The 510,282-nt window shown below is 38.5% G+C and overlaps 5 protein-coding genes, 5 long non-coding RNA genes and 2 other non-coding genes across 24 annotated transcripts; 6 read left to right on the plus strand and 6 right to left on the minus strand.

Annotated features, from left to right (window-relative positions):
* Positions 1 to 30,861: 30,861 nt before the first annotated feature.
* On the plus strand, positions 30,862 to 63,477 carry SPATA7 (spermatogenesis associated 7). The gene is made up of 12 exons (XM_072963551.1): positions 30,862 to 31,034; positions 34,954 to 35,028; positions 36,950 to 37,045; positions 40,466 to 40,513; positions 45,989 to 46,122; positions 52,728 to 53,203; positions 54,327 to 54,393; positions 56,067 to 56,181; positions 58,378 to 58,432; positions 59,723 to 59,800; positions 62,555 to 62,612; positions 62,869 to 63,477. The coding sequence occupies exons 1-12, from the start codon at positions 31,016 to 31,018 to the stop codon at positions 63,427 to 63,429; spliced, it is 1,782 nt and encodes a 593-aa protein (XP_072819652.1). The 5' UTR covers positions 30,862 to 31,015; the 3' UTR covers positions 63,430 to 63,477.
* LOC116281102 (small nucleolar RNA SNORA43) lies at positions 56,362 to 56,495 on the plus strand. The gene has a single exon (XR_004190558.1). It is a non-coding gene; the product is annotated as a small nucleolar RNA SNORA43 (small nucleolar RNA).
* A 10,868-nt stretch (positions 63,478 to 74,345) lies between the features above and the next one.
* On the minus strand, positions 74,346 to 137,642 carry PTPN21 (protein tyrosine phosphatase non-receptor type 21). 2 transcript variants are annotated; one of them, XM_006208176.4, is made up of 19 exons: positions 137,285 to 137,642; positions 133,022 to 133,399; positions 111,933 to 112,102; positions 108,150 to 108,247; positions 106,827 to 106,894; positions 105,957 to 106,027; positions 103,916 to 104,003; positions 103,430 to 103,518; positions 100,856 to 100,943; positions 100,114 to 100,193; positions 91,745 to 91,805; positions 91,026 to 91,110; positions 85,489 to 86,930; positions 81,350 to 81,487; positions 80,227 to 80,448; positions 78,082 to 78,210; positions 77,668 to 77,902; positions 77,092 to 77,252; positions 74,346 to 76,860 (listed from the first exon to the last, which is right to left on the minus strand). In XM_006208176.4, exons 2-19 carry the CDS (start codon positions 133,199 to 133,201, stop codon positions 76,732 to 76,734), a joined length of 3,534 nt encoding a protein of 1,177 aa, XP_006208238.1. In that variant the 5' UTR covers positions 133,202 to 133,399; positions 137,285 to 137,642; the 3' UTR covers positions 74,346 to 76,731. The 2 variants fall into 2 exon arrangements, with proteins under 2 accessions (XP_006208238.1, XP_072819653.1); XM_072963552.1 differs by lacking the exon at positions 137,285 to 137,642 and adding an exon at positions 134,125 to 134,214.
* On the plus strand, positions 134,358 to 135,387 carry LOC140696991 (uncharacterized). Its single transcript, XR_012073789.1, has 2 exons — positions 134,358 to 134,437; positions 134,676 to 135,387. It is a non-coding gene; the product is annotated as an uncharacterized lncRNA (long non-coding RNA).
* Positions 137,643 to 144,605: 6,963 nt separating the features above from the next.
* Positions 144,606 to 181,485, plus strand: ZC3H14 (zinc finger CCCH-type containing 14). 5 transcript variants are annotated; one of them, XM_072963556.1, is made up of 17 exons: positions 144,606 to 144,805; positions 145,241 to 145,283; positions 150,220 to 150,334; positions 152,478 to 152,518; positions 152,995 to 153,190; positions 153,536 to 153,965; positions 154,666 to 154,826; positions 155,217 to 155,317; positions 157,011 to 157,166; positions 169,364 to 169,438; positions 174,022 to 174,181; positions 174,926 to 175,158; positions 178,406 to 178,526; positions 179,395 to 179,531; positions 179,830 to 179,921; positions 180,725 to 180,831; positions 181,357 to 181,485. In XM_072963556.1, the coding sequence occupies exons 1-17, from the start codon at positions 144,770 to 144,772 to the stop codon at positions 181,361 to 181,363; spliced, it is 2,211 nt and encodes a 736-aa protein (XP_072819657.1). In that variant the 5' UTR covers positions 144,606 to 144,769; the 3' UTR covers positions 181,364 to 181,485. The 5 variants fall into 5 exon arrangements, with proteins under 5 accessions (XP_072819657.1, XP_072819658.1, XP_072819659.1 ...); XM_072963557.1 differs by having other exon boundaries at positions 179,833 to 179,921; XM_072963558.1 differs by lacking the exons at positions 174,022 to 174,181; positions 174,926 to 175,158.
* Positions 181,486 to 185,163: 3,678 nt separating this feature from the next.
* On the minus strand, positions 185,164 to 315,819 carry EML5 (EMAP like 5). 3 transcript variants are annotated; one of them, XM_072963554.1, is made up of 43 exons: positions 315,130 to 315,750; positions 293,061 to 293,220; positions 286,229 to 286,327; positions 284,416 to 284,484; positions 282,925 to 283,110; positions 280,784 to 280,919; positions 279,214 to 279,415; positions 267,931 to 268,068; positions 261,368 to 261,624; positions 260,053 to 260,265; positions 253,731 to 253,898; positions 252,952 to 253,058; positions 252,231 to 252,349; positions 250,833 to 251,019; positions 246,572 to 246,677; positions 245,087 to 245,180; positions 243,999 to 244,099; positions 239,123 to 239,325; positions 238,380 to 238,491; positions 237,216 to 237,343; positions 231,883 to 232,024; positions 221,412 to 221,564; positions 220,576 to 220,707; positions 219,436 to 219,524; positions 218,377 to 218,553; positions 216,007 to 216,208; positions 215,176 to 215,302; positions 209,453 to 209,531; positions 208,190 to 208,319; positions 205,903 to 206,031; positions 204,900 to 204,920; positions 196,306 to 196,479; positions 195,375 to 195,583; positions 193,484 to 193,641; positions 192,016 to 192,130; positions 189,691 to 189,879; positions 189,354 to 189,526; positions 188,015 to 188,177; positions 187,567 to 187,670; positions 186,633 to 186,786; positions 185,683 to 185,783; positions 185,524 to 185,610; positions 185,164 to 185,399 (listed from the first exon to the last, which is right to left on the minus strand). In XM_072963554.1, the coding sequence occupies exons 1-42, from the start codon at positions 315,324 to 315,326 to the stop codon at positions 185,589 to 185,591; spliced, it is 5,925 nt and encodes a 1,974-aa protein (XP_072819655.1). In that variant the 5' UTR covers positions 315,327 to 315,750; the 3' UTR covers positions 185,164 to 185,399; positions 185,524 to 185,588. The 3 variants fall into 3 exon arrangements, with proteins under 3 accessions (XP_072819655.1, XP_072819656.1, XP_072819654.1); XM_072963555.1 differs by lacking the exon at positions 185,524 to 185,610 and having other exon boundaries at positions 205,903 to 206,001; positions 315,130 to 315,819; XM_072963553.1 differs by lacking the exons at positions 185,164 to 185,399; positions 185,524 to 185,610 and having other exon boundaries at positions 185,628 to 185,783; positions 205,903 to 206,001; positions 315,130 to 315,819.
* On the plus strand, positions 188,145 to 207,268 carry LOC140696992 (uncharacterized). Its single transcript, XR_012073790.1, has 3 exons — positions 188,145 to 188,282; positions 197,144 to 197,241; positions 206,918 to 207,268. It is a non-coding gene; the product is annotated as an uncharacterized lncRNA (long non-coding RNA).
* Positions 315,820 to 323,654: 7,835 nt separating the features above from the next.
* On the minus strand, positions 323,655 to 344,506 carry LOC140696993 (uncharacterized). The gene is made up of 3 exons (XR_012073791.1): positions 344,213 to 344,506; positions 342,026 to 342,093; positions 323,655 to 323,950 (listed from the first exon to the last, which is right to left on the minus strand). It is a non-coding gene; the product is annotated as an uncharacterized lncRNA (long non-coding RNA).
* Positions 328,166 to 328,272, minus strand: LOC140697222 (U6 spliceosomal RNA). The gene has a single exon (XR_012074082.1). It is a non-coding gene; the product is annotated as a U6 spliceosomal RNA (small nuclear RNA).
* A 254-nt stretch (positions 344,507 to 344,760) lies between the features above and the next one.
* Positions 344,761 to 390,913, plus strand: TTC8 (tetratricopeptide repeat domain 8). Of its 4 annotated transcripts, XM_072963563.1 has the most exons (15): positions 344,814 to 345,007; positions 353,592 to 353,621; positions 358,184 to 358,304; positions 359,444 to 359,507; positions 359,624 to 359,783; positions 359,998 to 360,087; positions 362,197 to 362,241; positions 368,394 to 368,479; positions 373,622 to 373,709; positions 375,697 to 375,807; positions 383,488 to 383,627; positions 385,120 to 385,294; positions 385,605 to 385,727; positions 388,331 to 388,414; positions 390,292 to 390,913. In XM_072963563.1, exons 1-15 carry the CDS (start codon positions 344,894 to 344,896, stop codon positions 390,406 to 390,408), a joined length of 1,548 nt encoding a protein of 515 aa, XP_072819664.1. In that variant the 5' UTR covers positions 344,814 to 344,893; the 3' UTR covers positions 390,409 to 390,913. The 4 variants fall into 4 exon arrangements, with proteins under 4 accessions (XP_006208246.1, XP_072819662.1, XP_072819664.1 ...); XM_006208184.4 differs by lacking the exon at positions 353,592 to 353,621 and having other exon boundaries at positions 344,761 to 345,007; XM_072963562.1 differs by lacking the exon at positions 353,592 to 353,621 and having other exon boundaries at positions 344,881 to 345,007; positions 358,188 to 358,304.
* A 1,678-nt stretch (positions 390,914 to 392,591) lies between these two features.
* Positions 392,592 to 408,877, minus strand: LOC140696994 (uncharacterized). The gene is made up of 3 exons (XR_012073792.1): positions 408,670 to 408,877; positions 399,688 to 399,904; positions 392,592 to 392,657 (listed from the first exon to the last, which is right to left on the minus strand). It is a non-coding gene; the product is annotated as an uncharacterized lncRNA (long non-coding RNA).
* Positions 408,878 to 473,506: 64,629 nt separating this feature from the next.
* Positions 473,507 to 502,256, minus strand: LOC140697174 (uncharacterized). Of its 3 annotated transcripts, XR_012074019.1 has the most exons (6): positions 502,172 to 502,256; positions 491,309 to 491,436; positions 488,031 to 488,096; positions 486,536 to 486,696; positions 485,729 to 485,874; positions 473,507 to 473,643 (listed from the first exon to the last, which is right to left on the minus strand). It is a non-coding gene; the product is annotated as an uncharacterized lncRNA (long non-coding RNA). The 3 variants fall into 3 exon arrangements; XR_012074020.1 differs by lacking the exon at positions 502,172 to 502,256 and having other exon boundaries at positions 485,733 to 485,874; positions 491,309 to 491,509; XR_012074018.1 differs by lacking the exon at positions 502,172 to 502,256 and having other exon boundaries at positions 491,309 to 491,509.
* Positions 502,257 to 510,282: the final 8,026 nt, after the last annotated feature.

Consider the following 510,282-nt stretch of genomic DNA (forward strand, 5'->3'; position numbering starts at 1 on the left):
ATGTTATTACCTGCATCAGAGTCGGAGAGACGTCTCCACAAAGAAAAATACCCTCTCTCCTGAATCCTCTGAGGATGGGAAGGCAAGACTGGTGTTTACCAACTGCCCCTTCACTTTCTCGTATTTCTCTCCATTCATCTTCCTGACATCATGTGGAAGAAGCTTTAGCCTCGTGTTGCAGATGAGAAGATCAAGGCTCAGAGAGGTAAAGGAACACACCCAAGGTCACAACACGGAGATTCACACCCAAGTCTGGTCCCTGGACCTATGAGTCTGACCCTGAAGCTGTCATATGGGTCCTTTTGGGTAATGAAGATCTGAGTACTGTATTTTCTAAGACTCTAGCCCCACCTCCCTTGCAAAATGAATTGGACTAAACTGGTTCACTTGGGTCTATATCAGGGAATTAGTTCACTGCCCAAGGCAAATTCCCATGGCACAAAATGCAGCCTTAGGGTACATCATTCAGCCAATCAACAAACATTTATTGAGCATCCCTTGTGTACAAGACAGTTTGCAGGGTTTTTGTCAGAAGTTATTTTGGCCCCTGGAGAACCTCCCCCAGAAAAGCATCAATTTTGGGGGGAGCTGGGCGGTTTGGGATGGACCTATAGGAATGAGGGAGTAGGATCAGGGGTCTGGAGTTCCTGATGCGAGTTAAAGACTTGCACTAATCATTGGCCCTTGGGATCATCTCTCTGCTAAATCACTCCCCCTCCCCCCTCCCTAACCTTTGGGGCTTCTCTCACTTCCAATTTCGTTTTTCCTTCTAAGAATGTGGACAAAGACAAGTTTGTGGAGGGGGAATCCACCAAAATTAATTAATCAGTTAATTAGTTAATCCCAGCACCCCCTCCCCTAACATGCCTAAAATCAAGCTCTACTCCTAAACTGCGTATTTGGATAGACTGCGGGGCGGCGAGAGGGGGGGTTCGGAAAGGAAGCCGGCAGGGAGGGGAGCCCCCTCCCAAGAAAAACAACTTAGCACATTAACCCTTTGTGCTACTGCAGTCCCCTTCCATCAGCCTTAAATTCTGTTCCTTCGTTATTACAGACTAGATTCCACTCACCCCAGGAAGGAGGGAAGAAGTGGTGTGTGGAGAGAAGAAACATCCAGTAATGATGCCGCGCCAAGTGGTTCCCTCTCCTGTGTCGCCGCAACTTCCATGGCTATTGCTGCGGGCCGGTTAAGTGTAGAGGAAAGAGACCGTCTCGGGTTCCTGCGGCAGGAAAACAAAGCATCGTGGCGCTCAGTCTCTGCACCCGCCGAGCCCGCCAGCAGCCCCGGGCTGGCGGCCGCGGCGTCCTGGGCGCATGCAGCGGTAAAGGGCGCCGTTCCTTGCCGGGGATGCGTTGCTGCGGGCGGCCCGAGTCTCTGCAGTTCAGACCCTGCAATAGTTGCGGCACCACTTTACTGAATGCCGTGTGGCCCCGCGCGAAAGGGCTGGGGAAGCCCGAAAACCCCAGTCATCTCCCTCGAGGAAGTTTCCCGCTAGTTGGTGGCTCCTTTACCCTCCTGCCAACGCCGCAGCCCGGGATGGGTGTGAGGGCAGAGGGGTGCTGCCTGCCGCGTGGGGAGCCAGCCTCTCCGAGTGGCTGGCAAAGAACAGCTTCTCCAGAGAAGAGTTGAACACGGATTCCGGGGTGAGGCAGGAGAAAGTCCGGGACAGCGAATCGCAGGGAGTGATGGAGCAGCCTGGGGAATCCTGCTTAGTGCTGGTTCGGCAAACAGAAGGGGGAGGACAGAGCTGATTCGAACCTACTTTGAATCATGAATATCAGAATGAGTCCATTAATCTGCCTTGGATTTTCTTCCTTTTGGTTTCATCATTCCTCCCTGAGGTCCTGAAGAAATCACAGTCTTCCGTGATCTTCCTTACTCCCAAGATACCTCCAAGTCCGCTTCTCAAAAGAACTGCAGAGAAACTTCCAGGTCATTTTGTGAGGGTATCTCTACACACACACACACACACACACACACACACACACACACACACACACACACACACAATGTATACCTACTCAGTGGTAAAACTGAGTTTTATGCATCAGTGTTGACTTAAACTTCTCCAACCAGAAATATTTTCTTTCCCCAGCGAAGTTTCCACTTCGTTCGCAGCATTTAATCATTCCTACATTTGTCTTCATGTCCCAACCAGCATCTGCAAAACACACCCTTAAATATATGTTGCTCTAATCTTAGGCTCTGCTTTTGGCTTGGAAAAGCTGGAGACACATCAGCAACTAAAGGGCAAGTGGGTGTCACATGTCATACTGCTCAATCACAAACGCTCTGTGGGTAAATCCTACGGATTTATTTAGGTGACTGCAGCCCCTGATTGGGGATAAATGAAGACAACACACTAAGAACTCCAAAGAAGTTGTAATTAAAGCACCAGGCTGATGAACATGTTTCATAACCAGGAACTGCATCTACTTCCCTTGTAAGTTTCTCTGCTTTTAAACATTTTTATTGAGCTATAATTGACATGCAACATTATATTAGTCAAGTGTACAACATAATGATTCTATATTGATATATATTGTAAAATGATTAGTACAATAAGTCTAGTTAACATCCATCACCACATATAGTTACAGGTTTTTTTCTTGTGATGAGAACTTTTAAGATCGCCTCTCTTAGCAGCTTTTAAACATACAGTACAGTACCATTGACTGTAGTCACCACGCTTTATATTACATCCCCAAGACTATTTTAAATTTTAAGAAAACATTATTTGAGGTCCCATAAGGCATTGTGCCAAACATTTTACCAAAGATGTACAGAGCTGTAATCTTGCTTATTATAAAACAAGTTTGAAGGTGATTCCCTCTCTCTGAGTTACCACCAAAACATAATCCCAGATGACTTTTTAAAGAGATGGAGCTGGACATTTTTTGGTTTTTCCTTCAACTTTTTCATTTTGAAAATTTTCAAACACGCAGAAAAGTTATAGTTGTTTGATAAAAACCAGAATCCAGTCAAAGATGTCTTGGGTTGTTATTTTTATTTAGTGTATTTTATTCTAGAAAAATCCTTCCATCTTTTTTTTATGACATTGATTTTTTTTTTTCAGTCCAAATTCATTTGCTTTCTGGTAATGTTTAATGGTATGATGTAGCTAAAGATAAGTAGAGTCAAAGGGGAAAACAAATGATTTCCTGACCACAGGAGGTCATTAAAATAACTCAACCCTTTCTAGTTGAATTCAGTATCTCTGCCAATGTTCATGGAATAGAAGGCAGTTGTATCCCCACTTACTCGAGTTTCTCCCCTAGACTTAGCCCTAGCCTTAGTTGAAGAAGTTATATTTGCATTTTATGTCCCAATAGACTGTGTTTCAGGGATGAATGAGCGTTTTCACGCATCCACACCAAGTTGACAGGCACATATGGTATTTTACTAAATTTAAAAACAAGACCTCAGCAAGGTTACCCACCATAATGAATGATTTTCATGTCATTCTAGGAAGGTTTTAATGTGAATCAAAATTTGAAGGCATGTGGAAGGCATGCATGCTCTCAAATAACTTATTTATTTATGGGCAATTCTTATTCCCAGAGCCTTTAAGTTTGGCAAAGAGTTGAAAATCCTTCAGAAGGACCTACTGTCTCTGAACATTGACAGATGCTTCTCCCTAGCAGCCAATGAAAGGCTTGGGATAGTCTGACCAGTAGGATGAGTTTTGCTCAGTAGGAGGTGAGACATAGTTTCAGCATCCAATGGGAATGTTTGAAATATATTTACTTCATTTTTGCTGCTTCTTTGAGCAAATATTTGTTTGGTTGGAAATGATTGAAACAAATGTAGTGTTAGAAATTTCCTCTCCTGCCACTAAGGCATCTAAACGTTTGCTGACTCATAGAGACAGATTTGAAAGAGGTCATTTCAAGACACTTTTGGTTAACTTTTCCACCTCTGAATATGATTCCAGTTTACATGACCATCCAAGATTTCTAATACAGCTAGTGAAGGCGAGTCCAAATTCTATACTGATAGGCCTCCTCCAAATTTAAGAAAACTTTGGTGAGGTCAAATCGTTTCTACTTCCAGCGTAAATCTCTTCCTTCCTCAAGTTTTCTAATACTTCAGATGGAGAGCAAAAAGACTCTTACAATAACCTTTATCTATTAGAGATTAAACTGCAACAACCTCTTCTTCAAGTCAAATAATTCTTTTTACCCCTTTACAAGAAGTACAAGCATTTAGCCAATTCATACTTTTCTTTCACTGTGAGTTTCAGAAAAGAAAATCAAAATCCCTCTATGCCTTACTGAGTTTCTCCATCTATAAAATAAGGATAAATAATGAGAACAAAGTATCTGGCCAACTCTCACCCATCCTCTTCAGTAGGAAGTACGACCAAGCAAGTGAATTGAGCCAAGCTTCATTCAGTTTCTTCACCTGTAAAATGGGACACTGAATATCTGGGTAGTTTCACCCACAGGGTCACTTAAGGGAAAAATAGACATGAAAGTGCTTTGTAAGAGGTGCAGGGATTTACAGATCTAGGGGATCATTGCTATGATCTACTTGCTCCATAATTTCTTACTCTGTGCTAGGCACATAGCAAGCACTTTTTAAGATTACACTATTTATTTCTCACAACAGTCATAGAAGATGGGTACTATTAACATCATGATTTCATTTAAAACAATACCTGACATATATTAAGCACTTAAACATTTGTTGAGGAGGAAACCAGAGCTTGGAGAGGCTAGTGGCTTATCCAAGTAAACATGGCTAGCTAGAGATGGAAGTAGAAATCAAACCAAGACCCCACTCATCTCTAAGTCAAAGCACCACTCCTCATGCAAAGCTGGTTACAAAAAATTATTTGCATCTCTGGAGTAGAGTCAGTTCTACCTGAAATTGCAGCTGAGACGGTCTTTATCTTTTTCCATCTCCTCGGGTCCTTTTCCATCTCTTTCTTTTTCCATCTCTCTCTGTCATTTTCCATCTCCCTCTGTCTTTTTCCATCTCCCTCTGTCTTTCTCCATCTCCTCATCTTCTGGGCCCCTTACATTCTTCCCTCCCCATCAAAGTGTGCTCTCTTTTCTCTCTAAATGAACTAATGAATGTTTTCCCATCCCCAGAAGTATTTGCATTTTAACTGCAAGTGAACCTTTAAGCCAGAGTAGTGAATATGGCCATCAGACATCATCAAACAAATAAATGAAGTGTTGGGGAAGCAGCGAGCAGGGAGGGAGGACGGAAAGCCTTTGTTATGTCCCTGAAACCACACCAAATCACACCAAATATGTGGCCACCTTGAAATGTGTAGTCAGATAAGCAGCCTATCTTACCCAGTTCTCCACGACCTTATGATGTTACCAGGCATACTTGACTGTTTCAGTGGTCAAGTAATAATGCTGATTATAGAAAACAGAACTCTTTCCAGTTTATGCAATACTCCTATATTTAAATTCTGATAATATGTTGTTTAAAATAGCCCTCTAATGTTACTGACACACTTTGAAAATATTGACCCACTCGGACCTGTGAAATAATTAATGATCTGCACCACTCTTTCCGTCAAGAATCCAAGTTAAGCTGACAACTAATTTTTTATTGTATATCTTATGGAAAATAATTCTTTTTCATTTATTTCCAAATATGGGGCATTATTTTTCAAGTAGAGGTTCCAAAGAGCTGTATCCTCTGGTTCCAAAAAGTTGTAAGTGACCATAACCTTTTGTTTTTAGAAAAACAACGTTTTTAGAAAACCATCATCAACTATTGCTCCACTATTCATCACACGATAGGAAAATCTTGGCTCATCAGAGCTTACCAAGTTAAATCTGCCTCCAGTAACATCCTGGAAGAGTCGAATATTACATTTTTTATTATATAAACAAGGTCATTGCAAGTCTAGATGGGCACGCTATCCTATATGCTAATTAGCCTATATAAACTGGGCACGTCTATCCGTATGATAATTATCCTATATAAACTAAGTCCCTACCAGGCAGCTAGAGAGAGGCACTCCCTCCAGTGGAAACAGCACCGTGGCACTGGCTTGATTTGCAGACAGTGCTTTTGTTCAAAGCAGAAGACACTCCTTGGGGGTATAGGGTGGGGACTGGGGAGAACAGACTGATACCAGGAAGCACAGTAGTACGTCCAGAACTTGGAATTGGACACATTGGATATAGAGTTTTTTCTGGCAAGTAGAATTTTACAAGCTGACATCAGAGAGCTCAACTATTAAATTTTACATTCAAAAGGGGATAAGCTGGGGTCAGCGCACTCATCTATTCTGCTCTTTCCCCATAGAAAGCTACAGAACTTCACAGTGTATATGGTATTCACAGTGAGCCCAGTCCCTCAGACAGAGATGCAGTTGCTTGAGGAATGTTGAGCTTATTCCAGTGAGAAAGCAAAATCATGGAATGTAATCATTAGTGGAAGGGACTTTAGAGATCACATAGTGAGAGCTTTCCAGCTTTCCAGGTGACACGAAGCAGATTTATAGTCCAACGGCTTCTTCTGGGGATCATGTTTTAGTAGGTCTAAGACCTGGGGATTTATTTCTTTACTAAGAGTCCCCTTGTGACTCTTTCATGCAAAATCTGGGAATCTCTGATGTCCTGGAACCCTTTTTACACATATGATGGTGAAGTCCTAAGAGGTAAGGTGACTCTCCTGAGGCCAAACAGCTGGTCCATGACAGAGTCAGGACAGGAACAGAAATACCCTGAGGTGCCTCAGGTCTTCATAAATGGACTAACGTATTTCAAAAACACTTCAACCATGGTGGGAGTTGGTGGTTGTGGAAAAAAAACAAAGTAACATAATCAGAAATTTTATTTATTCAAAACTCCTCATTTCAGAAGCACTCAAGTTAATCAAGCACTTATGACACCCTTGTCCTTTATTTGCTGAACACATTTCACCAACTGTTTCTTTGATTGGCTCCAAATTCTTTCATATGATTTATGGGACTCCCCTCATTTGGGCAACTTTGGACATATCATCATTTCTGTCTTTATGCCTATAGTAGCCAATACTCTCCTCCTTAAAGCTTTTATTAAACCAGGCATATCTCCCTCCCCATTCCATTCACTTTATCATCCTTTTCTTTTATTGCCCAGTTTCTCTGGTTTTCTTTGTCTAACCCTAGGGCATGCTTTATTTAAATGCTAAGTATTTTACATGAGACAGCTGTCACAGAGGAGAAAGGCCACCATGATAGAGATGAGAACCACTAACTCCTAGTTCAAGCTCTTTCACTATTAAGCTGTGTGCCCTTGAGCAAGTTACTTAGCCTTTCTGAGCTTCTGTTCAATGAAAGGGTTAAATTCTGAGCTTCTGAGTCCTTTCTTTCTAATTGTCTGCTTCATCTCTTTAAGAAAGGAAGGACTCAGCTTTTCTCAATTTATTTTTTTCTCTGCACTGAGCCTATTTCATAAAGCTACCTAAAGTGCTCAGTCACTCAATAAACGCTGCTACTTCCTTCCTTGGTCTAGTTTGACTTTCCTTCTCCATGCATGAGCCATGTATCTGACCATAGCTGACCATTGTTTTTGGTAAAGACTAGATTTTTTTAATAGTACAAACTATGGGTCTTTCCAGTTTCACCATTCCTTCCCATGAAATGACACATTCTGTTCCTTGGCCTGCCACATTTTCCGTTAAAACAAAACATTATTTCCACATGTCCCTTGTATCTTAACATGTTTTTTTAAAAGTCACCTGGAGTTCAAAATAATACACAAGATTGTAGAACAAAAATATGTGAGCTTTCAGGACCTTGGACAGTTTAAAAGTACTCTTGCTGTAATGCTTGGCATCACCACATCAGCAAATTTGTGGTATACTGGAAAATTTACAGGATCCTATCAGACATGGTACCTTGAAATAATCTGATCATATTTTTTCCAGAGATGCAACATAAAGGAGCCTGTCCAAAAGTAATGTAGAGAGTGGGTGCCTGTATCACATCATCTTTCCTTGTGCTTTTCCCTGACCTTCTTTCTAAAATTGATATAACAGGAAAAAGTATTATCGAATATTCTGATGCATAAAGTTACTTGAACTCCAAGCTGAAACCTAAAGATGATCAAAGCCTCAGACAGTGTCCAAATTGTTAGGCCTCATTCTGAAACTTAAATTCTAAATCTGTAATTTCCTCTTTATTTCCTCATACGTATTTTCAGAAAATACAAGCAGCAAGCTTTTAAAACTGATCATGGATCATCTTTTATGACTCACATCTCACAAGAAGAAAATAAAGTCTTCCCTGATTAGGGCTACACGAGAGTGAACAGCTTCAAGGCACTGATAGAACTCTACACCTGTGAGTTGCTGTATGCAGTGGTAATCGTAAGTTTGTATTCTGTGTCTGTGAGTCTGTTTCTGTTTTGTAGATAAATTCATTTATATCTGTTTTTTAAGATTCCGCATATAAGTGATATCATATGTTTTTTCTTTCTCTTTCTGGCTTACTTCACTTAGAATGACAATCTCTGGGTCCATCCATGTTGCTGCAAATGGCATTATTTTATTCTTTTTTATAGCTGAGTAATATTCCATTGTGTATATATACCACTTCTTTATCTAGTCATCTGTTGATGGACATTTAGGTTATTTCCATGTCTTGGCTACTGTAAACAGTGCTGCTATGAACATTGGGGTGCATGTATCTTTTCAAATTAGAGTTCTGGATATATACCCGGGAGTGGGATTGCTGGATCATACGGTAAGTATTTTTAGATTTTTTTTTAAGAATCTCCATAATGTTTAGAAAACTCTGATTCTTTAAAAATAATATTAATATAAAGTCTCTCTTCTCTCCCCCATCTGTGCCTCAGCAATCTTCAATCTTTTAGCAGTTATGTTTCTCTAATGGCCAGTCTGCATCTCTCTCTCTCTCGTTTCTCTAAGTTTTCTCTTCTGCCCAGTTTCTTCCCTTGCTGGTTCAGAATTTCAGGAAGAAGATACAAAGGAGTCATCAGTGCCCCAGTATCAGTGAGGAAGTCCTGTAATAAAGCACTGGTTCCCTAGTCTTGACACTTGTTTAAAAGTGTAGATTCTAGGCACCATCCTATGCTTAGTGATGCAGATCTCCAGGGGTGGAGTCCCAAAATGTGTATTTGTAACAAACCCCCCAAGGAATTCTGATAGAACAGGCCTAAGGACAGGTGTCTGGGAAGCATTCTCATGAAGCACAGTGATTTTTCAGGACCATAGAAAGGGGCATACTTTTCTCTTTTCCCATCTCCCCCCACCAAATGAACCCCAACCAAACATTATCACTATAAGATTTTAACTCCACACACAAGCCCTATAAGAAATTTAAAATCCTGGTACCTGAATTTTAAAATGATTATCTAAAACAGTACTTCCATAGAGAAGGCTTTGCTTAAAACCATATTATTAACTTACTTTGTATATCACATGTAAAGTTGAAAACCCTCTTTGAGCCAGATATTTGCGTCAGCTAAGGTTCTTTAGGTTTCAAATGTAAGACGAACCAATTTATCTTAACCAGACAAGGAATTTACCAGATCATATTACTGAAAAGCCTAGGTGTTACTGGCTTCAGTTTTGGCTTGATCCAAAAGGTTCAAAATGTCATTCCAATTCCATTTCTCTGTCTATCGCTCAGCTTCACTTCTTCTGCGCTGGCTCTGTTTTCAACAGAATCTCCTTTCAAGATTGCAAGGTGGTCACAGAGGTTCCACCTCACATCTTCCTAGAGTCCAGTCTCATGTGGAAGAGGATTCTTTCCCTCTAAAGTTCCAGCACCGGTCTTGTTACCTGTCACTGTTTCTGATAGGTCACATGGCCATCCCTGAACCAATGACTGTCCCAAGGAATGTGGTGCTTATTGGCTAGGTCAGAGTCAGTGGCACCTGACCTCTGCTGAAGCTGATGGTGGAGTCAACACATGTAGACCAACTGTGATCAGAGTGGTTCTCTGAAAAAATACAGGGTACTGTTACCAAAAGGAGGATACTGGACAGCCAAAAATGACAAATGTCCTCCTCAATATATGATGATCTCAATCAAGGCTGTTTTGACGAGTGTAAGAAACACTAGTAAGTTGTAAAACTAAACACCGAAGCAGGACTTTTTAATCTTTTTATGAACTTCACCATTAATATTTCCCCAAATAAGAGAACTTACGATCAATTTTAACAAGCTCGAAGCAAGATTATTATCCCCTCAAGTTTTGGGGTGGATTTTTTTTTTGTTCTTCTTATCTTCATATTCAATTTTAAGCAAGGAGTCAAACACTGTGAAAAAAATGAAAAAGCAAAACAAAACAAAACAAAATAGATCACAAGTGTAAGATGTCATTAGATAATAATGATGGATTCTATGGCAGCTGATTGTATACAGATCTTTCAATTCTGTAATAAGGTTACTTTTTCTACCTAACTGTAGAAGCTTTCCAAACCTGAATATACAGTCATTTAAGATTGACAGTAAACAGAATACCTGAAAACATTAAAAAAAAATACCAAGCATAAATCTGAATCACATCGTACATAAGAAAATCAAGAAATTATCCAATATATATTAAGAACTCCTACAAATCAATAAGAAAAAGACATCCAACAGAATATTGGACAAAAATCCTGAACAGACATTTCACAAAAGAAGCTATCTAAATGACCAATACACATGTGAAGGAGTGCTCAACTTTTTAGTCATCAAGGAAATGCAAATTCTCATCCACTACTGCTGAGAGTATAAATTGGTGCAAACATCTGGAAAACTGTTTGGAAGTACCTATCAATGTGGACACGTGCTTATCCTATGACATAGCAATTTCACCCTTAAACATATACTCAAAATACATGATCAAGAATGTTCATTAGAAATGAATATATGTATGTATATGCATGACTGGGATAGTGTGCTGTATACCAGAAATTGACACATTATAACCGACTGTACTTCAATTTTAAAAAAAACCTATATAAGCAGCTCATACAACTCAATAAGAAAAAAACAAACAACCCCATCCAAAAATGGGCAAAAGACCTAAATAAGCAATTTTCCAAGGAAGAAATACAAATGATCAATAGGCACATGAAAAAAAATGCTCAATATCACTAATTATCAGAGAAATGTAAATCAAAACTACAACAAGGTATCACCTCACACCAGTCAGAATGGCCATCATTCAAAAGTGCACAAATGACAAATGCTGGAGAGGCTGTGGGGAAAAGGGAACCCTCCTACACTGCTGGTGGGAATGCTGTTTGGTACAGCCACTGTGGAAAACAGTATGGAGATTCCTCAAAAGACTAGAAATAGACTTACCATATGACCCAGGAATCCTGCTCCTGGGCATATATCCAGAAGGAACCCTACTTCAAAACGACACCTGCAGCCCAATGTTCATAGCAGCACTATTTACAGTAGCCAAGGCATGGAAACAGCCTAAATGTCCATCAACAGATGACTAGATGAAGAAGAAGTGGTATATTTATACAATGGAGTACTATTTAGCCACAAAAACCGACAACATAACACCCTTTGCAGCAATACGGATGTTCCTGGAGAATGTCATTCTAAGTGAAGCCAGAAAGAGAAAGAAAAATACCGTATGAGATCACTTATATGTGGAATCTAAAAAAAAACAAACAAAGCATAAATACAAAACAGAAATAGACTCACAGACATAGAATATAAACTTGTGGTTGCCAAGGGGGCAGAGGGTGGGAAGAGATAGACTGAGATTTCAAAATTGTAGAATAGATCAACAAGATTATACTGTATAGCACAGGGAACTATATACAAGATCTTATGGTAGCTCACAGTGAAAAAAAAAATGTGACAATGAATATATATATGTCATGTATAACTGAAAAAGTGTGTTCTACACTGGAATTTGACACATTATAAAATGACTATAGCTCAATAAAAAAAAATGTTAAAATAAATAAATAAAAATTTTAAAGGGAATTAATTTTCAAAAAAAAGACCCAACTTAGATTGATAAAACCTGGGTTTTAGGGTACTTGTTGTCATATACTTGTATCCCATTGAGAAAAATCATTTAATTTCTGTTATCCACAGTTTTCTTCACAATAAAGTTGTAATGAATCTTAAAAAAAAATAACTAGTGTTCATTAGAAGCACAATTTTTAGCAATTAAAAACCAAAAACTACCAAAATGCCCAGCAACAATGGAATGGATCAATAAACTGTCATATTGTTGCACAATTTAATACTCTGAAGCAGAATGAACAAATAACATGGGTAAGTCTTACAGTGAAGTTAAATGAAAGAAACCAGCCACAAAAAAAGTACATATTGTATCATTCCATTTGTATACAAGTTAAGACCATACTAAACTACTGTCTGCAATTAGAAGACAAGATACCAGGGACCAGAAGACAGTGACGGGAAGATTTAGGGGGTTTTGGTAATATTCTGTCTCTTGATGTGGGTGCTAGTTACACAAGTGTGCTAAGTTTGTGAAAATTCAGCTAGCTGACATTTATGTGCATTTCTCTGAATACATATTATACTTTAACAGTTAAAAATTTTTTAAAGAGGGAAAATCATTTAAGTCTCCAGCCTGTCATTTCTAGCCTATCATTTCCTTCCATTATCAAATCCTTTTATAAGTTGCCTCCCAGTGTTAAAATACTTGCTCTGTTTTAACAAGTGGTGGGTGGTTGATGTGATTTCCCTATGAATAGTTTGTGGAGTGGTTTTGGAAGTAGATATAAATGTTACTTTTAAGCATCTGGGGGTGTGCGCAGTATTTTTTCCTTGTAGAGATCACATTATTAAGTCATAGTACTTTTACTCAGCTTTGTTTTTTCTGTGCAGCACAGCACCCACAAGCATTCATGATTTCCAGCAGCAGATTATACCACAATTGATTCCTATGCAGATCACAGCTATTAGAGACACCAAGGTGAGAATCAGATAAAGTCTTCATTATTGATCCTGAAACCTTTTTTGAAATAATGAATTCTGAGATTTGCTGTCCTTCTTCATACAATTGCTATTTCCCAGTAGCAGTCTGTATCTAGTAGATATAGAGGAACAAATGGTCAGGTTTTAATAAAAATCATTTTGGAGCCCAAACTCCAGCTTCCTCTACAGGAGCCCACAAGTCTTTGCTCCAACCAGAGTACTCAGTGTTGCAACTTCCTCTGTAAATAAAAGCAGAAGAGTTATCCGTACATACAGACAGAGGCTGGATTAACATTGAGAATAGACAAATTATCCCTACAAGCAGCATTCTATTATTCAGAATAATGGAGTTCTGGGACTATGCAAAGCCAGGAAAAATCCAAAAGAATATAGAAACTTTTAAATTATGAAACGATGCGTTAACATGTAGACATTTATCCAACAAAACAAACAGACAAAACAGCAAGGGGCATGCATCAACAGTTAATCAGTTTCTTGTAAGTTATAACGAATGAGCAACGGGGAGGGGACTCACATCAGTGTTCCTTAAGGTCAGATATCGGGAAAATCAAGGTAAAAGTGTTTCTAACCCATAATGTTAAAAATAATAATTCCAATCTTTTGGAAATTGCCATGCTTTGTTTTCATTGGTGTAATATGGAGAATCCAGTCTTCTAAAAACTTCTAAGAGCACTATTATTTTTAAACAGTGATTTATGTATCTTTTTTTATTTTTTGAGGAGGAGGAGGAGGAAGTAATTAGGTTTTTTATTTCTTTATTTTTAGAGGAGACACGGGATTGAACCCAGGACCTCTTGTATGCTAAGCATGCTCTCTATCACTTGAGCTACACCCCAAATGGTATTGTCTTTTGAGGTTTCTCAGAACCATAGATTAACTTTTAAAATTGAATATAACATTAAAGTTTATCTTTTATGTATCTTTGATATGAGGATCAATGGTTCTCAAATTGTGCTCTAAGGAGCCCTGAGGGCTCCTACTTAACATGTCAACAGTGGCCAAGGATCTATCGGAGAAGGACCAGTAGAGAAACACTCAAGACACTCCCAACCCTGGGCCAGCATTAACAAGTGGAGCTCCACTTTTCTGGTTTTCACAATGGGCTACCGTACGGATTTTATTTAAAGAAAGCATTTTAAAATAAGAAATAATAAAGATTTCCAATTAGACAACTCATCTGGTCCAAGTATCAACAAAACTGAAGAGTTTACACTTCAAGGAAATTGGGGCTCAAGCTGACAAAGTGATTTTCCCCAAATATCAGAGCCAACTAGGGGCAGGACTGGAACTGGAACTTTCGTTTTCTGATTCTGGTTTGGATGTGCTTTCCAAACTACCAGGTGTCCATCAAAGAGCCTCTGCAGTTTCCAAAGAGAGGGGTTGGAAATCTTGAGTTGAAAATAGTATATGCTCATTTTTCCAGTCTTTATACATTCCTTTATTTTCAGTATTAAAGCTCTTGCTATAGAGACCATCTACATTTTTTTGAAATAATGCATATCATGCTACATGAAATAATACGGATAACAGAACCAAGAATAAACTATTAAGAGTTCACTGTGTGCTCCAAAGTGCTGTTTGCAAATGGAAAAAGAAATTAGCTGCTAAAAATGTTTAATTGGTTACAATCTAGAATCCTTCCAGAGTAAAGCTGCCATGGGAACTGACTAGCTGATTTTAAAGCTTAAAACAGGCCTTTTAAGTATATATCAGGGGTTTTTTTTAATATCAAAGTGTTAGTTCAAAAGTGCTACATAATTAGACACCAGCTTTCTCTCTGTCATGTCATTTTCTAAAGAGATTCTACCCAATTCATTTGTTTTTCCCTAGTTTGGTAGCCAAAGGGTTAATTAAAGATAGGGCCCTCTTTTTTTAGCTGTTACTATAGTCAGGCTCTCATTCAATCTAAAAATAGCCATGCCTTTACACCATTTTTAACCCTACAAAGCTGAGACTTATGTCTATCCAAATTAAGGATGGGCTTAAATAGCCCATCCTCAGTCAAAACCATGGCAACCAGTACACAGTACACATCCTGCATCTTGCCCGGTAGTCCTTAAAATTCTTTAATCACAAGACAGGAAATCTGTTTTGTTTGGTTGTTATTTAAGGACAGATTTACACTATACAGATTTACACTTACACTATGGTCAACCATCTGCTTTTATTTAGGGAAAAATGGATTTATGACAGTATGAGCTTTAGAATTAGGAAGAGACAGTCTTATTTATTTATTTGTTCACTGCCTTATCTCAAAAAAAGGATCTATGGTAAGACTCAGAACTTCCAAAACAGGAGATGGAGAAAATGAGAAGAATGATTGGAGTGTGGACTTCCTACAGTCATAACCATGTAAACAACTGGTTGACAGTCAGGCTAAATAATAAAAATAAAACTGGACTCCCCTCGGTAACAGTACCAAGTAGCACTGTTAAGTTGTGAAACACAAAGGAATATTTATTTTTCTGACTTTTGTTTCAAACTGAAAATAGCTTTATGATTTTTTCTGATAATAAAATCAATACGAGCTCAAGTAGACAATCCATGCATTTTAGAAAGGTATGAAGAAAACGGTAAAAATCAGCCCAAATCATCCAGAGGTAATTGTTTAAAATTGTGGTGACCCCCTCCAGCATCCCTCTGTGCATAAAAACATGCATACCTTAATAATTGCATATAAATGAAGTGGTATTCTACATGTTTTGTGACCTGCTCTCCTACTCTATTCACTGTGAAGATCTTTCCATTCTAATTAATATAGATTTGTTATATATTCTTCCACACAGATGTACCAAAATTAATTTAACTAATCCCCTAGTTAAGAATATTAGAAGTGTGCCCAGCATTTTTCTATTACGAATAACACTACAATCAAGACTTTTTACATACATATCTTTGTGCAATTGGTCAATTATCTCCACAGGATAAATTTCCAGATGTGAATTTGCTAAGTCAAAGGGTATGTATACATATGTATATTTAAATTTGGTCCATATCATCAGGACTGCACCTTGGAAAAGTTGAGCCAATGTATACATAAACAAGGCATGAGTGTAAAGTTTCTCTATACCCTCACCAATATTAAATATCTCATTCTTTTCTTTTCCTACCTAATAGTCAAGATGTCATTATGTTTTAATGGTAGCAGCTCTTCTCCCATCAATTCATAACTCTAAGAAAAGGAGAACTATAATTAAATTCAATGAGATAATTGAACTAGATGATTTTAAAAGGCTCTTCCAGTTTTAACATTCTGCAGTTCTACAAAATGTCCTCAATTCATTTCTCCACCATGCATCCATTATAAGCAAGATCCCAGGGGGAGAGAAGCTAACCTTGGGCATCTAATACGTGTATGAAAACAACTTTTTGAGATCATCGTTTTAATGCTCATTTTATGGAGGAAAAATATGGGGGTTCCATAAGGGGTTAAATAAGAGCAGAATCAGAGAAAGTTATCCGACTAGAAAGATGAGGCGTTTTTTCTGATATCATGCTGAATCTCATTGGGTTTCCTGTTTTTCAGGAATATACAGTCTACTCTGAGGCAGGGGTGGGAGTTGCAGGAGAGACCATACTCACATAAATACAATCTAAATCACACTTTCTAATTCCTAAGTCAAGCCCTTGTCCTCCTCCACCCACCCTTATCACCACTTTGTGTCATCCCCTTAGCATTCAAAGTGGAGCTTTATGTAGAGTAGATGTTCAATAAATATTGTCCATGCTCTTCCCTTTCCGCCTGACTACTTGTCTATGAGGATTCAAATTTTCTCATTGTGGATGGGGTGGTCCTGCTCACTGTACCATATGATAGTGGCCTGGCAGCCAGAAAGCTCTTAGTCTCAGATTGTTTGTAGCATCTAACTGGTAGCCCCACTTCCCTACCCAGCCTGACCAGGCTTGGAGCTATGAGCCCAGAGAAACAGATTGAGATCCAGAGACAGAACAGCATTCAGCTCCAGGACACAAGTGAGGCACGTTGTCCTCTCTCAAAGTTCTGCCTTTACCTTTCTATATAATCTGATTCAATTAGTATATCTTATACTTCTAACATTTCCTCCCTAGCCCTGTGACATTTTTAGAGTGTCTTTAGGCTTCATCAAGATTAATATAATTATCATTATTGCTATCAATCGCTAGCCATGGGTAACTCACATTTTCTATTGTTCAGTGTTTAAATGGCTCATCTCAACTACCACTATTCTAGCTTCTTAGTTACTTGTTCTGAGAGCTGATATACAGTATAAGCAATGGCTCAGGACCAAAAAGTTACTGAATTCTGATTGGTTACCTTTACCTGTGGTCAACAGGTCCAGATGTCAGTGGCTGGTGTGCATTCACAATGGTCTAGGAGCCAGAATCTTCACTACCATTCTTGCAAAGAAATCACATAATGCATGTTTCGTATTTCACATAGTACAAAACAGCTTTTTGGTTTGTTTTGTGTAAATATGTGACAAGCTGCAATTCAATGGTTTTTGCAGACTAAATATCCTCCAAAAACAGCAGGAAAAAGACATGCACATTTCCAATGTAAAGTTCGCCTAACCCTCACCTAGTGTATAAAGCTGGGCGATATTTCCAAGCAATGACTAAGTATTCCATGTGCTTTGGTTAAGCTGAGGAAATGCTGATTTTGGTCAATGCCTATATTTTTCTCCAGGCTCTTGGATGTGACAAGCCTTCAGTGGTGGCCTACCTCACTGTGAGATTAGCCTCTTGATAGCAGAGCGAGCTGCCGCGGGTAAGGACACTCGGGCTGCACTGACGCCTACTCCCAGGAATAAAAATGTGCCCATTACATTTGCTGCAATAGACTCATCATGCTCTCCTTTCTAATTTGCCATCTTTTCCCCCCAAACAAATGTGTTATTATTCAACAATAAAGGGTCTAGCAAAATGCCGCAGAGCTCCTACTACAGAGCTACATAAAAGCAGGACATGATGAATGTTAAGTGCATTCTGGCTTGATTTGGTTTAAAGAGATCACTCCCAAGAAACACTTGGGATCAGCACTTGCAGTATTAGAGATGTGTCCTGACAGCTGGGGTTCGTTGGAACAAGGGTGGCTTTGTCCTCTTTTATGTCCGTTTACGCCCAGGCAATTGTTGTCATCTCTGCTCATGGGGAGGGCAAAGCAGAAGATGACCCAGCAGAGCAACAGCTAGGAGGTGAGAGATTCTCTGACTAATGCTGAGGAGGAGGGATGGGCTGTCACGCGTTCTGTTTTTAGTCATTGCTGTTATGATAATTTCTGGAAGTTCAACCTGTCCCTACAAATGACTTCCTGTTTAGACATCAATATGCATGTGTAGAACCAAACCCATAATCTCTCCTTCCTGTGCACATACTTAGACTCTGCTGCCCAGCCTCCCTTGAGAATAGAGCTAATGGAACATGAGCAGAAGTGATGTGGGCCACTTATGGACCTGGCCCATAAAAATTTCTAGGGGTAATCCTCCTCTCTCTTCTCTCATCTGCCAGTTGGAGAGCCATGCCCAAGTAGCCATGAAGTCATGTTGAAAGAAAGACAGAGCCTCTGTAAGCCAGATCCTTGAATGATTGTTTGAAGATCAGCTGACTAACACCAATACCCCTATCAACTGGCACTTACAAAAAAGAAAATATCAGGCCCCTGAAACGTGGGTGGGAAGGGAAGGGAGGCTTTTGTCACAGAAGTTATCCTGTTTGACTAATGCAGCATGCAAGAGCCCAGGGAGAAGTAGTGCTCACTCTGAATGTGCTTGCTTTGACCTCTTTTCTGGTCACCTTTTCTTTGACTTCCCCCTCTGCTTGCTCTCTAATAACTGACCCTGAGCTGGGGAATGTTGGGGAGAAACATGCTGGGTTGTTACACGCTAGCATGTTAATACGACTTTGGAAAGATGCTATGAAGAACATGTGTTCCTGAAGAGAGAAATGTTATCCTAACCAACAAATGTGTGTCGGACACATTCCCTACAGGAGTCATTCTGCTAGGTGCTGGGAATACGAAGGCATCTAACCTCATCTCTACCTTGGAATTAAAACAGAAACAAAAAAAGATACAGTCTTATCTCTTAACAAGCTTACAAACTATTTGGGAAAATGTGACTTCAAAGATAGTTGGCTAATGAAAGAAGACAGGCTTTAGAGTTGGACAGAACTGCTATTCCAGATATGCAACTTACTAGGTTTATGGAAAATGAATCAATCTGTGCCTCAGTATACTCATCTTTAAACTAGGATAATACCTGATAAACATGGTTAAGTTTTTAAAAACTTTTTACTTTGAAATAATTTTGAACTTAAAAGTTGCCAAGAGTTCCCATCTAACCTCCATCCAACTTCCCTTAATGTCAACATTCATATAATTGCCAAAACTAGGAAATTAACACTGGGACAGCACAAATAGCTAAACAACAGACTTTATTAGGATTTCTCCAATTTTTCCATGAAGGTAGTTATCGTAGTGTAAAGAATTTAGAGCAGCATATTCCCCACTGCTTTCAACCCTAAGCACGTGAGAATCGAATCACCAGAGGAGATGTGAAAAAAAAAAAACCAATGCCCAAGCCCAACCCAAACTGAATTAAATCAGAATAACTCTGGGGGAGGTCCAGGCATCATTATTCTTCCAAAGCTCCCCAGGAGATTGTTAATAAGCAGCCAGGTTTGGCCACCAGCTCTTAAAGATCATGGGTTACCTATTGGTGCTCATGTGTGATGTGCAGCTTGGGGATGTGTTTGATTATGTCTGCTCTTGAAAAGGGAAAATACCTGGTCTGTGGTTACACCTGGCAGCCATATCATTGACCAAGCACCTATTGTCCTCATATATTTATGACAACTGCCCACTTCCTGGAGGCTTTTGTGATCTCTGGTTTAGACTGTAACCACTAACTACTAGTGGACAATGAATTATAAGAAATGTGTAAAAACATATTTAACATAGGCATGTAAAAGAAAGCAATTTCGTCTAGGTTCAACATAAGATGCCTCTCTCCAATCAGCTAAGAAGACACCAGGCAGAATGATTTACTTCCTCACTCTGAAACTCCTCAATTTTTATAAAATGGTAGTGTCAACAATCTGGGTTTTGAACATGATTTAAGACCATGAATAATTTTCTAAGAACAAAATATCAGTGAAATCACTGACACTAAATCTGCCATCTTCCATAAGCCTCTTGATAGCATGAGTCCTAAAATAAATCCAAAATTTGAGAGATTTGGTCTTTGTCAGAACACTAGGAAAAGGCTACCTTTAAAAAAAATACCCACTTTTTCATAGAATAGGGACTGGGAGCAACATTCATTGCATTTTAACTCTTTTATTTTAAAGATCAAGAAATTGAAGCTCGGAGAGGTGTCTTGTTCAAGTTCACACAACTAGTTAAGACCATGCAGCACAAGGATTCCGATCTCATAAGTCTTCACTCTGTAATGTTTCCACGCTATCATAAGCCAAATCTTTAGAGTTGTTAAAACAATTATTCTGGTTAATGCCAAGAACAGAGAATATAGTGGGGAAAACCAATCTTTTATATAAAATTTTGTTATGGGTTTGGTTTCTTTCAAGTCAGTTCTCAAATTTTTCCTATTAGAATAATGGAAATATCCACATATAACAGTAAAAATATTGTTATAATTTCAGTCTAATCCATATAGGCATTTTGAATTGATTGACGATTCCAAGTGGTCAATAAACTTACTTTCTAGGAGATTCCATTTCCATAGTGTAGTTTGAAGTCTACAAAAATTCTAATTATGTTTGGCTAGGATTATGTATAATAGTGAGCAATACAAAACCCAAAAGTTTAGTTGTTCTTTTATGAGAGTCTGCCCCCAGGACTGGAGTCTACTGGATCTATTCCATGATTGGTATGAAACTCCATGGTGTCAGGGACTCATGCTCCTTCTAGCTTGTTACCATGCTGAACATTACCTTAGCTCCCAGGGCCATTTCATAGTCTGAGATGGCTGCTCTAGGTCCTGCCATCACAGCTACATTCTAGCCAGTAAAAAAGAAAAAGAAAGGCACATGCTCTGCTTTAAGAACACATCTCTAATGTTGCATACACCTCTTTTATTTTACACATTAACCAGAATTTTGTCATGTGTAAATCCTCCTCACAAAGGAGGATGACAAATGTAGTTTGATTCCATAAGGCCCAACTAAAAATTGGGAGTGCTGTTATTAGATAAGAGAAAATAGATACTGGATCGTCTTCTCTTATACTATCTGTGTGGTCTCTCTCTGCCTCCATCCTATAAGGACATTTGTGATTGTATTTAGGGACTGCTTTGATAATCCAAAATAATCTCTTCATCTCAAGATCTTTAATTTAACCCTCTCTGCAAAGACCCTTTTTCCTTACCAAATAACATTTATAGAATCCAGGGATTAGGACCTGATATCTTTGAGTGATCAGCATTCAGCATACTATACCCACCAACAGGAAAATATGAGGCTGATTGGAGAAAAAAGAAGTCGCCTTTAGATGAAGAGCATTTCTCTGATGGAGAAGTTATTTCCTGCCTCTCTTCTTTGTCATCAGGAAAAGGAAAGCTGTCTCCCCCCTGCCCCGCACTCCTGGAAACTGAGGGAGGCAAATGCCAAGAGAATCATTGATTGGTGGATTCATGGGTGCCTATGGAAAAGGATATTCTGATTCCACTCTCTGGATAAATGTCTCTGCTAGCCAGTGGATCTGCTCACCTGCTGCCGGGATCCAGGCAGAGGGGGATGAATTAAGGAGACAAGGCAGGATGGAGGATAGTCAGACAGAGAGGGGCATGCACCCCTCCCATAGTTCTAGTTCCCTCAAAATACAGAAGAGGATCCCACACATACCTGCAAATCCATAAGTCTGAGGTCTACAGTCTGGCTGGGATTGCTAAAGCAGGGGCCAAACAGGCAGGTGCCTTGAAGCAGGGGGCAGTGATAATTGGAGTCAGATATTGCAACATATTACCAACATCTGAGGAAGTTGCTTGGGACTGAGATGCCATCAGAAGGACATGTTGGAGCAGCTACTCCTCGTGTTGAGCTCTTAGACAAAGAGCTAAAAGAACAGGGTCAACCACGCAGGGAGAGATAAAGACAGACTTCAAGTCAAATAAGAAGTTAGGTCTGTCTTCTTTTTCCCTCTCCCCTCAGCATCAAAGGAGCCAGTGCAAGGACGGAGGGAGAGGGGAGTGTATAGAAGCTGAAACGCCACCTCCAGTACCAACCCCTGGAGCCCACTAGTCTCGCCAGTGCTGGGGGAGAGAAAGAGAAGAGCCTTAGATCCAACAAAAGGTTACAACTTTTTTAAAAACAGAACTGAGTCTTAAAAGCTGAAGGTGCTTCTAATTATGAAAAAAGACAAAAAGCTAAAGAATCAGGCTGAAGTGTCTTTAAGAGCCCCTACAACCCAGTGGAGAAAGGACTTCATTTAAGCACAGGTAGAAAGAATGGGAAAAATAATTCTTCTGTGTTTCTACCCCCAAATGAACTGAAACTCCCCAGTAATCCAATTGTGTCCTTTAATCTAAATCACATCAGAGAATCAGCCTATGCAACTCTGAATGAATCCTTGTTTATCTAGTTTTTCTTTTTTCCCTGTGGAAGGGGGGATATACTATAATAAGCAAATGATTCCCAAACTTCTTTTAAATGCCACTTACATGACTTTTGCCATATTGTTACACCATTGTACTATTATTTACTTTACAGTTTTCCTTTGAGTTTACTCACTTCTTAAATTAAACATTTTTAAAGAAAACTACAGCTCAATGGTAATTGGAGGAATTAGTAAGTGCCATAAATAAGCAGAACAAAGACAAAAACAGATACCCTCAAATGCTACGGCCTGAGCTTGAGCTTCAATCTTTGTTAGAAAGGGAGATTAGCAAAGGTGACAGGTGCTAAAACCACACTAGTCTCAACTGACACCTTTTCCCTGATGGTTTTGGGAATGAAATAACTTTCTCATGGGCCAACTCAAACTTATTTAATGCTGTGACTGAGCAATAACACATGAAATGCCAAAACCTCAAGTGAGAGAAAGATATTCTGGAATATAAAGATACAGTCAGTACACACCTGCCTCCAGCATCTTACTAAGCAGCTTTCACAACTACTTGAGAATTTACACTTGAAGGTGACGTGTTAAAAGATAAGTCCTGCTAAACAAGCAATTCTCCAAGGAAGAAATACAAATGATCAATAGGCACATGAAAAAATGCTCAATATCACTAATTATCAGAGAAATGCAAATCAAAACTACAACAAGGTATCACCTCACACCAGTCAGAATGGCCATCATTCAAAAGTCCACAAATGACAAATGCTGGAGAGGCTGTGGAGAAAAGGGAACCCTCCTACACTGCTGGTGGGAATGCTGTTTGGTACAGCCACTGTGGAAAACAGTATGGAGATTCCTCAAAAGACTAGAAATAGACTTACCATATGACCCAGGAATCCTGCTCCTGGGCATATATCCAGAAGGAACCCTACTTCAAAACGACACCTGCAGCCCAATGTTCATAGCAGCACTATTTACAGTAGCCAAGGCATGGAAACAGCCTAAATGTCCATCAACAGATGACTGGATGAAGAAGAAGTGGTATATTTATACAATGGAATACTACTCAGCCACAAAAACCGACAACATAACGCCATTTGCAGCAACATGGATGCTCCTGGAGAATGTCATTCTAAGTGAAGTAAGCCAGAAAGAGAAAGAAAAATACCATATGAGATCGCTTATATGTGGAATCTAAAAAAAAACCAAACAAAGCATAAATACAAAACAGAAATAGACTCACAGACATAGAACATAAACTTGTGGTTAACAAGGGGGCAGAGGGTGAAAAGAGATAGACTGAGATTTCAAAATTGTAGAATAGATCAACAAGATTATACTGTATAGCACAGGAAAATATATACAAGATCTTATTGTAGCTCACAGAGAAAAAAAATGTGACAATGAATATATGTATGTTCATGTATAACTGAAAAATTGTGCTCTACACTGGAATTTGACACAATATTGTAAAATGATTATAAATCAATAAAAAATTTTAAAAAATAAAATAAAATAAAAGTCCTGGTATTTTAGAGCATGAAATGCTACAAATATGTATTAAATGCTCCATTAGGACTCACGCATTTCAAGTGAAAGCAAAGAATTTATTGGCTCATATAACTGGGAGATCCAGTTCAAATACTTCAACCAGAGTTGTATTTGGGCGCTCAAATAATGTCTTCACAGTTTCCCCACCCCCCACCCCCTCCTCTCCTTCTCTGTTGGACATACATTTTCCAAAGGAAACAACATGGCTGTCAGCAACCCAGAACTCCACCTCCCAGCTTCCCAGACCCAGCAGAAAGAATCAGTACCAAGAGCTGTAGCAGCTAAGTCCCAGCCCAGCCACGGACAGGATACTGACCAGGGCTCTGCACCCACCTTTGAATCAATCCCTGAGCTAGCTGGCTGGACATATTCCGGCCAGGCCAGGGTCACGTCCCCCCTTCCTGTGATAACGAGGGGCAGGAGAGAAGATCAAGACCATATTACCCAAAGGATAATGGATGTATCTCCCACAGGAAGAAAAGGGAAAGGATGCTGTGCAGACAAAAATAATAGGTGTCCTTAACAAATGCCTTCTTTGTGCCGTGCATATTTAATCTGAAAAGAACATAATAAGTCAATAATAATAACATTTAAAAATACAAAGAGTGAATGTGTGTTGAATGGCTACTGGCAGTATCCAGCTCCTGCCACTTTCTGGCCCTCACTGCAACAGTCAGCACCTGCACCCTAATGCCTAGAGCTTTCTCTGAACACTGAACCCCACTTTACCTGGCCATGGGGAATTAACCAGCTACCCCCAGTAGCCCTTAGACAAAGACTGACAGTAGGTGGTCGATAAATACCCCAGCTCCCCCATTTTGGGGAGGATAACTCTGAGGTGTTCTGTACTGTTTCCCAGAGTTCCCTGGAGGGATTGAGCTCCAGTTGTCCACTTGCTTGATAGCATCTTTTTATGGCTTCCTTCCCTTCTCAGTCATGTACCCACTCCCCTACCCGCACCACTGGTCTTTACTGGATGACCTCCTAAATAAACCACTTGTACTTGAATACCTGCCTCAGGGTCTGCTTCTGGGGAAACCTAGATTACGGCAGCCAGGCACTGTGGAAAGCTATTCTATTACCTCTCACAACAATCACATGAAGCAGACACTATTATTGTTATTTTTCAGATGAAAACATGCAGTCCTTGACCAAGGTCACAGAGATAAGGAAGAACAGAGCCAGGATTCAAAGGTAAGTAGATTCTGAAACACAGAGAATGACTTTACAACATTTCTGTAGACGTCCAGCTTTCAGGGATTCTATTCAAAGCAGGTAAAACCCAGAGGATCGTTGAAGGGGTTGTGAAAGAACTAGAGAAGTTCAGGCTGTGTCCTGCAGGCTCTGAGGAAGAAATGTGAGCTCAACAGTTTGGGCCTTGCGTATATCAGGTGCTCATTAATATTAGTTGAAATAACATGTGGCAGTTTTTAGTTTACAAGGAGTCATGAATGTTGTTCTTTTCCGCCATCCTTGAAAAAGAGATGCCCTTTCTAAGTGGTAATTCTCCAGTGAAAAATGTCCCCAAACTCAATGTGGAAGATTACTTGGATTATGGTAAAGTAATCATCTCTAGGGTAGGAAAAACACTGGACTCAACTGGGGTCACTTTCATTTTGGAAGAAGAATATATGTTGGTCTTTAAGAAAAATTTATAACTTTAAAATATACACATTTGTTTTTATCTCAGACAGCCTAAATACAGGTTTGCCTAAGACAAAGGACTTAAGCAAATTCTCATTTACCTTTTCCATTGTATGTGTATGTGTTCATGATTGCACATTCAAATAATTTTTTCATTATTTCAGGTAGTATATGCATAAGAGAGCAAACATACATAATGAAATGTCACCGAGATAATTGTCTCACTGCCTGTTTCCTGACTTAGTGGAATGAGCACTAAATCAAGAATCAGAAAGCTAAACTGTATGGACTAATTACGTGCTCCAGGCGCCAGTAGTCTTTTCTGCAAGGTGAGGGCTTTGGTTTAGTGATCACCGGCATCTTCTAGCCCCCAAATTCTCTGATGTACAAGGGAAAATATTTGCTTACTGCCAGCCTTGTTTAAAAAGTAAATTAAGAAGACTCAGAGCATAATTTATTCTACCTTTTTTGTCTGTTTATCTTACATAAGCATCTACTCCACATGTTATAAACGACACAGGGGAAGTCCTTCTGTGCCCAGCCCAGGACCAGAGCTTCTAGACTGTGCCTTCACTGTGGGAAAGGTCTCCTGTATTCAACTCTTGACTCGCAGTATTCTTTTTTAGTCCAAAGTTGCCTATGGGTATAAACTTCAGTGGACACTTAATGTTACATAATGAGAAGCTGTTTTCATTACACATTTTCATACTGTTGGACAATTTGGATTTTGTTTAAAAACATGAAAAACAGTGAACACTGAACAATTGTTTGCAGGCAAGAAAATGGAAAGGCTCCAAGAAGGGAAGAGAAAACATTTCAGCCAAGTCAGGTCAGAAACTGAGCATGTCTGAGGGGTCAGCAACCCGTCCCCACCTCCATTGTCTAAGCTTATTTGCTCAAATATTATAAATAATTAATGCAGTCTAAAAGTAATATTTCCTAGTGTCCTTCATTTTTGTCCTTCGTTTTGTCTGGAGTGGAGATTGAGTCCCTTAGAAAAACTAGGTGGGGCATTAGCAAAAGACGGTTTTCATTGGTGGCTTACAATCTCAGTTGTTGTTTTTTTCATTGATTTTATGTGGTCATTTGTGATTCATAGATGCACATATAGGCGAAGCGCTTTATTGCAACTTCCCAGAAATGCACAATTGTTAAAACTCCAGATTCTATTTTTTTAAGTGAAAAGAATATTACCAGAATAAACTAACAGCTTGGTTATGTTTTTTGCTTTGCTGTCTTTTGAATGGTGAAGCCATTTGTAAACAGAGGATGCATTAGGTGGAGATTATCAAACCTTTAGGCCAAGCATCATGCCTGATGCATTGTGGCAACTGACTGGCAGGGGAAGAAAAGACAAAATGCTCTTCTTAAACTATAGGGAAAGGTTACCTAGTAACCACAGAATGATTAAGTTCTGTTCACAGAGACTTGTTCTTTTAATTGGACGAAAAGATTTAAGGAACACAGCTAGGGGGAAACTGGAGAGAAAGAGGCCTAGGACAGTTACTGCAATTCAGGCAGCTACCTCCAGGAGCATAATTTTGTGCTCTTTTAAACTGTGGGAAAAATGAAAATGAAGTGTGGAATGGAGCATATTAAAAAGTGTAGTGAACTCTGTGTGGTGTTACAACCCTGAGGATGATATTTGCATTCAGATATCAAGAGTTCTGTTTCTTACAAGAATTCAAAATGGTCATTTGGGATCAGTTTATCCTATTATCATGCTCTATGTCTGTCTGTATTCTTTTTCCATCTGCTAGGCAGGCACTTGTTGCTTTATAGAGAATTATGGTCATTACTGTTCTCTCCAGTCTTAATAATAAAATTAGGAAAAGTCAGGGGAGGGTATAGCTCAGTGGTAGAGTATGTGCTTAGCATGCACCAAGTCCTGGATTCACTCCCCGGTACCTCAACTAAAAATAACAAATAAATAAACCTAAGTACCTCTCCTCCCAAAAATAAATTAATAAAACAAGAATACATTTTAAAAAAATCAAATTATAGGCTGACAATGATGAAGGTTTTTATTCATGAAGGGCCTCTAGCTAATACAATAATTTCTTCCTGTGTTCAAGTAAGAACTCAGTGTATACATCACCAACTATAATTGGAGAAGCTCTACCTTGGATTCACTTTTCAAAATGCTTTTCACTCCTTACACTCCTCGAGTAAGATTTATAAGTTAATATTACCTCAGCGGGGCAGTCCTGTTCACAGAGATGCAGCTTAAAACTTTCCTAAAGCCCCCTCTAGTGACAAACAGCAAATTAATACATTATTTCATAACATGCTCATACCACCAAGCTCTAAAGTTCCATTTTCTCATTTACTTATCAGATGCACAAATAGCTACAGTATTTTGACTAGAGAAGGACTAAGAAATAGTCAATAGCTCAAATTTCCAAGCATTCTTCAATCATCAAAACCTAAGGGATTTGGGAGAGGGTATAGTTCAGTGGTAGAGTACATGCTTAGCATGCACGAGGTCCTGGGTTCAATCTTCAGTACTTTTATTAAAAATAAACAAACAAACAAACAAACAAATCTATCAATCAATCTATCTAATTACTCCCCCAAAAAATTAAAATTAAAAAAATAAAATACAACATTAAAAACGAAAACCTAAGGAATTTTGTTTTGAGACTGGGGACAACACATAGGGCAAATGAATCATTTAATTCAGTTTCTCTCATTCTTCTGTGCCAGATATACCTTAAAAATATTTCCTAATTGTCTTTCAGAGGCTTTAAAGATGAAAATATGTTCATAATCAGCCATCGAATTGGAAAAGATTATCTTGGCCTTTACCTCCTGGTGCTTTTACTGCATTTACTAGATAATTTTCTTTGATGGTGTGAGCATGTCCAAGCAGACAAATATAAATTCCAGGAATCATCTGAATTATGAAACTAAGGGTAATCTATAAAGATATAGGTTAAATGTATATGTAATAATATAATGTTTTAAAACAATATACGATCAAGTACAATAAATAAACTACATATTGTATTATCAAGCTATATGATATGTATGATCAAGCTATATTATATGATATGTATAATATATAGTTTATTTGTATCTCCATTTCCAAAGGGCTTCGAGCTCATCTAATAAAAAATAGGTTCAATTAAACCATTAAATAAGAGTAGAAGAATAAAAGCCACCTGCCTAATAAAGGGAATTAAAGAGATAAATAGAAAAATAGACTATGAATAGTTACTGCAACTCAGCACAAATCTTAGTTTTGAGCTGACAAGCTAAGACAAAAAGAGAAGCCCAAGAAGAAAAGTAAACATACCAATTAATTAAAGGAGAAATTTTTTTCCTTCTAAAATCCAGATATACAGGTTTCTAGTTACCAATAACAAAAATATACCACTGGAATAATTTCTTAACAATGAGAAATTTATGTTTAAAAATTCAACAAAAGGTCTTCAGGAATGTCTACTCCCCAAGGTCACTGCAGTTGGTGGGTGTTCCTGGTGCTAATACTACAATCAGCCCATACTAGCTGCATCCACCTGCCCGTGATCATGGTTTATCTCCTGGGAAGAGCAATGAGAAACCATTTTTCTCTTGTTTATACACGTGGAGTGAAGGTCAAAGACAAATTAAATTGCACTATGATAATATTTATTGCTAAAACCGGAGGAAAAAATAACCCTATTGGGCACTTCCTGAAAGAATTGGAACAAAATATTCAGGAGAGAAATAATGAAATGAGGATGGCCTCTGTTGAAGCTGGATACCAAGCAGTGTTGTCCTCTCCCAATCATGGTGCCCCTTTCCTATTTCAAAGTAAAATTCCCCAAATCTACCTTCATAAGAGGAGCTGGTATCACCTTTGTGTGAATCAAGTCACTGCCTTTCCCAGGGGTGTCTGCCCTTTATGCTTTAGTTCTAATTCAGTTTAACAAATGCTTACTGGAGCTCTATTATATGCAAGGTATTTTCCAGGTGCTAGTAGTGTAATAAAAGGTTTCATGTTCTTAGGGATTTCAAGCATTAGTGAGTAGGTAGGCAAGAGAGTTTTTGTTCTCTGGGTAACATCTGATTCTGCCCCTGTATCCTTCTTAATGACCTTTGTTGGGGGGAGGGGGTCACAGAGTCATCACATACAGTTCCACATTCCTTAAATTTTTAATCTAACTTTCTCCTTTCCCTAGAGTCTTAGAGAATCAGAAGTTCAAGTGTTACAATAGCCAGATTTCTGACTTATTCCCCTTTCCTTTTCATAGGGGTCCTGGCTTATTCTCTTATACCTGAATTCCCTGATACCCCAGTTCTTCTGAGAACTAAGTCTTAGAAGAGAGAAAACTACTATTTGCTGAATATCTTGTTTTGCCAGGCACTGTACATGCTAAGCCCTGCAACTACAAAGTTAGTAGCATCTTTTACATCTTAGAAAAGAGGGACCCGAGTCTCAAAGAGTTTTAGAAACTAATTCAAGAAGTTTAGATAACAATTGTCGCAGAAAACTCATGATTAAGTTCCACATGTCTGATTCCAAAGCCAGTACTTCTTCCATTACAGCTAGGGGGTGGGGGTTGATTTTGCCTCTCAGGGGACATTTAGCAACATCTTGAGACATTTTTGTCACAACCAGAGGTGGAATGGGTGAGTTGTTACTGGCATCTAGTAGGCAGAGGCCAGGGATGATGCTAAACATCCTACAATGCACACGACAGCCTCCCCACAACAAAGAATTACGAATCCAGCCCAAAATGTTAATGGAGCGTCTGACCTATTCTGATCTCATCTCCAAGAATTCACAGGCAACTGATTATTGGTACTAAGAATTAAGATATAAATATGTACACGTTCTCCATCCCCAGAATGTTCACTAATCCAAATGTTCGCAGACTGCTTTGAAATTTAATTATTTGAAATTGGTTAAATACTACGCTGACCTCAACCAACATTTACGTTTGACTTTTTTCCGGGAGCCGGGTGACATGGATGCCAGATGAGACCGCCACCTCTCCCCGCTCTTCCTTCAGCGACAAATCCTGCCAGTTGACGGTGACTAGACTCCTGACAAGACTCTGGGAGACTGGTCCCAGATGCACAAGAGCCTTCCCCGCCGCCTTCCTCCACACTCCCATCTTCAACTGCCCTCCTCCCATCTCCGGGTACCCGCGGGGGCGGGGCCGCGGAAGCACACGTCCCTGCGTCATGACGTCATAATCCAGGCGCCGTGGAACCCGCCCTTAGCAACCGGCCCTGCGACAGCCTCCAGCCGCTGCCGCCCCCCACCGGCTCCTCTTCGCCAAACCTCTGCTGCGGGGGTGGCCCGGCCCGGGAAGGACCGAAGGGGACCTAGCGTGCCCTCACGGCGGCTGCAAGAAGATCTAAGCATGGATGGCAGCCGGAGAGGTAAAGGGCAGCTGTCGCGAGCGACCGCCATCGCGCGCTCGTCTGGCGTCCGGGTCCGGGCAGCGCGAGTCCAGGCCGCGCGCTGGGCACTCTCGGTCCCCTGCTTAGTCGCCGGTGTTGGCACGAGTGTTGCCCCGAGCTGCCAGGTCTCTCGCACAGGAGGAAGCCCTGCTTGCGGATTTCACAGAGTTCTGCTTCCTGCTCAGAATTTGTTGCCCTGACTCCAGGAGGCCCTGTCCCCTGAATTTGGGGTCAGTGACAGAGGAACCAGATTTTTCTTTGGAGTCAGACTTCCCTGGGTCTCAAATCAAGCCGCGCCAAACTCCTCAAGTGTGACCCTCAGTTTCCTCATCTCTTGAACGTGGTGGTTAAAACATCCATGTCCTGGCGTTCTTGAGGATTAAATGCAGATAATACATACAAAGTCCCTGGCACATTATAAGTACTCGGTAAATACAAAATCCTCCATAGTGTAACTCCGTCCTCTCCTCCAAAACTAGTGAGTAACCCAGGGATTCTCTTAACTTTAATGTCAATAGGAATCCCCTAGGAATCGGGTTAAAATGCAGGCTGTGATTCAGTAGGTGTGATGGGGGGGCTAAGATTTTGTATTTCTAATAAGCTTCCAAACGATGAAGCGTTGCTGGCTACAGTTTTAGTAGCAAAGGATTAATCCATAATAACTATGTATACCTGCCCTTGACTGAATACTCTGGGTTAAAGTGGACATCACCTTAGAACATTTAGAGCCGTAGAACTGTAAATCTCTCAGAGTCAGCCCAATCCAAATAATTTGCACCTTTATACTTTCTGAGCAAGGCAGACATGGCAATCTCCAGACCTCTTCTCCCAGTTCAGTGGGTTTTTTTTTTTAATCTATTTTAACCTGTACCTTTAAGCCAAGCTGCTAGATGTTTCCTTGCGATAAGTCTTGCTTTGAATACGAGTGTGCCTTTACTGTTTAATCATTGGTCAAAATAAATGCTATTCTCAGTGTAGGAGATAACTATTTATTGATCAGCAAACTGTATATTCTGACACTTTACCAACCTAAGTTTGAGAAAAAGCAAACCAACATGCTTTTTTTTTTTTGGTTTTAAGAAATTTTACCACATAAACTAACATTAGTACTCTTGCTGTGTACCAGAAACTAGTCCCAGGCTATCTTGTGATTTAATCCACAAAACATCTTGTAGATAGGTACTATTCTTATTTCACAGTGGATAAACTAAAAGATCATGAGTAACTGGCCGAGGTCGCAGTAATTGGCACAGCAGGCTTTCAATCTAGGTGGTGAATGTGAAACCCTAGCACCGTTGTTTTTACTTACTATCCCATGGTGGAAATGGGAGCATGGGAGGGTATGTGTAAAATTTAGAGCATGATAGACTTACTAAGACTTAGTCTCAGCATCTGTCAAATTATTTTTAAAAATTAAGTTCACATCAGAATGTCAAAAGATTTATATTTTCATAACTTACCCAATTTAATTAGCTTCACTTTTTGGACATTATGTAATATATAGTATCAAACATTGTTTTGACTTTGAGTTTTTAAGAAAAATGTAATATTCAGCAAATATCTGGGGTAGTCACTTCTCCTATACCATGATTATTAATAGGAAACCATAAGTAATTATAGCTAAAATAGTTAAGCTAAAATACTTAATTTTAATTGAAAACATTGTAATTTCTAAATTTCTTAGATTTCATTAAGAGGTTACCTTGGATGATTTCAAGAGCACAAAATCTGAAGACATCTAAAGTTAAATTCATCCTCTCTTTTGTCATTTACTCTCTCTGACTTTGTGTTCTCTAACGTCTCTAGATACACCTGCTTTCCCTTTTTCTGTGAACTGTAGGGAAACACATACATTAGAAAGGAATTTGAAGGGAATAAACTATATACGTTGCAGCCTGTTTCATATGATATAATAGCTTCGAGCATGGTTTAAGTACTAAGCAATTTATATTGATCAAGATAGTGTAATGGCTAAGACTCAGGAGCCAGACTACCTGAGCTCAGATCTGAAATCTGTCATACAGTAGTTGTGTGATCCTGGGCAAATTACATGCTTTACCTCTTTGTGCTTCACATATAAAGTGGGGATAATGATAGTACCTATCTCATACGATTGTTGTAAGGATTAAGTGAATTTATAGCTACAAAGTGCTTAGAATAGTACCTGGCACAGTTAGCAATAATCAGTAAGTTAGCGTTTGACTACGAGTGAAGAAACCTAACTCAAACTTGCTTAAGCTAAAATGGGAATTTTTGAACTCATGTAGAGAACAGTCTAGGGAAGTAGAGCTTCAAACGTGGTTAGATCCCGGGATGTTACCAGGGATCTCTTTCTGTCTTGCTTCTGCTTTCCTCTGTATAGGCTTTATTCTCAGACAGGTTCCCATTGTGTGGTACAAGACGGCCACCTAGGTAGTGGCAGGCTTATTGATGTTCTAGGAATTTCCTAATAGTTCCAGTAAATGTCCCAGGATTGTGTCTTATTTGCCGGACTTGAGTCACATAGTTATTCCGATTTAGTTGACCAGTTTGGGGCAATAATGCCCACCTCTGAGCAATGCGACCCGCTTAACCCAACTGGGCTAAGGGAGGGGAGGAGTGGTTTCCCAAGCAAGATGAAGTCCTCTTTCCACTGGATTCTGGGCAGGCAAAAAGTCAACACCTTTTTTCCTCTGGAGAAATAAAGTTTGCTTGAGAGTTTGTTGGTTAGTTTGCTTTTTTTTATGTTTACTCTCTCTTTCCTGGTGGGAACTATGCAAATTTCATGACTGTCTTCATTACCAACTCAAATGGAATCACCTTGAGTTCTCTTGTCCTAAATAAGTTGATTTTTTCCTCCTTGCTCTCTGGCTTGTGATGTAGAAGGAGCTTCTTATGTATTCTGATCTCAAAATTGTTTTGTTTTAGTCTATTCTAGTAGGCTTTGTTCTCTGATCCTGTATTTTAGTTCTGTCTATTTTCAAATACCCATGTTTCTTCCAGACTTTGTCTGTGTCCTCGCCACACCTTTATAGCTTGTAAAAGCCCACCTGATAGCAGACTGGCCATTTTACCCACTTGAAATGTGTCTTGGGATACACTATTTATATTTTGCATGTTAAATTCTATTAAACTCTGTAACTCAGCCTTCCTATCTTGGAGGTTACCCCTAAAAACACAATCACTTTTTGGGGTGAGAAGTATATATCTAGTATTTTGTGATGAAATATGTATTTAGTTTTCTGGTAGCCCATCTAATCCAAAAGATAAGACATTGACTTTAGGGGAGATAGTGAGTTTTCCATTACTAGAAGTGCTTTTAAATTTAAGATGTGTAGATAGGATCCAAGCAAGAGGGTAAGTGGGTGGAACTAGATGACTCTTAAGACATCTTTTAATCATTAAGTTCTGATTCTGACATTTTTATATACTTGTACATAATAACATGATATAATTTATAATTTATTAAATTTCTTTGTGAGAGGATTATTTTCTTTAAATCATTTTTAGGAACTGACTAGTCAATGGTTCACTGAAATACATTTGTATTAACTCAAAATATTAGTTGTTTTCTATCTCAAAATCATTTAAAAATCCAGTAGGTAAGTTTACAGAGTAAAGTCAGTATATATCAAATAACAATTGATGTATTTATCATTTTATTCAGTGAAACTTAAATCTTAAGGCAAAACTATTTTGAAAATAACTTATTTTCTTAAAAAAGAACACCCTTTATCTTTGGCAGCAGAATTTTTATCTGATATATCATTGCTGGTTAGTAATATAATTGAATACAATTTTAAACAATTCTGGTAGTGAAAGGTAGCTTGTAATAAATTCTATTATTTTTCATATATTCAATTTTGTCTTTGTGAAAGTTGAGTTTCATTTATCCTAATTCATGTTTTTTTGTTAAAAGTCAGAGCAACCTCTGTCCTTCCCAGATATGGTCCACCATGCCTATTTAAAGGACACTTGAGCACCAAAAGTAATGGTAAGTAAGGTACTTAAAATGATAAAAGATTGTTAAAAGATTGACTGTGTTTCCTTTATTTGTAAATTATATAATGTAATGGAAAATTACTTAATTTAATCAATATTTGAACTTCATATTATTAATTATAATTAAGTAATATAGAAATTCTTGAGATTAGAGAATTTAGGAGCCCATCATGCCCTGGATTGGACCTGGCCACCTCCTGCTCTCTGCTGCAGCTCCAGCCCAGCCCTACTCTTTGCTGGCAGACTTCCCTGGCTGAAGGCATGCCTTTCTTGTTAAAACGGTGATTAGCAGCTTGTTAAAGGCATAGCAGTGAAAAGGAAAAGATATGTAGAGAAAAAGAGCACTTGAAAAACACATTTGGGTGTCGGGAGTAAATGCTTAATCCAATGGGACTCTTTATCTAATTGGATTTCTAGATCCTATGAAAGGTGAATCTGTATTTTTCTAGATGTTTTCAAATTTTAAAGCCTTCAGGGTGAATTTTAATGTACTTTTAAAGTATTTTTATAATTATAACTTAAAAATTTTAAGCTTAGGTTTTTAGGCAAAATGATTGAAGGTCTTATTTTCCTTATTTACATGAAAAATCTTTGCTACTAATCCTCTGAATGTGAAAGAAGAATCATACTTTCAGTTACCTCACTTATATTTCTTTGTAATAAAGTATATATACACATAGAGCCAGAATCATGAACTTTGAAAAATAATTTTTAACTAAAAATTTGGAACTAGTTTTAAAAGATACATAGAAGAGCAGAATGAAGAACAATATGTAGTTTGCTAGTATTTCTTTTTTAAGAATATACATGCAGGGCTGGTATAGGTATGGTGGTTAAGTATGAGGCTGCCTTGGTTCACATCTAAAGTGCATCCTTTTATCACCTGTGTGACCCTGAAGACCTTATATCTCTGTGCCTCAGTTTCCACATCTGTTTAATAGTGGTAATGATGACTAAATGAGTTTTTACATGTAAAGAACTTAGAACAATGCATACATGGTACCTATTCGATAAATGTTTTTAGTGTACTTACGATAGTCATATTAAGCGTATCATTATTGTATATGCTGTTGTTACGCATAGAATTTCCGTGGAAGAATACATTAAAAAAGTAGCAGGGTGCAATTCTGGGAGAAGAACAAGGGATCAGGGCAGGAAATTCACTTATTTTTCAATCTCTATTGCCATTTTAACTGTTATTTTAAACTCATGCATGTATTACTTATCAAAAACCTTTTAATATTTTAAAAAGTTATGCCTAGGATTTACATTTACATTTTATATGTTTATACTTGTATATGCACGCTTAATTACTTCTCAGATTTCTTTTAAACAGTTTAGGTGAGGTCAAGAAGTTTAATGTCATTAAATTTCTTTGTGATTGTACTTGTCTTAAGATAGTCCTAATACTTCAAAAAGAATGCAGTAAACTGATTTGTTGGTCTTGTTTTCAGGTGTAAAATTAGAAGTTTGCATCTCAGAATAGAATCTCTGCCTGGAGTTTTGGTGTTTGGGATTTGTTTGATTCCCCAAATTCCATGTTTTCAAGTATTAACAATGGTAACATTATTTTATCATCAGATGAATAGCTAAACATTTTTAGTTATGAGGTTAAAAGCTATTAATAAGAAATAGTTTTGTAAATATAATGGTAGATTATATTTCAGAATCTCTTTCCAAAACTCTCAGGCTTCTAAAATTTATTCCTAGAAAGGTTTGAACCCAAAGTAGTCAGTAGCTAACGAGATTAGGGCTGGGACATATTCAGCATCAAAAATATGATGTCAGTATCTCCATGGTTAAATTTCAGAACATTATAAAAATTAGCTTAAATGATCAGTAACTTGCTTATCTCATGGTGATTTTTATGTTAATTTTAAATATATAATGATTAAATGTGTTTTAATTTTTAGCTTTTTGCACTGACTCTTCCTCTCTCAGACTAAGCACTCTCCACCTGGTCAAGAATCACATGGCTGTTCACTATAATAAAATCCTTTCAGCCAAAGGTAAAAATGTGCAAATGTGAACTTTTTGTACCCAACTTAAACCCTCCTCAACTTCACTTCTAATTAGTGTTTATCTGTAGCAAAAATGAATACATCATATATAAGTGGATTTGTGTTTGGTGTAGTAAGGTATCAACTACTGACTTTATATGACTGAATATAAAGTTAAAATGCCACTTTTATTAACTAGCTTTGAAATCTGTATAATGCCTATGTTACTTCATTTTACCTGTGTTATTCCTAATATACTTTTGTGGTTAGATACTGATCTTAATATAGCAAAAGTTTATAATCTGCTCTTTTGTTTTCATATCTGAAGAAGTTGCGCAAAGAACATGGTAGCTACAATTTTTTTCTTTTTGTCAGCTTTATGGAGATGTAACTCACATACAATAAAATGCACTAATTTCAAGTGTACAGTTGAGTATTTTGAAAAATATGTACATTTTTATGATCACCACTACAATCACACTATAAAAGAGATGTCAGCTAACTACAGCTTGCAGACCAAATCCTACTGCCACTTATTTTTATACAGCTTGTGAACTAAGAATGGTATTTATATTTTTAAATGGTTAGAAAAACTCAAAAGAACAATATTTTGTAACATGAACATCACATAAAATTCGAATTTCATTGTCGGTAAATAAACACAACCACATTCTTGTTTTTACATATTGTCTATGGTGGCTTTTGCACTAAAAGGCAGAGTTGACTCATTGTGACAAAGGCCATATCACCCTGCAAAGCCTGAAGAATTTACTCTCTGTTCCTTTACAGGAAAAGTTCACTGACTCCTGACATAGAACATTTTCATCATCCCAAAAAGTTCTCCCTAGTCCTTTGCAATCACTTCTCCCAAGTAACTGGCAACCACTGAGCTCCTTTCCATCACTATAGTTTTGCCTTTTCTAGAATATCATATAAGTAGAATTATACCATATGTATTATTTTGGGTCTGGCTCCTTTCAATTAGTTAACACTTTTGAAACTAATCCATGTTCAGTATTTCTTTATTGCTGAGTAGTATTCTATTTAATGAATATACCATAGTTTCGTTTATCAGTTCAACAGCTGGTGGACATTTGGATTGTACTGACTCACTTTGACTATTAGGAATAAAGCTGCTATAAACATTCACGTAGAATCTTTGAACATATGTTTCCATTTCACTTGGATAAATTCATTTACTAGGAGTGGAATTGTGGGGTAATATGATAAGTGTATGTCTAACTTTATAAAAAACTGCCAAACTGTTTTCCAGAGTGACTGTCATTTTCCATTTCCATCACTTCCACACCCTCACCAATACTTGCTATTGGCAGTCCTTTTTTAGCCATTCTAGTGGATAGGTAATAGTATCTCATGGGGCTTTAGTTTGTATTTCCCTAAGGCTTGATGATGTTGAGCAACTTTTTTTCCCTTTTTTTTTAACTGAGATATATAGTTGACATATAATACTATGTTAGTTTCAGGTGTACTACATAGTAATTTATCATTTGCATGCATTATGAAATGACCATCTATCACCATAAAATGTTATTACAGTATTATCAATTATACTCCTTATGCGATATATTGCTTATCTGGGACTTATTTATTTTATAACTGGAGGTTTGTACCTCTTACTCCCCTCACCTACTTTGCCCCATACCCCTAGCCCTCTCTTTTCCTGGTAACCACTCATTTGTTCTCTGTATCAGTCTGTTTTCATTTTGTTTGTTTTTTCAGATTCCACATATAAGTGAGATCATACAGTATTTGTCTTTTTTTGTTTGACTTATTTCACTTCGCATAATACCCTCTAGAACCACTCATGCTGTAGCAAGTGGCAATATTTCATTTTTTATGGTTGAGTAATATTATATATGTGTGTGTGTGTGTGTGTGTGTGTGTGTGTGTATACCCCACATCATCTTTATTCATTCGTCTTATCTATAGACACTTAGGTTGTTTCCATATCTTGGCTATTGTAAATAATGCTGCAGTGAATTTGGGGGTACATATAGTTTTTTGAATTAATGTTTTTATTTCCTTCAGGTAAATTCCAGAAGTAAGTTTCCAAAGAACCTCCATACTGTTTTCCATAGTGGTTGCACCAATTTACACCATCTGTGCACAGGTTTCCCTTTTCAGTGAGCAAATTTTCCCAAGCTCATTCTCCATCTATATATCTTCTTTGGTGAAATATCTCTTTAAATTTTTGCCCATTTTTAAAAATGGATTGTTTATCTTCTTAGCGTTAAGTTGTGAGAGTTCTTTTTATATAAATATGTGTCCTGTGTCGGATACATATTTTCAGATATTTTCTCCTAATGTACAACTTGTCTTTTCGTTTTCTTTTTTTAAATTTTTATTATGAAATAATTTTAGATTTATAGAAAAGTTGCAAAAATAGTACAGAATGTCACAGAAACCCTTCACCCAGCTTTCCCTGATGTTAAAATCTTACATAACTGTAGTACAATTATTAAAATTAGAAATTAATATTGATACAATACTATTAACTACAGGCCTTATTTGAATTTCACCAGTTTTTGTCTTTAAAAATTTTTTATTTTCTCATTTGAAGAGTAAAAGTTTTTAAATTTTAGTTGATGTTTTATAAAGTTTATATTTTAAATGATTAAAAATTGAAACAAAAATAATATTTGGTTACATGTGAAATCAAGTTCTTGTAATAGTTTATGCTTTTCATATCCTGTGTAAGAAACCTTTGTCTAATTTTAGGTCACTAAGATTTTCTTATGTGTTTTCTTCTAGAAGTGTAAGTTTTAGCTCCTACATTTAAGTTTGTGATCTATTTTGAGGTAGTTTTTATATATGGTGTGATACAAGGATCAGTTTTTGGCGACGGATATCTAAATATTCCCAGTACCATTCGTTGAAGAGATTGTCCTTTCCTTAGGGAACTGCCTTGGCACTTTTGAAAAACAGCTGGCCATTTGTAAGTGTCTGTTTCTGGACTTACTCTTCGGTTTTGTTGATCTGTATGTCTATTACAATACCACACTCCCTAATCACTATAGCATTATAGTAAGTCTTAAAATCAGATAATGTGGGTGCTCCATTTTGCCCTTTCATTTTCTCGAGCTTCTTTTGGGACTCCAATACAAGGTAGGTTAGGTCAGTGATGCTCTATGCATTTATTTTCCAGTCTTTCTTTACTCTGTTTCATCTTGGATAGTTTATATTGCTATATTTTCAAATTCACCAATATTTCCTTCTGTAGTATCCACTGAGCTGTTAATCCCGACCAGTGTATTTCTTATCAAGGATATTTTTCACCTCTAGAAGTAGCATAAAAAGTCAAAACAAGAAACAGCAAGTTCTGGAGCTTTTTGTGACTTTTACATTTGATATTTGTTGTCATTTATAAATATTAAAAATATTATTGAACAACTGATTTTTCTCTTTCAGCTGCAGTTGACTGCTCAGTTCCACTAAGCATGAGTACCAGCATCAAGTGTAAGTAATTTCTGATATATTGCCTTTTTTTAAAAAAATATGGTCAACTGTATATAAACAAATTTACCATCTCAAATTTACCATTTTTAAGTCTACAGTTCAGTGATGTTAAGTACATTCATATTGTAGTATAACCATCACCACTATCCATTTCCAGAATTCTTTTCATTTTGCAAAACTGGATCTGTATCCATTAAACAGTAACTTCCCCATTCACACCCTTCAACCATCATTATGTTTTCTGTCTCTTTGTTTTTGACTTCCCTAGGTACCTCATGTAAATGGAATTATCCAGTGTTTTCCTTTTGTGATTGACTTATTTTACTTAGAATAAAGTTCATCCATGTTATAACATGTGTCAGACATCTAATGAACATCTCCTTGCTTTTTAAGGTTAAATAATACTCCATTGTATGTATATACCATATTTTGTTTATACATTCATAAGTCAATGGATAGTTGGGTTTGTTCCACCTTTTGGCAATGGTGAATAATTCTTCTGTAGACATGGATGTACAAGTATCTCTTTGAGACTCCGCTTTCTGTTTTTCTGAGTAGGTACCCAGAAGTAGAATTGTTGCCTCGAATGATAATTCTGCTTTTAATTTTACATTTCCAATTTGAGGGTTCTGTTTTTTCCACATCACACCCCAACTCTTGTTATTTTCTATTTTTTTGGATAGTAGCCATCCTAATGAGTATTGGCATTGCCTTTTGAGGAAGCATTTTCTAACTTTTAAAAATTATCCATTAAAGATACTTGTGTTGTATTTCTAAGTTCAGGAACTTCCTTACTTGAGCCCAGGCTTTGCCACTAAATTGCTGTGTAACTTTGGATAAATTATTTAACTTCTCTGGGTTTTATTTTTCCTACATATAAAAATTTGAGTAGTACAAAAGTGGCTTGCCAAGGTTTAAGTTCTAGAATTCTGTGATTCTCACTGCCTTTGGCTTGTTAAGATTACTGAATTATTCATTAAAAATACCATAACTGGAACTTGTCTCCAGGTAAATATTATTTACTATTTGTATTCTAATTGCCTGATAAATATTACATGTTCAGTGTTGAGTATATATTTTTAAAGATCAGTTTCACCATAGTATACAAGTTAAATGAGCAAGTCGTTTTATGTCTTGCCCTCCTCTTCTGTAAAATGAAAGATAATTAGATAATCCCTAAGGTCCCTTCTAGATTTTTAATTTCAATGCTTTATGTTTCTTCTGTCATATTAGTAACTTTTTTAGAGCACAAAAAACTGTTTCAGTAGGCTTTAGAAATCAATCATTTGAATGAAGGTGGTTTTACCCAATTGACATTAGATTGGATAATCCTCTTTAAACTAGAATCTAAGTGGAAAAGTTTTGCTAAATTTCCATGAACAATTTCTGGAACAGAAGATATATAAAATAAGGTTATCTCTCTTTTTTTAGGTTGTGTAGTTAAAAAGCTTGAATGTCTGTATTAATCCTCTTTCTGAACCAAACTGTTGGATTTAAATTCCAAATTTACCAATTAAAAGTAATCAAGCATTTTGCATACATTTTGTTTAGTTCAGTAGAGTTTATTTAGTGATTAATTCAGCAAATATTTATTGGGCACCTATTATGATAGGTTAGATATGATTCTAAGGGCTGGGGTTAAAAAGGTGAACAGAACAAAGTACCTGCTTTTATAGCGCTTATAGTCTAGTTAAAGGAAACAATAAGCAGATACAAAAAAATAAGTAAATACAGACCAAATCAGACGGTGATAAGTACAATGAAAAAGAATGAAGCAGGATAAGGGAGATTGGGACTTTGGAGGAGAAGGCTTCACTGATAAGGTGAGTAGAGACCTGAAACTTTTCAGGAAGAAACAAGTGGGTAAGTGGAAGAATAATCAAGACTGAGGAAACAGTAGGTACAAAAGCCTTTACATGGCATTGTGATCAGTGTATTCGAGGGAACAGCAAGAAGAGCTGAATGGCTGGTGTGAAATAAGCCAGCTGAAGAGTGACAGGAGATGAGCTCTTTGAGATGGGGCAAAGGGATGAAGACCACGTAGGGCTGTGGCCATTTGCAAGCACTTTGGCTTTCATTCTAAATGAAATCAGAAGCCATGGGAGGGTCTTGAGTAGAAGACAGGAATAGAGCTAGTTTAACTTTAAAAGCATCTCTCCAGCTGGTGAGTTGAGAGCAGTCTTTAAGGGGCAATGGTATAAGCAGAATGACTAGTTAGGAGATGAGAAATAATGGTGACTTGTTATGAAAAGGAATTTATATGTAGATAACTTAATCACTATGCTGTATACCAGAAATAAACATTGTAAACCAACTATACTTCACTTAAAAAAAAATATAATAATAAAGAATGGTGACTTGGACCAAAGTGCTTGCAGTAAAGGGAGTGTGAAGTGGCTGGATTCTGGAAACATTTCAAATGTGTGTCAACAGTATTTACTGATGGATTGGATGTAGATAGAATAAAAAGAGGAGTGGGTCAAAGATGACTCTCAACACTTAGAATCTGTCAACTAAAATGACAGAGTTATAATTTACTGAAGTTAGGAATATGTTTAGAGGAGGGAGTGAATAAAGTGAATCAAGAGTTCGGTCTCGATCATTATAATAGAAATCCAAGTGGAGATTCTGAGGAGGCAGTTGGAATACAAAGTCTGGAGTTCAACAAAGTTCCAGGATGGAGGTAAAAATACGGAAAATGACAGCATATAGGTTGTATTTAAATAATTGCTCCTATTTTTTGTTTTTAGAATTTAGACTTAGCTAGTGCTTATTTATCCCATGATATTTTCTGTTTTCAGTAAGTTGAGACAGAAGTTTTTCTTTTTTAAGCATGTGAATGAAGAAAATTGTGATGGCTAGAAGGATTGCAAAGACTGTATAATCACCAAACAAATTAATTAATAATCATTATTACTTTGTCTGTTACAGAGCTGATGCTCATTATAATCAGTATGAACCAAGAAACATGTTTTATAGACATTTAAAAAAAAAGAAATCTCTGGTTTTGAGTCATCTCTGTTTTTATTAAATATACTTTTTCATAGCAGACAACTCATCAGATAATTTCAATCTTTATCTAAACTAGGATATCTAAACTAGAATATCTCTCTTTGTTGAATTGTTTAAATAATGCCATATTCTAATGCATTATAAAGGCTTTACTTTTTATAGTAGTTTTTTTGGCAAATAATTTTCATACCATAAAATTCACTGATTTTTATTGTTTACACAGTTGTGCAATCATCACTACAAGTCAATTTTCATCACCTTAAGATTCCCCACAAAATAGTAGCTTTGCAGCTGCTCCCTCATCCCACTCCCAGCCTTGGAAGCTACTAATCTGCTTTCTTTCTTTATATATTTGCCTTTTCTGGACATTTCATATAAATGGAATCATTTATGTGTTTTATTACATTATACTTTTCACTTACAATGTTTTGAAATTCATCTGTTGTAACCTATGTAAGTCCTTCATTTCTTTTTAGTTATTAAATAGTATTTCATTGATGGGTAATACCACATTTTGTCTGTCCCTCCGTTGATTGATATTTGCACTGTTCCTGTTTTTTTTTTAACTATTATGAATAGTGCTGCTATGAACATTCATGTACAAGTCTTTTGTGTGGATATATGTTTTCATTGCTCTTGGATATATACCTGAGAGTGGAGTTGCTAGGGCATATAGTAAAATTAGAAAGAAAACGGCCCAACTGTTTTCTAAAGTGGCTGTCCCATTTTACATCCTCACTTCCAACATGTTAGGACTTTAGTTGCACCATATCCTGCTAACACTTATTGTTGACTCCCTTTTTGATTATAGCCATTCTAGTGGGTACGAAGTGGTATCTCATTGTGATTTTAAAATTTGCATTTCCCTCATGATTAATGATGAGAGCATTTTTTCATATGCTTATCGGCCATTTGTGTATGTTTAGTAAATGTCTATTCAAATCTTTTGCCCATTTTCTAATTGGATTATTTGTCTCATTATTGAGTTAAATGTTATTTATATATTTTGGATACAAGTCTGTTACTAGATGTATGAATTTGCAAGTATTTTCCCCCATCTGTAGCTTCCTTATTTATTTTCTTAAAATTTTCCCATTTTATTTTCTTCCTCTTTTATTTATTTTATTTCTTATGTTATTTATTTTCTTAAGTGTGTCTTTTGAAAAAGCATAAAAGTTTTTCATTTTAATTGTCTAATTTACATATATACATATGGGTACTTTTTAGCTTATGCTTTTGATATTGTATGTAAGAAATTTGTAGGTTTACTCCTATGTTTCTTCTAAGAGTTTTATAGTGTAAGCTCTTACATTTAGGCCTGTGATCCTTTTAGAGTTGATTTTTGGTATGATACAAGGAAGCTTTACGTAAATGAATAGGTTGGACAGATTTGGTAATATGGAATTTAATTTTATATTTAATGATAGTATCTGAGGATTCTGACTTTATCATGTTTTTTTACTTGCTTATTTTACCTGTAAGTAAGATGATAGATCTAACTGAAAAAGTTCTAGTTTACTTTGCAAACATCATCTGCCATAATTTAGTTAATACATTCATTAAGTAAGTATTTGAGGATAGAATAAGCTTTTAAGTAATATTTCAGTATGTTTTAACTGATAGATATATTTACTTTAATATGCTTATAATTTTCTTAATCATTTTAGTTGAAATTTTAAATATACATATAGTTTTACAAGCTTGTAGAAATTTTTATAAACTCTAATTCAAATCAGGATGATTTGAAACTTGAAATTATCTTGTCCATTAAGTTGAGTTAGATTCCAGTAAAAAAAAGTATATGTTAAATTTTAAATTTTATATAAAAATACAAGTCCTTTTATGTATTGTTAACCTTTTTAACTCTGAAATTTGACTAGCTTTCATTTTGCCATTTTCAGTCTTTGATAACGCTCAGTAACTGACTTAAAAGCATACTAAAATGTGAAACCACTTTTCGTTTGCATTTTCAAATGAATAGCAGTTAAGAAAAATGGTAATTAATTATCCTGATTGAAAATAATGTTTTAATATTTGGTGTGATTTTTTGAGTCATATAAAACTTAAATTTTTATAGTTTATGATGATATTGACAATAATATTTCATTTGGGGGCGAGTGTATGAACTAATTCAAGCTCTGCATTTGGTGATTACAGTCACAGACTACGCGGTCAGGCATTTCTAACCTTCACATCTCTGTATCTGCTAGGAGTTGCTCCCTTGGGCCCTTAGGCTAACCAGTTTGTCACATCTTTAAATAGTTAATCCATTTGAAGTTTCTGTAAATTAAATATTTGTTATCTTAGCTGCTCTTTATACAGAAAAGAATATGGATTTTTATTTACATGTCAGTAGTGTAAACATCTTTAGCAAGAAACAATGTGCCCTTTATTAGTTTTCTAGGACCAAAAAATTAATTTTTCTATTTTATTCTGTATTTCAAAAGATTTTTCCCCCCTCAGATGCAGACCAGCAACGAAGAGAGAAACTCAAAAAGGAATTAGCACGACGTGAAAGAGAGTTGAAATTAACTAAAACTACAGTGCAAGCCAATTCTAAAAGTAATTCCAAATCATTATTTAACACTCTACAAAAGGTAAGATAGTATTTTTACCTTTTGAAAGTGATTATTTCTAAGTACTTCATTGGTGGTATATCCTGACTTTTAGATAACATTTACAATAGGTCAGAGTTGGTAAACTTACCTGTAAACAGCCAAGTAGTAAATATTTTAGGCTTTTTAGGTCATACAGTCTCTGTCACAGCTATTGAGCCACTGAAAAGCAGCCATAGACAGTATATAAATGAGTATGTGTAGTTTTGTTCCAGTAAAACTATGTTAACAAAAAGGACAGTGGGAACACATGAAAAAATGCTCAGTACCGCTAACTATCAGAGAAATGCAAATCAAAACTACGATGAGATAACACCTCACACCAGTCAGAATGGCCATCATTATACAGTCCACAAACAATAAATGCTAGAGAGGGAACCCTCCTATACTGTTGATGGGAATGTAGCTTGGTGCACCCACCATGGAAAACAGTATGGAGATTCCTAAAAAACTAAAAATAAGACTTACCATATGATCCAGCAATCCCACTCCTGGGCATATATCTGGAGGAAACTAATTCAAAAACATACATGCATCCCAGTGTTCATAGCATCACTATTTACAACTGCCAAGACATGGAAGCAACCTAAATATCCATCAACAGATGACTGGATAAAGAAGTTGTGGTATATATATATGTGTGTGTACACATACACACACACACACACACATACACACACACAAAATGAAATACTACTCAGCCATAAAAAAGAATTAAAATAATGCTATTTGCAACAACATGGTTGGACCTGGAGATTGTCATACTAGGTGAAGTAAGCCAGAAAGAGAAAAATACCATCTGCTATCACTTATATGTGTAATCTAAAAAGATGACACAAATGAACTTATTTACAAAACAGAAACAGACTCACAGACATAGAAAACAAACTTATGGTTACCAGAGGAAAGAGGGGTAGGGTGGAGGGACAAATTGAGAGTTTGGGATTTGCAGATACCCACTACTATATATAAAATAGATAAACAATAGGGTCTTACTGGATAGCACAGGGAACTATACTCAGTATCTTATAATAGCCTATAATGAAAAGGAATATATACATATGTATGTATAACTGAATCACTTACTGTGCTGTACACCAGAAATTAACACAACATTGTAAACTGACTATGCTTCAGTTGAAAAAGATGACAACAGTGGGCCAAACTGGACCTGTAGTCTCTAGTTTGATGACCCCTGCCATAGGTTTTTTTTGATACGCTTTATCATCTGAGTAAGGAAGTTCTCTTCTGTTCCTAGTTTGCTAAGAGGATTTTTTTCCTTTCTTATGAGCACATGTTAATTTTATCAAATTAGTTAGGTCCTAAAGTTTTAGGTGGATCAGATTATTCCCTCTGATAATCTTTGCCCTTTAAGTTGAACATTTAGTGTGTTTTTATTTCTACCTTCTTATCTTGTACTTTCTGTTTAACCCACAGTAGTAGGCAGAATTCTAAGCCCCACAATGACCCGCACCCTTAAATAATCCCCTCGAGTGCAGACAGGACCTGCACCTTGCTTCTAACCAACAGAATGTGGCAAAGGTGATGAGGTATCACTTTTGCAGTTATGTTAACAGGCAAAGTGAAGGGAATTTCCCCCTGTATGTGGAGAGAGAGAGGGAAAATAGGCCTGGGAAGAATTTCTGCAGTGGCTGCTTCCCCTAGCCACACCAAGGAATCAGGGAAGGGAGAGATTTTCTCAGGAATCTTCCTGCGTTTCCCTGAGAGCTCTTGGTGGGGTCCCCAGAGAAAAAGCCTGCAAGAGGGTACAAACTCCCCAAGTCTCGAAAGCTTCATACTCTGGTGCTACTCTGCACTCAGTCTTAGCAATTAGCTAAAAACTTCTAGCGTAATCTTCATACCAGTTTATATGGCATTCTGTGACATCTGTCCCAAGTAAGCAAATGCTCAGGTCCTGTTTCTCCCTGCAGGTGCCTGTCTCACTCCAAATTTCAGGTTAGTTGTTTGCTTCATGACCTTAGTTCTATCATTAGTTCAAGAAAAATCATTAATTTGCAGTTTGCCCTGGTTTTTTCTTGTTGTAATGGAGAGAACTATGCTCTTTCCATCTCTCTCCATCTCTTGGCTGAAACTGGGAGTCTGTATGTGTGTGTGATGGTCTGTTTTTTAAACTTTTTAATTCTGAAAATTACAGCATGTATAAAAGTAGAGTAGTATAATAAACTCATATGTTCTTGTCCTCCAGGTGCAACAATGATCCATTAATGGGCAGACTTACTTCACATATATCCTCACTCACTACCCAGTCCCAAATTATTTTGATGCAAATATCAGATATCATATAATTTTATCTATAAATATTTCTGTATGTATCTAAAAGACCATAATACCATTTTATTATGCCTTAAAAATTAATAATTCCTTAATATCATCAAATATCCACTGTTTAGATTTCCCCATTATCTTTTTTTTAGTTTGTTAGAATTGGGATATAAATAATTTCAACTAATTGATAAATTTCTTTTAATCTAAATTTCTCCTTCTCCCACCTTTTTATCCCCTACAATTTGTGTATTAGAAAAAAAACGAGTGCTTTTTCTTGGCTTAAGGTTTTTGTGGACCACTTGTGTAATGCAAATTTAGTCTGCAAGCTTGTGTGGAGGCAGCATATGATTTCAGATTCTCAAAGCCCAGTGTTCCCTCAGTGCCAGTATTCAAGATGGGCAGGTTTCTTTGCAGGTCACCTAATTGGGGCATAGCCATTGAGGGGATCTCAGATTCATGAGCATGGACTTCTAGACTGTCCAGATGACTCCCTGAGCTTTGTTTTCTGTCCCCTGGCACCTGTGTTGTGGAAAAACTATTGCTTGATAGTAAAAGCCAGTTTCACTGCTCTACTTACTAGGTACCAAGTGCCATATGTTTGACTCCAGCTCTTTCCATTATACATGAAGGTGTGACATATCAGTAGGCAGAAGGAGAAAAAGTAGAACCCCCAGGACTTAGCCACTGTTTGGATGATGTGAAGAGCAAAAGACAGGAATTCAAGAGGGTCCCAGGTTTCTGGCTTGGGCAACTGGGAGGATGGTGATCATTCACTGAAATTATGATAACAGGACAAAGAGCAGTTTTTTTCTTTGGGGGCAGGTAATGTAATGCATGAGTTTACTTGTTTGGACATACTTGATTTGAGGCGCCTCTGGAGTGTCTACTATATTCAGTAAAGAGTTGGATATAAGCATCTATATCAGGAAAGAGGTCTAGGCTGAAAATAGATTTGAGAGTCATCAGGAAAGCTGTCAGTATATTGTTTAGAGTCCCCAAGGTTGTTATGCAGATAAAAGGACCAAGAATAGAGCTGCTTCCTTTAGAATAAATCTGCTATACACTGTACCACACACTTCACCATCTGGGAATCTATTCTTCAGTATTTGACTCACGTGTGTATTTTCATTTTTAGGGATTGTACTTTTTCACTGAAAATTTAAAATAGTTTTCTGTTATATAGCACTAATAATTGTATTTTAAGATAAGAATGGAATTTGTTGAAAATCAAGTCTGTAAATGTAAGATATTTTCCATTCATTTTTCCTTTTGTCACTGAAACCCTGTGACTTTTTGCCTCTAAGTATAGTTCATTTATGCTTTTATGTAAGTATGTTTTTTACTCTATTTAGAATTCACAGTAACTTACAGTTTGCTTACACTTTTTATAAACCTTAATGATAAATATTTAGACACTTTCAAATTAAAATTATTTGGGACCTAAAATTTTGATCTTTGGATGGGTTTAATAAATAACAGATATCTGTTGTAGTCATAATCTGTGTTTACTGAAAAATTTTCCTCAATTAATGAGAAAATGCTAACTTTAGCCTGTGGACATACTAGCTCTATATGTATGAGATCAGGTAATCAGAAACCTTTTCTCCTAATATGGGCTACTTTTGTCTCTCACATTGAGACTCACATGCTGTCACCCCAGGATCTTTCAAGTCTACACCCTATACCCCTCATTATTCACTCACATCACTAGGATAGCACATACTGTGTGCTATTAAGATTAATTGAATATGTGAATGTAATCCATGTTTCTAAATAAATCTATTTTAAAAACAATGAAAATCAGAAGCTGTCAGTTTCTTTTATAAAGTATACTTTGAAGCTTTTTGCAAAATAAATGTTAATCAAATTTTTAAATAAATTCTATACTTGAATTGATTCCTCAACTGTTTTTAAGACCTGACAGTTGGAAAACCTTTGTATACCTTTTCTTCTGATATCATTCCTGAAAAACATTAAAACTCAGTTGTTCTGCATTGAATATTGCATATTGGATAGATACTCTTGACATGAAAACATGCATATGTTAACTGCATGATGATTATCACTTTACATAAATTCTTAAATCACAGAAACTGTTTACAATAAATTGTATTAAACTATAAGGGTGATATAAGAAAGTGAAAGTGGTCAGATTACCACCAGAATTTTTATTCCATTGACATAAAATTAACCCTTTTCTGATTTTAGAACTTTGCAGTGATCTTCTATTTTAACTTTGGTGAATTTACCAATGTAATACAGATTTTCTGTGAAAATTATATCCATCCAAGCTTTCTGATATTCATAGCTAAAGGAAGCAATTATATAATCTCAAAAAAGCAGATTGGTACAGTTGATTTTACACTGTGTTTTGTTGGTTTCCAAGGAAAGAAAAAGTAGGATACAAGGTTGGGATTACAAAACATGAAGATACAGAAAAGTTTCATGCCTTCAATTAATTCAAAAACAATTTTCCCACTCATTTCAGGCAAACGAGCTCTTTTTTTTGCCTTTAAAGACCTTCTTTGGTGTTTAATTTTGCTTATTAAAAATTCACCATTACTGATAAGAATTTTCTCATAGGTAGTCTAATGCCTTATGCATTTTTGCCTATTCTGATCTCAGTTTGTACTGTTGTTCCCCTAAGTGTAAATAATTCCTATGATTACTGTTTAATAGCTCTAAAGGATTTTTCAGATCATACTTAGAAATTGCTTCCCGGGGAGCCAGACTCCTCTTGTATGTAAGCTGCAGCGTGATTCTAGTTTGGGAGCACTTTTTACACCTAATGTGGTAAAGTTATTAACCAGACAGTACCCCAGTGACTCACAATTTAATGCCAAAATACTTTGTTGTTTTGAGGTTTGCCTTATATTTGGGAAAGGGTTAGAAAGCACTTAAAAAGGAAATAGGTGACTTAACCTATTTTAGACAGTAGTTAACAATATCCAGTTAATCTGCAATTTCCTTATTGCAGTACTTAGATACTTAAGTACTGAGATAAATCAGTACTTAAGTTAGGTGACTTGTTCACTACCAGGAAAGGAGTTAAAATCAGTTTTAGATTCCTGGTGGTGTAAAAAAAATCTAAAAATGTATAATTTTCAAATGTGTCTGTAAAATAGATAATATGATGCAATAGGAAGAGCATAGGCTCACCTGGATTCAAATCTATGAGTACCTGCACCTCAGTTTCTTCATCTATAAAACAGAGATAATATTTGTACCACCACCCAGAAGTTGACGTGATGATTAAATGAGTTGTACCTGTAAATTAATTAGAACAGTACCTTGCACACAGTATGTGCTCCATACATATCAGTAACAGTGATAGAAGTTCTTATTATTCCTCTTTTATTCCACTCATTGGCAATAACAGTACCTTTTCCACAGAAAGTTCCTTTCTTACTCAACTTGTTTATTTTCCTCTTGTTTTCCTCCCCGTGAGCTTGTAGGGCAGATATAACTGGCTAAATCTTAGCCTTTTTCACGTCAGTTTTTTAAACTTCTATGTAACTTCTCCTCTACTGTTTAATACAGTGCCTTAGAGTTCTGTAAAGGATACGCAGGTGTCCACTAAGTCTGGAATCATGGACAAGACTTGGGCATCTAGTCTGTAAGAGAATAAAATATTGTGTATGCTCTTAAACCTTATGAAATAAAGCTCTTAAACCCTGTAGAAATAAAGTTAAATCAAAAAGAAACACAGCAGGCCAAAACACCTTCCCTTTCAGAGCTTTCCCCACTCATGATAAGTTGAGAAGGAAACATAAATGAACTTTTTGCGGAATAAATCTTTCTTAATTATATTTAAAGTATCATTTACTTATATCAGGGCTCCATACATTGTGAAGAGAGGTTCCTTTTCATTTCTTCAGGCCTTTAAGTCACAGAGGAAGCGCTGGCGCTGAAGATTGCCGCAACGACAAGACAGGAGGGGGCGGATGCTGCCACCAGCAGTGGTGGAGGAGATCAGTGCTCACAATTGATTTGGAAACTCAGAACCGAGCTCTGCCTCATTACACAAGTTCAAGACCATGAATATGGATATATGTTGTTAATCATTTTTTTAGTTTCAGAAAGAAAAATGATTACTATTGCTTATATTTAAAATTATATTTTTATATATTAATAATTCAAAACCTTGAATATAACTTCATATACAATGCTCACATCTTCAGGAACCTATGTGTTAGCTTTGTAGAGCCCTGAAGCAGCCATTTTTTAATATATAATCTGGAGATCCCCAAATAAATGAATTTGTAAATGTAATTGATGACTGTCAAATCAAATTTTCTTAGCCTTCAGGAGAACCACAAGATGAAGATGGTATGTTAATTGAAGAAGTGAGTGGATTTCAATCCTTTACAAGATCACCGGTAACTTCTTCAGAGAGACTGCACCTAAGTCTACCCAAATCTGATAAAGTCCTCACAAATGGTGCTGAGAAGAACTCCAGTTCCTCCCTGTCCAGCATGGATTACACTGCCTCTGGGCCCAGGAAATCATGCTCTGGAACCTCCTATGGCAAAGGGCCCAGAGGCGCATTCCCAAATTCCCACCGGTTTCAGTTAGTTATTTCAAAAGCACCTAGTGGGGACCTTTTGGATAAACATTCTGAACTCTTTTCTAACAGACATTTGCCATTCACCCCACGCACTTTAAAAACAGAAGCAAAATCTTTCCTGTCACAGTATCGATATTATACACCTGCCAAAAGGAAAAAGGATTTTTCAGATCAGCGGTTAGAAGCTGAAACCCAGACTGAATTAAGCAGGTAATGCACAAAAGTCAAGAGTAAATCCTTCAGGATGTGGTAGAAACTAAATAATATTCCTTATTTTATATCATGTACCTTATGTGCCAGACTTCAGGTCTGGTGGTGCCCTTTTGATCGGAATGAGATTAATGTGACTTTCCCTTCTGCACACAGCACTAGAACTATCAGAAATTGTTGGAAAAATAGCTATTAACTTGTCAAGTACCTTATAAACATGAATGGTACGTCTTTAAACTTTTTGTTTCAAACATGCTACTAGAACTTGTGTATGTTTTTAAATATTATACTTTCAGAGAATCTTTAAAATATGTCATCAGACAGCATTTCTGTATGTCTATTGATTTATGTTAGAAATGGCAAAACAGTGGACTGTAGAAAGGGAGGAAAAGCAATTATTTGTCTGACTACTTCTGTGCTCCCTTCCCAGCAAATATTCAGCAGCGTCTCCCCAGGTATAATATAGACAATTGGGGTGATTTCTGGAAATTGAGTATAATTTGCCTCACTTTTCTGTATACACTAGTACCTGGCACATAATGAATTTTCATTAAAGGTTGCCAAATGATTGAAGAAAGAAACAAATCTCATAAAGTACTGAGGGTTAGCAAATTTGTGATTGTTTTTCCTTGTGTCATAGAAACAAATATTTATCTGGTACTAGGTTTTAATTATTTTAAAAAGTAAAAAAACAATTTATGTCCAGCGTTCTTTTCTCTGGTTACAGTAAGATTAGTCTATATATATATACATTTAATCAAAGAATTAAGGAATTGAATCTAATGGTAGAACTTTTCAAGTGAGGAAGAAATAAGGAAAGCAAGTATAACATATAATTTTCTGATTAGATTTATGACAGCTTTTGAAGAAAATAGTTACCATTTCCCTAGTCCCATTTTATCCAACTGAAATCTAGCTGCTACTCAAAAAAAAAAAAGGAAAAAGAAGCATATATAATCCAAGTTGTATCTATTTCCTGATTATATAATTAAAAATCACATTTTATAAGAATAGATGAATTCCATCTCTCATGTTTGAGTTTATTTTTTCTAGACAGTTAAGTTCATTATCACAGTGTTTATATTTTGAAGGTTTAACAATAATTTCTTTTAAAATATTACAGCATTAAATGTGATTTTGAGACAGTTGAGATTAAGAACTTCACAGATTCAGAAGTGAACATAAAGCAGGTAATAAACATGAGATCTCTTTGTGTTCCACGTTAGAATTATAGCTGCTTTAACTTAATATGGTATATATAGCTGTTTGGACTGAAGAATAAAATTTTGTGTGTGATCTGGCTGGTGCACAGAAGCATTGCCTGTCGACGAGTGGTGATAGCTCTCTGTGGGTGGCCTGATTGACCCTGCCCAATCTGAAAAACTACTTGTTGTTAGCATCTCTTCTAGACGGTTGGTTGGCTGGATGGATGGATGGGTGGATGAATAAAATACCTTACATGTTCTTTTCAGAGATGCATACTGGGATCACTAAAGGAGCCAGAGAAGTTGTATAGAAGTTATTTTCACTTCTATGCCTGTAATTCTTTTTAAAGAATTGCCAGTGATTATATTATTAGAAATTATACATTTTATAAGAATAGGTGGATATCATTCTCTTATGCTTGCTTTTACTTTTTTCTAAGACCATAAAGCTCCTTTTTAGTGTTTGTATTTTGAATGTTTAGCAATCATTTCTTTTAAAATATTACAGACTTTGTGATAAACTGATTATTTTTATTTGGGGGGTATTACTCATACATACCTGCATCCTAGTTTAAATTTATTGTTTGTGAAAATGATTGTCTATTAAAATGTCAAGCAGATTCAGAGATAGAAGAATAAAATATAACACACTCAACTTCCCTCTCCCCTTCTGGAAATGGATAAAGGATCGTAGGTTGCCATCTCAGCCATTAATAGCTATTAACATAAGATTCTGCCCTTTAAGGGCCAAGGACAAATCAGTTTCTCTGAGAGCTGACTTTCCCCATCTGTAAACACTGTACTTAATATGCAGGGTCATTGGAAGGAATGAACGTTGTAGGTAAAGTACATGGTCTCACCCGGGCTTCATAAATGATACCTATGACTAGCTTGAGATTTAGGAAGGGAGTTAGCTCTTAACTAAATAAACTGAAGCAGAAGTCCACTTTCATTGTGCCCCAAATGTTTATCCATAACCTTGTAAGAAAACAGTGTGCCCCCTTATTCTGTTCCGTAATCAGTATCACCAGCAGTCTACTGAGGAAGCTAGTAGATCATTAGCTGCAGTAGATAGACCAGCATTTTAATAGCATTTTTAAAATTAAAACACTACACATAAATTAGCATTGTAAAGATTAAATCTGATGGTGCAAGTAAATGCTTGGCATAGTTATGTGGCCCCTTGTAAGGGTTCTATAAAAGTAAGCTGCCATTATTTTTTGTTTGTTAATATTATTGTTCAGACTGCCGGAGCTACCATTGCTTCTACATATTTGATAGGTTGGCATTTGAACGGGTGGACTATTTGAATTTCTGAATAATAGGGTATTTTCTCTCTAGTTTACTTAAATCTTAACAAATTTGCTTCATTTTCTCTTTACATGTTTATTTGTGGTATTTCTTCAATGTCATTTAATATGTTCCTCAATAAAATATTAGAAATTGTTTTATTTTAAATTAAGAAAAAAGTATTGATTGTATGGAAATATATTCTAAAACATCCTTTGTTCTAATATACCAGTCACTTTAATCTACTGAGTATCTCTACTCTCTTTCCTTGACTATTTTTAGAAATTTTTGCTCTTTTGCTTTATTTCTGCTTTCATTATGTATTTTTGAAGCAACATAAAGATTTATTCTTCTCATTGCATCCCCAGGCATCTAGTTGTATGACATATGATACCAAAGGAAAAATAACCCCTTTACCTTTACAAGGGCATGAATTACCCTGGGACGAGATTAAAGATGGTGCTCTTCAGTGTTCCTCATCAAGGTATTTCAGCCGTTCATATAGAACTATCCTGTGTGACAGACATTCAGACTTTGCAGCACACGTACTGTTTTAATAGCGTGCTCTCATCTACTTAGGTGTTTGGTAGTGGCCTTGTTAGTTTTACTAAGGACGTTTTACAAAGTACGTAGTCAAAAGTTTAAATGAATTGCTGCCCCACAGATGGCGGACCTGCCGGCACCACGGATGCAGCGGCCCTGCTGCGCCCGTGACGTCGGGGCACAGAGGAAGCTGCTATTTCTACGCTCAGTGCTCAGAACAGTGGGCACTAAGAATGGTTTGTAGCCGGACAGTACGATTTTCTTCTTCCATAGAGGAAGGCTCGTTGTGAGGATTAAATGAGATGTATGAGCACTTGGCAGGCTTCGGGCACAGTGGGATTGACTCAGAGAGGGTCTCCTTCAGTCATTCAGTAGGTCTGTCTGGGGGAGACTTTGTAGAAGAAAGCGTTGGGCAGGTGTGACCTGCTTCCCTCCCTGAGAGCCTCTGAGCCGGTATCAGTGGCCTGTGTCCTGTCCAGACCCATTACTCCCTGTTCGGGGTCTGGAGCCACCTGGTCCATGAGCACTTGTGCTGTGAAGACCCTTGACAAGGAGCAGGAGACAGTTTGATCATTCTGGAAGGAGCGCCAAAGGGTCACCCCTGGCATTTGCCCTGTGGGTGAGGCAGAGGTCAGGCCTCTGTGTGGAGCCCGTCGATGGACCAACCATAACCCTATAAATGATCATCCAGACTGGGGCCCTGGGGGGCAGAGGGGGCTGTGGCCCCCTGTCAGGTGGAGGGCTCAGTTTGCTGTTGAGGGTCGAACAAAAGCTGTAGGTGACTGGCTCTCAACCAGCGTGTCCCTCCCAGGGCATGTGGCAGTGGGCAGGAGGGAAGGGGGTCCCCGTGCTGGCAGGGCTGAGGTTGACAAACCTGCTGTAGAAAAACGTGGTTTGGGGGGATTCACTGATGAGATTCCATGTCTCAGAAAAAAAAAAGAAAAAAAAGTTTAAATGAATTCATTTTGTCAATTCATTAATAATGGGAAAAGGGACACTGGCTTTGTATTACTTATCATCACTACTGGTATATGAGAAAGGATGTCTCCCAAGACGGATCATCCAGCAGTGATGCAAACCAGTTTACATGGCATATGTCGTACCGAATAACCTTACCATTAGAGATTCCATCATTTGTGATTTGAACATCCATCACATGCTAGTGCTTTATCTATCCATGCTTTGTAGAGGAGGCACTGTTTTTTTGTTTTAATGATTCATCATGTTTAGTAATTATGGAGCACTGCACCTAAATAAAAGTGATAGGTTAGCAGGTAGTATAGAACCTAAAAAATGCCTTTGATAGCTTCAGCTGTCAAATGCATTTCCAGTGTCAGCACTTGCATGTGAGATGAAGGAGGTGGAAGGAAAAAAGGACTAAAGAGGGCAAGAATGAGGAATCTTACAGCAGGCCAGAAGGCAAGCATGCACATTCCCTCAGGAACCACATCTTCCCTCGGGCCTGGCCTTAGGGAGATCTCACCTGCCTGGCAAAACTTTGGGGGGAAGGAGGGTGTTGGGGGAGGGGTTCATTGCTAACTTCTCTGTCTTGAAATTCACGATGCTTTAGTGCTCATAACTTCAGAGGCTCTCCTGAGCTGGTGGAGCCAGTGTGAAGTGAACGTAAAGAACGATGGGAAGAAGGGGTGCTTATCTTCCCTGGTAGTTTCTACCTCAAAGACGCAAAGTGTTGTAACTGAATATGCCTGAATAGAAAGCTTGGCATTAACGAGTGATGGCATAACTGTGTAATGACAGAATTTATCGTAATGACTACCTTAAAATTTTTTCCATAGGGAAGTATGTTTCCAACATCATTTATGTTTTTATCTTAGTCAAATTGATAATTGTTTCTACAAGGTAAGTTTCATAGTACAGTTTTAAAAAAGGATTGTGAATTTGTAATTAGAAGACTAGTTTAAAAATCTGTCTTTGCTACTTCCTGACACGTGACCTTGGCAAGTTACTTAGCCCTTCTGCCCCTTGGTGAATTGTTTAGTAAGTGGGAAAAATAATACCTACCTAGTGTGTCTGACAGGGCTGTTCGGAAGATCAGATCAGATCATCAAGATAATCTTAAACGCTGACTGTAGGCCGACCATTGTTTTGTTAAAATATTCTAATTCTCCCTTTCCTGGGCAGTATGTCAATATTCCCTGCAGCCTCCTTCAGAGAGAAAAATCTATTCTGAGTAAGTTCTTTTTGACCTCTTCATTTTGCTTAGTGGAAATCAACAATTAAGAATCACACAAATTATTATTAAATAAGTTAGGATTGAACACTAATCTCTCTTTACAACCAGCTTTGGGGTTCAATCATGTAATACATACTAAATTTGAGAAAATGACCAGAATTTTCTGAAATAATTATTAATAACTTCATTTTTATGTCCAGTGGAACTTTGTCCCTAAGTTAATAATAACCTGCTTTTTTATAATTAGTACTCATCATTTTGATTTTTATAAATAAAAATAATAAAAACTAATAAAGATGAGTTTTAGAGAAATGCAGGGTTTTTGGTAGTTCAGGATACCCTTCCTGGAGCTTTCTAACCTCACCAGTGTTCTGCAGATACTATACTTCTAGGTTTTAATGTTGTTTTAGTTAAGCTGTATTTGGGGGGGAGGGAATAATCTATTATTATAGTTTCATTTATTCTCAAATTTGCTGCCTGTGAATCAGCTTGAAAGCATAATTTTATGCAACCTTTTAATATTCTATTTGATTTGCTAATTAACTCTTTATTTATTCAGTAATTTACTTGCTATTTATATTTTCTATCAATTTACTGATTTTAGCTAATTAAAATCAAACTTACATAGTATCCTAATTTTCTTATAATGGCTACTAAAATACAGTTATCTCATAAAATAGTACAACAGAGAAATATGTCCAAGTAATTAAAAATTGTCACACAGATTTTTTATTTATGCCCACAGATTTTTCTATTAGAATATTTTTCCTCATCTCCAAACATTTTGAAAAAAAAAATTTTTTTTCTGCTCAATAAATTTCCCAATCTTAAAATAAAATGCTCTCCTTAGGATCAGTAGAGGATTTCACAAATGAAGCTCCTGCTTCTCTGAATGACTTTCCTCTTTACCTTCCTGCAAGAACCATGCAGAGAGGTTCACATCTCTGTTGCAGGACATTGTTAGGAGCCAGAGTACATTTAAAATGCTTGTTGGGAACACGTGCCCCCAGGGGATCACACTTATTTGACCTCTTGCCCCAGGTGCTTTCTGTTTTGTTTAACCCCTGCTTATCCTTTACTACTTGATGCATGTTGTAGATATCTATGAAATTTTATTCTAATAGGGAATATGTTCTCATCTTTAATAACTATCCTTGCATAATTCAAGACTAGAGACATGTTTGTTTTATAATATCCCACTATTTCTAATTATGTACTCCTGTTCCCTATAGTTTTTAGAGTAAGTAAGCAATAATTTTTATGCTGTATATTGCTTTTCCTTCACAGTGAAGAAGAACTATTGTATCTAAGTTTCATTGAAGATGTAACAGAAGAAATTTTGAAACTTGGTTTATTTTCAAACAGGTTAGATTTTTTTAAATTATATTATAGTGGTTGAACAATACATTGAATACTCTTCATTTGATGTTAATTTTCTTGTTTTGTTTTGTGTGGTTTTTGTTTTTACATTTTTTTATTGAGTCATAGTCATTTTAAAATGTTGTGCCAACATTTGAGGTTAATTTTTTAAAGTTATTTCCACATGTTAGGAAATGAAAATTATATTGATTTCATAGGGGACCATTTTCTTATAACTGATAGTAAATTGTAAAGAATATGTAATTCATAGTCTCAGGAGAGTTCACAGTTTGAGGGAGTTATAGAAAAGAATAGAGTTTCTGTTCATTTCCCTTAGATACAGAGAACAGATTGGTGGTTGCCAGAGACAAGGGCTAGGAGGTGGGGGAAATGGTTGAAGGGAGTCAAAAGGTACAAACTTCCAGTTATAATATAAAGAAGTCATGGGGATATAATGTACAGCATGGTGACTACAGTTAACGCCGTATTACATATTTGAAAGTTGCTGAGAGAACAGATCTTAAAAGTTCTCGTTACAAGAAAAAATTTTCTTGTAACTATATATGGTGACAAATGTTAACTGGATTTACTATGGTGAACATTCTGCAGTATATAAATTCAAATCATTATGTTGTACACCTGAAACTAATATAATGTGGTTATATTACCTCAGTTTCAAAAACCTATCACAAAAAAAAGAAACGGTATTTGAAAGAAAAAAGTTAAATTGTCTTTATTCACAGATGACATTGTCATCCATGTAAAAATCCCATACAGTCTACAAAGAAACAAGCCAAAAATATTAATATATTTCTTAGTTTATAAGACTAGGAAACTGAATTTTTGCTTCTCATTTGCAAAGATCCATCATCTGGTTTTTGTGTTTGAAACTCATGAGAATCCAAAGTAAGCTTTTTTGTTACAACTGTTAGTAGTAACAGGAGGACAAATTAAAGGTTAGGCTGGCACACTGAGTGAAAGGGGAAGTTTGGAAAACCAGGTTAGTATTGTATAACTTAAGGAAACTGTGTGGTCCTGAGCCAGCCTGAACATTTATTTGGCTAAAGTTCATTTAGATAACACTTTATGATAAGGATCATAGGACCCCATTATGTGTATCTTGCGTGCTTTCCCTGTCATCAAATGTCAAGTGCAGACATTTCTAATGAATTATTTCTGTTTCTATATGAAGCTTTTAAATTAAGGAAAACATTTGCATTATTAGTATAAAAAGCTACACCAAAAAGCCTAAATTTTTGATGGTAATTCTGTTTACCGCTTTCATTTTAAAAAATTGGCTAAAAATGCATAATGGGTTGTAGTTTCAGATTTGCAAGATGAAAAAGTTCTTCTGCACTGTTTCACAACAGTGTAAATATACGTAACACTACTGAACTATCAATTTTAAAGTTAAAATGGTAAATTTTATGTTATGTGGTTTTTTTACCACAAAAATAACAAAAATATTAAGATTCCAACTGTAAATCAAAAAATAAAGGTTAGAAGCTGAAACAAAAACAAAAAGGTTCACATGAAAAACATGTATTTTTGTTTTAAAAAACTCACTTTTTTTTTTAGATTACAAGGCTGTTTATTGTGGCATTTTTTATAGTACACCAAAAAATGGAATCAAGCTACAGATTGAATAGTAAAGATTTGGTTGAATAAATTGTAGAACATTTATAATACTAAGTTCTGTTCAGAGATTTAAAATGATGTTGTAAAAGTGAATTTATTGATACATGGAGATGTTCAAAATATATAATTGATTAGAAAAAACAATACAGGTATCAAAACAGTATGTACTGTTTAATCCCAATTTTGGTAAAGAAATAAACATGCATAAAAAAATGCCTAGAAGTGAATAGTCTAAAACATCAATGATAGTTGTAAAATATAGAATATAGATTTCTTGGGCTTTTTCAAAATTGCAAAATAGTTCAAAACAAAACAAAAAATCTAAGGTTGGCTCATAACTTCATTGATAATAATAAATGGTAACAAGTGAGTTGTTTTTCAAGAAACCAATTGGTGACACTCCTGTGATAGCTAGACAGGCGTGGTAGAGCTGAAAGAATGTGTCTGGAGGCAGGCTGCTCTGAGTTAAATTCCTTAATAGCTTGTGACCTTGGGGGAGGGGAAGCCATCATCTTAGGGATGTCGTTTCTCATCTTAGAATGGATTTTGTAACACTTTCTCTTTCAGTATTGGTCACGATTAGAGGTATAATGATTACCATGTGTCCAACACAAATGTCTAGCACTTAGTTGTACTTAGTAAGTGATAACTTTTAGGTTATGTGAACTTACCATCAGTGGAATTTTTTTAAGTATAATTTAGGAAGCATTGTAAAGTAATTCTTTGTAAGAGAATTGTTTGGTTTTAGGGGTGGTTTGTCTGTGAAGAGAAAGGGAGGGGGAAAGGCTTTTGGTGTTCGTGTACAAATGAGAAAAAAAGTTTCACGGTGTGTGCAGGGGGTTGGGGGAACTTTCTGTAAAATATTTTAGTCACAGAAGTGTTAAGTAGCACGCGATCTTTCAGAAACACTGGCGTCTGTTACATAACTTAACATAGTGGAAGTCATACTAGCTTCCAAATCAGAGAACTTGACAGAACGGGGACAGTGCTCATCTTTAGAAAGGAAAAAGGTAATCTAAAACATATTTTCCAACCTTTAGTAGTTTACTTATTGCATGGCTATTTTATATTCAGTTGATTTCCTGATTTTGAGACATTAACATTTTTATTTATCATTTGTAGGTTTCTAGAACGACTGTTTGAGAGACATATAAAACAAAATAAACATCATTTGGAGGAGGTTTGTCTTTCTTTAGAACTTCATTAGAAAAAATCTAATACAGAGAGAATTTTAAAGTTTTACCATACTCTCAGAGAATACATTAAAAACAAGCACTTTTTTTCCCTTGCAATTTTCATGTGTGCTGGCGGGGTGGGGGTGCAGGCACAGGGTGTGGAAGAAGTATTAATTCTGCTGAGATCTGGAGCACTGCGGACAAAAGTAATTCAATTTCACTAGCTTAATTAATATAATCACTCACGTCTCTTTATTCTAGGCAAAAATGCGCCACTTGCTACACATCCTCAAGGTGGACTTGGGCTGCGTGTCCAAGGAAAACTCACTAAAGCTAGATGATGTTGATATGTTGCTTGATTTTGAAAAAACTGAGAATTCAGAACAAAATGAATATAAAAATGAACAAGATTTAGCCATTAAACAGGAACATCAAGAATACCAAAAAGCTTTGAATATGTTATTGTCTGTACCAAAGGAAGAGAACGAGATAGTCTCCTCACCGGGTGAATTTTTCCTGCCCGTCTATAAATCAAAGTACTCAGAAGGGGTTATAATTCAACAGGTGAATGATGAAACAAATCTTGGAACTTCAATTTGGGATGAAAAAAATGCAAATATGTCAGACAGTTTACTAGACCAAGAAACCTCTGTGAATGTCATTGAAGGTGACAGTGACACTGAAAAGGTTGAGACATCAAATGAATTGTGTTGTCTTAGCACAGCACTCTGCCCATCGGTTCAGCTGTGCAGTATTGAAGATGATAATCAGGACGTGGAAGCACCAACTCTTAAAATCATGGAAATGAGCATTGAGGACTGATCTTTGGATGTTTGATCGTCATTAATAAATATTCCAGATGGCCAATAATTCAATATTCCTTTTACTCTTTTTTTCTTTTATATATTAAGATTTCTATGTTCATTTTCTATCTTGTATAATAAATTTCTATAAATTTAGCAGCTTAAAACAACACACATATATTACTTATCCCATGGTTTCTTTGAATCAGGAGTCTAAGCACGGCTTAGCTGGATCCTCCGTTCTTGGTCTCAGACGCCTACAAGCCGAATGTCAGTTGGTGCTATGGTCTCATCTGGAAGCTTGACTCGGGGTAGATTCTGCTTCCAAACTCTTTTCAGATTGTTGACAGAATTTCTTTCCTTGTAGCTATAGATTTGAGGGCTTTAGTTTCTTTCTGGCTGTGGCTATTGGCTGCCCTCAACAACTAGGGTCTGCCCACCGTTCCCTGCCACTTGGCCCCCTCCACGGGCAGCTCACAGGAGAACGAGCGAGACTCTGCTAGCAAGATGGAGTCTCATGAGACAACACAGTAACGTAATGTGATCACAGGAATGACTTCTATCGCCTTTGCCACATTCTCTTGGTTAAAAGCAAGTCAGGTCCCGCCCACACTTAAGAGGTAGAATACAAGGGTGTGAATGCCAAAGGTGAGAATCACTGGGGCCTCCTTGGAATAAGATGGCCGCAATTTCTAAAGTTACTTTTCAGGGGAACGTACTTTACCCAGACATCAGTGATTTTGTAGGCAGTGGGAAAGGGTCTATGATCTAGAGTGGATCTTGAAACAGTAAGCCTTCTCTACAGTATCTTTAACTTCTGTTTTCTCACTTTCCTGCAATACCTAAAACCTCAAGGCCTTTCTAGTTATCAGCTAGGATGGCCTGTCAGATATCTGAAAAATCATCCCTTCTTGTGAGGGCAAACATTCTACCAGACCCAGTTTGACACCCTCCCCTTGCCCTTGTAGTCCACGAATGGGGTCCTTCATATTCAATCATGTCTCAGAATACTCATCTGGACTTAGTCTTTTTAACCACTCACAATACTGTAACAATATTTGAGTGCCTGTTACATGCAGAGTTTCACGCCTAGCCGCCATGGAGGGTAAAAAGAGGAAATGGAAATGATGATAACCCAAATGTTCATCTAGAAACTTAGTGATTGTTTCCAAGTATCCCACTTCTTAACTCAGGCTTTTATCATCCTTTGCCCACACAGGTGTTTCCCAAAAGGTGGTGCATACCCCTGGAGGTATAAGACCTGATTTCTGGTGGTAGTTGGATGACAGGTCCATCTCACTCATGGGAAACTGACCATCACCAGTGTGTTCAGGATTCAGGCTCAAGGACAACCTGCAAATTATAACATGGTAGGGCTGGGTACCCAGCCCAGTTCTCCCCCAGTGTCTTACGCCGCAAGTCACCATGCTGTAGCCCTTTCTCAGCTCCACCTACCCTCAGTTCTCACCTCTGGGATTTTTACCTTACCCCCTAAGCAACCCTGCTTTTCCCCATCTTGCAGTCTTCTTCAACCACCTAAAACATCCTAACATTATTCTTGGCTCCCACCCTGGGTCTGCCCCTCGGTCATCCTTCACCCCTCTACTTGCTTCTTGAACTCCAGCCTTCTTTCAGGCCCAGCCTGAACTTGCACAAACCCTTCCCCGCTATTATCCATATAAGTACCTTAGACTCACTGCTCTGGTTCAGATTTTCCTCCCTTTGCTGGAGCTGCCACCTTGCTTAAGGCCTTCTCAGTAACTCTCTTCCTGGTGCTTCTGCACCCTTTGGGTCCAGCTCCACACTCCTGCCTGCCCTGACCTGTCTGGTCTTCTCTATCCTCCCACTCTAGGTTCAGCTTTTTGTCTCTCGGGCTATGACCCATCCTAACTTTCGTAGCCCTTAGGGTGTTTTGTTGTTATCCTCAGGTTTCCCTTTAAAATTTAAGTTTGAAAAGATGAGTTGGTTTAAAGAAATACTAAAAGTGGTTCTTGGACATGGCAAAAGTTGTGTAAAAGTAGGAAGTGAACGGTAAATTTGGGAAATACTGGCTTAGACTTGAAGCAGCACGTTAAAGTGTATCTTTCCCTCCACTTTCTCCCAGAGCCCATTCTCAGCTCTGACTCGCAGAGTTGTGCTGAGTCAGCCTTTGGAGCCAAATTGCTCAGGTGTGATCCTTATGAGCTGCAACTTTAAGCTGGTTACTGAGCTTCCTTGTCCTTTCTCACATGTTGAACAGGAGTAATTACAGAGCCTTTGTCCCAAGGCGGTAAGAAATTTAACAGGCTGTGTGGGACTCATCACAGGCTATTATTTTAACATTTTTTTATTGATTTATAATCATTTTACAATGTTGTGTCAAATTCCAGTGTTCAGCACAACTTTTCAGTCATTCATGGACATATACACACTCATTGTCACATTTTTTTCTCTGTGATCACAGGCTATTATTTTAAAACAGACCATGTCACCTCCTTCCCCCCCAAAAAATAAAACCCTTGAGAGTTTCCTCTTGCTAACAAGGTAAAGTACAGACCCCTCTGCATTTTTTATATTATAAAGTCGTGTCTCCTTCCCAGGTCATCTCTTGCCATGCTCTGCCCCTGCAGCCTAAGTGTCTATCACATTTAATTGCTTGTTCCCTGAACCTCGAGGTCCGCCCTCTCTCTGCGCCTTTGTGCTTGCTGCTCAGAACATCATTGCCCCTCTGCCGCCCCCTGGAGCCTTCCCTGACAGCCCAGATTGAATGTAACACTTGGGTGACTGCCCCTGTATCTGTCCCTCCTGCTTTGGATGAGATCTTTCCACATCTGCTAGAAGATTTATAACATTGTGTACGTACCCAGTTTGTCTGCTGTCTAAACTGTGGGCTTCTCAAAATAAAGGACCTGTTCTCTTTGGATCCCCAGGTCATCGTCTGCTTGAGCATGAATGCATCTGTTCGTGGAGGGAGACAGTTTGACCTCGAGGGGAGGTTTAGCTCCAGACAAGGGAAAACAGGACAGATATTTCCTCCTCTCTTTAACTCAAAGTGCAAATTCCCCATATAGAACAGGCAATGCAGGAAACTGCTAAATTACATGATTTCCTTATATGCTCACATTTCAAATCGTACAAAATATAAATTAGTATGTATTTGAGAAGCCTTAAAAAGTCACATTTTTCCCCCCATGAAGCCAATTAGAAAAGATCAGAGTAGCTTCTATAGGGCAAGATAATTTGCCAAGTGGATTAACTAGCTGTGAGGTCCCTAATGAATTATTTTATCCTGGGCCTTCATTTCAAAGAGTGGATTAGATGATCCAAAGATTTCTTTTAGTTTCAATATGCCAAAGTTAATCTTAGCTTAATTCTTAGGGTCTTAGAAATTATATACGAAATCATTTACACCTAGAAGTGGAAACCCCTCCTCACCCTTCATGTGCTATTATAGTCCCAGAAAGCACTCAGTGATAGAAGATGTCACCTAGCCAGTTTACTTTTTCCAGACTTTTTAAAAGCAATAGATGGAGCCAGTAATGACATATCCCAAAGAACAAATCCGTATGTTTAATTCCAAGGTCAGGAAGAAGATGATTTTGAATTGGGGTAAGGAAAGCTTTGCACTAAAGCCAAACTTACTGCCTTGAGAATTGTCTTGCACCAGCATTCAAGTTTTGAGGCGAAAACACCTAGCAGTCCTGGATGCAAGGGTTCTGTACTCACCTAGTTCTTCTAAGATCTTAAAACAGATGAGTTGAGATAGGCCAAGAGGGCAGAATAGAATGATCCTGAGTTCACCTCCCGGGCGCATGAAAATTACAGCTATTTACAGAATGACCATCCATGAAAAAGACCGGAACCTACCAGAAAAGATCTTCCATAACTAAGATATAAAGAAGAAACCACAATGAGACAGGTAGAAGGGGCAGAGATGCAATACAGTCGAGTCCCACACCCCAGGGTCGGCGGCCCACAGCTGGGAGAATAATTACAATTGCAGACATTCTTCCCAAGGGGCAAGGGGTCTGAGCCCCACATCAGGCTCCCCAGCCCAGGGATCCCCAGTCCAGCACGAGGACCCCTGGAAGCAATCCCAATTACAATTGCATCAAAAAGAACAAAATATCTAGAATAAACCTACTTAAGGAGGTAAAGGGCTTGTACTCGGAAAGTTGTAAGACACTGATGAAAGAAATTTAAGATGTAAAGATATACTGTGTTTATCAATTGGAAGAACTAATATTGTTAAAATGACCATATTACCGAAGATAATCTATAGTTTCAATGCAATCTGTATCAAAATACCAATGGCATTTTTCACAGAACTAAAACAAATTGTTAAGTTTATATGATAACTAAAAAGACACCAAATAGCTGAAACTATCTTGAAAAAGAACAGAGCTGGAGGTATCATGCTCCCTGACATCAGACTATACTACAAAGCTACAGTAATCAAAACAGTATGGTATTGGTACACAAAAGACACATAAATCAATTGAACAGCTATTGTAGAGCCCAGAAGTAAATCCATACACTTACGGTCACTTAATCTATGACAAAGGAGGCAAGCCAATATAATAGAGAAAAGACAGTCTCTTCAATAAGTGGTTCTGGGAAAACTGGATAGCTACCTGTAAAAGAATGAAATTAGAACATTCTTTAACACCATATACAAAAATAAACTCAAAATGGATTAAAGACCTAAATTAGGACTGGAGACTCCCAGAAGAAAACACAGTGAAACACTTTCACATAAATCATAGCGATATTTTTTTTTGGACCTGCCTCCTAACGCAAAGGAGACAAAAGCAAAAATGAACAAATAAGACTGAATTAAAAACTTTTGCACAGCAGAGGAAATGATCAACAAAAGGAAAAGGCAACCTACTGAATTTGCCAATGACATGTCCAGTATGGGGTTAATATCCAAAATATATAACCAGTTCATAAAACTCAATATCAAAAAGCAAAAAAACCCAATCATAAAATGGACAGAAGACCTGAACAGACATTTCTCCAGAGAAGACAGTGCATGAAAAGATACATGCACTCCAACATTCATAGCAGGATTATTTACAATTGCCAAGAGATGGAAGCAACCTAAGTGTCCATCAACAGACAAATGTGTAAAGAAGATGTGGGGGGATATATATACAATGGCATACTACTCAGCCATAAAAAAGAGTGGACTCTTGCCATCTGCAGCAACATGAATGGACTTGGAGGATTTTATGCTTAGTGAAATAAGTCAGAGAAAGACAACTATTGCAAATTATGATATCACTTACATGTGGAATCTAAAAAATACAACAAACTAGTAAATATAACAAAAAAAGAAACAGACTCACAGACACTGAGAACAAACTACTGGTTACCAGTGGAGAGAAGGAAGGAAGGAGAGGCAAGAAGGGGCAGGGGAGTAAGAGGTACGAACTACTATGTATAATCTACAAGGATATATTGTGCACACAGGGAATATAGCCAATATTTTGCAATAACTACATATTGAGTACAACCTTTAAAAACTGTGAATCACTGTGTTGTACACCTGAAACTTATACAATATTGTAAATCACCTATACTTCAATTTAAAAAATTAAAATTAAAAAAATTTTAAAAACAAGTGAGTTGACTGTTTTTCCTGTGAGAAAGACTTCTATTGCTGCTGTGATGAGTTTAACAAACTTAGTGGCTTGAAAAAAAATCCATATTTACCAACTTACAGTTCTAGAAGCCAGAAGTCATAAAATGAAGATGTTGCCAAGGCTGAATTCTTCTTGGAGGCTCTAGGGGAGAATCAGTTTCTTCTTCTGGCTTTTGGAGGCTGCCTGCATTCCTTCACTTGTGGGCCCCTCTTCCATCTTCAAGTCCAGCTGTGGAGCATCTTCAAATCTCTCTCTCACAGCTGCTTCCATCATCACATCTCTGCTCACTCTGGCCCTCCTGCCCCCCTCTTAGAAAGACTTAAGTGGTTACTTTGGGTGCACCTGGATAATCCAGAACAATCTTCCCCAATCAAGAACCTTAATTTAATCACTTCTGTAGAGTCCCTTTTGCCAGGTAAGATACTATTCACAACCTCAGAGGATTAGGAAGTGGACACCTTTGGGGGCCCATCAGCCTACTACAATTATAAATACCATTAACCTAATAAAAGTTGCCCAAGTAAAGCTCAGTGCCTATTAACTTTAGCTTGGTTATGTCATGAATCCCAAGTTGTGGTCTATATTGAACATCTGTGGCTTTTTAGTTACTAAAGCAGCAGTGTTCCCACTCCAATGGACATCAGAATCATCCAGAGAACTTGTTAAGGCAGATTCCTGGGCCCCACACCCATAGCTTCTGGTTTGGAATTTGCAGACCTGGGATGTGCTTCAAGAATTTGCATTTTAACAAGTTTCCAGTGTTGCTGTTGCTGGAACAGAAACAACCCCACTAAAACGTGAAGTGGACATTCAACTAGTAACAAATTCTACTATAGGGATGACGGTGTGAGGAGCTCTGCCAACCTGCTGGGACGTACATAAATATTTAATCTTCAAATAGATTAATTGTTCCACAAATTAATGAAGCTGGGTATTTTGGCAAGAAGCATTCTAACTCGTAAATGATTGATTACAATGGAGACGTGTGATGACGGATTGGCAACTACTGAAGGAAATATCTATTGTCTGTACATTATTTAAAATAACCCAGTGGGAAAATAGGACTAATTATATGCCTCTTTGCAATAAGATCCAGAATGAAAAAAAGAGGCAAAACAGCTTTAACTGCACTATTCACACACAAATCATATCTTGCTTCAATATTTATTTTTATGGCAAAAATAGACTGGTTCATATATATTACATTTATTCAAACTCTTTGCCCATTAAATGCACACACTTTTACCAACCAACGACAGTTTAGAAGATTTAAACTCTGCTGATTATATGTTTTTACATTATTGATCATCAGACAGTTGCATGTAAAATTGCTTTTTAAACTAGAAAATACTAGACAACTACGTATACTACCTGATTGCCAACAGGTCGAATTCCCAGTGCATTGCTTGAATGATAGGGAAACTTTCTAAGAAAATGTATTTCATAAAAATTTTCTCCACATGTTTAAGTTTGTTAGGCCTACTAAATCATATTAACCTCTGTTGTAATTTTTATTTAAACAGATTTATCTAGATACTCATTTTTACAGTAAACTTTGCTAAATTTACTATGGATAGGGCTTGGACTGCTTCAATTTTTAACAAAGAAAATGTACAACAAATTCTTTTTGTTGCAGTGTAATTCTTCATCTGAACTAAACAATATCCTTGTAATTCAGAATATCTCCCTCTGTGAAGGACAATAGAGTGAAAACATTGAGGTGTTTTCACATGAAAATATTAAACATTTGCATGATGAAAATCTAAGTGTTTTATATATTAATGTAAAAAAATTACTTGAAAATAATAGTAAAAAGCAAAAATATATTCCACTGGCCCAATGCTAGTCTTTTGAGTAACTGCATCCAAGTTTTTTAAAGATATTTAAAAATATTTTTATTCTTTCCCCTCATTTCCAATGTGTTGCTTAGAAATTGAATACACTGGTAATTGTGTAATAGCGCAATTCTACAACAAGGAATTAAGATGCTTACTTTTAATATGGAATTGAAAACATCTAATGTGGAGAGAATCTAAACTGATACTAACAGAAAATTTTCAAAAACTTTAAGAATCATCCCTGTACAATAACTACTTCACTTCTCCATTGTGCCACAGAACCAGACTATGCGGATAAAACCCATCAGGGCATTACTAATCCAAAAGTTGTCACAAATTATGGTATTTCTCCCTTCTGTGTTTTTCTTTCATCTTTTTGTTTTATGGGCTTAAAGTTCTGCATTATTTAATCTTGTTTTTATTAAGTCTGTTCTAGAAATAAGTTTGTCACTTCTGGAGAATTTTTACTTTTTTTCAGGCTATTTGTTGGACTGAACCAGTATGGTATTATTCCAGTAAAACTACAAAACCACTAGATCCTTTCAGGACACTTAACTCTAAGATTAAATGACAGTTCAATAAATATTACTATAAAATAAGGAACAAAAAATTTCTCTCATTCAATGGTCCATTAATTTCACATAATTTCTAATAAACTTCTGGGGATAAAAAGGTTTGGACAGTCTTTTAGCATTCATGACAGCAATCTGACCTGCGATATTTGCACTTATGAGAAATGAGTGACTGAGCTTATATTTCCCATTTATTTATTCAGTTTTCTTCAGCAGATAAACCAGCAGATAGAGGTGGAAAGCCAGTTAGCGTGAAATCTGTACTAGTCTCATCAATTTACTCAAATACATGAGGGCTGACAGATTCCTGTTCTCGCTCATCCACATAATCCAACCTTCTGAATTTCTTTGGTAGCACAGACCTGCTCCTAAGAGTGAATACCATAGATCTTTTCTTCACCAAGCTTTTCGAGTGTGAATTTAAAGTATACATGCACACTTAAAATGTCGATAGTGACAACCAAAAGAAAATACTTGTTTTGGATACATAGTTTAAAAACCACCTACGAGTTTACTTTAAAACTGCAGATTCAGTACATGGAAGTGTGCACTGCTATAGCCAGTGAGGGTACCTTACATTATAGATTCAAAGCCAAAGCATCATAGAGATTTTAAGTGGTCCTTTTATACAACATATCACAGAGTCATTATTTAATGGAAGTTAAAGAATAATGATCAAAAGATCTACCTAATAAGTAATTTTCAAAAATTTGGAGCAGTATGTCACCCATCCTGTTAGTTCTACAAGTAGTTTAAACAATTATTCCCTTCTTGTCATTCATCTGTACTTATTTGTAATATTAAAGCATAATTAAGTATACAGGTACTATCTTCCTTAAGCCATCAACATACTGAACAAAGTTTAGATTTACTCCAGTTTTAAACTAAGTATTTTAATGTAAACATTTTTGGAAATATTAGCGCAGCCTGGCCCTAACTCACACCCATATGACCTAGAGATACTCTTTACACGGGAGCATGTGCCTGGGAACCGCTGCTTCCTCAGCTGGGTGCTGCAGACCCGATCCATCCTTCTTGGCCCAGGCCCATCATCTGCTTCCCATTGCAGGCCAGTGACCATCCAGAGAGGCAGGAGAGGTAGGAGAGGTGGGGAAATGTACTGCCAATCCGTCCCCCTTCACCCGGCCCCGCCTCACAGGCATTTTCATAGGCAGCATCAACGCTCATGTCACCATACAACCCATTCTGTTCCTTACCCTTCATACGCCACTCAAGTTTCTGAGACAAATGAGGGGACACTCACTTCTGTGTAATTCTCTCTTGAATCCCTGATCGATCTGACCTCCATTGCTTGCTGAGGCCCATTCCCCACTGCCAGGCAGACCCAGACAGAATTTCTTCTCTGCTCTTACCGGCAGGGAGCAGCAGGGAGGAAAGTTGCCGTTGTATTTTCCTAGGAGTACAGATGATGGAGGTTTGACTACCACTGCCTAGCGCTCGGAGCCCCTGTGGTTTAAATGAGCTCCGGGAGCACAAGCCGAGAAAGTTAACACCAACATATGGTAATATTGCCCCTTGTAGGAGGGTAGGATATAGCTCAAGTGATAGAGTGCATGCCTAGCATGCACAAGGTCCTGGGTTCAATCCCTAGTACCTCCTCTAGAGAGAAAGAAAGAAACCTAATTATCTCCCTCCTCAAAAAAAAAAAAAACAACAAAATCCAAAACAAAACAGATATTCCCCCTTGTGAACAACATTCTCAGTCATCTAACATACACTTGGAAATTTTAGAGCATAGTTTTTATTTGGCAACTGCCTATACTATAGAGAAAACTATGCCACTTTAACAATCCAAGGACCTCTTCAGATATCTTCTAAAATCTTCTACCCATCCACCCCCAACATATGCAAACCTTAAATTTCTGGACTTTCCGATTTTCCCTCATTTTCTAAAGTAATTATAGATACTTAGGGTAAACGGAGCCCTTGTCTAGCAGAAAAATGTGAAAAACTCATGTTCTTTCAAGAAATGTTTTTCCAGGCAAATTTCTAATGTGTCTATTCCTGTTTTTGAAATGTCTATCCCTCAGTTTAAAAGGAGAGCCCCCCCTCCAATTTAGATTATTTTAATAAATTTTAAACTGGGAAGAGATGGTTTAGCTTGTTCCACATGAACTCTTGATGGAAAACAAATCCCCTAAGCTTATGTCCAAAAAAGTTCCTTTAAAAAGTCTGGTTTTTAAAATGATTTACAGTAAACAGTAATTCTTTGTATTGTAATATATTCTAAGTTTTGTAAGACATATAATGTGGACATTTATATTTTCTTAATATGGTCAACATTAACTTACCTACCCATTTGAAATGACTGTTCTCTTCTGATGATGAAAGCTTCACAGAAAGGTTGTGCAGGCCATGCTGCCATCACTTGGGCCTACACCGCACACCCTCCTCTGGGTTTCTGCCTAAACCGTGCTCTTTCTGGAAATTCCTAAGGAAGTACAGCCGGTTTTAACCCTGCCAAAACGTTTTGAAGGCTACATTCTAGGGCTTTCTGTATGTTTCACAGTAGATGTTCCAGAAGAAAATAAGTAATAATGACTGCAATTAACATTCCAAATGATATTCTAAAATGAATACTTTCTGTTCTCAAAACAACTAGAATATTTTATCAAAAGATCCCACTCATCAGGAAAGCTGATGCCAGAGATGCCAAAATTGGTCAGTGGAAAACACTGGTTTATAACCTACTTTCTGTGAAAATGTACATTTTGGTAATTTTAATAAGAAATTAAGAGTATCAAGGAACTAAAGGACACGAAAATGCTGAAGCATAGTGGAACTTCAGCAGACAGACATGTCCTCAGTTCAGACACGGTGAGCCCGTGAGACCTCAGCGTTCTACAGTTCGCTCTTAAAAATCACAAGACTTCAAAGTCCAGTAATGTAGATTCATTTTTATTCAGAAATACTTTCAAATTCACTAACTGTTAATTAAAAGTTTAAAAATTCGAAAGGGACACCAAAAATTACATGGGTTTTAGAAGCTATGTCAAACATGCGAGTTTTAAGAGTGACGTTTATACAGTGTAACTTAGACCTCATAAGTAATTCTCTTATAATCAAATTATTACAACAGAAACACAAACATACCATATATTACTCTTTAGATTTTTGTTTTACAATATGTTCTTGTCAATGGGACACTTCAAAATGTTTCAATCTGACAGAAAAGCATTTTTAAAAAACATACCATGGAAGAAAAAAGCCTCAGAAACACTCCTGTCCTTTATATGGTGTGGAGGTGGGAAATATTAGAATAAAAAACTTATTCCCTTCTTCTGGGATGCTCTTTCTGAATATTTACACTTGGGTCTATTGTCCTTTATAAACAATTTTAGATTTAAAATGAATGCTTTGTTCCCAAGTGAGAAGCATGCCCACTTTCAATATCCATTTTCATTAACATCTTCTGAATTTTCCTCTTAAATGGCTGTGTCTGGATCAGAGTTAGCCGACATACACTGTTTAAAAGAAATCCTGTTCTCACAGCCAACAACACACACTTAACGGTGACAAGAATGAGTTAAACCACTTTAAGAGTTAACTTGGGAACCAGAATTGTCCCTAGGATACTGTGAACTGGGGAAATGGCCCTGAACTTGACATTTTGGAAGCTCTGCATTTTGGAGAAGCAGCCTCAAGAAGGAAGAGGAAAGAGAAAGCTCCTCAGCGAAACGGACCTGTCGGTCCGTCCTCGCCCCTGCAGTGACCACGGGGACAAGGCCACCCCAGCCTGGGCTCCAAGCGACACCCCCCTTTAATTCATCCTGGTCCTGCCCATGGGGATGGGCCTAAATGGGAGCAGCAAGGGGCTAAAACAGACCTGGGGGGAAGTCAGGGGATTAAGGAGCGAAAATTCCAGTACCTCTTGAATACCACAGCTACCTCTGGTGACCCCGCAAGTCTGGGCTGCGGTTCTAGGAGACGAGGTGAGCTATTACTAACTCTTCCCTTCTTTCAACCAAAAGAAAACAAAGCCTGGTCAAGGCTTCTTTTAATGATAATATAAACCTGATTTGTTAAAAAAAAAAAAAAAAGAAGAAGAAGAAGAAGAAGAGAGGTGTAGATGGAAGAACTTCAAGGACACAGAGTGAGTCGTTGCCAGTGACGGGTCCTGAACTTCCCGGGAATACCTACCTCTGAGGGGGTCAGCCCCCAGACTCTTCCCAAGCCCCTGCTCTCCATCCCAGAGTCTCAGTCTGAGTATAGATAATACTGCATTTTTGTAAAGACGAAGGCAACTTGCATTTACCATCTTGCATTTGCACGGCACTTACTCCCGCCCGAGTCATCCTACATACACTTACTCATCTCTTCCAAGACACCTTCAACATGTCTGCTGTTACTGTTTCATCTATAAAGCAATATAACATTAAAAACTCAGGTTTGTTGTTTTCAAAAAAAAGTGCTTAAAACCATCTTATGCAATTATTTTTCACTTCATTTTCAACCAATAAAATCAAACTCATTTGGGTTTACGAATAATACTGAAAAACAATAGTGAATCTGATTATTCTCATACATTTTAAATAATGTGCCTTCATTCCCAGCTTTAACTTACATTAACTGTCTCATTTCAGTACCTTAATAAGTTGAACTCTTATTTGGAAAATATAGAAGGTACAAATATATAGAATTTTTAGGATAAAAAAATTTTCTGAATATAAAAATGTTTTCTATGTTTCAAAATAACACTTTTAGATTATTCTTATAGTTTTGGGTTTGGTAACTAAACTGTTACGTACCCAAGACTTTTTTCAAAACAATGAAATATAATAACATGGTTTTAAATACAAAGTTATATAGGAACCACTCATATCTGTGGATCATCACCACAGAAAGCTCAGTTTCTGGACAAGAAAACCCCAAATATTTTAGTCATAAAATAAAATTTCATTATCAAAAATTAGTTTATGATAGAAACCTATATGACTTAATGATTGCCAGAATTGCCCAGCGTAGCTTCTGTGAAATAAGAGAATTATCTAGAAAATACAATCGCCAAAAGTGTGCAAGTACTGCAGACTGGACCAGACTGGAGCAGGCAATGCCCTCGAAACCAAGTCCTTCTTCTCCGGCTTCTTCCCCAGGTAAACCCCCTCCTCAGCCTCGCGCTCTGCAGACTTCCTTCTGCACCGTCACTTACGTCCCGAGTAGCGCTCTGCGTGGGTTGAGTGTCGAGGAGAAAGCATGAGTTAGGCAAGCACTTTAGCTGTAAACGCTTCACATGATCAGGTCCCCCGGAGGAAGCTGTGGGAGCTTATATGAGCCTTGAGCTTTTCAGGAACTGAATGAGAACTCGGTAGACGAACGTGTACTGGCAGAGGGTCTGCACCATCATCATTCTCTGCTGCCTCAGCGTGTCCAGCACCCGTGGGATGTCCAGCACCTAAATCGAGAGAAGCAGCGATAAGAGCAGGGGGCTCCCTGGAGAGAGAGGGGTGGGGAGCGGGTGTCCGAGCAGAAATCTGGCTGCAGACAGTCTCTTTTCTACCTCGGCATCTTCTATAATGAGTCCCGAGGACATTTGTTCAGAAAGAGCTGTTAGGCCACTAGGTCCCTCTCTTTCCCAGCCGGCGCCCCGCCCACCTCTCCCCTCACCCACAGAGGGAACAAGCACCTCGTTGTGCTCCAGACAGGCAATCATGATCTCCGACAAGATGACCACGCCGGTCCGCCCCACGCCAGCACTGCAGTGGACCAGCAACGGAGGGTTGGGGCTTTTGGGCTCACTCGTACTATTTGTGTGGCGTCGAACAGACTGGATCTCCTCCAGGTACGCTGTGAGACATCAGCGAAATTGGAAAATACAGAGGGATTAAGGCCTATCAAATTAACAGTTTTCAGATTACCTCCACTGACTGAGGAGACTCCAGGTACAGAGCACCGGGTGCCGATTAACCAGCCCCAGATGTTAACTGACAGTGTGACCGCGGGCAAGTCTCTGACTGCCCGGGCTTCCCTTTCCTCGTCTACAAAACAAAACAGAGGAGAAAGCCCCTAAGAGTCAGTTATGGCACCCTGCTCACTACCAAGTCATACTTTAAAATCTCTTCTGTGAAGCATCCCTTAAACACTTAAAATTTTTATTTTAAAACAAGCCCAAAGCTTATGTGGGACAAAAGAAAGGAAATGTTTCAGGAACCTAAGTCTTCCTCTCTGTGGCAGAGGCTGTGCTGGGAATGAAGATACTTACATAAAAATCCCTTGAGGTCCTCTGGACAGCCATGCTCGGGCCAGTCTGTGTACTGGAGGTGCCAAACTGTCCTCTCCTGCCCCGTGAGAAGGTGCTTCATCTTCAGGCCCGTGGTGGCGTAGCAGCCGGAGTCTGTGCGGAACCGGGTGGTGATCTTAAACCTGCCGTAGGTGACGGTGTTGTGCCTGGAGCCAAGGCGTGGCCAGTAGCGAAAGCTCTTCTCCCTCCCACCCTCCTGTGAAAGACAAGTCCGGTCAAAACACAAGATCCAGCAAAGGATGCCCTTTCACGGACAGCATGCCTGAAATTCAGAGCCCTACTCTGCCTTTTTCTCTAAAGGTCAGGATTCCACATGATCAACATTAACTGTTCTTCCGAGGCCAAGAAAATCAATTAAGAGAAATGAGTGCCTACCTCTTCTGCTGTCACCATTGCTATAATCGCAATTCCCTGTTCCCACACCATCTGCCAAAAATCCTGACAGGTGTTTTGTAGTGGCCCCTGAGTGGCAATATAATCCCATTCAATTCCACTGACAGAGACCTGAAATTAGAAAAGGTGTTAAAAAAATTATTATGTGTATAATACACATGTGTACATTTGTTCATGGTAATACTAAAAAAGAGAACTGAACTATTCAGCAGAAGAAAGAAAGGCTTTTTATCTTATTTTTTTTCCATTACGGACACCTTTATATATGTGTGCACTATGAATTCACATCGTATCTATGCGACCTGGGGCCATCTCCTTACCCTCTCCGAACCTCAGTTCTCACCTCTACAGTAAAAATACCACCTACCCTCAAGCTGTCTGGGTTGAGCGAGTCAATACGTGCGGTGCCTTGCACGTGGCAGGTCCTCAGTAAGTGGTTGTTACTGCTGTTAGGGTTCTTCTTCTTGCAAAAATGGCATCAACATCACTGCACCCCAAATTTCAAACACAATTTTCCCTCATGAAATACTAAACACACTAGAAAAAGCATCAGCAACTTAGCCAAAACCTAAGTTAAATGTCGGATTTCTAGGGAAGAAAAGAAAAATCTTCCTGCCTGAGGTAGTCTCACCACTGAACTGACGGTCAGGGTCACCCTCCATAACGATGCTAAGTTTCCACTTGAAATTTAACCTCCTTGAGAACAGTCCAGTGTAATAATTACAGGATGGGTCACCAGGGAATCTGGGTTAAATCTCGGCTCCCCTGCTAGTGAGTGACGACAGTAACCGCCCTGTGAGTGTAAACCCTGCCACCCACGCCCCCATGGAGGGCTGCAGCTTGAGTCCCCCCCATCCTCCACTGGGCTCGCTGTGGGTGGTGCCAGTTCCCACCACAAACAGGAACCAGGGAGGAAGGGTCTGAAGGGGAGCCTAAGGGGGACATGTCGGAATTTCTTTATTTATTCAGCGATAAGTACACCAAGGTCCCACACCGGTAAGTGGTCAGTCCAGGAATTCTGAAGTCAGACTCTTTCCACTGCTCTCCAGGCTGCCTCTGAAGATGTGAAATAACACGACAGAACTGCATTATTCAACTCTTATCCACCCAGTCATGAGAGACGGGATAAGCTATCCCAAAGAAGTGCTCGGTTTTAAACAAATGACGTCCAGGTGCATAGACTCCTAAGGACCGTGAAGGGCTCGGCACTCACAGGCAGACAGCTGGCCCTCCAGTCTCAAGTGTGGAATGCTCTCAGTCAAACACCACTGGCAAACGAAGTAAAATGTGGGAAAGAAGAAAAATAACACCTGACCACAGACACTGACTCATTCACTATAAGGAAATTTCTTCTTCCCAAAATAATGACCTGAATCTCCAGCTGGCATGAACAGAGAGTATGATGATGGAGAAGACAGAGCATCTGGCTTTTCTCACCTTCCTGCTGTGAACCATCACTTCTCCCATTTTAATGGATATAACGTTACCACAGTTAAATTATACTGTTTCCAGGGGGAAAGCGGCAGTGCTTCTTTGAAGAATAAATGATTTTTGAAAATGATTAAGAGTGTAAAGGGGGAGGGTACAGCTCAGTGGCAGAGTGTGTGCTTACTTAGTACCTCCACTGAAAAAATAAAATAAAAAATAAATTAAAAAAAAGATTAAGAGACTATGCAAAGATGGCACCACCGTAAGGAAAAGCTTTGGTGAACACCATCAGAAAACCCAGACACTTCTGTCACGTAAAAACACATGTAGGTATGTGAAAAGGAAAAAGCAGCAATTCAGCTGCTCTTGAGAGCACTTAAGAGCTAGAAAGAGGTCTTCAGATTTAGAGGAACAAAGTTCTGAAGTCAGGCAAGTAAGTGGTCCTGGAGTCCTGGTAACAATGCCGGGGTGGGGGAGGGGAGTTCACCACGTGGAGGAACAAACGTGACACCGGCTCTGTTGGCAAACACTTTCTATCCAGCCCTGGCGTGTGTATTTCCCAGCTTATAATACATAGTTTATCAAGATGGTTCAAAACCAGGGTGCTTTTAGAATACAGACATGAATACAATTCTTACCATTCTTGTAATCTAAATGGAAACTTCCCAGCCTGGGTACCACTCTAAACACTCCCCTCACCTTAATATGCGATGCATTGATGTAGCCGGTATTGTTTTCTTTGGTTGGGACCAGCTCCACTCTGGCATCGTCATAGGGAAGGACATCTTGGAACCGATTTCTCTCCGCATTTTCAGGGAGTCGTGCTGTTGAGCACTCCCCATCAACTAGCCGTTTTTTAAGAATTCTTTCATATTCTGTGAATACCATCCCCTGTTCTAACCGCTGTTCCAGTATTTTACACTGAAAAACAGAATGTGGGGAATAATGTGAATATTGTCCCATGCCACAGCTGCATTTTGATTGTACATCTGAAATCTTATTTTCTGCTTCAAGTCTAACATTATCTAATATTGAAAATTCTAGATGAAATCACAGTTGAATTTAAAAAGCCAAAACAATAAAAGAACAAATGAAATAGCCTTATTGGTGAGAAATACAATGCAAAGTTCTGTTATAATTAGCCTAAAACAATTCATTGAATTCATTTCCTCTAAATCTACAGTCAATTCTGTGACCCCTTAAGAACAAAAAATTCTCCTGGAGAACAGTAAGTCCTAGAGTAGTATAACCAATTTCAACCTCTATGAATAAATGCTTCAATTTTATAGTATGATGTATAAAAAACTGAAAACAGTAGTCAATATTGGTACTATCTCCAGGGTCCAAGTGTAAGTTAATTTTTGCTTAGCATAATTCATGCCCATCTGATTTTGGTATAACAGAGTCTCATAGCAAATACATCTCGGTCACAAGGAAAGTTTTGAAAAATTCAGTAACTGTTCACTGTTGAGATAAGTTTTCTACATAATGCAAGGAGTCGATGTCTGCCTTCTCTCCTGTGTGTGTGTGCATGCTCATCTGTGTTTGCAGATTTCCTCCAACTTTCAGGACATCAAAAATCAAGCCTGCCATAGACAGCCAGAAGAAGGTCAAGAACAACATTCAGAAACAAACAGACCAAAGTCATCATTTAGTCTGAAATTATCTATGAAGATGTTAGCTAGAAATTCACCCCCACTCTGAAGTCCAGATTACAAAAGTGCTGACACTCATCTGTGATTATCAAATGTGTCAGAAATTCAGTAAAAGCCCCAGAAGGTAGCTGTGCATCACTGCGCCCAGGCCTGGCTCTGGCACGTACCCTCTCGTCGTTCGTGGCTCTGGCAGGCATGTCCTTCCCTTCATCAGGCAGAGGTAGCCGGGACAAGGAGAGTCCATTTAGGGCAGCCAGCTTGAGAGGACCCACTTTTTTTGCATCTACTCGGCTCTTTTTCATTCCCTATAAAAATATTTATAGAGATAGATTAAATATACATAAACACAATCCCTCTGAAAAGAAATTTCAATCGACTGACGACAGGAAACAAAGAGAGGGAGGCCTCTCCTAAACCAGTCACCACAGGAGAGATACTCCTTCACACACACACACATACACACGCACAGTTGTTTAATATTAGGAGGAAGACATTCCTTTTAAGGCCAAAGCCCTGATAAATCTTCCAGATACAAGGTTGTGAAATGCAACTGGTTTCAGGGCTCCGCTGTAATGAAGGGTGAGGCTCCCAGCAGACAGCATTCTTTCACAGAACTCCCAAACATCAAACCACGACACACACAAAACCATGAGCTGCAGTCCACAGAAAGGGTTTAAAAGTGGTCACCTGATAGTAATAAGCTTTTATAATTTTTTAAAAGTACAAATTATTTAAATCATTCTGAAAAAATTGTTTTCTGTGGTGGCTCTATTCCCTTGCAGACTTGTGTGACCTGGGTTAGATCGCCGCACCTCTCAGAACCACACATTTTCAAATGAGGAAAACAGCAGGGCTGAAATCTCCATCACTACACCAGGAGGAGAGGGGATAAGACGGCATCGTCAGAACCCTGCCTCGGAAAACTGGTGTTTCCTAAGTTGTTACTAAAGCCAATGATTTTCCCCCCTAAGGCAAACAAGCCCAAGAATGCCAAGTCTCCCTCCACAGTCTACACCTCCTTGGAAGCTATAATAATTATAATGACCTATTATAATTATAAGCATTTATAATAATTATAAATGGTTTTCTCAGTTCTGTCTCATAAATGAAATCAACTTTACTCCAGCTTTTTCAGCCTGGGAGGGAGAGAGAGAGGCACAGAGACTAAAAGATTCATGATTCTCATGTGTGCACAAAACTGGTGAATGTTTAACACTGGGCTTTGCGGCAGGGAGGCGAGGAGTTGTGTGAAGTTTGCCAGATTCTGCCGTGCAAACAGTCTCACCACGGCTAACTTTCATCTGCCCATTTATTATCAACCAGCTCACGAGACACTGAAAATTGAACAGTCAGCTCCTGCCAGCCAGTAGAGGTGGCCCCAGCACTTCCTGGCCTAAAAATGACTCACGATGCCCCAGCAAAGAAATGCTGGATGAAGCTGACTGGTTGTTAAGGTCAGTTCTAAAGGTACTTAAAGAAAGGGGCATAGTGTCAAAACTCACTTCAAATACCCCTTATTTAGCCCTTAGCGTGCAAAGACATGGTCTTAAATGTACAACTCGTACAATGATTTCTTCAGTGAGAACCACCACACAAGACTAAGGGTGAAACAAAAACTCTTTATGTAGACAGACAAGCACTCAAACCAGTCCACCTTTTTCAGATAGCAATCAAGTCCCTGGAGGTGGAGATGGGTGGAGAATTCTTAAATGTTCCTGCTTATCTGTAATTTATTTCACTGTTTTAGTATGAAACCTCTAAAACCATAATTCACATTAGTATAATCGCTGGCTGTAACAATTAAAACAATGGCCTCCAAGTTACTCTGAAGGGGGCCAGAAGGTTTAGCATGGGGTTGGGCTCTTCATCTCTTGGGAAGTCAGTCAGCTAAATGTATGATGCAATCTCACAGTAATAAGTTAAACTTGACTAAGCACTTTCTACGTGCCAGGATCTCACTTGATTCCCCCAGCAACTCTCTGCGGTCATCTCATTTACAAATGAGAAGACCAGTCAGAGAGTAAGTAGTTGGCCCAAAGTCACACAGCTGCCTCTTTATACACAGTAATCGGGGTTAAAACAATAAAAACTTTGCATTAAAATCAGTTATGCAGTATCATAGAATTCAGAAAGCACCTTTTACGCCTGACCTTATGTGGGACCTAACACAGTGCCACAGTAGGCAGAGGAGGGGTGACCATCCCGTGGTACAGATGGAGAAGCTGAGGTTCTGGTGCGTGAAGGACCCAGCCCACTGGCAGAGAACGAATGGATGGCAGTGCTGAGACTCAGACCCAGGTTTCCCCAGGCCAGAGCCGCCACTCACAGTCTTCAAGTAAGGAGATCCCTTATGCCAAAAGAGGGGCAGCAGCATGGTCCAATCACATAACCTAATACTGTAGGTCTTAAAGGTCAATGAAGGAGACATTTTGTATTTTTAGAGAACCAGACTGATCAAAGTCCTCAGATCTAGCAGAACTTGCTAGGCCCATTCAAAACTACAGGGACAACAGGCTTGAACACTAAACTCTACTCAAAGCAAGTATCATCTGGGGAAGAGACCCAGGTCACATAAAAACGATGGACAGTTCTTGCTGTAATTAGGGAAGAGTGTTAACAATGAGAGGGTCCCGCCAGCTAGCTCAGGACAGAGTTACTTTGGAAGACACACCTACATCTTGTCCCCAGCCTGAATCATTGATTGTGAGCCCATCCCCTCCGCTGCAGCGGACCTGAGACATTGGCCTTCACTCTTCAGGCAGATGAGTAAGAGTGTATTCCCAAGAAAAATTAAAAATAAACTTACAATTCAAATCCATTAGAAGAAAATACATTTAAATCCATGGCACTGCTGTATGTAGTTTTACTCTACCTGTACTGATCTATTTCAGAAGCACTATGATACTGTGTGACTTTTTCTCCTGCTTATGAAGATGTTTACAGCATCCTAGAGGAGCTACACTGGGCCAGAACCACACTTTCCATGGGCCCTCAAGTCTGGATATGCCGACCAGCAGAGATGGGGGAGGAGTCCTAGCTGCCGGGTCCCTGGGAGCAGCGCGGGACAGAATGGATAGGCTACTTAACCGCTTTCGCTTGGCCGGAGCCCAGAACACAGGGAATGGAGGCCTGGACAAGGAGGAGCCGGACTCCAGAGGGGTGCAGCAAGAGGACTCAGAGTGGGCACGGTGACATGGCAAGGCCCAAACGCCGGGGCAAAGCTGAGGGACCCAAAGTTCAAGGGCTTCCGTGGAAAGACACAACAGCAAAGCTCAGACAAGCAATTATTACTTAATAAAATATACCTTAATGTGGAACAGTGTAGAAGACAGGAGAACAGGTTGCAGAGATAAATATGGGTTTAAAATTCCAGTTCAGTCACTCACTAGCTGTGTGACCTTGGAAAAGTTACTTACTATCTCAGAGTCTATTTCCTCATCTGTAGGAACAATAAGCCTGTTGTAAACTGTACGTGGTAAAGCAGACAGCGTGCTCAGTAAACGCCCTGGGAATGGCAGCTAGAGATGATGCTAAGCTCTACATTTTGCTTCAAGTAGGTAGGAAGTGCTTAAATCATGGTTATTTATCATGCTGAATGTTAAGGAGCTGCATTTTCTACAAGGGGCCTTCCCCAGGTTCTCAGTTCACTTAATCTCTCTTTTAAACAGACCTGCAGCTCTCGGGTTTTGTGTCTTGGTGACGTGCTCCCTTCCCAGCTCCAGAATCACTCTCCAGCCTTCAGCGATCACAGCCGAGCATCCAGGCTGCACCCGCAGGGACTGCAACTAAGGAACACACTAGGGACACTTCCAGCATGTGTCCCTCAGACCTCACAGGAGCAACTGAGCAAGAGCAGCCCTGGGCCCTACACCCCCACAGCAGGGTACTTCCACGAGTGGCTTACAAAGCAATCTCGGCTGAAATCATGAAATCTTAACTTCCTTTTCCCTAATGTTGCATTATTAAAACATCCCATGTGCCCTTTCTGGTCCTTTCCACATAGCCTCTTAGGTTTACCTTCTGCTTCATCTAAGTTATTCATTTCTAGCAAAACCACCAGAATCTGAATCAGTCCCCATTATTTCCAGAGATAATCAAACTCAAAAGTGTTCCAAAATAAGACAAAAATAGGGTAAAATGTGTATGGAGGGGGGTGGAAAAAGTTAAAAGAAAAAAAAGCTGAAAAACATCAGAAGTGATGAGTCAAAGAAAAGACGGCTAGAGCGCAGAAGGCGGTGAGGAAAGCCAGGTGTAAAGGGCACTATTCTCGGTCGGGTGAGGGCCCCTGGCACCCTGGACGGCTCACCCCTAACGGCGGAAGTCCTTCCACGATGTTCTTCTTTCCCGAGAGGAGATCTGACACCGGCCTTTTCTTCAGAGAGTCCCTCCTGGCGCGGTACCTCCCGGACGTGGTGAGGTCGGACTCGGACATGGACGGTGTCAGCAGCCCGTCCCTCCTGGGCCGCTGGGCCTCAGCCAGCATGTGAATCGGGCTGCCGTCCCTCCCCCTCTTCTCCGCCTCCGTGACGTGGGACTTGGGCTCGAGGATGTGCAGAGGGCCGGCCCCCGGGGAGACGGAGGCGCAGGGGCAGCCGAGCTGTGCTTCCTGGGAGTAGCTGCCCCGGGACTCCCGCGCGTGGGGAGAGAGCTGCGCCCCGGCTCCGGGTTCCTCTTCAAAGTCCTCCTCCTCCTCGCTGCTGTGTATCAGCATGGTGGCGTCTGAAAGAGACTTTCTGTGACCGTATCTCAGGCTTTCCTGCTCGTCCGCCTCGTCTCGCTTCATTCTCTCCAGGACGACGTTTGGCTGGGAGCCCGCCAACACAGCCCGCGGCGCCACATCCGCCGCCGAAGCCGACATGGTCCTCTCCTTCAGCCTCATACCTTCAAAGCTGTGCGTCAGCCCCGCGATCTCGATGCTGTTCCTCTTCTGCAGCTGGGCGTGCCGCGCCGCCGTGAGGGGCTCGCTGACCTCCTGCAGGGAATGGGCCACCGGCAGGCTGTCCTCCTGGAACGTCTGCACCGAGTGGTGGACGCGCCTGGTGATGAGATCCGGGTTGCTGCTGCTGATGTACAGGTGGCGGGACAGGTCGGGGGTGCTGTTGGCGGGCCTCGGGTAGGGGTAGGGGGGCGGCGGGCGGTACACCTGCGTTCTCATGATGTTCGGCGCTGGGTAGTCCTGGGCCTGGAGCTGCACGTTGGTCAGCTCGGGCACGCTGACGGCGCCCACCACCGGCCGCCTCTCTGCGGGGTAGGGGTAGGGGCACTGGCTGTGGAAACTGTAGTTGAGATTGAACGGGTAGTGGGCCGACTGGGGAGACATAAAGTGGGCGTGCTCCCGAATTTCAGGCTGGCTGTAGACCAGGGCATCCGGCCTGCTGTAGGCGTACGAGCTGCCGATGTTGAGGTTCCGCAGCGAGCGGCTGTGCCTCTCGGCAGGCGCCGCGCCCCGGTGCAGCTGCTTCATCACCGTCTCGTAGTCCGGGGTCGGGCGGTAGGACGGCGGGATCAGGGCGCTGTGCCGGTGCGACGGCACGTAGTCCGGCCTCATGACGTCGCTCCCGGTGATACTTGGGTTCGAGGACATGGGCGACGGCTGCAAGTAGGGCTGAGGGTTATTTAAGGAGCTGGTGCTGTGTGCGCTGTAGACGCTGCCATTCCGGATGCGACCACTAAGGTCAACCTGGGCGCGATCCAGACTTGTCTGAGAGTGGCAGTAGTATCCGTTCTGGTTGGTCACAAAGAGGTTGTCTGGGGGGGAAACATTTAAAATGCATTTTAAAATGAGATTTGTTAGATGTATTAAATTGGACCAATTACTCTATAGACAAATATTGAGACAGGCCCCAGGCGCTGATGACATTCTCAACATAGCTGATGAAACTCCAAGCTGCAATGACTCGGCTTTACCTACACCACTCTGAACAACCCTGGGCACATCCTTTCTGGGAACCCTGGCCTTCTTGTCTATAGAAGGGGATGGCTTTGCCTACGCTAAGGGCGGTGTTCAAGATTTGATACCCAGTAAAGATGAGTCAAATTTAAGTCCAATATTAAGAGTACAATTGTACCACAAAATATTGTCTTTTTCTGAAAGTCAAAAACATGTGCTTCACTAGAGACACAAAGCAGACTTTCTGGAACAACAGGGAGCTACAGGCAGAGACACGTGTTTAAGGAATTGGGTCTCTGACTTGGCCTTCCCTCCCTCCTGGGGATGCAGCTGGGCTGATGCTGAGCTAGTTCAAGCACCAACTGTCTGTATACATTTTCCTTAAATGAAACTCTAGGTTGGTCGTATAGGTTCTTCCAAATGAAGATAAAAGAGCGATAGTTCAGCCGGATTTGAGCCTATGCAGGCCCAGTAGGGTCACCAGTAGCTCTAGACCTCACTAGGGGCCAGTAGCCAAGAAGACCATGCTAAGACAGCCACGCCTGCTCCTGCTCCGGCCCCCACACCTCAGTAAGACGGGGGGTCCACAGCTAGCAGAATCGGGAGCCTAATCTAACCCGCAGTGGTTGTGTGTGTGCCCCTGCTCCGGGCTGGAGGGAGGCACGTTTCTTCTGTCCAATCTGCAGTTCACCTGAAAAATTAATGAGGGTGATTTCTAACGCTTCAATGGAAAGCAGCCGTCAAGATCATCAGAGAATTGCTGTTGAAAAGCATTCTTTTTGTGATTCAAAAGCCCCATGATGGTTTAAGTGACAACTGATTATCGAAGTTAATATACCACAGTCTCATGTGTGGACTTCACTCTCGTGGCACACACCGCCACAAAGAGGGAGGCCTCCAGTGCATCACTGTGTTCCTCCTGTGGGGACACGATGCTTCCTCGTCCCCATCCATTTCTTGTGTCCGGAACACTCTGCAATCTCCGAGTCTATGGAGCCCCCTCTCCTCACTGCTGTCACAGCTCAGCCTTACTCAAGCCCGTCTTGACTAGCATTATACCCGCCTACCTGGCCTCCCTGCCTCCAGGCTTCTCTGTGCGTCCCGCAGACCATCCATCTGTGAGCCTGCTTGTGTAAAAGACCATGCTGAGAACTAACGGAGGGTGGGGAGGATGACTGGAATCCGGACAAATAAAAAGGGAAAGGTATGTACCCTAATACCATAATCCAAAGAAGCTGTTCCCACTGAAGGAGGTAAGTGTTACAGGAGTCCGGAGGAGGGAAGGATCACTTCCAGTTTGGGCTCAGCCGAGAGGGACAGGGAGGAGAAGACCAAGAACCACCTCGCAGAAGACAGGGCACCAGGGGGCTGCGCCAGGAGGGGTGGGTGGGAGGGGCTCCATCAGCCAGCCGCCGGGCTCTCGGCCTCTGAGTGCACACTGGATAAGCCTCCTCAGCTCCGGAAGGCAGGCGCAGCCATGGGACCGGTAACAATCAAGGGAAAATGAGCAGAGGTACAGAACCAATTTCTCTACTCCCTTCTCCCTGCCACCCTGACCAACATTTCACATGGAAAGGGTTCCAAGCCCAAGCCCCTGAGGCAGGCTGACGTGGAGCAGAGCCCTCCTGCCAGTACACAAAGGCAAGCTTCCCTGGGTAAGCCACTGAGAGTTTAGAATTGTTTGTTCATGCAGCACAGTCTCGCCCATCCTGACTGGGCGGAAGCGTGTGGGCAGGAGGGTGACTGGGTAAGCACACCGGGGGTGACAGAGCTGTGCAGGCAAAGCCGGGAGACTCCACATACAGGGTACACTCGGTCTGGCTAGGGGTCCAGGTAGCTAGAGAGGAGTGCAGAACATCAGGGAATGAGACTGGAAAAGTAGCATAGTGTACATCGCAGAGAATGCTGACCACCAGACAAAGGAACACTCAATCAAGGAGGTGGGATGAGATGAGACTGGCCACTGAATGGGGCACCAGGGAGAGTGGGGACTGAGGACACCAGCACCTGTGATGCAATAACTAATGAGAGGTTTAAAAAAAAAAAAAGAAGGAACTAGAGAAGATCTGGAGCAGAGGGACAAGGAGAAGGGGATACAGGAGAGAGTTACATGAAATTAATTAGAGGCAATAGGATTTGTAGCTGTCTGGGTGCTGAGGGCAAAAAGAGAAGAAAGTCACACGTAGTTTGGAATCCAAGTAATCAGCAACAGTGTTTTCATTGTAAAGAAGCAAGGAATGTGGGAAAAGGCACTGGCTTCTGGAATAGAGTGATGAACGCAAGTGCAGTATGCTGGTTTTCAGCAACCTGTAGTAGCTGATAATATTTACTGAGTGCTTGCCACCCGGTCAGGTACCCGGCTGGCGGCTCACATGCAGCAGCTTCCTTAACTGCCCCGACAACCATCAGGGAGACGAAATGTGGGGCTGGAGCACAGGAGTGACGATGGGGTGAGCAATACAGAAGTGACAGTCATCCTCTGAAATCTGAGGCGTGGATGAGACGGCTGTGGAAGCCTGCAGAGGAAGGGGGGGCCACGGGCAGACCTTCAGAGATGGTGCAGGGGGAGGGAGAACCCCGTGCACTGAAGAGAGAGGTTTTTCAAAAGGGCAGAATGCTGGAATCCGATGGTAAGGAGGATGTGCAGGGCACCGGGGATCTGTGGGAGGGCAGCTGGACCAGGGTAGCAAAGGTGGGAGGAGTAAACAGCTAACCAACAAACAGAAGCAGCACAAAGGTGTGACTCTCAGAAGTGCGGTGAAAAATGAAAGGAAAAAATAACTCAAACTGCAGTCTGGAGAGAGAGGAGAGGAAAAAATATGAGGATGCTTGCAGATCGGGGAAAGGGATAAACAGCAAGGAAACAGTAACAACACAGAGAGAAGAGCCTTTTCCCAGAAGTGGGAGGGGCTGGGGCTGAAAAATCAGACAGGGGAGCATGTAAGGAAGATGGTGAAGAAGGTAAAAAAACATCCTGACATGGACATTCTTGGAATCCACACCCAAATCCATCCCCTCCTGCCCACCTCACTACACTGCATGGCATGTCCCATCTTACACAGGAGGCCTGGCACCAACAGTGCATCATCACCCACCCTCTGGTCCCTTCAGGCACCATGTCCTCCCAGTTCCCTGGGGGAGTGAGTCCAAACACCCTCTTCCTTGTTCTGTGCCGTGGCTTTCACTATCCCCCCACAAAACCAGGAGCAGCGGTCCCAATCAGGGACCTGCTTCTCTCTCTACCTGTTCAAATGCACCCATCTTTTGAGATCCAAAAAGTCTTTCTCAATCTCTCAAATATGAGGAGAGTCTTTCTTCCATTCAACAGCACAGGAATTGCTTGCTCTGTCTCATTACAACCATCGTGTTCTCTTTGTATTTAAGTTATTTGTGCACTTGTCTCATCCCCCACCACTAGATTCTAAGCTTCTTAAGATGTGGAATTACTTCTCTGCATAAATCTCCTCAGCCTTTATACCAGAGCTTTGTAGACAGAGAGTAAAGGTCTGTACTTTGGAGGCTCTGTCTTAAATACAGCTCCCTATACTCATTATGTGAAAAATAAACAAAAATAAGTAAAAATAAAATGTTTAAATTTTACAGGTGGGAGAAAAACAAAATGAGCCTGGGACATCCTGTGCTGGAAAGCAAGGAAGCGCTCAAGACTCCGGGGGCATGTTAACAAGACAAAGGAGCCAGCTTGAAGGAGCGCCCATGGGCCAAATCTGGGACCATCTAAGCATCAAAATCTGATGCTGCATGTTTTCTATCCATGTCCAAAAAACTGACTTTAATAGCAGCTTCTTCTATGAATCTAGGACGGCTATAATCATGGCCATGGTTTCGGATGTAACTTCGGCCAAAAATTAACCTGGCTTTAAGATCTCCAAGTCTTTGTAATTTATTCAAATTATAATACTTTTGTAAGGCATTTCAGAAATAGTGTACTTTACCTTGGGAAGAAGTGTATGGTTCTGTATAATGTCCATTATAATGCAGCTGGGGTGGGGGAGGCATCACATAGGGCTGGGGTTTAGGCTTTAAAGAAATGGAAAGTTGGAAATAGGGTTAAAATGCATTGCCTATGTAATACATCTAAAGTAATTCTCTGCTGGTTTCTTTCTCTCCATTAAAACCCTTCTAAAGGAGCCAAACATATTACATACGAAAAAATAAATATGAACACCCCATAGCTCTTACCATATCTGTCTTTTCATTGTTTCCCAGAATGGCAATGCCAGGCCCTGTGCACTGATATCAGACATCAGACAGCACAAGAAAACAAGCTGTATCCAAAATGTTAAGAGCAAGAAGGAACAGACACAAATCCCCTGAATTCTTTTATAAACAACTGAATATAAGAAGCTTATACGTAGTATATTTAATCATCTAGTATTTTAAATATCTACTAACTTCTGACTACTCTTGGTTAATAGTCAATATTTTTAATATTAGGTTGGACCCAACATTTAAATATGTACAATATAATAAATATTATATATATTACATAAATATTAGGCTTAACCTATGGAAAATTCACCGTGTCATTGGTCAAATATCAGCACACCTTTGTGGCTCAAACTAAAAATTAACACTGACAAAAGCATACGTTTTTAAGGAAGATGATGTCACTAAAAGAAAAAAAGCAATTGTATGTTTCCTTCTTTCTTACCAGAGACATCCTTGAAGAAGACCTCCTCCTAATTGGGTTCACTATGACGGTCTGAGTTTGCCTACAAAATAAGACATGTCTTTGAGAAGAGCATATATGTATATGCTCATATACACATAATTTCCTCATGCGATCAAAATAAGTTAGTAAGAAGGTAAAATGATAAATCTTGTCAAGCAAAAAAAGACAAACTCATCCAACTGTAAATTAGAGAAAAGAAAGGAGATCCCCTGTCCTTACTCGGGCCCTGGCCCCTTCCTGCTGCCCAGGTTCCTCTGACCGCACGCCAGGGTTTGAGCTCCTCAGGGAGCATCCGTCACCGAGACCACCAGAGGGTGGGCAGGAGTAACTTCCCTGGGTCCCCCCAGGTGGAACCTCTCTGGAGGGATCATAAGCAGAGGCCAGGCTAGAGGACCCACAAACACATCCCAAGGGCCTGGCTCAGCACTGACCGCCTCCATTAACAGTACTGAGGAGTGACCATCAGCTGCCAGCCTGAGCACCAGAAGCAACGGGAAGTGCCTTTAATTAAGAGCCTGCTAACCAGAGACTACAAACACTAATGAAGAGATAAGTTTGTAACTTCAGAAACAACAATCTCTATTTCCTCAAAGGAACCAAGACAGGGAAAGTAAAACAGTAGAAAAATTGGTTCAGCAGGCCTGTGGTAAATCCATTTACCTTTCTTTACAAAAAACTTCTCTGTCATTTTAAGTGTACTTTTTAAAAAGCAATGAGAATCTTAAGGAGTGTGGGCTGACATTTACCAGATAATCTGAGATTTTAAGCTATTCACAACAAGTTCCATCTTTGAATAAAAGTAGGTCAGAAACAAGAAACAAAAAAGTCCTTTTGTAATTCTATCTTTTTAAAACAGAGGCAGGCATTTTTTTTGTTCTTGTGTGTGGTTAGTTTTATTGCAAATAAGATATAGGAACCTAAACCCATAGGATTTTTGGCTTTGTTGGTGACATGATTTTGTCAAAACACTTTTTGTTTGTTGTTTGTTTGTACTGAGGGAGAGGTAATTAGGTTTATTTCTTTCTTTATTTGTAATGGCAGTACTGGGGATTGAACCCAGGACTTTGTGCATGCTAAGCATATGCTCTACGACTGAACTATATACCCTCCCCCAACCTGTCAAAGCATTCTTAAAAAAACCTTTTACCATCTGTTCCTGGCTCATGAGCTTATGTGACACGTGATTACTGATTACAAAAATATTTTATGATCCTTGGTTACAGTGTTGTAGGGACTAATTACTAGAAAATTCATAATCACAAAGTGAACACTTGCTCTATTTAATCAGTAAATTTGCCATAATATCAAATCTCATGTCTCATAAATTAACACTATTCTTTGCACTCTAACAACTAATTTTTTATATTCAAACTCTAAATGTTAGCTCATTTTTACAGATTTTTGAGATTAAAGAAAATCACTGCTTATTAGGAACTTATCAGGCAGCTACAATTGCTTTTATGAGTTGACTTTTTTAAATTAAATGCTTTCTTTAACAATTTCTTTTTATTATCATTGGAATGTATTAAAATTGTTGATGAAGAAAAGATGTCTCTTTTCCAAAGGATGCTCATTCTGCCAGTAATTTTGTTACTCAACAATAATAAAATGGACGTTAATTCCATTAGATTGCAAAATACCTCTATCAATTGGTAAAGCATTATATTGGTAAAGGAGGAGGAGAACTCCTTAGAGAAGCAAATCAGGAGGGTGTGCCTGAGCCTTTTTTTTTCAAACACTCCTTAACTACATATTAATACATTCCTATAATCAGTGTCCAGAATTTGAAGACACTGCATTCTGTAGCCTTGAAATTTACTTTCCCTTTGCTTAGACTCCATTGTCAGTGCTAGGTGTAGGCAAACTGGGTCCTTTGAAGTTTGTATTTAGTACAGAGACTCATGAAATTGACTGAAATTTTAAAGTACTATAAATTCAAAATTCAGAGAAAGGGAGAAAGGTTGCTGATAGAATCCTCCAACAACATGCCCAGAGTTGCCCATCCGGGAGCAAAAATAAACTTAAGTGTATTAAACACAGACTCTAAGGATGCAGAGCTTAGGAGCGTAGGTGGCAACTCCCACATGAGGGATCTATTTTGGCACCTTGCTGGTAGCACCCAGGATGGAGGTGACACTACCCCCGCAAAGGCAGCTTCTGCTAAACACAAACTAAAATGTCTCCCTCCTGCCAAACTGTCTGAAGTAGGCAGTCGCACCATCAGTTCTAATATTCTAACCTCCTCTTTCTTCTTGCCAACATTCTCGTAAATGCGGTTACTGTGAGATCAGCTATCCTAAACTTAGTACCCAAGACAGAATGGTGGAACTGTTGGTTGTGTTTTGGGGCAGTCACTATGCTGATTGGTGCTGCTAAAAATGAGACAGCTGAAGAACTTAGGAAGAAAAAAAAATTACTGGAATGTGTGTACTGGAGAAGCAAAATAAGAGAAGGCTACACGTGGTTACCTAATGGAATCCAAACTCCAGCCCCATGAGGGAGGCTGGTTATTACCCTGATTTTCCAGATGAGGAAACATACTTAGATGAAGTAAATTGCTCCTGCTCACATGGCAAATAAGCAGCAGAACTGGCATTTGAACCAGGCAGTCTGTCAGAGTCCTGAGCACGTGCTCCTCACAGCTGATTATTCGTCTGACCCCCCTCCCCAACATCAAAAGCTCTGCAAGCTCCACAAAGGCAAGAGGACACACCTGGTACCACTGGTGCCTGGCACACAAGGAGCACGTCAACTGTTTGTTCAACAATTAATGGAACAGTGACTGAGGCCTGAAGCTGATGCTCCCTGCTGAGCATCTAGCAGCCAAGTTCGTATTTCTAACAGCTGTCTGAACTTCGCTTTAGGAGCTTCCTTTCTTACATATTTATAGTTAGTGCAGAGGAGATTTTGTTGAACAGAAAGTTTGCTGGGTGGTGGGAATACCTAGAAAATGTTGGTCTCAATGACTTTCCTTTAATAGCACAGGGGTTGCTCCCTTCTTCCAGGCCTCCTAGTCTCTTCAGACACTGCAGTCGGCCTAGAATAAGTGGAGTAACCCTATCCCCTTCCAGGCAGGGCCCACTCCAATCTATCCCCCCCCCCCCCCGACCACAGAAGTCTGCAGAACAGAGGTGGCCACTGGCCGCTGTGTTCACCGACAGCCCCAAACTGCGGGGAACGCGCGCCAACCCTCTGACTGTGCTCAGCAAGTGGCCGCTGGTGGCTGAGTCTAACGTCCCTTTCCAGAGAAAGTCTACTGAAACTTCTACCACGTGCTTTTTAGGTTGGGGAATACCATCCTCCCCTTCCCCTCCCCTTCCCCTCTCCTTCCCCACAAAGAGGAGACAGAAAAGCCTCCTATACCAACACCCTTCTCAAGACTCTCCCAGGCTTTTCTCATTTAATTCAAGAGGCTGACTGTAGTTCTGGGGCTCGGCCTTGGGGGAGGGGGAGGGGAGTCATTTGACCTAAGAAACTGACATCTCTTAACTTCTATCCCAACCCTAAAGAAATGTTTAGGGCCCAGTATCATTTCTAACATTTTTCAGGCTTGGGTGACACAAAAAGATGATTCTGTCACCTAAAGTACTTTGAAAGTGGAGAGAGGGGGCAAGACTGAAGATGGGTAATGCCAGCCTATAAATTCTAACAGTCATCTAGGCCAAGGTTAGAGGAATCATGAAAGGCCATCCCAAACAGCATTAGACTAGGTGTCAGGACTCAGGAGTGGGGAGGGGGACACTCAGGAGTAAAGTCCTCCTTTCTGCACAAGCAGAATCCATCTCCTGAGCCACCGGTTGCTGCAGCCCGAACTCGACGCCCAGGATTCGCCGTCCAGTCCCAGACCTGCTGTGGGCTCCTTACGTGCCCATCACACTTGAGTTTACCCATCTGGACCACGAGAACAAGTCTGCCAATAATTCAGAGTCATTATCATCGTAAATGTGACTAAACACAGCCTAGGTTGAGAGCCTTAAAAGAAATGACCATAAAAATTAAAGTTATTTTCAGTTTTATTATCCTTCAAAATATTAAAAGCTAAGAATTCATTTCCTTTATCTGAGGAACAAGTGGTATATTCACTTCCCATAGAATGAAATGAAGTGGGCACCTTCCATCATAAATATTACACGGGAATAATCCATAGAAATGGACTTCCATACTCACTAGATGTAGAGTTTTTTTTTTTTTTTTGGATGTAGAGTTTTTTTTAAACATAATTATTTCACTTTAAAAACATTCATATTTTCCTTATACAGATATAATATACGCAACTTAATATAAATGTGGTTTTATTTATGTTTGACAATACATAGTAATATGACAAAAATGAGATTTCTAAGACGGAATCATTTACCACACACACACAAAAAAGCCCCAATGACTTATTTATTTTCCCTCTAAACTTTAAAACTATCATCAGGTGGCGATTTGCCAAAAAACCTTTTTTAAAAAAGTACTGACCACCACCAAGTAATGGATGTCTACTGGAAAGGGATATTTTATAGTTTATTCAAAATGACTGATTCTCCATCATTTTCCAGAAACAGAATGAGCTGAGGCAATGATGGCTTAATATTATGAACACTCTTAAACTTATGAAAGGCTTTGAATTTATGAAGAGGCCGTGGTCCAATAGACTGCATATCTACTGCTCTATGCAGAACATACTTCTGCACAAAAAATAATGCCCCTCATGGCTGGGCAGCCAGGCCAGCCCAGAGGAGCCCCAAATGCAACTACCTTGGACTAGTGGCACTGAGTTTAGCCATGAGGGGAAACACTTTCATGTACAAATGCACCCCGAACTCCAAGCAAGGCAGCAAGCAGAGGCTTCCCACATCCACAAAGAAAGCAAGGTTGGTGCTCCCTGACAGCTAATGTTTTCCAAAACCCCATCAGCAGACCTGCAGTGGGACTCATATAGAAACACAGGGGTGGTGGGGACAGAGGGAGGAGAGGCGGACAGGGGCTTCAGTGCTAATCGTTAGACTGTTCTCCTAAACAGAGTCTTTCCCTCCACACGTCCCAGAGGAAGGCCTGCCTCTTTGCTCGTTGCTCTTGACTAGAGCTTTTTTCAGACCCTGGGTCCCTATAAAGCGGAAAGCACCTCCATGGCATTTCCTCTTATTTCCCGGCCTAAGGAACAAAATGTCCTTTCCCCTCTAATTCATAATCAGTAATAAAAGTAAATCGACCTGGAGCAAAAGGGCTCTTCTGCGCTCTGACTCTTGCTACTGTCTCGCCAAGGCCTCCGTCACTCACTAAGCCCTCTCACTCGGGGTGCCTTGCCAGACCCTGCCACCAAGGTGCACGAGGAGGCCCTGTTCTCATGCAGCTCCATCAGACAAGACAGACACATCCGGTCCCCGTCAAAGCAGCAGACCGGCACTACTCTGATGGTCCAGCGTGGTGACTATGGCCCAGGCTCTCATCCCCCAGCTCCCAAAGACTCGCTGTACGGCAGGGGCACAACCCTTCATGTCTCTAAATCTCCATACCTTCATCTGTGAATGGGCAATAATAATTGTACCAAGCAGGGAGAAAATTAGAGGACATAAATGCTCTCAGCATAATGCTTGACAGAGAAAGTATTTACTGAATTAGAATTACAGGTACAAAACGGTAGGGAAAAAACTAGAACTTTGAATGTGGTGCTGAGGACTAAGCAAACTAAAAGCACGGTGGACCCCAGGGCAGCAGCGCTGACGCTGGATTTTGAAGAATGATGAAGAGTCCGCTAGACAAGAAGAGGAAGGGCATTCCAGCAAAGGCCTGGGGCTATGAGAGCCATCAGCATGGTAGGACTGACGGGTTACAGGAGCCAGGATCAAGGGTCAGCTGGGCAGATGGGCCCAGAGGAGATCACAGGAGTCTGCCCTTCATCCCACAGCTCCGGAAGGCCGGAGGAGAGGAGCCGGCCCAGACTGGCCCTGAGCTGTAACCGAGAGCAGTGCTATGTCTTTTGCTCCTGTATTCAGAAGACTGGCCAGAGCTGATGAGATGGGGCGGGTAGGCCTGATGGGAAGCAGCCAGAACAGACCAGAAGAGAGAGAACAGCTTAAAGAAAGGGTGTGGGAATGGAGTGAAACCAGGCTTCAGTTTAGATGCCATTTTGCTGGGAAGCCTTTCCTAACTTGGTGGATCTGGGTTAGGTGCCCTTCTCCGAAGGGCTCCCACAGCACCACAGACATCCCAAATCAGAGCTCTTCACACTTGCTCCTGTAGGTTCCTTCAACAAACTCATCAAGGCCAACTGTGGCAGCCCTTGCTCGGCGGTGGGAATACAGGGTAAACGCCACAGGGAGAGCGTCTGTGCTCTGCAGTGCAGTGGCGCTCACCTGCTGGGAGGGGATAAAGACAACAAGCAAGTAAACAAGTAACACAAACTCAAGTGCTTAGTGCTATGAAGAAGAAAACCACAGGGTAAAGGCATAAAGGGAAACAGAGCAGATGGGGAGGGGGATACACAGGGTGGTCAGGAACAGCCCCTCTGACCAAGGGCACCTGTGAGGAGACCATGACGCAATGAGGGAGCCAGCACGGGAAGACGTGGGAGGAGAGGGATGCAGGCAGAGGGAGGAATGTGTTCGCAGCCCAGAAAGGATACTAGTGTGGCTGGAACAGCGGGAGCAAGGAGGAGGGTAAAGGGAGCAAGGCTGGAGCCAGGCAAGGACCAGATCGCACACAGCCTGGCACTCTGAAGCATGATGGAGTGTCAACGCAGGTCTTAAGAAGAGTGACAGGGTCTGACTGACGCTGCACTAAGACCGTCCTGGCTGACTGTGGAATGTAAGCTACAGGCAGGGCAGGCGCAGATGTGGAGAGTCGGAGGGCTACGGCAGTATATTCCGGGTGACAATTATGGCAGCCGGCACTAAGTTATTAGCTGAAAAAGTAGTGAAAATGATCAAGTTTCAGATATATTTTGAGGCAGTGCTGGCAGAGCGTGCTGATATACTGGACATGGGATGAAAGGGAAACAGGAATTAAGCAGGACCTCCGGGTTTGTAGCCAGGACAACTGGGTGACTATGATACGCTGCCACCTGTCGAAAGAGTAGGAAGCGGCAGATTCTGGGGCACGAAGAGGAGGAGCAAATCAAGAGTCTGGTTTTACCCTTAGAACGTACAGCACCGAGAGTCAACCCTAATATCAACTGTGGACTTAGGGTCATGATCGTATATGAATATTGCCTATCAGCTGTAACAGATGTGCCCCACTTGCAAGATGTAACAATGGGGGATTAGGAGGAGGGGGAGATGTTGGGGTATATGGGGACTCTTGGTACTTTCTGCTCAATTTTCCTATAAACCCAAAACTGCTAAAAAAATTTTTCTTTTTAAGTTTGGTTTTAGGCATATAAAATTTGAGAAGCCTGTGAGGTACTCAAGTGGAGATGCCAAGTAGATGGCAGGGTGTGAGAGTCAAGAGCTCAGGGAGACGACGGGGCTAGATAATGAAGTCGGATGCACTTTCAGTATAAAGATGGTACCATGAAGCCTGAGTCAAGCTGAATCCCCTAGAGAACAAGTGTAGATGAGACGAGGTCCGAGGACTACACCAGCAAAGGTGACTGAGAAGCAGCAGCCTAGAAAGAGGACAAACAGGAGAGGAGGAGTCCTGGCAGCCAAGGGGCGCAGGGTGCAGGGAGGAAGGCCTTCGTGATGGCCAGAGGTTAGGTGCTTCCCAGCAGTCAAGTACAAGAACTCCTGAAATGACCACCAGTTGAAGGTCACTGTCACTCTGACAAGCGATGGTGGTGGTGTGGCAGCTTAGGGGAAACAGGGTGGAAGGAAGGAGAGAGAGCAAGATTATACAACTACTGAAGATATCTGTTATGAAAGAGAAAAGAGACATGATCCCGCGGCTAGAGGGTATGTGGAATGAAGGGAAAGAATTTTAAGAGGTAAAATATTACAGCTTGTTCATATCCCGATGGGGATAATCCAGCAGGAAGAAGGAGATCCACATGGGCTGAAGAAAATGTACATTAGGAAGAAGGAGTATAAATTCTTGCAACGTCTTGAAAAGCTGAATAATCTTTTATTACTCAAAATGCTGCTTTGAAAAATTCCCCTTTAGCTTTCAAGAATTAGAATAATTCTAGAAACTAGTTGAAAGAAATCTTAGAGGCATATCTGTGTAGTTACTAGAAGTTGGTCCAAAGGTGAAATTTTTAAAATTGAGAAAATTTTAACATGCAAAAGCAAAGATGTTACAAAAATGTTATGAAAATGGTATCTTTTTTTAAAAAATCTGCCTTCTAGATGATATACTGTAAGTCAAGGCAAAAAAAGGTCTAAATTCATCATTTTCTACAATTTCCACAAGTCGGACATACTTACAGGCTACACTGATTTAGTCTGTAAAATTTGTGTCGTGCGACACAGAGTCTCCACACATATTTTGCTGTTTCCATGTCTTCCTAGTAAATAAAATATGCATAAAGTAAATGAAAGCACATCTACAACTTGATACAGAGCTTTTCTGAGAACATGACAGATTCGGGTGACATTATATCCAAGCACCTTTAACAGACTGTGATTCTCATTTTCTAATACTGCACCCATTGTTCAAATGTTATAATTAGGATTTAAATCATAAAGATAAAAAAAACCTGCTCAAAGTGTGATTCTTGTATCAGTTTCAAAATGACTTAGAAATTTTAAAATTATGAAAATGTCGACTTTTATTATTGACAAAGAGCTACCCAAAGATATTTTAAACATTTGACTTCGAGACTCATAGCCTTTGTCAAGAGAACAGAAGTAACTATGAAATAGTGTTTCTATAGAGCTATTCCCTTTTCAGTGGAAATTAAGATTATTAGTGCTTACTTTCTCACCTATTTACAGTCCCTTAAATTTAATTCAAGATCATCAGATAGTATTCATCCAAAAACTCATTCATTCATTCAACATTATTTACTAAGCAACTACTTTTTGCCAAGTTCTATTATGTGAAATGGTATATTATAAAATTTTATGCTTTATAAAACTATAATTTTAATGCTACCACCCAAACATGCACACAGAAATGTTAACTTCTAGGAAAAATATTCTATACCAGTTCCTAATGTTTACTCACAGTTTGAAACTGGATGGTCTCCTCTTTATTTGCCAGCTCTAGTGCAAAGAAGGACTTATTATGGGACATGTTAGCAATATCATGCCACCTAAAGAACGACAGACAGAAAACGGCAATGTGAGTTCTCATGGTTTTACTGAGACAGAATATGTGACCCTTCCTTCTTGAGCTTAACGTATAAGCTAATGTTTTTTAATCATTTTAGAAAGAAAACAGTTGTTCTAATCAGCTAGCATGCATTTTCTAATTGAAGTGACCACAGCTAGTTGCAAAAAGTAAATGCACGTATACTAAATGAAGGCAGCGTATTTAAAAATGTAAAATCTATTTATCCTCATTTGCTGGACTACTTTGATCAAAGATCCCCTCTCAGCTGGTTGCCAATGCCTCCTTCATTCATTCAACAAACATTTTCAAGGGCACCAACTATGACGTACCAGAAATTGTGTTAGGGCCTAAGATACTAAGATGAGTAAGGAACAGTGCTTCCCCCAAAGGGGCATAGTTGGAGGGTGGGGCTGAGAGAGAGAATGTAGAAGCAAACAAATACTGTTAAATTCTGCAGGTATACAGGGCATAATAAGGCATAAAAGTAGAGGAGAGGTGCTCTGAAAGCTAGTGAAGCAGGGTGAAGATAAAGTTCAAATGCTAGGAACCCAAAGAGTGAACTATTCTGGGTGTGTTCACCAGGATTCAAACTCCGATTGCGAACTTTCTAACTGTATTTTACCATGTTCAGATTTTATATATTAGTATTTTATTATGTAACTATAATTTTATAAAAGGGAAAAATAGGTCTGGAAGAAAAAAATTTACCCCCTTTTATGCTTCTCTATTATGTTAAGCTTTATTTAAATTTATTTAAATAAATAAAATTTATTTGTAGGAATTTGGTGTTCAATTGTTAAACCTAAAGATTATTAGCATCATATTAAAGAAGGCAATTTCAGAAATCCCTATCCAGCGAGATGAAGGAAGCCGGCAGGATGTCCCCAGTTTTCCCGTGGCCTTCTGAGCAATGCCAGGGCCCTGCCCCTCTGGTGCAGGCCAGAGCCATTTTCTGACCGCCCCCCAACTCAGTATGCTGGGAAGACGATGAACAGCTTGGGGACATGAGGGCAACTGCCAAAAGGAAGCCACCTGACCCACTGCAGGACAGTCTAAGCGTGGGGATCTGCTCCTCAAGTCAGGTACACGCTTCCGTGGTCATCATCACCATGGAGAATTCAGGGCCCAGAAGGTAGTAAAGCAAAGGAAGTGAAGGTAGAGATGTCAGCTTAGAGAAAAACAATCTGAAAAGGTAAAACTAGTTCTAAGGAAGAAATAGCAAAAATGGTTTAGAAAGTTTTAATAGTGGGGGGAAATTAAATTCCTCTTAATAAAAGAAGCTATTTAAGACAGTGATTAAGAGTCCAGCTTGAAGTGGAGAATCTGAGTTCTTGGTTATGCCAGTTCAGAACTGGGTGACGCTGGACAAGTCACAGCTTTTCTAAGCCTCAATTATCCCGTATGGAAAATGTGGTAATCCCCTCTGCTCGGAGTTGCTGTGAAGATTATCAGAGAAAACACACAGAAGGTATTCAGCATAGTACCTGGCTCATAATAATCAACCAAGAAATGGTAAACCCAAAGGGACCAAAACACAAAAATGCTATGTTTTACCACTTAATGAAAAGAATATAAACTAAGTTTTTCATCAAGAGACAATAGAGTCAAAGTAGAGTAAAATTGGCAATATTTCTATGAAATGATACTTTGGATTTTCTAGACTATGGATTTTAAGGAATGAAAAGGCAGGGATTGGACAACATGGTCTAACTTACTATCTATAAGATATAAATTGGGACACAGAATACTGAAAAGGAAATTAAATCACCTGCAATCTCACTGTTCAGAGTCGGTCACTGTTAGCACATTACTATATACTCTTTGTGTCCTTCTTACTAGATACATTCTAAGATTTCCGTAAACGAATAGCATCACATTTGTATAATCAAGAAAAAAAATGAACGTTATAAAAAGTAACTGAAGGGAGGAGGATATAGCTCAAGTGGTAGAGTGCATGTCTAGCACACACAAGCTCCTGGGTTCAATCCCCAGGACCTTTTCTAAAAATAAATAAATAAACTTAATTACCTCCCCCCACCAAAAAAAAAAAAAAACCAAAAAAGTAATTGAAATTTGATTACATATTGGTATTTTAGGAATTTTTGTACAAACTAGAATCAGAAAAAGACCTAGATTTGCCCCAAGAAATAGCCCTAGAAACCAGAGATCAAATGAAAAATTCACATCAAAACAAAGAATGGCCTCAGTATGGTAAGTAAAGGTCACATATTTTTAAGCATTTCACAGGCACCCATCACTATAAGCACTATATTCTGCAACTTGGTTTTGAAGAATCTTATAAAAACCACCACGGCAGTGGGGTGGCATTTTATTCTAGGAAGGGCATGTTTCTATTTCCCAATCAGACCCGGGGGTGACTTACCTGTGAGCGCTATAACTAGCATAGGTACTAAAAATACCACCAACAGGAACCACAAAGCCAACAGAAAGATGTCAGAAAAATACCTAAATATCACAGGAGGCCTTCCATTCTTATGTTTCACAAAGATGCCTTCGAGACACGCTCCGATGGATATGTCGCTGCCTTGGCTATCCTGAAAGGAGAAAGCGCAACAGGAAACACTCAGGCGGCAGAAGCAAAGACCTACAACAGCTACATCTACTTCCCTGTGTTTCCCAGACACAGAATGTCCAGAAGACCTGCGTGAAGGGAAAAAGTCTGCAAGGTGTAAACGTGCCCTCTTGTATATATGTATGAAAACAGAGTTGGGCTCCTTAAGGAACACTATTTCAAGAGCATTTCCAAGAACGAACTTCGAAACAGAAATGTGTTTTACTACAAAATTTGGTCACAAGGACCTCAGCTTTTAGGTTTGCAGACTTTTGCACGTCTTCAGCCTTTGCACAGCAGGGCGCCCCTGCGCTTGCCCACTATTCTCTTAGAATTATTCAGGTTACTTTTGGAGAGCCCAGTCCTTGTGCCAAGCTTACCTTCGCAGGGTAGCTCTCCTCGCCGTAGCCATCCATTCTCTCCACCTCCTGCATGTACAGCATTTCAGCATCAGGAGCAGTGAGCCCTCTGCAACCCAGAAGAGGTTAGTCAGATTATTCACAAAAACTAAAAAATTAAAAAAAAAAAACAACTATGCATCAATTTGGTGTAAAACATCATAAACATTTCAAGTTTCTAAGCATTGTAGTTAGTTACATCAATCTATCAATATTTACTGAAAATCAACTACATGCAAAATAACTGTTCTGAATGCCGAGGGTTAGTTATGTAAGATCCTATCCCTTGTACTCCAGGCAGGCAAGGGGAAATGTAGGAAATAAAACAACTGCCTAAAAAACCTTCAGTGAAAGCTAGAATCCTTTCTAAACCACCGAAGTACCAGGCAATACTAAGCATTGTGAGCTAAATGCCAAATGGTAAGTACTGGAAGTAAGGGTTAGAAGATGGAAATCCTTCTCAGCTCCAGTGACAGAATGACACGGATGGGTGGGTACGAAGGCGGTGTGGGTAAGGCCGGCACTCAGCTGCATGGACACCTGCCTCTCCAGCCTCATCGTCTGCTGCTCCCCTACACCACAAGGAACCCCACACTGTGACCAACCCTAACGGCACTTCTTTGAATAGCCCATATGCCCTGATGCCTCCAGGCTTTGCACATGCCAGTCCCGCTCCCTGGTATACCCCTCACCGACTTGTGCACCTGGTCAATCCCTAATATCCCTCAGGTCTCGGGCTTCTCTGTCACCTCCTGTGGTTGCCTGGAGCCTAAGTCAGATGCTCCAGCTCTGAGCAGATCCATCACATTCTGTGCACACCTCTCCCCCGCACTCATTATGAGCTGTAATTACTATTACAGCGGGCTGTCCTGCCTCTCCTATAAGGCTCCAGAACAGGGAATATATTCTTTGATGGCAGGTCACTGTTCTGTTTACCTTTGTGCCATAGCATCTGGCACTCTGCCTCATACAGAGTAACAGCACTAAACTATCTTTTAATGAGATGTACAAATGAATGAATGAAAATAACAAAACACAGAGTGATGTGTGCCTGAGGGATTAACTATGCTGCAAGAAGAGGTTCATATGGACAGCAGAAGGTAAAGCTGGAATGGCAGGATTTAACCAACTTGTGGGAAGCCTTTAATCCCCGGAGTAATGAACTCAGGCTAGCAGAAAGCAAGAAAAGACTCGTGAACATTTGAGGAGAAGAAGGGAAATAAGGTGAAAGGGATTATTTTAGAAAGATTAATCTTTTGTGAGTGACTGTATGGATTCGAGTGGAGACAGACTAAAGACAAAACGTTATTTTTAATGGGAGGAGATGAAAGACGGTTACAATTAGACAGACCTCGGTTCAAATCCCACCTCTACCACCTGTAACTTTGGGCAAGTTATTTAGTCTCTGTGAGCGTGATTTTCCCAATCTGTAAGGAGATAATAACATTTACCTTAAAGAGTGGTTATAAGAATGTAATGATATATAAAGTCGTCTTAACTGCGTGGTATTCAGTTCAGACTAAGACCTAGCCTTCTCTAAGAGAGGGTTCTTCTTAAGGTCAATACATAGATTCCCAAAGAAAGTCACTGTCTACCCAGAGGCAGGGGTAGAAAGCACCACAGTTCCCAGCACAGCTTACCCAGAGGGCTGGAGGGGGGCCGGGGGTGCTGTACCTGCCACATCATGAAGGAAAACAAGTCTCCCTAATCTTACATCAACCTACACAGGGCGAGGTCACCACCGAAACTCTTCATACACGGCAGGAAGAACTGGCACACAGACTGGCTGCTTTCAACTTTCCCAGTTTCATCAATGATCAAACATGAACAATAAATGAGTTAACGTGGGTAAGTGCTCAGAGGAGCATGGAGCACACAGAGAGTGCTCTGCAAATGTTGGCTCCTCGTAACTAGCAGTGGTTGCAGCAGCAGCAGCAGCAGCAGCAAAGGCTGAATGGTGTCAGCGCACGGTTCAAACTCAAACAGGCGTTAGTTCTACACTTCTTCCGTTTCTCGGCCTGACCTGTATTTCTGATGCAGCAAGGCCACTTTTTGGGTAGCTTCTTCCAGTACCTTTTCATCTTGTAACCACCCCTGAAGAAAACACACTGCGGTGAGTATGTAAACAAGCCACCCAAATTTCCTAGAAGAATTCATGCTGTTACTGACTCTTGTCAACCAGCAGGCAAAACTAGGACTCTATTAATATGTGAAAGCTTTGCTTAAGTATATAATTATAATCTAAGGAATTAAGCTTCTGCTCAGGAGCCAAAACACTTGCCCTCTTCTCAGTTCATCTCCGAGAAAGTTTCAGATGGTTTATTTCAGGTTGGTAACACATCCATCAGCCAGTGCCAAGCCCAGCACATAATAACATCTTGTGCGTTCCCTGGCTGGCTGCGTGGACACTCAGGAGAAGCCTACCACCTCCTGTAGCTGTTCCAATGCACCGTTTTCCCGTCAGTTCCATCAGTAGGGACTTTAAAAACTAGAAGGTAGTGTCTTTCTTTCATCTACTCCTTAAATTGCTGACGAGAAACCAAATTCATTTCAGCACAACTTTATGAGGTTTTGAGCCTTCAGTTAAAAGCAAACCTTCTGTGTGGTTCCTCAGAAGCTGGAAATGAGTCCCTCTCTTTAAACTCACATCCAAACACAAAATGACTTTCTCTGGCTGCGGCCCAGTGACCACAGATCCTTCAGTTTCTGTGGGTTTACAAGGACCAGAACACCACAACAGGGAAAGCCTCTGAGTTGTTGTTTATAAGAAGGAATTGATTTTTTAACGCTATTCCTGCCTAGTAAGTCTACCATACGGACTTCATTTCAGGGGTTATTAAGGGTATAGAAATAAACTGTTTATTAAAAGGCCCAATGTCAAAAGAATTCTTACCACAGGAAACAAGGCAAATTTCTGAAGGAAGTCCTGGGATTCATACTGATCAAAGTCACCAAAGTCAGCTATATAAAATGACAAATATTCACATGTCAATTATGTTTAATTGGAAGCAAACATGCACAACTAAATTCAATGTGCAGTAGGCAGATGGTGTGCTTATGATTCGGAAGTTTTCAGAAGTCAAATTTGCCTTACAGCTTATAAAGTATGTATTTCTAAAATATCTTTTTAAAAACATTAATTGTGTAAATGTAGGTGTCTTGACTTAGAAAAAATGCCTTTAATAAAGTGAAAAAACAAGTTAAAATCATATATAAATGACTTCATTTTTTATCACTAAAAAATAAACAAAACCTACCCTATAATCACATGTCCTTACTTATGCCCAGAAAAATGTCAGGAAGAAACCAAACAGTTCATAGTAGTGGTTGCCTCTAGGGGACAGAATTAGATCATCTAAACATGTTATAGGATGTATTTGTTTAGAAACTTTGAGGGTTGTTAAAAAAATTGACAGTTCAGCAAAAAACTTATGGAAAAATTAACTCTTAAAGCCAAAGACGACACTTAAGAAGATTCAAAGTACCTTGAAAAGGAATGTGGCTCCATATATATCAGGAATCTGTTTGTCTAGAAATGATACATGTCTCCATGCCTGCTAGTATCTGAAGGGATTTTATTCATAATTCTTCTGATTAAATTTCAATTCCCAAGACTAAATGTCAGTTATCATTTGAAATAATGCCCATTGTAAGTCTTCCCAAAGTATATTACAGGCACGTAAATATTTGTCACGTGAAAAATGACAATTAAACAACTCAAAAATACTTGTGAAATGCAAAACTATTTATTATGATTGATGCTCTATAATCTAGGACAACTATTTAAGAAACCAAACAAATGACGCATGCTTACAGTATAAGCAAACACGACCTCCTTGTTTGGCTGATCTTTCTTCCGAAAATACTAGCTAGCCGCAGACCCAGTCCTTGAACTAGAGGAACACGCAGCACGTTGAATGCTGTGTGCGTGTGTGCGTGTGTGTGTATTTCCTCTCTACTTTTGGTCTGTTTGCTTGGTTGACATTTGATAACATGCTTAACCTTCCTGAAGGCTGAGGTAATCCACTGAGGTAACCCAAGCTCATTTTTCCCCACAAGGAAGCCCCTTAGATAACAGAGTAACATATCACTAATGTAGAAAACTACTCTATAGTACTTTCTATAAAGTCAGTTACTTTAAGAATCCCTTGCTATTTCTGTTTGACACACATTTTAACCTGATAGATCTATTACATTATCAACTGCCGTTACTTACCTTGAACAGCTAAGCCTGCTAGCTGAATTGCTTGTTCTAATGTACAAGGAATGTTTCCTTCCAAGATATCTTTCTTCAGCTGCAGATAATACTGATACCTATTTTTAAAAAAAAGGTCAATTTTTAAAAGTCAGTATCAATATTATCCCAATTAAGACACAATGCATGTTATCATAATTTCGTAGAGGAGCATAAACTAGCCAAAATCTTAAGCTCAGATGGTTTCGAAGAATGACAGAAATGTCCCTGACTGTATCTATACCTGCAAACACACACACACACACACACACACACGCACACACACAATACAATCAATTTATTGAGTCACTTATCCTTAACTGTATTTATTTCAAAGCTACAAACTACTATAATCTAGAAGACAGCTGGTCATCTGTCTGATACCCTGTAGTAAAACAGTCTCTGAGTTTTGTTCTTCTTAGATAAGAGAAACACAGAATCAATGGCCAATCTTTACTTTAAAAACTCTAATTAGTAACTTGGTGATGTAAGACTTTCCCAGCCCTGGAAAGTAAAGCCAGAAGGAACCGGTTCCTGATAATTCAGACCAGGCTTATATTAAAATACTCTTTGATGAAACACCAAACAGAATGGCTACTAAGATGCTTTCTTAATTCTCCTGTAATGGGGCTTTACTTCTGTTAACGCTTTCAACATATAGGGCACGAGTAACCAGCACAAGCTTTAGTCAGGCAGACCTAGGTTAAATTCCAGATCTCCAACTTAGCATTTTGCCCGAACCTGGGCAAGTCATAATCTGTGGGTTTAAATTTCACTAGGAAAATAGGGTACCATTACCCCTTCACAAGGCTGAACATATCAAGGCATATATGTAACAGTCTTAGCATGATTCCGCTAACACATAGCTGGCATTTAATAAACAGCTGTTGTCATTACTATCAGCAGTCATCTACTTTCAGCCAACCATCAATATTTCATCTGTCAATTCTCCATTTTGATAAAGGTCTACAGTGAAGATGTATTCTGCCTTCCTGTTATTTATTCACCTAGGTAATTACTAGGGCCTACTTTGCATCAAGCATTGTTCTAGATGCTGGGGATACAGTGTTCAATGAAGATCCACCAACCCTCTGCCAATACAGTCTACAGAACCATCTTGAATCCAGAATCTCGTCCAGGTTTGATGTCTATGTTTATTGTCTATGAAGCACAACTCAGTTACAGTTCACAACTGAATTCCCGAGAGCCTGCCCCTTTAATTATCCCATGCGCGTCCTTACATCACCCTATTTTAGCTGCCTCTGAGGTTTCCATTCTTTGTTTTGTCAGAACCTGACCAAAACACCATCCATTTTAATAAGAATCATTTAGATCCAACTTATCCCCTTCTACCTGCTCGTAGCAGAATCTGTAGATTTCCCTCAATCGGCAAACAGAATGCTGGTAACTCTGAGATCTTGCCAAAGAGGAGACCTCGAAACTTTCTTCGGGTGGCTCCTTTCAAACATCTACTTAAAGGCTGTATTTATAGAAGTCTATCTATTGAGTATGCTGTCCACATATTCCACTCTCAGTATTCTTGGTTCTCTCCTTAAATCAAATCACTGGAAAGCAGCACATCTGGACCACATTAACTTAGCCTCTCACAGAATTTTTTTTCTTTTTTTGCCATACATTGTATTTTTGCTGTTATGAGAGTTGATTCCTCCACATATTCTCATTGCTGGTTCAATGTCTTTTACATAAAATCCCCCCAGAAAATTCCCTTTTAAGTGATAATACTAGGAAAATCTGTCATGTTTGCAAACTGGGATGCTCTTTTTTATCAGATAATGAAGTTTGGGACTCATAATATTCCTTCTGTTGCCATGACTGCCGTGAAATGCAGAGCTAAAATCCAGGCAGAGCCAGTCACCGACAACCCTCGTGCTACCCTCCTGGCCACTTTCTCCACCGTTTAACAGCCACCTTTTACTGATGAGGAGCTGGAGCTCAGAGATTACACAGTACACTCAAATCCACAGGGGAAGGCCCCACTGGGGTTTGAATCCAGGTCCAAATGACCCCAAAGCTCATGTTCTTAACTGCCACAAATGTCCAGTTAGAGATTTTTCTAGTATTTTCATCTTTATTTTTTAGAATTTTTATACTATAGTCCATAGAATACAATGGTTGAGAGCAAGGACTCAGGAGCTAGCCTGAGTTTAAATCCCAGGCCACTGCACACTACCAACGTGACCTTGGGCAAGGGAGATATTAGCCTTTCCGTGTCTTGGTTTCCTCACCTACAAAACAGAGACAGTAACAGTACCTACCTCATAGGATTTGTTGTGAGAATTAAATGAATTAACAAGTAGAAAGAGCTTGGGATAGTGCCAAACATACAGTAAAGAACAGAAGTGGTTGCTTTTATTATCTTTCCTTATATTATCCCACTGTCCCTAAAGTCCTTTAATGGAAGCAACCAGGATGTGTGCGTGTGTGTGTCTGTGTGTGTGTGTGTGTGTGTGTGTGTGTATTACAGACCATATTATATCTTCAATAAATGTTTCAGTACATGAGTCAAAGTGGTCCGCTGCTGTTTTCTCCTTTTGGCTCTGCTTCTCTCTTCCATATTTGTATCTCAGATCTGCTCTATAGTCAAGGCATGCTTATCCCTACAACGTGATTCTGGATTTTTGGTTTTTTGCATCTTTTCCCAGTAATCATCTGCGAACTCGGTACTTAAAAAGAATATTTCACAAACACAGGGCAGTACCAAATTCTCCCATCCTCTGGGCAGTGTGTTAAATATCGTATGAAAGGCAAAGTTAAAGAAAATATGGGTTAAAAAAATGGGTTTAAAAATCTAAGAAAAGATATGTACACAAATAACTATAATGAAAGGCTATGACAACTGCCATCTTGACATAAGTACAAGCAAATTCTAGGACAGAGCTCATTCCAGCCTGGTGAGGGGAGGAGGGGAGGATGTCACAGAAGCTTTATCGAGGAGGTGCCTTTTGAACTAAGATTCAGATGAACAGGATTCCAGTACATAAATATAAAAGACAGGGGTAAGGCACAAAGGTGAAAAGGCATGCAGCATGTTCAGGACCCTGCAAGCAGTGAACTCAGCGTGGCTTGAAAGTAATGTTAAAAACAGGGTTAAAAAGATAAGGCAGTTGTGGATTTTGGAGAATGTGAAAGGCAGGCTCAAGAATGCAAATTTTATTCCTTGGTTTTTTTTTTCTTTATCTTCAAGGGGAAAAAAAAAAAGACCATTTAGTTCCTCTATGCCATTCCCTCATACATTCTTCCCCTTCTGCCTTTGTCCCGTCTAAGTGCACTAATTGGCCAAAACCCCCTGACCTCCAACACCCCTCCATCTGCCCACTGACCTCCCCCACCTGTGCATACACGGTTACTGGGGTCAGAACTGGAAGGGCCCTTCTTCCACACATTTCCTTGATGAGTAAACACAGATTTTGTGTCTAATTGTTTTTTTAAATCTCTCTCATTTCACTGTTACAAAGATCAGAAACAAATCAACAAAAACATGACAGATGACATCACAATAAGAAGAGTTCACAGCCAGGGTGAAAACATCATTCTGTCCTTTAATCATTCCCTTGTGCCTAATGAACCCACAACTCGTGCAACATGCAGTAAAGCACATACCACATACCAGAACCTCCACGTAATACTGTGGCTAAAAATGTGGGGCGAGAGGGCAAAGTTTGGTCTTATCTCCTGACTTCAACCTTAGTTTCACTTTTTAATCCCACTAGATTTCCTAAAAACAAACAGCACATTATTTCTTACCTGGTAATCTCCTGCTGCAGCTGGGAAACAGAAGGCACATAAAACACCACTCCAAGGTAGACAGTAGGTTCCAATGCATATTTATCCAGCTGCTTCTTTAGAGGTTTTTCCAAATCTACCCACCGGCGCTGATTTTGCTTGTTGTAGTACCAGAGGCTGAAGTAAGTGATCTGGAAAGAGGGAAGGTCACTGAAGGAGGCAGAAACGCCCAAAAGAATTGCTCTAAACCATGACCTGGGATCAAGTGACCACAATCTCCTACTGCGTCTCTTCTCAGAAAGGGACCACAGCAAAACCTGAAGGGGGAGAAAAGGCCAGAGCTTCCCGTATCTAGATACTCATTCAGGAAATAGAAGCAAAAAGTCAATTATCCTTACAGACAATTTCTTGAAACCTGCACAGAAAAACACCTAGACGTCAGAATGCAGCAGGTGCTATACAATCTTACACAAGTTCAACAAAAAACATACTGAAAAAGTTTAGTTTTTAAATTATCAAAATACTAAATATATAATAATTAATATTTTTTAATAAGCATAACTGGGGTTCTACCTAGTTGAATTCTGACTAGATTAGTGTTCATCCAACTTATCACTACACTCAATTTTGGCTTCTATAAATAAATAATTTCACGTAAATATTACAAATTCTAGTAATAAAGATGCAATTGCAACTCTTTTTTGTCCCTCAAAGTTCATTAGATACAAATTTTAAGCAACTATAATGCTGTAGGTAAATACACATACAGACAGATACAGTTACACACACACACACACACACACACACAGAAAAGCTATACCTAAAGCAGTAAAATAACTTAAGTGTCTTACCCAGAGGTTTACGAAAAATACCCAGATATTAGCATTCAGATCTAGGGGAAGGGTGTACAGCTCAAGAGGTCCTGGGTTCAATCCCTAGTACCTCCACTAAAAATAAATAAATAAGTAAATCTAATTACCACCCGACCAACCCCCCCAAAAAACATCTCAGATCTCAGCTGATGTGTAACGAAACTGTTCAGGTAAACCAGTCCTAACCCTGGGCTTGGTCATCACCTTAAAGGGTACTAATGCACTTGAGGGTTGAAATGACAGCCTTGGGTCCCTGCTGATATTCACCTCAAAATCAATTTACAGACCAAGGCAACTGGAAAAATCACTGCTTTGTTCTAGACTCAGGAGCAACAGTGTCGAATAGAACTTACTACGATGATGGGACTGTTCTGGATCTGCACTCTCCAATGTAACAGCCACGAGCCACATGTGCCTACCAAGCACCTGACATGTGGCCACTGCAGCTTAAGAACTAAATTTTTATGTTACTTAACTTTAATTGACTTAAATAGCTGCAAACATCTAGTGGCATTGTACTGGATAATACAGCTTTAGAGTAACAACAAATAAAATGAGAAGTAATAATACTCAAGCTACTTCTTTAACCTGTAATCCTCAAAAAAAAGTTTTCAACTTACAGAGAAAAAGAGTAATTATATGAACATGTCCTCTATATTAATTTCATCTTATAATTTTCTACAAGGAAAGAAAGACCTGTCAATAGAAAATGTTGCTTAAAGTCTGAAGTCCTGTTTAATTTCTAACACTTGCTAGCTGTGAAGTGGAAAGAATCAGTCCAATTGAGTTTTCTCAGGTGTAGAATAAGGTAATACCTCCCTCATAATTCCATCATGAGACCTAAATGCAAAACGTATGAATGCATTTTGTCACTAGAAAACCACTATTTTTTTTGTTTAGTTTTACCTACTCTGCTAAACACCAACAAAAACCAATTAAAAGATCCCGCAAAAAAATAAAAAAAAAACCCTCTTCTAATTACATCTATTTAGATTGATTACAACATAACACATTTCTGTTCATTTTATTTGTGTTTTGTGTTCTTAGAACTGGACTGCATGTATCATGTTAGGTCTATAACACATACCACTGCTATGCACTTAATTCTACAAATATTTATTTTTTGCCAAAAACACAAAAGACAAGTGGTACAGTGCATGCCTAGCATGCACGAGGTCCTGGGTTCAATCCCCAGTACCTCCTCCAAAAATAAATAAATAAGCCTAATTACCACACACCCCAAAAAAATTTAAAAAAAAACCACAAATGACTAGGCTTTCTTTAGGATCTAAAATTTTGGTCATAATGGTATTTCACTTTTAACCAAAACTGAAAGGTCTTAAAAATACTGTTTGTATACATTATTTTTCCTTTAAATCTAGTTGGACTTGAATGCTCCAAACACAGAATTTTAAATAGAATTATAAAACTACAGGTTTATTATATAATTTGTGGTTGCCCCTTTTGTGAGCTGATCATGACATAATTATAAGAAAATACCTGAATACCTACTAACATTCTAAATAAAGCACATTCTGAAAGAAATAAACTCTTAAAATGTGTTAAGTGTATTTTAGCAATGCATTTATTACTCATGTTACATATGGATAGAAAGTGAAAAGAAATAGGTTTGTGAAATTCCATAGTTTTTCACAAATTATATACCTATAAAGAAGTAGAACTTTAATTGTGCAAATAGCTGAATATAGATTTAGCAAATTACTTGCTGATTAGCTATTTTAGATATAGGAGAGTCTAAGATTTTAGACTTTTGAACATTAACCCATTTTATGTTGCAGTAAAGTATCTGCTTTGGTACTTGTCACTGTGTTCAAGTTCTATCTTAAGCAGTAGTTAAGGTTAGCCAAACTAAAGTTCATGTCTTGTAAAATACTCCCAAGGAGGTATTATATTTCTAAAATTGCTGCTATAAATGTTTATAAATGTATGAGTAACTAAAATCTCATAACACTACAATCCTTGGATTCAATGCTTTCTTAGAATTTCTACACATACAAAATAAAATAACACCTGATTCCACAAGATTTTTTAACTGTAATATGGTTTGTTTCTAAGACAGATAGGTAGAGTTTGAGCAACAAAATACTGTGATTAAATTTTCATCAGGCATAGAATTGTTTGTGTAAGTCCATTTGGGGGGATTTGTTCAGGATGATAATCTTGAGAAGCTGGGTAATAAACTTTTCAAAATAATTTAAAACCCATCCATAAAGCAAACAAAGGGCGGGAAAAAAATCAGAGACAAGTAGAGAACAGTTCTTTCCTCATTCTATAGGCCAGCATTATCCTGATATCAAAACCAGATCAAAGATACCACCAGAAAAGACAACTATAGAGCAATATCCCTCATAACCATAGATGTGTAGATCCGCAACAAAATACTAGCAAACTGAATTCAACAGCACACTAAAAGGATTATACACCATGACCAAGTGGGATTCAACCCAGGAGTGCAAAAGTGGTTCACACAAAAACCAATCAATGTGATACATTACCAATATGAAGGGAAAAACACAATCAACAAAATTGACACAGAAAAAGCATTTGACAAAACCTAATGCCATTTCATGATAAAAATACTTAGAAACCTAGGAATACAAGAGAACGTCTCAATTTCAAGAGCATTTATGAAAAACCCACAGGGAACATGACACTAAATGGTAAAAGAGTGAAAGACTTTCCCCTAAGATTAGGAACAAGACAAGTATGCTCATGCTAGTCAACGCTGTACTAGAAATTCTAGCCAAAGCTCCAAGGCTAACTATAAAAGGTCAAAGAGAGGGCAATGGCCAACTTCCTGGGAATCCCAGCCCCTTTCCCAAGGTAGTTAAAATGGTCCTCCCACTTGTTAGCATATGAAGCTACCAAGCCCATAAAAACTGGCAACATGAGCCTCGTGGCCACTTCTCTTGCTCCCTCCTTTTTGGAGACGGCCTGCACTCTAGTCTATGGAGTGTGTACCTAATTCTACTTTAACCCGAGCACCCAACCCCCACACCTTGTGGCCTTTCTCAAAAAAAGTCCCTATCAAAAAAACAAAAACTAACAATGACAAAAAACTCCTCAAGCCAATAAACTCGGCAAAGATGAAGGATTCAAGATCAACTTGCAAAACTCAGTACGGATTCTGTACACCAGCAATGGAAAATTCAAAAGAGAAATTAAGAAAACAATTAACTTATAATAGCATCCAAAAGAATAAAACATTTAAAAATAAACTTAAACCAAAGAGGTGAAAAGATGTGTATAGTAAACAATACAAAACATGGCTGAAAGAAATTAAATGGAAGAGTTCTCAAATGGAACACTTAGTATTGTTAAGATGGCAACACTATCCAAAGTGACCTACAGATTCAAATGCAATACCTACCAAAATTTCAACAGCCTTTTTCACAGAAATGCAAAAGCCAATCCTCAAATTCATGTGAATTGCAAGGGACTCCAAATAGGCAAAACAATATAAAAAAAGAAAAAAGTTGGGAGATCCACACTTTCTAATTTTAAAACTTACTGCTAAGCTACAATAATCAAAACAGTGAGGTACTGGTATAAGGAGAGACATTTAGACCAATGATACTGAATTGAGTCCAGAAATAAACCCATGCTTTTATAGTCAATTGATTTTCAACAAGAGTACAAAGACTATTCAGTGGAGAAAAATAGTCTCTTCAACAAATGGTTCTGGATCAACTGAAGACCCACAATTAAAAGAATAAAAATTAGACCCTGACCTCACACCATATACAAAAATTAACTCAAACTGGATCAATGTCCTAAATATAAGAACTAAATCATAAAACTCTTTGGAAGAAAACATAGGAATAAACCTTCACAACTTCATGAATTTGGAAATAAGATTCTTGAAGTGCCAAAAGCATGAACGACAAAAGAAAAAACAGATAAATTTGACTTCATCAAAATTAAAAACTGCATGCATCAAAGGACCAAATCAAGAAAGCAAAAAGACAACCTACAGAATGGGAGAAAATATTTGCAAATCATATATTTGATAAGTCTGGTATCTAGAATATGTAAAGAACTCACACAACAACAACAACAACAACAACAACAAAAGAACAAATAACCCAATTTTAAAAACAGGCAAAGGAGTTGAATAGATATTTCTCCAAAAAATATATATAAATGGCCAAGAAACATGAAAAAATGCTCAACCACCCCATCTTTAGTGAAATGCAACTCAGAACCACAATGAGATACCACTCCACACCCATTAGGATGGATATAACTTAAAACAGAAAATAAGTGTTGCTGAGGAAGTAGAGAAGTTAGAACCCTTGTACACTGCTGGTAGGAATATAAAATGGTTCAGCTGCTATGGAAAACAGTTTGGCAGCTCCTCAAAAAGTAAAACATATAATTACCATATGACACAGCAATTCATTCCACTCCTATATATTCCCCTCAAAGAACTAAAAATAGGTACTCAAATAAATATGTGTACACACATGTTTATAGCAGGGCTATGTGCAATAGCTAAAAGATGGAAATAACCCAAGTGTCCATAAATAGATGAAAAGATAATCAACTTATGAAATATACATACAATGAAACATTATTCAATAATTAAAAATAAAGTAGGGGGTGAGTACAGCTCAGCAGTAGAGCACGTGCTTAGCATTCATGAGATCCTGGGTTCAATCCCCAGTACCTCCATTAGCAAAAAATTTTAAATTTTTTGAAAGTTAAATAAGTAAATTAATTAAATAGCTGCTCTATTAAAAAAAAAGTAGATGCATGCTACAACATGGATAGACCTCAAAAATATTATCCTAAGTGAAAGAAGACAGACATAAAAAGTCACATACTGCATTATTCCATTTAAAGGAAAGATCTAGAATAGAAAAATCCATAGAGACAGGAGGTAGACTGGTGGTTGTTGAGGGGTGAGAGTATGGAGGAATGGGGAGTAACTGCTTAATGGGTAGAGGATTTCCTTCTAGGGCAATAAAAAAAGATTGGGAACTAGATAGAGGTAAGTAATATGAATGTACTAAATGACATCACATTATTTACTTTAAAATGGTTAACTTTCTGTCATGTGAATTTCATGTTTGTGAATTTCATCTCAAAAAAGGTAAGATCAGAACTACTCATAATTAAAATCAAGTAAAGAATTTTAAAACTTTCTAAAAAATACATCAAATTCAGTTTATTTGAAAAAGTCTAAAGGAAAAAAAAATGAACCAGAAATAGATGAACCTAGTTATGGGTTAATTATATTTCCTAATACCTATACTTAGGTCAAGATTTTGTACAGTATGACAAGTACCTGGCAAATTCAACTATCTGAACATAAGTGGAAAACACTTAATAGGCAAAAATGTTTTTGAGCAGTTAAAAAAATCTGTCAAAATCTAAGTTGCAAAATATATCCCCTTGACAAAGAAGAAATTTCTCCTTCTCTTTTACCCAACTTTTTTTTTCTTATTATACACACAGTTGTAATGAGTTTAGTGATTTGGCTATCTAATTAAAAGCAGATTAAAAGAGGACAAACTAAAAGGAAAAGACTTGTTAAACTGCATGTTGGCAGGAGCAAGAAGTGATGGGTAATACTCTTTCACCAAGAAAGAACACATACAAACAAAAATCCTTTCAAAAGAAATTATAAAGAAATACAAAGGCACAGTAGTCCACAGTTATTTTTCAAAGAAACAAATAAGTAAACATTACTTAGTCATGTATTTAATAACAACCACTGTTGCTAATGATTAGTCAGTGTCCTTTTGTTTAAGATGGGTAGAGAGGTTTATAAAGTTTTCTACACACTGTCCTTAAAAATAGTTTGGATAAAAAAGTACTCCTTGGTTATTAGGCAAAGTTAATATTGAAAGTTGTTTCATTTCCAAAATATGATTAGAAAACCAACTTATTTTATATACAGCTTTACAGAACTTGAGCCAACTGAGGTTTCATTACTTCACTTGTAAGTTCAACCATATTCTCCAAAGCTATGAAAGATATTTCAATTTTGGCTGTTTGGGGAACTGCTGTTACTTCTATTTCCTGTAGGGGGCTATGCCTGTAATTCCAATAGCTGCCAAGTGCACAGACTGGTGGTCCAAAGACTTGGCTTCTGAATCCTGGTTCCACCATTCACCAGCTCTTAAGCAAATCACTTCCTCACTGAGTCTCAGTTCATCCATAGGGAAAATAACACATACCTTACCTTCCTCAAAAAGTTATGGTGAAGTAATTTGTTAAATTATAACTGTGCTAATAGAAGCACTCATAATATTTGCTATGAGTATATAAGTTTAGCAGATAGGATCTCTTCAGGTGTGTCCGAGAAAACAGAACAAAACTTGAGTCAAGCATGCTTCCTCCTTGAAAATATACCTGTCCAGTAAATCAACGACACTTCAATTAAAAATTTTTTAAAAATTTACCTGTCCAAATAATCATCAAACTAACATCTTCTTTTATTTAAAAGTTACCAGGACCTTTCATTATTTTTTTAAAACACAAAAACTTTGACACAGACAGGCCCCCTGTGTACCTGAAATTTCAACTATTACCAGTCAATACTTGGTCTACAATAGTTTCTCAAACCATGTGTTTTTCTCTTTCTTGAGTCCAAATTTTTGGGGCTATGTATGTCCTGTATTGTTTATGGGCTTGGTTGAATTGTAATAAAAATTTCCCCATAAACCACCCTTTTGGTCCATGCCTCCCATCACTCCTTATCTAACTTCCCAATCCCCTTCCCAATAAGAAATTTGACCTCCACTTAGCTTCTCTTTCTCCACAGCTCCATCTACTCCCACCGGTGACCAAAGCAAGTTGACTTGGCCTGTGGGAACCTCATTCCAATAGAAGCCTCTAAATATCTGAAGCTTCTAGCTTCCTCTAGATCAAGCCTCAGTTATCACTGAATAATTTTTGTGAAACTTCTTCATTGTTGTATGTTTACATTCACCCTTTCCTATTTTGTTCTGAACAAACACATCAGCAGTTTTCATAAAGTTATTCAATGATTTCTTCATAGTGATTTAAGTGTTCAAGCTACTCCCCTAAAATTATACAGATAACTGTTCCTGCTATGCAAACTACAGTAAAAACAAGCTACACGGTTACAAAATCTGCCTTCTTCCCATACACAACACTTTCTTTAAACGAACTAACATTTACTCTGACAACAAGGTGATTTTGATAATTCAGCTTTCTGTCCAGAGGAAAAGATAGTTTACAAATATTAGAGCTTGGGTAAAATGTGCAGTGTCCAGATCACAGTCCTTTAAAGAGACGCCGGCTATTAAAAGCAGGTCCAAATCCTGTCAGAATGTAAACCCTTATCTAATTCAAGTCATTTCTTGTCTAATTATTTTAAGAGTCTTTTTAGTTGCACTATTTTTAAAGCAGAGTAGAGGGACATACAAATTAGCCTGAGGATTTTTTCAAGCCACAGATGCACTGAGTTTGATAAAAGTTAATCCCATATAAAACTATACTTTTACCCTGATGCTTTTCTTAGACAAGGCAGAAGTCAGAAGACTTTTCATCAGGAGAGAGATGAGAGGAGATGGCACTAGATAGTCTATCCCAGGCGAGATCATCTAACAAGGGTAGTTAACAAGTATTAACCTGATTCAAGTCTCCAGCCTACCTCTACACCATGCATGCTATAAATAATGAAGCTCTCTACTTCTTCCTTCTGACAGTGTGGTGGTCACAAGGCATCTAAGCAGACAGTATGTTTTTCTTTTCCATTTAATTTCAATCCATTTTCTTCTATCGCTGGTCAAATAATACACTATTTTACAGTCAAGGTTATAATATATAATATCACTGTACTCTACACATACGAAGAATCAAGAAAATAACAAAAGTACTTCTTAGTCTTGAAATTATACTGAAACTTATTAAACTGAAGCCCAAGTAACTGAAGTCCTCAGATGACCAGATTTTGTTGTTGTTGTTGTAGCGCTTAACTTTCAGGTAAAGAGTAAAATGATACGCCAATTTCTTGAAAGAAGGTCCAGGGCATGAATTGGGATTGCTATCTACATACAGGTCTGCTCGTATCTTTCCTGTTTACCGTCCTGGACAATAAGATGCTATGAAGAAACAATGATCCTGAAACACAGTAAGATTGTTCTTCAAAAAATATACTGTAGTTTCTATAGAAAAATGGACTAACGTCTTAGAAAGAGTCACGTATTCATTCACTGAATGTTGACTGAAAGCCTGCTATGTGTCAAACCCCGTTCTGGGTGGTGGGGACACAGCACTGAACAAAAGGACATAATTCCTGCCCTCACGTAACTTACATTCCAGTAGGAAGAGAAAGACAAGCAAAATTACATGGTAAGTCAGATACTGATAAGTACTATGAAGAAAGATATTCAATTATAAGATTAAAACAACATCAACCACGTTTTTAAAAATGTAAGCTAGAATTAAATGGGAAATTTTAGTAGGTACAGCATTTTACCACACAAAAATGATAGAAATAACTGGAATGTGAGTGCACACACTTCCAACATCGAAGGCTGACAGTCTCTACTTTGCACTGCCACATAGAAGGCTCCCTTGTTTAGGGCCACACGACCAAGGGTAAGCCACAGCCCCCCGTTCTCCAATCATTTTGGTGAACTAGTTTATCATCGTACAGGACCGTTTCTTATATCCTAAGAAATGAATTAGATCGGTTTCTCTTTATTCAGATCTCCCAAATTTGGGCCTTTGTGCGCTTGCTTATTAGTTTAATTCACAAATGCCTATGTTTTAGGGCAACGGAGAGATAGCAGCGGTTCTTGGGGAGGAGGGTATAGCTCAGCGGTGGAGTACGTTCTTAGCGTGCATGAGGTCCTGGGTCCAATCCATCAAAATAAAAAAGTAAGTAAATAAATCTAATTACCTTCCTCCAAACCCAAATATATATATATGTAAATAATAATACATATGTAAATAAAATATTTTTTTTAAATAGTAGCTGTTCTCTTTTTATTGAGAAGACAGATAACCTCAGTCTAATTTGGCCTATATTCCAGTTTTTATATTTCAATTAAGTCACAGGAGAAAAACTTTTTTCATATTTTCTTGAACTCAAGTCTTAGTTATTCCTTCCGTCTCATCTTACCATAGATAGTGGTATGAGCAATATTTTTAGAAGCTGTAAACGTACACACAGAAGGGCTGAAATGTGTATATTTGGGAATAGCTGCTCGTTCTACTGACATTCACTTGTCAGCTTAAAATGATAGCTGTTTCATGTTATATAGAAATAATTATGATGTCAGAGGAGGAGGGCCATAGAAAGATAAAGGGAATTAGGAGGAGAATGTTAGAACTGTAAGGGAATGTGGGCCTTAATATACTTCGAGAAAGGATCTAAAGTTAATACCTATTGCTTAAAGATTACCCAACATATCTTCCATTGCCTTAAAAAAAAAATACAGCAGCTCCACTGTTCTTAAGTTAGTATTACCATAAAAGATTTGAGGATTATAAAATCAAGGAAATCACTTCTATGGTTAAAATCCTAAACAGATACAAACAAAGAAAACTCAGACTTCTGTTACCAAAAGCTATACTTGTTTTCTTCATTAATCAGTTTGCAAATCATGGTTTCATCATACAAGAAATAACTTTTCCCCCCACATAGTTATAAGGTGACTTTCTACTTAAAGCAACTACTTCTTTTATATACACAAATACTCCAAGAAAAGGGTAAAACTGTTTCCCTTTTTAGTAAAAAAGCTATTTTTTCCTTTTTTATTAATAATATAAAGTTCCATTTAATAAAGGCCATACTTAAGGTTCTAATAGATTTCTTTTCAAACTGTGCTCCTCACTAAGGATCAAGGCCCCGGAGGTAGGGGTGGGTGGGAGGAGGGGCGTACACAACTCAGAAACACACACTCAATATTTCTTAATTATTTAAGTACTATAATGCAAGTTACATTTTATTTCAGGAAGTGCTGCTTAAAAATACATAAGATATTTTTACTATACTTATAAGTAGCAGAGGATGAACCAGCCATTAGTATGTATGTACTATGAAGGATAATAGGAATTATCCTCAATTACCCTACATCCAACTACTCTATATATATATTCAAGGAATACAATGACAAAAGCCTCAATGAAAAAAACAGACATAAAGGTTAAATGATAGAATCATGACCTGCAGAAGAGGAATTCAAACTTATTAACAATTTACAGCTGCTCTATCCTCATGCCTCAAATTCACAGATTGTCAAACAGAAACACTTCTGTGGTGTGAACTGCTGTAACAGGTGGAAACACACCTGTGTGCCCAGCAGCTAAGTCACAGTGATCGAGCTCCACTGACAAAGGCAGCAAGCACTTCAGTGCGTTCACTGGCCTGACACTTTTTCTTGTCTGGATGCAGATTCTGACTCTAGAAGCCCCCAAGTTCATCCAACAGCAGTGCAACCAGATCTCGCTTCGGAAAACGGAAAAGGTCTCAGGAGAGAACTCTCCTGGGTATATCTCATCAGCCTAATCCTTCCAGCTCTGCCAGAGAACAAGGTCATGAATGGCTTCTCATCAAACAGCTTGGCCCTCGGCACTTCAGACATTCCCAGCCGGGTCCCAAGGCCTTATCATGATTCATGTTCCTGCTCAGGCTCATCCTTCCCTGCCTTGACGTGACTTCAGAAACATATTTTAAGCAAAATAAATCGTAGTAATTAAAACAAAAGATAACAAATCTCAAGAATACTTAAAACAACCTCCATCAGATTTGAGAGGCTGTACTGTGCTAAACTGTCCTTAAGGGCACGAGCTTCGTGGCAGGTCGCCTGTCACTGGCCCAAGGTCACACACTGGAAGGAAGGATGCTGATCAAGGAGCCAGAAGAACCAGTCCCATTGTGATTCCTGCCACAGACCCGCGAGTGAGTTACTTCACACCTCTGCGTCTAGGTTCACCCAACTATAAAATGCCTCACTCACAGGATGGCTGGGGGTCAAAACAAACAAAAACATTTAAACACTTAGAAGAGTGTCTCACACACAATAAGCTCCCAAGTAATACTAGCTCTTATCTTCAGAGTTTAAGTTCCCTTAAACAGTATAAAATTTCATATAAAATTCTACACTTAAATGCTTCCTTCACTAACAGGGTTTTCTCTTTGGCAACTTTCCTTTTCTTTCCTTTTAAAATAAACTATCAGAAAATACCAGCACTTGGATTGCTTCTCTTTAAGAAAATGGCAATGGTTCAAAGGAAAAGCAGTGTGTTGTTGAGGGAAAAGTGCTAAACCTGGAGCTGGAAGGCCTGAATTCTAGGCAGGGGCTGTCACTTACTAGCTGTCCCAGCCAGGTACTGGGGGTCCTGGAGTGTACAGTGAAGTTCGCACTCTAGGGATGGGTGACAGGTATTGTACAAGAACGTGTAATTTTAGATCCATTCTTCATTATTAAACATGCTTCATTTTTCTTTCTGTTATCATACTGTAATACAGAATTTAGAACTATTCTCTTCCTTAAGTCACCATTCAAACATAAATCTGACTTCAAAATATATGCCATTAATAAAAATGCAAACAAGTCAAATATACACTTGTTTAAATATTATCTGCAAAGACAAAATATGGGTGAATGAGAATTAAGGCTATTTTCTAGATACTTCACTCCAAACTCTGGTATCTCAGTGGTACAGCTCTCGAACTTAACTGGCTGGCTTAATGATATAACACTTTGAGTCATCCTTCTCCAACCCACTTTTCTCAGTAAATTATCCCAACTAGTGAACAAATTTACATGGTAAAAAGAAAATTGGAAAAAGCTGAAGAAAAATAACTCTACACTAAAAAACAGAGTTGTCAGTTAACAGATGTCCTGTGTCAGGACCTCCCTGGTCTGGACACTGTCCATCTTTGGTCCACTCCATCTGAGATGGTGGGAGGAGGGAGGAAGTCAATTACACTCATGGTTAAATTAAATATATGTAAAGCGTCTGCTACAGTGCTAGGCATACTGTCAGTACCCAATAAAAAGCTACTGTTGCTACCATGTGCAAACATACCACATGTGAAAGAAACACAATCCAGAGAAGTTAAGTTTGTTTCCTTGGGCCACACAAGTAGTGCGCAGGGATTTGAACCCACGTTCATCTGGTACCAAACTCCACCTTGTTGCCTACAAAACTTCACTTTGAGCTAACTACAGTTGAATTTGATGGTCCAAGATTCAATCAACTAAAAATTTACTTAACACTGAAATTTACATCAAGTCCAAGTCTTGGCCATCCAAATAATTGTAACATGACTGAGCAAAGACAAATTGCTTTCATATTCACAGAGAAATGAGCTGCTGTTATCCAGCATGAAATTACTTGTATATTTTCTTAGCCTGCTCAGTTAAAGCTTGTTCAAAATAACATAATTACTCTTGAACTATTTATAAATCTAAACACTGTACACCTTTCAGCTATCTCATTTGGCCAATCCATATAAAGTTGCACAAACCCTTGACAGAAAAGTTATTTCTACAACATCCTGCTACTACTTCTCATATACAACTTGTGACATCCATGTTTCTTCTAGTGAAATTGGTATCTTAAAAATTTTAATTGCCATCGTAAAATTTTAAACTGCCTCTGGATATCCTGTCAGTTTATCGAAAGATAAATCTAAGTGACATTTACTCTTATGAACAAACCATTTGGAGAACCAAATAGGAAAATATTTGCTAGACCAGCATATTGTTAAGATAGTGATATGAGCAAACGCTTTGTTAATGGGAAAGAAAAAGCCATGGTCAGGTAGGGTGTGTACCTGACAAGAAGAATGAAGTACAGGGCTCAACAACTGGGGCATTTGGTTAATGCATCAAGGAAGAATGAGTCATCCATTCATTCACTGGATAACCTAGGCGGGCACCAAGGTACTGTCTGGTTAAGATGGACATGGATCTTCCATCAGAGGGGCAATGAAGACACTACCATGCACAACCTCCTCCCTTTTAAGATTAAGGAGATCTTTCCTTAACAGTAAGTTGTCTGATGAGGAAATGAATACCCCAAATGGCCTTTCTTGAGATCTGAAGATAAAGACCATTAAAAACGGGCATTGGAAGGGGAAGTAGGGGAGGAGTGATAACTTTAGAGGCAAATTTTCTTAAAAATATGAAGGTCTTAAATTTTTCACAAATATTCCATCCTACCACCACCTTTACTCTGGAGAAAGAAAGATTAGAGAAGGAAGACCCTGTTAAGCTGAGAGAAGGAAAAAGATTGACTCATCCAACAGGCTTCTAGGTCCACAGCCAGAGCTCATACATGGATTGAAAGAGGGTGGTGTATCCAAGACCCACCTGAAATTGTATGCAAAATTCTGCATTTTGATTAGATTCCCAAAGGGGTCCATGACACAACTTTAAAAGCCAAAGGTCAAGCAGAAGTCTGATGGATACAAACTCAAGTTTGTATCATCCATAAATCTGACTTTAAAATATACGCCAGTAATAAAAATGCACGTGAGTCAAATATACACTTGATACAAACTCGAGTTCCGGCTCTTTGGCTTATTAGCTGTGTGATCGCCTAGATTAGCACAGCAAATCACACAGTTTTTCAGAACTTCGGTTTCTTCCACTATAAAATGGAAAAGATAGTACCCAACTCATTGTGAGGATTAAATGAGTTAAGGCAAGTTAAGCTTCCAGCACAGCAATGTTCATCCACTCACGAGGAGGACAGCAGAAAACTGTCAGAGCTTCTAGTGAGGAATGAAATCTGAAACCATATACATCAAACACAATGACAGAACTTAGAGGCCTAAAGCATGGTCGGTTCCCCACGTTTCCCATTCTATAACAACTCACACATCTCCCCATACGAGCAAATTCATGCTTAATTCCTTATGGTCATGAGACTACACTATTGTGGAAGATTGTTGGTGAGAGATTCAAGAACATCTCTAATGTCTCTTAGGTGAAAAATTCAGTACTGGGAGAAAAAACATCTCTAACTATTAGCCCTTAAACTTATTAGAAATTAAGTGAAGGTTGAATACCCTATTCCTTTAAGTAAACAAGTGTCCACATTCTGTAATAATCTGTGTGATGATATATTTGAAAATGCATAACATCTTCATGTTTGTATGTATGTATAATCCCTCTACTTATTTATGACTAGTTCTTAATTATCTAGACCAACTAAGAAAAGTAACAGAAAATCTAAAAATCAAGAAAAATCCTTGCTCATTTATAATCAGGTTTGGACACTGGAATGCTTTCTTTATCTGGCTAGAGAACCAATCTAAGATTTATATTCGCTTCAGATGGTCCAATAGATCTAACTAAAGTATTTACTGATCCTTGTCTATACGTCAATCTTACCTGTTTTATAACATACATACTTGAAATGAATAACTACTCAGCCCAAAGGTTAAAAAGTTTATAGGTATTATACTCTTACCTTACACATATTTCAGCTATTTTTAAAGTTCAAATGAAAACAGCTAGTACAGAAGGAAATGCGCATGAAATTCTTGAGGTCTACTCAGATAACAGTCAAGATAAGGTCAGTGGATATTTGGAATACCTAAGACACTAATCTAAAATAAAACACTCTGATGGCCAAGAACACTTTCTAAAGTTGTTCTTCAGAGTAATGGTTTGTATTAAATGCTTGATTCCTCTCTATTCCAACAAATCCCTTAGACAAAAAATTTCCCCATCAGCCAGAAAAACACTATGAGAAGAATCTGTTCAAAATTCAGCAAAGTAGTTGACACTCCCTTGATACAGCGATCTTACCTCAGAGAGTGGCCTGGCTGAAACACATTTTCTAAGAATTTCAGCAGAAGGACCAAAATGAAAAAGAAAGAAAAGTCAAAAGAAAGAAGGTTCTTTTCTACCCCTGTCCAAAGTTTTGTAAATGTTCAACTCTCTCCAGGAAATAAAATCATACAGTAAATAAAGGCTGACTTAACTGAACTGTGGTCTGTGCTTATCAATCTCAATTCAAAACAAGAACCTTAATTTTTAAACTAAGTAGATATTTATTCAGTAACCATGTACTGTAGAGCACAAGGCACCATTCCAGACACTGGTGACACAACAGTCCTACTCTGATGAAGCTCATGTTCCAAAGGACAAAACTTGACCTGTGTGATGTACTTCAAACATAATTTAAAAAACATTTTCTGAAGATCTGTGAAAAATCACAACAGAATAACCAAATATCAAAGCCCACAATTATAATTTTAAAATGAGAAGCCACAGTAAGAACTTCTAAGTTTTGCTAGGCTTTTCACCTTTTTCAACAAATGCTTTGGTGGTAACCTGAAGGGTGGCTTAGTATTGACCTCAACTTCAAAACTGCTATTTGAAAATGTTCCGTATGTACACCACGTATGTCGACGACAGTGAGGATCCTCCTTCCCTTCTGCACACACAGAGCAATCAGAAATAGCTGAAAGAAGGCTGCCCCCTAAAACTTAAGCTATAAAACTAACACATAATGTATCATAGCCAAAACAGGAAAAAGCTATCTTCCAAAGGCTCCCAAGATTTTATAACTTCCTGTTTCCTAACTGGAAATTTAAAAATTTATAATAAAAACTCCAAACAGATGTAAATTTAAGCTGAACAAGGACATTAAGATAAAGGAAGAAGCCCTATATAAGAAGTGATAGTTTGCGATGCATCTAATTAAAACCCATGAGAGCATGATAAAAGTGTAATTATCAAATGTAATGTAAGATTTAAAAAAGATTCTTGAAAAAGACACACTCTGAGAAAAAACATAAATCTTTAATCCAAAATTTCATAAAACTTTTTTTTTCTAATCCTAGGGTTAGGTTGAGGGCAAGAGGGAAGAAACAGAGACATAATACCTAACAGAAGTAAAAAGTTCCTGAAGTTCTGAGGACAATGAGGCAGTGACATTGTACAAATTAATTTCAGCTGGCGTGAAAAGAGGTTCAAATATGCCTGCTTGGGGAGGGTATAGCTCAGTGGTAGAGGGCGCGTCTAGCTCGCACTAGGTCCTGGATTCAATCCCTAGTACCACCATTAATAAATAAATAAGCAAACCTAATTACCTTCCCCCCAAATATGACTGCTAAATTACAATGGTATACTAAAAAAAGTTTAATAATATAAGAAGTGCAATTACCAGCAGCAACTACTTATTTGTACTATAAAAACATTTTATAAAACAAGCATGTGTTCTGTTAGTAAAAGGAAGAAACAAAGCTATTTACAAAAGAAAAGAGTGAATGTGAAGCAGTCAGCACAACATGGAAATGGGAGTCACAAACAATAACAGTGCTGAAGATGACACTCAGTTTCCTAAATCCCAGGTCCTCTGCTAAGCATTTTCACTTAAGATTGAATCCTCACAACCACTGTCAAACAGATATCATTATAATCCCCGATTTACAGATGAAAAACCACTGGACTTTGGAAATTAAAGTCATTTGCCCAAGGTCACACAACTAGTAAGTGACAGGGCTGGGACCCAAACCCAGGTGTTTCTAACCCAGAGGGCGAATGTCTTACCCACTTCTCAAAAGGCAATGCCTACCGTAGCACAGCCTAAAAAGGGCACCTAGACTCGAAGGAACTTGTCTGGTCCTGGAGATGGCACTACTCCCCCGTGAAAATATGTAAGGTCTTCTCGACAACCTCCCTTCTGATTCCATGCTCAACAAGCAACTTCTGGTTTGCTCTGGGTCCCACACAGCCTGCCTACAAGGAGATCATGGTCTGGCCCCAGGGCACACATACTTGGGGCCCATGGTGGTTCCTTATCTCATCATAAACTACTAAACTCGCATCCTGGTTTGACATATTCTCCAAGAGCTGGGATAATGCAGGTCTTACTCTCTGAAACATCTCTAGAATTTTAAGCCTGACCATCTCATTGTAGATTGTGATATCCTTTCAGGGACACACTGCCCCATGGGAGTGGTCGTGCCCAGCTGACACACTCTGGTCTCACCATCTCCATCGAGTCTCTGCAACATGCTTTCAAAATTAGAGAGGAAGTTTTTCTAATTCTCCTTAATCCTATAAAGATTTCTATAGCCTCTCTTGGAAAAAGGGTTATGAAACTCAATGAATGAGAGATAAGGAATTTCAACAACTGAGAGGCTGTTGCTGTAAAGAACAGCAATATTTACCTACAGCAATAATTTTTTTTTCCATTTTCAAAAGTCACTTTCCATAGTTCAAATGTAGTGGATTTAGAAAAAAGTTAACAATCTAAGTTAACTATACTGGCTATAAACATGTTAACCTTTTTGTTTTTAGTTCCGTAATGCATTATAAAATGTCTCACACAGTCAAAAAACTATGAACACTAACAAACAAACATCATTTACCCACACATTCAGCTTAAAAAATAAAATACTATACATATAGTTGAAGATGCTGGATATAGCATTATAACAGTATTACTGTATAACCCTTAAAATTGTCCTTATACAAGTGAAATGGTATTCACCTAAGCAAGGAAATTGAAGATTTCCCTGCCAACTTAAATTTGGGCAGTAGCAATCCTTATCAGCCAAATCTACATGCCTTGATAATTCTAAGTTTTCTTGATGAGAGAATAGTGCAAAATAACATACCAATATCTCTTGATATGAATCTCATAGGTGATGTATGGACACAAACTAAGAACAGGTGTTGCCCTGACTCAGAGGATTTCTGAACAATCATTGGGTAAGATTAAGCCTGGGCCTAAGCCATCTGTTTACACACTACAGAGCAGGGCTTCTGGAGCTTCGAAAAGTTTGCTATACAAACTAACTTTCTAACCCTAACCGTAGTTAAATGTTGGAAACGGTGGGACAGCTGGGCAAGACGGGGGCACGACATTTTCTAGGGTTAATACCTGTTCTCACTTAAAGCACTCTACCTTTCTGTTAAAAATCAGTCTCACTGTATACCCACAGCGATATGAAGGTGCTTGTTCCTGAGTCTGATAACCTACCTCAAACAAGGGATGGCAACTTTTCTGGGCTTCCTGACCAACAGAGAAGCAAAGTAATGCTTCAGTTCAACCTGTATTTATTAAGCACATTCCATGCCTACTACTTTGGGTACAAAAATAAATTAACCACAGATCCTCAAGAAGTTGACTCTAGTGGTTGTAGGCAGACTTGGTGGATAAGGAAGAAATCACAAAAAAAAGAAACCAAAATAGGAAAAATGGGTGAAGAAAGCAAAAAAGATGAAATAAACGCAGGTAGGCAGGACCAGTCACTAAAGTCGGCTCTCCTGGTTTAATTTCTCCTTCTTGGGCTGTTCCATTTCAGTTTCCTTCAAAGGCTCTCCCTCCTCTATTCAACCCAGAGGGGTCTGCTACATCCTCCTCTTCTCTCCTGGACAGCCTCATACCCTCTCCCAGGTTAACTGACCTAGACTGATGATGCCCAAATCTCCTCCCCCGAGCCTGGATCTCTTCCCTGAGCTCCCACCTGCACATGCTTTGCCTGCCAAACAGCTCCAGTTGGCACCTCAAATTCAATGCTTCCAGAATTGAACTCACCACACCCGCCCTTACTCCCCTCAAACCTGTTCTTCCTTTTGTGTTTCCTCCCTCAGTTACAGTCCCCATCATTTCCTGGAAACCTGAGTATCAACCTGGACCCCGGCTAGTCCTTCCTGGACACTTGAGAAATAGGTCCTGAATATCTCCAGACTCCACCCACCTCTCTCCATCCCAATCCAAATCCAAGTGACTACCATCTGCACCACAACTACTCCTTTCTAAGCCTTCTCCAGGGGGTTCACTCCTCATAAAAACAATCACACCACACCCCTGCTTAAAAACCCTTCACAAACTTCTCTACTTTCAGGACAAGCCTAAACCCGTTAACAAAAACCTCTCACTGTGTGGCCCCTGCTCCAGACACTTCCCTCTCCCAACTTCAGGCTCCAGGTAGATTATCTGACTCATGTCTTCAGCCATGTCTTCTGGTGGAACAGTATCTTCCCACCCTCGACAGAACCACCTGCCCCATCCTTCAGGTCCCAGCTAGACATCACTTGCCCCGGGAAGCCTTCCCTTTGCTGCCTCTCTACTGTACTACTGTGTGCTACTGTATAGCACACTCTGTTTCCTCTATCATCACCTGCATCATGCCTGTTTTCTTACTCGTACCAAAACTCGGGTGAGCTCCTAACAGGCACTTAACAGGTCTTTAATACTGATTGATCAAATGACTGGACAATCACCAGAGGCACAGTTTACTGCCAGCTTTTTATGAACTACAACATTAGCTGGATTTCCGGTCAAGACTACAACATAAACATTTAAGTGAAATAACCAGTTTCTCCATCTTTCTCTTACCTGAGAACCAGGCAGCCAAAGACTGGAAAGGTCCTAGGTTTAACTGGAGCCTCTTCACAGGCCTTCCTTACATAGTGTTTTAAACGTAAGATACTGTATGGATACTTGAGGACTCCATAACTTCCTACTGACTGGATTTGGGGTTTTCCAGGGCAAACCTCCCTATGACTACTGTAACAGACTAGTTATTAGAACTATGGCTTCGTATGCATATTAAATCACACAATCACTCTGAGCCATAGGCATCATTGTTATCCCCATGGTTCAGCTGAGGGAACTGGAACTCTGACAGGTCTCCTAACTCATGTAAGGTTAAACAACTACTTGATTAAGAAATCAGAACTCAAGTTCAATACGTCCCTAGAATTTTGGCTTGGCCTGTACCAAACATTCAATGAGTGAAGTCAGTAAACTGTCCTCAATCAGGATGGCCCATTTGAGATTTTACTATAAAACCAGAACTTGGATAGTTCATTCTTTTTTTTTTTTTCAAGTGGGTTAAAACAACCATTATATTTTGCTCACAATTCTGTAGATCAGGAATTTGGGGAGAACTTGGCTAAATGCCATCTGGGTGACTGGGGCCTGGAAGGATCCAATTCCAAGATGGCTTCTTCACTCAGATGCCAAAATGCATTCCTATTCCATTTTGGATTACATTCTGGGAGAACATACAAACATTTTCAAAACTCAGGCACTGTTAATCCTCTTATGGAGCACACCCAAAGAAAGACTTCTTGCTCTGTATCAAATCCTTCCTCATGGGGGGTGGGGAAGGTTGGTCCAGGGGCAACTGATAGCATGGCCAGGAGGGGCATACTTTGAGAACACACACAGCCAGCGTGCAATTATAGTAGCTGGGAAGTAAGGAGCAAAGCCAGGCCAGAGATGCCTGCAGCCCTTTGGGGGGCTTACCTCCCGCAGCTCCAGTCTTTGGGCCACAGCCTCAAGGCTCTCCTGGCCAGTGCTCTCCACAGACAGCGTGAACTCCACAAACTCGTTGTTGAGCAGCTGGATCCGGGCAACCAGGCAGCTCTTGCTGGATACCGTGTAGCGCCGGGTGCGTTTTAGTTTCAATCCAAATGGTAGTGGCATCTTCTTCTCCCTTCAAGAGTGGAGGGGTAAAAAGGGAAAAGCACCGCCACCAATCCAGTGGTGGTGATGGCGAGAGAAAGCGATCCTGTCCCGACGGGAGTAATGTACCGTCTCCGGCTGCTCACCCAGCAGCTGCTGCCGCCATCAAAAAGCAACCAAGTCTCCAAAGACCAGGTGATGGGAGCACCCACGCCAGTGCTGGGGGAAAAGGAACACCGGTTACTCCGGCTTTGTTTTTAAAAATAAAAACCAATAAAGCTGTATCTAAGGAATTAGCTTTCCCTCGCCTCTGGAAAAATAAGGCATTAGCAGGATCTGGGAGGCAGTGAGGAAGTTTATCATCAGAGCTGCGTTATGCCCTGGGTCAGACTCCACCCCTCACTCAATCCCACAAATAGTGGTGACAATGTGTGGCTACCTTCAGGATTAAATGAGATAATGGTTGGCATTACTATAAACCCAAATTTAGTAGCTAGCATTAGTGGTCCTCTTTCCATTTTAAATAAAGTTTTGTTTTTTTCATAGTTAACTTTTTGGCTCCCCGCTACTCCGAATGTCGGAGCTCTTTAGTCCTTAAGTGAGATAATTGCAAAAAACAAAAAACAAAAAAACTCCCAAAGAGCTAAATTCAAGTCTCAGTCCCAATTAGGCAAATTAACCCTGAACCCGAATGGAATAATCTCCTATAACATGTAGCAGCTGTGAGGTTCAAACAAGGTGAACATTTAACAAGCATTTATTAAATAAACCTTTTCTGATTTATAAATATTTACGTCACCAGATTGATTTATTTATAAACGAATTATAAAAGAGCCAACAAATGCTTGTTATCGGATTACCACCGCGAGCGTGTTTAAGTTCTGAAAAGCGTGGCCCTGGGCCCTCTTCGGGTGGGGACGCCTAAAGAGGCGGTGAGCCTTCACCTAAGCGGGGCCGTGGCCCGAAACAGGAGGTGGGCGAGGCCTTAAACGCCATCCTGAGTTAACTACGGGCGGACGGAGCTCAGCAAGCCCATGAAGCCGCGAGGACTGCGGAGAGCTAGGGCTTGGACTCGTCCCGCGTCCTCCCCCCGGAAGAGCAGGCGGCGTTGCCGGGACAACGAGCAGCCTCGGAGGCCCCGGAACCCTCCGCCTGCGGCCCCGTTTCCGGACGGACGCGCTAGGCTAGGACGGGCCCCCGCCGACGCCGGAGGGAACATTTAAAGAACCCAGCACCAGCGCCACAGGCGAAGGCGAGGTTTGGGCGGGGTCCATTTGATTCCCGATTTGGAGCCTCAGGACCCCCGAAATACCAACTTAACAACTTTTAAAAACACACCTGTTGGTGGTAATGCCTGGGCTGAAGCATACTGGGCATTAACGGCAGCAGGGAAGTTTACTTTTGGCTGGGTTTTTTCCCCCTACATGAGTCTACAAAATCGCGGATATTTGCAAAATCCCGGAACGGTACCCACCCTCCGTTATCTTCTGAACAGAGGCTGACCCCCAGGATGAATCGTACAGCGAGGCTCGGCCGTGGCTGGCTACCCTGAACTTGGGCAGGGACCCGCGCAGAGGGGCAGAGTCAGCCCCCAACCCTCTCATCTGGCAGATACAGAACCGAGGCCTCGAGAGAAGCGGCTTTCTCAGCTCCACACTAGGACAGGCTGAGCTGGGAAGGGATTCCTCACTCCCCGTACCTTGCTCTTTTCCGCTTTTCTGACTGCGTCTCAGCCCCAGAGGTGATGGGCACTCAGGGCTGGGGGGTGGGAGAGCTAGAGATACAGTTTAGTTATTACACTAGGCTTTGCCAAGCGTAACATTTTATAATTACATTCCAAATAAGTGTAATACGTCTCTTAGTAGTGGGCCTTTAGAGACACCTAAGACGAATCATAAGCCGTCGCTGCTCTTAAGGAGATTACACGCATGCTATAATTACATACATGGCTGTATCTCTAATTAGGACCCAACCACGGTTTTCTGTTGTTTTCGTTGAGTTTGGATTTTGTTTTGCTTTTTGGGCTCTGGTTATCCCCGGATGCCTGGAAAAATAAAAGCTAAAAACAAGAAATAAAAGAAGGCCAGAGGGAAAAAGAAAACTAGAACTACCTAAAGCACCGTGTTAATTAACAGCATTTGCTGAGTGCTGTCGGAAGGTAAAAACACCATACTAAAGGGGAATAGAAAATAAATATTATAAAAAGACATGGGCTCTACTTGCAGTTTTCAATGCTCTTTGCTATGTCAGGGTATAAACCAAACAGTTGAGGCAAAATGGAAAAAAAATCGAGAGATGAGTGCCTTAAAAAATAAGCTTTCAATTAGAAAATTGCCTGCTGAGCCATGAGTTTGTATAACTTTAAAAAGATTATATATACATATCATATACACTAAGTACCCTTTAAAGAGATGAGGGGGTGAATTTCAATATTATATACAAATTATGGTAACTTGTAATAGGACAGATTAAATCATAAATGAAGAGACAAGATATTGTGTATATAAAGAGAAAAAATGAGTATTTGTCTTGGGGTATTCAAATATGGTATTCTCTTTACTACAAATAACAGAACTATGCCTTCAAGGCAGTAGATACTACACTATATAACTTAATCATTAACTTATGCTCTGATGAAGCAAACAGAATAAAACTTTTCCATTGTCCCTGAGATTTGAAATGTTTTACAGCATCAGGGATTAAAAAAAATGTTTTCTCTTTATTTTGGCAGCTGTTATAATGTAATTGAAACAGCTGGGGGGGTGTATCAGATGCATTTTGCCTTAGATCCATAAGAATAGCTTGCTTTTTGGTTATTTATTTAAAACCTGTATTAAAATAATGTTCTGCCTAATAACTTACAAAATTATCAATGATTTATGCCTCTTAATTTTCAGTTATGTACAGCTTTTGCTACCAAATGTTATAAAATTATGAATGTCTGAATGGGTAAGCAGAAATTTGAGATGGTTTTGGGTGGTCTGTTTCAGGTGTAAAATAGTATTAAATAATTTGAAAAGTAGCTGGGTCTGGAATTATAACTTATCTAACTACTAAACAGATAATTCATAATTAGCTATTGAAGGAAAATACTAGGAGATATTTTGCTTTTCTACAAAAATAACTTTGTTTTGAAATAAAATACAGGTACATACTAAATTCTGTTCAGGTTTTCAAAAGGCAGTCTGAGATTTGTGAATTCATTTTAATGTTTTCACATCCTTTCTCAGAAGTTTCTTATACACTTTAATTCTGAATCCTATGGTTTCCCCCTTGTTGCATAAAGTCCTCACCACATGTAATTTTGCCAATGATGCTTTGAAATAAAACAATCACTAAAACAGTATATGACACTTTTAGAATAATACATAGATCTATAGGATTAAAGGAAACGCATGTTTCTCCTGAACATTTATGCGTAGAACTCGAATATAAAATGTCCTAGAAACAAAACAGACAACTATTTTCGGAGTAAAATTTCTATCATGTCCTAAACTTAAAAAATCTGTCAGCAACCATCAGGCATACAGCAGTTGTCACTTGGAGCACACGGAGTGTTTTAAACGTGTTTGCGAGCACACGCTATTATTATAAGGCCTTCTCAGCAAAAAAGAAAATAAGACGAGCATGCCAAGAGCTGCCAATCTCATCAGGATTTGCAGAAATCACAAGTCGGAATTTGCAGACCCAAGAATTCTTTTTTCCAGAGTAAACACTCTATACTCCAAAAACAAGTCATCACCACCAAACAGTCCTTCCCTACTCGCCTTCTCGCCAAAGTTATCTGGCAAGTCTTGCACTTTATATGCCGAGAGGCACAAACATGCCTAAGACTTTTAAAACCCTGATCCAGAATTAAGCCGCTACAATCAGCCGAGGAGTTCAGACGAGAAGTTCAAGACCCGCTTTAGAAATTATTACTCAAGTAGATCGATGAGAACCTGGAAAAGGAAGACTTTTCTCTTTGTTACGCTCCTGCCTTGGGTCTGGTAGCCGGGACCCATCCTCGGGGACTCCGGGGTCCCGACGCGCGGACACACCCCAGCGCTCGGCCTCGCGCCCGCCTTCCGCCCTCCGCCCGCTGCCTGGCCCCCGCGCCCTCACCTGCTCCCGCTCCCGCATCCTCGGGGCCGCGCAGCCCCGCTCAGCGGCCCGCCTCCCGGGGCCCCGCCGCGCGGCCGCCGCAGCCGCGCCCGCACGCCAGCCCGCGCCGCGGCGCGCTCATGGGGCTCGCACGCCTCACTTCCTGTCTCCCCAAACTCGGCCCGCAGACCATTCCCCTGCGCAGAGTCCCGCGGCGGCCGCGGCGAGGGGAGAGGCCCGGAGGGGGACCGGCCGGCCAGCAGCGCCGCACAAAGTAGCCGGGCGGGGGCCGGAGCGGCAGGAAGACAGACGGACGGGCGGGCACGGGACGCGCGGCCGGAGCAGCGGAGCGGCCGGGCCCGGGCGTCCCTCCCCCTGGGCCGGGCGGGCGGGCGGGCGGATCCGGGGAGGCGGCGGCGGCGGCGGCGGCCCGTGACCTCAGAGAGTTGGAATGCGGGCGGGGGAGGCGCGGACAGCTGCGCCCGGCCGCCGGGGAGGGGGCGCGCCGCGGCTTTTTTTAATCATATGACCACTTATTTTAAGAGTTTCCAAATAAAGCGAGGCTTTTAATAAAAATGAGGGGAGGGGGATATTATATCGGTGCCAGGGAAAGGGTTTTATTCCCGTGTTGTTACTAGACGGTCTGTAAAGTACTATTACTGCTGGAGTTCATTTACTACATTTGTGAAAACAAATATGCTATTTCTTCCTCCCGTGCTTTCATCTGAGGATATAACCCATAAAAAGAAAAAAAGAAAGAAAAAACAAAAAACATTGATTGGTATAGGGTGGCTAAGTCCCTTCCCCTAAGAAAGGTTGATAACTTGTAGGTCTTCAAAAGAGCCGTATGTACATGCAATACAAAGTAGAGGTCTTAAGGATGGGGAATTGCAGGGCCGAGTTTTATGGGTTCAAATCTCAGAGCCAACACTTACCAGTTGGGTGACCTTGTGCGAATAACCTTTCTGTGCCTGCTCCTCTCCTATAAAATGGTAATACTAGTAATCACTTTCCAGTAACTTGTGTAATATATGTGAAGTGTTTCGTTTCATTCTAGGCTCTATCAGCAATTTCATTATTGCATGGTATTGTTACACTGCATTATTATTATTACTGCACTGCAACTTAAGCCAAGGAATAAAACTGTGTGGCCCTAAATCCATTACAGTAGAGTGTTTCATCTTTACTTGGCATGTAAAGTGATTGGACCAGAGAAACTTTATTTATGCAAATTTTAATTTAAATGATTTTTTCAGTGCTTTCCTTTCTGGAAAGCTTTTTTATGTTACTTTTCATTTACATCTCCTTTTCTTCAACAGACACCTGTTGAGTACTTACTCATGGTCCCTGCACACAGAGGGCTTCTGGTCTAGTGGGGGATGAACCTACACACCACACATTCACAGGACAAGCAAGGCTAGAGTGTAAGCACCACCCTAGAGGTATGAGCCCTGTGCAAGAACAAACCCCAGGCAGGATTTGGGCTGGGTATTGGAGCTCAAGGCAAATAAGGTTTCATGTGTTTCTAATTGGAAAAAATTAATTAATTCTGCTTATAATTGATATTTCAACTGGACACTATGGGGGGGTTCAATTTGTGTGTGAGGAAAGAAAAGAGAAAATAAGCTACTCTTCTGGTCACTCAAACTAGAAAAATTGAAATTATCTAAGTCTTCTCCCTTTCCTTCTCCAGCCAATCATCAAGACATGATAGTTCCTCCTTTGAAACGTCTCACGCTTTCTTTCTTTCCTCTTTGTTCCTCAACACTCCACCACCACCGCCATTCCAATGGAAACCTTCATCCCCCATCATTTTACCTCTGGATTATTGCAACAAGCGTGGCCTCCTTGTCTCTGGTTTCTGTTCTCTCTTCTTTCCATGATAATAATACCAGGCTTATGTCTCCCTGGGGTTCATGGCTCCCCATGAACCCCCAAGGCTAAGCTTTTGTGCCTGACCTTTAGGGCCTTTCTAAACTGGGCTCAGCCTCTCTGACCATCCTGTGTCTCTCTTCCCTCCTAATGCCTCCATCAAGCTGTCTCTCCTGGCCCAGAGAACCTCCTGCCCTGCTTCCATTTCTCTTCAAGCCTCAAGTCAAGGCTCTGCTTCCAAGACAACTTGCGAGCCACCCCATTCCACAGTGATCCCCAGACTTGGCAAGAACTTTAAAGACTATTTCATGAAGGCTTCTTTTATATCTCCTAGAATTCCTAGGACACTACTGAGCAGAGAGTAGGCACTAAATAAAAACTTGTTAATTGAATCGGGAAGAAAATAAAAGAATTTTAAAAATAGAAAATGATCGTAAAACCCAAGCAATGTTAGACAAATGAGTTGAACTTCCTCCCTCACAGTCCACAAGTGCCATTTGCTGACTAAGTACTTAAGCTCTATTTTCCCACAACCATGTTAATTTGACAGTAACAGCCCCATGACAAGCCACTTGAACAATGCCTTCAAAGTGTTCGACATCAAATTATTGGCTTATGTTTGTATGGAAGCAAGTGAAGCAATTTATATGGTTTAACCCTAAAAGGTAGAACATGGTATAAGTGAAAAGTCTCCTTCCTATCCTATCTGCTCTCCTTCTGGGGTAACTGGTGTGACCACAATCCTATGTATCCATCTGGAGATATTATGTGGATAAATAATCAATTACATATCTATATCTTTATTTTCTTTTGTTACTCAGAAGTGGCATATAATACATTTTTCTTCATATAGAGGTAATGCTTATGAAAATAAAGTTTAAAATATTTTTAATTTCTTCACAAACAGATGCTCAATAAAAGGTTTGGTGGTACATTGACATATTTTCTTAGGAGTTAAGAAATTAATCTGCTTTGATAGCTTGGTGAGTACACACTATCCCTCACTATGTAAATTATCATCCTCTGCAAGAATCTAAATTGAATGGAATACAACTCACCCATAAAAAAGAAGGATATTTTGCCCTTTGCAGCCCTTCATTCACTTTTTTTTTCACTTCAAAACCAGAATTTTATAATGGGCAGAGACATTTCCATTACATGAAAAACAACAAAATACCTAGAAATAAACCCAACCAAGGAGGTTACCTATACTCCGAAAACTGAAATGACACAAAGAAATGGGAAGATTTCTTGTGCTCTTGGATTGGAAGAATCTACACTATCAAAATGGCCACACTACCCAAAGCAATCCACAGATCCAACCCAACCCCTGTCAAAATACTCATGACATTCCTCACAGAACTGGAACAAAAGACCCCAAACAGCCAAAGCAATCTTTTGTAGGACTCTTTTTTCTCTCTCTCTCTTTCTTCTTTTTGTTCTCTTTTCTTATGGTTTGACAACTAGAGAAGGTCCTTTAACGTTTGTTGTAAAGCTGGTTTGGTGGTGCTGAAATCTTTTCGCTTTTGTTTATCTGTGAAGCTGTTGATTTCTCCATCAAGTCCAAATGACAGCCTTGCTGGACAGAGTATTCTTGGTTGTAAGTTTCCCCTTTGCATCACTTTAAATGGAGAATATATCGTGTCACCCCCTTCTGGCCTGTAGAGTTTGTGCTGAAACATCAGCTGGTAACCTTATGGGAGTTCCCTTGTATGTTATTTGTTGCTTTTCTCTTGCTAATTTTAATATTTTCTCCTTATCCTTAATTGTCAATTTGATGATAATGTGCTTGGTGTGTTCCTCTTTGGGTTGATTCTGTGTGGTACTCTCTGTGCTTCTAGGACTTGGGTGACTATTTCCTTTCCCAAGTTGGGGAAGTTTTCAGTTATTACCTTTCCAAACATTTTCTCAGGTCTTTCCTCTCTCTATTCTCTTTCTGGGACCCCTATAATGCAAATATTAGAGCGCTCGAGTCTCTGCATTTTCAACACTCACAATCCGAAAGCCAAGAACATCATTTCTATCTCTACCCACCATTTCAGAACTAAGGATGCAAACCCATGTTTTGCCATTACTGGGTACAAAATCCTTAGTCAGTATTTAGATAAGACTGATAGAACATTTTTGGAAAAATAGAGAATGTTTTCATTAAAATGTATTTGGACTAGTGAAACTTTTATTAAAGTGTATTCAAGAAAGAGTTAACTTTCAAGGCAATCCATTGAAAATTATGCAGGAAGAGACTTGCAGGCTGCTTAAGAACTCATTCAGATCGCCGGAGTGTGTAGTGTGTCCAGATCACAGAGTGGGTAACCCTACCAAACCCATGGTGTTCCATGGTCCAACACTGTTGCAGGTGCTCCCCTGTAAGATGCAGCTTCGTAATCTATTATCTCCATTATCTATTCAACTACTGATGTGCACTTAGGATGCTTCCATATCTTGGCAATTACAATGTTGCTGTTCATAGCAGAGTGTTGCTGTTCATAGCAGAGTGTATGTATCTTTTTGAGTTAATTCTTATTTTGTGGTTGGCTTTATTCCTTTGATAACTATGTATGTTTAAAAAGCTAAAGCTCTAAACGTTCTTAGAAACAATGAACAGTACATATATGTAAATTAAAAAAATATGTACAGTTAAAAAAAAAATCTATCAAGCCATGAAAGACATAGAAGAAACTTAAAAGACATATTACTAAATGAAAGAAGCCAGTCTGAAAAGGCTACAAACTGTATGATTCCAACCAAATGACATTCTGGAAAAGGCACAGTTACAGAAACAATAAAAAGATTGTGGTTTCCAGGGGTTTGGGGAGAGGGAGGGAGGAATGAATAGATAGAGCACAAGGGATTTCTAGGGCAATGAAGTTATTCTGTATGATACTATAGTGGTGGCTACATGTCATTATGCATTTGTCAAAACCCATAGAATGTACAACATCAAGAGTGAACCCTAAAGTAAACTATGGACTTCGGTTGATAATAATGTGCCCATGTTGGTTCATCAATTGTACCAAATAGGCCACACTGATGAGGAATGTTGAGGGTAGGGGAGTATATATGTGTGGGTGGAGGGCTATGTGGGAACTCTGTATTTTCTGCTCAGTTCTGCTGTAAACCTGAAACTGCTCTAAAAAAATAAAGTCTATCAAAAAAAAAAAAAAGAAAGAAAATGTGGAGACTGGGTCTTGCTCATCCTTGTGCTCTGGATCCTAGCACAGCATCTGTCTCAGGGTAGACATTTAATTTTTAACCAGCAAACAGTACTGCAATGGGCACAGTTTGAAATACTTCTCAACTATTAACTTACTTCATCCTCATAATAACTCTATGAAGGAGAAACTGGTATTATACTTATGTCACAGATGAGGAAACTAAGGCACAGAGGAGATAAGCAACTTGCCTAAGGAGTCAGAGGGAGTAGCAGAGCTGGGATTCCAACCCAGACAGTCTGGCTCCTGTGTCCTTGTTCTCAGTCACTCTGCTCTGCTGCCTCTTATCAACGTTGAATGAGTGCACGATCACTGGATTTATCTGTGAGGAATGCTTTTGTAATTTAGATCATGAATTTATTTTATCCTACAAATATTTAGTAAGTGCTTACTATGTGTCTGGCACCCCAAAAGAAATTCTGGAGAAATACAGACCTACAGGGAGTTTATAATTTTGTTAGAGAGGACAAACAGACACACATACACACTCACACACACAAATAAAATAAACATCACAGAAAGGATATTATGTTATACTAGTAGCTCCCACAAACATGCTGTGGGAACTCAGAAGGGAAAAAGGAATATATGAGATGAAGGGCCATGTGGCAGACAGACCGTAGGTGGCCGGCCCTAAGATTCCTGCCCCTGCTGTTCACACCTTTTGTAATCCCCTCCCCTTGTGTGTAGGCAGCACGTGACTTGCTTGCAGCTAATGGATGTGGCAAAGGTTAGGGATTTTGCCGATGTAACTAAGACCCTAAATCAGTTAATTTTGGGGTCAGACCTAGGTGGCCCTGACTTAATCAAATGAAAGTCCTTAAAAAAGAAGGACTGGACCTTCCCTGAGCTGACACTCTTCTCCAGGGCTTGATTTATTGAGCAGCCTTATTGGAGAAGTCCCTGGCAAGGAACTGTGGGCAAAATCTATGACCTGAGAGTGGTCTCCAGACAACAGCCAGGAAAAAAGGTAGGGATCTCACTCAGCAAGCAGCAGGGAGATTAATTCTGCTTAAAATCTAAATGAGCTTGAGAAGGGGAGGGTATAGCTCAGTGGTAGAGTGTGTGCTTAGCATGCAGGAGGTCCTGGGCTCAATTCCCAGTACCTCCACGAAAAAATAATAAATAAATAAACCTAATTACCTCCCTCCAAAACAAAGCAAACAAACAAACAAACAAAAAACAACCTGAATGAGCTTGAAAGTGGCTTCTTCCTCAGACAAGCCTCCAGATGAGAACACAGCCTGCCTGACAGCTCAACTGCAGCCTTATGAGACCCTGAGCAGAGGACCTAGCTAATCTGTGCGCTCAGATTCCTGATCCACAGAAACCACAACTTGATGTATGTGTGTGTTTTAAGTTGCTAAGTGTGTGGTCATTTGTTATGCAGTAATTAATAACCAATGAAGAGTACTTCAGGAATTAGCAGATATGGGGAGAGGGGAGATCTTTCTCTATACTTACTCTGATTCTAAGGATTTATGATCAGGGACAGGGAGAATTAAGGTGCCATTGACAGAAACGAGGACGTCAGGAGCAGAAACCAATTTGAGTAGGGGAAGGGGAAGACGATAAAGACTTAAGTTTTGATGTACTGAATTTGGAGAAAATACAAATGCCTGTAGTTATCTGGAATTTGGGAATGGGGTTTAGGTGAGAATTCAGGGCTGATGGAAAATTCAGTTACTTCCATGGAGTTAAGAGTTGAAGTCCTGAGAATGAGAGAGTTCTCCAAAGGAGAGAGAGAGGAGAAGGAGGATGAGGATTAGATTCTGGTTAAAGGTCACGGATGGGCCTGGGAGAAGGGAGGTAGAACTAGTCACAGGAGAACGAGGGTAGTTGAAGAGTCAAGGAAATGACTAAGATGGATTGGTTGTGCTGCACCGGATAGTCCATTTTCCCTCCAAGTGCAATTATAATGCAACCGCTAAGAGGCAGCCTCTACTTTACAGATAGGAAAACTGAATACTTTGGGTATCAAGACCAATATCCCACAAGTGAAGGTTCGATCAGAATTCAGATCTCACATCAAAGCCAGGGATCTTTTAGCTGCACATTTAATTCATATTTATTTTCCATAGGAGAGTGGGGGCGAGGAAAGCGAAGAATGAACGGCTCCCCAGGTGCCTGTAGATGCGAAGAAAAGCCGAGGTCGTCCGCACGCCGCTGCTCTCCTCGCCGCCAGCAGAGGTCGCTAGAGCGCAGGCTCCGCGAGCCCAAGTGCACGCAGGCGCAGGCGCAGGCGCAAGCGCGCTGGACTTGGCTCGCCCCGGCACGCCGGGCCGGTGGGGGCGGGTCACGCAGAGCGCGCGGCCGGGAGCGGCGGTGGCGGTGGCGGCGAGGCTGCGGGCTGGGAGCCGGCGTCCGGCTACCAGTAAGCGGAACGCTGCGCAGTGCTGAGCCGGCCGCCCGCCCCGGAGCCATGGAGATCGGCACCGAGATCAGCCGCAAGATCCGGGTGAGGCCGGCGTCGGGCGGGGGCGGGAAGCCGGGCCTCGGCGGGCGGGCGGGCGCGCGGTTGTCAGGAGTAACGGGGGTGGTGGGCCCGGCCTGGACACCGCGGCCTGCTGGTCGCCGGGCGCTCCTGAAGGGCCGCGGGGCCGGCGAGCGGGGCCTCCTACGCCAGGCCGCCTCGGGCCTGGGCGCAGCCGCGGCTGAGGAAGGAGCGGCCGGGAAACGGAGGGAGGCGTGGGGGTCCGGGCGAGAGCCGCGCGGGGAGCTGGAGGGGGCGCCGCGGGGGAGGGGCCCGGGGAGGGGGCCGCGGAGCCTCCCCGCCCCCACCCGAGCGCCGAGGGGCCGGAGGTGCGCGCACTCGCGAAGTTGCCTCTGCGCTGCAGTCGGTCTGTTTTCCAAGGGCCTCCTTTCTTACGCACGTTTGTCTTTTTTCCCTCAGAGTGCCATTAAGGGGAAATTGCAAGAATTAGGAGCTTATGTGGGTAAGTTTTTTGTTGTTAGCCTAATGGACTTTAGAGTTTGCACGAACGGAATGTTAGTGAATGCATTTTTTCCCATCGTACCTTTGACTTGGGAGAGACGCCCTTCTGCATTCAAATCTGATACTCCCAGGTTACTTCTTTTCCTTCCGTCTTCAGTGAAAGCTTTGTATTTTTTTCCCCCCGAAACCCCATTCTAATAGGGTGTTTTGAAATTGTTTAGTTTTCTTTTTTGAGGCTCTATCATATTTTCCTTAATATTTGTCTGATTTTTTCTGTTTTTTCCTGTTCTCTTTCCTTCTTGATCTTCACTTTTTAGAATTAGTGTTTTGCATATGAATGTTTGATGCATTGTGGCATTTGCCTCTGTCATGGTTCAGTGAGTTTTATTTTCAGATCTGTCTCTCTCTCTTTTTTTTTTTTCTGCTCTTTCTTATCTCCGGGCAGTAATGTGTCCTTTTTCTTCTTATTCTCTTATGATTTATAATTTGAATGTTTCTTCTGGGCCAGGCACTGTTCTTCACTGTTGTGTATACATTGGTTATGGTAATCCCGAGTAGTCCACTGGAAGAAGGTAAGTGGTAGTGTGCCCCAGTTGTACAGGAAAGGAAACCGAGGCTTTGAATACGTGACTTGAGCAAGGTTTTACGGATTGAGACCTGGGTCTGTTTGGCTCCAAAGCTGGTGCCTGTTATAAAAATAATAGCTACCACTTAATGATAGTGATTCTCCAGGTGTGGGAGACCCCAAGGGTCTCTGAAGTCGAAACCATTTTCATATTAATACTGACAGATATTTGCCATCTTCACTGTGCTGACGTTTGGATTGTGCCAAAGTAATGGTGGGTAAAAACCTGAATCAATACCTCACACCAAAGTTTACAAGAAATTATCATGTTCACCACCCTTCCACTTGCAGTTAAAAAAAAAAAAAGGCCTGTTTCACTTACAAATGTAATTCATAAATTGAAATATTTTTTAACCCTTGGCCCTGATTACAGTTTTTTAATATGTGGTGTGAGGAAATAGGAACTACTCGTAAAGTACTTCTGCCATACTGAATGTGATGGGTTGTCTTAAGGAAGAGGATTCATGTGATTGAGTTAAAAACTGAACTAACCATCTTTTTCATGGAACTTTTTTTAAGTTGAGGTTTGGTTGATTTATGGTATTGCGTTAGTTTTAGGTGTGCACAAAATGATTGAGTTACATATACGTGTACTTTTTTCAGATTATATTCTGTTGGAGGTTATAAGATACTGAATATAATTCCCTGTGCTGTACAGTAAATCCTTATTGCCTATTTTATTTATAGTAGTTTGTATCTCTTAATCCCATATTTCTAATTTATCCTCCCCCATCTAGCCTTTGGAACCTCATTTTTAACTTCTAAGATGGGCCGACAAGCTAGTTACATACATTTGGGTATTTGAAAGACATTTCCTGGAAGTAACAAAGGAACTGAGACTTTTTTTGCCAGTGACAGAGGTTGAACTTTCAAATGAAAATTAGAATTTTGGAAAATTTTTATCTTCCCTCGTAAACTTGACAGCGTTACAATACTTCAGGATTTCTGATGAAGTCAGTGGTGATATCAACAAATGATTCTTCTGTATTGCATAACAAAATGTGTCCACCTGTCAGTGGTTTGTATAGCTCAGTGAACCAGTGTTTTTCAAATGACCAACGCATGATTTTGTAAAATTGTACAAGGATAAAATATCCATTAAAAGTTTCTGCAGGATGGATCAATGGATTTTTCATGTAGCAGAGTACAAAAAGGTCATTGATACATTTTTAGTTTCTGTATTGTTGCTAATCTTTAAGAAACTCCCACTTGTTGAGTTTTTGATACAGAAGAATAGCCACATTGTCTAAAAATGCTATTAAAATACTCCTTTTCCAGTTACGTACGTGAGGTCAGATTTTCTTCATGTTCTTCATTGAGAACAATAGCACGACAGATTAAATGCAGAAGTAGAAACTGGAATTCAGCTGTTTTCTTTTAAACCAAATATTAAAGAGATTTATAAAAATACAACATTTTTGCACCTATTTTGTTTATTTTGGAAAACAAGATTTTTTCCATAAAAATAATCTTAATGTTAACATAGATTTATTGTTAACATGATAGGTATATCATTTTAAACGAGTCTAAAAATGCTTAGTTTTAATTTCTAGTATGGCAAGTATGAATAGGTTTGGGATCATCGGTAATTTTCAGTAGTGTAAAGGGGGCCTGAGATGAAATTATTTGAGAATTGCTAATTTATCACATACTGGGTACATTTTATAAATTATTTGTCAGAATTGTAAGATTTAAATGGATAAGAAAATTGAGGCTCAGAAGTTAAAGATGAAGCTGAACCAGGATTGATTTATTCTTTAATTCATTTAACACTTCATGGATGCCTGTTTTGTGCCAAGAACTTGTTTTGGGTCAAAGAAATGCAGAGAAAACCTACCATGAGAACTTTCTTAATTCTAGCACATGAAAGCATGAACACATAGTAATTGAATTTAAGTTAAATCTTATTGATGATTCCTATCAATTATCAAAAATCTCAAACCAAGAATTTTGAGCCTATTAAAAACCTGGTTGTAAGTAGTCCAGTGTGAAATGTAATTGTACTAAAGGTACCATGTATTTTATAATTTTCAAAATATTTTTGTATAGCCTGTTTGTTCCTGAATATGATGCTAGAGTGGGGATGGCAAGTACTTTACCCCTTTTACAAGTGAAGAAGTGAAGTTTGGGGAGGGCTAGCTAAGTAGATCAGGTCAGCAGCAGGTTTAAGATGCAGAAACTCAGGTCTTCTGGGTCCTTGGTGTTTCTGTTAACGGTAACTTCATAATACAAAGTTGATGAGCTAACAAAAGGATAGGAGTCACTTCTCTAGAACTCATCTGTCCCAGCTGTTAACGTCTTAGCACAGCTGCTCAGCTTGTTTGTCTCTGCTTTATGACTGGAAATTTCTCAAGGGCAGAGACTTCATATTGGTTGTGTCCAAGTGGCCCAGCTGAAAACCTATTTTTTTTTTATAAATTTAGATTAAGCTGTTAAATAGGGGTCACCACTAGACTCTATTTGAAATTAAAGTATATATTGTTTACAATTAGCTACCAAATTATTTGTGTATGTGTATATACATCATTGTCCTTCTGAAAAGAGTGACTTTCTAATCCCTTTCCTTGTGCTGGAAAGAGTCCTGGAAACCTTTAAGGTTATGGAAATAATCCTTTAGTAAATATTTGAATATCTATTTTCAGGACATTGGGTGAGATTCAAAGGTGAACAACTTTTTGTTGAGTTGATAAGGTTTCATTCGTGTGTTTAAATGGAGTACTTTAGTGAAATGATAGATATAATTCAGAACGGTCTTTCATTCACGTTCTATAAGTATGAGTTTGCAGAAACCTTCAACATCTTTACTATTTTTTCAGTACATAGATTTCAGATGAACTTGAGAACTGTAAGAGTTCTGTAGGAGTGTATCATGAACACATTAATTTTTTATTAGATTATTTCTCATTTTGTATCTACTGAGAGAACAATGTATGAATTTCTAACAGCTTTGTTGAAATATAATTGGTATACATTAAACTCCACCTGAAGTGTACAGTTTGCTGTGTCTTGATATGTATACACCATAATCAAGATAAGGAACTATCCCTTACTCCACAAAGTTTCCCTTTGGGTTTTCCTGGGGTTCCTTTGTATCCCTCCCTTCCTTTCCCTGTCACCATCCTGTACCAGAACAACCACTGATCTCGTAAAATTTTAGAAAATACAAACTAATACATAGTGTCAGAAAGCGCAGCCTGTTCTCATGATTGACAGACATTATGAGGGAGAAAAACTATCAAAACTGCCGAAGGGCTCCAACTTTGTTTCCCTTTCTTGGATTACCAGTGGCAGCCCATAGCAGGTACACTTTACATAAAGAAGCTACCAGGCTTATTTACTTAAATTGCCAGAAAGCAGTGGGAGCCTTTTGATACTTGACAAAGAAAATAAATGGCTGGCTACTTGTCCTTGCTTCTATCTCCTCACATTGGATTGCATGCTTCCATCAGATACTCTGATTTCTCTTATTTCCATTTATAGATTGGGCTTTTACAATGTAATTGTTTTTCTTGAACTGGATTTTTGATACTTCTTGAAACAAATGTCTGATAGTACTTCTGAAATGAACTTTTTTGCCTTCATAGAAATGTTATCAGTATTTACAGTATAAAAGGATCTAAAGGAATTTTTTGGTAGAAATTAGAGTTCATGGTAAATGACTTTCCTTTTTTATATTTTTCTTGTGGAGAGTTTTGTTTTTGTTGTTTTTGGTTGTTGACCTCACCCTCATTATTCACTGTGTTATGAGGATATAAGAATGAAACAGTGATTTGATTAGAAATTATTTAATCTTAAGATCAAGTTTTTAAAATGATACAGACTTTTTGGGTGGTGTTAATTTGATGTTGCTGCAGGTTTGTTACCCTGAGTAATTGAAATCTGCCTTTACTATGAATAAAGGTGTTCCTTGGGAAATGAGTATCACTTTGAAAACACACACACAAAACTAAACAAAATTCAGTTATTATTTTTGGGAAACGTCTGTTATGCTTTCTGGAAGAAGCTTCACTGAAATTATTGACCAATATTAAAAAGGTTAAAGGAAGTGAATACATTCTCAGATGTGGTACTGTAATTTAGAGAATTTAGTTGTGTAAATATTCATTAGTTGTTCCTAATTCCCATCCTTCTAATAATTGAAATACCTATGAAATAAAGAGAAAGAAAATTATACTTTTTGTCCAGCCAAGTTCTAGTAGAGCTGAGATATTCTTACAGCTACGTCTATACTTTCAAGCACGTCAGCTTTTAAGTAGAAGAAAATGTTAAGGAAAGCTTAAAAAGTTTTTTATATACTTTTCCTTTTAAATAGATGAAGAACTTCCTGATTACATTATGGTGATGGTGGCCAACAAGAAAAGTCAGGACCAAATGACAGAGGACCTGTCCCTGTTTCTAGGGAACAACACAATTCGATTCACCGTATGGTATGTTTCTGAATATTTACCCCTCAGACCAAAGTTTGGCACAAATCAAGAGTAGGTGTTCTGTCGGAAAAGAGGTTCCTGGCAGGAGAGTCAGATTCAGTGTTGTGAGCATTGAGAGCACAGCCTCTGGAGCCAGACTGCCAAGGTTGAATCCTGGATCTGCCTCTTTCCTTGGTTTCTCTAAAATGGGAATAGTGAATCACCTTTATAGAGTGGTCGTGAGAATTAAATGAGCGTAATATGCTTATAGCTGTGCCTGGCCCATAGCACGTCCTTAGTATGTGTTGATTGTAGTTAATATGTTTCTTTTTTAAACTTCAGCATCTTTTTCCTTTCTCTCCACCAAAACCAATTACAGATTTTTTTTGGACTGGATTGACTTCCTGAATTGCTTTCTCCAGTGAGTTAACTTAGGGAGCAAGTTTTTTTGACAAAATTTCAAATCATTTTTTTTAACGTTTGGACTTTCCAAAGTTTGGAATTTTAAAATAGACAACTTTGTGTTCAAACATAAATTAATACAATTTGCAATGACCTTTTTCAAACCTCACACGCCTTTAGTTGAAAATACTAAAAGCGTAAGATTCAGTTTGAGAAGGCAGGCTGGGTTCTGGTACCAGGTATGAGGCAGAGTGAGGGCTGGAAGAGGGTAATGATGTGGCTGAGAACAGAGCAGGAAGTACTCATAAGGGTCCTCACTGGGAACCACCAATTACAGCACAAGTTGATGATGGAGCAACTATATCCTTTACAACTCTTGTGAAGCTTTCTTGAAATTCCACACAGCTCTGGGCTTATATTACACAGCTTTGAGGAACATTGAGTGCAGTGGTTGTTTCTTAAATGTTTTGGCACGTATGCTCCTGCAGCGTGGGTGACCTAACCCACCTGTTACACTTTGTCCCTGGAATTTACCAAGAAAGATCGTGATGCTTTTGACTGGGGAAATTACCATTATCATGAGTACTCCCTTTTTCTTTTCTTTTGTTTTAAATAAAGCCTTCAGTCCAGGTACTTGTTTTGTTTCATGCACATTTTTTATGTCTGGACTTCTGGGTCAACTTTGAGTCCCACTAATATAATATGGGAGATTGAGCTAGTAGTAGGTCCTTCCTCAGATAAGTTGATAGAGTGCTTTAGACAAATTTTTTTATATAAACAGATTACTAAATGGTTTTGCATTTAAAATCAGATTAATTCAACTCTCATCTTGCCATGAATTCAGTTCTTTGACATGTACTGATGCGAGTGACGGTGTCTGGCACTTCCCTTTCCTAAGTGTTCGTTGACGTCTGTCCGCCACAGACTGTTCTGATTCTTTGGAGGCCTGCAATAGTTGTGTCCTGGGGACAGGGCCATGCGACTGGGTCCTGGTGAAGCATTGTTATGAGATATTTCTTGTGTCTTCAGGAGGCATCGCCTTCTGGAAGGATTATAAGGCAAATCTGCCTGGCATATAACTACTGAAATAGGTTATATTGTAAGCAAAGTTGCGACCTATATTTGTTTACAGAATTAGTTTTGAAAATAATAGTGAAGTGATATAGTATATTTTGAGATTATTTTGAAGTTTTCTCACCTCTCACAGTTAAGTTGTTACAGAAACTATATAAATAGATTAAAAGTAAATTTAAACTGTGCATAAAGCAATTGTAATAATGTTATATTATAAATCTGTGGTATTTTGTTCTTTTATCATAAACTGTGTTGAATCTTTAGTCCTTAAGAAACAAAACGATATTTTTTGTGGATCAAGGCTGTATGGTCAGATGATAGCCTTACCCTTATTTTTTGCAGAGGCTAGATGTTGAAAATAATGATGAAAAATGTGATTTTTGATTGGCTTCTACAGTTTTCATGTAAAGCCTTTTTTTAAAATGTGGAATCTAAATTTAATACCATTTATCCATTAACTATCATTTAGTACTGTATATCAATATTTATCTGAAGATTGAGTCTATAATGCCATCAAATTTAGAGGAACGACTGAAATTAAATCTTTTTTTTTTTTTTTTTTTTGGTGAAGTTTAGGAAAGTTTAATAGTTACACTGCTATAGGCAATAGCAGGCCACACAGGCAAGAGGTGCCTGCCTGAGCTGAAATTAAATCTTGATTATCTTTAACATTTTTTTTTTTTTTTAGGCTTCATGGTGTATTAGATAAACTTCGTTCTGTAACAACTGGTAAGTTTCATGAAATCATGTCTGGATTTTTCTTTTTTATTTTGCTCTAGCATATGATTGTGTTTCTAAAGCCATTTATACTGCTTTGAGGAAAAAACCCATAAATTTGAAAACAGTAGTTCATTTGAACTTTTTAAGGAAACAACTAATTTTTGTGAAATTAAGAGCAACGAATTTAATATAATTCGAAGATAATTTAACCAAAGGAAGGGAAAGCATGCAGTTTATCCTAAGAAAATAATTACAGATGTGTGTAATAATATAGCTTCAAGGATGTTTCAGTATTTTACAACTGAAAATTACTTAAAAAGTCCAGTAATAGTAAGTTGGATAAAATATTAGATGACTGTGTGTGAAATAATTATTCAGGCATTAAAAACGTGGAAGAACACTTACTGCTTTTAAGCTGGTGAGGAGGCAGTGGAGGTTTAGAGTAATAAAAAAAGATTAAGAAGATCATGTATTTTTCTTTCTAGATCCCTCCAGTCTAAAGTCTTCTGATACCAACATCTTTGAGAGTAACGTGCCTTCAAGCAAGAGTGGTTTCAGTCGGGGAGATGAGAGAAGGCACGAAGCTGCGGTGCCACCTCTTGCAGTTTCCAGCACTAGACCTGAAAAAAGAGATTCTAGAGTTTCTACAAGTTCACAGGAGCAGAAGGCCGCTAATGTCAGGTAAGAGTCCTGTGTGGACTCCTGTGGGTAGATGGGTATGTATATGTGGCATTTATACTAGTTAATGTATCTTTAAATTGCTGTTTTCAGAATCTTTTGGAAACAGTGAGCTGGTCTTGAGCAATTTTTTGAATTAAAACAATGAATGGATAAGACCAAAGTATGATTATCTTTTATCTAAAATGTAGTCAAAGCTTAAAGAATACAGTTTCAGAGAAGTTTTTAATAGAATTCTAAAAGGATTATCCACACTTTTTTATTAAGATTTTTGTAAATATTCTTGGAAGAGTTTAAGGTATTGCTCTAAATTGATAACACATCCTTTTTGTTTTCATTTTTTAATAGACAAACTTACGATGATGGAGCTGCAACCCGACTAATGTCAACAGTGAAACCTTTGAGGGAGCCAGCACCATCTGAAGATGTGATTGATATTAAGCCAGAACCAGATGATCTCATTGATGAAGACCTCAATTTTGTGCAGGAGAATACCTTATCTCAGAAAAAACCTACAGTGACACTTACATATGGCTCTTCTCGCCCTTCTATTGAAATTTATCGACCACCTGCAAGTCGAAATGCAGAAAGTAGTGCTCATTTAAACAGGCTGCAATTTCAACAACAGCAGAACAGTATTCATGCTGCCAAGCAACTTGATATGCAGAATACCCGGGTATATGAAACAGGACGTTTGTGTGAGCCAGAAGTGCTTAACAACTTGGAGGAGACTTACAGTCCCTTCTTCAGAAACAACTCAGAAAAGATGAGTATTGAGGTTTGTATATACTTTTAAATTCTGGTTTGCTAAGCTGAAAATTGGCAGTTCTTAATACTGAATTGTATATGGAATAAGTAAACACTTTGCAAATTTATTTTAAACTGATTTCTCTGCTATTCAACATAAATACCAGTCAGTTTTTCCTCTCCACAACTGGCTTTTACAGATAGTTTACATCTTGTTTACTTTCCTTGAAAGTTAACATTTGAGATATCTTTAACCTTACCTTAAAATTTTGGGAAGGTTTTAAATCAGTTTTAGATCTTTCATGGCAGTTGCTAGTGAACAATTGAGTAACTATTTTATTGGTTTCCTTAGCAGTGCAATATGCTGCTGTTTATAAATGAGTGTAAAGCACTAGTTTTTGTTTTAGATAAGGGTTGGCTATTAGGGATATTAGTTGTATTTTGATAAGAAACTAGGGAAATAGCCCATAAATTCTTAATATGCCTGGCTTTTTCTTTAAAAGAAAGAATGTCATATAGCTCACAGTGAAAAAGAATGTGACAATGAATATATGTATGTTCACGTGTAACTTAAAAATTGTGCTCTACACTGGAAATTGACACAACATTGTAAACTGACTATAATTCAATAAAAAAAAGTTAAAAAATAAGTAAATAAAAGAAAGAATATTCTGTGAAAGAACTTTGTTATTTTTTTTAAACTAAGTAAGTGTAAATTTATATTATTTCAGGAAGAAAACTTCCGGAAGAGAAAGTTGCCTGTGGTAAGTTCAGTTGTTAAAGTAAAAAAATTCAATCATGATGGAGAAGAGGAGGAGGAAGATGATGATTGTGGGTCCCGTACAGGAAGCATCTCCAGCAGTGTGTCTGTGCCAGCAAAACCTGAACGGAGGTACCTGAATATGTTTGTAAATTGATCTTTCATTGCCTGGTGGAGTCTTCTGGGTTTCTTGAAGAAGATATCATGAAAATATAAACTTAATCACATATAAGACTTTTCCATCAGTTTTTCAGAAACACAACATTAATAAAAGAGAAACTGCCTAAAATTGGAGAAGATTGCAAATAATACTAAAAATTGTAATGTGAGTGGGAGGAAGGTTGATCCAAATTCATTTTTTAAAAAAAAGTTATGAGGTTCCAATCCAGTTGGCATTTCCTAAAAACTACAGCTAGTCTGTTCCAAACCTAGAGAAGGATACAACGAAGGTATAAATGGATGGCTAGCTTGTAAAGAACTCAAATCTAAAATTTATCAAAATACTTTTCTTAATTTTTTTAGACCTTCACTTCCACCTTCTAAACAAGCTAACAAGAATCTAATTTTGAAGGCTATATCTGAAGCTCAAGAATCTGTCACAAAAACAACTAACTATTCTACAGGTAATTTAAATGTATTATGTTGACATTGAGAGATTTCTACAACTCTTAAGTAAGTTAGAGATGATTGCTCCACAAAGTGTTGTAAAAATAAAGATGCCTGCCAAACGTCAGGACCAAGGTGAGGCTCAGAGAAGAATGATTAAAGAGAGATTTGAGGGAACTATATTCAATATCTTGCTGTAACCTATAATGAAAAAGACTGTGAAAATGAATATATATATGACTGAAATATTATACTGTACACCAGAAATTGACACAACATTGTAAACTGACTATATATATACTTCAATTAAATAAATGGGAACAAAATACTAAGGAGCCTAATTCTCTCCATATTATTTTTAAAGGCTTGAAAATTACTGAATTTCTTTTTTTTTGTTTGAATATTACTGAATTTCAAATTATCTTTGTAAATAAGTCCTTTTGTTTGTTAAAAAAAAAAAGATTTGACCAGTTTGAGAAACTTTCCCAACTGTCAGTAGAACTTAGTTCTTTGAGGAATTGTAATGCCTTTTACTCTTTGTAGTGTGTGAAATATGGAAATTTTAAAGGGAGTTTTGATAAATATGAGACTTTCATATTTATAGTATTAGAGTCAACATTAGATATGAATTTATATTGTATAAAAGGAAGTAAAATTAGAAGATATTAAAAGGCTGAAATTAGCAAAATTTGTCTAGTATAGAAATAGATTGGTTTCTTTCCTTCTGGTAGAACTCATTAATGGAATATGATAAAGAATTGACTCATTTGTGATGTTCCTGTCCCAATCCTAGTGGAAGTACTGTTATTTTATGAAAGAATATAAAGGTATTAACACGTTTTTAAAGCAAGGAGAAGTGTCAGCTGTAATCTGGTCTTCCATAAAGCTCATTCTGAAATGCAAACCAAATCATGGGTGCCAGATTGCCATTAAATTCTGTCCTCTGTGCCCTATGCGCTGTAGCAAGTGTTCAGAACTTTCTATTAATAAGCTATGCTGATTACCCACTCTAAATTTTTAAATTTTATTTTTATTATGGATTTGGTGACTGTTCTTATAGCATTGTTCTGCTTTTCTGTTCTCTCTTGCATCTCTTATGTGACCCCTTCCTTAAGTGAAGTAAACTGCTCGCTACTTTTGAGCCTGATAGTCATCTGTCCCCTTTCTTCTCATCCCTAATTTAACCTTGAACGTAAACAGATTTTGGCATATAGAGTAAGGGTTATCAGGCAGAGGCTAACAACTTGACATAATAATTTCATCTATTTACATTCCCTTGTTTGGTCCGTCAGCAATATTGAATGTTTAGAGTAATGAGAAATTTAGACATTTACTGTGATCTTGAAATTTCCTGCTTTTATAATTTTGAGAAATAATGTTCAGATTCTTTCTTTACCTAGGTTGTCTGAATTACAATTTGAAATTGTTATAGAATCATGAAGCAGAACCCAAACTGCATTCGGTTAAAAATGAATACACGTGTGCTGCAGTGTTTTTATGCCATGTAGTTTAAAGTCCATAGATGTTTACATATGTATGGGTAACTATGTCAGGCAATAGTGTAAGGAAAAATGAGGTATTTGTGAACTGTTTCTAACTCCTTGTATGTTCTAAACCAAGGGGGCATTTATATTTAATATGACACTCGCTGTTGAGTTTTGATATATTACTGCATTTGGATTTTCATCTTTTTTGCTTTTTATATAAAAGTCTCACAGAAACAGACACTTCCAGTTGCTCCCAGAACTCGAACTTCTCAAGAAGAATTGCTTGCAGAAATGGTCCAGGGGCAAAGCAGGACCCCCAGAATAAATTCACCGATTAAAGAAGAGGAAACAAAAGGAGATAACACAGAAAAAAGTCAAGGTAATAATTTAAATGATACTTCATCCTTACACTGTTTTCATTCGGCATTAAATATTTTCCAGTGAGTGTTTATGAAATGTTAGTTATACTATGAGAAAAGTGCTCAGTAGACCCCAAAATAGAAAAAGGGACCATAAGGGAAATCTATACCTACACTTTTCAGAATTAAAAAAATATTATTATTAGGGAAATTTTTAATGTTCTCAAAAATGGAAAGAATAGTGCAATGAATTCCCATGGACCCAGTCTCTCAGCTTTAATAATTACCAGTATTTTGCCAGTCTTTGGAAAGCTACTCAAAGATGCATAGATACCTACATTCATCCTTTCGCTATTCCTTCGTTCTCTTGAACTTGGTCTTATCTTTAAATCTACCCTCTCTGAGTATCCTGTCTTTGACCTGCCAGATCTTCCTTATTGTCCCAGTGGTGCTGCTCTGTCGCCTTGTACCTGACATACTTCCAGCTGATCTTTCTGCTTCCTTTCTCTCAGAGACCCCACCCCCCACCCCCAACTCCTGCACAGACTCTCCTGGCTAAAGTGTGACTCTGACCATGTGACTCTTTGTGAGATGAGAACCTTTATAGTGTCTCCCCTGCTACGCATTGCCCAGGACTAATGCCATCAGCCTGGCCTTTAGGCAGCTCCATTATCTGGCCCCAGCCCTTCTCTACTGCCCTCCGGCCTGTTTTTATTCACATCAGGAAAGCTTCTAGTTTGTTTTTTTCCTCTTCTATTGAGATCTGGTTTAAAAAAAAAAACCTACCAAAACTGTATTTAATACTTTCCTAATGCCGGAGTGTATTTTTTCATTCCTCAGCTGTATCCTTTAAGTTATTCCAGGGTCATCTCAGATTTACTTATTTCACGAAGCCTTATGATTCCATCCTACATTTGTCTCTTCATTCTCTCTCTCTTTTTTTTTTTTTTAAAAAAGCCTTTGACTGTAGTGTGCAATTTGCTATGTCAGTGTTATGTGCAATTTCAATAAATGATGGACCTGAGAACAGGAAAACCCTCAAAACAGCCAGTAGATACTAATGGAAAGTTAAGTGGACCAGTTTCTGAAAAGCAATTGGAAACTGGGATTTGAGCTTCAGCAAGGGTAAGAATTTGCAATAGATTAAACCCCATCAAACTGGCTTGAATCTATGATTTCATGATGATATTTTTAAAAAGTAAACCCTTAATTGGTCCTTTTGGAGGATAATAGATACTAATTCATTGTTTTGAAAACCAGAGAAATAGTTATTGAGCATTTATGCTTTCTTCTGGGATGGTGCCACTGGGGAACGAAGTAGGACAGGAGTTAGTCCCTGTTGTTGTAAATGGAGTTTTACTGGAACCACGCCATGCCTGTTCATTTATATATTGTGTGTGCCTGCTTTTGTACTACAACCGCAGAATTGAGTAGTTGCAACAGACCATAAAACCCACACAACTTGAAATAGAAAATGTTTGCCACCCTTTGTGGTACAGTAGATGAAAGAAGCATCTCTTAAAATTCTAGGTAATACGTAATAACAAAATGATAGAGTAGATCCCCCCAACTTAACAGTAAATTAATGAATCTAGGAAATAATCATTAATGGCTCCTAAAACTTTTTTTTTTTTAAGTAAAAATCAGCCATTTGTTCCTCCTCTATGAAAGAATAAAACACTGTCTAAGTCTTGCCAAAGGACTTTAATGGGATTGATCAAGCCTCTGATCCGGCAGTCAGCTTGCAGAGGCCAGAGGAGCGTGTTGGTTGCTGCGCAGTGACTATGCAACATGCGGAGCATGGTGTCTGGGGCACTATGTAGGTCAGCCTGAGAATTCTAGATTAAAAGAATAAAAGGGGTGAGGTTAAGCTATAGTGTCTAGTACATACACTTGTGTGATAAGACCACAGACTAGATTTACTATAAAAAGCATGCAGTGGTTACTTTTGGAAAGGACCGACTAGGATGGAGCACATGGAGGGAGTCTTGTCAGGTGCTGACATAGTGCTAGTTTCTTGACCTGGTTGGTAATTGTAAGGATGTTTTGCCTTATAAACACTCATTAAGCTGTTGCTTTTGTGTGGTTTTCTGTATCATTGTTTTGTTTTAAAGTAAAAGGTTAAAAAAAATTGAGAAGGTACCAGGTGCTCGTACTGATGAGGACTACTAGTACTCTTACTGGTTTCATTTGTTCGCAAGTGCGAAGTGACCCCACAGTCATTGATCAGTGTGCTTGCTCACTGTTTTATAGCTTTGTGACAAATTTTTAAAAATCTAAATATGCACATGAATTGGCATGAGTTGTTGCTAGTGTTTTCTCATCTTCTTGGTCTCTGCATTTTTACTAGGCTAGCCACCTCACAGTATTTTGCTTTTTCTCTTTTTGTCTTGGAATAATCTGTCACCAGTAGACACCAGTCTTTTCCAGTTTTTTCAAAGACTTACCACAACAATAATTCTTGCTTTATTGATTATCTTTTTAATGTGTTTTCTATTTCATGGATTTCTGGTCTTATTTTTAATAGGTCTATTTATATTTTTTCTTACTTATTTTAGCCTTTTTTTAACATTTGTAAACATTTAAGCTATACATTTCTCTTGACATGCCGTTTTTGCTGCATGTCACAAGGTTAGATGTGTAATTTTTTCATTATCATTCTAATTATCTTTAATTCCCATTATGATTTCGTCTTTGACCCATAAGTTATTTGAAAATGCTTTTAATTTATAGTATAGGAAGCTTTGTTTTTTTGTCTTTAAATCTTTTTAAGTTATATGCTATGTGAGGAGGGTATAGCTCAGTGGTATCAAGGTCCTAGGTTCAATCCCCAGTACTTCCATTAAAATAAATAAATAAACCTATTACTGCCCCACCCCCCCATGTTTAAATTGTATACTGTGGACTTAGTTGCATTGTGGTCAGATAATGTGATCTATATAATACATATTTGAAAATGGTTGAGGCTTAAGATGATCATTTTGTACCTCTTCCATGTGTGTTTTGGAAGAAAGTGGACTCTAATTGTTGAATTGAGAATTTTGCATTTAGTAGATAAAGTTCTGCAGTTAATGTTGTTCATATCTTGACCTTGCTGAGTTTTTGGTCTGCTTGACTTAGTAATTGAGAGAGTTTTGAAATTGCCTATCAGGATGACAAATTTGTCTTAATTTCTCTGTACTTCTGTTAGATTTTGTTTCATTTATTAACCTAGGTGCATATATATTTAAATTGAATCAGGAAGGTACATTTTTCTGATGAGTTGAACCTTTCATTTCTATCATTCTCTCTACTAAATGATGCATTTATATTAAACTCAGTTTTGTCTGATATTACTATAGCTAGTTAGTATTTGCCTTATATTTTCAGTCTTCTCTGTCCTTATGCTCTAGGCATGTATATCTCAACTATCATAAAGCTAGATTATTGTTTTTAAATTCAATCTGAGCTTGCCTTTTATTGGAGAGTTTAAGCGATTCACATTTATGAGAATTATTGATGGAGTAGTTTCTGTCACCTTTGATTTGTACTTGCTTGCTTTCATTTTTTGCCTTTTTAAAGATTTTTTTTTATTACTGTTATAATTGTTGGTTGCCCAACTTTTTTTTTTTAATTACTTCAAACTCTTTCTGTTTTGGTTTTTTTTTTTTTTTCCTACTGGTTACCACTGAAATTTTACCACACAAATTTAATTGAATATTCCAAAAGTTAAGACTCTGACCTCATTCACATACTGTAAATGGACTTTAGAATACCTTAGCTCCAGTCTTTATTGTCTCCGACTTTACATTGTTTCCAGAGTTTCATTTTGGTCTTTTTTTAATGCATAACTTGGGCACCATTATTATTATTATTGTTATTTTTTGGCACCATTATTATTTTTGTTGTTGTTATTTAGTTTTTTTGTGTGTGAGAGCTGGTTGAATCGACTATTATTATTTTATCCAGGCAGTATTTGCTCAGATTTACCTCCATGTTTATTTTTTTGTTCTCAGATTTCTTGGATATTGTTTGGGAATGATCATTTTCCAGTATTTTGAAGTATTTTTGGAAACTTCTTTAGAACAGGTCTGTTGGTGGTAAATTTCCCAAGAGGCTATTTACCCACAGGCACGTTTTTTCTTTTGTTCAATTGCAGTAGTTTTGCTGCAAACCCAAATCTAGGTTAACAACAGTTGTTTCCTCTCCACACCCTGTTTGTATTATTCCATTGTCTTCTGTCTTCTAGTGTTGAGTGGACTTCCGTTTTTCTAATTGTCTACTGTTCCTTTGTAGGTGATCTGTCCTTTTTCTGGCTGCTTTCAAGATCTTCTCTTTGTCTTTGGTGTTCTGGAGTTCTGCTACAATGTGTCTAGGCATGGATTTCCTTTTATTTTTTTCTATTTGGTATATGTTGAATAAAATTTTATATTTAAAGTAAAATATTTTACAGTATGGAATATATGCTCCCAGTAGAAAATTTGGAAAAACAACAGATCATTCTTTGCTTCATTATTTTCCATACTGGTTCTTGCGGAGGCCACCACTTTTAAATGGTTCTGTTTATGATTTTCTTTTATTGTCTCTATGTCTGTAATAATATGCTTACACCATTGTTTTTTAATTCACCAACTATAGATGGTATCTTTTGACTTCTTGCTGTGATAAATCAGGATCTAACACACTTTTCCTTGCCTCTAAACCCATGTAATAAAATCACTATTTTTTACTTCATCTATTGATTACTTTTGTAATTTTAAGTAATGCACCTAAATACCTATTTCTTATTTGATTAGCTATATCTCAGTATATTTTGACTCCCGAAATATAAGGATATTTATGTCCTTTCATTCTTAGATATCTTTTCTCATCTACCCACCTTCTAAATTGTGTCATGTTTACTTTTATATTGCTGAAGAAGATTGAATTTACATTTTGTTCTCTTTATCTAGTTATGATTACCGTGCTTTGTAGATTGTAAAATTTGAGAACCAATATGCAGCATTTACATCATGAAGACTCTATAAACATTTCTCAGGGCCGAGTTTACAGCTTGTACGGTTCTTCATTTAGGAGTTCCCTAGAGTTTTTTTTTTCCCCTTGTGTACAGCGTTTTGTTTTTCTTAGAATCTTCTTTTTCCCCCCTGTTCTTCTTGCATTGCCTACCTGTATTATAGTGTGAAGGACTGTCATTTTATACTGATAAATCTTTGGGTTTCCCTTTTTTCTTAGGTGCCTTCTTGCTAGAGCCTCTGTCCTCTTCTGCTCATCTGACTGATTGCTCTAGATCTGCTTCAAGGCTGTCATTCCAGAATTTACTCCTCCCTGATTTTGCTCTGCATTTCCTGGATCCCACTTTATCTTTTCAGTATAGTCTTCCATTTTTGTCATCACGTCATAAAGAAACTTAAGAATAAATCTGGGAGATAAATTTTCTGAGTGCTTAGAAATGTAAAGTATTTGATTGATACTTTGACTTGGTACAGAATTCTAATCCTCAAAAGGTTGAGGGTGTGACTTTGGTATCTTGAGGCTTCTGATGTTCATGCTAAGAAGTTAATTCTTATTCCATTATAAATACGAGGGTTTTTTCCTCTGGAAATATTTAGGATTTTTCTCTAGGTTCTTCATGTCTCTGTAGAACATTGTTTTCAGTTTTCATTGTTCTCTTTTGAAAATTCTGTTAGTTGGATGATAAACTTCCTGCTTTGATTTTCAATCTTTTATTTTATCTCTCCTCATTTTTGACCCTTACTGGTTGGTTTCCTTCAGAGTCAGTTTTTGTTTGCTTTTTTGGCCTTTCACTTGCAGGCTCTTTTCAATAAGTCTGTGGACTCCTGGCGCCTAGTGTAGGAAGTGGCAGTACAAAGACTTACCTAGAGTCGTGGCGTGGGCTGTGAGCTTTCAGTGGGTTTTGCTTTAAATACAGCAGACAAGGAGCTGTAATTGGCCTTGAAATTGCAGATGCATTTCCCTGGGGGGAGCTTATACTCCCACTAGCTGCCTAGTCTCCCTGGATAATTTACTGAGTTTCTATAGAAAAGAATCTTTTTAGAAAAAGTTAAAAATTAAATCTTGTAAATGTCTGTGGCTATACCACTTGCAAAATCTTGTTTTCTGTTTCACATCTTTGTAGTCTTTGCTTATTGCTCCAGCTGCTCACAGTTGGTTGCCCCCTTGTTCTCTTCATCCAGATTAAATCTCTCAATATCTTCACACTATTAGCTCCCAGATTTGTATCTCTATCCTGGACCTTGTGCCAGAATTCCTAATTCCTGTCCAACTGCTTATTCTACATTTCTTCTGGATATGTAATAAATCCTTTTAAACTTGTCTAAAATCTACCTGCTAACAGTCCTGCCCTCCGATCTGCTCTCCCTGCAGTCGCACTTCATTTTAGTTAATGGCAGCTCCACCTTTCCAGTTGCTCAGGCCAGAAACCTAGTGACACTGTTCTTTCTTTCAAACTTACTGCCTTCTTTTTCTTTCCTCTCTCTCTCCTTTCCTCCTTCCTTCTCTCTCTCAGCCTCTCTCCCTCCTTCCTCCTCTAGCAAATCCTGTCAGCCTCAACCTTTGGAGGCTATTAAAATTCACCACCTCTTTTCACTTTTGCCACTTTTATCCTAGTCTAAGCCGTCATCTGTGACTTTAGTTGATTATTACAATTGTGTCCTTACTGATCTACTTTCAAACTTCCCCTTCTGCAGTCTTTTCCACGTAGCAGCAGAATGATCCTTTTAAACCATAAATGAGATCACAGCGCTCCCCTATTCAGAACCCTCTGAAGGCTCCCTGTTATAATCCAGGTTAAAAAAAAAGCCCTCCCTGATTTCTTCATCTACCACCACTCCCTGCTTCCAGTTTGTTCTCCTTGCTTGTCCCGACATACTTGGTGTTTCTCCTTCGGAGCTCAAGGAAGAGCGTGTCTGAGCTGCTTTTGCCCTTTCCCTGGAATGTTTTCTTCCAGCTTTCCGCATAGCTTGCTCATCTCTGTGAGGCCTTTCCCAGCCCTCACCCCACTTCCCTAACCCACTTTACTGAAGCTTTATTTTTCTCCATAGATCTTATTACTATCTAATAATATTTCATATTTTCATAGTTTAGATATTTTTATCTGGACTCAGGGCTTTAAATATTTTCAACGTAAAATGCAGTTTTGTTTTGTTTTGAGATTTATCTCCTTACCCTCATCAGCAGAATATAAGCTCTGACCAGGGTTTCGTGTGTGTGTGTTGTTAATTGCTGTGATTGAGTACCCAAAACAGTGCCTGGCATACAGTAGGAGCTTAGTGAATATTTGTTGTCTTAATGAACGTGTCACTCCCACCTTGCATCTCACTTGCAGTTTTCCCAGTGTCTTTTTTGTCTTTTCTGCTTGGCTTCAGCCAGTATTTGTGCATATATTTTCTGTTTTGTAGAGGTGGTTGAAATCTGCAATGATCCCTTCCTTAACCCCCACTCGCTAAGTCAGGAATCTCTGTATTTCTAACCATGGAGTTATTTTGTATACCAAAATCAATTTGGAGTGTGTGCACTCAGTGTATAGTTTTTGTTTACATACACACAGAATGTGTAACAACAGAACTATAGGGAGTGTGATATTTCCTTCCACCTTAGTGGAGGAAGTGGATTATCATCTTAGAAACCCAGTTTGTAATCCACTACTATGTATTGTTAAGGATTTGTACCCTTTTTAAGTTCTCTACTGCATTATCATGAACGCTCCAGAAGGAGATGCTATGAATACATAAACTTAATGTATCATTTTGGACTGGAAGCATTTTGAAAGACTTAGTAAAGAGAAGTTTTTATATTCAGAGAAAACAAGGAAAATCCCCCCTTTATTCCGCCCATTGTCTTCCTCAAAGGTAAGCACTGCGCTTGCAGATTGGTGTCTGTCTGTCATCCTTGACATTTAAAAAAATATGCATGTGCATGTCCATTCTTTCTGTACAAACTAGAATTGTATATGTATTATATGCACAGAAATATGTATATGTAAAAAAGGACTTATTCCACATGGATTTCTCTGTGACATGTTTTGTCCATGTAATGTGTCATAGAGAGATACTTAACATGGTGATTATGAATTTGGGCTCAGGGAGCCAGGCTGCTTGGGTGTTAAACAAGGCTTTGCCACTTACTAGCTGACCTTAACCTTTCTGTGCTCTGGTTTCCTAAGAATATGTTCACTTTCTCTGCTGGTGGATATTTATGTTGGAATCTGTGGAAGGGTATTTGCTTATTTTGCATTCTAAAGTTGGGCAGGGCATAATGGGTGAATGACAGGGAGTCTCAGATGGGCTCTTTTTAGGCATCTTGTTTCTTGTGACTGGCTCATCCTGTCAGACCAATTTCCCTGCTTTTCTCATTGAAGTTGTGTTTGCTGCCCTCTAGTGAACCAGTTGGTTTGCAGGTGGTTAACGTCTGAGAATGTGTTGCTCTTCCTGTCTGCTGTATCTGTCTTCTGTCAGGTCAGCTAGTACTCTTAAAAACTTCCATGTGAATCCAAAGCCTTGTAAATTATGAAAATTATTTTCTGTCTAAAGATTTTGAACAGTAGGTTAATTTTATAGATACAGTGAAGAAGTGAATAAAGATTCTTATATAAAGTTCAGCACTTTTTCCTTATTCTGTTACTGTGAATGACACCTATTTAACTGGGAAGCCAAGGGCTACAATTCTTTGAAGAATTCTTTTGGAGAGGCTGTGGGGAGTCGTGTCTGCCACCTTGCATCCTTACATTTTGCGCACCTTCTTTGTTGCTCAGTGAGTAAACCAAGGTAAAAAGAACGTTTCTCAAATTAAAGCTCTGGAGGGACATTCTGTGTTCTTGAATTGGAAGACTTTAATATTGTTAAGATGGTGATAACTCCCCAAATAGGACTTTGAATTCAACTCAGTCTCTCTTAATATTTCTGCTGGCCTTTTTGCAAGTTGGCAAGCTGATTGTTAAATTCACATAGAAATTAAAAAGGCTTGGAATAGCTGAAACTGTTGAAAAATAGTAAAGTTGAAGGACTTACATTTTGCAATTTCAAAACTTAACTGCAGAGCTAATCAAGACTGGCACTGGCATATAGACCAATGGAGTCAAATTGAGAATCCAGAAGTTAACCAATATGCTTATGATCAGTTGATTTTCAACAAAGATTCAAAGACAATTCATTGGGGAAAGAATAGTCTTTTCAACAAATGTTGCGGGACAGCTGGACATCCATATGCAGAAGTACGGAGTTGGACCCTTACCTTACACCACAAATAAAAATTAGCTCAAAATGGATTAAAGACCTAAATGTAAGAACTAGAATTACAAAACTCTTAAGAGAAAAAATAGGTGTAACTCTAAATGAGCTTGGATTAGGCAGTGGTTTCTTACATACAGCACCAAAAGCCCAAATAGCCAAAGAAAAAGATAAATTGGACTTTGTCAAAGTTAAAAACTTTTATGTTTCAAAGGATACTATCTCGAGAATGTAAAGACGGCCCACAGAATGGGAGCAGATCACCTATCTAATAATGATCTAGTATCAAACCAAGGCCAGGTCCTCCTTTTCCTGGTCTTTAAATTCTCACTATATCTTACATCAGTACAGTTGAATTCCGTTATTACTACATAAATTTTTAAAGAGGTTTGTCTGTGATCATGGGTCTAGTTACCCTCCCTGCCTTCTCCCTACAAAGAAAATTGACAAATACTGTCCTGTTAGTGTTTTCAAAGGGAAATGAAACTCAAGATACTAGATAAAACAATTTTAAAATAATCTGAAGCTTGAAAATTATGGGTAACTGAAAGGGGCAAAAGTACATTAAGTTCACATTATATTGAAGTATAAAAAGTACTTCGTGTTAAGTTGTTTAATTTATGCTTCACATCTTCTGTGCTCCTTCCCATATGAAGTAAATAATAGAAGATTCTTTGTGTGTCATGTCTGCTTCCAGCCAATCAGAAGCCAGATTCTGAGTGTAATAATGGGGTTTATTGTTCGGAGAGGAGCTATATAAGGAGGACTTGACAGGATACAGGCAGCTGCGTGTTAGGGTTTCTTAGTTGTAGCAAAGAAAATGTTGGTCTGGTTTGTTTAGCATTTTCAGATTTACTTTTGAGTTCTGACTCCAGAAATGTACAATCCTATCTTTTCAGTTACAGGTTTTAAAATGTTATTTACTCTTAATACTTCTTAAACTAACAGCCTTGATGACTGCTTTTGCTTTTGATGAAACAATTTAATGGGCTGTGAAAGAACAATTACCAAATATTAAGAGGGAGAGAGAATTTTATGAAAATGTCTTCAAGGTTTCCATCACCATCTTTACCGACTTTCTTTTCACCTGGGCCAGTTGACTTAGGTTCTGTAACAAGTTCCTCTTGTTCACTGAACGAGCTAGACAATATTTCCCGTCTTTTACGGAAAATATCAACTGATATCAATGAAATAAAAGGAATGAAAGCAGCAATTTTAACAATGGAAGCAAATGTTTTTGATCTGAATGTTAGAGTGCTACAGAATGAAGCAAAAATTTCATCTTTGGAGGTTAAAATGAATGAATATTCAGCATTAGCATCTGAATGCAACAGACAGTTTGAAGGTCTTCAAGAGGAAGGTTTTGAATCACAGTCAAGGACTACTGATGTAAAAATAATTGGCTTCCTTAGAAACATTGAGAAAGGTAAAATCTGAGTATGTGGTATCATGTAACTCGACTGAGTTTTCATATGGAGGCAGCAAATCACAAAGAACTTGACTTTTTCATGAACACTTAATGACAAAGTCAGACTCTTCTATATGATTTAACTTAGAAGCCTAAAACTTAGAATTCCATACTTTTTAGTATAACTCTGTAAAATGATGTTTTGGAAAGAGATGAGTATAGAGAGATGAAACAGAATTCTAAGTGTGAGAGAATGGTCCTCTTCCGTGTACCTGTCTTGTGAAAATACTTTAAAATGTATGATTCTTTCATTGTTCACTGTTTATATGTTAGAGACCTGTTAGTATCTCAGTCGGAAGAGCGTACTTCCTGTAACCTGATGACATGTCAGTTTCCCAAGCTGTCCTGCAGGAATACGGCTGGACCAGATGACACCTGTGTTTCTGGTCAGCTCTTCTGGATTGATTGTGTTTTTACCGTGATAATTTTGGAAGGAATTAAGTTTCTAAGTTCTTGTTTTTGTTTTTTTGGCATGCCATGAAAGAGTAATGTAATATAACTTCTATTCTAAAAGAAAATAGCTGATAAAAATTTGAACTGATCATAGCTTTTAAAATTAAAAAGACTTTTTAAATGAAACATGGTAGTTGGTAAGCAGTTGCCGACTCACATGTTTGCACTGAGTGAGCAGACTTTCCTTATGAAACTGCCGGTAATAGATACACTAAAAACTGGCATTACTGATATTTCAGTATTTGAAACCCGATCAGTTACATCCCTCTGTACACTGCACTGTAACACATCTGTTTTAAATCAGCAAGTGAGCACTTAATACCTGGTGAGCACTGGGCTAGGGAGGCTCAGAGAAGTGTGACATCCTGCCATCAGACTGAAAGTAGACAAATCAGTGATATGTCACTGTTTTGTTTTGCGGTTTAACTCTGAGGGAAGTATGCACCTGTTTAAGAAATTACACACACTCCAGCTGAGCATCGCTTCTTACAGGAGATCCCAGTGATTGTTTCCGTGCTTTGCTGGGGTAGGACCTGGACAGTAGAGCTTGAGCATCTACTTACTTCTTCGTTTACTCTCCTTGTATCCATTCCAGGCCCATGGTTTGCCTTTTGAGAACTGTGTCCAGCAACTCGGGTGTTACTTTGCAGTTCTGCGGGTAGAAGACTGACTTGTCATAGTGAGAGCCCAGGCGATAGAGGGAGATACTTCTTATGTTGACCGTGCTGTTGGCCGTCGCTTGTCTCCCAGGGCACGTGCTGAGGGTCCATGCAGTACCTCCCATCAGCTTTTGTACTTTTAACCTTTATCACCAGGCTTTACCTCCAAGAAAACGAGCTTCCAAACTGGGAAAACCACTGCCACTTTTGGTTTAACCTGAGTATACAGGTTTTTGTCTTACAGACCTTTGGTCTATAATTATTATTAAATTGTATTGTTGAAGCTTTTAACTATTTTTAAGACTTTCAATTAGGAACCTAGAAAGATTATTTTAGGCTTAATTTCTAAGAAGCACACATGCTGACATTATTTGTTTTTTAAGCTTAGTGAAGTTTTTAAATTTATATTCCAGGAACTCAACAGAAGCAGTTGTTATCTCGACTGCAGATTGACCCAGTGATGGCAGAAACTCTGCAGATCAGTCAAGGTTGGTAATAATCTTAAATTTTCATTGTAATGTAGCATTTTTCAGTTGCTATTTCCATTCCTTACACCTCATTTAATGTATCATGTATCTCTTAGATCCTGCCCTAAGATCCTATATTTAGATCTGAAAATATTTTAGGGCCAGGAGACAAGATGTGCATTTTCTTCATGCTGTATGGTGTTTGTGTTTTTCACCTCATTCAGAAACTTTCTTCCTTTGATGCCATTTCACCCAGGTCCCTGGAAACTGTTGGCTGCTCATTCCCCTGCTCCAGGGACCACGTGAGTCCCTCCCCTGCTCTCCATCTGAATTTTGCATTGCCCTGAGCTGCTTTAGTGTCCTCCAGCCTGTTCAACCTTATCCTCACTTTCACTTCTCTTCAGGATCTCATGGCTATCCCTAGAGTTGCCCTTAGAGCCACTGTAACTTACTGTTTACCTGTCTCCCCCACCCTCAGCACCCACAGACACACATACCGCAGGCTACCTCAGGGCAGGGGCAAATGCCTTGTTTCCCTGTGTTCTCAGTGCCTGGTGCCTGCCAGCTGCATGTTCAGTGCCTCGTAACTGTCTGCTAATGGAGGGAGCCATTGGATCCCAGCAGGCTTAAAATTCAGGTCTTACTTTCTCTGCATCCTTCTGTCTCCCCTAAACCTGCCCAGTGTCAGAAACTCTGGTTCCTTGACCCCTCCATACTGGCTCCTAACTGAATTTTCTTCACCCACGTTCAGGATTCCACAGTCAGCAGCTGTGTTCCCTGACCCTCCCCGGCCCTCTGTCTCAGAAGGGTTTACTTTCTCTCTTAGGGCTACCTTCTACCCAGATACCAGACCCTGCCTGCCCTGCTGATGGACGTTCTGGTGTTGCTACGCTCCTTCGCTTCAGTCTCTGCCTCTCTTCTGGCTTCTCCCTTCTGTCTGTTAAAGTGCTTGAGATAGTCTCCACCCTTGATTTGCCCTCTCGTCTGCCAGCATTTCATCCTGCTTTCTACATAAGAGTGTCTTCTTTCAGGGTGTTTGACTGCTAAGGTCTCTGTGTGTTGTATTTGCACATTCTTTTTGTTTCCTTTAGTCATCTTTATCCATGGTGCACATACAGTTTGAAGCGTCAAGTATTTCTCTGAGGTTTATGAATGAGTATATCCTTTGCTTACCTCCTGTCATGTTTTTTATTTCTCTGAGCCCTTTTATTACCTTTATTTATTTCCTAACATACTGATTTTGTTTCATATATACAGTACTTCCTTTTATTTCTCTGAAGATACTAAAAGTAGTTTTGGACATTTCCCCTGTCCCTCCTTGGTCTTGTTTTCTCCAAGCTGTTTGGAAAAACTGTCTTTCATGACAGAGGTTTCCCTCTGACGTCTGGGCAGCCTTGGCTGACTTACGTGTAAGAGTGGGGCACTTAAAAAGCTGATTGGCCTCCTGGGTTTACTAGTTGGGGAGGGGGAGGGGCTTTTGACTTCTTACTTGCGTGTGGATCCTGCAGCGGCGAGTGATTTGTGTTGCCTGTCTAGTCTGGGGGCACCATGATGTCAGTGTCTTTGGGTTTTTCCTCTTAGGCTGGTTAGCTTCTCCAAAGAAAGATCTTTCAAGAAATGGATTGGTCGCCAGGGTTCTGGAAGCTAAGTGGGGACAAGGGGCTGAGCAGAGAACCTCAGCGTTAATTACTGTGTAATGTTTACTTAACACCCTCCTCCCACCCGTGTTCAGAATGGTACTTCTTTCAACATGGCTGGCATCTGTTAGTCCAGAAACCCTCTGTTTTTACCTTTTCAAGAGTCTGAAGCTCCATTTCTCTCAAGGGAGAAAATGGTCAAAGGTTATCAGGAAATGTAACTGCTTTTTAAAGTTTTCATATTGTACAGTTGGCTTATTTTATTACAACACGTTTCCATCAGAGACCGCGATGCTTCGTCTGTAAGCCTCTCCAGCAATGACCAGCAGGAAAGCACATCTCCGCTTGTTCCAAACACGCCTCAGTACAGAGGTGGGGGAAGGGTGTGCGTCAGAAAAGAGGGAAACAGATGGAGGTTAGGAGGAACCAACTGCTTCTGAAATGGATGCTTGACCCCACTTTTGTGTCCTTTCTCCCCAGCCTCTTCCCAGGGGTCCCCGATCCACGCAACATTGCTTCATTGTTGGCTTAAGACTCAGCTTTTGGAGATCTACTAAGTTAGTTTTCCACTTTCAAAATGTGGTTATCTTTTTTACAATGATTTTCTTTGGGAGATTTTTAAAAAATTAATCCTTTATTGACATTTTATTGGAGTTTCAGGAGGAAACAGTACGTGGGTTCAGCCTGTGGTCTTTACCCAGAAGATGTCACTAACTCTCCCGTCTGTCTGCTTCTCCTTGACCTAGGCTGCTAACAAGAGTCTTGCAGAGGTGACCAGGCTCGTGTGGAGCGTGAAGCTCTGTTTTCCACGCACACATCTCTAAATTCTGTGGCGTGTGACACTTGCATTCCAGCGTTTTCTTCCATCTCTGGTCCTTTGGCTTCCAGGACTTCATTCTCTATTTTTCTACTAATTCCTTTTCATTCTCCTTCAACTCCCCTCTTCCTCTGCTACGCCTTAAACTGTTTACTTTACCCTGTGACCTGCCCTCAGCATGGACTTTCCTCTCTTCTGTATTCTCCTAAGATGCACAGTAGTAGAAGTGCTTTGCCTTGAAAAGTACAGGGCGGTGAGGAGGGGCAGCAGCCCTCGGACTAAACTCAGGACCCTGCCTTTGCCAGCTGTGAGAACTCAGTAAATCAATTAAGAACGCTGAACTGCATCTCGGTTGTCTGTGACCTGGAGGAAAGTCTGCTTCCTGGGCTCCCCGTGAGGATTCAGTGAGAAGACGGCAGCACTGAATATGTACAGATTATTAAATGTTCTCATTTCACCTTCCGTTTTGACTCTGCTTCTCTTATTTCTCTCTCCCTCCTAATGATCAAATCTGAATTTTCAACTTCTTCCTAAACATCCGAGAGCCTCACAAAGACCTCAAAACAAATAAATCTAAAATTGGAATTTATCTTTGTCCCCTTTTAAACCTGTTCTTTCTGTTGTTCTGAATCAGGTTTCTCCTCTTCCTCTGTCTTTACCATTTGTCCTGCCCTTGCAGGGGAAGGCAGGTCTGCCTCCTGTCTGGTCTGTAGTCAGAAATGAACCTGATCTTTCTGCCAGTGCTGATGTGAGTGTGGAATGTGTCTCCCTCCTGCGTGTGTGAGAAGAGGACAGGGGGTGAGAATTTTGTATCTCAGAGTCTCACCATCTCTCCTGGGCAGCAGCCTCAACTGAGATCTGGGACTCCAGTCCATTCTTACCACCATCTGTTTTTCTAAAAACCAGTTTGCTCTTTCGTGTCACTTCCCTACTTAGAAACCTCTCTTGATTACTTTTTACTTCTAGACCAGAATCCAAACTCATTGACACATACAAGATCCTTTAGGCTTCCTCCTCCTCGTCACTTACCACCTCAGCCCACCACACACCCTTCCAGCGGCACCACGTGTCTCTCTGTCTTCAGTTCCTTGTGCCTTAGGAAGCCCCTCCTGTCTCCATTGCCTCTGCCTGAAAAATGCTCTGTTTATTCTCCAGCTCTCCCTCCTAGTTTATTCCTGCTCATTCCTTTAATACCTGTTACAGATGCTCATCCTCTGTAAGCTTTTCCTTGATTCCCAGCTGGAGTAGGTTGCTTTGTATTCATGCCTTTTTTGGATCACCTTTTGGGGCACGTTCTTTTGAAATTGTGTATACATCTGTTTCTCTATTTTTTTTCTTTGTGTTCTTAGCACAGTGCTCTCAAGTGTTCAGTTTGTTCAGTGAATGAACATGAATAAATATCCTGTGAATTTTGGTCTCTGTTATTTGCCTGTTAATTTTAAGAGAAGTACTCTCATTCACTTTAGCCAGCGGATTGCCTGTAGATAGGTTAGCCATCTCCATCGTGGGCTCCAGCTCTCAGTGTATTCTGTGAAGTAGTTGAGCTTAAGAACCATATTGTAGATGGTGTGACCTGTGGCTGCTTGCATTAAAGATCAGTGTTTTCCTTGCTGTGTTTTTACCAGAGCCCATTCCTCTTAAAATCCCTTTAAAAGTAGTCATTCTGCAGCTAGGCAGAACGTTCGCCAGTGGAGTTCTTTTCATCAGGATGTGTTTCCTCTGTAAATGGTACCATGCAGAATGAACAGAACAGATTTCAGACAGATTTTTTAAAGCAGTCTTTATATCATAATTCTAGGGCACATTAGGACTCTTCGTTCTTTGTTTTTAGAAAATATTGTTGGACTTAAAGTGAGTTTATATTGTTAATAATATCCGATTAGATGCCTCATGGAAGATTCTTTTATACTGTAGGCAGGAAGCATTCACTAGAATCCCTTGGTAATGTGTTGTATGAGGAGAGGAATACTTGACTTCTTTGAAAAGATGTTTGGCAACAAATTGTAGCCTTATTCCTGAGTAGAACCATTGTAATTTTTCTTTGAAAATAATTACAAATATGTAAGATTGACATTCTTCTCACGTGTGTTGTGTTGGGAATGCAAGCTATATTCAAAAGTAAACATTTGTGGCCAATTTTTTTGGCTCAGATTACTATGACATGGAATCCATGGTCCATGCAGACACAAGATCATTTATTCTGAAGAAGCCAAAGCTGTCTGAGGAGATAGTAGTGGCACCAAACCAAGAGTCGGGGATGAAGACCGCAGATACCCTTCGGGTACTGACAGGACACCTTATGCAGACACGGTAGATGGTTTCTTTTTCTTGCGTAGCTAACTCGTGTTGACTAGATCGTGGAGGTTAACCGTTAGTCCCCAGCCCCCCCCCCATCCTAGCCCCCAGTTTAGAGTGCTTTACTGATACAATGGTTAGACCCTGAATCATAAGGCAAATCCAGTTTTCAAAAATTCCAGTTCATCTTTCTTGTTCAGATATGCATTATCCTACAGATAAGTCAGTATATGATTTAATTCTGTTAATAAGATTCTTTATGCACATCCAAGAAATTTTAAAAGCCAGGTGATCAAAGTCAGAAAATCTCACCAGAGCTAGCAGATTGGATTGGGGTGATTATTGCCTTGGATAATGGACTAAATGTTCTGTAAAGGAACAAACATACGGGTAATGAAGTTAGTATCAATATAGAACTGCTGGCTGTTGTGTTCTGAGCATAGGTAGATGCCGACTTTTCAGTTTATTTCCATGTGACCCTCTAAGGGTCAGTTGGACGCCAGGGGTCAGGGTTGAGGGGAGACTGCCCCTAGAGCAGCCTGGAGGGTCGCTGGTGTTGGGCTGCAGTGCTCGGCTGTAGCCCTTGCGTGTGTGCAGGAATCCTCCAGTGCTGTACCTGGAAGTCCTACCAAGTCGTCTTGGTTAATGAACAAACTGCAAAGCGAGTAAGGGAGCAATAGTTCTGTTGAAGGGCATGCTAGGAGGCTCAGCTTTTTGTGCGTTTCCCTAATTCTATGGTATTTTCTATCTGTCTGGCAGAGATCTTGTACAACCAGATAAACCTGCAAGTCCCAAGTTTATAGTGACGCTGGATGGTGTCCCCAGCCCCCCAGGATACATGTCAGATCAAGAGGAGGACATGAGCTTTGAAGGAATGAGACCCGCACACCACAGCGCAGCCTCACACGAGGGACTCGCGGGGCTCCTCCACCCGCAGCAGTGGCGCTTGCTGAGCAGGCAGCTTGAGGACCCAGATGGTAGCTTTTCAAACGGTGTGTGGGGAGCTCAGACTTGCCTTCTCAGGGTGCTGTCACTGTGGAGGGCGTCTCTGACATCCTTGGATGAATGTTGGTTGGAGGCCTTGCTTTTATTTGTTTGTAACTTAGTAGTGGCCTTTTTCTGTTTTCAGACAAAATGACCAGTTAAGTCTGAGACTGTCCCTCCGTGTATGTTTCGTAGGCAGGCTGTTACTCCAGGGCTAAGATGGAGTTCAGCCGTGGGAGCCAGAAAACACCTCTGCAGGGCGCTTGTTGCAGGACGGGCTGTCGTTCTCCAGGCCTTGTTGACCGTTTCCCCCTTTGGGAACTATACTTGCTGCTCTCCCCTCATAGCAGCAGCCGTCTCTCTTGTAATTTACATGACAGGAAATCCACTTGGATTTTGATGCTGTTTCTACTTTAGTGAAACTCTCTTGAAAGGAGTTTCTCACCTAATCTGTCAAAATACATCTTGAAAGCTTAGAGAAGAAGTTATGTTTAAATTAATTAATATTGAGACATAGTAGTTAGTGGAAATCAGATGAATTCAGTTCAGATAGCAGCATATTTTTAGGCAGATGAACATTTCTTATCACTGGTTATTTTCATTCATGATACAGAATGATAATCGTGCTCCTCATAGCTTGTAAAAATTTTAAGAAACATTTGTTGGCAGGGGAGACAATTACTGAATCTTAAAATGAGCAGTATCAAAAAAAAAAAGCAGTAATGGGTTTTGAAATTTTTCCAAAGTAATCCTCCTCTTGGCAGAGATGAAAAGGTATTGAGTACTTTTTCAGGAACTAGAAATATAATAGCCTTTAGAGAGGGATCGAGAGTGATGGAGACACTGCTGTTGTCTTGAACAAGTGCCTTTTCTGCTGAGTCTGTGGTGCAGTGTCATGGTTTTGCCTGGTGGGGGGAGTTGAACATCTGACCCTATCGAAGAAAAATTTTAAATGATAACTGAGGTGGTCAGAACGGCAGTGATCAGGCAGTGCAGGTTCCTTGCCTGGTGTTTTTGTCTAAAACAAGAGAAGGTTCTAGTGTTTTCGTTTCTTTGTTTTTCAATTTAGCGGTTTAATTTTTGATACGGTATCATTCATTTAAATGTAGATGTCCAAGTTAGGCATCATTGGTATGTGTGTCACAGCCGTGGGTGGCACTCTAAGTAACGTGTTAGTAAGCGTTTTTGCCTGGGTGACACCGGTGCTCTGGCTGTTACGGAGACGGCTGACGAGCGGTGAACCCTTACTGCTGTTTTGTGTTCCACTGCTGCTCAGAGGTGAAGCTTCGTAGTAGTTAGGACGGAAGTGAGGCTGGAGAGAGTCCACAAAGAGGCTCTGGCCTCTCCTGCTCTCCCCCTCCAAACAGGGAGTTTGAAACTTTGTAATTGCTTTTGATGGCTTTTTGTCCAGTGTCTGAAGGATGTTACCAACAGCAGCATCCATTTTAAGCCCCTCCCAGTATGGCAGCACACATTTTATAGCTTGCAAAAAAAAGTGAACTTGCCTCTCTAAAGGAAGAATTTTAATAGCATATGAAGTAAATGTTGGGGAAGACCAGAGTTGTGACCTTCGAATGTGTGACTTAATCTTTCCATCAGAGCAGGTTTCCTTGAACAGTGTTAACTCCTTTCATCTTGCTCATGAGATGAGGTTTTCCTCCCTTTTCTAGCCACCTCGCTCTTGGGTGTTCTGTTAGCTTCTTCACTTGGTCTGGGTTCTTAAGTATATACCAGAGTCTAAAGTAAGTCCTTTTCTTGTTTGTTTTTTTTTAAAGTAAGTTCTTTAGAAGGAGAGGGTAAGACACGTTTCTCTGCAGGAATGACACAAAAAACATTTAAAACTGGGGGGAACTGCTCCTTCCAGCCCTGTCACATTTTGAGGTTTATATATATGTCTGTATCCTGGAGCTGAGTAATGACCCACACTGTTTTTAAAGTAGCATGGAGCTTTGTGCCAGGCGTGGTCCCAATAGCGCTTTGATGATGCTCCTGTCTGGGCCTTAGGGCTGGATTTGTGTGCCTTGTTCTTCATCGTGAACACTGAGGTGGGGTCACTGAAATGATAAGAACTCCTAATACTGGCTGTTGCAGTGTTTGGTTTTGATTGGTTGCTTTCTTGTTTCCATTGAACCATGAGACCCTAAGGAAGACGTTATTTTCTCTTTGTGTAGATGAGGAAGCAGAAGTTCAGGGATGTTAGCTAACACTCACCCGAAGTGTCCAGCTCAGCCAGTAAGTGAGAGAGCCGACTTGAACTGCCTGACCTCAGGCGAGAGGACTGCAGGGATGTGGTTGAAGTGATACTTGCTTTCATAAACATGAGTATGAACTGTAATGTGTAACGCCTGTGGTGGGTGTCTTGGGCCAGAAGTTGGCAGCCTTCATTATAGCCTTCAGGTGTAATTTTGTTTCATTTAAAATAAAATGTGTTTTAAATTTCAATTAACTGGCCGGTGTTTAAAATTTAGATGTCATATAAAAAGGTTTTTGGCTTTCTGAATTGGGAGACAGCCTTGCAGCACGAGTCACTCTCCTATGTCATAGTTGTTGACATTGGCCTTGTGAGTGGAGTGGCCTGAGCACGCTGCGTGGGACGCAGGCTTGCTCTCCAGTTTGCTCCTCCTCACCTTTGTATCTTCCACGAGGCTTTCTGCCGTTTGATCACCTCACCCTCAGTCTGCCTCACTCTGTTAGCTGATCTGCTGGGCCTCTGTAGGTAATGACATTTGTGACTTTAGGCAAAAATCTTTTCCTTCTTTTGTAGACATTGATGTAACTTGTCTCCCAGACTCTCAAAACGGCTTGTACCTCAGTGAGTGGGAGCACTTTTGTGTCTGGACACTTATCATCTTGCCTGAATATGAGAATTAGTTCACATTTTTAATCACCCGATGTTCTCAGTTCACGGTTCATCTTACTGGCTTCCTACTTCACATTCTTTCCTCTCTTTTGTATTTAATTCAGGTGAAATAGTTTTGGGAATTGGAATTTCTTTGGTGAGAACTTTGGCTGTAGTTCAGCGTCACTGTCCACATGACCCTTCACAGTGAGGATGGCAGTCCACTTCCTCGTCGTCTCTTACGGGATTCTAATGTCTGTGTTAGTCATGTTATTTGAACTCGTTTATTTTGTGTAACTGTAGACATAGAAGAACGTAAGATTTTAAGACTGGGTTTTGCAGGAAATTTATTAAAGGTGCCACGTCCTGAATTGATCATAATTAATGAGATGCGTTTAATTCCTTTCCCTTCATAGCTGAGATGAGTGAACTGAGTGTGGCGCAGAAACCAGAAAAACTTCTGGAGCGCTGCAAGTACTGGCCGGCCTGTAAGAACGGGGACGAGTGTGCCTACCATCACCCCATTTCACCGTGCAAGTGAGTAGCAGCGGACAGGTTCTGGTTTTCAGGTTAACTGCTAGATACAGCTCACTTGGTTTTTTCTTTTCTGTGGACAAGTTTTAATAGCGAGATGCATCAGGGGCACTCACTGTGGCCCTTGCAAGACCGCACACTCTCGTGTGTGTGTGAGAGATTTGGTGCGGGAGGTGGGAGGAGGCTGCTTTGTGCCTCAGTCCTATGAGGTACTGAAATTTTGGGGTCTCCTTAAGGATTCTGTGCATTTAAGGAGATGAGTATATAATATCCCCCCCAGTTTGTATGTATTGTGTTCACACACAGATTTTAAGGCATTGGGGGAAAAATTAGTTATAATGAGAAAACATTTTAGACTTGAGTACAATTTTTCCTTGCCAGCTGGCTGGTCCATTGGAATGAGTTTTGAGGAATGGCTTTTAGATACTGTTTTCATCCTATAGGTGGAATCTGTGCATGTTTTAACTTCTTTAAGGAAATTCTGATGTGAGAATTATGTGGATGTGCAGACAGGGAGACCATGGGATGAGTCTGTCTTTTTTTTGTAGTATGGTGCCTTGCCAACATGTATTGTGCTCACTATATTGAGTTTACTCCATAAAATATTACAAACATAGACCTTATTATAGAGTAAGTGGTGTTCCTTATCACCAAAATCCCTTCTAACTTTTGGGTTGAAAATCTGTTACTACCCCAGGCTTTGGAATAGACAGGTATGTCCTATTTTGATATCTGGCCTCATTTAAAAATGGAATTTCCTTTTTTTCCTATTCTGTTTCTCAAAATAAGTACTGATGAAATAGGACACTCTACAAAAACAGTGGGTACTGCACTGAGAAGATTGAATGTGAATAATGTTTTTGTTTTGTAGAGCCTTCCCCAATTGTAAGTTTGCTGAAAAATGTTTGTTTGTTCATCCAAATTGTAAATATGATGCAAAATGTACTAAACCAGATTGTCCCTTCACTCACATGAGTAGAAGAATTCCAGTACTGTCTCCAAAACCAGGTTAGTGACTTTTTGTACTACTATGACTGGGTAAAAAATGGAAAATGATGTTTTTTGACTATAAACTGAAATAAAAGAAAAACAAGGAATAGTTGTAGAAATCACTGTGCCCGAATCAGTCAGTCCAGCCCATCTTGAAAGAGGTGTGCCCATCCTGTAGTATTATAAAGTGTTTTATCTTGACTGACTATGCAAATCTCCTCATTGTATTTTAAAGTGGTTACCATTAAAACATCAGCAGATTGCATTAAAAATCATATTCCTAAATAAATTTGATCTTTATCCTTATTTTTGTCAGCAGTTACACCACCAGCACCACCTTCTAGTAGTCAGCTCTGCCGTTACTTCCCTGCTTGTAAGAAAATGGAATGTCCCTTCTATCATCCAAAAGTAAGAACTTTGATTTTCAAAAAATGAATTTAGTGATAACTTCTCAATTCTGAGACTTGTAAAGATCACTAGCAAACTAAATGTCTTCCTCCCCTGCCCCACCCCCCAGCTTAACTTTTTTTTTGGTTAGAGTTAACTTTATGGTCTTTAAGACCTTTAAATTCCTCCTTAATTGTCCCTGAGCCCGGGTCTGGGCCCCTCAGGCCAAGTAGTTTGAAACGAAGTACGAGCAGCAGTCTAACCTCTTCCAGTTGCTGCGCTCCTTTGCTAGTCAGTTTCCCTTCTTTGGCCCAAAGCATGGGCCCCTCCCCCCCTTCATGCCGGAACTGAGATAATGAAATTGAGCAGTACTTAATGATACCATTCATACTTTGCTGATGGGTTTAATTAACTGTGTACTAAAGATGGATGGATTTCCAGCCATTTAGATGCTCAGCATGAATCTGTCTGAAGTAACAGCCTGTAGACCACACGAGAGGCCTTCCCTCCCCTGCTGCGGCGGGGCACAGATGAGGGTGCGCAGTGCTGATGCGTGGGACAGTGGACAGGCTGCGCGGGCTGGTTTTTAGAAGTTTGTATTATATGCTGAAGTTCCTTTTGAAATGTAACCTGCTGTTGCTCTTTGATGAGGATTTTGTGTCTTGGTGGGGGCTCCTTTTTTAAGGCTTCAGTGGTATTAAAGTGAATGTTACAGGCCATCTGTTACCCCATTAACGTTATGGTGGGCTGGTTATTGTCATCTCATGTTGCTGTGTTTATTTGTATTAGCTTTGCTGATGTTACTGAAACTATTCTGTCTTTAGCACTGTAGATTTAATACTCAGTGTACAAGACCTGACTGCACATTTTATCATCCCACCATTACTGTACCACCACGACATGCCTTGAAATGGATTCGACCTCAAACCAGGTAAAGGCTAAAATTAGTTTTTCTAATGTCATTTCAAGTCTTTTTCTGATACGTAGCTTCTTAAATTTCTAAGCATGCAAATTTGAGGGAAACTTACTGCTTTAATATTTCTCTGCTCTTCAGTTTACTACATAATTTACTACATAAGCCAAGTTTTGTTTCATCCAGAGATTGCTTATTTACCTAAACCATCTCCAGATCAGGTTTTTCTTTTTAACTTCTGAACATACTTGTGAATGTAAACTAAGGCCTTCAAGAGTTACACCACTTAACAAATCTCACATCAGTTTTCTTAGACGTTGGTAATTGTAATACACTGAAAGGAAGTTTCAAAGTATTTTTAGTGTGGCCTATAAATTTAAATACATTATCTTTTTTGCATCTTATATAATTACTTTTTTCACAAGTCATATTTACACTGTAATCTGTAAAACATTTTGTCTTTATTGTCTAAAAATACTCAGCTTCTTAACTGAAGTTAATTAAAGCAGTTAATTGAAAAAATTTTTGGTTTTATTTATTCAGTGAATGACACCCAGTCCTACCTGGCAGAAGATTATGGAGTTTGAAAGTTTCCATCTACTGATGAGAAAGACATTCTACAGAATTTGTCAAATCTTTGAAACTTGGAATATATTGCTTTCATAATATGAAGTTTATTGCCTATCTGAAGTGTCTAATTTTTCAAGTTTGTAAGTTTATTAAGTGATTTTAACATTGGGTGTTTTTTGTTTTGTTTTGATTATGAAAATACAGTTTAAGGAAAAGCTGAATTCTATTAAAACATTTGAGGCATGTTTGTACACTGCTGTTTTCAAGTATCAGCTTTTATAGCGTGATGTCATTGTCAGTACTGATAATCCAGCTTGAGCCCCAGTGTTGCTGTCTGTACAGAGAGATGTATGTGGGGAGCATCTGACGCCAGAAGTTGGATTGTCACGTTCACGTTTCCACTCTGAAAACAGGAACGGCCTGAAGTGCTGAGGTGGCTTAAAATAGTTACTCAATCCTACTTTTTAATTTTAAGCAAATTTAGTTTGAAAAGCATGATAGCACAGCTTTTTGGGTTGAGTGCCACTTTGGTGAATGGTTCCCACATATCTAGTCCCTTGCCTTCTGGGAAAGTGTGAGTGAGCTGGGGCAGGTAGGGTGAAAACAGTTGGAATGGCAAGGGCGAAAAATATGAACAATTCCTTAAAACGCTTTCATTTACTGTTAACATATGCTTTTTAAATATTTTGGGGATCTACATTATCACAAAATAATACAAAATTTTTTACAAGTATATGCATAAGGTATCAGAACAAACTTTAAACTCATAAGATTATAGCTTTACATATATTCTCACATTCTGAAAAATAACATTCTTAGAAATAACCACAGAAAATAGTTATTACTAAAGATAATTTTTAAATGTAAAAATTAGATTTAAATAGTATATTTTAAATGACAGACTATAATTACAGAGATCAGATGGGTTAACTGCAAAATATAACTAAACTTTTGGACTACTGAATGAAAATACATAATATTGTGTATAGTTTTAAAGTTATTAAGGCAAGAAGTGTCAGATGCTTTAGAATTAACGGATCACTGATTTTAGAGACTTGATATATAGTGTTTTTTAAAGTAAAGCTAAAAGTTGGTTAGGAAAGAGCTAATGCAAAAGGGATAGTAAAGATCAAAACATTCTGAGGACCAAATTAACTATATTGAAAAAAAGTACATTGATTTGCTTCGTCATATACCCAAGGGATAATAAAACGACATGTGTAAAAGTCCACATTTAAGAGCCTGAAACCAGCAGTTGGGTTCTTTTGTGGCCACTGCTTTTCTGTTGGGAGAAGAAAGAATTAGCCAGTTATTAAGCCATTTTTTTAAGTTGCACTTTGTTGTGCTCATAATACTTAGAACATTAGAAAAAGAAAGACAAAGCACACAAGAGCATACATAAAGCTACCATGTAGTTAGGCTTGGGTGAAATGATAATTCCACTTCATTCTAAAAAAGTTTTACTCCTTTGAGTTTAAGGCATTTGTTCATTCCAGTGTTACCTAGAGATGCTTTGCATCTTGCAGAAGAAATTCGTTTTAAATTGTATTTCCAGAAGTTTATAAACACTTTTAGTATCACTATTTCTAAGTGGAGTGTAGTTGCATTCTCATAATTCCACCATAAAGAACATAAATGGGAAGCAAGGGTTTAAGTGGTTTAGTTCAGCCATTTTGCAAGGAAGTAACATGCTAAAATCAAATTTTTTATTATTATTATTATTATTTTTTGCTATTTAACAGACATAGCCGGAGACACATTTAAGAGTTTTATCTTTCATTTCTATGGTTGACTCAAAAATACTTGTTGGGTAACTTGGTCCAAAATGAACCACTATCAAAATAGATCACAAAAAAGGAAGGGAACAAATGTGGCTAGCAGTTCACAGTGAGTGGCACCAGGGTGCACAGTGTGCTTTGGCACGCATTTACATACAGAAACAGGACTAATGGTGCCAGGAGAAATCTCAGGTTACAAATTTGGGAGCTTAGTCAAATACTGCACACAAAAATAATTCTCTGGGTTAAAAAAATAAACATTGGGCAGCATCTACATGGCCTGTCATGGCTCTTCCCCCTCCCTTAGTTGATGGCTGGTAACAAGCAAGGTGGTTGTGGGATGACTACTTAGAATCAATGCGACCTTTAGTTGTGAAACTGACAACAGTGATTAAGGCTGGCTTATCAGGTGGCCACTTGGAAGAACAGAAATGCAACAGAAACAGTTTTTTCCTGTATTGTTTACTTGTTAAGGTTATAGTTAAGAGTGTTTATCTGCACTGTAATGGAACCGGAGTTTCTCTTCAGCCAAAGGCAGGTGAATCTGACTCAGAAGGAAAACTTGAAACTGCAGCAGCCTCAAAAATGGAGGGGGAGTGGTTCAGGGGAATTTTTTGCTTTAATTTATTGATGGCTTCTTTATAATATCCATGAATAGAAATTTAATACTAGTGTATTCTAAAGTTGGGCTTAATTTAGGAGAATAATTATGTGAAAAATGAAAAAAAAAAACTTATGTTTTAAGTTTCTTAATAAACACCCCAATCAGCCCTTCAGACGCAGCTATTGAGAGCTCTAAACTGACCAGGCTCAATCACTAGGCTTCTGTGATACAATTCAGCCATTTCTCTTTAATATTTACAAGGTGTTGCACATAGAAAACAGATTTCCAGAAACCTGCAGGGGTCTATTATGCTACAAGATAATTAACACGTTAAAATAAAAATTCATAGGACCAATAGAGCATCTTAAACTTCTTGGTACTTAGAAAAATAGATTTTTTAAATAGCAGTCTACATGATTTCCAGTCTTCCGGAAACTATAGATAAGCTAAACAGCAAATTCCTGAATGGCAGGTACTGATCTTTGGCAGCATTTAAAGTGAACAGGAATAAAGAGCTAAAATTTCAGCCCCAATCCACCAAAAAGGAATTTTTACAAGTGGACCACCTATCTACATTTATTCGTTTGAAGGTCAGCCTATGAAGTGGCATATCTCTAATTAAATAAATTTTTCCAATAGAAAAAAGAAAAGGCTATAAAAGTTTTGAGTTACTAAATTGTATAACTCTGTAAATGTGAACTTCACGCTTTAGTTTACATGTTAAACGTTTCTGTTAGACTGTCTTTTGAGTTCTCAGTTACATACTATTGCTGTCAAAAACCTTAATGGTGCACCGCTGGAGACCATCGTTCATCATGCTACCTTGTCACTAGTGAGGCTACAATGTTTTAATGTTTCAGTTACAGAGATAACTTCTGAACACAAAAAGATTGACAGCTCAAAAATGAAAATGTAGCAGTCATATACTACTAACTTTGGATTTGTTCCTGAATTTAAAACTGCCAGGAGAAAAACGTCCTTTATAAACAGTACTTTATTAATGCTTCAGAAGCATTATGTTCTCCAGTAATGCTTGTGTGTGTTTCCTTAGGGAAAATGTTTACCTTTTAAAAACTGTGATCCTTTACGGTGGTGATGTCTTTCCTTATGTAAACACAAGGATAAAATATTTTATTAAAGCATGAACGTTTGAAAATAAGATATAAATTGTAAAAGGAAAAAGTTCTGCTAAGAAGAGGATGAAAATTATCCAAGTTGGGTTTTTAAGGTCTTAGTTCATTTTTTGAGGCGCGCTGTCTCCTGAACCTTCCAGCAGATCTGCCAGATCTGCATACTCCCCAGAATGGGAGTTGACTGTCATCATCAAGTATCTATTCAGTCCTTCCTTGAAGTGTAATTACCTGGCAGTGTATGGATTATGGACAGTTACCCAGTGCATATGACAAATATTTTGAATTTATCAATCTTGTACTATTTTGACAAGTTTGGGCATTTATCCCTGTTACAATCTTAAGTTAGCACCACTTGACCATGCAGGGTTTGGTTCTGTTTTTTGTTTTGTTTTTGTTTTTTCCTTCTTTTGTAGTTCTGGTTTCTCAAGGCTGTTAGTTTAGAGTCTTCCCAGCATCCGTATCTTTCAATGAGGCATATGTACACATTTCCAGACAAATAAACTGCAATCAGAGAAAAAACTGCAGTGAGTTCATTATATTTCTAGGTTTTCAGAGCAGTTTATAATGTTTTTCAGTTAAGCTTTCAAATCATACATGTATAAACATTTTCCTCTTGAAGTCTTACTCTGTATTTACATAGTGTGCGACTCCAAGGAGCCGTCTGGCTACGCTGCCTCATGAGATGTTAAACTAGCCGAGTCCATAACGGAAGCTGTTGGAGAGAGGATATTAAGTCTCAACAAGTGAAAGTCTGCTTTTTCTTGGGCTGGGAAAGTTTACCCACCTGCAGTCATCACCTCCAGCACTAATAACATGTCGATCACCACTGGTAAATCGAATATTTGTCACATGGGGTGAATGACCCAGGAACCTCTTGTGCTTTGCCTGAAAAACAATGAAAAACAAAGCTCAGGCTGTGTGATGAATACAAAAGTCAAACCTTAATGTCAGGAAGCACAATCTCCATCACAAGGGCTGTGGAGAGAGTAAAGCACTTGGGACCACAGCCAATGATTAATGCTTTTTCAGATTTAATAATGGCTCTGCACTGAAAAACATCAGAAATTTGGTGGTAGATGGATTAAAGGTTTCACAGAAGGCGAATCACAGCTTTATCAGGATAGTTTGGAAGATGCTGTTACCTGGGGGCAACGGGAGATAATTTCTAACGGCTTTTATTTCAGAGTAATGGATTTAGGAAGTTTGGGGAAAAAAATTTTTTTCTATCTCTTGCCCTGCACTTCAATGAAATAAAAATACAAATATTTTATATTAGGTGGAATTTTGCACTCTTGTGTAAAATTAATGTCTTCCAGTACTGTATTTTTAAATATTAGGTGATTATAGTGCAGTTTAGTTTTTTTAAACTAAAGATACTTATAAACACATAAAAATTAAGGCTCTCTTTAAAAATCTTAGTATACCACAGTGTACTTCAGATTTCGGAAATGTTGGCTATCTTGATTGTGGTGGTGGTTTCATGGGTATATACATCTGCCAGAATTCATCAGGTTGTACATCTGAAATATGTGCAGTTCACAGGAACCACACCACAATAAAGGTGTTAAGAAAAATCAGATATCTAAGGTAGCCTCTGGAAAAAGTTTTAGAACCACAAATGTGAAAGTATGTTCAATTCAGGAGCAGTAACTTCATGCGGGAAAAAGTACTCATGAGGAGGAGTCTAAATCGGGAGTAAAACCTCATAAAATACTAAATTCAACGTAAACTTACAAATTTTTCAGGACATGGGAAGTCAAATAACTTAACCATGCCAAAGTCATCTCCTGTTACAAGGCTGATTCCCGAATGAGAGACGCAGGCACAGTTGACATCGGCTTTCTCAGCATGTCTGGACCAGATTCCCATAACTTCATCTCCCAGGATACTAGAGAGAAGTAAAAAAAAAGCCACCATAGTGAACACGGACAGGCTTCGCATACTGAGCGTTTCCTGATGATCTCTATGTATCTAACCAGGCCATTTAGAATACAGGAAGTAAATTAGGATAAGGGGTTACCTGGAGGCCTGAATTTCACCTGGATGTCCCTCCTCTGCCCCACCACTTTTTTAAATGAAGTTTTATAATTTTAAGAGTTTATAGATTAAGTAATCCTTTAAAAATTCAATTAATAGTTTATGATAGCTGATAGAACTATTTTAAAAACAAAGTGTTTGTCTTACAGGAATTTGATGGCATTTTTCATTTTCACTGATGGTTATACATGGTTATCTGTTCTCCAGCCAGGATATTTAAACACATTTATAAGGTTTCATTTCTAACAGTCGCCATCAATAGCATTCTTACAGAGAAATAGTAAGTAAGAGTTTCCTAACAGTACCCAATACATGTTTTTATTGTTTTTTTTTAATTAAGCCTATTACGTTAAGGAAATATCAGGGCATTTTTAAAGTCACAACTTTGATTTTCTTTAATTAAAAGAACTGATAAAGCATAGCAGTATTCGATCAAAAGGGGTCCCAGCATCAGTAATCATTCTCTTCTTAGGAAGATATCAAGATGGTAACAAAAGCTTAAAACTCTTAATTAAAAAGCTAAAATTCCTATTCCCCTGCGGAATGGCTCTAACTGTTCAGAAACAGGATTTTCCAATTTTCCTAACTGACCTTCCGTCAGTTCTTCCTTCTGAATAAATGAAATATTTACCTAGTCCATGTAGCCCAAGTAATTCTATCAATGGCAGCCTGATCCATGAGATGTTTTCCTGAAGGCACTTCATAGACATGCCGTTTATAGCAACCAGTAGAGACCTTTCATAACAAAATGGAATAAGAATTCCATTATGTGAGAGGCAAAATCCAGAAGTAGTTACAGCATACTAGCAAAGTGCTATTTGATTTACATTTCTAACATTAAGAATGTAAAAGATGACTACAAAAATGTTAGCGAAAAATGAAAGGACTGACAGTAAAGAATTTATGCAGAGACAGTGAATAGTAGTGAATAAAGGCAAGAGTTCAGAAGCTCTGGAACTGAGTTTTAAATGCTTCACTAACAAAATGTAAAAGCAGGACTATTATTTTTTTATTTTCAATTTTTCTTTACTTATTTTTTTATTGACTGGACTATTCTTGTAGAGTACAGGGTACTGTACCTGGAGATGTCTGCTGTCTGCGGAGAAGTCCATTTGAATGACAAAGCTCGGAATGTCTTTGCAGTAGCTGATTCTGTTAAGGGTGGGGCCCAGTGTTAGGTCATAAAAATCCACTGAGTTCTCACTAGAACCCACTGCCAGAAACCGGGAATCTGGACTAAATCTGAACATGGAACAAAAGATGTGAAAGATGCATTAGACCACATGAAACAGTACAAACATTTAAGACCAGGGACTTCCTTTTTAGCCCCCCAAAACAGTATTCGAGGTAAGTACGTGACACAGCCTCAGACAAATTCACCTGATGGGCACAAGTGATTCTGTGCACTGACACTGCACACTTTTCCTGTGTTACATCAAACAGAAAGCTTTATATTTTACTTCAATGTTAAGTGGTTCCTGAATTTTCATCTCCTAATTTCTTAAAAAAAATCTGTTTTTAGGAAGCCACGAAAAATTATATACATAACTAAGTTACATAACTAAGACAGTCAAGATCCTTTCATCTGGAAAGATGTCTCAATAGCAAACAACACAGACTAGCTTAACTCATGTCAGGTTATTAGATGAAGTGACACTACTTGAAGCTTGGAAGAAGTTATTTTTTTTAAATAAAATACTATTTGCCATATAAATAAATACAAATAAAATACTACTTGCCCAGTGATCACAGGAAGCAGTATGGAACAGTTTGGTTTTTTGAAAACGTTCCATGAATATTGCTGACGTACCCTCAGGACACCGGAGGGTTAGGGAAGCCACGGTTAATGTTTTGTATACTGAAGTTCTGAGGACGATTTCCTTTGTAAAAAAGGGGCTCTACTAGGGAAAAAAGTGCAAGGGTTTGACAGACCTGGATTCAGCAACCATCTTGACCACTTAACTTCTAAGTGCTCAGTAAAAGGTAGCCACTGTTAAAATTAGCTTAAGCACTAAAAAATAAAGGCTCAAAAGTTTAATTCAGATTCTAGGGCAGAAGATGTTCAATGAATTGAATGAACTATATATTCAGTTGAGATTAAGTAGGAGAGGTTTGGGGTTATAACTAACTTTCCAGGCTTCTGAAGGGCAGATGGAAGAGAATTCCTGGCAGGATGAACGTGTCCAGTGTCCTCAGTTTTCAGCAGCTCCCGAGTACTAGCTGTTACTACAGGGCACTGTGGTCGGTGCCCGGTGGACTCAGTTTAGCAAGGAGAAATAAGTACGCGTACAAGCAGCCACATTTCATCATCCAACCTGTGATGTGGCAAAAAGCTCCAGGGACTAAGGACCTTTTTTCCAAATGCAAGCTGGGTCATTTCAGAGCATCCTAGACATACTATTCCATTTGTTGACTAACCTGATATCATGGATTGAACATCGTCTATCTCTCTTCTTTCCCCATATTTTTAGAGAGCTCACCAGTAAAATAATAAATTCTCCATTTTTCATTCCAATAGCCACCATGTCCCCTTCAGGACTATAACACACAGTACGAGCAGCATGTCCCAAATTCACTTTGTTCAACATCTTCTGCATAAGAACCAAAAGAGTCGTGGAGAACTACGTTAATTGAGTACTTAAGTAAACCAATTTCTCCCCCAAATTCTCAGCACAGTTCTGAGATAATTCTTTAAATGCTAGCAATTTAAGACTTTGCTTAGAAATTTTAACATCTCTTAAAAAATTGTACCTACTTTATCAGCAATATCCCAGAGTCTCACTGTCCCATCTTCTGCAGCAGAAAGGAAAAAGTCCCTGGACGGATGTGTCGCCAGTCCCCATACAGGTCCATCCACATGACCATTAACTAAAATATTACACGCTGCATTTTTCTCTCCGACTTCAATTATTTCAGCATTCCTTGTCCCTACTAATATCTTGCCCTGAAACACAAGTGGGACCAATATATTTAATGGACTATAGCAGCTGCTCTTCTTAATAAAGAATGACCCTACTGACCTATGTGATACTGTGACTTATAAGAAATATGCAGATCTTTCTTGACTTACAAAAGGGTTGCATCCGATAAGCCCACTGTTAAGTTGAAAATGTAAGTCAAAAGTGCATTTATACCAAACGTGATAGCTTACCCTGGCCTACCTTAAACATGCTCAGGGCACTTACCTGAGCCTACAGTTGGGCAAAATCATCTAAGAAGCCTATTTTATCATAAAGTGTTGAATATTTCATGTCATTTATTGGATACCATACTGAAAAGTGAAAAACAGGATGGGTGCCTGGGTACAGACAGAGTGGCTCTAAGTGAACTGATTGTTGACCTTGGTGATGGCTGGCTAGCTGGGAGCTGAAGCTCGCTGTACTGCCCAGCATCTCAAAGGATCGAACCACCTATCGCTAGCCAGGGAAAGATCAAAATTCAAAGTATGGTTTCTACTGAATGTGTATCACTTTTGCAACATCTTAAAATTGAAAAATTGTAAGTTGGGGATGGTCTGTATATTTGGTCTTGTCCCCAGTTACTGGCATGAGCTTCCTAAAACCCTTGGAATTTCCTAAGTGATAAACAAAAGAGGGGTGTCTTTTGGACTCCACCCAAGGATGGGGGCTGGTTGCCAGAAGACCCAACCATATGATTAGGGTGTTGTAGCTGGCAGTTTCTTCCCCCTCACCTCTCACCTCTAGGGATGGAAGAGGGGCTAGAAGTTCAACCAATTACCAACAGTCAATAATTCAAACAGTCATGACTACATAATGAGGTCTCCGTAACAACCCACAGGCCAGGGTCTGGAGAGCTTTAGGTTGGTAAATACATGGAGATGCAGGCAGAGTGGCCTGGGGAGGGCATGGAAGCCCCACACCCCTTTCCACACACTGCCCTGTGCAGCTCTCTATCTGGCTGTTCCTGAGTTATATCCTTTTACAATAAACTTGTGATCTAGTAAGTAACATGTTTCTCTGAGTTCTATGAGCTACTCTAGCAAATTAACTGAACCCGAGGAGGGGTCATGGAACCCTCTGATTTACAGCCAGTGGGTCAGAAGGACAGGTAACCAACTAGTGTCTGAAGTCTAAGAAGCAGTTGCTGGAACCTCTAAACTATTAGCCAGTCAGAAGTACAGGTAACAGCCTGGGCTTACAGCTGGCACCCAGAGTTGGGGGGGGCAGTCCTGTAGGACTGAACATTTAACCTGTGGGACCGGTGCTTTCTGCAGCACATGGTGTCAGAACTCAGTTGGTTTTTTGGACATGCTGCTGGTGTTGGAGAACTGCTTGGTGGTGGGCTGGGAAGCGCCTGTGTCCCCCTCTCCCAACATACACACATTGGATTTAGGTCCAAAACCAAAATAACCTGCTTTCAGAGGACTCTGCTCTAAGCGAGCCAGTTACTAGCTCGTGCACAGTTTCTATGACTAGAGGGCCAACTGCAGGAGTACTGGCTCGGGCCGCATGTGAGAGTCCACACTAAGGATAATACACCTGGCTTCTCTATTCAGCAGAGCTTTCTCTACCTTTGACTAAGATATTTTAGCCTGAAGATCCCCAAAGAGATGTAAGTGCATTGGGATATAGGAAAAAGTACTGGATGTTAGTTAAAAGTAACTATAAATAAAAGCAAGCTTATCTAATATTTAATACACAGGCTGATGCTAATACGTGTATGTAATTTATAAGTACACTTATTGTAAGTGCATGCAAGCTCAGTCTTTTTATAGCAATGTGTATTTTTTAAACGGAGACAGCTGCTTTAATCAAAATGAGTCAACTGGCAAAGAAATTCAACTGTCTGCCACAGCTGAACTAGCAGATGCAAGAAAACGTGCAAGTCTAAATGCAGTGCTTAGGAGAACAGTGTCCTGTGCTCCACACTGCACTGGTGCAGACTGCATGTGTGCCAACAGTGGGGCTGCAAAGAAAGCAGCAGAGAGGAGGCAGAGTAAAAACCAGCAAGCAAGTGCGTCTGTAAGTTACTATTCATCAAATTGCAAAGGGTGTAAGAACCACAGGAATAACTTTTTTCTACTTTCTGCTGCACTGTGATGGCTCAAGGAGCATCTTACTTTGCCTCTGCACACAGAACGAACACAATCTGTGACTTGTCCTGTCTCGAGCCTGAAGGCACGGCATCGCCTCAGCTCCTGATCCCACAGTTTGACTGCTCCTCCTTCTTTTGACCTAAGAAAATAACAACCCAAACCAAAGTAAAAAATTTTGGCCATTACAAATAATTTTTATTATAAACAAATACTAAATTATAAGCAGAATACCAGAAAAGGACCCAATCTTAATATTCCTCTGAACTTTCTACGGCAATTTTAAGATACACAATTTTAAACATTCAGTATAAGCAAATTTTATGAAAACTGATTTTTCTGACATGGGCACTAATTTTATGTAGCCCCTCCCATACATGTATCCTCTCGCATAATATTTCTTGATTGAGGAAATGTACAAAATGATTCTTAATGGTAAGAGGATAATGAAAGTGCAAGAGTGGATAACAGGATGACAGACACTATGCTACAGAACGTGTTTTCAGGGCCAAGAGAGCAGCACATTTCTTTCCAACCATTATTTATTAAATAGCCTACTGGAACAGCATAGTTACTGGTGAGTAGGGGGTGTGTGAGACTAGGTGACGCGTGGGAAGCACGAGTGTCAGTCACGTGCAAGAGACGAAATGGAGCCCATTTGTGGTTTTTCTCTTGGAAGAACTGAAAAAGATATTCCTTTATTTTCTGCTAGATGAACTGCTTGTCTTAGAGAAAAGCCATGCTCTTGCAGCATAACACAGTCTTCCTTTATGTGAAAGGCAAGAGCTACCACCTTCATGTGGGTTCCTTCAATCCTGTATAGGAACGTACTTAACTTCTTAGTAATGTACACATTCCATTTTAACATGGGTATGAACATGTTGGTAGAAAATCATAAGTATCTGATTTCCACTGGGAGATCTGAAAATCACTCAGAAAAGCCCTCTCCTCAGACTTACATTTTGAGCTCTTGTCTTAATTTTATCTAACAAGTTTGCTTCGAGCAAAGGCAAACAAAGCAAAGTTTGTTTCTAGCATCCTCTCATCCTTTTCTAACGCAGCGGTATGAATTTTAACGCTTAGTATCCAGGCTGAACGAAAAAAAAGAAAGCAGGCAGTCAAGGTGCATCCTGAGGCCAATGGCACAGACTTCCCTATGGGTCACTGCAGACTGCTCAGCAAATACTTATTCAGGCAGAGAGACACTGAGAAAATCAATTCCTAACCTGCAGGATAGCTACCTATCCATACCTCAGAAAAATGATCACTCTGGTTGTTGGAATTTAGGTTTATCTACAATGTGAAAAAAATTAGAAGCTACTTAAGACCAGAAATAAGAATCAACAAGAAGTCACATAAAAGGTAATAAAGGAGAAGCATACGAGGAGGAAGTTCAGAGAGGATAATATGTATAGCATAGAAATCACCAACCGCAAACTACAGGCAACACAGCACGTGAAGATTCAGGAAGGCTGTGTAAAGAAAGGAGACTCACGGCCTTTCCTTGCCACCAGTGACAATAAGTCCATCTCGAAGGGTGGTGTACATGGCAAACACAGGCCCGTTGTGAGCTCTGGCCACGATTCTACACAATATGTGATCTTTCCACACACAGACATCTCCACTGATGGTACCTGTAAACGTCAAGTTATTCTGAAAAGGAGTGGGGAAGGGGGAGATAAACTCATCAAAAGTTCAAATAGAGTTCAAGCAGCAACTCTCTATGTAAGTGTGAGCTATCTCACCTTCTTGATACAAAGAGCATGGATGGTGGGGCAAACAGTAGACTCAAGAGTCAGAAAACCTGACCTTGAGGCTTAGCTTTGTCAGGGCCTTTTCCTTTTCCAGGTCTGTTGCTTATTAGCTAGAATCACCTTGGTCAAGACTTTCAACCTCTCTGAGTATCAAGTTTTTCATATATAAAATGAGGGAGTTCAGTCTCTAAGATCCCTTCCAATTCTAAAATACTGTAATCCTAGTCTACATTGTCCCTTTGGATTGCCTTCCTCTAGCTGCCCAAGAATTATAGGTAACTGAGAGTGAAAAAAGAATAGGAAGAGAAAGCAAAAATAACATTATATTTGATAAAGTATTTTGTCATGGAAAGTAAAACTATTATCTGTAGCAAAATCTTAGTTTTTCAAGTTATATATGAAAATTAACATTAGCCATGATTTATTAAAGTTGAAATAGCAAAAGTTAATGCATTTCTGCAGTGAATCCAAAATTAGATAAATTTGTTAAGGTACCAAAAGTTTAAGAATGGTTTAGATCATTTTCAGAACTGCAATCCTGATACAGTTCACTTATGCAAAAACTGGAGAAATCAAATCCTGCATCATGTGCTATTTTCATCTCATTTTAGCTTCACTTTTAGCTTCATATAAGATCCTTCACCAAAAACAATATGGAAAGAACCAATAGGAAAATAAGATTCTGGATTACATCAAAAACAAACAGATTTTCTTTAATCTTTCTGAAAATACCAGATAGTTTTTATGTTTAACTTCCCTATAACAATTTAAAATACTACTTCAAATTCCTCAGCATTTACGCTTATTCTCTGTCTCTCATATTTGGAAAACAACGATTATACGTGTCATGCAATAGCATCTTAAGTTCATGCCTTGTCTGCCACTGGAATGTAAAAACAAATACTTTACATCCCCAGTTCTTTTCATAGCCCCGAGCACATGAATTTTCTTCCTTCAAGTATTACATTCCCACACAAACACACTTTACTAAAAAAATTGATTTAGTTCTTTGATGCACCAAAGGCTCTAAAAAGCCCGGCCAGGGCAAGGTATTACAGGAAAGGGATGTGGACGGAAAAGCCCCAAGCCCAGGAGCAGCAGGGGTGGGGCTGGGGCACTGGCTCTTGAACGCTTTCTAGTGAGACCAGGAACTGGGCTCTTCCTCTTCCCCTGAGTGGGAGACACTGGCCCAGAGTCCTTCCAACTGCATGATAAGCAGTGAGTTAAGATGACAGGAAGCAAAGGAAATCCTAAACCAAGTACCACCTTAAACACTGGAAAACCATATTTCATGATTTAGCTTTCTTTTATTCTGACAAATCATTAGGACCTAGGAAATTTCAGGTGACACTTAAAAAATTAATGAAGGCTTTTGAGAATGACAGTGGCCTAATAAGTGCTCAAATGTTTCATTATAACTCTCCTCCCTCATTAACTTTCTTTCCCACTCCCTGACTTCTCAAAGTATCAAAATTTGAAAGGTGCAATACCAGGACCTACGCAGTGATTAGTGGGTTACAGTGCCGTATAAACAACGTTAGTGTGGCTTATCTATCTTAACGCAAGAAAATTCAGAATAGTCCAATCTGTGTAATCAAAGCTACACTATCACACGCATTTTCAGAGACATACTGCACCAAATGCAACAGCAAGCATGGTCTGCATCCGGGCATCTTCCAGCGTGCTCAGCAGCCCTTTTTTGCTAAGAAGAGCTCTTCCTGCCAGTGTCCAGAACTTCACATGTTTCACTCCCACAGAGACAAACTGGGAATCTGAATCTGGTCGGAATTCTGCCACAAAAATACGTTGGCTGTGACCAGCTCTGCTGGCAATTTTGGCACCTGATTAAAAAAAGATACAACAAAATGTCTAGGTCACTATAAGAATTCAGCTAATTTTTACAAGATCAAACAGTTACTCAAGGTATGTAGTTCAAAAAACAAATGCTTATAAAAAGAGAGGACATGTCCCTTGCACTGCTTCCTAGAAATCACACGATATACAATTCCTAGTAGAGGGTCCTTTTTACATATTTTTGTAAGTGATGTGTGTGTATTTACGGAGAGCTTCATTATCACTTAAAGGGTATTTTACATTTTAGAAACTATATCTTATTAATTTTCTTTGTAGCTCTATTAATTTCACTTTTTATAATAGCTATGTAACTGAAAAGTTTTGTCTGGAGTGGGTTAAAGTAATAGTACCCTACTGATCTTCCATGATCACTTACAATATACTTCTTTTCCATTCTGGATTAAGATTCTCCATAACCAACCAAATACTAATCAGCAAAGACACTTACATGCATAGTTTCTTAGTGAAAGGAAAGAGCTGTCAATCATTTACAATATTAATAACTTTCATTAATTTATGTTTCATGTTTGCAACTTCACTGGGTTTTCAAAGTGGACTATACCTACAATAACACCATCTGTGTAAGTGTATTGTACAGGGCTGTAGTGAATCATGGTTTCAATCACCAAGTTAAGGCAAATATCAAAGAGAGAATTCATATCACCCGAATATTCTTATTTTTAAAAATCACAAAGGAAAAAAACCATACCTTCCTGCCATCTCCAAATGGTAATAGTATGTTCTGGGTCTAGTCCCACAGACAGCAAGAGTTTACCAGTAGCACTGAAACTGACTGAACACACTCCCTTTGAATGGTAGCATCTCAGTATAGACAAGGTCTGCTTGTTCATTGCATCCCAGATGTGGATAGAAGGAGCTGTAGCTAAAACAAGATAAAATCCACAAGTTGTAATATACCTATTACAAATGTTTCCATTTCTAAGGCTGATGCATATGCATCTCTGACGCATGGAAAAACATTTACCAAAGAAAGACTGTGTACTTCATAAAAAGTAGCTCAGAACTCAGACTAAAAAGACAGAAAGAAAAGGGAAGAGAAAGGAAAGGGAGAAAGTTAGACTACTTCTCCAGGATATAGTCCAAATTGCAATTTTGAGAAAACGGCATTTACAGACAATCAGACAAGCAAATTAGGCGATCACAACTTTAAACAACTTTTCCAAAAAATGTATGTTTTAGACACACATTAAATCTTTATATAATTATGTGGAGAAATATGCAATCATCACACACCAATAAAATGCCAGGGTATATTATAAATACTTATGTTATATGAAGGAGAGATGAAAAGTGAACCCAAATTGAGAAAGGCCAAAAGGTAGGAAACCACCTGAATAGATCTCAAAAGAAATTTTCACCTGGACAGACATACATGGGGTAAAAAGCTAAGTTCATATTACTTTATAAAACAATTAAAAAAAAAAACCCCAAACTGCTAGTCTTTTAAACAAAATTTGTTGTTTGTTCATCTTGTGTAGCCCCTTTCTACTACTTAAAAAGTTTTCCCCATTCTCTGCATTTTCTAGGTCTAAAAACCATAGCTTTGTACTGTTGTTTTTTCAAGACGTGCATCTGACAAAAATGAAAAGATAAGTCAATTCAGCAGCTAATTCAGTTGCAGAACGTAAGTACTTTAAGTAAAATAATCAAAATACTAAAGAGTATTTACTAAAAATTATTAATCTGCTATAAATACTGCAAAAATAGAGAAATATTAAGTAAAGACAAACTGCCTTAAAATCATTTGATGCAGAAAGAAATTTTGGTCTCTAAATATTCCAGTAAATTTAGGCTACATTGTACACCATCTACAATTGATAGTACAATGATAAATTAAATCTGATAGTTCTTCAAAGTAGTTACAATATATTAACCCAGGGAATTAAATTGAGTATCATTAAATAAAAACTGTTCAAAGATTTATGCAACTCTGAAAAAAAAAATCAAAACTACATGGAAATAGATATAAAAGTTTACCATATAATAAACAGAGTATTTATGTCTGAAAAATTGACCACAATAATTTAAGTACTGTACTAAAATTAAAATATTCCTCATTCAATAAAAGTCAAAGGATATGAGGGACTAGTAAAATTAATTCAGTAAAGAACGTTAGGTGGTTTAAGTTTAAAATGTAAATATACACTGGTACATCATTCTATAATTTTTTTGCCAGAGATAAATATTATATAGGTCTTCTGTAATACAGAAACATTTTTATAAATGTACAAAAAGCACCTCTGGGCAACCCATGAACTATATTCGTCTAAATGTGACATAGATAATGGATTTTCAAGAAACATCACTCAGTTATTTCTGCCTCCAAATTTAGTATGCCACAAATTACAAAGAATTACATTTATCTAAAATTTAAATAGCAACTAATTTTAAGTTAATTGAGTTACTGAGTTTTTCAAACTTCTATAAAAAATGAGACGGTAAGAAGCTCATACTAGGAATTTATGTCTTAAAACACACAGGTATGACTGTTATGAGACTGTTACACATTTAGACTGTTCTAAATTTACATAAGTAACAACATTTAAGATTTAAATTACTGGAAATTCTCAAGGCCAAATTTACTAAAGAAAGATTAAATTATGTTCATTATATATGTTTTATTTCTCCTGTAATTTGAAAATGGTCATTCGTGATGCTAGAGTAATGCAGATGCTACTCTTACGTCTCCCCTTCCTGTGGGCCAGCAGACAGCGTGCCTCTCGTGGGCCAGGCATGCTACCAGGGACATCTCGTACTTTCTAATCCCTACTTCTGGGCAGCTATGTTTTCCTATGAACTCAGGCTCAGAGAAGTTAAGTGTCTTGTCACAGGTCACACACAACTCAGAGCTGGCAGAGCCAGTGGAGGTGTGCTGTTGTCAATACCTAGGTTCCATTCTTGCTCTTTCCACACCAAGCTGTCTCTGGAAAATCAATTCCACCAACTTTTTATAACCATTCTTGACTTTTAGTCTCCAGTATAGAGATGCCATAAGGGTCTCTTAAGATTACTAAGTGGATCTCCTAAGAACAGAAGTTTTAAAGGACATTCTTTCTCATTCTCTAGTTTGCCTTTGATGCAGCATAGTTAAAACTGTATTTAAAAACAAAATTTTAATACGGACTGTATTCTGCCCTTTAGTTTCTGCAGTGGACAACTCTTTGCGGTACACACAGCATCCATTCCCTCTTTCCTTTCTAACAAAGCTCTGATTTTATTCAGGAATCCACTCCTTCCTCATGTAGTGCAAATGACTCAGGGGAAAGACACTGTACACTCAGCTGATTAGTCTCACCCCATTGTGATAATACTTCCTCACACCCCCAACCCTCACCCTCACACTCCCCCACCCCTAAAATCAGTGATTTAGTTCAGAAACCCAGATTCAAGCCAATCAGCACATGGTATCCTCCAATGTCTTCTTAGTACAGGGTCTGGCTCATGTCTTAAAATGACTCAATCAGGCTAAAAAGGAGGCACGTTTAGGTCACGGTTTTGAAAGAGGTTTTTATCCTCTTTCCCACTTGATGAAAAAGAAGGAAGTATATAACTCCAACTGCAACTGGCAGTCCTTTTATAACACAAGTACAGCCAGCCTTATGGGTGAAGCCAATGCTGTGGATGGCAGAGCGGAAGAGATGGGAAGCACCTGACTCAGCAAACTCAGGAGACCACCCTCCTCTTCACTCTGTGTGATAATACATTTCCTTATTTTCTGTTCTTAGAGGGCACACAGAAGACCACTAAAGTCATTTAATGCACAACTGCCTATTGGGACAAATAGTAACCAAGAGCAGGGGATCAAAATGTCTTAAGGATCAAAAACGTCAAATTCTTACCTCCTGACACAGTATCTTAGGTGGGCTGAAAAAACCTTTGTCAGAGACAAAAGATGTTCCCTTAGTGTCTACTCAAAACACACCTATTGTATTGAAAAGGTGATCATACCCTATCTTTTCTAATACATGTATTTACTCTCTCACAATCTAAAGTGACAATTTCAAAAATTTTTCCCCCACCTACTTCACCACCTCCTCACTCTCAACTGATGAAATAAAAGCCATCAAGAGAGGAGCTTCCTTATTTTCCTGCCTCCAAACCTACCAGTTTTCTTGCGTTTGAACCCACACTCCCTTCATTTCTTATGACTGTAAATAATTTCTCCCTGCCCAGCTATTTCTTCCCAAGTATTCCACTATTTCATTCAGCCAGTTGCTCAAGCAAAAAATTAAGTTAGTCTTGATTCCTCACTTTCCATCAAGCCACCACATCCAATTCATCAGAAGGAACTGCTGGATTTATTACCAAAACATATTCCATTATTTGTCTAGTTCTCTCCCTTTTCATTTCCACTACCCTAGTTTAAAATGTCTTTTGCTTGGACCACTATGATAGCCTCCTAACTTTCCTAGAGGTTCTTTCCCCTCTATATTTTCAATAGCACAGAGAGTGATTTCCTCAAAGTATAAATTAGATCACATCACTCCCTTGCTTAAAACTCTCCAATGATGGGGGGAAGGTAGAGCTCAGTGGTAAAGCACATGGTTAGCATGCACGAGGTCCTGGGTTCAATTCCCAGTCCCTCCATTAAACATAAATAAATAAATAAACTTAATTACCTCCCCTCACTAAAAACAAAACAAAAAAAACTCTCCAGTGATGGACTGTGCACTTAGCATGAATCCAAACTCCTCTCCATGATGTGCAAAGCCCTATGTGACTGATCTTACCCCTCTCTACATTCACCTCAGAGGCCTTACTCCAGTCACACTGACTTTCCTGTTTCTTGACTGATCCTTAGTGTCTTCACAGGAAAGAGTTAATATAAACAGACCTGAGGTTATTAGCATTAGAAGCGCCTACTTGCTAGTGTGTAAGAACTTAACTTTTGAAATTTTCCCTATTTTGATAAGGCTGTTTTCTCTACCCGGGGCACTGAATAGCTGCTTTCTTCTGGGAGTATGCTATTTCAGTAGTTAGGGCTTTGTGCCTATGTACCCAGCCCCCAATAAAGCCCTGGACACTGAGTCTTAAGTGGGCTTCCCTGGGCAGAAGCACCGCACGTGTGCTGACGCACCTGGCTGCTGGTACAAGCAGCAGGTTCTGTGTGACCCCTGGAGGAGTGTGCTGGGAGAGACACAGAAAGCCTGTGCCTGGGTCCTCTAGACTCTACTTTATGTGTATTCCCCCTGCTGATCACTTTTATAAGCCACAGTCCTAACTATCTCTGGGGCCTGTGATTCCTCCTAGTGAATCACTGAATGTGTGGGAGGTCTTGGGCTCCCAAACCAGACCTCATCCTGGAGCCCCCAGATCACCCCTCAGCTATCATTGTTTTATATCATTCCTGGCCTAGCTAAATGTTATCAGCTCTGAAAACACAAGCACTTTGCTTATTGCCATCACTCTGTTTGTTGTTTTTATCACATTTGTCATCATCTTAGATCACATTATTTTAAAAAGTTTACTTATTTATTGCCTGTCTCCCTCTAGAGCAGGAGTCAGCAAACTTTTACTGTAAAGGGTCAGGTAAGAGACGAAAATTGAAGATATTATGCAGGTACTAGTGTAATAAAAGAAAATAAATTTCAACAAAATTTTTGATGAAATTCACTGAGTGAAAATTTTTATAATATAGATCTACTAATGATAGTGAAATTTTTTTTTAGGGACAATAATTCAGTTAAGTGGGGTTCAAAGTCAGAGTTCTTTATTATCAAAATCAATTGCAAATGTTCACCTGTTAATGATAATCTGTAATAGTTTGAGGCATTTCAACTCTGAAAATGTCTCACATAGTAGGTACTGTTAAACACAAATATCAATCCAAAAGTATATGATTTTAACTGAGCATACTAATCACTTGGAAGGCATTTAGAAAATTCTATTAGAGTTTTGTCTTGCTATCTGCTTTCTAGCATGCATTACACTGCAAAAAGTAACTTTAACTTGAATGTTAGGTGGAAGTTCCTCAATTGTACAGTTAAACAGATTTTGAAATATGGAAATTTTCTTTACACTTGCATCAAGATCTAAAAAATGCTGCTGGAACTCTAATTTGAGCCCAGAAAATACATTTGCTGCAAATTTGTGTGGGAATGGGAATCTCGCTTAACTTTTGACACCATGAGAAATAGATAATGCTGTTTGATGTTACTTGTAATTCAAACATTAGTTGCCATCAAATGACTTTCCTGCAGTATAAGTTTCATATATAAGCAATGTAATTATAATTTCAGGTTGTAATTGTAATGTCCCTGTAATTTCAGGTTGAATAATTAAGCAACATTATGAAGTCTGCAGCAAAAACTAACTTCCAAAGCCATTCAGTTTTCCATAATAGAGATTTAAGGCAGTTCTTCTCATTCTGAAAAATTTCAGTCCTGGCTCTGAGCTCCAAAAAAATGTTACCACTACTAAACCACTGAATCACTGTGGGGATAGGGCAAGTCAGGACATTCACCTTCTATTTCTAACATAAAGTAAAGGGACTGATGATGGTTAAGTCTATGAGAACAAACAAAATGAACTGTTGATTCTCAATAACAAAATACTGCTGTTCAATTACACATGATAGATTGAAAGTTTTTCCACAAACCACCTGCTGATGAATAACACAATGAATAACCATAGGCTTCCAATGTCTTAAATTTTTACAAGCTTTGTAAATTTAACCAAACCTTTTCTGCTCTAGCTCCACACATGTTTTACTACCATCAATTGTAATACATCTTAGCAGATTCTACTTCAGGTTGTACTGAATTAATGCTTTCCTAACTTATTTGAAAATACTATCTTTTGTAACTGTTCCATGGAGACCATTCATAGAAGCAAATTCTTCAGTCACTTAAAAATCAGCACTGATTCCTCAAATAAACAACTGGCAACATTTGTTGCCCATCAAGAGCCAAGGGAAACTATTCAAAATCATCTGCCCTTTTTTTTGTCTTTGTTTTTAATGACGGTTGATATTGTTCCCAATGTCCTTAATTCTTTTTGTGATGGTTTTTGCCAAAAAGTTAATAGTCTTATACAAATTTATTTTCTCTGGACACATGCTTGCTGCAATCAAACATGATTCAATTAGCTCACAGTCATAAATAGCTTTTCTTGACTGGCTAATAAATGAGTAATTCATAACCTTAAGTTGTAGCCTCACTTTATTTTTACTTTTGGGAAGAAATTCTGTTATAATAATATATTCTTTTTAAAATTTTCCATTTTTTCTGATATTTGCTTTCCTGTGAACTGGGAATATTGTGATAAAGTTTACTGTGAAAATACTGACATATATTGTATTCTTGCAGCCCAGCTACAGTGTCATTGCATAATAAACACAATGTTTTACCATCTAATTTGATAACAATGTAATTCACACTTCACTGGGCCTTTGGAGTTTGACATTCAAAGTCTACTTTCCTTCTCCTTGCCTTGTTTTGACATGATAGATATACACTGGTTAAAAAACAAAAAACTGGCAGCAATGTGGATGGACCCAGAGAATATTATACTTACTGAAATAAGTCAGACAAAAAGAAAGACAAATACTGTATGATATCACCTATATGTAGAATCTAAAAAACAATACAAATGAATGTATATGCAATTTAGAAACAGGCTCAGAGATATAGAAAACAAACTAGTGGTTACCTAGGGGGAGAGGGGCAAGGGGCAAATTAGGGGTATGGGATTAAGAGATAATAACTACTATGTATGAAATAGATAAGTGACAAGGATATACTGTACAGCACAGGGAATTATAGCCATTATTTTGTAATAACTTTTAGTGGAGTATTATCTGTTAAAAAAAAGAATCACAATGCTGTATATATGAAACTATGTAATGCTATACAACAACTACACTTCAGAAAAATGTAGAAAAGCAATATACATAGCACTCAAAACCTGTCAAGCTATAAAACAGAATCACTGCAATTTGTAGTGTGCCAAGCAGCAGCGCAAAGCAATGAGAATGTATAAACAATCGCTATTGAAACTACTCAGCTCTGACATTGTAGCACAAAAGCTACTCAGTTAATACGTAACTGACTGTGGTTGCATCCAATAAAACTTTATCTATGGATACTGAAATCTGAAGTTCATATACTTTTCACGTTTGGTGAAATTTTACTCATCTTTTGATATTTTCCAACTATTTAAACTAGTAAAAACTATACTTCGTCATGAGCTGTACAAAAACAGGTGTTGGGCCAGATTTGGCCCAAGGGTTGTAGTTTGCTAACCTCTGCTGCTGAGTGTAATCCAAGAGAGCAAGAACCTTGCCTGTTGTGCTGGATAAATTTGTAGCTGAACAGTCAAATCACAGAATCATACCTTACCCTAGAGGATGGGAGGGAAATGGATAAAAGTCACTGAGAAATGTTTTCTTATCAAACAGCTAATTCTTTTTTAAAAAACTGAAGTATACTTGGCTTACAATGGTGTGTTAATTTCTGGTATACAGCACAATGATTCAGTTATACATATATATATTCCTTTTCATATTCTTTTTCATTATAGGCTATTACAAGGCGTTGAATATAGTTCCCTGTGCTGTACAGTAGGACCTTGCTGTCTATTTTATATATAGTAGTTAGTATCTGCGAATCCTGAGCTCCCAATTTATCCCTCCACACCCACTTTCCCCCCTGATAACCATAAGTTTGTCTTCTATGTTTGTAAGTCTGTCAAACTGATAATTTGTCCTATACTACGTAAGCTGAAAATGAGTTGAAAAAGCCTAGTTGTTATAATATCTAAAAACAACAGACGTGTATTGTTTATCAAACAGTTTTTTAAATTCACAAAGCCATGGTCAAAATCAATACTAAGAAGTTATTTTCAAATCTTTGAATGCTCTGTTGATCTAATATGTGTAATAATTAAGATGGTTACATGAAATAATAAAATTTTAAAACATTTTATTTTTATGCAATCAAAAATTGATTCATATTTAAGATCAAGTTTTAATCCCACCTTTACTCTTACCAGCTATATGATACTGGCAAGTTAATATCTACTATAAAGAAGTCTTGTGATGACTACATAGATAATACAAGCAAAGTGCTTCCAACAGTGCTTGGCACACTAAAAAGGTCAAAATATATTAGTTTTTCAAAAAAACTTATTATTGCAGGCTGGACTCGGTACCTTGACATTAAACTAATGTATTCTTAATGAAAAAAAAATAAAAATAGGTTGAAGTATATTATTACTCTATAAAAATTTGAGCTATCGTGACTTAAAAATATGACTAAAACAGAAAATGATTAATCTCCTTACCTGACATGTCTGCTGAATCACCTACAATGAAAAAGTAGCAGAAAAAGTTACCCATGAATAACATAAATACTGTAAGAAAAATTTGTAAAAACTACATTATCATAAAATAATTTTAAATAATTTAAGTAACTGTCATATACAAAATTAATTTTATTATGTAAAGCTGAGTATACTGTAAGTGAAGCCACTAACATATGTTGTACACCTGAAACTAATATAATATTAGATGTTAATTACATCTCAATTTAAAAAAGGAAAGAAGTGGAGAAGAGAGTGAAATTTCATGAAAGATTAACTTGTGACCATGACATTTCTTCAAAAGAGAAAACTACAGCACTAATATGTTAAACAAAGTTGCTCAACAAAGAGAGAAAAAGTAGTCGTCATAGTGATCACTGACTGCAGAGATGTCCTAAAGAGACCTGCCATCCTCTCACCATCTTGCTTGTGGAGTTAGGGCCTTTGTTTAAGTTTTCTATAGAGTTAAAAGAAGACAGCGAGATAGGGGATTTCAAAAACAGTTGGCAAATTCGGTGAATGCCAAAGAGAAGGGCAGAAAGGCTTGACTACTGTGGACAGACTTCCATTCTCTCCTCTTCCTAGTTTAACCCCTGCTGAGGCAGGTGCTCTGCCTCTGTCAGTCTAGTTACTTCTCAGCTCCTCTTATTTATCCTTTCCTCCTCACATTCTTCTTTTCTGCTTGACACACTATTAAATTAAAAGTTTCTGGTGACTAGAAATGTCTGCTAAAAGACTAAAGTCAACTATGTCAACCATTATAAAACAACTTACTCTTAATTCGGAACCGTCTGAACCAACTCAGATAACCAAAGTGAGAGAAAGGTGCCTGGAGGCTAATAATTTGGTAAAACTGGGTGTGTGTTTTATGTACAAATGCATTTCGAACAACATCCGAATATATTTTAGTTTTTTCCCTAGCATACTGAATTAATTTGAGCAAGACAATTACTTAAAACTTTCTTTTTAAAATACAGAAACATACCTACTTGGCCAGTTGCCACTATGTTGATAAATTTGGGGTGCTGATTTACAGTGAGGCACAGAATATCATCATTATGTTCCTGATAAAAACTCTGAGTCCCTATAAAAAGAGAATTTGAGATCTGAGTCCCTATAAAAAGAGAATTTGAGAATTAAATTCAAAAACTTAAGGTAAAATAGTCAAATGTACTTATTCAGAGTAATAAATTGCTCTGTTTAACTTACTTGCTTATTTAACACCCATTTTTTGAGCACTTAATAAAACATTTCATCCTAAGTATGGAAAAATGACTGAGAAATCTTTAAAGTAACAGAACCCTGAAAGGCATAAACCATGTAATACAAGGTTGAAGACATAAAATGCCACAAGGGAATTAAAGATCAAAATGCTATGAGAGTTCGTAGCAGAAATAATTCTCATGAGCAGATGGCACTCCTGGACCAACATGACGGATTCTGTAAACATGAAGGTGGGCAGGGAGGGCATTCCAGGGAGAGGAATACTTTAAAAAAGGTACAAAAGCAGGAAAGTATCAGGTCTGCATATAAATGGCTCATTTGGCTGAAGTGCAAGTTAACAAAGAAGAAGAGTGAGAAATACGGCTGGGAAGGCTAATCGGAACCAGAACTACAGAGGATTTTGGAAATCAGCCTGTTAACTAAATTTCATATTTATTCTGTAGTCAGTAGGGAGGTACCAAATAATTCTGATTAAAGAAGTAATGTGATTCATCTAGTAGCAGTGACAGTGAGGAGGTCTTAGCAGACTATGACCACTCAGGAGGTAATAAAGGTAGACTTGTCCAAGTCAAGCAAAGAGGTGGGCAGTGAGGTCAGGACTGTAGATTGGGTCCAGATTATATAGAGGACAGTCAACAATAGGTCCTCCAAAAAGCAAAACCAAACAAAAAAATTTAATAATGACATTTAACATATCTAACATATAGATACGTTAAAGTAACATACTTTACTTTAAATAAAACTTCTTGAAGTGAAATGTGCTTCATGTTTTCCAGGTCTGAGAGTTCAGCTAAAGGAACTAACAAGCGATTATATGTGCTGTTGGCTAAGTGAGTATATCTGCCAATAGAGCAAGACTTCTCAGTCTGTAAACACAGCAGTGTATCCCCAAAACGGTGAGAGGCCAAAAAATCAGAACCGAAGCAGGTGCCTAGTCTTTCCTCTGCCCCTCTCAACACACCCCGTCATCAGAAAGGCAGCTAATTAAAAATCAGAAAATTACAAGCATAAACATGAAAGTGTATTTACACATTATCCTATGTAGCTTCTCTTTTCTTACTCTTCTCTATTCCTTTGAAGGATATGTGAAGCCTCAATTAAAGAGGATTTTCTCTCTAAGAGGCATTTTTTTTTAAATGACCTAAACTATTAAATGGAAAACTGCCACTGATTTGTGTAATCTTGGTGAACTATTTCTTTAGGAAATGAAAACAGAAATATCATATTAATGATTAATACTGACCAGGATTGTGTGTGGAGGGGTGGGGATTACAACTCACATAATTCACTCCACCTGTTCAGAATGAGGCTACCAGAGGAAAAAGTCAGAAATATTTGGACTAGGTAATCCCTGTTTTTACATACAACTTCCAGAATTCGTGGAGTTTACCACTATATGTATAAAAACAGAATTCAAAATTAATACTGAGTATTACTAGTAGGATTATCACATCATTGGTCATCAAATGATGCTAAGAGAATTTTATTTGCCTTTCAATAATATAACTGGTTAAATAAATATCAAGAAATGTTTTCTCATATTCTTGAATCTACCAAGGTATCATCAGTCAAGCCACAGGCAAGCAGCTTTCTTAGCTAACTTCCTTGGCCTTCCAAGGCCTCAGTAAGAACACCGCTATCCCCCACCCCCAACCCCCAGCAATCACTCACCCAACATGCTGCTTTCAATCACTAACTATCAAAGACAACCATCCAAACCATCCACTTTTCATGTTCAGGTTATGGAGAAACAGAATAAAGTTACAGACGGTTTCCCTATAAAACATGGTTTCAACATACAGTAATCCTTCACTTCTAACAGACACGTATGAGCACTTTGCATTACAAAATCCTTTTCTGCTGTTACACTCTTTTAAGACTTTAAATTTTTTACTTGAAATATTACTAAAAAGTTCTACAATATGAAATATTTATTCTGGATTCATGCATTTAATTATCTATACTTTTAACAATGAATTTTAAGATATTAAATAAAGATTTCAATAAATTTAAAAAAAAATGAGGAATGGAGAATCAGGGTTTCCTACCTGTAGCAACATTGTGCAGAATTCCAACAGATGCAGTGTGATAAATTATATCATCACCATCATTTAAATAGTGAACATTATTTCTACAGTCTTTGCCTCGATAGCCAAAAACAAGCTCCAACACAAGGTCCTATAACATTGACAAAACCATTATACAGTTCTTCATGTGTAAATGTTCCACTATTTTGCTGTATACAGTACTGGTGTTCTTCAGTCGAAATGGAGGATGCATTTTTGATGTTTTACAAACTTCAGATACAAAATTAAAGTAGACGTACCTCTCTATATAATGTGTTTTGGGCAGCTGAAACACATGTTTCATAGTTTTCTATATAAAGTTATAAAAATGAAAAGGGAATTACAAGGTCATCTGATTCCAAGAATTTCAGTTCTTTAGATTTCATGTGTTAAACATTGAGATACCTCTTGTGTTCAAAAGGAGAATATATTGATTTGTGTTAATTGTTGGTAAAAATACCTGATCTGCATATATAACTCAGGATAAACTATGTCCAAGTGATGTACTTTTAAGGATCCAAACAGTACATCAGTATTGGTGCACAAAACTAAGCATGCTATCTCTGATAACTCATGCTGAAGTTCTAGCAGGCAATTCTGTTACTCAAAGTGTCCATTTTCACTGATTCTGTGAGGCTGAGTAGGAGAAGAAATACAACAATCACTCTTCCACAGCTTTATGCCTTGTTTTTGACCTCATGTAGCACAGTCTGCTTGTTGCTGCTGATACTGGGATTATGAAATGCCTCAGAGAACTTCCCTTTTTTGTTCAATTATTGTGGAAGATTTCTTTGCTTAGAAGCAGAGCCTTCATTGAACCCGACAGTGAATACACTGCATGGGGTAAAAGTTCCTGACTTGGTGTAAATATTAAATGTTTAACTTACAAGTTCAAACCACTAAGTATAAGACATTGCCAAAGGTGCCTATGCTTCTATAACTGGAGATCATTCCATACATTTACATTTAGAAGTTCTCTGAGATACACAGTTCAATTCAGGGTATTTTTCATGGAAAACTGAAAAAAAAGACTAATTAAAAAAAAAGGAACAGAGGATATCAATCCAAGACTCAGACTTGACAGTTAAGCAACCAATTTTCACAACCAAATGAAAAAGAGTATTCAATACATTTAATTTCATAAAAAATAATGACAAGATTTGGGTGTTTTACAAAAAGGAAACAAAATAAACTCTGGATACCTTTTAAAGTACAAGTTAACACCAGGGAGTGGGTTTTCCTCACCTCTATGGGTCTCTTTTTCTTGCCGACATTGTTGGTCTGAAGTTTCTCTGGCTGCGGTGGGGCCCTGCTCACGGGAGGCCTGAAACAGGGAAGTGAGAAAGAGGAAAGGAACCCATCACTGGGCGCCTTCTCTGAGCTTCTCCCACCTGGCTTCCAGAGACAGATGTCTGACACATTTCACAAAAATGAACCCAATCTGTGTTTCTCACTAGACTCTGCCTTCAATATCTTGATTATCTTCTAAAGCAGGAAGGTGGAAAGAAAATGTTAGACCTTCTATTCATTTTTCTTTTAATTTCTTTGCTGTATGTTTCATAAATGTAACTAACAGCACAAGAACAGACTGATTATAAAAATATACAAATGTTAGTTTTACACACTCAAAACCTTCTCAATGGGGTGCATTATCAACAAAGCCTGGATTATTGCTCTAAAGTAGCTATCACAGTATCTTGCACACGGCAGGTATTCAATACATTCTTCTAGAATTGAATTTTGAAAACATGTCTATAAACTTTCTATACTGTTGGCAACATAAGTCATGTATGAGCTCAAATTTGTACCCATGACCTGCTCTTCTGTGCCTTTTCTCTTCTCTTCCTCCTGAAGTCCTCAGCATGGTTATCACATCACCATCAGTTTGTCAAAGCAAGACATTCTGCAGTTACAAAGCGTTGTAAACCATACAACACTCTGTAAAAGGTTATTATTACTGTTGCCTCTAACTCCTTCTCTTCCCTTATTCTCACTATTACATATTTATCAACTTTACCTGCATAGTAGCTATCAAACCTAGTTCTCTCCTTCTGTTTCCACCACTAGTTCAGGATCTATCTATGTATATACGGCGTATAGAGTATCTATTTTGAATCATTTAATTCAAAGTGAAAGCTCTATCCTAAAATCCTTTAATTAAAAAAAAATCCACATCATTCAGTTTAGCTTTAACTCAGATAACCATTATTCAAATGTTTAATAAGCTGGACAATGAATCTAAATCAGTGTTACATCAACTTCCTTCTCTAAATTTTATTAATTTTGTAACAACTAAATCAGAAAATGACACAAGTTAACTTTGTAGTGGAAAAATTCCAACATTAATGAAGTAAATCCATACAATTAAAGGCATAACAATATACTTGCATTCTAAAATGACTTTCCAGTTATACATGTATAAAAAGTAAATGAAGTGTTATGTCCTGAATATGTAATACAAAAGAAATGTGCATTTTCAGGGGTAACATGAAGCAGTATGTAGAAGTATAAAAGCATGACTGATTGGACATAAAAGTTAAATGCACTTACAACACTTTTATATATAGAACTTTTCAAATTATCATAAAAAAATCTGTTTTTAAACCTTTTTTGGAAACCAGAAGTAGAGGTAAAGAACACCAAGTAATAGCTCACTAACGGTAAATAAAAAAGACAATATAAACACAAAATGAGGCCTCACAGAGCATAACATAGAGAGATGATTACCTGGAACCTCTTTCCAGCAGCAGATTAAAAAAGGAAAAGATTACAACACAAATTTGAATTTAAAGTAGCAGTAAAATATTTCCTGTAATAAAATATTTTTATAAGTTTAATGCAGATAAACTATACTGCATACAGTAAAGGCCTATTGTTTTTATTTGCTGCTGTCTATAATAGTAATTATAAGGAAAGGCTTAAGTTGCCCCATTCATGGCAGGAAAATCAGAAAAAAGAAGATGAAAAAGAAAATAAATTAGAATTCAACATGTTCTATGTTAGAAACATTAAAGTTTGCCATTCCTATTTTTCCACAATGCAATCTGAATTTCAAAGAAAATATTTAAGCTTATCTAATGGTAAATAACTTAAAAGGCTGGTAGCACCGGTGTAGCAATTAAGAAAATTGTCTAAGGAGACTAAGCTCCCCCTAATCTGACCCAAGAAGGACTCCCAGTCTGCCAGTCTAACCAAGCAGGCAGAGTGAGTCTCGGGACAATGCTGGATTTGAGACTTTGCTAGCAAAGGAGGTAACTTAAAAAAAAAAAATTTCCTTAATAACATAATGACCAAACAGAACTGGAAGTGATCGCAGAAGTTAATCTCATCCATCCTCCCACTGAAACCAGGACTCTTTTTTACATATCTAGAACATTCCTTCACAGCACTGACAACAAGTGGTCATTTACTAAACTCTGCATGAACACTGCTTGTGACAGGGAGGTCACTTGTACAGAACGTCATTCATATCCAAGACAGTAATTATATTTCCACTTAGTTTTCCTTTTTTTTTTTTTTTGAAACCAGTGATTCCCAAAACAATGAATTATTCTTTTTGTGAAGTGACCTCCCAACCTTCCTTTACCCTGTGCCTCCTCTAGACGACTGTAAACTGTCAATGTCCCTTTAAAAATAAAGAGAACAGTCCTGAATAAGTTATTCCAGACCTGACGCTAGGTCTGAATGTTTTACTTCTGTTAAAATAGTATAAGATTATGTGGGCCTGTTTAGAAGTCACAACACATTCTAGACTCCTATCTTTGCACATATTACCTCCTGCTTAAAACAGATAACGATTTCCTGCTGTTTGCGAAATAAATTAAGGAGTGCCTGATATTTGAGGTTCTGCACAATCTGGTCTCAAATCTACTTTTTCATCCTATCTGCCAGCATTTTCCTAATGGTACCTCTTTTATTTCTAAAATAGACTAGGTTTTTCCATACTGTTGTGTTTCAGAAACTGAAGACATTTTCATCTCATTAAAGGTAGCTACAAAAGCACCCCAAAGACTCCTTTCTTGTACATACTTTATTAAACATACAAAAACTAGTATTACCCTATTTTAATGTTTTAAAATTAATATATTAAACATGCATTAAATGAAGCTAATAGGTTTGTTATAAACTGAAAAAGTTTTCACTGATAAATATGTGTAATTGTTTTTACGAGTCTTTGAAATTTAAGGAAAAACTAAAACTATCTTGAGTATAGGAGTTTGTGAAGCATTTGTAAAAACACTGATCATAATGAAGACCCTCACAACAACACCCACATACTGTATCTATAAATGTAATTCTTTTGTAGGATTTGTCCTATTTTATTTTCTGATTTCTTTCTCAAAAAATGTAGTTCAATGTTTTATGGGGGAAAAAATCAATACCTTAAAATACCATATACTATAAAAACTGAAACAGAAGAGTTAATTTTTGAGTGAAATATTTTCTTTAATAAAATACTTACCTTACTACTCCCTGCCTTCAAAAGGAGCAAGAAAAAAGTAAGGAGACATATATGAAAATTGATGATGAATAAAATATCATGGTTTAGTAAACAGAATAAAGGTAATATGTCAACAGAATTCTAAGGAAATAAGAAAGCGCCTAAATTGTGTCACATTGTTTTGAATATTTTTATTCAAAAATATTGGAAATTTGATTGACAGTTACACAATTATCTTAAAAACATATGATCTGTTATAAAATATTTATAGAAAAAGAAAAATATAAAATTATTAAAATTATTTAGGAAAAAAAGACTCCACGAAAGCATCAAGTTGTCAAAATAAATAAAGTTGTCAAAGTTGTTCATCAGAAATATTTTCCTTTTAAGCAGATATTTGACAAGCATTTGTTTTAATTGTTTAGAAACTGTTTTGTTTGATAATATATTTTATTTAAAACACGAAAACAATTATGTCTACAGACCATTTTATCTCCTTCCAAAAATTCAAAGTTAGTGAAAAGAAATACCTCTTTATTTTTATCTCCTTTGGTTCTTTCATTTTATGAAATGAATCCAATAATGAAACTCCAAACTATGAATCACAATAATGACTTCTGACTTGGCATTTTCAGCATAACTTAGTAGAACTGAATTGTGAAATACTTTGAGAGCAAAATGCACAATAAATCAAAAATAATTTTGAAAAAGTTAGCTGTAAAAAATACAAACTAATAATAAAGATTACAATTATGACAGTGTCAGCAATTCTTTGTGAGTAATAGTGTTTCCATCTGTCCCAACCTGGATCACTTCAGCAATGAAGAGGGAAATTTAAGTGTTTTACCATGAGAGATGGCCTACAGATTAAAATTCGGCCATATCTTCTGACATACCAAATTTATTGGATAAATGATATTTTTCTTTAAAAAATCAATATAATAAATGAAAAAATTAATGGGCATGTCTAGAGTTCCTTCTTCCCTATACTACATTTTTCACTACCTGTGAGATATATTTTTTTTAGGTAATATTAAGCACTATACTGCAAATATCCTAGTTACAAACATCTGTATTTGTGTGCTGACTGTTATCTAATTAGTAAATACATATGTAGCATTCATTACTTTGTGATTATTTAATTTCAGAAAGTGTGACAGTATTAACCAGGTATTTCCTTACGTTACTTTGTATTTCCAAGGAAGGGGTGGTGAAGACTTACTACCTAAATTCTTTATATACACTATTTGATTTCATGCAACACCCCATAAATTGGGGATTATAATGCTCATTTTATCTCTGAGGAAACTGAGACTCAGAGAGAATGAATAGTTTTTCAAGGTCACACAACTGGCAAATGATAAAAATGAATATTTTAACCAATTTACCTGACTTCAAAAACTGCGCCCTTTGCATTGTATGATACTGCCTTCTACAAAGTTGTTTCAACTTGGAATACTGTACAAGTATTTAAATGATGGTATGCTCAGTTTTCTTAAAATATATCTTTAATTTAATACTTTACCTCTTTCTATGTGAGGACAAAATGGATAATCACCCTCTACCCCGCTTCTGCAAGGTGACCCCCCGCCATGCTTTTATCTGAGGTATACCATGAGCAAACGGGGCACCTGGTAGAGGAGCCGTGGAGGCATCACGATCTCAGCATTCCACCTAGAGCTTCAGGGCTTCTTAGTCCGACAGAATCTCTAGTTCTCCTCTTCTCTACAGTAACATGTATCTCACCCAACTTCAGCCTTTTTCCTTTTAAATCTACAGATGCAAACAAATCCCTCTGCCTACGCTTTCCTATAGTAGCATTTCTATCTAGCTGAGCTCCAATGGTCTTTAGCACTATCCTCGCTAACTATATATTCACTTGAATTTTCCAAAAATTCTCTTCAACGTGAATCAATTCCCTTTCATTTTTAACTTTTCCCTCAAATATTAACTTCTCATAATAAAAGTTTTCCTCACACAGCTTTCTAAAGGAGAGGTAATGCTGTTTCTACTTTCCATTCCTTCTTTGTCATAGCCTTATTTCTGACTTGCTGATTCTAGACAAGGACCAGTAATTCCCATTAGAGACAAGCTATACTTCAACTTGCTTTTCTGGAAATTTAAAAATAATGACTTTCCATCCTTGATCAAAGACAAGGATAGAAAGGCCTTCTCACAATTTAATCATTTCTCTGCTCTTGTGCTTCCTAAAATATATGAGGTATTGAATTCAATTTTTATTACTTCTTGAAACCCTGTCACATACATTTATAAAAGTTAGTAAATAAGATTCCTTTAATCATACAGACTTTATATGTAGCATCATTCCCTAAACTACTTGCAAAAGACAGCATCATCACCAAAAAGTATTTAAGGACAAAAACACTTTCTAAGAGGTGCTGGGAACTATAAAATGCAAGAGTACCACTGTTACGTAGTTTTTGCAAAAATTCATTCAGTTAAACAATTAATTCAATTTTTAATACCAAAATCTTTTTCTTTATCTAGTTTTGAATTTGATTGTTACCTCTCATCAATTGAGGGTTCTTTTTGTTGCAAATGAGGCTTGATTCCAAACATTGGGCGAATATTTGTTGATAAGGCTCTGATGGTGTAACTGATTTCATTCTCCCTTGTAACATCACTGTCATAGCCTACCATCAAAATATAAGAATTATTCTCTATGATATAACTGAGGAGCTCAATTATAATTTTAAAAATTGGATGTTCAACAATATGAAGTAAATTAAATAAATTGGGCTATAGTCCAATTATGAAATAACATACAGCCAGTAAAAATGATGTAAAAGAATATTTAATGATAATGTTCTCAAAATAATGCTAAGTGATAATAGCAAGCTACAAAAAATAAACTCAGTAAGACATCATTTTTGTTAAAAAATATAATGTATATAAATGCACATACTCCTATGGATATACCCAAAATGTTAACAGAGGTTACCTCCGAGTGGTCAAATTACGAATGCTGTGTTTATTTTTTATTGCAAAACGTACATTCTAATTTTTCTATAATGAGCTGGTATCACTGGTATACTATAAAAAAATCAAAATTATTTTAAAATATGAGATTCAATACTATAAATTTATTTTAACAGTACTTATTTAAAGTATGATTATCATACATTGGTAAAGGAAGAATGTCTAAGTCATCAATATATGGCAGTCCGTTGCTTTTCAATCATAAAACCAATTTTGGTGTTAAAAAGACAAAAAAAAAAAACCCCAAAAGAAGTATTATTCAAACATTATTATTATTTAATTAACTTCTGCAGTTTAAATCGGTTGTGCTAAATTTTTCTCTGTTTTTGTTAAGAAGAAATATTTTAAAATGACATACCCCCATCTTCTTCAGAATCTATATCAGACTCTTCACTATCACAAGGCCTTTTTTCTCGATAGCCCTCCATTTCATTTGTCCAAACCATTAAGGACATATCTGTACCTCCTAAGGTAACCAACATGCTGTCATCATAAGTCCACCGAACATTTGTGACGTGTGTACTATGGGCCACATACCTCTTAAACTTTCCAAATTTTCCCTAAAGATGAAAAAAAATCCAAACAGCCTGAGAAATTTTATTGCTTAAAAACTTTGTTAACATTTTGAATTTCTTTCTTAATATATGGTTGGAAAGTAATCATTTACAAAGGCATCTTACAAAAAAAAATAAGAAAATACTGAAACTCAACAGAACAAAAAAATAACAATTCCTAAACGTGGATAAAACTCCCAGACTAGGATAAAACTAGTAGTTGTGCACACTGCTAGCACCATGGGCATAACGTTTTTGGAAATCAGCTTGATATTCTACATTAAAAGTATGAAAATGTTGACCTTTGACTCACCAATCCCTCTTTAAGAGATCTACGCTAAGAAGACATAATCTGTGCAAAAAATATTTGCCACGATATTTACTTATAGCACTGAAAATTTTTAAACACCTTAAATGTTCAACAGAGTAACAGTTAATTATAGTGGGCATCTTTAGAATAGTACAAATCTGCTAAAAACAATGGCTAGGCACACATATTACTGTTGGAAATAGATACAATAACAGAAAGTCAGGATATAAATGCTCATGTACATACAGCATGGCCATATTAACAAAAACTAATTAGCAAATATTTTGGCATATACTCATGTAAGTATCTTTCATCTTAATTCATTAGTGTTTTTGTTTATAAGTAGATATTACACATAGAAATGTGTTTTTATATAAAGAAAAAGCCAAGTTATAGATACTGGCAACTTTTAAACCTAGAACACTAGCATTACCAAGTTACATAAGTAAATTTTAGATCAACGTATCAGAAGCAGGTTTTAGATGGACATCTTTTCAAGGGTGTTAAATAAGAAATGTCTTAAATAAACAAAACATGGTAATAGCTAAATCAGTGAATTCTTTGGAAATGAAGACAATAAAAATCAGCTGAAATAGGAGGGGAATCTGTCATCAAAACACTGCAAGAAGGTAGTTTCCCTAATACTTTGTGGTTCTTATTACAGTAAGGTGAAGAAGGAATCTTCAGGCCAATACCTTAGAACATACTCTTAAGACTTCTATATCATCTAGATTATTCAGAGTGAAGTTTCTGACTAATAAATGTTTTATTGGAACACATTCTTATCAACTAAGGTGCTACTACTTAAGAGTATCTAAAATAAAGGATTTGTGAAATATTTTCTTGGGTGCTTAAGTTCTCTACAGGAATTTTTAAACTTGTATTTTCATTTCAATGCTGAGCTAAAATATTAATATGAGCAGTTACTTAAGACCACCATGCACTGAATATCATGGTTTCAGTGCCCTGTTTCAAATTTATGTTTATAAAAAGTTCATGTCAGTGCTAGATTATAATTTATATCCAAATTTGTGACTATTAATGAATAAATTCATCTGGACTTGATACATGAATTCTATTTTTGTGCTAAGTGAAAGCCTAATGTCTCCAGTAGTTTGAACAGAGGGAAGCAATAGAAGAACTGAGTCCTCATACAGTACACGGCAGCATGGGCATGTACACTCCAAAGAAGCTCTACAGTTTAGCTTTAGAAAATAACACTACTCATCACATTAAACCAGTGTTACTTATTTTGATTCTACAGGCATTGTATTTATAGTACTTTGTATTTAATTGGTTAAAACATTTAAACTTTATTTTTATTTTTTAAATTAATTAATTTATTTTTTGGTGGGGGGAGGTAATTAGGTTTATTTAGTATTTATTTATTCTTGAAGGAGGTAGTGGGGATTGAACCCAGGACCTCATGCATGCTAAGCATGCGCTCTACCACTTGAGCTATACCCTTCCCACAAAACATTTTAAACTTTAAAGTTGTAAATATAAAGAATTTATATTTACTGTTAATGGTATATATTTAATCAAAAGAATCCTAAAATTATTTAAGTTAATATTAGGGATAAAAAGAATGTTTCTTCTAAAAGGGATACTTATATTACCTAACATTGAGAAACTGCAATGTAACATACAACTTAAAGCATGGAATCATAAATTATAATACTACTACTAGATAAAAGCTATAAATATGATGTCAAGAATAGGAAACATTAATTCTGAACTTTCTTACTACATTATACATTACATATGTAATATTCATATTTTAACAATGAAATGCTATAAAAGGGCATTGCCATAACCATTTTTTATAATTATGATCATTGGAGAATTAAAGAAAAACACATACTTTAGCAGGATATCTAAATAACTTCACGAATCCTAAATCATCCCCAGTAGCTAGGATCATTTTGTCACTAGTGAGGCAAGCGGCAGTTACGTCTGTGACTTCTCCAATTACCGGCCAAATTCCCTCACAGCATAAACCAAGCACACTTGTCCATGATGCCCAACCAATTTTTTCTACCTAAAAGGAAAAAAATGCTGTAAGTTGTCATATCTCAACCTAAAAAATTAACAAAAAATACTAAATATTTTTCTTTGTAATTATATATGTCACAAGTAAAATTAAAATTTTAATAAAAACAGTTAAATAAACTATTAGTTGTCTTGGTTTTATAGCTTCCCAAGTCCACTACTTTCTGCAGAAAAAATTTAACATAATATTTATTATTCAACACGTATTTATTATGAATCCACTGTGTTTTCTGGATACTGAACACGAAATGATAATAAATAGGACTGTTTGTGCATTTAAAATAATCAAGAAACTTATTCTTATACTTCATGCCTAAACTTCTACTACTACTTTATAAGCATGTTTTCCAATTACTCATTACTGGAAATTAAGACATTTACTTACAGTTCCTTTCCTTATTAAGCTACTTTCATGATAAATTTGTTTAGCCTCTCTTCCTTGGCCATGTCCAAATATTTTGCTAATATTGTCAATCACAAAACTAAACACATTTTTTTTCTTTCTTTTTTCCTTAAACAGGAATTTGCCAATAAGCATCTTAGACACATGGGTTCCAAAAGATTTGACAGACATGCAATACTCCAGTCTTAGATGGCATGTCTTCTATGTGCTATTACATGCTTCCCATCCTTTGAGGAACGTAATTAGAACATAGCTACACATACAAGGAAGTAATTTATTCCTTTTCTTAATACAGCTTCTCTTCCTTTGCACATCTTTTTAGCCCCAATAAAATAAACTTGCAAAGAATATCCATAATATGAACAATTTGAGAACAGTAGTCAAATGTAACTAAATGAATGAAGGCAGGTATCAGCTTTCTAACCACTCTTAGTCATGTCAACATTATAAGCACCACTATCTTCCTACCTCTGCACTAGGGATGGTTTGTTTTTTCCCTCTTGGAGCTTCAAAGAATAGCTGTTCTTTAGCACCAGTGTTGACCTGTAAAAGCTTTCCTTAAAAAAATTTAAAAAATACATACATATATAAAATATAAACACATATACAGTTAGTACATATACAGTTAGTATAATGCTTAACTTTCATGGGAAAAATTAAGATTAAACATAAAAACCATTTTTCTCTGGAGCCATATATATATATAATAAAGTAATTAAATTCATAAATGGCATCGTGTGTGTATATATATGTAAGCTATTTCTGCTGTTATGCATATAAAAATCCTAGAAATAAAATTTGAAACTTTTTTTAATAGTAAGTATTTTGTTTAACTATATTTGCAAAAACTTTAATTTACAATGCTAGATTTATACAGATGAATTATCTGAAATAAAAATCCCTAAAACTGGAGCATTTAAAATATTTAGCATCTATCCAGATTATTACAGACTGCCATCTGCCATGCATTCTGCTAAAAAACAAAGGTACTCACCAACTTCTGCATGCTACACAACTATGACAATTTTAGGGAATGTATTTTATTGAATGCTGAGGAAATGACATTAAAATCTTCATCAATAAAACAACTTTCCAAAATTTCAGTTACTATTTACACCAAGCTTATCTGACAAAAACCAGGACAAATGACTAAAAAAAATTTGTATAATCTTTAAGTTACTTTACAAATTTATCACTTACTGTCCTATCATGTGAATTACATTAGAAGTATGGAAAAACTCATAGCATTCATCTTCAGATATGAAATAAAGTAGTGGAAAATCATTCTGAAAAATAATGCTTTTTTTTTTTAAAGTGAAAGTAAGTTTCTTTAAAGAGATACAGACTCCGTGGACAGAATGTGAGCCACCTCACAAAGGTGAGAGGGAGAGAAGCCAAGAGGTGTGGGGTGTTTAAGATAAAAGTAGAGACACACTCCAAAGATAAGAGTGCGGGCCACATCAGAAGGTGAGCGCAACAAGGGTGAGAGTGACCAGCTTGTTTTTCACAATGCTTTTGAACTCATCTGCTGAATTACTTGTTTCTCTAAAACAGCTATACTATATCAAATGAAACTTCCATCAAACAGTAGGTTATTTAAATTCTTACCTCTAATATCCCAATCAATATGAGTGATGTAACTGGTAGCGCCTTTGCATATTCCTACTCGTTTACTACTCATGACATTGTATATATCTATAAAGCTGTCATGGGATGCTACAGCAAGATATTTCCCAGAACCTGTAACAGAAACATATTTTCTTGACATTTTCTCGTGTTAGAAGTATTTTTTACACTCTACAACCAGAGTTAATATTATTAATTTTTTTGAGGAAACTCTTAGGTGTTTTGTAAGTTATAACAAGTGTCAAATTTTTCAAGTATATTATAATTAACACAATGAAATAAATTTCTTAGTGTAGTGAGGTAGTTTGGTGGAAAGCAAATGTCAAAAATCTATGCAAAGTAATTTGATATTCCTTGTATTTAACCAAAAAAAAAATCCTCTAAATTCAGAAAAAAATGGAAGTAAACCAACATAAGTGAATTTTGTCTTGACATTATTAATCCTATGTTATAGTAGATTTTGTCACAGGTAATGAATACATGGAAAATGATGAAGCAAAATTAATGTAATTTAAAAAGTGTTAAGAATATAATGAAAACAGTCATCCAGTCCCTTTTACATTACAAATGAGGAAAACGAATCTCAAAGAAATGTCTTGGCCCAAGTCACACAGAAAATTTAGTGGCACAACTGGCACTAAGCCAGATATTTTGCCCCTGATCTAATACAGGGCTTTTACCTCTCATTATACTACCTCTTCTGGTCAAAATAGTACAATTCTGAGATAGAATAACAGTTACTGAAAACTACACATTGATATATTTACTCATTGCCAGACCCAAGCTAATAATCAAATATGATTTCAGTGAAATCTTACCTGGTGAAAATCGAATATCTGAAATAATATCTCTTCTGTGGTGAAAAGACACAAGATCCTCCAGAGTATCTGCATTTGCCAGTAAGAAACTTCCATCATTGAGACCTACAGCTAAAGCTTTACCATCAGGAGAGAAACAGCAACATCTCCCACCTAAAAGAAAAAGAAAGCTTCTATCAGGTGATTTTCTTTAATTAAAAAAAAAAGTATGTGCTTAAGGAACCTTTCAAAGAGGTTTCCTATACTTATTATGGCCTCTAGTCAATATTAGAAAGGAATTAAGATTCAAATAATAAAGTTTCCTATTGAAATCAGTGGTGTGGAATTCCAAGCAATAATAATACAAACCATTTCCTTTTCTGAATGTAACAAAAGTGAGTACTGATATTTACGTTAAAAGAAATTAAGCTGATGAAGAGACAGAGATTTTAACTAACATAAAAGTCAGTAACATATGTGGAATTTTCTTTTCTTGTTGGGAAGGGGTTGCTATCTTTGTAATTTCTATCCAACAAATCAGAAATTTAAGAAATAAGGCCATCTTTATAAAAATGCTTTCAAATTAAAAAAAAATCTTAAAATAGGCAATTATTAGTTTAAGCTAGGAAGATCCATACATGTTTCAAAACTACACATGAAGATATAATTATGTTAATATTATTAATTAAAAAAAATAAGGGTTAATGCTGCATTGGCAAACACAAAAAAATGGGCTTACCCTGACAGCAAGGGATGCAGCAGGCATATTCAAAGCCCTAAGGCTTTTGGTGTCTTGCATAAAATTTGGAGAGGGAGGGATAGGCTACAGCTGTCACAGAATGAAAAGTTATAAAATGAATTGAGAATAAGCAGTCATTTAATTACCAAGCATACATGAGAAATCTAGCATGTGATGTCTGCTATTTAAGAGTCAAGAGATGATGGTGACCTGGAGCAGGGCAGCAGCAGTGGAGGTAATGAGAAACGGTAGGATTTGTTCATATTTTGAAGAAAGATCTGGCAGGACTTTGATCAACTGGGAGTAAAGCAGGAGAAAGAGAGAAAGTCGCGGCTATGTTTTTGTTTGAAAGATGTGTCATTTACTGAGATGGGAAAAACCAGGGGAGATAGAAGCGTTTGGTTTTGTACCTGTTAAGGATGCTTATGAGAAAGTCAAATGAAGACATCAAGGAACCAGTTTGATACATTAATATTCTGAAGTTCAGGGAAAATAGACTAGAAGTATACATATGGGAGGCAGCAGCACACAGATAGAAATTACAGCCATAAAGCTGGATAACAGCTTGTTATTAACTCATTGTCTCTCAGCTCCAAATCCCCCCATCTTTTTTCAGCTCTATGATTACTGGAGCTGGAGCCCGTATTTTGCCTTTGTCAGTACACTTGGTTTTGGCCAGTAGAGGGGGCTAGAGGGTCCCCGCAGGCCAAAGAAGAAGGAAGGGATTTTTCTTGCTTCTGGTGTGCTGGAACCAGTGAGTCAATGAGGGGAAGAGGTTTCTCCACCACCATAGCAGAAGACCTCCTAGATTAGCTCTCTGAGAAGTTTCTTTTCCACTGGCAGGCTGTGTGTTCTTGAGGCACCTATACCCTCTCTAAAGAGATCTGAATCTCAGCCTGGGGGAAGTGGGGAAGGATCCAACCTCTAAGTTCATTCCTTGGTCACTGTCCACTGGCCCTGTGGGTGGTGGCTGCTTTCTGCAGTTGCTCCTTCTACACCCCTTAGAATCCTCTTTCATATTTTTTAGCAGTTAAATCACCTTTCATTAGTTAACACTCCATATTAAACTTTTCCCTGTTCAAATTTCGGGGGTGGTTTTTGCCTCTGATTTATATAAAATTGGTACTGTAGTGGTCACACCAGACAGGGCATTAAAGATGGGATTTTTGGAATTGGTTTAGGCATGTCTTTGGGCTTGTGCATAGTGCTGAACCCTTGTCAATGGGAAATGGGATGCTAGCCATCCAAGGTACGCACTGGCAGAACAATTAATTAAGCTATCTCCTGTGGTTGATTGTGAAGTATCCGCTAAAGTAAGTGCCCTGGGCATCCAAGAGGCCACAGCCCTTGACCATTATAAAAATAATGACTACAAGGACTGCGAAGATTCTACTGAGTGCATGAAGAATTCACAGAAAGAAATAACAAGCCAGGTCCTTTTAACTCTCAGCACTAGTCTTGGTCTGAGTAGAGAGAGCTCCAATGACAAACCTAAAAGAATCTCTGACAGGGCTGATATTGCTGAAAATTTATGTCAACTGATCTCACAGATTTGCCAAGTTTCTTATGTGAAAATTAGGGCATTGATTGGGAAGGAAGAGAACCCTTAACCTTGGAATGGGAACATCTGGTTGGACTCAGACAAAACTGAGAATCTTTAACTTCTGAGTTACCTGAGTCTCACTGACCAGTGCAAATAGCTTGCTCTCCCGTGTCTGTGAAGACTCACCTTATTAAACAGACGCCTTGCAGGGGATGCTTAACTTTCTGAAGAACCATCACAATCACCGCTTTGCTGTCACTAGACCCCTACCTTGGATCAAATCTCAGCATGCTCTAAGGCAAAGGTTGGCAGACGTCTTAAAGGACCAGAGAGCAAATATTTTCAGCTTTACAGGCAATATGGTCTCTGTCATAGCTACTCAACTGTTATTGCAGTGCAAAAGCAGACCTAGATAACACATAAAAAAATGGTCATGGCTTTGTTTTGATAAAACTTGGTTTACAAAGTCAAGAGGCAGTCTGGAGTTCATCCATAGGCTGACTCCTGATATAAAGGAAGGAATCCAAAAGCTTAGGGAGGTAAGAATGTTGGAGATTTTTCATATGCAACCTGCACACTTGCCCAGCAATTACATCCCCTGAAAAAGTCTAGGAAATAGTCCCTTGACATGAAAGCACTGAGAAATAAACATTAATTAAGGGCAGTATCTGAATCACTGAAGAGCTCTGTCCTTCCACGTAGGTCAGGAATGGGAAACGTTGCCATTAATATGAGCTCCCTGATCCAACAGACAATTCTGGAGAAGCAGAGGCCAAGGAGCAGCCCTTAAACCGACAAAAACAAGACAGATTCTTTTACCAAAAAAGGCAGCAGGGGTGTACTAATAATCAGAAAAATTTGACCTGTGGAGATTTCTCCTGGTGGCTAAATATAGTATTTCCAGGAATGAAATAAATGAGTGGGTTACCAGATTAGAGTTCACTGTATATAATAGAAAAAACTCCAGATCTGGTGGCTAGAAAATCTGACTTAAATCACCACAATGGAGAGTCACAGATTCTCAAACAGTTTTCAGACCTAAGCCCATTCATACACTCAGAGCCCCTGGATTGAAGGGAAGGCCAGGTCCCACTGAGGAAGAACCCTGTAGCACAGTCACAAGTACACAACACACATCTTCCTCCAAGGATCTGTGCCCATTCAGCAGAATGACTGTGAACTGAAGAAAAGGAAAGATCCAAACTTTCAGAAATTAGGAGACATGGGCACTGAATAGACACTAATTCTTAAGAACACAAAATGCTGCTCTTGTACAGCAAAGTGGGGCCTTCTGTTAATCATGTGATAGATGGAATCTAAGTCCAATTTTGAATCATAGTGGAACTCAAGTGGTCTGTGGACTGCACCCAATTCCTGAGCTGGAACAGATATACTTGGCAATCTGCAGAATGCTCTACACTGACTCTGTGATCCATGGGGTAAGAGTCATTACAACAGGAAAAACTAAAGGAAAACCTTTGGAAATTCCTCTCTCTACAGAGACAATAAACCGAAAACAAAATTGCAACCCTGAGAACTGCAAAAATCAGTGACATTACCAAACACGTGAAGTAGGGGTAAAAATACCTAACACATCATCATTTAAACTTGCTTGTTTGGTCTATTTAACTAATAACTATGGATAATAAATTTAATCAAATGGTGATTTCAACTGAAGCTACTCTTCCAGATCTTTACTAGAACAAATGAACACAGTCCCTAGCATCCTGCATGCAGCTATCGCCCTGGTTAATGCTTTTATTGCCATACCAATTTGTAAAGACCACCAGAAGCAGTTTGCTTTTACCTGGCTGGTATCTGTGGACACCTTCAAATCCTTGCCTCAGGGCTATTTCAACTCTCCTGTTCTTTGCCATAATACAGTCCACAGAGATCCTTATCATCTTGACATTCGACAAAACATTTCAATGGTCCACTACATTAATGACATTATGCTGAATGGATCTGGGGAGCAGGAAGCAACAAGTACTTTAGATGCCCTGGTAAGACATAAGTGAATCAAGAGAGTGGCAGATAATTCCCACAAAAATTCAAGTACCCTGCCACCTCAGTGAAGTTCCTAGGGATCCAATGATCTAGAGTATATCAAGACAGTCCCTCCAACGTGAAAGACAAGTTGCTATACCTCCCATCATCTACCATGAACAAAAGGAGTAAAATGCTTGGTAGGTCTTTTGGGAAGCAACATATACCATATTTGAATGAGCTGCTTCTATCCATCTATCAAATCACTTACAAGCTTTCCGTGGGGATGAGAACAAGAGAAGGCAAACTCATCTTCCACTTGGGCCTTATGATCTACCAGATTCAATGATACTCAAAAGTGTCTGTAGTAAATAGGGATGCTGTATGGAGCCTATGAAAAGCTACCAAAGAACTCCATGCCCTCCTTGACAGATAATTATTTTCCTTCTGAGAAGTAGCTTCTGCATTGCTACTAGGCCTTACTTAGACAGTGAGTAAATGCCTAACTATGGCACATCAGGTGACTATGTGTCCTGAGCTTCGTATCATGAACCGAAAATTACATGACCAACCTAGCCACTGATTGGGTGTGCACAATAGCAATCTATTATCAACTGAACACAGTATAGAAAAGACCAGGCTTGGAGAGGCCTGGAAGTTACAAGTAATTTGTATGAACAGGTGGCTCAGAATCCTGCAGCAATTAATTCCTACTGCTATGCCTCTTCTGTGTCTCAATCTATACCTATGGCCTCACAGCTGTTCACTGTGATCAGCTGACTGATGAAGAAACAATTTGAGCTGGATGTTTCTATACAATATGGTGGTATCCATCCACCTGAAAGCATTATAGCCCCACTCAGGGGTGACCACGAAGGACAGTAGTAAAACCTCTCGGTGGGCAGTACTTTGAGCAGTACATCTGGTTTACCACTTCTGTAGTGAGATACGACTTGATAGACAGATTTACACTGATTCATTAGCAATTGCTACCATTTGGATAAACAGTGAGGGACTGGAAGAGACAGGACTGGAAGATTAGAGACAAGGAAATCTGAAAAACAGACGTGTAAGTAGAACTCTCAGAAAGGGCACAGGCTGTGAAGTTCTTGTTTCTAGGGAATGCCCAACAAGGGTCTCCACTGCTGAGGAGGCTCTCAAAAATCAGACGGACAAAATAATATGCTCTGTGAATAATATGCTCAGGCAGCCTCTCTTCCTAGCCAGCTAGTGCTTGCTTAGTGGGCCCATGTTGGCAAGGACCCAGGAGTCTACGCTTGGGTTCAAAAACATGCATCTCTCTTTACCAAGACTGATTTTGCTACCACTACTGCTGAGTGCCCAATCTTCTAACAGCAGAGACCAACCGAACCTCTGATATGGCACCATTTCCCAGAGAAACCAGCCAGACACCAGTGGCATGCTGATTACACTGGACCTCTTCCATTATGGAGGGGACAAAGAGTCATCCTCATTGGAATAGACATGAATTCTGGATTTGCTTTCCCTATCCATTGTGCTTCTCTAGCACCACCACCTGTGGACACACAGGATGCCTTAACCACCAAATGTCACCGATGTCACCGAATTTCACGCTTCTGATCAAGGAACTCATTTCATAGCAAAGGATATGCAGCATGAGGCTCATACCAATGGAATTAACTGGTTTTATCACATATTCTCATCACTCACAGAAAGAGACTAACAGAATGGTGGAATGACTTACTGAAAACTAATTTATGGTACCTTTTGGGAAACAATATCTTGAAAGACCAGGATTTTGTCTTTGCATGTGGTATATGCTTCAAATCAAAGACCATTATATGGTGTTACCTCACAGCCAGGATACATGAGTTTGTAAATCAAGAGGTAGAGGTGGAGTGGCTCTTCTCACTATTGTATCTAATCATGTCAGGTACTTTTGCTGCAAGCTGTTTTGCTGTAGACATTCTGCTGCAAGTATTTTTGCTGCAAACATTTTTACTGCATAACAAATTGGTTATGAGGCAATTTTGCCATAAAAGATAAAATAACTAGTTGACAGTTTGGTTTGATACACATAATACAAAAAAAAAGAATGATGATGATTTGGTATTTTGAAACACACTACATTAGAGGACAAAGAGGCTGAGGACCTAGAAGGTGCCGAGTTGAACCCACAATTCCCATGGAACTTTAGAATGTCTATCAACAGACATGTAACAATCTATGCTCATGGACTAGTAAAATGTTTACACTACTCAAAGCAATCTAGAGACTCAATGTAATCCCCATCAAAATTCCAATAGCATTTATCACAGAAACAGAACAAATTATCCTAAAATTTGTATGGCACCACGAAAGATCTCTAGTAACCAAAGCAATCTTGAGAAAGGAGAAAAAATTGGAGGCATCACATGCCCTGATTTCAAATTATACTACAAAGCTGTAGTAATCAAAACAGCATGATATTGGCTCAAAACAGACACACAGATCAATGGAACAGAATAGAGAGCCCAGAAATAAATCCATGCATACATGGTCAATTAATTTACAAAAGAAGTCAAGAATGTATAATGGGGAAAGGACAGTTTCTTCACTAAGTTGTGTTGGGAAAATAGAACAGCCACATGCAAAAGAATGAAACTGGACCACAATCCTACACCAGACACAAAAGGTAACTCAATATGAACTAAAGACCTGAATATAAGATACGGAACCATAAAACTCCTAGAAGGAAACATAGGTGGTAAGCTCCTTGACATAGATCTTGGTGATTTTTTGACTCTGACACCAAAAGCAAAACCTTTGTTGGTTTTTGTTAAACAAAAATAAATAAGTGGGACTACATCAAACTATAAAGCTTCCGCATAGGAAAGAAAACCATCAGCAAAATGAAAAAGCAACATACTGAATGGGAAAAATAGTTGCAAGTCACGTATCTGATAAGGGGCTAATACCCGAAATGAACAAAGAACTCATAAAACTCAATAGCAAAAAAACAAACACTCTGATTTTAAAATAGGCCCAAGATCTGAATTAACATTTTTCCAAAGAAGACTTACAGATGGCCAACAGGTATGTGAAATGATGCAGAGAACAGATTAGTGGTTGCAAGAGGCAGGGGATGGTCAGATGGGGGAGGGAGGGTGGAGGAAAAAAATTCAAGTTTGATTATAATTAAAAGCTAAAGTCATAGATGCAAGTTTTTAACAGGAACTTTCCAATACATCATTACACAGAAAAGTGCAAATATTTAGAAAATATTTACTATGCAGACATTAAGAATATAGACATTAACTTATGCTGGATATTTATACTTCTGGTTATTCTGTAACTAGTTAATATAAAATTGAATTATTTGTTTGGTAAAATTCTCATAGGATAGTTTATATTAATTATAATGACTTATTTATAAAATGTTAAGTAAGCCTCAGGACCATAATATTTGCATATTCATTTTCTGAAGAAACAGCATTTCTTACTGAATGTTTGAAAGAGATAACTGTATTTTATAATATTTAAGCCATTATGACTTCAGTAATTTTGTTATAATTAAGTCAACCAGCATAAAACCATACATGTTCTTTCAAAAGATTATGAAAATCCACTTGTTTTCCTCTTGAGTCAATGATGATGAAATAAAAATAAAAGTGATTATAGAAGAATATTTCAAAACAAAAACACAGAATCCTGAATCATGACTTTTCTCTACAAAATCTACTCCTAGAAGGAGCCAGTAATACCAGCAGACAATTTTTCAGGTTTGATATAAGATACAAATCCAAAGATTCAGGAAGCAAAACAAATTCTAAATAGAATAAAGACATAATAAACCACATACACGTACAATGTTAATAAATCTCAGCTGCAGACAAAGCAGAAGAGAACAACGGAAACCAGAGGAAAAACAACTGAATCAAGAACTCTAGAAGTAGTTAAGTTAGTATTCAAGAATAAGATTAAAAAAATCAAAACATGTTCAGATTACTAGTATAACAAGGGCAGGGCAGTGGGAACAGTTCACCTTGAGTGGTAATATATTGCTTATCAAAAATTTTAAAACAATAATAGTAAAATTGAATAAAAATCAATTTGCTCTTTAAGAATTGCAATGTCCGTGATAAAATATTTCTGCTGTCAGAACAGACCACTCCTACTGCCCTGTTCTTACATGCCACTGTTCATCCAAAGGAAGATAAGAGAATTTCCAACAAATCTTTATTATGGAAACTAAAACTATATCTTAGAAGAAAATGATAAAAGAGTTTGAGATACAAGAAGAAAAGGTGAACAAAGAAGTGTATAAGGATAGATAAACCTAAGTAAACAATGATTGACTGCATGATACAATAATAATGTCCAATTTTGAAGGGAGGTTAAAAAAAAAAAACAAGAGATCTTCAAAAAACAAAAAAACCCAGAACTACCATATGATCCAGCAATTACACTTCTGAGTATTTATCTGAAGAAAGCAAAAACACTAACTGAAAAGATATGTCAACCCCCATGTTCACTGCAGCATCATTTATAATAGTCAAGATATGGAAACAACCTAAGTGCCCACGAATGGGTGGATGCACAAAGAAAATGTGGTACAGATAGGTCTGTATGTATATACACACACACACTGGATTATTCACTCTTAAAAAAGAATGAACTCTTGCCATTTGCAACAATATGGATGGGCCTTGAGGGCATGATGCTAAGTGAAATAAGTCAGACAGAGAAGGACAAATATATGATCCCACTTACATATGGAATCTAAAAAAGAAAAAAGCTCAAAGATATAGAGAATAGATTGGTGGTCGCCAGTGGTGGGGGTGGAGGGTGAAGGAAGTCAAAAGGTACACACTTTTAGCTATAAAATAAATAAGTCATGGGGATGTAATGTACATTATGGTGACTACAGTTAATAACACTGTATTGTTATCTGGAAACTGCTGAGAGAGTAGATCTTAAAGTTCTCATCACAATAAAAAATTTTATAAGTATGTGTGGTGATGTTACCATAGCGATCATTTCACAATATTTACAAATACTGGATCAATATGTTGTACATCTGAAACGAATGTAAAGTTCTATGTCAATTATATCTCAATTTTAAAAATCTGATAGGTATTAAAACCAAGTATATTCCAAATTTGACTTGTCAAGACTTTCAGTGGACTTGTAAAGGAAAAAAATTTTTGGTACAGTGGTTTCTGGTACCAAAGAGGTGTGCTTATAGTTTTAGAATCTTACTATAATCCTTCACATTGAAAGTTCAAGTACAAAACCACTGGTAATTCTCTCTAGTTTTCAAGAATAAATAAAGGAATATAAAGTGCACACACACACCCACACACACACACACCCACCAGAGAATGAAAATGCTGGATATCAATAACTTGTAAAAAAAAAAAAAAAAAGGGAAGGACAGTGACTGGAGTTCAAGTGTTTCAGAGATTGTGATTAACTTCAGATTTTTAGTTAAGTACACGTGTTAAATATTCAATAATAACCCTAGAAGAAGAAAACAGACTCTACTTTCAGGTCAACAGAAGGAAGTAAAAGTAAAGCAACTGACTAAATTACAACATGTTACATAACTTCAGCTTGGCCCTCACAGCACTAGGCAATTCTTTCCTTCATCTGCTTATTCTATCACATTTCTTACAGTCACAATTCCCAACTTTTTCAACCAGAACTCCTCCTACAATATCCCCATGCTACAAAATAACATTCCCTACCACTTTACTAAGAAATATGAAGCTATCTATGTATCCTCATCTGGCCTAAGTTAATAGTAACAGCTTTGCTCCAACAACTGAACCCCTTGTTGCTCTATATTGATAGGGTAACCTCATTTGCCTCCTACAAATGTACTCAGTTCTGTTTCAACCTAAAATATCCTCCCCTCAATGCTGCTATCCCTTTTAAAGTCAAGTCCTTCTTAGTTTCTGATTCTGAATTATACATAATCCATAGTCATAAAGGGTAGAAAACTTAGCTTCTGTTTTCTTACTAGATTTGTCTTTTCAAAATGATATTGGAAACTGGATCAGGATAGGCATGATCACAGGAGGTCCCATAAAGCAAAGACTGCATATATAATTAGTTTTCTTTATATAGCATCGTGAGCAAGTGGACATAGAATAAATACTTAAAGTCTTCTTTTATATACCTACCATTGCTTTCTTACATTTGTGAGGGTTAGAAAATTGTGACAATTTAATCTATGTTCAAGTCTGAGAACCACTTACCCTTTTTCAGTTTCCGGACAGCCAACATACAATGACTAGGAGAGAGATCCCATATTCTTAAGGTTTTATCGTCACTTACAGTAGCGCAGATGGGCAGATAAGGATGTGTAGCCAAACCCCACACCTCTCCTTCCATGTGTCCCTATAAAAAAAACAGTTAAGATCAATGTAACCTAATGATATTTGTATTTAGAAGAAAATTAAATACAACAATCAATAATATATGATAATGATAGGATAGTAAATGATAGATAAATCTAATAAAACTTTTCTCTTTATCTTAGGAATGTACCTTAAAATACCTTCATAACAACTTTATCTCCACAGTTGCAATGTAATCAAGTTACTATTAAAATCAGCTTCAAAATCCTACAACATTCACTGGGTGAAGAAAATAGGAATGGGCTGCCCTGCAATGTTAATAATTGCCATACAGGAGGGACCTCCTGCATGACCGAGGAAGGAGCGCTGAAGACCTGCTAATCAGTGAAACGGGTGGAAATTATTTAAAAGAAAAGTAAGTCTCTGGAAATGGTTTCAAGGAGATAAAACAAATGAAGAAACATTTACTCAAGAAAATCTGCTAAAATTCAGTAAGACAGCGAGAGTTTACTGTATTTGAACCGAGACTCACTCCTTTTCTCCCTCTTCACAACTCACGGACATGAAAACTCCATACCAGATTGATGTAACCAAGAATATGAGCTGTCTCTCTCCCCAGCCATTAGTTGGGAAGCTTTCTTCCCAGAAGGTCTTCCCAGCGTCTTCCACCCAGCTCCCAGTTACTTGCTATTGAGGCTAATTCTTGTAACTACCGCTGAGAGGTGGGAGCTCCTTTTTTCTACCCACCTCCTATTCTGAGATGGAAGCTCTATCTTAGATGCAGTGTCACTGAGGCCTCAACATCAATCCAAGAAGATCTGAGGCTACTGCTCCGTCCCCACCAACTGAGCATTCAGATCTAAAGCAAGGGACACTCAAGAACAAAGAAGCATTCCATGTTTTCATGCTCAAATCCAGAACCTTGAATAAGAAAATTTTCCTGGAGGGAGAAGCAAGCCATAAAACTGTTCCTAGCCTCTTCTCAAAGGAACTGATTTCATTTACTACAGTGTGGGAAAGCTGAAGCCTAAAGGTGTTCTCAAAAACAATGGAGGTTGTGATGAAAGATTAATTGGGAGGCAACTGATAAACTCAATGGACATGAAGGCTAAATTGAAGATCAGCTAGCTTGTCTAGGAGAAACAGGAAAATCTCATAGATTAGCTGGGAGGAGATGCTTAAATTCAGAACAAACCTCAAACATTTAATCTAGGGAAATATCCCTTTTAGGAAGCCTAAATTTGATTGGTTTAGTCTGTGGAGCAATTTATGTTTCAGGGAAATGTTGAAAACAATAATCAGTGATCAATTAATAGAGCTTAACAGCTGGACATGGTTAGGGAAAGACGCCATCAAAGAGGAGAGAACCCTTCTTAAATCATTTTATGGAGCCAACATTATCCTGATACCAAAACTATACAGACATCACACACAAAAAAACTACAAACCAATATCCCTTATAAATTTGGATCCTAAAAATCCTCAACAAAGTATGAGCAAACTGATTTCAACAACATACAAAAAGAATTATATACCATGACAAAATGGGATCAATCCCAGGAATGCAAGGTTGGCTTAATACACAAGAACCAATTAATGCAATATACCACTTGCTTTTGATAAGTGATTCTGACAAATTACACAATCTTTTATAATAAAAACATGCAACAAACTAGGAATAAAAGAGTCATTCCTCAATCTGATAAAGGACATCTATGAAAAATCCATGGTTAACACAATTCTTACTGGTAGAAGACTAGGAGCTTCCTCCCTAAAACTAGAAACAAGACAAGGATGTTTATTCTTATTACTTCTATTTAACACAGCACTAGCAGCTCCAGGCAGGATACTTAGGTAAGAAAAATAAGTAACAGATATCCAGATTGGAGAGGGAGAAGTAAAACTATCTCTGTTTGCAGATGACATGATCTTGTACAGCATATAGAAAATCCTAAAAATTCCACCAAAAAACTATTAGAACTAACAAATGAGGTAAGTTATTTTAACAAAATAACTACAAGACATGTACACTGAAAACAATGAAACATTGTTGAAAAAAGTTAAAGAAAATCTAAATAAACAGAGATCTCATGTTCATGGATACGAAGACTTAATATTTTGTTTAGAGGCACTAGTTCTCAAACTTATCCATAGACTATTGCTGCTACAGTGTTGTACATGTTTTTTGGGTATACACATGAGTGCACCTCTGTTGTGTACAAACATTCCCACACTTTTAATTACTATAATTTTATATTATCTTTATATCTAGCATGGAGATTTTTTCTTTTTTTAAATTTTTATTTTATTTTATTGAGTTATAGTCAGTTTACAATGTTGTGTCAGTTTCCAATGTAGAGCACAATTCTTCAGTCATACATGAACATATATATATTCATTGCCACATTCTTTTTCACTGTGAGCTACCACAAGAACTTGTATATATTTCCCTGTGCTATACAGTATAAACTTGTTTATGTATTCTATATATACCTGTCAGTATCTACAAATTTCAAACTCCCAGTCTGTCCCTTCCCACCCCCTTCCCCACTGGCAACCACAAGTTTGTATTCTATGCCTATGAGTCTGTTTCTGTTTTATATTTAAGTTCATTTGTCTTCTTTTTTTTTACATTCCACATTTAAGTGATGTCGTATGGTATTTTTTTTTTCTCTTTCTGGCTTACTTTACTTAGAATGACATTCTCCAGGGACATCCATGTTGCTGCAAATGCCATTATGTTGTCATTTTTATGGCTGAATAGTATTCCATTGTATAAATAGTATTCCATTGTATAAATTTTTTTTAACATTTTTTATTGAGTTTTAGTCATTTTACAATGTTGTGTCAAATTCCAGTGTACCACAACTTCTTTATCCAGTCATCTGCTGATGGACATTTAGGCTGTTTCCATGTCTTGGCTATTGTAAATGGTGCCGCTATGAATATTGGGGTGCAGGTGTCATTTTGAAGTAGGGTTCCTTCTGGATATATGCCCAGGAGTGGGATTGCTGGGTCATATGGTAAGCCTATTCCTAGTTTTTGAGGAATGCTCATACTGTTTTCCACAATGACTGCACCAAACTGCATTCCCACCAACAGTGTAGAAGGGTTCCATTTTCTCCATAGCTTTTCCAGCATTTATCATTTGTAGACTTTTGAATGATGGCCATTCTGACTGGTGTGAGGTGATACCTCATTATAGTTTTGATTTGCATTTCTCTGATAATGGCATGGAGATTTTCTGAAAAATTTCTTGACTATATTTGAATATTTTCTCTTCTAGATGATTTTAAAAAAATCTTTCCAGAAATTGTGAAAATTCTCATTAGGATTTGGATTATGATCATACTGAATTTCTTATTTACTTAGGTTTTTTAAAATGTCTTTAGTAAAATTTTACAGTTTCCTTAATACAGGTCTTACAAATTTGGGGCCATTTTTAGCCCTGGTTACTATATAGTTTTCTCTGCTGACATGTAGAAATACTCTTGACCTTTATATGTTGACTTTTCATATATGCACTTTGTAGGACTCCTTAAATAGTTCTAATAATTTTTTAGTTTATTCTTTTGAATAGTCAAGGCATAGGGTAATAATCTACTCAGTGTCATCAATCTGTTTCCAACCAACACTTACACCTTTTATTGTTCTGTTTTATTTTACTGGATTGGCTAAGACCTCATATGCAATGTTGGACAATAATAGTGAGATCCAGTATCCTTGTCTTGTTACTGATATTTAGGAAACAGTAAATATTTAAAATCTTAAACTCAGTAATAAATATATAAAAAAGAATGCCATTCATGACTTCTAAAAATCTTTTCTTACAATTATGAAATTGTCTGTGTTTTTGAGGAGTTCCATCTATGGATTCATCTGTAATATTTTCCAAAAGATCACAAACATGTTAAACACCATGACTCCATCACCTTTTTACTTCAAAGGAATATGTGACTGAAATTAAGGAATAAGACATGAAAGCTTGACAGTTAATTTAATATAAAATGTTTTGTTATTTGCTAACAAATTCTCCTTGTTGCTACAGGATATTATATTAACATAAAAGTATGTGCAGTGTTCTCATCTACATGTGCTGTCTGGTGTCTTAACAGTAGTGAAGTGGGGGTTGGAGAAGAAATCAGAAGTTAGATTGATGAGACTATTACATGGAGAAGTAATTTACACGTATGAGATAAAAAGGTGTTTTGCAGATACGTTACAGGCTTACTTTAAGCCATTTAACTTATGTTCCAAAGTAACTGTAATTTAATGTTGGTAGTATAGCAAATTATGATGAATAGCTTTGACTGTATGTTTAAAGTCATATGTTCACAAGCTTAAATCTGGATATCAGAATTTAAGCAATTCTTGAAATGTATTAATGTCTCCTTAATATACTGATTACAAAACAAAAAGAAAGAGAGAGAGAGAGATAAAAGAAAAGAAAAGAAAAGAAAAGAAGAAAAAGAAAGAAAGAAAAGGAAGGAAGGAAGGAAGGAAGGAAGGGAGGAAGAAAATAATTCTTTTCCAGGGTAAAAGACAAACCCAAAACGTATTACTATACAGAGTTGCATGAGAACAATTTTTCATTAGGGTAGACCCTACCTCACCTGCTATGTTTTATAGTAATGAAAAACATAATATACATAAGAAATGTACAGGATATTAATATAGCATTCCTGATGGAAATGTTAAGGATTAGCTAATCCTGCTGATTCATTTTATATTTTTAACATCCAAATTTTTGTACTTCTGGATTTTTAAAATTATTAACATATTTTCACTGATAAATGTTTTCAGCAATAAATTTTAGCATACATTCATGTTTTACTTTTCCAAGTTAGCAACCTGAGAGAAAATGAAGACTGTCATAGAAAAACAACTGCCTTAGGTTCAACAAATATACTTAAAAGAAATAAATTAAATATGAAATAAATGGACTGGGTTAAGTTAATTGTGAATGGCTTTTCTTTATATCGGCTTCTTGTTCTGTGATAAGAAATTAATGATATTATCTGCAATTATTTTTACATGATAATGAGCATATTTATTTACTGATATCTACTCATTTAGCTATAATTACATTAAAATTTTTTGTCAATATTAACCTTAACGAGTATTTCTCTAATTAATTTAACATTATTTTTTTACCATTGCCAACTTTTGGCTCTTATGTATTGAATCAATTGTATACAAAAGGGAAAAAAGCATATTAACATTAAAATTACCTGGACCAGAAGTGTTATTGGGCCACTTTTATCCACTTCTAGTATCTCACCGTTCTTTGTGCCAACTAAAATATGACCATGTCCTAATGATATGGCACGTATAGATGGGTTATCTTCCAAGAGAAGACCTAAAATGTTAAATGGAGATGTTCTTCTAGGTATGAAGTTACTACAATACAAGGATGTATATACTGCCGGTGATGCTATTTTGACAATGCAAATCATGTTGTAAGGTTGCTTCCTCCCATATTTTAAGTATTCTAATAATTGTACCACATTTTTCACAATCATTCAATTTACTAATCTCAAAAGTAAGTAACATTTATATACTACAGTTCATGATTCTATATTATCCCAGATCCCCTACAACTGGTCTAACAACTGTTTCTTTTCTTTTCATATTTGCCCCTCATCCACCTCATGACACTCTTAGGGCACATACAATATTCTGGTCAGTAATTTTAATTCAATTCAACCCAAGATCAATTCATTTATGTTTACTGTGCCCTAAACAGGCTTCAGAGATATACTAGTAAACATGATGGAGCCAAGCTCCTGCCCTCACGGAGCATACAATGAGGAGAACAGATCCTATGTGCAGAGCATACTGAAAAAGGAACATAAGGGAATTTAACCATTTTGAGGGGGTGGGGGATGAGAGTGGATTTGACAAATGAGTATATAGTCAGGTAATTGGAAGAAGAAGGAAAGAGGAGAAACGGGAAATTCCAGGCAAAATTGACAGCATATAGAAAGGCCTGGAGGTCAGAGACACTGTGATGTAGCTCCTTAATGCATTGAGAGAATGAACGGGCAAAGAAGGGCCTGCAAGGCTAGAGAGGGAGGGCCAACGAAATATCAAGGGGAGACAAAACGCCAAGTGTGAAAGCAAATCTCTGACTGGTGGTAAATGTGACTCACATGGCAATTTTCTTTGAAAAATTTAAAATGTTAAAAGTTAACCTTAATAATCTTATACTTATTTATATTTTTACTATATGTATCACTGAAAATTGATTTTGAAAGTATAACAATGATTCTGGCATCCAGTTAAGTGGCTTCTCTGCCCACCTAGTAAAGCGCCCATGTGCTCCTCCTCAGTGACCACCCACCTTAATGAGCAATTAATCTTTTTCCTACAAAGTAGATTAAATCTCAAGTCACCTTTAGATCCTGGGGCCAAAGCAGCTCTTTTTATAGCATAGGTCTTGAGACATCTTTCAAAGGAGTCATCCCAGAGAGCTACTACCCCATCTTTTCCCCCAGTCACAAATCCCTAAGGAAGTAAAAAGTTTAAGTTAACAAAAATCTAAATATTTAAAAAAATAATAACTTCTTTATACTGAAAAACTCTAAAGGAAAGAATATTTATAGCCAAAAGTTACAGCTTATAGAAAACACAAATTAGCATAAGAATCCATTATGTTTTTTTAAACATCAACATGGCATCTGCAAAACTATCTACAGTGACACTAAACATTCTACTTTTTGGATAGGACTTTAAAAACACAGTTTGCAATTTGGAGCCATAAGGTAGCTCCACCACTTTCAGCAAGTTACATATATTCTCCTGGAGGCTTCATAATCCCATATTCTAAAAAGAAAGGATAAAAACAGTTGCTACCTCACAGAATATGGTGATTAAATATATAAAGTACTTAAACAATTTTTGATACATAGTAAGTGATTAATAAATATTAAGTTAAAAATTTTTTTAACAGCAGACCTATTCTACTCTGTGTTCAGCAGTTTGAAAAGAAGAATAACATATGGCCAGGAAGACTCTAGCTCACAAATTATTATTGGGTAGCTCAGCTAAGCACAAAGGTAATGTGCTTTACTTGTGAAAATGTTCTGTACTCCATGATCAAATTGTGTTTAACTTAAAATACCTTTAAGTTACTTACTTTTTCCAATGCATGCATACTGAACATTGGCCCATCATGTGCTTTAACTGTTTTTACAAGAAAGATGTCTCTCCAAATACACACGTCTCCTGTGGATGTTCCAGAAAAAGCCATCTCTTCAGTCCATCCATACACTGCACACATCATAGTGTCATTTTTCCCCAGTGTGCCTACGTAGCCTTTTCTTCCAATCAATCCTCCCCCTGGTTCATAAAAAATATTATGAAAGTACCACTTTCAACTCTATGAAGCATAAGCAGTAAAATTCTCTTCTACTGTTGCTGTTCTTATTTAAAGAGAAAGACATGTAACAGTAAGGAGAGTTTAAAAGTAAAACATAGGTCTCTCAATCAGTGACTTGCGCAACAACCTGCTTTGCTGAGCCTTACACATGGCTGCTTTTAGCACATAGCTTTTTGGATAAAAAAAATACACTAAGTCAGTTTTAATCAGTCTTTTGATTAATTTTTTCAAAAATTTTATTATGACATATTTAATACAAAAGTAATAAAAATACAATAAATTCTTCTATATCCATTATCAATTTACATAAAATTACTAAAACAACCAAAATGTATACCAACCACATCTCCCTTCTTCACCCCCTCCTATTCTGAATGTGATGTTGATCATCCTCACACACTCCCTTATACATATTCTACTACTTATTCATGAATTCTTAGGTAGTATGTCATATTATTTTTCATGTTTTAAAATTCTCTATACATACCATCCTGTATGTATTCTTTTGCAACTTATTTTTTTCACCAACAATTTGTTGCGGAGTTTTATACATGTTTCACCTCTAGAAAACTCATTTTCATATTTATATAACATTCCATTACATAAACATAACATTTTCCTATTAATTGGACTTAATAAAGCTGCTTCCAAGATTTTGTTATTGCAAACAAAGCTGCTTTAAACATTCCTGCAAGAGCCTTTTCTATAAAAGTTGAAGAGATTCTGTAGGAATGCCTAGGAATGGCCACAGGGTATGTGTAAAAGGAACAGCATATAGATGAGAGGTAGCATTTGTTGTCAAACTGTTCTCCAAAGCTGATACACCAAGGTAGCCTCCCACTAACAGTGAAAGGAGTTCCTGTCCTTCCCCACCTCTGAGGAATACTTACTATTGTCAGACTTGGGGGATGTGAAATATCAACTGGATTTTACTGTGGTTTTAATTTGTATTTCTCCAATTATTAATGAGCTTAATCATCTTTTCCTATCTTTATTGGTCACCATTACCTATTGATATCTTTTGCCTATTTTTTCAAGCGAACTTATTCATTCATTCAAGATATATACTGGACACTATTCAAGGCAGTGGGGGCAGAGTTATGAACAAAACAGGCAAGACCACAAAATTCCCTGCTTTCATGGAGCTTCCTGGTGAGAAACAGTCAATAAATATGACAAATCAGCAAAATATGTAGTATATTAGATGATGATGAGTCCTATGGAGAAAATGAAAGCATAGAAGGGAGATAGGAAATGGGAGGGGTCCTTTTTAAGAAGGGTAGTTAAGAAAGGCCTCACTGAGAAAGTGGTATCCGCATGAAGACCTGAAGGAGGCAGCAAGAACAAGCTATGTAAAAAAAGTCTTCAAGACAGAGGGATCAGCAAACGCAGAGGCCCCAGTGCAGGAATACAAGAATCTTCAAAGAACAACTAGGGAGGCCAGTATGGAGTAGCAAAGAAAGTAAGGCAGTAACAGGAGACGGGGTCGGAGAGGTCAAAGGCAGCATTACAAGCCATTGTGAGGATTTAATTTTTACTCTACATGACATGGAAAACATTTGGGTAGCGGAGTGACAAGATTTGGCATATCATTTATTACCAGGTTCATTCTGATTTCTGGGTTGAGAGTAATTTGAATGGCAACAAAGATGAAAAGAGTTATCATCTGGGCAAGTGATAAGGGTGGCAAGGGCCTGGTGGTAGCATGGAAGACGATGAAAAGGAGTCATATTCCAAATGTATTTGGAAGACTGTCTTTTCTTACATAGCAGCCACAGTTGTCAGTGAACTTGCAAGGGCAGTTAAGTGGTGAGGGGGAAAACAGATTAGACTTCTCTCAAAGGAGGAAGATAAATAGCAAATTTAAAGTGTAAATAACTTAAATAACTGTTTGGACATTTTTTAGTGCATAGCAGAGAACAGAAATTAATTAGCAATGGGAGGGTCGAGCTGAAAGAGGGTTTTCGTTTGGTTTTACTTAGGGTGGAGAAATAACACATTGGTATGCTGAAAGGGAAGAGTCAGTAGAAGGGAAAACTGACGATGCAGGAGAGAAAGGGAAGAGTTGGAGTGATGTCATTGAATAGGGGAGAGAAGGGATCTAGTGCACAAGTGGAGGGACTAGCTCTCACCAGAGCACTGATTATCCATCCAGAGCAGGGTCAGCACACTACCGGCTGTTGGCCAAATCCGGCTACCACTTGTTTTTAGACAGTACCCGCTGGAACAGAGTCACAGTGGTAATGTCGATTTCGTTCTCTGCTCCCAGAGCCTGCCGCCTTGACTTTTGGCTGCCTGAGCTGGTCACCATCTACAAGATGAGGACTTTGCTAATGGCCACTGCTGGGTACCTAGCAGTGAAATCACAGTCCAGGAGTTGCCTTGCCTCTGGACATCTGACCAAGCTGAGAAGACAGGGCTCTCCAGGAGAAGACACAGTAGGAGCTATGTGTCATTATGGCAGAGTGAGGCTGACCATTGTGCCCCTAGCCCAACCTGCCAGCCCTGTTCACCACAGCAAGCTGATCTTGGAGGGAATATCTCTAGGTAACAACAACTGGGTGCAGATTGGGTAAGGCAGGGCAGGAGTTTTCTCTCTTGTTCTATAGGTACCTACATAATATTCTTGATTTTGTCCCTGGATCTGGAAAGTCTAAAATATTTACTATTTGGCCATTTACAGAATTTTCCACTTCTGGTTTAGGCAATCATTACTGGGTTTTCTGATACACACAGCGTAACATATTCCTGTCGTACAAGGTCATGTCATTATTGCATTTAAAAACTTTCAGCGGCTCCCTGTTCCACCAGCCATGGAATAGAATTCAAATTCCTTAGAGGAGAGACTAATAATTCCTAATTTGGAATTCTCAAAGCCCAGATCTGGGATAGGAGGTAAGAAGCTTCCTTTTAGCCTCAGTCCTAAGTCATCTTTAACTTAGTTTACATAAAGCTATGCAATTAGAGGGTTCGACAGATGGCATTTATTCAGATTAATAAAGTTGTTACTTATTTCCCAGTGGATGAGTGAACTCTGGATCAGAAGCCCCAAAGTGAGAAAAGATGAAATGCACCAAAATCTTAACATTTATCCTTTTACGGTTCAGTTTCAGGTCTACTATATGTCTAATCAAACTTGAGGAAAAAATTTATTCAGTTGCAAATCTTTTCATCTTAAGGCTATTTTCTTTCTTTAATTGTCTTATTTCAAACAAATTTATAGTTTTTAAAAAATACTATAATAATAATAAGCAATAATAAGCATTATTTGCTGGGTATTTGCAATTCCAAGTGACTAAGATACTCAAAAGTTTTGTTTAAATGTATGGGAATGAAAAGTACAAATGAGAAGATACTTCTTTTTACTTTGTAAATGTATATACACCATCATCTGATGAGTTTGTGATAAAGTTTAAATCCAAGTCTGAAAATCGATTTGTGTCCTAAGTAGTTTACAATCTGAAAGTTAATTCAGCTTGGAAAATAGTTTCACAAAGCCTGTTCTTTTCTAACCTATGTTTCACTTCTCTCGATACCTATGTATTTTATCTGAAAGGTTTAAGTGTACTGAGACTTTGATGTCAAATTGCTTTAATGTATAAGTATACTATTCTATTTAGAAAAGAGATTTTTTTACTTTAAAATGTGAACTTCTTCTACAGTCATTAATTTACTAAATGACTAAAGTAATAGAACATTCCATTTCTGTATCATTTTATAGCACTTACAGAATTCTGACACAACTTTTCATTATCAGTTTAGATTAAAAAACATGTCTAACAGAAGAAGTCTGGACATCACTTGATTAATCTCATAAGTTAAATCCTTTTGTAAATATGAATACTATACCAATGAGCCAGTAAAAGATAAAATAAAGCTAAATATTTTTTAATTGAGTTATAGTAATTTTATAATGTTGTATCAAATTCCACTGCACAGCACAATTTTTCAGTTATACATGAACATACATAAATTCATTGTCACATTTTGTTTCACTATGAGCTACCAAAAGATCTTGTATATAGTTCCCTGTGCTATACAGTATAATCTTGTTTATCTATTCTGTATTTTGAAATCCCAGTCTGTCCCCTCCCACCCCCTGCCCCCTTGGCAACCATAAGTTTGTATTCTATGTCTATGAGTCTGTTTCTGTTTTGTATTAATTTTTTTTGTTTGTTTGTTTTTTGTATTTTTTTTAGATTCCACATATGAGCGATCTAATATGGTATTTTTCTTTCTCTTTCTGCTTTACTAAATATTTTTTTAAAATGTATCAAGACAACTGTGAAATATTCTTTTTAAAATAAACTTTTCATTTTGGATAATTTTATGTTTTCATAAAAGATGTAAAGATAACACACAGTGTTCTCATATACTCCTAGCCCATTCAGTTTCCCAAAATGCTAACATCTTACAATACTATAGACTACTCGTCAAAACTAAAAAAAAAATATGTTTAATACATTACTATTAACTGAACTCCAGACTTCATTCAGATTTCACCTGTTTTTCAACTAACGTCTCTTTTCTGTTTCAGGATCCAATCTAGGAAACCACATTGCACTTAGCCAAATCACTTTTAAAAGTAATAGTTTCGTAAATTTCAAAGGAGTAAAAAGAAGCACTTCCTTACCTGCTCTACGCCAAAATTTCATGTGTTTAATTCCAGCTGTAATTAATTTATCAGGCACGTACGGGTTCATCTTTACAACAAAAATCTTATCTTTACTTCCTCTGAAATAAATATCAAAATGTTTTAACTCTGAAAATAAATCTCTCCTATAATAATCTTTTGCCTAATCCATAACCTATCTTGATTACTCTGTTGCTAAATGCTTGGCCCACTTGTCTCTCAGGTTTGGGCTATGTAATCATGCATTTGTACGTTTAAAATTTTGTCATTAATTTATTAACTCTTGTCAACAGACTCTTAAAAGGTAGGAACAGTGAGAATTGAACGTTTGGATAGCCCCTACTATAGTCCTGTGCACAGAGAATGCCATTTGTGGCATGAAGGAGTTAAAGAAAACACTTTTTTTTATAGTACTCTGCTATAGCTTAATATAGCCTTTCTAAACACAAAATCCTTCTTAAACTATCTTTTATTTGGGGACTGTCTGTCTATTCCGAAAAAAGCATTTACCTATATTTTAAAGTGTTTTACATCTCACTTTAAGGAATAGGAAGTTAAAAAAACCAACACTTAATTATTTCCTCCCTGAAAGCAATTGTTAATATTTTTATTATTATAGCAATAATAATGCTCATTGTAGAAAATTTACAAAATGAAAAATATAATGGAGAAAATAAAAATAATCTGTAGCTTCTTTGTGATACATGTGTGTATGTATCTTCTTTCACTCAAATTTATAATAGGAGCATTCTATAATGTTTTCAATGACTACAGAATAGCTTATCTTACAGAGAATTATAGGTAGAATTCACTCAACCTATAAATGGAGATTTTAGATAGTAGCTACCTCCAATCTTACACTATAGTTACATTAAAAAAAACTATAGTTCACAAGGGATAAACCTACAAATGAATCTTGAATCCCTTGTCTTTTTATCATGATTATACTATTTACTCAATGGTAATAAAGATAGCAGGGATAAAAAAAGTTATGTTTGCCTGATTTCAAAACTATTATAATTAAAAAAAAAACTGAAAGTCCAAGAAATTTCAGCATCTCGTCAATGTAATATCAAGTTTTCCCCTACCTTGCTATTGAAAGCTTCTCTCCTTTCTTCCAGTCCCACAGCACAATAGTGTGGCTATCATCTATACCGACTGAAGCCAAACGTTTCCCATCCGCTACGAAAAGTAATCAGAGAGGTAGACTGTCCATTAATATTCATATGATAAAAAACATTCAGCACATATTCTGATACCACAGCACCGTATTTAAAATTTTATAAAATAATATTAAATGTTAGGCATGTATACAGCTATAGGGAAAAAAACCCCATAATTTACAAGGAGGGGGAAGAATCGTTTCTCAATGTATCTTAACCTAACTGCTAACACTTTCTCTGACCTCATTTTACCTTATCTATCTATCAGTTTGAGGAGGGGAAAGAATGAAGATAAGTAGAAAAAAGAGATTTTAAAGGAGAGAAGGAAAGGAAAAACAAGGAAGGAAAAAATGAATCACGCTGATGAAATTCACCATAAGAACTCTCCAGTGATATAAGAAGTCACAGGGATTATGAAAAGTTAATCAAATGAAAAAGACCACATATTGCTGTTAATATCACTGTTTTTGGTGAAGGTCAATTATTTTAGTTGTTTCTACTATCAAGCAATAAGTAATGACTATCTGACAAATGACTGAGCCAAGTCAGTCATGCTGGCAGGCGTGCATATGTTTACAGGTTGCAAAGGCTCGATCTGTAAGGAAACATTTGCCACTCTGCCACACTTTCTGCAAGCCTCAATTAGTTCATTATCACTACCAGTGTTATTTTTCTTGTTGACTCCCTTAGTTTCACATTCAGTTTCTTAACCTTTTGCAGATTTCTGAATACATATATACATTTTCCCCACAAACTCTACCATGAATAATTCACTGTCACTTCAGACAGAGCAGCCGAAAGCACAAATTTATGGTCTCTAAATATAAAATTCTCTATTAATGGTATTTCCCCCTCTTCCGAATCCACACCTTAGCTTTTATTATAGATCTATCTGTAGTTGTTAAACTTTTAAATATGTAGCAAAGAGCTAACATGATCTAAAACTATTTTGATAAGATAACTCAGAATTGTCACTTCATAAAAATGTTATAAAACAAACATTTTAGTTATCACCTCTTTCTTAGCTTTCAATTTAAACATTTTCAAAGTTTATTCTGTGGCTGCAAAACATTAAGTGAGATCAGGGTTTGCCCAAAGCAGGAGATACATACCACTAGTGGTAACTGAGATGGTTTCAGAGGTTATATATGCAAACATTTTTTATTTTAATGGAAACAACTTCATATTAGTGGGTACTAAAAATTATACTCATTAAATTATAATTATAAACCAGCTAGCAAACCCATACTTTCATAGCCTTGATTGACTTGGAAAACAGTACGCACAGTTGATAAAAATTATGGAGGTCATTGCTAAATGACAAGTTTAGGCAATGCTCATTTAGACTAAACTGCTATGTATTGCCTCTGCATTTTGATCATTCTTACTGAGACAGAAAAATTGCCTTACCTGAGAAATCAACAGCACAGACACCATATTGGTGGTAGCCCTTTAATATTGACAATGGTTTAATGGTCTCTGTGTCCCATATGTGAATTGAGGGATCTCTGCCTACCTAAAATAGAAAGCATTATAAAAGTCATTTTATATAATTAAACCATTTATTTTCATATACACAAAAAGAAATAAAACAGAGTTTACAGCCTTTGTCTTATCTGCTACATTTATCAAATAAAAAATATAAAGCAGACTGTATATGTGACCAACATTTTTGTCCTTACATTTGTTGAAAAGCTAATGAGACGAGGCTCAGTGTTTCTTGGAATGTTCTAGAACCATGTGGTTCCTCAATCTTATCTGATATATCATGAATAAAGATACTGCTTACTGAGCACCAATTATTGGCAGTGTAACTATGCTAGGTACAATGAACACTAAGACATTTAGATAAATTTGTAAACTTATTGGGAAAACAAGATATTGTCAGTTAATAAGAATGTCTGGGAATATATGCTTCACGAGGAGGAAAAGGTTGTAGAGAAAATCTTCATGGAAGAGACGATACTTGACCTGGGCCTTTAGAAAGTGTAGGTCTTGGATTGAAAAAAGCAAGCAAGTAGGATAGGCTAGGATAATGGTGTAAATGAAGATAGAGAGGGATGAAAGCACGAAGCAGGTTAAGAAGACTTAATTTTTAATTATTTCTTTAGACTCAAGTAATCACTTTCTTTTACTATACAGATTAAGAGACATAATAACTTTGCCTGTAAAGGCAACTCCTGAAATAACTAATATAGCTGCTAATTATCATTATTTTTGAAATTGTTTTTATATAAAGACATAAATAACAATACTGCAATCAGTATTTCACTAAATTATTAACTATTTTCCTTTGTCCTGTCAATTCTCTACAGATTTGCTGTTTTCTATATAAGCTGGAACTCTAAACCACCATTTTGAGTTACTTTTGGTTTAGGTTTCTTGCAGGTGATATGCGCTGCACCTGTTAACAAATGGTTTTTCTCTTGTTAATCTGTCTTTTTGTTAGAGTCCCAGCTAAAAACCTAGGACAGCAAAAGGTCAAGTTTTGCCTGTCCTACACTGGGTATCCAGAGATGTCCTGTGGGCATACTGACTTTTAATTTAATCTGGCCTGAATTCCCTAAGATTCCAGACTTATAGCAGTAAATGACCAGTTTTTACACTGTCTTCATTCCAGTAGGACCATAGTAATGTCCAAACTTTTTGTCACAGCACAATAGGTCCATTATTGTGTTTTAAGAGGAACCATTTATATAAACTAAAGGTGAAGGCAAATGGTGCCCCTGAGGTCCCCATTTAATTAGTTCTTCCACTAATGTCCATCATGCACTCTATGATTTGAATACCATTGAGCTACTCACAGTTCTTTAAAGAAGCTGCGTTTTATTTTTAGTTTTGCCCACTGTTACACAAGATATAACCCACTTAGAACACTTTTCCCAACCTCCCCACGGTCAGGTAAACTACTTAACTCAAATGTCATTATCATCTCTATGAGGGCTTCCCTGATTCTATTAGGCACAATTAATAAGTCCTTTATTACATTCCAGGAGGATTTTATACATATCTCTACATTAGTGTTTCTCAGCGGGGGGGGGGGGGGGTTGCCTCCCAGGCAACATCTGACACTGTCTGGAGACATTTTTAGTTGTCACAAGTGGAGTGGGTGGTGTTACTGGTACCTAGTGCATAGAGGCCAGAGACGCTGCTAAACATCCTACAATGCACAGTATTGTACACAAAATGTGTACATTGTACACAAAAATGCAATGATCCTCACAACAAAGAATTATCTGTCCCAAAATCTCAACAGTGCCGAGGTAAGAAGCCCTGATTTATACGTATGACTTTGTATCACAATTTTCTGGCATGTCTCTCTTCCCCCAGAGTATGAATGTTTCACTATGGCAAGAAGATATTTTATTTATATTCCCAGCATATTTCCTGGTACACAGCAATGCTCTATGAATGTTTCTGAGTGAATGGAAGAAAGGAGGGAAAAAAGAAGGGAAGGAAAACGAAGGAGTGAAAGAAAGACTGAGGGAGGCACAAAGAGAGGAAATATGGGGGAAAGAAAAAGGGAAAAATTTTCTCTCCTTTCAGGGAAGCTACATGCAAGCTGCCTACCCTCTGCCCCCAACATATGCTAGGTGGTATATTTACACAGTTCAAAGCCAGACAGACTAAGGTCTTTAGGCTTTACCACTTATTAGCTGAGAGATCTTTAAGAAAACTATCTAATTTCTCTAAACCTAAACTTCCTCATTTATAAACTGGGGGAAGTGGTTTCACTCTCATAGAGGTGACGTGAGAATAAAATAAATACACATTAAGAAACTAGTAAAGAGCTTACAAACAGTGAGAATTCATAAACATCACCCCTTCCCTTCCTTCTCTAAGAATATCCACATAGAGAGGTATTAGTTAAGACTTTTCTCAGTGTTCTCTATTTCATTATTTCTGCTTTTTACCTTGGTAAACCTGCATATGTTACTATCATGATTGTAAAATAAAAACATAGTCATCCTGTTTGTCACAGAAAATCTGATAGATAACTTATGTTAAATAATTTTTAAAAACCAGATTCTAGTCTTTATGCTTTTTATATTTATGCAAAAAATTTTTTAAACTAATATTATCTTAACAGAAAGAAGTTAAGCCAGAGCTCTTAGATCCAAATTCAAATTATAATAACAATAATTAAAGCAGTAAAACTCTAAGGAAAATTATAGGAAAAAAGTTAGGGTAAATTTTATTTGCACTAATAGGTAGAACTCTCCCTGGCATAAATCACAGCAATATTTTTTTCAACCTACTTCCTAAAGTAATGGAAATAAAAGCAAAAATAAGTAAATGGGACCTGATTAAATGTAAAAGCTTTTGCACAGCAAAGGAAACCACAAACAAAATGGAAAGACAACCTACAGATTTATGGGATGGGAGAGAATATTTACAAACAATGAGACCAATAAGGGGTTTACTGCCAAAATATACAAACAGCCCATATAGCTCAATATCAAAAAAACCCCAACCCGATTAAAAATTGGGCAGAAGACCTAACTAGACATTCCTCCAAAGAAGACATACAGATGGCCAAAAGGCACATGAAAAATGATCAACATCACTAATGATTAGAGAAATGCAATTCAAAACTACAATTAGGTATCACCTCACACCAGTTAGAATGGCCATCATTAAAAAGTCCACAAATAATAAATGGAAAGGGTGTGGAGAAAAAGGAACCCTCCTACACTGTTGGTGGGAATGTAAACTGGTGCAGCCACTAGGAGAACAGTATGGAGATGCCTTAATAAACTAAAAACAGAGTTACCATATGATCCAGTAATCCCTTTTCTGGGCATATATCTGAATAAGACTATAACTTGAAAAGACACATGCACCCCAATGTTCACAACAGCACTATTTACAATAGCCAAGACATAGGAGCAACCTAAATATCTACCAAGAGATGAATGGATAAAGATGATGTGAGGCATATATATATATATAAAATACATACACACACACACACACACACACACACGATGATGCAATACACACACACACACACACACACACACACACACACACACTGGAATATTACTCAGCCATAAAGAATGAAATAATGCCATTTGCAGCAACATGGATAGACCTAGAGATTATCATATTAAGTGAAGGAAGTCAGAGAAAGACAAATATAGTATAATATCACTTATATGTGGAATCTAAGGGGAAAAAAAGACACAAATGAACTTAATTACAAACCAGAAATAGACTCACAAACATAGAAAACAAACTATTTTACCAAAGGGGAAAGGCGTGGTGGGAAGGGATAAATCAGGAGTTTGGGATTAACATATACACACTATTATATATAAAATAAATAAACAACAAGGACCTACTGTACAGCACAAGGAACTATATTCAACACCTTGTAATGGCCTATAATGGAAAAGAATCTGAAAAAGAATACACACACATATACACACACACGTATACATATAACTGAATCACTTTGTTGTACATCTGAAACTAGCACAACCTTGTAAGTCAACTATACTTCAATAAAAATTTTTATTTGTAATATGAAAATAAAATCCTATTCCAAAGAATTCTTGATTTCCTAGAACACAAAAGATGAAGAAAAAAGTGGACTAACCTAACTTGAAACCCAAACAAAGGTCTAACCTATCTGGTCTGTTGTCATACAGGTTTTCAAAGAACCTACCTGGCCTGTTGCCACATAGTCTTTCAAAGGATGAATAGTCAGGCAGAGAATATCATCATCATGACCCAAGTAAAAGCGCTGTGTGTTCTGCTGTCGATTATAAATGACACCCACTGCTGCCACATGGTACACAATTTCACCAATTTGAGTATAAAACAGATTACTTCGACAGTCATAACCTCTGTAACTAAATATAGAAAAACAAATCATATAACATTAACTTTGTCGTTTTACTAGTGGAGACTATGCAGAGGACATTCAATTTGCAGTTCTGCAAGATACTGAACAATTAAAACAAAATACAAATATCTCAGATCGCATAAACTTTTATGAATGCTTTGATTACAAAAAGCTAAATCCAAGGTATAATACTGAGTGAAAAAAGTTAGGGGCATATAGTACACTACTATTTGCATAATAAGTATGTACAAAATTTGTATATTATAAAACAAAAAGTTAATTTTTTAACAAGTGAAAGGGTATAGAAAATAATATATGTGTGTACATACATAAATATTTCTAAAACTAAGTAACAGTGATTACCCTTGGAGGAGGGGAAATGATGGCTGGGAGGGCAGAGATGGGAAGATTTTTGAAGTGTATCCTTTTATACACATTGTTGAAGCCTGAGAATATAATATATATATTTCAAAAAAAAGTTTAAACAGCAATTTTAAAATTATACATTTCCAGAAAAAAGTAGCCAAATCCTTTAAAAAAATGGCCAATACAGTTCTATTTATAGCAAATTTCTTTGCGCTTCAAAGAAACCCAATTCATAAAACATGAGTATATAGAAATTTAGTCCCTATTTTAACACTGGAGAAAAAAGTGTTACTAAATAAGCCCATTTTCATAGTCTTGAAAACATTATCAGTCAGGTAAGAAGATGATTACTAGACGAGGGGAAAGAAAGAATTGGAATGGAGACTCTTGTTCCAGGATGAAATACGAGACCTATATTGCCAGATGGTCAAAGAGAATCCACAAACTGTATTTTATTGAAATTAAAATATTAAGGTCAAAATGCCTAAGCCAAAACAAGCCACAATATCATTCCATATTAGACATATTTAGGGGAGATGATAATCTCTTACATTTCATTTATTTTAAGACAAGAGATCCATTTATATAAATGCTAAATTTTTGTAAGACAAGTTAATTTTTATTTAATAAACACTTACATAGTGCTTATTATGTGCCAGACAACATTCTAAGTCATCACAAGCCCTAGCTTATTTACTCCTCACCAGAACCCTGTGAAGTGAGTACTGTTATCTCCATTGTACAGATGGGGAAATAGAAACACAGGGAGGTTAAGTGACTTGCTCAAAGTCACAGAGCTAGTAAATGTGAACCACAGTTCAAATATAAAGATGAAAAATAGTAATTTTATACCCGTGAACAAAGTGTAATCGGATACTATTTCCTGGAGCCCACTCTCTTCTCTTCGAAGTACCACTCTTTTGTTTCTCCTTGTACTGTTCTTTAAGCTGAGGTAGATCTTCTTTGTAAACCTTTAAATAATGTACAGAAGTAGAAATTTTCTTAGAATATATATTAATAAAGGAGTTACAGATTCCTAACGTAACTTTATAGACATTGTGGTTATTATGATCACTAGAGTTTTAACAACTGTCAAATTGGAAGGTTCTTTATGAAACTTACTTCCTTATAAAGACAAACTAATTGACATTTTCTATGTATCACACTGACAAAGACATATTTGGTTTCCATGAAATTTTTATACTTTGTAAGAGAGTATCTGAAAGGAAATAAATAGAAGTGTACTGTGACAGAAAACACATATAAAATAAAATATATTACAGGCACAGTATATCAAGCACTTAATATAAAGAACATTTTATCATGTATAGCTGAAAAATTGTGCTCTACAATGGAATTTGATACATTGTAAAATGATTATAAATCAATAAAAAATTAAAAAAAAAAGAACATTTTACACAAGTACTTTAACTCTTAAAGGGGGAAGAAGCCACATATTTCCTGGAAAATTAAAAACCACAAAAGATAACAACAGATAAATAAACAACAGGAAGCAAGATAAAGAGGAAATCAAGACTTTTTCAGGGAAAACTCATGTGATAATAAAAATTACCTGCCGACGGTAGGTGAGCTGTGTCTCTTGTTCAATTTCAGAATCCAGTTCTGGAACATCAGACAGATCTGAGTCTGATTCATCACTGTTAGAGTCAGCCAGACTTTCTGCAGTTTAAAAAGACAATACATTACTTATTTAAAGAAGATTCATTTTTCAAAACAGCACAATAAAATTAATGATTAAGGGCTGACTGTGCCAACTGACATGGAGACAAGCCATAAAACAATCAAATAAAATTACCTATTCAAGTGACACAGATGTCAGTAAACTGTACTACAGATTATCTTCCTCTCCACTCACTGCAAACTCAACAGTTCCTTTAAATCCCTTCACTGGCTCCCCAATGACCGCTACATCAAATTTAAATGTCTGTGCAAATATAAGTGAATATAACCTATAATTAACATGAAAATAGCTAGAAAATACTATACGCAACAGATTAACTGACATTAGATAATTTTTCTCTGTCAAAAAACACATATATAAAACCTAGATACCCATCTCCCAGAGAATGCATTAAAGGTTTGTTTTCCTAATGTGTTTTTCACTCATCATTTGATAGATTAAAATGTAACCAAAAGTACTATGTATTCCATGCTTTGCGACATCTGACTTTAAACATACAGACCTAATATTTTAATTTAAAATTTCCACTAATAATAACCTATACTGTTAACATATGAGACTAGTGTATATTTCAATAGCAAAATTGTTTTTGGGGGGTTATTGAAGAACTACTTGACAGAGAAATTGTTTAGGCAGTGTGCACTACTCACCTTGAGGTGCTATGTGAAGAGCATCTTTCAGTTTTCTTTCAGGAATAAATTTCCACTGAAAGACAGAGTGATCTGCTCCACCAATCGAAATAACCCACTGATAATCATGTGACCATCTGACATTAGTTACGTGAGCTGAATGGCCAATGTATTTTTTAAACTTGGCTCCTATAATAAAAATATACCTTTAAACTGGTAAACAAAAAATTTCTACACCTGAACCAATACATCCTACTTCTATTCTCTTAACTATAATCAAAGAGCGAAAATATTAACTCAAAAATCTGATGAATGAACAAATGAATGAGTCTATATCAAGATATGCAAATCTTTGCTCTACTGATTCACAATATAATTTGGTAGGAACCACAAGGGCTGTGAGGCATTCTTACTGCTCTGAGAAAAGCCTGTAGCCATGATTGCTTTCATATTAAGATACTTGAATGTTTTAGCCTGAGGCCCTTGGTCTTAAGTGACATTGACCAGTCTACTCCTCCCCCACTATTCTCAGCCCTAGCAGCCAGAAGATCCTTTTAAATCTTAAGTCATCAGCAAAGTACTAGCAACATATAAAAAGGACCACACAATATAACCAAATGGGATGTATGCCAAGAGTGCAAGATTGGTTCAACATCCAAACATCAATCAATATAGCATACTGTATTAATCAAAACAAAATATGTCCAGTTGTTCCAACAACAGGCTTTTACAGACATTTTAAAAGCCTATATATTTTATATAATGTGCTTCAGTGTGGGTTGGTCTGATGTTTCTTCATAATTAGATTCAGATTTTTTTGCACAGGCAATGTTGTGTCCTTTTGGATACATCATTTCAAGGGGCACAGTTCTATCGCAAGTGATGTTACTAAGTCAGCAGCATTGGTTAAGGTGTTATACACTAGATTTCTCCAACTGCAAAGGAGTTTTTTTTTTTTTTAACTTTCTTAAGGAGTTGTTTGTAAAGGAGTTATTTAATTTTTAAAAATCTTTGTGATGATAGGAACCATTTTTGTGGTTACCTAATACACATAATACATTTCCTGTATCCTGCTTAGATAAACCTGATATATGGCAACACGTACATATCCCTGTTAAAGTACACTAACACAGAAATGTTCAGCTTCATTTTGATAATGTTTTAAAAGTTTTATGTGAAGTTATATAAGGCCTGCATGTCAGGATGGCAAAGCTTCATCAAACTGGAGAAAAACTTTCACCTTGGCCATGAATTTAGGGATAGCCATTTTAAAGCATAAAGGATTTGACCAAAACTATATAAATTACAATTTACTGCTGCTTAATAGTAATACTATTATTTTAGGAATCAATTTTTTTTATGTAACTTAATAGAAGTCAGTAACTTTCTAGATGGGTAACTTGCCACAATACACTCAGCAAAGTCCTATAAGGTCAGGTTTAGTTCCATCTTCCTCATAAGAGAATGCATTATTTCCCTGTCAAGAGGACTTTGGCTACTACTTTCTTTGATGGGGCTCTTTACATACTCTTAGGCACCTAAAAGGCAAAGCCAGAGATTCTAGCAAATAAAATTCCAAGTTTTTAAGATGTACTAATTTTGTTATGTTTAGAGCAAATGAAGAAGAGTTATCTGAGCACCCGTTCCAATTGATTATACTGGGTGATAGCTCTAAGAGAGGTGTAAATAATCCTGTAAAATTATTTTCTCTGTGACTTTTCAATGATCAGCTCCTCTGGAAGAGCCAAGGCAGTTCAACAAGAAAGTTGTGGAATAAGTCTAAAGGAAGCCGATTATTCCTAATCAAAGGGACTTTATTAACAATTATTTAATAATTAGCACTGTTTATCTAACTGTGTTGAACAGTCATCTTAAAAGTGAACCTAGATGTCGTATCTTTTAAGAAGTGATCCTGACTCACCAAGACCAACCATATCCTCCTACATGCTTCCAGAATTCCCAGTGATCACCCTATGTGATTATATTTATGACACTAAAATGTAATAGTCTATTTATTTGTTAACTCCTCTAATAAATTATAAGCCCCTTGAGGACAGGGATGGTATCTTGTTTACTATATATCCCTAATGTCAAATACACAGTAATCATTCACTGGATATTTCAAGAGAAAGAAAGGGAAAGAAAAAGAAAAATCATATTTTCCTTTATTCTGCCTGTACTCTTGAGATGGAATGCTAGATTGTAGGGCAGGAAGAAGAGTAGTGAAGGAGAAAGGAGAGGGCATGACCTCCAACCCTTATGAGTCATAAAGGGGACAAAACTTCTGATGTAAAGTATATTAGAGTTGAAATCAAAAGACTGGAATTTGAGTGTCAGCTTGATTACTTAATAGTATAGAAGCAGGAGCACATCCTTTACTCTCTCTTAGACTCCATTTCTATTTTAGTACAAATTGGATTATAAGCTCTCAAAGTCCCTTCATTTTTAAAAACTGACCTATTATAGGAAGTGATAAAAAGAACAGCGAAGGCCTAAACAGCATGTCATCAATTAGGACTAATACCTCAGAGAAATTATTTATCGAATCAATATGGCCACAGAAGCTTTCCATTTAATTTAAATTTAATTTAATTTAAATTAAATTTTAATTTTAATCAACTTAAATGAAAAGAGAATGATAATTCTTGACAAGGATAAGGTAATAAACTGAAATATTTGTTTCAATGATCCCATTTCTTTTCTAATTTGTTTTAGGGTATATTTAAAAACAAAGTTCATATTAGCTAAATCTCTTCAATAAATCATAACAATATGCAAAAAAACTTTTTCCCATTTAACAATATTTGATTACCTTAAAACTTCTAGATACAAAATATATGAGAATATCTTTTTGACTCTAGTAAAAAGTATACTTCCTTAGTACACAAAACAGCACTGTTCAGGAAAAAAAAGAGAAACTTACCTGACTACATTGAAATTAAAAATTAGTCAACAAAAGACATCATTAAGAAAAAAAAGCCAAGCCACAAATTGGGAAAAGACTTTGCAATTCATAAAAATTACAAATCATTCGTATCTAGAGTATATAAAATTACTTCAGTAAAACAATAAAAGAAACAACTCTATAGAAAAACAGGTGAAAGATACGAGCCTGTGTTTGACAGAAGAGGAAATGCAGAAAATAAAAATATACTGAAAAAAGATGGTCAAATTCATCAGCAGTTAGACAAATATAAATTAAGACAATGTGACAACATTTACACTAACTAGATTTACAAAAATTAAAAGTATGGCAACGCCAAGTGCTGAAGAGGATGTAGATCAACAGAGTTTGTAAAATGGTATAACTATTTCAGAAAACAATTTGACATTTTCTTACAAATTCTCTATGACCCAGCGATTTCACTCCTAGGTATACATCTTTGAGAAAGCTGCGTATAATAGCAAAAGACTGAAAAGAACCCAAATGTCCACTGACAGAAGAATAAACACATGTACTGTATTATATATTCAGAACAGTATTTTACACCATGAAAAACAAATACATTAGAGCTACATGCAATAGTATGGATGAATCTTAGAAAAGTGGCGCTAATTCCCCATCATAAGTTTAATTGTTTGATATTTGTTTTGTTTTTCCAATGAATTTTCTCCTGGAATCTAAAAAAATATTTTTACCAAATGTAAGTTTTCTTTGTCAATAAGTACAGAAAGAGTTTGGCAATTATTAACAGTGATGAAGGTGTTAGATAAAGCAATCCCTCCCTCAACCTCTCCATCCTCCCCTACCTCCACATCCTCACCCTCCACCATTAGCACAGCCTCTGTGCTGCTGCCTGGAAAGAGTCTGATTATTTGAGAGAGACCACGGTCAAGAGCTGGATAATCTAGAGAGGAAGAGGATAATAATATACACAACAACAAAAAGAAGAGTAATGCTTTGGGCTGGGATCTGAGGGGGCGAAATGCAGAAGAAATCATTCTCTTTGAGCTAACCTCATACATTTTCTGTTTCAATTACAATGATTCTACAACATAAGCTACTTCTATTATTTAACTTCCTTCCACATCATATGAAAGCTTCACTTATTAGAATGTAATGGATATTACCTAAGTGGATATCTAAAATATATTAATACATCAAACACAATCTTTTCCCAAACAACTTAAGTTAGGTCAATAGTATAACTTAATGTATGAAATAATGTACAACACTTCAAAACTAATCTAAAAGACAAAGAATTTTTCTAGTAATACTGCTAGCTCTATGCAAGAATGTAAATTCAATAAACATAGAATCTTAAAATACTTCTACTAATCCTTTAAATATGCAGTAGTTACATCCTGTCTTCCTCTCTCCCATTTACCTACTCATAGTCTCAAGCTGACTCATAAGTGTCTAGAAATAAAAACCCTTACCATAGAATAAATTTCTAACAAAAATCTAAAAAAAAGAGAAAATAAGAAAAACAACTTATACTTATATTCTTATTCCTATGCATATATTCTTATATTATTCAGCAATAACCAAACAACACTAATTTTTCTTAAAGACTTTGGTAAAATATTCCTATAGCAATTCAGAAGACACATTTTATAAGTGAAATAAAATTACCAACCAATAAAAAAAAACTGTCTTCCTTGTTGTAAAGGATAAAAATTATGAGTAAATCCCATTCATTTGACTAAGAAAACTCAGAAAATTTAAAGTATTTTTTTCTTCATAGAGGCCAGCATATAAAAATGAGTAGAAACAACATTAAGATTAATATCATCATGATTAATCTTACTGAATCTCACACCTTCTAACAAGGTATCATTTTGAGTCACAATAAAATTTGTTGTGCCTGGTGACTCTCATGTCCTAGCTATGTGGTAGGATCCAGAGATAGGGTACTTTAATTGCTGGAGATTTAGCTAGCTTTTAACACCCTTAGTATTACTTATGGAGGCATTTTCACGTGCACCCAGGAAGCTGACATCTCGCAGGTGGGAACTGACAACGTGGCATAGCTAGCAGGATCTGAACTCACCAATTTACTGCAGAGGCGTGACAAATACCAGCCTAGACTTCTGGGAAAATTGGGCCCTTAAGTTTAACATCAGTGGACTACCTAAACATTTGAATAACACTATTTCAGCTGTTCCCTAAATCATCTTTTACTAAATTGCATTTTAACATGTGCCCAATACCTTTTATTAACAACCGAGTGAAAATCATTACTGCTTGTGCTATAGATGCTGATGCTCTAAGAATACACTCACTGCACCTAATATAAAGCCGTATACTAAAGGAGAGAGTTCTTTGAAAATTAAATCTCAGAAGAAACTTTGCTTTCCCTGAGTAGTAAGTATGCTTTTTTATAAAAAGCTACAAAGAAAATTATTTTGTGCCCTGCTTTACTTTATTTTTGGTTTCCAGGAAGCTCAGATCCAATTTTGGTGTTTGACTACTGTCATTTTCTTTATCTGATTTTAATATGGTATTTCTAATTATATTTTTCCTGCTATGAATTCCTTACTTATATAATTGTTTCAGTATTTATGGACTTGGTATAAGCTGACTCAATGCTTTACAGAACAAGTCATGGAACAAATAAATGACTAATAGAGCATTTAATTTAATTATCCTCAGGTCTATGAACAGAATGATTAATAATATCATTTTAAAAGAGATCCAAGAAAAAGGTGATACAGAAAATATACAGAAAATAACCAGTGATAACCCTTATTTTTCTTACATCCTTCAGTTATGAAAAATAAAGAAGTGTCAAAACAACATATGTTAAGGATTTAATAAGCAAAAACACTTTCAGATAAAAACCAACAAGCCAACAGGTTCCAAACTGTGACCTAAACTTGTACAGCTGACTCCTTTATCAGAATTCTTGAAAAAAGACATAAGAAAAGTGTCTCCTAATAGTCAAATAAACTGGACCTTTTCACTCAATCAAAAAAAAAAAAAGTCTCCTAAAAGATAGGTGTTCAACAAGTTAAATGATTAAAGATAATAAGCCATAAGAAAAGTGTAACTATCACTGTATAGTCTGACTGTATGAAGCAATTCTGGAAGTGGAAAGAAAATGATTATTTAAAAACAAAGAGGTAAAGTGTTAGTCCATTCATAATATATTAATTCAATATATTACTAATAAAAATTTCATGTCCAAAAATAAATGTAACATATGACCATAATTTCTGATTTAGCAAAATAAATAGTAGCAATTCTGTTCATTTTCATGAAACCCTTCACCAAATAATCAGCACACATATTTTAAAAAGTATAAGCCCTCTTATTTATCTTAAGATTAATCTTCTGCAAGAACTCCAAAGTCTTTTATAGAGAGAAATGAATTAATAATATTTTGAAAGAAAGGATTACCTTTTCTTAAACAAGGATATCGAAATAACTTTACAGTTCCATAGTCATCAGCTGTAACTAAAACTTGGCCAATATAGTTTCCATCTACTGAGTTTATATCATTGATATCTGAATACTTGGGCCAAATTCCATTTACTTCAAGGCCTGAAACACATGTCCATGAAGCCCAATGAACACCTTTTACTTCTTCTTTATTTGTCACTTCTTTTCCTCCTAAAAATGAATCAGAGTCTTAATTTACGAAGTTATTTCTTTTGATTTTCACTCAAGCATAACATGGTAAACTCCAAAATTTCAATATCTTCCCTCTCCAGTTAAAGGAGAATACATGAATAGGCAGGTGAGTATGATAAGGAGAAAATTCAGTGCAAGACATTTTTTAAAAGCCACTACCAAATTCACATTGATTCAGAGAGACACGCAGACTTGATGATGATGTAGCTTAGCAGGTTCACCCATGTGGACAATAAAACTGAACCCTATTAAAATCATGCTCCAGATTAGTCACATCAGGGTAAGTTAAAAGGAAAAGTAAATGCTATAAGAAAATGGCAAATCAGATATTAAAAAATAAACCTAAAAAGATACACGGTTGAGAAAAAGAACTGAAAAGGACCACAAAGGAAGAATGAATGAGTGGTGAGTAATACACTTATAGGTAACAGGACTTTAAGATTCAGTCAATCTTTATTACATACAGATTGTTAATAAAAACTTTGGGGAGATATATTAATTATGCAGCTAGCCTTATTAAATAAGTTATTGTAAAATAGTGACTAATTCATTAAGCATCATACTAAACAAAGCACTGAGATGATATTTGATGATTCTATTCTGATGATTCCATGTTTATTCTTTTTTTAAATCTTTGATGGAAACTGTTTTCCAAAATTAACTTGTTATCTACATTATTAATATTTACAAAGTTGATTTGCAGTAAACACAAAATCCCCAAATAATTTATAGCCAAACATTTGTATCAATTATATTTAGTTAATTAGTTATACCCATTAAAAATAGTATTTTGACTTTCTAATATACACTAGGACTTTACCATATACTAACTCATATGGCATGGAATTCAACATAAAATGGGTCTTAGAGCTTCTGAGCAAAGAAGTTTTAATTAAGAACCAAAAGGATTTCAAATCATAAGGCAGCCTTGTAGAAAAGATCACAGTGCCTGAAGTATTAGCTCAGATCTTTGATTTCCTATAATTAAATGTAACTTACACTATGCTTCTAGTGAAATTCTAAGATATTTTAAAGGAACTAAAAATCTACAAATTATATATAATTTATAGGAAATTTTTACCTGGCATCCTATAAAAAAGTCTTTTACCATTCCCATCATTTGTCTGTAAATATCTACTGTCTGAGGACCAGTCCAGATGAGTGATGAAACTAAGTGATCCAACACATTCTCCAAATTTTTTATAACGCTGAGCAACTCCATAAATATCAACTGAGCTGTCATTGCATCCAACAGCAAGGTAAGTTCCATCTGGTGAATATTTTAACTCATGAATTGCCTCCTTACGATCTTTAATATGTACAACTTCTGTCATATCTCTGTAAAGAAAAAAAAATAAGACCATATTAAAAAAAGTCACTACAGAATTAATTCAGTTTTCAAATGTGTCTAAAATGACTGTGAGGCTTTATCAAGTATTTATAAACCATAAAACAAATGTAAATGAGACAAGTAGCATTAATTCAAGAACAATTTTGTTGACCAAAAATATATGAGGACAATAAATGCGGAAGTTCAGAAAAATGATAAATTTCAGTTCCTAAATTACTTAATTTTAAGTAGTTTAGATTTATACTAAATTTCTGCAGTCATATAATAAATAAAGTCACAGATTTTTATGATGAAGTTTCTTATAAATACTAAGTTTATGAAAAATGCTTAATTATAAACACCATGATTTTCAAATAAATTTTTGTAATGAACCAAATGTATAAAATTACATCTAGGAAATAAATAAAGGAGGAATTGATTTGTATTATTTCAGTAATATGTTCAAATGTATATCTTTATATAGCTACCACTAGTTATTTTTATTTCAATCTCTTTAACCTTTTTAAACAGAACATAAACTTTTCCCAATTAGCAATCATGTCAATCAGTGAAGTTAAACATTTTTTTCAATGATGCCATACAACTGAGTTTCCAAAATAACACAGGTATTGGTAATAGCTATAAAAATGAATAAACGTTTAGTTTAACACCACTGAGTTCCCAAACATGGGGAGATGGTGGAGAGATGGAGAAGAGGGAGGCAGCAAGGGGGAAGGGTCAGGAGGAAGTGAGAATTAGTGACAGGGATTTTTTTCCAAATAAATTTTGTATTACTCATCTGAAATGCTCCCAACAAATAATTTCAAGAACGGAAATTTAAATGGATATTTCCCAATTTTCATAGTTTCTAAAAGGATAATTTAAAGCAATCAAACTCACATTTCTTTCAGTAACACTTATTAAATTCTTAACTTTGTTTTAGGTACATGGGACACAAAAATCAACTTACCTTCTATGAGAGATGGATATAAAGTAATCATACTTTATATTGATAAAGTGTGGTGAATATAAGAAATACTGAAAAAGGGTTAAGACTAAAGGCAGAAAGAAATCAAGGAAGAGTGACACCTATTTTCACCATAAAACCTGAGGGGTTGGCTAATGTAAGAGAGGAGGAAAGGTTTTCCAGAAAGAAGACACAGCATGAGCAATGCAAATACATGGCACATTTGAAGAATAGTAGATAGTATAACATGAATACAAGATAAGTGGGAAAAGTAGTGACTGATGGGGGTTAAAGAGATTAATTGAAGACAGTGTGTGACAGATTTGATATTTTGCCAAGAAGTCTGGGCTTTACCCTGGTCTTAATTATGTAAGAAAGAGATGAAAATTATTTCTCTAACTATAAAAGGGAATCAAAAACAAAACAAAACAAATGAAGGAAAAATGTACTTTTTAAAAATGTTTTCCTGGTCAACATTTCTTTTGCCTTAGACCCTGCAACTTGCAAGGTCCTCTTCCTAAGCACAGACCAATGGAGCTACCTCTACCTTTCCCAGTGACTCCTTCAAGTTTTAATTAAATCCATGCACCTTATTTCCTTTTCTCCATATACATTCATCCACCCACCCATCCACCCATCTATCTATTCATCTATATCTATACGGAGCAAGATTTTTACGAAAATATCTAAGGCACTACTTGATAGCTTTTACTTTTATGCCTTCTTTATTAAAGATATAATCATTCTAATATCAATCACAAATATTAGTAAAGTGCTCGTGGAGAATTCTTCAGAATTACCTTGGTATTCTTCATAGCTTTCTTGTTTTAGAGACTTAACTACTCCCAGTCAACAAGAAAAATAACTGTGGGTATCTCAGGTTGTCTCTTGCTTTCTACCACTGTGCCCCTCCCCTGCCCACCAACAGACAGAGACACAGGCGCACGCACGCACACACACACACACAAGAAACAGTGATGTAAAAAGTGATTCTGATTGACTGACTGGTTTTATATTATGTTATTACATCAACATTAGAAATTGTGCCTATCTTTGCTGATGAAGATGTTTCTTTGACAAATTTACAGGAAAGAAGACTATTATTAGATGAAAATGTATTGATTTCTATAAGTTCTAAATTAAGTCTTCTGGGAAACTGATATGCGAAGTCTATATTTCTTTAAGAAGCAGGGAGAAGCCAAAGCCTGGGAATATCCATACATTAGTTAGCAGTTTGAAACACATCAAGAAGTAAAAATACACAATACTGATAGAGCATGTAACAGAATTGTTCCTAGCTTGAAGGAGTTAGAAGAGACAGACCAAAGGAAGTAGAGTTTAAACTTCATTCTGAGGAATTAATGGGACTTAGCTCAGCAGAAGATAGGAGCTGGGAGGAAAAAGGCCCACATCCAGCAGAGATAACAGTATGTGAAAGAGTTGGTGGCAAGACAAAGTATTCAAGCTTATTTTGAGAAAGTCAGTGTAGTGGTATTCACATAAGCAAAGGAGGCTTTGGTGTGAGCTGAGTCTGATGAGGGAGGCTAAGGTAAAATCATAAACGGCCTCATTGATCATAGGATACTTGGCCTCAATTTGTAAACTTGAGCTAGGGTGGGGTGAATCAATCAGATCACTAATCTGGTTTGACAGTAAAAACAAATTGAAGGACTATAATGACAGCATCAAAACCAGTTAGAAGACTACTACAGACGGTGCTTGCTCAAACTTCAGAAAGAAGTGAAACAATATAAAATATGCAGTATTATATATTATAATCCATACTATTATAGCATATATGTTAAAGATACTATAATTCTAATCTTATTCACCAACCTTAATTAAAATGTTCCTAGAAAATTCACCAGGCAACTAAAATCAACAGGATGTGGTGATGGATTAGAAATGGTGGTTAGAGAGAGCGAAGTATCAATGATAATGCCTAGGTTTTTGGCTTATACAAAATCATGGACAGTGGTGCCATTGAAAGGGCTCTCAGACAGAAGATCAGTTTGGGAGGTGTGATCCTGGGTTCAGCTTTGGAAATGCTGAACTGCAGATGCCTTTGAGATACACAAGTGATGCTAAATAAGCAACTGCATATGCATGGCTGGAGTTTAAACGAGATCAGGGCTAGAGCTATGCATCTGGGATCATCAGGCTATGGGTAGTAACTGAAGCCAGAGGCAGGATGACATTACACAGCAAGAAAATAAAAACAGAGTAAAAATAGCAGAAAGCCTAGATCTGAGTTCTGAGGCACTCCAGTAATTTACTAGGCAGATGATAATTAGTCTATAAGAAAATGGAGCCAAAGAAGTAGGCTGAAAAGAGAAAGAAAATTAACATCCAAAGCCAGGGAAGAGAATGTTTTGAGAAGGAGGAAGTGGTTAAGGGGTCAAATACTAATGAGAATCAATTTAAATGAGAACTGAAAAAAGGTTTCCTGGCTTTAGTCACAGGGTACTATTAATGAGGGTTTTTTTTTAATGTAAAGATGAAGGCAAAAACTATGCTGGAATGGAGGGAGAAAGTTGACAAGTTAACTGGAAGAAAAGAGTAAAACAGGCAGTTTTTTTTTTTTTTTGAGAATTTCTCTGTGAAAGAGAAGAGAGTGAAGATGTGATATAACTAAAGATGGACTTAGGTTCGAGGTAGGAATTTTAGGATAAGATGTATTTGACTGTATGTTAATAGTGCTCTTGGTGGGGACAGAGAGATTAAAAAAAACTTTGATATGAAAAGATAATGGACATATACAAATAATTACTTTTTTAAAGCCAGGAAATAACTTTTGGAACTCACTTCTCCCACAAAATGGGGCAGACAAAATTTAAATAGGGTGAAAAAACTTTTAAATGAATTCATGGTTAGTCAGGGAAAAACTGTCGTAATCCCTCTCAAGTTGATGTAACTCAGCAGCTATGCTGTCAGAAAAGACAAACAGCCTGTCCCTTCCCACCCGGCGCCAGACTGGGATTTCAAAATTTGTAGATGCTGACAGGCATGTGTAGAATAGATAAACAAGATTATACTGTATAGCACAGGAAATAAATACAAGATCTTGTGGTAGCTCACAGCGAGAAAAAAAATGTGAAAATGAATATATGTATGTTCCTGTATAAATGAAAAATTGTGCTCTACACTGGAACTTGACACAACATTGTAAAATGACTATAACTCAATAAAAAATGTTAAAAAAAAAATAAAGAAGCCTAGGGTAAACTGTAAAACAAACAAACAAACAAATAAATAAAATGCTTTTAAAATGGGAAAGAAAAGACAAACAGCTAAGTGACTGTTAGACTCTAAAATGGCAATGTTAATGTTTTTACAACTAAAGTCTACCCCATGCCCTGCAGGGGACCTTACTTGGTTTTCACATGATTTATTAACCATGCTCATCAAGCCCCTCCACTGAAGTCTCCCTACATACTTCTAAGAATGAGTTAGTGTCTCTAAGGCGTTTGACGTTGGTAACACCATGGAGCCTACTATAAGTCAAAGTGTTAATAGGTCCTACTGTACATCACAGGGAACTAAATCCAATAGCTTGTAATAACCTACAATGAAAAATATGAAAAAGAATATATATAAACACATACACTGGAATCACTATGCTGTACATCAGAAACCAACACAACATTGTAAATCAACTACATGTTTATAAAAAAATTAAACAAAAAGAATTAGTATACTAGATTCTAATCCCTGCTATGTTTTTCTAATCATAACATAACCACCCCTGTATGGATACTCTACTACTCCTATACTTATGAATTCTGCTCTATGATATAGAGAATAGACACAGCAAATCAAGAAGAAACAGTGACCAGGTAAATTAAGAAGGATTAAGAGTATTTTTGAGTTAGAGTTTTGTGGTTATACTACAAAGGCATTTAATAGTAACTATTTCAATGGTCCTGTCAGCAATGTTGGACTCAATTGCTAAAATACTATCTATCTTATTAGAGATAAGAACTTATTCACCCAGTTACTTGCAAACAATAATTGAAAGAACAAGTTAAATGTACAAATGAAAAAATAACAATCACTTTTTTTAAGGCACACCAACTATCTGATAGAAATTCTTAGATGTTTTACATGCATCTTAAATTCTTGGTTGTAAAACAATGCAAATGTACTTAATGCCACTAAATTTTATACTTGAAAAGGTTAAAATGGTAAATTTTATATTATGTATACTTTATCACAATAAAAAATTATCTTAAGAGGAAAATCTCACCATATCTCACTATAAAAACCTGTCCAGAAAGAAGACTCATATATGTAGAAGCTCAGAAGTATTAAGAGAATATGATACACTTGAAGAAGCAAAAGATGTTATATACATGTTAAAAGAAAGAGATTGGAGTAGAAAGAAATAGGCTAGAGAGATGGGCAATATAGGCTATGTTAAGAATTGTGAACTTCATCCTAAGGATAGTGCAATACTTTTATCATACTTTAGAAAGAGGAATGATGCAAACAAATGTGTTTTAAAAGGCATCACTATAACTGTAGAGTGAATAAAGGACTTGAGAAAGCAAAATAAGAGATAAAGAGACCAACTGAGATGCTGTTCCAGTGATCCAGTGAGGAGATGACAGAAGCCTATATAATGAGTACAATGTGAGAATGGAAGGAAGTAGATTAATTTGAGAGCTATTTAAGAAGTAGGTTGTCCAGAATTCTATGACTAACTAGACACAAGAGACAAAAGACGCAAATGAATCAGTGGTTTCTGGACTGGGCAACTGGGTGGACAGTCCTATCATTTACTAAGCTAGAGATGAAAGATTTCATAAATATTTATCCTTGTGAACACATGTGGATCTACAGTAAATTTTTAAATGGCTATATAGGATTCAATTGAATGCACCATATCTATCATTCAATAAAAGAATATAACTGCATTAGGAAATTCTTTAAACTCTTCTAACTACCCAAACAAAGGAAGAGGTGTGGGCATTTTTTTCAAAGCATGAAGCTGTAAATAACAACAACAACAAATATTTTTAAGTTTCAAAGTCCCCTTCTCCCCCTTCAATAGGAAAGGATCATTACTGAAAATCAATACTACCAAGAAGTGGAAAACAAGACCCAAATTTAACTCAAAATTTTAGTTATTAATCTACTAAGCATTCTTATTCCCCCACATGAAGGTTTTTTGAGTTAATTTTCTGACAAAGCCATTTTTAGAAATTTTTTTTTTATATTTTGAAACTAACATATGAAAATATATACATTAATAAGAAGGAGGGAAGGAAATGGGTAAAAATAGTAAGTATTACACATTCTATTTCACTTAAAAATTTACTATTTCTATTTCTAACCTAATACATACCTCACTCTAAGTACAGTGAATGAACCATCCTTCATTCCAAGGGCAAGATGGATCCCATCTACATTTACAGCTGCACAACGAATTGGTTCTTCCATATTACACCTTGCTATTAGCGCATGATCAACTAGGCTCCATATCCTGTAATATTTAATTAAAATAAAAGAATAGTTAACGAATGTATGCTTAAAAATGATACACTATGAAAAATGCTGGTTAAAATAATCATTTCATTTTAAGGAAGTAAGATAAATCTAGATTTTTAACTGTATGTTTTGTGGCAAAGAAGTCTTATCTATGAAAACAATATACTGTTAATGCTTAAAATGCTATGGGTTGATAGAACCTTTTAGTTTTAAGACATTATGATGACATTAATTTTTTCCAATCACTCTTTTTAGGTAGATGATTTCTAGCCTGACCAAAGGGGAGATACATATATAGTATAGTGGTAGACAGTCTTTTAATTTAATAACACTTAAGATTATGCAAATTTAGAATCTTTTCTATACTGTTAGAAAACTGTAATAAGTACTAAAATGGTATATACATCTATCAAAATTCATCAAATTGTATGTTTGAAATATGTGTAGTGTACTGTACAGGAACCATACCATAATAAATGTGTTAAAAAAAACTAAAAAATACTCATTGAAAGTAAAGAATTACATTTCCAAATAATATAAAGGACAAAGACAAAATTCTAATGGAAATTAGTAACATTTTGAAGTAAGGTTACAACAAAAGTATTTCAAGTCAAAACTTGTGGGATATAGCTGAAATAGTACTTAGGAGGAAATTTAAATGCAGATATTATCAAAACAAAGGCTACAACTTAATGAACCGGTATCTACCCCAAAAGGTTAGGAAAAGATCAGCAAAACTAAGTATATTTTAAAATGCTTTTTTTATAGCAGTAACTTCTTTTAAAAAAATTTTCTTGCTATTTTATAGGTAAAATGATTTTATATATTATTTTTATATCCAGGAAATTTGCTAAATTCTTTTTAATTCCAATAATTACTCTGTATTTTCCTTTCAGTTTTCTACAGATACCATTATAACACCTGCAAATGACAGTTGTTTCTTCCTCTGCAATCAAAATGTCTCTCTCTATGTATATATCTATAAAAAAAATATAAATACATATATATAATTTGGCTTCACTGTGTTGACAAACACTTCTAGTCTACAGATGAATATAATGGTGAAAAATATAATGGTGAAAGTGAGCATGATTGTCTTCTTCCTAATTTCAAAGGAAAACTTTAAATGTTTCAACATTAAACATGGTATTTCCTGATGATTTTCTAAGCTCTATCACACACTGTGGGCCAAACTGGGCCCACATCTATTTCCGTACAGTCTACAAGTTAAAAATGGGTTCTGTATTTTTTAAGAAATTGAATTATAGCCGATTTACAATATGATATTAGTGTCAGGTATACAGCATAGTGACTCATTTATTTTTTGCAGATTATATTCCATTGTAGGTTATTTCAAGATATTAAATATAATTCCCTGAGCAAAACAGTAAATCTTTGTTGCTTGTCCATTTTAAGTGTAGTGGTTTGTATCTGTTAATCCCATACTACTAACTTGTCCCCCGTTCCCTCTGGTGACCGTCAGTTTGTCATCTATGCCTGTGAGTCACTTCCTATTTTGTATATAGAATCATTTGTATTATTTTTTTTAGATTTCACATATAAATGTTACTATATAGTATTTGTCTTTCTCTGTCTGACTTACTGCACTAAGTATAATATTCTCTAGGTCCATGCCTGTTCTCCAAATGGCAATATTTCATTTTTAATGGTTGAGTAATATTCCATTGTGTGTGTGTATGTGTGTGTGTGTATACACATCTTCTTAAGCCAATCATCTTGTCTTGGCTATCATAAGCAGTGCTGCTGTGACCACTGGAGTGCATGTATCTTTTCAAATTAGAGTTTTTGTTTTTTCCAGATATATATCTAGGAGTGAAATTGCTGGATCACATGGTACCTCCATTTTTAGTTTTTTAAGGACTCTCCACACTGTTTTCCATAGTGGCTGCACCAACTTAAATTTCCTCCTACAGTATAGGAGGGTTCCCTTTTCTCCACACCCTCTCCAGCATTGATTATTTGGAGACTTTTTGATAACAGTCATTCTGACTAGTGTGAGGTGATATCTCATTGTGGTTGATTTGCATTTCTCTAATAATTAGCAATGTTGAGCATCTTTTCATGGGCCTGTTGGCCATCTGTATGTCTTCTTGGGAGAAATGTCTATTTAGGTCTTCTGCCCATTTTATGATTAGGTTGCTTGTTCTTTTGATATTGAGTTGTATGAGCCGTTTGTATATTTTGGATATTAACCCTTTGTCACCACTCTCATTGTTTGCAGTCCACGTGTATCTTTTCTCATTGTTGATGGTTTCCTTTGCTGTGCAAAAACTTTTAAGTTTGATTAGGTGTCACTTGTATATTTTTGCTTTTATTTCTTTTGCCTTGGTAGACTGCCCGGGGAGATCACTGCCATGATTTGTATCAGAGAATTCTTTGCTTATATTCTCTTCTAGGAGTTTTACAGTATTGTGTCTTACATACAGGTCTTTAAACCATTTTGAGTTTATTTTGGTATATGTTGTCAGGGAATATTTTAATTTCACTGATGTTCATGTAGCTGTCCAGCTTTTCCAGCACTACTTGTTGAAGAGACTGTCTTTTCTCCATTGTATATTCTTGTCTCCTTTGTCGTAGATTAATTGACCATAGGTGTGTTGGTTTACTTCTGGGTTTTTTATTCTGTTTTATTGATCTATATGTCTCTTTTTGTGCCATTATCATGCTGTTTTGATTACTGTAGCTTTGTAGTATAGCTGAAGTCTGAAAGGATTATACCTCCAACTTTGTTCTTTTTTGTCAAGATTGCTTTGGCAATTTGGGGTCTTTTGTGGTTCCATATAAATATCAGGATTATTTGTTCTAGTTCTGTGAAAAATGTCCTTGGTATTTTGATAGAGATTGCATTAACTATAGATTGCTTTGGGTACTATGAACATTTTTGACAATATTAATTCTTCCAATCCAAGAGCATGGGATATCTTTCCATTTCTTTGAATCATTTTCAATTTCTTTCATCAATGTTTTATAAGTTTCACTGTATAGGTCTTTCACCTCCTTGGTTAACTTTATTCCTAGATATTTTTAATGTGATTTTTAAAAGTCACATCAATTTTTTGATCACATCACATTTTTTATGTAATTTTTTTTCATTTAAAAAATTATTATTTTTTAGGTTTTTTTGGGGGGGAGGTAATTAGATTTATTTACTTGTTTAATTTTTTAGAGGAGGTACTGGGGATTGAACCCAGGACCTTGTGCATGCTAAGCATACACTCTAGCACTCTGAGCTATACTCTTTGATATGATTTTAAACAGAACTTTTTTTTAATTTTCTCTTTCTGACATTTCATTATTAGTGTAAAGAAACATATCAGATTTTTGTATATTAATCTTGTATCCTGCTCCCATGATGAATTCATCTGCTTGTTCTAACAGTTTTTGTTTGGAGAGTTCGGGGTTCTCTGTATTTATAGAGTATTATGCCATCTGCAAGTAGTCACAGTTTTACCACTTCCCTTCTAATATGGATATCTTTTATTTCTTTTTCTTGTCTGACTGTTGTGGCTAGGACTTCCAATACTATGTTGAACAGAAGTGGTGAGAGTGGGCATCTTTGTCCTGCTGCTAAATTTAACAGGAAGGCATTTAGCTTTTCACCACTGAGTATTATGTTGGTTGTGGGTTGTCATAAATGGCTTTTATCATGCTGAGATATGTTCCCTGTATACTCACTTTGGTAAGAGTTTTATCATGAATGGATATTGAATTTTTTCAAATGCTTTTTCTGCATCTATTGAGTTGATAATGTGGCTTTCCTCTTTCCTTTTTTTAATGTAGTGTATCATACTGATTAATTTGTGTATGTTGAACCATCCTTGTGACCCTGGAATCCAACTTGATCATGGTAATTAATCCTTTTAATGTATTATTGGATTTGGTTTACTAATATTTTGTTGAGGATTTCTGCATCTATATTCATCAAAGATATTGGCTTGTAATTTTCCTTCTTTCCTTCTTTCTTTCCTCCTTCTCTCTCTTTTTCTCTCTTTCTTTTATTCCTTCTTTCTTTCTTATGTCTTTGTCTGGTCTTCGTATCAGGGTGATGGTTGCCTCATAGAATTAATCTGGGAGTGTTCCCTCATCTTCAATTTTTTGGAATAGTTTGAGAAGGGCAGCAAGTTTTTGTATGTTTGGTAGAATTCCCAATGAAGCTGTCTGGTCCTGGACTTTTGTTTGCAGGAATTTTTTAAAATGACAGATTCTATTTCACTTCTAGTGATTACTCTGTTCAAATGATCTGTTTCTACACATTATTATATATAAAACAGATAAACAACAAGGACCTACTGTATAGCACAGGAAACTGTATTCAATTTCTTATAATAACATATAATAGAGAAGAATCTGAAGAAAAAAAAATATATATGGATACATATAACTGAATCGCTTTGCTGTACACCTGAAATTAACATTGTAAATCAACTACACTTCAATAAAAAATAAATTTTTTTTTTAAAAAACAAAGACAAATTATCTGTTTCTTCATGACTCAATCTTGGCAGACTGAATGTTTCTAGAAACATGTCCATTTCTTCCAGGTTGTCCAATTTGTTGGCATATAACTGTTCATAGTACATGCTTATGATTTTCTTGTATTTCTGTGATACCAGTTGTTATTTCTCCTCTTTCATTTCTTATTTTATTTGGGTCCTCTCTCTTTTCTTCTTGGTGAGCCTGGCTAGAGGTTTGCTGATTTTGTTTATCTTTTCAAAAATCAGCTCTTGGTTTTATTGATCTTTTCTATTGTTTTTTGACCTCTTTTATTTATTTCCTCTCTGGTCTTTATTTCCTTCATTCTGCTGACTTTGGGTTTTGTTTGGTTTTTTTCCTAATTCATTTAGGTGGTAGGTTAGGTTGTTTGAGATTTTTCTTGTTCCCTGAGGAAGGCCTGCATAACTATGAACTTCCCTCCCAGAACTGCTTTTGCTGTATCCCAAAGATTTTGTAAAGTTGCATTTTCATTCTGTTTGTTGCTAGGTATTTTATGATTTCTTCTTTGATTTCACCACTGACCCACTGGTTTTTCAGTAGCACATTTTTTAGTCTCCACCTGGCTGTTCTTTTCCCTTTTTCCTTTCTGTGGTTGATTGCTAGTTTCCTACTCTTGTGATCAGAAAATCTGCTTGTAATAATTTTGATCCTCTTAAATTTGCTGAGGCTTGTTTTACGAGCTAGTATGTGGTATATCCTAGAGAATATTTCATGTGTGCTTGAAAAGAAAGTGTATTCTGTCTTTTTCGGAGGGATGTAGTGTCCTGTAGGTATCAGGACTTACTGGATAAGTCCAACTGATTTACTGTGTCATTTAGGACCTCTGTTGCCTTATTCATTTTCTGTCTGGATAATCCGTTTATTGATGTCAGTAGGGTGTTAAAGTCTCCTACTATTATTGTATAATTGTCAATTTCTTTATGTCAGTATTTGTTTTATATATTTAGGTGCTCCTGTATTGGGCGCATTTATGTTAACCAGTGTAATATCCTCCTCTTCTATTGATCCCTTTATCATTATATAATACTCTTTTCTTTATCTTTCTTTTTTTAAATTTTTTTATTGATTTATAATCATTTTACAATGTTGTGTCAAATTCCAGTGTAGAGCACAATTTTTCAGTCATAAATGAACATATATATATTGTCACTTTTTTTTCTCTGTAAGCTACCATAGATCTTGTGTATATTTTCCTGTGCTTATACAGTATAATCTTGTTTACCTATTCTACAATTTTGAAATCCCGTCTATCCCTTCCCACCCTCCGCCCCCTTGACAACCACAAGTTTGCATTCTATGAGTCTATTTCTGTTTTGTATTTATGCTTTATTTTTTTGTTTTTGTTTTTGTTTTTGTTTTTGTTTTAGATTCCACATATGAGTGATCTCATATGGTATTTTTCTTTCTGCTTCTGGCTTACTTCACTTAGAATGACATTCTCCAGGTGCATCCATGTTGCTGCAAATGGCATTATGTTGTTGGGTTTTATGGCTGAGTAGTATTCCATTGTATAACTATACAACATCTTCTTTATCCAGTCATCCGTTAATGGATATTTAGGCTGTCTCCATGTCTTGGCTATTGTAAATAGTGCTGCTATGAACATTGGGGTGCAGGTGTCATCCTGAAGTAGGGTTCCTTCTGGATATATGCCCAGGAGCGGGATTCTTGGGTCATACGGTAAGTCTATTCCTAGTCTTTTGAGGAATCTCCATACTGTTTTCCACAGTGGCTGCACCAAATTGCATTCCCACCAGCAGTGTAGGAGGTTCATCTTTCTTTATAGCCTTGGTTTTAAAGTCTATTTCATCTGATATGAGTGTTGCCATCCCCACTTTCTTGTTTTTTCTATTTGCATGAAATATATTTTTCCATCTTCTTACTTTCAGTTTGTGTCTGTCACTCTGAATGAGTCTCCTATAGGCAGCATATTACCGGTTTTTGTTTTTAATCCAATCTGCCACTCTCTGTCTTTTGATTGGAGCACTAAGTCCACTGACATTTAAAGTAATTATTAATAGGTATGTACTTACTGCCATTATAACCCTTGTTTCCCAGTTGTTTTTGTTCTTTCTTTTTTTATTTAAAATTTTTATCTTTATTTCAGAATGACCCATAAGACCTTATTTCTTATTGTTGTTTTTCCTTTTGTGGTTTGATAATTTTCTTTCGTAGTATCCTTGAGTTCCTTTCTTTTTGGTTTTTGTGAATCTACTGTATGTTTTTGATTTGTGGTTACCATGGAGTTCAAGTATGTTGGCCCATAACTATATCTACTTGCTTTAAATTGATAGTCATTCAAATTCAGACACATTCTAAAAAAATCTACATTTTAATACTCCCCTCCCCCATATTTTGTGATTTTGATGTCCTATGTTACATCTTCATGCTTATCCTTTTACTGTTTATTGTAGCCATGATTGCTTGTACATTTTTTTAACTGTATTTTAATTTACATAGTGGCTTATTTAAGTGATCTTCAATCCTTACTGTATATATTTGCCTTTCCTATTATGATTTTCCCTTTCCTACAGATTTTTGCTGCTTTTCTATTTAGAAAAGATCCTTCAATATTTCTTACAGGGTAGGTTTAGTATTGCTGAAATATTTTAGTTTTTGCTTCCCTGAGAAATTCTTTATGTCTCCTTCTATTCTAAATGATAATCTCGCTGGGTAGAATACCCTACCCAGGTTGTATCATGCCATTCCATTCTGGCATGCAAAGTTTCTGCAGAGAAGTCAGCTGTTAGTCTTATGGGAGTTCCCTTGTAAATGATTCTTTGTTTTCTCTTGCTGCCTTTAGAATCTTCATCTTTAATGTTTACCATTTTAATTATGATGTGTCTTGGTCTGTTTGGATTCATCTTATTTGGGACTATCTGTGTTTCCTGGACCAGGATATCTGTTTCCTTCTTTAGGTTTGGGAAGTTTTCAGCTACAATTTCTTCAAGTACATTTTAGATCCCCTTCTCTCTCTACTCCTTCTGGAATCCTTATCATGCATAGGCTGACACATTTTATATCATCCCATAGATTTACAATGTTGCTTTCATTTTTATTTTATTTGTCTTTCGGTCTGCTGTTCTGATTAGGTGATGTCCATTATTCTATCTTCCCGATCACTTATTCATTGCTCTGTGTCATTTAGTCAGCTATTCATTGCTTTTAGACTTCTTCTCACCTCAGGAATTGTGTTGTCTATTTTGAATTGTCTATTTTTGATAGTTCCTTGTTACAGTGATTTGCATTTTTATCAGTAATCTTTCTTAATTCAGTTAGCATCTTTATTACCACCTGTCTGAACTTGACTGATGGTAGACTGAGCTCTGTTTCATTACTTTCAGGGAATTTCTCTTATTCTTTTAACTGGGAGTACTTCCTCTGACTTTTCCTTTACTTAACTTTCTCTGTCTCTATGAATTTAGGAGAAAGTTATCTACTGTAGTCTTACAGGAATGTTTTCATGTGGGAGCATTCCTGTGTAGACTGTGTGTGTCCTAAATCTTAGGTGTGAACATCAGCCATGTCTTTCCTCAGGGTACTCTGGTCGTTAGCCCCTTGATAGGGTCTGTAGTTGGTGTTGGACGGTCTAAAGCTTGTGCAGGGTGTGAGGCAGGGCTTCCTCTTTGCTCCTTAGCTATCCTCACACTGTCAGGGATGGGGTCTGCTCCTCAGTTGTTGGAGTAGAAACCCTAAGGGCCAGGGTTAATCAGGCTTCACTGTCCTTGAGTGTGTGCTCTGCCCTAAAGGAGGTGACTGTATATGGTTTTTGGTTTTGGGTTTTTTTTTATTTTTTGGAGGAGGGGAGGTAATTAATTATTTACTTATTTATTATTACTTTTTAATGGAGGTACAGGGGATTGAACCCAGGACCTTGTGTATGCTAAGCACGTGCTCCACCAATGAGCTATACCCCCTCCCCGGAGGTGACTGCTGAATCATGTAAGGCATTTGCTCTCATAGAGGACCTATGAGCTGCCTGTGTAGGCATCAGCGGCTCCACTCAGAAGCAGCCCAAGATTGCATCCTTTCCTCTGTTATGTTTGTTGCAGATCTAGCGCAAGGCTGTGTTTTGGAGTGGGCTGGGTCTGAGGGTCAGAATATTGTGGCTGCAGGAATTGAGGAAGCTGCACTGTTGCCAGAGATCTGGGCTACCTCTGCAGCAGTCTTCTCCCACAACTTGTCTGCACCAGATCTAGTACTAATCTGTGGGGTGGAGTGGGCAGGGCTTGGGCAATGTCGCTGAGAGAAGAACTGCTGCATGCTTCTGTGCGTGCTGACTATGGTCACCTACGCCCCAGCTGGGCCACACCCTAAGCCCCACAGTCTGTCTCTGCATCTTTTCCCAGGGCCTGGTTGACCCAGATCTCACACCAGGCTATGGTGTGGAGTGAGCAGAGCCCCTGTGTTTGCCCCATTTGAGTAGGGGAGTGCAGCAAGGTGGCAGTCACCAGTGCAAGGGTCTTTCCGCCCAGGTGGCAACCCAGCATGCATGCACTCCTCTCAAGTAGAGTCTAGGATTTTCCAGCCCTTATGTCTGTCCCAGTGGTTATCCCAGCAGGCAAGGGGGCTTATCTCCACTATGTAGGCTCCCAGGACTAGGATGCCCAGATTGTGGCTCGACCTGCTCGCTCTCCAGGGCAAGGGACCTCCCATGCAGACCTTCTCTTCCTTTCAGATCCCTCCCAGAGGCGCAGGTCCTAACCCAATGCCTTTTTTTCCCATCCTACTCAGTTACATGAAGATCTTTCTTGCAGCTTTGGTTGTATAGGAGTTCTTCGGCCAGTTTCCAGTTAGTTTTCCATAAGAATTGTTCCATATATAGATGTATTTTTGATGTGTTTGTCGGGGGAGATGAGCTCCATGTCTTCCTACTCTGCCATCTTGATCCCCCTCCTTGTTTTTACATTTTTAGATGGTTGAAAAAAACTTTCAAAGAATAATATTTTGAGACATGAGAAAATCATATGAAATTCAAATTTCAGTGTCCACAAATCAAGTTTTATGGGAACACAGCCACAATGGTTTGTCTTCATATTGTCATGGCTGCTTTCACACTAAAGAAGCAGCGATGAGTCCTTGTAAAACAGACAGTAGATGGTACGTGACACACATCACTCTGCACTGCTCCTTTTAAGCACTACAAACTGCAGTGACACAATTACAGCCTGAGAGAAATTCTGCTTTGTATATTGTCCATTATTATATCATGACATCTTACTCTTTTTTATTTCCAGTACATACCCATTATGTCAAAACAAGAAAAAAAAAAAGAACAGTGAACTTCAAATGTTATGTTTTTAAAGCACAGTGGAGTATGGATTACACTGTTATTGAATTAGATGGTAAAGCATTGTTTATGATGCAATGACACTATAGTTGTTCTAAAAGAATACAAATGTACATCAACATTACCAGACTAAGCACTCATCACAATATTTTCAACTCCCAGGAAAGTAATGGTCAGAAAAACTAGAAAATTTAAAAAAAAAAAAAAACCTCACCACAGCAGAATTTCTTTACAAATTTAAAAATTAAAATGCATTTTACTTAAAAAAGCAACTTTCTGCGTGGCTCATTTGTTAGACAAGCAAAGAAAGCTGTTTATTGGTAATGGATCATCTAAATTACTTCAGATTGCAGCAGCTGAAGAAATGTGTCCAGAAAAAAATAAACCTGTTAAAGACTATCAGCCTTTTGGCAAGAACAATTGCTTACAGAGTTGAGGGTGTTGGGAACAACACTAACAGTTAGTTAAAAACAAGGCAAATAATTTTGAGTGTTTTTCCTTGAGTCTTGATGAGTCAACAGATGTTACCAATACTATTCAGTTGGTTATTTGAGGAGTCAATGCCAAGTCTGAAGTGATAAAGAATTAGCATCTTTGTGGAACAGCTACAGGCTAGAATATTTTCAAACACGTTACTGAGAAAGCAGTAAACAAATACAACGTAAAGTGAAATTACATTGGGGTAAAAATATGTATGGGAAAAAAACATACTCAAGACCCCTCAATATGAGAGAAAAGCATATTTTCAAAACATAACAAAATACTATTTTTCACCTTTTGGGGTAATAATTAGTGCTGGCAAGGGTGTGGGAAGAGAGGTACTGTTACACATTGCTGATAGGTATGTAAATTGTTATTGCTTCTATGTAAGGTATTATCTATTAAAATTTAAAATGCATATATCTTTTGAACGCTGCTAAGAATTTACTACAGAAATATTCATATTTACATGTGTACAAAGTGACATAGGTATAAAGGTACTCACTACAAACAATGTATTTAATACCACAGAACTAGAAGAACCTAAACTTCCATCAATGATGGATTAATTGAATAAATTACAGTATACCTACACAGTGGAATACTGCATGGCTGTTAAAAAGCAGAGATAGTTCTGTACATTCTGATATGGAACAAACTCCACATAGGTTTTATAAGAGAAAAGCCCAAATCTTATAAATAGTTATTATCTCTATGAATTTTAAGCACCTATTAATTATGTTCATTTGTTATACCATAAGCTGAAGTTTAAGTCTAAGTATTTTTTAAAAAGTTTTTCTTATGTGTACCTAAGGACAAATTCCAGCTTATGTAATTACTTTATGATCTGCTTACCTGACTGAACGATCATCACTTCCAGTCACAGCCAAAGGTTTAGTAGGATGGATGGCAAGTGCCCAAAGTTCACCTTCACAATGCCCTTGCATAATTAGGAAAGGTTTGTTTCTTTCATGCACCACAATTTCAAAAATTTCACTGTCCTGGGTTCCAACCAGAATGTGGTCACCTCGCCAACAAACACTCCTTACAGATAAACCTAGTCAAAATTGAATTGTATTTAAGATCAAGGCTATAATAACAGAATGCCAATCTTCCTAAACCACTACTAATTTTTCTACCTTTTATACCTTAGATGTAAAATAAAAGGAATCTGCAAGTTTTGGATCAACACGTTTTCTTTACTTATCCATACTGTTTTCTACATGGAATATTTCTATTTTTATATACCCCAATTTCTGCCCATCCTTCAGGACAGACACTTTTCTTCCTTATTAGACAACATCAGTCACAGTCTGACCACTTCCTCAGCCAAAGCCTTATAACACAGTTTGCATCATCCAAAAAGTAATTATTCAGTAACTACCTTCATAGAATTGTGTTATTTTTCTCTTATAATAATCTGACATTTTACGTCTGTATTTCATTTCTTCATTGTGCTCATAAAATCACTGAGAAGAGAAACTTCTACTTTTTCTGCATACAATCCCTCTGTAATCTCAGAAAAGCTAGTGTTTCCCCTAGTTTTCTTATCTATATAGTATGGCCAACAAAAAGTTGCTGTGTAACTTACAATGTTGTTGTGAGGATCAAATAAGAAAAAGTATCAAATTATTCTTTAAACTGTAAAGGACAGTAACACTCAACAAAACTAATGAAAACAGTATAACAGTTAACATTTACTGTATGATTATTACGTGCCAGATACTCTTCTAAGTATTTTACATATATTAGCTCATTTAATCCTCTTACTATTATTTCACAGTTATTCTTGTTCTCATTTTACAGATGACGTATGCAGCCCAAGGTCACACATCTAATAAGTGACTGAAACATGGCTTAAACATAGACTTGTGTAATTTCTAATCCTACTCTTACAATACCACACAAGGGGATAATATGTTTATTTTATAGTGAAAGATTCTGTTTTATTACATTAATTTTTAAAAATTCCCCAAAGAAAAAAAATGTCTCTTGACTGCTGATAAATTTAGATGAAAGAAAAACACATCTACATGCATTTAAGTCATACTGAACAAAAGTTCCCCTAACCCTCAACACACTTTATTTTCAACAGTTTATTTGCTAAACAGTTACATTTCGCATTCTAATGGTAAAATATTTTCAAAATTTAAGGTTGCCAAAGTAAGTACCTATCACATTTCTCTGTAGGTCCCATTATAATAGGCATTAGACATAAATCTTTCTCATAACAGTAAACTCAGACAGTCTTTAGGCAAAATTTCTCTTCAGCAGAAGGATTTTAATTAACTGTATACAGTATGAAGGTACAAATATAAGTCTCATTTATATTTATAAAACATACTTTTAAGCTTGCTGAAAGAAAGAGACAATCCTTGGTACATTTAAAATTTGCCTAGTAATTAAATATTTATTTTGTTGTTACCTTTGTATCCCTGGTCTGTTTCCCTGAGATCAATCACAGTAATTGGTTTAAAAGTTAAATCCCAAAGACGAATACAGCCATCTCTGCCACCAGTAGCAAAGCCTTCTTCACAAGCATTCATGCTAAAAATTCCTGCCTAGAAGAGAGAATAAAATAATTTAACAATTCATACTTTTTTTTAATATAAAGTAGAATGTATTCAAAACAAAAATAGGACTGTTTTTCCATTTCAGAGTTGTTGTTCACCATGGAAGTGTAAAATTATAGAATGTGACTCTACAGGTTGAATTAAGATTTACAGTGAACACATACCACAGAGGAAATACACTCGTAAGTTCTGCTTCAACTTATTCATGGAAAACATTTCATGACTCAGTTATCGTGCATTTCAGAAAGGAACTGTAATCAAATTTACCATAAATCAAACTCTTGTAATTGTTAACAATACATACTTCTTAAGAAAATCTATTATATATGAAGGTAGAAATCTACTTTTAAAAATTTTTATATGACACAGGAATAAATAAGTGCATCAGAAAACACAAATGAAAATCTAGAAATAAATCTATGTATATATAGAAACTCAATATATGACCAAGGTGGTATTTAATGATATGAGCATAACATAAAGGAAAGTTAAACCTTATGCCATATATAAAAATGAATTCTAGATGGACAAAATTCTAAATGTAAAAAATAAAACAAATATGTTAGAAAAGAGTCAGATGAACACTCCTGTAACTTTGGGCTGTGAGAGCATTTTTTATGCTTGGCAGATTACCCACAAGCCATAAAGGAAAAATTTTCAACTTTTCATATGAGAAAAGATGTAAGTAAAAACAGACTGGGGGAAATATCTGCAATATGTATGACTGTCAAAAGGTTAATATCCCTAACATACAAATGAATAAAGGAAAGAAAATCCAACAACAACAGTAACAAAAAAAGGGCAAAGGATAAGAAAAGCCAATGACTAGAACACGAAATTCAAGTACAGATGACCCTTAAACAATGCAGGGATTGGGGGTGCTGACCCTCTGTGCAGCTGAAAATTCTGGCATAACTTAAGAGTTGGCTCTCCACATCCAAGGTACCTCCAAATCTGCAGTTCCACGGTATTCATGGATTCAGCCAACCATGAACTGTGTAGTACTGAAGTATTTACTACTACTGAAAACAATCCGTACACAATGGACCCTTGCAGTTCAAACCCATGTTGTTCAAGGGTTAACCGTAGTCAAATATAAGAAATTTCGTAAGTAGATAGGAAAGAAAATTAAGAAGTTACTATTTTTAACCAGAGGACAAGCAAAAATTTACAATAGTGGTCATATCCTGTGCTGATGGTTACGAGAAAGAAACTGGTATTTTTCTATACTGATGGTAGAAATGTGAATTGCCACAACCTTTGCTGGAATCTGCTGTTTCTGGTCTTCAGGTATTTTTGCTTAAAGCAAGGCCTGCTCTAAGTAGTTCTTTAATATACTTAATATGTAATATATATTTAATAGTGATTCATATTAATAAATTTAATAGCTTTTCTACTGGAGGTCTTACTGCTAGCAATATGGTAGCTCTATGCTCTAGCTCTCTTTACTGCGTGAGGGACCCAACTGCTAAAAAGCCCAAATCAAAGATCACACAGGTTTCAACAACAGATGGTTTCACCTGATTTGATAAGTTATTTATATGAAAATCTCATGAAGTACAAAAATTAAATTCCTTTGCCACTCACTTAATGAGTTAATGATATAAAAATAAAGAAGTTAATTTTATTCCAGAACTATCCCCAATTTTCCCACTGGTAAATTAGCTACAAGAATACTAGTTGTATTCTAATGTGGTTAATATAGAATAACTTTAGGTTACATTTTATAAATTTTTTTCAACACTGAAAGACACCATACTAAGCAATGGTTTGAACAAAATACTAGTTATGCTAATTTAATTGCATAATGTTTCTTCACTGAAATCTTGAAAACAAATAGACAAATTAATTCAATTGTAATAGTACTATGCAAGTAACTGAACTGATTAGAAATTCTGCTATATTATAGAACCTTTTGTTCCCAGACAAGAAGGTAAGTAGTTAGGTAAGTAGTTAATATCTAAAAGTGTTTAAGATATTTAAACATACTTACCGTATGAGCGCCTTGTATTGTTCGTATAAGATTGATTCCTTTCCAAACATATATATCCCCATTGAGTGCACCAGAATATGTTAATTCATCCCTTGCACAGGCCAGGCACAATATTGTCTGAAGGTCACCAGTCTTACCAAAGACCCCTCGTTTTGGAGTCAGAGCATTTCCACATAAACTCCAGAACTAAAAGATATGTAGTATAATCAAATTACCAAAGAATGCTTATAATATAATGTAAAATATTTCCAATACTTTGATGCTATATTAGAACAGCAGACTAGAAATTACCTAAGAAATTCCCTTATGATACAATAGCATTCAGTGTTCATATCCTCATCTGAGTGTTGCCATTAGCTATATTATAGCAGATAAATCACTGTTTTCAATCCTTACTGTAAGAATAAGGGGGGGTTGAACTAGATTACTTTTAAAATATGCTATGTTTCCCTTAGGTTTCTGGAAAAAAAGACAGGTAAAAAGTTGCGAATGGATTAGCAATGAAAATGAAGCTAATATTCATTTCTTCAATCACACTGGCAGTTACATTTCAAAAGCTCAAGAGCCACAAGTATCTAGTGGTTACTCTATGGGACAGCACTGATCTGGATTCTCAAACTATGGTTCGTAACTCCTGCTAAGCATCAAAATCATTTGGATATCAGGGCTTCACTCTCCAGAGATTCTGTCTCAATTTTTCTCAGTGGGAGCTCAGGTTATACTGTTTTTAATTTCCCCCAGGTGATTTAATATGCAGACAAAGCTGAGAATCACTGATTTGGAAGAAAATAATAGACTGAAATTGGGACTTACTGAAAGGAAGAGAACCAGTTATATTTACACACAGAAATCACGGAGCTTTTACATTTAAAAATCATAAAGTTTCATTGATTAAAGTATTCATTAGCTATTTGAATGGATAAGTCATAATTTTTCATTCTTTGAGGATTCAGACTTTAAACCTAGATCTTTAGGTCTTAAAATAAGATCCTGAGGATCATGGAACATCGTTAAGTATATACTATTAATGAATTATCTTCAGTGGTAATTTACTTTTTATAAAGTAGAACTTATTCTCTGGGCCTAATTTCTTTATGCAGAACTATTTAATGTGTACATCCCTGCCCTGTTCCATATCTTCTTCTTTAGTTCTATCTGCAAACATTAAAATTTACCTGAGTCCACATAAAAGAATAAACACCCTGACCCTGGTCATGAAGGCTTATGTTTGACTTCCCTATTTTCTTCCAAAAATGAACAAATCATTCTAAATGTGTATCTCTCGTATTTTTAAGCTTTACAAAGTAAAGGAACTACTCAGCTTTGAAAATATCAGAGAGCAACACAGTAATCTTTTTTTTATCCACCCCCTTTCCCTCTCCCTCTTTCTCCTCTCTCTCTCTTTCCATATATATCTGATATTGTAATATGGTAAGTGCTTAGTGGCAGAGAAGCAAACATGACTATTACAAAACAAGACCCTTCTAGTACCTTGATATGCTTAACGCCACAGCTGACAAGTTTATTTGGCTGGTACAAATCCCAAGAAATATCAAATATCTGTAAACAAATCAGATTCATGGTTAAAATACTTATTTTCAGGATCATTTAAGAACTCTGTCCAAAAAAGACCAAATAGCCCCAAACCCTACCTATCATTAAACAATATTCCTCAATAAATAATAATCAGAATCCTATACTGCAAAATCTTATGAGAAATAAATATGTAAATGATAAGGAACAAAAACTATTTGTTAGTTTCTATGAATCACATGAGGTGACTAGTGGAGTGAAAATTAACACTTCTATCCTTAACTTTTTAAAAAATTGGTCTATAAATAACAAGAATGATTCAACAGAACTAGGGCATGAGGCAGGTACCTGCATAATTTCTACAGAGGAAAGATAATGAATACAACATACACTTAACACTTATATAGCTAGAAACAGACAGTATTTTTATAGCTTTCTATCATACAGAACTATTTCCATAAAGGATTCAAACATTTATTTCACGGTAAAAATTCTGCTTCTAGTTTTCAGTTTTCTTTATTGTTTATGAGTCAAACAAAATAAACTTAAATTTTAGAGATTCCCTGGGCTTCATTTTCTCCCAAGATTCCATTAATAATTTTTGTTTCAAAATCAAACAAGAAAAACACAGGTGAAATAAAATATGCATCAGAAACACATACTTTAATAATAACTGAAAGAAAATTAATATTTGAAAAATAATCTGGTAGCCAAAAAAAAAAAAATTCTGCTATCTGGGAGTCTTCACCATTTTCTTTGACAATTGCTTTATAATCACCAAGGATGAGTACTACCTCTAAAAATTTACAAAATAATACTCTTTAGTGATAACGAAGAAAGAATATACCTTATAAATTAATGTAAAACATATTGATGCACCTTTAAAATACTAAGCACAAAAATACTTTAAAAATTCCAATGGCAGTATCATTTTTCATGATAATCAGTCTATGTACTAAATCCAAATATATGAAATGCTTTGATCTAAGTAAGTCAGAGCATAATAATAAAATGTACCTAACATTTTAATAATTATCTCACTGTGTTTGTGTATAACAGGCTCCTCTGAGAATCGGCTAAAAACCGATTATTTTCCAAAATGCAAATACACACAAAATTTTTTATATAATTTTTATAGATTTATAGATTCCCCCAAAATAGAATCAATGATTATACCTCCTGTGCTGGTTCAGGTTAGGATTTTACTCCACACAAAAAAATCAGGCATTTTAAGTTTATGATAAAATTTTTGATATGTTTTTATAAAAGTAGTATAATATTTAATTGAAAAGGTGACTACAAAGTATTTGTTATATTAATTTGATACAACTTGGAATAGGAATATATTTTTAACAAGTTTCCAAAGTACAAAATGTTAGGTCTCTAAACAATTTAATACTAGTAAATAATTTCTATGATATATATGTAATAAATTAGTGATAAACCAGACTAAATAATAAATAGAGCTTAAGTATGAACCATTCAATTTTTAAATTTAGGTTTGACTACCTTAAAATTCATCATTTTTACTGAAACAAACACTGGGTTAAAGGTTTTGTGCTAACACTCTACATATCAAGTCATGTTTTTCAGTACTATAATACAAATATGCATTCTAAGACTTTATGAGTATTTATAATTGCACTTAAAATTTTTAATTACACATGAACTATCCGTCAATAAGAAAACACAGAAACATAAAATTCCCCCAACTCTTCTCTGGCCTTTTCTCACCTGGTACCCACTAGAAACTCCAAAGGAGAATACTTACTCTGTCAGTGTGACCAGGAGCCATAGATAACATTTTCCCCCTTTTCCAATCCCAAACACAAACTGCATTCTTTGAATCAAGTCCAACTGAAACCAAGCGCTGAATTATGTCCAAGAAGTCCAGGGGGGAATAAAAAAGGCAAACAAAAAAGGAACCAAATTATAAATGGCAAACTCTAATCATGCATAACATAAACATCAAAACTTACACATTTATATTCTATAGACATCATAGAGAAAGGCTGGATGTACTTCATCTTAATATTATGCTAATATTTATACATATGCGTAGTTCTTCATATGAAGAAACAAAAGAAATATGTCCATTTCTAACAGCAGGAGTGACAAAATACCCTAAACATCTCTCCTGCCAGAAACTAAAAATGCTATATAAAATGTAAAAATATCTTTTTAAATTCACTGTTGAGCTGTCAAGGAATTAAGGAATCTGAGAACAAAAACAAAGTGATTTCCTATGGGAATCCTGGAAGGTAAGAGAGCTCCTACACCCACTTTATTCTAAAAGTATCAGCCAGCTCCTGGTAAGCCTGATTTTTGTTCTGCAGGTTGAACAGAAATAGGAGGTAGAGTTTAGGTTCTGCCCACGGTAGGAATTTGAATTGAAGACCTCTGACTAAAGCAGTGAACTCCCTAGAAAAAGAGAGACCAAAAAACCATCCCTTTTTAAAGAAGGGGCAGCAATGCATGAAGGGGGAGAAAAAGCTCCCTGAAAATTTGTAGCCACAAGCAACCTTCACATGGTTGCAGGCCCTAAATCCACATTAATCATGAATCCTTCAACTGAAAAATTTCATTCAGAATGGTCCTAAGGGTTGCAGAGTTTTTAAGCATCAACAATGCGTCACAGGAAAATATAAACCCTGTGTGGAAAAGATACTTCAGTCTATCCATGAAAGAATTCCTATAGACAGCAATTCAATAAACATAAACTTAAAAATAAACAAACCCCCACATCCAATAACTGTAAGAAATAAGGGACCATGAGTGAGAATCAGCAAGTTACCACAAACAGCAAAACCCATCTTATAAAGCATCAGACATTGGAATTATCAGATAATATAAAATAAGCTTTATGTCAGTAGAGAAATTAAAGTCAAGGCTTCAAAATATCTTCATATGAGAAAAGAACAGGAGACTAAAAAAAGTATCCCAAACAAATTTAAGGACGCAAACTGAATTTCTAGAAATGAAAAAATAAAATAAATGAAATTTAAAACTCAGTGGAAGAGTTAATAGGAGATCAGAGGGAAATGAAGAGACAGTTGAAAAGAGAAGACAGTGAAATGGGAAGTATGAGAGACGTTAAAAAATCATGAAAGATGGCCTACTGGCCATGAAGGAGTATCAGGGTCTGAACTTGCCCCTCGGCCATAAATAACTAGAACTGAACAAAATACGTAAAACAAATGTTTTCAGAAAGTGAAGCACTCTAAACCTTAAATGAGGGGGAAGCAAACATGTTAAGTCCTGCAACTGCCCCAGCCTTCATCTAGAAGGCAATTTCCAGACTACAGTATAGAAAGGTGGAATTCAAATAGAGCCCAGAAGGCTTGCTAATTTGAGAAGACAGAGCCTGGAGTTCAGAGAGGCCAACATGGCTAGAATTTGCAGAGCAGAGAAAGAACTCTAGAAAACCTGTTTACAGCTCCCCTTAAGAACACCAATCTCTGTAGGCATAGGGTGAAATACATGAGGCTATTAAAAAAAGAACAAACTGAAAAAAGAACAATTACTGGGAACTAAAGCCAAATAATTTTCAGAGCTCACAAAGGCTCAGGATCACTCAAATCTCCAAAAGCAAGAATGAAGACATATCTTTGAACACACTGGGTAATCAGTAGAGATTCTAGGAGGGTCACACCTTAGTGAAGTTAAACCAGAAGTCCTAAAGGAAAAGCTACCCTAGCCCCACCCCAAAAAAGCTTAAAAGCAAGCTTTCCAAAAGTATCAAACTATCCACAAGAAACTTAACTACTTACAATAACAATGTCCAAAATGCTTTAAAGGGATACAACAAAATCCAGCATTTAGAATGTAATATACACAATGTCCAGCATCCAATTTAAAAAATTACTGGACATGTTAAAAAGGAGGAAAATGTGACCAATAACTAGGAGAAAAATCTATTAATAGAAAAAGACCCAGGAATCTCATAGAAGATTAAAATTAGGAGACACTGGCTGTTAAAATGGAAACATTCAAGAACTATTTTTATTTTTTTATTTTGATTTTTTAGGTATTATCACCTTCAGTCTTTAAATTATTTTTTCAAGAACTATTTTTAAACAAACATATAAAGAATAAAAAGAAGGGAAGATATAAAAGAAAAACATGTTGAACTTGTAAAAATACATGTTAAATTAGCTAAAATGAAAAGTCACTCCAAAGGATTAACAACAGCTTAGACAATGAAGAAAAGACAAATGAACTTGAAGATATAGCAACAGAAACTATCAAAAATAAAGCATAGAAAGAAAAAGGAAAAAGTTAACAGAGCCTCGGATACCTTTAGAAAAATATCAAGTGGTCTATTATACAGGAAATTGTGATTCCAAAGGAGAAAAAAGATGAAAGAAAAGAAAAACAAAACAAAACTGAAGAAATAATGGCCAAAATTTTCTCAATCTGATAAAACATAAACCCACAAATCTAAGATGTTCAATAAACTTCAAGCACGACAGTCACACAAACAGAAATAACTCATCAATACACATGGCAATCAAACTGCTGAAACGAGTGCTAAAGAGAAAAATCCTAAAAGCAGCCAACATTTGCAGCAACATGGAGGGACCTGGAGATCATCATACTAAGTGAAGTAAGCCAGAAAGAAAAAGAAAAATACCATATGATATCACTTATACGTGGAATCCAAAAAAAAAAAAAAAGGGAGGGGACACAAATGTAGAAATGTACTTATTTACAAAACATAGACTGACAGACATAGAAAACAAACTTATGATTACTAGGGGGGAAAGGAGGTGAGGAGGGTATATTGGGAGCTCAGGATTTGCAGATACTAACTACTATATATAAAAAAGATAAACAACAAGGTTCTACTGTACAGCACAGGGAACTATATTCAATACCTTGTAACGGCCTATAATGAGAAAGAATATGAAAAGAAATATGTATATAAATATATATAAAAGAATCACTATGCTGTACATCAGAAATTAACACAACATTGTAAATTGACTATAAGTCAATTTAAAAAAAAAAAGAGACACTTCGGGTGTGTAGGAACAAAGACTAAAAAATTATCCTACACTTCTCATCTGAAGTTATGCATATCAGATGACAATGAATAACCTCTTTAAAGTGCTAAGGGGGAAAAAAGTCAACATAGAATTGTACACCTACCAAAAACATTTTTCGGAAATTGGGTCAAAATAAAGTCTTTTTCAAGTAAACAAAACGTGAGAAAAATTCATCATCAACAAACCTGCAGTATAAGACACGATAACGAAAGATTCTTCTGGCAGAAGGAAAAATGATACCAGAGGAGACTTAATTTACACATACGAATGAACAGTACCCAAACAGTAAATATGTAAATAAGACTTTTCTTATTTTTCATTTTCTTTTAAAACTGTTCAAGGCCAAAATGACAATAGTTACTATGGGGTTTACAAAGTGTGTAAAATGAATGAAAATGAAAGAAGTAAAATGAATGACAACAGTAGCACAAGGAACAGAAGGAGAAAAAGAAACAGCAAAATACAAAATTTTTTCCATACTCTTTCAAAGTATACAGGAAACTTCATGAAGAGGCAGACTATACATTATATGCAGATTAACTCCTACACTGTTCAAAAGTCAACTGTATTTATTACAAAGTTCTAGCACACTAAATACTCAAATGAGAAAAGTATCTTAATAGACACAACTAGACACATCCCATGAGTTCCTGCAATTGTGAAACATTCAAATAATGGACAATTAAACTTAAAAGATTCTAGCATGGGGGAGCAGTCCTTGTGATATCAGTGCTCATTACATATGGACTAGTTGTTACAAATGTTACAAAGTAAAAATCAAAATTTGCAAAATACCTAGGACTTAATAGATTAAATATTGGTCAAATCATATATAAAGCCATTAGAAATTAGGATCTGGCAGAGCAATAGAAGAAAACTCAAGAATAATACAATACGCACTTGAGATATGTCTAGATACCAATGATTACTAAAAGGCCCTTGGAAAAAATCAGTGAACCCTAATATTTTTGCAAAAACGACCCTTTTCATAATCATGTACCAAAAATCAAAGGTAAACTAAAGCATTTTATACCAGCATATAACTGACAAAATTTTGTTAAAAATTACACTTTATTCTTAGTTCATTCTATAAATTAGCAGAGTTGTAACTATAACTTGGCTTTTTTTTTTAACTTGGCTTTTATTAAATATGGGAATGTGTATTTTATAAATTATGGTTGTCTTTTCAAGATAAAATACCAAATTCCCCTCTCCTACCCACTCTCTCCCATTTACTATGAAATTTTAGTCCCTGTCTGATGTAGATGTACATAACCTTTTCATGCCCTAATTATTCTCAATAAGGAAGACTTTCAGTATTAGCATGAATAGTCAATCTACTTAGAAGAAATCCTCTAAGAGTTGGGTATAGCTCAGTGGTAAAGTGCATGCTTAGCAAGCCATGAGGTCCTGGGTTCAATCCCCAGTACCTCTGTTAAAAATAAATAAATAAACCTAATTACCTATCCCCCCCAAAATGTAATAAAGTAAAAAAAAATTTTTAAAAAAGAAGAAGAAATCCTCCAGAAAAAGAAAACTCAGCATACTACCAACAGGGAGACTCATTGGATAAATATTAATTGATCACTTACAGTTTCAAATCTAACAGAAAACGCAAAAGTTATACAATATTTCCTAGTTGGTATTCCATAAACAATTTATAGAAATTAGTGAATAGATAGATAAATTCTTAAATGTATTTTTAACTAAAGCATTTTCTCATTAACATAATTTCCGAAATACTCTTCTTAACTTAATCTTCAAGTGGTAGCAATTCCTTACAAGTTTTAACTGTACTTAAGATGGATGAATTCCTTCTGAATTATAAATAACTACCTCCTAAATTCCATGTTTGGGAAGCAGTAGAGCACTGTGGTTAAAAACATGAGCTTTGGAGTGTGACTGACCTGGGTTTCCGCTCTGGCTCCATTTACTAGCTGTGTAACCTGGGGCAAGTTACTTAACCTCTCTAAGTCTCAGTTTCTTTATCTGTAAAATAGAGATAATAGTAATATCTATTTCATAGGGTTGTTGTGAGGATTAAATGAGATAATGTAGGCTTAGCACAATGCCTGGCAATTAATATGTGCTCAATTAACTTTGAGCTATTATGTTTTCTATAAGCTTATATTTTTAAGTAACACGTTCTCATGAAGATCTCTGATAATAAAAAGTCATGTACCCAAGACTTTTCTTATAAGTTACTTAAAATAAGCAAAATTAAAAGCTTTCAACTAGTAAAAGCTATGGGCATATTTCTCTTTGTATACATAAGAGAAATTCCTCAGCAATGCAATACATTACATTTAGAAAGGGCAATTTTAAAATTAAGAAGAAAACATCTATAGTTAAGGTATACAGACATTTATAGTTAAAACATCTTGGATATCTTAATACCTCTGGTAAATGACTTTTAAAAACAAGTTTGTCAGCTAGTTTCATAACATAATCTCCAGTGAAGTAAGTAAAGAGTACTATTCTCTTCCTTTAAGAAAAGAAAATGAAAATCTGATATGAGGACATTAAGGGATTTGAAAAACAATAGCAAAAATGGGACATGAATTAAGGTTCTGGAATTGCCAATCACTGACTACACAGTGATTCTAAACCAAGAAGCACATTTTTCCCCAAATGAGATGTTCTAGTTAAATCTTTATAGATCTCTTACCAGACTCTTATCATAAAGTCATATTAATCTATGCTGCTCAAAGAAGCTATTCCTCAGAGTTATAAATAAAACATCTACTGGCTATCATTTTCAAGTGACTAGAACAAAATGTAATCTGTTCCTATACAATATAATCTACAAAATTAATTTTAAGAATTAAAAAGCAGATAATTAAAATTTTTCTAAAAGTTAAAATGATTTTTAAAAGTCTAATATTAATGTAAAACTTTTGAAGATCATAAATTAATCCCATCTGCAAAATCTAACTTCTTAAATATGTTTTAGGTATAACAAGTTCCATAAAGGCATCACAAAAGAGCTCAATTTTTTAAAAAAAACAATGACCACAAGTAAATAATAATTTGGGAAATGATTAGTAAGTAGAATGATGATTATATCTTTTATCAATAACTTTGATTTTATAAAAAGAAAGGCTCATATTGTAAGAAATGCCTTATTATTTTGAATTAAAAATGTAATTTTAATAGAAACCTTTACAATAACTGAAAACTAAAATGTATATAGGTCTATTTAGAGAAACTTAATTTTCATAAGATATCTTCCATCTTTCCTATCAACATACACTACCTGGAAAAAGAGTTTTATGCAAAATTTTCCATAACAACCAGGTAATGTTCCACTGAGTCAGAATCACTTTGGCTCTCATAGCAATAATTAATTCAATTGAAAAGTTCTTGAAACAATGAAATAAAGACTTATTATTATTTTTCTTGTATATATTCATCACCCATCCCATCTACCCACCTCCACCTTGAACAAACTTGTTTCATCAACTGCATTCCAATTTAATATTTACAGATTTATAACTTCTTATAGTACACATTTTAAAAACATAGTTTAGAAAAGGAGAAAAACTTATCACATACCTGCCCATCTAAGTCGAATGCTAAGCAAGCTATACCATGTGTATGAACATCCTTTAGAACTGATATGGTCTGCACAGTGTATGAATCCCAAATACAGATATAAGGCTCTTTTCCAACTTGTCCTGTTGCTACCAATACTCGTTCAGGATGCAATGCAAGGCTGCAAAATAAATAAATAAACAAATAAACAGATTTTAAATTGCCTGTAGAGCTTTTATATCAATGTGAAAATTAGACTTTAAGTATTTATCCATTTAAAATAATTTGGATTTAAAATAACTTCCATAAAAAAAATCCATGCTAAGAGTTACCACTTCAACAACATACGTGATAAACAGTTGATGACAGACTTCATAATCCCTGTGATATGATACAGTGTGTGACAACTTTTCAGAAAAAGAAATTTCACAAGAGGCCAACCTACCCGCAGCAACAAATTAGTAGCAATCCTACCACATGCCATTTTCTCATTAGGTATTCATCTGTTTTTAAGCCCTCTCTTCCATTTATTCTTTTATTGAATAAAAATTTAGACCAAATTTTAGTGTCCACAAATAGCATTTAGTAGCACTTCAAGAATAACATTAATATTAAATTATAAATCCCATTTTAGAAAACAGAAAAGTCACCCATAATTCACAGAAAGTAGTCTATGAGTCTTTAAAAACAAGACAAAAGATGAAACAGTTGGTAATGGTTTATGTACATCAGCAGAAGGCAGGGAATGAATATAAATTTTTCATTGATAAATTTTTCTACAAGTCTATTTAGATGATCATATACTCCTTTGGGAGGAAAAAAAAATCACTCCTGGCATCAGGGTGGAGGATGAAATGAAAGAGGGAAAAATTAGGAGGGTATTAAAATAGAATTAACTAATTGGATGCAGGGAGTAAGGGAAAAGGAAGGGGCTAAGATGACTCGGGTTTCTGGCTTGGGCATCTGGATGGCTTGGCGTGCTATTCATCAAGTCAGTGAATACTAAGTGAGAAACTAGTGAGAGGGAAGGTAAGTGGGAATGGACATTTGGTTCAACATATTAAATACAACCAATGTATATGCATATTATATTAATAAAGAACCCAAAAAACCCACATATGTTCATCTCAATAGATGCAGAAAAAGCATTTGACAAAAATCCAACCACTTTCATAATGAAAACACACAACAAATTAGGAATTGAAGAGAATCTCCTCAACCTGATAAAGGGCATCTGCGAAAATGCATAGCTAATATCACATTTAATGGTGAAAGCCTGAAAGTTCCCCTACAAGTATAGGAATAAGACAAGGATGTCAGCTTTTGCCATTTCCATTCAACATGATACTGGATATTTTAGCCAGGACAATTAGGCAAGACAAAAATAAAAGGGAGAAGTAAAACTATCTCTACTTGCAAATTACATGATCTCATAATATAGAAAATTCTAAGGAATCCACCAAAAACAAAATAAAAATGAGTTCAGCAAGGTTGAAGGATATAAAACCAATATAAAAATATGAATTGTATTTCTATACACTAGCAAGAATCTGAAAATTAAATCAAGGAAACAATTACACTTATAATAGCATCAAAAAGAATAAAACACTTAGGAATAAATTTAGAACAAAAAGTATAAGACATACACTAAAAACTACAAAACACCATTTTAAAGATCTAAGTAAAGGGAAAGACATCTACTCTAGGCTGGCAATATTGTTAAAATGGCATTACTTCCTAAATTATCTACAGAGTCAACACAATCCCTGCCAAAATACTAGTTGCTTTTCTTGAAGAAATTGACATGCTGATTCTAAAATTCAGAACGGTCAAAATAATCCCGAGAAAGAACAAAATTAGAAGACTTACACTTCCTAATTTCAAAACTTACTTTAAAATGACAGTAATCAAAACAGTAATCAAGACAGTATGGCCCTGGCATAAAAACAGACACACTGATCAATGAAACAGAATTGACAGTACAGAAATAAACTGATACATTTATGGTCAACTATCTTTCCATTAAAAAGAAAAGTCTTTTCAATAGATGGTGCTAGACATCTCTATAACCACATGCAAAAGAATTAATTTGGATTCATACTCAAACCATACACAAAAAATCAACTCAAAATATAAGAGCTAAAATTATAAAATGCTTAGAAAAAACATAGGCATAAATCTTATTTAACTTGGATGAAACAGTGGTATCCTTTGATATGACATCAAAAGCAGAAGTGACAAAAGAAAAAACAGATAATGTGGACTTCATTAAAATTAAAAAGATCTGTGCTTCAAAGGATAACCATCAAGAAGATAAAAACACAACCCACAGAATGGGAGAAAATATTTACAGAGTGCATATCTCATACAGTATGCATCCAGAGTATTAAAAAACTCTTTCAACTCAACAACACAACGAATAACCCAATTTTTTTAAATGGACAAAGAATTTAAATAAACACCCCTAAGGAAGAATATAGAAAAGGTTCATGGAAAGATGCTTAAGATCATTAGTCAATAGAGAAATGCAAATCAAAATCACAATGATATCCCACTTCTGTGATTAAAAAGACAGTATTATATTATAGATGCATTTTATATTATTATACCAAGTATTAGCAAGGATATGGAGAAATCATAACCCTCATATATTACTTGTGGGATTGTAAAATAATGCAGCCACTTTGGAAAACAGTTGGCAGTTCCTCAAAAAGCTACACAGAGTTACCATATGATCTAACAATTTTACTCCTAGATAAATTGTCAAAAGAAAATATATATCCATCCAAAACTTGTACATATATTCATAGTGGCATTATTCATAACAGCAAAAAAGAGGAAACAATCTAAATGTTCCTGAACTGAAGAATGTGGTATATCCACGCAAATGGAATATTACTGGGCAATAGAAAGAAATGAAGTACTGATACACACTACAACATGAATAAACCTTGAAAGCACTACATTAAATGAAAGCTGACAGATACATAAGGGCCAAATATTGTATGAATCCACTTTTATTAAATGTCCAGGATAACCAAATCCATAAAAACAGAAAGTAGGATAGTGGTTGTCAGAAACTGGAGGTAGAGGAGACTTGGGAAGGACTGCTAATGGCAACTGGATTTTTTCAGGAGTGATGAAAATGTTCTGGAACTAAGATAGCAGTGACAGTAGTTACCTTTATGACTATACTAAACACTGAATTGTGCACCTAAATGTAAATTTTATGTTATATGATTTATATCTCAATAATAAAAAAGTTTTTTTAAAAAGGCAAAATAGTTGTATATATTTTTAAGTATGACAGTTTATGCAAAATACCATAACTTTTGAAATCAGACAAACCTAGGTTCAAAATTTTGGCTCTGCTCTTCAAAGGCTTCCGGGTAAATTACTTATCTTACCTTTATTTTCTCATCTATAAAAAGGCAATATTTTAAACTCTATCTAATGTGAGGGCAATTTCTCCAAACTTGGAAACCAGGGAGGAAAAACACAAAGGTCTTCACAGTTTAACTATGAAACATACATACAACAGATCAGAGATACTCAAAGTATCTTACTGGGATTATGACTAGGATTGAATTAAATCTATAGATCAATTTGAGGAGAAATGACACCTAAACTATATTCAGTCATCCTCCAATCCATAAAGAAGATGTATCCCTCCATTATTTCGATCTTTGCTCTTTTTCAAGTACCATTTCATGGTTTTTAGTATACAGATCCTGCATAGATTTTGTTAAATTTATACAAGAGTTTTTTGAGTTTCTGTAAATGTATTATTATTTTAAACTTCAGTTTCTAGTTGTTCATTGCTGGTATGTGCAAATACAACCGATTTATGTATGCTGACCTTGTATCCTATGATCTTGCTAAATTCACTTACTAGTTTCAAGAGGTGTGTGTGTGTGTGTGTTGTAGATTATTTGAAATTTTCTATGTATGGAATCATGTTATCTAGAAATAGACCCTCCTTTCCTCTAAGCATTTTATTTCTACTTCTTCCCTTATTGCACTGGCCAGAGCTTCCAGTACAATGTTGAATTAGGAGTGATAAGAGGATATTCTTGCCTTTTTCCTAGTCTTATAAGGATAATACTGTTTCTCACCATTAAACATGATGTTAGCTGTAGGTTTTTCATAGATGCTTTTATAGTTAAGGGAGTGGCTCTCTATTCTTAGTTTGCTAAGCATTTTAAAAAACATTAAGAGGTGCTGAATTTTGTCAAATTCTTTTCCTGCATCTACTGAGGTGATCATATTGTTTTCCTTCTTCAGTCTGTCAATCTAGTGAATTACATTGATTAATTTTCTAATATTGAACTGGCCTTGTATTCCTGGATTAAACCTCACTTGATTATGATATATTATTCTGTTGATGGATTTTATTTGCCTATTAGCTCACTTTGTTGTGAAATTTTCATATTTATGTTAATAAGGGATAGTGGTCTGTAAATTTCCTTTTTTCCTAATGTTTTTGTTTGGATTTTGTATTAGAGTAATGCTAGCCTCATAAAATAAGTTGAGAAATATTCCCTCCTCTTCTATTTTCTGTAAGAGATTATGTAGAATTTGTATTATTCTTTAAATGTTTGGCAAAATGACCAGGGAAATCATCTGGAGTTTTTTCTGTTTTGGAATGTTTTAAACTACAAATCCAATTACTTTAATAAATATAGAGTTTTTTGTGTTACCTATTTCTTCTTGTTGAATTTTGATAGCTAGTATCTTTCAAGGAAATAGTCCATTCCATCCAAATTGCCAAATGTACATGCAGCCTTGTTCACAGCATTCCTTTATTATCCTTTTGATTATCTTTGGGTCTGCAGTGACAGCCTGATGAATACTGGCAATTTCTGGCTTCTTTTTGTTCTTGATAATTTTACCTAGAAATTTATCAATTTAATCTTTTCAAAGAACTAATTTTTGGTTTGATTTTTCCCTATTGTTTTGATATTTTCATTGATTTCTGCTCTTTATTATTTCTTTCTTTCTGTTTGTTTTTGGGTTTAATTTGCTCTTCTTTTTCTAGTTCTTAAGGTGAAATCTTACATTACTAACCTGAGATTCTTTTCTCTTTTCAAATATATGCATTTAATGCTATAAATTTCCCTTGAAATAATGCTTTAGCTGAATCTCACAACTTAGAATATGTTGTATTTTCATTTTCTTCCAGTTCAAAATATTTTCTGATTTTCCTTCTGTTTAAGTTAATAATTTTTATTTTGATTTCATTATGTTTAGAGAACATATTTTGTAGTATTTCAATTCACTTAAATTTGTTGAAAGTTTGCTTTATAGGATATGACCTATATTGGTAAATACTCCAAAGGTATTTGAAAAAAATATGTGTTCTGTTTTTATTGACTCATGCTGTTTGCTATGCCATGAGTAATAAAGTCCTTTATCTCTGATCCAGGAATTTCATGTCTTTGCCAACATCCAAGGAACAGTAAAAGTCTAACTTTTTTGTTTGTAAAAGGGTAAAAATATATTCCAGACTCTGTTAGTTTTCTATGCTGCTGTGAGAAATTAACACAAATTTCATATCTTAACACAACATAAATTTATCTTCTTGCAGCTCTGCAGGGCAGAAATCCAGTTACAGTGTGGTTCAGTTGAGTCCTCAGCTTAGAGTCTCATGAGGCCAAAATCAAGGTGTCAATATAGCTTTATCCCTTTCTGGAGTCTTAGAGAATGAATCAGATTCCAAGTTCACTCAGAATGTAAGCGGAATTCATTTTCCTGTGGCAAACCAACTGAGGCTTTTGTTTTCCTGCTGGCTGTCAGCTGGGAACTTCTCACTTCCCTAAGGCCACATGCATTTTTCATGACATTGCCACCTCCATGTTCAAACCAGCAATGGCACACTGAGTCTTTCCCAAGTTTTGCATCTTTCTGACTTCTGCTGCATCTTTTCTGACTCCAGCTGGGGAAAGGTCTGTTTTCAAGGGCCCACCTGATTAGACTGGGCCCATCTGGATCTAAGATATTCTCTTAAGGTCGATACCCTAATTATATTTTCAAAGTCACTTTTGTCATGTAACAACATATTCACAAATTCCAGACCTGAATACATATTTTTCCAAAGAGGACATTCAGATGGCCAACAGACAACTGAAAAGATGCTCAACATTGTTAATCATCAACGAAGTGCAAATAAAAAACCACCATGACATATCACCTCACACTGGTCAGAATGGCTATCATCAAAAAGAACAAAATAGCAAATGATGGCAAGGATGTGGAGAAAAAGGAACCTTTGTTCACTGCTGGTGGGAATGTAAGTTGGTGTAGCCACTGCAGAAAACAGTATGAAGGTTTCTCAAAAAACTAAAAATAGGACTATCATATGACCCAGCAATTCCACTCCTGGGTATATATTAAAAAAAACCAATAATTCAAAAGATACATGCACCCCAATGTTCACATAGCAGTATTATTTCCAATTGCCAAAATATGAAGCAATCTGAGTGCCCATCAACAGATGAATGGATAAAGCAGATGTGGCATATATGTATGCCATGGAATACTACTGAGCCATCAAAAAGAATGAAATTTTGTCATTTGCAGCAACATGGATTGACTTGGAGGGTATTATGTTAATAGAAATAAGTCAGATAGAAGAAGACAAATACTGTATATGACTTATATGTGGAATCTAAAAAAAACTAGTAACTATAACAAAAAGGAAACAGACTCACAGATATAGAGAACAAACTAGTGGTTGCCCTCTTCATGTCTCTGTGTCACATTTTGGTAATTCTCACAATATAACTGGATTACAGCATTATATACAGGGGTTTGTTTTTTTTTTTTTTTTGTATCTATCTTTACAGTATCCAGTCAAGACACTGTTTTCAGTGTTTTTAAGTTAAGCTGCTCCCTCAAAAGCCCAGCAGTGGAGAGAAGAAAGCTCGTGAAATTGTAGTTGGAATTAATTTTTCTCTTTTTACTTGTAGTTATTTCATAGTTTTGGTATTCTCTGTTTAAATAATGGTAAGACTAGGATTTTGTATAGAAACATCAGAGTTTGAAATGAATTCTGCATTTAGTTAAGGGAAGCGATTCTGTGAGGTTTCTACGTACCTGCCTCTATCTTCAGTTACCTGGAAGTTTGAAAACTTGTAAGTTTAATGAGACTCAATTTGTAATTTTCCTTTTATAAGTATGCTTTTTATGTCCTATTTCCTACACTATTTCCTAGAAATAACTATAATTTTAGCTTTTACATTTAAGATATATGACCCAATGTGAGTTAAATTTTATATATAGTGAAATATAGTTGAGGTTCACTTTGTTCCCCATATGGATATTCAGTTGTTTTTAACATAATTTGTTGAAAAGACTATCATTCGAGCATATTTTATATGCTCACAGAAATCATCCAGTAGAAGAATCATCAAAAAGACTGATATAGGAGAAAGAGAGAGTATCTGGAATAGGAAAAGAAGGGTGGGATCTTGTGCACAAGTGGAGGGTTTAATATAAGAAAGGAGCCTGATGTATTGCAGATGGGTGGGTGGAATCTGAAAATTCTCTTCTGATAGCTCCAATTTTTTTGTTTTATATATTTATTTATTGGGGGGGATTACATTTATTCATTAATTAATTTATTTTAATGGTGATACTGGGGATTGAACCTGGGACCTCGTGTATGCCAAGCACATACTCTACCATTGAGCTCCCACCTCTGATAGCTCCAGTTTTCTTAATGAGGAAGAAAGCACGAGTGTTTTTCTCATATTCTGAAGTCCACTTAATGTGTTATAGTTAAGTTTTATCCCATATACTGCCTCCTATATTGCTGAACATATAGGAGAACTCAACAACACTTACGGATCGATTTGGGAGAAAGATAACAGAATTAACTACTTCAAGGTGTAGTCCTATCCTAAAACATTTAACAAGGTGACTACCCATCCACATTGTAGCACCATCATTTGAAATACATCAAAACAACAGATTCTTTTAAACTTAAGCTCCTTTTCCTATTACCATTCCTGAATATTGGGAATTAATTAGGTAAGAGCACTGTGATCAAATCCTGCAATTACATGTTGTTATTTTAAACATTTAATCTCTAAATTTATCGTAACTATAAAGTAGTAAACACATTAAACAAGCATAAAGGGGGCTGTCTTCTTAAAGGTAGTTAGCTTCAAATATTTCCCTTCCCTTCTTTCACCCTAATTTATATCTCCAGCCAAGAGTAATGTATGCGTTATGGGCAACTCATATTTAACATCAGTGTTTCTTTCAATTTATCCTCACAAATCTCAAATGAGCATTTTTACACTATCACACAATCCTTTAAAAAACTTAGCTGATAAATTTTGCATTCTTTCTCTCAACTTCCAAAGTCCCTCATGACCACGGTCCCCCACCTCCAACTTGCAGTTGATAAGCCTGCCCTGTACCCAATGAATAATACAGATGGACTTACAGAAGACATTTGCCCTCAACAAATTCACTAACCAAACTGCAACTGTTACAGCTGACTTTGACCTTCCTTTTGTAAAATGGATGAAATGTCTCTATTTCATGAACTCTTCACTTGTGCTCTGGACCCCATCCCCCTTATTTTCAAACACTTTATTTCTACGACTGTGTTTTCTAGAATTACTGCTTCCTCACTCCTGAGTCATTCCCATTAGTATTCAAATATACTTACTGAAAAAACTCCCTTAACCCCTCACCTATCACTCTATTTTCTCTGCTCTTTACAGCAAAATCCCTCAAAAGAGCTGTCTCTACTTTTTCACTCCCTTTACTTTCTCAATATATTCCAATTAGGCTTCCACCCCTAATTTTCAATGTCACATGTGACCCTGTCAAATCTAATGGTCAATTACATGTCCTTATTTTCCAATGGTATTTGACACAGTGACCAATCTTTCTTTTTTTGAAACACTTTCCTCTCTAGGCTTTCCTTACTCTATAATCTATTAACCCATCCGTCTCTGTCTCCTTTGTTGGGCCCTATCTCCCACACCGAACCTCTCAATGTTAAAGTGTCCGAGGACTTTGTCCTGGCTGTCTTTCCTTCCTTTCCTAGATGATTTCATCCAATCCCATGTCTTTAAAGGCAAATATACAGCGATAACACCCTAATTTATATTTCCAGCCAAGAGTAATGTATGTGTTATGGGAAACTCATATTTAACATATCCAGAATTTTTTCCTTCCATAATTACCCCCAAATTTGCTCCTCATCTTAGTAAATGGCATCTCTATCCACTCAACTGCTAAGACCAAGAATCTAAATTTAATCCTTACCACTTCTCTCTTCCTATTCACCACACACATTGCATTAGCCTGTCCTATTAGCTCTATCATCATCCCCATCACCATCATGTAGGGCTGCTACAGCCCTAATCTGAGCCACCTACACTTCTTCCTTTATTGCTCTCTTTAGGGCTTTCTTAACATAGCAGAGTGATCTTTTAAAACAATATAAATTTCACCTACTTAAAATCCTCCAACAGCTTCCTATTATAAACAGAGTAAAATACAAACTACCTAGTATGACACTTACAAGGCTCTACAAGATATATCCTTTCCTACTTCTCAAACCTCAACTTGTACTATTTTCCCTTTTGTTCACCACATTCCAGCCACATTGGCCTTTCTGTCCTTTGAAGAGGCCAAACTCATTACACTCACACAGTCTTTTGTCTAGAATGATCTCCCAAATCTTGCTTCATTCATATCATTCATGCTTCAGGTCAAATGTAACTTGCTTAGAGAAACCTTCCTAGTCATCCTAACATAAATACCCCTTTACTGTATTTAATTTGTAGTAGTTATCACTATCTAAAATTACAATTGTGCATTTATTACCTTACTCTCCTCCACTAGGATGTGTACTTCATTTGAACAGAGGCTTCCCCGTTTTGGTCGTATTATACCCTAAGCACCTAGAACAATGATGAGCACACAGCAGGTATTCAATCAATATTGTTAACTGAATTTTCAAATAAGATGGTAGTGTTAAAAGAATTTTTTAAATGAAATAATCCTCAATACAGAAAAATCCTTCTGTATAGTTTTTTTTTTTTTTGGTCCCTGCATCATTACTTACAACAGTAAAAACTTGAAAACCACCTAAATCTCCAATATTTAAGAAATGGTTAAATATTTATGGTACACTAACAGGATGGACTCTCATGTAGTCATTAAAAACATGTTTGGGGATCTTTCACAATACTGGAGAAAAGTAACACTATAATGTTAAATAAAAAGCACAGAATTCAAGATTTTATATATAGTATAGCCTTAATTACTTAAGAATACATGTATTAGATATAATCTGCCAAAAGTCAAACATCAATTTTGACTATTTGAATAGGCCTATATCTATTAAATAAATTGAATCAATAATTAATAAACTTCCAAACAGAAAGCATCAGGCCAAGATGGGTTCACTGGTAAATTCTACCAAATAGGTAAGGAAAAAATTATACCAATTCTCTATAATCTCTTTCAGAGGATAGATGCAGAGAGAATGCTTCCTAACTCATTTTATGTGGCCAGCATTACCCTAATACTAAAACCATCAAAAGACAACTACACATCATTATTTCTCATAAACATAGATACGAAAATTTTCAACAAAATATTGGCAAACTGAATATTAAAAAAGTATAAAAAGAATTATACACCACAACTATGTGGAATTTATCCTAGGTATGGTTAAAAAATCAATTGATGTGATCCATCATATCAATGGACTGAAAAAGAAAAATCACATGATCATATCAACAGATGTAGAAAAGGCATCTGACAAATGCCAACACTTATTCATAATAAAATTCTCAGGAAACTATGAATACAGGAAAACTTTATGTCAACCTAAAAAGGAGTATCTACAAAAATCCCACAGCAAATATCATACTTCATGGTGAGAAACTCTTAAGTTTTCCCACAAAGATCAGGAACAAGTTATGAATGTTCCCTTTCATCACTCCCTTTCAGCACTGTACTGGAAGGCCTCACAAATGCAATAATGCAAGAAAGGGAAACAAAAGGTATACATACTGGGAAGGAAGACATAAAACTGTCTGTTCATAGATGACACGATCATTTATGCAGAAAATCCAAAAGAATCAGCACAAAAATTCCTAAGCAACTATAGCAAGGTCTCAGAATACAAAGCTAATTGCTCTCCTATATACTGACAGTGAACAAGTGGAATTTGAAATTAAATGCAATACCATTCCATTAGCACCCCAAAATTTAAATAGTTAGGTATAAATCTAACAAAACAGACACAAAGTTTATATGAGGAAAATCACAAGACTCTGACCAATGAAATCAAAGAAGAACTAAATAAATGAAGAGATATTCTACGTTCCTGGATAGAAAAAGAGATCAGATTTGTGGTTACCAGAGGTGGGGGCTATGGTGGGGAATTGAATGAAGGTGATAAACATGTATAAACTTCCACTTATAAGATACATAAAACTCAATAAAATTGGAAGAAAAAAAAGATAGTATGGTATCTGCAATAGAGTAGACAAATATATCAATGGAACAGAATATAGAGCCCAGAAATAGACCCCTATAAATATAATCAACTGATCCTTTACAAAGGAGCAAAGGTAATACAATGGAGCAAAGATAGTTTCTTCAACAAATAATGCTGGAACAACTGGACATCTACATGTAAAAAGTGGATCTAGACACAGACCGTACAACCTTCACAAAAATTAACTCAAAATGAATCATAGGCCTAAATGTAAAACTATAAAATTCCTGGAAGACAACACAGGAGAAAACATAGATGACCTTGGGTATGGGGATGTCTTTTTAGACAGAACATCAAACACAGGATACATGAAAGAAACAACTGATAAGCTGAACTTTATTAAAATAAAAAACTTCTTCTCTGTGAAAGACAATGTTAAGAATGTTAAAAGACAAGTCACAGACAAGGAGAAAACATTTGTAAAAGACACATCTGATAAAGTATCCCTATCCAATATATACAACGAACTCTAAAAACTCAACAATAAGAAAACAAACAACCCAATTAAAAATTAGGACAAAGACCTTAACAGAATCCTCACCAAAGAAGGCAGACAAATGTCAAATAGTGTATGAAAAGATGCTCCATATCATATGTCATTAGGGAAATGTAAATAAAAACTATGAGGTTCCACTACATGCTTATTAGAATGGCCATATCTTGAACATTGACAACACCAAATGCTGACAAGGATGTGGAGTAACAGGAGCTCTCACACACTGTGAAAATGCAAAAATAGTAAAACCACTATGAAAGACAGTTTGGTGGCTTCCTACAAAATTAAACATACCCTTACCATACAATCCAGCAATTCTACCCCTTGGTATTTATCCAAAGGAGTGAAAACGATGTCCACAAAAAAACCTGCACATGAAAAAAATTTAGCAGTTTTATTCACTAACGCCAAAACCTGGAAGCAACCAAGATGTCCTTCACTAGGTGAATGGATAAATAAACTTGGTATATCCAGACAGCAGAATATTATTCAGCACTAAAAATAAATGAGCTATCAAACCATGAAATGATATGGAGGAACCATAAATACCTATTACTAAGCGAAAGAAGTCCCTCTGAAAAGGCTACAAACCGTATGATTCCAACCGTATGACATTCTGGAAAACGCACAATTACGGAGTCAGCAAAAAATATCAGTGTTGAAGGGAGGGACAGTAAGTGAATAGGCAGAGCACAGAGAATTTTTAAAGGGTGTGAAAAAACTCTGAATGATATGATAATGATGGATATATGTCAGCAAACATTTGGTCAAACCCACACAATGCATAACACCAAGGGTGAACCCTAACAGTGATTGTGATGTGTCAATGTAGGTTCGTCTTTGTTAAAAATGAACCATTCTATTCGGGGAATGATGTTTATAATAGGGGAAGCTATGCGTGTGTAGGGGACAGGAATATACAGGAAATCTGTATCTTCCTTTCAATTTTGGTGCAAACCTAAAACTGCTCTAAAAAAGGTCTTAAAATCTTATGAACCATGTAATATAAAGGCTTAAAAGGAAATAATCTAAAACACAATAGTAATATCTCTAGGTTACAAGACTGTGGGTAACTATTTTTCTACATTTTTTTATCCCTTTCAATTTTGTATTATAAATATATATTAATAATTTTAAAAATATAATAACCACCCTTTAAGAGGGGGCCTACCAAACTTCTCATACTCCCTTTTATGTCAACTTCAGACTCCTACAGTCTCTTTGTGTGTTGCAAAAATTGTCTTTTGCAAGTGCATGTCAACTTGCAGTCTGAATCATGCACTGTGAAAAGCCAGGTTCCAGGTAAAATTTCTTACCACGTTACTAATGCCACCTTCTATAGTGTTTTATGTGTTAAATACATTGTCTACGGGTTAACTAATAATTAAAAAAGTCACAATGCAACCAAGTAATGATGACCAGTGTGTGGATTCTGGCCAGTCTGTGGAGTCTGTAGTTAATCACCTATGTTCCAAGACTTGTAACAGCCTTCTACTTTCCACTCCCAGTGGGAATTATACCCTGCTCCCTGATTAGCCTTAATATCTGTAAAGATATGGAAACTAAGGTGGTTAGACTTGACTACAATCATTATCTTGGGGCTAATTTAAATAATACCACAAGCAACATCATACGAAGTAAAACTGCAGAATGTTTAGGGGTGACTGCCTGTGGCAATTGTCATTATGCTCCACAGACTGAAATGAATATGTATAATGTGAGTTTCCACACCAGAGTCAGTAGTATCTAGTACTATATTCCTGACCAGGAAAGAAATTCTCTCATAGTAATGAAAAAAGATAGAGAATGAATGTCCTCTTTGTTTGGAAGGTGAAATCGGTACGTTTCCCAGGAACAGAAAGAGCAGAAGGATTTCCTCAACAAGGAGACCTATGGCAACTGTGCATCTCAGTCCTTCTAAATGATTTGGGGAACAGGCTATGTACACTTCTCTTACCATCAATTTATTTCTGCACCTTTAATTTCAATTAGGTGCTCCTGTTCTGCCACATATTCTAATACCCATGTTTCCAGAACCCATGACTATGACCTCTCCCTTTCTCAGGCTCCAATAAGAGGTTGAACTACCCACCCCTTGGCAATGATACAATCCAGAATTCTCATTTCACATCCAGTCTCTCTGCTTTATCCCTATACTCCGCAGCCTCTGGATTAAAGTAAAATCAGGTACCTTTCCCTGATTGGGAAGAACAAGGAAACTTATAGAATGAAATCTGAGTTAACACCTCCTACAATCACAACCTCTTGTTTGACAGTCCAGCATTATGAGCCGCCCATCCCAAAGAAACAAAATTAACAATTTTTTGGTTAATGATGAATTAAGCCTGCTTATGGCCTCCAAAATAGCTATTCAGAGTTCAGTTTCCATCTTCAGTCCCATGCCTATCCCCTCATTCCAAGAATTTTTCAGTATTTCCCTCCTGTGCTTACTAACTCAGATGGATATGTGTGCCAGTGTTGGGTGGGCACTATAGTTCACACGATCTTTTAACAGTCCAATCCATTTTTAAATTACATTACCCAGACATTACCCAGCAGAAGGTAAGACTGTAGACAGGAAATTCAGGAGCTCTTAAGGCTTTTGTACACTTTCTTGCTGTCTTTGGCCAATCTGGTGATGTGTGCCACATTATAACTAGAATAGATACCACTGCAGCCCAGGTAGCTAGGTGTAACCCCTTGCCAGTCCTGCGCTGTCTCAGAATACTGATCCATACTGAAGACATAACGGAGGATACTTGCTGGCCTAAAGAGAAGCCAGTCAGTTGTTTGTTAGTGGCTGCTTCATGCTTGGTTACTGGCAACACAGGGCCTCAAGCTTAACAAAACGCAATATCCCAGCTACTTTGCTCTGACTGGACATGAATCCAGGGTGCTGTTTCAGCTGTCCATGTGGATTATGCCCACTTTAGAACTTCATAGGTTGGAGATGTCTTTCCTTCTGAGGGGCATTTATATGCCTCTTCAAATATTAACATACTGGATATTTGGTCTATTTCTGACTTCAGATTCTGGCTCCAAAATGGAAATTTATTAATGGACAATCCTGGGCTTTCCATGGTCCAAATCATTTAGCCAAACCCACTGCAAGTGTTCCATGAGTCTGCTGAAATCACCACCTGGGACCTGGGTTATACTTCATTTGATACCATCAAGGATGCATATAATTTTGCCCATTAAGTGAAACTTCCAGGTCCCCAATGAGTAAGCATTTTTTGGATTGACAATGCAAGATATTTGTCTTTTCGTGTTTTCAGCCACAGGACAGATTCAGCAATGGACAACCATACTCAGGGTTGCTTGTTTTGGTAAAAAAAAAAAAAAATCTCCAAATGGGAGGACTTTAGGCAATAGGCCCAAACTTTTTAAAAGGGTCTCATACTTGGCAAATCATCAATATTGTGATATAATGCATATAACAGTAAATGAATAAATCTGGGTAAGCCCGGAGTTTTTTTGAGTCTGACGTCCTAGCGTACTGCCAAGGATGATACTATATCTAGAACAGTGGTTTTCAACCCTGGCTCTATATTGGAATCATCTGGGAAGTTTAAAAACAGAAGTAAACAACAAAGAAACTATACCTGTGACCCATCATAAGTACATTAAATCAGAATTTCATTTTATTATGGTTGCTTTAATTCTCCACTTGATTCTAATGTTGAAAAATCAAGACTCCAGAGCAACAATTTTTAAACTTTAAACTACATCAATATCACATGGAGGTGAATAAAATGGATTGCTGGGCCCCATATCTAGAATTTCTGATTAGGTCTGGGGTGAAGCTCGAGAATGTGTATTTCTAAGAAGTGTCCAGGTGATTGTAATGCTCACGGTTAGAGGACCGCACTTCGAATACCACTGATTTACAGCATGCTTTTCAAGCTTTAATATCAAAACCCACAACTTTAATATTTCAAACCCACAACACAACCTGAGAATGCTGTTAAAATTCAGTCTAATTCAGTAGGTCTGGGGTGGGGTTTGAGGTCTGCATTTCGAACAAGCTCCCAGATGATGCTGAAGCTGCTGTGGTCTAAAGCTCACACCTTTGAACAGCAAGGATTTAGAGCTGCCAGTCATGTGCCATTTTTTAAACAACCAAGCAAACTAGAAGCTGCTGGAACAAATCTTGAAGAAGGCCCATATACTAATAACAACATGACTCATCTTGATGACTTCTTTCTGCTCCCTCTGTTCCCCTGATCACCTGAATATATAGTCTCCTGGAGAGACTTGTGATTACAACGTAATTATTGCAAAACAGCCAACATCTCCAGAAGGTGAAGCACTACTCACCTCACCTGATAAAGCTTATCACTTCCTTCACCCTGAAACACTCTTTTTACTTGATAAAATGCCCACTATTGCTAATTATCAGAGAAATGCAATCAAAACTACAATAAGATATCACCTCACATCAGGCAGAATAGCCATCATTAAAAAGTCCACAAATGATAAATGCTGGAGAGGGAGTGGAAAAAAGGGAACCCTCCTACACTGTTGGGGGGAATGCAGTTTGGTGCAGCCACTATGGAAGACAGTATGGAGATTCCTTAAAAAATTAAAAATAGATTTACCATATGATCCAGCAATCCCACTCCTGGGCATATATCCAGAAGAAAGTCTAATTCAAAAAGATATATGCACCTTAATGTTCATAGCAGCACTATTTACAACAGCCAAGACATGGAAGCAACCTAAATGTCCACCAGCAGATGACTGGATAAAGAAGTTGTGGTATATACATACAATGGAGTATCAGTCAGCCATAAAAAATAAAATAATGCCATTTGCAGCAACATGGATGGACCTGGAGATTGTCATACTAAGTGAAGTAAGCCAGAAAGAGAAAGAAAGGTATCATATTTTTATGTCGAATCTTAAAAAAAAAAAGACACAAATGAACTTATTTACAGAACAGAAACAGACCCACAGACACAGAAAACAAACATGGTTACCAGGGGGGAAAAAGGATGGGAGGGATCAATCGGGAGCTCAGGATTTGCAGATATCAACTACTATATATAAAATTGATAAATAAGGTCCTCCTGTATAGCACAAGTAACTATATTCAACACCTTGTAATGGCCTATAATGAAAAAGAACATGAAAAGAAATATATATATATATATATATGCACACACAACTGAATCACTATGCTGTACAACAGAAATTCAATACTATATACTTCAATCAAAAAAAAGATATGTGTATGTACATACTATATACATAATTTATTTATGTAAATAAATATGAAATTTATCTTGTTTATTGTCCCTCCTCCCCTCCACCTCCTGTAGATATAAGTTCCATGAAAGTTGGAAATTTCACCCGTTTAGTTCACTGCTGAAACACTAGTGCTAAAAATAATCCCTGATAAATACTAATAGGTACTCATTAAATATTCGCTAAAAGAATAAGTAAACCAAGAAATACCTGTTTCTACACTAAGATGTGTCCCAGATGTCACTTAAGAAAGTGTCTTAAGAAGGTGGGAGTAACCAACTGTGGCAAATGATGGTGATAAATCAAATAAGATTAGAATAGAGAATTGACCACTGACTATGGCAATGTGGAGGTCATTGGTGACCGTGACAATAGCTCCTATGGTGAAACAGAACGGAGGAGAAAAAACTGAAGACAGTGAGTACAAACACTCTTTCAAATATTTCCTCTTAATACAAGACCAGTGCACATGATGTTAACCTCTTTCCAGAATGCTTTACCTTCACTCACTTTTCTGATGATTATTTCTCCCTGCTTTCCTTAGGGACCCAGCTTAGGTATTATATTCACTAGGAAACATCACTGTAAACTGTGTCTCCACGTACATTCCATCACAGATACACTAACACCATTCCTAGTACACATGGTATTCTAAATGATTCTTTACTTGACTGATTGTCTTTAAACTCCTAATACCTTAAGGGTGGGACCCTTACACAAAGCAAGTGCTCAACAATATTTCTTTCATAAGTGAAAAGGTCTTGGACAGTAAGTTAATATTTTCTAAGTATTCTTATTTAATAGTTTCTAAAAATGTATTTATTTTTCATATGTTTTCCTTAATTTATAACCTAAAATATTTTATTACTTATCTGCATGTTAGACATGAGACATTATAAAGTTATAAGGGAAAAATTGTTATTATAATACAAATCTAAAATTTGTCTTTTCCCTAAGTAAATAGTAAAGATACATTTAATGTACATTTATGGCAATTTGAACTATTAGTCTACATAATTCCAACCTTTGCCTGAAAACACCTATTAGTATTCTCCCTTCAACTATGCAGTATTTGGAAAAACAAATAATCATAAATATTTTGATATCCAAATACATAAAATGAAATGTTACAGAATAGAATTATTATATAGTCTGTGAAAGTCAAGGTCACCTATCTTAGTTACTTAAACATAGGGACATTTTACTAAATCTGTATGGAGTCTAATACTTTCTGAAGTACTACTTCTAGACATTACACAATACTTAAGAAAATTCTGGTATCAGGTTTGAGGCAAAGGTTTATACCCATTTCTCAAACTGCTTATTTAAGAATTCTATGCATGCTTGTTTTGGGATATAGATTGGCAATACGTTTCCTAAACAGAACCAGCTGGGGCACTTTTTGAAAAATTTCTGGGATCCAGCTCTAGAGGATTCTGACTTAGCGCATTTCATGAAAAGGCTAGAAATTGGCAAAAAACTTCTGAAATGACTCTGATGATCAGCCAGGTTTGGGAAATACTGACCATATATCTGGAAATATTAAGTAGACAACAAGTAGGTTTGCAGTAATTCCTGCCAGACCTTAAAAAGTTGCTGCCCTCAACCCATAAACACAAAAAATACTAATCCACCATGGAAACAGCATACATTCTGAAATGATTTTTCAAATGGAATTTTGACTTGTGTTGAATAAATGAAGTTTCCATATTATAAATACACAGGTGTTAAAAATCGCGTTTACTAGATTATGGTGAGGCTTGATCAGTTTTCTTTCTTAAGAACACTACCTACCACAATTGAAGAGCTACTACTACACCTTTCATTTTGTTTAAAGAAAAAACAAGCATACCACAGCAAAAGTGTTAAAAAAAAAAAAAGGTAGTAACAAAATGCACCAAACTAACTACATTCATCAGTGGTCTTTGCTGGTGATATATGATTGATTTGAAAACTATCACTATAACAATATCCACTACTTCAAGAACAAGCATCAAAAATGTGTGGATGACTAGTAACTAGAAACATAAATTTTAAAATCCTTTGGAAAGACAGCTGGCAAAAGTTTAAAAATACAGACCAACTTACAGATGTCATCTTATACTAAAACTGGTAGTAGTCTATTGCATAACTTAATCTTTAATCTGTAATAAACACTTAATAACTAGAGAATTTTATCAATATAACTTGGGACACAGGAAAAAAATTAAGAAAGAAAAAGTAACTAAAATTCCAGTGTTATTTCTGACACTGAAACTAATTTCTATATAAATCAGTAAAACTGAAAAAAATATAACTAAAGGACAAATTACTAGAGAAGTATACATACATATATATGGCAAAAAAAAGTAAGACAACTACATGCAACAGACAAAAAGATAAAGCCATGTGGCACCACCACTGGCAAAGTAGATGTAGTAGAAGTAAAATGATAAAACTAGTAAGCAAAATGATGGACTGGTCGTTATTCAGCCTTTCAATCAATATAGCACTTAACATTTTCAAAACCTAAGGACAATGACTTGCTCATCTGAACAGACTTAGCCTTAGACTAAGTTATACCTATCCAATAAGTTTTACCTAAGTTTCAAGCAAATATGGAAACAAAACAGATGATAAAAACAGTGACTTTTTATTATAAAGGCTACCATTACAGCAGCACTGTTTTCCACCATGGCATTAAATTTACGAATATTACATTTTCTGCTGTGACATAACAAAAATTACCGGAGTAGTTTCTATGCTTAAATTTCAGACACTGAATTGAAAAAAACTGAAAGCTTTGTGAACACTTGCCTGATTTATTTCACAAACAAGAATGATATCTACCATTATTGTCTGAAACAAAATTTCCACAGTCCTTTGACTGACTTTAAAGTTATAGTCTTGGTAATGTATTAAATTTGTGCCACAAATTCAACATGCTATATATTCAGATTTTACTATCCCATTGCAATTTTCAAGAAAACTTTTTACTGTTATAAATTATTTTAAGGATGAATCATTTGCATAAAGTCATAAGCAAGTATCCAGTTATGGGAAAATTACAGTAATCCATCATTTTGAGATATTTTGAGGTACTATATATACGGTTGTGCAACTGTATATACCAAGGGAATACACAGTTTACTGAGACACAGTTATAAAAATTCAAGCTGTGTGACATTTATCTTCAAATTACTGCTGGAAGAATAAACAAAACATCACTTGCTCCATCAATAAATCAATAAATATCTAGTTTCAGAAGGTCTTCATTGCATATTGCTCTCAACTACCAAGGAGTAAAAACAACAGAAGTGCATGGCAAGAAGACCTCACCATCCTTCACACCTACCCCTCCTTCTGAATTCAACCTAATGGACTGAATATCCATTATTATGGAGGAGGGCTTCAGTCAAGCTGCTTCAACTAGGTAAGGCTACTATCCCCTGTACTGTGTGGGAGACCTTACATATGGAAAAGACAGAAACTGGAAAGGATCAGAGAAAAAGACAACTGGGGTAAACACTACTCTTGGGGAGAATAACAACAAACAAATGAACCCAGAACATTGTCTCATTTTCTACTCCATAATCTCAGTTTCTGCTCTCCTTATCTTTACTCCATCTTGCCCTACCTTTTGTTTGTCTTAGGCCTCGATTTTCCTGCTACAGAGCATAAACATACAAACATGCAAAATAGAAGAGCTTCCTTATTTATAGAATTCAAGTACCAGAGCGTTTTGCCTACAAGACGTTAAACCACGATGCTGGATTTGAAATATCCAATTTAAATCCTGCGGAACATAAATATGGGAATATAACTGAGGAACCAAATCCAATCATAATTCTCTTTAAGAAAAAAACAGAAGCAGCACACACACACAGTCACAGAATGTTTTAAAAATACATTCTCCTTCTATCAACGACAACTAAGCTGTGCTTGAAGCAATAATCAATGGCCCAGAATAATTTCGGCAGCTTTTAACTTTGTCACACAAGTTCTGTTCAGACACTGACTTAAACGTTACATTTCAAATATACTGCTCACTGAAGAAATGTAAATAAGCACTGGGACCAACCTTAAGATAACGCCCAAAGAAGAATTAAAATGGAGGAAAATTGTGATTTAAGTAAAAAATACAAAAGTAAACTTATTTAGGAGTACTCTATTGAAGGGGAAACAAGAGAACTGGAAATCAGAATTCTTTTTAGCATCTTCTTCGGATCAAACATACCCCAAAACTGCCTTTAGGTGTGCAAATTCTAAAGTCCAACGAATTGCCTGAAGGTTGCCGCGGTTTCTTTTCTATCTGCTGATAACAGCAGGCAGTGAAACCTGAACTAATTATCATGGCCAAGAGATGAGTGCCCTCCAGGACGCCACCCTGGGCGCGCTCCCCAGGACCGGCCTACAGCTTACTCTACTTTCATCAGTTCTCATTAGGCAAAGGACTCCCCCGTGGCGCTTTAAGAGTTCGTCTAACAAGAGATCTCCGACGGGATTTAAAAGAGTGAAATGCTACCAAAATAACCTTTTTGCAGGTTCCATAAATTTGATGGAGGGAGACAGGTACAAAGCCATAAAACCGAGCACCCTGTGGATCCGCGGACTCGGTGTCACCGCACCGACCCGAGGGAGAGAACACGAAGACGGGGAAGGCGTTTATCCAGTGTTAACAGGGCGGATTCGGGACCAGAGGGTGGTGGGTTTCTCTCTGGGGCGATGCGCCCTGCAAGAGCGGGTCACGGGCGCCCAGAAGGACGGGCAAGTGCAAACTCCGCGCGCGGGTCGCAGGGGGGACGGCGGCCGCCCCCGCCCCTCTGTACCTGATGATGTCGTCGCTGTGGCCCCGGTAGAACTTCTGCCGGTGCTCCCGCGGGCTGTACACCACGCCGACGCCCGCCACGAAGTACACGATCTCCTTGGCCGCCGTGTAGTAGAGGTTGTTGCGGCACTGGTGACCCCGGTAGCCGTACACCCACTCGAGCCGCAGGTGGCAGCTCGGGGCGCTCCGGGCCGCCATGTCGGGGCGCCCACCCCGCCGCCCGGCTCGGGCCCGCGGCAGCGGCGGGAGGCGGGAGGCGGCGGCGGCCGGGCGAAGAAAGCCCTCCCGCGGGCGGCCGGGACTCGCCGTCCTCTAAGCTGCGCCTGGCAGGTGCATGTCGCTTCTTGTGGTCGCCGTTGCCGTTGCCGCTGCCGCCGCCGCCGCCTCAGCCCACGGGCGGGAGGGAAACCCTCGCCTCGAGGAACATGCTGAGGGCCGCGGGCGCCGCCGGCCGTCAAGGGGTTGCCGCGCGCCCTTCGCCTGCTTCAGCTCGCTGTGTCTCCTCAGCCCGTAGCGCCCAAGCCCTGAGCCCAGCCGAGCGAGGACCCGCCTCCCGCCTCCACGCCTCAGCCGCCGCCGGCGCACCCGGCTACTCGCCCGGGTCACCTGCGGCGTTCGCGTCCCGCCGCGGCCTCGTCCCACAGCCCCGCGGACCCGCGCCGCGCGCCCCCGAGCCCAGGAAAGCGGCGAGAGCGCGGCCTCGCGCGGCCCCGCCCCCTCGCCGCCGTCGCCGCCGCCGCTCGCGCTCGCTCCGCCCCGTCTCGTCCTTCCCAGCGGGGGACCGCTGAAGCGCGGGGAGCTCTTGGGTACCACCACTGTCTCCCTGTTCCTGCGCCTTCGCTCTCCTCTAATGTCTGTAGTCCCGCCACCCTCGGCCAGGACAAGCGACCCCAGGCACTCTGATCGCATCGTGCCCGCGCGCGAGGCCCTGAGCCATCACCAAGCCGCCCAGGCCCCGGGCGGACTCTCGGCTACCCCTCGTCCCCTGCTACTGAGAGTTCGCGCCCGGGAAGCGCCTACTGTGTGCGTGTGTGTGTGTGTGTGTGTGTGTGTGTGTGTACATTTTCTTAGTGTGTGTGTGTGTGTGTGTAAGTGCACATTTTCTTATTTGTATATGAAGTTAAGAGTGGATTTGAGATCGCAAAATTACTATTTTGAACACCGATAAACTCTTGATACTTTCTGCATTGTGATGATGGAGAAGTACGATGGCTTGAGTCTTACGATCCTGGAAAATGAACCTCAAAACACAAGTATGGGGAGCAGTGAACTCCTATGTCAGTTCCCCCCTACTCAGTTTTCTAAGTGCCCCTTTTCTCATAGGAATACAGCCAAGACTTACCAACCTGTAAAAATAATTTGAAGTCCATATTTTTAAAAGTTTTGAATGCAGAATAGTAGTGACAAGGTTTACAACAAGAATACTATGAACCGTCTATGTCTTAAAAAAAATCACTATTTTGATTTCCCCAGGAAATATCAAAACTTGCAAGTCTGACAAAAGCTAGAATAACCTAGTATCCTTTTATGAAACAGTGACTGCACAGAGATGATGATTCCTAGATGGTAACCATACCTTGGAAAAGATGCCACCTAATCTCTACTTCCTCAAAGATACAAATCACCAATTTAAAACAAGAGGATACCTTTTCAGTTTTGGTTATGACTTTTAGTCTCCTTGCAGGGAGAAAGGGCTATCTCAGAAGAAGGAATTTGCATAAATATCATGAAAAATAAACTGTGAAGGAGTGAGCAGATTTGGTGAACTCTACCAGGAATGCTGAAAGTAGAAATCGAATCAGTGTAGTTTGCAATTAATTATCTAACAGAGTAGTGAGGAATTATGATGTAGGAAAAACTGATTATAAGAACTTATTAAAAATTTTTTCCAACCTTTCAGGCGTTTTAAAGTTTATTATTTTTGCTATTCCCAGAGTGACTAGCTATAAACTGTTGATGGAAATAATTAAGAAACCAATCTGTAATAGAAATAGAAAAGAGTTTTATTTGAGCGAAACAGAACTGTAGCCTGGGAGAAAAAGATTCAAGAAGCAGCACTCAAATTGTGCTTCTCCAGACTACAAAATGGGGGAGGCTTATATAGGCAAAAACAGCAAAAGTACAAAAGTTGTTCGTCAAGAATTAAGAAGGAGCTGGCAAGAAGTAATGGTGCTTGTTAAGCATGAGTTAGTTGGGGTCCGAAATGATTGTATAGTTACAAAGGGGAATTTGGAGACCATAACGTTGTGGCTGGAAGCTGCTAGCAGATATTGTTTTGAGAATGGCTGGTAGGGTCCTTGAGAGTGATACAGTTCAGAAAATTCAAGTTCTCTGTGATGCAGGAACATACCTGATACCACATCCACAATAGCCACCTGCCTCTGATTCGGATGCCTGGACCACAGTTACTCCGTTTTGATTTTTAAATGCATTCTCTTCTTTTACAGTTAAAGCAGATATACAATGCATGTTTTTTTCATGTTAATGATGCTTCTTGTTTTATTTTCCCCAGTACTCTTTTTAAAATGCAGATTTTATGTGTACATTTTCATAAATGTTGATAAGTTTGTTCCACCCTAAATAAAACATGAAATGTTCTCATCATCCCAGAGAGTTCCATCAGACTACTTCCCAGTCAAAACCACCCAACCAGAGGTAACCACTGCTCAGATTTCTTTTGCCATAAATTAGTTTTGCTGTTCTAAAACTTCATATAGATGGACTCATATAGTAAGTACTTTTTTGTGTCTGGCTTTCTTCACTCAACATACTATTTATAAGATTAATTCTTATTGATCTGTGTATTGGTACTTCTTTCCTTTTCATTGCTGTGTAGTATTTCATTGCACAAATGTACAACAGTATTTATTCTTTCACCTGTTGATGGACATTTGGTTTGTTTCTAAGTTATGAATAAAGCTGCCATGAACACCAACCTTTTAGTAGATATCAGTTTCATTTCTCTTGGATAAACACCTAAGACCTGAATGACTGGTTGTGGGGTACAATGTGTACAATGCATTTTAATTGTTCACAAAACAGGCTGTTCTGATTAGCATAAGGTTTAAGTTAAATCCCGTATGAGCCAGAATGACTTCCCCATACCTCAGTATGTGAAAATTTCTTCCATTAAAACTCTTGTAATGAGGGCAACCAAAAATTAGAAGAGGTGGTGAGCAAGTCTGGGGAAAATGTGCCACACTGAACAGCTCGTCTTTGGCTTGAGATAATAAAAATCTCAGCAGAAAGAGAAGAGGAATGCAGATTAAGTTTTTGGCATCTGCCGGAAAGAAAATCAAAGAATTTGGGTTTGAGAAGTGGCTCTGAACCCATAGAAAAGCCTGTGTGAAGTTCCCTGGACAAAGACACGTGACGAAGAGAAATTGTATGTGTCTTTGTTTTTTAATTTTTCAATAAGAATATATTTGCTAACTCACTACTGAATTCCTCAAAAGCCCCTGGTTAAAAAAAAGAAAATGTTGTTGATTATTTAAATTTAAATAGTGAACTCAGAAAAGATGAATTATTTTTTTTGCTATACAATTGTGGTACATTAATTGTTGGTTACATTTAATTTTCATGAGATAAAGGATGGTGAAGAATAAGGAATACTTTTCTCTATGTTTCAGATTTTTCAGTACACTTTCTTAAGGATCCCATGATATATATTTAAGTAATCATATTAATAACAGATTTAAATAATTTATTTTTCCATTATCGTACTTTCCATTACACTTTTTAATGACCTAAGGGTGGAGTGTGAAGCAAAAACATTCTTAATTAAACCATCTTCAACTGACAACTCAAGACCAAAGGAGACAGCAGGGGCACAAGAGTGTTTAAAAAATAAAACGTTCATGAGTATTAGAGGGACAAAAACAAACCTGATTAGTTCTTACCCTACAACTTTATATATAATCTGTTATTACTACAGTCACATTGGAAAACTTAATCAAGTTTTATTGCTAGATGTGATTTCACCATCTGTACTTTCTGAAAATAATACAAATAGAGGTGCAGAAGAAAGACCCTCAAATTCTACACATCAACAGGTGGGCATTTGTTAGGCATTTTAAATATAAACTACAATACCCTTTGGTAATCTATATCCTGAAGCTTGAGTTCCTAGTATGGAGTTTTATATTCTAAACATTTGAAATATTAAGATTCAAGCAAATAAAATTTTTGCTGGCTACCAATTTTAGCTACCCTCAGGTCTACAAAAGAAATAGAAGGCAAAGTATATAAAGCATAAAAGCCAAAATTCATGCTATTAATTCTAGCTAGCTAATTCAGCCAACTTTTGAATTACAATGATTTTTTAATATGTTGTCCATAAAATATTTCTGGAACCATAACTTTAATTAACCTGATTTATGTACAGAGCCTAACATAGCGCCTGGCAGCACAGAGATGTTCCATATACATTTGTCAGCCATTAAATATAAAATAGAATACTTGCATAATCACAATACGATTCCTCTTAGTTTTATCTCAAATAGTTGAAACTTGAAAACTTGAACCCTTTTCTGATCTCCAATATTGTGTTAGTCAGGACTTTTTAGTTGTACCTGACAGAAACCCACTCAAAATGGCTTAAGATTAAAATAGAATTTTAATGGCAAAAAGGACTAAAACTAGAACTGGCATCAATGCACTTGTATCCTAGGGCTCAAGAGATGCCATCAGAACCAGGTCATCAGTATTAATTCAGTTCTGCTTTCCTTTGGGTTGACGCCATTGGCAGCAGACAAGCAACATGGCTGCCAATAGCTCCAATTCTACATCACATTCTCTTAGCAATCCTTGTGGGGAGAATGTTCTTTATTTTTTTATGATCTTCCCCAGGAAAACTGAAATGGTATCACCAGAATGAGAGAGCACAGATGCCAGTAGTAGCTATCTAGGGCTGGCTTGGAACCTTCAGTGTTCTCCTGTCTCCATTTCCATAACTAAATACACATGCAATCTAAATCAAAACAAAAACCAAAATAGGCATTTGCTAAATAAACGCAGCTTTAAGACAAAACTTCTAACCAGATTGCTACACCAATACCTTCCTCTGAAAAAAAAAATTCTAAAGCTAGCCCCAAATTTCAGGCAGGCAAAAATAACAGGTGTTTCCCAACAGTAGCCATATTTCCAAATGCCTATTAGATTCCACTTAAAGCTGTTAAAAATAGGTATATAATTCAAGAGGGAAAGAAAAGGTCTCAAACCAGATTATCCTCTTCCACACATCTGCACACCTTGCCATCTTCTTTTTCTGTGTTAGCAGCACCAGAATTCCCCCAGTTAGGCAGGTTGGAAAATTAGGCAGGCAGTTTTCTTTGGTTCCTCAACTGTTTCTCACCTCACATAACCAGTTACTAAGTCCCTTGGACTCGATTTTAGAAACACCCCTAAACTCCATCCTCACCCCCATATCCACACCCTCCCAATCGTCATTACCATAGTTCAGTTCAACTTTTAATTATCTTTTCCTTAGATTCCGTACCCTGAGTTATCTGTAAAAATGTATCTAATCATGCCACTATCGTTTCAAGCAACTTTTCTGGAAGCAATTTAGGCATCTTGAGCATTGAAATGTTCCTATCCTTTGACTCACTAATTTCTCATCTAGTTATCTGTCATTGTGTAATAATAAAAAAATGCAGATCAAGATTCATGTACCAAAATATTTATCATGGCATAATTTGGAACAATTAAAAAATCAGGAAACCTAAATGTCCAACCACAGGAAAAACTTTAAGTAAATTGATTCAGCCCGTGTGAAATATAAAACCATGGGAAATTAGCTTTTCAAATAAATTTTAGCAACATTGGAAATTTCCCATAATAGAATATACATTTTTAAAAAATCCAGTTACAAAAAAATGTATATACAAAATGAGCCCAGTTATGAAATATACTTAAGACTGAAACAAAAGATACTGAGTATTAACAGTTTCATAATATAATGGGTAATTATTATACTTTCATTGGTCTGTTTTCTAAGTTCTTTAAAAATATACATGTAATGAGATGAGAAAATTTTATTTCTCAGAATTCCTCATGGGAAGAGAATTATATTTGTTTGGAAAAAAATGCCCAACTGGGGGCTTGGCACGGAAAATGAGATCCCAAAGGAGATAAATGTAGGCAGAACTGTTCCCACATGAGGAATAAGACGTTATTTGTTGCTCCAGGAAGATGAGGGATGAATGAAGTCAAAGAGATGGCAAGGCTGAAAGTTTTGGGTGCAACCCTCTCCAAAGTCTCTTAGATCTTAAAGTTTCTAGACACATGAAATGTTAGGTGGTTTTTCAAAAAAACAGAAACTAGAGAAATGGGGCTTCTTATCTAGATTGATGTAATAGGAAGCAAAACCCCATTAAGAGAATTATAAAGATGCTAGAGAGGGAACAGGGGAAGCCCAGGATTCTAACAGGTGGTAAACTTGGGGTTCAAGCCATGTGAAAGCGTCCCAGTGGTAGGGAAGTCCAAACTGATGTGTCAGTTACACATACCAGTTGCTTCTATAATTAGGAAGAAATAACAAAAGTAATCTTTAACAAACATTGGGTAGCTTCCAAAGGACTACAGAATAAAGGACCATCTCCTCACCGTGACACATGAAGCCTCTAACTTGTTTTGCCTCAGTGATTTCCAGTTAGTTCCTCCCTGCCTTGAGCTACTCCTGCTGTCCAGTCATACTTGATTCTGGTCTTTACTAAATTTGTCTGGACATTTCCAGAACTCCATACACACATGTATCATTCATGATGTGCATAATCTCAGCTTTCCACTGTCAACCTGGCAGACTCCTACTGATCCTTTGAGGTCCAGCTCAAATGTACTAATGAAGCAATGATTAAGGCACAGTTCTTTCAGTTGGGAAGGGCAAACCTAGGGCAGTGAGGTTGAGGAAAAGGGAGGCAAGAAAAGCTGTGACACAATGAACCAGACATTACTGCCTGGTTACCACAGTAGAAGAAGACTTCAAAGGGCAGAGCAGGCCACCAGACAGGTGCATCCTTCAGGCACACATGATTTTCCTTAATGGACAGCAAGGGCAAACTGTAGCCTGGAGTATTCTAGGGGAAGGGGAAGGAGTAGGAATTTATTTGCCCAGCTCCCTCCTAGCTCCTCTTTCCCATTGGTTAAAGTTCACCCCTTGGGGAGCTGGAGTTAACACCCACACTTCCATGTTGCATCATCCAACTTCTTCTGTGATCTCTGGGCCACTAACTCCCTAAGCCCCAATTCCTACCAGGTAACAGAGGGAGGGCCAGATGGTAACTACACAGAGTGAGTTGCATTACAGGAGAGGAATCTCAACCAATGTCAGGGAACCTAAATCTTTTATAATGGGCAGTAAGCCTGTTTGACCCTTGCCCTGAAGGGAAACATTATCCTTATTATACTGGACAATAAATAAACCTGCCCTTGGCTCCAAAGGGAGACACCAGCTTTATCTTTCAAGGTTGTTCACTACACCAACATCCCTGAGAAGACATTCTGGAACAAAGGTAGTGAGTGCCTCTGTAAACAAGATGTGCAAAAACACAGGAGACACATGGAGCACTGTCGCCTAACACAGATCCAGCCTGCAGCTGCCCAGTGCTTATTTCCTGAGTGGAAATACTACCAAATTGTGATCGACATGTAAAACATATTTCTGCAGCAACTGCAGGTAATGCAACAAAGCTGTGAGGACAGATTTTATTTGGGAATACTATCACAATAGGAAAGAGGGTCCAATGTGAACTGAATTTAACTTCCCTGAAACAAAGGGCTGGAGACTTTGAAAAGCTGGGCATGTTTAGGGAAAAGCACTGTGGGAGTTGATAAGGGGCATTAGTCTATGTGGACTAGGACACCTGTATTTGCTAATTGGAGTTTATCTGGAGGAGAAATAAACTTCTACCTTTATGCAGGAGTGCAAGTCGAAGCAAGGCAGCCACTGAAGTTAGACCCTTAACCTCCACTTAGCATTTATCACATTAAATTTTAGGAAATTTTCTTTTAGTTGTTTCCCTGGATGTTTGCATTTCATAGAGACAGCTGGCAAGTCCTTAGGGAAAAGTTTTGGGTGGCAGACTTATTATCTCAAAGGGCCAAGTAAGGATTTATAATTGCAAGCATTCTAAAGTAAGTATTCTAAGAGGGAGTTCAGGGGTCTATCACCAGGTTTTGGCTGAAACAAGGGGTAAATTCTCTCGGCAGCATTGAGCTTTCTTAGGCAAGCGTTTTAAGAAGGGCTGGAGTCCTTCTAGACCAATAGCTGCAAGAGCCATGCCAGAGTCTCTTATTGCACAGATTCGGACGGAATTGTTAGATGTCAAGAGTTCTGCAGTTTGCAGGACACTGGTTATATAACTCACTTCCAGTAAGAAGTGAGAAGTGTATCTTGACATCAATCTAATAATAGAAAACATGAGAATTTTGTTGTTCAATGAACTTTGAACAGAACACCTTTGGGACCATAAATAATTTTACTCAAACAGTGAAGTAACTGTAGATGCTTGCACAGATGCTGGAAGACATTTTTATCTACTGTAGTAGCAATTATTCTGTAATTATTGTTGACTTGTTTCAAGTTGCTTCATGTTTCTAATGCCTTCAAAAATATCACCAAAAATTCTACTATTCAAAAGCATCCCACAGAAAGAAAAAAGTTAAGGACCACCATCGTAATCATTCCTGAACATAAATTGAGCATCCATGTGTGAATCACTCAGCTTGGAACTATGGAGAAGTAATCCAGGAAAATGCACTCATAGTCTGTGCTCTGAAGAATTTATGTTTGAAAGAGGAAGACAAGATAAAGTCGTAAGTACCTTTAAAAACAAGTGAAAAATATATAAACAAGTGACTTATACATACATATTTTTAACTACTAAATATTATCTCTAAAAAAACTACAAAAGGATTATAGAATAAACATACACTTATCATAAGAGACTTTATTGAATTCCACTGATCATTAACACCTACTACATTGTTTCCTTTCCTTTTCTTTCTTTTCTCTCATTGAAGTATAGTCAGTTTACAATGTTGTGTCAATTGTTAGTGTACAGAATAATGTTTCTGTCATACATATGCATACATGTATTCCTTTTCATATTCTTTTTCATTATCATTTACTGTAAGATATTGAATATAGTTCCCAGTGCTAACATCTACTACATTTAAAAATTGGATGTAGGAAAGATAGGAAACAAAAGTAGATCTACCATGGGTTGTGCAAAAAAGTAAACTTACGGGCAACGTATTTATGAAAAGACAGATCTTAAGGTAATTTTGATTTAGAAGGACATTTTCTGGAGAGGCAAATATAGTCTGGTTGTCAATGGGACAGTTCTAGAAAAAGGAGATATGATAATTGGAGCTAAAAAAAGACAAAGCTGGGACGTAGGAAAGACAGGATAGTAGTAAAATGCCATATATAAAGTTACAGACTTTACTGGGAAAATATTTTAGTCAACAAATGAAACACTATCTGTAAGCAATATCTGTATATTTTGTAATATTTGTTATTATTTTAATCTATGAATCCTATGAGTATTCAATAAATGCTTGATTTACATCTTTTGTAATCCTTTTAAACTAAATATACTTGTAACAAATGTTTCTGAATAGAGTTGCTTATAATTTATTTTGCAATGTAATACCAAATGACTAAATAAATTAATTTAAAATTGCTTCTGAGTGACAACTTGTATCCATTGAATAGGGTGTGGAGAGATAAGTTGCCTGTGCCATTCTATAACCCAATACAAAACATCAGCATATCACGGAGTAGTTCAGGTGTTACTTACTCTCCTATTTGTGATCCCTTCTAGCACATCCTGGTTTGTCTTCAAGAATGTTAAGGCTTTAATATGTAAAATACAAGCACTGTAGGACCTGAACTATACACTGCTTAAACTTTTTTTGTCCAAATCTAATTATAATTATTCCCCCTACCATCAGCAACCCTAACGTGAAATTCTCCGAAGGTTTCCCACTGCTTAAAATAAAGACCAAAATCCTCATCAAGACTAATAGGCCCAGCAGGGTCCTATCTCTCCACCTTTATTTCCCACCCTCTTCCCGCCCACTTGGCCCTCCTGCCATCCTGGTCTTGGTTTCTTCTGGGTCTTAGAACATGCCACATGACCCTGCCAGAGGGACTTTTTATGGGTTTATCCTCAGCTGCTGGGAATGGTCTCCATCTCTAGGCCCTTCATCCGGCTGACTGGTACTCAGCCATCACACTTGAGGCAGTCCTCCCTGAAGAGGTCAATCCTCTGCTTAGATACTTCCCGGCTCTGGTTCTTCTTTCTTAATACTTATCAAAGTTGTACATTTCTATTTCCTTGTATGTTTAGTTAATGTTGGTGTCCCCCACCAGCTATAAGCTTCTTGAGGGCTTTCATGAGAAAGAAGTCAGAGCTGGGAGGTGGAGCAGGAAAATGGAGAGAGGCTCCCTTAGTGGTACAGGCTGCTAAATGAGGATCAGCTGCTTCTTGGGGACGGGCAGAAGACTGCTTACCTCCCTGGACCCACGGACCTCAGACAAAGATCCACTGTTGTAGGGGAAGGGTAGTTACAAATTGTCAGCATGGAGGGAGAGGCAAGAAATCCTCTTGGGCCCAGGAATACAATACAATTACCAACAGCAAGCGGAGATCTGCTACTGCTAGGGGAGGAGCACAAAACTCTGGGCAGAAACAAGACCAGACAGAAATAGGTGGTAGCATTCGGCTGTCACGAGAAGAGGGCAGGAGTGCTAAGAAAGCCCCACTCCCAGGTCCAGGCTCACTGACAGGCTGGACAAAAAGAACCAAGAACATCCTCCTGCCCCCACTACAAGATTATCACGAGTAACAAGCACCAGCGTCTACTGCTGAGTCAAGAGCAAGGACAGAGTGAGAGAGAGACTCCTTTCTGCGGTACAGTCCTGCAGGGACTACTGAGAACAAACGGTGGAGCAGAAGCACTGAGCACAATCCTGAAGCACTGTTGCCGAAATATCGGCCCCTGTCTCTGACGAGCCAAATAACTCAGAGACCGAGTCTTGGAGCTTAAAAGAAAAGAAAAGTTTTATTACTCTGCTGGGCAAAGGGGATTCACAGCAGGCTAGGGCCTTCAAAACATTGACTCCACCTTGGGGATGGCACAGGGTGACTATATAGCCATAGCTCAAACAATAAAAAAATCAGCAGATTCATAAGACTTAGAATGGTGTCATAATGCCTCCAGGTGACCGATGCTATAGAAGCTACCTGTTGTCACTTTTTCGATCTCTTTATCTCATAAGTACAAAAAACTTTCGAAGGAAAAAAAAATTACATACAGAGGAACAAAGATCCTAAAGCTTCTACCCAAAAGAGCTGCCAGAGCTAATAAGTGAGATTAAAAAGTTCGTATAAATAAGACCAATACATTAAAAAAATTTTATTTACTAATGGTTATTGTAATTCAAAAACAGTTTGTTAAACTTTTTTGATTAATAACAGCATTAAAAGCAATGGACAAGCTAATAATCAACTCTGCAGAGGCATAATTTCTCTAAGACTCTACAAAAGTTTTAGTTACTCTAATTTGGGTAACAATAACAAATGATTTAAAGCGATATTTCTCCTTCTAAGGCTTCCAAATCATAAGAAGTCTGTGAAAGTAATAAATCTTTCAAATACAGAAATTCAGTGGTATACTTTCCAGCGTAAGCTAAAATATCAACTTGTTTTGGGCTGGATCTTACCTTGGATACAATGCTTACTTAATTTCAATTAGAAATCCTTGTGCTCTAATTTATAATTTTAACTGTGAAATAATTTCAGACTGATAGAAATGATAAAAAGAATTCCTGTATATTTAAATTTTTATCCATATTCCTGATTCTTTGAATATTAGCATTTATCATATTTCTTTTAGCATTCTCTCTCTGTCTCCAAACACATGTGTGTATGGAAATATGCATATATACATACAGTTATGTACGTACATATGTGTGTATGTATACATGCATATATATATTGTGATGTGTATATGTGTGGAAATCCTTTCAGAGTAATTTGTAGACATAATTCCCCTTTTTGAATGTGTATTTTTTGTTTTAAAAAATGACATTCTTTTATATTAAATTAACAATACATTTTGTTTAATCCATATATCATATTTAAATTTTGCCTATTGTCCTATTAATGGCCTTCATAGGAAAAGTTTTAATATCTGATCTGAGATTTTATCCATAAATTGCATTTAATTTCCATGTCTCTTTTAATGTGGAAAAGTTTTCTGAGTCTTTATCTTCCATCATCTTGACGTTTTGAAAAATACAGATCATTTATTTTGCAGGATGTTACTCAGCTGGATTTATCTGATGTTTCCTCATTACTAGATTCAAGTTATACATTTTTGGCAGTAATACAAAAAGCAGTGTTGTAAGCATCTCAGTTCATCATATCCAGAGGGAAAAGATATCTATTTGTTCCATTACTGGTTACATTAACTTTATTTGTCACTTGGTTAGTGGCACCTGCCTGGTTTCTCCTCTATAAAGTTACAATTAATTAATTATGGGGAATTAATTAAAAAATTTAATATAAATTTTTGATTCATAAATATTGGAAAATAAGTAGAATTAATAATTACACTTTGGCACACAAGGTTTTTCAAGGCATGCTATTCATGAGGAGTTTTTGATGGGTAATGAAAAGATTATAAACTACTGATTTAGAATATCATTATTTTAATCTCTGATTGAGTGATGAAAATGCATGTGACAGTATCTTTAGTCTATTCATGATGTTTATCATATTTTGTAGAGACTTCTCTATGAATGCCCAGAATAAAAATTTCAGCCTTCTAGAAATTAACTTTGTTCAAACGACAATTAACTTTATTATAGCTTGAAAAAAATTTTTGAAATGTCTCAGTGAAGCATTTTGAACATTGGCGCACTTTAAAACAATGCTTGCCTGCAAATTATTCTCCTTACTGAGCTCTTATCCTTTTCTATTAATTTGTAAATATTTTTCAGCTTTATGCTGCTGCTTTTTTAAATTAAAAATATGGAATTCTTCACAAATTTGCATGTCATCCTTGCACAGGGGCCATGCTAGTCTTCTCTGTATTGTTCCAATTTTGGTATATGTGCTGCCAAAGCGAGCACTCTTTTCATTTTTAAAGATCAGATAATACAGAGGACTGTAAATTAAAATTTGGTTATAGAAAGTCAACCATTATAAATATCTGATAATTTATATTCACCTGTATTTCAATAGGGTTCACACAGTGACATTGATAGAGCCACAGGATTCTTAGAAGACTACAGGATAAAAAGGCTCATTTAACTCATTATTCAATGAGTTATTTGAGCTATTTCCTATTCTTTCCTGAGCAAGACTGTGAAAAAAATTAAAATGATAACTTGAACAGTTTTGAAAAGTAATTGAGAGCGTTAGCCTAAAAGTGGAGAAACAGGCAGAAGCTGGAGTAGATGACTAGAAGGAAACATGAAAACTCAATGTTGAAATTAGGTAATAAAATGTTTATATAAGAAAAGCAGTTTTAAAATTATAACATTCCTGCAGGAAGTAACTAATAAATTAAGAAGCCACATATGCAATATAGCCATTTCAAAAAAATAATTGTGAAATATTCCAAAAGGAAGGAATGATTTGGCTAATTAATTATCCTTATCCTCTATGATTTCAAACTATATTACAAAGCTATATTAATTAAAAATATATGCTATTGGCATAAAAACAGACACATAGATCAATGCAACAAAATGAAGAATCCAGAAATAAACCCATGCATATATGGTCAACTAATTTATGACAAAAGGGGCAAGAATGTACAGTGGAGAAAGGACAGTCTCTTCAATACTGGTGTTGGAAAAACTGGACAGCCACGTTCAGAAGAATGAAAGGTAGACCACTGTCTTACACCATACACAAAAATTAACTCAATATGGATTAAAGACTTGAATGCAAGATCTAAAACCATAAAACTCCTAGAAGAAAACATATGTAGTAAGCTACTTGACATCAGCCCTGGTAATCAATTTCTGGATCTGACTCCAAAAGCAAAGGCAACAAAAGGAAACATAAACAACTGGAACTGCATTAAATTAAAAAGCTTCTGCACAGCAAAGGAAGCCATCAACAAAATGAAAAGGCAATCTACTGAATGGGAGAAAATACTAGCAAATTGTATATTATTGTATTGTATAAGGGGTTAATAACCAAATTTATCAAGAATGCATAAAACTCAACAGTGAAAATCAAACAGTGTGATTAAAAAATGGGCAGAGAATTTGAATAGACAGTTTTCCAAAGAATACATACAAATGGCTAACAGGCACATGGAAAGATTCTCAACATCACTAACCATCAGAGACATGCAAAACAAAACCACAGTGAGATATCATCTCACATCTGTTAGAGTGGTTATTATCAAAAAGACATGAGATAACAAGTGTTGGTGAGCATGGAGAGAAAAGGGGACCGTCATGCACTGCTAGTGGTAATGTAAATTGGAAAACAGTAAGGAGTTTCCTCAAAAAATTTAAAACTAAAACGACCATATGATCCAACAATTCCACTTCTGGGTATTTATCTGAAGAAAAGAAAACAAAATACACAGCTAATTAAAAAAGATATATGCACCTCCATGATCATTGTAGCATTATTCACAATAAGCAGGATATGGAAACAAGCAAAGTGTCCACAGATGGATGAAAGGATACAGAAAATTCGATGTATACACTATGGAATACTACTCGGGCATAAAAAAGAATGACATCTTGCCATTTGTGGCAATCTGGATGAACCTTAAAGGAATTATGCTGAATGAAATAAGTCAGATAGAGAAAGACAAATACCATATGATTTCACTTATATGTAGAATCTCAAAAACAAAGCAAAGGAACAAATAACACAAAACAAAAATCATAGATACAGAGAAAAGAATCATGGTTGCCAGTGGAAGTGGGGGTGGGGAGAAGACAAGATGGGTGAAGGGGATCAAGAGGAACAAATTTCTGGTTATAGAATAAATAAGTCATGGAGATGTAATGTACAGCATGGTGACTATAGTCAATAATATTGTAGAGCATACTTGAAAGTTGCCAAGAGAGTAAATCCTAAAAGTTAATTTTGTATTGTCACAGATGGTAACTAGACTTGTGGTGATTATTTCACAACATATACAAATATCTAATCTGAAACAAATATAATGTTATACTTTAATTATACCTCAGTAAAAAAATGTAAAGACAATCCTTATCAAAACAGGCATTAAACAGAATAAACAATTGAATTAAAATAATTCGATGGCATTTGTTGCTCCTAATTTGTTAGGCTTTACATGAACTTGACTTGGGTTCCAGTGAACTTGCAGATGAAAAAGCAGGCCAGCATCACAGAAAGAATTATATTATACTTATTGCTGTTATAGTGTTGTTATTATTTATCAGAGAAGAAGAGTAAAGATTTTTTCTAAGCAATATCACATACAGGGACTGGTAATACACCTAAGTGAAAATCTGTGCCATAGAATGAAAGTCTGAATTGGTTACATATGATCATGGGATGTACCTTCTGGAATAGAGATAATAAACATTAAAAATGCAATGGATTAAGTTTGGATTTCAGAAAAAAATGCCAGAAATCACTTTAAAAAGAATAGTCTACCATACTAGGAAGAGAACACAGGATGATTTTCAACTACATAATTATAAATTGAGGGGTTTGTATCTTTGAAAAAAATGCACCTTTAAGAAAAGTTTAGGAAGTATACTGTTGAATCACTGACACTATCTGATACAATTTTTGAACAATCCTTAATTTTTCTAATAGTTATTGCTTCTTATCTTGTGAAATATTGTTTAGATATGTCATAAAAGAGGTTGAAACAGCATAGTCATTGAGAGTGTCTTATTGTATGTAATAGAGACATAAAATGATTTTAACACTAGTAAAACTAGTTGTCTTCCTTTCATGTCAGTGGCTTAATGTACAATTAGTAAAGTGACAGTAAAATAAAATATATATTACATTTGAACCTTTTCCTAGAAAGCAAGAAATTTAATGACTAGTCATTTCCATTCTTAAATAACTCATACTTCTAATCTTATTTTTCTTTCTAAATTTAGACCTACATGCTTTTCTTTCAAAACCTACAAACATGTATTGTGACTGAATATTAATTTGTTCAGCAAATGTATATTTAGTGTTTATCATGTATCAGGCTCTCTTCTAAATCCTGGGGTCATTATAGTGAATAATACAGACAAAATCCATGACTTCATGGGGCTTACATCCTAGGGCAGAAAAAAAGATAATAAACACATAAATACATGTCTCTCTGAAGAAAAATACAGGAGAATAATGAGATAAGGAATGTGGGCATGAAGTGCTTCTTTATGTGACAGTGTCAGTGAGGCTAGCTTCAGGGATATGTGAGTTGTATGGTTGCAATGGTCCCCGTGCTTAGAAGAGTCCCATGCTTGGTTTGATGTTCCATTGCTGCTGTCTTGAAACTCTTGATAACAAGGGGTCCTGAATTTTCATTTTGCACTGAGTCCTGTAAATTAGGTAGCTAGTCCTGGTGGTTATGGATGACAACTCTAATAAGGTAACATTTCATGTGAGGCATGAGGGAAGGAGGAAGATACTCATGTGGACATCTGGGCAAAGAGCATTCTTGGTAGAGGAAAGAGTAAGTACACATAACCTGAGACGGAACCGAGTTTGATCAATTCAAGGAATCGCATAGTCTTGAGTACCATATGCCAATGTAAAGTGGCATTAGATAAGGTCAGAGAGATGGGTGCATGAGCAAATAGACTGTGTAGGGCTAGTGTAAGAATTCTGGCTTTTAATCTGAGTGAGACAGCCACTACTTGTTGGGGCAACATGGTTGGGGTAGAGTTGGATTCTAGATCTATTTTGGAGGTAGAACCAACAAGATTTGCTGATGAATTTGGATGGATGTGTTAGAGAAAGAGGGGACAAATATATATGTGAGGTTTTCAGCACGGACAACTGGAAGGGTAGATGTGCCATTTTCTGAAACTGGAGAGACATCAGAAAGAACAGATTGAGTACCGCAGGGAAGAAATCAAAGGTTCATTCTGGATGTATCAAGCTTGAGATGGCTGTTTTTCTCAAGTGTAGATGTTCATTGGTTCTTACATATGAGTCTGGAGTACAGGGGAAATGTCTGGGGGGAAAACATAACCAACAAGCAGATGATATTTAAAGCCAGGAGATTGGATCTGGGGATAAATACTGGTACAGAAATGAGATCCACAAACTGAATGCTGAGGTTCTCTGGCTTTTAGGCCTGAATGATCGAAAAAACAATGAAGGACACAGAAATAGCCAGTGAGGAAGTAGAGTCCCAGAAGAAGAGGGTTTAAGGAAGAAAGCATAGTCAAGAGGGTCAAATTCTGCTGAAAGATCAGCTTATGATTGGCCAATGGATTTGGCAAAGTGGAAGAGGGCAGTCAACAATTATTTTTTATTGAACATCTACTGTCGTGGTTGCCAACCCTGACTACACCTTAGAATCACTTAGGGAACTTTCAGAAATTGCTAATGCCAAGGATTCATTTTCAGAGATTCAGACTTAATTGGATTTGAGTGAGGCTTAAGCATTTGAATTGTTTGAAAGCCACCCAGGTAATTCTAATGGACAACCAAAGTTGAGAACCTCAGGTCTAGGTGTATTCAGCAGTGTCTATAGTAGTTAGGGGGAAACACTTAATGTAGTTTTTAAAAAGTGCTAAAACAAAAACCATGTTAAATTTGGGGTATAAAAAATAAATACAGTATAAGGTAGGCCCACAAGTGTACCCTGCAGGAATAAGTAAAACTTAGAGAGTAGAAGTAATTTAAACTGGGTCTAAAATTTGGTAAGTACACAACTTGTAAGGGAGGAAGGAGGACATTACTGGAGTGTGCAAAGCTATTGAAAAGAATGAGGGTGCATGTGGGGTGGAGGTGTAAAGAGTTATATTAACATTTTTATTTTACATTATAAAAGTAATATATAGAGTTTCATTATAAAAATTAAAGAAATACTAAAAGCATACTTTTTTCCCCTAAATGGAAAGCTAAATTCCAAAAGTGAGATCAAAGGGGTTTTGTATTTTAAACTTTAGATTATTTTCTTACAAGGTTGTCGGAATTCCCAATAATCCTACGGTGGATGAAAGGAGCTTTTTCTCCATATTCTTGCCAATAAAATTTTTACCTTTCTGACTTTTCCTAATCTGCTAAATGAAAAGTGTGCTGCTTTAATTTCTCTTTCTCTGATTAATAAGGACGTGGATCAACTCCTCATATGGTTATATTTTATCTGCCATGGGTTTTACAATTTTTTTAAACTTTTTTCTTGATTTGCTTTACAGGAGTTTAAAATGTGTTATGCATTCAAGTAAGTCAGTCTTTTCAATGATGGATTTTGGGTCTTTGTGCCTCTTTGGTAAAGCCTTCTCCTGCTCAAGATTTTTAAAAACAAGTAAATAAATAAAAGCTTCCTAACTTTCCTTCTTTTACTTTTGTCATTTGTTTTAACCAGGAGATCTTTATTTTTGTATACTGGTGAGTTGACTCATTCTTTTCCCCAAACGGAAAGCTAACTGTCCCCTACACAATCTGTTGGAAAGGCTATCTTTTCCTTACTGTTTGAAATACCATGTTCGTCATATGTTAAACTGTCACATGTCTGCAGTCATTTCTAGCTCCTCTATTCTATTCCATTGGTCTATTTGTGAACCTGTTCCAGTACCACCTTGTTTTGATTACTATAGCTTTAGTGTAAGTTTTTGATATCTTGTAAGGCAAATCTGCCCTTATTATCATTCTTCTCAATTTTGGGGGGAAGGCTGTTCTTTCTGATGATTGTCAGATTCAACTATTCTAGTTATTGAAAATACACTGAATTAACAGGGTAATTTGAAGAGAACTGAAACTTATCACTGTATGATCTTTCTATGAAGGAACATATTTATTCATGTTTCTTTTTATACGGCCTTTAGTAAAATTTAGTAGTGTGCTTCACATGGGAGTTAGCTATATCTTGCTAATTTTGTATAAATTGATGTTAGAATTTTAATAATGGGAGAAAAAAAATGAGTATGAAGGTATAAGTGTTCATTAGCTTTGCTGCAATAACAAATGACCCAGACATCTCAGGATTGTTCACATTGCATGTTCACAGTTGTGAGTCATCTGCAGTGCTGTGGCTTGGTTGTCCTTAGCTCCATCTGTCTTCTCATACTAGAACTCAGGCTGAAGAAGCAGAGGGAAAGAGCAAAAGCCAACCATGCAAAGGTTCTTAAAGATTCTGGTAGAACATGGAGTTTATTTTTTCTGCTCATAACCCATTGACCAGAGCAAGGCACATGGCCGACTCCATTGTCTATGGGGACACAAAAGTCACATGGCAATAGGGGCAGATGTTTACTCTTCTCGTAGGGAAGGGATGAATGAATAACTGGGGATAATAATCCAATTTGCTACAGTACTGTAAGGAAAAGGAGTTATGTGTAATGGAATTCAAAGCCCTATTAAATGCTTAAAACTTTGGAACTTCTAGAGTAAAGTGGAAAATTTTTCAGAATATGAGGGAGGGAAGGGGAATGCCAGTAAGTGTAAGTATGAGATTTTCACAAGAAGACAAAAATATGTTCCACCATGCCGTGAAATGTTAACTCTAACCACACCGCCTCTTCTCAGGTGCCAGTGGGGGTTCAGGGATGTGTGGTCAGGATAGAAATGAGAGTAGGCAGTCTGCCGGGCAGAGGATTCTTCTGGATTCCCTCCCTCTTTGTCATTTCTCTCCTAAATCCCTCTAGTAATGACTACCATAAGGGTAGCACTCTGTTACTGATTCTGAGAACAAAGAGAGGGCCAACGCCAGTCATTGAAAAGAGGATGGACTAAAGATGCAGAGGTTCTTGAGATGAGTTTTCTGTTTGGTTTTATGAGAAAGTATAGGTATTATGTTCAATTACATAATCCACTACACTATAAAGTCTCAGTCAAGATGCTAATTAATAGTTGGATCTTTAAACTCAAATGGTGATCCTGGAATTTGTATTATTAAGTATAATATTATAGGAAAGAAAGGCATTTATTTAGCAAAAATTTTTTTGAGCACATAATTATGCACCAAACACTCTTCTAGGCGCTGGGGATGCAGCAAAATGTCTATTCTTGGTGCTTGCGTTCTGGGGAAGAGTGGATAAGGGTAGAGATAGATGGTAAATACGTACATGCATACATATGAAATATATCAGGTAGTCGCAGGTACTGTGAAGAAAAATGTGGCACGGAAATGAGGTGGGAATGGTTTGCAGGGAGGTCCTCTTTAAAAAAGTGACATTTCAGTGGGGAGTTTTATGAAGTGGCAGAGTAAAGTAGGTGGTTATCTGGGGCAAGATCATAGCTGTCAGCAAACAGCAAGCACAAAATTGCCCTGCTAAGTAAGCTCAGTCAAGGACTAGCAAGGAGGCCAGTGTCACTTGAGTGGAATGAGCAAGTCAGAGGAAGTGAGAGACGGTCAGAGAAGTAGCCAAGAGCTGGGATCTGTAGCATCTTTAGAAGCTGGTAGGGAGTTTGGATGGTGGTGTTAGAGCTTCCAGAACTTAGTTTCTTAAAAAAGAGCAGCACTCTAGCTAAACCAAAGATACTTTCTTACTCACTGCTTTCCTGTCATAGACGTATGTAAGCTTCCTTGTGGAGGATCAGAGTAGCAGGCAGGGATGTAAGGATGTAGTGTATATTGCATTTTAAAAACCGGTACCTTTATTCTACATTTTAAATATTCATACCAGGATTCCCTGTATATAAATACCACATGATAGGTAGATTTTGGTTTGATCAAAGTGTCATTATTTTAGTTGAAAAGATCTAAGTCTATTTTTCTTTTTTAAAATAATTTTAAAAGGATCTGCCTGACCCCTTACCAATGAATAGAAATAAGGTACTCTTTCATATCATGTTCAGTTGAATGAGGATGAGATGGAGACAGAAGTGGTTGTCACATAAATAGAATTTATACCAACAGAGTCCTAAGCTTACTTCAACTGTTGAAAATTAATTCATTCTCAGACTTCAGAATCTGATTTTCAGAGTACAATAAGCTTGATGGAAAAAGCCATTGAATGTAATCAGCCTCTCTTCCTGTGCTTAGTTTAAAACTGTTTAGGCTGTCATATGTGATATGAATCAGAGAGACTTGATAACTACTCCTAAGAACAGCTAGATGTTCACCTTAGTGGATGTGTAATTGTTTGTGAAATTCAGACTGAAACAAGGGAATGTTTAATAATTGTATTTTCACATTTTTAAGACCTATGCCAAAATCACAGGTGATGACTTCATTGGAGAGCCACAGGAAAGAAATGGATCTTGGCGGATGGTCAGTAATTTGAGTTAATGTAGCACAGCGCACGTACAGAAATTGAGAAGCATTTTATTTATTTTCAAAGTAGTCACTAGTTTTAGAGTGCTTCTCAGTTTGGAAATTACAATGCCAGTAGCAGAGTAGGAAGGAGACTATTTCCCACCAGGTTAGGAAAAAATTATTGTTCAAGTACTTGCAGTGCTAGTAATACTGGATTGTGACTCACTTTATAGCATGAAATCATTTTTCTATGAATAAAGGCTTACGTAAGTTTGAGGACTTGAGAAAATGTGAATATTTGTAAATAGAGCTACAGTAATGAAAGCTGTGTTATACTCTTATAGATTTGACCTTCATATCAGTGGCCTTGAATAGACAATCCAGAAACAGCATTCATTCTATACTAGAATCTAGCATATAATGAAGGTAGCATTCCAAATCACTGAATCAGAGCACCCAATAAATTACAGAATACAAAATAAATATTTTTTAAAAAGAACTTTCTTGCATAACAGAATTTCCTAGAAAGACAATCATCTGCAACTGGCAAATAATAGAAACTTTGGCTCTGCCTTTCCAATGGTCAAACGTCTTATTCTGTTCATTGCAATGACTATAATTTTATGAACAATATTGAATAATAGTAGTGCTAGCATGTCTTATCCCAGATTTTACTAGGAATGCTTCTAAGGTTGTACCTTTGAGTGCAATTTAAGGTAGGTATACTTTAACCTGCTAAGGAAATATCCTTATATTCCTCGTTTACCAATAACTATAATTTCCTCTCCTGTCCATGAGAGGAGAGAGCTTTTGCTCTAGCCTTTACTTAAAAATTCCTGTAATTTATAATAAACTGCCTGGTGCAGGTTGGTATTCAGAAAATGCCTGATGAATGAATAAGAAATTATTAAGAGGACTCTATTGAGAAGACATGCGAAGTGTCAATAAAATTATCTGAAAAAAATCTAAGATCTTAAGAATAATTTATCCAAGAATATTAGAATTATACCTATAGAAAAGTTGTATTAGAATAAATATATCATTAGTTTAAAGTAAATGAGTTTTCTGATAGTTTGCCCAACAATTAAGGCATCTTTAAAAATTGCAAAATGATCTTTAAACTGGCCACTGTAAAAAATAAAGACCAAAAACCGGTTTGACTGACTTTTACCTTCTTCAAATGAAAAAGAATTGTAAAATGACTTTAGGTAGACTGTCCTTACATAGACTAATCTTCAAAGGCTTTGACATTTTAATGAAAAAATTATACTGCACTAAGTTTTGAAATGGTTAAAATTAGTTTAAATAGATGTCAAAGTGCATATTCAAACATTAAATTATTTATTTCAAAATATGACAGTTTTGCATTTAGCAGAAAAGTATAGTATTTATTGAACTTCATTTAGGTATTCATTCAACAAACATCCCTAATATGCCTATTACTATGTATTATGTGCTGGGCTTTTGGAAAAGGGTTGATTGACCCTTAAAGTCTACTAGGGTAATAGGCATTACAATGTAGCACAGTAAGTTTTATAAGAGGAGTACTGAGAGTATCTTGCAGATAGATCTTTGGAGAATGAGAGTTCAAAGGAGAGTTGAAATTTGGCTTGGATCTATACCAACCAGACAAGAGGCACGGGAGAAGGAGGCAAGGACACTGCAGGTATGGGACGGCATGCACAAAGGCACTAAATCCTGAAAGCACACGGAGTGTAGAGAGAATAGGGAGAAATTCAGTGTGACTAGAATATCCTGCACATTTGAAAAGTAAAGTTGCACATTTGGTTGAGGATGTAGGATCTTGACTCAAATTCTGATTCTGCCACTCACTAGCTGGATGACTTTGAGCAAATAACTAAATCTAAGTCTTGTTTTCCTCTATAAGATGGAGATAATAATAGTACCAGCTTGCAGGGTTAGTAGGAAGATTTGAGAGCAAGTATAGAACCTAATGTTGTGTCTAACCCACCTAGAGTAAGAGCTCAATAAATGTCAGTCATCATTATATTGGTATATAAATAAATCTGTTAGTGACTCCTTCTTTAAGTAATAACAAGTAGTGAGTTGTTTATATATTGCTGAGAATTATTCATCTTATAGCTTTTTTTTAACTTAAAAAGCAGAATAAATCCCATACTAGTGTTAATAATGAGCTCACTTTTCCATACAGAGCCCAAGAGTATAAAAGCACCATTTTTTCCTGAGCAGAAAGACTGTAAACCTGTTACTTCAGATTGTATCCATTTTAGAGAAAAATTTCTACCCCAGAATCAGTGGTTTATGCAACTGCCAGTCACAGAATTCTATAGCTTTAAAATTCAGAGAGAACATCTATTATATGGTAAACAGCCGTAAAATATAACACTTCTATTAATTCACACATATGCATGTGACTTTGCCAGTATTTTAAAATCATTTGTATGAGTGACTGTCCCTTGAAACAGCTGTATTTATATGTCTATTTCTCTAGGTCTGTCTCTTGCTTCAGCCTACTGCATTTAGATTTCTGTGCCTTTCTCTGACAAACATTGTAAATGGATGACTAATGGCCAAATCCAGTGTTTGGGTTTTTTTTTTAGTTTTTGGTTTCCATCATCTCTCTTCAGAATTTAACATGGTTGAACTGCCTCTGCTTTTTTGAAATTCTCTCTGTACTTTGGCTTCAAGAAGCTACACTCAGCTGGTTTTCTCACGTCTGCTTTCTTATTACATCTCTGACCGTTTCTTCTTGGCATGTTTTATCTTTCCTCTTTTCAGTACCTGCTCCTAAATGTTGGAGGCCTGCAGGGCTCTGCCTTTGGCGCTCCTATAATTCTCTTCATTGCCTTCCATGAGCAGATGTATAGTTATATGAGTCTCAAATTTTATCTCTATCCCTGACCTCTTTCTATGACATGTATCTGTCTCCGGTTATGAACAGAACATCTCCATCTGGTTGTCCCAGAGATACTTAAAATCATTACGCCCCATTTTAGTTAATCTCTTTTTTTCTCAACTTATTCTTTCTCCTTCATTCTGATCTTTGTGACTGCCTCTGCCTCTGTCCCAAGTTGGAAACCTGTGAGCTAGCCTAGATTTCTCTCTTTCCTTAGCCAAATGTCCTCCACGTATCAATCAAGTGTCCAAGTCCTATGGATTCTGCTTCTTTAACATTTTTTGGCCTCTTCTGTCCATTCTCATTGCTCCTAGCTTCTCACACTTTGACTCTTGCAGTAGTATCTGAAGTGATCTCCCAAGCTTCACTCTTAGTCAGTCAAGTTTTCATTCCCTGGTAAAACTTCCCTGGTGACTTTTTATTGAATATGCAAACTTCACTGCATCATGTTTCACATTCAGCCTACCTTTGCTTCTTCTTTCCTTCCACACTCCTTTCCTGGTCACATGGTTTCATACTTTGGTGAAGCTCTTCCTGAGCTGCTGACTGCAGAGCCTTTACCAACCATGTGTGCAGAAGTAGAATTGCCCAGTTCTGCGCCTTCACTTGGGCCCATTCCCCTGGTAGGTTTTATTGAACTCATTTGTTCACATATAATATCCACTCTGTATCCCTGGCATCTCACAGTCCACATTTAAGACCGTTTTTTTTGCATCAATATCAATAACAATAGATATTTATTAAGCACTTCCTCAAGGAACTGGGAAAATGAGAACTACCTTCAGTGTCAGTGTCTTTGGTATTGTCTCAAAGTGCTCTATCTCTAGCACGGAATAAATCTTGTCTGACTGAAAATTGAGGTGACCCCTAGTTGCATACATTCTTGGTCTCCACCCCAATGTGTTTGTATGTTCTTTGAAAAGACAATGTAATTATGCCTTACCTGAATTAAATTGATTTGATCTCTACAACCATCTCATAAAATAGTTACTATCAGCATCATCATTGTCATCATAGTCGTCATCATTATCAACATCATCATTCACATTTTATACCTAATGGGGAAGTGCTATGGAGGCCTCTAAGTATACAATGTGTCAGGCTATCCCAGAGATCCTGGAAGTGAAATACTCATAAACCAAATTAAGATGCTAAATCAACTTAAAACATACAGTGAGAAGCAGGGAGAAAGAGCTTAGATAGGTTATGACATTTAGTGCAAGCAGGTAGAAAGACCACACTACCTGTAGGTCACTCAAGGTTCCTATATCCTGACTCTCCCTTTGCCTTATCTGCCTCCATTACTGATGGTGTGGTTATAAGGACCAAAGTTGAGGACAGGGAAGAGAGTTCATGGATGGAAGTTTCATGGTCTCAATATGCTTGTTCTACTGGAGAGATGAAAAGGCAGGTATGATAGCAGGACTATTTACAATAGCCGAGACATGGAAACAGCCTTAATGTCCATCAACAGATGACTGGATAAAGAAGATGTGATCTATTTATACAATGGAATACTATTCAGCCATAAAAACCGACAACATAATGCCATTTGCAGCAACATGGATGTTCCTAGAGAATGTCATTCTAAGTGAAGTAAGCCAGAAAGAGAAAAATACCGTATGAGATTGCTCATATGTGGAATCTAAAAAAATAAAAAAAATTTAAAAACTCCACAAAACTTAAATATAAAACAGAAGCAGACTCACAGACATAGAATACAAACTTGTGGTTGCCAAGGTGAGGGGGTGGGAAGGGATAGACTGGGAGTTCAAAATTTGTAGACACTGACAGGCATATGTAGAATAGATAAACAAGATTATACTGTACAGCACAGGGAAATATATACAAGATCTTGTGATAGCTCACAGAGAAAAAAAATGTGACAATGAATGTATGTTCATGTATAACTGAAAAATTGTGCCTCTACACTGGAATTTGACACAACATTGTAAAATGACTATAACTCAATAAAAAATGTTTTTAAAAAAAAAGAAAGAAAAGGCAAGTATGCATGGCCTTAGCTATTGCTCAGTGATAACTTGGTGAGCAGCAGTTCATGCTTTAAGCACGGCACAAGTGGGCTAGAGTGGGTGATCCCAATGGACGGCTGATTTGAAGTAGATAAGGTGATCCGTGCTTTATGTATATTTAAGATGTATTTTGCTTTCCAGCTCTTTCTGTCCACAAGTTAATACTCTCATTTGTTTCATCAATTTCATCTACATACAACACATAAATATCTATTTATTCTATGTTTAACATGTCCTATAGGTTAAAGATGTACTTATTATCTACACTTAAGATTTCTTATGAGTTTCATCCATCCCATTTGTTTTCTTATTCTTTAAAGCAGAATCCAAAATTCTTAATGCATACAGCAAATACATTTCATTAAGGGTGAAGCACATTTATGAGGCATAGGGCCATTAAACCATTTGCCTAAAATTCTCACATTTAGTGCATGACAGAGACAGGGGTTCTAATTTAGTAAGTCTAGCTCCAGAGCCTACTTTTTAATCATCATCCTATATTGATTCCCTATTTGCCTGAGAAAACACAGCTACCAAGTTCGACCTCAGGTTTGATGCTTTTTCCAGTACAACTCTTCACATACAAGTACCTTTGGGGGCAGATCTGTCTTTTTCTTTTTTGAGTTCATATCACGAAGCATAGGGCCTGAACAAATACCTGTTGATCAAGAGAAAATCCCATTTTAAACTTCTGCTTTTGTTTTGGGTTAAGTTTAAATGCTTAAGTGATTCCACTTTAACATTTAAAAAATTTAACATTTTGCATTTAAAGTTATACTGTCTTCAGTATTTGATTTTAAATGAAATTAACCTAAAGAGGTATCCAGTTGCTAGAGAGCAAAAGATAAGGACACATGAACTGAGATCTAGCTCTGATTGTGAAACTGACTCTTTCAAAGAGATTAAGTTGTTTCTCTTCGCTTCATTTTCTCCAGTAGGAAAATGGCCCTAGCAATTCTAATTTATCTCCCCTTCACCAGGAACTGTTGCATCTACTATTCTTTCTATATTAGCATGTCATTAAGCAATGGCTTCTGCATTATGGATTAGAAATTACTAAAAATGTAACAAAATATGTCTATATATTCATAAAATTAACTATACTCAATTTACAAAATTAAAAAAACAAAATTTTATAACCTTTTAAAGGCATATTATGTGCTACATTTGCTCATGCTTAAAATCTGGCAATTTGTTAAACATTCTACAATTTTTCTCATCCATTTGACTTTTCTGAAAGAAAAAAGTTAACAGCCTTCTGAAAGGCGCTAAGATGAATTATATGCTCTCTCTCTCTCTATATATATATCCTGCTTACGAAAGTCTTTTTCTATCTAAGAAGTTGGCAATAATCATAATGTATACAAAACCATTTAGAGCTCAACACAATGGTTGTTCAAACTTAGCTGCCAATTAGAATTACATGGGAAACTTAAAAGAATACTGATGCCTCAGCCCTTCATCAAACCATTTAAGTCAGAATCTCTAGGAAAGGAATGTGGGCACCTGTGTTTTTAAAAGCTCCCCAGACATTCACTCTTCAAAACTGTCAAGTCATCATAAACAAGGAAAGTCTGAGAAACTATCACCGACCAGAGCACGCAAAGGAGACAGGATGACTAAATGTAAAATGATATCCAGAGTGGGATCCTGGAATAGAAAAAGGATGTTAGGGAAAAACTACTGAAATCTGAATATATTGTGGAGTTAGTGATATACTAATATAGGTTCTTTCGTTGTAGCGTATGTGCCTTGTAATGTTGTTAACAATGAAGGAAACTGGGTGAAGAGTACATGGAAACTCTCTGAATTGTCTTTGTAACTTTTCTGTAAATTTAAATATATTATAAAATAGTTTATTTAAAAAAATCTGTCTAATATGGAGCCAGGGTGAGAATCACTTACATAGGAACCACTTACATTGTACCAGAAAACAAAAAGACCCTTTGAAATATTGAGCTCAACTGCCAATTCCAGCATATATTGTCCTAAAAACCTGACCCCTAGAAACAATGGGCTGCTGCATTAGAACTGATTACATTTCTAGAGGCACCTCCAGGGAAACACATGGACTAACTGCAATAAACATAACTGGGATAATCACAATCCTGATAATTAGTTGCTTTCAAGATACAAAAATTCAAGAAAGACTTCTTACTAAAAGAAAAAAAAACTACTCACAATCCATTTCTTACTGTAGAAAGGTAGGTTTTATTTTGATATATGTGAAAGATATATATATATATTTATATATATTCAATATAATGTCTGCATTATGGTATCCTAGTGGTTTGAGAACACTACTAGTGGTTTATCTTTGCTAAGAGCTGTTGTCAGTTCATTTCTTATCTCTAAAGGAGATTTAGACCTGATCAGAATGTTCTTCAATACTAAGTTAACTTTTCCTCTTCATCCTCTCCCACTGAGGTAGGAAGAAGGCAAGGAAAAACGAACCCCTAGTCCTCTATAATGAAGTCTACCTGGATTTAGCTTGGTCACACTTCTCTTTTCCTAGCCATTAAAGGTATTTGTCTCTGTGTAAATTTCTAGAGGGAAGTCAGGATTGTACCAAAGAAATCACTCTGCACAAGTAAACACCTGACAGATAAAAAGGGCTTGGAGATGATGTTTCTAAAAACTCCTTTAAAAATTTTTTTGTACATTATTTTGTTTGGTAAAAATGTCACCGGTTTATAACCCAGAACCCCTAGGCATCGTCGAATTAACGAACGGTGTTAACAGTTTGTAGACATCCAGATTACAGTCCAGCTCCCTACCTCCACGTGACACTAGGTAAATAACTTCTCTGAGGTAATCTCAGTTTCTCATCTGTAAAATAGATGGATTTTACTAAGCAATCTTCAATGCACCTTTCAATTAGGACGCTGAGATTCAGTGAGGACTTCGAGAAACAGACTAGAGAGTTTTACAATTTAGGACTTTGGGTCTGGTGGGCAGGATGGTATTGAAGAAACTGTTCTCATGTTTGTATTTCTAGAGTCGGAGGGGCAAACGATAGGGGTAAGAATGCCTGAAGGGAGAGTATGACAGTGACCTATTGGAGGGTCAGCTCCCGGGACTTTTCTAGGACTGGCAGAGTAAGCAGGGCGTTTAGTTGCTAGGTAACTATTCCTCCTCCGGGTGGGTGGAGGACCCCAGTTGAAGGTGTCTAAGTCACTGCCTCTCAATTTAGCCACGATGCCTTCTTCTCGAAATTAATTAAATATGTAGCCTTTAAAAGTATACACTAAAAAAAAAAAGCCACGGTTTGGCAAGCCCTATTGTTGAGTTCTGCTCGCGGTGGGTTTTCTTCTTCTTTTCTCAGGCGCAATGCGGGGCGCCTCTCTGGAAAGGCCCTTGCCGCCCTGCGTTGCCGGGCAGAGCTGGACGCCGCCTGCTTGCCTCCCCCGCCCTGCCTGGGCCCGGCCCTGGTCCTTCGCGGCCGGCCCTCGGCAGCCATGGCCCCGGAGATGGAGCCTCTGCTCCTGGCCTGGAGCTATTTTAGGCGCAGGAAGTTCCAGCTCTGCGCCGATCTGTGCACGCAGATGCTGGAGAAGTCCCCATATGACCAGGTACGGGCCGGACCCCGTCAGCCTTGTGGATCCCGCCAAGACTGAGAGGCTCTGGGGGGGTCCCCAGGTCCCCGGGAGGGGGCTTCAGGGAGGAAGGTCCAGGGCGAGATTGACCGTGTGGTCAGCCCAGACACCTGGAGCGAGACTCCCCCCTCCCCCAGCCATGACTGGCGGGTCCATTCCCGCGGCGTCCCTGAGACCCTCTGGGACCCACGAGTGCTGTGCCCTGAGTGCCTCCTCCTCCAACTTCAACAGTCCCTTTTCTTTAAATGTCCCTTAAAGGAGCACTTTGGTGAGGAACTTTGTCCATTTATACTTGCATATGGATGGGCTCTTAAGCTCGCTGCATGTGCGTTGTTAATTTCTAAAACAATTGTGTATAAACATAAATATCTGTAACTTCCACCCATCCCTGTTCAAATAGCTTTGTTTTTTTCTTTCGGATCAAACTTCGGATCCTTCCATTTCATCATAAGACTGTCGTCCAAAAGTGGGGAGCCTTGGATTCTAGGTCTTGAGTGCAACTTGAGGCAAATAATTCAAGTTAGAGAGATGAGAATCCAGGAGAGGAAAAGATACATTTATTATCAGGAGGGAGGGATGGGGAAAAAAGTACCCCCAAAGAAGGAGTGATGGCATTGATTATAGTAGTTGTTTTAGGTTCTCTTAAATCAAGTATAATATTAAACAAAGGAGTGGAAAAGATCTCATGCTATGTGTATAAAGTTACGACTGTGGTGGGCAGGTAGTTCCTGGAAGAGGCAGAAGAAGGAGGAAAAGGGAGAAGAGGAGCAGAGCTGTGATAGTTTGTTAATACTTCTAGTAAATGCAGAATGTACTTTTGAAGTTTCACTTTCCCAGCTTTTTCTCTAGCGGTGTTGCCTTGGAGATGTTAGAAAAAAAAGGAAAATTGAGGGGAGTTACATAAACAGAGGTGTGAAAACGGTTACTGGGTTCTGCCTTAGCTCCCAGCAAATGGATGGAGGATAACTTGTAAAGGTGAATATTTTGGCCTTTAGATAGATAGTACATCTCCCGTAGAACAATCTTTGTTAGGTTCTGTCTGTGTTAGTTCATATTCATTAACAGGACTGCATTTCTGTAGACAAGTGTTTTTCCAAGTGTGTTTCTTGGCACAGTAGTACACAAATGCTGCTGTAAAACAAAACAAAACATCAAATATATTTGGGAACCATGACAAAATATTGACCTCTTTACAGCTGTACAAGCCAAGTTTGATACAAACCAGTGATGGACCAGACATTGTTCTGTTTTTCCGTTGAATTAGGGTAGTTTCCATTTTGTTTTCCACAGAACAATAGTCCCAAGAGTTCTCAGTAGGGAATACACATTTGCGAAATGTGTATTCCCTACCTAGAGATTCAAGATGCATAGTAAAAGCTCTGAGAAGTTTTGTAGAAAGAAGCTTAATTTTGCCTAACTTTGATGAATAGTTCTGAAACTTCTTTGATCTCTGATTCCTTTTTTGGCAGTGGGCAAAGGTCAGATATCTTTGTTGTTATCACCCTAAGGAGATGTCACATTGGGAAATGTGTTACAGGCAAACCAGCAGTGTTCTTATTAATGGTTAAGACCTTATAATCTTAATGGCATAGTCATAGTGATAATCCAGGGACCTTTAATTGAGTGCTTACTACTTGCCAGGCATAAATTCTATGTATTCTTTGCCTACAACAATCTTGCAAAGTAGGTAACAAAAATAATAGTTTATTGAGTATCTACTCTGTGTTACACTTGGTTCAGAGGGTTTTATGTGTTATCTCATTTAATCCTCAGCTATTTTAGGAAGTCGATACGATTTCCTCCATTTTGCAAGACTGAGTGCACTGAGGCACAGGGTGAAGTAATTTGTCCTAAGTTACAAAGCTGGTAAACCCATTCCCTTTGTCTATACTGTGTCGCTTCTTTGGTGCTTAGGTAGCCTAATTTTTCAGAACTCTGTGTTTCCGAACTTTTCCCAGTATGTTTTCCCATCTACTGTGCCTTTTTCAAAGTTTTAGCTGAATGGTTAAGAACTTGACATATCTGTGTACTTGGATCAAAGGCTCTGAGAAGTCTTGAAGGAAGGAAACCAGCCTAACTTTGAGTAAGACAGTATTCTGAAACTTATTTGACCCTTGACTGCTTCCTTTTTTAGGGGACAGAGGTGCATACTTATCCTTTGGGAAGTGCATAGGCAAAGCAGCAGTGCTTTATTAATGGTTAAGAAGGGTCTGTGGTTAAGAGGAGATCTTGACTCCTTTCCTTGTACCTGGGAAGACTAGGATGAACAAATTAAGTACTTGATTAAAAATTTCCCAAATTAGCAGCTAAATAAGGTAAGAAGTTGCATCTTTTATTTAGCCTCTTTCACAGTTTCCTTTAGGCCTTGCTGGCCCTCTTGGAAGATTAAGACTTGTTACAAGGTATGTGTGTTTAGTGGATCTGATTTTGGTAATGCTACTGAAGGAAAAAAGACAGGCTCATACTGGGAAATACTGCTGCTGTCACTGGTTAACCACTGACGTGGTTAAGATCATTATGGCAATAGCTCCTGTTATGTCCTGGTCTATTCTACCATCCTGTTTGTTGTGGATTTGAAATAATACTTCATGATGTGATACATAATTAATTTTAATATCCTAGATATTTTAAATGTTATTTTTTGTTACTGTTTTATTATTATAAGCAGGGCTTGATATGTTCAGCTCCTACAAATATCAGCGAAGGCCTAGGAGAATCTGTACCAGATCTGGAAGAAATTTATGATATTCTTTTCCTTTCTAATTCTTTTTGTTTGTTATGCTGGGGTAGTTTATTTGAAGAGGAACTATTTATATTGTCAGAATGATGAGTAACACTTGACCAGAAACAGAAGTTTTAACTTGATGTTACTTTACCAAAATAGCCTTTGCATGCCTGGATAGGGCTTCTGAAAAGTTCACAAGTTTACTCCTGTTATTCTTTGATCCAACCTTCAAACATTGTGCTTTTTCACTGTGTGCTTTTCTTAGCACCAATTTGTATATTTTGTGCCCAATTGTTATTTCATTTTGGAAATATTTTCCAGTATGATTTCCCCAAGCTTAAAGAAATCTTGCCTTTTCCTTAATTAATTAAAAAGAATTTAAATATTTATATTAGAGGGTGGATGTATGTAATGAAGATCTTTAGGAAGCTTAAGGAAGTTCCTTTGAATAAGAGCTTGAAAATTTTCTTTCTTTGTCTTAGAATGTGAGTCCAGGACAGCAGATCTGTGGAATGGCACAGAATCTGGTACCCAGGATCTTTCCTTATGTATTGGCTGAATGAGTGTGTCGACTGCATATGCGTTTGGATGATGTTTTTTATGTGTGCCAACTTCCCCTCTGTTTATGAAGATCACCCTAGTTGATCACCTGATGCTTTTTGCCTCTCCCTGCCCCCCCATCCTTAATTCATAGCACCATAGGGTCTTAAATGTATTCATCTTTTCAAATAAATGTAATTGCATTATGGACATTCTTAATTCTTTTTTTGTTTCGAGGGTCAGTTTCTTTTAAATCAGTTGAGCAAGTTCTTCCTGGATTTGCTCCAGGAGAGTGTTTCTGATAGTAATTATCATCATTGGCATTTTTTAGGATGCTCTTCTTGTTTTAGTTAAATGGAGAGACTAAGTAATCTATGGAAAGCTAACAGAAATATGATCAGAGCAGAAGCAGATGGTCCTCAGCCCCACAGTTAGCTTGTTTATCTTCATGGGCCCCTTTAACCTCAAGAGCTGTTTTTTGAGGCTTTTACTAATTTAGAGTATTTTCCCTCTGCAGCCCCTTAAATTACCATTCCTGTGCCACTAAACTGATTTTAGTACAAATGAGCAACTTTGAAGCAGTGTCTGGACACCTGGAAGAGAAAGGAAATTAAAGTATTTTCTTCTGAGTGCCTAACGGATTCAATTTTGCTCTTGCTTTTTTTTTCCCCCCAGAACAAAAATAGCTTTTGTTTTTTATGTTAATTTTCACTTTTGATTTTGTTTATTTATTTTTTTTCCAGATGAGGAAAACCTCTCTAAAGTGATTTGTTATTTGCTAATCTTTTGATAGGCTGGTCCAGGGAGCTTCAAAAAGATAACATTTCAGTAGTCATATGTTAGTCTCTTGGAATGAAGCCTACCTCTAAGCTATTTCTTCTACATTTTGTCCTCCTTTAAGAGATACCATTTTGGTATTGTTCATCAAAAATATTTAATTAGTGCCTTGTACTTTCTGTTAGGACACGTGGATTTTATTTAGTTTTGATACTTGCCAAAGCAAAGTAGTCACGTTGGCTAGAGAGCTATGATACACTATGACTAGCATGTTTCTTTAGAGTAAAACATTTTTATCTGGATACAGAAGGACTGAAGGGTAGATCGAAGATTTACATAGTGTTTAGTAATGAGGAAGGGTTCCTGAAACAGATGGATTCTGAACTGCTTTTCCCAGGTGCAGAATGGTGAGAAACAGAGGGCAGGGTCTGTAAGCCTGAAAGACATTAAGATTCTGATCAGTTAAGAATAAAGGATAACCGATTAATTTATCTTCGTTTCCCTGTTTGACAAAATACTGTAAGAGTAAACAATTCATAGAGAAGCATTGTCCTTTTTCAAAGTGTTCTCTAAATTGTGACCGATAAAAGTGGTTTAAGTTATAACATACAAAAAAGTGAAATGCAAAATGGCCTTCCACACAGCCGTGTGACCTAGAGGGGATGCTTGCTTTTACGGCTCATGTCGGTCATCCTGATTAGTTGCTTAATCTGATTACTGTTCTTTGTGTTCCATATGTCAGATTCGTGGCTTTAAAACTAGCCTTGATTTTTTAGCTCCAGTATAATTAAACAGTTCATAAAACAGAGGTTTTTCAGGTAATGGTTTTTTTTTTTTAAAGATAATACTTTTCTAAATGAGGGGAGATTTTTAAATGATTAAATTTAAAAATCAATGATTCTGGGAGTGGGGAGGTTTAGCTGTTCATCAGAATGGGGGTAGTTCATCTTTTCCTCCCCATTCCCAATCTCTGCTTATAATGAGAGATGTTGCAAAGAGGAGAGGATTATTACTGTAAATGGTTTGAGAGTTGAGAAAAGGCTGAAAGCCACTGGTTTAGATAAAAGGTAGGGAAGCAGGGGTCCCCAGTAAGCTGTATGCTAGTAGTTGGCTGAGACAATGATACGGTGATCCAAGCCAAAAAAACATCTTTCTGTATGATTATCTAATTTATTTCCTCTTTGGGGCCATGGAGACTTAGAGCCAGACTGAACCTTTTGATTCTGCACTCTGTGGAGCAGTTCACTTTATGAATTTGTCTTCCTGCTGAATTTTACAGAATACTTTCCACTTGGCTCCTTCGTCACTAGATCTTTAATTTTCTGAAATCTATTCATTACTCTGTTCTCTTACATTCTTTTCCTTCCCATTTCTGCTAAATTCTGAATAGTAACTCTGTGGTTTAAGAGCAGAGCTGGTAGACTCATTAGCCAGAGTAGGTATTGGTGGCAATTAGGAAGTCGCATTCGGAATTAACTGGAGGCTTAATTCCCTGAAGTAACAGCAATAACCTAAGAGAAAGCTGTACCCCAGGGAGGAGGGAAGGAAGCAAACTGCTGTGAAGTGAAGTTTATGCTAATGAGTGTTTGCTGGTTCTAGGCAGTGCCCCTGTCTTCTTACTCACTCACTTGGAAGGAGATTCAAAGAGAAGTTTTAATTTGATGTGCCGGAACTGGGAGTCAGTTCTGAGTTCCAAAAAAGGAAGTAATAGAGAGTCGAGTGCACTCTGTTCATTTTATACATGTTTTTATAAAGAAATTCCGTGTGCTTGACACTTCTTGTTGAAAGTGCTACCACCTTACACTTCATTAACTAAGGGAATGTATGTAAAAGGACTCTGAAAATTATGAAATATTCTTCAAGATGAAAGATTTTATTTTGAAAGTTATCCTATAAAGTAGGTGCTATCGCTCTAATTTGAGAGGAGGTCAGGGGAATGGAGGTTGCATGATGTGTTCAAGGTCACACAGCTCAGTAGCTCCCTGAGGACCAAGGTCTTCTGAGTCTAGGGCAGGGCCTGGTTCTTTCTACTCAACTGTGTTGACCCATGGAAATAATTTGCTGAACCAAGTGAACCTCACTTGCGGTTTTTTTATATGGGTGGATTATCTTAGATCATAAAACTATAGTTGAGAGAGACCCAAAGATGAAGGTCTCAGTGTTTTTAAAACAGTTTTGCCCTATCTCTAGATGAGAACTTCCTGACTCTTTCCTCCATCGTCCTGCTGCCCCTGGGGGATCTCCAGACCAGCCGCACCTGGCCTTGGGCTTCCCACAGCCTGCAACCTGCGTTCTAGCCTTGCTGTGCTCCCACATAGAAAGCAAAGTGCATGCTCTTGACTGAGAGTGGCTAGGTTCAAATATTTACCTGTACGCTCTGACTTCAGAGTTTTCTCATCTGTAAAATGGGCATGATGATATACCTACCTCAAAGGGTTGTTGTGAGGGTTAAGTTCATTAATACATACATGGTAAGCAATCAAAAAGTTTAGCTGGATTGCCTCTATATAGCTAGAGACATTTGCAGGTAGGATTCTGTCATTTATATTTTTCTGAAAGGATTGTTGGTAATCTGGAAAGGATCTATGAGGAAAGTGTCCAGTGAAATTGATGATAAAATGATGTTGAATATAGTTCAGAGATCATTGGCACGCAGTGATTTCCAGAATAATCTCTTTCCCTTTTCTCTGACTTTCTTATCTCCCATGTGTTCTGCTTTTCTCTCCTCCATCTAAGTCATCTATAGTTGGTCCATACTTGAGAATAGCATTTAACACGTTGTATTGTAATTTATTTAATTATGTGCCTTCCCCCATAGAATGTTTTTAGTGCCTATCCGGGTGCCAGGGGCACCAGGAGAATGTTGTGGAATTAATGTGTTCTCAGCCTCACTGGTAGTTAAGCCTTGCCTCCATCTTCATCCACACCACCTCACCTGTCTCTACACCTTCCCATCCTCTAGGCTGTCGTTTTCTTCTCCGACCTTCTCATTTCACATCATTTCCCTACATGATTTTTACCTGCATGGTAACAAGCATCCAGCATTTACTTCCTATCAGCGGCTCTGTCTCCTTTAACTCTTTTCTTTTCCTTTTCAAACGTTGTCTGCAATCAACTCTGGTAAACTTTTTTTTTGCCCCTTCTATATGGAACTTATCTTGTATCTGTCCTACACTTTCCCCTTCAATCCTGCCTTATTATTTCCAACTCATTTTTTTATCTCCAAGATGGACTGGCAAGAAAGAGCTCTGGCTTCTTTGTGTGACCTTGAGCAAATTACATCATGACATCTCTGAATGTGTTTCCTTATCTGTAAAATGGATAACAACACTTACCTGCCTCAGTGAGATGGTTATTATGAGACTCATATGAGATAATGGGTCATATAGACATGTATACAAATAAATGGAAGAAAGAATGGAAGGGGTTAGTTCTCCTGCCATCTTATTGCCTATATCAGTGTTTCTCCAAGTATGGGCTGTGGGATCTAGGATATCTGTTTTTCCAGATCTTTCTTATGCACACTGGCAGCGAAAGCCCCCAGTTGCTATATCTTCTTAGCTGTTGTTTTATGTTGGGTTCAGCTGATGTCAGATATTCTCTAATCCCACCCTGTAGGGCCCTCACTGTCCAGCCTAGTCTAGCCTTCTCCTCGCATGTTGCTACAGTGTGTCAGGCTCCAGAAATTGCTTGTCCTTACTTAGTGACCAGATGGCTTACACATTGCTTGCACACATCATATATTCTTAAAAAAATATTTAGGGTATTCTTTTTGGATTTTAGAGCTGTAGAAAGCAAAGAAAGCAAGGATCCTTTGTTTTTCTTTCCTTTTTCTGTTTCTTAGTAGCTTCCTCAGTAAAATATGCCCCAGATTGTGTTCAGAGGCTGCTGATTATAGACATTTAAGTGTAGATTTTTTAGTAAATAAATTTGTTATAAATCTTTTTTTATCCAGTGGATTTCTATGTAATTTGGACAGAAAAAAATCTGAGTTTATCAGCACCTGGCACTGATACATACTACATAGTCTATTTACAAAAACTTCTCAGAGGACATTACAGTCAGAATTAATTTCTTAGCAGCAGCCACTAATCCTATTATTTATGTGAATAGAAGGGTTTATAGTATGTGGATTTTCCTTCTCCTCCCCAAGTGCTTAAAGCCTGGATGTTTTAACCACTATGAACTTATTTTTAAATATAAATAAATGTTTCCTTGGTATAGTTGTAAAATTATTTTTAAGTCCTGAGATACTATGACTTCATTAAACAAGTAGTTAAGATAGCCTCTCTGTTAGAGTAATTAGAATTTTCTAATCAGAGAAAATTTAACACTCTTCAGTGTGTATTAGTTTTACAGAACTCTTCAGAGCCCTTTGGATAAATATTAAGGTTAATGTTTGGGTTTTAGTTGAATGAGTTTGAGTCCACCTACAAATACTTGGTTAGTCATTAAGACTTTTTTATTTTAGTAATTGTATTTCTTGAAAATGTTTACTACCTTCTTAATGCTTTCCAGGAACCAGATCCTGAATTGCCAGTGTCTCAGGTAAAGGTTTAGCTGCAACCTTTAGTTTAGAGAATAGTTTAATTACTTAGTTGTTGCTATAGATTAGCAAACTTGCTGCCTATTTACTTGTGCTGTTATAAAATTAGCCGTATCTACCAAGCATTCTATACCTATATTATACATACAGGTATATATGTATAATATACCATTATGATGTACTATAACATAATAGTATAATATACTATTGTATTTCCAGTACTTTGTGTCTGTGGATGAATGGCCTTGTAGACCTAGTGCACTCTACTCATTAAGACTTAAAGCTTAAATAGGAATGACCAGTATTGACCCCGAAGGATGAGAAAAATAAAGGAGGAGGCTACAGAGGACCCTGGGGACAGGGAGCCGAGAAGTCGGCCCAGCCACGAGTGTCTGAAAAGACTGTGATGGGTAGGACCGTATGTCCTGAGTAAAGAGTAGGCCGACTCTGTTTGGGAAGTTCTTGGTTTTAGAGAAAGGTGCCTGGCGTAGTGAGGAAGAAAGGAAGACACAATTCCCAAATTAACTTGGTTAGAATGGGGAGGCAGCCAGAGAGACCTGCTAACTGGATAAGACATAGCAGATGAGTGGGGAGGGAGCCCAGGAAGAGGAGATCTGATTGGGGGACTCCTGGCTGGTGAAGCTTTTAGCTCAGAGGGTTTCCAGTAAGTCTGGGAATAAGAAGGGATGGGAGAGCTCTAACTCAGAGAGCTTAAGTATTACCAGGTGTTTGCCCTGCCAAGCGAGAGAGAAGTTTAGCAGTGGTTTTTAGGTAAATAAACAATTTGAGACTCATGGGGTTCATATACATAATCATCAGACCTCTTAGAAGAAAGCAACATAGGAAGTACTCTGATGGAGGCCTGGATAGTATTAAACAAACATAGTAAGTAGGTTAAAATGTAGTACTCTGTTCTTTAAAAGGATGACGTTTGCCATTGGAATGTTCATAATCCTGGTTTCCAAATTGATAGATGGTGCAAAACTATATTTTTGCATAATATGTGTACAAATCATAAGAAGGACCTAAAGTATGAGTAGAGTAATGTGCTTTTTAGTTTTCCATAATTTTGGAAGTTTTTTCCATTAAAATTAAATTAAAACATCAATAATTTGCACTGTTGGTATGGTTTTAAAACTTTAAATGGTATTTGAAAGTTTCAAACCAGCTCATGAAGGACCTGCATTTGATATTTCCTGTTTTAATGTCCTAAACTTAATCTCTCATTGGATAGTTATCAAAAGCGATAAGAAAGGAGCAAGGCTGACTGGATTCTTTTACGTTCACTATTCACACTTTTTGCCTTTCTTTTCCATGTTTTTCTGACTTCAAAATAAATGAGGCTTTACAAAAACAATTCAGTATTCTGTGCCTAAGTTTTCCTTTTCATAGAATAGGCCGAGTGTCACATGTTACTGAGTCTCATAATGTGTAAATCAGTTTAGACAGATTGTTCTTTTGGTAGCCTTTTTCTAAGAATAACTTAGGAAAACTGTTTCTTACATGCCTTAAAAGGCCTTACATGGTCTTGCATTCTGTATTAAGAGGAAGAGAACAATTTAAACCTGTTTTGCTCAGTCAGTAGAGTTTTAACCTTTCCATATGTCTGTTTTAATCGCTAAAATTGGATTAACCTCACAGAAGGTAGTGCAAGTAAGGCAATATTTTCCTGATGTTAGCTGGCAGATACTTGCCTCAAGAGTAATGTCCTGTGGACTAACTCAGTGAATGAGATGCGATTATGTTTCACAGACAAAAAAGGAAATAATTGATGTGATGATTACTCATCTAGATTGGGAGAATCTGTGCTTTTCCATTATAAAAAATTCCTAAGCGTCTATTGTTTGGATTGATTTCACAGAACTTCCAATACATAAGTATTCAAATTTATTTACATAAACTGCATGACCCTGTCATTTACTAACAAGTTAAATGTATCTGATAAAAACCTGTTGATAGTTTTATTCAGATTCAGGGGGCAATGTGGGATTACTTTGTTATGCATTTTCTTTTAATTGCTGATTAGTTTTGAACTTCAAAAAAATTTTTAAACAGACAGAGGATTTTAGGGCTGTAAAACATACTTGGCTTGCCTCCAAAATAATATGTTTTCATTAAAATTCCAAGAATTGTTCATACTGTCCAGAGCAGTTCTTTGAATACAATCTGATGTTTAATCAAGCAGTGGTATGTGACTTTCAAGGTCATTTTTTGTTGGATAGAAAGAAAGTCAGGAAAATTAATATTCTCAAATACTGATGAAATTCAAAATTAAGTAATGGTAAGTAGATTTTATTAAAGATCTTAAAATATCTAAATTCACATCATTGTTTCTACTTTTTAAGAGTGAGATTTTAGAAACTGAAACAAATATAGAGCTATTTACCTTTTTTGAAAAAGTGAATTCTTATGGAATAAAATTTTTAAAAAGATCTCCCTATTTGGCTTCTGAAGCATGTATTCCTTTGGTGGAGAGGGAAGGCTGGATTTACTTTCCTATGTTTTGCTTAGCCTGAATTAAAGCATTTGAACCTCTTTTGTATTTGAGAGGTTAGTAGGAGGATGGAAGTCAAGAAGCGTTATGGACTGGACTAGGAGATAACAGTATGGACATGAAAATAGGTAAAAATAAATGTGCATGTATAGTTAATATCCAGCTGTGTAAATGATACCATAAAAACTTGCTTTTGGAGAGTTGATTTAACTATGACTCCAAATCATACTTCTGAAGCTTCGTTTTTCATCATCAGGATGAAAATCCACATACCTCATGTTGGCCTACAAGGTCCCTCATCTGCCCCTGCCTTCTTCTCCAGCTTATTCTCAGCTGCTCCCTCAGCTGAACCTGATTCTTTTACGAAACACAACTCTTTTGTTTCCAAATGAGCCCTCAAGCTAGCCTGCCTTTGTCCTATTCACTTTACCTGGCACACGCTCTTCTGTCTTGGCCACTGGGCCCAATTCTTCTCCATTACCCTTCCTTCCACCCCAAGGTAGCTGGGTGCCTTTCTCTGCCCTTCTATAGCATCCTCCAGATTTCTGTTATAGCACTTTCCTCATAACACTGAAATTCTTATGAGCTGTAGCTTGGGCTGTGGCTTACTCATCTCTGTTCCCAGGACCTGGCCTGTAGCAGATGCTCCCTGGGAATATGGGAATGAACCAGTGAAGCCCACATTCTGCTTCAGTGTTTGCACAGAAAGTGCTGCAGTCCTTCCTCCTGCCCACCAGAGGGTGCTGAGCAAAGAACGTCCTTTTGAAAAATTAAAGCCACCAGATACTTACAGAGCAGTATGAACTGTGAGGACTTTGCCTTGTCATTTAATCCAGTAGATGATGTATTCAGGGAAATTAGGATCCATGTTTTAATCTACTCATTTTTCAGAACCTAGCCCAGTGCTGTATAATCAGGAAGTGCTCAATAAATGTGCGCTGATGATTGAATGCATCTCGAGGGCTTTACATGAGCACTCTTTGGACCTCTTGTAGCCTCCATCTTTTCCTCTCTCAGTCCCTTTGCCTTCATTCAGCGTGCTTCACAGCCAGATTCCTAGCTTGGTGAGGTCTGACCCCTTTCCACATTTCCCTTATTGCTACTTCCTCTAAACAACAGAGTCAGTCCTGTATTGCTGCTTCATGAGTTGCCTTCTCCCCAAATCTTCCTCAGGGCACCCAGCTTTGTTGCTCTCTGCTTCTGTTCTGTAGTGAAGCAGAAATTTAACTTTTCTGATAAAGCAGGTTTAAATGTTTAACAAAATATTTAATTGTGTACACCTTTACGTCTAATTTCTCAAGCTAAAGCAAAGCTGGTAAGATATTTTCCAGATTCCTTAATGACCTTTTCCATTTTTTCCCCCTCTTTCTAGCAGGTTTTCTACCAGCTAGATCACAAAGCAACCAAGATTGTGATGATTAGTTATTGGGAAGTGGGAGAGATTGATCTTAATTCAAGTCAACATGTTTGGAATACCTACTGTGTACAAAAACCATAGGTGTTAGGGAAAATTAAAAAATGAATAAGGGAAAAAAGCTTGTGTTCTGGTGGAAGAGAGGGCTAACATATGTCCAAATAGTTATAGTGTTGGGCAAATATGGTTAGTACATAATAAAAGAAGTATATAAAAGAGACTGCTTTATAAGAGAGACAAGAGGGAAGTAAGTTTAGAGTTAAACCATCAGGGAAGTCTTCATGAAGGACTTGGCCCTGGAGGAGGAAGGCGGAAAGAAAACCATGGTTATAGATTTATTTGTTTTCAAATTATTCTAGTAAAATTTTCTATAAAGATCTTTCATTCATAAAAAGGCATGTCAGAAGACTACCAGGTAGTCTACTCCTTTTGTTTCCTGGGTAATTAATACTAGGTTGTTTCTTGATTAATAATGACCTTGCCTTCTTGTATTAGTTTGTCAACATAGCCCTTTAAATTAGTATCATGCATTAAGTGTGGTAAACAGGTTTGATTAAAAAAAAGTTAGATAATAATAAAGGATGGCTAGCTTCTATAGGCCCTCTACTACCTCTAATGCGATTTAATATATGCTTTATCTTATCCATGCTTTTTAGGCAGCCTGGATTTTAAAGGCACGCGCACTAACTGAAATGGTGTACATAGATGAAATTGATGTAGATCAGGAGGGAATTGCAGAAATGATACTGGATGAAAATGCTATTGCTCAAGTTCCACGTAAGTCTTGGTTTTTCAGTTAAATAAGTAAAATGCCATTAGGAGGAGCAATACTCTATTTTTTTATATATGAATAAGGCATTATACACATGAAACACGTATATATGTGAAAAAGCATTACCTTAAGTAAATGGTCTCTTTTCTGCCTTATAGTACAAAGACACAATTTAGTTATAGTATCTTAAACTTAAGGTGTGAAATTGATGTGTAACCATTTTTCAATAGAAGCTATTTTACGTACTTCAAAATATTATATAAAAATGCATTTTATCTGAACTGCTTATCTAATATATCAAAAGATTGTTTACCTAACGGTCTAAACACAGGAAGCATCCAAACAGCAGAAGTTTTCTAAAAGGATATTTTAAAAAAAAATGGTAATTTGAAAACATTGCTTCATTGTAGTAACTGAAGATGATTTGTCCTAACGCATGATGTGAGGTGATGGAGTGGTATACTGGGCTGTGACCGCCTATCAGGATTGTCACCAAAGCCTAGTCCTAGCTTGCAGACGTGCTGGTGCACATGATATTGAATGATTACCATGACATATAGTGGTCTTGCTGGTAACTGATTACTTGTGACAGTTACCAGTCATGTATATATGTTTGGAAGGTAGTAACTGTTTTAATGCCTCAATGGAAATTAAGGGGAAAAATACATATGTTTCATGTTAAAATGTCTTTTTTCCCCCCATCATTTTGCTCTTTTGGAGTTGAAATATCTAAATTCTAGATATTGGGGGTAAATGGTCTTTTATTCGGGGAAGAAGTTTGTATGAAAAATAAACTGTGAGTTTAGAAACATTATTTTGATGTGTTCGACCTTTGGGGCCTGCCTGTCTTGAGTTTGAATGCTGGCTGTACTAACAGGTTGACCTGTTTACTTAACTCTCTAAGCCGTTGCTAAATGGGTTAATACTACTTACCTTACAGAATTGGTGTGAAGTTTAAATGTGGTAGCATAAATAGCTTGAGAGGTACTCAATAAATATTAGTCTCAAACACATTTCCCTAAGATACATTTCTTATTATTGTCTTTTTCACCAGGCCAGCACATTTGTGAAAATTGCGTTAGCTGACAGTTTTTATAGGTTAATAAATAATACTATAAATTGAGTTCTCCGTGTCATCTCGTAGGTCCTGGAACATCTTTAAAACTCCCTGGAACTAATCAGACGGGAGGGCCTAGTCCAGCTGTCAGGTCTGTACAGTAGCTCCCTATTTCATACCCTTTGCCACTAAGGATTGACCAGACTGTATGAGAATCTTCCTTTATTGATCTTCTTTGTATTTTAACAATTTATAATCTTCACACAGGCCAATCACTCAAGCTGGAAGACCCATTACAGGTTTCCTTAGACCCAGCACACAAAGTGGAAGGCCAGGCACCATGGAACAGGCCATCAGAACACCCAGAACTGCCTACACAGCTCGGCCCATCACCAGCTCATCTGGGAGATTTGTCAGGCTGGGGACGGTAAATTTTCTCGCCTTTACCTGGCCTTGTATGACTAAAGAAATTTATGTTATGTTACATCATTTTTCTCTATTGTCATAGTAGAGAATTAGATGGAAGATTTTTAAAGATGATTCTTTTTACCTGTGTTGGCTTTATACTTTTATGCACGTTAAACTCAATTTATGTTTCAAGAGAAAGTTTCAGATTTCTTATTCTATCATTTTCCCTATAGGCTTCTATGCTTACAAGTCCTGATGGACCCTTTATAAATTTATCTAGACTGAATTTAACAAAATATGCCCAGAAACCTAAATTGGCAAAGGTATGTACTTAAGATTATTCTATGTTGTGAAGTAATGTTGGAAGAATTATCATAATAATAACACTGCAGGAAATGGATTAAAATTTGTGAAGGAAAGACCTTGTCTTGATTGAAATGGAAATGTTTAATTACTCTAGTATGTAAAATTTCTCTTAGCACTGAGTTAGGGGGAGTCAATCAGAAATAAAGTATATATTGCATTATAATAGGAAATTATTTTTCTCCTAATAAAGAACAGTGATTTATACAAAGAAAGCAGATACGCAGTACCGTCTTTTGGTAATGACGCTTAAGAGGTCATCTGTATATGTGTGTATTTTTTTTTTTTATTTTTCAGCTTGGATTATTCTCAGAGAAATCATTTTCTATTCTTGTAGGATTTTAGGACTGTCAAAAAGAAGACAAAAAATATGTTCTCATTCTAATTAATGATTAATCAGGCATCTCAATAAAGATTACATAAGCCAGACAGTGGCGAGCCAACTACATTAATAATTCTAACTACTCAAAGATTAAATTGCTCCTTTAAATTGAAGAGGAAGTGAGAGTGAGAGAAAGAGAGAAGGAGGGAGCGGGGAGGGAGTGGGGGAGAGGGAGAGAAAGGAGGGTGTCTGACCTTTCCAGTATAGAGAAATTTGGAGGTGGGCGTGGAATAATTCAGAGCCAGGAGCAGTTATTTTGTGGAAACTGGTGTAAACCTAGGTCAGGTTTTTAGCTGCAATCTCTGTGAATTCTGTGCGTGAGTGCTGAGCTCATTCATATTATCGGTTCTACTGGCATTTAACGTATTTACTAAATATAAAACACTCTAGGGAAAACGAAAAGGGACACTAGCCATACAGACTTGAAATTTAAATCAGAAAAAGAAATGCCAGTTGGTAAACAGGGAATCAGTACAATAATACAGATAGTGCTTTTTCTTAATTTCTTTTTTGACAGCATTCCAGTCAGCTTCATTGAGCAGAATCATGCAGCTTTACTTATTTCTCTTTCCTTTATGAGGAATATCTGGCTCCCGACTTTTTTAGGCCATTTACTGGAGGTGGCTGAATGGCAACTTGATACCAGTGCTGTTTTCTAGCCAGAGAGTACAGTCAGTGGAGGCATTTCCCTCAATTAAACTAAGATGCTTCCAGGACAGAAAATGGCCTATGTTACAAGATTTAGACTGAACTGTATTTTGCGCTTACTTAGTGTGTTGTAGAAATAGTGCCAGGTTTCTCTACCTTTGATCCCCAACGTGCCTCAACTTACAAGGACTCGTTTCTGATGCTGGCATATTGCTTGAAGTACCTGTGGTGACTGCTTGACGCTGTCTTGGGTGTTGTAACATCTTTTTCATGGCAGTAGTAGCACTGACTTTGCTCTTAACTTGTTTTCTTTGTAAGAACAAATGGAGGTTTAGGAGTACTTTTTAAAAGAGAGCCTTATCCTGATTTCTTTTTCCTTTTTTTTTGGTTGCCTCCAAGTCTTCTCGGTTAATAACCTTGATATCTTCCGGGGGTGCTATCCTCTTTGCAAGCGTAAAATAATGGTGTTATGGACAAATGTAGTACCACCAAGAGGTAGTCCAGAAAGTGCTTATTTAAATATCTAGATGAGTTTCGTGAAGTATTAGAATAATGGTTCTCAGCCCTGGCTGAGCATAGAGGCATCTGCACATTAAGTAAAAAACACCCCACTTTGCAGTTAAACTCTACTTTGTTTCAGAAGGAACTTCCTGATTTTCCCATATGTAAAGTGTCATTATTAATATCTTAACCACTGTATAATACATGCAATTTTATGACAGTCCTAAAGTTAGTCTTTTCATTTGTCTCTTTCTAATGAAATAGTATGTGTAGTATGAAAAAAATTGTTGAATTATTTGAGCTTTCCAGTTTGTGTTCTGTAAAAATAGGGATCAGTTATAAGTAACCTTATTTTAAAATGAGAGACTGTAACAAATGATGGATAGACCCTTTGCTTATAAATTCCAGGCACTTTAGAGTACTATGATATTTTGGTTCAATCCAACTGATGTCAAGATGGCCTTTGAGTTTTGATAATAACAATAGAGTGCCTTTGTTAAAATCTAATGGTTTTTTGGTCATTTTTTTTTCTTCACAGGCTTTGTTTGAGTATATCTTTCATCATGAAAATGATATTAAGACTGTAAGTTTTGAATTTGTGCTATTTTTTTCTTGTTATTTTTCTGACTTTGGGGATTTAGATTTTCAGATATTCTATTTCTTACCTTATAAACAGATGAAATTGTTAAAGACTGGAGAATTACTAATACTTTCAAATCCACTGTCGTTTCGATAGAAAAATTTATATAACTGTAGGAGTGGTAAGACTGCTGCCTGATCTATAGAGTAGATCGCCCTTAAAGAGCAGGATACAGATAGCGGAGAATGCTGCCTGACATGTTTGTGTTAAAGCTCATTTCTTATACTAGTAGTTGGCATTGTTGATCTGTTTTTTCCTTTGGTCCGTACAGTGGTGATAGGGTTCCCGATACATGTATTTCTGGTTTCTTTGTAGTGTGCCCTTTCTCTCCCTTTAACATTTTATGATAGAAAATTCCAAACGTGCAAGTAGAGAATATAAATCGCCTGTATCACCATCACCCAGCTTCAACAATAACCAGTGATCCATCATCTTGGTAGCCTCTTAACAGGGAATTTTAAGGTTATATGCATATGACTTCTTCATCTGTTTCAATTTTTGCATGCTAATAGGCACATGAGCAGGAACTTCACAAATTTTGTCAAATTGAATGTAGTTAATTCTGCAGTGTCTAATGATAGTGTTTTCTGTCACTTTTCCCTTTCAAGGAAAAAGCTTTATACCCATAATTAAGTATGCAGAAAGACAAAAAACATTTTCATCAATTGTATTTTCTATATGTTAACCACTATGCTATATACTAGGAAAACGAATAGCAATACGGTGTGTTTTCCTGCTTCTACAAGCCATGTGATCTGGCTGAGGAAATAAAATTGACATAATGAAACAATTGAAAAGGTAATTGCCAAACTGTGAAATTGATTTTTTTCCCCTCTTATTATTTGGTAACAGAGGGGTGAATATTAGTAAAGATCCGTAAAATTAGTGGGATTTTTTTTGGAAAGGGAGGAAAAAAATTTAAAAGAAGGGTAAAAACATGAGCAGGGTATGGAATGAGAAATAAATAGGCCATATCCTCAAAAATGGGAGCGTCATAGAGCCATTTTAATAAAGAAAGCAGTGATCAAACTTGATGCTAGATTTAGTCTGGAAGACAGAGGAGAGACACAGGTCAAATCTGCCTCCTAAAGGTGCTATAAGAATGTTTTACTAACAGAAATGAGATAATTAGGGAAGGAAGTCAGTTTGTAAAGAAGCAGAATAATTCACTGGAAGGCATTCTGAGTTTGAAATTGTGCAGGGTTGTCCCAGTGGAGATGCCCTTGCATGTACTGAAGCTGTGGCACTAAAATGGGAGATCCTGGGCCGGATACACCAAGTACAGGAGTTACCTGTAGTGACTAGTAGTGGATGTGGTGACATAGAGAAAAGAGCAAACTAAGGCTGGGGAAACTGAGGACCGTGCACACTTCTGTCAATAAAAATCAATACATGCCATTTTCACTTAATATAAAGTTGGTCAGAGGCTTTCAGCGTGATATATAAAATCATATAGTCGTACTGTCATTAAAAAGAAACCTTCAAATACCATCCTATTTCATACCTGAGTAAATGTTTGTAATTACTAGAGTATCATAAAGCTATAGCCGAGTCTTGGAAGATTAATTCACTCACTGCAGAGACATTTATTCTTTCATCCAACATATTTTGAGCCACTGCAATGTGCCAGGCACTCTCCTAGGCCCTGAGATTACAGAGTGAGGCAAACAGACAAAATCTCTGCTCTTCTGGAGATTTTGGTTGGGCAACGAATAGAGAAAATTAACAAATTTAAAGATAAGTAAAATGTCATGGGATAAGTAGTATAAATATGAAGCAGAATATTTCACAGAGTTGGTTGGATTTATGAAGCAATCACAAAGGAAAAAGACTCACTGATTCATACGTATCTCTACACAGAGGCAGAAACAAAACCACAGGTAAAAGGCCAGTAAAAGGGTTAAATATGTAGCTCAAGTATGATTTTAAAATATTAGTGTTTCTCAAATATTAAAAAGCTTATTTGAATTTGATAGAAAAATTTTTATGGAAATGGAAACCTAAATAACAAGCAATTTGCATTAGAGAAAATACTAGTAAACAAGCACATAAAAGATGTACTTTCTCACTAACAACAAAAATGTAAGTTAAGGAAATTTTGGACCTACAATTTTACATTTATGGAATTTGAAAAAAACTGGGGAAGAATGGAATAAATTGTTATATCTAATAGGTGATATTTTAAATGATATAATAATTTGGAAAATGATATGATAATATATAGCAAGTATCTGTAAAGATATTTATTCAATTTATTTCTGTAATTCACTTGTCAGGTAATTTCACTAAAAATTAATGTGTTATATTTGCAAAGATGTTGATTGTCACATTAGTTGTAGTAGCAAAAAAACCTGAAAAACAATCTAAATGTTCCATGACAGAAGATGAGTTTAGTAAATTATAATAAATTACATGATGGAATTTTATGCAGCCATTAAAATCATAATTAATAAAAGTAGGCAGAAACATTATAAGTGTTTATTTTATAATGTTAAACCAACAAAGTATACCATTTAGTGTGATAAATAGTATTATAGCTCTAAAAAGATGTATTTATAACAGATACTAGAAGGTATCACCTAAAAATGAAAATAATAGTGTTATGAAGTTAGGATGTATTCATTCTACAAATATTTGTTCAATGCCTATGTTGTGCTGACAGCTTGGATTATAACAGTGAATCAAAAAGCTTTACCTCGTTAGCACTAATGGCGATGATCTAATTTTACCTTTTTTTCTCCTCACATTTTCAATAATAATGTTATACAACTTTTCTTTTATAAACTTAGCTATAAATAAGGAGCAATAATAATAAACTAAAATGTTTGTAATTATATGCTCTTTGTTATTTTCATCTGCTTACCCTCAATACATATACACTATTTTATAGAACGTAAAATTAAGCAATGTGTTTTGTTTTTAGTTAGTGGAAAGCATGAACTGTTGGTTCCTCTGATTTCCCTTTTTCTTCATTGATTGATTGATTGATTGATCATTTGATTGTATTATTCTTTAAACAAATAATTATTGAGTGCCTATGTACTGGCACTCTGATGTGTGCTAGGTATACTGAGTGGGACAGATGCCCTGTGTCTGTTTTCTTTCTCTGTTATAGGCTTGCCATGTTACCCTTCTGTAATGGATCAGATCGTTCCATTAAAATGTCCCTTTAGACTTTACCACAAACGTTATTTTCTGAATAGAAGGATTTAGATAATGATCACAAAGCATGTATTTTTATACCTTTCATATGCTTTAAAACTTAAGCTGGAAAAAGAAAAAAGGAATTCTGTGTTTTAACCTGACGAAGAAATCAGAAGTGCTTTTATGCTAGTTACTTTGGGTGGCCTCCAAATTTCCTTGTAAACAAACTATTCTATGCAAATAGACTATTAGAGACAAACATAGCATATTGTGAAGTAAATTAAATATTAAGAAAGAATAAAATTGATCTTCCATGGAAAACAGTATTTCTCTCTTTGAGTTAATACTTTTCACTTGTTGTAGGGCAGTATTGATACAACTAAAGTGGCTGGTAGGTTGGTGGTTCATGTTTGTTTGCAGACAAATATGGAGGCTCCTGTACATCTTATATATAGGATAACTACAGAGAATCTTCTGAAGTGGTATTTAAACGTTAAGAAAAAGTGAAGTTCATCTATGGAAAACTGTATTTCTGCCTTTGAGTTCTTAATAACTCCTTCCCTTCCTCTCCCTTTTTGGGGCAGTATTGGCAGTTAGTTGTTGACAAAACTGAAGTGGCATGTAGGTTGGTGATTCGCGAATCTTTATTTCTATTTGCTCTTTAATTTCATCATCCTGAAGTTGTCGCTACTACAACAATAGTGAAGGGATGACTGTTTTTTTAAACTTGAGTGGTTTGGAGCACTGTTACTTAGGAAAGTCATTGGGGATGCCTGGTTGGACATATTCACAAGTATTATGTTGTCTAGATCTGCCAAAGTTCTCTGTTCTTATGGACTTTTATAAACTTATGCCTTTTATTTATGACATTCTAGGTCTTTATTAATACCTAGATATTAGATTGATTAAATTATTCAAAGATCCTTAAATATAAGTATATAGTCATTAATTTTAAAAATGCTGGGAAAGACTAAAGAAACATTTTCTGTCACCACAAAATTTTTCAAATGTTAATAGCTTTAATTATGAATCTTATTACTCTGACAGTTTTGTGTAGTTCTTAAGTTATTTTCAACATAAATCAGAAATAAAGAATTAGAATTAATTCAGTAAACAAGTAATTCTTGAGGGCCTCTTAACAGCAGAGCAACATTCCTGAACAACAGAGATGTGTAGGAGATGGGTGCCTGTCCTCAGGGAACTTCGGGTGCATTTGAAATAGTCACACATGATTTTGTTTAGTGTAGCCTCAGTCTTCAGATAAACAGTGATCATTAAGAATATGTGCTTTTTTAAACCATTTTTATTCTACATCAATAATTCATATTAATTTCCTTAATTGGTTTAGCACAGACATATAGGTTCTACATAAGAACCAAATCTGAAAGCAAAATCAGTAGCCTATAAGAAGCACTAAATCTAATCTTGGAAAATTAGAATATATTAAGAAAAATTTAGAATGGCATTTTCCTGAAAAATAGAGATCTGTTACATTGAACATGAGACTGAATATGATCTATTTGCGGGAACAGGCCTTTTAAAAGATTAAGTTAAAATGAATATATTCAGATATCTGCAACGAACTCCTAAACTGAGCTGCTAGGTTTTCTAGCATTTCCAGAGATAATGATAATTGAAATTATACTTTTTTCTTCATCTTTTGCTTCTGTTTTTTACTTCTGGCTTGGAGAAAAAAAGAAAAATAAGCATGTGAATGTAGTATGTGGCTTGTTATTAATTTTCATAGCTTTCAAATAGAGGTGATGTTGATTTTTCAAGTCCATTAGAACCTCAGCATGGCAACACCATCCCTTTATGAATAGTTTGCATATTTCGAGTCTCCCCTGGAGCGAGGGAAGATGGGGAACACAAGGGAAGTTATTAATTTTGCAGTAGGAGATTCAAGAAGCTCTTCTGGCATTCATTTCAGAAAAGATTTAATTTTAAGAAATGGAAAATAATATGGGATTCATTCTGAGATAACGAACTGAAAATCTAAGTTGCTTAAACTGAACTGTTGGATATCACGATTATATTAACACTGACTAAAGAATAAAAGTTTTTCAACCTTAAGAGAAAGAATAATAAGTATTATAAAAATGAGAATTCTTTTTTAACTAACAACCTGAGTCTTTATTCACCAAATCTTTATGTGAGCTTCAGATTTCTGTGAGCTTTAAATTTGTATAAAGATTGATTTGCTTTCCTCTTTGTCCAAATAGTTTCCACTTTTTTTATATAGAATCCTAATTCCTGATTAGCTGTCTCTTGTCTGATCTTAAATAAACACTGGAAGGAACAAACTAGAAGACATTATTAGAGAGAGAGATAAATGCATGTAAAATATGAAAGCAAATTGAGATGATCTTTTTTCATTCTCTAGCAAAGGAAAATCTGACCTTTAGAATTACTGGAATGTAAGATGATGTCAGAAGAACGATGGTTGTTGAAGATAGTGGTTACCAAGTACCCCAGCTTCTTTCACTCTTCTTCATGATCTTGTTTTCAAACCTTTTTGTCTCTCCACACTTGATCTTTCTCTGTCTCTCTACATCTGTCTTTAAAGTGGGGCCTGCAGTTGGGCCTGGTTTACACAACAAAGGTTTGACTGCTGCTGATTTTGGGGGCTTTTTGGTGGGGAGAGTCTAAAAACTTAAAGATTTTTTAGTATCAATTTTATACCTTGCATATTAAAATTGTATTCAAATAGACAGTACGTCTGCTTCCCTTTGATCAATGTTTACTTCTCATCTGCTGTCAGCCCTCTGGTCTGGAACTGATTATTTAGGGAAAATTGGTGGGGCCATCTGGAAACATGAGCAACTTGAGTTTCTGTCTGACTTCTAATGCATGTTTTGATTGATGCTGATTACATGGGTTATTTCATTATTTATTGTTTCTGTTTACTGTTAGAAAAGACAATCCTAATCTAAAATGAATTGTTTTCAAAGGCTTTGGATTTGGCTGCCCTTTCCACAGAGCATTCTCAGTACAAGGACTGGTGGTGGAAAGTGCAGATTGGAAAATGTTACTACAGGTACAATTTTGATTATTTGTAAACAGCAACATATTTTAGAGTCTCAAATGTGGTAACCTTTTTGCGGGGAAGATAGATTCTTCCTGAAGAAATGAGGACTTTGTCTTTCGCTTACTTGAGAAAGCATTTACTTAGCAATCACAGGATAGCACTAAGAACTGACACCTTTAGAATAATAAAATTTTAGAGCTGGGAACAGGAAACTTTGAGACCATCAGGTCCAGCACTCCTTTTCAGACGAGGAAGTTGAGGCCAGAGAGAGGCTGTGACTTGCATCAGGAATCGGTTAGTAACAGACATGGGACTAGAATCGAGTCTGTTGGTTCTCACTCCACTCCTCTTGTACTTTACAGTTAAGAGAGAGTTTGTCCACACATTATATTATCTCACTTAAATCTCACAGGACTTAGGAGGTGGTTGCTATTAGTAGCCCTTTGTCCAGATGAGAAGCCTTGAACATCAGAAAAATAAAGTGACTTGTCCCAAATCATGTAGCTAGTATGTATTTGGCAGAACAGGAACTGGAGCTCAGCTTTCTGATGCCAGTTCTTTTACTATTTGCAGAGTTCCATAGTGTTTCTCTAGGATCTGAATATTCTTACACTAATTCACTTAATGTTTAAACACACTTTTAAAGCAAATTAATTAAGAGATCAAAAAAGTTGTAATTTATTTTATAAATATTACACATCACTAGTAAATAAGATCTGAGACTGTTGCCTGATACTGAAATATGCTTGAAACATTTGGAAAATAGAGATAAATGAGTAATTATAGTTTATAAAGATAAATATGTCTTTTATTATGCAAAAACAAGGTAGACCAGTTACTGTGAGCATCCTTCAATAGTTATAATCTTTAGTTGTTAAACACTGTTTGGAAACATAAATAGAATACAAAGGATGCTTATTTCTCTACTATTGAAATTCAGACTACTTTCCCTTTAGATATTTCAGATAGAACTCTTAAGTATTTTTTCCTACTGTTAGATTGAGGAAGTATTTTCTGCTGAAAGGTAATTCTGGATCATTATAACATCAGACTCTTATGAATATAATTTCTGAAGATAAGCTTGAAATCTTGAGCTCTTAAGCAAAGCTCTCAGAAATCTTTAATAATTTTAAAAAAGCACAACTTGGATTCTGTCTGTCATCCATATAGCATGGCATTTAAGTGAATGTATTTTGTTGTATTATTGTTCTCTTTTGTTTCTTAATAGCTTCTCATTTTTATTATCCAGCATTCATTCACTCACAGGAAAGTATTTAATGAGCATCTACTCTGGCAAGTGGAGAAGGAGGGAGTTTACAGATATTTATTGGATAGTCCCTTCCTTCAGATGGTTTATAGTTGAATGGAGGAGCGAGAACAGGAAACAATTATAAATGTGTTTTCCATTACGATACAAGCAAGTGCAGGGTGAAGTGGGAGAGAAAGGGCTCCTGACTCCAACTGGAGAGGTCAGGATGGATAACCAGAGGAGGGAGCCCCGGATTGACTTCTGTCTCTTTGCTCCTAATAAGTTCTACTGGCTCTTCCTTTGCAGCAGCTCTCACAGTTGCTCCCTTACTACCTATTCCCACTCCAGTGCCCTAACCCTGGCTTTTAGTGTCATTTGTTTGAATTGCTACATTAACTTCTTGTCTGGGTTTCTGCCTCCATTTTCTGCCCCATCAATCCTTCCTATATAGTACAGTCAGAGTAGCTGTTGCAAACAAACAAGCAAACAAAACAAAACCCCAAAACAGCTCTTGTTGGAGTCTGGTTAATCTCCATTAACTCTAAAATGAAGCCTGGATTTAAGTGTGGCATCCATGATTTTTGTCTCAGTCTACAGCTTTGCCCATGTTTCTCACTTCTCCCGGTCCTTACTGTGTTTTCCTTTCCATTTAAACTGAACAACTCAGCATTCTCCTGATGAGCTGTGTACTCTCCTGCTTGTGTGCTTATGCCGATGCTTTGCCTCACCCCCGCCCCACCCTACTTAGCTGTAAAAATCTTGCCTGTTACTTCCTCCCTGAAACTGTCTTGGTTTGCTCCTCCTCTGTGCTCTCAAAGCACTTTCTTCCCCCTCATTGGACATAATACAACTAAATTTATTTATAAACATGCTTTGTTTCAGTCTTTATTGGTGCCTTCAGGACATGGTTGTTATCTTCATTTTTGCAACTCCTTACCATCATTAAATGTGCATGCAGTTGGTGCTTGACAAGGTTTATTGAATTAAATTAAAGAGAAAAGTTGGCAGTTGGTGGAAATTATCTCTGGACTCTGACTCTTTGATATTGGCCTGTGTTTATGAACTTTACTGATGTTTTCATTATTCCTAGACTTTCTTTATACGTGGTGCCCACTCCATTTCCTTTGCACAAGAACCCGTGTGGTAAATTCCTTTTTGATAGAACTAGAAGAAATTGTCTCTTAAAGGTGCAGTAATAGAATACATATGACCCATCCTTCTTTCCTTTCTTTGGTTTCCAGGTAGTTTAATAGTTCTGATTGCTCTTCTGTCTGTTTTTAATTTGTTTATTCTTCCACCTCCATTATGTTTTAAAAATCTATTTGTTTTCATATCCTTATTTTATATGCATCTTTTTATTATACTCCCTCTTAAATCATTTTTCGAAGGAGACAATTTATTAGTTAAAAATATACAGACTGTCATGGATAAATCGGTGTTCATATAATTCAGTGACTGAACTTCAACTCTGTGTTTAAGACAAATGTTCAGTTGAAGCTTTGTATATAAATATGCTATTGTTCAGAACTTCAGAGTTCTCTGAAAACATTTTATGAATACTCCTTATAAAAGTTGTGGGACCTTTGAAGAGGTGGGGGCTTGTGCCATCTCACACATCCTCTAACTCTAGACTAGATTTGGGGGTCACTTTTAACCTCTTTGTCCCACATCGTCCAACAGCTATTATAGCCACACCAATGCTTGAGGCTTAGGTTTGGAAAAAAGAACAAAGTTATTCTTTCAAGCCTTTAAATCAAAGTAAAATAATGGGACATATTGTATATTGTTTTGACTTTCTTTCACAAAATTAAAGTGTTATCATGAAGTGCCTCAGTAGCTCGTAGATGTCCAGGGATGAGTAATTATGACAAAGCCTGGTGGATCTATTAAGGACACACTGAAGTGTACTCTGATGATTGATTTAGTGGTAATAAAATGCTCCCTGGGAAGAAGAAGTGGGTGTTGACATCAGGACACTTACGTTTAGGCAGAGAACAAATCTCAGATTCATAGACCAGCACAATCAGTATAAGATACTAAAAAGGAAAATAAAATGATTGTAGAATAATAAAATGATAAAGCTATATTACTCAAGTGGCAATTACTGTTTACCTCGAAATTGTTGAAGACTTTAAAAATTGGTTTTTGCAAAATCAAAAATTACCTAGAGACAAATGAAAGTGGAAATACAACATACCAAAACTTATGGGATGCAGCAAAAGCAGTTCTAAGGGGGAAGTTCATAGTGATAAATGCCTACTCAAGAAACAAGAAAAATCTCAAACAACCTAACTTAACTAAACCTGAAGGAACTAGAAAAAGAACAAATGTAGCCCACAGTTAATAGGAGGGAAATAATAAAAATCAGAGCAGAAATAAATGAAAGAGAGACAAAAGAAGACAATAGAAAAGATCTGGAAATGAGAGCTGGTTCTTTGAGAAGATAAACAATATTAACAGACTTTTAGCTAGACTCACCAAGAAAAACAGAGAGTATTCAAATAAATAAAGTCAGAAATAAAAGAGGAGATGTTACAACTGACACCACAGAAATACAAAGGATCATAAAAGACTACTATGAATAATGGATGAATTCCTAGAAATATACAACCTTCCAAGACTGAATCATGAAGAAATAGAAAATCTGAACAGACCAATAACTAGTAAAGGGATTGAATCAGTAATTTATAAACTCCCTCCAAACGATATTTCAGGACCAGACAGCTTCACATATGTATTCTGCCAAACATTCGAAGAAGAATTGGTACTAATTTTTCTCAAACTCTTGACAAAAAATAGAAGAGGAGGGAACACTTTCAAATTCATTTTATGAGGCCAGCATTACCCTGATACCAAAACCAAAGATACTACAAGAAAAGAAAATTACAGGCCAGTATCACTGATGAACATAGATGTAAGCCAGGAAATGGAAACAACCTAAGTGATGAATGGATAAGGAAATATATAATAGGATATTATTCAGCCATGAAAAGAATGAAATCTTGCCACTTGTGATGGCATGGATGGACCTTGAGGGCATTATGCTAAGTGAAATAAGTCATAGAGAGAGACAAATATCATATGATCTCATTTATATGAGGAATCTAAAAATAAAAACAAAGCTCATAGATAGAACAGATTGGTGGTTGCCAGAGGCAAAGGGCAAGGGGTGGGCAAAATGAGTGAAGGGAGTTAAAAGGTACAAACTTTGAGTTATAAAATAAGTCATGGAGATGTAACATACAGCATGGTCATCATAGTTAACATATTGCATGTTTGAAAGTTGCAATGAGAGTCAACCTTGAAAGTTCTCATCAAAAGAAAAAAATTCTGTTAACTATGCATGGTGATGGATATTAACTAGATTTACTGTGGTGATCATCTTGCAATATATATACAAATACTGATTTACTATTTTATACAGCTAAAATAATATAATGTGGTATGTCAATTATACCTCAATTTTAAAAAATGGGCTTTTGTCCCAGAGCAGACAGTGTTTTCAAAGAAATGTCATCTTCAGTTCTTCCGATAAAATGGTGACTCGAAGCATTTCTTCAGTCCATATGACATAAGTCAGCTGATCATAAGCTCTTTGGATGGTGACTGGTGTGACCTGGCTCACTGGTGTCTAGTGACTTAGTCCTGCTGTGACTGGGCTGCAGACTACACACCATTTAAGGGTGAGACAGGCAGTGTATATGGGAAACAGGCAACTTTTTCCTAAACTATAGAAACACACATGTTAATATGTGTGTGTGTATGACATCACCTTCTTTGGTACATGCTTACTCTTATAGATGTAATTGGTCTCTATTCATATCCTCAGGGTATGAATAAATGCTGTAGTACTTACATTTAAGTTGAATGTCTCATTTTTTTTTTTTAATGGCTGTTCTTAGGTTAGGAATGTATCGTGAAGCAGAAAAACAATTTAAATCAGCCCTGAAGCAGCAGGAAATGGTAGATACATTTCTCTACTTGGCAAAAGTAAGTATTCTTAACCTGAGTGAAATGCGTCTTCTCAGAATAAATGTTTAAATTCTGACTAGTGCGTGGGGAGAGTTGCCAATTTCTTAAGGAATGTTTGACAAGTTAATGTGTTCAGACTTAACTTTTTGTTTTTGTTTTTAAAGAAAGGGAAAAGGTGAGGATAACCATCTCAGGAGAAATTAATTGCCATGAATAATAGGAAAACCCCTTTGAAAGACTGCCCGTTAGAGCAGAAGAAAATGCCACAGGCTTACTAACCCCATGGAGAGCAAGCCCCAGAGAGGCCCTCTTTTCTACAATACACTTGTCTCCCACCTAAGCAGACTGTAGAGAACAGGGGTTGCTTTTATGTAGGTCCTTCGATTTCTTGGCACTGCCATTAAAACAAAAACGGTATTTCCCCTTTATTGAGCACCTAGTCAGTATAAGGTATTGAATCAGGTCTGCTCCATATGCAACTTAACCCTCATAGCAACACTGCAAGGCAGATTCTAACATTTCCTTTGTACTTTTAAGGAAAAGGAGACTTAAACAGGATGAGTAAGATTTTCAGGCTCACTTGGCTATTAAGAGCCAGCATTCAAATGCAGGACTTCCTGATTCCAGAGCCGACTCACTGCCTGTAGTGCCACCCACGGTCACAGCAGAAGTGAAGGGCGGCCTAGAATTTCCAGTCTTGGAATAAAGTTCCTTCTTGACCCTCACCAGGGCTACTTTAAAAGAAACATTTGCTGTATCTTTAAGACTTTTTTAAATTAAAGAAGTGTGGTAGAGGAGGTTGAAAAGAAGACAAGATATAAAAGGAAATGCTACTACTTTCTAAATATGGCATTAAAATTAGCATACTGAAGAGAAACAAAGTGGAACTTCTGCCAAACAACCTTACTGTGCTAAGCTTAGTTTGTCTATAGTGGTTTTCAAAAATGGTTGAAACTATCTGGTATCTAAGTATCTTCTATACGTTATATGTTTAACTTAAATTCTTAAAGAGGTTTCTAAACATCACAGTTAACTTTTCTGACAGCTGGAAATTATAACTCAGGTCACAGTATTAGACTATCATCTTCTTAACTGAGAATCACTTTCCACATGGTTTAGAAATGTACTTTTAATTTTAACTGTTGTTACATGGCTTGGCTATTTTGTCATAAATTAATTAGTTTAAATCCATGCCTACATGACCGTGTAGAGGTAAAATTTACTTATTTTCTTTAATATGTGAAGGAATTCTTGCTAGATAATAGAAATCAAGCAGTTTTAGGAACAACATTGTTTTTAAAACTTTAGGTTATCAATTAAAAAATTATTAAATGTTTTATGTTATTTAGTGTATTGAATCATATTATTTATTGTATCTTAAATAAGGCAGTTTTTTGAAGACTATTATTCTATATTTTAGAAAATTTCTACTAAGTATTTGGTTTAGCCATGCTAATGTTCTGATTGCTAGTCCAGTGGAAACTAGTAAGTGCTAACTCTCTCAGCTTCCTGACCCTGTGCCTTACAAATCTGTTTCCCCTCTATTTCCAAGGGCCCTTCTCCAAAACCACTGTCTCTGGAGGCTTTTCCAGGCTGCTTTTTCTCAGACCTTCTTCCACGGGTCATCTCCTCTTTCTGCAGCATCTTCAGCATCAGCCCCATAATTGGTTCCTTAGAGCCAGCCTATAGATAACACTCATGTCTGTTCCATCCTAAAAAGATTTCCCTTTGATCCTTCCTTTTCTAGTTACCCCCGAGTCTCTGTGACAGTATTAAGTCCACGATAAGTGTTTGCTGAAGGAATAAGTGAATGAATGCTTCATATACAACATGTGGAGATAAAACTATAACATCAGTATTGGAAATTAATCCTACACATTTCTGAACATTTTTTACTTTAGTATCTAGGAGATAATTTGTTACTAAGCAATAATTATGAACTTGTCATAACAACTGCTATTATTTTAAGAACCAGTACTTTTATTGAAATGTATCTCGGTTTTAGGTTTACATCTCATTGGATCAACCTGTGACTGCTTTAAATCTTTTCAAACAAGGCTTAGATAGGTTTCCAGGAGAAGTAACCCTACTTTGTGGAATTGCCAGGATCTATGAGGTAAGGTTCATATTTATTCAAAAAGTTGATGTAAAACTGAGGTTATATGCTGCTTAAGTAGGCTCATAGTCCCTTGGGATCCTTGCAAGGAAAACAGTTTATAAAATCATGACTGTTGGCCCGTGGTTTACCAGTAGAATAAGAGATTTTAGTGTATGCATTTAGTCAAACTAAGTTTTTATTAGGAAGTATTTCAGACATATAGAAGAGCGTAGGGATGGTGTGAGATTTTAAATGAGTTTTCCCCTTTATATAGCTAGTTGTCCCAGCACATTTACTGATTCTTTCCCAAGGTCTGTAATGTCAAATATCAGGTGTTTTTCTAAATACGGTATATTGTTTTGGCGTTTCCTATTCTGTTCTATTGATCTGTTTGTCTGTCCTTATACCAGTATTATACCATCTTAATTACTGTAGCTTTATAATACATACTATTTGGTAGGACACTTTGTTCATCTTCATCAGGAATGTCTTGGCCGTTTTGACCTTTTGCTTATTCTAATAAATTTTACAGTCATGTTGTCAAATTCCATGAAAAGTCTCATTGAGATATTCTTCCTGCTGCCTAATTACTGTATCTTTATAATAATTCTCGATATCAGGTTGGGCAAATTCTACCACCTGTTCTTCACAGTTGGTTATTCTTCCATATATTTAAAAAAAAACAACCTATAGGCGTGTAGATTAGAATTGCATTGAACATATGAATGATCGGGGCAGGGGGCTGCCTTTCTTCCCTCTCTTGATCATGATTTAACTATTTACCTAGGTTTTCTTTTTTAATCCTTCATTGAATATTTCATAATTATCTCCGTAAATGTTTTGTTGAGATTCCCAAAACCACCTTGAAGTTCGATGGTTTATTAGAAGGGCTCAGGACTCAGCATACAGCTGTACTCGTAGCCGTGATTTACTGTAGCAGGATACAAAACAAAATCAGTACCGGGAAAAGCCACAGGGGGCAAAGTTCAGAGGAAACCAGGCACCAGCTTCCAAGAGTCCTCCCCTGCAGTGGAGTCACACAGGACACGTTTCCAGCAAATTGTGGCAGCGTGTGGGGAGCATGGTCTATGAGGGAAGCTCATTAGAGACCTGGAATCCATTACTGGGGGGCTGGTCATATAGGCACTGTCTGCCTATCACGTACCAGCATCCCAGACTCCAGCAAGTAAAGCAGGGTGTTTATGTACCACATCAGGTTTAGGCCTCACGTTGTTTGTATAGCTTAGAGGTAGTGAGCCACTCTTAACATTTGGGGAGAGTTTTATATCAGTGTAGGGCACTAGCCAAGTTCTGAGATGCCAGCCGAGGGCCAGCCTTGCAAAGTAGGCTTTTCTAAGAATAGCAGTCACAGGCCTGCAGTATTGACTCTTTTCTTCACAGAGAATGTATTCGTAGGTAAAATTGTGAATGGAATGCTTTTTTTTTTATTGTCTTGTATTTTCTATGGTTATTTCTGGTGAGTAGGAAAGCATTGATTTTTTTAAAGTTGATCTGATTCTAGCAACTTGGCTAAATACTCTAAGTTTTAATACCTTATCTATACATTCTCTTAAATTTTCTAAGTAAATAATCATCATCTGCAAATACAGTTTTCTCTTCATTTTAATTACTTTACTTAAAAAATAATTTATTGTTTGGGACTTTCAATACAATATTGAAGAGAGAAGCGTCTCTGTTCTCTTTTCAATTTCTTGAATGCTAGGTATGGTCTTTTAAAATTATTTTGTTAGAAAAAATAGGTGATATTAACAGTTGCTGTATCAGGTAGTAGTATATGAATGATTTTTATTTTCTTCTTGATATTTGCTGTGTTTTCCAGATTTTCTGTAATGAACGTGCTATTTTTAATATGAAAAACAATAAATATCTTTAAATTGTCTAGAAATATTTTCTCCTTTTGAAATATAACTTTGATAAACATATAAATAGAAAACTTTGATCATTCAGTAAAAATTGTATATCAGTATCTCTGCATCTGTACTTGTGTGACCCTAAGTTGAACATGAACCCTAAAATTTTGACCAAGAAACTTAGAAAGAAAGGAAGTAAAATAGACTTGATTTTGAAGCCTGTGAGACAATCTCAGTGCACTTGGAGCTCTTTGACCCATGGGCTCTGCCTTCTGCATATTTTGTTCTTTCTGCTCGTTTAGGCAGGAAGTGCTGGCAGAAAGAACTTGAGAACTGTGGCAGTCTTTAATGTGTGGCTGGTGGTTGGAAGAATTCCTTCCAAGCCTCTGTTACAGTCAGTGTTGCCATGGCTGAGATAGAGACTGGTTCTGGAGCGGATTCTTTAATCAGCTACCTTCTTCCTTCCCCTTCTCTGGGCTTGGCCAGGGCTTGGAGGAACACATCCTTATAAGGGTATAGGAGAAGGCTTTGTGAGAAACAGTAGAATTGGAGTTTACACTCAAAGGAAGAAAGAAGTGGAGAGAACATTCAAGCTGTGAGGACAAGTTCATGTGCAAATAGGGTGACCAAGGACTAAGCACAGACTTGAAATAGTCAGATGCAGGATTTCCCCTTGAATTTTCATAGTTAATTTCCCTTACTGGCGAAGTTTGCCATACAAAGATTTCCACTGTATTCCTCTTCTGTTTATGTGACAGTGGATTGAGGGTTAATTAGTAAAGCTTGCTCCTTAGCTTTGCAACCCACACAACATATGTCCTTAGGGATCTTTGTATGTACATCATGCTTTTCTCTAGAGGGATTCTTTTCCTTTATGTTCTTTTTATTTATTACTTTCATTTTGCTCTTATGTCTTTTAAATGTTTTCTGTTTTAAAATGAACACATTGTACTGCCTATTGTTCATTGCTTTCTCTATACAGAAACTTGTTGAAAATGATTTATCCTTGCTAAATTTGTTTGGTTGTGGTTTTAATTTTTCTTGGGGCCTTTTGTTTATTCACTTGAAAGGCAGGCCTTTATTTGAACTGTTCTTTGTTAAAAGGTATTTGAAATTAGAAACATTACCCTAGGAAATATTATGCTAGTGGTCCTTGAACTTTACTGTGTGTAAAAATGACTTTGGAATTTTGGGGGAGTCTCCCTACTGAATCAGATGTCCTGGGAGATGGGGCAGAGGTGTATGTATGCTTAACAAGCCCACTAGGTGATTCTGATGTGTAAACAGAGTTTGAGAATCATTGCAACATTCACTTCCTTAAGTTATTTGCAGTTTTGTTTTAAATAACTGAAAATTTAATTAGAATTAGTATTCTGTAAATTGGTTCAAAAATAACCACTGTAAAAATCACTTAAATGATACTATGGTTGTTTATATACTTGAAGTGACATTTATATACTTGAAAATATTTTGAATCTACACTAATAAAATTTATTCTAGAACTACTATAATTTAAACAATTCTGATGCAGGAATAGATTAAAGGACAAAAAATAGAATTTATATATGCTCATGCATATGAAAATTTACATGATAAAGATTGTCTATTAAACCATTTGGCTTACTAGATTAGTTAATAAATAGTTTAAAAACAGAGCTGGATGAGTAATGATTTCTTATGCTGAAAGAATCCATTGCTACCAGCTGACTCAAAGATTTAAAACCATGAAAGTTCCAGAAGAAAGTACAGATGAATTATTTGTATAAACTTAAAATGGGGAAGACCTTTCTAAGCATGATAGTAAGTCAGAAAGCCATCATAGAAAAGATGGAGAAATTTCAGATCATAAAGGTTAAAATTTCTATATAGTAAAAACAAAAATATAAATAAAATTGAACCCAAACTAAAAAGGTAAAAATATCAAGCAGGGGATGCATTTGCCAAACCTGGGACAAAGAGAAGGCTTCTTTTAATTTCCTCAGTCTATACATTGCTTAACAATGGCTGGGTTGCAGGTGGTTTACAGATCGGTGGGAAAATTATTTACAGGCAGACAAATGTGTACACAATTATAAATTCTCATTTTGGCAGGGAATGCAAACATGGAAACTAGGTGTTTCCTCAGGGCAGTTGTGGGACAAAATCGTGATGTGGCCCTTGGTGTCCCACCAGTCTACACAGTGGCTGTTGACCCTCTCCATGCAAATCAGTACCCCCAGAGACAAGACAACAGCCAAATTCCAGCTGCATTGGAGCTACACTCCTGCCCTTTTTGTAGTGGGGCTGGTACCACACATCTGGAAGAACTCAACCAAACCATCTTTGCTTTTCCTCTGAAGGTAATATTTGTAAACACGGGGCCTTCCTGGGTTCTGAACATCAGAACCCAGGGTCAGCATCAGCACAGGCTCATTTCATCAGGAAGGAGGAAACAGAGCCAGTGCCTAGGTGTCCCCAAGCCACAGCTCTGTCTCCAGCTCTCCTGAGCCCTGGAGGGCAGTTTCCCACCCAAGAGCCTGATACATGCAAACCAATAATACAAGGACAAAAGACAGAATAAGAAAACTGTCAAAAGACATGAATTTACAATTCACAGAGAAAGAAATCAGGTATCTGGTGTGTTAAATGTCTAACCTCAGGAATAATTAAAAAAATAAAATTAAAACCAATAATGTCATGTTTTTCACTTAATCACGTTAACCAGGATGAGTAAGTTCCATGGCAGGTAAGGTTGTCAAGGGTGTGGAGGAACAGACCCCACATATGAACGTTACTGCTGGAAGTACACGTTGGTGCAACCCGTTTGGAAGCTGTTCGCAGTTACGTACGAGATTTTTAATTGTGCATGCTCTTTGATCCAGCAATTTTACTTCTAGAAATTTTCCTTAAAAATGTTTTCGCTAATTTTATAATCGATAAAAGCAGAATTGGAACAGGTGGCTCTGGTTTATGACCAAGACAACTTAATAGTGTTCTACCTCTGATTTAGACAGACTGATCCATCCTGTCACAGACATGACTGTACTCGACCCAGGAGAGCCTGCTCCACACAGCAGGGCAGAGAATGTGGACCTCCTGTAGGAAGGTTGACTTCCAGAGAGACCCACAAGGGGCTGAGACAGTCATATGCAGTTTGCCTCATGGGAATGAGGGAGTAGGAATGGGAAGAAAGGCCCCTCAAATCAATCTAATTATCAGCATTTCTCAAAGTGTGGTCCAGGGATTCTTGGCGGAATCCTTTCAAGGAGTCCATAAGGTCAAAACTATTTTCATGATACCAGTATTGATGAAATTGGTGATAATATTAACAGATGTAATTAAAAAAAATTGAGATACAGTTGATATACAATATATGTTATATATATGTTACATATAAATAGATTAACAATTTTAAAGGTTGTACTCCATTTATAGTTATTATAAAATATTGGCTGTATTCCCTGTGCTGTATAATATATCCTTGTAGCTTATTTATTTTATACATGATAGATTGTACCTCTTTATCCCCTACCCCCATGTCCTTCCTCCTCCCCACTGGTAACCACTAGTTTGTTCTCTATGAGTCCTTTTTGCTGTAATCACTAGTTTGTTTTATTTGTTAGATTCCACGTTTAAGTGATATACAGTATGTCTTTCTCTGTCTGTCTTATTTCACTTAGCACAATACCCTCCAAGGCCATCCATGTTGTTGCAAATGGCAAGTTTTATTCTTTTTTATGGTTGAGTATTCTATTGTATATTATACCACAGTTTCTTTATCCAGTCATCTATTGATGGACACTTAGGTTGCTTCCGTATCTTGGCAATTATAAATAATGCTACATGAACACTGGGGTGCATATATCTTTTTGAATTAGTGTTTTCATTTTGTTTTGTTTTTCTTCATTTCAGATATATACCCAGGAGTAGAATTGCTCTATCGTGTGATAGTTCTATTTTAGCTTTTTGAGAAACCTTCATACTGTTTTCCACAGTGGCTGCACCAGTTTACGTTCCTACCAACATATCCAAGGGTTCCGATTTCTCCACATCCATGCCAACATTTGTTATTTGTGTTCTTTTTGATGATAGCCATTCTGGCAGGTGTGAGGTGACATCTTATTGTGGTTTTAATTTGCATTTCTTTGATGATTAATGATGTTGAGTATCTTTTCACGTGTCTATTGGCCATCTGAATGTCCTCTTTGGAAGAATGTCTAGTCAGGTCTTCTGCCCATTTTTTAATCAGCCTGTTTGTTTTTTTGATAGTAAGCTGTATAAGCTGTTTGTGTGTTTTGGAAATTAGTCCCTTATTGGTCATATCATTTGCAAATATTTTCTCCCATTCAGTAGGTTGTCTTTTTGTTTTGTTGACGACTTCCTTTGCTGTGCAATAGCTTTTAAGCCTAATTAGGTCCCATTTGTGTATTTTTGCTTTTTTCCCTTTGCTATAGGAGACAGATTAAAAAAATATTACTACAATTTATGTCAGAGTGTTTTGCCTATGTTTTCATCTAGGAGTTTGTGTTTTCAGTCTTATACTTAAGTCTTTTTTTTGAGTTTATTTTTGAATATGGTGTTAGGAATATTCTAATTTCATTCTTTCAGATGCAGCTGTCCAGTTTTCCCAGCACCACTTACTGAAGAGACTTTTCTCCATTGTATATTCTTGCCTCCTTTGTCATAGGTTAATTGGCCATAAGTCTGGATTTATTTCTGGGCTCTCTATTCTGTTCCATTGATCTATGTGTCTGTTTTTGTGCCAGTACCATACTATTTTGATGACCAGCTTTGTAGTATAGTCTGAAGTCAGGGAGTGTGATTCCTCTGGCTCTGTTCTTTTTTTCTCAAGATTGTTTTAGCTATTCAGGGTCTTCTGTGTTTCCATTCCAATTTTAGAATTATCCATTCTAGTTTCTGTGAAAAATGTTGTTGGTATTTTGATAGGGATTGCATTGACTCTTTAGATTGCTGTATGTAGTATGGTCATCTTAATATTAATTCTTCCAGTCCATGAGCACAGTATATCTTTCCATCTGTTTGTATCATCTTCAGTTTCTTTCATCAGTGTCTTACAGTTTTTTGAGTATGGTTCTTTTACCTCCTTAGTAGGTTTATTCCTAGGTATTTTATTCATTTTGATGCAGTGATAAATGGGATTGTTTCCTTAATTTCTCTTTCTGATAGTTCATTGTTAGTGTATAGAAATGCAGCAGATTTTTGTATATTAATTTCATATCCTGCCGCTTTACTGGATTCATTGATGAGCTCTAGTAGTTTTACTTCTTCCTTTCCAATTTTGATTCCTTTTATTCCTTTTTCTTGTCTTACTGCCGTGGCTAGGACTTCCAATACTGTGTTGAATGAAAGTGGCGAGAGTGGGTATCCTTGTTTTTGTTCCTTAAAGGAAATGCAAAACATCCTCAGGAAAATATTTGCAAGCCAAATCCAATCATACATTAAGTTTTCTAGTGGCATCTTCAGGATTTTCTATGTGTAGTGTATCATCTGCTATGTAACTTTTAAGTACAGTGTAAAGGATACATAAATATTTGCCAGTGTGCCAAATTCAAGTTTTGCTTTTTGCAACTTTCTTGAATTTTTTTCTGAATATTTTCAATCTGCAGTTGGTTGCATCTGCAGATGTGGAACCCGCAGGTATGGAGGGGTGACTGTAACTTTGTCTTTTTGTTCATATTGTGTCTCCAGGGCCTAGAACAGAGTCTGACACATGGTAGGCTATTAATAAGTATTTAATTGAATAAAATAGTGAAAACCACTCAGAATAAAAATGACTTATTGTCCTAATTTTCAAACAGTATTGCTTTTTTGTCTTGATGGAGAATAGGAAATGAACAATATTTCATCAGCCACTGAATACTACAAAGAGGTTTTGAAACAGGATAGTACTCACGTGGAAGCCATTGCGTGCATTGGAAGCAACCACTTTTACTCTGATCAGCCAGAAATAGCTCTCCGGTTTTACAGGTGCGCTTTGCATTCAATTTGTAGATCTGCTTTCCTATTAAATATTGGTGAAACAATAATAATGATGGAATTAAAATACAGAGCAACAATGTATAGGCCATGTCTATATGAGAGTAGAAATTCAAGCTTCCAGATGTTTTATGAATGTTAGAGCTATATGTAATAATTTGGAAATGCATGAGTATTTGGCATCTTGCAGAAACACACCTGGATAATTGCCTGAGTTTTTAACACAGTGTCAGTCTATGAATTAGCCATCCTGTCATCAGTCAATAATAAGAGTTACTAGAAGCACTTCCCCATTACTGCCTCCATTACTTCCGCTGTATGTAATATAAAGACCCTGAGGGTAAAATAGTAATGTGATTTGTAAGGAGCGGTGGATCCCAGGATCCCCATTTTGTGATGTATTGTCAATTCTTGTCCAAATATTTTTTTCAAAATCTAAATAAATTATGTTCACTTGTTCTCTTCTGAGCACATACTTATTTTATCCTATAGGTGATTTTAAAATTATGATTTCCTCCTCAGCCCTTGGGTAATACACAGGGAGATAACTGGCAGCTGACAACAGTTCTTTCCAAATATACTCTGGAGGCATAAAACCTAATAATATGAATGCTAGCCTGTGCACATACAGCTGACTCTACTCCTCCACTCCCAGCGTGGGACATGGTTTTCTCAGGGCAGCTGGGGTGGACGTTCGTTTGTTTATTTGAACCCTCTTATCCTTTGGGATTAATGATGCATGGAAGCAAAATGGAGTTCTTGGGCTGCAGCATGAGAGCTAAGTGGACAACATAGGGATCCACTGATGATCTTGTCTTCCTGGGTGGGAGCTCCTGGGAGGTCACTAGATGCAGCTAAACCACAAAATACAAATAACCAAAAACAGGATCCAACTCAGCTGAAAACTTGGAGGTAAGTGCTGAACACAGCCCTCAAATTTGATTAGAAGTTCTTAGAAACTTACCTACGAGCCCCAAAGCTTTATGAGTCAAAATATGTGGGCTTTACTTTGCATGATTATTTATTTATTATTTTGATTCTCTAGCAAAGCTTTTAAGGGAAAGAAATGTCACGTAAGTTATTTCTGACCTTGCCTCTGGACGAATTTCCTGAGACCAGTACCATTACAAAAGACATGCTTTTGTATTTACTTTAAGTTTTTTTTCATTTGCTATAATACTTTATATTCTTCGGAGGGTATTAAAAATTCTAAAATGATGGGGAGGGTATAGCTCAAGTGGTAGAGCACGTGCTTAGCATGCACGAGGTCCTGGGTTCAGATCCCAGTACCTTCTCCAAATATAAATACATAAAGAAACCTAATTACCTCCCCCTCATAAAACAAAAACAAAACAAACAAACAAAAAGAAAAACGTGTACTTTAATATGGTTCCAAAAATTCTAAAATGAATTCATTTCTAACTTTGTAAAAAAAAGTGTCTTAATATTTATAAAATAAATGTGTGTGCTTTTTTTCCAAAAGGCGACTCCTGCAGATGGGTGTTTATAACTGCCAGCTTTTTAACAATCTGGGGCTTTGCTGCTTCTATGCCCAGCAGTACGATATGACTCTGAGCTCTTTTGAACGTGCCCTTTCTCTGGCTGAAAATGAAGAGGAGTCAGCTGATGTCTGGTACAACTTGGGGCATGTAGCTGTGGTATGTTGCTTCTGTAATATAATTTCTCTTCTAGAAAAGGTAGCCACACATCCGTTTGAAGAAATTTTCAGGTATTGGAAATCCAGGTTTGCTTATTGTCTCATGTCTCAATTTAGAGTTTCCTAGGAGTCACCCAACTCATATTCTGTTCCCAGGTTAAACCCTCTGACACACAGTTCAGACTTGACCCCTGTGGCAATGCTGGTTGCTTTTTCTATGGTAGCAGAGATTTCTGTGAGGAAAGGAGGATGGAGATGGCGGGAGGAAGTGAATGGATTTGCATGTGCGAGTTTGTGCTTTTCTTCTGTAGGGAATAGGAGATACGAACCTGGCCCATCAGTGCTTCAGGCTGGCTCTGGTGAACAACAACAATCACGCTGAGGCCTACAACAACCTGGCCGTGCTGGAGATGCGCAGGGGCCACGTGGAACAGGTCAGTGAACTACTGGGGTACCTCAAAGGAAAGCTGTGACGCGCAGCTGTCTTTCCACGTTACAATTTAAAAATGAGCCCTAGAGTCTGACTGGCCTGTGTTTGAACCCCAGCTCTGTCACATATTAGTGATGGGACCTCGGGCAATTTACTTAACCATTCAGTATCCAAAATAGAGCACTTGAGTTTATTAGGACAAACCTGTACTCCCTAGTCTTCCCCATCTTCGTGATCTGTTCCACCATTCACAACCCCCTCATCCACCATCTAGCTGCTCCAGCCAAAATCCTAGGAGCCACCCCTGAAACCTCTCCTTCCTTGCCCCACCTGCCCCGTGCCTCCATCATGTCCAGCGAGTCCCGTCCGTTCTACTCCCACATCCTCAGTCTCCACTCCAACCCACCTTGTCCAGACTGCTCTCATCCCTTGTCCGGACGGCTGCAGGAGGCTCCTGGCTATTGTTTCCACTTACATCAGCAAGTGAGCACACCCCGTAATACATCTTCTTCAGAATAGCCGAAAGGATTAAAAAAAAAAAAGATTATTTTATTTCTGCTTTGCTTAGCATCCTCCAAAGGCGTCTCCTTGCCCTTGGAATAAAATTTGGACTTCAGACCTTAGCCTTCAAGGACCCACATAATCTAGCCCCTGGGTCCCTCTCTGACCACATCTTCTGCCACTGCCCCTTCACCGCCACCTGGCAGGTGTGTCAGCAGACTGCTGCTGGGCAGCACCGGTGCTCGCTGTGGGGCCTTTGGAATACACTTCATGCAGGTCCTGCAGTGACTCTTCCTTTTATCATTCAGGCCTTAGTTTAATTACCACCTCCTTACAAAGAGTTTCTTGAACATCAGTCTAAAGGAGCCCTCAGGTGCTACCACATCTCATACTAATTTTTTCCTTCACAATACTTAGCATTGTATCGGATGTTTTCATCCTTCTGTGTAGAATGGAGACTGCTAGCTGCATGAAAGCAGGGACCTTCTCTGCCTTCCAACTGCTACATTTTCAGTGTCAAAAACATTACCTGGCACTTGGTAGGTACTCAGTCAGTGTGGAATGAACGGGTGATAAGTAAAATAGGGTAAAAACAGTACTGACTCGAAGGTGTTCATGTGACGATTAGCAGGTTGTGCATGTAAAGCACTTGGCATGGTAAAAGCACAGTACTGAGCACATGCTAGGTAATAAATTGTATTATTATTGTTATTATTTATGTAACAAGCTTGAAATGCTAAATACAGTCATACAATATTAATGGCAATCAAGATAGATATCATTACATTCTCTGCTTCAGAGATGAAGAAACAGAGACTGAAGAGGGTGAGTCATTAGCCAAGGTCACAGACGTAGTCAGCGGTGTGCCAGGACGTTAACCTCCAACCTGGTCTCCTAAGCACGTTGACAGACTCAACAGAACAAGCAAAGAAACATCACTGGATGTTGCATTTGCTTCATAAAATTTTCCCAAAGTAAGAAAGATGGATTTGTATTTTATAAACAAAAACTAACTACTCTAAAATGGGAGCTTGTCTGTCATGGAACTTTGCCTGTGTCCAGTTGAAGCAAGTGCTTTTTATGATTTTCCCTTTTTCCATGTCGGTGATTCTCTTTCCTTCCAACTTATTGTAGTTTCTCTAGTATATAATTGATTTGAAATGTTTTGTTGAAAGTTTTCATTATTATTAAAAATTATACCTCAATTTTTAAAAAAGAAAATAGAGATTCATAAAACAACAAAAAAAGAATATCCACCATCCTATATAAACCGCTATTCACTTTCCATTTAAAAAAGATATAAGAGTTTGTCCTCTGGGTCAGGCATAGAAGTTCAGCTACAAGTTGAAAGACGATCCAGTGGCTTGGAATGCTGAGTTTGTGGTCTGGATGGTGAGCATACGAGCATCTCATGTCACTCAGTGCTCTTTGCAGTGTATGATCCTTTGAGCCTATAGGGGACAAAAAAAAAAAAAATGATGTGATTTTTGTCTTTGGAGTACTTGAGAGAACAGAAAGCATGTCATTTTCAGTTGCCTTCAGTTGTCATTTTCAGGTCAGCAGTGTAATAAGTGCTTGTTTGCTGTCCTCCAGCACAGAACTTGAGCATTTGATTTTACAGTGATTTTTGGTGGGTTTTGTTGTTGCGTTAGAGGACAGGTAATTAGAAGCCTACTAAATCAATCAACAGCAGGGAAAACTAGATTAATAAGATTATTTTTTAGCATTGAGAGGATTATATTTTGAGTTGTATGTCATATTATGAAATATAAACTTTGTAAGAACAGTGGTTCTTATGTAACTTTAAATCTACTCTAAGTTTTCAATTGTATCATTTTCTCCATGTTTTGAAGCATTTTATTATTAATAGAACTTTGGCACAAAATAAGTAGTTAATTGTGTATCAGTAAGTCGTATTTCATGAGGAATTAATTCATCTGTATTTATCACAGGGTCATGTTTATTATTCAAGTCCTATCCTGGGTAAAGGATTCTTTTACTCAAAAAAAAAAACCAAAAAACAAAATATAAACACAAATATAATATTAATATATGCCCATATAACTTTGGTTTTTCTCTCCTTTCTTTTCTTTTTTTTCTACACAGGCAAGAGCACTGTTACAAACTGCGTCATCTTTAGCACCCCACATGTATGAGCCACATTTTAATTTTGCAACAATTTCTGATAAGGTATTCTCTTTCTTTACCAATTTATCATCTCATCTGTTTGCTTTTCTTTCTTGGTTTTAAAAAATGTACAGATAAATAAGGAAATTCTAACCATAACTTCCTGAAAGAAATGAGCAATTATGTACACGTCTTTACTTCAAGGGTTTAATACACTTTAAATGTATTTATCACTGAATATTACTTAAACTTAACACCATTCTAGATTGCAGAAGAATTATTTTATGTTTTAAAATATGACATTTAATCATTGAAAACTGACTCATCAACTCCTGGTTTTAGTAATCAGCATTTACAGCAAAGAAATCCTGTATATTATTTGTAGATCATATTGCCACCAAGTCTGGCATGATTAGTAAAAGCTGTTTTAGCTACAAACAATATGGGAGAAATGCAACTGTGGATACTGTGTTACAAGTCAGTTAACATCCAAGAGCTAGAAAGAATCATGTGCCATTTTAAGAAGAGAACAAATAAAGGGTATCTAATAACGTTTACTCGGAAACCGTTCTTTAACAAGGAAGGTGAGTTTTGAAGATAAGAAAAGGGCTAACAGTATTTGCTGTAAAGACTCTTTATAGGCCAAAAGACGTTATAGAAATCACTTTTCATAGCATGAACGGGAAGCTGTTCACCCTCTCATTTCTATTTTGAAAATAAAACAAGCTGTTATTTGTAAGTTGTCATTTCTGAGCACTTGTTAAGTGCTGGCCACTGTTCCAGGTGCTCGCCACATCTCTGATTCTCTCAACAACCCTTACCTTCCTTCCTTACTTTTCATACAACTGATGTGTCAGTTGTTGAGCATCTGCTGTATACCAGGCACTGTTGTAGGCGCAGAGGATGTTAGCAATGAATAAAACAGACAGAAACCTCAACCCCATGCAGCTTACAGTCTAATGGAACCAGGGCTTGGAAGCTTAAAACTCTTCCTTATAGCCCCATGGCAGCAGCAGGTTCAGAATTCGTACCCAGCTCCCGACAGTGCCCATGTATTTTCTATGGCACTGAGACCACAGAGAAGCCTTGATTGCTTTCTTTCAGGACTATTATTACATTTTAATAATATATAATGCAAATGAAATATTTCTTTAAGCAAAAGGCTACACTTCCATTAGAGAATGTACTATGTTAAAAAGAAATGCTGTGATTTAAAAAAAGGAAACTTATGGTTTCAATACATATGCATGTTACCAAAAAACTACCAGGATTGAATGATGTAGATTTTTATTTTTGATGTGCACACACTAAAGAGCTCTCTCTTTTTAGAAATGTGTATATGAATCAAGATACAGTCAGATGGATTCAGATACTGTGTATGTTTTTCTTTGGGACTGGACTTTTAACACAACATTTATTGAAAATCAGAGATACACTTTATAAACTTTTAAAACCAGATATCTTCCCAACATTACCGTGTTGCTAACATAGTAGAAGATCCCAGAGCATGTTATTGTATCTTAAATACAATAGTTTTTACTTGCATTTTCTGTCTGAAAGATAATACCCTAATCAAAATATATCTTTGTCTGTGGTGCGTTACAAATAGTTTAGTACAAAGCTGGCTGTTTTAGCATGCAGACTTCATTCTATTTTTATGATACTATCAGTGACAGGAAAAGAAAACACAGGTTTATGAATTCATAACTAGACAACTGTAATGGAGCAGGAATTACTTACGTAATTGGTTATTTTATTTTTCTCATATTTTTTTCAAGATTGAATTGTAATCTAGGTGAAAAATTTAAAAATCAAAGTGGCACAGCCGAGCAATTTACCTGTTAAAAACCCTTGGGTTTCTACCTTATGCAGATACTATGTCTTAAAAAAAAAAGTTTTTTTCTTCTTCTTCTCTGGTCTTATTCTGGTACGTCTTACAGATTGGAGATCTACAGAGAAGCTACGTTGCTGCTCAGAAGTCTGAAGCAGCATTTCCAGATCACGTGGATACTCAACACTTAATTAAGCAGTTAAAGCAGCATTTCGCTGTGCTCTGATTTTTCCTTAGACTGAATGTATTCTTATGCAAGGACATTAGACAAGGGGAAAAGGAGGATGTATATATGTGTGTGTAATACAAACCTGTGCTTGATATTAGTGAAGGTGACGTACGGGAATTTAAACCAGAATGTGTAATGAAAACTTTATAATAATAAATTTATAAAATAGTATAGAAGATAAGTATTTGTAAGCAGATCATGAAATCTCCCACATCATACAGTAGATGTTTATAATATTTACAAAACATTTTCATGAATTTCCTCAAATTTTTATAAATGCACATTTTTAATGTACTTTAGCTGGCCATTAGCTGTCATATCGCTTAAGAGGTCTTAAATCTGCCTTTAAAATTGCGCTTTCATGGCTAAAAGTGTATATACTTATCCTAGGTGGAGGCTTTATTTAAAAATTGTATTTAAACTATTTTTTATCAAATGCTTTGTGAGACACTCTACATTTTCTTATATATTATGCTTTAAAATAAATAAGTATAAACCATTCTGTTATTTTTCATGAGTTTTTATTTCAGTCTTCTCAGTTAAAACTAGACTTTTCAGAAGTCTTGTAATCTTAGAAATCAAGTCATTAATCTAATTTTATTTGAAATGATGTACCATCAATTTTGCTCTTTCCTGAGAAGCTATTTATGGGATATCATATTGTTAACATAAGAATATCAGGATTAGGAATGGAGCCACGGGCCAGAAGTCCCGCCTGCGGTCAGCCCCGAGAAGGTTGGACTGGATCCCAATACCGTGCATTGTAAAGCCCTCTCCAGTACTCAGTGGAACTTCCACTGAAGTGTTCATACAAGAAAATGTGTTAAAGGGACAGGGCCACTCAGATTCTTATTTTGGGCCTTGGAATCTGTCTATGTTCCTTTCCTTTTTTTTTTTTAACTTCATGAAAACTATTTTACAGGTACTTATTTGTTTCTGTTCACATTTATGTAAATAGTACCACTTAGTTGATGGAACACAAAAAATGAGAATTCAAGGAATAGATTGTTAGAGGCTGGAAGTAACTTCAGAGAATACGTGGATGTGGATAAATCTCTTCATGGGACAGAAGGCGGCCAGGCCCAGAATCACACTGCTGGTTGGTGTGACTGGAACCACGATCTTGTTCCTACATTTCACTTCAGGCTTGAACTTTACCCCCGACCCAGGCACCTCCCTCCGCTTCTCCGTGATATCTTAGTGCTTGTTTAGCTTGTGAGAATTTCCTCAAGCACTATCAAATTTCCTAACACTGTATTCAGTATTCAGGTTCAAATTTTATATTGTGAACCATTTGCTGAGTTAATTTAAACTAAGAACTAATTATAATGGCTAGCATCTACTGAGGATGTATGTACCCAGCAGTGTTATAAGCACTTGATACGGATTAATTCATTTAATTTCCATTGCAGTTCTATGAATTGCTATTATTCCCATTTTACTTATGAAAAAAATGAGGCACGGAGCAGTCAAGTAACTTGCCCATGGTTATAAGGCTAGTAAGTGGCAGAGCTGGGATTCAAATGCACATTCAACATAGTGGTTAAGAGCATATACCCAGGAGCCAAGTGCACATTGTTCATAAAGAAATGGATATGAGGATGACAGCAGATTTGTCTGTGGCCCTCGAGTATGTGTTCTTAACTAAAATGTCAAATTCACTTTTAGTGTTTTCACCTGTAAATAAAGCTACTATTGTTTAAGAGGAATGTTATATGCATTAGTAAAATTGAAAAATAAGGGAATATTAACACAGCAAAAAATAAATGAGTCAGTATTCCTAAGATGTATGGAGAGATTTTTGTCTTGAATTTATATTAATTCAATGTGAAGACCAATGCAAAGAATGAGTCAGGATGGCTAAGGGCAGAAGGATGACATAACATAACATAGTACATCAGGAGCTACGTGCATCTTTGTAACAAGTTGATTCCTGGACTGCTTAACTTCTGGCCTCTGTGCCAACACTTCTAATAAGGAAGGTTAACGATTGTCTTCTACCGTGGTTAAAAAGTGTTCAACCCACATACAAATTGTTCAGCCAAAAGTAACATTAGTGAGCTTCCAACTGATGAAAATGAGATAGGGCAAGAAGGCTGCCTGCACTGAGTAATTGCCAAGGTTGGACGTTCTTCCTTTCCAAATGTGTCATGTCTGAACCAGGTCCCTGTGGTACTTAGTGTTCTGTTACATTTCTGAATAGTGTTTCCCAGAATCAGAGTACCCATCAGGATATAATTTATGGCCTAGAGAGAGAGAGAAAAATTAGTAAAGATAACACATTACTTACTATACTTCTAATGTAGTTTCCACCACGAACTCTTTATTATTATGGGGAATTTCTATCAAGGGCTGTCAGCTGGGATTGTGTTTAAGCATTCAGAAAAACAACAAAGATTTTAGAAATACTCCAGGAAGTCTCAACCTTGGAAAATAATGAGCCCAGAAATTGAGTTTAGGTCAAAGGCCATTACTGGATAGTTTTAAATTCTAGGGAGTAGGTAAATTGGAATGTTCCATGGATACATTCCAGAGTTCCAGAAAGGTTACTTAGGCTCAGATGCTGGGGGCGGGGGGAGTTATTTATCAATTTGAAAATAACTGCAGTTTTACATCCTTCAATAGATGACATTAGTCCTAGTTGAGCTGGCTGAGATTGTGACATTTTTGAGAGATGCTGTCATTTTACTTCCTTGATAGTAAAGCCAAATTCTTAAGATTAAAGAATAAGGATTAAATAAAGATCACATTACAATCCTCGGGGAGTATATTTCTTGCAATATGATCCTTTCTCTTAACCTGAATCCTGACTAATAAAGAGTAAATTGTTGGTAAAATGTAAATGATGGAAACTTTTGGAGAAAACAACCACATTATCTTAGAGAAGAAAAGGTCAGATCTAGACAGATAATTAGGAAGAAAGAGTGTTCCTGTTTTAAATCATAGAAGGCAGACCTTCTTCCTGTGTTTGAAACTCGAGTTTCTATGGGCACCAGCACTTTTATTACTGTTCACCTGCCCCACGTCTGCTCTGATCTAATAGCTTCCATTTCTTCCTCTCTCCTGGATTGTCTTTTTAAAAAACCAGTCCCTTTAAACCTTCCCCTTTCTAGTACTAGCCTATCTCCTTTGTCACAACATCTTGAAAGGGTAGGTGATGTTTGTTACTCGTCATCTTCCACTTCTTTCTTGATGCTCTTCAATCTGACTTCAACTCCCACCACTACTCAGCTGCTCTCACTAGGCCACTAATGATCCCAATAAGCAAATCCAGAGGGTTTTTTTTTAATATAACAGCTTTTTAAAGATACTATTTATATACCACACAATTCTCACTTTTAAAGTGTACCATTTGATTGTTTTTAATATGTTCACGGTTAGGCAGCCATCACTATAATCAATTTTATTTGCTTAATTATTTATTTTTATTGAAGTATAGTCAGTTACAATGTGTCAATTTCTGGTGCACAGCACAATGTCCCAGCCATACATCTATATACATATATTTGTTTTCATATTGTTTTTCATTAGAGATTATTACACGAAACTGAATATAGAAGAAATTTATTTTTTATCTATTTTATATATAGTAGTTACTATTTGCAAATCTTGAACTCCCAAATTTATCCCTCCACCCCCTTTCCCCCAGTAACCATAAGATTTTTTTAGTATGTCTGCAAGTCTGTTTCTGTTTTGTAGATGAGTTCGTTAGTGTCTTCTTTCTTTTTTTAGATTCCACATATGAGTGATACCATATGGTATTTTTCTAATATAATCAATTTAAAAACGCTTTTGCTATCCCCAATAGAAATGTCATACCCATTAGCAGAATTTGTTAAATCTGTAGATTGATTTGGGGACTGTTGCCATCTTAACAACGTGAAGTCTGGTCCCTGAACATGGGATGTCTCAGTGGTTAGTTTTTAGTCTTTATCTCACTTGACCTCTCTCAGCATTTGTCCTGACCACATTCTTAAAACTCTTCTCCTTTGACTTCTGTAGTGCCATCCCTTTTCTGAGTTCTCCTATTTTTTAGAGCACCCCTCAGTCTCATAAAAGACTCCAAATTGCCCAATGGTTTCATGCCTTGTCTTCTACTTGTCCTTTAAATCTTGTTCTTCAGGGTCCCATTCCCCACCCTTTAAATTTTTCACTTTTTGCTCTTCCTTAGAGTGCATTCTCTCAAAGTACATTCAACTACCACACACTTGCTAGTGATTCCAAGTTTATATTTTAGATTCTATCTTCTCTCCTGACTCTATATCCTTATTTCCAACTTTCAGCTGGAATCTCCACTTGGATAGCTCAGAGCCACCTCAAATTCAAAGTAAAAGAAGTACTCATCAGTAGCTTCTCCAAATCTATTTCTCTTCCTGTATATTCCATCTCAGGGATAAGGACTTTGGCCCTGAGGTGCTCAGAGTCTAGATGGGACATGAAAATATAGATATTCTCCAAAATGAAACAGAAAAAACACTAAAAGAAATGAATAAAGCATAAGTGAGTTCAGGGACTACTCTAAGCAGGAGTCCTCTAAGGAGGGGAGGGGACAAAAAATATTTCAAGAAATAATGAGTGAAATATTTCCAAATCTGATGAAAACTATAAATCCACAAACCCAAGAAATGGGATGAACTGCATGAACAAGAAACATGGAGAAAATTACATTAAGGCACATCAAAATCAAATTGTTCAATACCAGTGATAAAGAGTAAATCTTCAACCCACACCAGGTCTGTAAGCATCTCAGTGGAGGGGTTGCAAGGGGTCCCCATCCCCCAGTGCTCACTTCCTGCTTTCTACAGCCATTGAGCAGAAGCAAGCGAAGTGAAATTTCCTAAGAACCTGGAGGATTCTCCACTCCCATCATCTTGGAGACCCTAGTCATGATGTGGATGAAGAGCCACCTGCAAGATGGACACGAGTGACAAGCTACACTGTGAACCCGAGCACTCCATGCCGGTGCCACCAGCCCATGGGTCTTTGAGGGGACACTCCAATTGGACTGCCAAATTCCCCAGTTTTCCCTGGGATATTACAGAAAATTATTTGTATGATTAATGAAAACAAAACACACCTCATGGCAAAAAAAAAAAAAAGTAAATCTTCAAAGCAGCTGGGGAAAAAAAGACTACTGATAAAGGAATGGATATAAAGCAGATTTCTTGTTGGAAACAGTGAAAGCAAGAGGGCAGTGGAGAAACATCTCTAAAGAACTGAAAGTCAACCTAGAATTCTACACCTAGTGATGACATCTTCAAGAATAAAAACAAAATGAAGATTTTTGGACAGCATTATAAGGAAATAGACTTTTCAGAGAGAAGGGAAATAATCCCTCATAGAGATGAATCAACACACAGTAATGAAGAACACCAAAAATGGTAACTACATGAGTGAAAATATAAGATATTTTATTATTTCTTATTCTTTAAATATTTTTTTCAAACATAATCTACTATTTAAACAAAAATAATAACCACGTGATACGGAGTTTATAACATATACGTAAGTAAAATGTATGATGACAATAGCACAGAAGCTGGGAGAGGAGAAATGGAAATATACAGTGTTAAGCTTTTTATACTATATATGAAGTGATTGAATAGCACTAGAGGACGGGCTGTACTAAGTAAAAGATGTATATACTATAAAGCATTTGTTAAAATAACAAAGGAGTTGTAGCTAATAGGCAAACAAGGGAAACAAAATGGAATCATGAAAATACTTGATTAAAAAGAAGGTCAATATGAACATGGATGCAAAAATGTTCCACAGAATATTAACAAATCAAATTCAACAGTACATTAAAAGAATCATACACCATGATCAAGCAGATTCATTTCAGGGAGGCAAGGTGGTTCAACACCTGCAAATCAGTCAATGTGATACAGCACGTTAACAAAATGAATGATAAAAATCATACGATCATCTCAATAGATGCAGAAAAGCATTTGGCAAAATTCAAAATCCATTGATGATTAAAATACTCTCAATAAAGTATAGAGGGAATGTACCTCAACATAATAAAGGCTGTATATGACAAGTTCACAGCTCTTATCATACTCAATAATGAAAAACTGAAAAATTTTGCTCTAAATGAGGAACAAGACAAGGATGTCCACTCTTACCACTTTCATTCAGCATAGTATTGGGAGTACTAATCAAAGAAGTTAGGCAAGAAAAAGAAACAAAAAACATCCAAGTCAGAAATGAACAAATATAATTGTCTCTATTTGCAGATAACATAATATTACATAGAAAAACCCTAAAGACTCCACAAAAAAACTGTTTGAAATAATAAGTGAATTCAGTAAAGTTACAAGATAGAGTCAATATACAAAAGCCAGTTGTGTTTCTATACACCAATCACAAACTTCAGAGAAATTAAGAAAACAATCCCATTTACAATTTCATTGCAAAGAATAAAATATCTGGGAATAAATTTAACCACCAGGGTGAAAGACCTGTATAATGAAAACCATAAGACATTGATGAAAGCAACTGAAGACAACACAAATAAATGGAAAGATATTCCGCACTTAAGGGTTGTAAGAATTAATATTGTTAAAAATTTCCATACTATTTAAAGCAAACTACAGATTCAATGCAATTCCTGTCAAAATTCAAGTTACATTTTTCACAGAAATAGATAGGACAATACTTTATGTATGGCACCACGAAAGACCCTGAAAAGCTAAAGCAATCTTGAGAAAAAAGAACAAAGCTGGAGGCATCACACTTCCTGATTTCAAACTATATTACAAAGCTATATAAATCAAAATAGTATTGGCATCAAAATAGACACATAGATTAATGAAGCAGAATAGGGAGCGCAGAAGTAAACCTACACCTACAATTAATTTATGACAAAGGAGGCAAGTATATACAATGGGAATGGATGGTTTCTTCAAAAAATGGTACTGGGAAAACTGAACAGCCACATGAAAAAGAAAGAAACTAGACCACTATCTTATACCATGCATAAAAATTAATTCAAAATGTATTAAAGACTTGAATGTAAGACTTGAAACCATAAGACACCTGTAAGAAAATATAGGTGGTAAGATCCTTCATGTAAGTCTTGGCAGTTATTTTTTTTATCTGACATGAAAGGCAAAAGGAACAGGAGCAAAAATTTAAAAAAGGAACTATATCAAACTAAAATGCTTCTGCAGAGCAAAGGAAACCATCAACAAAATGAAAAGACAACTACTGAATGGTAGAAAATAATAGCAAATCATATATCTGATAAAGGGTTAATATCCAAAACATGTAAAGAATTCATACAACTCCAAAGCAGAAAACAAAACAAAACAAAAAAAAACAACCCCCAACAAACCAAAACAATTTGATTGAAAAATGAGCAGAGGATCTGAATAGACATTTTTCTAAAAAAAAAAAAATAAGTACAGATAGCCAATGGTACATGAAAAAGTGTTCAACATCACTACTAATCATCAGGAAAATGCAGCCCAAACCACAATGATCTACCACCTCACACCTGTTACAGTGGCTGTTATCAAAAAGACAAGACATAACAAGTGTTGGTGAGGATATAGAGAAAAGGGAACCCTCGTGGCACTATTGGTGGGAAGGCAAACTGGGGCAGTGCCTATGGAAAACAGTATGGAGGTTCCTCAAAATGTAAAAATAGAACTATCATATGATCCAGTATTTCCACCTTTGGGTATTCATACAAAGAAAATGAAAACACTAACTCAGAAAGGTATCTGTCCCACCATGTTCACTGGAGCTTATGTACAATAGCCAAGATGTGGAAACATTGTGGCCATTGATGAATTGATGGATCCAGAAGACATGAGATACATATATATACAATTCAGCCATAAAAAGAAGGGAAATCCTGCCATTTTCAAAACATGGATGGACATTATGAGGGCATTATGCTAAGTGAAATAAGTCAGAAAGAGGAAGACAAATACCACATGATCCCACTTATGTGTGGAATCTTAAAAAAAAGAAAAGAAAGAAAAAAAGCTCATAGATACATATTTACAGAGAACAGATTGATGGTTGCCAGAACTGGAAGGTGGTGATGGAGGGTGAAATAGGTAGAGGAGGTCAAAAGGCACAAACTTCTAGTTATAAAATAATAAATCATAGGGATGTAATGTATAGCATGATGATCATACAGTTAATACTGTATTGTATATTTGAAAATTGCTACGGGAGTAGATCTGAAGAGTTCTCATCACAAGAAAAAGATGTAACTGTGAATGATGATGGATGTTACCTAGGCTTATTGTGTTGATCATTTCATAATATATACATATATTGAATTGTCATGTACACCTAAAACTAATATAAGGTTATATGTCAGTTACATCTCAATTAAATTTTTAAAAAGACTTTATGGAAGTTTTATTGTTTTATATTATGTAATGATGGTTCTTTTTTCTTTTTAAAAGGCTATCCTACCAGATCATAGCCTTGCAATTTTTTCTTGTAGGAATTGCTTGGTCATTCTCACAAATCTTAGAGCTATCTACTTCATTGTATTTTTACTTACACTAATTTTTTCTTTTTTCAGGGGAAAATGGGCATAGATAAAACCCATGTATAAGTAGCAATTCTGGGTGCTATCGGCAGAGTAAATAAAGGAAAAATTAGAGAAGTGCATTTTCTTCTGATGAAAAAACTTTGAAAATTATGTGTTGGCTGAGGAAGCTCTAGGCAAGTTATTAATTTCCACAAATTTCAAGAAATATAGGTAGTACTTAAAACAAAATGGAGTTTGTTGAAGTGATGTCTCAGGTATTTGAACCGCTCAGCATTCAGTTCAAACCTACTTTCAGTTCCACCCTTTACATGTCTTCCCTATAGGCCACCTGTGTGGCAGCCAAACATAATTATTAGTTCTCAGAAGGTTCAGCGCACCTTTGAGGTTTTGGGTGTGATTTTTCTGTCAGCCTTAAATACTTTTAACCTCAACCTCTGTATCTTGAAAACTTAGGACCCCTTCAGATCCAGCTCCCTCAGGAATTGCTCCCTAATTAGGTGAAATGAATGTCTCCTACTCTGAATTCCCACAACAATGTACCTGCACCTTCCTGTAGCCTCAAAAAAAACAAAACAAAACAGCAAACAAACAAAAAACCAAAACAAACAAAAAACAGAAAAGAAAGGCAGAAAAGAGGAAAAAAGAAACAAAGAAAAGATGGCACCCATTGAAAACAAATAACATGGTAGATTTAAACCTAATTGCATTGGTAATTGTATTAAATGGGCTTAAACAACAGAAATTTATTTTCTCACAGTTCTGGAGGCTGGGAAGATCAAGATCAAGGTGAGAGCCTGTTTGGTTCCTGGTGAGAGCACTCTTCCTGGTTTGTAGATGGCAGCCTTCCTGCTGCGTCCTCACCTGGCAGAGTTTGGCGTGTCTTCCTCTTCTTATAAGGTCACCAGCTATATTGAGTTAAGGCCCCACTCTCACTTAACTTGAATTACTTAATTACTTTATTATCTTCTATATCTGCAAAGATGGTGACATTGGAAAAATGAATATATCACAATTAAATGTCATTTTTTTTCTTTTACAGATACTTTAAGTGCTAAAAAGTTTAGGAGCTCTATAAAAGTTTTTTTGAAGAAGGATTGAGAACATATGGGAGAAATCACTGGATGAAGGATCAGTAGTTTGCTGACAATCAGGGAGGAGAGATAGGCTATGGAAAGGCATTCCAGGCAAGGCTTTGGGGGCCACTGGGATACGAATTTGGCTGCATGGGAGTCAGACAATAGCAGCAGGAGTGGGCTGGTCATGAGAGCGCAATCTGGAGGCTCAGGAAGGACTGGCATGTAGAAGGTTTTGAATCCCAGGTTAAAACCTTTAAGTTTTACCTGAGGGTTGAAAAGTAAGCAGGTAGTTTTGTAAGAATTGATCTGGACACAACGTTTAGGATCAGTTAAAGAATATAGAGTTGGATATAGATTTTAAATCAAGTTTTCTAGGAAGAGCATGAAAATGAATATATTTGCACTAGGTAATAGATAAAATTTTCTCAACTGCATGGCATATGCAACTGATCAGATAGTTCATGCCATACTTCTGCTTGGTTACCCCCTTTTCTCTTTCCCATCTGTGCTAAAAAGCGTAAAAAATCACCTAGTCACAGCTCATGCAAAGAATACTGAATATCACAGATGGTGCTTCATTAATTACGGTTTGCAACAAATAGTTTTCTTAACAAGCTTTCTGTCTTTTCACAAATGCAGGGCTGGGAGTTATGTAATATTTTTATTTTTCATGAAACAGGAACTTTGGGGAAATGCAAAAACATTAATACTAACTATAGGGTTCTATATTATAATTTTTGTTACAACTAGTGTCTTGGGGAAGACTCTGGTGATGCTGATGTACCTGAAAGTTTGAGAACCACTTTGCTAGAAGGTTTCTTTTCTTTTTTTTTTTTTAAATTGTATTGTTTAATTATTTTATTTTGGCAGAGGGGGAGGTAAATTAAGTTTATTTATTTTTGTAGGAGATACTGGGGATCGAACCCAGGACCTCGTGCATGCTAAGCCTGCGCTCTACCAATTGAGCTATACCCTCCCTCTGCTAGGACGTTTCTAAGAGCATTTTTTAATCTCGAAGTTCCTTAAAAAACACACACTATGAAAGCTCTTTCAGGAAGAAACAGATAACCTAAACAGCCCTATATGTATTAAAGAGTCTACCTGTTCATACAACTCGAATGGGAAATGTCCAATACAGTGCCAGTGGGAGGTGTCTCCGATCCCTTAAAAGAGAGAGAGATCTAGGCCAGCTTTTGAGACTCTCATAAAATACTTGTGAACAGAGGTGGGGAGAAAGGACATCACAATAATAAGTAATTATTATGTATGATGTGACCACTGCTTGCAATCTTTACAACACTACATATTAACTATTATGATTCCCCTTTTCCTGGTGATAACCTCGGAGAAGTCACATAACTTGCCCAAGTTTACTCGGATAGTAAAAGGCAGGAAACAGCTGGTATCCTAGCAAGCTATCTTCTTTCAACCAGTTAAGAACAGATAGGCTGTAAGTTTGGTTTTTTGTGTGTCTATGAGGGATAAATTAGGAGTTTGGGATTAGTTGATACAAACTACTATATATAAAATAGATAAATAAGTTCCTAAAATATAGCAGAGGGAACTCCATTCAAAATCTTGTCATAATCTATAATGAAAAAAGAATATGAAAAAGAATGTATATGTATAATTTAATAAGCTGTACACCAGAAACTAACAAACACTGTAAATCAACTATAGTTCAATTTAAAAAAGAACAGATAAACTAGCAAAAATAGAAGACGAGGTGGTAGCTCCCCACAAGTTGGAGAAATGAGGTGTGGCAGGGAACAAATGGTTCGCAGACAATGAGATGTCTCCCATTAGAATGGGTCCTGACATCTCCATGAATTCTGTGGGTCACAAAGTGCTTTCATGATCTTCTCTGATCCCCTCAGCAACTCTCTGGGGCTAGCAGTCCAGCAATTCATATCCCCATCCTACAGATGGGAAAAACAAAATTCCGAGAGATAAAATGATCCACCTACAGTCACACAGCTGGTAAGAGACAGATGAGGGATTTAACAACAGGTCTCCTATTCCCTGCTGCACCAAGCATTTCCACTCTCCCGACCACGCAGCCTGCTAATAACATAGAGACGAACTGAAAGGCACAGCTGCATGTGTTAAACTTCCCAGGCAAAGGAGAGCTGTGATTAGAAACAGTTACCTGAAATAGTTCTGAGCATGTCTTTAGATACATTATACCGAGTAAGCATGGAAGATGTTCATTGGTCCCAAAGGAAGCAGCGGAAGATCCAAAATGGCTCTGCCAGAAACTAGCTGTGTTTCAAACCCTGCATTCTGAACTGTGCAAGCTTACAGTGGACTTATTTTGGTTTTATAGTCCCTGATAGGGTTTCATTCAGAAAGAGAATGTCTCAAGAACTTTGACTGAAAAGCACCTGTGTTCTTAGTACTGTGCTACGCTCCGATACTGATTTTGTTAACAAGTCCAAGCTCACACCACTCGCCGCACGACAAGCCAATACATTGAGAGAGAAGTTGTTGGGGCAAGGAATAATGACTTTATTTGGAAAGCTAGCAGACTTAGAAGATGTCCTGAAGCTGTAGGCAAATTTCTTAACTCGCAGCAAAAACAATAGAATACAAATGTTACAGTAAAAGAAACAGATCCAATTTGGAGTCATGTTTGCTCTTCCCTATTACAATTTCCCAGAACAAGTCTTCTTAGTTTCATATCCATGAAGCTCATTAGCAAGCAGCTTTTCCAGGTGTTACAGTGACACTCACTAGCAGGAAGGGAGGTGACTGAGCTGAGAAAATCTGAGTCCAGGTCACCGCCAAGAGGTCCACCTTAAGCATGACATTTGAAGTTGGAGCCTCCTGTGTTTTTTCTCTTTAAAATAGTCAGTCACCTGGATCTTGCAATTAACCCCAAAGCAAATCTATATTTGTTTTAATATAAAAATAGTATTTTCCTCACATCTTCACATAAAACAGCTGTTCCAGGACAAAGTTCTAAAATTTAGTCTATAGTTTCCCCAGCAGTACCCACACTCTATACTTTCTATTTCTCAGCTCTTTGTAGAAGAATTAAGTGGTTGAAATTTGCCTTGTTTGGCACCTTCCTCTCCCCACCTCCCCCTCTGGCTCACCCAGCCTCCTTCCCCTGTGATCAGGGCTCAGGGTCCTGTCCTGCCCTGTTCAGCAATGTCTCCTGTTCTGGATTTTTGTGCCCCTTTGCCCAAATTTGCCAGTTCTGTATCTTCTTCCACCAAGATTGTGCCAAATCACTGTCTAATTGGACACTTTTATGTGTCTTTTCCTCCTAAATAAAATATTTGTAGTTTCACATGGGATTTCAGGCATCACAGTGGACTTACATGAGAGATATTTGGGGGCAAGAAGAGATCTGAGGCATAGCTCAGCTCACACCCTGAAAGCAACTGTTATAGGAAAGAACAAATCTGACTTCATATTGAATCTCTTTTACTTTAACCCTTATTTTCTATCTCTTTTGCTACAAATTAAGCAATAAAGGGATGCTGCCTGTAGCTTGATGTATACATAATGACCCAACTCTGGGAATACTGCCTCCCATGCCTGAGTGTTAAGCTAAAATACCTTTGTTCAGCTCACAGGAAACATCCTGACCAGGCTCACCTGTAAATGGCTGCAGGAAAGAGGAAATGAACACACCCCCTCCAGAGTCGGGCTGGAACCAGGAAACATTTGCAACAACTTATTGCCTTTTTTACTTTACCTCCTCACCTCCCCCTCTTTGTTCTATAAAAGAAACTAGTATCCAAACCTGGGCAAGATGGTTCTTTGGGACACTAGTCCACCATCTTTTCCATCTGCTTTCTATTCCTTGCCCCGACAACTCATCTCTCTATTGGCCTGTCATGTGAAGTGCAGTATGAGCTTGGAGTCAGTAGTAAAACCACCTTGGCAGGGACACTGCTCTTGCACATCCCAAAACCATGGGAGCAGCTGATGAAATTATAGCAGAAAGCCAGAAAGTTTTACATCCTAGTTATTTAAATAGCTTTCCTGGGTTTTCACCATAGTATTGCTTGGAGTTGTACTTGGTGGCATTTAATTTTCAAATCTGATGGACGTATATGACAACAATGACAGCAGGATTCAAAGAAAGGTTGGTCCGCACCCAACCTGGTTTCCAGATTCCCAGGGGACCAGGAAATGATGGTGGCACTTGGTTTATCCCTCGGGTAAACCATTGCTCATTGAGATTTGAGTCTGTTTCTAGCATGTCCTGTTAAAATTCTCAGGACCTACTCTCCTATGAGTAAAAGTGTTAATTACAGTTTCAAAGCTGTAAAAAGCAACGCAATGTTTTTGGAAAGCAGTGGGAGGATGAATAAGTGTTTGGACACACTTTCTGTGCTAGCTTCACTCACACATCCATTTCTGCCCACGTGGTGCCATGCAGATTACACCTTCGGGGTTCTGTGGGGTGGTTTCTTTGCACATCCATGTGTATGTGTGTGTATGTAGGTGTATATATGGTGGAGGACATCAAATTCTTTTTTTTTTATTACAAGTTAATCTCATCCTGAGAGTTGAGATGTAGATGCCATTTGGGAAATTGAAATCTTCTATTTGCTTTTAATATAGAGACAATCCTTATGGTCATGGGAACTCAGTAGGCATACTGTTATGGTGCCATGACCCCTCTTGGAGGTATCTGCGCCCTATCCACAGACACCTACCCCTCCTGCCACAGCTGGTGGGACGAGGAGGAGCAATTTCATTGGCTAGCTCTCTCGCATGGGGTGTGAACTAAAGGGCAGTGAAGAGTTAGGGTTGCCGAGGAGGAGAGTCAGAGAAAGTTCTCTTTAGCATCCGTCTACTGATCTGGAAAATTCATAATCTCTTTTTGTGTCTTTTTAGTAGTTATTCTTAATATTAAGAGGCATACTTAATTTAAGTCTATTTTAAATTTAACATTTCCACCCTTTGCCTGCGTAATTCAAAACCCTCCAACCTTACATGGTAACATATTACAAGTACTTTAATCTCACCTTGTATCTATAACTCTCAAAAGAGTCATTTTTTACTATTATTGCTATTGCTTGTTTAGATATACCTATGTGATGATCAGTTTCTTTGTTCACAGTTCTTCTTGTAACTCCTGGCATCTGGTTATAAATTCTCAGGGAGACTTACTATACATTTGGTATGTTTTGCTTGGATGTAAAAATGTATATTCTCTGGGCAAGAGATGTCGGATTTTTTTCCTCTAAAATGTACATCTTTTTTCCTATTCATTTTATTATTCATGATATCTATGTCCTTACTGTCTTCTTTATCTATTAAATTTGTCAGATTCTTGAAAGCATAGTAACTGATAAATAATTTCACAGGGTTTTGATTCGAGCATTAAATAAAATTGTGTATGTATACACACCCAACTTCTAACTCGGTGCTTTTCCACTGAGCCAGTGTGTGCTCAGTCTCTTTCCTTCTCTTTCTCCTCCTTTTATAACAGTCCAAGTCTTTGATGGCCTATGGTGTGATGGACAAAATCTAGAACAATATTGTCTTACCCTAATATAATTTTATTTGGGGAATCTCACAGTGCTGGTAGCTGGAAGTTCAAGATCAGGTTCTCAGCAGGACTATCCTCCCTCTGAAGGCTTGGCCTAGGTGGCCAGCAGCCACTTTGGCTTGTCACTGCCATATTCCAGTCTCTGCCTCCCTGTGTGTATGTATGCTTTCTCTCTTCTTAAAAGGACACCAGTGATTAGGTTTAGGGCCTGTTCTAATACAATATGACCTCATCTGAGCTAATTACATCTCCAAAGACTCTATTTCCAAATTTTTGAGATTCCAGGCGTCAATAATATTTGGAGGATGCTTTAACTCACCACTGGGAATGATGTATACGGGTATAGTGGTCTGATTCTCTGAATGAAGTCTGTTACTTCCAGTCACCTTTGCTGGGGCCATCCCTCCCTGAAAGAGGGTTTTAAGGTCACTTTGAGAGCAAAGGTCTCGGTAGATTGTACACGGTAGAATGCTACTGGGGCCTCCTGGGCCACGACCCGAAAGGTATTCTAATAAAAGAGAGACTGAAGTGCCCTTTTGCAAATTGGAAAAGTGCTGGCTGCACACCCTGCAGGATCTGGAAAAATGAACCTCCTCCTTACTCTTTTTTTCATAGTCTTGATAAAAAAGCTCTGACTCAAAGGAAGAAAACACTACCAGCGGGGGGCCATGTTTGTGATGAAGTCCACACAAGAGTAACAAAAGCCTGCTGGGAGGAATAAGGGCTATTATAAATGTGGCAGAATTAGTGTAGAACTGGGGCCACATCTTCGCGTTGAACACATGGGCTTAAATTCTAGGGCATGAAAGGCCAGTAAAGGAAGGGATGTTAGCAGGCAGTGGGGAAAGATTTATCTTGGGAAGAATATTTAGATGGCAGTTATTTATTCATTCAACAAACCCTTCCTGAAGGCCCACTATATGCCAGGCCCTGTATTAGATTAGGTTTCTCTTCTTCAGTATAACTCAAATACCACATATGACATATTTTCTTATGATTATTTACTCAAAAAATGTAGAAAAGCTCATCTGAGGATGATCTCGTGTTGTTCTAAGCACTGAGTTAACTACAGCGTGGAGTGTTGATGTAAAATAACTAGGCACCGGACTCAGAGTTAAATAGCAAATGTCAGGGTTTGTATGAGGCACAGAGATTCAGACAAGATCAGCATGAAGTACAGGGGAGATTGTACTCAGATCTGCCAACATAAGCTGATTCCTAAGCCAGGTCATATTAGATGTTGTATAAAGGTCAAGAGAAAAGAAACAGTAAGCTTTATCAGATATTCAGGAAAATGTGTTGCTTTTTGGATTTATGTAAAAAAGCAATTGCTAGAAGGAAAAAAGTTGAAACATCTTCTACTAAAACAGTTTTGCACATAAACCTCAGCTGTTGTGGTATGATTTCTTTTATCTCAAAAATGTGACTTTTGATAAAGTGTCCAGGAAGCTCAGAGAGACCAGAGGCTTTCTTTTCTCTCCATAGGCACCAATCCATGTGTTCATTCATTTAGTCACATTTTGGAAGGCCCACCGGGAGCTAGCCGCTAGCTGGTCATGGAGTCACAGCAATCTGAAGCCAGAAGAACTTGTACAGAGTGTTTAATTCTTCCCCTTTATGTCTCAGATGAGGAAATTGCCTATAATGTTGACCGGCCTGGCTTGAGGTTATCAGTGGCCGGGGGAACCGGGTCTTCTGAGTCACATCAAATGCTCTTTCTGCAAGGCCATTGTTATGGGAAGAATGTTTGTGTTCTCCCCAAATTCATATGCTGAAGCCCTAACTTCCAGTATGACGGTATTTGGAAGTAGGGCCTTTGGGAGGTAATTAGATTTGGGTGAAATCATGAGGATGGAGCCCCCATTATGGGATTAGTGCCCTTGTAAGAAGAAGAAGGGAGACCAGATCTCTCTCTCTCTCCCCCATGTGAGGACACAGTGAGAAGGCAGCCCTGTGCAAGCTGTGAAGGGGGCCCTCACCAGGAGTGGAATCTGCTGGCACCTTGATCTTGGCCTTCTCCACTTCAAAAACTCTGAGAAATGCCTGTTCTTTAAGCCACTGGTCTATGATGTTTTACTATAGTAGCCCAAGCTAAGACAGTCTTATTATCCCTTAAAAAATGTGTTTGGTATTTTTTGTTTGTTTTTCGCCAAGGTCCTGGTATCAGCTTACTTTTCTATTATTTTAAGCAACTTCCTTCATCTGACTCCATTTTCTAAAGCAAAACAAAACAAAACAAAAAACCAAAATGGAGTTTGAAGAAGTCAAATCCAAATACTAAAAAGCAAAGAAATGACAAACAAATAAATAAAACCTGAATGACAAAGACATTTGAATCCCTATGAACCTATTTCATCACAGTCAGCATGATAAAACTCTGGTACGACATAATTTGGGTAATTCTGAGAATCTGTAAATGTAAATAATAGTAGTGGAGGATCTCTTAGGTCTTTTTCAACCTGAAATTCTACGATCCCTTTTTTTTTTCTGTTTGAAACCCGGAATTTCATCTATAAGCTATAACTGACCTAAAAGGTTGTTCTTTTTCAAGGGATAATTAGCAACAGATTTAGTTCTGTTCCAACAGTTAATTCAATTCCATTCATTTCTCTGCAGCCCAGTATAACCATATATGCCATGATTTTACATCTTCGACACTAAAATGTGTATGTATATCCCCTTAAGGCAAAGTAACAGAAGTTTTCATAAAATCTATATTACTTTTTATTACAACCAGAGACTTGGAGATATAAAACCTATTTCTTATGCAATTCCAGCATCAAGTTAGGAGACAACTTTCCTTCCACATGAGAATGAGTGTCTTCTCCGCAAAAATCATTATTGCAAGGTTTCTGAAAAAGTGATGTCTGTTTTCAGAGGAACCAGACAAGAATTAATTTATCTTTGTCTACCTGTGTGAATGTTGGATATTCAGGAGTTGGTGATTTTGTGTCAGTTATTCATTCGTAAGTGTTCTAAGTATCCCTGCATAAGGGACTTGAAGATGGAAAAACAGGTCGCGTTTCTGGCCTAAGGTCACACACTTAAGTAGCAGACCCCACTGCGAGCATGCTTTTCCACCCCCAGATCAGCTGGGACTCACTGGCGGTACCGCACCCATGCTGATGGAGCCGAACATTACTCACAGGAACAGCTTTTGGAAGTCCTGGATTCCTTGCAGTGTGGTGTGAAGACCATACTAGAGAAAATCAGCTCAGGGAGAGGGTGCTTGTTAAGAACACAGATCCCTGGACCTTCTGGCCATCCCTCCTGAATCAGATCCCGGGGACGAAAGGTCCCCAGGAAAAAGCGTTTTAGACATGCTCTGTGGCTGATTCGTAAGCTTACAAAGGAGGAGAACTGTTTTCAGAAGGGACATCGACTCATAGCCGAGTTATCACCATAGCAACCAAAGAACCCATCACTTGAACTGTATTCCACATGATTTCCTGTTTACTGTCTTCTACTTTAAATGATAGATAAGAGAGGAAAAAAAAAAACCCACAAAGATCTGGTTGGCAAGTCATCATTTATTCATTAACACAACTTCGAGTCCAGAAACAGCCTGACATGACAACTTTTCTATCTCGGTTATGGTCCCCTCCAGACAATAGAGTGACAGGGTCATGGATCCCTTTCAACAGCCCAGAGATGTGTTCGCCCCAGGGTGGCCTCTTCAGGGACACACCGTCATTCTGCCAGCCTTGCCAACGTGTGACACGGGGGATTGGCCCCCAGGGGATCTGCTGTGTGCTAATTCTATCCCAATCCCTCACCTCGTCAAGCACAAGGACTCATGAATCAGACGGCACATCAGAGAAAGAAATAAAAGGCACTCAGAATAATTCTAGGAGGAGAAGGGGTGGGTCACTTTTAGAACTCCAGTATCAAAACATGAGAAAGGAGGAGAAACAAAGAAAGAGAGACAGAATATGAATTTTCCATCTTCCATTTTTCTGAGATTGTCTGCAATTCACTCCTGACGAAGCAGTTTGGAATAAAGCTCAGGTGATGGGCCTCTGGTTGCCATGGCAATTACTCAGCTGTGTGCAGCGCCCAGTGCCTCTCTGATTTCCCTACAGAAGTGCACACAAGGTGAGCAGAGGATGCAGAGTGCCTGTCCCAGGCTCCTGGGGAGAAGTTGGTCTTGGCCTGGCACGTGACCAAAATGTCTTTACAATTTATCCCATGCCTTAAAATATTAGTGCTTGTGTTGACACAAGATAAAATGAGGCAGGTTGGAGCTTTGGCATGCAGGAAATAGAATTTTAATTTCACATAACCCAACTTAGTTATGATTTCTACCTTTATCCCACAGGGATGGTGGGAAAATGCAATCAGTCTTTTGGGATCACTACATTTTCTTAGGGCAGTATGAAGGTTTGGATGGAGGTTGGTTACATACTGTCAGGTTTGGGGAGGGAACAGCTGGGCACACAGGTTTTCACTGAGACCACCCTCTTTTCTGGCCACATGGCCATCTTCGGTCCTGTACCTCTCTCTGCTGCTCCACTTGCTCTTGGGTGTGCACCTCTCTGAGATGCTGTTTTTGGTCCTCTCTGCGTGGGTGCAGCGCCCAGGCATCCCCCTCATGGGTCTTGAGGCCTGAGTCCACAAGACGAGACGTAGACTTCACTGTCCAGAACTCACCACGCTCTGCTCTCATCACTGTTTTCCAACCCCCTCAAAATATTTTTCTAGTACGTGGGCAGGGAGGAACCCTTCTCCCTTCCAAGTTTCTTCTAAACATTTTGTCTACACCCTATCCTTCCTGTCACTCGGAAGCTTCGAGTTTTAGAAACTCAGGATGACTTTCTCTATTTTCTGCCTGGCTATGCTTCTCCCTTGAGACATTCTTTCATTTATTCAATAAATATTTATTGAGCATCTACTAAATGCCAAGTACTGTTCTAGGCTATGGGGATCTAGTAATGGAAAAAAATGCAGAAAATCTTTGTGATTGTGGGGCTTATTTTTATGTTAAGAAGGGAAGACAGACAATAATCAAGAAATGGAACAAAAAGTATTAGGAGAGGACACATGTGAGGGAAAAACAGAACATGAGAAACGGGATCAGGAGTGTGCAGGGGAGCAGCAGGTTGCAATTTTGAATAGAGAGGATGGGGTAGGTCTGGTGGGGAAGAGGACACCTGAGCACAGACTTAAGGAAGCCTGAGGGAGTCAGCTAAGTGGGTGGCTAGGGGAAGGGTGTTCTGGGCAGAGGAAACGGCTCCAGCAAAGGCCCTAAGGCGGGAACACGCTTGGTATTGTTCAAGGAGCAATAAACACATCAGTATGGCTGGAGGTGAGTAAGCAGGAGAGTAGCACAAGGCGAGGTCACAAAGATGTGTGTGTGTGTCTGTGTGTGTGTGTGTCTGTGTGTTGGGGGGGAGAAACTGACAGATCATTAGGGTCTTGTAAGCCATTGTAAGGACCTTGCTTTTTTTCTAAGTGAGGTAGGGAATCATTGGAAAGTTTGACTGGGAACATAATCTGACTTAGGTTTTGAAAGGATCACTCTGGCTGCTGGGATGAGAAGAGACCGTAAGGGATAAGAGTGAAAACAAGGAGACGTTAGGAAACCACTGCAGAAACCCCGGTGTGAGATGGACCAGGAGGTGACGAGACGATACAACCCTCTTCCACCTCCACCTTTATCTGCCTTTTTTTCTATGTTTACTAAATTTCTTCTTTTCCTCCACTGCTCGGGGCGGCTGTCAAACCCACATTTTATATATAACACATGATAGGTTTTCCAGGAGCTTTGCTTCCTGACAAGCAGAACATCCTTCTGGGGTAATGCAGGCATCCACTGCGCTGCGGCACTTCCGGGTAACATGACTCATACTGAAAAACGCTTTTGCAAATGACCTCAGATTTGATTCACATCATCTAAAACTTTATTAAATCCTGAAGATCATGTCCCATCACCTACTGTACCAATTAAGGCCCCCCTCCCCCACCTTAAAAAAGAGAATTTAACTTTTATGTTCTGTAGCAATTTATCTCTTCTGACTGCTTTATAACAGCCCAGCTTTTACCTCTGGGGGCCTCCTGTGACTTGTGAATTAAACCTCAGCTATTTCCTGGGCATGTATGAGTGTTCACTCCACACAATTACTTGGATATTATTGCTCTGGTTTAAACCGCAGGAATATAGAGAGTATTGGAGAAGGATGGGCTGGCGGCTTACGACATTCCAGCTGCTTTCTATTAACATTCGTTCTGAATACAGGGATTTCTGCTCAGGAGCCATTTATCGTATAGATACAACTGCCATATACTTGGAAAAATGCTTCTCTCTTTATTTTCACTGCTTCAGATTCTTCAAGTAACAATCAAACGATCTCGGGTTTTGTTTTGTTCGTTTTTTGGTTCTGGTCTCTTTGGTGCTGGGCCAGTTGCGGTTCCTGGCTGCAGATAGAAGTAAGTCTGGTTAACTTGGGTGGAAAGTGAACATACCAGAAGGAGGTGAGATAGATCACAGAAATGGAGAGATGACTGGAGAACCAGGCTCCAGGGACAAGCAGGAGCCACGGGGAGGAAAGGGAGGGTCATGGCCAACGCAGTGGGCTGAATGCTCGTGTCCCCCCAAATTCATGTGATGAAATCCCAGTGGTATTTGGAGGTGGGGACTTTGGAGGTAATTAGTTCATGAGGATGGAGCCCTCGTGAATTGAATTAGTTCTCTTACAGAAGAGAGCCCAGCGTGTTCTCTGGCCTTCTTTCTGCCACATAAAGATAAAATCAGAAGTCAGCAGTCTGCCGTCCAGAAGAAGGCTCTCACCAGAACCCAAGCATTTCCTTTGACTCCAACAGCCAGTCAGTTACCAAATCCTATGGATTCTTTAAAATGTCTCCTGGCTTCTCATTTGTCCTTGTTAATTATGCCGTCTTTGTTTAGACCCTATGCATACTGTATTGGATGTGCGTGACTCCTAATTAGTATAGACTCTAGCTTCTCTCTACCCCAGCATATCTTACACGGTGTTTTCCAAGCATTTGTAATGACCTGGCTTTCTAAGAGTGCCTGTAGCAGATCCAACACAAGGACTTCAGCCTGATGTTAAGTACCCTCTTGTTCCATCATCTTAATCTCATGCTCCCATCTCAGTATATTTCCTTTTACCTTTGGTTAGAATCTTGCAATCATCCCTCACTCCCCCAGGAAGGAGTTCCCACTCTTCAGCATGGCAGACAAGGCTTTCTTGACCTTTGCCTGCCTACATGTTTCCTCTTCCCCAAAGCGTCAAGCTGTTTTATTCCTCAGTGCTGACTACATATGCTCTTCTGTTCTCTCAGACTAGAATGTCTGTCCCTGTCTTCTTTCTTTACAAACCTTTGTTTATCCTTTAAGATTTAACCCATTTGTTCAGTCCATAACTATTAAGCACCTCATGGTCTCAGATGAAGTGAGTTGGTCAGACAACATTCCTGCTCATGGCTTTTATTTTCCAGAAGGAAAAGACCAACAGTTACTTGGAAAAAAATAAATGAAGTAACTGCTGATAATAATAAGTACTCTTAAAGGAAAAAAACCCGAGATGTGTTACAGAGCAGAGGGAGAGGGTGGCCATGTACCCGGGTGTTGAGAGAAAGCCCTCTCAGAGAAAGTGACATTTGACCTGAGACCCAAATGAGAGAAGGAACAAGCTATGCAAAGATCAGGGGAGAAGGTCATTCTGGAGAGAGGGAACAGCAAATGCAAAGGCCCTGAGGTAGGAAAAGTTAATGCAGTAGAGGAGCAGAGAGAAGCATGGAGAGGCTGAGGTATAGTGAATGAAGGGGAGAACAGCACAGATGAGGTCAGATAATGGATGTGGATACAGTAATGGGTAATGGATATGGACCAGATCACACTATTTTTTATAGATGATGGGAAAGAGTTTGAATTTTTTGCTTCCTCTATTGAACCTTCCCTGACCTTCTTTCTCTAATTCTTTAAGCACATTATTTGATCCTGAGTGACTCTACCACTGAGCACCCTTAGTTCATCACCCGGCATTCTCATTGCAGCTTTCTTTGTACATCTCTGTTTCCTGTATCCTTAGGAAATGAAACAAACTCTGTTTCTCTGTTTTAAAATGGCAGCAGATTAATGAGAAAATGTAAATAAAAATTGAAAAGGCAATGAGGATTTGCACAGGAAACGTGTGATTCTCTGTGAACACATTATCCATATTTTCAAATCTGGGAATGCTAAAGATCTCCAGATATTGTCCTTCTGAATGTCAAAGGTCTGCTCCACTGGAATGCACCATCCTTAGTATCATCTGGTTGCCTATTTTTCGACTAAGTAGTTAACTCCTTCAAAGGTAAATTTTTTGTATGAAACTGCTTTTCTACATGAACAAACTTCCACAAAGTACTGAACACATTTTTGGTTTCATGAAAAAGTAGGTGCTTATTAAGTCTCTAATTCCATTTTGAAGGTCTTTGCTTACACTGACAGAGAGATTGTGTAAAGATGGGGTATTGTAGACAATTATCAGGGTTTATGAGCATCCACATTTTGGGGGGAAAATCCCATGATATGAATACTTCCCCCCATCAATTTACATAGAAGCCAGGCTTTTTTTTCTCAGCCTCCCTTGCAGCTAAGGTGCAGATGTGTGATCTTGACCTCTCCAATCAGTCACCCACATCACACTTTAAATTGGAAGAAAGAAATATGGGGAACCAGCTGCTTGCCAGAATCTAGTTTTCAGATGACAGGGCAGCGAGGCATCCAGCTACCAAAAACAGAGGAGGGAGAGGGCTGGCATGCTGCACCTGGGCTCGGTGGTGGGAAACGTGGGATTTGTATCCAGTGACAGTGGTGATGTCTTTGCTGGAGCTGCCCCACAGCACGTCTCACATGTTCATGAACTCTCAGCCTGAATCTCCCTCCAGGAATTTCTGTAAGAGACGTCATATCCTTGAATACATCCTGTTTTCTGTGTAAATGGCTAGTACGCCTTCTGTTTTTCTCAACTAAGAACCCCGACTGATGCAGGCAGGGTAGAGGAGGCAGGGAAACTGTCTATGAAATGTAGGGTTGAAAACGAATCAGGAATTAAAAACAAAACCTCTGTGAGTTATAATGTAAGCCGGTGGGGGAGGGTGATAGCTGATTTATAAAAATCCAATTTGCTCACAACCGCTTGGAGAGCAAAACAATTGAATAACGTTGCTGTAAAGCAGAAGGCAGGTATTTGGCAACTAGAAACTTGTAAAGACATTCTGACTATAAGATACCCCAGTGGGACGCTGCATAGACATTTAAAATAAGGCCACTTCTCACTTACACAGCTACTGGCTCGCTGCTTGGTGGTATTATGTCCTTTCCCCATCTGAGCTGTTTTCCTTTCACCCTCAGACCCCAAGCATGTATAATGCCACGGGAGTGTTTCTGCATGGAATTCTTGGCAACTGAAGGGGAGCTTTTGCACTGCTTGGCAGAGCTGGTATTCTTGTGGACAATTCAGGTTTTCTTCACCCGGGCTGTTTTCACACCCTGTTCTTTATTTTAATGTAACCATACTACCAGGTATGATCTAATTCTGCCAGTTGAGTTTCAGGGGTCAATCTAACATCAACCTGAGGCTAAAGCCTGAGCTAGAATTAGTCCTCACTGAACTGTATTCATAACCTTATAAAGGAGGTATTATTTCTCCTGTTTTACAGATGATAAAACTGAGGCTCAGGAAACAGATGTTACTTTTCCCAAGTACTTGAGTTTTGAAATCAGTGTAGCAGATAACTGTCTTAGTCTGTTCGGGGTGCTACAATAAATTAGGATAGACTGGGTGGCTTAAATAACAGAAATTTATTTCTCACAGTTCTGGAGGCTGGAAGTCTGAGATCAGGGTGCCTGCATGCTTGGGTTCTGCTGAAAGCTTCTTCCGGGCTGCAGACTGCTGACTTCTCACTATGTCCTCACACGGCAGAAAGAGAGCAATTAGGGAGCTCTCTGAGGGTCTATCTTATAAGGACACAAATCCCATTCATGAGGGCTCCATCCACATGACCTAACTACCTCCCAAAGGCCCCACCTCCAAATACCATCACATTGGAGGTTAGGATTTCAGTATATGAATTTGAGGGGAACATACATATTCGTCCATAACAGTTACCAGGAGCATCATAAAAACAAATAGAATAAATAGAAAAAAAGAATCAGAGTCTATTGTGCTTCTTAGGGGTCCTATTTCATGAAACTATAACTTTTGTTTTTTATATACATGCAGATGTAAGTACTGGGTAGTGATATGAAATAGTTTTTTTGTGTATGAGTTTCAGTGAAAACTGTTTGAAAGCTAATGAGTTTTGTCCAGTTGCTTCAAAGGAGAAGAGACTGAGTCATGGAAAGATTAGGTAAGGGGGCCCAGATCACTCAGCTTTTCAGAAAAAAAGACAGGACCTGCAGTGAAGTTCCTGTTAGTCTCTCTGTTTTTCTATCCTCCTGTAAAAATGGTCACAATGATCCTGTCTTCTCAACCTCACAGAATCGTTATAGAATTTAAATAAGATCATTTGAAATACTTTAAAAACCAAAAACCATTAAACAAATGGATGATACATATTTTTACCAGTCAGAAGACAGAAGCCACTCTAGGTCTTTAGGTGGGAAGATATTTAACATAGGAGTTGGGTGACAAAGTTATCGGAAGGGCTGGGGGAGAAGAAAGCAGAGAGAGATGATGTTCCCTAGGGTCCAGAAAATGCAGAAGTTGGCTGCTGCCCCAGCAGTGGCCTGGGTCCTGACATTCCCTCTGGTGAACCACTAACGGGCCAGGAAAGGAATGGCGTCCACTTTCCTCCCCACTTCTCACCTTGGTGAGTGCGCCTGGTCAGCAGAACCTAACAGAATATGTCTGTTTTGCTGGGGAGAGCATACAGAGGTGGTTAGGACAATGTTTAATCCAAGTACAATGTTTAATCCAAGTTTTCCCCTCTATACCAGGGCCCTACTAACAAAACCCCAGTGTTTCTCTGGCTCGTGCCCCCTCCACAGTTACGGGGTCTTCAGTCTCTCTAAGATACCCTCTTGGTATTCCCGTGGGTCTCCTGATGTGTTTCCGCATGCTGGTAGACACTCTACTCTTGGGTACCACTTGTCAGCTGATGGGGTCTCATCTAGGGCTTCCTTCAGTGGGAGCTGCCCCAGGGGGTTTTGAGGCTGGTGCTCCTCTGGCTTTCCTGCTGGCTTTGCCACTAAAGGGTCTGGCACCCACTAGACACAGGCGCTGCTGGCCACTGCTGCACCTGCCATCCAGGGTGATGCTGCCACCGGCCACAGGAGCTATCAGTTCCACCCTGATGTGCAGCAGAGGGCGATGACATCAGCTATTAAGGCTGCCTGAGTCCCAGCTGTGCCCCTGCAGGGCACCGCCACCACCACCGCCGTCTACCGAGTCTGAATGCTGTCCTGATGCTAGGTCCCCACCTGGCCCCGCCAGTGCTGTTGGTTCCATCACCACCCTCCGTGGCTGTCCAGAAGCAGCCTTGTGCCCACACCACACTCTGCTACCTTGTCCTGGAGATGGCTGTGTTCATTGCTCCAACTTATTACCGCATATAACTCTGCCCCCATATGACATAGAATTTTTGTTTGAAAAATGTGCTCTCTTGATATTCTTTCTTTTTTCCATTGACTACTCATCTTTCCCTAAAGACTAGACCAAGGGCACCTGGACACAGAACAATATGCCCATTCATTCACTCATTCCTTTGGGCAACAAATATTTATTGAGGCCTGGTATTGCCAGTCCTATTCTAGGCTCTGGAGATAAAGCAGCAAACAAACAAACAAAAACAAACAGAACTTTGGCCCTTGTGGAGCTCAGAGTCAGGTTAGAGGCTGACAATAAAGGCAGATCACAAACAACTGTGTATCGGGGGTGATGAATGTCATATCAGAATAGGGTATATGTATCAGATAGTGGTTGGTGTGAGTGTCTGTGTGTGTGACATTTTAGCAGTGGTTAGGGAAGACCCCCAGGATAAGGTGACATTTGCTCTCTGCCTTTGCTATGGATGGAAGGTCTGTGCCCCGTGCCCCCACCCAGTTCATATATTGAAGCCCTAATCCTTAATGTGATGGTATGTGGAGGTGGGACCTCTGGGGGTTGATTAGGTCATAAAGATGGCACCCTCACGAGTGGGATTAGTGCCCTTATAAAAGAGATACCAGAGAGATAATCCCTTTCTCAGTCACATGAGGACACAGCACACAGGGCAGCTGTCTGCAAACCAGGAAGGGATTGCACTGGACACTGAATCTGCATCTTGATCTTGGACTTCCCAGCCTCCGGAACTGTGAGCGATAAACGTTTGTGGTCTAAGCCCTGCAGTCAGCGGTAGCTTTATAACAGCAGCCTGAGCTGCCTCAGATGGCTTCTGTCCTTTGACTGTTGCCATCAATGCTGTTCCTGTCCACATCCTGTCACTCAGTGACCCTCCAGCAGCCGATCCTCAGGGATGCTGCTGGCACCTCATCCTGTTTGTCAGACAGAATGTTAGACAAGTGCAACAACCACAACCACACAGCTCCAGCAGATCTTGAGCATCTCCTATGTGCCAGGCACTGCTCTAAGCACTTTGCATATCGCATCTAACTTAATCCTTATCTTAGTTCTATGAGGATAGTACTATTATTTTTTCTATTTCATGGTAGGAAAATGGAGATGTTAGAGAGACGGAGTTCCTAGTTGACATTCTACGTCTGGATCTACCTTTAAGCGGGTCACCTTATAAAGACAATTCCCCCCGGTAGCACTGATACCTCCTCACAGGCACGCTGATTCCCCTGAGTTGGCTGGCTTAGTTAATTCTGCTATTAAACACCAGTGGGGGAAACAAAACAAAACAAAACAAAACAAAAACAAAAACAAAAACAAAAAGAAGAAAAAACAAACAAACTGCAGTGAGAAAAAAGTGCTGCCTCAATTTAGGTGCCAACTCATTGAAAACTTGGCCCTTGTAGACTATAATTAGGAGAGAAAGAGCCCGAAATTGACCCAAATAGAATAAAGGAGCAGAGGAGTGATTTGAGGGCCAAGGGGCCGGGGAGGCTCCTCCATGGAGCCTACGCTTCCCAGAGGTGCCGCTTCTCCTTCTCTCCCAGCGTCTCAGCCAGGGCAGCCCCTGCTCCTCGGTAGCTGCCTCCATCTCTGTGGCCCCTTCGTTGAAGCCTCAGGTGCAGGGGGTAGGGGAGAACCTAACACCCAGTGCTGGTGCGAGGGGGTGAGCCTGGGGCCCTGCTGATGCCAGAGGATAAATCACAGTGGGACCCTCCCCACTCTTGCTCCCTCTCCACTCCCAGGACTTTGATCCAAAGCAAAAGAGGCTTTGCAGAATGTCAAGGTCAGCCTTCAGAGGAAACAGAAGAGGGAAGTGAAAAACAAGGGGAGTGGAGGCAGGAGTCTCTTAGGAGGCCCTTCCCACTGCAATCTGCAAGGCTACCCCTAGCCTCAGTCTCTGCCACACATTCTCTAAAAGAAAGAAAACAGAGCTGAAGAGAAGCTTGTCCGGGGGCTGCCGTCCCCAGAGCTTCTGTCAAGTCCCCTGAATGACTTTTGCATCAGTGTGTTTAATTCCTCACCCCCACCCCACCCCTAGTTCTCAGCAGAGGTGACCATCACTTTCAGAATGTTCCCTTGATGGTTGTGACCCACTAAGGACGGTTGTGAGATACAAAAAGTAAGCCCGGCTTTTCCTTATCACCTCTGCACATTTGGGGTTTTCAATTTAATAGTCACAGACAAAATGAGTTCCCCTGGTTTGATCCCAAACCAAAGGAAGCACACCTGCAGGCAAGCGAGCGTCAGGTGGGGTGGGGTGTGTGTGGGGGGTGTTGGCTCATGTCTCACTATCTGCCTGATGTCTTTCCTGGCACTGGGGGTCACTCCTTCTTAAGCTATGGAATGATGTTTTGAAACACTTCATGTCATTTGAACCAAGCAAATGATTCTCTAGCTACTTCTCCTGTATCTCCTGTCAGGAGGGGTCCGTCTCAGGAAGGGGCCCCCTCAGAGAAATGAGGCCGATTTCCCAGGTCAGACTCCATAGCAGAAAACAAAGAGAAAGAAGCATCCGGGGCTGCAGAATGAGACTCCTCCAAACAAGTTCTCAGTGACACTGGGCACCATGTCATCTCCCCACAATTTCTGCACCCAGTGATGTGTTAGTAAATGTTTAACAACTGGCTCTCTGATTTGTCACATGTGTCAGGTGCTGTGGTGTAACCAACCCCAACCATGACCAGTCGCAAGCTTTCCAACGTGAGATCACTGAATGAGAAGTTGGGAAATGTTCTCTGTTGGCGCCTGTGGGTTGTTGTGAGCTGGCCCCAGCACATCATCAGTGTCCCATTGTCAACAGTGTGAGGGCACATGGACTTCATCTCTTGCTCTAATTAAAGCTGTGGTGGGACCCAGAGAAGTAAGAGGTACAGGGACACACACTTTGAAAAGTTGGGCAGAGGCAAATTTCTCTGCATAAAAAGAAGGAACATTGAGGGAGATCTTTGTAGTGGGTGGCCAGGAACAGAAACATTTAGGAAGAAGCACATGAGATATTTTTGGGATTTTAGTGGTGGGAAGGAGGTAAAATCCTATTTGCCATTTATTACTTGTGTAATTGAAAAAGTAGAGAAAATTAATATTAAATATTAAAATTTAACATTTTAATATTAAAAATACTGAAAAGTGTGCTATGTAATATATACTTCCCTTTACCACCCTTTAAGAAATCTTCAGTAAAATCTTCAGATCAATTCTTTACTTAACAGTTATCTGAGTGGCTATACTTTGGGGAGATACAATTGTTGGGTTGTCATAGGATAAAGTTACAGTCCATTTATGGGAAAGCAGGCATGCCTACATCCATCGAATAAGGATCTCTTATTTTTTCAAATCAATAATCACTAGAAGGTCAGCTCCATGAGAGCAAGAATTTTCTCTGTTTTGCTAATTTCTGTATTTCAGGGGCCTGGGAAATTGGTGCATGGAACATGCTCAGTACGTGCTGTCTGAGTATTGCCCAATGGCTCTCTGACATCTCGGTGATGCTCTAACACAGCAAAGGCCCATAGGACTTTCCATGATGATGGAAATGTTCTCTCTGTGTGCTGTTAAATATGGCAGCCACTAGCCACATGGCCACTGAACACTTGAGATGTTACTACTGCAATTGACAAACTGGATTTTAAATTTTATTTAATTTAAATTAATATAAGCCTGAAGGGCCACGTGTGGCCAGTGGCTATTGTAACAGACAGGGTAGAAAATAGCCTTTGACTCACATTATGGTATATGACAAGCAGCTTTGACATCACTGGGGAGCTTGTGAGAAATTCAGAATCTCAGGCTCCACGCCTGACCTACAATGAGAATCTGTACCCCATTCCCATGTTATTTGTTCTCGCATCAATTTCTGAGAAGCTCTGCTCTAACAAACACTAGCACGTTCACATACTTTATTTCACTTGGTCCTCAAAAAAAAAATCTGCATCATGGTTATTACTCTCCCTATTTTAGAGATGAGGTAATGGAACCTCTGAAAGATTATGTGGTTTGCTCAAAACCACAAAATGGAAAGGAGATACTGGGTCTCCAAGTGCAGCATTTCTTGTATTACATTCTCTGTACAGTTGGCACGGAAGCAGCAGGTGAGGTCCAGGCAGTTTCAGGACCATGTTTCTTGCAGTTCTGTTTTTAAGTGGAATAAGATTGCAGCACTTCATTGCTGGAAACGTGAGCTAGAGATGTAGGAGATAGTGGAGATGGGCTGTGGATGGGATAGAGCTGTAGGGGTGGGTAGGGAGTTAGCCGTTAGCTTCCAGTCTCTTCCTCAAGTACAACCCAGCAAAGAAGAATTAAGACATATCCAGGTACAATGTCAGACTGGCTTTTAACCAGAAAAAAAGGGTCCTTTTGTTGCTCAGGATTTATTTCTACACGTAAAATGAGCTACAGCTCTCTGTTTTTCCCTTTTGTTCATTATTTCATCATGTGAAAGCACTGGAGAGATTTAAAAAAAAACAATTTGGAGATTAAATATTGATTGACTTGTTTAAAAATTTCCCTTGGGTGGTCCTAGGAGTCAGGGCTGGGGGACTTCCTCCAGAACAGCTGAAGGTGAGATAAAATGACAGAGAGAAATGAACAGTGGTTTCAAATATGAACCCCATATCAAAAGAAGGTCACAAGGACTGAGACTCTGTAAGACTTGTTTTGCTGTCTAGCAGCTCTCATGGAAGCATTTGTCTGTAGGAAGCCCCAGGTTCATATTAAATAAACACATAAATGTGTTTAATGATGGTAAATGAGCGTCCTAAGCGAAGTTAAGAAGTCTGCAATATGTATGTGCTGGTCCATCATTGAATTGTCACTGTGGTCACTTTCTTCTTCCAAGCAACTCAGTCCCTGACCAGCCTACACTATTCCATTGGCCTTGTCTTTGTAGAACTCACAGCATCAAGGGCCTTGTTACAAAAAAATAGCTAAGGCTCGGTGTGTGTACTCTTGGTTTGCACACTGATAGTGAGAAATAATAAGCAAAGAAACGATTAAGTAAACAAATGAACAGGAAAAAAGTAAAATAATAATAAGATTCAGAGTTATCAACCAAAGCTTGAAATGACGGGCATCACCTCCTCTTGGCCCACCACCCCAGGACCTGCCTCTCCTCTGCTCCTTGGCCTAGAAAATGGTCCCTCCTACACCCAGACACTTGAGCTGGGAGCCCCGCAGTCAGTAAGGATTCCTCTCTGGAGGCATTCTTAACTCATCTGTCTCTTACCCTTCACATGTAATTGGTCATCAGATCTCATAAACTCTAGCTTTTCAGTAACTCCCTGATATCCTTTCTACTCTTAGTCATGGTTCAGGTCTTTATCATTTTACCTGGAATTCTACCTCCTACCCCCTCCCAACTCCATCTTTAATGTCTTCCCTTATCAATCTGTGATTTCTGCAAAAATAGAAAGCAAATTCCCAAGGATAATTAAACAATCATCTATATTTCCATCATCCAGAATTGTCATATTTGCATCAAGTCTTTTCTAAAATTATGTCACTCTTCCAGATAACATCCTCTTTATTCACGAACTCCTTTTCTCACTCTTCTTCCTGCTCTTACAGAGACAATCATCATTGTGTTTGATGTGTATGGTAGATTGTGTTATTTTATTTTTTTTTTCCCCACAATGCCTTCTCATTCTGTTGTTTTACCTGGAGGCAGGACATAACCTACCACAGCCCAATAGAGCCTGGCAGAGTTGAGCAGAGCATGGCCAACCTGCAGCCCTTATGTAATGTGAGTAAAAATAAACATTTGTTACTGCAACCCACTAAGATACTGAGGTTATCTGTTACACAGCAAAAAAGAAAAAAACCTGACTAATTCAAAATATTTATGCCCCTGAATGTTTACAAAATGAACACAAATGTATCTATTGTGTTCATTTTGTATATGTTGATATACATATATATGTATTCATAAGCAATGCATGGTTCTTTTTTTTTAAATGGAGGTACTGGGGATTGAACCCAGGACCTCGTGCATGCTAAGCATGCTCTCTACCCCTGAGCTATTACCACCCCCCCATATGGTTCTGTTTGGTATGTGTTCCAAGGTTTACACAAATGGTTACATTCTAGATACATTTTTCTACATCTTGATTTTTACACTCAAGATTTTTTTGGTTATCTCTCCATATGTACAGATCTAGATTATTCCCTGTAACAACTGTCAGAGAACTCTTTCTTAATCACAGATTTGGTGCTGTCACTTCTCTGCCATGAAGAGCTGACAGCTGAAGGCAGTCACCGCCAGCACTCCCAGCAGCTGGGCCACAAGCCCTTCCCGAAAGGGGATGTAGGTGATGTGTCACAGCAACCACCATAGGTCACTCTCTGTGCAATTGGATCCACTGAGCATACACATTCTGGAAGCAGCTCCTTCCACAGCTGGGGAGGCCTCTTTCCAGGGAGAAACGTAGAGGAGGAAGGCTAGTAAGACGAGCTGGAGTCCTGGCTGTTGCATCTGGTCTTAGAACCATGCTATTCATCATCTCTCTTGGCCATTCATTCCACCTTCCTCTCACCCCCAGGCGGCAGCTCTGTGGCTCTCGATGGCCTGGCGGTGTGACTCAGACTTGCCTCCCTGAGGGGTCTGTGCCCCTGGTCACCACGCCCTTCTCGGGGTGGGCTGGGCTTGCTGCACTCATCCACCTACTGTCAGACTGGTGTGGGTACCAAGAGGTGCTCCAGGGGGTCACCCGGGTGGGGCACCCAGTCCTCCTTGCTCCCAAGCTGTTTTTGGACAGAAAAAACAAGTGAAACCCAGGAGGCTAATACTAAACCATTTATGACTCCACTCTCAGATAACTAGCCCATTAATCTGATTTCCTTTCCAGGAAACCAAAAACTAGGTTTATTTTCAAATTCTGGTTATAATTGTATATATATAAAATTTTACGTATTTACCTGTGTATGTGTATCTATATATATCAGAGGCTGTAGAAAAATATAAGGGATACCATGAAAATCACTCAGAATATCACCATCCAAAGGAAAATATTACTACCCTTTTGGTATCTTTCTTTGCAGTATCTTTCTCTATATATTTCTTTGATTTTTCTAAAATGAAAATCACATATGTGCATATATAAATTATTAGCCTGTGTCCTTTTTTAAAAATGTGAATATTTTCGAACCCCTGTGTCTTTACACTGTATTCAAAAAAGGGTGAAAGAATCAGGCTGATTGATTACCTCTCAAGAGCATTCTCAGTGAAATTTTTATGACAAGAACTGGCTGACTCTGAAGAATTAAAAAAAAAGATTTCTCTTGAGCAAAAAGCAGCATACACAATACGGAGCATATATGATAATGACTAGCAGAATAATAAATGTATTCGTTCATTTAACTCAACAGTTGTATTAGGAGCTCTTTGTATGTTATTACTATTACCACAGATGAGAAAATTGAGACACAGAGAGATTAAATTACTTGCAAGGGTTACAACAACTAAAACCTTGACCCAAAGTTCAAATCTAGATATCCTGCCCTCAAGGCCCACACTCATAACTACTAAAAGTGGTTAAGACAAGTTTGCTGTGGTGACAAAAGCCTGGGAGACATGGCTATGAGGGATGGAAGGAAGTCTGGCAGAGCCAGCGAATCATGGCACCCAATGAAGACATGGGACAGGTGAGCATCCATTGATGTTAGGCGTCTGCTTTCGGAGGGCTCACCTGAGGTCCCAGGAACTCTGACCTGCAGCTGAGAGGAGGATGTGGCATCATCTCAGTGCAGGAGCTGGAGCTCCAGGGAGGAGTCATGGGGAAGCACATGAGCAGGAAGGCAGCCACGAGCTGGGGTAGCAGAACCCCAGGTATGAGAGACGGGGTGGAGGAAGGTGGGTGGAGCCCGAGGTATGAGAGATGGGGTGGAGGAAGCTGGCTGGGTAGGATGGAGGTGGAGGCTAGAAGTCAGGCAGTCAGGGTTCTCTTCCTTTCCCCTTACCCCCCTCCCCCAACTCTGGTTACCCTGCCTCAGTGTGACAAGTGGAGGGAGGCTGGGTAGAAAAGAGGGGAGATGAAAGAGCTGTACGAAACAAGCTAGATTATACACACTCACAAAAAGACACATACCAGAAGGTTCCTAGTAACACTACTCCAAAATAGCCCCAGACTGGAAACTATACAAATGTCCATGCAATAGGATGCACAAATAAATTGTGGCAGAATCAAGGCATGGAATACTACACAGCCACAAGAGTGAACAAACCACAACTACACAAAGCAACCAAGTGGATGAATCCCGAAAACCCAACATCGAGTGAAAAAAGACACAGAACCATACATTCCATAATATTGCAATCAGGTAAAGTATCAAAACAGTCCAAACTATTCTTTGTCCTTAGAAGTAAGGCCATATCTTATAATGATGAATAAGAATGAAATGAAATGAAAAAGAATATATATATGTAGAACTGAATCACTATGCTGTACACCAGCAGTTAACACAACGTTGTAAATCAACTATACTTTCTTTAATAAAAAAATATATATATATAAAAGTAAGGTCATGCTTGGGACATGGGGGGTAGTGACTAGAAGGTGTCATGACAGGGCTTCTAGGGGCTTGTAATATATATATTTTAAAATTTGGGTACAGGTTGCATTTGTTCATTCTAACAATTTTATCTGAAACTCAAACAGGGATTTTATTAGATTAGAAATAACAAAAGAAGTAAGAGAAAGAAATGAACAAGAGCAGCAATGACAACAGAATAACTGAAATCATTAAGATGAAAACATTTAATTTTGCTCGCCTTCCATCTATGGGTAGAAAATAGCACACTTTTGGCATCTGTTCCTATACAGTGACCCCCAAAAGTGTCCTAGCCAAGTGCTCATAAGAGTTGGCAAGGGAGAAGTTTCATGCTCTCAAATAATTTACAATTGTTCCAACCCACTTTGGAAGATTCAGAGCTGTGGGCTGCGGGGCATGGTTCCAACTCGCTTTGAAGTCCTATTGCATTATTTCTATGTAATGCAAATTGACAAGGTCTCCAAATTAGGCAACTAACTAGAAAATGAGGTCTGAAAGCCAGTTTTATTAGTAGCCAAGAATCTGATCTGATAGATTTATCTGGTTGTGATCAGGGCATGGGTGGAGGAGGCGTACGTTTTCTACTTGGGAAATCAGGATGATAGAAGGAATGGGGTGGAGATGCCAGGGAACAGATCTGGGGTTTGAGCATTTTTCTGGGCTTTATTTAACAAATATTTATAGAGCGCTTTCTATGTGCTAAGTGCTCTCTGCTCACTCTGTGAATAAAGACTCGTTTAATCCCTACAACACACCTGTGAGGTGGGCGTTGTTGTCAACACCCTCGTTTTAAAGTTGAGGAAGCCGGAGCACAGAGAGGTTACACGCTAAGTGGAAGCCACACAGCTGCTGAGTAGCAGAGCCAGAAGCCAAAGCCAGTTAGTTGGGTTCCCGAGTCCTTCTTCTTAGTTAGCACTGAACTATCGAGACTTCCCCGTGGGCAGATGCTGGTGGTGGACCGGGCACCTACCTGCATGCTGTGATTCAAAGATGGCTAGGAAGTCACTTCTGTCCTTCTGCCCCCTACCCCCAGGACATCTTCCATATTGTACAATCGCAAGTGCCTGAACTTCCAGCGTTGAAGTTTACTCTTTGGAATCAGCGCTCTGTCTTCCTGAGCGCTCCTCATAAAAGAGCAGATACCCTGCCAGATGTCTGTGAGCCGAGAGCTGAGTGTAAAACTTCACCTGCTTTTCTGGGAAGGGGCACTTTTCTGGAATGAGGGCACTGAGCGTCTGGGTCGGGTTGGAAGATTTCCAAATCAAGTGGGGCCTGAAGGCCAGTTTCACTGAGCTCACTGTTCCATCTCAGCACAGTGGGTCAGTGGCTGCCCTGGGCACATCTCTTCATCCATCCAGTCATTCCCACATTTGATCCATAAAAGATGCAAGATCTCATCCTCGGTGGCGTATGAGTTATAATGGCTTTATAATCCTCATTATCCCTTAAGTGTTAATCACATTTGAATTCAAAAACCCTTTTCATGTGATCCTCCAAGGTCACTATTATTATTGCCAATTCCCCATGAAGGAAGAGAGTGTCTGTGTGCTTCCCCGGGTCACGGGGTTTACAAGTAGCAGCTCTGGGATCAGGACGAGAGCATCAATTCATCTCAGTGGAGTAGCTGAGGGGAAAAAAGGGGAATTACTCAACAAACACTTTTTTTTTCTTTTGGTCTGTTTGCTTTTACTGTGGTAAAATACCCATAATATAAAATTCAACATCTTAATCACTTTTCAGGGTACAGTTCAGTAGGGTTAAGGTACACTCACACTGCTGTGCAACCAATCCCCAGAACTCTTTTTATCTTGAAAAATGGAAACTCAGTACCATTAAACACCAGCTCCCCATTATCTTCCCCCCTCCACCCCTGGAAAGCACCAGTCCACTTTCTGTCTCTGTGAATTTGACTACTCTAGTATCTCATGTAAGTAGAATCATACAGTGTTTGTCTTTTCATGAGTGGCTTATTTCCCTTAGCAGAAAGTCCTCAAGGTTCATCCGTGTTGCGGCATTTGACAGGACTTCCTTCCTTTTTAAGGCTAAATGATGCCCATTGTATGCATGTATCACGTCTTGTTCCTTCTTTCATCTGTTGGTGAACACTCAGGTTGCTCTACCTGTTGACAGTTTCAAATAGTGCTGCTATGAGCATGGGTGTGCAAGTCGCTGTTTGAGTCCCTACTTGCCGTTCTTTGGGATCAGCAAGCGTTTTTATGATCAAGTATTAACGTGAAGATTATTGAGCCTATAATGAGACCTTAGAGAAAGTGTTGTGAATGTGAGCCTTTAGGGATCAGAATATGAGACTCTTGGGGAAGTGGCACCTTCCTTCTTTCTGGGCTGGTGGCCCCACTTTCCAACAGTACAAGTCTCCACCCCTGGACTTTGTCCTTCTCATAGGACGGCTGGCCATGCCTCCAAGCTAGTTCAGTGCTCTCTGCTGTGAGCAGCTTGTCCATATGAAAATATAGTCAGGACCCCAGTTGTTTGCCCTTGCCTTCTTGGCTGCAGTCTAGTCCAGAGGACCAATCCTTGATCATCTGTTTTCAGCCTCAAGTGGCTGGCCCGTCACATGCAGCCTGGCCTCAGCCATGGTACACAGTCTGGGTTCCGGTAGGTGACATTCCCTCAGCAAAGACACTGCAGAGCTCAGGCCCCAGAAGAGCTGCGCCAAAGGGCCACCTTCCAAGTGAACATTATAACGGGATAGAATGTTAGACAGAACTAGCCTTTGAAATTGCAAGAGGGAAAAAATAAAGTTTTTGTCTAACACTGCATTATCTGTAATGGGCCAACTCTAACACTCCCATTAGACCCATTGTGTCCCAAACACAAGCCGTTTATGGTATAAATGAACCAGAGTCACATTTCCCATTTCTACCTTGCCCACATAGCTCAGCAGAGCAGAACCTGCCTTTTTCATTGTCACAGACTTAACAGAGAGGCTCGGCATCAAGAAGCAGGCTGGCTGTGGTCAAGATGGAGAGGGAGAAGCATGGATGGCCCAGAAACTTGTGGAGAAAACTCCAAGTACACATCCTCCTGAGAGCCAGAGATGTCTCCATGACTCTACAAAATCTTCTCCTAATTGGCTTGGACCCATGAATGTGGCCCCATTTGGGTGTGAGCTCACAGAAGGCAGGGAGCACACCTATTTGTCTTTTCTGTCTTGGGCAGATGTTTTTCATCTTATCTTATGACAGGACCCGAGCTTTGTAGCATCTCTGTAGCACCTCAGCATGGCAAATGGCCCCAGAGAGGACAATCTATAAAGTGTGTTTCCGTTTCGGTTCAGAAGTTCCAGGCAGTCACTTTTAGCAGACGTCTTGATCAAGGCCTGGTCTTTGATGTACAAAGGCTGCAGAATTTAGACCGCTGCTCAACATTTCCTTTCCCTCCAGCTCTTCTGAGGCCTCAGAAGTGGATCATCCAGACCCCTCTGCAAGCAAAGGAAACCAGGAACCGGGGGTAGGTGGGGGGAATGTCTGGTTATGGATCAAAGGAGTGAGGGTCCAAGGCTCCATCCCTCATCAGAGGATTACGCTTTGGGCTCTCAGCCCATCTCTTTGCCTGATTGTTCTCTTATGTAGTGGAAATACAGTTCTTTGGAAACAGCAGATGAAATAATGGGCTGGAGAAACACTCTTCCAAGTGGCATCTGTGCTGTAGGAACCTGACGATGACCCCCTCTCTGTGAAATCGCTGGGGCTGTTTCATAGCCGCCCCCCTCCCTGTGTCTGAAGCTCTCATTAGTCTTCTAATTGAATACTTGGAGGTGGCTCAGAGTCAGAGCCAGAACACGTGTTATCACCGTCTCTTCTTGAGTAAAACAAAAAGTAACATTCAGGTCAAAGGAAGATAGAACCTCTGTAGAAAGTGAGATTTAAATAAAAATCAGAAATAGATCCTTTGAGAAAGGGCACTTTATTTTTAGAAAAGAAAAGGAATTAGGAGAAGATAATGGTTGCCATGGCAATGGCAAGGCTCTGCACATACGCTATAGGCTTGGCTTTAAACAAGATGCGGGGAACAAAACGGATTCCCTGGCGACTTTCTGAGAAAATACGGATAGAAATAAAAAGGGCTGCCCGGAGACAGTATCTCACACTAGTTCAACCGCCATTTCACTGCCATTTTACAGGCCCTTTACTCCATAGCCCCTTATTAACGTAAAATCCCATTTTAACGTTTGGTACAAAATCCATGTTAAATGAGAGTCTCCATTTCTTTTCACTCCTCCATGTCTAATTGTGCTTTAAAAATTGAACTGACAGCAACAGACCCAGGAGCATGGCTTGGAAACTCGTGATTCTCAGCTTAAACGGGAAGATGATGTAGGCGGCATCTGCAAACATTTAAATTGACCTAGGAGGACAAAAACGATTAGCTGCGGACATTTAAGCATCTGGAGATCGTTGTACGTAAAGATGCAAATTTCTTTTCTCTCTTACAAATTTAGAAAAACTGACCATCCTGGATCTTCCTTTTCATGTGGTAAAAATCAGCCACAGTTCACTCAAGTCTCCACCACATTCCCTTCTGCCTATGACCCTTCCTAGCACGGCCTCGTCCCTGTGGCATTCGGGTTTGGCATCCCCACTTAGCTGCAGCCAAAGCCCTGCTTCCAGATCAGGGCTTCTCAAACTTTAGTGCACATCAGAATTTCCTGGAGGGCTTGTTAAAACATAATTTGCTGGATCCCACCCCCAAAGTTTCTGCTTCTAAGAATTTGGGGTTGTGACCAAGAATTTGCATTTCTTACAAGTTCCCGGGTGATGCCCTTGCTCCTTGTCTAGGGACCACACTTTGAGAACCACTGTCCTAGATGAAGGATTCCTATACTTCTGTTAGCAAAGATTCTTTTGCTTGCTTTTTTTCAATTGAAGTGTATTTGGTTTACAATGTTGTGTTAGTTTCAGGTGTATAGCTAAGTGATTCAGGTTATATATCTATATCTATATCTATATCTATATATATATATCTTCATGATCTTGGACTTCCCAGCCTCCAGAACTCAGAAATACATGTTTGTTATTTATAAGCCACCCAGTCTATGATATTTTGTTATGTCACCTGAACATACTAAGACAATATGAGTAAAAAATGTATAATCCGTTTTGCCTATTTTTAATCATCAAAGACATGTCTGGCAAAGACTCTGAGGTCCTGCTCAGCATGAGTTAACACCTGGGCTGACTTAATTCCAGACAAAAGCAACAGCCCCTGACCTTTTAGACAGTCTGTGCAGGTTTACACAGAGCAAACTCTTCATTGGTCTTTTCTTGAAATGCCAACGACAGCTCCTGGGACCTCATTATTTCCTCTGAAGATCTCTGAGGGCCTGGGGGCTCCTGGGAATGCCTCCTGGGCGGGCATGAAATTAACACAGATGGGGGTCCGGTAATAACGGGCCCTTGCAGCACCATGTAGGAGGCCTGGTGGAGGAATAGTCAAATGACCATCTTACTTGATGTTTCCAATATGCTCTGTTATTATTGAGTATATACAATCACACATATGAAAGCATCATGTAGACAGGAAGATGTTGTTTAAATATTTTGTTGAGCACTTACTACCTGTCCAGTGCTTTATGTGCACTCTTTAATATTTGCAACAATCCTGAAAGATAAGCATTTTATCCCTATTTTACGAAAAGAGATTAGGCTCAGAGAGGTTTAGTCCGAAGATCGTAGTAAATGGTAGGGCTGGGATTTGAACCTAGATCCGCTGAACTCCAAATTCCTGTTGTCTTCTTGTAACCACCCCCGTGCTCCCTGCTTTTCACATGAAAAGGAGCGCCTTTTGTATAATTTCTACTGCCTTTGAGTGTGACAAGCAATATTCTGGTTTGCTTATATTTGTTCAATGTCTGAAGCCTCTTCCCTAGCTCCCTAAAAAGCATAAAAAAGAATTCTTCCTACTCTCCTTTGAATGGTAACCCTACACTTCTGAGCTGAAACCCTACAAGAGGTCTTCTCTGAAATAGTGAGATTTGAAAACGACTGTTTGTCTCCAGGCCTCTGTGATTTTTTTCAGCGGGCAGTTCCGACATTGCTTTGCAAGTAAAAAAAAGCTCCACTTGGCTCCCAGTGAATTTAATCTCTCAATTTTCCGCAGGCATTTGGACATGCTAGAATGAAATTCAGATGAGAGGCTATGATAATGACCCTTCCTTCGCTGGCCTCGCTCACAGCTGGGCTTCATTTACGTGCCCATAAAACAGCTCCCCTTGGCCACACAAGAGTGACTATGACCGGGAAACCGAGCTAAACCAAAAACAGCAGCAAAACCCTCTCGGTTCTGCTGTGCTCTGCTCTGGTTGCAATTTTGTCTGAAGGAAAGAGGGAAAAAGTCCATGTAGAGGGCAGCTGTTCTTGCCTCCAGGTAAAACACTGAGAAAGAGCTGAGGAGAACGCTATCCTTTTGTTCTGGGGTTTCCAAGGAGGAAGCTCTCCGGCATCGGGCATTCTGTTAACCAGAGCTCCCAACTAACCAGCGCTGCAGCCTGCTTAAAACTATTCACAGATGCTTAGAACATTGATCCCGGGGACGATTTGGAAGTATTCTAATGGTCACTCACCTGGCTTCCTAGTCAACCGTCTCCTCCCATCCCACTCTCCATCTTTAGGTCATTCTCCACAGCCACCAAAGTGATCTTTCTAGACTATGAATCTGAGCAAGTCACATCCTAGCTGTAAGGTCTTTAATGACCGTATCCCTGCTGACTTTTCCATTCACATACTAACATGTCTTCCTGCTTCCGCATGCTTCAGAGAAACTACATTGGATCCTGTCACTCCCCTGCTCAGACCCTGCTTCCCAGCCCGCCACCCTGCCCGCCTTGGCGTCCTATTGCATGTAGGAAGGAATCGCAGGTCCTGACGTTGGTCCAGGAGAGCCTTTGAGATTAGCTCCTTGCTGTCTGTCATCCCTTACTTTTCTGTCTCTCTCTCGTTCTACCAGCCATTCTGGCTTCTGCACTGTTCCAAGCCCACGTCAGGGCCTTTGCACTTCCTATTCCCTGGACCGGGAGTACTTTTCCCCCCAATGTCCACATGACTCCCTCCTTCAGCCTCTTCAGCTTATGGGCCAAATATCAGAGAGGCCTTCTGGAACCTGTCTTAATGAAAACAGCAACTCTTGTCACTCTTATCCTTTTACAGACGCACATTCTAGCAAATGCAGAGCACTTGGAATAGCTGAGCGTGATAGGCAGAATATTGCCCTCTCCCATCAAGATGTCCACGCCTCAGCCCCCAAAATACACATGGGATGCTCTTCTCACTCTGCTCCCCTCCGTGTCCCACCTCCCAGCCTGCCTCTCACCCCATAAATGTTTTCTTCAACCACAGCACAGTACCCGCAAGTTCCACCCATATTGTTGTAAATAGCAGGCGTTCCTTCTTTTTCATGTTTGAAATATACACATGTGTATATGTGTGTGTGTGTGTGTGTTTCTTTATCCATTCATCCCTTGATGAGCACTTAGGTTGTTTCCGTGCCTTGGTGTCTATAAACAATAACTGCAATGAACATGGGGGTGCAGATAGCTCTCCAAGATGGTGACTTTGTTTCCTTGATAGTTAAATACTCTTATATTTGCCTTTAAAATGAATATTGCATAGTATAAAAATGAATAGTAAAATTTATGCCAAAATCTCCAATTTTAATTTGTGTTTACTTAGAATCTTCCTATCAAATAAGAGACATCATGACAATTCAAGAGAAAGCGAGCCATGGAGGAAAGGAAAAACTTTGTAATTTAGAACTATTAATGGTACTTTCCGCTCCCCCCCCCCCCATTTTTTGAAGAAGGAGCTCTACACGTTTATTTTGTATGGGGCCCCACATATCATGTAGCTGCTCTGCATGGAAGGAGAGGGGAGGGTGTGACCTCAGAGCTTTTAATAGGCAGCACATTCACTCGAGTTGACAAGTCACGCAACCCACTGTCTGAGCACAACCACCACAATAGCAGCACACACACACACACACACACCCCTCTAGTCTTCTGATTTGGGTAAAGTTTGGAAAGAACTCTGGCGTCCCCAGTGTCTGATGGGGAGATTTCTGTGGCACGTAATAAGTGTCCTCTCAGAGGCTTCCCCGTGAGGTGTGAAGGAGGGTCCCTTAATTTTCCATGTGTCTCCATTTAATGAGCAACCCTCCACCGAAAAGCAGAACCACCATTGCTCCCCTACGATAGGCAATCATTATATTGAGCTCCTACCTGTGCCAAGCTTCGTGCTTCCGTTTTCCTGTAAAACTCACAACAGTCCTGAGAAGTAGCTTTTTTTACTACAGACAAGTTATAACTCAAACACCTCTCTGTTCAAGGGACATGTTCCTGGTTTCCGAAGTACTTGCTCAAAACTCTTCCCCATGAGGCCTGCCCTGATCACTCAACTCAATATTGCAAAGTGCACCCCGACTGCACGGCTGCCTAACGTCTTTGCCCCACCCTTGCCCTGTCCTACTTCTTTTTTCATAACATTTATCGCCTGATAATACACTATATAATTTATGAGTTTTATGTTTATTTTCTATTTATTTTTTCTTTCTAATGAGTATTTTGGTAGGTAAAATTATGTATTGTGATTTTTCTTTTCTTTTTATTTCAGCACTATTGAGGTACGATTGACAAATAAAGATGTAAAATGTTTAAAGTGTACAACGTGGTGATTTGATATTCATTGTGAAAGGATTCCCCGCATTTAGTTAATGAATACATCCATCACCTCACATATTTATCTTTTTTTTTTTTTTTTGGTGAGAACTTTTAAGTTCTACTCTCTAAGCAAATTTCAATTATATAAGACAGTGCTATCAACAATGGTCACCAAAGAAGTTGTGGTATATTTATACAATGGAATACCACCCAGTTATAAAAAATAATATAATAATGCCATTTGCAGCAACATGGATGGACCTGGAGGTTGTCGTTCTAAGTGAAATAAGCTAGAAAGAGAAAGAAAATTACCATATGATATCACTTATATGTGGAATCTAAAAAAAAGACAAATTAACTTATTTACAAAACAGAAACAGACTCTTAGGCATAGAGAGCAAACTTGTGGTTACCAGGGTGGGAGGGGGGTGAGGGGGGATAAATTGGGAGTTAGAGATTTGCCTATACTAACTGATATATATAAGATAGATAAACAACAAGTTTGTGCTGTGCAGCACAGGGAACTATATTCAATATCTTGTAGTAACTTATGGTAAAAAAGAACATGAATATGAATATATGCATGTTCATGTATGACAGAAGCATTGTGCTGTACACCAGAAATTGACACAACATTGTAAAGTGACTATACTTCAATATATATATATATATTTTCCTTTGTGTATATATCTATATATACACAAAGGAAAGAAAGAAGAAAGAAAGAAAGAAAGAAAGAAAGAAAGAAAGAAAGAAAGAAAGAAAGAAAGAAAGAAAGAAAAGAAAGAAAGAAAGAAAGGGAGAAAGAAAGAAAGGAAGAAAGAAAGAAAGAGAGAAAGAGAGAAAGAAAGAAAGAAAGAAAGAAAGAAAGAAAGAAAGAAAGAAAGAAAGAAAGAAAGAAAGAGAGAAAGAAAGGAAAGAAGGAAGGAAGGAAGGAAGGAAGGAAGAAAGGAAGGAAGGAAGGAAGGAAGGAAGGAAGGAAGGAAGGAAGAAAGAAAGAAAGAAAGAAAGAAAGAAAGAAAGAAAGGAAGAAAGAAAGGAAGAGAGAAAGAGAGAAAGAGAGAAAGAAAGAAAGAAAGGAAGAAAGAAAGAAAGAAAGAAAGAAAGAAAGAAAGAAAGAAAGAAAGAAAGAAAGAAAGAAAGAAAGAAAGGAAGGAAGGAAGGAAGGTAGGTCATCATGTTATGCATTATTAGATCCCCAGACCTTTCTCCTCTCATAGCTGGAAGTCTGTACCCTTTTGCCAGCCTCTCCCTATCCCTATCCACCTCCCCAGCAACTAATTTTCTACTTTCTGTTTCTAGGAGTTTGATTTTTTTTTCTTTTAGGATTTCACATATAAGTAGTACCATGCAGTATTTGTCTTTCTCTGACTTACTTCAATTAACATAATACCTTCAAGTTTCATCCAGGTTGTTGCAAATGGCAGGATTTCCTTCTCTCTCATGGCTAAATAACATTACATCATATACACCTCACATCTCCTTTATCCATTCACCCTCAGATAGACTCTTCGGTTGTCGGTTTCCTATTTATGTTTATTGCTAATACACTGTATAATTTACATGTGTTTTAGTTGGTTGTATAATTCTGCCCAAATATAAGCACCTTTAGGGGAAGCACTTTCTCTGTTTTGTTCACTGATCTATCCCCACAAGGGGAGAAGAGTGTCTGAAGGTAGATATTCAATACTTATTGAATGAATGACTGAGGATTGGTAAAACTCTCAACATCCTTTTACACAAACTCATTTTAGTTCTTAGCATGGCCCGGTAAGGGAGGTATTTATTGTCTCCACTTTGCAGTTGAGACAACATGGTTCAGCAGCTTGCATGAAAGTCACAGAGTTAGCAGGAATCACAGATGAGGCTTAAATGCAGCGCCACCAGTATCTAGTTCTTACATTCTCCTTGGTGTTGTGTTTGCTTTTTACTTGAAAGTCAAATTCTTTGTTCAGCTGCTGACCTGGCCACATTCCCCAGTGCTTCTAGCAGGTCTAGGGACTCACCCCCTCAGGGGAGGGGAGGGGAGGCTCCTCAGCTTGGGGAGGCCAGACCTTGAGGTTAAAGGCTCCCCCTGGGGAAGCCCTGAAGGAACCCCAGCATCTCAGAATCCTTCCAGTCCATCCCTGCTCCCTGGCGCCTGAGGCAGCAAATCAGCATCAGCATTTTCCAAGACCAGCTGACTCCATGCAGGAGCCGAAAAAGGAAAAGAAGACCCAATCCTTGCCCCAGGATCTCACATATAAAAATAGCTAATAGCACAAGGCGGCCTGGGCTGCGTGAGCACCAAAACCATTTATCCAGTCTTTTCCTCGGCAGTCAACGACGGTCTCCTGAGGGTCTAGCAGACGGGTGGGTGCACTTATTCTGTAAAGGGCCAGATTGTAAAATATTTTCTCCTTTGTGAACCAGATGGTCTCCATCACAACTAGTCCCCTCTGTCCTTGTAGCACCAAAGAAGCCACAGACAGGGGTAGGGGGTGGGGGAGACAAGGTGAGGCTGGTATAAAGGTACAAACTTTCAGCTATAAGATGAATAAGGCCTGAAGATCTAAGGTATAATGTAATCTAATGTATAATGGTGACTATAGTTCATAACACTGTATGTATCATTGAAGTTTGCTAACAGTGGAACTTAAATGTTCTCACCAAATATTATATATACACATATACATAGTGATGGACGTATTAATTAACCAGATGGGAGAAATCCTTTCACGATGTATATTTATTTCAAATCATCATGATGTACACTTTAAATATCATACAATTTTATCAATTTTACCTAGATAAAGCTGAAAAAAATTTAAAGAAGCCACAGATAACTTATAAATGAGTGAGCAGTGCTGTGTTCCAATAAAACTTCACTTATGGACACTGAAATTTGAGTTTTATGTCATTTTCATGTGTCAAGAACTATTCTTTTTCTTTTGAATTCTCTCCACCCATTAAATAAAGTGAGAATCATCCTTAACTTGCAGGTCAATTAAAAATAGGAAGTGGATGGGATTAGGCCCATGGGCTGTTGTTTGCTGACCCCCAGTCTAGCTGGGGGCCAGGCTCTGGGCTGGGCACAAGCATACAGCATTGATTGAAACCCAGTCCCTGTCGCCACAAGCTGACTGTCCAGTGGGGGAGCAGACAAACCAACAGGCTGTGATGGGTGCATGGGATGAGAAGGGGTGTGAGGAGGCGTACCAGCCACTCACCTCTGGAGAGGTCCTGGGAGGTCCGGGGCAGCCAGCCGTGGAGGGCTTCTCAGAAGAGGGAGGTGAGACCCAAAACAGTGGTGTCAGAAAAAGCCCCAGGGAGCTGCCTTCCCAAATTGGAGCTTGAAGGTGAGCTGTCCCCTGCAGGGTGAAATATTTCCACTTGAAAGCTCTCAGAGCCCCTGCAAAACCTCTCTTCCCTGGGGCATCTCCCGAAGCCAAGTCCCCAGTGAAACAGCTATGGTGCTTGTGAGAGTGGTTTCTGGGCAGCCTAGTTCGGTTCTGCTCTGAGCAACAAGGATGGGGGAAGGCATGGAAAAAACGCTTTTGGATAAAGCCAAGCCAGTAGACTGGTCCTCTAGACAGGTGCAAGGAGATGCCAACAGCAAGAGCAGCACAGGCCAGCTCCGTGGGTCCCACTCTGTGCTTGATAGGAGAGCGCTCCCTCCTTGTTATGGATGAGTTGTGTCCTCCACCCCCAACACAGCTCATATGTTGAAGTCCTAACCCCCAGTACCTCAGCATGTGATTTTATTCGGAAAGCAGTTCATTGCAGATGGAATTAGTTAAGATGAGGTCATGCTGGAGTAGGGTGGGCCCCTCCCCTAATCCAAAATGACTGGTGCCCTGATAAAAAAGGGAAATTTAGACACAGAGACAAAGAAACAGAGGGAATGTCACGTGAAGATCAGAGTTACGCAGCCACAAGCCAGGCAACACCAAAGATTGCCAGCAAACCACAGGAAGGAGCTAGGGGAGAGGCTGGGAACAGATGCTCCCTCAGAGCCTCCAGAAGGAACTAACCTTCCTCACACCTTGATCTCAGACAGCTCACCTCTAGGATTGTGAGGCGATGCGTTTCTGTTGTTTAAGCCTCCCTGACCGTGGTTCTTTGTTACGGAAGCCGGAGGAGACTAATACGCTGACCCTGGCCGGGACCCACCCAGCAGTTCAGTCTGTGCCCAAAGGTCTTCAAACACCCACTGCAAGTGCCCCCTGCCCCTCGATTCCCACCGCAAAAGCTGGAGCCGGCACAGAGCTTTCCTCCCTGAGTAACCACACGCTCTGACCTGTATGTTTAATTTAGCAATCAACTTAGAGATTATTTTTCTAGTATGGAATTCTGTCTCGTACCTGGTTTTTGACTCTGGTAGACACGTTCATACTTTGGAACTTATGGATTAAAAGGGGAGAGTATTCAGCTAACAAACGAAAGGAGTCACCGTGGTTGTGGTGATTGGAAGGGAAAGATGGAGTGTGGTCATAAATAAAACTAAAGGATAGACTTACCGTATGACCCAGGAATCCCACTCCTGGGCTTATATCCAGAAGGAACCCTACTTCAGGATGACACCTGCACCCCAATGTTCATAGCAGCACTATTTACAATAGCCAAGACACGGAAACAGCCTAAATGTCCGTCAACAGGTGACTGGATAAAGAAGATGTGGTATATTTATACCCTGGAATGCTACTCAGCCATAAAAACCGACAACATAACGCCACTGGCAGCAACATGGATGCTCCTGGAGAATGTCATTCTAAGTGAAGTAAGCCAGAAAGAGAAAGAAAAATACCATATGGGATTGCTCATATGTGGAATCTAAAAAAACAAAAATAAAAACAACAACAACAACAAAAAAAAAACCAAAGCATAAATACAAAACAGAAATAGACTCATACACATAGAATACAAACTTGTGGTTGCCAAGGAGGCGGAGGGTGGGAAAGGATAGATGGAATTTCAAAATTGCAGAATAGATAAACAAGATTATACTGTAAAGCACAGGGAAATATACACAAGATCTTATGGTAGTTCACAGAGAAAACAATGTGACAATGAATATATATATGTTCATGTATAACTGAAAAATTGTGCTGAACACTGGAATTTGACACAACATTGTAAAATGATTATAAATCAATAAAAAATGTTTAAAAAAAAAGAAAACTAAGGGAGAACAAAATACCTTTTTGACAAGCGTGGTCAGTTCCGTGCTCTGATGTGTTCCTGCCTTGTCTGGCTCTGCACTTATGCCTGTTACCTCCAAGTTTTCTGACAGCCTTTCTCTGAAACTCTGAGCACCTGAGGGCAAGCGCTGTCACTAGCTCCTTGTGTGTTGCTAGACGCTCAGAATGCTCTGGGCGATGTTCACCGAATGGATTACAACAGATTCACTTAACTGTTAATTATTCAACACACTTTTATTGGACACTATATTTGTTTCCTACAGATGCTGCAATAAATTACTATGAACTTGGTGTCTTAAAACACCACCAATTTAGACTCATAGTTCTGGAGGCCAGAGGTCTGGAAAAGGTCTCATGGGGTCAAAATCAAGGTGTCAAAATCAAGGTGTCGGCAGCCCTCTGGAGGCTCAGGGGTTACAGCTCGTGTTCCTTGGCCCATGGCCTCTTCCTTGGCCCATGGCGTCTTCCTCTATCGTCCTGGCCAGCTGTGTACGTCTCTTCTTCTGACTTTGTTTCCCTCTGTTTTCATCACATGATCTTCTCGTCTGTGTCAAATCTCCCTTGGCCTTCCTTTTATAAGGATACTTGTGATGGCATTGAGGGCCCAGGTGTTTAATCCAGGATAATCTCCCCATCTCAAGGTCTTTAATTCAGTCACATCTACAAAGTCTCATTTAGTCCTATAAGGGCATTCACAGTTTCCAGGGACTGGGAGCTGGATATCTTTACAGGTCATTATTCCGCCTACCACCAGCTCCTGCAACGTGTATGCCAGGTTTTCATTTTTTTTTAATTGAAGTATAGTTGATTCACAGTGTTGGGTTAGTTTCAGGTGTACAGCAAATAGATTCGGTTATACATATGTATGTATAATCTATATTCTTTTTTTTAATTCTTTCCATTATAGGTTATTATAAGAAAATAGCTCCCTGTGCTATTCAGTAAATCCCTGTTGTTTATCTGTTTTATAGATGGTATTGTGTATCTGTTAATCGTGTATTCCTGACTTATCTCTCCTCACTCCTCCATGCCAGGCTTTGTTCTGAAAACTTGAGACTCAGCAATGAGCAAGATCGACAAGATTTCCTACACTCAGAGGACCACACTCCAGGGGGGTGATGGATCATAAACAGAACAGCCCAGGTGGTCATAAGGGTTTTGAGGGAAATACAGGGGTTCTAGGGTGGAGTATAAAAACAGGGTGCCTGTACCAGACCCCAGGGGAGACAGAAGTTGAGAGCTGAAGAGGAGGAGCCAGCTGTGTGAAGAACTTGGGAGGGTGGTGGTCCTGACAGAAGGGACAGGAAGAACCAGGAAGGAAGAGGAGGCTTGGCACGTTCCAGGTGCTCCAGGGAGGCCACTGTGGTTGGAACCCGGAGAGTGAGGGCAAGGTTGGAGAGGTCGGACAGGAGCCGGAGGAAGGGGGCACTCCTGGAGGGAAAACAAATTCCTCACGTGGCAAAGAGCACAGAGGGGAAGCAAGTGCTCTCCTGACTCTTATAAGGGCACTAATCCCACCATAAGGGCTCCACCCTCATGACCTCATCTAATCCTATTTACCTCTCAAAGGCTCTTCCTCTGGAATACACCACATTGGGGTGTAGCGTTTCAATATGCATGAATTTGCGTGTGTGTGCGTGGAGGCGGGTGGGGGGTGGGGGCATACACAAACATTCAGTTCAAAGCAGTTGCCTTCAACCACCTCCTAGCTAGAGCCCCAGGCTTTTGGAATCCAAAGCCAGGAGGTGGTTCTTGGGTTGTTGTTACAACCCTCCTGGGATAGCCTGTCTGCTTGGATGAGAAGGGCAGTGAGAAAAAATATCAAGATAAAGACAGTTATTATTAAAACCAAATCACCCTGCCCCTCCTCTCTTGGCTCATGGTAAGCTGTAAATGCGCCTGCTCCTTTAGGACACTCAGCCTTTTCACGGCAGGTCATAGTGTTAACTCTATTATTACTTGGAAGCTATTATTTCAGTGACCTAAGATAAATTGAGAATATTAGGCAAAGCAATCTTTCATTCAGATAATAATTACTCACCCAATTGTATCACCTACAGGCTGCACTGCTTTGAGTTTATGACGAAATTAACAGGACTTGAATTCTCACTGGTTTTCAACATTGAATAGGGATAGTGACTAGAACTCAGTGTTGTTTTTGTTGTTGCTGTCATTGTTTTTTGGAACATTAACCAATTTATTTATTTAACTTTAAAATATCCGATTTTATTTAAGTCAAGTTTGATTTAAAATGTTTAAGCATAGACTCAGCGTTAATGTATCATGGGCTGTAGTTAATTGAATTTACTTCTGTGTGCATGTGTGTATCTATCTGTGCTTTGTTGTTTTTTCTTCTAGTTTTATAATTGACATACAGAACTGTATAAGTTTAAGGTGTGGGGCATAATGATGTGACTACATACATCATGAAATGATTGCCGCAATAAGTTTAGTGGACATCCATCAACTCATATAGATACAAAATAAAAGAAAAAGAAAAAATATTTTCTTTGTGATACGAACTCTTAGATTTACTCTCTTAACAACTTTCGCATATAAAACAGAGCAGTGTTTAGTATATAATCATGTTGTACATTATCCCCCTAGTACTTACCTTTTAACTGAAAGTTTGTACCTTTTGGTTTCCTACCCACACCCGCCGGCTCTGGTAACCACAAATCTGATCTCTTTTTCTATAAGCTTGTTTGTTTTGAAGTGTAATTGACCTACAACACTATGTTAGTTCCTAGTGCACAACATAGTGATTCAGTATTTCTATACATTTCAAAATGACCACCCTAAGTCTAGCTGCCATCTGTCACCAAACAAAAATAATACATTATTATTGACTATATTCCCCACACTGTACATTTTATTCCTGTGACTCATTTATTTTGTAACTGGGAGTTTATACCCCTCTACCCACTTTCTCTCTGGCAAACATTTGCTTGTTCTTTGTATCTTGGAGTCTGTTTCTGTTTGTTTGTTCATTAGTTTGGTTTTTGAGTTTATACAGATAAGTGAAATCATATGGTATTTATCTTTCTTTATCTGACTTATTTCTCTTAGTGGAATATCCCCAGGCCCATCCATGTTGTCACAGAAGGCAAGATTTCACTATTTTTTATGACTGAGTAATATTCTATTTTATATTTATGTGCACATGTATATATCACATCCTCTTTATCTATTCATCTATCAATGGGCACATAGGCTGCTTCCATATCTTGGCTATTGTGAATACTACTGCAATGAACTTAGGAGTACATGTCTTTCTTTTAATTAGTGTTATTGTTTTCTTTAGAAAAATACCCAGGAATGGAATTACTGGATGGTATTGTAGTTCTATTTTTAATTTTTTGAGGCGTCTCCATACTATTTGTATAGTGGCTACACAAATTCACATTCCCACCGACAGTGTTTGAGGGTTCTGTTTTCTCCACATTCTCACTAACATTTGTTATTTGTTGTCTCCTTGATAAAGGCCATTCTAACAAATGTGAGGTGGTACCTCGTGGTTTTGATTCACACTGCCTTTATGGTGAGTGACACTGAGCATCTTTTCATGTGCCCGTTGGTATCTGTACATCTTCTATGAAAAAATGCTTATTCAGTTTCTCTGCCCATTTTTTTATTGGGTTGTTGGATTTTTGTTTTTGAGTTGTGTGAGTTCTTTGTGTATTTTGGATATTAATCCCTTATCAGGTATAATATTTGCATTTGTTTATTTTTGCTTTTGTTTTCCTTGCCTGAGGAGACATATTCAAAAAAATATTGCTAAGAACAATGTCAAAGAGCACACTGCCTATGTTTTCTTCTAGGAGTTTTATTGTCTCAGGTCTTACATTTAAGCCTTTCATCTATGTTGAGTTTATTTGTGTATACGATGTGAGAAAGTAATCCAGTTTGATTCTTTTGCATGTAGCTGTCCAGTATTCCCAACATGATTTATTGAAGAGGCTGTCTTTTCTCCATTGTATGTTCTTGTCTTCTGTGTTACCGATTAATTGACCATAAGTCTGTGGTTTCATTTCTGGGCTTTCTATCCTGTACAATTGACCTATGTGTCTGTTTTTGTGCCAGTACTATACTTTTTTAGATTACTGGAGCAAAATCCTCAACAAAATACTAGCAAGCCAAATTCAACAATACATTAAAAGGATCATACACCATGATTAAGTGAGGTTTATTCCAGGGATACAAAGATGATTCAATATCCACAAATCAATGTGATGTACCACACCAAGAAACTGAGGAATAAAAATCAAATGAACATTTCAATAGGTGCAGAAAAAGCTTTTGACAAAATTCAACATTTATTTATGATTTAAAAACACTCTCAACAAAGTGGGTATGGAGGGCCATATGACAAACCAACAGCCAACATCATACTTAATGGTGAAAAGCTGAAGGCATTTCCTCTAAGACCAGGAATAAGACAAGGATACTCACTCTTGCCACTTTTATTCAAAATAATGTTGGAAGTTCTAGCCACAGCAATCAGACAAGAAAAATAAATAAAAGGAATCTAAATTGAAAGAAGTAAAATTGTCATTGTTTGCAGATGACATGATAATGCATGTATAAAAGCTAAAGACATCACCCAAAACTATTAGAACTAATGAGTGACTTCAATAAAGTTGCAGTGTAAAAAATTAATATACAGAAATCTCTTGCATTTCTGTACATTAACAACAAACTGTCAGAAAGAGAAATTAAGAAAACAATCTCATTTATAATTGCATCAAAAAGAATTAAATACCTAGGAATAAATCTAACTAAGGAAGTAAAAGACCTGTACTTGGAAAACTATAGACACTGATGAAAGAAACTGATGATGACACAAACAAATGGAAAGATATACTATGCTTGTGGACTGGAAGAATTAATATTGTTAAAATGACCATATTTTCCAAGGCAATCTAAAGATTCAATGCAATCCCTATCAAAATGCGAATCACATTTTTCACAGAACCAGAACAAATAATTCTAAAATTTGTATGGAATCACAAAGGACCGTGAATAGCCAAAACTGGAGGTGTCATGCTGTGTGATTTCAAACTATACTACAAAGCAACAGCAATATGAACATCAATCTATTTATTATGAAGATTCAAATGTGTACCAAAAATCAAACAAACATTATAAGAAAAGAAGCTTATGTGAATTCTCTACCACTATCTTCTTCTTTTTCTTTTTTATTGTGCTAAAATACAGATAACATAAAATTTACCATCTAAGCCATTTTTAAGTGTTCAGTTGAGTGGTATTAAATACATCCACATTGTTACATAGTCATCATCACCATCCAGCTCCAACTCTTCATATTGTAAAGCTGAAATTCCAAACCTATTAAATAGTACTGTGCCAACTCCCCTCCCCCCAGCAGCCCCCATTCTACTTTCTATCCTTATGATTTTGACTAATCTAGGTGCTCATGTAAGTGGAAAAATCGAGTATTTGTCTTTTTGTGATTAGCTTATTTTACTTAGCATAATGTCCACAAGTTTCTTCCATGCTGTAGCATTCACAGAATTTCCTTCCTTTTTAAGGCTCAATAATATTCCATTGTATGTATACGCCACATTTTGCTTATTCATTCATGTGTTGATGGATACCTGGTTCACTTCCATGTTATAGTTTTTGTGAATAATGCTGCTGTGAACATGGGTGTACAAATATGTCTTTGGGACTCTGATTTCAACTATTTTGGGTATATACCCAGAAGTGGTATTGCTGGGTCATTTGGGAATTTTTTTTTTTTTTGTAGGAACCTCCATTCTGTTTTCCACAGCATCTGCACCATTTTGCATTCCCACCAACAGTACACAAGGAGAACTCCATTTGATTCAACAGAATTATGTTGCCCACCTACTATACAAAGGGATCTGGGCTAGACCTGGTGGGAGCCAGAGAGATGGAGAGGACACTGCCTTTATCCTAAGGAGTATGCAGATTTATCTTACTAATTTAATTAATTTAGAGAAGTCAGTTTATACTACTAAATGTTAAAAGATTAAGTTTTTAGAGAAAATATGCAATTAAAATACTTTTAAAGAAAATAAGCAGAGTATGACCATCTGGTTGTCTGCTTCCCCCAGTCAGGGAGGTAGCAAACCATCACTTTAGGACATCTTCTGAAAAGAAAACCAGAAAATTTTGCTATTTCTTCTTTCATCTTCAGCAGCCAGCTGAGAAAGGTGATGTTTCAGAAAAAGACACCCGGACAAATGCTACATCCACCCCTCAAGGCATTCTAAGTTCTAATTTGGACCAAGTCAGATCATCTGGGGTGCATACTTCTATCTCATTAATTTTGCCCTTGTGCAAATGTCTTCATGGAGCAGAAAGAATATTCGGAATGTTTTTGGAGTCAGACAGGCTGGGGCTCCCATCCCAGCTGCTTTGCCTACTGGCTGTATAATCGTGGGTAAAGAACCCACTACCTCCCTGTGAAATAATCCCTGAGTCTTGCCTCTGTTGGAAATGAATCATCCTCTCGTCTGTGACATTCCATAATACAAACTCATATTAGTGCAGTTTTTTTTTAAATCTTACCATGAAGGGTTATTTGGTCACCAGCTTGTCCCCTCCTAGCACCTTGGCAGCTGGGAGTATAGCTGAATTGTACCTGCACCCCCGAGGCAGCACAGAGCCTGGCACATGGTGGAGGTGTTAAGAGGCATTTCTACATCTACTGCTTTGCAAAAGCTGCCACACCTGTTGGGCAACACTGTTAGTGACCCATCTAACTCTGTGACATGGCCTCTGATGGTGTCATCCAGTATTGTAGAGATCAAAGTAATGGAAACTGATGAGGCAGAACAAGATTATAGCCTCAACCCCATTATTCCAAGAGCTGTTTTGTACCTGTCTTTCTTTAGCTCACCTGTGATGTCATTCTTATTACTGGTCCCTGCTCAGTACCTCCGAGGAGAAGGCAGTCCTGGTAGGGAGCCTACTTGGGTGCCAGAGGGTTGTGATAAACAACAAATTCCCTTTTTATTGCCCTTTCCTATATCTTATCAGTAGGAGAATGCTGAAAGTTCGGAAAAAGGGGATGTGGGCAGTTGGGTTTGTGTAAGGCTGAGTATGTCCTATTTTTAAGGTTCGTAGGATCTAGCCTCATTCTCTAAAAAGTAGGTGCTAACAGCCTCAACCACGTGCATTCTGTCTAGTCTCAAAATTATTCTTTAAGTGCTCTGGATCAAAACCCAACACCTCTGTAGTGAATTGAATGATGTCTCCCTGAAAGATATGTCCACATTCTAATGCCCAGAATCTGTGACTCTGTACTTATTTGGAAACTGAGTCTTTGTAGATGTAATTAAGGGTTGGAAAAGGAGATAATCCTAAGTTACCTGGATGGACTCTAAATCCAATGACAAGTTTCCTTAGAAGAGAGAAGACACACAGAGAAGAAGATGACATAAAGATGGAGGCAGAGATTGGAACGATGTAGCCACTCCAGGTGTTGGAAGGGTAAGGAATAGATTTTTCCCTAGAACTCTTGGGGACTGCAGCCCTGCTAATGCCTTGATTTTGGACTTATGGCCTCCAGAACCATGAGAAAATACACTTCTGATGTTTTAAGCCATCAAATTTGTGATACTTTGTTTCTGTATCCCTAGGAAGTGGATACACTGCAAGTTTCAGTTTACTTGATGGTAAGATGGAATAATAATATTTCCCACCAGATTTATTGCATGAATTTGAATAGAAGCTATCAGTAAAACTGCCTGTATCAGTGGCTGACACAGTTGACCCTTGATAAACATTAGCCACTAAACTTTAATGCTATGTTCCTGATACTTGTGGAAGGTCACTTGAAGACCTGTCCTTGGGGATGTCATTGCAATGCCTTACATGAATCTGGATTGCCCTCTCAGAATTAACCTGAGAGAGAAACACTTGGTGAACAGCAAAAAAGTGAAAGGTCACCCTCAAAAGACTAAATCTTCTCAGGTAAGCAAGACGTGAGCTACACTAACTGTAGTAATGTTGTTAAAGAATGCTGTGACCTACAGAGGGGTTGAGCCACCACAAGGGGCTTAAAAAAGAAGAGCCAAGGGGCATATGTTGGTTACACAGATTTAGACTCTGTCTAGGGGAGCGGAATCTCTTTCAAAAGATTTCTATGATTGCCGGTCGCTGAGGGAAAAGATTGCACCCACGTGGCCATAGGTGGCCTTGAGGCCATTAAATGTTTAGTCTGTCACTTAACTTCCCCTAATTCCTGGTTTTCCAAGCAACCTTTGCATTTCCATGGAGATCTGCTTACAGAGGAAAATGAACTAACTGGGGGGTTTTAAGGATTTCTGATCCCTGTGATAGAGATTTTTTATGACAGATACAAAGTGTGGCTTTGGATGAAGAGTTGGCTTCCCAAGTGTCTTAACTAGAGACAGAATGCACAGACGGTGCCAGCGAAGACACGCTTGAGCTTTGCAACAATTATTTTACTTGCTGTTGGTCCTTGTCTCATTGTCAACATGCATTTCTGTTAGGCTGAGTCAGTCTTCCAGGACTTGAACATGGTGTAAATGACACACTCTGACATTTCTGGTTCATTCCTTCTTCCGATTCCCACAGAACCACTTTTCACACTCCCCGCAAAACTTATCAAGAACGTTCCATTATGCCTTTCACTGTTTCCAATACCCTTGGTGACCATGTTTTCTAAAACAGAAATTGGATGTGTACTAGCAAGTAGGTGCATGGAAAATAATGGGATAGAATATTTAATAATGAGAATAATTTTAAAAAGGCAGAACATGTGGCTATTATATGCGGTCCCAGTGAGAGGAATAGAATTCAATTCTGGGATACATTTTTCTGCTACTGAGGAATTAATATGTTTGCTTCTCTAGTAAAAACAATTCTTTCTTTTTTTCTGGTTATAAAAGGGCTCAGTGTTCAAGCTATTATTTAATCATAGTAACTGCATAAATTCTTTTACTTTTCTTGCTCTTAATTTTCTAGTTCTCACTCTCTGATTAAATTACAATTTTAGCTGCTCAGAAGGATGGCTGGCTGGCTATTTATGGTGGGGACTAAATCCATTCTCCTGTTTTTCCTTTATTAACAAATGTTCCCTTTCAGTGATGTGTGGACATGTGACTAAGTTTAGGTCAATAAGATGTAAAGGTAAGTTTTGTGTGGGAATTCTAGGAAGGCTGCTAGAGGTGCTGACCCATTGGAGGGGGCCTCTTTTGTGTCTCCTCTCTTCATCCTACCTGTTGACTGGGTAGTTTTGCTGGCACACTGACAGCCATCTTGGACCATGAGGCGTTCCAAAGGATGAAAGCCAGCACGACGATGATGGAACAAAACGATGGGCACTGGGTCCCGGTCAGTTCTGGCTGACCTAGCTAGTGGCTTCTCTTAGGTGAGTCAGAAATAAACTTGTCCTTTGTTCAAGTCACTCTTATTTTGTGTTTTTATATAAAATTGCTCCGCTATCTTTTTGCAGTGCTTCCCTGAACTCTTGAAAAATGTATTTCAGATTCAGTCCATTTGAAAAGACAGATCACCCCCCAATTTAGTGAAAATTTATCTTAACCCTTTTGTGTGATGTGATGATTAGACAAAAATTTAATTCTGCCTGTATAGATGTATCCTTTGTTGTGGGCTGGTTCAAACTCTTTTTGGAAGAGGGTAGAGTATAAATAAACAAGCAACAGCAGTAGAAAGCGAAGTGGAAAAGTATTGTCCATCCATCTTCTTTAATGAAAAATGAAAAAATGTGAAATTAGCATACTACTTGTATGTAAAAGAAAGTGCCTAATGAATATTCCATCAAGTATATAGAATGTCCCCATAGGATTTATTGACATCATTCACCTGCAGAGAAAAATCACTTTTTCATAGATTAAACCAAGGGAAAATATGAGCCAACTCTGTCCAAGGTGTTATAAATTTTGTATTAGTGAACTAATGAGATTTAATAAAATCCAAATTAAGTCTTTTAGTACTTTGGAAAGAATTTTTCTTTCCTCTCAACCCTAGGTCTTTCCACTCATCTTCAAAGGAAGCGTTAATGAGAAGCAATAAATCCCAGCATGATAGTGATTAAATTTCATGAATTAAACAGACGTACTTTTGCAAAATGGTAAATTCAATCACCAGAACAGATATTTTTCTTTCTCAGCCAAACTAAGGGCCAAATTGTCTCTAGAGCTTGGCGTAAATGACATTTTGATTCTTTCAATAACGGAGTATGTTTTTAAATACTTCCAAAATCATTTTGCAAAATTATAACTAGTGTCTTTAAAAATAGGGCCTGCCTTCCCCTCCTTTACCCTCTCCCTCCACTCCCACCCTCAAAACATACTACATACAGATTTGATGGCTGTTTGGGCAATATTTAAGGATGATCATGGCTCTGAGTATAGAACGCAGCTTTGAAATTCTGGATTCTCTATTTTAAGCGAGAAGCACCAGCTTGGAAATAATTTCTCCTAGTCACTGTAGGTTTTCCAGTGTGCTGGCAATAAGAAACAGCAGCTTGCTGACAGCATTTTAAATGACCTACATTTGTGTGGAAAGCCATGTGGTCCAGCCCAGCAGGATTAGCGAGGGGGGAAGATGCTCTGGCACTGATTGCTTATCAGGACAAGCTGACTCCAATCCTTCCTGCTTGGTTTCTCCATCTCACCATCTGCATAACTGCTGATTCATTAAGCAGGTGTCTCTCCTGCTGCTGGAAGGGACATTTGTTCCCTATAATTTGCCATTTTTCCAAATGGTTAAGGGAAATTGGACTCACAGTTGGATACCAGAAGCAGGCAGGATTGGGAATGACGTAGATGAGTTGCTGCCAGCCCTTCTCTGTGTAAATGCCATTTGTGAAGTCAAGGGTCAAATGGCGAATAGCTTCCCAGCTAACCTGGAAACTTACAGGGGCAACCAGCAACCATCATTATGTTTTTGGAATGGGGCTGATTTGTTGCATCCTGTTGTCCCTGTATTTATCAGGTTATGCATTTGAATTTTGATTTGGAGAATATTGGGACTCTATTCAGAGTTTAAACAGATTGCTCAGAACGTGTGTCTTAAAAATATGTCCAAATCACTGTAACTCAGAAGCCAGGACGTGGAAGGGGACAATGCCCACACGTCTCCAGGAAGAGTTCAGGATGGAGAGTGTCTTACCTTCAGCAGGGTCTAAGAGACTACTTGTGACATCCAGTTTGCCCTTAGTGTTGGCCCAAAGTCTCCACTTTGCTTTTTTTCTGTCCTGCCTCTGCTCCTGTTACTCCTCACACCCAGTCATAGGGGCAGGACTCAAGATGAGCCAATCGTTGTACCTCAGACCCCTGGACATAGTGATGGGACTCAGAGGTGGCCAGACCGGGGCTTAGTCCTTGCCTGTTGCATGAAGGAGCCGTTCATTCATTTCTTCCTTCACAAAATGTTTACAAAGTCTTCACTCAGAGAGAGGCACTGTTTGGGTGCTGGGGAAGAGCAGATGAATGAGACAGATGTAATTCCTCTCTTTATGGAGTTTACATGATTGTGGGGCAGGGTAGTGAGGCAGACAATAGACAGGTAAATGAGCAAGATGATTTGTGAGAGTGTTAAGTGTTAAGAAGTGTAAACAATGAATGATAGTGAACAAGGCTAACACTTGGTTAGGAGTGGAAATTGGATGGGAAGGAGATCCTAGGGGCACCTGTGTTACTGGCTCTGGCTGTCCTGTAAGTCCAGTTCCACCACTGCTTTTCCTGGGTTTTTGTATCACAAGCTGACACATTCCCCTTGGTGCCAAAACCAGCTCAAAGCCTCCACTTACACATTCCTTATCCACTCTGTCACCACTGAGATTCTAACTTAAGAGCGGTCATTCAGTTGGCTAGTGCTGACTCAGCACATTTCTAGGCCCGTGCTGGATTCAAGGATACGCAGGTTAGGCTCGCTGCCTTCAAGGAGTATTTAATTATCTGGGGCCTGGGGAATGGGCACAGAGGCATAAGAACAATCTCAAACTGTGACTGTGTCCACCCCTAACGTGTTCTGCCCAGTCTTTCTTCTCAGTAAGTGGTTCCACCATCCACCAGCTTGCTCAGACCAGAAACCCAGGATCCCTTCTTGATATTCCTCTCTCTCCATCATCTCCCATTTCTAATCCATCAAAATGGCTTCTTGAGTCCATCTCCACTGCCACCTCTCTGGCCCAAGCCGTCATCACCTCTTACAGGGACTATGGCAAGAAGCCTTTCAACTCATCTGGAGTTGAAACCACTTGGAACCACTTGAATCTACAAATGGAAATTGCTTGCAACAGGGAAGGAGATAACAGCAGCTGGGAAGGCATCTATTACACACCCGCCACAGACCCAAGGAAGCCACGAACTCTCATGTGTTTCTAGACCAAATAGAGATAACACTTCCATTGCTTTTGATAATTTGCAGTGAGATTTTCATTAGCATAGGTATGGTTAGAATAGAGGATCCTTGATGAAATGCTAGCACTGGAAAACACTTTGAGGGCACCCGGACCAGCTACTTCGTGGTATCAGTGAGGAAATTAAGATGTAAAGAGGTTAAATGGCTTGTCCGTAATTAATTATTTTTAATGTCTCATTTCCAAATTAAGATACCTTATCTGCAATCTGAAAGTACATGCCTAGTACTTCCTCAAGACATTTTCATAAACATCATTTACACAAACTAGGCTTTTGATACAAATCAGGTAGCAGGGAGTTTGAGGGTATGCCTGGTGAGTACTGGAGAACATGTTTCATGGTACGGATTAAGTGCTGAGCCACATGCAGACTCCTGGGGAGGACTGATATCCTTTTGTAAAAGTGGAGCCCCTCTACCTCCTCACACCTCACTGTAAGTGGGTGCCCCTGGATATGGCCAAGACTTTTCTTAGAAAACATCTTTGGTCCCACACTTTACTAGGCAAATGAATAATGGAGGGCCTCATTTTTCTGTTAGAGAAAACCGCTGTGGTCATTTTAGCTTAAGAATTAGTCCATCTCAGCCATAAAAATGAAGCACTCATTAAATATCTAATATTAAGCAGTTAAATTCTGCAAGATAAACTAATTGCAAAATTTATGAACATGTGAATAAATAAATTGACTTTCTATTTGGAGTGGAAAGCCTTGAAACAACTAAAGGTTGGTGGGTATCTACTCCAAATGAGAATTGCCATTTTACAGTGGTTATTTTATGTCATTATTCTCCACTTATTTGTCTGTAGGACAAATAATTGACCTCTCTAAGCCTCAGATTACTTCTCTGTGCAATGGGTCAGTAATATTACCTATGTTCCAGGGCTGTTGGGAGGAACAGAAGGATAATTCACGTAAATAGTTCACCATATTCTCAATAAATATTAATATTTTATTATAGAAGAGCTAGCTATCTATTAAAATCACTCTTTACTCATGACAATAAAATCTTGTATTCCATATATAGAAATTTGGGGTAGGGGATGGAAATGTATGCAACGCACGCTAAGAAAGTCTGGGCACTAAGCAAGCTCTAGTCCAGGCCAAGACTAAACCTAATTACCTGGACATTGCACGGCACTTGTCATCAATTCAGCAGTATTGGGTTGACAAAGTTGAGTAGGACGCCATCCTTGCTTTTCGTGTCCTCCCATGTAGAAGGAAGGTAATAGATTAGAAAATAGAGGTCTTTCCCTTCAGAGAGAGCTTTCATAATTCAGCTGGATATTGACCATAAGGTCAGTGAATTAAGCGGCACGATTTGCATTACCCTGATTGCCACTGGTAACAATAGGCTCGTCACTGGGGATTAGTCCTTGATGAGCAAGACGACAGGTACTGGGAACAAAGTGTCAGTGTGAGTGCCTCTTCCTTTGTACACCTGTTCATGCTTGTGTTCTTTTGTTTACTGTGTGTTATGAATTGTGATGCCAGCAAAGTTGCAAGGTTGAGGCCAAGACAACAGAAGTTTAGAAGGCTCATGGGTGTGTGGCTTCTGAGGCAGATGAGATGATGGATTCATTCTTGTCTTTCTTGATCAAGCAATTCGATATTTCAGCTAGCAATTAAATAGTCTGATAGCTATAAAACACCCTTATTATTGAAAATCCTGCAGGAGGACTAATTTTGTTATCCTGAATCGCGAACCCCCTAACCTCAACCTCTTATATCTCTCACCCCATCAATTGGTTTTTTAATTCAACTTTGATAAACTAAAATTTCTTAGGAACCCAATTACCTTTTTCTGGCATATCAGACTGTATAAATATACAATGCAGGAACTGTTGCAGCAGAAGAATGCATAAAAGAGGATGGTAACCCCAAAATAATTCTGCCTAGGGTTGTGTAGGTGGGTAGAGGGAGTGTCAAAGGAAGCAATGGAAAAGAGGTGACATTTGAGATGGAGGCTTAGGAATAAATATCTGTTCCCTGAGCGAATGGGATGGGAAGGGCTGTTCCTGGCAAAAGGAAGGGCTTGGATGTATAAAGCACAGAGAAATGTAAATGCATGTCAGGACAGGAGGTGATGACTGGCATGGCTAGTTAAATATAGCTGAATGTGTAGCAGATGCTGTACAAGGCACTGGCCACTGGCTGCAAAGAACAGAGACGACCTGGAAAGGTAGGCTGGGGCCAGGAGCTAGCTGGAGGGTCCTGTGCAGTGTTGCTTTAGAGTTTGTATTTATTTCCAAAAACAATGTGAAGTTCAGTGTGGTTTTTAAGCAGAGGAACAGAGTGATGAGAACCAAGTGTAGAGAGAGAATGCTAGTAGAATCTTGGAGGATGGATTAAAAGGAGGAGTCACCGGGAGAGTATGTACAGTCCAGGCTGGAAGAGTTTGGGGCAGGAGTGATGTGTGATTCGAGGAAGCCCCACTGATACATCTTGAAGGAGGATTGATGAAATGGCTACATTTAGGCTAACAGATTGCTTATTCTTATGCTTGTCCTTAAAACAGTCAACTGACCTGACTGACCTGGTGGCTACTCACAGTCCAAGCCTATTGTTAAAACTGAAGCTATTGATCTTACTATTTCTACTTCATTCCCGTAATCAAAAGCTATAATCATGCTTGGTCTCTGAGTTGATCTCCAGGGAGACGGTCACAGAACTGTAACCTTGTAAGGCTAAATACCAAGAAGACCACACCTTGAGTGCTCCCTAGATAAAGAGAACGAAAAAGTGACCACCGCTGGCCCCTATAGAATCGGTTATCTGGATGCAGCATGTCGCCACTCTAAGTCTTCTGATGAGAAAATGATTCTGTTGATTGTTACCGATGCTTTATTGTCTGAGCTATGGCTCTATAATCACCCCAGCCCATCCCCAAGGGGGTTTCACAGTTGTGAAGGCACCAGCCTGCTGTGAGTGCCCTTTGCCTGGCAAAGTAATGAGGCTGCCTCTTTTCATCTAAGCTCCAAGATCCCGTCTCTGAATTATTTGGCTCGTCAGGAATGAGGACCAATATTTTGGCAACAATCTGACCCTCTTTCCTGGCACCCACAGGATCCATTTCCCCAGTTTCTCGACTCTTCTTATCACCTGCTCTAATTTGCAAGGAATTAAGAAAAGAAACAAAACAAACCCCCACAACAACCTAGAAAGCTAAATTGTACTGACTCTCTCTCCCTCTCTCTCTGAGCTGAAATTACTTTAGCAAAGATAATGGCTTCTTTTAGTTTGCAGGGTCTTGTCTTTTCTTCTAAAGGTTAAAAATAGAAAACAGATTGAAATCCTGAGTATGAATCCTAAAAAGGATTTCTACTCCCTCACTGCAGGATGATAAATTTAAAGGGCCATGGCATCTGAAAACTACCCAAGAGGCACTCTTCACTGGATGCATTTAGTTGAGCCAACCAAGACGTGGCCATGTGCTCTTTTACAGGATTGGCTGTTGTGAAGCACGGTTATTCTGTTTTGCATAGCAGACTTGTTCCTAACCGCTTCTATTATCATTTCAGGTTAGATGGGGGGTGGGGAAGTGAGAGAAGAGAAGATGGAAGTCTATTTTAGCCTCTGCTTCAGAAATTAACTCGGTTTCCAAAGAAGATGTCTGTTCTATTAGCTTCATCCCTTTGGGGCACGCCCAGAACAGCAGCATCTGATTTCCACTCCTCCAAAGGCTCCTCTGCCCTAGAATTGTAACCCACTTTGTACTGCTGCCTGCACTGCTGGACCCCACCCGGCCGGCGGCACCCCCCACCTCCCTGGCATCACCACTCTGGATCCCCTGGCTGGGGGCTCTAAGTGGATCTTTATGCCACGTTGGGTTAGCCAACTAATCCGGCCTGGAAATAATGAAACTCATCTAAAAATCTCTCCTAAGCCTTCTTAGCCCTGGACTGAGGGATATTAACTGCAGGGTGGGGGTGGGTGAGGGGGCATCCCAGGCTCTGGGCCATTTAGCCTTAGTGGTTATGTAAATGAGAAAGCCAACCCCAGCTGACTCCTGTGCTGGGGAAAGGGGGAGGGGACAGGTCGGTGGATGGCAGCCCCACTTCCTTGACATCCCCCTGAGAAGTATGTTACGCTTGAGACAGTAAGGCAGGCATGTGTCAGCATGCTTAAAGTCTCCTTGTTCATCCTTGCTGAAGTTGCTGATAAAATCATAAGTTATTGTCTGTTAGGAAGGTGTTATTTTAAAAATAAGTTGCCTTTGATTTCACTTTCCAAATTGCCTTTGAGATATTATTATTATTATTATTTATGCTCAGAGATAATTTTTTAAAATTTATGCTCTTAGGAGCAAAGATTTTTAGAGCCAGAAATTTGTCGATCTGGGATTATAATAGCAATCTGTTGTTTTTCTGCACCTGCACCCCTTCCTCCCTTTTGTAGTAATCAATCCCTAACTTTCTTTTGGAAAAGCACACCAACCATCACACCCGCCACTTTTAATACCTCAGGCACTCTTCAGACCATCCTTGCACATATATTTCAGTTCTGTTCGGGGAACGATGGACAGAATACTAGCTTTCACAACCTCCCTTCCAGCTAGAGGCGACCGTGAGACACAATTCTGGCCAATGAGATCTAAATGGAAGTTTGAGGAGGGGAAGTCTGGGAAGGCAGTTGCATTTCATGATACCAAGGGACAGATCCACTGAAACAGCCTTTCCATCTTCGCCCCTTGAATGCAGGCATGAGCTGCAGCATTCCATCTGTGGGGAAGGCCGATAGAATCACAGCTTGTTGACCCCTGATTTAATTTAATGCTGCTGACCACCTATCTGTAGATCTATTATTGTAGGAGAAAAATTAGCTCACGCATGTTTAAGCCACTGTTAACCAGGCATACTGTTCCTTGCAGATGAGTGCATTTCTTACTAACACACTTGAACTTACACTAACAGGAAACCAGCTGCTAAAGAACTGCATTCCCAGAAGGGCAGTTCACCACAAGGCCCATCTCTCCTATGTTTATGGAGGGAGAAAGGAGAACAAAACCCAGGGCAGCTGGATTCACTAGTCTAGGAACTCATCCCACTGCCAGAGCAGGGAGTTTTGCTGTCCCTCTCCAACAGGATATGGTATATGCCATGGACTAATAACCACTGGTGTTTTTTCTTTTTCCTTTTCTAAACAATTTTTTTTAATTGAAGTATAGTTGGTTTACTATGTTGTAGCAATTTCTGGTGTACAGAATAGTGATTCAATTACACACACACACACACGTGTATATATATATTCCTTTTCATATTCCTTCTCATTATAGGCTATTACAAGGTATTGAATATGGTTCCCTGTGCTGTACAGTAGGACCCTGTTGTCTAACTATTCCATATATAGGAAGTTAGCACGTGCAAATCCTGAACTCCAAATCCATCCTCCAAGGCACCCTTTTTCCCCCCAGTAACCACAAGTTTGTTTTCTATGTATAAGTCTGTTGCTATTTTGTAATAAAGTTTATTCATGTCATTTTTTTGATTCCACATGTAAGTGATATCATATGGTATTTTTCTTTCTCTTTCTGGCTTATTTCACTTAGGATGACTATCTCCAGTTCCATCCATGTTGTTACAAATAGCATTTTCTTTTTTATGGCTGAGTAGTATTCCATTGTGTATATATACCACAGCTTCTTTATCCAATCATTTCAAACGAATGTTTTAATAGCACTTATCCTATTTTTTATCCACTACAGTCTATTGGGCATGTTGGTAGTTGGTTAAATATGCCATTTACTCAAAGCCTGCAGACCATGTAGGGCCTCACTCGATCTGATGGAGCAGCTGCACTACATTTGGCAGGGCACCTTTGAAGCTGGGTTTATAGGAGAACTGGTGTATGAGAGATGAGCAGCCAACGGGTGGACTGTAGTGGATATCCAGTATTTTTGCATTTTGGGGATGCCTTGCCCCTTCCTCTGATAGCAGTACCCAGACTTAGAGAACCATCCCTCTACTCAGCCAAAGTAGTTTGGTGAGGCTGGCATAAATAAAGCCTATGCAGAAGACAAAAATGAGCGAGAGATAGAGACTTCTCATTGAGATCACCTGAGTTCTTGGATCCAGCTGACCTTAGATCTAATCTTGAACTTTTCAGTTATATAAGGCAATAAAATCCTTTTTTTTTTTTGTTTAAGATAATTTGAATAGTATTTTTGTTATTTGCAGCAGAAAGGACCCTAATTAGAGAATGGTCTAGTTTCTTGGCCTTATTTTATACATCAAGAGTATAAAACTTATGGAAGATAAGTGACTTGCCCAAGATTACATAGCTATTAAATAGCAGAGGGAGGAAGAAAATTCACGTGTCTTGACTCGTGAGCCATGAAGCTCTTTTCCTTCAACCAATTAGCCAGTGGACCAGGACGATGAGAGTTCACAGGAGGAAGATGGTTTCCAATTGAGAAGAGCAGGAAACCTCTCACAGAGTAAGTTTTAGATCAGGGAAGAAGATGAAGGGAACCCTAGGGAAAGGGGATGATGTGAGGAAATTCGTGGAGATTGGACAGCCAAAAGGCCATTTAGGGAGGAGCAGATGGCAGTTTTCTTGGAGCAGAGGTTGTGCAGGGGAGTACTTTGCTCATTTCGAGTGAAAAAGGGTAAAAGAGAACAAAAGAGGAAAAGAAAGCATGAGCAAGGAAACAAAGAAATAAAGAGCCAGGAGAGAAATGAGAGAACTAAGTTATGTTCAAGCACTATTATATGTTCCAGACACTAAAATAAGTATTTTATGTTCAGCATTGAATTCTCACAGAACTTAGTGGAGTATTTCTAGTCCCATTTTGCTAGTGGTGAGATGTTACGTGACTTGCCAAAGACCACACTGTAGAAGCCTGGGAGGGATGGCCAGCATTCTAAGTGAGATCCTCCTGTTTACAAAGCCCTTCCTCCCATTACTGGGGCCTTTAGCTACAGAGCTCAAAGAGAGAGAGGTGACACCCTGGTCAATTCTGCAAAGATGGAAACAATTACAAGAGATTGCCCACGGCTGGCAATTCAAATCAACTTGATTCACCAGATTTGGCCTTTTTAGAAGCCAGCAAATCCATTGTTTTTAGCTTGGGGATCATCCAGAATTTACCATTTTAACACAGTGAAAACTCTCTCTTTGTCTATAGAAACATGCCTTTACCTTCCAATCAGAGGATGCATAGGCCAATAAGCACATAAAGGACTTTTCTATAACAGGACTGCAGTTTTGTCCTGAATGCTGAAAATTATGTTTGCATCTGAAGCTCTCCTGGGACAGCTCCTACAAGTTGGGCCATTGCATTTTCTTGGGGATACAAAGGATTTATGCTCTCCTCTCCTTAGGATTGCTATAGACTAAATGTTTCTGTCCCCCACAAAGTTCATATTTTGAAACCTAATCCCCAGTGTGATGACATTTGGAGGTGGGACCTCTGGGAGGTGATGTCAGGAAGGTGGAGCATGCATGAGTGGGACTAGTGCCCTTATTAAAGAGATCCTAGAGATCACTCTTGCCCTTTCTGCCATAAGAGGACGCATGGAGAAGACACCTATCTACCAGCCAGGGAGCTGGCTCTCACCAGATACCAAATCTGCCAGCACCTTGATCTTGGACTTCCCAGGCTCCATCTCTGTGAGAGATAAGTTTCTGTTGTTTACATGCCACCCAATTTATGGTCTTCTGTTATAGAAGCTCGAGTGGTCCAAGCTGACCACACGTTCTTGACATTTCTTCTGTGGAAAGGTGGATCTATGTCCTCTCCCCTGGAACCTGGTGAAGGCTCTTGATGGCCTTGACCAATAGCGGCAGAATAAGTGATGCCATGACAGTTTCCAGGCCTGAAGTGTTGACACCTCCCACTTTCTATCTCTGGAACATGTGCTTTTGGAGTCCAGAGCTATGACGTAAGATGTCTGACTCTTCTGCTGGAAAGACCATATGAGAGGCCCTGAGGCCACATGGAAAGAGAGGAATCCAGCTGCGCCCGCCTAGGCCTCAGACATGTACGTGAAGACTTCTTGGATCCTCCAGGACAAACCACACACCAGCTCAGTACCATACAGAGCAGAATCGCCCACCCAAATACCCCTAGATATATGAACATAATAAAATGATTGTTATTTTAAGCTGCTGTCTTTGTGGGGGGGTTGTGACATAGCAATTGATAACCAGGATAGAACATCACTAGACAATGAAGACTTTTTTGGAGAGAGGAACAGAGAGGGGATCTCCGAGGAGTGCCTTTGTTTGAGAGGAGGACGTCAACATCATTCCACTCCTCCTTGAAACAGTCACAGAACCAAAGACTGCAAGAAAGGTGTAATTAGAGGCCTCTCCACCTCCCACCCTCACAGCCAGCAATGCAGAGTAATTTGGAGGAAGCCTACCAGCAGGTGTTCTGGAAATGAGCAGTGTCAGCATGTGGGTGGTGGGTTGCATGAACTTCTTTTGTCATATTGAAAAGGCCTTCTCCCTGATACTAAAAGAGCAGCTGGAGGGAGTACCAACCTGAGGCTTCTCCTGTCCTGTGAGCTGAGCTGGGGCAAGGCCTTCATTGTCTCGTCTGAGAAATACAGTGCATTTCCTCCAGGCCCCTGCAGCCTGCAACAGGGATGCTTAGGGGTTGGCGAGAGAAGGCGCTGCATGGGACCAGACTAAGCCTGGCATTCACAAGAAGAGAAGTTTTCTGCTCCAAGAGGATGTGGATTTTGACATACAAAGTGCTTTGGAATCCTGGGCAAAATAAGAAACAAACACTCTTCCTATAAGACTGTCAAAATGCATAATTATTCATTCGTTCCTTCCACAGATATTTACTGAGCCAGTACGGGGATTTATTAGCTCCCAAGCAATTTTTTTTTAAGCTACAGATACAAACTGAAATAAATTTAGATGAATGATGGGATACCTGGGATTTGCATCAAATAATCCTGGGATAGGAGAACATAGATGCTATAAGACTTGCCGTGAATTGACTAGTTTTTATAGCTAGGAGTTAGATACTTGGGCCTTCAGTAAACTCTAGTTTTGTATGTGTTTGCAATTTTCCACATTAAAGTTAACATCAAAGCTTCTGAGCAAGGTGTGCATGATTCATATGTGCTACCTGGGAGGGTCAGAGGACTTAAATGATGGCCAAAGTGGCTTCTATCCTCTCATTCATCTAAAGGGCTCCCTGTGTCCCCTCATGGCCCCTTCAACCCATTTTCCATGGGAAGCCTGAACGGAATTTTCAAAAGATACATCTGACAGTAACCCCTCTCTCCTTTTAGGAAAGGCCAAGATCAAAGTCCTTTCCAAGGCCATGGAAGCCCTGCCTTCCCTCCTCTCCAGTCTGCTCTCTCACCAGTCATCTCCTGGCCCCTGGTACTCCAGTCACACTAGCTTTTATAAAAGTCCTTAGCTCATCACTCTCCCTCCTGCCTCAGGACCTTTGTTCGTACTGTTTCCTATTTGGCAATGCTCTCCTGCCCTCTTTCACTCACTTCACTCAATTAACTCCCTCTTCTTCCATTTATGGATTCAGAGGTCACTTTCTCCATGTGGTAAACAAAATAATTTCCCCTGCCCCGCCCACCAAAGATATCCATGTCCTAACCTCCTGAACCTCTGAATATGTTACCTAGCATGAAAGAAGAAACCTTACAGCTGTGATGGAGTTAAGGATCTTGAGATGGGGAGATTATCCTAGCTTATCTGGGTGGGCCCAATATAATCACAAGGGTCCTTATACCATTCAGTCAGTTAATAGACAATACTAGGTCTCCTATTTCCCAAGGTAGGATTATTTCCCACTGCAACTCTTTAGGCTTCCTTGTTGATTTGCAAAGTGAATTCCAAGGTGAAATTGGCTTCAGGCATGGGGGGATCCAGGAGTTCAAGTGATGTTCCAAATTCCAAATCTCTGTCACTCTGTACATTGACACTGCTGTAGCTTCTTCTCTTTGCATTGGCCTCATCCTCTTCTGCCTTGGATAGGATCTCTTCCCAGACCAGGAAACGTAGCTTACAGTTTGAGATCAAAGCTATAAGGAAAGATCTTCAGTTTAAGATCCAAATGGCTGAGATCTGGAAGAGGAGCAGCATATGCAAGAGCACAATGTGTTAGAAAATGCCAAGAGCTCAGTGTGGCTGCGGAATAAGAATCTGGGAAGATGAGACAGAATGTGAACTCAGAAAGAGGGTCTGAGGCCAAGGGGTGAAGGACCTACAGGAATTGGGGCTTTAGCAAACCTTGAGTGATGTGAAGTCACGAAAAGCTTTTTTTCCCAAGTAGGGGAGACATGATTGGACTTGCATTTTAGAAAGATTAATCAGGTTCCAGTGTGGCAGTTGGACTGGAGGTGGGGTCAGCCTGCTCAGAGAGAGCAGTGGCGGGGCGAATGTAATGGTCTAGGCCTGAAATGGCAACAATGTTTAATCAAGGCATTGGTAATGGAAGGAAAGAGGCCCGGATGTATGGGGGCCTGTTAAGACGTACAATCAGGGGACCGACCTGGTGGCTGATTTCAAATGAGGTTTCTGACTGAGCAACAGGGGAATGGTGGTTCCATTAGTGGAGGCTCGGGAGCTGACTGTCCAGTGACCTTTTGCTTCTCTTGGCCAATGAGGGTACCTCCTGGATGATGAGTCCCATGCAAGCGAGTGTCATTCCTTTCTCATCTCTGTACTTCCACATTAGCCAGGGCAGAATCACATACAGATTTGCTGGGTAGAATTTGCTTAATAAACAAGAAGCCGCGGCATCCTCACTTGCTAAGTGGCAGAACAAACAGACTGGGATGAAACGGCTGGAATAAAACCTGAGCTCCTGCTGGGGCCAGCAAGGTCAGGTGATCTGTGATCACCTGTGATCTAGCCCTGCCCCGTCCCTGACCTCACCTTCTGTCTCCAGCCACGTGTGTCTTTTGCCCTTCCCTCTGCCAGGTACACCCTTCTCTTAACATTTACAAATAGTTCACTCCTTCAGGTCTTCCTGAATGCTCTAAAAAAGCACCTCAAACCCACCAAAAGTCTAGCTTCTTATTTTGCTCTATTTAATCTGTAGCCTTAATCACTCCTGGGATTATACCTTATATTAATATACTAATATATAATAAAAATAGCATATTAATATCATAGAATGTTGTATATTATACTGTATGTCATTTATGCCTATAATCAACATATTTTAATATTACATTAATCTATAATATATATTAATGATTATATCTTCCATTAACATAATATTAATATCTTATATTATGTCTCTCTCACTAGCTTATAAGACTCATGGAGGCAGGGACCTCACAGCCCTTGTTCCCTGCTGTATTTTCAGGGCTGGAACGGAACCTGAGTTCCACAGAGGGAAGTCAGTAAAATTGTTGACTGACAACTGAGAGGGAAGATTGACCTCTGAGAGATGGAAGTCTCCAAGATTCCCTCCAAGAGTCTTTTCTTTCTATTTTTTTCATGCTTCCTTCAATGCTTTGCACCCAGGAGGCCTTCATATATTTGTAGAGTTGACTGAAGGCTAAATTCTGGGTATTAAAAAATTTAAACGAAATTTATAAGTTTGCTCTAGCTCCCTGCAGGGCTGTTACTGTTTCTTTTTATTCCCAAATAGCACTTCCTCTCTTGGCTCTGCATGAAATACCTTAAGAATTTATCAGAGAGCCTGGTTGAGCTGCCCTGCATTTCCCGCCTGTGTAAGCAGGCCTGGGAGCCCATGGGTTGGGGCTGAGGAAGGGAAGGAAGGGGAAGGCAGGCTGTCTGTCAGTCCAGGTCTCAAACAGTTGGAGCCTAGTGTTTGTCTTAAAATTCATGCCTGTGTCAACACTGCTACCATCCTTCTCAGACTTTCATTACCATTTTCATTCTCTTTTCTGCCTTACATAAACACTTGATCTTTCCTGACCTATCTTAATCTGTAAATCCACTGAGTGTCTTAGGCTGGCTTATCACTCCGGCTGATTCCCAATTTTGTCAAACTTTAGCAAAAGCTTGGCAGCAACCCCTAGTACAGTTTCCCTATTAAACACATCTTTCTTTGGAGTAATGGCACCAAGAGATCATCATGCAAACTTTGGAGGCAGCCAGACTTGAGTGGGAATCCTGACTCCCTTCTTTTATAACTGTGTGACTTTGGCCAAATACAGCATCTGTCTCATTTCAGTTCTTGTCAAAATGTGATAGACAAAAACATGATTCTTGTACAAGTATATAGTGAACACATGTAAAGATTTAACTCATTGTGGTAGTTAATTTTATGTATCAACCTGACTGGATCAGGGGATATCCAGATATCTGGTGAACACTATTTCGGGCTGTGTCTGTGAGGGTGTTTCCCGAAAAGATGAGCATTTGAACTGGTGGACTGAGTAAAGCAGATGGCCCTCCCCAGTGTGGGTGGGCATCATGCAGTCCACTGAGGGCTTGAATAGAAGAGAGGATTCTCTCTCTCTCTCTGCCTGCTAATTGAGTTGCCCTCAGTGCTTCTGGTTCTCAAGGCTTCAGACTAAGATTGGAATGTACACCAGCTCTCAGGCCTTCAAACTTCAAATCACCGGCTTTCTTGGGTCTCAAGCCTGCAGATGACAGAGTGTTGGACTTCTCAGCCTCCCAAGTCACGTGAGCCAATTCTTTATAATAAATCTCATTCTCTCTCTGTAGGTTCTGTTTCTCTGGAGAACTCTAATACACTCTTTAAGAAGGGAACCTGCAGGATGTGTAAAGCTGGTTCAAAGGACACTCAAAAACAGATACTTATTCAAGATATTTAGAAACAGATATTTAACCTGTCAGGGAAAGAACGCTGAAATAAAACTTCTATGTTAGATATAAAACTGTGGAATGTTATACAGGACAACAAGTCTGCAATCTTAGGGTTGTTTTTTTTTTTAACAGGACAGAAATAACTTACATCTCTGCTGAACAAAATTATTTGCAGCCTATCAATCTTTTCCCAAGCTAAGATAGAACTTTGCAGTCTGGGTCTTAATTAATAGTAAATGAAGCAAAGATGTATTTTTCTAGAGAATTAGTAACTCTTGGGAGTATCTGTTAGACAATGCTCCAATATGGTATTAAAGGACATGCAACATTCTTTACCATTTTCCAAGTTTTGAATAATTTTTTCTTAAAAGTTTTCTCATGTCAAATGGGATACTGCAAGAAACATTGCTGAGTATAGAGGAGATACCATATCAAACATATGAAAGGAAAGCCCTTCTTTCTTAGTCAACAAGACTGATAATTTCACAAGCTATTGCCAGCCATTAATTTCTTATCATGTATCAATAACACCATTAGGCAGAAGGGTGTCCTTCTCCTGACATTCAAGGGTCTGAAGACCCCAATGTCTCCTCTTTGTTTCTCTAGCCCTAAGGGTTGGGAACAGCTTTCTGCTGTTACTGTCTCTGAATTACCTCAGTGTCCTCTTTTAGCTTTATCCTTCCTTCAACATCTGTTTAATAAGTTGACTATATTAAATAATTAGTAAGTTCACTCTGTTAAAATAATGAATTTTTTGGTGTGTTTCTGACTTGACCCTGGCTGTTAAAGATGGAGGAGTGCATATTTCCTCAGTTTCCTGGTGACCAGAAAGTGTCCTATTAAAAAAAAAATATGATCCCTAAAATCACATTAGCTATTACATTCAGAATTGTTACTCCTGCTAGAAAGCATTTGCTGAATTTTTCCCACATATAACACAGTCTCAAAGCACTTTGCATACATTATCTCATCTAATCCTCAAAACAATCTTATGAGCTGTTTAATACTCTGAGCCTCACTTTGAAGATGGAGAAACTGAAGTCCAGAGAGGCTTAGCAGCTTCCCCAAGATCCAACTAGCCAATAGTGGGTCTGGGATTCAAATCCAGGTGCCTGCATCCACTCTCTTTTATAAATTGTGACACATGAATCATGGGTCCTATTTGTGTTGTGACAGTGTAAAAAGGGAAGACGTTTCATCGAGATGAAAAATAAAACAAAGAAAACCTATATGTGGCAGGAACATTCGGCAGGAATCACTGGGGACCCAGAGATAGAAGACGCGTGTTCTTGCAAGGATGAATTGTTCAGGACCATGGACAGTGGTTGCGGTTCCCCTTAAACTTTGGCCTCCGTGACAAGGCAAAATACATTTCTTTGCAGCCTGCCCTGTGCCGCTCTGTAGGTTGTTCTCTGAACAGGAGTGCCTGGTAAATGGGTGAGGGTGGAGTTTGACTGCCAAGCGTGCAACCCAGTGCAGGGCTATGATTTCCCTGAAGAAGGAGCACCTTTCATACGTTCTCTCATGGAAGTCTTATGGGCTGTTAGTGGCCCTGTTACTGCAGGCCATGATCCCAAAGTTTGGAGACAAGTCTAAGTTTCAGCAGCTGGGAGCTGAACTAAGACCCAGGCAAGCTGAATTTGGGTGAGGAGAGGAGGGAGCGATGACTTTGGGGAATTTGGAAGGCAAATTTCGGAGAAAGCCTTGGAAAGCCTTGGTGGCGCTTGAGGAGAAAGAAGGGTAAAGGAGGAAGGAGGCTGCTTAGTGGAAGCAAATTTTTCAGACCTGATGCTTTTGCCTAAGGCTGGCCTTCACCTTAGTGTTGAGACAGCAAAAAGAGACAAGAATGTGCATTCAGAAGACCTAAGTTAAATTCCTGGCTTCACAGTCTCTAGACTTTGAACTTGAAGTTGCATTTATCATCTTTGTGTCCTAACTCCTCTGAGCACAATATGCAAGGAGATTGTGTACTGAACTGAACTAGGTACAGATTCCATGCAGTCTTGTGCCAGTACTTCCAGAAATGTCTGAGACTGTTTCTTTCCCTGAAAAATAAGGTCTTATTTTCTTGAAAGGGTTATTGTGAGGATTGAATGAAATAATCAAGTTGTTTCTTGTATAGTTTTATAGATACAAGTTGACTGGTCCTTGTTTTTATTTATGAAGAGTAGAATATACTACAGAATCCATAGGAAAGTGTTTTGGAAACTGGTAACAGATTTAAAAAAAAACACCACTACAAATGCTGTATGAAAAGCCAAAATTCTATACAAAAAGAGGATCCATGAGGTATTTTTATAATTAAAATAGTGTGAACGTTACACTTTAGAAACTTTGTCCAACTTAGTAAATGCAACATTTACACCTTCAGAAAGAAAACTTTTCTCTTTCTAAATTTTTGATTTGTTTGAAAAATCAATAGTTGACACTCCTTTAAATCCAGCATTTAAAACAAACCCACTAGGCAAACTCTACCAGGAGCTGCAACCTCTTGATCTCCAAATCCAGGCCAAGATACTAACAAGGTGCAGAAATTATTTCATAACTATGTAGTAATGGTGAGACTATGGCAGGTGATGAGGAAATAAGAAGGGAGAGGAGAGAGTGAAAGGAGAGAGCCAAGGAAAAGATCAAAAGCCTCCCCAGCCCAAGCAAATTTAGGAGCTTTTCCATATCAGGACACCTGCCGTTTAAGACTAAAATATCCACTTTGAGGCTTTAAATAGATGAGCGCCAAAGTGACACAACGGATGTCACTCTGGCAAACATTGATCCATTAGGGTGATTTTTTTTTTTGCAACGTTCTTTCCAAAGATGTAAATGTTATTTGTTTCAAATGAGGAAAGGAACAACACTGGTCTAAGTCACACTTACCCAGCTATTCTTTTTACAGCATAAATTAATGATCTCTCGGTTTGCACTGACAGACACTCAGAGGTGTTTAATCAGCTGTCTCCGACAAAACATGGTATTTTTTAGGCTGGCACATTTACAAATAAAGAAAAAGCAGCCTGTAATCCCTCATAAAGTCGAGCCATGGTTCAGCTGCATTTGATGAAATGACATTATCTTGAGCACTTGCTCATGAATGCATAAACAGGGCACAGCTTGGGAAGTTCAGGTACGTGCGGAGCATAAATATTGTATGGGATACATTAGCTAGGGCCCACGAGGAAGGGCATCTCAACCTTCCTATTCCAGGTGGAAGGAGAAAAGGGAAGATGGTCTAGCCAAGGCAAAAGATCACCTACTGGCTTCTGATGAGTCAAGGTCATGCAGCCCAGCAGAGAAAGCAGGGGTGGGAGAATGGAGGTGCTGGAGATAGACATTTCCTTGAGCAGGGGAGCATCTGTGCACACAAGAGACAGATAATTATTATCTGAGCTGATTGTTGCCTCCTTGGATGCAGAAGGAAGGATGAAAATGTTAAAATGCATAATGTCTCCTTGAGTCAGGCCTAGATGTTATTGACAGTCTGTGCACAAATGCAGCAATTACAGAATGCCCACTGTGTGCCAGGGCTGCAGATACAAAGGCAATGAAGATACTCCTGTCATGGAAGGGCTCATAGTCTCAACGGGGAGGAGCACAGTCAGGGGTCTCGGTGGCAACAGAACCCAGTTCTGGCTAAGCTAAGCAGAGAAAAGAATTCACTAAATTCACTAAAAGGATATGGGGGGGGGGCTTGCAAAATGGGGCACAGAATAGGACCAAAGCTTGAAAGCATGCCTCAGCTGGCACCACTGGTACCACCGACATGAGAGCCTAGTTGTGACCTCTGGAAGAGCTGCCATTGCTGCAGCCACCCCTGCCAGCATGGGGTCCCCAGGGTCTCTGCCTTTTTGTGCCGCAGATTTCTGAGTCAAGCCTGGAGGTGGGTATACGACTGAAGATGACAAGTCAGTTGCCCTCATTTTAGTGAAAGGAAATTGGGGGAGCAGGTATCTGGCATTTTCTGTTTTGATGGTGGGAAGGAGGCTTATAAGAAGTGGAAGATGCTCCAAGCATAGGAGAAATGTTCAGATGCTAGGTGATCAAAAAGAAAGACAAATGTCCACTACAGACCAATACAATATGTGTTTCAAAATATTATGGCACGTGCTCAGTACAGCCATGCACAGAGAGCTTCAGGAGCAGGGGGAGGGAATCTTAGGCTGACTGGTGCCAAAAGAAGGCTTTCTGGAGGGAACAGTGCAGAGTCTGAATGAGGAAAAGGAGCGATCTGAGGAATATAGGAGGGAGGGGCATGGTAGACAGGGAAGCGCACAGGGGATTCTGTTTCCAGAGGAGAGAGGGTGTGGTGGAGACTGATGGGCTGGAGTCTTACAAAGGAGCACAGGGAGGATGCTGTATGCCATGGTGGGAACTCAAAGATATGGGTGGATCTGTGAAACCAAAGAGGAAGAATGAATTTTTAGTAGCTGTGGAGGATGAGGGAGGATCCATGACAACTCTTCAGTCCAGCTTGGATGGTTGGGGAAGTGGGGCCATTGGCCAACAGAAAGAGGAGGCAGGGGAAGAAGAGGCAGTTTGGGAAAGGGGACGGGATAGTTTTGGTTTGGGACAGTTGAGTGGGAGATGCCCCAAGGATATCCAAGTTGTCAAGTCAGCAGTTGGATACATGAGTCCAACTCAGGAGAAAGATGACAGTGAAGGTATGATTTGACTTACCATCCTGGTGGTCAGGACTACAAGGGGGCCATCAGTTTGTCTAAGTCGAGCATGTGGAGGGGAAGGACAAGAACAGAATCCTTGGGAGCAGACACTAATTTTTAAGGAGAAGAGACTGGAAAAGAGCCAAGGATGGAGCCAGAACATAAGTTAGAGTGGTGGACCATTCCAATGATGCGTGGTTCATGGTGTTTCAGAGCTGAGAGGATAAGCAGGAACTGGATGGAAAAAGCCACCCTTTAGGATTAGAACTATGGAGGCATTGGGCACCATGAGCAAAAGCAGTTCTAGAAGAATGGTGACTGTGGAAGCCAGATTTCAAGGGGCTGTGGAGGAAACAGGAAGTGAGGAAATGGAGACAAAGAGCAGTAACAGCTTCTGCAAGAATCTAAGTAGAGAAGCAGTGGAGAGAGAAAGACTAGGAGAAATAGAGAGGTCACAGAGGGTTTTCTTTAAGGGCGTGAAAGATATGAGAGGACAGCACATACAGGTGGAGGGGACAGAGCCAACAGAAAGAGGTTATGGAGAGATTTAGGAGAGAGGCTACCTGCTGGAGCAAACTCATGATTAAATACAGGGGAGCACGGGGAGGAATTCCCCTTGGTGAACAGGTACATCTCATCCTCTGAGACTGGTGAGGAGGAGGCAGTAAAGGGTACCGATAAAGGTAAGTGTGTAGGTGAGTAGATTATCAAGGTAAAGGCTAAGCTGCTATAACAAAGGGGCCCCAGAATTTAGCAGCTCAAACAAGACAGAATTTTGTCTCTCATGGGACAGTCCATGAAGAGCAGGCAGGCTCTTCATCATGAAGCCACCCAGAGATCCAGGCCAGCAAGGCAGTGTGGCCATCCTCAACATCAGCTTCCAAGGTTGTTCCCAGCCTGTGGGATGAAAAAAGCATGAGCCAGTCTAGGGTAAGATCTTCTTTAAGAAAATGACTCGCACGCAAGACATTTGCTCATCTCCTATGAAAAAGAACTTGGACACATGGCCACACCTACCTGCAGGAAGCAGCCATATGCCCTGGAAAATAGACTGGGACTGGGGAGACAAAAGTAGGAGGGGAGGAAATTTAGGTATTTCATGATTAATAGCCTCAGATTTCCTCCCTGAGTTGGCACAGAGGAGAGAATGCGGATGGAGAGGTGACGTAGAGAGAATGGTGAAAGAATGGCACAGCCGGTGAGGGAGATCCTAACACTGAGTCATCCTAACATTCTGCTTGGCTGGTGTGGTGCCATGCGGGGGTGCTGTCTGTGTCACTGTGGCTCTGGCAGAGGGCAGAGAGTAGCACTAATCCAGACATAGGGGGTTGACAGCAAAGAATAGAATTCAATTCTGTAGAATCCTAGCTGGAAATAAGAGTTCAAGGTCAGTGCAGCACTGAGACCCCCTAACAGACTATACGTGGGCACGCATCATGCCTGTGTGTGTGCGCTACTGCATGTCCAGAGGGGATAACAGCATGCAGGCTAGAGCTCTCAGCTACGGGGAAAAGCACGCGGGGTTAGGGGGGTGTGAGAAAATGCAGTAATCAAGCACTAGGGGTCTCGAAAAGTGTGCCTATTTATAGAGAAGGTTCTGAGAAGGGGAAAGACAAGAGACTGTGTTCGCTGTGTGGGACTGTAAAATTTTAGACTTTGAAAGGAATACCAAGGGCCAGGGGCAGGGGGACAGTGGCTTAAGTGGAGGGGAATGGAGGTTATTAAGGCTGAGACCAACTGGGAGGCCAGGATATCGGGTGGCGAATGCCACCAGGATGATGGCATGGCAAGGAAGAGTGAGATCCAGGCGCCAAGAGGCTAAGGAATTGTGGGAGCGGCCGGGAAGCCTGCAAGAGCACCGGGTAGGGGGGAGAGGTGTGAACTTCAGGGAAGGGAGGCAGAAGCTTCCACAAGAGCAGAAGCAGCGATGCCGAATGGATGGCTGAGCCCACCTCCAGGACCTGAGTTGTGGGAGAAAGGGGAAGTGGCCCCTCTGTTTATTATGAGAGGGCCACTGAGGAAACCATGTCCTTGGGCAAAGTCTGTTTGTAACTAAGGCACCAGCCAAAGAAGTTGCGAATTCAGAGAAGTATAGTGTTCACTGTGGAAGACGGCAAAGTGGAAAGACTGGTGATGATGGTGGTGGGGAGCAGGCAGCTCAGGACAGCAGGAAGAAGACAGCTCTGAGGAGGCGAGACGGCCACGGGGATGCAGGGCTTACAGGATGCAGGACCTGGCTGGACTGGGTGTCTCAAGGCTCCCACTGGGGCTCTGGTGTCTACCTGAGGCCCAGCCTAAGCAGACTCTGCCTTGAGGTGCTCAGGGGGCTCTACAAGACCAACCAGGCAGAGGCCCGCCCACCCCGGACTTGTCCTGTCAGAGCCATGGGTGAGAAGGGGGCATGGGGGCTGGTCTTGATGGCAGCTTCCTGGAGTCGGGTGGGGCCCAGTCTTCCACGGGCAGGCCCTCTGGGTCCAAGGCTGTATGCACGGTCTCTTCTCTGCCCTGAAGTTCTTTACCTGTTACTCCTTATGATGCCATCTTTGCAAACATAAGGCATGACCTCCTAGCCCATTGCAAGTTCAATGAGAACTTTTTCTAACATGGAGACATCAATTATTCCTAACAGAGGCCACCGTACTAGTGGGGCAGACACACCAGCACACACAGGCATACCCACAGCAGATGCAAGTATACACAGCCTATTACTAAGGCCAGGATGCTGCATTGACACACACGTTGGTGTTTCTCAAAGTCATCAATGCTTTGTTCCATTAACTTTAATGTCACCTTTTATTATGCGCAAACGTACCTTTGTGCAAGCAGCTGGAACTCAGGACTGCGGGAGAGTATAAACGTATCTGAGCATCACTCATTACCTGGAGATCGTGGTAGAATAAGGACAACTTCCCGTGCCTGGTCTTCACACCTCTGGCTTCATAGCAACAAAAATAGGATGCTCATTTCCGCTCCTGGGAACCCCTCAAGTACTCTGGCTTATTTTGCAGATCATAGAATGAAAATGTTTAGAGCTGGCAGAGTCCCTGAGGATCACCTCCTTGTCCAGAGTCTTATATTTTGATCCCACTTTAGGCCCCTTTGTACTGGGTAGATGTTTTAGCATCAGTCATGGATTATCTTAAATTCCAGCATCCTGTTGGGTGAATCTATCCTCTATCAACCACAACAACAAAAATGTCCATTTTGGCTAAGAGGCCTAGACTTCAGGTTAAATTGCCGTTTGAGAATTTTTATGTGTCTTTTACTCTTGTTTGGAGGAGGAAAATGTGGTACTAATTTTATTTAAAAAAAAAAACAAACTATGCCTCAGTGTGTATAGTAATCCCAGGGCAATTTTAAAAATAGAGACGAATCGTTTTGATGTTTCAAAACAACCGGGAAACACATTAAGTGTGAGTCCTGGGGCCTCCCCCTTTCATCACGTGTGCCTTTTGAATCAGGACAGGGGTGCCAAACGGTTTTCATCTTGTGTGCCCACCTGGAATGCTAATAGTAGCTGCTGAAAAGGACCCTGGGGTGCTTGCAGGCTCAGGGAGAGAAGCTGGTGTTAATTAACAATGTCTGTTCTGCATAGAAGCATGGAGAGTGAAACAATGGAGGACAGAAGGACGAGGAAGCCGAGTGCTGGAAGACTGGCCATACTGCCTGGTCTAGGGGCTCCTCCGGAGCTCCCGCCCCCCGCCAATGTCCTCTGCTTCTCAGAGATTCTGTGTCTCAAGGGCATCTATAAACCACGTTAAACAGTTTCTTAAAGCTCTGCCTACCTTCTCCGAGCATGACTAGGTTGGGCTAAAATACTCAGCAACTTGAATCTTACAGGAAAAAGGTGAAAATAATCACATTATAGATTCAGCTAGATGTCTACTGCATGAATGAATTAATCGTTTTCAGACTCTCTCTGCCCCTATTTGAGTGATTGCTGAAGCTTTATTTTACCCCTTCCCCTTTGAGATGAAATCCCTACCTTTACTACTGAGAAAGGGCATTTCTGCCCTCAAACATCAGAGCGTTTACTTATGGACTCACCTTCCACCCATCCACAGTCATTCCTGCCTCTGGTTACACAGAATGCTTCTTCCCTGTCTCTAAAGTCATCCCTCTGCCTAAACTCATGACTCATCCCCTTTGTATTCTGAATTCCCTGACCCTTGATCTCTATTGGTGCCATTGATCAAAACAGAACATACAAGAGGATAACAATGTTGGTGAGAAAAACATTGAGTTTAATTAATACGGAGCCTTTTGAGTTTGAGGTGTCCATGGGTCATCTATGTGCACATGTCCACCAGGCAACTGGCTATCCTGGAATTTAGGAGGGAAATTATTTGGTGGTCTTCTGGTAAACTTGCTCTCTGAAGGAAAACAGAAACAAAAACCTCTGTAGTATTTGCCAATTTCCGTGGTGTAAATATGTCTGCATGGCTGCTTTCAAGTTATCAATGGCTTAAAACTAGCTTGCAAATTTCTTACATATTTAATAATCAATCCTTGTGAGTACATTCAATCCAGCTCCAGAATATAAGCAGAGGTTGAGAGTAGAGATAGAGATTTTGGAGTCAAAGATGGTCAACCTATTCCTTATCTTCAGTGCTTTGGTTTGTTGGTTGGTCAACACCTTGCAAGTGAGGTAGAATCAGTTCTGCTCGAGTTGAATAAACTCTGGATTAACTATCATGACCATCATCATGACTTCTCTTTCAGCTATCCTTATGACAAAAGTGTTTAAAATGGAGAGTGCATGGCGTAAAAGGAGAGGGTCAAAGGCCCAACTCCTTAGCATCCAGCACCTCCTATCACCTTCTTCCTGGGGCAAAGAACAACCTCAATAACAAAAAAATGAGAATAACTGCGTGGGGTCTTGTGTTCAGCATGCAGAGCCCTAGAGTGGGTTCATAGAGGGGAATAAAAAGGTTGATGTTTGAGAAAGAAAGTTTTAAAAACTAACATCAAACAGATAATGACAGCCACCTGCCAAAGATTCCCCATCTCAAGGCACAATCTGTGAATGTGCTGTCCAGGAGGTCTGGAAGCAACCTGTCTAAGCGCAGGGGCCTGGGAGCATACAAGGCATTAGGATGGGCTGCCACTCAACAGCTAGATGGCAGCTGGGCAGGCTGAAGGAAGGATGCTTTCATGGAAAGGCGGGCTCTCCACAAGGTCCAGAACAGCACAGGGAGGAAAGGACCTTTGTCATTCTGTCCAGACCTGGCTGGTCAGCACCCACATCTTTATCCCTGCAATGGAGATGGTGACTTTGGAGTATAAGGTAGCTTAGCTTCCTTCCCTTTAAAGATCAGCTGATCCTCTTTGCGTGGATTAGCACAACCGCTGTGCTCCCTTGCAGACTTGCAGGATTCCCTGCAGTGGGAAAGATGCTGCAGGATTTGAATGTTTTAGACTATCTGGTCGACCTATTCCTTACCTTCAGTGCTTTGGTTTGTCGGTTGGTCAACACCTTGCAAGTGAGGTAGAATCAGTTCTGCTTGAGTTGAATAAACTCTGCATTAACTATCATGACCATCATTATGACTTCTCTTTCAGCTAAGCATTTGTCTGTCGTAGGTAGTACCAGTCACTGGGCCAAGCACTTGGCATATATGATCTCAGTTTATCCTTATGACAACCTTACCAGGTGGGAATTGCTAACCCCATTTACAGATTAGGAAAGTGAGGCTCAGAGAGTTTAAGTAACCTGGATTCTCTGAAATGTGATCCTGGGGAGCAGACCCTAGGTTGAGACTCCACCAGGGCCAAGGTGAAGCCTTGCTAAACAACCAGCAAAGCTAAAGCCCCGGATCCTTCACACCACTTTTTAAATCAGCAGCTACTATTGCTCTGGGCCTGGGCAGATGGCCCTGGTGCCTTCCCCAGGGAGAACAGTCATGGACTGTTGAATGAGGGAGAAGTTATGGACCAACAAGTGATGAGATTCTAACGAACAAAAGGGATGCTTGATTACAAAGGTTGCTCAGTGTTTAAGCAGAGCCCTATAGCTAGTTTTAGTTCACTGTGAACAGCAAAAGTTGTCTCCTTCAGAGCTCTGTTTCCCAGCCTGGCTAAATCTTGTTACTGCCTTAAGCGTCACTTGGGTGTCATGGCCTTTTTGAGGGCATCTGGCCTTCCTCAGGGCTAAGAGATACTGGTATGAAGAGGGCAGGTGGGCAGTAGAACTAGACAAGACATCCAAGCCTTCATCGCAGTAAGGAGGTTGGCCTCGTCCTAGGAAGAGCTGGGTATCTGATGTTGACTAATATGGCAACAAGGATAGTAACAGCGATGGCAGTAAGAAGAACAGAAGGGAAAAGATGAGAAGATACAGTTTGTGGAACACACAGGAAGAGCTAGGTTCTGTGCTGGGCCTCTGTGGTCATGCACTGAGCCAGCAGCTCACCCAGGAAGTCATGGGCACCTTGGGTGTCTCAAGTGGGGCAGGAAAAATACTGAATTCAGTGGTTCTTTTACTTTATGAGTTGTGCTCTCCCTCAGCAGATTATCGTAGGAATTTTCCCCTCAAGCTGGCAAAGTGCCGGGGGAAAGAGCTGCGGACATCCAGGGAGGATGCTGAGGGGTCATCTGGAGGGCACTGCAGCCCGTGAGTCAGAGAAGGGGCGGGTGGCTGGGCACCAGCTCCCTGCCCTAACTGCATTAATTCCTTGGCCCAGTTCATGCCTAGCCTGAGAGGCAGGCCAGAAACCAAAAGGCCTGCTTTAATTTCAATTAAATTGAAATTTAATTGTGGTGCCTTTCACCTCCTCACGATAAGACCAACAGACAACCTAGGTTCCAAATTTTCCTCCCTCGCATCCAAAAGGCTGTTAGTTGCTCTCAAGGATGACCCACACTAGCCTAGGAACACTCAGGCATGTAGTGCACACACACCTGGTTCCCAATTCTCTCTCTACTAGGCAGATGGGGAAAAGGAACAAGGCTTGTTTGTGGGAGGTTTATATGGCCATACCTGAAAGTGGTGGACATCATTTCAGCTCAAATATCATTGGCCAGAATTCAGCTACAGGGCCACACCTAACTCCAAGGGAGGATGGGAAACGTAGCACAGTTGTCCAGAAAGAAGTTTGGAACGTGAATGTTGTTAAGCTCTAGCAGCCTTTGCCACATCCTTTTAGGGCAAGCTTCCTCTGTTCTAAGTTGGAGCTCCTTGTTGTGGTCCATTCAAATCTAAAAAGAAACCCTAGCATCTTCCATTGATATGAAAATGGCCATACAACTGAAGCCTCCTGAAAGTTTTTCTGGATAACTCCACTAGAATCAGACGCAAAGATGTAAGCAGAGAGCAAGTCTCCTAATGTTAGAAGTAGGACCACTGAGTCATCCTTAGTGTAAAAAAAATTCAACACAGCAGCCACATAATTCTGTTAATTCAACTTCTTCCTCTTTCTTCCTATTTCCCTCCAAACACAGGAGAGAAACAGTCATTATTCTTTCCCTTCTGCTCTCTTAGGCCTGGAAATTTTGCCTTCAAAGCTTCAGGAGAAACTGTTCAACCCAAGATAAAAACAAAAAACAAAAATAAAAAACAACAAAAAATCCCTTGTGAAATCATAGCAACTTAGTGGGAGGAGAATGAAATGTTCTCAGCTATCTCTTGCTACTGAAGATGTGAAGAGAATATAAATAAATGTAGACAGTACAATTTACTTTGCTGAAACACAAAAATTATAGGGTTTCAATCTACAGAAAAAGACTGAAGTTTTTTTTGACACTAGGTACATTTTGTGCATTTTTTTGACACTAGGTACATTTTGTGCATTTGGCTCCTGATTCTCTCAGAAATGAAACTCCCTGGAGAAAAGACTTGAAATCCAGAGAAGGAAGGTGACCACTCATTCTGGTGTGCCTACGACAGCCCCAGACTACGTCTGTTCTCCCATGTAATCACTTCTAACCCCTTTGCTCTCAAAAACGTCCCAATGAGATGATACTTTCTATGATCATATGAGAGTATGGAGAGGAAATCTGTTTATATTTACTATCACTCTGGAAAAACTATGCTTGTAAACAGCATTAGGAAAATGGTTAAGTAAATCATGGAGAAAGCCACCAAATCATGACCATGCACAAGATTTGAAAACTTTTTGGACCCATAGTACTGACATGCCCTCCTAACTGGTTTCCTTGTCTGCAATCCTGTCCCTTCTAATGTGTTTAGAACCACTGTATACAATAGCACAGATTGTACCCAGCAAACTCTAGGAGGTGCTACTCCCACAGACGAGGATGGAAACAGTGCCTATTCTTGAATTGTATAGTACCCAACCTGCCCAACTGTATGGGGCAGTCCTGAATGTGTTTTCCACACTGCAACCTCAATGCTTTTTCTTAAAATGAACACACTAAACATGACATTCACTGATTAGAACCATTCTGTAACTTTCATTTGACATCAGAATCAGGTACAAACTCTTTATTTTGTACTCCTAGCAGGCCTATGACCTCTGCTCCCTGACAAACTCCCTAGCATCTTCCCTTGCCGTTCCTCGTTGTGGAATCTGTGATGGCTACTTGTGTGTATCAACTTGACTGGGCCAGGAGGCTCCTGTGTAGTTGGTCAAATGTTACTTTGGGTGATTCTGTGGGAATTTTTTTGAATGACATTAACATTTTAAATCAGTGGACTGAATAAAGTAGACTGCCCTCCATAATGTTAGTGGGCCTCATCTAATCAGTTGAAGGCTTGACTAGAACAAAAGACTGACCTCCTGCAAAGTAAAAGAGAATTCTTTTTCCTGACAGCCATCAAAATGGAGCATTGGCTCCTCCTGTTTCTACAGCAGCTTCCACCCTTTAAACTTGAATTGGGAAATCAGCTCTGCAGATTTTGGACTTGTCAGTCTCCATAATCCTGTGGGTTAATTCCTTATAACAAATTTCTTCCTCTTTTTTTCTTTCCTTCAGATTTATTGGATTAGGGTCTCACTCTTATGACCATATTTAATCTTAATTATCTTTTTAAAGGCCCTATCTCTCAAAATACTCACTTTGGAGGCTTAGGGCTTCAACATATGAATTTAAGGGGACTACAACTCAGTCCATAACAGAATCCAAGCTCCTACCACCCTGAGTTACTCTTGTATCATGTCCTCCAAACACCATATACTTGTTCAATTTGGGTCTTGCCTAAGCCATGAAAAACTCTTCCTTCTGCAGAGACCACTCCTCCCAATTCCTCTTCATTAAGCTCATTCTTAATGCATCTTTGGGTCTCAGATTACAGAGCACCTCCTCCAGGAAGCCTTCCTTGAGAACCGCCTATAAGTCTAGATTGGCGTTTCCTCTAACAGGTTTCCATAATCCCTATCATTCACTTCCATTTGCTTATCACATTGCATTGTCTGTTTCCCATTGCCTGACTTGTATTCCATTGAACCCCTACCATCTAACCCTGAGTCTGGTGCCATAATACACAATAAATACTTCTTAAATTTAAATTGAAAAAGTAAAATGAAAATAACAAGCATATACTGTGATTATAACTATGTAAAAACACTCGAGCAAAGGAAAAATGTTGAGAAGGAATTACACCAAATGACAACATTGATTTTGTTTATGTGGTTGATGGTTTTATTTGTCTTTTTTCTATTTCCTACATTTTCTAGGGTGTGATTCGATTATTTTATAACTTTTAAAAGTATGATTTAATAATGATATTTTAATTCTCAGTCTGAAGCTGGCTTGTTTCAGGCTATATTCCAAGGGAACTGATTTCCTTGAAACAAAAGATTCTGGAAGGTGTCTTGGAGTTGCCCCTAATGAGATTTGACATGTATGTTATTAGTTGTGGGGTGTGACCTCCCCAGAGAATGGTTCATTACTGCTCTGTGGGGTTTCCATAATGAGCACATACTCACCTTGGCAGGTGGGAATTCTCCAGATGGTGAGCTTGCCCTGGGGATCTGCATTACTAAGATGTCCTATAGCTTGAATGCCAGAAGACCAGTGAGGTGTGGATATTTTTTATTGAGGTGAAGCTACCTGGTATTATTCCCTAGTTCTTAGTTTTACCCAAGGGGAGAGAAGAAGCCAAACACCTGAGGATATTTATAGCCCAGTGTAATGGCCTCTCTGGGCCTAAAGAGAGTCATGCACCTGCAGATGTTCAGTAGTTAATCAGACATGCTGTATCTTTGGTCTTAGGAGAGGGGCCAGTTCTAGGTTGGAAGTTAGAATTACTGAAGGAAAAGGGCTGATGTGGTGGTTGGTAACGATGGGATGGCAGGATAAAGGGCAAAAGCAACTAACATGTACTGAGCTCTGTGTGTGGAAAGCACAGTGCAGGGTCCCTTAATAGACTTCTTGGTGGCCACATCAACTGTACTCACCCATTCCCTCCTTCTTGGCTGTGTAGCCATCTGCCATTTGCAAAGACTGAAAATGCCAGAAACCCATTTCCTCAGGCTCCCCTGCTGCTAGAACATGTAACTTCTATCTTGGCCAATGACACCCAAGGAGAAGACTATAGGGAGGCTCTAGGAAGAGTTAGTAAATGTGACCATTGAAGGAAATATTCTTTCACCAGACATTACCCTCTCTACATGTGATGCCTGGAACTGTGGCAGCCATCTTGTGAGCATGAAGAAGCAAGACTAAACCCAAAGCCAAAAGACCCCAGGGATGTCAGAGCAGAAATGTGGAAAGAGCCTGAATTTTTTATGATATTGTGGAGCAGATGAATCAGTGCTGGAACTGTCTTACCTCTGAAAGTCTCGTCATGTTAAGTAATAAACCTTTTTTAGTTGGGTATTCTGTGACTTGTAGCATCCTATGTTCCTTTAATCCTTGTGAAAACTCTGTGGTGGTGATAATATATTCACTTTACAGATGAGGAAACCATAGGTTCCGAAGGTTATCTGGCACTAAATCTGTGTTTTTTCTCACCACACATCACACTTATTCTGCTCATCACTGAGAGTTAGGGCTGTTTATTAGAGCAGTTAGTCTCTCTTGATTATAGAAAGGCTGAGTATAGAAAGAGCACTTTGTGAGCTGGTGCTGTAAAGATGTTGGACATTGTGTTCATATCTCTAGGAGCACTGAAAAGTCATCTAGCTTAAAAGTTCTGGTGCCCAAGCTGCAGACTAGTATGATTAAATTAGAAACTATGGGGAGTAGATCCCTGACATGAGTGCTTTTTCAAAGCTCCCACGCGATTCCAATGTGCTGCTACCACAGTTGAGTTCCACTGTTCAGCACAAAGCATTATAGGATAGTTTTAAGCAAAAGTAGTTTGAAATTACTTAAATTCAATGCTTAAAAAGATTGGAATCTCCTTGAAGGCAAGAAATAGGTCTACTTTTGCATCCCTTTTCTTCTCCCTCTTCCAGTAACCCTTTGTCCAGTTTTTTGTAGTACTTAAGGTGGCAATGTGCCTTCTTCCCTAGGGGGGAAATGCCCTGATTTGTAGCATTTGCCAGTTTCTGTGGTATAAACGTTCCCTCCATGGCTCATTTCAAGCTACCAATAGAATGTCAACTGTCTGGCAAGATTCTAAAAATATAACAATCAGCTCTTATCAGTCAGTATGAGTCGGCTCCAGTCTACCACTAATAAGGTGAGGATCACAGACCAAGTGACTTCAGGATACAGGTGAGAAAGTCAAAAGGCTGCAGTAGACCAGATGTAAGGTAATGGTGAGGACTGTGGCAAATGCCCATGTAACGACATTCAAATTCAAGCATCTGGCGGAACAATAGCAGAAACAGAAAACTGCTTACAAACTGAATTCAGCCTCCATAATGCTCAATTTTGGTGACTGATTAATGTTCGATGAATGAAGGAATGAGTGAATTAAAATCTCATGACTGGACCTTTCCCCTAGCACATCCCTCTCCCAACTGCTGGGTTTACATTTCAGCTGAGGGATCTTGCTGTGAGGGTCTCCTCTCTGGAAACTGCTGCTGACCCTCCAGCTCTGGCAGTTCCCAGGGACTCCCTCCAGCTAAAGCAGAGGCAGGAATTCTTAGCACTGGGTTACAGCTGCTCCTGCTTGATCTTGGGAAGTGATCAGATTCGGGTTAATTTTGCAGGCAGAGCAGGGTGATAAAAGAGTTGGCTTCACTAGGGTCCCCCTCATCACCCAGTGCCTGGATCTTCTGAGTGAAAGATGCATTGGCATTCTCCATCCTTGCGTGGACCACGGAAACGGACGATGCCCCTCAACCCTCCTCCCTCTTAGAGACCTCCATAGGTCCTCAGACAAAAGTGACAAGGTCTTTGCAAGTATCACCCTACAGTGAAAAGCAAGCCAGATCAATGCTAATTGAATGAAGAAATTCGCATTTGGTTGCTTGTAGCCAGAGGTCATCGGCATTCCTTTAATCCTCATGAAAGACCGAGGGTGATGGTCATAGTCTCCATTTTACAAATGGTGCAAATCTCTCATTCTCACCACTTCAGACGCTGCCTTGAGTCTGATCTGCCCCCCGCCCCCACCCCTCATGGGTACATTCCTTACTGGTTTTTACCAGAACCCCCTCCAGACATCGAGACTGCAGCACACTTCTTTCTTGATCTAATCCCACCTTCTGGCCTGGCCTTGCCTGGCCAGCAGCCCTGGGTAGCCCTGGCCAGCACCCTCCCTCTGCACATCCAATGATCCTGGGCTTTGGCCACCACTGTCTCAGCATTCTTAGTTTGTGGCAGAACCAAGCTGCTGCCCTTTGTCTTGATGGTCCAAAGAGATCACTCTTGATAAACACAATCTGTTCCATGATTCATGGAGACTCCTGATTACCTGACCCCTGCTTGGCAAGACCTTATAGAATTAAACCTCATTAATTCTCATTACAGCCCTGGAAAGATGAGCATATTTATAACCCTGCATGGGTTCAAACTCACAGACACGTGGGTCCCTCAAGTATTTTACTGCTTGGATGGGCAAATCGCTGATGTAAGAACCAGCCTCCAGATCTGTAAACAGGCAGGAATTCCAGGCTCCACAGATCACCTCTTATGAAGCAGGATAAAAGGGATTTCACAATATTGGAGAAATCATAGAGGTTAGAATTAGAAGGAATATTAAGGGTCATTTATACTAACTCCATGGAGACGACTTGAGGCTGAGAACTTTTGTTGTATGCATCCCATACACCCTGTGCTGGCACTTGAAAATATCTGGGGCATGGGCTGTCCCAGGGAAGTTAGGTACACTGTCTAAGTCCCACAGCATATAAGAGTGGGGACCACTGCCAGGACTCCTGGCCTCCAGGTCCAGGCCCTGCCTGGGATGCTGATGTCCTCTTCTGATAAAGCCAGCACTCCGTTGGACAGGATGGAAACCTTCAAGAGGCATTCGAGTCCAAAGAAGACTCTTATCCACGCACAGCTCTAACTGCTGGATCTCTCAGCAGTGCAATCAAGTGAATTGGAGGATTTTAGGCTGTAAACCTGAGAGAATGAGAGATTTCCACTCAATTTATTCATTCACCAAGTGTTGATCTGACTTGCTTTTCACAGTGAAGTGAGATTTGCAAAGACCTTACTACAATTTTTATCCAGAGACCTATGAGAGGTCTCTGAGAAGTCCAGGGTTTAGTGGTATCATCTGTTTCCATGGTCCATCCAAGGATGGGCTGTTTCAAGGGGTCTTTAGCATTGCTGATCCAGGTAGTGCGTGATGGAGGTGGGTCCTTATGAAGCCAACTCTATTATCACCCTGCTCTGCCTCCAAAATGAACCCAAATCTAACCACTTCTCTCTACTGCCCCCAACCTAGCCCAGCCATCACCACCTCTCACCTGGGTGTCTTCACGGACCCCCCCATCAGTCCACCAGTTTCCATTCTCACCCTCCTTCCATTCTCACCTCTCAAAGCTTCCCACTTCTCCTCCACTGAATTCAAAACCACTCTCCATGGTCTATGAAGCCAAACATGAGCCGGCTCCTCCTACTCCTCTCCCATCACCTCCTCTCCTGTCACCTCTCCCCATCTCTCTATCCTCCACCACACTGCCCTTGTTTATAACTCCTGAAACTTACTGGTATCCCTCTGCCTGGCAAGCTCTCCCTCTGGACCCCTCTCTGGCTGGCTCCTTCTTGTCATTCAGGTCTCAGCACAAACACCACTCTCCTTACCCCACCAACCACATGCCCCATTGCTGGGCCTAATGTGATCAGATACTATCTGGGTTATATTTATGGTTACATCATTTTTGTGCTTTAAGGTCCACAGGGTCCTTATCTGGTCAAGTTTATCCCACACCTAAAACAGTATCTCCTCAACATAGGTATTCAATAAATAGCTGTGGAATGATTGAATTCTCTAGGGATTCAGTCCTATCACAGGTCAGAATGTATTCTTCAAATTTCATCCAGTCAAACTCTTATGGAACCTATAACATTAATAATGATGACAACAATAATAATACACACTGGTGTAGACTCACCAAACATTCTACCTGCCCCTAATATTTCCCAGGCTCCCTGGCACTCAGCTGAATAATTCTGAACATTGAGACATGTTAGAAGTCATACGTGTCACTTCTGGGTGGGCTTCTACTGTCTCTCCTCCTCTGCTGCTAGATGCTTTGCCAGGTATAGCTGTGGAGTGGTGGGTCCCTGAGTGGCGACGTACAACACCCTCTTCCTCCTCTCCCTCCATTGACCCATGTCGGGACATAGTTTGAGTAAGAAATGAAGTTCATTGAGTAGAGTCACTGGGATCTGGGGACTTACTTGTTACTGCAGCAGACCTAGACTTTCCTGACTAATTCAGTAGCTAACACACGGTTAGCCCATACTACACCAGAACCTTGCGTACATTACCTCATTTTCTCTTTACCTTATAAGGTAAATATGATTATTATTCTTTTTACAGAGGAGGAAACTGAGACAGAGAGTCTGAATAACTTGTCCGAAGTCACACAGTTAGAAAGGAGCAGTTATGGTTTGAATCCAGGCAGTCTGACCCCTGAGTCCAGGCTTTTTGATCACCACACTATACTTTTAAGAAACAGTTCATGTTATGAATTAAACTTTTTCAGTAGTATAGGCAAAATATAAACTCCTTTGCCAGTAAGAAATTTCTCCCCAGTGGTCATCACAAGAGTATCTTTGAGAATAAAACTGATTTAAGGAGATGCTGCTCTTGACTTGCTTCTGTTTGCCTTCTAATAAGCGCTAATTGAAACATGCTGCTAGCAAGTCTGCTTTACGGAGTCGCTCTGCTATCATGCCAACTAATTTTAAAAAGCATGGCTCCTCCTGCTTCAGACCTGAGGCCATATTGATTCTGGAATATGCACCACTAATTGCTAAGGGCCTGATGCAAAGAAGAAAATAAAAGAAAAAAGCTCTCATGTCAATATTTGTTACTGGCCTTGACAAATAAACATTTTAAGTGATGGTGACTTTTTCCTCTTTGAAGGCTTTAATTACTGGCTTACACACACTGCAATCATTTTGTTCTTGTTTGTGTTTAATAGTCTGTAATCCATTTTAATTATATTCTTTGCTTATCAAGATTAGACTCCTGAAGAAGGATAGAAGAAAATTTAACTTCTGCCTCTCCACCTCCCCCTCTTCCTTATCCAGTGTCTGAAAAAATGTTCTGGGATTTGAAAACATCTTAAAGATAAAACTTGTTCTTTAAGTTTAAAGCCAACAAGTGGAAAGCATCGAAAAAAATTTTCTTTCTAACTTTTCCAGTCTGCCACTCCATTGACTAAAGGGGTTGGACAAACCTGCTTCCTTCACTAAACTCTGAATGTGAAACTTGTATGAATTTTGAGAGAGGATGTGTGGTGGGGCAGGCAGGAGGCATCAAGGGTGAGAAAAATGATTTTTTCCTTAACCTGGATGGTGAGTCCAGGGTTGCTTCACTTTGTAATAACTCACCAATCTTGAAGAATTGATGTTTTGTACACCTTTCCATATAGGTGTCACATTTCTACAAAAATACTTTTTAAAACACTGAAGCACAGCAGAGCTGTCTTGTGCTTTTGTTAAGGGCAACCGTTTGAAGACAGCTGTGAAAGACTGAATATTTGTGTCCCCCGCAAATTCGTATGTTGAAACTTAATCCCCAGTGTGATGGTATTTGGAGGTGAGGCCTCTGGGAGGTGATTAGGTCACAAGGGTGGAGCCTTCATGAATGGGATCAATGCCCTTATAAAAGCGACCTCAGAGACCTCCCTTGCGCCCTTTTCCAGGACACAGTGAGAAGACAGCCATCTATGAAGTAGGAAGCAAGCTAGACATCGGTCTGTTGGCATCTTGAGCTTGGAGTTCCAGGCTCCAGAACTGGGAGAAATAGATTTCTGTTCAGCTGGTCTCTGGTGTTTTATTATAGTAGCCCCAACTAGAAGAACAGTCAAACTCTTAAGAAAAAAACTTCTACTATTTTCACTTCATTTACCAGAGTAAGAATTACAAGAACGTATGCCTGTGATGCTGAAAGGTACCACCAAAGATGCATTTGCTTACCTACCAGTCCGATGCGGTGTTCCTGGTCAGTGGGGGGCCTTCCACACAGCGATCCAGGGATCAAGCCTCAGACTGTCCAGCAGGTCTGACAGTCTCAACTGTCAACTCGACAGGGAGTCCCAGAGCAAAGAGTGCCCGTTAGAGCCCTGCGTGGGGCAGGAATGGCCAGCTCTAGTACCCCCACCCCATGCTCAGTCGTCAGCCAGGGGGTGCCCTGGGAGAGCATGGCTTTAACTCCAAAGCTAATTGCACTTTTTCGGAGCTGAATGGCAGTTACTTCTTGGAAGAAGGTAAGAGAGGTACCCCTCCATGGCCGTCCCACTCTGCAGTGGGAGGGGAAGCACACACATACATGCCTCCCTGCTGCAGAAGTGGAGGCTGGTTAGACCTTGCCTTCAGAACCATGTTGGCCTAATTCCCCTTGTGTGCTGAGCCCCCTTCCACTGCGCCTGAGATGTCCCATTGTCTCACTGTCTCTGGTCCATTGTGAGGCCATTTATGCCCCATCACTCATTCCCCCTTTTCCGTTTTCTTAAATTGAATTTGAGTTGATTTACAATGTTTTACTGTTTAACACAATGCTGTGTTAGTGTCTGGTATACAGCTCGTTTCCCTTTTTTTCTGATGAAAGCCCCCATTTTGTGTGACAATCCAAACCTCCCCTTCTCTTAGTCCACGTGGTTGCGTCAGGCCTCCCCACCGCCACCACCGCAGCTCCACAGTTAGGCACATGCTGCGGGCCCGAACCAGCCAATCTGTCCGACCCCAGCCACAGCAAACGTTTCAGAGTTAAGCATATGGCCTTACCAGAGACATCTCCAAGGCATTCTGGGCTAGAGAAGAGTGGTTCTGAGAGGACGAGGGGCTGGAGCTGTGAAGCCACCTTGCCACCATGAGGGGAGAGCTTGGAGACGTTAGGATCATCTCGGAGAACATGAGGGTAAAGCCAATGCGGTGAAAGGCAGAGTCTAGAGATGGAGAAGAACCGGGTGTCAGTGAATGTGTCTGAGTCTGAAATCATCTGAGTCTGAACTCAGACTTGGACTCCTCAGTTACATCTGCCAACAAATTCCCTTTTTACTCAAGCCAGTTTGCATTGGTTTCAGTCTCTTCAAAAGTATTCTAACTGAAGACCGATCATCAGACTGAAAGTACACTCAATTCGGAAATATTTATTTTCACTTTATTTACCGAAGTCTCTGGAGTCAATCATCAAATCAGTCCCAGATGGCTTACACACACCAGCCAAGCGCTTTCTAAATCAATGGCAGTATTTTTGTTTTAATTAAACCCATGCAGTCAGGCTCCTCCTCCCTTCCCTCCTCTCCCCCTACACCCCGCCACTGCCACTGCCCCCCTACACACTTCATTTCAGAACTAAAATTTAGCCGAGTCCCTCTTTGGAATGGATGCTGAGTGCCTGAACTGTTTTAAGCGCTGCTTCTCAAATAGACTCTGACTCTTTGAGGGCAGGGCCCTGAGCATCTCATATTCCCAGAGCCCAGCACAGAACCTGACAGGAAGCGGTAGTTCAATCATAGTGAGACTTGACAGCATCCAGCTGGCATCTCCTGCCTTGAGGTAGACAGGCAGATGCCCTCCCACGCCCTATCTGGCTGTGTGTGTGACTCACCAGTTTCCTGCAGAGAGAGGGTCATTCAGGGCCTCCCTGGAAGTAAGTCAGCAAGATGACTGGGCCATCCGAGGCCTCCTGGTGTGGACCACCAGCCTCTTCATCCCCCTCCTTGTCTCTCTCAAGTGCCTTTCTCCCCCTCCTCCTCCTGCAAATCTTTTCTTTCTCCTCCCAAGGTCCCCCCACTCCATGCCTTACTGCAATCATGCATGTGCTCCCACAGGCCTTGTGTACCTTGCTAGTGGTCCTCAGGGCTATGCTAGAACTAATCTTGTCCCACAAGTCAAGGAATTCCAAGGGGGTTACCAACCTGTCTGAAGGTAGATTTCACAAGTGTGGACTCTTCAGTGGACCTCAAAGGCTAAAAAGGGACTTGTATGAAAATATGATGGGTTAGCAGCTATCTGTCGCTGTGAAACTACTCTAAAAATGAATGGTTTAAAACAACAATAACATTTATTATCTCTCTCTTTTTTGGGGGGGTGGTTAGAAATTTAGACAGGACACACTAGGATAGCTTGTCCCTGATTCATGATATCTGGCACCTCAGCTGGAAGACTCCAAAGACGGTGGCAGGAATCATCTGAAGGCTCGTTCACTCGCATGGTGGGAGGCTGGTGCTGCCTGTTGGGGAAGACCTTAGCTGGGGCAATCGGCTGGAGCACTTACCTCCGGCTTTTCCAAGTGATTTGGGCTTCCTCACAACATGGTGGCTGGGTTGCCAGGACAAGGATCCTGAGGAAAGAGAGACAGGGACAGAGAAAGAGAGAGAATAACAAAAGGTAAAAGTTGTATCCTTTCCATGACCTAGCCCAGAAGTCACGCTGCATCATTTCTGCCTCACTCCGTTGGTCAGAACAGTCACAAGTCCCCACCTAGATTCAAGGGGAGGACATAGACTCTACCTTTCAGTGGGTAGGCTGGCATGGTCTGAAAAGCATGCAGGAGTGGGAAGTAGAAATACTACTGTGAACGTTTTTTTAAAATTCAACCTGCCACTGGTACTCACAGGTCTTGCACAAATTTCCTCAAAAATTGTGAAATGCTCTAACAGAAACTAACTTCAGTTGATCACTTACTCTATGCCCCAAACTCTGTTAAGCACTCTGCTGGTGGTAAGTCATTTTATCTCCCCAACAATCCACTGGGTTAGGTGCTATTTTTTATGTCAGATTTACAGATGAGGAAATGCAAGCACAGAGAGAGTAAGTGATTCTCCCAAGGTCACAGAGCTGGCGAGCAGCAGCAGCACCTGAATTCACACTCTGAAAAGGAAGCGTCTTTCTAAAAGTCAAAGCGTACCAGGATCAAGATGCGGTAGCTAAGGGGTCACAGCATATCTTTCCAAAGGAGCATCTTGGGCACTTTTTAGGCTCTACCTCAGATCTCTCATGTTCACTGGTCTTTTATACCAGCCACCACTGGAATGACTGGTTCTTCAGAGACTCCAGCCAGCTTCACACAGAGGCCACCTAACAACCTTGCCCTCAAGCCTGTGCCTCCCGCCTCCTGCCCTATGGCTTTCCCACTGATGCTTGGAGCCCTTGAAAGCACAGCCTGGAGACACAGGGGAGTTAATGCCCACAGCCCAAACTTTGATCTGTAAAGGGGAGGCAAAATGGACTTAGGCGTCCTCTTTGCTCCCTCTGACCATTCCCACAGATGCGCTTCGTGTGACTTCTCCAACAGTCCCCTGCGAGCGGGCAGCCCAGCACTCTGAGTGCATCCTTGCTTCGCTTTTTCCTCCTCCTGGCTTCTCACTCTCCTGTTCTTCCCCTCTGCTCCCATTTCTTATTCTCACTTTACCAACAAAGTCCTCACACACATCTGCCTTTGGGAGAACTCAAAAAGCAGTGATTTTAAGGAATGCAAATTTCCAAGAGGTGTTACAGGCCAAAGTTTGACTATAGAATTACAGACTATCGGGAACAAACATCTCTTTGGAGACCGTGTGCTGGTGCTGAGGAGAGCCCCTTATGCACATCTCTTTCCAAAGGCATGTTCGGTGACTTTGTGATGGAAGCTTGAAATTGGCCACAGGGGGAGTATTTACACCATAGAAATTGGCAAACGTGACAAACCAGGACTTCCTGCCGCTCCCCCCGCCCCCTCCGGCCCAGGGAGCCAGTAATTATACATTTACCAGCACAGCACTGCTTTCAATTCACTTGCAGCTGTGATTGATGAATAATGGCTGTCCTGAGGAGTGCATTGGGAAGAATTCCAAGGCTATTGACAATGTTTGTTGACCATTTCTACTCCAAACCAAGCCTTTTGTTTTATTAACTGAGGTAACAGAGGCCAGTGAGCTCCCACACCACGTTAAATATTTTAAATGGCACCACACACATCTATTGTGTGTTCAGTGAAGTCAGATGTACCTGCTTCCCCCCCACCCCAGCTTCCTGCAGCTGCTGAAAGCCCACAGCTGTGATGGGACCCTCCTCTCTGGTTGTGGGGGGTGTGAGGCACCCTCTCCTCTCCTTATTTTAAGAGGCAGGTTATGTTTATTGAGGAAAGGACGGTGGAGGGGCTGGGTTTAATTTTCGTTCTTCCTGGATAGACCCAGTAGGGGTAGCCCTGGGATGAGACAAGTGGGGCCAACAGTGTAAAACTGAAGGACCCTAAATTTTAAGCAAGCATAGTCACCTCAAATGCCTCACCCTAGTCCTGGCCAGGCAGCCCAGCGAGGAGGTGGCTGCGGACTCACTGACAGAACTCCCAGGTCCCCAAGGAGCAGAGGATCTCAAGCTTGGTCCAGTGTGGGTATGATGAGGACCTTTGGCTGTGTTGTTGAGGCCATTGGGGTCATAGAACTTGAACTGGGATCCAGGTTCTCTTTCCCAGCTCTTGGGGAAATTTACTCAACCTCTCCCAGTTTCCTCATCTGTGAAACAGCAGTGACAACAATGATACTTTTCTTGTCGTGAGCACTAGAGGAGTTGTACATACGAAAGCACTTTAGAAATGGCAAAGCACTACATGAAGGCTGGCTAGTATTATTCATTGTGAATTACTAATATAAATAGTGAATTGCAATGTATAATTAAGCGTAGGAAAAATGATTGAAGTGTGGTTGTTCCCAAATTTCTTCTCCTCCATTTGCCCATGAAACCACGCATGTGCTCGCTACCTTCCTAAAAACAAGTACTACTACATGCTCACGGAGGCCATGCTAATTTCATAATGAGATGGGAAGAGATGCTGCAGAAAGAGAGAGAAAAACCACATGGGACAATTGCGGGTGTGGTGAGAGAGACGTTTACAAAGTCTTACGACAGATTATGGTTGAGCCAAACTGTTGGTGTTCTCTAAAAGATGCAAATATGGGATTTTAGTTACATTTTACCAATCTTTTTTTTAATTCTTATTTTGTATTGAAGTATAGTCGACTTGCAATGTTAGTTTCAGGTGCACAGTAAAGTGACTGGGCTACACAAATACATAATACATATATATTTTGTCAGTTTCTTTTCCATTATGGCTCATTACAAGAAATTGAATATAGGTCCCTGTACTATACAGTAGGTCCTTGCTACTTGTAGTTACATTTTAATTATTCCTGTTTGTTGGATTATGAATGTAACACTGTTCTTAGCCTGGACCACATGAATCTCCAAATGTATAGGGAAAAAAATTATAATAATAGCAAGAGTGGTTGATAAGTTCTGCCTCCCAGCTCAGAATGTTCAAGGTCAAATCTAAAACAAGATGTGATGAATTACTCAGAACTAAGTGACAGTCACTGCAAGTTTTACAGGGTGAAATGGTGCAGTCAATGACCATGCATGGCTGAGAAAAAATCTCCAGGCTCCACTTCCATCTGAGACCTTCCACTTTCCTTGAGAACTCTCAAGGTGATATTTAAGCAAATACAGTTTGCGCTTTTTGCATAATCAATTTTATGGCAATGATGGAAAATTTTGAAAGGGAAAAAACTCACTCACCATCTCCTGCCCAGTTTCCACTTTTGATCTGTGATTCAGCTCAAGATATTTTTAACCTCTTCCTGCCACTATGAGCACACATTGGAAAGATTTTCTCACGGCAGAACCGAAGACTGAGGTCTGGATATCTTCGGACCAAAGGAGGATGTTTGGGAAGAAAAGAAAAGAAATGGCTGAATGTTTCCCAGCCCTTGTGAGATGCACGCCTAACCCTGCAGGGCTTCTGACACTGCCTCCCTCCGAATATCAAGTAAGGACACAGCCCAACCTTGCTTGGGCATAAGGAGTGAATTACAAAAACTCAGGCTCCAGAAAGTTATTCTGGAATGGAGTTATTCCCCAAGACTGAATTTTAATTGCACTGTCTGAGCTGACAGACATTAGATCATACTCTAAGAGACAATAGTACTTCTGATCAAAGATCTTTATCATTCTGGTAAATTCTTTAATCCTTCGTCATCAATTTTATGAGCATACCTCAAATTTCCTATTGCTGGGAGGTACTCAAATGAACATTGGACAGTTGGAATTTACTTTCTTCCTCCTGAATTTGCCCCTTTCTGGGGTCTCTCCTGGTCAATGGTACCTGGAAAACCTGAGTCAGTACCTATTCTTCATGCCATCCAACCTGCTGCTGAGTCTGGTGATTCTACCTGTGAATCAAACCCACCCCTACTTTTCCATTCTCACAGCTCTAGTTAAGGCCCCTGAGCATCTCATCGGAACTCTCATAACAGTCTCCTAAATGTTCTCCCAGTCCCCAAGGCCATCTTCCTCCAGGCACAGGCACCACTGTGGAGAAGAGCACATCCTACCCCTACCCAGAAGCTGGCAGTGGCTTCCCACTTTCCATCCAAAGCCCTCCAGCACCTGCTCCTGGCAGCGTGGTTCTCCTGTTCTGGTCCAGCTTCCTTCTCTTGCTCCTGTCCTCCCCTAAAGGCACCCCATGTAGCATCTCAAACATGCATAAAAATTCTTACCTTATTACTTTTGATCTTACTTTTTCCATCACCTGGGATGCTTTTCATGCCCACCCCCACCCCACCTCCTTCATTTCTCTCCTTAAAAATGCCAATCAATAATTCAATGCCCAACTTTAAAACTACCTGCTCCATAAACTTCTCTATCATTTCAGCTAGAATGAATCTCCCCTTGTTGTACGATTCCAATAGTTCTTTGTTGGTATTCTTTACTCATTTACAATTAGTAACTTATGTTTGGATAGAACCTCAGACCTTACAAGATACTTCTAAATAACTCATCTCATTTGATTGTAACTCAATCAAATAAAATCAACTCATCTCATCTACTGCACGTGTTTTACAAGTGAGGGAACTGGACGGGCAAAGGGCTGGGAGTGGTGTGGTGGTAAAGAACGGGGCAGAGATTGCCACTTATGCGTTTTTCCTTCCATGAGGGTAGAATTTCTTAGCTGGGAACATTACTCTTCAGCTAAAAACTAATTTCCCAGACTCTTTTGTAGTCACATGTGGCCATATGACCAAGTTCTACCCAACGAGATGTGAATGGGGGGTGATGAGTGCAACTTCTGAGGCCAGCCCTTAAAGGGAGGGGCTGGTCTTCCTTTCCCTCATCCTCCTCCTCTGCCCGCCTGAACATAGACATTAGGGGAGCCATGTCCTTTTTTGAGCCACAAGTTGGAAGCCCCATTTAAGGATGCGACAAGATAAGAGCCACGAGATAGAAGGAGCCTGGGTCCCTGATGACTGCGGAGCCATCATGCCAGCCTCAGAGAACCTCTTTGGGCTTTTAAGTGAGAAAAACAAATGACTGCATTGTTTACATTGTTAATATGGTGGTCCTTTATTACAGCAGCCAAACTGATACTTTACCTAATACAAAAACTTGCCTCAGGTTATAGGGTAGTTTATTGTGCATTAAGTATGATCCTAGAACATGAATTGTTTCCAGGAAATGACATTGCACACCTTTATTACAATAATTTTGATCCTGGATGCACACCTTTTCTTTCTCTTCACCCTTTCCTTCTTGACCCATGGAAGCACCTTGCTCATTTATTAAAAGAATATTTACCGAATGCCTATAATGTATGAAGCACTGTTCTAGGAGCTGGGGATACCATAGTGAATAAGACAGATAATATTGCATTCTTGTGGCGCTCACATTTTAGTGGGAGAAGAAAGACTACAAGCAAATAAACATACGACATGCCAAGTAGTGGTAAGTGCTAAAGATAAACCAGGACAGTGTGTTAGTGAATGAATCAGGGCAAGTGGTGGCTACTTTAGCTAATGATCGGAGACAGCCTCTCTATGACGGTCATATTCAAGATGAGACCTGAATGATGAGAAGGCAACCACGTGACAATCTCAGCAAAGATCACTCCAGGCAGTGGGAAGAGTAAGAGCAAAGGTCTTAAGGCAGGAATACTTGCGGTTTTTTTGAGGAGCAGTGAAAAGACAAGGACCTTTAAATGTCCACACAGTGTTTTGCAGGTAGCAGGTGCTCAGTAAGTGTTTGATGAGTTGAACAGAACTAATCTCTAATGCTTGACCCTGAGATCTCCATCCAGCTGTCTACTGCCCTAGAGCACAGTGGTGAGGCGGGTGGAGATCCAGACTCACCCAGATTTTTCAGGGCTGTAGTCTGTGCTGCCCACTGGGTGATCCTTTGTTTTTCCTGCAATAGCTACCATGATCCATTAGCCGAGATAAAAGTTTCTAACTTTTTAAATCCTCTAACACGTATTAAGTCTACTCTGTCCCATTCAGTGGCCACTAAATTCCAACTCCATATGAATATCAGGCAGTTATTTCTACAAATATGCTGTGTAACAAAGCCAAAACTCAGTGGCTTACTATAACTTGTGTTTATTTTCTTAATTTACTGCTTTGCAGCTCTGCTGGCTTGCCAGGGATTGTCAAGTTTTGCTCCAGGCTGGTTTGAAATCTGCTATTATTTCGTCAAACCCACTAAATCCCAGAGAGATGTGATGTTGGTGACAGCATGCAGCTGCTTGGTGTAAGAACCTGAGGTAGAACCAGTTCTCCCTACTTCAAAATAAGCCTTCAAAATAAGGACAAAGTGATAAATATAAACACCAAGAGAGGGGATCATATTAATTCTCCACTGTCTTTGGATGAGTAGCTGACCAGGGCACATTTTCTCACAGCAGATAGCAGACATACAATCACACAAGCACGCTTAAGAACTCTGCTCATGTTACATCTACTAACATCCCATGCATCAGACAGGTCACATAGTCAAGTCCAATGTCATTTGGGTGGAGATACATACTTCACTATAGTGAGTGGGAGATAAAAGTGATCTTTGCTCACCAGCAGTCCAATCTATTACAGCATATACACAGTTTTGAGTCTGCTCAGATTTAGAAGTTTAATCTTTTAGCTAGAGATTTCCCCACTCATGTGCTTTTCCATGGAGACTTTCCCCACTCTCCAGAAGTACAGAAACCTTCATTTCATGGGCTGTTCCCCATCTCTGAGTTGTAAGAGGCTGTTCGGTGACACTATGACCCTCGGGTGAGATGTTGGGGATTGGGAGGGTGGTCTCCTTGCCGCATCATCAGAATCCTACTCCTACCTGGAGCCCAAAGCTCTGAGGTCCCTTTCAAGGCCATATATATGTAAGCAAGACCTTGATGGAAAGAAAGGCCATCCGGGGATGGGGGAAGTGACCCTTCTAACTAGATGCTGAGGGGACCTCAGAGGGGCACACAAAATAACCTTCCAGGATGGATTGTAAAGACCAACCACACATTATGCTAAGAGAAATCAGTCAGAGAAAGACAAATACTGTGTGATCTCACTTACATGTGGAATCCAAAAAAGCCGAACTCGGAGAAACAATAGAGTAAAGTAGTGGTTACCAGGGGCTTGGGGGTGGGTCAAACGGTACAATTCCAGTTAAAAGACTAACAAGTTCTGGGCATCTCATGTACACGACAGTGATCACAGCTAATAATACTGTATTATATATGTAAAAGCTTCTAAGAGAGTAGGTCTTAAATGTTCTCACCATAAAAAAGAAATGATAACTATGTGATGGGAAGGAGGTGACAGCTAACATTACGGTGGTAATCACTTTGTGATATATAAGCATAACAACTTGACACGTTGTACACCTTAAATTTCCACAGTGTTATATGTCGATTATATCTCGATAGGGCTAGGGAAAAAAGGACCAGCCTCAGTGGGGCATTTTACAAATTATCGTACCCAAGAGGCTAGCCAGCACCACAACCATATCACAGCTGCCTGTCTGTGGCAGAGACTTAAGGCAGGACTAGCTTTACTTGCTGTAGGATCTGCTCTGCCTCTCTGAGGGTCTGGAGATAAATGCTTTGTTACCACGAAGTAAGTGAGAGAACCATAGGGTGAATCGTAAGCTCCTCCAGGCAGCTCTACTTGGAAGTGGGGATGGGGAAGAAGGCTCAGGAAAGGGGAGGTGAACTGATGGGATTCCTTTTCTCAGTGTTTGCTTTCTTGGTTTGCTGTTAGTTTGAAGGCCCATTTGAAAGTGTGGAGACGTGGCTTGGCTTGGCTTTCACACTAACTGGCTGCTCTCACTGAAGTCATGTCTCCTTTCTGGGCCTTAGTAGGCTCATATAGAGCCGTTCCCAATCTGGGGTCCCTGACGCCCAGGCAGGTCCCAGCAACAAGGGAATCTCTTCAAGTGTCACTGAGGGGCTGTCACTTTGGGTGATTGGTCTGGAGGACTTGCCAGAGGAGAAATTACTGGAGCTGGTTCAAGAAAAATGGGGAAGTTTTGATTTTGGTGGAGAGAGAAGACGAAACAAAGGCTATGTTCTGAACATCTGTCTTACGTCAGGCAACACGAGAGGTCTGATATATGTGACCAGATGTTAGGACAGTGCTAGTCTAGCATGAGTTTCAACTGATGAGCTCATATGATGGATGTCAAGACCCCAAAGGGACCATGAGTATGATACTTTCCATGTGCCGACTTGATCACCTATCACAATACTCTGTTCCTGGACCCCTTAGCAGACCAATGGTCTAAATTGAAGTGAGAAAAAAGGTGAGGAGACCTCTTTGTTGCCTCATTGAGTCTCCAGAGATAGGGATACAGGTACCATCTTCTGATGTTGGAGCCTCAGAGGACTGGGGCCTGACTCATGCCGAAGAAATCTTACATGCACCTGGGTGGAGGATGAGGTGTTCACCCGACCCAGGGAGTTCTGAACAGAAGTGAATGCTGATTAAATGTGCTGGTGAGGCTCCAGGACAAAGCTGCCACATTGGGATTTGCTGTTCCCACAGGAAGGGTCAGAGCAGAGGGGAGAGCGTGCTTCCCCCGACCAGAGGTGGCCAAGCCAGAGAGTCACTGTAATGGCAGGGCTTGGGGTCAAGGCCATCACAGGTTGCATCTGAAAGGGAGAGTGGATTGGTTGGTCTCCAAAGCTGCAATGCCTTCTGAAGAGAGAGCACAACCTATGGAGCTACTTGCTGCTCACCTATGGGCTGAGGAGGGTCCCCTCAGAACAGAGATACCCAAGCCTGAGCCAAGGGGATACAGGTCATGGGGCTCAGCACAGCCTCACAGAAGAGACCAGAAAGGTGCCTGCCACAAGAGCCAGCCCTGACCATCACCAGGCCTAGAGACAGCAGAGCCGCTCGGAAGAGTGCAGGCTGTCCTCTCCTATAAGTCTCCTCCCTCCCCCAAGGCAAAGCCCAAACTGAAGTAAAGAGTGGATGAGGAGAGGAGCAGGGAGCCAGGAGGAGAAGCCAGCGGGGCTACACCTTTCCCATTGCAGGTGACAGTTCAAAGCAGACCTGAGCTAAGTCAAGATCAGAATTGAGTTGAATAGCTTAGGCAGAGCTAATCCCTGAACTTGGACTCCATTTGAGACTTAACCTCATTGTAGTACTTTATTATTGAAAAGTGAGCAGAAAAGTCAAGTGACCTGCTAGAGTAGGTGGGGGAGTTACTGCCTCTGAGTAATGTATAAGGAACGTGGGAAACAACAAATAAAGGTGTGTTTTTTTAGGTTAGGAGTAATGCTTATTCAACATTCTAGCTGCATGTGCATTAGCCAATTCAACCCTCACTTTTCTTTAAGACTTAGCATCCCAGGGGTGTTTAGGAAAAACCTTCCTCAGCATGTTAATGGTGTGCTGAGGAAAATAAAGGTCTTCCCCTGAGTAAATGAGCTTATTCATTTAAGCAGAATTAAACTGGCTTCTTTATCACAGGATTTCTCAGAGCCTTTAACATGCTAATGTGTATTTTGGACCTACAAGATGTAGACAAGCATTTCCTGTGCTCATTTGATCTTGTCTGTTCCTACAGCGTGCATTTAGATGCTTCAGTGAAGGGACTGAAAAATGCTGCCCCCTAAACAGAGAATAGCAACTCTATTTGGTAGATGAAAGATGTTTTGGTTGCATCTTTTATTTTCAAGTAGTACTAGACGATTTAATAAGAAGATAAATGTGAAAATAAGGAAGTAAAAATCGCGAACAGAGCGTCAGGCCCCATAAAGATTGGAACAATATTTACGAATTGGGAGGTCATTCAAAAGCCAATACAGATTTTTGACAAGGATTTCTTGGGTATGACACCAAAAAGGAGGGGGAGGCAATGAAAGAAAAAATAGATCTGGACTGTATCAAAATTTAAACTTCTGTGCATCAAAAGACATAATCAGCAGAATAACAAGGCAACCCACAGAATGGGAGAGAATATTTGTGTATCATATACCTGATATGGAAGAGTATCCAGGATACATAAAGAACTCTTACAACTCTGCAACAACAAAAACAAAGAACCAGTTTTTAAAATGGGTGAAAGACTTGAATAAATATTTCTCCAAGGAAGACAGACATACAAATATTCAAGAAGCATGTGAATTAGCCCCTTCTCATGGTTCAGCCAGCCCAGGCCTGGGTGGTACTATGATATGGTGGAGAGAATAGCTGAGAATAGCTACAGCAGAAATGGCTAGTTGCTTGACAAAGATGCCAAGGTAACAAAGAATAATGTTTAAAAAAAAATAGTGCTGAGACAACTGGATATACACATGTAAAAGAATAAACTTAGATCTATATCTCACACCTTATACAAAAATGAACTCAAAATGGATAATAAACCTAAGTGTAAGAGCTAAAACTGAAAAGATCTTAAATGAAAACAAAGGCATAAATATTTGTCATCTTGGGTTAGACAATGTTTTGTTTGTTAGACATAACATCAAAAGCACAAGAAAGAAAAGGAGAAATAGAGGAATTGGACTTCATCAAAATTAAAAACTGTTTTGTTTCAAAGGATAAGTATCAAAAAAGTGAAAGCCAACAAAACAAGAGAAAATATTTGCAAATCATATACCTGATAAGAGACTTATATCTAGAATATATAAAGAACACTTGCAACTCAACAATAAAAAGACAAATAACCCATGGAAAATGGGCAAATGATTCAAATAGATATTTCTCCAGAGAAGATAGATAAACAAATGGCCAATAAAAAAGATGTTCAATTGTCATCAGGGAAAGGCAAGTCAAAATCACAATGAAATACTACTTCACATTCACTAGGATGGCTATAATAACAAGGACAGATAATAACCAGTGTCAGCAAGGACATGGAGGAAATTAGGCCCACACATATTGCTGGTAGGGATGTAAAAACAGTGCAGCTCCTTTAGAAAACAGCCTGGCAGATCCTTAAAAGGTTAAGTGTAGATTTACCATATGACCCAGCAATTCCACTCCTAGAATTATACACAAAAGAAATGAAAACAAGTTCACAAAAAAACTTGTGCATGAGTGCTTACAGCAGCATCAGTTGCAGTATCCCCAAAGTGGAAACAGCCTAAATGTCCATTGACTAATAAATAAACAAACATGGCATCCATGCAATGGAATATTATTAGAAAATGAAAAGGAGTGAAGTACTGATACATGCTACAAAGTGGGTGAACTTTAAAAAGGCCATGTTAAGTGGAAGTGAGACAGGAGAGAAGGCGGTAGGGCTCAACCATTAAAAGACTGACACAGCAATTGAGGAAAGGATATAAACTGGTTAGAACCAACTCAGCCCAAGATGGCGGAAGATTTGACTTCCAGTAGAATTTGAGTGTCATCATACACTCATTGTCATACATTAGCATACTAAATGACACATCCACAGGTGCCATGGCAGTTGCCAGGCTGGCCATAAAAGGCCAATAAGTGGGCAGGGGCCCAATTCCTGGAAATCCCTGCCCCTTCTCCAAACAGTTGGACTAATCTTGCCGTGTGTTAGTAATATGAAATTACCTGGCCCATTAAAACTAACCACTGCCACACCTTGGGGCTGCCTCTCTTGTCTTCTGAGATGGCCCACACTCTGTCTATGGAGTGTCTGTCTCACTGAATAAATCTATTTTCATTCTTCTATGGCTCGCTCTTGAATTCTTTCCTGCTGGAGACAAAAACCCACAACAGAAGAAGCCAGTCACAAAGGTCCTCATGTTGTGTGATTCCATTTATAAGAATGTCCAGAATAGGCACTTCTATAGAGAAAGAAAGATTAGTGGTTGCCCAGGACTGGAGGGGATGGAGGGATTGTGACACGGTATGTTTTGGGGTGTGGGTGGGAGGGATGGATAAGAAGTCTATAGGGTTTCTTTTGGCAGGTAATGGAAAATGTTCCAAAATTGATTGTGGTGATGGATACAAAACTGCGTGAATAGTTCAGAAGACAAGATCTCCAATGGGAATGAAGTGGGAGATGACACCAGAGGGGCAGGGTGGGAACAGATCATGGAGGCTGAACAGTGCAGGAGGTTAAACTTTATCCTGCAGATACAAAACCGTGAGCTACCACGATGAAAGGAGTGCTTGGGAAAGATTAATCTGGACATACACTGTGCTGAGTGGTGAGGCGCGGCAAGCTAAATCTGTCCAGTGGGAGAAGGGAGATCAAAGACAGCAATGAGCCTAGACGTTAACTGTTCTAGCCACACAGATTAAGTCACAAGCAAACTGTCCTCAAATTGACTCTCAGAGAATTCTCAAAGAAGCCAAAGAGAGCAAGGCACGTTTACTTACACAAATGTGGAAAGGAGTTGCTTTCATTAGAAGAAACCATCCTTCCTTTCAGCCTATCACCATCACTCCTCAAGGGAGAATGCGGCTTACTTTACAGTCTGTATCCTATAAAGTACCCATCACAGCACAGGTTTCTGGCTGGCTCTTCCTGGGTCTCAGAAGAAATATATATTGCCAGCAAACGCTGGCCCCTGTGGGCTGGTTACCTAAAAGTTAAGTTGGATTTTTCTATTGTCATTCTTCTTCCAAGGGCTTCAAAACCCATCTTTTAAAAGCTGATCAGTTTCTTATGATTTCTCTAGAAAGTGGGTGGAGTTAAAGGGTATCCCCAGTTCTCAGTTGGTGAAACTGAGGTGTGGTACTTAACCTGATTCTTTGGCATCCCTGTTGTGGCCTGGAATAAAACCCATGTCTCCTGAGCCTTTGACTAGGATCATAGGGTCATGATGCCTTGTGCAAGAGTTCAGCTTCATCTTCAGTGGTGGATCCCCTGGTACCACGGGGGCTGCAATGGCTTTTGCCTCCTTATCCCCTCTGGGTGGGTCCCCACACCTCTTCTCCACTGCTTGTAAAGAAAGCTTGCCCCCTTTCTTGAGACCTTCTGGGGATTTAAAAGATCATCATGAATGGTATTAGATTACTCAATACATTGAATTGATACAGTTTATTTTGTTTAACAAAATTGAGGAGCATCTGGGGTTAAAAGTGTGCATTCTGGCATCAGACAAATCTGACAAGTCAGCCTGGTGACTCCCTGTGCCTCCGTTTCCCCAGATATAAAATGGCCATAGTAATGCTGCCTACATCGTAGGTTGTTGAGAGGATTAAGTTAGCGTATGCATGTCAAGCAGTTAGCACAGCACTAAACAAAAGGTATTTGGTAAATATTAGTTTACAGAGAGGAAACAGAACTTCCAACATTTAAATAGCTACTGAAGAAGGTGAGACAAAGTCTGTGTGCCAGAGCTAAGACAAAGCAAGCAGATTTGTCCTCCAAGTGAAAAAGAACATTATAGCTACTGGAGATGTTTAGCAATGGAATCAGCCAGTCAGAGGGTGAGCTCCCCATCCCTTGAAGTATTTAAGCTGAGATCCGGATGACCCCTTGATGCTGTAACAGGGGTTTCAGTCCCAAATGGGGAAATGGACCAGGGAAGAAATTCTATATAACACATATAAGGAACTTTAAATGACTGATAGCCAAATGTGCTTTAAAGTTTTTAGAAATACAGTAGGCAATGGCCAAAGAAGGACTGATCTTGCTTGAAAACAATCGTCCAAAGGCTTTCCCTCCCTCCTCCAGTCTAGAGAGTCCAAGAAATAACCAGGTAGGGAAAGGGGGAGAAAATCTGGCTGAGGAAAGTTTTTCTTCAAAGTCTACAAAAGGCGGGAAAAGAGAGAACAGCCAAGTTTCACAGCCTTAGATTAGACGTTCTGGCAGAGGCTGGGCCAGGGCCTGCCAAGCTGCCAAGGAAGAGAGCGAATGGGGAAAGCAGGCCCCGCAAGGGTTGCAGGACTACAGGGGCCGGCCATGGAGCTGCTGCTTCCTCCCTGGTTCACCAACTCCTGTCGAAAGAGCGCCCAGCCTTTGCCATCCTCTGGAGGAGGCAAGAATTGCTTCTGATCAGAGAGGTCTCCCTGACCAGAGGCAAAGCGATCTATTCTGCTTTACCACTGCCGGGTCCTGAGAATGGGGAAACTATTCAGAACCTTCCCTTCTGACAAGTCCAGGCTGGTTGTCATAACTGGCTAATTTGTCAAACGAAGAGAGGTTATTCAAAGGAAAAAGCAGAGACACGGAACTTACCAGAGCTACTGGATTTGAAAGTTTCAGTTCTAACGCCGGTGGAAGATACTTGTTTTCTTACTCTGGCTGGACCCCTCTGCCACCGGGGAAAGGAACTTTCCCTGTTTCACGTGGTTCTGATGGGCCTGCCAATCACAGCATCCCCCTGGTCACATGACCCGCACTTGGCCAATCACAGAACTCCATTCTCCTGCATTCAGTGATTGATCCAATAAGAGGGCCCAGGACCCAGGCGGACCAGTCAGAGCCTCCCGTGAATTCTATGCTAATACGAACCCTGAGAGGTATGCTCACTGTCCGGGAGAGTGGACCACTGGGGTCAGGTAAGCCTGGCACTGACAGGCCGTCTTTCCCACCGTATGATGACGAGATCCTCCCGGGAGGAAGGGAGAACTGAGAGTTGGAAAGAGGCCTGTCCATACTGTTTAAACACCCAGACCCAGTTATGACTCCAAACAGCTCAACTCTTGGGCTTGTAAGTTACATGAACAACAGCAAAACATTAATTAGATGGCTGTCACTCGCAACCAAAACATATGCATTTTGAGGGGCCTCAGACATTCATAAAGTCTTTATTCATAATGCCATTGAAAGCGGATGTCAGGTCAACTTAGGGCTGAGGAGACCTTTGAGAAAAGGTAAATAATAAACATGGAGAACTGCTTAGTTTTCTCTCCTTGTCGTTGTTGCTAGTTACCTAGAGTCAGAGAGACTGCAGGAATCAGATTCTAGCCCGTGTCGGGTGCAAACCAGGTCTCTGGCATCACATAACTGAGCTAATTTTGAAGGCATAGATTCTCCTCAATTCTTAAAATAAAAAGCCCCCCACGCTCATGTCAATCATGCAGCCAATTAAGAGGCCTCGAAGTGACAAACCACCGGATTGTCAAGGTAGATTAAAGACACAGGAGTTTCTGATAGTTGGGATCATTAGACTGTCATCCTGCTGCGTGGCCTGATCCACTTGCCGGGGAGGGGGATGTGGAGGAACCCAGGATTATTCTAACAGGTGATTTAGGGAGCAAACTCCCCTGTAACTTACCTGCTTGGTCCAGAGCTGGGACTGGAATGCCAGAACCAGGAGATGGGGTAGGTGGATGGGGGAGGTGGAGAGAGATTGCTGACATCTACAGATGGCCCAGGTGGACTTTAATCAAACATTTGTTTGCAAACCACAGGCACCTTCCATAACATATTTGGCCCAAAATTCTCTGTTTGAGATGGACTTTATATGCTCAGCAATTCTCTTCCGTCCCTTTCCTCAGGGAGCCCACAGCCAGATTTGCACCTTTGAATGCATGTATGAAATTTCAGATCTGATTCTTCCCAACCCACACCTCCTCCCCACCAGTTCACAGAAACCCCCATGAACACTGACTGCTTTCCTCACTCTGAAGACCAAGAGAGCCCAAAATGCAAGGGACCTCTCAGCTTCCAGACACCAGTCAGCAGGAGGTCCCAAGATTATATCAAACTACTCCCCTCCCACCCTCATAACTGCTCTGCGGCAAGGAGTCAGTCACAATGCTAGTGCTGTAAAAATCCCATGTTAATGTACACATGAGGTCCCCAAGGGCCATCTTTAGGGGTTACTAAATACCAGCATTGTTTATATCAGCCCAAATTGGTAAACAACCTGAATGGCCCCAGCAGTGGGGGCTGGTTGGATAAATGAAGGACCATCCACAGGATGAAATGCTGTGCAATTGTACAAGAGAAAGTAAGAGGATGAGATAGATTTACATGAGCTACTGTGGAAGAGTTTCCTAGTTAAGGGGATAGAATAAGGTACAAGACAGTGTACAGAGTACGTCCCTCTGTGTGAAAATACAAAGGAGAAGTGCTTGTATCTATATCTAGAATATATGTCTGGAATATTCCCGAAAGAGGCTGGAGACAGGTTGTCCCTCTTTAGAGAATGACTGGGAAGTGGGAGGTATAGAGTAAAAGCAGTTTTATTTTTTTTACCATGGACATTTATTACTTTTTCAATTAAAAAAAACAGTTAATGAAAAGAGAGAGAACAAGAACATTGGTTTGGGAGAGTTGACAAATTTTATTTGCCTGTCCAAGGTACTCACGCATTTTGGTCTTGTCCCCTCAACACCCCCACCCCCATCACCAAGGCCAAGGTATGCATCTTCTTCCCCGCACCCCACAGGCTAGTGTTGCCCACTCATGTCTCCTTTCTCCCTCCAGGCCCCGCATGTGTGTCTTTTGAAGCCAACTTACTTCCACCAGGTTACAAATGGGGATGTGGGGGGCAGTTGAGGATGGGGCTGGGGGAACAACGTTTTCCCTGGCCACAGACTAAGGCTGGGGAAGGGTAGAGAGTCTAACACTCCAGGGTTCAAATCCTGATTATATGGCTTTGAATAAGTCATTGGACCACTCTGACCCTCAGTTTCCTCATCTGAAAGATACAAATAGTACTATAAGCACAGGATTGTAGTGAGAATCAAAATAAAAAATGAGAATATTTTAGACAAACTTTTGGAAGCTCTCAAGTGGACTCCCTTCTTGGGGATGGTCCTGACCCCACACTCAGACAGCTGAGGGAGGAGAAAGATATTAATCTGAGGAATGTAGTCCTCCAGGGTTAATGGTACGGGATCTTGAGAAAATGTGGGCTGCCGTGTTACTCAGAATAAAACACATGGTCTGGTGCCTGGATTTCTAGTCCATAAAACAGAGAATTCATAAAACATAAAATTAATAGACAAAGCAGTATACGGTTTAATTAACCTTGTGGTACATTGAGAATCTTTTTAAATTTAAAAAGAAAAAGTCTATTAGAAACTCACAGCCACTTGACTACTGATATTGACCCAACAGTTCTGCTCCAACTCAAACAAAATCAGCCCTTCTCAGCTCCCATACTTAAACTGCTGGAACACAGTGTGCCCAAAGTCAGAGGGGAAAATAAACACAAAAGATAATCATGAGGTGCAGAAACCAGCCTGGCTGATGGACTGAGGGCTGGATAAGTGTGTTGGAGGTAAAGCCACGGCCACACAAGGCAAACGAGCCCTGCCCCCGGCCTGCAGGCGGGCCCAGAGCTTCCCAGGCCGCCGTGGCTGGGCTTGGGGCCTCTGAGCCTGGTGCGCTCAGCCTCTCACCACAATACATTGTACACATCCTGAACACGATGCCAAAGCAGCCAGAGATGTCCGCCCACGTTCCAAGAGAAGACAGCATCTCTTAGAAGCTCCCTGTGTCCACTGTTCCTATTCAAAACGACACTCCACCGAGCTTCTAAAAAGAAAAACAGTATTCAGTTTTTTAGACTAAGTGTGAGTGAGATGAAGAATTCACTTCCCCTGAAGTTGACATTGCAGTGGTTGCCCTGCACCTGAGTCCTGGTCTTGACATTTACTAACTAGATAACTTTGAGCAAGTTATTAAACTCTCTAACACTTAATTTCCTCATCTACTAAAAAGGTAAAATACCAGATTTCCTCAATTCCAAGATGGCACTTTGTGCCATTTCTGAAAGGATGCTGCATTTCCTGGTCAATGTGATACTTAACGTGCAACCACTTCTTTTATTCCCAAAGACTCTTGTAATATCACTGATTTTTGTCAACAGCTTTATTAACATTGGCAGCCACATACCATACAAATCACCAGTTTAAATTGAACAGTTCAATGGCTTTTAGTATATTCACAGATTTATTCAATGATCACCAAAATCCATTTTATCACCCCCCCAAAAAACACCTGTGCTCCTTAATTTTCATCCCCTCATCATTCTGTCTCTACAGATTTGCCTATTCTGGACACTTAATATAAATGGCATCATATAATCGGTATTTTATACCTGGCCTTTTGAAAGTAGCATCCATGGTGTAGCACATATCAGTACTTCATTCCTTTCCAATGCCCAGTAATATTCCACTGTATGAACATACTACATTTTATGTATCCATTTGGCATTTGATGGTGATTTCTACTTTTTGGTTTTTATATGAATAATACTGCTATGAGCATTCATTTGTAACTGTTTGTGCTGACACATGTTTTAATTTCTCTTTGGTATGTAGGTAGGAGAGGCATTGCTGGGTCAGTCATACGGTAACTCTATGTTTAGCTTTTTAAGGGACTGCCAGACTATCTTCCAAAGGGGCTGCACCATTTTATATTCCCACCAGCAATGCATAAGGGCTCCAGTTTATCCACATCTTTGCCATTATCTGTCTCTTTTACAATAGCCATCTCAGTGAGTGTGAAGTGGTGTCTTATTGTGGTTTTATTTGCATTTCCCTGATGACTAACGACAGTAAGCATCTTTGCATCTTGACCATTTGTACAACTTCTTTGGAGGAATGTCTATTCAGATCCTTTGCCCATTTTTAAATTGGGCTGTCTTTTTTATTATTGAGTTGTGAGAGTTCTTTACATATTTAAGATACAAATCCCTTGCCAGATGTATGATTGCAAATTTTTTCCCATTCTGTGGGTTGTCTTTTTGTTTTCTTGATGTCCTTTGATGCAAAAAAAAGTTTTAAATTTTGATGAAGTCCAATTTATCTTTTTTCTGTTTGTTGCATGTGGGTCTCTAACTGTCCCAGCACCATTTCTTAGAAAGACTACTCATTCCCCATTGAACTGTCTTTACACTCTTCTTGAAAATCAATAGACTATGCATGTGAGGGTTTAGTTTTAGACCCTCAGTTCTACTCCATTGGTCTAGATGTCTAGCCTCATGCCAATACCACACTATTTTGATTACTGTAGCTTTGTAATAAGTTTTGAAATCAGGAAATGTGAGTCTTCCAGTTTTGTTCTTCTTTTTCAAGATTGTTTTGACTATTTCAGGTCCCTTGCCTTTCCATATAAATTTTAGGATCAGCTTGTCAAAATCTACAAAAAGCGTAGCTGGGATTGTGATAGCAGTTGTGTTGAGTCTGTAGATTACTTTAGGAACTATTGCCATCTTAACAATATTATGTCTTCCTATCCAGAACATGGGATGTCTTTCCATTTATATAGGTCTTCTCTCGTTTCTTTTAACAAGGTTTTTGTTTGTCCGTTTGTTTCAAGAGTATAAATTTTGTATTTCTTTATTAAATTGTTCCTAAGTATTTTATTCTTTTTGGTGTTATTGTGAATGGAATTGTTTCTTAATTTCATTTTCAGGTTGTTCATTGCTAGTATATAGAAATGCAATTGACTTTTATATATTGATCTTGTACTCTGCAACTTTGCTGAACTTATTAGTTCTAATAGTTTTTTAGTAGATTCCTTAGGATTTTCTGTATACAAGGTCATGCCACACGCATCTTCTTCCTTTCCCAGCTGGATGCCTTTTCTTTCTTTTCCTTAACTAATTGTCCTTGCTAGAGCCTCCAGCACAGTGTTGAATAGAAGCGGCAAGAGTGAATGTCCTTCTCTTGTTTCTGAGCTTAAGCAGAGAGCAATCAGTCTTGTACCATTATGTATGATTCTTTTTTCTGTTTCTTTATTAGATGTCCTTTATCAGGTTGACGAGGTTCCCTTCTATTCCTAGTTTGTTTGTTTGGGGTTTTTCATTTGTTTGTTTTTGTTAGCATTTTTATTATGAAAGCCTGTTGGATTTTATCAAATGCTATTTCTGTAGACATAATAACATAGTTTCTTAGAGCACTCTCCAATGTTTTGCTTGGTGATAGATAGGTCTTTGGACCACTTTACTAACTTTCAGTTCCAGGCCCAAGCAGGGGACACCTAAGTTCTGCCTAGTTGAAGGCTTTGAGACATCTGAGTGGCAATGAGGAACCCTTTCTCATTATACCTTAGATTCAGCTGGTCCTCCACTTGGACCCTACTTGACCTATCTTCTAGCAGCTTAAATGAGGTTGGAAGGCTGATTCCTGTTACTGTGGATGATCAGGGGCTGGAAGATCAAGCGTTGAAATTCATGACAATCAGATCAGATTCTTTCTTTGCCCTCTGGAGAGGGAGCTGGAGCTAGAATGGGAAATTGCCTCTCCTTCTTCTTCTATTTTTCAGTCTTGACCAAGATTTAATTTCTACTCATGGGCATTTGGACCTGGGTATGAGACATACCTTCAACTTAGCTATTTTATACATTTTTCATAGGTTTTAATTTTACTGATGCCGTCAGGCAGTGAGCTCTTTGAAGGCAGAAACCAAGCCTTAAATTTCTCATGGAACCAGGTAAAATCTTTGTTACATAGCACAGACTTGATAAATACAGTTTACTAGTAAATTCTGCCTGTTAGCAACATTGTCAGATGTGAGACTTGGCTTGTCCACCACCACATTCCCTAGAGCACAGAGGATGCTGAGCAGCAGAGTGGAGGATGACCCCAACACTTAGGTCAGACAAGACACTGAGACACAGAGCACTGGGACTGCCTGAGTCACTGGTTTCTGCCATCCCTGTGTGTCTCATATCTTCCCATGCATGAGCCTGACAGGAGGGTCTGAATGAGCGACTTGAATGTGGTGTCGAAAGAGAATAAACAGTGCCATGCCAGCATTCTTTCAAAACTTCATGAGATATGTGAGGCTGATAAAAGAGACTTTGTCAGTATCTGATGTCACAATGCAGATCACTCCACAGAGTACTGCCTGTCACCCCCTGAAGCAGTTTGAAGAGAGATATTGACAAAGCATGGCACGATGGCATTATTAAATGACAGTGCCACACATACCCCCCAGAATGTGACACATGCCACCCTCAGCTCACAGAAGTCATACTGCCAGGAGTCTTCTTATCAGTGATGATAACATGACAGAGCTTTTGAGTTAAGACATCCTCTCCTCTCCTCTCCTCCAAACCACCCCCAAAAATTCTGATTTGGACATTCACTCCCATAGAAACCAGAACACTCTGCTTACTAACCAAAGATAAGCAATAGTTCTTTTTGTTTGCAAGTATTAAATCCATGTAAATCACTTTAGATCACTTAGCACAGTCCCTGGCATGTGCTCAATGCCCACTGCACGTTCACTCCTGCTTTACTATTATTCTTATGGCGCTTTCAGGGTATCCATCTCTGAATCTAAGTTCCCAGGCTGGGCAATCCCTTCAGCTGGGTTTATTTGGTAAAAATGAGTGGGGATTTTTTGGGGGAGGGGTTTCTTTTAGAGAGCTAAGAGCCATTTTGCACAAACTGCACCCTGCACACACAGCAGAAATGAATTGCTCACCTGAGTTAATGGGCATGTATGTAGCACAGGGACTGAGCAAGACAGGTGCTAATCAATATTCATTTCTGGAAAGATGAGGCGCCCATAACACATCAGATGTTGTTCTTGATGCTGGGAATACAAATGTGCGTAAGCCAGTCTCTACCTTTGAGGAGCTCACCTATGAGCAGAGAAGTCAGGGTATACACACCCTTCCACGGGGGAGTGGCGTGGACGGCACTGACAGAGGGGCCAGCAGGAGGAGGGCTTCCCAAGCAGAGAGGGTGACATTCCCAAGGATCTAGAAGGATGAATAATTCATCAGGCAGGCAAGGAGAGAAACCCCCAGAATCTGTTTCTTTATCTGTAATTTGAGAATAAAAACAACAGCTTTCTTACAGGAAGCAGGACAGTCTAATGGCAAAAAGGTGTGGCCTCCGAACAGGCCTGGGGTTGCTTCTTGCTCTGCCACCAAGATTTTGGGAAGTAACAGCAACAATAAAAATAGCAACTAACACTGAAGCCAAAGTTGGGTTTTTTTGGTCTGCAAAAATGGGACAATAGCAACAGAACGTGCTTTTAAAAAGACACACGTAAAACATTTGACACAATGCCTGGCATGTATAACACACCTAGCAAATGCTACTGTTACTACTGTCACAGGGAGCTGGTGAGGACTGAATGAGATATGGAATAATGGTTTGTGAAACGAAATCTCTGGGACTGTTATTCCAGGCAGAAGTACAATCTCATGCAAATGCAGGGAAACTAAAAGAGCACTGATTGGTGTTTAAACAGGGAGTCCGTGAGTGTGGTCAGGATGAAAGGTGTGTGGCAGGAAGGGTGTGGTATTTGAACTGAACAATCAGCCCATCAAAGGCCAAAGGTCTTGCTTTAATCAATCAGGTATGTGGTTAAACAAATGACACAGAAAAGCACAAGGGATAAAATTACTGTGACATAATTTTATTTGA

Source organism: Vicugna pacos, chromosome 6 (genome assembly GCF_048564905.1).
Source record: "Vicugna pacos chromosome 6, VicPac4, whole genome shotgun sequence".
In the NCBI taxonomy this organism is placed as follows: domain Eukaryota; kingdom Metazoa; phylum Chordata; class Mammalia; order Artiodactyla; family Camelidae; genus Vicugna; species Vicugna pacos.

Coding starts and splice junctions, on each gene's coding strand:
- SPATA7 (XM_072963551.1), top strand. Junction 37,046..40,465: donor TAAAATCCTTTCAGCCAAAG/GTAAAAATGTGC, acceptor TTTCTCTTTCAG/CTGCAGTTGACTGCTCAGTT. Junction 62,613..62,868: donor ATAAACATCATTTGGAGGAG/GTTTGTCTTTCT, acceptor TCTTTATTCTAG/GCAAAAATGCGCCACTTGCT.
- PTPN21 (XM_006208176.4), bottom strand. CDS start 133,201: ATGCCACTACCATTTGGATTGAAACTAAAACGCACCCGGCGCTACACG. Junction 100,194..100,855: donor AGACCATCCAGTTTCAAACT/GTGAGTAAACAT, acceptor TTTATTTACTAG/GAAGACATGGAAACAGCAAA. Junction 76,861..77,091: donor CCTGTCTGGAGCACAACGAG/GTGCTTGTTCCC, acceptor CTCTCGATTTAG/GTGCTGGACATCCCACGGGT.
- ZC3H14 (XM_072963556.1), top strand. CDS start 144,770: ATGGAGATCGGCACCGAGATCAGCCGCAAGATCCGG. Junction 153,191..153,535: donor CAGAAGGCCGCTAATGTCAG/GTAAGAGTCCTG, acceptor ATTTTTTAATAG/ACAAACTTACGATGATGGAG. Junction 169,439..174,021: donor AACTCTGCAGATCAGTCAAG/GTTGGTAATAAT, acceptor TTTTTGGCTCAG/ATTACTATGACATGGAATCC.
- EML5 (XM_072963553.1), bottom strand. CDS start 315,326: ATGGCGGCCCGGAGCGCCCCGAGCTGCCACCTGCGGCTCGAGTGGGTG. Junction 253,899..260,052: donor ATATCCTTGTTTAAGAAAAG/GTAATCCTTTCT, acceptor TTTTTATTATAG/GAGCCAAGTTTAAAAAATAC. Junction 216,209..218,376: donor TATTTAGATATCCTGCTAAA/GTATGTGTTTTT, acceptor TTTCATCTTTAG/GGAAAATTTGGAAAGTTTAA.
- TTC8 (XM_072963563.1), top strand. CDS start 344,894: ATGGCCCCGGAGATGGAGCCTCTGCTCCTGGCCTGGAGCTATTTTAGG. Junction 362,242..368,393: donor ATGAAAATGATATTAAGACT/GTAAGTTTTGAA, acceptor TTGTTTTCAAAG/GCTTTGGATTTGGCTGCCCT. Junction 368,480..373,621: donor ATTGGAAAATGTTACTACAG/GTACAATTTTGA, acceptor GGCTGTTCTTAG/GTTAGGAATGTATCGTGAAG.